Raw genomic sequence first — 474,118 nt, 5'->3', positions numbered from 1 at the left:
ATGGAGACATAAAGGGTGGACACACGCTGCTGCACACTCAAATCATGCTCAGTGACACCCGGCAGCTCTTAATGAGTTCCATCCTGCTCTTCCTGACCTCCAGCCACAGCCCACCAGCACCAGCAGTTACAGAAGGCTCCCAGCTTCCATCATAAGAGAGATGAGGGCTATTTTCCTTCAGCCTCAGTCCTATGACTTGGACCAGTCCTAACCTTGGCCAGTGCAGCAACTAATCTGTTATCCCTTGGGCAACTTTCCTAATGAAGCATGATTCCAGTTTGGGGAGGAGGCCTATGAAGTAGTTTTCTAGGACTGTCATGACAAAGTATTGCAAACTGGTTAATTTAAACCACAGAAATTTATTGTCTTACAGTTCTGGAGGCTACACATCTAAGATGAAGTGTTAGCAGCATTCGTTCCTTCTGAGGACTAACCTAGAAAAAAGACCCTGCTTCTCAACATGCACCATTCCCATGTCCTTAAATTCTTGGGATTTGAAACCATATATTATTGCCATAGACTAGATACAATCTCAGTTTATCAGCCAAGCGGGCACAGTGCAGTGACCACTGCATTAGGACTGCCACTTGGCTAGGATCAGAAATGGGACCCTATTCATTAGGGGATGCAGCCTGGCTTGTGGGATTTCAAATGTAAAACAATTAGGCATCTTAGGAATGGTAAAGCAGAATATTCATCGAGCAAAATTTTTAAAAAAGGAATTTGTAGAAAGACCACTTTTATAGAAGCTAGGGGTATAAATAATAATAAGGGCAGCAAAATAATAAGAACATGTGCTTTAGAGTCAGTGTGACCTGGGTTCAAATACAGGCTCTGCCACTTAGTTGTATGCTTGTATGCTGTGATATATCATGTACCCATGAAAGAACAATAAATATAGTGCATTTCTTGTAAACAAATGACATGAGTGACTTGGGCATAGCATAGTGGTAAAGCACATGCTTAGCATTCCCCAAATCCCTTAGGTTGATCTGTAATGCCAGAGAGAAAGAAAGGGGTAGGAGAGGGAGGGAGGGAGGGAGGGAAGAAGGAAGGAAGGAAGGAAGGAAGGAAGGAAGGAAGGAAGGAAGGAAGGAAGGAAAGAAGTCTGTATAAGTATATTACTAGACTCATCTGTACCTATTATGAAACACAAACAAGATTTAAAATTACAAAATGAAGACAATATAAACAGTTATTTAAACAAATTGTTTTACTTCATTAATGGTACCCAAAACCCTTGAACCATCACCTAACAAAAATTCCATTTCTCGGGAAAGTATTCTGATTATGTATGTATGCGTGCTTCATTTCTAGAAATCTTAATTTACATTTTGCGATTCAGTGATTTGGAAGTTTATTTATATGCTTGATTTTAATGGCATTAGCAGCTGAAGTCGATCCCTCACAAAGATGCAAATGGCAGAAGTGCATCGTTGGCTGAGCTCACTAAATTATGATAACCATCGCTGGCAGAGGGGGCCCAGTGGTGCCCAAGGGCAGTATAATGACGCTCTATCTTCCCAGAGTTGCTCAGAAATGAATAAATTCATATCGAAATAGGATGCCTTCATCTGTTTAGTGTTCAACAGATCTAAGGATATTAACTCAATACAAAGTTGAAATACAAAAATGCTCTGATGGGTGTCTGCTGTTCCCCCATGGACTGACCCTGGGGACAAAGGGAACTTTGCCATCACTGCTACAGTATTCCTTTTGACACAGCTGCTAGCTTCTACAGAGCAAGTGAGTGATCTAAGAGGGCAAGGTGGGGTGGGGCGTCCTTTGGTACCTGGCCCCAGAGGTCCCACACTGTCATTCTCCCTGTATTCAGTCTGCCACTCATATCAACCCTGGCTTGTTGTGGGCAGGGGCTGCACACGGCAAGGAAATTCTCAGGAAGTGAGAATTTCTGGGGACCATTGGAAGCTGGGTACTTGGAAAGCTCCTGAGGAATGTGGCTGTAAAATGGGAAAAGAGCCCGGGGCAAAAGGAAATGCAAGAGCCAGGGAACCAAGAATCCAACTCAGAAGAAAAGACCCAAGATGGGCACCCTGGGGCCGACTTTTATAAAAGCAATCAACTCTCCTTGTATGAGGAGGAGGGGGATGCTGGGAGTTAGGTCTCCAGGAAAAAGTCAAATTAATAAAAAGAGAGCCCATCTGATACTCTTAGACATTTAAAAGTCAGTTGATGTCTAAATAGGATGGGGGGCAGGGTGGGATGAAACCTTCACTACATAGGAACCCTAAAGAGGGAAAACATGGTAATTATAACCCCAGGAAAGCAAAACATTTTGCAACAAAGAAAACATAATAATAGATTACTTAGATTTCGCAGTGAGTATTATTTATATGACCACACTAATATTAATATCAATCCAGCTAAAAATAAAATGTAAGCATTGGGAGGATGGCGAGACAGGAAGTGGAGGTAGAGAACACAAGAGAACTAAAACTTCACCCAGAAGAACAGAAAATCCACAGGCTTTTTAAAAAACCCATGTCAGCATGCTACATAGAAACCCAGAAATAAACATCAAATGAAACAGTTAAAGTGATCTCCTCTGAGGATCCCAGGGGTGGAGCAGGTCAGGGGTGAAGTTTGGGACAATCATTTTTTTAATAAACCATTTATACTGTCTAATTTTTTGGCATATAAAAAAGAAGACTAATGAAAGCAACATGTGTAAATTAGGATGCCCATGAACCAGCAGCTGAGTTTCCACATCACGCTTTATAATTACAACATTTATGGCTGTGAATAGACTTAGAGAATAAAACACCACTGCAATTCAAAGAAAGATGTTTTCACCATACCACATGTCGTCAATTATTGGAACTAAAAAGAATTGGAAATACAAACAAATGAATGACTATTTAAATCACCCATTCAAAACCAAATATAGGTGGCCCTCTCGGAAACCATGGCTACCTTGTCTAGTATGAGATAAAACAGACATTGGAAAAAAGATAGCCTCTCAACAAACAGTGCTGGGAAAACTGGAAATCTATATGTAGTAGGATGAAATTGAACCCCTATCTCTCACCCTGTACAAAAATATCAAAATGGATCAGGGACCTAGGTATTAGACCAGAAACCCTGCACATACTAGAAGGAAATTTAGGACTGACACTCCCACATATCAGCTCAGGAACTGAATTCCTTAACAAAACTCCTAAAGCACCACAAGTAAAATCAAGAATCAATAAATGGAATAGCATCAAATTAAAAAGTCTTTATAGCAATAGAAACAATTAAGAGTGTAAAGAGAGAGCCTACAGACTGGGAGAAAATCTTTGTCACCTGCATCTCAGATAGAGCATTAATCTCCAAGATATATAAAGAACAAAAAACTTAACACCAAAAAAATAATAATAACCCCATCAATAAGTTAGCAAAGGATAAACAAACACTTCACAGAAGAAGAAATATAAATGGTCAACAAATATAAAAAAAAAAAACGTAACAGCCGGGTGCAATGGCACACACCGGTAACCCCAGTGGCTTAAGAGGTTGAGACGGGAGGATTGCAAGTTCAAAGCCAGCTTCAGCAAAAGAGAGGGGCTAAGCAACTCAGCAAGACCCTGTCTCTAAATAAAATACAAAATAGAGATGGGGATGTGGTTCAGTGGTCCAGTGACCCTGATTTCAATCCCTGGTAACCACCCCCAGCAAAATGTTCAACATCTCTAGCAATGAAAGAAATGCAAATTAAAACTACACTGAGATTCCTTCCATCTCACTCCAGTCAGAATGGCAATTATCAAGAATATAAGTTGTTAGAGTCTGTAAACAAGTCTGGATGGCACCTGGCATTTTGCCAGAGGGAGTGGTTTGTGAAGTAATGCCAGCGAGCCATTAAGTGTGGAGATTCCTTATTGGTTGACTGATGTATCTAGTTTATGCTAATTAAGATAAGAAAAATGTATAAATACCTCTGTTGTCCTACAATAAACGGCTTCCACTCCTGCTGTATCAACATACACAAGTTGTTCGTCACCCCCCGGTTATTTTGCCCAGCCAGCCGGGCTGCGGCAATAAGTAACAACAAATGTTGGCAAGCATGTTGGGAGAAAGGTACACTCACACATTACTGGTGGAACTGCAAATTGGTGCAACCACTCTGGAAAGCAGTATGGAGATTTTTCAGAAATATGGGATGGAACCACCACGTAACCCAGTTATCCCACTCCTTAATATATACTGGAAGGTCTTAAAATCAGCATACTACAGTGATGCAGCCACATGAGTGTTTAGAGAAGCTCATAATTACTAAGCTATTGAGTCAACCCAGGTGCCCTTCAACAGATGAATGGATAAAGAAAATGTGGTGTATATACACAATGGATTATTACTCAGCCATAAAGAAGAATGACTTCATGATATTTAACTAGTAAATGGCTGGATCTGGAGATTATCATGCTAAGTGAAATAAGTCAGTCCCAAAAAATCCAAAGGGTAAATGTTTTCTCTGATATATGGAAACTAAATCACAATAAAGGAGAGAGGAAGGGAATAATAGAAGTTAAGTAGATTGGACAATGGAGAATGGAGGGAAAGGAGGGGGATAAGAAAAAGAAAGACAGTGAAATGGATCTGACATAATTTTTCCATGTTAATATATGAAACAATGGAGTGAATCCCACCATCATGTGAATTCACAAAAATGGGATCCTAACTAGAATAAGAAATATTCCTTTTGTGCTTATACAGTTATATGAAAAATGAATTCCACTGTCATGCATAACTAAAAAGAACCAATTAATTTAAAAAGTAGTATAGATTGTCCTTTGTAAATAACATTGATAGACTAGGGGGACATTATGCTAAGTGAAATAAACCAAACACAGATCTCACTTACATGTGGAATCTAAAACATTCTAACTCATCAAAACAGAGTAGAATGGTGGTTGCCAGTATCTGAGGGAGAGGGAAATGGAGAAGTGAAAATTAAAAGGTATAAAGTTTCAGTTAAACAAGATAAATAAATCCTGGATATCTAGTATATAGCTTAGTGCCTATCTATCAATGCTATATTGAAGATTTAAACTATACTAAGAGAATAGATTTTATATGATAGTCTTATCACATGAAAAGTATTAATACTACTAGTAATAATAATAAAAATAAAGATATTAATAATACTAGTAATAATAATAGTAGTAATAGTAATAGTAGTAATAGTAATAGTAACAATAATAAAGAAGTAGGAGGAGATTGTGGGAGGTAATGGATGTCTTTATGGTATTGATGTTGGTGATGGTTTTCACAGATGCATACTCATTCCTAAACTCATAGTATTCATTAAATTTGTATGTATTCTAGTGGATAAATATGCACAGCGTTTTACATGTCAATCATACCCCAATAAAGTTGTGAAAGAAAGAAAACATGGCTCCTACCCCTGAGCTGTGGTTTCTTCTCTCGCTGCCCTTCTCTGCATTTCTTAGCCCTATCCTCCTGGATCCTCTTCAATATCTCCTTCCCAAAGATTCCAATACCTGTTCTTCACTGCCACTCCCCTCTCCAAGTAAGGACATATCTTTCTTTCTGTTCAACTTTCAGCTTTTTGTGTATGACATTTTAAACTTGGGCCTTGTATTATTTGTGTCTGTGTTTTAAGGGCAAGGTCTGAATCCCATTAGCACCTCTACCCTGTTAATGTGCTTCTAAAAATAAGATGCACCGACAACCAGATGACACCAACTTGGTACATAACGATCCAAGCAGTGGCTTTGCTGCCTGCCATGGACTGACCCTGGGACTGTGTGGCTGCTTTGCACCCAATTCATTACGCATGCCGTACACATTTTTTCCCCATTGCTGAGCTATCATAAGCAGTCAACCACCCTTATCAGTGTTTAAGACTTATTCTGTAATGAAAAGAGCATTTTAAAAAGTTATTACTTGGAGGTCTTATTAGCATTTCTGGGAAGCTAGAGGCTCCTGGGGAATAGTTGAATGGACACGTTGGTCAGGAGATGGTTCTCTTTAATGATGAATTCAGGGCAACATTATTCCTTTATCTTTTTGATGTGCTTCAAAAATGAGGTACCAGAATAACAAGTGGAAGGCAGTCCCGGACTACCACTTTGAGTTAGACTTACCAGAATTTGATGCAAATGTTCTTGATTGAAATATGCACAGTTATAATGTCTTCCAGTTAAATGGAAGACAAAAGTACATAAAATTTTAAGGTAGGAAAAAAAAGAACTTGAGGAACTGTCTAAGCACGGGATCCTCACTAACCAAAGCTCCCCTTTCCTTTAGAGACCCTAATGCCTCCCAGAAGTCAGGGCATGGAGGTCAGACCTTTAAGGACAGACCTCATAATCCTGGGTGAAATATGAAAGATACATCACTAGAATGAAGGGGTAGCAATACTAAGACATCTGCAGATATTTAATTTTTACATCAAAAGTAAATTAATTAACCATTACTCATGTTTTATATGTGGGTCATCGCCGACACCAGCACTAGGTCGGTTGTTTCATGTCACTGAGGAAAATGTTCCACAACATGGCGGGGATGCTCCCAGGGGGTGACAATGCCCCTCATTCATCTGCTATCTGGAGAATTTCCAAAGGGGTGCTGTTTCCTGGGGCATGGTTTTCAAGATTATATTACTGAATTTCACTGAAATGATCCTCACAGAATAGACAAGTGAACACTAAGAATGCAAAGCTCCATGACAACCAACCAGGAAGGGGCAGAGTGCTCCCGGGGTGATTTCTTTGTCAACTCTGAAACGGTAAGGTAGAAAACAATGTTTACCTAACTATATCTTATCAGAAGTTGTCCGGTAAAAATCAAAATCACCAAGGAAAGACTCAAAATAGAGACATGCATCCATTCTCTGAAACAATAGGCCTTAATCTAAAGTATATGTCATGCCTTGGGCTTTTGGCTCCCTCAAGCTTCCTAGAGATACAGGCCTTTCTGAACTGAGCATCCAGGCCAGGAGAAGAGACCTCAAGAGCTGGCAAAATGAAGGGGATGATATTTATTTCTAGATTTCTCAATTGAATGCTAATGGAACTATTTTTTTTTAACTTAGGCATTATCTATTGATTTTCTGTTATGCTCGTTGAAAATTAAATACTTCTATGTTCCCTACCCAGCAGCCCTTCTTGCCTCCTCCCAGAATCCCATCCCACCTTTAATTAAATCAATAAAAGTATCAACATTAGTACTTCCCTGTAAATAATACTCACTGCATATCCTACCTTCTCCACTACTATCATGTTTTCTGTCTGTGAAATGTTTTTCCCCCCTGAGTTATCATTGTTTCACTTTCTATGTCTTGAGATAATTTTTCCCCATCAGATTATTTATATATCAGTTGACTCATTAATATTTATTCATAGAGAAGTTCTTTAATTTTATTAAGGGGTGGTTTTTTCCTGGAGATCTCCCTCTCAGTACCCATTATCCACATCCGTCTGGACTGTTTGCTTTCTAGACTCACGATAGCACTATTCTATGCTACCCACGGCTAACCAGGGACTGAGATGAAAATGTGGGTCCGAACAAGATCATCAAGAAGCTGGTTGGACACAGGAAGGAGTTTGGATTGTATAAGTCATTGGAGAACCACAGGGAGCAAGAAGATGAAATCTGAATTTGAAACGCCCTTGCACCAGAGTAGCTGACGTTGCAGGAGGGCATGTCCCAAGTTCAGGGTTTCCTGATCTGCCTTTAGCTACCCACTGTCCTTCTTTGGAACCCCCAGACGTACACTTAGGCTCCAAAAATAGTGATTTTTGAATAATTACACAAATACTGATCCCAAACCTAACTCAGAAGCACTTATAGTAGGAAGGAAAAAAAATCTCTTGTAAAAAGTTAAAATTAAAGATTTTCAGCATCATGAAGTTCAGGCCAGTGTTTATCTTCAGATTTTTTTCATACATTCAACACTTGCAAAGACCTATGTCAGAACAAGAATTTATTTAAAATGTAAACTTTGAGGTTGGAAATAAAAGTGACCAGGACCATTCAAAGGATTATAAAGATAGCTTGGAATTCAAAGGGAAGACAGAACTAGAGAACATGTTCTGATGGCCACATTGCAGCAAATAGAACCAAGAAAACCTCCTCCCTCCATTTTTGGGACCCTCTCAATCTTCTCTTGTTCTCTTCTATGTTTTTCAAAATTTATATTTAGTAAAGCTGTATTATCATAAATATCTTGCTGCCTTAGTGTACTTTCAAATTTTCCAATGCTTTCACAAAAATCCTATTAAGCCTTTTGACAGCCCATAAGGTAGATGGATAGGGCTGGTGGTACAATTCCCATTTTTATAGGTAGGGAGCTAGTTCTGAGAGGCTTAATGACTTGCTGAGAGAGCCACAGCTGGTCAGCAGCCCCGACAGCTTAGAAGAATAGAGTTGATCATCTGTCCCAGAGTTTTCATCTTTTTCTCCCATAACTTCCCTTTCCCATTTCACCTCTGATTCTTTGTCCCCATTTCTTCAACACAATAACTATGCAGTTTCCCCCTTACTTTACAGGACGCATTCCAAGACCCCACAGGATGCCTGAAGCTACAGATTATACTGAACTGTTTTTTTTTTCTGTACGTATATACCTATGAAGAAGTTTGATTTCTAAATTAGGCACAGGAAAAGATTAACAACAATAACTAATAATAAAACAAAACAATTCTAAACAACATACTGAAACAAAAGTTATGTGATCTCTCCCTCTCTTGAAAGAGTTGAGACAAACATTGATATGTTTTACAAAGAGAAATCACAGGTGCATATTATTATAGACTATTACATATATTATTATAGTATTATTATAAATTATTATAACAGATATCTTGTTTTTTGATGTATAAGGTTTGCATCCTATTGTTAATTATTTAAAATAATTAAACTATATTTAATAACTTTAATAATTGATGTATACATTTGAATTTTAACATAATTTAAATATAAATTAAAATATATTTTCTTATATATATATCTAACAGATATATAAAATTAGAATTTTTAAAAAGCAATTTTTTTTTAATATTTATTTTTTAGTTGTAGTTGGACACAATACCTTTATTTGTCTTTCTGTGGTGCTGAGGATCGAACCCAGGGCCTCGCACTTGCTAGGTGAGCGCGCTACCACTGAGCCACAACGCCAGCCCTAAATAACAAAATAACAAAATTTTTAAGTAAAATAAAATAAAAAAAATAACAAATTTTTAAGTAAAAAGTTTTTTTTTTCTTAAAATGTGGTTTTTAACCTTCTCTCCCCCAACTGTGCCCCAATGGTCATAGGTCGTTTGCAAAGGGGATTCACACTCTTGATGTAAAGTCTACATGGGCCACCAGGGGCCTGTGGCTCACATATTCCTTTTTGAGGTTCATAAGAGCCTCCATTTCATGAAACTTGCTATGAATAATTCTGAGGGTATACATACAAGAAATCAGGAGATCAAACTGGGGTGTAAGTTATATACTTTTGCAAATGACTTACAGGATTGACTTATAGGATTCCCAACAGAATGTATATAAATATCAAGCTAAGTGTATTTTTAATTCAATTTAATGGTTATAAATTTAATTTAAGAAAATCAGTTCTGAGTTTGTAGGCTGTGGCCCATTGTAGGGCTGCCAAAACCCAGCCACACCATGGAGCTGACACCCTTGATTTCACAGAGGGATAATCAGGAGTATAGCTCCTGGGAACAGCCACTGCAGCCACACATATTCCTATGGAAAAGAGACAGTGGATTTGTTCAGACTCCATCTATCTTGAGGAGGAACGGGACTCCATCTCTCATGGTGAAAAATGGGTCACAGCAGTAACCTATCACCATGCCATCTCATCTTTATTGGTTAATAAATGGAGCTCCAAGGCCTCCTTCCTCCACGGAGAATATCTGCACACACATTGGAAAGTGCCCTGAGTCATCAATGTGGGCTTTTGGTTAGACAGCGACCACTCTAGATGACGCACTGTGGACCTACTCCCAAATCACGACCTGGCCCACACACATTTTGTTTAACTTACAGTAGGCATCAGTATTTTAGAATGAGCAGAGTCCTGAGTTTGCATTTCTTTTGAATAATAAATACATCTGGCAACAATGGCCCCTAATTCTTCTTTTTAAAAAAGATTTCTTATTTTAGTTGTAGATGGACACAATGCCTCTATTTTGTTTAATAATTTTTTTATGTGGTGCTGAGGATCAAACCCAGTGCCTCACACATGCTAGGTTAGCGCTCTACCACTGAGCCACAATCCCAGCCCCACTAATTCTTAAAGGACAGTGGTATAAATGCTGCTGGCCTGGGCACAGGCTCCTCAGATACATAGACCCTGCTCTCTTGCCTGGAAGATTTAAGTGCTTGCTCCAAAACTATGGAGTATAGCCTGACTCCAGCCCTAGAACTTTCCCTGAGGACCTCGACCCCTTCTCAGCCCAGGCTGTATGCTTTGGTCTGCTCTGGGGTGCCGGGGATGTGTTGCAGGGAGGAACTTCCCACTTCTCTATGCCTTACTGCCAACTTCCTGGGGTGCAGCTGACTTATCCCCAGGCAAACTTGCTTTTATATACACCCCACCTCTTATCCTCCAAATTGCTCCTGGCACTTCCTATTTGGCTCCCTGACTAATCCAGGGACCTCTCCCCTCAGGCTTGAAGAGATCATCACGGCATAAACCTGGGCCTTAACCCGAGGGAAACTGAGGCCCAGAGCAGTAAACCTGTCCAGGGTCAACTAGAGCTGGCAAGTGATGGGGCTGGGACAAACCATGCCCCAGCCTGTCCCCAGCCTTCTTTCTGTTTCAGGAAACAGCTCATAGGCCATCAAAATAAGAGGGGCTGGCCAGGTCCATGGTGACCCTATCTAGTTTCACACAGAAAACAGGTCAGAGTGAAATAAAACAAAAATTAAAATGAAAGTGGTAGAAAAAGGGGCAATGGTGCTCCCAGGGAAGGAACACAGAGACAGGAAGTGCTTTCACATTTACCTCCTGCACACAGGCACAAAGAGCTAATTCTGTGGACATGCAGCTACTCAGCAATGTCATCTTCTACCTCCACCATCTATTGTGATTTAGCCCTCCTAGATGTGTAATTTTATAAACGTTAAAGACAGAAATTGGATTTTTTCCCTCCAAATAAATTGAGTATATTTTATTGTATACGATACATTGTGTCTCTCTGCAGTAGAAGAGGTAGCTAGTTTTTCTCCTAACTTTGTCCTATTCCTCATGGATACACAACAGGATGGCATCTCCCAGCTTCCATTGCAGCTAGACATGGTCATGTGACTGAGTTCTAGCCAATGGAATGTGAGAGGAAGCCAGCTCTGCTCACTGACCCTCTTATACTCTTTTCTAGTATGACCCAGGAAGCATGGGTAGAGTTACAGATCAGAAAGGAGTCTGACCCCTTGAAGGACTTCTTTTCTGTGTGGGGTTTTTACAAGTTCACATCCCTGTTCTACTACTAGGGACAAATTTAATTTTTCTATGCCTCAAGTATTTTACCAGTTTACAAATTGGGTATATTGGTAGCAAACATCTCTCAATGCTGTTCTAAGTATAAAATGAGTTAATATTTGTAAAAATGCTGAAAATAGTGCTTTGCTTAGAATAAGCAATACATAAAGGTGTATTAAATAAAACATTGAATGCTCTATAAATGTTATTATTTGGGCCTTTATAGTGTTTATGGCATGAATGCTCATGTTCCTCCAAAATATTGACGCACTAAACCCCAATGTGACAATATTTGGAGATACAGCCTATGAGGAGGTGATAAAAGTTAAATGTGACCATAATGTGGGGCCCTAATCCAATAGAGCTAGTGGCCTTCTAAGAAGAGGGAGAGACACCAGAGCTCACTCTCCACACATGTATATTGAGGAAAGGCCACGTGAGAGTATAGAAAGAGGGTGGCTGTCTGCTACCCAGAAAAAGGGCCCTTTCCAGTAATGGAATTAGCTGGTACCTTGGTCTTGGTGCTATGGTTTTGATGTGGGGTATTCCCCAAAAGCTCATGTGCAAGACAATGCAAGAAGTTTCAGAACAGAAATGATTGGGTTATGAGAGCCTTAACCCAATCAGTCGATTAATCATCTGCTGGAATTAATTGAGTGGTAACTGAAGGGAGGTGTGGTGAGGCTGGAGGAGGTGGGGCTTTGGGGGCATGGCTTTGGGGTACCTATTTGTATCTGGCAAGTGGAGTCTCCCTGCTGCTCTCTGATCATCGTGTGAGCTGCTTCCCTCTGCCACACTCTTCCACCATGATGTCCTGCCGCACCTCAAGGAATGGAGATTGCTATCTATGAACTGAGACCTCTGAAACCGTGAGCCTTCAAATAAACTTTTCCTTCTCTCATATTGTTCTGGTCAGGTTTTTAGTTGCAGCAGTGAAAAGGTGACTAAGACACTTGGACTTCCCAGCATCCACATAGATGAGAAAATAAATTTCTATTGTTAAAGTCACCCAGTCTGTGATATTTTCTTAAAGTACCCCAAAAGACAAATATAATGGCTACTCTACATATTTTAAAAATTTTCTTTGAAAGATAAGAATAACTTTGGCTACTAGGTTTCCTCTTGCCAGATAGCACAGAAATTGGATGCTGAGGTATAGGTGTCAGATGAATTGGCTTGGGTTCAAATCTTGGCTCTGCGGTAGGTAAGACATGTAAAAATTACTTAGCCTAAGTCTTAATTTTTTCATTAACAGAATAATAACACCTACTTTATGGGATTATTGGAAGATTAATGAAATAATCTTTGTAAAAATAAAAAAAAAATCCAGGAGTACCTTGCACATAGTAAGTGTTCATTAAATAGCATTGTTTCTGGGCAATAAGTGATAAGAGGCCATGTTTGGGAAGGAAGTACAGAATATTTACAATTCATCTCTGAACCATTTGTTTGTTTGGCTAAAAACTCTTCCTTCAAGCGAAATCTTAGAAAAATATCCAATCTAACTTAGATAAAGGCAGAGGGAGGGGTTGGGAAGAAGGGGACTCTGGGACTATCTCCATCCACTGACTTGCCCTCAGATCCCCTCTCCCGGGTGTCCCTGAGTCACCTCTGTGGAATTTCAGGGCTCCTCAACTCAGTCTGATCATCTACAGGACTTGAAGTTCTCTATTTTGTTCCAGCTCTAACATTTTATGGCAATGTGAACTGTCATTTGGCCATGAACTAGAAGCTGAAGTTGAAATTATGCTAACACAGCCCTTTTCCTATAGTCAGGCTTCTTCCGATTTAGCAGAGGGTTTCCATGGCAGTCTGCATACTCCCCAGTTAGGTCCTACTGCTGGAGGGACCCCTCCACTTCCTCCTAACTCCCCTACACCAAGAGGGTGGCCAGAAGCTGATGTGGTGCCCTGGTCCTGCTGTCGCTGGCTCCATGGGGCTCTAGGCTCCAGGTGAAGAGTGGCTCCATGTTAGATCTCACATCACACCCCAAAGGCTGAGATTCTGATAGATGAGGCCCTTAGTCATCCCCACCAGCTCCCCACTGTCACCAGCTACTCACCAGCATCTGGAAATGCTTGGGTCCTGGGTTCCCTGCATGCTCTGTGCATCCATCTGCCTCTCTGTGTCAGAAGGGCTGGTTAGGGTTGGGATTCCCCTTGGGCTTCCCAACACCCCTCATCAGGTCTTTACTTCCAGCTCTTCCCATAATTGTGTGAGGTCTGATTCCTGGGATAGGGTCCTACCCAACAATACTTAGGGTCCTTCCTCTTCCCTGGTAGGACTTCTACTTATGGTAAGTGGAGGTCTGCTAATTAAGAATGATTTCTTGGGGCTGGGCTTGTGGTACAGTGCTCGCCTAGCACCTGCAAGACCCTGGGTTCGATCCTCAGCACCACATAAATAAATAAATAAAGGTATTGTGTCCAATTACAACTAAAAAATAAATATTAAAAAAGAATGATTTCAGGGCTGGATTTGTGGCTCAGCGGTAGAGTGCTCGCCTAGCACAGTTGGGACCCGGGTTCAATCCTCAGCACCACATAAAAATAAAGGCATTGTGTTGTGTCCATCTACACCTAAAAAATAAATATTAAAAAAATGATTTCTCCAACATTATCAGCATCATTTGAAACTCAAATATTTTTCCTAAACACTTAATACTCCTGCCTCCTTTTGCTTTATAGAATTAAGTACTAATCGTCTCAATAATGATCTACTATAAAATTCAATATATCTAATGTGCAGTATAGCTTGTTAATTCACAAAACATGCTTTGATGATTTTAAGCAAGACTTTAGACTAATGCTTTTAAAACATTATTTTAATAAATACTGGGAAGTAGAAAATATAACTAACATAGTAACTAATTGGTTCATGGGGATTCTGAGTCAGGATGATGGAGTCAAATTTATTGAGCTGAAAAAGTAAGGAAATTGAAGAGGTAATATGAAGATGTGGTGACAGTGACTGATATTTGGGGAACTCTGATAGAAAGAGGTAGCTGTCTGCTACTCAGAAAAAGTAGCACTATAGTCATCAGGTGGGAAAAGGTGTAGTTTAGGATCCAGGGGAATTTGGTTATTCTACCTTTTCCAGGGCACAAAATTGCAGAGGCAGATTCATGCTCTGTGCATCAAAGGCTGCGCAACCTGCAAGGGCGCTGGGGCCTGTCCTCCCAGATGACCTGTCCACCCCAGCCAGTCTCTGGATCCTTGCCAGCTCTAATGCTTCAGCCTGCACACTTCCCAATTGCTCAGGATTTCCCCAAACACCTGGGATTATTTAGGCTCTTGTTTATTTTCACCATTTCTCACTGTACTGTGCCTCTGCCACCCAAAACTTTCATGGTCAAAGTTCCCTTCTCTTTCCACATCTCAATTTTTTGGACCTTATCTTAACAAATGATTAAAATTAAAACTGTTCATAATTGCCGTAGATGTCATTGCCCATTGGAGAAATTGGAACAAGAAGAATCAAGTGTAGAAGTGTATCCTTGCTCACCCATTCCTTTCACCCCAGTTTCATTTTCCCAGAGCAGTTTCTCCTGTTTGACGTAGAATCTTCCAGGATTTGTTTTTCATTTAAGTATTGGCACACGGGATTTAAGAAACACACAAAATGGGCACCCTATGCTTGCTACTCAAGACTTTCCCTTTTGCATTTATCAATAAATCATGGATACTCTTCTGTGTTATATACAAGCCCACCTCATCTTTAACAGATGCACAGAATTTTACAGTATGTTCTTTTTGAAATTGACTCCCAAAGGCCATTGGGCTACTTTCCTAACCACATCACATGAAAGACCTGCTCTAAGCTCCAGGGCTTCCATGTATACAGTTGACTCGCTTCCTTCCTGAACCTCTAGGATGATGTTAATAGATAACATCTGTGCAAGGATTGAGACACTGATCAAATAGTTTCCTGTGCTGTGTGGTTCGGATGAGAAACTCCACTTGAGAAGGGGACATTCCTCTCTCTGGCATGAGAATTTCACCCATTTCACCCTTTTTACCCTACCCCTAAATCTTCAGCTCAGAAAAATCCTACACCAAAGTTGCACATTTAGAGATGGCATATTCGGATTCCCTAGAATACAATCTGATTTGATTGTGACCTCTAATATTAGCTTTTGCTATTAATATCAATAATTTCAGCTAATACTTTCATATGCCATGCTAAGCATGTCACCTAATCTAACTCATTTCATGCTTTCAACAATTCTATCAGACTCAAAAAACGTTCAGTGAACCTATCCACGATTGATCACACAGTTATAAAATGGAAAAAGTCTAGAAGATCAGCCCCACTCTTCAGGAATGCCAACGACTCCTATGCCTGTCTCCAGGGCCTCACCACCCCTGGGCTCAACTCAGCCAGGAGTCGGAGTGAAGATGTCTTTTCCTGTGTTTGTATTTTGCTGTGGCAAGCACCCCCGAAGGCTAAAAGGCTTGTGTTATCCATCTTAACTTGTTAGCCCTGAGAGGTCTTTACCCACACTGGGCACTTAAATCCACTTGAATGATGATGCTGCTGCCTTTATAACCTGACAGCAGCGAGGACCGGAGTCCAGCACTCTGGGACGCTCGATAAATCCCTTGTCAGAGTGATTGCTGATGGCTTGTTTTCTTTCCTTTGCTGGACTATTTATAGAAGAAATTTTAGCAAGCTCCAAAACATAATATTCTCCAGGGATACTTTTTGGACCTTGAAACTACATCCTGCAATGAAAAAAAAAATTGCTAGGATTTTAGGTAAGGTTCAGGTATTGATCCGCAAGGACCTCTCAGAGTATTCAGTGCTGCTTGGTTGAATCCTGTTATTCCTATCCAATGCCACCATGGTTTTAAATAAACTATGAACATATTCAAATAAATCCTGTCTAAAGTAAAAAACATTTTAAAATCATTTTAGCAATGAATTTAATTGCCTAAAACAAGTTGTTGAATTATTTCAAACTCTTTGGAGAATCTGAGAGTCAATCAGTAAATTTAGTAGTCCAATACAGTCAATTTTCAGAATAGGACAGAGGTACAGAAGAGAATCATTTTGCCTGATGTCACAAAGTTAGTCTTTGTTTCAGATATAAATAAACAAATCAAATGCAATGGCTATAAAGATCCTTTTGGATGTGGCTGTCCTTTTTCTAAATTTATTGCTTTTTTTTTTTTTTTTTTTTTTTTTTTGGTACCAGGGATTGAACTTAGGGATGCTTAACTACTGAGCCACATCCTCAGCCCTTTTTTATATTTTATTTAGAGACAGGCTCTTGCTAAGTTGCTTAGGGCCTTGCAAAGTTTCTGGGACTGGCTTTGAACTTGCAATCCTCCTGCTTCAGTCTCTTGAGCCACTGGGATTCCGGGCATGCGTCTCACACCTGGCTATTGCTTATTATTGTAATGTTTCTGCCTGGCATACCACAAGGACAAGACAAGTGCTCAAGAGGTCTTTTCTGAGTTAATGTGCCAAACATGTGGCATATTTCCAGATGAAATATTTGCTGTTATCAGACACCAACCCAAATTTTTAATAAAACAAAAATGAATGCGTTCCATAAAAGAAAAATTACCCCAGAGTTAAAGAATCAAAGAAGACTTTATTCAAGACTATTGCAATAGGGGAGAGAGATCGAATTCAACTCCACTGAAACAAAATGCAAGAAAGTTTTAAAATACCTGAGTGAGTAAGTAAGAAAGTGCTAGAAGGTAGAGGTGGGAGGTTGGTCATGTCATGGCACCATCTGTTTGTTAATTTGTGCTTACTGAAGTCAGCCTTCTACCCACTCACAGAGACTGGGAGACAAAGGGGTGGCTTTCAGGTCCTTGAGAATGACATTCCAGGATCATGAAGTAAGAAGCTGGAAGAAGATTCACATCTCAAATGGGCAAGGACAGATTTTATAATTGCAAGTTTTCTAAAGTAAATGCTCTAGGAAAAGGAATATCAGAGGCTGATAGCCAGAAAGGAACCTGTGTAAAGCTTTAGTCCAGATAAAGGGAACATTAAGGCCATGTTGGTTAGTACTTCTTGGTAATGATAGAAGATTAAACACATATATTTGCCTGCACAGTCTCCTAAAACTCCAACTCCAATAAAATGCTAGCACAAAAAATATGTTTTTGTTAAGATTTAAAATCACAAGGAAAAAATAACAGGAACAGAGACAATAAAAACATTTTGGAAACTAAAAAGTAGCTAAAAGCAAAAACCAACTTGGTAAAGAAGGTTCCTTCCCAAACTGGCCATGTGGGAAACCAAGAAGCAACTCAAGTGACACTGAACCCCCTCACCCCATCAAGGTGTCTAGGAATTGGTGCCATTAAGAACCCCTGAAGGAGGAAAGATGGTGAAATGAGGTGGACAACATTACCCTAGGTACACGTGTGACTGCACATATGGTGGGACACTACATTGTGTACAACCAGAGAAATGAAAAGTTGGGCTGCAATTGTTTACAATGAGTCAAAATGCATTCTGCTGTTATACATACCTAATTAGAATAAATAAATTAATTAATTAAAAAATAAAATAAATAGGCCTTACTTGTGGGGGGTGGGGAATAAGAACCTCTGCATGGAAGGGAGATGATAGGGCTAAAAACAGGGTAACCGATTGAATAGCAGAAAGGCAAAATTCACCTAAATGGTTGGAAGTTAAATTTGTGGAAATTCTAATTGAAAATAGAACAAAAAAGAAAAGAAAAAATAACTGCTTCCTGAAATCAATCATATCTATATCTATGTCTACATTATTGATCAATTGATTGATCGATAGATAGCTGGCTGAGTTCTAGAAATAGGGCAAAGAATTCAGAGAAGAGGAAATAAACACCCAAATAATTTAAGATAATCTGCCAGCAACTGTAGATTGAAAGGGCTTACATGTGTCCAGGACCATACATAAAAAGGCCTCCACACTAAGGAGTATTATCTTGAAGTTTTAGGATATCAGGAGGGAAAAAATAAGAAAATGTCAGAAGCTTCCAGAAAGGAAAACAATGGACTCCATATGAAGAAGTAGACTGCCATAATGGAAGGTAGAAGGGCAGTGGAGCAAAGCCTAAAGGTTCAGGAGGATAGTATTTTGAAGAAAAGTATTTCCTAACCAATGTGTACCTACCCAATCTCTGGTTTATGAGTGAGATTGGGCTAAAGAGAAATTACATGGCATAATTTTTCCCCAGAAATTAGCGTGTGCTACAAAAATACAGGAACCAACCATAAGAGGAAGGCAAGGAAAGTAGAAATAAAGAAACCCCATACAGGGAAAGGGAGAAAAGAATCCCTGGATGGACAGGACAGGTTCATTCCAAGGTCACAGGTATGGCTGGCTGGAGGGCAAGCTGAAACAGACAGAATAAAGGATCTCTCAGTGTACTTTTTTGTTATAAAGATTAAAATGACAGCACACCTGCAAAGATATTTAGATTTTGATGACAATTGGGGCCTACCCCAAACCCCTTTTTTTTCTAAGCTTTCCCACTCTTCTGCCTGCCTTTGAGTTTCTTCCAAAATGCAAGTAATGGTGGCCGATATCCCAAGCTCTGAAAAATAGCAGAGCCAGAGAAATCTGCAATCTCTTTCAATCTAAAATGGGCCAGGAGAGATGTTGGGTTTTTTTTTCCCCCCACAGAGTACAAATGATTCCTGTTTTATGCACTTTTATCAGATGTTTACTGTCCCCACACATCATCCTTTACCTTTACATGTTCTTATTCTTATTGGTTGGTTTTCATTTTTATTTATTTCTACAAACCTAAGCACAAAAAATAAAAAAAAGTGGTTTTTAAGAGCATGGAAAAGAAAACACAATGAAAGCAATGATGATCTACTACGGGACTTAGCTGTGGGTAGCACTTTCATAACAATAAAAAAATGTATGCATTAAATATTAACTCATACTTCTGTTTTCATTGAGAGGGCTTAAAAATGTATTTTGTCTTTCTTTTTCATATAATTTGACTATCTCGATTTTAGTTTTCTTGTGCTGAGAATGAACCTAATATGTGTCAGGCAAGTGTTTAACCACTAAGCTACACTCCCAGCCTGATAATCTCTATCTTTTAAATCAAGTGTTTAAATCGTTTACATTTAATGTGACTGCTGATCTTTCTGACATTTTTCTGGGGCTCTTTCTCCATGCCTTGCCCCCACTCTCAGTACCCTGCTCCCCCAAGTTCCATCCAACTCAGTGTCCCTGAACCTCAACCCCTGCCTTTCCAGATAAAGTGAGGGTGCCGTGTTCTGCTTTGGATCCCTCTGTTGATCTAGAAAATGCCTCCAAGCAGAGAGGGGAGTCACCTCATTTGTCTCCAGTCTCATAGGGATGACTATTCTGTGTTGCATGTTGTATGATTTTCCGTGATTACTTCTTCATCTTCTGTCATTTTCCAGGTTGTTCTTGTTGGGATAGTAGGTCCAGTTCCAGTTAGCCAATCATGGTGGGAGTGGGTGCTTCCCTCAAAAATTTTTCAAATGAATAGACTTTCTAAAGAAATCTTCACATAAATGCTCCCAAATTCTGGCTGAGAAATGACAAAGTGATGCCTATGTTAATTTAATAAAATATTTTATAAATGTGGCAGTATGAAACGTACTTTACCTGATCCCTCATTGACTACCCATATCCCAGCACTGGATTTTCTCTCCTGCAATGGAGTTGGCCTCCTTTGGTCACTTGCACTGAAAATATGGTGCAGATGTGTTTACCTCACTGTATCCCCCTCCCAGACATGATTAACTTATCAAAATCAGGGTAAACTGTTAGAAATTACTACTCAGGACTAACACTGTCCCACCCCTGAAGCTAATTTGATCATAGTTCCAGGTGGGGGTAACTGTCATCCCATACTCACATTATTTGGTTGTTACAGTCTTTATTAGAGTCAAGCAAATCTGTATTCTCTCAATCTAAAAAGAGCCAGCAGAGATTTTTTTCAGAGTACCAATAACATGTGCTGGATGCATTTTATCTGAAGGTCACTGCCCTGCACCCTCACCCTTTTCTCTCTTCTCACTCTAATTTTAATAATAATTTTTAGAAATGAGACATTTATTAATCTTTATAATTTATAAACTCCACTAAATTACCATATACTTAAAATTAACACAAAATATTTATAAGGAAACTAATCATTAACTCCTACATAGGCTACATGCTACATTTGCCCAAGGTCAAGTAGGTATGAATAACCGAGCTAATAATTTCAAATTCCATATAATTCCATTCACTCTATCCCCTCGTATTTCCTTCAGTCCCTCTCTTATTTAGTGGCCAAATTATTTTTTCTCAGCTAGTCTTGCCTTTAGGTTTCATGTTTGGTGTAACTTTTTTTTTCCTTTTAATTAGACACTTTCAATCTCCAGAAGTCCCAGACAGCAACCCTCAAATAGGCATATTAAGAGAATCCTTTTTTAAATGAAGTTTACAATATAAATGTTTATTGTTGATGGTTCTGTCTTGATGAACACATAAGGATATTAAAAGTTGTTTGTAAGTCTACCTGGGTGTGAGCTGAATGCAGTATTTTTGAACCAGTTAGTGCATCCATACCCATGTTACAGTTGTAATTCTCTGCAGTTAGGTCTCAGTATGTACCAACAGCATTACTTCTGAATATTTTTCTTTCCTGCCCCTTTACTTTTTGCCCTCCTCACTCTCGCTGCTTTGCAGTTTGTGGACATACTGGAGTTAATTGCTAATAAACTTACTACACACACACACACACACACACACAATCTGGCCTACAGATGTGCATGTGTTTAGTCTGCACAGTGCTTTTATCAGGTGTAATTATCTGACAAGTGAGAAAACCAAGAGCTTTCACATAAAAGTCAGAATTTTCACACGTCTTGAACAACTGGAATATCTTACAACAGTGGACCCCCCATTCTTCCTGATAACAATGGGCTGGGGCTAAGTTGGGCCCTACTCCACTGTTGTCTTACATCAGTCTCACTTCATTCATTGCCTTTACCTGCCTGAGCTTATGATTTTGGCCAAAGACAAACCAAGACTAAGCAGAGACTAAAACGTCTGTGCGCAGTTGTGGTGTCATCTGTTGGTGAAGCATGGAGATGAGGGCATTTGCTCTGAAAAGAAGCTTTGTTCCTCTATGTGAACAGTTGTGGATTGAAGGTTTGTAAATAGAGAAAGACCTTTATTTATTATATATGACTAATTACTCAGCATAATTCCTCCTCCTGTGTCCACACCTATATACATGCAAGAAAGTATAGGTCATCTCCTGACCTTGTCGAGACCTTCAGGAGACGTGTGGCTGTGTGTGCTGTGCACATGCCCAAAGTGAGGAGTTATCAACCTGCTTCCCTTGAACACTCTACTTAGGGACCTGGCATTGCACGGACTTGTTCATATGGCTTTTTGAATGAGGTCCCACCTTTTCCGCATTGCTGTTGAACATGACTTCTCATCACATAGAAGAAAAGGGACAACTTTGGAATCAAAAAACCTTAGTAGCAGCCTTTACTGACTATTTGATCTGGAACATGTTACCAAATTTCTGTTGTCTTTGGTTTTCTCATCTAAGAATCAGAATGAAATAAGGGCAACTTGGCAAGGGGGTTGTGATGCAGTGTGTATCAGAGCCCTACATAAAACTTACTCTATTTAGAGCATATTATTCTAGAAACAGAGATGGTGAGAGAAACGCAAATTAGACCACTAGTGATATTGATTTACCCAGCATCTCAGGCTGAGAGTTCAAAACACATTCTATTAATTTTGAAAACTAATTTTCCATACTTAGCAGAGGAAATACATTTTAAAAACATCGTTTTCATGGAGTCCCAATTAAAATACCATTTGACCAAGTATGGCAAGATTGTGTATACAGCTCTGTTATTCTAACATCTCTCAGTCCTGGGCAGACCTTCCACATGGAATGTAATGGGTCCTTGGATTAAAGGGATAATGGCAGTAAAGCTTTATCCAGGGCCTCTGCTCTCCTTTCATTACAAAATCTCTTTCTTGAAGTTCAGTTATTATCAAGGCTTAAATGTCACTGTCTTGTAGCTGATTCTTTTTATGACCTATCCTGAGGTTGACAGACCTCATTGATTATCTAAGGGATACTTTAATTTGAATTTTCTTTCAGCATCTCACAATCCATGAGTTCAAAACCCAACTTGTTGCCGTTCTTCTCTTCTCTGCCAGTGGCATCAATAATCTCTCAGTTCTATGCAATGTAGGCTCATTCTATGATTACCATGGGCACAGTCACTGGGTTTGGAATAGCCCATTAGCCTCTATTCTTTATTTTTTGAATCTAGCCTTGATGAGTCTTTTTCAATGTCAGTTACATCTCTCTTTCCTTTTCTACTTCACTTGTACCAAGTTAGTCCAAGGCCTCCCATTTCCACTTGAATTATAATGGAAGACTTTTATCTTATCCTATTTCCAGCCTAAACACCCTGAAATATAGCTCTCCATCAATACTGTTTGGTGGCTTCTGGGTGGAGCACTCCATTAAGTCTAAATCCTTCTGTCTGTTTTAAGGATTTTCATTTTCTAACCGTAAGTGTTTATCTCATTTATCACCAAACTTTCACTTTTTTCACATTTATCACTTTCCCAGACTAATCTTGGATTACATAATCTTGGTTTACTTTTTTCAATATTTTCCCAAGGTGGAGACTGCTTCTCATATCTGCCAGGTCCAACAGGACTTCAGAAGTCAAGTCATCTGCCATCTCCTTTCTAAGACTTGTCTGACTTCCCTCTTGTACTTATTTTCATCTTCCTGAACTTCTATAGTACTAACCATTGGTGCCATGCAATTATCACTCTTGGTCACCCACACTCATTATTGACTATTATTCATGAGAGCCAGTATTGCTTCTTCAACATCACTGTAAACCCTGGAGGAAAGATATCACACCATTCTGGGTCTCTATCTCATCAAGATCCCTGCATGTGGCAAATTGATTGAAGGAAAAATTGAATGTCTTGTTAATTTGTTGGAATAAGTGATTTGAAAATTATATTCAATTAGGTTTTAACAGGTTTAACTTTTTAATGCATACATCCCTCTTGGGCAGGCAACTTACATTCTTCAATAAGCTGAATAGAGGAAATGCCATAACTGATTTTTAAAGTAATAATTGGGAGGGACCCAATTTGATGAGTACAGAATGTACTTTAAGAGGCAATGGCACAGGATACTTGAAGTCAGACCTGTTCCAGAAAAATCTGAGATATTTGGAAAAAATATCCTCAGGTCGCCTAAATTCATCCTATTTCTAATATTTAAATACCACTAGTCCCCAAGAGAGGAAATCAGGACAACATTGGACATAAAGAGTTGACAATGGGATTGATTGCTCAAAGAAAGTGACAGGAACCTTCCACCCACACAAGTACCATGTCATTTTTCCATGAACTGGGTCTGCAGTGATTGAGAATGTGTACTTGAGAAAGCTTCCAAAGGGTTGAGCAATCCATCTGGCAAAGGCATTGGACACCATGGGATTTGTTATTGTGGTGTTGCGCCAACCCCAAGGCTTATTTAATTGCCTTAGTCATCAGGCATCAGTGCCACTAATCTTGGGGCTTACTGAGTGGTGTCTGGCTTGGGTGTTTGAAAGACCAAACAAATAAAGCCAAACAAGTACAAAATTCTACCACATCTAAGTCTTAGGTCAGGAGGTTCTGATCCCAGCTCCCAACCAGTCCTACACTAAGGATCACCCCTCTGTAAAAGAGACATAGTAGAACAGAATGACAAGAGTTGAATGATTCTAAAATGCCCTTTGTCCATCTACAACACAAATGCCCTGTTATATGCTAAATATCTCCAAATTACCATTTGAGTAATTTCTGTATATTTGAACAATATACCTAAAAAGTTCTAATTTAAGCACAAATATATTACTTGGACTTGGGAACCTGTTAACTCCTTAGTTCTCTGCTCATATCTGTATGAACTGGCTATCTTTCTCAGGTTGGATTCTGAGGGAATTGACATAAAGTAGGTTGGTTATTTTGCTGGGTTAAAAAGTGCAAAAGTTATCACCACACTCTACTGCAGGCTAGGAATAACAAGTTCAGGAAAATGTGTCCTGAAAAACTAGTCATCATGATGAGGGAGAAGACGAGATGAAGAGAAAGTGTCCTCCCTCCTGATTTTTCCTCTGCCTCATCTGACATGCACCTTCACCTAGCAGGTATCCTTAGATTAGAATCTAGTCATTATTCTGTGAGACCTGTTAACTTTGCCAGTTGACACATTAGAAACTTATTAGAAACTTACTCAATACTTCCTCACAACCTTCTAAAAGTTCAGCCAAGAAAAAATAAGTTGCAAGGAGGGAAGATTAAAAAACAGACATTCTGTTTCCAAAAAAAAAAAAAAAAAACAAAACAATCAACTTCCTTCTTTGTCTTAAAAATGTCCCTTTCTACAAAATGTTGCCCTGTCACAAAATATTTCATACTTCAATCTTACCACTCCCTTGGAGTCCTCCTGCACTAATTTGGGATATTCCCAGAATAAAATAATCCCAGAACAATCAAACTGCTTGTTACCTATGACAGAAGAAAAATGTTTAAAAGTGACTAGGCAAAGTTCAAGATGATGGCTCTTGTGGTGGGCAGTCTCCTATTGGAGAGATAACTGGCCCAAAGAAGAATGTGGGACTCTGATGGGCCAACATGAGGTTGAAACATTTTACCTGCCCACTGTTGAGACCTCTCATTTAAGAAGGCTAGTTTGAGTATCATTTGGATATAATGTTTTGGTCGCTCTAGTGGGTTTTATTAGTTAAAACATTAGAAATTATCATCATCATGGCATAAAATAAAAACTACCATCCTCCTTTCCATTTTAAACTGTCACCTTTCTATCTTTCTACAAAATTGCCCTTTCTATTAAGGCTTTGAGAAGAAAAACATCACTAATGATAAGGTATATAAATGATAAGGTATATAAATATAATTCACATTTCTATGAATTTTTCCAGAAATGAAAATCAAGGCAAACTTTATTCATTAGCAAAATAAACCAAATAATTATTCACACACACACACACACACACACACACACACAGACACACACACACAATGAACTTTTGGATGCTCAGATTACATTCAAACCCATGATGAAGAATAGGAAGAAGAGGAAGAGGAAGAGGAAGAGGAAAGAGAGGAGGAACAGGAAAAGTAAGAGAAATTATTTTTCTAGTTTGTCTCCTCTAAGAACACTCTTTTGGTTGTTATGATGCACCAATCTGGTGCATGCCATTCAGATTGTACCACCTTGGCCCTCTCTGCCTGGTACAGAAGAGAGCACCTGAAACGCAATAGAGTCACCAGATGATCTAGTCAAAGTCCATGATCTCCGAGATATTTTCCTCAAATGGTCCCATAGAGCCACCACTCTAACCCTACCAAGAAGGTCTTGAAAAGGAGTACTATAAAACCATATAAGTGCTTCCTTTGCAGCTTATCCTTGTCCTTGGCAGGCAAATATTCTCAAGTTCAGCTCAGGACTTGTAATGAACAAGAGATCAAGATAAAGTAGATTTGGCTGTATTGGCCTGGAGTGGATTCCTGGCCCAAAACCCAGGGCACTGACTTGAGTAGTCAGGTTTCCAAAATACAAAAGGAAACAGCCAGGGAAAGGAGAAGGGGAATAGTATGTGTTTGCGACAGGGGTGGGGAATGGCTATGAGCAGAAGAGGGAAACAACATATTAGAACCATGGCTAGCCACTCACACTGAATGTGCCCTTTATTCCTGGGACTGGATGTTTCCTAGTTACCTTCTCAGGTCTGTCTCCACTCTTCCCTAATGTGATATGTCCCGCGCCCCACCACCCAACCCGGGAAGCTGATCTTTATGAGTTTCAACAAGGAATCCTCATGCCCCATAACTTTCAATGGGATCAGCCAATGGAAGGCACTGGCAGGATTCTGAAGCTGGAGGAGAGTGAGGTTGTAGTTGGCATGGGTTGACTGTGTCTCTGGTTAAAGGGTGGCTCCAACCAGGTGGCTTCTCCATGCTACGCTCTCTGTGTTCTTATAACTTGGCTCCCATTTTGCCTGGGAGACCTTGGGGTAGTATTGATGACACTGAATGGAAGCTGTTGCCAATTGGGGATCCTACACTATTCTTCACCAACTCCACCAAACCCTGCCCACACCCCCTTACATAAACTCTTTCCAAATCAATTGTTTGTGCCCCATTGTTTCCCATCAAGACAAATATATTCTCTAAATACAAGAATTTTTTTCAAAGGAGGTGACAGAGGTTGAGCTTGAGAAAGGCAGCCTGAAAATCATAGTAATATTAGTCCCAATTCTAGGGTTACTAATAGCAGTGGTATAGGCCCATCCTTTTGTCTCTTCATATAAACAAGTAGAAAAAGCAATGAAGCAGGAGTTAGAAGTCTTAGCTTCTAGTCTGGAATTTACCCCACATGGACTGAATGGTCTTGGCCCATTTGCTTAACTTTTATAGGTCTTGGTTTTCTCATTCGAAAATAATGTGTTCAACATACTTCACAGCACTGTTAGGAGATTCAAATTATCATAATGCTTTGAAAAAAAGGCTCTTTCTTATTTTTCTGTTGTAAAAATTCAGCACATTTTCCCAAGCTTAATAGTAACATCAGCTCCTTTGAAAATTTCCCAAGTCTCCCAGGAAGAATTAATTCTTCTTTCCTCTATTTTCACGTGGTAATTAATTCAAACCTCTAGTAAAGCATCTATCACATCACAGTATAGATGAGACTTTATAAGCTTATTACTTCAGTTAGATAATAAGCTCTTTTCAGCTTTCCCATGCACCAAGCATGGAACTTAGCACATAAAGGTCTCAACAATGGCCACTGGAGGACTGCATGGGCTCTTCCCTTTACATAACCTCCAGAAGGAGCAGCCCCAGGTGCACAGAGAATTCCACTTCATGACACAGGAAGAGACTTCAAAGACAGCTGGAGCAGACACCTGGTTGTATATAGTCAGGTTTGGACAGATAAGCTAGCCCAATCAGATTTTTTTTTTCCGTCAAAATTTCAAATTTTTTAGATAGAGACTTTTATGCATCTGAGAGCTTTGGATCAGGAAGTACTGGGAATCTGGGACTTAGTATGGACACTTTTGAGACCATGAAAGGTTGATAAAGGCAAGGAAGCAAGACTATAGAGGGAGGAGAGCAGAGGAGCTGTGCAGAGAGAGGTGCAGACAGAAGCCATGCTGCCTTTGACAAATGGAAATTCTATTTATGGGGAGTTTTCAGACCCTGGAAGGTAGGGTTATATTTCTTCTAGCAGCCTCAGATTTGTTGACATTTCTCCTCTACAGTTGAGCTAGCTTTTGTGGGTTTCTATTTCTTAGCAATCCAGTGAACTCCAATTGGAACATTCACTCATAGTCACCTTGCATGGTGGCTGAGAGTGAATGAGTCAAGCTGACCAGCTGGACACGCACTCTGCTGCTGGGAGCCTGGGCTGGCCACCTCCCATGTGTCAGATATGGCTTGTGGGTTGCCTTATTTCTTACGTCTGTGGACTTCCTTCTCATCCACAAGGTTTCCATAACTTCCGATGAAATATATTTCTTCAGCAGACGCCTCCTTTGTCATCAAGTGTCACAATCATGTTAGGGTTAGCCACTTGATCCTCATAGCTCACTGTCCCTTCCCTTTGTAGGTTCTCACATGTCACACAAATTCTTATACTCCACCAGTCTCCAGGGAACAAAACAGACAAAGAAGAACAAGTAAAGGATGACACATTCAAGCAGGCCAGCCATAGACTTGGCGATGCCCATCTTGCCCCCACTTCCCAACTCTGGGTTAGGGCCTGCCCTACCCAAGGCTTCTGGGTGGTCAGTGATTCCAAAAGACCTAGCCCACACTGAACCAGAAAGATGAGACTACTTTGGGACTTCCTCATTTTTTAAAATTTTTGATTTTTTTTTCTTCTGTGGTCTGATGAATCTAGAGACCTTAAACCAGCTCCCAGAGCACTTGAAGAACCAGTTGAGTCACTGCAGTACTTAGGAACAAACAGCCCTTTCCCAGTTCCTGGAAAGTGACAATTCTGGTGGTTGGAAATACTCATCAACATCACAACTCATCATAACTAAATCAGCTCCACTTTAGCATCCAGTTTCAATAGTAGTGGTTTGAGAAGTGCAGACTCAAGTGGGGAAAGCAGAAACCTAAAAGAGGAAGAGGGGAGGAATGGCAGTGAAAAGCGTAGCCCATCCGTCACCACCACCTTCTTCATAAGGTAGCTTCTGTGGGAAGATCACATCCTCAGAGATGGTTTAATTTCTTGCATTCGGCTTTTAGGAACTTTATGCTAATGGATTTCATTAAATAATTATCATAAGAACAGATTCATTTTATGTTTGATTAATTATTAAATAAATGAAGTAACATCCAGCTATAGAGTGCACTAAGAGCTTTTATGAATATTGCAAGTTGCAAAATTTCTGGGGGAAAATGGTTTTTAAATTTTTATTTTGTTTTCTTTTTTATTTTCTTTTTGGCTGCAGAATGGCTTCAACAATAAAAATGATAGTACAAAAGAAATATTGACAGTATGACCAACAACTTGGCTCCACTTGCAAGGATCATAAGTGATCGTCAGAGGTTATGCATTGGCACTTGAGAGAGGGGAAAACCGAACTAGAAAATTGAAATTCTTTGACCAGATGTTCCATTTGTTTCCACCAGACCCCTTTCTCCTTCTCTTTCCTGTGGCGGTGGGGAGGGAGTCTGCATTCCCCCTCACATGTGAGCAAGCAAATATCCTTTGAAGCTGAGAGTGATGGACGTCACCTCCCGTGACAAAGGGCTTTGTTCTTTGCTTTAAAGTGAGAATACAAACCTTGAAGTTTATTAAAAACCTTTATTGTAAAAGCAGTGTGTGATAAAATACAGTTCATATTATAGTTGGAAAAAAAAAGAATATAGGCATCTTAAACAAGAGGAAATGATGGACACATTAAACCTGCTAGTCACTAGTGAGTAGAAATCAAGTCCTGAAATCTCAGAGCCCAGGGGTAGTAGCTACAGGAGCAAAGTATGGCCTGGAACCATATTCTGGTTATGTCACAAATTAAGCATAGACTTAAGGGTATTATTCAATATCTCTAAGTCTCAGTTATCTTATTTCTCATGGTTATCATAGAAAATTTTTAAAAATTAAATGCTTACTGCAATTGACTGGTATACTGGAAGCTCAATAGTTTTGCAGGAAGACGTACTGCCACAGAGATGCCCTGAGTTCCAGCCCCTCTGAACCACATTCAATCCCCTGTGTTACAAGAGCTCAACAGTGGGGCATCCTATTTATACGAATAGCTCACCTCTTTTCCTCTTGGGGCCATCCCACAGATCCCAAATCACAATCTTCCCTGGGCTTCAGCCAGAGGCCTGGGAAGGAGACGGTTTGACCCTCCTCCTATAGATCAGGAAGGTTCTGTGCTTTTTGTTTCCTTTTTTTCTCTTTTACTATTCAGCAATTTATCTCATTATATCCCAGCCTGTCTCCTTTATTTTGTCTCTCTCCCCATTTCTACATAATCTATTTATTAGGCTCTAACTTTCTAATAGTAACTTGAAGCCTAAGAATAGTGCTTAGGAAAATTAAATATGGATGTAAGAAGAACCAATACAATAATCATGTGTATTCTTTCAAAGGCCAAACTAGTCCCTACTGGATATGACAAAAGTCTCAATCTCTGTCTCCTCAACCTCAGTGACTCTTTTTTCTAATTGATAATCTTTTATCTTCAATATGCAAGATAAAAGAAAATCCTTTTAGGCATGATTCCTTAAAGAAAAATTGGGTTCATTCTACTGTATTCTACAGCTTCATTCTTTTAATTAAAAATAGTGAAAACTAATGGAACAAAGGAACATCAATATACCATGGAAGACATTGAGCTGAACCATCTCAAGCAACCAGATAGTGACAATTCAGAATGACAAGTTCCCTGTTAGGAGTCAGCTTTGGGAAGTAATGAAGAGCTAGTAAATACCAGGTGCAGTTGGTTATTATTTTTCTCTTCTAGGAAAAGTATTTTTCCAAATCTCTTTTGAGATAGGTTTATGGATTAGAAGCTGCATGTGAAATGTGAGCTGGATTAGAGAAATATTGGTTTTGCAGCTGGCTGACTAAGCAGACCCAAAGGATATAAATGAAGAGTCAGGTTAACTTGACTAGATTTCCAGTGGTGGACCACAAGGCTCTGAGGCCTCATCTTATTCAGCTTTTGGATTTGTGGTTTCAAATAAAGCCATAGAAGCCATATTCATAAACCTATGCATAGGATTCCCACCTGCTAGAAACAACCAATTCAAAAGATGATGCTATCAGGATTTATAATGATCTCAATATGTTGAGACATTGCCTCAAGATAAATCATATTCAGTTTAAAAGGCAGGAAGGCTTCACTATGAGTGTACTGTTGATTCTTTCCAATGAAAATTCTCATTATTTGCACGCATCAAGTGAATTTCTTTTCCTGCAACCAAGAGATACCAAATTGATGCTGATAACATCAATTTCTCAGGAGGCCTAATCTCAGGGGAACTATGGCACTTCTAGAGAGTAGATGAGAGGAGCAAATCTGGACTCTATCCCCTGTCTTCTTTCTTATCATGATATAGCAAAGGAAGTTTTGCAAAATAAAATTATTTTAGATTGAAAATGATATATATATAAAACTCAAAAAGAGAAAAGAACATGGTTTGATGTCATAAATTCCAGCGCTAACCCTATTTCTAGCATAGCCAGAGCTACGTGCTAAATGTAGGCAGGAATCCACCTCTCAGTCTCTTGATTTTTGATTCCTGTGTGTTATAGTCATTCTTGGACAGATTCTCACTTAATGGCAGTCAACATGACTCTCAACATCTATAATTTACAATCCACTAATTTAGCGGAATGTGAGCTCTATCAGAATGAAATCCCTTTTCTGTTAGTTCCACCAGAGTCCTAATGTAGACTCTAATCCACTTGGACTGGGTCCCAGAACCAACCACTGTGGTCAGCATGGTGGTCATGTACCCACTTCTAGTTTGGATTATTTCTAGCCCCATGACATGGGTTCCCATATGAAAGAGGAATCTTACAAATAGAAGCAGAGAGGAAGGGATACTAGACAGGCCAACACAACAGATGTCTACCCTGGTAATATTCCCATTGTATTCACCACAATAATAACTGAGAAGATGAGAGGAGAAATGGCTAGAAGAGATGGAGATGAGAGGATGACAGGAAAACTTGAGAGCTAGGTAAAAGCTTGAGAAGAGTCTTCCTGGAGAGGAGGGGATTGGCTTGGTCTTTTATACACAGAGGATTGAAATAAAAGCTTTGGGGAAAAGATTCTGGGAAGCTGATTTTAGTTCAGCATGTGAAAAAGAAAACTATAATTATTTAAAATGTTCAACAGTGGCCCGGCTACTGAGCTAGCTCTTCCCAAAGAAGGAACAGAACAGGAATTCTTGCCAGTTGAGAACTTTTCATAGGATGGGGGGGTTGAATTAGATGACTAAAGGCATCTATAAGGTCTTCCAACTCTTTGATCTTTAAGTAATATGGGAAGCACTCAATGCACAACTTAGAAAATTTTTACCATTGGCATCCGGCTACTTCAAACTAACAAAGTCCAAGGAAATTTGAACCCTGTAACCACTTTCCTCCTAAGTGTCTGTACAGAGGGTATGTGCCAGCATTTGTATAAATGTAATTTTTATCCAAACACTTCTTGGTGCTAAAAAGGTGCAGACTCTAATAGAAAGGTCCAACTCTGGCAAGTTGTTTTGCATTTCTTGATTTAAATTGAAAGCACCAAGATATATTAGAAGCCAAGACTTCCACTTGCAAACACTGTGACCACATGATGATACAAGAAGCTGGTTAAAAGGAAGAGCAAGTTTATGTTCTGCGATGAGCAGATCTGGAGAGTTTGGAAAAGTGAATGATTTATTTTTCAAGAATTTATATTCCTATTAATAACTAACATCCACTGCTATTACTAAAAATAGCTGGTAACTGTTATGTGCATGTACAACTATGTAACATTGAATCCCACCATTATGCATGATTACCATGCACCAATAAAAAGAAACAAAAAATAGCTAATAGCATGCACCAGAAATGATGCTAAATACTTCAAACATATTATCTCTTTTAATATTCACAATATCCACAGGAGGCAGAGATAATATGATTATTGTCATACTGTCAATAAGAAGATCGAGGTATAGAGATTAATAACTTTCCCAAGGTAATATATTTGGAAGTGGCACTACTAGAATGTGCCCAAAATATTTTCAGATGGGTCATCTTTAAATTATACCACAAACCTATGCAGAAGGTATAAATAGTTCCATTTTATAAATGATGGAAATAGATTTCAAGAACTTATTTATCCAAAGTCACATCACTGCCTAGATGCTATGTCTCCTTTTCTTGGAGCATGTATTTATGTGGTACCTGGCGAGGCTTTGGAGAAAGGAGTGAAAGTCCCATGTTCATGGCTGATCTTGTCAGCATGTCTTGAGCCTTATGATTAATCTGTTGCATTTTTAATTCTGTTCAGAAGAAAATGAAGCATCTGGCTAACCTATGGGTTTCTGTATTCTTACAATTAATCTTTCAGTGTTTCTGAGGTTCTGAGTCATGTGATATACATCAAAAATAAAAAAAATCCTCAATTCTCATGAATGATATCCATAATATCAGAAGAGATATATTTCTACATATAGGATCTGTGTTAAAGTATGCATTCAGAATCTCCTTTTGTCTCACTTAATGGTTCTTACTTCATGTTCTAATCTACTTTTCATAAATTTAATTGTGGTGAATACAATGACTCCACCACCATAAACACCCTAAATTAGCTTTACAATGGTTGTCATGTCCTGGGTTTTGGTTGCTAGAGTCACTCCTGAAGTGGTGCCAGGGGATACAGGTTCTGAAATAGCACCATCAATGTGGAGGAGGACTAGACGAAGGTCATAACAGAGAAAGGTGACAAGCCAGCAGTGCAAGAACAGAACAGAAATAATTACAGATGGGGTGCAATGTCAGCTCCCCAAGTGTGATGATATCCATAACAGATATACCCCAAACATGTGGCATCAACTGGGCTTTGTATTTGAATTTCTTTCTGCACTATAATTTTCATCAAGAGAGAAAAGGGAAAAAATGTATGAGCTCTTTATAATAAATTTCCCTTGTGCCATCTCTACTCAGATGATGTCTTTGCTGCCCAGGCTCACTTCTTCTCCTGGCAAACATTTTTCCCAAGATGAAACTCAGCTCAGAACTTCCAAATGATGGAATAAATAAATGTGCAAGAATTTAGAGACCGAGGCACATAATCTTGGCCCTCCAACATTGCTGCATGAAGTTGAACTTCCTCTGGGTTGCTATAAACTTAATCAAACATGGCTGTTGCCCTCACAGTGAGGCAGTTCAGGTCTCAAAGGTATCACCAGTTATATTACTTCTGAGACCAGCCAGGAACTTCAGAGAGCACAGAATGCTCAGTATTTGGTCCATCCTATCTATAAAAAGTGTTCCCTAGAGTCAAGAGAAAGGGCTCAAAGACATGAAGGGTGATTATTTATCTAAAATCAGTACAGCTGAAAGAGGCTTATAGATCCAAAGGGCTATTACAAAGTTTACCAGGAGAGTGAACGATACTTTACAATTAAATCTCACCTTAGTGATTGGCTCCTTGGTCTGTGTAATTACACACTTGTTTTTTTTTTTCCAGTATTTAACTAAAAGGGCCTCATACTGCTGTCGCTGCTGCTACTCTGCTCCTTTTTTTTTTTTTTTTTTTTTGCTTTTACAGGGGAAGTGGTATTCTTATAAAGCTTTTGCATAAGTAGTGGCCACTCCCTCCACAGCAACCCTCCAGAATGGATTACTTGCTTGTCTGTGGTGAGGTCCAGGTGCAGAATGGGATGAGCAGAAATGAGTAGCTTGAGACTTCCTTCATCAGCAGAGCTCCACCTCCCACTGAAGCATATTCTGATTCTTTTGGATTAGACAAGTGGCTCAAAGGTCAGTGATTACTGTTACTCAAAGTAACAGGGGGATGTGTTGGGGTTGAAATGGGGAAATAAAAGGGAGAAATGTTAAGATAAAGTTGCGTATGTTGGCTTCTCAGTAAATCCAAACTTTAGTGCTGACTGCCCATTTACTACCATGCTTCAGTGTCAGTGGGGATAACATTTCCTGGGAGTTTAAATGGTACACTGAGTCATATGAGTCCTCCAGATAGTTTTGTGAGACATCTGTTAAAATGCTCTTAGACTTCATTTGAGGGTTGCCTTAATATGTGGTGTTTGGAGTAGGAAAACTAATTTTATCATGCTATTTTTGTATGTACAACTTGATAATAAAGTGATGATTTTGTAGTATGTTTGTTTGTTTTTTGTTTTTTTTTTAGCAACCACCACAAAAAATATTATGAGGCATATCTGTTAGAAAAGCCACGGGAGCCAGGCACAGTGGTATGGACCTGTCAGGCCAGTTGTTTATGAATTTGAGACAGAAGGATTGCAACTTCAAGGCCAGCCTGGGCAAGTTGGTGAGGACCTATTTCAAAATAAAATTTTTAAAGGGGCTGAATGTCACAGGTCAGTGATAGAGCACTTGCCTCGCATGTGGGAGGCCCTGTAATGCAAAAAAAAAAAAAAAAAGCCATGGGAAATAAATGCTTTTATATAAATTAGCTAATTTGAAAATGCATATGAGAGAGTCTGTGTTATAAGAAGAATTTGAGAAGTTAGAAAGAGGTGGTGGTGGGAAGCATTTAGTGACAGAGGAGCTCCATGAATATCAGACTATTGGCATAGTACAGAGAAGGGCAACAGGGATGGGGCTGGGGAGTAACTGCTTAGGAGCAGATAGGCTCTGGTTTATTCTGAGGCAAAGCAGAGGTTCCACCTCAAGAACAACAGGAGAGATGAGCTCCAGCAGTGGTCCTCTGCTGCTGCTACCTAGGGTTGGCTTTTATTGACTCAGTCACAATTGTCAGTGTTCTCATCCCAAGTAAAGCAGAGAATTTTGAACATCTATTTAAAAAGAGTTTTCACATCAAGTATGAGATTGAAGCCTCCATTAGTTCTGTAAAATGAGTATGACTTCCCTGTTATCCTCTAAGAGTCTCAGTTGTAACTACAAATTTCCATTCCAACTTGGGTATCCTGACTCAAATATCGTGTTTGGAATTTAGTTATGCCCCTGGGAAGAAGTAATTATCTAAAGTTGATTTGAAAACTTGGGATGATCCACAGTAGGTCATTATTAAGAGATTGGCAAGAATAATTGGAACATTTACTTTGCAGCAGAAATGGCTAATAATTTTATAAATCAAGTTCACTGAGCCATTTGGATAATGTTAAAAAGTATTTACCTAAACATGTTTCAAAACTTCATTTCCTGGAATCCAACTGTTTAAATAACTTCACCATGGTAAACACATGAACGTAATTTTGCTGAAGAGTTTATTTTGGCCAGGAGCCATCAGATTGGTTAATTAGTAAAGGATGATGTAGTCCCTGGGGAGTAAGTGTTTAAATACGACATTTGAAAAACCTTTTTAAACATTAATGTCAAGCCTTTAAAATATTTAGAGGGAAAAATCGCAGGATTGTGACACTAGGGAACTTACACAAGTATCTTTATCTGCTTGAGTTTTAAATAATTATCGTGTAATTCCTATAGTTCATCCAACTCTGAAAGAAAATAATTAGTATGAAAAATATGCAGGGAATTTGATGAGTATAAAATCCCCTGTGGGACGAAAGAATATATCATGAAAGCCTCTTTTTGTTGAACCACTCATTAAAGATAATTAAGAAATATTTTAAAATTCTGAGATTCTATTTTTTTTTTTCCTTTATAGAATACACCTTTGAATAAATAAGTAAGGCCGGGGTGTAGCTCAGAGGTAGAGTGCTTGCCTTCTGTGTCCAAGGCCCAGGCTTGATCCCCTGCACCAAAACAAAGACAGCAGCAATAAAAGAAACTCACAAGAAAAGGAAAAGAAAATTTAAGAAATTATTGAGGCTTCTCAATGTTGTTTTTATTTTTTGAAATATGTCTGGACTTTTCCTGCGGATCGTTGACCATTGAAAACTGTCTAGCATTGTGGGAAGAACCCAATATTACTGTAATAACTGAGTAAAAGTCAAATAATGCAGTTGAAAGCTCCTGGCACGTAGTAGAGCCTCAATAATCAAGTATGAAGTTCTTCATTGAGATGGAAATTTATGGGGAAGAATCATTTAACTGGAAATTTTACATTCAAAAGTCATAAAATTTACATAGGTCTAAATTTTCAGCAAATGCATATTGGGCCCTTCTTCTGTGTTTGAAGAGACCTTGGAATGGCATGCTATTTTCCCACTGCAATGTCATTCTTGTGCCCATGATTAACTGCAAGCATTGTTTACTTTGTCTTCATTAGTGGGAGCTGACAAGAGACCCAGCTTCCTTAGCCTCGGGAGGAGTCAGCTTTGATTAACTTGCCATATTTATTCCAATTTCATTCAAACAGTGATCTGAAGTCAAAGATGCCACATGAATCAACGATGTTTCTAAATTCACAGGAAGGCCATGACTGACGTGGCAGGTCCTCCATCTTCACAGACAAAAATCATCAGACAATTCTGCTTTGTCCGGAGACCCTTTGTCCAGTATTTCATTCTGTCTTCAAAGTCTGAGAAAGGAAGTCTATATTTAAATGAAAAAAATATAGACTTTAAGTGACCAGTTCCCTGATTGTTTAACATCTCCATCAAAGACCACGTTAGCTTTCATTTGAGAAGCCTGTTTGAAGTATGAAAATAAGCATGCTCAACTGTGTATTGAGAAGAGAAACAATTCCTAATGAGCAAAAGGGAATCACAGCAATTTTGCTTCTCCTCTCTCTGATGTACTTGTGACCTTGATTCAATTCTTAGCTCCTGAGCCCTTCCAGCTGTATCAAATGAACAAGCATGATTAACATCTAAATAGCTTTAGGGTTTCTGCAGATTTCTTAATTTAAAAAATATTAACAGAGGGTTGGAAAAGCAAAAATGTTTATCCCTCTAATTTCAACCCCATAACTCTCTATGTTAAACTGAAATATCTCTTCATAGTACATCTGTCTATCCACCCACCCATAATTGTATTAGACATAATGAGGAGTTTGCGGCGGGGGGGGGGGGGGGGGGGGTGCTAAAAGAACTCACAAGAAATTTGGAGATACCAGAAATGGAAAATTAGAGATCATGTTATGGTGCAAAAGAAAGCAGACTTTACTCTAGGTCCTAGTTGTGACTCCTTTCTCCTAGTTGTATAGCATCCCAGAGGTGAACTTCTCTGATATTCTTATCTCATCTAAACTGGAAATGATTAACACTGATCCCTCCTACAAGGGTGCAATAAGGACCCATCCAGAAATGTGCATGAGCCGGGTGTGAATTGAGACCTTCACATAGGGTGAGCATCAAATATTAAGTACAAGTATGTGGTGAGGACTCCATGTGAGTTTTCTCAATGACAAAATGTTACTTCTAGAGATTCTAATATGGAGAAGAGTGGGGTACAAGAGAGACAGCCTTTCATTGCCTCAAGAAGTTTTTTTTTTTTCTTCATCTTATCCCTACCAACTACAAATAAGAGGGGTTTTCCTTTAAATTTTTTTTAAATACATCATGATATTTTTTCAAATTATACCCAAGATTCTGATGTGTTCCCCAAGCTTCATCCCTGCCCCCCTGGTCATCTGCTCAAATGAAATAGACTGTGATAGCTCAAGTTTTAGGGGCTACCTCCACAAGGAGATGGCAGGTAAACTGGGCACTTTAGGACAAGCAGGTTTGGGTGGGGAGGAAAAGAGAGATAGGTCTTCTAGAATAAGAAAGCAACATAAGCAAGAACGAGAGATGTGCAGGGAAATTTAGCTATGGAAATATCTTAGGGCTATTTTAAATTTTAGCCCAAAAGATCACTTAACATTTAAAAATGGTTCCTTCTGAGAGGTCAGTCCAATCAAGACTTTGGTTCTTTATGAATATGGGCTATTTCATTTTATTCTTTATCTTTCTAATGAACATGATTTCATTAAATCTACTATTCTGAAGGCCAATGTTACAGTCAAAATGGCCACACAGAAAGTCTTTTATAGAACCTATTCTTTCCTAACGGAAGGCAGTCTTCATTTGACCAAATGTAATTTTTTTTTCCTTATCACTCAGAGCTTGGGATAAAAAATAGTTATCCAACTCTTCCTTTGAAAAATGCCTCAGCTAAACTTTTAGAATCAAATGAAAATGACCTTTTTAGATACTGACAGCTGAGTAATTCATGAAGGTACCTCACTCTGTTCTAGCAGTGAACCAAGAAGATGTACTTTGACAGAGTTTATTTTCAAGTTGATAGAAAGGAAGAACAATGAGACACTGTCCTTTAGTGCTTCCCATGGAGCAAATTTGTCACTTTGCCAGGCTTGATGATATGAGATGGACGGAGCCTGGAGTGACATTCTGGATATAAGCTTTTACCACACGTGGATAGTATCTTTTGCATCTCTATGTTCAATATAAATGTTAAATGTGTTCTTCCCTCTCTCTGGAAGATTCTAGGAGTGCCTGGCCAGAAGAGGCTGCTTAATGGAGTCCAGAACTGAGATAATCAACTGTCTCAAGTCAAAACAGTGCCTGAAGGATGAGTCCCCAGGCAGATTTCCGTAATGTAGAACATTTGGTGAGTTTGCATATTGCTGGTTAAATCAAAGCCAGGATCATCTTGGGTCCTGACACAGTCTTTGAAAAGTTCTCTTTCACCCATTCACTCACCAATGCATTTCAGATTCCTTCAGCACAGTAGGGATTCCTACGTTGTGCTGAAGGCTGGGGAAGATAAATGGGTAGAAACATACAAATCTGTGTCCTAGCAGAGTTAAGTCCATAGGAGAGACAAGCACACCCCCCAAAATTAATATAATAAAAGTTTTTAAAAATTATTAACCTGAGATACATTCATTCTATCCTTCAACAGATTTTGTCGGTCATCAAATGCTAGTCAGACACTCTGCTTGCTTTGTTTAGGAGCTGAGACTATCCTGTGGGCACTGGGACTGTTAAACTACTTAAACAGAGATTCACAGCAGAACACTGGGCTTTAGAGGGGCCTGTTTGTTGTAAAGAGCCATGATAGAGCGAAAGCACAAAAGCATTTCCACAAGCAAGCAAGAGCAGAGCAGGCCTGGAGGGAGGTCAGCAGGGCCAGGAAACGCTACTGGAGAAGTTGCCCATTTATTAGATGCCAGGAAGGGGTGCAGGAGGGGAAAACCCTATGGCAGCAAACTTACAGGAGAGATCTGGACACAACACTGGGGAATAAAACTGATGTCCGGGTTCCCGTTAAGGCAGGAAGTGCAAAGAGCTCTGAGGGAGAAGTTTAAGGCCCAAGAAGGGTGTTAGGCAATGTTGTGCAAACGGATCACAACCCATTCCAAAGTTTATGCATTTGTAACTGGATAATTTATCTTATTATTATTGAATTATGAGAGTACATGATATACTCCTTTATCATGTATATGATTAACAACTATTTTCTTCGGTATTTGGCATATCTTTTCATTTTCTTAATCTTTTGAAGCACAGGTATTTTTAATCTTGATGAAATCTAATTTGTCCATTTTTCTGTTATGAATTTTGCTTGTAGTATTTTTTAAGTGTTTTTGAATGCCAACTGAAAGCACAGACTTCCTACTGTGCTTTCTTTAAGAAGCTGTGTAGTTTTAGATTTTACATTTAGGTCTATGGTTCATTTAGGGTTAAATGTTTTATAAGAATGTTATACCTTCAAGCATCATTTCACATTTGTTACTAGAGAAAGTTTTCTGAATGGGTAGAGCACTGATTCAATAGAAAATGGAAAGTCTTCAATAAATAGTGCTGGGAAAACTGAATATCCATGTGCAGAAGGAAAAAAAAACTAGACTCTACCACTCACATAAACAAAAATCAACTCAAAATGGATCCAAGACCTGAAACTATTGGAAGAAAATATAAGGAAATGCTTCAGAACATTTTCATGGGTAAAGCTATTTTGGATATGACTCCAAAAGCCCAGGCAACAGAAACAAAATTTGACAAATGGGATTAAATCAAACCAAAATGCTTCTCTACAACAGAGGAAACAATCAACAGAGTGATGAGACAATCTACAGAATGGGAGAATACATTTGCAAAGCATTTATTTCCAGAATAAGGAACTCAAACAATTCAACAGGAAAAAAAATCCAATTGAAAAAAAAATGGGTGAATGACCTGAACAGATGTTTCCCAAAAGACCTTGTACAAATAGCCAACAAGATGTGAAAAAAATGCTCACCATCACTAATCATCAGGAAAATGTAAATCATAAAAACAATGAAACGTAATCTCATGCCAGTTAGAATGGCTGTTATCAAAAAGACAAAAAGTAACAAATGCTGGTGAGACTGCAGAGAGAGAGGAATCTCACACACTGTTAGTGGGAATGTAAAGTAGCACAGCCGTTACGCTAGGCAAGTGCTCCACCACTGAGCTATATCTCAAGCCCAGTAGAACCATTATGGAACACAGTATGGAAGTTTCTCAGGGGGAAAAAAAAAACAGAAATAGAACTGTATGCCTCAGCAATCCCACTCCTGAAAATATATTTAAAAGAATTGAAAGCAGTATGTCAACAAGATATTTGCATTCCCATGTTTATAGTAGCACTGCTCACAATAGCCAAGATAAAAGACCAACCTAGGTGTCCAGTGATGGATGAATGAATAAAGAAAATACACTACCTATACACAAAAGAATATTATTCAGAAATAAAAAGTAAAGAAATTCTGTCATTCACAGCAACATGGTTAGAACTAGAGGACATTATGCCAATTGAAATGAGTCAGTCTCAGAAGATAAATACACACTCTCACGTATATGTAGAAGCCAAAAAGTTGATCTCTTAGAAGTAGAGAATAGAATAGTAGTGTCCAGAGCCTATAAAGGATTTGAGGGAAGGAGAGATGGAAACAGGATGGCTAAGGGTACTAGGGTACGATTGGGTAAGAGGAATAGCTTCTAATGTTCTGTAGCACAGTAGGATAACCATGATTAATAACAACTTGTTGAAAATTTCAAAATAACTAGTAGAGAGGATTTTGAATGTTCCCAATACAAAGAAATTATATGTCTGAAGTGATAGATATGCCAATTACCCTGCTATAATCATTTCTCATTGTATATTTGCATCGAAATGCCACACTGTACCCCATAAATACATAAAATTACTATTCACCAGTTAAAATTAATATATATTTGAAAAATAAAAGTAAGAAAAATAAATGCTGCATGTGGTGTGAGATAAAGATATAAGTTCACTATTTTTGCATGTGGATATGCATTTGTCCCACAATCAGCATTATTAAAAAAAAAAAAAAAAAGATAACAGAAGATACCAGAATTCATTGTACATTGTTTTTGCAGAATCCATCTATGTTTCGTGTATTTCCTAAATTGTGAAAAAGAAAAGGGTATGTTGTGTTGGCTTGTGATAAACTGTCTTTCAAGCCACTAAGTATGGCTTTCAGCATCCAGTGCAAAGATTTGGGAAGAAAGAAAAGGAAAAGAGAGGAAGCAACTGAGAGCAATGGTCAGGAGGGAGGAAACCCAGAGTCAAGTCTTACCTTGGGGACAGTGACCCAGCAGAGTGACATGAGCTGGCAATGGTTCTCTCATGTTGGGGGATTTGGGCTCTAGATAAAATGCAGACATCAGAGGGAGAAAACCATCCATGTGCAATGAGGAGAGTGTGTGATTCTACGTGGAGGCGATGCGTGAATTCCCAGTGGACAGGACATGTCAGCTGGACTTGAAGCATGAAAAGGCTGTGTCTAGAATCCCAGGGAGGGAGGTGCATCACTGAGGGAAGGCCCAGGGGATGGGAATGAATATTTCAACTGGAAAGAGAAGACCATTAGTCCCTGTGGCATGACAGGACGGAAAAGCCAATCAGCCAGGGTGAAAATTTCAGTAATGAAAACTGGGGTTCGAGGGTTTTAAACCCCCTTACTAGGGTCTCAACACCTATATAATTAAGGTCTCATATTTATTTTCCAATCATCTTCTGTCTAATCAGGAGAAATTAAAATTCCTGGCCTCTCCCTCTGAGTTGTCCTTCTTTCCCTACCCAATCATCCACATCAATATTAATACCTCATTAGTGCTCTGCCATTCCTCACAAAACAAGGCTAAGCTAATGGCACTCCATGTAGGATCTTTAACTACTCCAGTTATAATTTAAATTCTTTTCTAGATATTAATTTAAAGCATACAAATGTTTTAAAAAGTCATTTACAAGGATGCAAATGTTGTTTTTTTTTAAAAAAAACATTTCTATTTGACATCTATATAACAAATATAGATGTCTGTCATTACCTTGCTTTTAAACCTTGAACAGACACAATTTTCCAAGCCTTGAATGCTTTATTGGTATACAAATAAGCTTGCACTAAAAACTCTGAGGTTTTTGTTTTGTTATGTTTTGTTCAGTGACAATAGAAATATGGTTGTTTTGCTACAGACACACATGTTGTCTAATACAACCCAGTTCCAAGAGCAATGAATAAATTTACCCATTGGACAGAAAAGTGTGATTAATAAGAATAATGGCCACTCACACACATTTATAAAAAAACACACATTTCCTCTTATATTAAACTTTAAAGTTTTAAACACATTAAACATATTTGCTTTTGCAACTAGTCTGTCCCAGATGTGAGTTTTTGCCTCAGGCAGTGTGCACTTATTCCTTTACTTATTCCACAGATATTTCTGGTCACATATTTCCACACACAGCTCTGCCCTCCATTCTGAAATGGGCACAAACAATCTATAATCTATTAACCTATAAACTTTGATTCAGCAAAAGAAAAAAGGTAGGAATGCAAATAAGGTCAGTGTGTGTGGTCAATAAGGTAGGAGAGCGTTCACTTGCAGATGTGACAAGGAACACGAGAAGGCAGAGTTTGAGGACGGTGCTTTGCCTCCCAGCGGGCACCTGCTCCCTGTGTGGAGGTTAGGTCTGGCTGGCAGAAGCACAGCAACATAAGTTGTGTGGGTGTGAGTTCAGGAACCAAAACAGATGGAACTCTGGGTCCATAATCCTTGACAGTGTTCCTCAGACGTCTTTAGGGTGTTTTCTGTAACTGACCCTGGTCTTGGCACTGCATCTGCTGCTTAGTATTTTCTTTTACTGCTGTTAGACTCAGGGTTACATCATAGGAGTACAGGAACTACACATAGAGACTTAGAAATATTTACTGTTAATTGGAAGAAAAATTAGGAAATAGGTGATGGTTTAGTATGCCATTTTCAATATCATATTTCTTCTTTTTCAAGTAAGTCATAACTTAATTTGAATGTCCTTTGAGGCTGAGACATAGATTTCTCCTGACTAATTTTTAGTCTTAAAGAGCCATGTTTTTTAAAATCCACTTTTGAAAGCATGTGGATAATTTATAAGAAACATATATATGAATTTGCATAAGGAGTCCCAATGGATAGTAGGAAAGAGTGTTGTCTTGAGGGGTGGGGACTTGGAGTCAATGTCTAGTGCTGCCATTAACTAATGTGAAGGTTTGGATAAGTTTTTAATTTGACTCAGTTCTGTGATGTTCACAAAATCAAGAGCCAGAAATAAATAAATTCTGAGTTCTCCTTCAATTTTAATAACTTTTGTTTGTATTTACAATTTATTGTGTAACATCACATATCCAAAGTACATAGATTAATATTTACTCATTCACGCAAATACCAAGCAGTTTTCCTTAATTGGGAGCAGATCAGCCTGTGATGAGGGCCTACAGAAATAGATGTGTGGAAAATATGTGCATCTGCCTAGAGTTACTGAAGATTGACATTCAGTGACTCTCTCTTGTATCAGTATTAATCAAATGATGACATCAGCTCTGAACTCTGCAAATCAACCTAACTCCTTCGAAAATGGAGAAGTTCTGAGTAAGAAATTGCTTGGCATTTAGTTTGAGAGCTGTAAGTAGAAGTAGAAGAGTCAATCACTCAATAGTACAAAATTAATTTAATCTCATAATCATACAGTGGAAAACCTAAGCAATTTAAAAGAAAACTGAATGCCACCAAACACCAAGGAGGCATTTATTGAGAGACAACGTTCTTCAACCAAGGACAATTTCCTGGATATCTAGAAACCACTCCACAGACAGATAATATCTCCTCTGCCTTCTCTGGCTAAGGCTGCTCGTCAATTATTTTTGCACTGGATAGGCTCAAGCCAAATGGTTATTTTGCCATGAGTCCTAGTTGAGGGAATGTGCTAATTTAGAAGAGGGATTCCAAGGACACAGCATCAAATAATGGGCAGTTCCAGGGCAGCTGCCTTAGAACAAGGAATGGGAGCCCTGAAGGCTGGTTTGCTTTCTTTGACACCTAGAGCATCCCAACCTGGGAAGACAGAGAGAAACTATCCAAGCAAATGTCCTGCTCTAGACATTGAGTCAGTGCTGACCTAGAGGTTGTAAGGAAGGGTTGAGTCTTTGGGGCACTTTAATAAAAAAACCCACGCCATCAAAACCCATGTTCTGATGATGGGCCATCTTTATCTCCCCAAATGTGTTGGCTGATGTTTTGGGTTGGGGAGTGGGCACAGGTGCCAAGAGAACAAGTCCCCCAGTGAAGGAGTGGCAATACACAGAGAAGAACGTTTCAGATATAAACAAAGATTAATAACATGATATGGTGGGCAGAACGTAGACCTTGTAGGCAGACAAATCTGAGTATCTCATCTTGACTCCCACATCCTGACTGCCTAACTCTGTTTCAGTTTTCTCATCTGGGAATCAGAAATGATGATTTTTACCCCATATGATGATGTAAAATTGAAACAGTTCATACATTTGAATTTTACTTATTAATCACTGAGGTCCTAAGTCCCAGTACTTCAGAGCATGGTTATATTTGGAGAGAGAATCTTTAAGTTCAAATGAAGCCATGAGGAGGAGTCCAAGGCCAACATGATTGGTGTCCACAAGCACAAACAGGGGCCACCATGTGAAGACACAGGGAGAACACAGCCAAAGAGAAACCAACTCTGCTGACACCTTGATCTTGAACTTGTAGCCTCCAGACTTCTGAGAAAACACATTCCTGTTCTTTATGCTCCCCAAACTCTGACTTCATTTTGAGTCTGGAAAACTAACACATGCACCAGTCCCCACCCCATCTCCACCTGATGGGCCTATGGCAAAATCTGACTGCTGTGGCAACAGAACTCTAACATCCAGAAGCAGCTGGGGCTAGCCAGTCACAGGAGGTGGGGGAAACCTGAAGTCATACAAAGCCATTTTACATGAACTACATGAAGGAAAAACAAATATTGTGACTGTGAAGTTAGTCCACAACAAGATCCTAGCAAGATGTCAATTTCTGATCAAGCATAAACTTTTCCTTATGAATAAGAAAATAAAGATTTTAATAGTGGGCACATTAGAATAAGTTATACCTTATGTATGTACAATTTGCCAAAATACATTCTTCTGTCTGTTTAACTAAAAAGAACAAATAAAAAATAAGCAGAATGATGTTGATCAAATTATATTGTTATAGTGTGTGCATAAATGAATAAGTAACAACAAATCCTACCATTACATATTATTATTTACAACTATAATGCAACAATAAAAAATTGAAAAAATAAACATTTTCTTTATAAAAAAATAGTGGGCATATTAAGCTATTTACACATAAAATCAGACATCAGAACAATAGGACAAAGAGACTGAAGTCTAATATCGATAGAGTAATGTTAAGTAACTTATAAGACCAGTTATGTTTGTTTAATAAAATGCCTCAATTTAGACTGTGTAGACATAATTTGTCAATGGTGGGGTCTCTTTCCACTCATCTAACTCTCATTAACCTTATCTACTGCTTCCTAGAGGGTGGAGGGAATAGCTTTAAAAGAAATATTTTCCCGTCAAAGACACTTTGGCGTTAGGAAAAAAAATGCCTCCAAATGCCTTCGCAATGTACTACAGGACTAGAAATAAGTTCTGGGGTCTCTGCACTTTCTTGCTAATTTGACTAAGTAGATCTTTTTTTTTTTAAATTTTTTTATTGTTGGTTTTCAAAACATTATATAGTTCTTTATATATCATATTTCACACTTTGATTCAAGTGGGTTATGAACTCCTGTTTTTACCCCGTATACAAATTGCAGAATCACATCAGTTACACATCCATTGATTTACATATTGCCATACTAGTGTCTGTTGTATTCTGCTGCCTTTCCTATCCTCTACTATCCCCCCTCCCCTCCCCTCCCCTCCCCTCTTCTCTCTCTACCCCTTCTACTGTCATTCATTTCTCCCCCTTGTATTATTTTCCCCTTTCCCCTCACTTCCTCTTGTATGAAATTTTGTATAACCCTGAGGGTCTCCTTCCATTTCCATGCAATTTCCCTTCTCTCTCCCTTTCCCTCCCACCTCTCATCCCAGTTTAATGTTAATCTTCTTCTCATGCTCTTCGTCCCTACTCTGTTCTTAGTTACTCTCCTTATATCAAAGAAGACATTTGGCATTTGTTTTTTAGGGATTGGCTAGCTTCACTTAGCATAATCTGCTCTAATGCCATCCATTTCCCTGCAAATTCTATGATTTTGTCATTTTTTAATGCAGAGTAATACTCCATTGTGTATAAATGCCACATTTTTTTTATCCATTCCTCTATTGAAGGGCATCTAGGTTGGTTCCACAGTCTTGCTATTGTGAATTGTGCTGCTATGAACATCGATGTAGGCAGTGTCCCTGTAGCATGCTCTTTTTAGGTCTTTAGGGAATAGACCTAGAAGGGGAATAGCTGGGTCAAATGGTGGTTCCATTCCCAGCTTTCCAAGAAATCTCCATACTGCTTTCCAAATTGGCTGCACCAATTTGCAGTCCTACCAGCAATGTATAAGTGTACCCTTTTCCCCACATCCTCGCCAGCACTTGTTGTTGTTTGACTTCATAATGGCTGCCAATCTTACTGGAGTGAGATGGTATCTTAGGGTGGTTTTGATTTGCATTTCTCTGACTGCTAGAGATGGTGAGCATTTTTTCATGTACTTGTTGATTGATTGTATGTCCTCCTCTGAGAATTGTCTGTTCAGGTCCTTGGCCCATTTGTTGATTGGGTTATTTGTTATCTTATTGTCTAATTTTTTGAGTTCTTTGTATACTCTGGATATTAGGGCTCTATCTGAAGTGTGAGGACTAAAGATATGTTCCCAGGATGTAGGCTCCCTATTTACCTCTCTTATTGTTTCTTTTGCTGAGAAAAAACTTTTTAGTTTGAGTAAGTCCCATTTGTTGATTCTAGTTATTAACTTTTGTGCTATGGGTGTCCTATTGAGGAATTTGAAGCCCGACCCCACAGTATGTAGATCGTAGCCAACTTTTTCTTCTATCAGACGCCGTGTCTCTGATTTGCTATCAAGCTCCTTGATCCATTTTGAATTAACTTTTGTGCATGGCGAGAGAAAGCGATTCAGTTTCATTTTGTTGCATATAGATTTCCAGTTTTCCCAGCACCATTTGTTGAAGATGCTATCCTTCCTCCATTGCATGCTTTTAGCCCCTTTATCAAATATAAGATAGTTGTAGTTTTGTGGATTGGTTTCTGTGTCCTCTATTCTGTACCATTGGTCCACCCGCCTGTTTTGGTACCAGTACCATGCTGGTTTTGTTACTATTGCTCTGTAGTATAGTTTGAAGTCTGGTATCGCTATACCGCCTGATTCACACTTCCTGCTTAGCATTGTTTTTGCTATTCTGGGTCTTTTATTTTTCCATATGAATTTCATGATTGCTTTCTCTATTTCTACAAGAAATGCCGTTGGGATTTTGATTGGCATTGCATTAAACCTATAGAGAACTTTTGGTAATATCGCCATTTTGATGATGTTAGTTCTGCCTATCCATGAACAGGGTATATTTTTCCATCTTCTAAGATCTTCTTCTATTTCTCTCTTTAGGGTTCTGTAGTTTTCATTGTATAAGTCTTTCACCTCTTTTGTTAGGTTGATCCCCAAGTATTTTATTTTTTTTGAGGATATTGTGAATGGAGTGGTTGTCCTCATTTCCATTTCAGAGGATTTGTTGCCGATATACAGGAATGCCTTTGATTTATGCGTGTTGATTTTATATCCTGCCACTTTGCTGAATTCTCTTTCTTAGCTCTAATAGTTTCTTTGTAGACCCTTTTGGGTCTGCTAGGTATAGAATCATGTCATCTGAAAATAGTGATAATTTAAGTTCTTCTTTTCCTATTTTGATGCCTTTAATTTCTTTCGTCTGTCTAATTGCTCTGGCCAGTGTTTCGAGATCTATGTTGAACAGAAGTGGTGAGAGAGGGCATCCCTGTCTTGTTCCAGATTTTAGAGGGAATGCCTTCAGTTTTTCTCCATTCAGAATGATGCTAGCCTGAGGCTTAGCATAGATTGCTTTTACAATATTGAGGTATGTTCCTGTTATCCCTAGTTTTTCTAGAGTTTTGAACATAAAGGGATGCTGTACTTTGTCGAATGCTTTTTCCGCATCTATCGAGATGATCATATGGTTCTTATTTTTAAGTCTATTGATGTGGTGAATAAATTTATTGATTTCCATATATTGAACCAGCCTTGCATCCCAGAGATGAATCCTACTTGATCGTGGTGCACAATTTTTTTGATATGTTTTTGTATCCGATTCGCCAGAATTTTATTGAGGATTTTTGCATCTAGGTTCATTAGAGATATTGGTCTGTAGTTTTCTTTCTTTGAGGTGTCTTTGTCTGGTTTAGGAATCAGGGTGATGCTGGCCTCATAGAATGAATTTGGAAGTTCTCCCTCTTTTTCTATTTCCTGAAGTAGCTTGAAAAGTATTGGTATTAGTTCCTCTTTAAAGGTTTTGTAAAACTCTGCTGTATACCCATCCGGTCTTGGGCTTAGTTGGTAGTCTTTTGATGGTTTCTTCTATTTCCTCAATTGATATTGGTCTGTTTAGGTTGTCTATATCCTCCTGACTCAATCTGGGCAGATCATATGACTTAAGAAATTTATCGATGCCTTCACTATCTTCTAATTTATTGGAGTATAAGGATTCAAAATAATTTCTGATTATCTTCTGTATTTCTGAAGTGTCTGTTGTGATATTGCCTTTTTCATCCCATATGCTAGTAATTTGAGTTCTCTCTCTTCTTCTCTTCGTTAGCATGGCTAAGGGTCTGTCGATTTTATTTATTTTTTCAAAGAACCGACTTTTAGTTTTGTCAATTTTTTCAATTGTTTCTTTTGTTTCAATTTCATTAATTTCAGCTCTGATTTTAATTATTTCTTGCCTTCTACTTCTTTTGCTGTTGTTTTGCTCTTCTTTTTCTAGGATTTTGAGATGAAGTATGAGATCATTTATTTGTTGGTTTTTTCTTTTTTTAAGGAATGAACTCCAAGCAATGAATTTTCCTCTTAGAACTGCTTTCAATGTGTCCCATAGATTCCAGTATGTTGTGTCTGTGTTTTCATTTATCTCTAAGAATTTTTTAATTTCCTCCTTGATGTCTTCTATAACCCATTGATCATTCAGTAACCTATTGTTCATTCTCCAAGTGATGCATGATTTTTCCTTCCTTCTTTTATCGTTGATTTTCAGTTTCATTCCATTATGATCAGATAAGATGCATGGTATTATCTCTACTCCTTTATATTGTCTAAGAGTTGCCCTGTGACATGATATATGATCTATTTTTGAGAAGGATCCATGTGCTGCTGAGAAAAAAGTGTAACTGCTTGATGTTGGGTGGTATATTCTATATATGTCAATTAAGTCTAGGTTATTAATTGTGTTATTGAGTTCTATAGTTTCCTTATTCAACTTTTGTTTGGAAGATCTGTCCAGTGGTGAGAGAGGTGTGTTGAAGTCTCCCATGATTATTGTATGGTGGTCTATTAGACTCTTGAACTTGAGAAGAGTTTGTTTGATGAACATAGCTGCACCATTGTTTGGGGCATATATATTTATGATTGTTATGTCTTGTTGGTGTATGGTTCCCTTGAGCAGTATGTAGTGTCCCTCTTTATCCCTTTTGATTAACTTTGGCTTGAAATCTATTTTATTTGATATGAGTATGGACACTCCTGCTTGTTTTCGAAGTCCATATGAGTGATATGATTTTTCCCAACCTTTCACCTTCAGCCTATGTATGTCTTTTCCTATCAAATGCGTCTCCTGTAGGCAGCATATTGTTGGGTCTTGTTTTGTGATCCATTCTACTAGCCTGTGTCTCTTAATTGGTGAGTTTAAGCCATTAACATTTAGGGTTATTATTGAGATATGGGTTGTTCTTCCAGCCATATTTGTTTATTTATGTTACTAAACATGGTTTGTTTTCCTCTTTGATTATTTTCCCCCCTTTACTGTCCTACCTCCCACTGTTGGTTTTCATTGTTATTTTCCATTTCCCCCTCCTGTAATGTTTTGCCAAGGATGTTTTGAAGAGATGGTTTTCTAGCTGCAAATTCTTTTAATTTTTGTTTATCGTGGAAGGTTTTAATTTCATCTTCCATCCTGAAGCTTAATTTCGCTGGATACACAATTCTTGGTTGGAACCCATTTTCTTTCAGTGTTTGAAATATGTTATTCCAGGATCTTCTAGCTTTCAGAGTCTGTGTTGAAAGATCAGCTGTTATCCTGAATGGCTTACCCCTAAATGTAATCTGCTTCCTTTCTCTTGTAGCTTTTAAAATTCTCTCCTTATTCTGTATGTTGGGCATCTTCATTATAATGTGTCTAGGTGTGGATCTCTTATGATTTTGCACATTCGGCGTCCTGTAGGCTTCTAGGATTTGGGATTCTGTCTCATTCTTCAAGTCTGGGAAGTTTTCTCGTATTATTTCATTGAATAGATTGCTCATTCCTTTGGTTTGAACCTCTATATCTTCCTGTATCCCAATGACTCTTAAGTTTGGTCTCTTTATGTTATCCCATATTTCTTGGATGTTCTGCTCATGGTTTCTTAACAGTCTTGCTGAGCTGTCTATGTTCTTTTCAAGTTGAAATACTTTGTCTTCATTGTCTGATGTTCTATCTTCTAAGTGTTCTCCTCTGCTGGTAGTATTCTCAATTGAGTTTTTAAGTTGGTTTATTTCTTCCTGCATTTCTGGGATTTCTGTTTGTTTGTTTTTTATAACCTCTATCTCCCTGTATAGTTGATCTTTTGCTTCCTGGATTTGTTTGTGTAATTCATTGTCAAAGTGATCTTTCATTGTCTGATTTTGCTGTCTAATGTCTTCCTTGAGACTCCAGATCATCTGAAGCATGTATATCCTGAATTCTTTATCTGACATTCCATCTGCTGCAGCTGTTACCTGTTCTAAAGTTGAGTTGACCTGCATTGCTTGTGGTCCTTTCTTTCCTTGTCTTTTCATACTGCTTGCGTTTCTTTCTGCTTGGTGAAACTGTTGTGTTTTTGAAAATTTTTCCCCCTATATATTTATATTGCTCTTGTATAGTTGAAAAGTCTCTCTTGCAGGGTCGGGGGGGCGGTCTGCCTACCTTTCAGGCGTGGGCGGCGGCTCTGCTCTGCCCCTCCTCCAATTGGTGTGAGGTGTCTACCATGCCCGCGGACCCCTGGGCCTGTTCTGCTGGTCGGTCGCAGGTCTGCCTACTTTGCAGGCACGGGCGGCGGCTCTGCTCTGCCCCTACTCCAATTGGGGTGACGTGACTACCGCACCAGCGGGCCGCTGGGCCTGTCCCGGGCGTGGGCGAAAGCTCTGCTCTGCCCCTACTCCAATTGGGGTGATGTGTGTACCACGCCAGCAGGCCACTGGGCCTGATCCGCCGGTCGGTTGCAGGTCTGCCTACCTTGCAGGCGTGGGCGGCGGCTCTGCTCTGCCCCTACTCCAATTGGGGTGTCGTGACTACCACGCCGGCAGGCCGCTGGGCCTGATCCGCTGGTCTGTCGCAGGTCTGCCTACCTTGCAGGCGCGGGCGGCGGCTCTGCTCTGCCCCTCCTCTAATTGGTGTGACTTGTCTACCACACCCGCGGGCCGCTGGGCCTGTTCCTGGCGCTGGCGAAGGCTCTGCTCTGCTCCTACTTCAATTGGGGTGACGTGCCTACCACCCCGGCCGGCCGCTGGGCCTGTTCCACCGGTCGGTCACAGTTCTGCCTACCTTGCGGGCACGGGCGGCGGCTCTGCTCTGCCCCTACTCCAAATGGGGTGATGTGTCTGTCGCACCGGCAGGCCACTGGGCCTGTTCCGCTGGTCGGTCGCAGGTCTGCCTACCTTGCGGGCACGGGTGGCGGCTCTGCTCTGCCCCTACTCCAATTGGGGTGTCGTGACTGCCACACCGGCAGGTCACTGGGCCTGTTCCGGGCGCGGGCAGTGGCTCTGCTCTGCCCCTACTCCAATTGGGGTGACGTGCGTACCACGCCGGCAGGCCGCTGGGCCTGATCCACTGGTCTGTCACAGGTCTGCCTACCTTGCAGGCGCGGGTGGCAGCTCTGCTCTGCCCCTACTCCAATTGGGGTTACGTTACTACCACACCAGCGGGCCACTGGGCCTGATCCGGGTGCAGGCGAAGGCTCTGCTCTGCCCCTCTGGCTTGATGACAAAGTGAGAGAGACTCGGGTTTTTGTGACTCACTTTCTTTACCAGGAGACCAACTGTTTCTGTCACCGCTGGTTTCGATGAAGTTCTCTCCTCTGCCACTTTCTGATGACATCAGATCTCTGCCATGTTGGTATCCCATGCAAATGGCAGCATTTCGTTCCCTTTGCCGGGTGACCAAAGCAACGGGTGAGTCCTGACCGGCCCTCACAAGCCCCATCTCAGTCCTGTTGCCACTGCCTATGAAGGCTCAGTTGGTATTTACCTCCAAAGTATTCAGCAGGACCCAGACTGAGAAGCAGTTTCCGCGGATTCTTTAGCCCTGGGCCAGAGCAGTTCCGGGAGCTGGAATTCGGCCACTCCGTGCTCGGTGTATGTTCTGATAGGAGCAGGCTCCAAGAAGCAGTTTCCACAGGTTATTTAGCACTGAGCCTGAGTAATTTGTCTGCGGGCCGCAGGCGAATGGCAGCCTGAAATTACCTGTTCTATGGCTGAATAAGCTGCGATCAGTCGAAAACAGGGATGGTGACGTCAGCTCTCCTAGATGGTGGCCGCTGGCTTCCTCTGTGGTCTGACCGGTGTGGAGAACCGAATTGGACCGCTTCCTACCCCCGTCTCAAACCCAGAATTCAGCACTGAGTACGGTGATTGCACAGCTGGCAGAAGCCCGCAGAAACTGCAGCGCTGTATCTTTGCGTTGCTATCTCCTCGTTTCCCAGCACGGGCTGTAGACCCTAGCCGCGGGGCGATTTGCTGAATAAGCAGCGTGACCCTCCGTGCGGACAAATCTCTCACATTTGAGCCCCTGTAGCTGATCCTCGTGCGATGTAAATCCTTCCTCTATGTTTTGGAGCACCACAATTTTGCTGGAAATTCCTAACAAGATAGCTTTTAGCCGTTCTAACTCGTCATTCTCCCGCACAGTGACGCGGTACACGGGGGTAATACTCTCCCTTCGCTGCCATCTTCCCCTCTCCCTAAGTAGATCTTATTATAGAAAATGGAGCCCACTTTATTTTAATAATTGCAAACTAAGTCTAGAATGGAAATTCAGTTCTCGACAGACATACAGATCACCTCCAAGGAATGCCATCTCTATTGCCTCTAACCTGAATTTAAAAGAGTACACATCATTAAAATCAAACCAGGGTTAGCATTTGGCCATATCTGATTCAGAAAGGAAAGGAAAGAAGAATAAGAGGGAAGAGGTGAGAGAGAGAGAGAGAGAGAGACTGACTTCCTTTCTCAGTTCCCAAAGTACTTGGAAGGAAGTCATGGATGGCTACCATGCTCTCAACAATGAAAAACCAGAACCAACTGAAACTGGGTGACTGTTTTCTTTGATCCACCCAAGAATTGAGCTCACAAAACTGGAGAAAGAAACAAAATCACAGACAAGATCAGCTTATTAAGAGCAGAAGCTGCTGGAGTCAGTAACTAAGAGAAACAAGTACATGTTAATCTTGACAAATTCCTGATGGCAGAGTGTGTTTTAGCTTCAGAATGAAAAAACTCCTGGAAGTTCAGTCTCAGGGAAGCCTCACACTTTTGTGTGTTTTACTTCCAGGTGTCCTACCAGGCTCTTTGGAGAAGATCAGAGCAGAATTCTCTCCTGTTTCAGGAAAAAGAAAATAAAAGTTATCCTTTAAAAATATGCGAGGAAGGAAAGTAACCATTTACACCCCCGGAGTGCTCTTCTTGAGAAAGTCTGCTGATCCCACCCCACCCCAGGGAAACTGCCAAAGCCTTATCGGATCCAAAGAAAAGGCAATTAGATAAGTCCCTCCCCCCAGTATATTATAAAGAGAGAAAAGATGGCTAAGAAACATTTCTGGAGGTCAATACCTGGGAACCCTGCTCAGTAAGAGTTTTATGACCATTTCTGCTACCTGATATCTTACCACAACAATCAATAGTGCTGTTATAACAACAGTGAATTACAACTGAGAGAACTATAAAGCACAGGTGCTATTTAAGAAGGAATTCATAGGGAAATCCAAAGACAATAAAGGAGAGAATTAAAGTAGAGAACTCAAGGAAACTCTGATGCTAACATTGAACACAGCCCAGCTCCCAGATAAATTAACATAGAACCTCACACTAAAATCCTAGTGACCTCAGTTCCTATTACCCAATACATCATGTGTGGCTTTCCACAACAACAAAAAATTGCAAGGCACACTAGAAAGCAAAAAAAAAAAAAAACAGTATGAAAAGAAAAATCAAGGATCAGAACCAGACTCAGACATAGCACAGATCTTTGAATTATCAGAGAATTTAAAATAAATATGACTAATGTTGTAAGGACTCTGAAAGAGTTTGGATTTGGAATTTCCCCCAAAGGCTTATTTGTAGAAGGCGTGGTTCCCAGATGATGGTGCTATTAGGAGATGGTGGAGCTTAGTTGGAGGAAGCTGGTCACTAGTGATGTGTCCTTGAAGGATATTGGGACTCTGACCCCTTTCTCTCACTATCCCTCTCCCTCTTCCTCCATCCATTTTTCTCTCTCCCCTTCTCCCTCATTTCTGGCCACTTTGAAGTGAGCAGCTTTGTTCTATCACATGCTCCCTGCCATGATGTTCTGCCTCACCAAAGGCTCAAAGTGATGGGGCCAAGTGACCATGGACTGAAGCCTCTAATACTGTGAGCCAAAATAAATCTCTCCTCCTTTAAGTTGCTTTTTCTCAGATATTTTGTCACAGCAACAAAAATATAACTAACATGGGCTTTAATGGAAAAAGTAGATAATGTGCAAGAACAGCTGGATAATGTAAGTGGAGAGATGGAAACTCATCCTATGAAGCCAACATTACCTTTACACCAAAACTAGATAAAACATTTTTACACTGTGAAATACATGGTCCTAAGAATGTAAACACAAGCCATAAATCGGGAGAAAATATTTGCAAAATATATATCTTACAAAGGACTTGTATCTAATATATATATATATATATATATATATATATATATATATATATATATATATATATATTACAGTGATATATAATATATACTAAAACATCTAAAAATTATTAAATATTATATGAAAACAATTCAAAAAATGGGCAAAAAAATCTAAATTGATGCTTTACCAAAGAAGATAACTAAATGGCAAATGAGTATCTAAAAACATGCTTACTGTCATCTTCTATCAGAGAATTGAAAATTAAAAGGAATGGCTAAAATTCAAAACACCACTTGACAACACCAAATGTTGACAAAGACACAGAGCCACAGGAACTCCTATTCATTGCTCAAGGGAATGTGGAATGATGCAGTCACTTTGAAAGATGGATCAGCATTTTCTTACAAATTTGGACATAGTCTTACCATGCAACCTAGCAATTGTGCTCCTAGATATTCACACAATTGGGTTGAAAACTTAAGTTCACTCAAAACCTGCACATGTGTGTTTATACTAGCTTTATTCATAGTAACCCAAACTGGAAGCAACCAAGATGTCTTCAAAAGACAAATGGATAATACACTACAATACATCTAGATGATGGAATCCAGTGAGTAATAAAAAGAAATGAGCTATCAAACAACAAAAAGACACACAAAAGAAATCCATATTGCTAAGTGAAAGAAACTTGTTTGAAAGATGTCTCTATTGTATGTGATTTCAATTACATGGCATTCTGGAGAAGACAAAACTACAAAGACAGTAAAAATATTTGTAGTTGTCAGGGATTCAGAGAAAAGGTGGAAGAGATGAATAGGTGAAATATGGGAGATTTTAGGGCAATAAAACTATTCTGTGTGATACCTTAATGACGGTTACGCAACAGTCTTTGTCAAAGCACATAAAACTATACAACACAAGGAGTAAACCTCAATGTAAAATACTAACTTTAGTTAATAGTAATATATTTATATTGGTTCATTAATTGTAACAAATGTAGTAATGAAAGATGTTAATCATAGGGGGTGCTGTTAATAGGGGTTCTGTGGAAACTATCTGTGCTATCTGTTCAATTTTTCTATAAATCTAGAATTTCTGTAAAATACAAAATCTATTAAGGAAATAAGAAAGGAAGGAGGGAGAGAGGGGAAAGGAAAAGACAATAACAAATGTTGGAGAAAAGTGAAACTTTGCACACTATTGGTGGAAATGTGAATTTGTACAGCCATTATGGAAATCAGTATAGAAGTTCCTCAAAAAAATAAAAAATAGAATTACTATATGATCCAGCAGTCTCACTACTGGGTATATATCCAAAAGAAACACAATAATAATGAGATATCTGCATTCCTATGTTCATTGCAATGATCTTCACAATAGCCAAGATATGGCATCAATTTAGGTGTTCATCAACAAATGGATAAAGAAAACATGTTATAATGGACTCACTTTACCTATATATAGTTTATGTACATATAATAATTTTACATGTATACAATGTGTATGTGTATATTATAACATCTTTACATATCATAACATCTGTATGTATAAAGACATATGTGTTATATTCTTAAGAAGTGTTGAGGACTGGAGTCATAGCTCAGTGGTAGAGCAATTGCCTAACGTGTGAGGCATGGAGTTTGACTGTCAGCACCACATATAAATAAATAAATAAAATAAAGGTCCATTGATAACTAAAAAAATTTTTTTAAAAACTGTTTAAAATAGATTTTAAATGTTTTCACTACAAAACTAATAAGTATGTGAACTAATACATTTATTAATTAACTCAAATGGGCCATTTTATAATCTGTACATATTTCAAAATAGCATGATATACACAATAAATCTATACAATTTTTACTTATCAACAAAAAATAAATTACAATATGAGTAACTTATGAATATTTATTTTTCAAATTTGACAAAAAAACAAAACCAAACAAATAGTATTCTACACATTCAATAAAATCAGCATAGTTTAGGGGGCTGGGGTTGTGGCTCAGTGGTAGAGCGCTTGCCTAGCATGAATGAGGTACTGGAGTTGATCCTCAGCACCACATAAAAATAAACAAATAAAATAAAGTATTGTCCATCTACAACTAAAACAAATTTTAAATATCAACATAATTTTGGAAAAATGTGAGATATACATATAGACATATCATTGCCAAAATTTGAAAGTTGAAGAAAAGAAAAAATCTCAGAAGGAATAAGAAAAAACTGTTTAATCGTGTACATGGGATCATGGGATCCTTAAAAACATTAACAACTGACCTCCCACCAAAAACAAGAGAGTTTAAGAGACATTGGGATGACATATGCAAGCTGCTAAAAGTCAAAAGTGGCACCCCAGAATCAGAAAAATTATTCTTTCCCAAAAATAAGTGAAATAATGAAACTCCCAGATAAACAAACACTTGGAGATATGCTGATAAGAAATATCAAAGGAAGTTATTTAAACTGAGATAAAGTGATATCAAATACTAATCTGCATTCACATAAATAAATAACCAAAAAGCACCAGTTAGGTGATTATACAGATAATTATGAAAGCCAACATAATTCTGTATTTCCTCTCTTTTCTTCTCTTAACTGATTATAAAGCAATTGCATTCAGCAATACATATATAATTTTATAAATAGAGAAATGTATAATATATTTGCAATGGCAGAGTAAAAGCAGCAGGTGGGAACATAGGTTTATTGTGGTAAGGAAATGATGCCAATTGGTAATTTGAATCTACAATAAGAAAGGAAGCAAATAAAAAATGGTACATGTGAAGTTTAATATAGCAAATTCTAAAAATAAATACTTTTAGCTTTTTAAAAAGTCATGTGATTATATACAGTAATAGTTATAAAAATGGGTCTTTGGGTTTATAACAAATATACCTGTAATATGTATAAAGGGTGGGGAGGAATCAAAGCTATATAGGACTCAGTTTCTACATTTCACTGGAATTAAGTCAGATCTGACATAGATTTTGATAAATTAAGATGTATATTGTAATTTATAGAGCATCTCTAGCAATTAGAGAAATGCAAATCAAAACTAAGATATCATCTCACTCCAGTCAGAATGGCAGCTATTATGAAGACAAACAACAATAAGTGTTGGCGAGGATGGTACACTCATACACTGCTGGTGAGACTGAAAATTGGTGCAGCCAATATGGAAAGCAGTATGGAGATTCTTGGAAATCTGGGAATGGAATCACCATTTGACCCAGCTATCTCTCTCCTTGGTCTATACCCAAAGGACTTAAAAACAGCATACTATAGGGACACGGCCACATCAATGTTTATAGCAGCATAATTCACAATAGCTAAACTGTAGAGCCAACCTAGATGCCCTTCAGTGGATGAATGGATAAAAAAATGTGGCATATATACACAATGGAATTTTACTCAGCAATAAAAGAGAATAAAATCATGGCATTTTCAGGTAAATGGATGGCATTGGAGAAGATAATGCTAAGTGAAGTTAGCCAATCCCCAAAAAACAAATGCCTAATGTTTTCTCTGATATAAGGAGGCTGACTCATAGTTGGGTAGGGAGGGGGGGCATGGGAGGAATAGATGAATTCTAGATAGGGAAGAGGGGTGGGAGGGAAAGGGAGGGGGGCAGGGGATCAGCAAGGATGGTGGAATGTGATAGACATCATTATCCAAAGTACATGTGTGAAGACACGAATTGGGTGTCAAATATTTATATACACACAGAGATATGAAAAATTGTGTTATATGTGTGTAATAAGAATTGTAATGCATCCCACTGTTATTTATTTATTTATTTTAAAAAAGAAAACTAACTAAATAAATAAAAATAGCAGTTTTCTATTTTCTTCTCAAGTTCACATGGAATATTACCCGAGATACATTATACTGGGTCATAAAGTAAGCCTCAATAGATTTAAAAGGATGGAAGTCATACTAAATAAGTTACAGAATCATTATGAGGAATGTTGGTCTACAGTTTTGTTTCTTGCTGGTATCTGCCAACAAAAAATTGCTGTACTCTGTATATAAAATCTTGGAAAGCTTTCCTCCTCTTCAATTTTCTGGAAATGTCTTCCTTAGACCAATCCTAACAGAGGCACAAGCTGTCTTGCAGAGGAGTGGTTGCTGCGTCTTCCAGAGGGACATGCTAATGTTTACCCAGATAAATGGACCGGTCCATTTCTGGAGCCCCAGAGAATTTATAGGAATCTAGAGATTCAAGAGTTTTAAGTAGTTCTCAGTTCCATTTGTACATGTCCCAGTCCTTCCGAAGAGTCTCTAACTTTGACATAACTTGTTAAGCTTGAGAACTGGACCTCTTTTGAAGTATTGCTACTTTTATAGGTAAGTCTTTGCTCTAATCCTCACCTTTTCCTGTTCTCCAGTTGTAAGAGATAAAAGCATTTTTATACACTTCCAAGGACACCCTCTGCTTTTCACATTTAGCCTTTGACTTCAGATTAACTTAACTCTCAACCATTCATTGCCTTCCTTCAAAGCACTGATTGACCTTAGCAACAACTATCCTATTCCATGTCTCTTATACTTTCCCCCTGTATCTCTCAATACCTCATACATTGCACCTGCCAGTACTTACCTTCCATCGGTAGAAACTCTCAGTTCTTCACAGTACAGTTTGTGACAGTCGCATGCTCCTGGATGCCAGTTGCTTGAAGGTAATCTTGTCCCAAAGTCTTATTTCAGAGTCATCTCTTTCAGACCCCTTTGGGTTCTAACTGTTGCTGGACAGTCTCCTCCAATAGCAGACCCATAAGAAACTACCAACAAGAGTGTCAGGGCATGCTTTCCAGAGTGAAGGAAAGACATGAGAAAAGTTAAACTGCAATGCACTCAATAAAGACCTCAGTCTCCCATGGGGCATTCTGGAGCTGTGTTGGCCCTGCAAACTTGTCCAAGTTAGGGCAAGACTGATGGGCTTGTATACCTTTAAATTCACCTGTCATTGGATGAGGGCTGTTCCCAGGAGAGAGGCCTAACCTTAGATAATGGTGCTTAGATAAAGTCAAAGGCCATCCCAGAGAGAGAGGTCACTTACATCAGTCAGTTGCTGGCACTCCTAGAAGCCGGGAGGATGGGACTTGAATCCTGCAAGTGAGTATGTGTGCAGCACGTCATGCCATCCACAAAGTTATTTTTCCCGAATCCTGGCCTTTTCTCTTTTCTTGATCCACCTTCTACAACACACAGCTTCAAACTCCTGGTCCAAGCCGGCTTTGAGAGAAGCAGAGATGGCTACCTAATTCTGACAGCGAGAAGCTGATAAGGGTGCAGGTGAGGCTGTTGATTTGGCAATGGGGATCTGAGGAGAGAGGCTGTGTGACTGCTCATTCAGAGAGTGGGAGACAGCTTCCTGGGGAAACACAGAGGGCCGCGAGCATCGTGCAGAGGCCCTCTGAGATCTGTGAGCATGAATTTAAAAAAAGAAAACCTATTCATCCAAGTCTGCAAAGAGAAGAAACTCATTCTCACTGTCTTAAGAGGAAAACAAAAATATTGGAAGAACTGGACAGCAAGAACCGGGAGACCCACACATCCTATTTTCACTGAAGAAAGAAGTGTGAACAGCAACCTCTAGGTTTGCCGGAGTCGAGGGTGGAGTCTGTGCTTGGCAGAGTTTGGTCCCCGTGGGAGGGAAGAGAACAGCTCTGGCAAGAATCTGTTACACCTGAGCAAAGCTGAACAAATGGGTGGGTCTCCTAAAGGCAAAACCTAGTACTGGTGGGTGGCCACAGTGAGAGGAGCCAAGGTATGGAAAGCTAAAAGCAATTTTATCCACAACAAGAGTTCACCAACTGGACCGGGGCCTATCCTTGCGCACCATTCCTAACTTGCTATGTCAAAGAAGCAAAATGAGGACACCAAGCAGGAATAAATGATCAGCAACACAACTTTTCTGTTTATGGACATTCTCATCATTGGTTACAGAGAGCATTCTGGAAGGAATTCAACAATAGATGTCCAAAGCCATGAAGGTACACATCATTTGACCTAATTGCCTGAAAATGGAGAAAAAAGGGCAGAACTTTTCCACATTTTCAATTTGGTTCAGGGTTGGTCATGTTTATTTTTAACTCTTTGAAGATTAAAAAAAAATGTGAAGGAAAATATTTCTGGTATGGCCCACAGTGAGAATGCCACCCGAAGCACTGAGCTGCAGTAATAGCACAGCTGTGCTTTGTGTTAATTCATTTTTTATTTTTAAACAGGGCAGGCTTTGCTCTAGAAGGTACTTCCCTCTTAGCATATCTGTCCATAAAGGCCACACTGTGTGATCTGCAGCTTGCTGTTCTATCCACCGTATAAATGGGTGCACATTTTGAGAACGTGCACACACTGGGCAGAGCATTTGGGGAATGACCCTGAGAAAAAGAATGCACTGACCAATAGCAGGCAAGGAGCATGATCAGTAATTAAATCTGGTTTTCTCTTTAATTCTACCACTTTCTAGCCTCTACTGTGTATGCTAACTGGGTCTGGCCCAGGGAAAGTGGGGGATACAAAAGATGAAATAGTACAGTCTCTAAGAATTTTGCAATTTAGTAAAGAAGGCCTGTTCTTTTTAGTAGACCCTCAGCTGTTGGCTTTGCCTAAAGATGTAATGCCAAGTGCTTCAGTAGCCATGTTGTGATAATGAGGCAGCTGTCTTGAGGACTGAAAGCCACATACTGAGAAGGGCAGAGTGGATACAGAGAAAGAGTCTAGTTCCCTGATAACATTATTGGGTTGCTGCACCAATACCATAGCCATCAGCCTTTTAAGTAAACAATGTCACCGTGGCTAAGAATGGGAGTTTAGTTACTCACACCTGAATCCATTCCTTAATGTTAAAAATGAATTGCCAGGAAATTATAACTTTTTAACCTCAGGAAAAGCTTATATAAAAATTTGAACTCTATCCTAACAGTAACTTACAAAATTTTAAATATTCACTCCCATGGCACACCTTTTGCATAAGAAAGTCCTTTCTCATTTGGGGACATCATTTCAAAAAGATACTGAACCTGGCTTTTCCTATGATGACTAAACCAGACGTTTCAGTAAGGGTATAACAAATCTAGCCAGAAGGCAAACTTGGAAACTTTCCCCTCTGCTATGAGGTAGAGACATTTCAGCACCATCTTTAGAATAAATTAATTAAAAGGCTATGCTAAATATTTCCAAGGCTTGTTTTAAAATAACTCCTTGAATTAGAGGTTCTTTATTTTGGGCTTCCTTGAAGCTTTCTGGTGCATTTTTTTAAGGCTAAATGAAGAACATGTTATGTTTTCTGGAGTTTCACACTATTTTCTGCTTCTCTAGTTGCCACTTGAAGGGCAGAAAAGAGATAGATCAAGACTGACAATTCCTGGCTGGGTGAGGTGGCACATGGCTGTTAGTCCCAGGTACTTAGGAGGCTGAGGCTGGAGGATCACTTGAATCCAGGAGTTCAAGACCAGCCCGGAAAAGGTAGAGAGGCCTCAGTTCAAAAAGAAAAGAAAGAGAGAGAAAAAAAAAAAAAAAAAACTGAAGTTCTTAATCTCACTTCCTCCTCTTGTTTTTCAAATCAATGAGCTATAGACAGTTGGGTGGGGTCGGTGTCTTCCTCTCATTGCAGGCTAGCTCATGCTTACCTGGGTCATCCAGCAAACTGAAGCTTGCATAATTTTCCAGTAATGATCCAATTTGGCCCAAGTGAACTTCACCTTCTGTCCACATCCATAGCGGCTTCTGCTTGGGACAGCTTTTGAATTTTCTTCATGACTAGCGATCACACTGGGCACGATAACTGAAGCATCTGTAGGGAAATGAAGTAATGGGCCAGCTAATAGGCTTAATGGCCTTAATAGCCTTAAAAAAATTAATGTGCTTAATGCTCATTTCATTCATAGTTGCCCTTGGTATTACGGATGGCAAGACCATGCATTTATGGAGAGGCAAAAAATGGCTCAATTGTCACTAAGCGTGTACAGGACAGCGAAAGAGAAATATTACAGTCGCGTTAGGAAATTTCAACTCAAATCCATTTTCATAGGACAGAATTGTGTTATATGAGGGAAGAGGCAGCCAACCAGGAGACGGTTGCCGTCTTAAAAAAGAATTTAACTCATCTGTCAAAAGGAAAAAGTCCTGAAAGATTGTGCTGGGTGGAGGGCCCTGGGAGCAACAGGAGTGATCTGGCTGGTGGGGAAGCTCTTGGGAAGGGAGGCATTTTGAGTTCAGGGGAGTTTCCTTTTATTTCACAGCATTGCTCCCAGTTCTGCAGTTCCAGGGTTTTCTCCTCATGTAATGGGCTACATTCCCGAACTTTCCAGCCCTCCCCCTCTTTGTTCTGAATCACATTCTTTAGGGAACTATTCATCCCAGGATTAATGAATTAACTGGATCAATTCATTCAGATTCCTAGTTGTGAATTAGCTCCACATGATACTTCAGATGAGGCTTTCTGGATTAAATCCTCGAGGATCATCAGCAGTTGGGAATCCTGGGCACCACGGCAGGCCTTGCAGGTCCCTCAAATCATTTCCATAACACCAGCTGGACACAGGGACAGCACTGCAGAGGCTATTGACCCTCTCTGTGCTAGACCGCAAGATAAAATTCACAACAACACAGGGTCTCCTTATAGACTCCACTATGTCAGCTTTCAAAGAACACTGGGGGAGGTGGGTTGGCTTTGCATCTGCTTCAGGGACCCAAATTCTGGCTGAAACCCAAATAGCAGGGAGGGCTAAAGAAGAGTGACAGGAGGTCCTCAGAAATAGAAGTCAAGGGGCTGGGGCTAAGGCTCAGTGGTAGCACACTTGCCTGGCATGAGTGAGGCACTGGGTTCGATTCTTAGCACAGCATATAAATAAATAAAACAAAGGTCTATCCACAACTGAAAAAAGAAAAAGAATTAGAAATCAACTGTGGGCACCATGAAACCTATTCCTTACTAGTAGCAGATGTTGGTGTGGACACACACAGGCTAGGTCTTGCTTACTGTGCTGAGCTTCTAACATGGGCACACCATTGCTACAATTCCCCACTGTCCTTCTACTCAGCTTTGCAGAGTCCTCCTGCCTCTTTTGTAAATTTGGGATGTGACCTTTCCCATCAACTCGTGCAGGGGTTATTATGTTTACTGCAAAAGAGAACTTCAAAAATTTCTCTTTTGAATAAATAATATCAATGGTCCCTTGGGGCTCGTGAAAACTCCTAGTGTAAGTCAAAGCAGATGAGGCACGATGGTAGGATGCTTCCGAGTTTCATCACAATTTTAATTTGGTGATAGCATCTTTTCCTGCACTAAGCATTTGTGTTTATTGACAGCTGCTTGCTGGTAGGTCTTTCTATATTGGTTCAAGTTATTGAGGACCCCTGAGGTTTGACTTGGTGACAGGTAATTTAGATATTTTTAAAAATTAAGGAATAAAGAAAATGATGACAAATAGTGAGTCTTCTTAGTGGTTCTGGATAATCTAAAAAGAGTATAGCTACCAAGCTCCCCAAAGCCCAGATAGTTCATTTACCACCCCCACACCAAAATAATTATTTTACAACTTAATCTGATGTCATTGTGTTTTAATTTTTCCTTTGGAAAAAATTTACAAGGTAAAGTCTTCCAAATGAAAATAAAGCTTTATTTACTGACTTTATCTTCTAAATAGTTTATTGATATACTTTATCATCCATCAGTCTTGGGATATGTTTAAAAGGGAGTGATAGATATAAATTAGAGCATGAGTAGTGTTTCTATCAATTCATCTACTAAGAGGAAATTCATTTTTTTGACATCTAGGAAACAAAACATCCCTCAAGTGATAATTTAGTAATAATTTTCCCTTTCTTGAAATAAAGGAGCAGCTCAAACTTGGCTTAATAGTCCCAGTTTCTGGCACCTTAATTGCTAATCCTGTATTTTGCCTAGATCAAACATTTGGACAGGGTTTCTCCATGGCCAAAAAATATATAATTTAGTGGAAGGTGGCTGAGCCATGGTAAGGACAGTAATTCTTCCTTTATCAACCACAAGTATCCTGTTTTAAAGGGTCATAATTAAATAGAAATAAAGTAGAAAGACTTATAAATAAAAATTTACTAATAAGACTACATTTTTTTAAGAATCTTAAGAAGTATCAAAAGTACCACGGGCCCAGTTTTTTCGGTATGTCCCTGTATTTCATTCTCTCGATTTCCTTATGAAGTAAGCATTGTGAATTGCATTTTACAGACAAATAAATCTAGTTTGATGTGTTCAAGTAATCTTCTCAAGGATGCAGGGCATGAATGGTAGGGCTAAGATTCCAAATCAATCTGACAAATCCTTCCAATATACTGTGTTCATTTCTGTGCACAGAAAATGAGCTAGTTTTTCACCGGGAGTATTTGATTAAGGCAGAGCAATGCTCAGCAGCTTCTACCGGAAATAGAGACCTGCTTTGGGAGATCCGTGCTTCATCCGTACCTCTCTGCTTTTTCCTTTTACTTCACCATCACTGAATAATGCACATGTCCATAGCTAGTGGTTCATGTGGGAAGACAAGGCCTTTGACTAAAGAAATTCACCAACATAGTAGCAATGGTTCAATTTAGATTAGGGAAAATGCATTCCATCTGTTTATATTTCTGTATTTTATAATAAAAAAGTACACCTTTAAGAAGAAAAAAAATAAGTTCTTAACTGAACATTTTCAAAATTTTGTTTTTCCTTACTAAATTTTTTAAAGTGACAAAATTTACATATTTATGGTTCACAACATGATGTTTTGAGATATGTTTACATTGTGGAATGGCTACATGAGGTTATCTAACATGCACATTGCCTCTCAGACTTCTGGGGGGGTAGGGAAAATAATTAAAATCTACTCTAAGCATTTTCAAGTTCATAGTACATTGTCATTAACAATAGTCCCCACATTGTACAATGAACTCATTTCTCTTAACTGAACTTATTTCTCCTAACTGAAATTTATGGATTTTGACTGACATCTCCTTAACCAACTTCCACTCTAAATTTTAAATTAAAAATACACCTTTAACAAGGAAAAAATAAAGGGTTGAAATAAATTAGCGGCATGTAAGAATATTTGGGGAAAGTCCATTGGCTATAAAAGTCCAGCCTTGTAAACATCCCAAAATATTAACAATCAAATGAATCGAGCTGTCATCACTCACTTGATTTAGTTTCCTTCCTGGTCTTTGAATATACTTCCATGTGTCTTATGGGCTGGGTTAGGCCCTGAGTTCTGGGTTTTAAGGCTCTTCTTGCTTAATCTTGTTGGCATTAACCTTCCTTTCCCTGCAGTCCTTCATCCGCCTCCAAGGTTTCCCTGGGACAGAGACGGTTTGAGTTTGTTTTTTCCTGCTTTCAACTACTAGGTCAGATTACCCTCAAAACACACCCACCCACGCTTTCCCCCCACTTATTAAAAAAGTAATATTTTCTAAAGCTTAGGGGAAAAAAAGAGACAAACCAAAGGATGAAAACAATGTCATATTTAATTTCATCACCCAGAGGTGTCTCAGTGTATTTCCTTCTATTAGTTGGCCTATTTGCACACACGTGGGGTGGCGGGGGCTGGCACATAACCAACTGAATAGAATTTTAAGTTAAAAAAAAAAACTTCTCAACTTAAAATAGAATGGTTCCGTTCAAATACAAACTGAAAATTGAAAATGATTTTTATTATACCAGGATTGCTTTGAAGATGACCTGGCTACGCTTATGTTAACTCTCCAGCAGCTTATATAAACATCAAAACTGATCTTGCCTCTTAGCTTTAATACATGTACTGAAAGGAAGTACTTTTCTTTCCTTGAACTCACTTTAATGACTAAGGTGAGAGTTTTCCCTTCAATATGTCCAGCATCTCCAGGCCATCTTGAAGCTTTTCAATTCTTTTCACCTGTTCATGAGCTCCTCCTTTATTATTTATTTATTTATTTATTTTGAAGAAGGAGGTGACTTTCTTGGCTGGAGAGATGAGAGAATCTAACAGGCTTCCTAGCCTATGTAGACATCAGAGAGCAGCCCAGGTCTCTACCTCCTTCACATTCCACCTTCCCATGTGGTGAGCTCAGCTAGAAAGATAGTTCCTGTCTGTGGCTCCCCAGCCATGCTGTCTGTGGCCACAAGGGGAAGCCAGCTGCTCCTGGGGCAGGAGAAGGAAGCCACACTGTCCCACCTGACTCCTCTGTACTGGGTGGCCGCCTATCTGTCTCCGTTCTACATGTCTAATTGGTTAGAATCCAGAGTGCAGCAAGAATTTGATTAGTCAGCACCCCAAATGCCAAAGATTGTCTCTATAGAACACACTCTAACTTTATAATATGCACATGTGTGGAGTGTAAGTGTGCATTATTTTTCAAAACTTTAGTTACACAGAGGTTTTTCAAAGTTACATAGAGATGTTTCAACTTTGAAGCCTTTACAACTAATCTTCCCAGAATAGCTCAGAAAACAAATGTCAAAGCTAACCTCTAGTTTCAGCATAAAACTGAGCAAACCATAAGTTGGGTAAAGAAACATTCAGATATACTTAAAAGCTACCAACCCATGCTAATTGAGATGCCAGCAATAGGGCAAATTTAATTCCTTTAGTGTGACTTTATTTGTTTTTGTAGAAGGCTTGGGCTCCTTCATTTCATCTGCCTTCTTCATAACTCAGGTCACTGAACCCCAGGAGATGCTGACCAGGAACATGCCATTCCATTCTAAGTCACAATACAGTGTGTTCTTCTCAAAGTAAGAGGAGTCTCTACTGAGACAGAGCTGTGGCCATCACTGGAATTTACTTACTGGGTCATGTCCCATGAAGACACACAGTGAGATCATGAAAGTCTCTTCCTAGAAATTAAGGAGCTTCCCAGAAGAGAATTCATCCAAGAGAAGAAGCAGCCAATCACAAGCATCTTAAAATGCCCCAAATCTTTTATTGTCAAGAGGTAGAAGTAATTTGGAACACAGTCTTGTGCCTGTCTCTCAGATCTGTCCACTAGCACCAGAGAATTTACATCTGGATCCTAAGATTAGAAAGGACTGTGGGTAATGACCAGATCTTTGTACTAACATTGGGATGTGTTCCCTTTGCTTGGGTAGCTCCCAAAAGGGTGTGACATGAGAGAGAAAAAAAGAAGATATTGGCCACTCAACTATTTGGGAACCTCAAATTGATCCATGCATGCATCAGTGGAAGCAGCTAGGGGAACCAAGGCCAGGGGTGTGGCCTGAGGCAGATATCTAAGCACATGACAGCTCTGCCCAGAAGACACCCACGTCAGCAGGGTGTGGTGGTGCTAAGAGCCACAGCCAAGTAATATGATGCATGGCATTTTTGGTTGAAAGGTGATGCCAGCAAGCCATTAAGATGATATGATTATGTTAAGATCTGCATTCATATGGATATTGGACTCCTGCTGTCCACTTGGGCCTGCTAAGGGACTCCTGGAGAGTTCCCATTGGTTGGAGAAGTGCGGCAGGAGGGAATTCCGGAGGAGGGAGTTCCTGTTGGGACCCGAGAGAAGCTGTGTGGGTCTGTCGGCAATCTTCCCGGGAGCATACGGGGCATTGGCGGCAGTTTCAAAAATAAAGTTTGTTCCTGCTTGAGTGGCTCGTGATTTTGTGCCCAGCCAGACTGTGGCAGGTGGGATCTGCCGAATCTGCTTCAGCCTCTGAAAGGCAGCACTGGGGTGGTATCCCAAGAGGCAGGGCCAGTGCCCTGAGGTTGGGGGATGGGCTGCATACTAATCAGACTGTATTATACACCCTCTAGGATCAAGCTGTCTGAGACCCAGAAAGGATGGAAGGATAGAAGAAACAGGAAATGCTCAGAATTGAAGAAAAACATGGCCAAAAAACCTTCTCTTTATGGATCCAGCCATCAGTGTGGACAGAAGGGAGATGACCTAAAAGCTGCACTGATGTGTTCCTAAGTGCATGAGAACTCAGATGGGGAGCCTGCAACAGGAGGCTTTGTAGCAAGTAGGGTCCCACATTAGTAGATGGACATTGGTTTCACTAAAACAAGAATGACATTAGAACAGTACAACCTGCAAATAGGCACATATGCACTGGCGTAGGAAAAGTGGAAATGAGTGTTATGATTTGGATGTGAGGTGTCCCCCAAAAGCTCACATGTGAGATAATACAAGAAGGTTCAGAGAAGAAATGATTGGGTTACGAAAATCTTAACCCAATCAGTTAATTTGATCACCTGATGGGATTAATTAAGTGGTAATTGAAGGCAGGTAGAGTGTGACTGGAGGAGGTGAGGCATTGGGAGAGTGATTTAGGGTACATATTTGCATTTAGCAAGTGGAGATCTTGCTCTCTGCTTTCTGATCATCACATAAGCTGCTTTCCTCCTCCATCACACATTTCCACCATGATGTTCTGCCTCACCATGGGCCTCAAGGAATGGAGCTGGCTGTCTAGGGACTGGGCCCTCTGAAACCATGAATCCTCAAATAAAGTTTTCTTTCTCTACAATTGTTCTGATCAGATATTTTAGTCATAGCAGTGAAAAAGCTGACTAAAACAATGAGAGAAAAGGAGAGAAATTGTTGAGGATTAAATTAAGTCTGCAATCTCAAAACACATTTTATAGCCTGGCAGAATACATGAGCCCATTTACATAATTCAGTGTTTTCTTCAACCATGATTTTTCACACCAGGAAGAAGTAGAGTATAAGATTGATATCATTGCTGAAGATCTTTCCAGATGATGGAAATTCATTTCTGTTCATCCCATGTGAAGGTATGCTATTTTTGTAGGATGCCCCAAATTCATCCCAGTGGCGTATCTTAGATTGGACTGAGGTATGTGTGGAATAGACTGAGAAGAGAATCTGTGGCAGTAGAAGGCATTGTAGTTTGCTCTTGTTTTATTTATCTTCTAGAAATAAAAAATAATATATAAAACTTCAGCTGCCCTTTAGCACTAATTGCAATGATATATAAACAAAGACATCACATTGCTTTTTTGGAAAGTATTTTAAAGTCCCGTATATACCTGTGTACCTAGATGTTTACCTATGCTTCTCACTGCAGTTAAGAGCCTGTTGGAGTAGCTTCATTTCAGGGAAACCTGGAGTTCTTTCACAGATAAATAGGACAGCTTTATGGTCTCAAAAAAAAAAAAAGAAAGAAAGAAAGAAAATCTATATCTAGGATATTTATGAAGAATAAATTTTATTAATAACTTTTTCTCTGAGATTTTACTTAGAACTTGTGGTAAGGAATTTAATTTAATTTTATCAGGATTATGTTTTTATTTTTGTTATTTAGGTAGAAATTTTTCCTTCTAATGATTAGATTCCAGGTAGATACTGATTGACATATTTCTAACTCTCAGAAAGTCATTGCTGGAGGAGTTGAGAGAGAGATCCATTTTAAAAATCCGTTTAAAAATAGTTTTACTGATGTATAATTGATCTGCAAAAAAAACTACATAAACATCCTTTATCTTAAAATATATAATTTGATGAGCTTAGACATATTCTCAGATCAAGTTAATAATCATATCCATCACTTCCAGAAGTTTTCATGTGTTTATTTTTTGTCTTTCTTGTGAATTTGTTTTGCTTTTTAATCTTTACACAGACAAAGCTGGGTGTGGTATGCATACCTGTACTCCCAGTGACTCAGGAGGCTGAGGCAGTAGGATCTCCAGTTCAAAGCCAGCCTCAGCAACTTAGAGAGGCCCTAAGCAACTTAGTGAGGCCCTTTCTCTAAATAAAATATAACAAAGGGCTGGGGATGTGGCTCAGTGGTTAACCACCCCTGGGTTCAATCCTTGGTACAAAAAAAAAAAAAAACCCCACAGACAAACCCAACCTTTAAAGTCCTAGGCGCCATAAATAGAGGTCAGAGGGGTCAGTACATACCAACTAGTAGTTTATAAACTATTTAAAATACTATAGATAGTTTTTCAAATTCACTCATATTTTCTTTACCTCCCTCTTTTTCCCACTCAATTTAGGTTTCTTTCCCTTACTCCCTTTTCCTTATTTTTCTTTTCTTTTCCATCTTCCATCTTCCTTTGTCTGATCTAAATAGGTCACTTTAAGGTATGAGACTATCACATGCTTAAAATTGTGTGACCAAGTATTCAGGAAAGCTGTTTAACAACACTGTCAGAAGCCTCTTGAACATTCATTCTTTGCCCTATCAGTTCTGCTCCTAGAAATGTAACCTAAGGAAATAATCATAGATGATAACAAATAATATCTATTGAGCACATATCATGGACTGGTACTGGCTTTACATAGACCAACAACCTATGATGTGTCATCCTCTTTTTGCACTGAAGGGAACGAAGAGCAGAGAGATTAGGCAACTTTCTTGAGAGCACACCTCTGGGACCAAAACAAAGTAAGTCTAGCTCTGAAGACAGCACTCTTAATTAGGACAGTCCTCAAGATGTGCAAGCCCTGGGTTAATAATTTTTGTGGGGTCCCTGCCTAAACAAATAATTTTATTAAAAATATATTACAAAATGTATGATCGCTTGTAAGTTATAGTGATACTCAAGGACATTCAGAATAATGGGCAGAGAGGCATTTACGTGTTTATTGTTTGATCAGTCCAACCAGAAGATTCTTGTAGTGTCCAGGTACTATCTTTTACTGTGCAAATCCAGAAATCGCCTCTCCATACTGTATGTCCAATGTTCCATTCCAGGCTAATTCCCTGTCTTTCCCAGAAGAAGAAGAGACAGATGTATTATTGCTGGCAATGCCACAACTCTAGATTGGCACAACATGGACCTGGTTACCCCTTCAGGTCCCTCATACCATCTAGTTACTGCTGGTTACAACTCACAATGCTACATCATCATCCATCCCCTGTCCATGAAAACGGACTTCCAAAACATCTCTCCAGAGTTATTACTGGACTTCACAGGGGACCAACTCAGGTGACAACAGCAGGGGATGAAGAGAGTGAGGCAGTCCTGCCGTCTTCCCACTGCTTGTGGGTCCTAAGGAGTGGTGGTAGCTGTGTGGTTGCAGCATATATGAGGACAACCTACATGAGTGTCCACACAAGGCAGGTGGTAGATCTGCTGGAACCATCAGAAGCCTGGAGCCCTGCACTCATCCTGTGTCTGAAGTGAGGAAGAGAGCCCACTCTCAGAGCATTGAACAGCTTATTAGTTATGCTCACAAACACATGCAATGCTTTGTGAATTTTTAAAATGAAATTTGAGGGCTGGGCTTGTGGCTCAGAAGTAGAGCTCTCACCTAGCATGCGTGAGGCAGTGGATTCAATTCTCAGCACACATAAAAATAAAATAAAGGTATTGTGTCCACCTACATCAAGAAAACAAATATTAAAAAAATGAAATTTGAATACTTCTTGAGTAATTTCGTTTGTTAGGGGTTTTGTGTAGGTTAATATAAGGGTGCAAGAAGCTCTTGAGAAATCCCTTCCACTGTCTTTGATGCTGCAGTTTCTTCAGTAGATAATGGATCAGGCGATTCATACATTTGTGGACTTATTTAAAAATTATGTGTGCATTTATTATATGTCATCACTATTTTATTTTGTAGATGTTAATTAATTTCATAACAATTCTACTTAATAGGCATCGCTACTATTTCTGCTCATTTGTTGAGGGGAAATAAAAAGGAGGGCACAGTAGAGTCATATAACTTGGTCAAGATTGCAGTTTTAAGAGACAAAGTTGTAGCCCAGACCTGGCTGTCTGTATACTTAACAACCATACTAAGCTGTGTGTATACCCTGTAGACAATGCATCTTCCCAACACAAACTCCCTAAATCCTTGCCAAATCTATATTTTCGCTCTATCATACAAGTCAAAGAGAAATGCTGATGTCCACCAATTCTTAAACATTTTTAAATTTTAAATTACAGGTTGTAATTCAAGTAGATAACCACAGTGGGGAATGCTGGTAGAAACAGCTAAAATAAAATGTAACTGACAATGTCTTTCAAAAAACATCCAAATGAGTTTTGTTATGACACAGGCTGCCTCTCTCTATGGCAATACAGAAAAAGATTCCTTTCCATTATGTTGATACTGTGAAAAATGGCAAGAAAGTCAAGATTAGAATTTTTCAATTACTTTTAAATAAAGGAGTAAACATGTTATATTATTTTTTGAAACTATCAATGGGCTACAGATCCTATCCCATCTACCTACACTCCTCTCAGTTGGGCAAAGTTATTCTCATTACTTAGATATTCATTATCACGTTCCTGATGTGATCAGATTGCAAAAGATGTCACAAACTGGAAAATTGTTACCATAATCTGGTCCCATTTATCATTCCTCACTTAAACAGTCTTCAGCCATGCTTCAAAATATTTGGTTATCTGAATGTTTGTGATGATTTTACATTATAAGTAGTCTACAGCACAATGCAAGGTAATTCAAAAGAAATATTGCAAGATTTCCCATATATACAAGGTCTCATAAAGTCAACGCAAAGAATGCTAAAGAATTTTCCCACTCACTCTGCAAGCCACTGGCAAATAAGGATCTGGCAGAGTTAGATCAGTTGACAACTGAAGAACAGGAATTTGACAAGAATGATGATACTTGGAAAAAGAATGATTTTAATATAAAAGGATTAAGAAGAGACCTTGTGAAATATGAGGAAATCCTTGAATATATTTGCAAAGAAAAATGAATCTCTCCCTTACAGAGGAACTCAAATGTGAAGAGTATCAAGCCATGCTATCAGCTAACACTGTTGGAGAAATTATATATCCCAAAAGAAATGAATACTTAATAACTCTTTTATCCTAAGAATGATCACAACAGATGCAATTATAGCCTAAACTAAAACTCATTTTCATAACTTTAGCTTCACTTTTCAAGATAAGATTTTGATCAAACTTTCCTCCCTATTCTTCTATTTACTATTAAACATGGGTTCCCATGTTGTGCAGTGGATCTTTCTTGGAACCAATTATTCTTGGATAATGAGGCCTTCCAGTGCTCAATGCTGATAGAGCAAAGGCTGAATGGGGTTAGCAAGGCGAGAGCACACGTTCATCTTCAACGTCACGGCAGTAAAAAGACAATTCTAAGGACAACAGAGACTGAAATGCAATGAACTGATCACTGTCTACCTTGCTTCCCACTAGCTCTGAGAAAGGCCTTTGCAATTCCAGGGAAATAGGAAACTCAGAAAAGACAGCTGCCCGTAGCAACCCTGATTGAAGTCTGGTCTGGAGCTAGAAATGTCCTTCCTTTAGAAAATCCCAAAATTAAATCACTCACACTGCTATGCACAAAGGAGAATTCATTAAGCAAATGACTGAATAAATTTCCTCTTTTCATTCATCCCAGAAATGCTCCTATTAAGTTCTTACATACTATGGAGATTACAGAAAACCGGGCTAATGTGGTCACCTGACATAAATCAGATATTTATTTATTCAGAGATGTGTCATGGTGTTATTTTCTCTCTCTCTTTCTTTCTTTCTTTTTTTTACAAATGACTTCATAAAAAGCAATTATATTTTTTAAATGTCTCTCAAAAATGATTTCTTATAAGAATATTCGGCTACCATGAACTATCTTTCCCTCAAAAATCAACCCTTCCTGTAGGTTTTATAGTGTTTTTTTTTTTAAGTACAAACTGTACAAGAATCTTAGTTCCTGTGGGAGTACCAAAACAAACAAACAAAAAAATCACTGATGCTAAAAATTAATCCTTAATTCAGATAATTTCTTACTTGTAGAAATTCCACTGAACCTGGTCAAATATCCCTAAAAATGAGTAGAAACTATATTCAGAAATTCAACAGGCCAGTGTGGAAGCTTTTCATGTGGTTATAGGCAGGTTTTTTCTTACTCAAATTTTTTTTTCCTTCCTCTTGGCTGTTAAGGTGAACTGTGACTAATGATCAGTAGCACGTTTCCTAAAGGTTACAAACAAAAATATAATCTTTGCTTCTGCAGACCACGAACAGTTTGAGTTTCTTGATGACAGGCCTTTCCAACTTGACATCAATTCAAAGAGCTGAAGTTCTGTTTTTCAGTGTCAGAATCGTTTCATGCCATGTTGAAGACAAGTTATATCGGAGGGCGTTGAGGCAGTCTTACTGGAAAATAACATCATCTAAAGAGACTCTTAATTCACAGGGGGAAATAAAAAGCAAGCAAAACCAGCCAGGCACAGTGTTCCACGACTGTAATCATAACAACTTGGAAGGCTGAGGCAGGAGGATCACAATTTGGAGGCTAGCCTTAGCAATTTATTGAGACCCGGTCTCAAAATAATAAGTAAATAAATAAAAAAGATTGGGGACATAGCTCAGTGGTAAAGGGCCCCTTGGTTCAATATCCAGTACCAAAAACACAAAACAAACAAACACAAGACCATTCAGAGGTGGAGCAATAGCAAAATTGTCATTTGTCCCTCTGGTAATACTAGCTTTAAAGCATCTTAATATTAACCTCCTCCCAACAGCTTAGAAACTAGCTTGCCAATCAGCTTTCTTGTTCTGTTTCCAATCTGTTTCACAGGTTGAACATCCACTAGAGGGAGGTTCAAACAACAGGAGGCAAAACTTGAACTTGTCCATCTTAGTAGTTGTTTTCAACTCTAATTCAAAGAGCTGAATTTAAATGTGGCAGATTTGGGAATGTTTTCATGCACTTCAATTATTTGCATCATTCCTGATAAATTTCCCTTTTCTATGATCAATGGGTACTGTCCTACCCCCCAGGGTTTAGGAATGAAATACACCATTAGCTTTATTTTTCTTTTTCCAAAGTCAAATTAATCAAACTCTGACAGAAAACTTAATAGTAGTCCTTATTAGGATTTTATTTTCTATTTCCCACTATCTTCCCCAGCTGCCAGGCCTGGTCCTTTGAGGGCTTCTGTGGCTTCGACAAAGTGGAGTATTGGGCATCTCCACTGCTCTGTGGCCCTCTTTGGCCATCGTTGATCCCACAGACATCTAAGGATACACAGGCCTCAGAAGCCACTCCACAGCCTCTGTACCACCTTGGGCAGGGGCCTTGGTGCCCTGGGACCAGCCACCAGAGGTAGATCCTCACTCCTTCTCTGCTCAAGTTCTCACCCCTCCTTCAGGTGCCAAGAGGTAAAAATCTAACTACTGTTCCTCTCTTGTCTAGCTTACACTCTCCTGTCTCTTATCTTTTCCCTGCTCTCAAACTCAGTAGCTTTCTATCTTTCCTTTATCAAAATCTTTCCATTATTTTGTTTTCAAAAACAAAGGTTAAAAAGAGAGATTGTCCTCAGGGAACTTCCACTTGACTTCAAAACATAAAGTAACCAGAGAAGGAACATTCCAAAGCTTGTTTCTCTTCTTGGAAAAGGATTAATAATAATAATAATAATGCCATACAGGAAGAATTGAAGATAGTATATTCCAATAATGATCAAATGTAGTTTAAAATTAGATAAACAGCAAGAATCATAAAATGAAAAATAATACAATAAGTAAGAGAATGGATGAAGGATAGAAAATGGAGGAGAAAAAAACCATTGCCAATCGTTAAAAATAAAATTGCTTTGATTAATTTTTATCTCAGATTTGCTGACAAAGTTTTTTTGTGCTAACATGATTACTGGATCTCCTGTCTTCCATTCAAAAGAGAATCTCCAGCTTTAATATTGAAATTTTGGCCTCAAAAATCAGTTCCAGTAACATTCAATGTTCCTTTAAGGATGGGCATATGGAACAAATGTTCTGTCAAAATCATCAACTGCAGACCCTTGTACCCTGTTCAAGACTTGTGCTCCCTGTAGTATTGGTGATTATTCACAGGGTTGATAGTCTACACACTGAGGAGCGCCATGTGACCTAGTCAAGGACAAGTATTGTTTCAGTTAATGGATTGTTAACATTTTGTTAAAATCTCAATACTTCTGATCCCTTTCAAGCTCTGTCACATCTCCTCTATGGCTCTCAAGGGACTTTCCTGTGTCCACCCAGAGCAGAAGCAGTGGGAGGCAATGAGTTGCATACCTGATTGGACTGGCTCCAGATTGTCTTAAAGGCTCAGTTTATTGCAGAAAGTGTCAATTTGTCATAGTCATTCCATGAGTAATTTGAATCCTGGGGGAAAAAAATTAAAAGATTACCCATAGAATTCTGATCTTTAAATATTTATTCCAGTTTGTCTAATTCACTTTGGGCTACTTACTTAGGTCCCTTGGTTCATTTTTTTAATATCTTTTTTTATTTGTTCTTTTTAGATATGCTTGACAGTAGAGTGTATTTTGACATATTATACGCACATGAAATATAGCTTCCCATTTTTGTGGTTATACATGATGTGGAGTTACACCGGTTGGATATTCATATAAGAACATAGAAAAGTTATGGCTGATTCATTCTACCGTCTTTTCTATTCCCATCCCCTTTCCCTTCCCTTCATTCCCCTTTGTCTAATTCAAAGTACTTCTATTATCTACTCCCCATCCCCCATTGTGTGTTAGCATCTGCATATCATAGAGAATATTGGCTTTTGGTTTTGGGGGATTGGTTCATTTCACTTAGCATGATAGTCTTCAGTTCCATCCATTTACCAGCAAATGCCAAAATTCCATTTTTCTTTATGGTTGAGTAATACTACATTGTGTATATATACCAAATTTTCTTTATCCATTCATCTGTTGAAGGGCACCTAGGTTAGTTCCATAGCTTAGAGATTGTGAATTGAGCTGCTATAAACATTGATGTGGCTGGGTCACTCCAGTATGCTGATTTTAAGTCCTTTGGGTACATACTAAGGAATGGGATAACTGAGTCAAATGGTGGTTCCATCCAAGATTTCTGAGGAATCTCCATACTGCTCTCCAGAGTAGTTGCACCAATTTGCAGTTCCACCAGCAAAGTATGAGTGTACCTTTTCCCCCACATCCTTGCCAACATTTACTGTAACTTGTATTCTTGATAATTGACATTCTGACTGAAGTGAGATGAAATCTCAGTGTAGTTTTTGCATTTCTCTAATTGCTAGAGATGTTGAACATTTTTTTTCATAAATTTTTGGCTGATCTTATTTTTCTTCTGTGAAGTGTCTGTCCAGTTCCTTTGCCCATTTATTGATTGGGTTATTTGCTTTTTTGTTGTTAAATTTTTTGAGTTCTTTATATATCCTGAGGCCTTAGTCCAATTTGTGTTGCCAAAAAAGATCACCACAGATTGGATAATATGTAAAGATAAGAAATTTATTATTCCTTACATTTCTGGAGGCTGGAAGGGTCAAGGTTTAAGGGAGCTTGCTTATGACAAGGGTTGTTGTGCTGTCTCATGGAGGAAGGCAGAAGTGCAAGAAGGGAACACACTTTCTTTTATAGCAACCTACTCTCATCAAACACTTTCTAGATAATAATATTAGTCCAGTCATGGGTTTTCAACCCATGAACTCTGGGGCACTTCAGACCCCAGTTCTAGGTGAAGTTCTTCCCCAGATTTCCTCCAGGAGACATTACAGCCCTGTTCTTCTTTCTCTTGCCTCAATTTAGGATTATTTGTTATTTAATGGTATAAACCTGGATAATGACTCTTGGAAGTCCTAGACAGAGCATTTAAAATTGAGCAGGTTATGACCAGGGTGACATTACAAATCCTCCAAATTGGAACCCTGCTGAGAGAGAAAGTGATGTTATTGGTTACAGTAAGAAAAGAGGCACAATTGTGTTGGGCAACCTGAAACAATGACCATCTTGATGATGACCGACTCTGAGAAGTACTACAGTGGCTAGTTTTCCTTTAGTTTTTAAAATCTGATTTCTCAAGGCCCAGTGGCACACACCTATAATCCCAGCAGCTTGGGAGGCTGAGGTAGGAGAATCATGAGTTCAAAGCCAGCCTCAACAACTTAGCAAGGTCCTGTGTCAAAATTTAAAAAAATTTTAAAAAGGGCTTGTGGTGTGACTCAGTGGTTGAGCACTCCTGGGTTCAATCTCTGGTATCATAAAAATAAAAACTTAAAAAAGAATCTGATCTCAATTTTCCCTTAAGCATCTATTTCTACTGATGGCTAAAATAAAATAAAATAAAAACCTTTAATTTTGCCATTTAAGAATAGCTTGGTGCAAAACTATGACTTCACCCAGTCTCTCTAGGGACAAATGTTCAAATTCTCAGTGCCCTTTTCTTCTCCTTCCTTTCTCCTGATGACATCTGGATGTTGAGGGAAGTCTTCTAAAGACCGTGCATTAAGTTGGCTCCTTTGGTAGGGGATGCTATTTGGCAATTCTTGCTGTCCCTGTTGGCTTTTGGTTGATGGGCATCTCACACTCTAAGTCATGAAGTGTGGAACTCTGTGGAGCAATTCCACAGTGGAGCATTTCCTAGTTTGTTTTCAGCATGGTCCAGGTCCTGTGGTCACCTGCTCTGCTACTTTGGCCCCATTCTGGCTCCCATAAGACAGCAGTTCCTCTGAGGCTCACCCCTATTTAGAATTAGGCCAACCCAAAAGGGTTCATCTCTCAGCCTTGCTTCTGGGCTCTCTTCACCTCTTCCAGAGCACTTCCTGACAGATTTGCTGCTCGCTAAATCCTACAGACCCTTCCAGGGCAGAGAAGATGATCTGGACTTGGGCACCACCCGTGGGATGGGGGCATAGAGGGTGCAGCTTCTTGATTTGGTAAATCCAAGACACACTACTCTTTTTCCCCATCAGTTATCTTGTTTACTGTTTACAGGATTTTACCGTATTTAATTCTAATCACGACAGCAACCTTATAGAGTAGTATTATTAACATTCCCAGGTTTTAGAGGAAGAAAGAGTCACAGAGAATAGTTAATTTGCCTGAGATTTCCTCAACGAATAAAAGAGAGAGCCAGAATTTGGTGCAGGCAGCCTGGTACAAAGAACTTTACAGGGAGAAAGTTCTTGAGCTTAGGATGAAGCTGATCAAATGTGATTTTTCATCCAGAACTTTCCTAAATAATTGATTAGGTGTTAACAATTCTTCCAACAAGAACAGACATTGTTGACACTTGGTAATTTAGAGGATATAGGTTACACTGTTATTCCAGCTCATCATTAAACAGCATCATCTACTATCAGTATTACCATAATTAAAATAATAATGACAATATCTCCATTAGACTACTGGTGCTAAACCCCACTGATATGATAAATAAATATAATTTCTTTAGAATTAAGTTGCTGACTTCGGTATCTTCTCCTTTTATGAATTCAATTAACTGGATGCCAGTAAATATTGGAACAGATTTTTATTGTCTTAAGTATATTTTTTTAAAAATAAAAAGTCTTCTCTTTGAACATTTGTCTTTTTCTTGTCCTTTTCTTTTTTCTTTTCCTTAACAAAGCCAATACTTATTTCACATACAGAGAAATTCCTCCCTCTGTTCTCAATGTTCCCTTCTCTTTACATCTCTAATTTAATCTTGCTCAGAGAAGACACACGCCCCCAAGGTTCAGGAGCTGCTGCAGTGTGGATTATCTTTGGGACAACCCACATAATTGCATATTGACAAATACCCATGACTCTTGTTTATTAAATAACATTGGTTTCATTTTCATTGTTTCTACTTCCACATTGCTACTACATTCAGCATAGAGAATGTTTTATTTATCTTTTTCAATAGATTTTAACTAATTGTTAAATTAAAGAATTATTAAATTAATTATGAAATTAAAGAATAACTGTGCAATTTGGGGTTCCTTTGAAAAATGCATCCCATTCACTTCCTACAGCCTTTGAAACACCATTTCTTCACAGTGCTCCCTTCCCCAAGCCTTTCCCCACCTTTTTCCCCCCTCTTTCTGTTTTTGACTCTAATTTTGTCCTTCCCCCAAACCTGTGTTAAAAATTTTCTCCCTTTGTCTATTTTCCAGTGATTGGGTGAGTTTTATTTCTACCATTTTTTCCTCCTTGTTTTTTTCCTGGACTGTTTTGGTGATTCAATTTCTGGGCTCCAAATGTATAGTTGCCAGATTTTTACTGCTATTGACAGTGAAATTCTGCCCAGTCACTGGGCTGTGAAAAAGCAGATGCAAAATTGCTCCTCTGCCTGCCGCCCAGCTGTGCAGCACCGCTGCCAGCTCAGAGTGTAGGCACACGGCCCCGAGTTCAGGAGCTGCTGCAGTGTGGATTATCTTTGGGGACAACCCACATAATTGCATATTGACAAACACCTATGACTCGTTTATTAGACAACATTGGTTTCGTTTTCATTGTGCTTAAACTTCCACTTTGCTACTACATAGAGCATAGAGAATGTTTCATTTATCTTTTCCAATAGATTTCAACTAATTATTTAAAATTAATAAATATGTTTTATTGAGATATATAATTTTAAAATTATAATTTATCAAGTAACTGTAATTTTTATTAATCACATTTATTAATTTAATTAGGATAAAGTTCATGCTATACTAATCTCACAGGTAAGATGATGCCTACTGGCTTTGGCGTGTTAGATGGGATAGGAGCTGCTTTCTTGTCAAAAAAGCAACATCAGCGTGCTCTTCCTTGGCTGGAATTTGGAGATCTGGGAACCTGGCAGTGAAGAGAAGAATTATATGGAAAGAAAGGAGCCATATAAGGGGCAGCATCCAGAATAGGAAGCTGAAGTAAGTCTCTTGTCTTGTCCAATAGAGTTGACTATCTAAGGGACTAAGCAGAGGCCAGTTTATGTGGTAGGTCCATTTTATGCTGTTGTCACAGAATCCCACAGAAGGGGTAGTTTATAATGAACAGGAATGTGTCTGCTCTCAGTACTAGAGCCTGAGAATTCCAGTGTCAAGGTGCTATGTCTGGTGAGAGCTTCTTGCTGCACCACAACATGCAGAAGGCATCATATGAAGAAAGGGCAAAAAGAGCAGAAGAGCCTTCACAGGCACAAGGGGGCACAAACCACTTCTAATGTCCCAATGTTTGTTTGCCACAGAGGCAGAACTGTCATGACCTAGACATCTGGGAAGAGTCCCACCTCACAATATTCTCCCAATGACAACTGAATTTCAATATGAGGTTTAAAAGAAAACTGGAATCATAGCATTAGGTAATGGAGTAGAAACCAGATAAAATATTAACAACTAACATACCACATTCATTTTCTCCCATTGGTTCTTGTGATCCTATGTCATGAAAAGGCAGGGCTGGACTTCAACTCACGCAGGGCTAAATGACCAGAGAGACAGTCCAAGTCTGTTTGCCTGCCCTGCCTTACACTAGGAGGAGGTCCATACCTGCTCTTGACTGTCCACGTCACTCAGGAATCTAGGCTTGTAGCAGGGGCTGTCTGGCCCCACATTCCTCTGGGTTTTCGAGAATCTACTGACACTGGAACAAAGACCCTGGGGTCTTCCCTGAGCTGGAAAGGGGCTACGGCCACTGACTTTAGAAAACATGGGCAGAGTGGGTTACTGGCCCAGCTCATACCTGTGGTCTTAATGAGGTTGATTTTTTTAAATGTTCTTTGTGGTTTTGCTAGTGACAAGACCCTTTATAATACTCACTGTATTGTGCTGTGGTTGTTATTATTTTACTTTTATTTTGAGTGGCTATGTTGTTTTTTACTTTCTGGCTGTTTAATTCCCTACCTTTCATGGTTTTCTCCCAATTTACTGCAAGACATAAACAAATGTATATTTTTTTTCCACATATTTAGTCCCCCTTTTGTGTGTTCAGTTGTTTAATGCTCAATTTTCCCTTTTGTCTAAAAGTTTATACGTCATATATCTACATTTCTCCTTTAACTTTTTTTGGGGAATATATTTTAAATTTTTTATTTCTTCCTTTTAATTGATGGGATTTATTACTTTGTTTGTAGTTTTTCTAATAACTTTATTTTACTTATTTATTTTATGTGGTGCTGGATATCGAACCCAGTGCCTCACACATATTAGGCAAGCACTTTACCATTGAGCCACAACCCCAGCCTCTTTTTGGCAGTTTTGAGCTTATAGAAAAACTTAGAAGTATGGAGATGTCATATCTGCCTCCCTAAATACATCACTTGTTGAAAAAACTGTCCTTTTCCCATGAAATTGCTTTTGTTCTTTTGTCAAACATGGGTTGATTTCATTTATATGGGCCTGTGTCTGGCTCTCTGTTTTGTTCCAATGATCTATTTGCCTATAATTTCTCCAATACCACATTGTCTTGATGACTATAGTTTTATAGTAAGTCTGAAAGTTGGGTAGTCAAATCCTCTGACTTTGTTCTTTTCCTTCAGTATTTTGTTGGCTATTCTGGGTCCTTTGTTTCTGCATGTAAACTTTAGAATCAGTTTGTCACTAAAAATGAATAAAACCTTTGCTGGCATTTGATTGGGATTACATTGAATCCACGGATTGAGTTGAGAAGAATTGATATTTGACAATACTAAGTGGACTATCAATTTATATAATCCTTGATTTTCTTGATCAGGTCGGTAGCTTTATAGATTTTTTTACATATCTTGTTAGATTCATTCCTAAGTATTTCAATTTTGGGGGGTCCTAATATTAATGGAATTGTATTTTTAATTGTAAGTATCAAACGTTAATTGCTAGCACATAAAAAAGCAACTAACTTTTTTTGTAAATTAACCTTGCCTCCTGTAACCTTGCTATAATTGCTTATTACTTCCTTGCTATATTGGTGATTAATTGCTACAATTGCTTTTTAGTTCTTGTTGTGGTTGATGAGGGGCAGGTTGCTATGTAGATAATTGTTCATCTTTGTTCAAAGACAATTTTATTTCTTCTTTCCTAATCTGTATATATTTTATTTCCTTTTCTTATCTTATTGCCTTAGTGAGGACTTCTGGTATGATTGCAAAAAAGAATAGTGAGAGCCTTGTCTGGTTCCTAATATTAGAAGGAAAGTGACCAGTTTTTCACCATTAAATGAGATATTAGTAATAGGTTTTTTTTCACATATTCTTTACCAATTTGAGAAAATCTTCCTCTATTCCTAATTTGCTGAGAGTTTTTATCATAAGTGGTTTTGGGGTTTTGTCAAATGCTTTTTTGTATCTATTGATATGATTATATAATTTTTTATTCTTCAGCCATTTTTTGTGATTGACTATATTAGTTGATTTTAAAATATTGAACCAATCTTGCATGCATAGGATAAATCTCATTTGGTCATGCTGCATAATTAATTTATACAGTATTGAATTCAATTTGATAATATTTTGTTAAGGATTTTTTCATCTGAGAGATCTTTATCTAATGTTTACCTTTCTTATATTTGGGTATTAAAGCTGTACTCATCTCATAGAATGAGTTAGGGAGTATTCCTTCTGTTTTATTTTTCTCCTTTTCTGTTTTTATTTGCAGCTTTTTTTATGAGTCCATAAAGGGTCAATAATTATAAACTCAGGTTTGTTAAAGTTGGATTTGCCTTGCCCCTTAGGTTGCATCCCATTTTATGTAAGGAAACAGAGACAACTATTAGCTTTTATCATTAACTATTGGCTTTTTGTCATTGATGCCTTAGGCTTCAACACTGTGGCTTCTTTTTGTAAAACTCTCATTCAAGCCAGAAATATCCTATTATTAGCAATCGCAAAAAGAAAAATTTTCTGAAAGTCATCTTTGCTTTGGAAATGGTCCTGAGATTGTCAATAGATGTCTATTTTTTTAGCATAATTGTAAATCAGGCAAAGTAGCTTCCAGAAAATTTTTCTGAGAGGAATAATGCGAGACTAAAGAGATATCTACTCAGAAAAGAAGCAGCTTTTTATAAGGAAAATTCCTCTGAATAAAAGTGCCTTCAAAATGCTTTGCAACAACAACATACAAAGAGCTTCTGCAAGAAAAAACAAAAACAAAAAGCCCCTGACTCTAATTCCAAGGCCAGTGACACCACATTGTATATAATACAGTTTCTTTTGTGCAAAAGTAAGAGCATGAGTACAAAGGGAGCATTTACAAGGGCCAACGTGATCAATCTGAGGAAAGTAGCAGTTAGAAACTGCAATCCAATTTTTTTTTTCTGTCTAGAAAATCAATGAACCCACAAGCATCTAATAAATCGGTCAATTATACACAGATGCCAGACTTTACAAAAGATGTAATATTAGGTTTTGCAAATCAGTACTGTCTCACAGAGATTTTATGACAGTGAGTTCCACTAATTAAAATGTCAGTATAAAACATTGCCTTTCATTCAAATAGCTAGTTCAGGCTCACCCTCTGTAATGACGGAATGTAATAATTACGTAGCGGGCAAAGCCCACATGTTAGCAAACAACAACAAAAACACCAGGGTACTCAAAGAAAATTAAAGAGCTGGTGAAGCACAACTAAGGTGGTCTCAGGCTTAGCTCCCAGAGGAAAACACCCAGAGCAACACACTTGAGTGTTTCCATGACGACTCCAACAACCTGCCTGGGATTCTTTTTTTTTTTTTTTTAATGATCCTGGGATTGCACCCAGGGCCTTGCACATGCTGGGCAAGCACTCTACTCACAAGCTACGCCCCCAGCTCCAGCTTGGGAATTATCATTGGAGTTGTAGAGTTACGATTTCTCTAACAAGAAAAATGAGAATTTTTTTCATTAAATATTTTAAAAATCCATAATCCTAAATTTTAATTAATTTTGGTTAATTAAGACTTTTACTATTATTAAAAGTTTATACTAATAAAATGAATATTTTTAAATCCCTAATACTAATTTGATTAATTAAATTTCAGTATCAAAATTTTACTTTAATATCAAAATTTCAGCGTAATATATTGATAAATATTTTAAAATTTTGTATCCATACTTTGAAATTCAGGGATCGTTTTTAGAGACTTTGGGTCTTTCCCAGCCTCATTGCCTGGAATACAGCGTCACTCATGGTAAGTTTCCCCCTTTGTGTTCTGTGGCCAGACGTTTTACCATAGACGTGGGCCCAATGTTTTATGACAGACCTACGACAGACCTAGGCCCGATGTTTTACGACAGACCTGGGCAGACGCTTCCTGACTTTACGGCTGAGCTGCCTTAGTTTCCACTCACTGGTCCCAAGGCCCCACAGGTAACTCTGGACCTGAGTGAAAGCCCTTTTAATTGGAAGAGGAGGGAGGTGCTCCCAACATGGACCAGATTAAAATCTCCACATAAGATTCGCATTCTTAGGCTGTATTTCTACTGTCTTTTCCCATTTTTCTCAGTGCTGGTTGCCAGGCTACCAAAAAAAAAAAAAAAAAACAAGACTGTCTTTGGCCTCTTTCCTCATCTTAGAGAAAACTCTCCTAAACATTGACAGGAGCCTTAATAGTCCATAAGGAGAGACCTGTGCTCATAGCCTGCCTCCACATCACAAACGACCCTCTGTCCCAGATTGGTGTGGTCAGCACCTATAATGGCCCGGCCACTGGTGCCCTCCCGCCATCATCAATCCGTGTTTTTGTGGCTAGAACAGGGCCTCTAAGATTGGCCGTGATGCCACAGCATTTGTTTCTTTAGAAGAGACACCAGAGATCTCTCTGTGCCCCTCCAAGGCGTGCCTGGAGGAGAGGCACATGAGGACACAGGGAGAAGGTGGCCATCTACAAGCCAAGAAGACAGACTTCACCAGGCACAGAAGCATCCAGAACCTTGACTGTGGACTTCCAGCCCACAGAACTGTGAGGAAATTGGGTAAGCCTCCCAGTTTGCAATGCTGTGTTATGGCAGCCCAAGTAGATTAATATAATGGTACAACATTCCCCCTTGGAGGGGAGATAGCTGTCACATTCAGATTCTGTCTGTCAGACACAGATGGTGTCAGCCCTGGCTGCCCTGGAAGCCTGTTATTAAAAAAAAAAAAAAAAAAAAAAAATCACTGACTTTCCTATTTGAAGAGATGTTTTTTCCCCATACATACAAATGCATCTAGAAGTCCTAAGGTAAGAGCATTTTGAAATTGACTTCTGGGGAACAACTGCCCTATGTCCATTAGTGTTTGTGGCAGGCGCTGCTCAAGCCTCAGGACACAATTGTCATGACATGTTACAGATGGGGCACAGATGTTAAGGGACTTCCACCAAGACAAGACAACTTGTGGGTAATCAGGAAGAAATCACAGGCATCTGGAATTCCCTGGATCCATGGGCTACAAAAATAGAGAATTTATTTTGACTTCTTTTCCCCCATTAAGGCCTGTGGTCTTCCCTGACCTCCTTTCCCAAGTCATTTTTTCACCTGCAGCCTGTGCTAAGATGCTGAATTGTGACTGAATGGCCTCTTCCCACTAGGAGCAGCTCCATGGGAGTATGTGTAGGTAGGATAAGGGAGGAGGATTTACATGCTTTGAGAGCACTGACATTTGTTCATTTCAGAGGGTAATCAGTGACATCTTGATTGAGTTCATTCTAGTTCAGTGCTCTGGTTGCTCCTGCTTCCTGAGAATATTCTTTTCTTCCATTCTTGTCTCTTCCCTATTTTCCATCCTCCAAATAAACATTCTTGAAGAGACCTTTGACACTGAATATATTTTGAACTTATTAGGTATTATTTACTAAATGCAGTACATAGAAATTTAACAACTTGTGTTGTTAAAGCCTATTGATGGTGTCGTGATTCATTTTAAAATGAACTTCCCCAGAAGGCTTGAGTTTCATCCTCATCCATGACTTTTCAAATGTGAGTGAATAAGCACAACATGTATTCTGTTTTGGAATATAGCATTAGGTTTTGCTTAAAGGATACACTGTGCATAGACCCTTTGATTTCCCCTGTAGCAGTTCAGTGGATAGTAATCTACCTAACAGTGATGTGCTGGTAAACATTTAACAGTTGGTGCTCTGGAAGGTGTTTGCCAATTTCCATGGTGTAAACACTCCCACACAACTTATTTTGAACCACAAATATGGTGCTGTTGAAAGGAGTTAGGAGGAAAAGCAGACAAATGGCTCCCTGGATTCTGATACTGTGGATACTTGGTCTAGATATTTCATACAAGAGGAGAATTAGCTTCTTCACTCAATCTTTGATAATAACCCTGTTTCCATGGTTTCCTTATCCCTTAAAATCCATCTCTGTGATGCTGCACCCCTGATGCATGCACCACCGTGATGAAGAAAATAAAACAAGGATTGAGACATGCAGCAAAATCTGAAAGTCTCCCCACACTCTGCTTACTTAGGCCACAAATCTCACTTCTTTAGCTCAAGAAAAATATTTCACCATGGAGAACCATTTCCACTGTAGCTATCTGACCTGGAGTATTCCGTAAACACTTTGGCCTTAGTGGAAGATGGAATGCCATTGGTGAAATACTGATCTGTTCAATTTGGTTTATACAAGAAGAAAAGCGGAGGCAGAGGGACTTTTGCCCATGTCAAACAGGAGAGTTATTCTCATAACTGGTATGTTGCACACGTAGTGGTCATTGGTTGGAGTAGGGACTGTGTTATGGTTTTAGAGATTATTCCTAACTGTCCTGGGAATATTCTCTAGAATTCCCTGTGGGCTGCCGAATCTTGTTTGAGAAACTCCTTTTCTGCTAAGTTGAAGAAAGTTGGATTTTGCTTGCAACCAAGAACTCAGGCTCTTGCACTAGAAAGCTTTGATTCAAATCCCAGATGGCTCAGCTTCCGGCTCAGTCAAATTCCTCCCCACAACTCAGGTTCCCTATCTGTCATAGGGGGATAATGCTTCCCGTGGAGTTAGTATGAAGCTTCAATGCATGCAAAGTCCTTAGAATGGTGCCTGGCACATAGCACCCTCAGTAACTGTTAGCTATTATCATCATGCTGGGAACATTTTAGCAAAAAATGGTTGACGTCAACCAATTCCAAATACAAAGGAGGAAGAAATAGCCATTAAGCTGTTGCTTTTAATGGGACATATTTTACATTTTCTCAGACATAAGAAACCTCTTCATAGTACAATAGTCTCAAACTTGGTGCAGAACGGAGAATATGTATTTAGTATTTCCATGGCAATCAGCAGTTTAGAAGTTGATCACTCTTTAAATCCAGCATCTGTTAATGTTTAAAGCAATTCATAGTTTTCCTCAGAGCACATGATTTTGGACAAAGAAAACAACAAATAAAAGTGCCAAAATGGGCTTGCTAGCTGGATTGCAGAAAATGAAATGACTTGAACAAAACCTTTCTATGTATGATATATGCACTTATTCAGTTCCATGTCAATAAACCTTTTATTGTCCTTCTCAAAAATTCCTCTGAGATTTGCCTTTCACATTCTGGAATGGCTGTGCTAATTTTTATGTCACATACTTGTTTCCTTCTTGGCAAAATGTATTGTTTTGCTTTAGTGTCCTGAAGGTTTTTTGTTGTTGTTTATTTGTTTGATTTTTGTGCTTCCAACATTTCTAGCACACAAGCAATTTTTTAAAACTCTGAATTTTGTTTTACCTTCTTTTGTTTTGTTGCAGTTCCTTTTGATTCAACAAAAATGAGAAGGAAGGGACACCCTGACATTTTTCTGAAGCATATTGTACAAGTACCAAGTTGGTGAATGACTTCTAGAGATAATTCGTTTACTCAGTCAACAAATAGTCACAGGGCTCTCACCTGGAGCTGGCTGGGCTGGCTGCCAGGGATGTCTTGAGGAGCAAAGCACAGCCTCATCCTCCAGGAACCTGCTGCTTAGTAGGAAGAGAGACATGGAGAAGGCAGCACCCATGCCCCTGGTCTAGAGGCAAACTCAGATGCTGGGTGAGCACATCAGAGGGGTCCCTAATCTAAACTTGGGGTAATCAGACAGGATTCCTAGAAGAAATGGCATTTGGCAAACAAGAGTTATTCCAGTGACTTGTTTTTTTGTGGTTTTGTTATTTAATAAGTTTATGGAAGGATATATAATTAAAATATGTGATGCTATAAATATTTTTATAAAACTCTTTAAAAAGACCATCACAATTTTTAATGTCCTATAAAACACTTATTTCTTTTGACAGAATATAAACAGCAGATTTCCAAGCTGAGAACTTTGACATACTCCTAATTCCAAAATTCTAAGATACTGTATGTACATGTACTTGTTTTATTCAGTTTGGACTGCTATGAAAACATTTATTTTTCATAATTCTGGAAGTCAGAAGTCCAAGACCAGGGTGAATGCATGGTCAGGTTTGGGTGAGGTTTGTACAAGCCTTCCAGCTGTGTCCTCACTGGTGGAGAAAGAGAATGCTCTGCTCTCCTCGTTATGACCTTTAAACCTACTACTTCCCAAAGTCGCATCCTTAATACCATCACTTTGAGGATCAGAGCTTCAGCATATGGAATTGGAAAGGGCACAAACATTGAGTTTATAGCAATACTTTATGGAACAGTCATATTTTATTTTTCCTATGTGAGAAAGAGATAAATTCATTTTAGTCATAAGGTTCCCAAAGAATACACCAAATTTATTAAGATGAAGCGTTGAGTTTTTAAGCTCAATAAATACAACAAACTTTAAATCAGATTCGTTAATTCACATTGACAATTCATACATAAAATTAAAACACATTTTTAAAAATTGCATGTTAGAGATAATAAAATTATGTTCTGTTTTTGCTCAAGGTACCTTTGCAAGGTACCTATGCAGTGGCTATTTTTTTTAAAAAATATCACCCTTGAGGTAATTTTGTACCCATATCTTATATTTCTTATAAATCATGACATTACTCTTTTCAGTTCCCACAGTAAAATATGGCACATGAACATCACTGACTCTCAACAACCTTGCGTCTCTCTCCTTCCTGTTCTGTGGAACTTCAACAGCTGACTAGGTCAACCTTCCACCTGTAAATGGTTGAAAATATTCTTTTCACTAGCTTAACTATTGACATTTTATTCATAGCCACAAACCCCAACTAGCACTCGGTGGTGCTGTTCAGTGACCCACATTTCCCTAGTAGGTATAGTACTCTCCCCTGCAGTGACTATTTAAACCTTCTGCTTAAACAGCCACACACCCCTCCTTCCCACTCTCATCTGATGGTACTGCCTTGTTTTTCATTGAAGTAACAGAAATACAGTAGAAACAAACCTCACAGTCAGAAATGCTCAGTGTGAGAAAATATACTTATTTTTCTATAATTGAACTGAATTTTACCTTTAGCGGTCATACCACTGATGGCAGAAAATTGAACTCGATGCTCCTTCCATCACTTCAGATTCTTTCAGTGCTTTCAAACTCAGTCCATTCAGGACTGTTGTCTTTTCTGTGTTCTTCCCCAGGTTGCATTTAAGCTCTAGGGCTTTATATACTATCAGGAGGACAGGCTGGCTCTGAATGCTGAAAAAGCCGGAAAGAATAACACATTACAATCTGAATCTAAATAGTGTCTATTACTAGATGAAACCAGAGCTTCTAAACTCAAGAACTACAGTCTAGGAGTTTGTTCCCTCCAAAAGTCTTGTTGAAACTTAATTCTCAAAGTCATATGTTTGGAAAATGATTAGGATTAGATGAGGTCTTGACAGTGGGGGTCCCTGATTGTATCAGTGGCTTTGTAGGAAGAGGAAAAACCCCAAGTTATCATGTGGCTCTGTCTGGCCATGTGATGCCCTGCCCCACCTCAGGATTCTGCAGAATCCTCCCCAAGCAAGAAGGCCCTCACAGGTGTGGATCAGATGAGGACACCATGTTCTTGGATTCGCCATGCCACCAAAACTGTGACTTTAACAAATCTCTGTTCTAAACTCAGTCTGAAATATTCAGTTATAGCAAAAGAAAACAACTAAGACATCAAGCCAACAACGGGTTTACCGCAACAAATCCTGGATGTCAAGAACAATAGAGATGATGAATTTAAAATTACATCATTACTCATTTTTTTTTTTTCTAAATTTCACAACAAGCTATCCAAGTTTAATAATACTAGCGTTTTCAGCAATATTATTATGAAACATTATCTGATTTATTTTTGTGAGCCCTCTTCCCACATGGTGTATAGGTGTACTGTTTTTATATTCTCAGAACACATAGTTATTGCTTGCTTTTTCCTACCCCTTCCATCTTGTGGTCAGTATTCATTCTCCACGTTAGTGTGCCTCTAGACCCCACCATTAATCTTTACGCTAAAGTCTTTACTATTCTTTTGGTTGTCCGAAATCCACTTTCCATCTTCTCCAAGAAGCACTAATAGGAACTATATTTTCTGAGTTCTTGAATTTTGATTAGTTTGTCAATGGCCTTTGATACTTGAAAGCCATTTTGAATGAGTATAAAAATCCCTGACCCACATTTCCTTCCCTTGAACATATTCAACTTATTCCATTTTTCTCCTAGCATAAAGCATTACTGTCAGAAATTTTGAGTACAATCTAGTTTTATTTCTGTTCTTTTGTGATCTGGTCTTATGCTGGGTGCTTAGGGATTTTTTTTCTTTCTTTTTTTAATAGCTCAATCTTTATTCCACCCCACCCCCCCGCCCCTGATTGCTTTTTCCCAGGATTGCACTGTGCCTTATTAATATGTAGCATCAGTTGTATTATTGTTCCTTAGAATTTTAAAAGTAATTTTCTTTTTGGAGGTGTTTAAAAAATACTTTTACTTGCATGCGTTTAAGATATACAACATGATATTATAAGATGCACATACTGTATCATTATTACTATAATGGAACAAATTAACATATCCATCATCTCAGAGTTTTGTGGTCCTATGATTTGTTCTGTTCCCTTTCTTGGTTTGGTATCTTGTTCAGAGTCTCCTATTATATTTTGTTAGATTTTCTTTACACATTTTACATACTGCTCACTTCCTTTCTGAGCCTTTTTACCATTTTATATGAAATTTTAACTCTCTGAATCTTCAATTTTCCTTAAATATTTATCTGTTGTATTCATTCATTCTTATGGCTATTCTTTCAAAAATTAATTGTTTTCTTATATTTTTAATTCTTTCCTGCATTCTTTCTCCTCATTCCTGAGCTTTTTTTTCAGATTTATTCTATTATTTGAGCTATTATATCATTTTATTAAACATTTCATATTTTCAAATATTGATTTATATTATTCATCTCTTTTAAGGACATGTCTTCTGGCAGGTTTTCATTGTTTTGAGGGATACTATTCTGCATTTTCTCTTTCTGTGAGGCTTGACCTTAATCCCTTTGTGGTACTCATTTTTACACAAAATTAATTTTTCTGAATTTAAACTTGTCCAAATTCATATATCTAAAACTCCCTCTTGTGTTGTTTGGGAATGTGTTTGAAAATACAATGGGTTACCTTTTGAGATTTCTTGGGTCTGTTCCCTTTTTCTATTTTTATACAGAATTTCCTTTGTGTCTATTGACTCTCTCCTGCTCAGCTTTGATTTGGTTTCCAAGAATTTCACCTCAGCAAGGGCGTTGTACTGGAAGGGAGGGTTTGCTGGTCAGTCTTGAGGGTCCACAGGTCCAGACCACTCATCGTGAGGCCTGTCACTGTCCTGTTACTGCTCTGCTCTCGAATGGACTCCCCAGGCTTGTAAGTAGATGTCTGTGCTCATTTTGAAGATTTCAGTCCAACAATTGTCCCATTGCCTCCTTCTGCTTTCTCTTCCATCAATGCTAACTCCATGCAGGTTCTGAAAGCTGTCTAAAGGGGTCAAAGAGGTTACTTTTCACTTAGTTCTGTTGTCTAGAATGGGTTACTTTGCCATCTTTAACTGCCAGGAAGACGAGGAAGAACTGGTACATTGTTGCCCTGTACTACATCAGGGCTCCAGTAGTTAAGCATGAGGCAGATTGAGTTTCCTGAAAAAGCAACTAGGGTATAGTGCTCCCCCATAGCATGTGGACTCCTGGAGGGCAGGCACCTCACCTGTCTTCTCCACTACCATATCCACAATCCAGAATGACCACTGACATCCAAACACTACATATGTGGTTGATGAGTGAATAATCAAATCACTTTTACTTTGATTGGGATGTATTTTCTATTACCTTATTATATTGAGAATATGATGATCAGGGAGGATGGATAGGAAGAGATGGGTCAATGGGAATAAAGTTAGGTGGAAGGAATAAGTATTCAATTTCACAATAGGGTGACTGTGTTTAATAATACTGTATTGAATATTATAAAGTACCTCTAAGAGAAGATTTTGAATGTTCACCACCAAAATATGATAAATTTATGAGGTGATGAATATGTCAGATACCCTGATTTAATTATTGTATATTGCTTACATGCATCAAAACATTACACTGTGCTCATAAATTTGTATAATGATCATGTGTCAATTGAAAAAAAAAACGGAAAATACAATGGTCAGAAGGATGTGTGGTTTGACAAGGAAAGAGAAAAGGAATACTGGAAACAGAAAATTTTTTGTTTTCTTATGGAAAGGATAGTGAAATACTAAGAACAAATCATTTAATTGGTCCTTTGTCATTCTTAAATGAAAAGATCTGTAACATTTCAAATAAAAAGCAAACCAGTATACAAAGTATTTAACCTTCTTGAAAAGAGAACCCAGCATTCTTTGACCTTAATTCCCCAACGCTGCCCTGAAAGGCATTCCAAGAACATACTTTGAGTGAACATTGGTAGGATAAGTGAATGAGCAGAGTTAGGTGCTTAATCCCTCAGCCCACCCATGAGGTCAGAACCCTTATGGTCCAACCACTTCCTGATATCCCCACCTCTGAATATTGCACTTTAGGTGCAGTATGTAAATTCTCATGTTTTGAGAATTCTGTTTGACTTGACTGTGTTTCCCTAAAGTTCATGTATTAAAAATTTAATTTCCAAATTCATATATTGATGGTATTTGGAAGTGGGACTTTGGAAAGGTGATTAAAATTAGAAGAAATCATGAGAGTTGGGATTCCTTAATGGCATTAGTGGCTTCTTAAGAAGAGGAAGAAAGACCTGAGCTAGCAGGCTTGCTCTGTCTTGTCATTTCATGTCGTCTGCATCATATTATGATGCAACAAGAAAGCCCTCAACAGATACCAAGCGGATGCCAGCACCTTGCTTTTGAACTTGCCACCCTGCAGAACCATGAGTCAACAAAACTTTTATTCTTTATAAATTATAGCAATAGAAAATAGACTGAGAATATCCACATATAGTTTAGACATGTAAAATTCACTCTTAATATAGATATAGTCTAAGAATATAAGAAGTAGAAGCGAAACTGGGTGTGGTGGCACACACCTGTAATCCCAGTGTCTCAGGAGGCTGAGGCAGGAGGATCCCAAGTTCAGAGGCAACCTGAGAAATTCAGTGAGCCCTAAGCAACTTAGCAAAACCCTGTCTCAAAAATAAATAAATAAGTAAATATAAAGGGCTAGGGATATTCCTTAGTGGTTAAGCACCCCTGGGTTCAATTTCTAGTACCAAAAAAAAAAAAAAAGTAGAAGCCAAGCTAGTTCAAACAATTTTGTATTAATAGAACGTTGTTAAATGTTTATTGAGTGTATTTTCATAAAGAAGTGCTAAGTGAGACTTCTTCATAATCTTTACACATTGCTCTAGTGATTTTAAAAAAGCAATTAATTAAAAAGGAAAAAATAAGGTCAGCTAGTTAGGAAATCAGTCTTCACCTTTGTTTTGTTACAAAGAGGCTGTGACTTAGGTTATAAATGGACTTCTCTGTTTTCTTTCTCATCTCTTAAGTAAGAGATAATAAGATCTATTTGGGGATAAGAAGAAAAAGAAGGAAAAGCTAAGATAAAATTTATTTTTGAAGTAAGATCAACATCTTTTAATAACTGCTTATTGTATTTTCAGTGCCTCATGTATCCAATGTAGGAGCCTGCCTGGGGCAATACAAAGATGTCCCAATCATAGCTCTGCCTTCATGGGGCTCATGGGGAGCTCCAGGCAAATGCCACCCTCAAGGGAAATGCCTGAAGAGTCATGGGGAAAATTATGAGCATTTAATTACAATGAACAAAACGAATACGCAATTTCAGATTTTCAGATTACTCTCCTTTCACCACCCCCCTCTTCACCTACCTCCAGCCCAGTTCTTTCTCTCTCTCTCTCTCTCTCTCTCTCTCTCTCTTCTTCCTACCCCAAAAATAACTGTGAGGAGAAATTAAAACATTTAGAAAATCATATGTAGTTTTAGTTGATCAAATTAGGAATCCTTGAAAATTGCATTTGTACTTAGGCAAAATGGGAAGAAACATGGAAAAACTTCAAATTATTTTGTTCTAACCCATGATCTCACTTACTTAAGCTTTAAAACATCCTGGTAAGCACTTTAACATTTCAAACCTCCATGTAATTCAATGGGGATTAAATTTGTCTGTCTTTAAATCATGTAAAGGCCATTCATGAAAATACAGCTTCATAAGATTTAGTTCACATCCAAAGTGAGAAAATCCAATTTTTTAAGAAACTAGCATTAAATCACAGGGAATTGAATCCACCTTTTGGGAATCCTAACTGCGTTACTCAGCTTTTCTGTCATGGGGAAAAATACCTGAGGAAAAGCAACTTAAAGTAGGAAAGGTTTATTTTGGCTTATGGATTCAAAACCTTTAGTGGTTAGCTGTGGTTAGCTGACTCCACTGGGTTTAGGCCTCTGGTGAGGCAGAAATATCAGAGCAGAATGGCATGGTGGGTTAAGCTGGTCATCTCATGAGAGCCAGGAAGCAGAGTTGGGGTGGCAGGATAAGATATAATCCCCCAAGGCACTTCCACAAGGACCCACGCCTTCACCTAGGTTCTATCTCCTACAGTTTCTACCTCCTTCTAGTAATGCCATCAAATATGAATCCCTAATCCCTTAATCCCTCAGCCCACCCATGAGGTCAGAATCCTTATGGTCCAACCACTTCCCAATATCTCCACCTCTGAACATTGGTACATTGGGGAACAAACCTCCAACCCATGAGTCTTTGGGGGACAATCTAGGTACCAAACCATAATACTAACCCTGGGAGGATTTTTTTTTAAATCAAGTTTCAAATTTGCAACCACAAGACTAAAATGTCTGCTAATTTGTAAAAGGTGTCAGTAGCTTTTTAACCATCTATCTGAAGGCAAACTGCAATACATTCAAACCTGCTACATAGTACTATTTAGAGTCACGAATCTTGGAGACATGTGCAGGTAGAATCCAAACTATGGCTATTAAACTGTGGGTACTTATATGCCTATAAGGTATAGATTCAAAAGTCCTCACTTGCCCTCCATGTGTACAAGGCTGTAGGGGTAGGACTTCCAGAAAGGCATCGATACAAAAAATCAAGGTCCATGAAGTGTGAAGGGAAAAAAGAACTCCATGCTCCATCATTCAAGGAGCAACACTGCTAAGACCCCTTAGTCCCCTGGAGAACCTAGGACAGCTTTTATCTCCCATAATATGTCAGGCATGGAGGGCTCACCCTGAAGAGTGAAGGGGAAATATTTAGGGCTGTCAAGGAGAGGCTGTTTGAGTAACACTAATGACTCTATTTCTTTTTGGGCCAAGGCTAAAGTTGTAGTTGTGACATGGGGGATCAGGCAAAGAGCAGGTGAAGTGAACCCTACATTCCCAGTTGCTTGATAAAATGGAAGGGGCAGGGGACAGCAGTGCCTTCAGTCTTTTCTTCCAATCAATAAAGAAGAAACACATCTGTGAAGAAGGTGGGGGAGCCCCAGTGGGGGAATCTGCATTGTTTCACTTTGCAAGAAGTTTTTACTGAGTTTTGTGGCACGCGCCTGTAATCCCAGTGGGTTGGATGCTGAGGCAGGAGGGTCCTAAGTTCAAAGCCAGCCTCAGCAACAGTGAGGAGCTAAGCAACTCAGTGAGGCCCTGTCTCTAAATAAAATACAAAATAGGGCTGGGGATGTGGCTCAGTGGTTGGTTGAGTGTCCCTGAGTTCAATCCCTGGTACCACCACCACCAACAACAACAACATTTACTTTTAACTGATATAGAAAAAAGCAAACATTGAATCTATAAATGGGGTACCATTAGATGCTTTCATACATGTATACATTGTGTAATAGTGTTAAACGTGTTAATCTCCTTAAACATTTATCACTTCTTATGGTAAAAATATTAGAAATAATTTCTTCTCTTTTTGAGATAGATAATACACAATTGCTATCTAATCCTACTGTGTAATAGCACATTGGAACTTCTTACTCCTAATTATTGCAACTTGGTGTCTATTGATCAATCAACCCTCCCCGGCCTCTGGCACCATTCTATTCTATGATATAAACTTTTTAGATTTCACATATGAATGAGATCAGATCGTATGATGAGATCACTTAACATAATGACCTCCAGTTCCATTCATGTTGGCACAAATGACAGGATTTCATTCGTTTTTATGGCTGAATCATAGTCCATGGCGTTTATGTGCCACATTTTTTTTCTGCATTCATGAGTTGATGTACGCTGAGGGTCTTTTTCATTTGTTGGTTATTGTGGACTATGCTGCAACAGACCTGGGAGCACAGATGTCTCTTTGACATACTGACTTCATTTCTTTGGGATATATACCCAAGAGGGATTGTTAGATCATATGATAATTCTGTTTTTATTTTTTAAAGAAATCTCCATGTTGTTTTTCATAATAGCAATTCTAATCTACATTCCCACTAACAGAATCCTCTTCAGCATTTATTCTTTGTCTTTTTTTGTGGGGGTGGGGACCAGGGATTGAACTCAGGGGCACTCAACCCCTGAGCCACATCCTCAGTCCTATTTTATATTTTTATTTAGAGACAGGGTCTCACTGAGTTGCTTAGCACCTCAAGGTTGCTGAGGCTGGCTTTGAACTCGTGATCCTCCTGTCTCAGCCTCCCGAGCCACTGGGATTACAGGCATGTGCCACTGTGCCTGGCTTCCTTTGTCTTTTTGATAAGTCATTCTTACTAGAGTGAGGAGATGTCTCATTATGGTTTGATTTGCATTTCTCTGATCAGTCAACTTTAGCATTATTTCATATACCTATTGGTGATTTAAATGTCATCTTTTGAGAAATGTCTATTTATATTTAATGTCCAATTTTTAATTGGGTTATTTGTTTTTTTTTTCTGGAGGGTTGGGTTTTTTAAGTTCCTTCTGTATCCTGAATGTCAACCTCTAGTCAGATGTATAGTTTGCAAGTATTTTCTCCCGTTCTGTCAGTTGTCTTTCCACTCTGATAATTGTTTCCTGTAATGTGAAAAAGCTGCATTTTTAAAGCACATTTTCCAGGATATTTGTGTAAGTGACACACTTCATAACCACAGTATTAACCAGTCTCCTTACAAATTCATGACTCTAGATTTTGATGATTCTTTTCAAATTTATACTTAAATAACTTGGAGAAAATACACCTTAAAGACAAATATTACACAAATACGCCTTAAAGGTACTTAGTGTGCAATTTCTGACCAGAATGGGAAATAAGACCCAGGAGGAAAGCCCAGTGTGGAGGGGGAGCTTGACCACACAGCCATTGACTTCTACCCAACCAGCAGGTCACACTCATAGAAAATATCCAGGGAACCAATTGGTCAGGATAAAGAATAATAAAGAAGAGGTTAGGAGCAGAGGAAGGTTGCACAGCCTAGCCCAAGAGCACCGGGTTGAATCACCAAAGCAGACTCGGGTTAGCTCTAGTGTTTTCTGGGATTAAAACTCCCACAGCTGTGACCTCAGAGACTTTCATTCCGAGCAATCCAGGAAGCCTTTTGGTTTTACATTTCTCCAGTGCTTTTGCTTTCCAGCTCCAGGTTTCCTGGAAAGCTAGGCTCCTTTTTCCCATTCAGTCCACATGGGATGTGTATGTGGGGGAGGAAGGTCACATGATTTAACTCATCAATAGCTCAGGTATAGGAAAAAAATAAAAAAGTTTTCTTTTGTGGTCCATAACTAAGACAGCCATCCTCATAAGCTTCCTAAATCACTGACTAGAAGTTAAAAATGAATGAAATGTCCAATCTGGTTTAAAACTTAGTCCAACCCAATAGTCTATTTTGGCTCTCTAGTAAATCAAATGTTCTGTTTCTCATATGGATTTCCCCTCCTGTAAGGTAATGTAAGGCTGTGAGCAGAGAAGGGAGACTCAGGTCCTTGACTCAGGTGCCCTCTGGTCATGTCTCGTCCCCTTGATTGCTGGGCACTCTGCTGGTCTCCAAAGCTGAGGACTGCAGCTGTTGAGCTCATGATCTGGCCTCTAACTGGGCATCATTCCTAACACCACTCCCTGGGCTGACTCAGCCTTACCTTGGCCTCTGCTGACTGCACATTGTCCAGTCACTGCCATGATCGCCAGCCAGCCATTTGTCCTGGCTGTCCACCCCCAGTCCTTACTGCAAGGTCACCTTGCCCTAGCTCAGAGGACCCCTGCCTGGCCCACCAACTCTCCATTCAGCATTTACATCACTCAGTGAAAAGGGCTGCTTCTTCCTGCTCATGTTACAGTATTCCATAATTATTTAAAATTATACATGTTAAGATTTGTAGATACCTACACATTTTTTAAAAAATATTTATTTTTTAGATGTAGATAGACACAACACAATGTCTTTATTTTTATGTGGCACTGAGGATCGAACCCGGGTCCCGCCCATGCTAGGCGAGCGCTCTACTGCTGAGCCACAACCCCAGCCCCACACATTTTAATACTTATTTAAATGTATACTTTTCTACCAATATCTCGAGTTATTCATGAGCTATATACTCTTTCTTCACCCTGAATTCCAAGACTCTTGGTATGCTTTCTCCCTTCCCTTTCCTGGTTTACTTTTCCCTAGCAAGATATCTTGGCCTCTTCTGATCTGTGATATATCAGATATGTCTAAAGTTAATACAGAAGTCAATATTTTAAATGGAATTTACTTCAGTGTTTAATTCACTCAACAGTACCTAGGGCACCTCCCTGTTTGCTTGAGAATTTTTAGTAAAATTAATGAGTAATATTTATTCAGTAAATATTTATTGATCATCTGTTATGTGCTGAATGCTGGGTGTTAATAAAGAATTTGGCTCTTTACAAGATGGGGAAAATCTCTGATTTCATTGAGCTTATTTTAGTATTTTTCTCAATGGGCAACTGAAGTTGGTCTGCCACTGAGTATCTTTGTGCAGGAAAATGAGTGTCTCTTCCTCATGCCATAGACAACAAATAAATCATAATGGAGGATGGACCTAGGTAAAAAGTTACAGTTATAAAACTTCTAGAAGAAAACAAAGAAAAAAACTGAAGATTTTCAGTTAGGGCAAGTTGGTTTTTTTATTTTTTATTTTTTAAAGATAGGTCCTAAAAAGCATTAACTATAAAAGAAAACTGTGCTATACTGGACAGCATCAACATTTAAAATGTGTGCTTGTCAAAAAATATGGTCAAGAAAATGACAAGTCACAGACTGTGAGAGAATATTTGTAAAACATATTTAACAAATAAATATAAAAATAACTGTTACAACTCAAGAAGTCTAAGATCACAATTATAATATAGACAAAAGATTTAAATAGATACTTCACAGTAGGGGACACATAAGAAAAGATGTCCAATATAACTGGATATTTAAGTGAATGTAAATTAAAACTATAATGAGATACCTTTACATACTCACTAGAATAGGTCCAACAAAAAAAAAAGAAGAAAGAAAGAAAAGAAAAAACAAAACTGTGTGGTTATTCATTAAAAAGTTAAAGAATTACCATATAATTCATCATTTCTATTCCTGGGCATCCACCCAAAAAGTTAAGAAAAGGGACTCAGCTGCTTGTATACCAATGTTCATAGAGCATTATTCTCAATAACTGAAGATGAAAACACCCCAAATGCCCATTAACAGATGAGTGCATAAACAAAATGCAATATATCCGTACAATGGAGTATTGTTGAGTCTTAAAAGGAGTGAGATTCCAGCCTATAACCTATAATCTCAGCTACTCAGGAGACTGAAGGAAGAGTATAACAAGTTTGAGGCCAACCTCAACAACTCAGCAAGACCCCGTCTCAAAATAAAACTTAAAAGGGTTGGGGATATAGCTCACTGGTAAAGTGCTCCTGGGCTTAATCCCTAGTATGAAAAGAAAAGAAAGAAAATTCTGATAAACATTACAACATGGATGCAGTGTATGGTGTGTGTGTGTGTGTGTGTGTGTGTGTGCGCGCGCGCGCGTGTGATGCTGAAGTTTGAACAGAGGGCTTTGCACATGCTAGGCAAGTGCTTTACCACTGAGTCACACCCCAGCTCCATACATAGGTGAATCCTGAAGACATTTTGTGAAGTGAAGTAACCCAAATGTCCAAAGATAAATATTTCATGATTCCCCTTTTATGAGGTTAAAAATAGACATATTCACAGAGGAGGGAAGTAAAATTATCTTTGATAGGAACAGAGGGTAAAAAGAATTGGGAATTAGTGTTTTATGAGTACAGAGTTTATGTTTGGGAAGATGGAAACATTATGAAAATGGATAGTGGTGATGCTTGCACAGTATCACGATATACTTAATACCAGTGAATCATATTTAAAAATGGTTAAAATAGCAATTTTTATATTCAGTATGCTTACAATAATAACAAAAATAAAATTCCAAAACTAAATGAATACCTGCAATGAATTAAATGAATCCCAAATCTTTATGTGAGCAAAAGGAGAAGATAATACACTGTGTGATCAGTTTGCATGTCTAGAAAACGAAACTTTAGGGACAGAAAGAAAATCAGTTACTGCTTGGTGCAGAGGGTATTGGCAGGTATTAGTCACATTTTGGAATGATGGAATTGGTCTATAATGATTGCAGTGATGAGTGCATGCCCAAATATATTTACTAAAGTTTATCAAAAGGTACAAAAAATGTTTTTATTTCTGTCACTGTAACAAATGCCTGAGAAAATCAACTTAAAGGAGGAAAGGTTTGTTTTGGCTCATGATTTCTAGTGTTTCAGTCTATGTACATTTGGCTCCATTGCTATAGGTTTGTGGCAAGGAAGAACAACATGGCAAAAACACATGGAAGAAGAGAGCTTCTCACCTCTGGCAGACAGGAAGCAAAGAGAGAAAGGGAAGAAGGGGCCAGGGCACCAATAAACCCTTCAAGGGCATGTCCTCAGTAACCTACTTCCACCAACTGGACCTACCTCCTAAAATTTCCACCACCTAATATCCCCACCATCTGGGGAACAAGCTTTCAACACAAGAGCCTTTGGGGAAATTCCTGACTCAAACTATAACATTCTGCCCCCAGACCTCAAAAGCTCATGCCCATCTCATAGTACAAAATGTTTTCAGACTATCTCAAAGAGTCCCCATAGTTTGAACAGTTTCAGCACAGCTCAAAATTCCAAGTCCAAAGTCTCCCCTGAGACTCTTAGCTATGAACCCCTGTAAAAATAAAAAATATAAAAAAGTTACATCTTCCAACATACAATGGCATATTGCATGTAAACATTCCCATTCCAAAGGAAGAAATAGGAGAATACTAAGGAAGGACCAGACCAAAGCAAGACCAAAACCCAGAAAGGCAAACATTAAATTTCATGTCTTACATCTGTGGCATGTGGCTGCCCAAGGTCTTAGGCAACCCCATCCCATGATCTCAGTAGCCTATATGGCTACTATCTTGGACTGACTCTGGGGGCTGCCTGCAGCTTTCCTGGGCAGACTTTCCACATTCCCAACATCTCTTAATGGGGTCTCCACTGCACCCATCACCCTCTCAGGGGATACCTTCAGGAACTGCAACACACTACCAGGCCTTCCTGTGGAATCTTGGTGGGAGGCTCCAGACCCTACAACTCTTGCATTCTGCATGCCTGCAAAACCAGTGACTCTATTATTATTATTTTCCTTATCACTGTTGACTGCATATGCTTTGATCACAATTTCAATTTTGTAGCAATTTTTTTTCTTTTTAAAACAATTTTTTTTGGTACTGGAGATTAAACCCAGGATGAGTGGGGGAGGTTTTACCATTGAACTACATCTTCAACACTTAGGATCTCACTAAATTGCTGAGGCTGGCCTTGAACTTGTGATCCTCTTGTCTCAGCCTACTGAGTTGCTAGGATTAAAACATGCACCACCATTCCCACTTTCATAATAAGCTTTTAAACACAGAGAATAGAAAGATAATTCAGTCTTTCCTCTGGCATGGATAACTGAAAAAATTTGAATCATTGATATCTAGGATACAGAAATCATGTGACTTCATACACACATGCACTTTCTCTGCAGTACAGGTTTAGGTTTCTTCTTTCCTGCTACATGACTTTTGATCAATTCTATTTGATGTGATTCCCATCATAAAGAAAAACATTGTAGGGAATTTTTCTGTGCATAGAGTATGTGTGATGGGTTCTGTGGAAGGCAAGACGGATCAGGATTGGGCAGGAAACATCAATCCAAATTTTTGGATTGATTTCTTTGAGGCTTGATTTCTGCTTCATCTTGGATTTCCCTTTGCAGAGTGTGAGTAAGGAAGCCTACATGGAAAGAGACCTACATGGAAAAAGAAAAGAGACCTACATGGAAAAAGAAAACCATAATTTGCAATGTACACCTGCCACAAGCGAACAAATGAATTAAAAGAGCCTGTAGGTATTTGATTTTTCAAAAGATGAGAGCCTCCTATAGCTGTTATTGCTGGGGATGTCAAGGCTGTAATGAAATCTCTCTTGGGGCTGCCTCATTGGAACCCCCGAAGTCTACTCCTATTCATCCAAAGATCTGCCCAATTTGCAGTGGCTACATCACATTCTACTTGAAGCTCCCCCAAAAGGAATATGCTGTTCAATTTTTCCAGGAGGCTGGTCAAAATGAGACTGTTTTATCAGGAATAGACACATTAACATAGATTAGTTTCTAAAAGTGAATCTACTAAATATGCTAAGTAGCAAAATGTCTTCTTGGAGCAATAATGAAATGTGAGCAAAAGCAGGTGTGTTCTGATGGCAGGAACCACCACTGGAGAGACAAGACCACTGAGAGCATAAGAGAATGACTGGATCTGCACAGTCTAGAAAAGAAATCTCATTTCATAAGTGAACTAGTTGCAAAACTTAATCTAGGATTTTTTCCTATTAGCTGCCAGGGAAGTGAAATTACTCATTAAACAGGAATTTAAAGGAATTTTTTTTCTTTTAGTCTGAAAGTTTAAATCACTCTATTAAGATAAAGTATGATTTAAATAGAATATCTGTTTAGATTGTTGCCCTGAGCAAGTAAATTCCTGCCTCTGGGGTTCTGTACTTTTGGTTCTCTCTGCCTGCTATATTTTTTCCAAAGATTTTAATGTAGGTTTCCCCTTAATTCTCATTTACTCAGTTTATCTCAGAAGTAATCCATTCTGAAATTCCTCCTCTGACCAGTCTACCTAACCAGAACCTTTATTCACATTCTCAGTCGTCTTATTCCTCTTGGCACATGCTCTTCATATTTAAGTCTGCTCATTGTCAGTTTGTGTGTTTACTTTCTATCTCCCCTACTAGAAGGCACGTTCCATGAGGGGAGGACATTATTTCATTTGCTCTCTACTGTGTTCCAGGACCTATGACAGTGCATGATACATAGTAAAAATACAGTAAATATTTTGAATGAAAAAAGAAAGCATGAGTGGATTAGCTTTTCAATCCACTCCTAGTAGGTTTCTGACCCCATTGTACCTCTGAAATTGTCAAAGTCATCTCCTTGTTGCTTTTCTGTCATCTTTCTTAAGATGTGGATGAGTTATGGCACAGGCTTTGGTGCTAAAAGAGATCCCCACATACAGTGAGTCTGGAGAGAAGGTAGTTTCTTCTTCTCACAAGAGAGTCCAGAGGGAGAAGGCAATCCACAGCAGATGAGCAACCCTGCTCCATTAAAGCATTCAGGGACTCAAGTTCCTTGGGTTCATTTCTCTAGTATCACCCAGACTCCTGTCCTCATGTGTGACTGAGGCTGAGCCATTGCCACCAAACATTCCAGCTTATGGGAACCAAGAAAAGAGAACGGGGAAATGCACACCCAATATTTTAAGGCCAATTCTAGTAGATTACATAAGTTCCTTTTTCTCACAATCCACTGACTGGAATTCAGCCAGATGGTCACCGGATCCTGGGAAATGTAGTCTGTATACACATAGACATACGTGTCCAGCTTGAACATAGTTGTTTCTATTAATAAAAGAAAAATGGAGAAAACAGGTCCAGGGGATAACTCTCAGTCTTGTCTACACATCTTAGCAGCATTTGCCACAGCTGATCAAATTGTCTTCCTTTTTATTTTTTTTTTTTTTTTTTTTTTTTTTTTTTTTTTGTGGTTATTTTTTTTTTTTTTTTTTTTTAATTTTTTATTGTTGGCTGTTCAAAACATTACATAGTTCTTGATATATCATATTTCACAATTTGATTCAAGTGGGTTATGAGCTCCCAATTTTACCCCATATACAGATTGCAGAATCACGTCAGTTACACATCCATTGATTTACATATTGCCATACTAGTGTCTGTTGTATTCTGCTGTCTTTCCTATCCTCTACTATCCCCCCTCCCCTCCCCTCCCCTCCCCTCCCCTCTTCTCTCTCTGCCCCCTTTACTGACATTCGTTTGTCCCCCTTGTATTATTTTTCCCCTTCCCCTCACTTCCTCTTGTATGTACTTTTGTATACCTCTGAGGGTCTCCTTCCATTTCCATGCATTTTCCCTTCTCTCTCCCTTTCCCTCCCACCTCTCATCCCTGTTTAATGTTAATCTTCTTCTCATGCTCTTCGACCCTACTCTGTTCTTAGCTACTCTCCTTATATCAAAGAAGACATTTGACATTTGTTTTTTAGGGATTGGCTAGCTTCACTTAGCATAATCTGCTCTAATGCCATCCATTTCCCTGTAAATTCTATGATTTTGTCATTTTTTAATGCAGAGTAATACTCCATTGTGTATAAATGCCACATTTTTTTTATCCATTCATCCATTGAAGGGCATCTAGGTTGGTTCCACAGTCTAGCTATTGTGAATTGTGCTGCTATGAACATCGATGTAGCAGTGTCCCTGTAGCATGCTCTTTTTAGGTCTTTAGGGAATAGACCGAGAAGGGGAATAGCTGGGTCAAATGGTGGCTCCATTCCCAGCTTTCCAAGAAATCTCCATACTGCTTTCCAAATTGGCTGCACCAATTTGCAGTCCCACCAGCAATGTACAAGTGTACCCTTTTCCCCACATCCTCGCCAGCACTTGTTGTTGTTTGACTTCATAATGGCTGCCAATCTAACTGGAGTGAGATGGTATCTTAGGGTGGTTTTGATTTGCATTTCTCTGACTGCTAGAGATGGTGAGCATTTTTTCATGTACTTGTTGATTGACTGTATGTCCTCCTCTGAGAAGTGTCTGTTCAGGTCCTTGGCCCATTTGTTGATTGGGTTGTTTGTTCTCTTATTGTCTAATTTTTTGAGCTCTTTGTATACTCTGGATATTAGGGCTCTATCTGAAGTGTGAGGAGTAAAGATTTGTTCCCAGGTTGTAGGCTCTCTATTTACCTCTCTTATTGTATCTTTTGCTGAGAAAAAACTTTTTAGTTTGAGTAAGTCCCATTTGTTGATTCTAGTTATTAACTTTTGTGCTATGGGTGTCCTATTGAGGAATTTGGAGCCTGACCCCACCGACTGTAGATCGTAGCCAACTTTTTCTTCTATCAGACGGCGTGTCTCTGATTTGATATCAAGCTCCTTGATCCATTTTGAATTAACTTTTGTGCATGGCGAGAGAAAGGGATTCAGTTTCATTTTGTTGCATATGGATTTCCAGTTTTCCCAGCACCATTTGTTGAAGATGCTATCCTTCCTCCATTGCATGCTTTTAGACCCTTTATCAAATATAAGATAGTTGTAGTTTTGTGGATTGGTTTCTGTGTCCTCTATTCTGTACCATTGGTCCACCCGCCTGTTTTGGTACCAGTACCATGCTGTTTTTGTTACTATTGCTCTGTAATATAGTTTGAAGTCTGGTATCGCTATACCGCCTGATTCACACTTCCTGCTTAGCATTGTTTTTGCTATTCTGGGTCTTTTATTTTTCCATATGAATTTCATGATTGCTTTCTCTATTTCTACAAGAAATGCAGTTGGGATTTTGATTGGCATTGCATTAAACCTATAGAGAACTTTTGGTAATATCGCCATTTTGATGATGTTAGTTCTGCCTATCCATGAACAGGGTATATTTTTCCATCTTCTAAGATCTTCTTCTATTTCTCTCTTTAGGGTTCTGTAGTTTTCATTGTATAAGTCTTTCACCTCTTTTGTTAGGTTGATTCCTAAGTATTTTATTTTTTTTGAAGATATTGTGAATGGAGTGGTTGTCCTCATTTCCATTTCAGAGGATTTGTCGCTGATATACAGGAATGCCTTTGATTTATGCGTGTTGATTTTATATCCTGCCACTTTGCTGAATTCATTTATTAGCTCTAATAGTTTCTTTGTAGACCCTTTTGGGTCTGCTAGGTATAGAATCATGTCATCTGCAAATAGTGATAATTTAAGTTCTTCTTTTCCTATTTTGATGCCTTTAATTTCTTTCGTCTGTCTAATTGCTCTGGCCAGTGTTTCGAGAACTATGTTGAACAGAAGTGGTGAGAGAGGGCATCCCTGTCTTGTTCCAGATTTTAGAGGGAATGCCTTCAATTTTTCTCCATTCAGAATGATGCTAGCCTGAGGCTTAGCATAGATTGCTTTTACAATATTGAGGTATGTTCCTGTTATCCCTAGTTTTTCTAGAGTTTTGAACATAAAGGGATGCTGTACTTTGTCGAATGCTTTTTCCGCATCTATCGAGATGATCATATGGTTCTTATTTTTAAGTCTATTGATGTGGTGAATAACATTTATTGATTTCCTTATATTGAACCAGCCTTGCATCCCAGGGATGAATCCTACTTGATCATGGTGCACAATTTTTTTGATGTGCCTTTGTATCCGAGTGGCCAGAATTTTATTGAGGATTTTTGCATCCAAGTTCATTAGAGATATTGGTCTGTAGTTTTCTTTCTTTGAAGTGTCTTTGTCTGGTTTAGGTATCAGGGTGATGTTGGCCTCGTAGAATGAATTTGGAAGTTCTCCCTCTTTTTCTATTTCCCGAAGTAGCTTGAAAAGTATTGGTATTAGTTCCTCTTTAAAGGTTTTGTAAAACTCTGCTGTATACCCATCCGGTCCTGGGCTTTTCTTAGTTGGTAGTCTTTTGATGGTTTCTTCTATTTCCTCAATTGATATTGGTCTGTTTAGGTTGTCTATATCCTCCTGACTCAATCTAGGCAGATCATATGACTTAAGAAATTTATCTATGCCTTCACTATCTTCTAATTTATTGGAGTATAAGGATTCAAAATAATTTTTGATTATCTTCTGTATTTCTGAAGTGTCTGTTGTGATATTGCCTCTTTCATCCCGTATGTTAGTGATTTGAGTTCTCTCTCTTCTTCTCTTCGCTAGCATGGCTAAGGGTCTGTCGATTTTGTTTATTTTTTCAAAGAACCAACTTTTAGTTTTGTCAATTTTTTCAATTGTTTCTTTTGTTTCGATTTCATTGATTTCAGCTCTGATTTTAATTATTTCTTGCCTTCTACTTCTTTTGCTGTTGTTTTGCTCTTCTTTTTCTAGGATTTTGAGATGAAGTATGAGATCATTTATTTGTTGGTTTTTTCTTTTTTTAAGGAATGAACTCCAAGCAATGAATTTTCCTCTTAGAACTGCTTTCAATGTGTCCCATAGATTCCGATATGTTGTGTCTGTGTTTTCATTAATCTCTAAGAATTTTTTAATTTCCTCCTTGATGTCTTCTATAACCCATTGATCATTCAGTAACCTATTGTTCATTCTCCAAGTGATATATTCTTTTTCCTTCCTTCTTTTATCGTTGATTTTCAGTTCCATTCCATTATGATCAGATAGGATGCATGGTATTATCTCTACTCCTTTGTATTGTCTAAGAGTTTCCCTGTGACATAATATATGATCTATTTTTGAGAAGGATCCATGTGCTGCTGAGAAAAAAGTGTAACTGTTTGATGTTGGGTGGTATATTCTATATATGTCAATTAAGTCTAGGTTATTAATTGTGTTATTGAGTTCTATAGTTTCCTTATTCAACTTTTGTTTGGAAGATCTGTCCAGTGGTGAGAGAGGTGTGTTGAAGTCTCCCATGATTATTGTATGGTGGTCTATTAGACTCTTGAACTTGAGAAGAGTTTGTTTGATGAACATAGCTGCACCATTGTTTGGGGCATATATATTTATGATTGTTATGTCTTGTTGGTGTATGGTTCCCTTGAGCAGTATGTAGTGTCCCTCTTTATCCCTTTTGATTAACTTTGGCTTAAAATCTATTTTATTTGATATGAGTATGGATACTCCTGCTTGTTTCCGAAGTCCATATGAGTGATATGATTTTTCCCAACCTTTCACCTTCAGCCTATGTATGTCTTTTCCTATCAAATGCGTCTCCTGTAGGCAGCATATTGTTGGGTCTTGTTTTGTGATCCATTCTACTAGCCTGTGTCTCTTGATTGGTGAGTTTAAGCCATTAACATTTAGGGTTATTATTGAGATATGGGTTGTTCTTCCAGCCATATTTGTTTATTTATGTTACTAAACATGGTTTGTTTTCCACTTTGATTATTTTCCCCCCTTTAGTGTCCTACCTCCCACTGTTGGTTTTCATTGTTATTTTCCATTTCCTCTTCCTGTAAGGTTTTGCCAAGGATGTTTTGAAGAAATGGTTTTCTAGCTGCAAATTCTTTTAACTTTTGTTTATCGTGGAAGGTTTTAATTTCATCTTCCATCCTGAAGCTTAATTTCGCTGGAAACACAATTCTTGGTTGGAACCCATTTTCTTTCAGTGTTTGAAATATGTTATTCCAGGATCTTCTAGCTTTCAGAGTCTGTGTTGAAAGATCAGCTGTTATCCTGATTGGCTTACCCCTAAATGTGATCTGCTTCCTTTCTCTTGTAGCTTTTAAAATTCTCTCCTTGTTCTGTATGTTGGGCATCTTCATTATAATGTGTCTAGGTGTGGGTCTCTTATGATTTTGCACATTCGGCGTCCTGTAGGCTTCTAGGATTTGGGGTTCTGTCTCATTCTTCAAGTCTGGGAAGTTTTCTCGAATTATTTCATTGAATAGATTGCTCATTCCTTTGGTTTGAAACTCTGTTCCTTCCTGTATCCCAATGACTCTTAAATTTGGTCTCTTGATGTTATCCCATATTTCTTGGATGTTCTGCTCATGGTTTCTTAACAGTCTTGCTGAGCTGTCTATGTTCTTTTCAAGTTGAAATACTTTATCTTCATTGTCTGATGTTCTGTCTTCTAAGTGTTCTACTCTGCTGGTAGTATTCTCAATTGAGTTTTTAAGTTGGCTTATTGCTTCCTGCATTTCTAGGATTTCTGTTTGTTTGTTTTTTATAACCTCTATTTCCCTGTATAGTTGATCTTTTGCTTCTTGGATTTGTTTATGTAATTCATTGTTGAAGTGATCTTTCATTGTCTGATTTTGCTGTCTGATGTCTTCCTTGAGACTCCAGATCATCTGAAGCATGTATATCCTGAATTCTTTATCTGGCATTCCATCAGCTGCAGCTATTACCTCTTCTAAAGTTGAGTTGACCTGCAATGCTTGTGGTCCTTTCTTTCCTTGTCTCTTCATACTGTTCGCGTTCCTTTCTTCTTGGTGAAACTGTTGTGCTATTGAATTTTCCCCCTATATATTTATATTGGTCTTGTATAGTTGCAAAGTCTCCCTCGCAGGCACGGGCGGCGCCTCTGCCCCTCCGCCAATTGGGGCAATGTGCCTACCACGCCGGCAGGCCGCTGGGCCTGCTCTGCCAGTCGGTAGCAGGTCCGCCGTCCTTGCAGGCGCGGGCGGCGGCTCTGTCCCTCTGCGGGCCGCTAGGCTTGTTCTGTCGGTGGTCGCCGTTCTGCCTACTTTGCAGGCGCAGGCAGCGGCACTGCCCCTCTGCAGGCCTCTGGGGCTGTACTGCCAGTGGGTCGCAGGTCCGCCTACTTTGCAGGCGTGGGGGGGGGGGCGGCTCTACCCTTCCTCAGGCCACTGGGCCTGTTCTGTCTCTCGGTTGCAGGTCTGACCTGTTCTGATGGTGGTCTCAGTTCCGACTACCTTGCAGGCGCGGGGGGGAGGGGGCGGCTCTGCCTCTCAGCAGGCCGCTGCTCCTCTTCTGCCGGTGGGTCGCAGGCCCGCCTACCTTGCAGGAGTGATTGGAAGCTCTGTCCTGCCGCGGGCCACTGGGCCTTTTCTGTCTGTGGTCACCCTTCCCCTACCTGGCAGGCGAGGGGGGTGGGGGGCGGCTCTGCCCCTCAGCAGGCCGCTGGGCCTGCTCTGTGTTTGGTCCCAGTTCCCTCTACTATGCCGGCGCAGGGGGAGGGGGCTGCTCAGCCTCTCAGCAGGCGGCTGCTCCTCTTCTGCCGGTGCGTCGCAGGCCCGCCTACCTTGCAGGAGTGATTGGAAGCTCTGTCCCGCCGCGGGCCACTGGGCCTTTTCTGTCTGTGGTCACCCTTCCCCTACCTGGCAGGCGAGGGGGGTGGGGGGCGGCTCTGCCCCTCAGCAGGCCGCTGGGCCTGCTCTGTGTTTGGTCCCAGTTCCCTCTACTATGCCGGCGCAGGGGGAGGGGGCTGCTCAGCCTCTCAGCAGGCGGCTGCTCCTCTTCTGCCGGTGCGTCGCAGGCCCGCCTACCTTGCAGGAGTGATTGGAAGCTCTGTCCCGCCCTGGGCCACTGGGCCTTTTCTGTCTGTGGTCACCCTTCCCCTACCTGGCAGGCGAGGGGGGTGGGGGGCGGCTCTGCCCCTCAGCAGGCCGCTGGGCCCGCTCTGTGTTTGGTCCCAGTTCCCTCTACTATGCCGGCGCAGGGGGAGGGGGCGGCTCAGCCTCTCAGCAGGCGACTGCTCCTCTTCTGCCAGTGGGTCGCAGGCCCGCCTACCTTGCAGGAGTGATTGGCAGCTCTGTCCCGCCCTGGGCCACTGGGCCTTTTCTGTCGGTGGTCACCCTTCCCCTACCTGGCAGGCGAGGGGGGTGGGGGGCGGCTCTGCCCCTCAGCAGGCCGCTGGGCCTGCTCTGTCTTTGGTCCCAGTTCCCTCTACTATGCCGGCGCAGGGGGAGGGGGCGGCTCAGCCTCTCAGCAGGCGACTGCTCCTCTTCTGCCGGTGGGTCGCAGGCCCGCCTACCTTGCAGGAGTGATTGGAAGCTCTGTCCCGCCCTGGGCCACTGGGCCTTTTCTGTCGGTGGTCACCCTTCCCCTACCTGGCAGGCGAGGGGGGTGGGGGGCGGCTCTGCCCCTCAGCAGGCCGCTGGGCCTGCTCTGTCTTCGGTCCCAGTTCCCTCTACTATGCCGGCGCAGGGGGAGGGGGCGGCTCAGCCTCTCCGCAGGCGACTGCTCCTCTTCTGCCGGTGGGTCGCAGGCCCGCCTACCTTGCAGGAGTGATTGGAAGCTCTGTCCCGCCCTGGGCCACTGGGCCTTTTCTGTCGGTGGTCACCCTTCCCCTACCTGGCAGGCGAGGGGGGTGGGGGGCGGCTCTGCCCCTCAGCAGGCTGCTGGGCCTGCTCTGTCTTTGGTCCCAGTTCCCTCTACTATGCCGGCGCAGGGGGAGAGGGCGGCTCAGCCTCTCAGCAGGCGACTGCTCCTCTTCTGCCGGTGGGTCGCAGGCCCGCCTACCTTGCAGGAGTGATTGGAAGCTCTGTCCCGCCCTGGGCCACTGGGCCTTTTCTGTTGGTGGTCCCCCTTCCCCTACCTGGCAGGCGAGGGGGGTGGGGGGCGGCTCTGCCCCTCAGCAGGCCGCTGGGCCTGCTCTGTCTTTGGTCCCAGTTCCCTCTACTATGCCGGCGCAGGGGGAGGGGTGTCTTCCTTTTTAAACACTTTTGTTCCCTTGGCTTCATGGCCCAACACTCTTCCTGTTTCCCTTCTACCTCTCTGCCTGCTCTTTCTCAGGTGCTTTTGTTGGCTGTAGTTCTTCTGTTTGACCTGTATCTGTTGGATTTCTCCAAAGCTTTATCCTGGGGCATCTTCTATTCTCTCTAGTTATTATATTTAATCATATGATTTTATGTAGGACACAGAAATAACTTCTGAATTTATGTCTCTTGCCATGACCTTTCCCTGGAGCTCCAAACTCACATATCTGGCCTAGCTAATGATATCAAACCGCAGCTCCTGGTTGCTTGGTTCACCCTGCCCCTCATCCAGATCTCTCCTATTCTAGTATTCTGTATCTCAGGAAAAAGCCTCACCACTGCCCCGGTTACTTCAGCAAAACCCTAGTTATCATCCTGATATGGTTTGGATATGAGATAGCCCCTCAACACTCCTGTGTTAATAATGCAGAGGGTGAAATGATTGGATTATGACAACTGTAACCTAATTAGTGGATTAATCCATTTGATGACTGAATTATTTGGAAGGACTAATTGGGTGGTCACTGAAGGCAGGTGAGGCATGACTGGAGGTGGTGGGTCACTGGAGGTATGTTTCTGGCATCCTTCTTTCTCTCTGCTTCCTGGCCACCATGAGCTTCAGCTTTCTTGTGCTGGTGCTCACCCCCATGGTCTTCTGCCTCACAGAGTCAGCTGACTGTGGACTGAACTCTGAAACTGGGAACCCAGAATAACCTCCCTGGTCTGAGTTGGTCTTGTCGGGTATTTGGGTCACAGTGATGAAAAGCTGACCAACTTACACCCTCAGCTTGACTCTTCCATTCACTTCCCCACATCCTGCCCATTGATAAAGCCTATGAGCTCAACCACCAAAAAAATGTCTCAAATTTGTTAACTTTTCCATATCTTCATCATTATCTCCCTGAGCAAATCCAACCTCAAACTGTGCTGGAATATTCCTCTTCCTCTGCCACTTTTGCCCCCTGATAATCCAATCTGCTCAGCAGCATAAGTGATCTTTTAAACATGTAATTCATATACCAACTGCCCAACCTCTTCAGTGTTTCCCACGTCATGGAGAATAAAACCCAAACCCTTTGCCCTGGTTTTTAAGGCCCCATAAGGACTACACCACCTACCTCTGCAGCCTGATCACATGAAGCTGCCCTCTCAGTAAGCCCATCCCCATCACGTTCCCAACACACAAAATTCATTTCCACTTGAGGGTCTTTGCACAAGCTGTTTTCTCTGCGTGAAACACGGTGCCACAGATTTCCCACAGGCAGCTTCTTCTCTTAGCTCATGTCTCAAATGTCAACTCTCCAGAGAAGTCTTCCTGTCCTCATAGCTCCACAAGGCTCTCCCTCCCAAGCTGTCACTCTTAGTTTCTTGATGGCACTTAACACTGCCTTGCATAATACATCTGTTATCTACTGTGCATTTCCCCACACAGTAAAGGTGACTTTCATGAGAATAGGCTTGACTTGGGCCCTACTGTGAGTCCAGGGCCAGGCACACATTGGGCCTTTGGTAAGGATCTGCTGGATTGGCACAGGTCCGAATATGGATCCGATTCTGGAGCTTCTTTGGCATCTCAGGGGTCTTTTAAAGGCTATTGCAGAGTCAAAAGAGATTCTTTATTTCCAATGTTATTCAAAGGCTTATTCCAAACCACTTAAGTACCAAAAAATCTGCCCTTCTCTTCTGACATAGGGTGAAAGAGCCTATTCTCACTTGGTAAATGCACTCAGACATATCCAGGAGAGAGCAGTACAAGGGTTCTTAATCTGCTTCCATGGTCCCCTGGGAGGCTTATGGATGGGGCTGAAATGATATGTGAAAATATACACATTTTGTGGGGGGAGTACAATTTTGTATTTTATTTAGAGACAGTGTCTCACTGAGTTGCTTAGCTCCTCCCTTTTGCTGAGGTTGACTTTGAACTTGCCATCCTCTTGCCTCAGCCTCCCAGGCCACTGGAGTTATAGGCATGTGCCACCACACTCAGCTGCATTATTTTTCTTGTAAATGGACTCACAGATTTGTCAAATTCTCAGGAATTTCAATGGCCCAAATCAAATTCACCCTATTATGGAAAAATGATTAGAAATAGAGGTGTAAGATGTGTATTTGAGTTCTGCTGTTGCTACCTACAAATGATACCCATTTCTGCAGATTATGTGATTTATTTGGATCCTAGTTTCCACATCACAAACATCATCTTTTGTATTCTGACTTACATGTCACCATACTTTAAAAACATACCTAATCATCAACAAATATACCAGGTGCGGTATTATATCTCATGGTAATGACATTGATGATGTACCTCAGAGTACACACTCAAGCTACTTGCCTAAGATCACATTTGTTCACAGATAAGTTAAGATACGCTGCTCCCATCCTCCAAATTGCCTGCTCTTTGTAAAGAGTTGGCACTATCATCATTCTGCAGTTCAATTTCCTTGGGTAGGTTGCTTTCTTGGATCACTTCACTGTGAGTACCTTAGAGAAACTCAGCTAGCTGATTCTGTGGTTTCTCTGCCAGATAAGTCTCATCCACATCAGACAAGAGCCTCTGAGCCTAGGAGTGCAAGTTTTTTCATCTGTTCTTGGTAAAAACAAGAAGAGCAAAGAGGTCAAGTGACTGGCCTTAGTTCAGAAATCTAGTAATTGGCAGGGGGGAAAGAGTACTTCAAACTCTAATATTTTCTTAAAATTTCTATTGATGACCTTGGGAATCTTTATTCTACTAGTTAGTCAAGGATCTAGAGAGCTCTCCCTTCATAGTTCAGTGTTTGGCTCTTCTTCAAAAAGTTATTTTAAGGTACTTTATAGAAGCTTGAGCAATATTTTTCTCTAAGAGAACAGGAGGGTAGGTGACATCCCACTGAACAAGGACTAATGACATTGTTAGGAAGGAAGGAAAAAAGAATATCATCTCTACATCGATTTTGGCTCATATGCATTAACACCAGCTGTGACCTCTAAATGAGAGGAGCACTGGCTTAATGTTGAACATTGTCAGGGACCTTGGAAATCAGCAACTAAGGTCGCCAGAGATTCAACTCTATGGGCGCTAGTGAGAGGCAACTAAAAATAAGACGAAAGCAACTGGTATTTGCCTTAAAACCTTTTTTCAAGCTGCTTATACCAGTTGTCCACTGCACTTTATGAAAAATAGAGACAATACTGAGATAATTTCCAACAGTCTTTTACACCTCAAAATGTAATAATAATATTACAGTAGTAATTAATATTTATGGCCAATAATATCACACTGGCCAGTATCAGGAAGCAGCTATGAAGTACAACTTTTGAATTAAAATACATTTGTTGTTAAATATAAGTTGAAAGCTATGCTTTTAAAAATTGTTTTATTGTGTAGGGGTTTAAATACAAGTAATACCTCTTATCTACAGGTTATAAATACTTGATTTTTATTGCTTTCTCATCCAGTGTACCTTTAGATCTCAGACTCTGATCAGGTATGCATTCAAGGCACTGTTCAGGAAAGGTCAGGAACTTCAGGCCCTGGAGTATTTTCATTACATGTCTGCCCCCAAAACCAGAGCAACTCTCCAATTGCTTTCTACTCTGGTTTGAATGTGGTTGGACTCCTCCAAACTCATGTGGAAATTAGGTTGCCACTGTGGTGATGGTGGAAGGTTGGCCTCTAAAAACTGATCAGGTCACTAGGTGGGGTTAAAGTCTTTCTCTTGGGAGTGAGTTCTCATCCTCCAGAGTTTGGGTTTGCTGACTCTATTCCTTTTACAACCTCTTCCTCCCATCAGTGTCTTGTTCTACTGATCAAATAACTCATCTAGTTTATCCAACAGATTTTTGCTATGGAATAACTTTGGCTGTTTCTAAAATACCAAATAAACCTTCAAAGGGTGAAGATATATTCCCATCAAGGAACTGCCAATACCAAAGGAAATTCATAAACAAAAGGCCTAGAGGGCACATAATGAAGAAAATAGAGTTAGAATTATTGCCTTGAATTATTTTCCCCTTCTTCCACTTTTCTCTGTAGGTCTTTTGTCTGCTTATGGAGTCTGAACTGAAAGATTGAGAAAGAAAGAGAAAACATTAAGTTGTGATACAGATTTTGGTTTTGGCTATCCTACTCCAGGTCCAAATCTCAACAGGGAATTTGGAAACAACCAGATAATTTTCAGGCTGCTGCGAAATGTCCCTTCCACGTGCAGACACTGACACCACAGCCCAGTAAGTATGTGATGGCATCTGGAGGACAGGTCTTCAAGGGATAATTAGGTTTTGAGGGTGAGGCCCTTATAAATGGGGTTAGTGCCCTGGTAAAAAGAAGAAGAGACAAGAGTTTGCTTCCTGTCTCACTCTGCCATGTGAGGACATGAGCTAGGAAAACAGCTTTTCACAAGACACGGGATCTTCCAGATCCTGACCTTTGACTTCCCAGCATCCAGAACTTTGAGAAATAAGTATTTTGTTTATGCCTCCCAATCTGTGATATGTTTTAACAGCCCAAACTAAGACAGGGGTGTTCCCGTCACAATAGGGTCTGTTTGCATTCCCTTGATTCAGATGGGAATTATTAAGTCCCTTGGAGAATCACTGGGTAAACCTCATGTCAACCAGCTAGAGGATAGAAGTGGTTGAGGAAGGATTTTAAACAGGGCAGGCCTGGGATGGTCCTCCAGTGGACCTTGGGCAAGTGGGTACACCAAGATCCAGAAACATCCTGGGACCCCTGGAGCAGGTCAGAGGGCACTGAGGGTGACTTATTTTGAGCTGGTGGTCACTTTATGTTAGTTGAGAAAATTTTACAGCAAATGCTGTTGAATAAATAGCACTAAACTAGGAGGCACAGCAGTGAGAAACAGAGAGTAAAGGAAGAGTTTCACTAGTCATGATGCAGGGGCAAAAGTCAGCAGGGCACCCAGGGCTGTGCTGATGGCCACACCTCACCTCCCTGAGAGGCTCTTATACTTCCTCTGCAATGAACCATCCTGGGCAGGAGCAGGTGATTCTATACAGAGTCTGCACCTCAAATTTGGATGAATAGTGACCCCAAAGTGACTCAGTATAATGTGAAAGGGATTGTTTCCCACCAGAAGACACTGAGCTAGATGAATTCCTGTCACCCCTAATTTCCCATGCGAGAGGAAACGGACTCTGCAGTAAGTGTGATCAGTTACAGGAAAAAGGAAGCATTTGTATTTTAAACAAGGGCTTTCAGATTGAAACCCATCTCCACAATTTGAAGGGAGCAACAATCATTTGGATCAGTTTTTAAAATACCCCATCCAATTACTTCTTTTTCATGCCTTTTAAGCAAGGCAGATGAGCCACTCAAAATAATGATCTAATAAAGGCAAAACAAATATCTTTTGATAAAAAAAATATGTTGGAATTCATGATATTTGCACCCAGTTCCATGAAAAGCACTGGGCATATTTCATAACAGACCAGTAACACTGCATGGTGTGCCCTTCACCAGAAAAAACAATTGTTGAAAAAGATATTGGAAATCATGTCTTTAGAGGCCCCTTGTGAAGTCCCACTTTACCAGTCTCTGGTCTGATAACTTGCTTTCCTTCAACAAATAATGTTTATCAGTACAATTAGCATAAAAGCCACACAAGGTGATCATTACCAAGACTTGACAGTCACATCACTCCTGGGCCAAAAATATTTACCGATTTTATTATTTGTTTTGTTCAGTGTATTTTTTAGCCAGGCATGGTGGTATATGTTTATAATTCTAGCACTTGGTAGGCTGAGGCAGGAGGAGTATTTGAGTCCAAGAATTCAAAGTCAGCCTGGGCAACATATCCAGACATAGACTCAAAAAAAAATTTTTTTTTTTTAAATAGCACTATCAAGTCGAAAAATTATTTTCACTCTTAAAGGACAAAAGATGCTGAGATAATTCTAAAAATCAAATAAAATTATTCCTTTTGTAAATAAATAGAATCTTGGGTACTTCTAAAGAAATGGTATAACAAGCCATATAGGATTTAATTGTATATTACCTTATATTATTGTCAAATTTCTTGACTCATGACAATCTTGTCTCCCTGAAAAAAAATTGTGACTTCTTTAGAAGTTGAACAGCTTGTCTCATACTTTTCTGTTTAGCAAAGGAGTAGCCACCTAGTAATGCAAAGTATTTATTTACCCAATGATTTAAAAGAATATATTGGCTTTATATTAACAAGTACTAAGAGTCTATTAAAGAATTTTTGTAAGAAAAAGATAAGTAAAATTAGATTTGGTTTAGAGTATATTTTATTTTTCTGTTATGGTACAGGGTATTTAACTCAGGAGTGCTCTACCACTGAGCTATGTCCCCAGTCTTCTTATTTTTTGAGATGGAGTCTTGCTCAGTTGTCCTGGCTGGCCTTGGACTTGCAATCTCCTGGCTCAGCCTCCTGAATCATTTGCATTATAGGCATGTGCCCCCATGCCTGGCTAGTTTAGGTCCTCTTATGAACATGGTGAAACCAGTAAGTCATCAAATCATCCACCTAAAGTTGGTGTAATAATTTATGTTACCAAGAGATTTAAAAATATGACCCAAACAGCAATCTGCACTGTTAAAATGATGTAATTTTTATATATTAAGGCCAGATATTCAACACTTGGACATGTTTAGGTTTTCCTTTTTTTAACAATTATTTCTTCAATTAAGTTACAAGTTAATTTATTAGACTTTTTAGGTAGATTAAACCAAGACTTTTATAGAAAATTTACTCAAGAAAAATACTTGCTGTGGGCCTTCCTTTCTCAGAGCTGGAGGATAGCACTAAAAGAATTATAACAATTAGACTTGTATGGTTCATGTTAGGACTATCAAAAGTGTCTGCACTTAACTGTACTTTTTTGAGTAATAATTTCTTTTTGCAAAATTAAGTCATATCTGTCTTCTGTGAACTTTCTATCTGAATTTTTTTCCTGCTGCATACATTTAATTCAAATAGATCAAAAATTCTGTTAAACACTCACTGTATTAGTCCATTTCTGTTGCCATAACAAAATACCTGAGGCTGGGTACCTTATATAGAAAAGAGTTTTATTTTGCTCATTGTTTTGGGGGTTAGAGATCCAAGATCAGGCAGCCCCACTGATTCAGACTCTGGTGAGCTTCCTGTCTCTCACATCATAGCAGACACAGTCATGGTGGGAGTGTGTGCAAGAGGGAGAGATGCCATGGTAAGACAGGCAGTGTTCTGGTTTGGATGTGAGGTGTCCTCCAAAGCTCACGCGTGAGACAATTCAAGAAGGTTTGGAGGAGAAATGATTGGGTTATAGCTTTAACCTAATCAGTGAGTTAATCCCTGATGTGATTAACTGAGTGGTAATTGCAGGCAGGTAGGGTATGGCTGGAGAAAGTGGTTCATTGGGTGCGTGGCTATGGGGTATATATTTTGTATCTGGAGAGTGGAGTCTCTCTGCTTCCTGACCATGAGATGAGCTGCTTCCCTCCGCCACACTCTTCTGCCATGATGTTCAGCCTCACCTCGAGCCCCTAGGAGTGGAGCTGGCCTTCTCATGGACTAAGACCTGTGAAACCATCAGCCCTCAAATAAACTTTTTCTCCTCTCCAGTTGTTCTGTTCGGGTCCTTTAAGTCACAGCAATGAAAAAGCTGACTAAAACCGAAAGGTGGAGAAGTTTTAGGACAACCCCTCTCGCAGGAACTCACTCACTCCATGAGATCAGCATTAATCTCTTCTGAGGGCAGTGTCCCCAATCACTTAAATAACCTTATACTAAGCTCCACCTCTTAACGGTTCCCTCCTCCTGATACCACCACATTGGGAACCAATTTTCACACACCTGAACTTTTGGGGGGCAAACCACACCCACTGTAGCATCTGCCTGGGAGCTAAGAGGTCTGTAGGCCTGGCGCAAAGGGGAGACTCTCTAAAGAGCCTTTGCACAAAACTCTGGTTGTTTCCTGTGATTGGTGCGTCTCCCCTGCAGTAGTGATACAGCTGCACAGATCTCCCCTTCCTTCTCCAGGCAGGACCCACTGTTCCTCAGACACATCTTCTCGTCTCTGTGCCCTTTCTAATCAGTTCCCGGCACTTGGTATGCCTCTGGGCTTCTGCTCAGCTGTAAATCCTGCCACCTCTTCTGGGGAGCCTTTCTGGAACAGGTCTCTCCTAGTGATCATCAGCTGACGTCTATCATTCATGGTGCCTATTTCCTCATCTGTTAAAGCAAAGGGATAACAGAATTTATAGCCTGAGATTATTGTGAGGATTAAATAACTTAGTCCAGGCACAGTGAATAGAACATGCTAGAAACAGAGCAATACGAGCGCAGTGTAGTAATTGTTATTAATTGGAACACACTTGAGATTCTAAAGAACATTTTGTTTAATGCTTTATTTGTTTTCCTGATTAAGTGTTTGTGCCTTATCTCCTCAAGATTACTGGAAGTCTAACAGGGGCATCTGGGTGGAGAGTCCTTCTTCTCTGTGTGTGTAGCTGTGCACAAGGCCACCCAAGACCAGTTCCTGTAGACACGTTGGACCAAGGACTAACTGGAAGCCAGTTGGGCTTTCATCTTGTTATTAAAACCCTGTGTTCAATTCCAAGGCAGAGAACCAGATCAGATTGCCTTATGATCTGCCATTGTTGCAGGGTGGGCATTCCAACTCAAAAACTTTCCTGAAATAGACCACTTTCAGAGAAGCAGTAAAGGAAGAGGATCTGAACACAGCCCAGGTGGTCTTCCAAAGCCTCAGCTCACAGAGCTTGGTTCTCCAAGAGGCTGACTGCCCCATCCCTGAAATGAGCAGTGGTGAGAGCTTCATTCCTTCCACAAATGCATTCTTAACCTCAAACAATTCCTCTGATGGTCATTTGAACATTCTAGCAGGATGAGGCCTGTTCCCCCCAACCCCACCTGTCATCTCCGAGGGCTCACTATGCAGCAGTGACGTTCGACCCACTGAACTGCAAACACTTCACATTGAAAACTAATCTTTCATTCACTCTGGAGCGACCTCTACCTGCCAGCTCTCTCCAAGGTGTTGGGTCAACAGCAGTAACCAAATGAGGTAAAACTGCTGTCCTCATGCTCATTTTCTGGTGGGGGAGAGAAAGAACACAAGCAATGAAAGTGTCTTTCAGATCACGGGAAATTCTGTCAAGGAAACCACAGAGGTCAAGGCAGTAAGGAGGGTCGGGGCTTGTGTGCATTATGTCAGGGAGTCAAAAGACTCCTTTGATAAGGTAGCACTGAGCAGAACCGGAAGGCAGTCATGGGGGCTCACAGAGGGTCTTTAGGGAAAGAACTTTCTAGGCAGAAGGAATGCCGAACGCCAAGGTCTTGACAGAGAGGTGAGCTTGGTTTGATGAACAATGATGGGTGGATTGAGGAGGGAAAGGGGACAGATGAGGCCAAGGGTCAGGGGGACCAGCTTGTTCTACACTTTGACATGGCTGTAGGAGTTTGGTTCACTCTGAGCGCATTGGTAGCCATGAGCAAGTTTTGAGAAGCTACAGTTTTGAAAAGTTATATTTTGGCTGCTGTGAGGAGGACGAAACATAGAGCAGAAGGGCATAAACAGGGAGATCCATTAGGAGAAACAACAGAGATGGCTGGATGCCACCCAAGGGCCATCTACCTTTTCTTTGTAGGGAGAGCTCTGATCTCCTCCCTCTTCACAGCAGTGTACTCAGCTAAACTCTACATTTCCTTGTCCCCTCCCTGCTTACAACTAGACATAGTTCTGGCAGATGAAGTATAAGAAAAGGGATTCATGGCAGTTTTTGGAACACATAATTAAGGACAGCCTATTCTGCCAGGAGGAGGACATTTCTTTTGTTTCTTTTTGCTGGCAGCCTGGAACATAAAGTAATGGCTGGAGCTCTAGTGGCTATCTTTAAAATGGAAGGTAAGGATGCTGGAACAGGAAGCTTGGGTAGGTCTGTAATGTTGGCATGGGGATTCCACAGCAGCTATGGACTACCTATTTGTGGACTCATTTATGTGAGGGAGAAACAAACTCCTATTTTGTTTAAGCCACTGCCATTTTTCTTTTTTCAGTTGTGTAAGTAAAATCTAAATATAACTAACATACAAAGTCATAGCAATGATCAGGTGAGCGAAGATGGTGGTAGCAGAGAAGATCAGGCGCTGGGTTTTTTTTTTTTAAAGGTAGCTCCCATAGAGTTTGTTGATGGTTTAGATACAGGAGTGAAGGGAGAGGAAAAATAAAGAAAGAAAGATGTTTGAGTTTGGGCCCAAGTGATTGGAGAGTGCCACGCTTTACAGAGATGCAGAAGTCAAGGGGGGCTTGGGTGTGAGGCCGGGCCTGGGTGGAAACAGTTTAGAGTGTAAGTGGCAGAGCTGACTGAAGTGGGGACACAGTGAGACTAGAAGAAAGGCGCAGAGCATGGGCACAGACTGGAGGAAATGAGTGAGTGCCTGTCCTGCTGCTTTTATGTTCTCAATAAAATACGAGTCAAGGATGTCAGCTGAGACTGAAGGGATGAGCAGAGGGTGGAGACGGGTGGGTTTGAAGAGAGAAATGCTGCGGAATAGTCACGTCAGGGTGGAATGGCCAGACAGCATTGATATGTGTCCATTGGCCTTTTGTGCTTCCCAAACAGAAGCCAGTTGGCAATGCTGAGTGTTTTGGGGTTAACACTGCATGTTTGGTGCAAAGTCCAGTTTAATAGAGCCTGAATTTTGCCAGAAAGTGCTATCGTGTATAAGGGAATGAAGGGGGTTTGCCAAAAGGGATTAGAACAGTAGATCAGCAATTGAAATTGGAAAGAGAAGGAAGTGAACACTCAGGATAAGATGTTTGGTCAAGGACAAGAATTGAGGGTTCTTGAAACTGAAATTGCTAGGGTGGGCACATTAGCAAAGCTATAGGAAGGACATACAGCCAGATATTGAGGGAGGGGTGGTTGAAAAGGAGACTTTGGAGACAACTTTGGAGGAGATGTAGTTTGTCATCAGTAAGGAGGGAGTCCCTGGGGACAAAAGTGAGTGGCTTAGTTGACAAAGATGAAAAGTCACTGGAGAGGCAAGGAATTGAGAAACCCGTGACACTGAGCTGGATGGAGGTTAAGGTTTTGAATAAAGTCTACTAAATCATAAGATTGATAACAAAAATTATTCGCAAAGTTCTACAATTGGACTTATTACCTGGTATAGATGAGATACCATTTATTAGTACAAGTACTTGAAATTTAAAAATTTTAAGAGACATTTATGGACTTCAAAGATCAAAGTTTTACCCAAACATCTAAGTTTTTATTGGGTGAAAATACAAAGCATTTCCTTCTTCATCTGAAACTTCTTTGTATCTTGATATCTTCATAAGTTTTTTTGGGCGGCTAGTCTATTAACACAATCTTTTAAAAATTGACCTTTTTTTTTTTTTACCCTTGAAAATTCTTCATGTCTTAGTTTGTTTCTTCTGAGTTGGACTCTGCCCCCTTGTACTTTCCTCATAACCTTTCCACTGTTTTATTTTTAGACTTTTATTCCCATATTTACTTATTTTTCTCAGATGTTTGTTTCCTTTCTTCCTTCTCTGTCTCCCAGTTTCTCAGATTCCTGTCCCTAGGAGAAAGAATTGGGAGGTTTCCCAAAGTGTGCAGAGAGAAGTCTCTAGAAGCCATGGGAGGGACCTTGTGAAAATAGGGGTTCTTGCAGTTTTAAATCTAGTAAACATTCAGGTTATAGGGCCACACCTTAAGTACAGGCCCAGTTTGTCAAAGGTGGTCTCCAAAACATTATGGAAATTGCTTAGCAACTCCCATCTCCTAGTCTTTCAGAAATTATTAATTGGGAGTCTATTCTGGGCTATTCATTGCATTGATTACAGAAATTCTCATTATGGGCAATAACTGATTGACTTAATTCTCTCAGGGGCATTCACCTTTCTATGTGTGCATTAAGGTCCCAAAGCAGCCTTCCTATCCCTTAGAAAGTAGGCCAGGACAGTGTAAAATTGCCAGAATTTGTGTGAATGCACACATCTGAGTGGATGCATGTGACAATGCCCACCTCTTTAATAACTCTTGTCTTTGTGTCTTCCTCACCCATGTTACAAATGGGAAACAGAGATGCTCATGTATAGATAATGGTTAAGCCATTTTATTCTTTTAAATTCTTTTATTCTTTTAAATTCTTGGTCTCAAGATCAAATTCCCTAATTTTCCATAGAAAATTCTTCAGATATCCAACTTTATAAAGGCTTTCAGAACACTATTTTGGAATTACAGAGGTTCTTGGCTCCTGACTCTACCTTTAATCAGGTTGTTTGTTACTGGAAAATTCAGAATGAGTTGGGACTCAGAGACAAGAGGAACCAAAAATTGAGGTTCCTCTTTCTCAATGGGCCCTAGGCTAAATGGGTTATATCTCACCCTCCAATCCCCATGCAGAGGACAAGGAGAGCCACCTTGCAATATGGTTGTAGTGTTGCAATGCTGGTGTAGTGGGCTTAGGGTCAATAGATTTGACTGCGGCTCCCTACTCAACTCCTGCTATCTCTGTGACCCTAGGCAAGTCACAGAAGCCTCCTACTCCTACTATCTCTGTGACCTTGGGCAAAAGTCATGGAAGCCTCTGGTGTTACAGCTTCTTATGTAATGATAAATTATTCTGGCTTCAAGTGTGGCTGATGAGCGCAACCCTTTCGTGAGTCACCCAGCCCATCAGGGGATCAGCGTCTGTGATGCTCCGCAGCAGGTTCCAGAAGCTTCCCCAGGAAGGGAAGAAGAGGCAGCAATAAAAGAGGTCTATAAGAGAACAGGCTCTTTCCCTTTCATATCTGCGAGGGCAAGGACCTTCTTGAACCCGCTGTGTACCCCGCACTTGTGTCTAGTCTCTCCTCCGCGGTAGAGAAGTTGCAGAACCAGGAAGAGCAAGAAAGCGACCTCTGCATCTCTCCGGGGGTAGTCCGGGCTCAGAGCCTGGCTCTGCCGGGCATGTTTAATTATAACTCACACCGTTTGCTCTTTTACCATCTCTGCTGAGCCTTGAACCTGTACCTTCGCACCCCGTTATTGGCCTTTCATAGACAGCTCGCATGGGATACAGCAGGAGAATCAAGTTTCTGAAATGAAAACACAGATACAGTAAAATCAGTCGCGCTTCTTCCTGCCGGTGACTGTTTAAAAGAGGGAAGTCAACGGGCCCCAAGAGGTCGCTGGTGGCGCAGGAACCGAGGCCAGATCGTAGAGAAAGGGGGAAGAAAAAAAAAAAAAAACAACCCAGAAACTTTCTTCCTTGTTGCGAATAATCGCCGCCCCCCCCCCCCCAACCCCAGCAAAGGGAGTAATGTGACACCAGAGCGAAACGCGGAGACCCGAGCGCAGAGAGGGAGGGCCGAGGGAGGAGAGAGGGCTGCGGAGCGCCGGAGGGAGAAAGGGGAGGAGAAGGAGGAAAACCCCTGTCAAGGAGGTGGAGCGAGGGGATGGTGTCCGCCTCCCGTTCCTCCCTGCCGTTTTCTGGAGGAGCCTGAACCGGGACAAAACACGCCGAAAGCGACACACACAAAGCCGGGGGTCCACGCTGGCGCTGGAGGCGAGCCCCGGCGGCCACGAGCGAGCCCGGGGCGCGGCAGGGCACGGGGCGCGGTAGCACTAGCAGGCGCGGGACGGACGCGGGCAGCGCTCCCGAGCCGGGGCCGGGCACCTCGGCCGCTCGGGCCGCGGCGGGCTGCGGGGACCATGCCGAGAAAAGTCTCCTGAGCCCGGCAACTTCGGCCCCTCCCCGCCCCCACCCGGCTGCCCTCGGCGCGGCCCTCCCCATGTGCAGCCGGCCAGCCGCGCTCTCCTCCTCGCGGCGGATGGGTGACCTTTTCCTGGCCCGGGCCGGCTGTGCGAGGCGGCGGAGCAGGCGATGAAGAAGCAGCAGCAGCATCCCGGCGGCGGCGCGGATCCCTGGCCCCATGGGGCCCCTGTGGGGGGCGCCCCTGCGGGCCTGGGCGGCTGGAAGCGCCGGGTCTCCCTGCTACCTTTCCTGCGCTTCTCCCTCCGGGACTACGGTTTCTGCATGGCCACCCTCCTGGTCTTCTGTCTGGGCTCCCTCTTCTACCAGCTCAGCGGGGGACCCCCTCGCTTCCTGCTTGACCTGCGGCAGTATTTGGGTAAGGAAGGGCGGCAGGCGCGAGGGCGGCGCCGGCTGCACAAAGTTGTGCCCAGGAAAAGAGGGGGCGCGCCAGGGACTTCTAATGCTGCCACTGCCCGCCGCCGCTGCGAGGCTCCCCAGGTGTGACGCCCGCGAGCATCCATCGGTGCAGCCGCCCGGGAGTGTCGTCTTCCTCCCGTGCGTCTGGCTGTCGGCAGTGTGGCGGGGTACCTCTGGGTTGCAGGGTTGGGCTGGGCATTCCTGCCCTGGGGTACCACATACCTGCCCCGGCCCCGCGACCCCAGGTGAGGCGGAATGGACGCCTATGTGTTTGTGATTGTGAGCGTGGGTATATTCAGATTCGGTGGCCAGCGGGGAGAGGGAAAGGACAGGAACAGTCCCTTACAGGACATCGTTAGTGACTATGATCCCGTAGGGTCCCGAGCTATGGGGCGTGCAGGTGGTGCTGCCCTTCAAGTCAGTTCCATGAATTTAGCCCCTCGGGTCCCCCTCCTGCCCTCCGGCCCATGTAGCTTCGCGCTGTCCCTGGCTTGTCCCTTGGCATCTCCTGTCACCCCACCGGCCGCAGCAATCGTGACGCGGAAAGCGCGTTGCTCTGGGGATCTGGGAGTTATCCCAAGGTGCTGGTCAGCCTAACTAGCAGACTCTCCTGCGATCTGGCAGTCCTAGGCGCTGGGTGCGTCTCGAGTGAGAACTTTATTTTCCCTTGGTTTGTGGTTGGTTGGTTGCGAGCGAGGCCGCCTGCCTGTAGCGTAGGAAGAGGTTAGAGAACAGAACCGGTCCAGCGAGAAGGCGTGGCCACGCGCCTCTCTGTCCGGGACTGCGGAACCAGGGGTGCCAGGTCTGAGGACCGCACGCCCAGGTCCTGGGGAAGATGTTGGCTCTCGCGCCAGGGCCACGGAAGATGCAAACCCTTCGCAAATCTGCGGCCAGAAGAGGTCGTGAGGAGGTTGGGGGAGAGGCTGGGAGAGCTCCAGCTTCTTGAGGTGATAAACCTGAGCCAACCGGCAAACATCAGGCATCTGCAGGGAGGGGATGCGGGAGACAATGCCATGGAAGAAGCGCTGCAAACAGAATGGGCCAAAAACGACCTTTGGAAGCTGCCACATTTACCCCAAATATCCCCTCATCGCAGAAGCCACAGGTCTAGATATGCAGACCTTTGGAAGGAAAAACCAAACCAAACAGCAGCAAAGTGAATAGAAACAGAATTTTTTTCCCACATAGAGAAGCTCCGATTTTAAAACTTACATTTTCATTTCAGCAAAAACTTTGGAGCACTATGGTTTTGCATGATGCTTTATAGAAAATTAAGGGAAAGTATTTTCCAGGTTAGATTTCTAAAACAAAATACAAAGCACCTGATTTTACAGATTTATAATAGTCTTTTCTTTTCTGAAAGTCTTTTCTTTCATTCTTTCTTCTCCTTTAATTTTTTTTTCTTTTCTTTCTTTCTTTCTTTTTTTTTTAGTCTGGTTGTTTCCTGAGCTCCAAGGTAACTTCATTTTTCCCATCAACAACAATCATTGACTAGCATTGGGAGACAAGTGTTGTTGAGCTCAGAGTCTTTTTTATAACATGTGATAATAATTTTTTTTTTTTTTGCAGAAGTTTATCCAGGTTCAGCCAAATTCAGGGTAGAGGGGAAGGTGTGCTGAATGGGAATGGAAGATGTCTGTGCCTACTGTTCCCAAGAACAGTTGACTTTGGGCAGTGAACTCAAACTTCCTGGTCTTGTTTTTTCGTGGTAAAACTTAGGAGTTTGTCTAGATTTCTCTAAAACCTCTACCCAGCTCCTAGAATTCTGTGGTCCTTATAAATTTCTTGGAGAAAAGAAGATGTAGGAGAAGGAAGGAGCAAAGGCACCATAAAGGATAAGATCAAGAAACTTCAATGTATGTCACACTCACCTTCTTGCTATATACATTTCAAAAAAATGAGGCCTGATGAATTTGGGTGTTTAGTTGGTAGCAGGGTGACTTAACCCCAGGGTCTAGGAAGAACTCATAAAGAACACTGCTCCTATTTTTTCCTAACTGATCATTAAGCTTCTGACTGACATCGTGATGAATTAAAAATGACATCATTGTGTACTCAAAATAGGATACCTTGCCCATGTTTGTTCCCCGTTGTTTGGTCACATAAATAAAATAATGATTTTTGGGAAAAGTGGATATGTGATCTCTAGTATTGTCTAAAATATGCCCTAAATAATATCAGACTAAGGTGTTTGCAGAATTCCTTTCTCTGTTTTTTTTTTTTTTTCTCCCATTCTGTTATTTTTAGTGTCTGTCCAAACAAAATTTGTGGTTAGTAAACACATCCTCTCAATTTCCTTAGTTAGCCAATTTTGGAGTCAGATAGTTATCTTAAATGTAAGTTGGCATGAAATCAAAAGTTTTCTAAATCAAAATGTTTATATCAACATTTTTCTTTGTAGAACATAATTTCAATATATTTGGACAGTATTATACACTAGCTGTGGAGCAGCTACTTGATAATTATTAACTGAATTAATGACTGGGCCTATATTATCAAGTAGGCAGTGTGATGCTAAACATATTGAATATTCTCATGGGAATGTCAAAAGGTATGGGTATGCATGGTAAAAGCTAACATTTGCTATATAGGTGCCAGTCATGGTACATGCAAAATAAAATTTAATCCACATAACAACACTGTTGGTGGGTTCTGTTTGAAATGGAAGTGATAACGTTTGGATCTGGGATGTTCCCCAAAAGCCCATGTGTTAAAGGCGTGGTCTTCAGCTTGATGTGATTGGGAGGTGGTTGGAATCTTTAAGAGGTGGGATCCAGTAGGAAGGTTTTAGGTGATCAGGAGCATGCACTCAAAAGAGATTATGGATTGCTGGTCTCTTTCTCACTTTCACGCCTGGCCAGAAAGTGAAGGGGCTTCCTACAGCCTCCTGCCATGACACACTGTACTGCCACAGGCCCAAAGCAATGGGGCCAGTCAGTCATGAACGGAACCTCCAAAACTGTGAGCCAAAATAAGCCTTGTTTATAAATTGATCAGTCTCAGGCATTTATTCCAGCAAAAGAGAGCTGACTGACCCAGTTGGACATACTGCAAATAAGAGTTAAACCCAAATATGTTTGTTTCAAGTGCCCATTGCAAGGCACCATGGGCAGTTTGAGAGAGAAATATAAGCCAGCAGGCAAATGAAAGTCTAAAGAGCTGATTGGCTAAAAGATCATATTTATGTTCATAATTTTCTTGATACTGTGCCTTCCTGTATCAACACCCATCCTGCTGCCTCCCTGTATTAGAGCTGGAGGTGAGCTTTCTTGGAATCGCAGCTTCTGGGTTTTCCTCTCTTTAGCAATTGTTCTGTGTCTAGGCTGGTAGTTCTTAGTGGGTCCCTGGACCTGCAGCATCAGCATCCCCTGGGAGGTTTTAATGTCTTGTCCCAGACTTACTGAATGAGTCTGGACATGGGGCCTAGTAATCTGTGCCTTAGCAAGTCCTCCAGGTGATCCTGATGCAGCTAAAGTTAGAGACCCATTGTTCTGGAGTACTATTGCTTCCCCACGTATTTGAGAAAAAGAGGGAGGATGAATGGGGAGAATTTATAAGATAGTTTAAAGGTTACACCCATACTTTTCTTTTTTAAATTTCAGCTTTTTAAAAAATGCATCTGTTTATAGTTTTTTAACACCGTTGTTTCAAGGGAAGGACCAGCCAGCACTTTGAGCCCTGGCTTTTGACTCTGAGGTTAGGAGAGTCATGGGATGAGATGGGGTGAAGTGGGGCAACCAGAAATCAGGCGTGGGAAGGAAGAGATAGGTGACAGTGATGATGCTTTCTCTTCCCCACAGTGACCAGTGTCAGTTCCTTCTTCCAGTCAGTTTGGGGAAGGTCAGAGTACCTTCCCTTAAAGAACTTCCTGCTGCAACAAATTTGAAAGGAGGAAAGGAAGTTGGGGGAGGAAAATTAGGCAGGGATAATTGTGGTGTCCATCCCCCACCATCTCCAAAATGGATGTGGGGGTGGGAACACAAACATTCAATGGGGTAAAGAGATAAATATAGCACTTGCTATACTTAAACATTGGAGACCAATTTAGCAAATTTGTTTTTGAAGAGGCATTCATTCTTTGATTTGCTATAGAAAACAAACAAAAATCAAATAAAATCTCCCCCAGAAATTAGGGTACAATGCAACCTTGGTGCCAGCAGCCTCATTACTTATGAGCTGTGGAAATATCAAAAACTTGGAATACCACACATTACATTCATATAAGCCGAATAAGCCAGATGGCTCCCTACTGATCTGTACAACCGGCAGACTCTAATGATTTATCCTCCAGCTTTGGATATGTGATTTAGCCTTTATGGGAGCTGAATTTGTTGGATTGATCTTTGGTTGATATGCTTTTCCTTCCATTTTCAATTTGTAGCATTTTAAATGGAGATAGAGTGCTCTAGTTCTCAGAATTGCTCATCTTTACATAAATATGAGCCTGAAAATTTTGAGTCAAAAAATGAAAAAAAAATCATTTGATTGAATTTGAAATTCTCCAAGTTTAAATATATTTAAAAGAAAATGTGAAAATAGAGGCCCAGGTCTGTTACAAAACAGTTTCTCTAAACCTTAAAAGCCAATTTTTATTTTTCTTCTGCACATCACACAAGGTTTAAATATAGTACTTTAGGCTCCCACAGTAATCTAGGAATGAATGCATAAAATATGATGTTATCGATAGAAATTGTTGACATAGGAAAAAAGTGACATTTTTGTTTATAGCTGCAAATTTATCTTGTAGGGTTGATTGGGGACACAGTAGCTCTGTACTGAAGGAAAGACAGAGAGTGACATTAAACTATGGCAGTCTGTTCTGTAAACACATAGCATGAATGGTGAGAAGCACTCTGCCTTGTAAACTGTTTTTAATGTAGACTAGTCTCAGTATGAATTGTTTAAAAACACGTGTAAATATGGGTTATCTGGATACTGCCTTTCTTAATATTCCCTGTCATCAATCCAGGTTTAACACACTAGTTGGTTCTGTTTTTGGAAAAACTAGAAATAAAGTGATCAAGCTTTTTGAGTCTCAAAAGAAATAGTATCTTTTAATTCCCTAGAGGCAGACTGGAGGAGGAGGAGAAAGAAATCCTAGCTCACTTTGCAGCTGTACTGATGGGTGTCCGTGATGTACTATGAAATCCATGTGAAGGATTGCAGCTGCTAGAGTTATTAGGAGTTATCCCTTGCTTTTTTTTTTTTCTTAAAGTGACCACAAATTGTCTTACCTTTATTTGTATATTAGAAACTCACCTCTAGCAAACAATAATATATATAAACTCTTTTGTTTACCAGAGGCAGAGATAGAACCATTAACATTTCACTAAAAATTCTTATTTGCAGAAGTCAAAAGGATGAAACAATTATTCTGTGAGACAATTCCACATCAAGTACATTTCAGAATTTGATATTTATTGAGTAATTCACATCATTTAATTCACTCAAAGTTTTTAATAGTTTAATGGTTTTCAGTAATTTTTAATATATCCCTAGATACGTGCAACCATTATACTTTAGAACATTTTCATCACCACAGTAAGAAACCCTATATCCTTTATCACCCCATTAAATGCTCTATTATCTCACCCTAAACAACCAGCAATCTACTTTTGATCTGTAGATTTGCCTTGGCTACAGTTTTCATATAAATGAAATTGTATAATATGTAGTCTTTTGTGATTGGCTTCTTTTAGTTGGCATGTTTCTAAGATTCATCCATATTTACAGCATGTATCAGTATCCCATTTCTTTTTATGACTGGATAATATATCATAGCAATTGTTTTTATTGTAAAGCATTCCATAATATTGTATGGATGTACACATTTTGTTTGTTCATCCACAAATGGATATTTGATTTGTTTCCACCACTTGGCTGTTGTGAATATTCAGTGCTGTTATAAATGTATACGAGTTTTTGTTTGAACACTGTTTTCGGTTCTTTTGGTGTATACCTGTGAGGGGAATTTCTGAGGAAATGACAAGCTATTTGTATTGTGGCCACATCATTTCACACCTCCACCAGCAAGATGTGAGGATTCCCAATTTCTCAACATCCTCACCAATGCTTCTTATTTTTCACTTTTTAAATTATAGTCATCCTAATGGATATGAAGTAGTGTATCATTGTGGCTGTGTTTTGCATTTTGCTAATGATTAGAATTAGTGACATTGAACAGCTTTTCATGTACATTTGGATATCTTCTTTGGAAAAATGTCTATTCATATTCTTTGCCATTTTTGAGTTGGGTGGTTTTTGTTGTTGTTGAGCACTCTGTTTTAGTTAGCTTTTTCACTGCTGTGACCAAAAGATCTAACCAGAACAATCGTAGAGGAGGAAACGTTTATTTGGACCAGGCTTATGTTTCAGAGGTCTCAGTCCATAGAGAGCCAGGTCCATTCCTTGGGACTCAAGGTGAGGCAGAAGATCATGGTGGAAGAGTATGGTGGAGAGAAGTGGTTCACATGATGATCAGAAAGCAGAGACTCCACTCACCAGATACAAATATATACCCCAAAGCCACGCCCCCAATGTCTCCCTGCCTCCAGCCACACCCCACCTGCCCCCAGTCACCACTCAGTTAATCCCATCAGGTGATTGATTCACTAATTGGGCTAAGGCTTTCGTAACCCAATCATTTCTCCTCTGAACCTTCTTGCATTGTCTCACACATTTATTTATTTATTTATTTGAAGGACACCTCACATCCACACCATAACACAGTCTTTATATAGTCTGCATACTAGCTCATCATCAGATATATGATTTTGCTATTAATTATGAAGTGGGGAAGGATGATACTGACTTAAACACAATACTGTTATGTATTTTTTTTTTTTTTTTGTACCAGGGATTGAACTCGGGCACTCGACCACTGAGCCACATCCCCAGCCGTATTTGTATTTTAGAGACAGGGTCTCACTGAGTTGCTTAGCACCTCACTGTTTCCGAGTTTGGCTTTTGAACTTGTGATCCTCCTGCCTCAGCCTCCTGAGCCGCTGGGATTACGGCGTGTGTCACCATGCCCAGCCTATGTATTGTTCTTTATACCATAAGTATATCTCTTTTCAAGGAGCAAAAAAATTAGTTTGATGCCTTTGTCATTTAAAATGCTAAGTATATTGTCTGGGTATATAGTAAAATTTATAATAAATTCCTAATGATTAATTGAAAACAACAAATTCTTCAAAAGAATCTTGGGGCTTGGATTCCTGTGAATAATAAACTAGTCTGCATTTAGTTCTAATATATGGTAATTCATGATAGTTAGCACATACCTATATTAGAGCTTTCATTGGTATGTGGAATGTAACCCATTTTTGGATAGAGATTATCCTACAATGGATGTGATTATTTGGCTTTTGTATTTCTCACTAGAATGGAGCTGATGAGCTCAGCAGGGTAAAATAATTGGTGTTTTCTGTTCCTTACACAATGTACTATGAAGCTACCAAGGAAATCTTTAGTCTTCCCATGAAATTGGAGTTTGTAAGCAATTAATTAATTTTGTATTCACATTGTGCTATAATATGCAGGGCATATACAGAGTAATAATATTTCTCATATACATTTCTGTTTAGCCAAAGAACATGACTTTTAAGAAGAAATATTAATTTTCTAAAAGTTTAAGTAGGTTTCAAAATACAAGGCTTTAAAATACCATTAGATGCTGCCTTGTAGAATCTCAGTTTGAATAATTTTTAACACTCTTATTTATTTATTTTTTAAACACTCATATTTAAAATGATCAGGGAACCATTTATAGTGGCAGTATTGAAGCTATGAAATACTTCTTGGTCTAACTCAGGTTTTCTATTAGTTGTCTATAACTTCCCAAAGATAGCCACTGGCTCATTTTTCTTCTCTTGTTTCCTGCCTTAGCTTCTAGTAATGTCTCTGTACTGATTGTTTTGAAAGCTAATCCTCCAGTTAAGACCTCTGAACTCCTCTAGTTTTATTCCATGATCTCCTCTGTGGTTCTGGCTTTTGTGTTGTGATCATTTGTGGGCCAGTTCCTTGAAGAAGGGGCATACTCAGGACTGCCCACCTGTCCTGTCCCACTTTTCCTGGGTGCTCTGCACAGGACCCCAGGAAGGAACTGTTGGTCAGTATTTGCTATGCACACAGCCCTTTGCCAGGACTCCAACCCTTGCTTTGTGGGGTCTCTAAATTGAGAATCTTGGGAGGGATGCCAGAAAGCCCAGCTTGGTTGAAATCTTCTGCCTATTTCTTCCTTGCTATTTGAAATGAATGCACCAAGCAAATATAATGCAACCACTTATTACATATCACTCTATAAACACTTCCTCTGTGCTCAGGGATAATTGTCTACCTCCCACCTTGGGGAATTTGGAATTACATTTTTAGAGCTCCCTGTAATTAAGAATACCTGATGTCAATCTAGAGATTTGGCTGCTGTGTACAACTAGAATGCAAACTTCTTATTTCTCGTCATTTTGTTGAATCCTAGACCAGTCGTTTTGGGAGAATTGCAGAATAACAGTTTATTTCTCTCTCCAGGTCACTGTTTTCTTTAGGTAGAAGTTTGTGCTAAATTATGTTTCAAGCATGACTTTAAGTCTTTGAGGAGATGAGACCATGGTATGATGTGATTTTTGAAATGGTGACTGAGTAGATTTTAGTCTAGAACCACAAAATGACCAGACTGTAAAATTAGGCCCCAAGGCACCAATCCATTTACCCATGTTTAGTGAAAGATATTGAAATTACCTTAAGTTGTGCTTTGATTAAGTGCTTCTTATTTCATTCATTAACAGATGATTTCCTTTTTTTCTTCCAGTGCTGGGGATTGAACCCAGGGCCTTGCACATGCTAAGCTCATGCTCTACCACTGAGCTACACATCCCCAGACCTGACAGAGGGTTAAATAACCACATGCATTTCATTGGACTACATTTCTGGGATACTGCTGATATTTTTCTAATTCAGTGAATAATTCAGGATCTTTCATGATCCTGATGAAAAGAAAAACTGAAAGTGTTTTAAATTCTTGTGTTCAGTCATTCAGCAGATACTCACTGAAGGCCGGTATATCCAATGCATCAGGCCTAGAAAGGACACAGGTTTTGAGCTGAAATCTGGACATGAATCACTGCTACCAGTTAGCTGGAAGAACCTGAGCTATTGATCTTTAATGGGGCTGTTTTACAGTGTACTTCTCTGTCTCAAGGCTTGGCATTTGAATTTCACAAATGTCATTTCCCCCCACTTTATTCTTTGCTTTCCTCCTCTTCCCTTTCCGTGTAGCACACGTTTGCACATGCACACACGTGCACACACACTAATGAGAGTACACAAATTTCACTTGTGACTTGGCTTCCAGTGGAAGGAGCCAGTCTAACCTAGAAACATGAAATGACCTAACTAGTATTTTTGTGGCTTATCGTGTCACCTGTGGGTTGGCAAGGACTTTTCAGGGCTGATGAGTCCCAAGCATTTGTCTCGTTAATTATATACACATGAACCTTCCTGCTTCTTATCCCCCTCCTGCTTCTGAGGAGCCGTCTTCAGAGAACACTTTTTTTTTGCACAGCTTACCTTCCTCTGTTTTAATTTATCTGCACTATTTGTTCCTCTTGCTTCACAAAATGAAAAGAGCAGTGTGGAGGGAAGATGCTATAGCTGACCCTGGGATGGCTGGGTGTTCTGGGATGGACTAGTGACCTGTGACTTGGTCCTGTGAAAAACAATCATGATGCCAGGCCAACACTGTGACCACTCCTGGGACTTCCCTCACTTGTGGTGGAACTGCCACCTCTAGCACCCAGTCACTTGCTTTTCTCAGTTTCCACACCCTTTTCATTGGAAGTCAGGGCGGGAGCAGTGTCCGGCCTGGTGACGTCTTTACCAGGGGCTGGTGAATTTACTTCTGCTTCTGATGTCAGCTGCTAAGCATTGCTTGACTTGCCAGTGTCACACAGGTGTGGTGTCACTCATCCCCCAATTCCTTGGGCAGTTGACAGCACGTGCTGATTTTATTCATTATTTGATACAGAGTTATTTTGTTTAGGGGCCTCAAAAGCGGTGACCTTGCCACTCTAGCACAGAGCTTCCTGCTTTTCCACAGAGGTGTTGGATGTTGTCACCCTCCCTTCCGATGTGCTAAACTTCCTAGAAAGGCCTGCTGGTGGGTGGGAGGGGTGCGGTGCCTGGGTCTGGACGGGTCCATGGTCAGTGTCCTTAAGTCAAAGGTGCCTCCTAGACTTGGGTTTCTTCATCTCTAAGAAGATGAAAGCTTTAATGGGACCTGAGGTCTTCCCTAGGACGCTTGTTGGTGGCAGTCTTCCCTTATGGTTTCGATTGTCATTCTGGGAATATTTCCCTGCGACCAGAGAGGGGAAAAGGGCATGGTTTGGGGGTTCTTTTAAAAAATCCTCCAGGCGATGTTTATATGTAGTCCCAGGGAAGAGTGTCTCTTTTCTCTTTAGAATCAATGAAGGAGATGCTTTCTAAGGCCCCTTATATTCTTAAAATCACGTGCTGAAAGATACAAGAGGTCAATTAATGGTAGCAACTATCAACAACAACAACAAAACAAAACAAAAAACTCCACATACACACACACAGGCTATTCTATTTGGAGTCAAAAGCTTATTTAAACGACTGTAGAAGTCAAGTACTAAGGCAAGTAGAATGTGAAAAAAAGTTTAGGTTAATGTCTCCTAAATCTTATGTTTTTTTAAAATGTGATTTTGTTATAATTAAACTTAGCAGTACTTCCCTCCCACCGCACCAGTTTGCCCCAGGCTGCGTGGGCAGTGAGAGAGTAGAATCTTGTTTCAGAAATCCTGGGAAGCAGACTGACTGTCCCTCGGAAGACACGAAGAGGAAGCAGAGTGGGACGTGGTGTCCAGAATTCGGAGTCCCATGATGTGTTAGGAAGACGGTCGCAGGTAGGGGTCAGGAAGCAGAATTGTTCAGAGGATTCTCACACCTGCTGCCCAGTGGCAGCTCATTCCTCCATGGCGGGCAGCTCCAGTGGCCAAGAGGGTGCTTCATAGTGTGGGGGCCTTTTTAGCTTCCACCTATTCTACTCCTTCTAGGAGATGCACAAGAATAGCCTATTGCACTTCATAGACTTTCAAATAATTGAAGTTGCAAGTTGACTATTATGCCCCGCCCCCCCCCCCACCACCACCACCCTGGTCTTGTCTAGAAAAATAGGTTTATCTTCCAGTAGTTTTTCTTCTGAAGTAATTTTCAGACCCAGAAAGAACAAAGGGGAAAATGGCATTAAAGCAAAACTTTCTGAACACTAATACCCATCCACAAGAAAAAAGACAACGCCTGGGATCAGTGGGCAAGCATGAGCCGGTAATTCGTTGCTTGCCAATGAATGGAGAAAAAAAATAAAATGGTTCTAGTTCCTTCGCTCATCTCCATCCTTTCTTCCGTTTATTTGGTCCTTCCTGGTCCTGAAGAACTGAGGACGTTCCCAGTTCCCTTGGTTTATGAGCCTGTCACTGTCACACATGACTCTCTTCTAATTTGTCTTCTTTGGGAATGACAGTTCTGCGTGGCGGTGGGTGGAGTGTGGCTGAGCTGGCGGGGGCACTGAGGTCCCTAGTGCAAGCGTGGCCCAGTTCTTGGAGCTACACTGGGGCAGGATGATCCGCCCAAGGAGTCCCCCCAACCTGGCTCAGAGCCACAAGCACCCTGCGTTCTGTTCTGCTCTGCCTCCCTCCGCCCATGGACTTGGCCCATTTAGTCAGAAGCCTGGGACAGAAGGAACCGTTACTGTGCTTCGAATGCAGCATCTTGCCTGGAAGTCTTTGCTCAAAATCTGCGAAAACAGTGGAACTGACTCATGTGGTTGGAGTTTCACAGAAATGTGATTGCGGATCTCCTGCGATTTCATTCTGTCTTAGTGTCAGGATTCATCCGATGACGTGCCAGAAAATGTGTGCAAAATCACATACAGATTTAGACACTTGAAGAGGAAGTTATTTTTACCCTGGGGGAAGGGACCAGTGACTGACTATTGGCAGGGAAGCCCAGGCAGGGCCAAGTAAGGAGGGAGGGGTCGGTCCCTGCAGCTGGGGCTCACGCCTGTCCCTGCAGCCTGACCAGTCTGGTCGGGCTTGTGGTGTGTTGCCTCTTAGCAGGTCGAGGGAGGAGTTCCTGCACAGGAGACCTGCTGGAGGAGAAGAATGTTGACATAAACTCTAGTGCGAAGCCAGTTTAAGCAGTGTGGGGTTAACGCTGGTTTCTCCTGGAAATGCTGGTGAGCTCTCCCCAGGCCCACGCAAGTGGCTCTCCAGCAGCTACGTGGGACACACAGGGGAACATGGAGCAAAGATTCCAGAAGGCTGTGCAAATTTAAAACCCGAGAGGCGCAGTGCTGTACTTGGCGTTAGCAAGATGAGAGGATCAGGGCCATCTTGTTTTCTTAGCTCCTGCTTTTCCCGGCTCCAAAGCTGTTCTTGTTTGCCTGCCCAGTAGAGATCCAGGGCCCTGTGGAGCCTGCAGTGTTTGTGGTCATGTTCTTCTAGTCGTGCTGTGAGACGAAGAGGTGCCCAGAGACCGGAGGGAGGGGAAGGAAGTCAGTCTTGTTAGCATCCACAACCTCGACCTCTCATTTGCCCTTATTGCTAGGGCAAAGACCACCTCAGCGACCACTGAGTGGTGCTGTTTTGAGGCCCCTTAAGTTCACAGCGTAATGGTGGACCTTCCGCTTGCACTTTAGGAAATACTTTTTCTTTTGGTACTGGGGATTGAACCCAGGGATGCTTAACCACTGAGCCGCATTGCCAGCCCTTTTTATATTTTATTTAGAGACAGGGTCTTGCTAAGTTGCTTAGGCCCTTGCTAAATTGCTGAGGCTGGCTTTGAACTTGTGATCTTCCTGCCTCGGCTTCCTGAGTGGCTGGGATTAAGGTGTGTGCCACCATGCCCGACACCTTTGCTAAAGACTTTATGCAGAAGTCCTTATGTCCTGCTCAGCTGGGGGGAGTGCTGCATTCCTGTGCCGCTGTCTTGAGGTGGCATGTAGATGGTGGTGCCCTCTGACTGGGTCCCTGTCCTACAGTGTGTGTTTAGGCATGACGTTAGATGGGGGATCCCCACAGAACATTCTTGGGTTGCTAGTCAGGCTTCTGTCTTTTTGTTTTTTTTTTCCTGTGCCAAAATATACATTGTCTTTATCAGAATTTTCCTGGCCACTTTATTGGAATAGGTGACTTTGTGTTTATTTCAGAGTAAATCTTGCTCCTCAGGCCTTCACTTCGTTGAAGTATCACATCAGTGAGACTTAAAGGATCAGAGACACGTGTTTTCCTATTGCTTTCATATGCCTACCCCCCTTCACATGCAGCTTGGCAGTCTTCCTCTCCTTCATCTGTCATCTCCTCCATCTGTGCAGGTTCTTTCCTTCAACAAATGTTCATCCAGTACTATTTACTGAGATGCCAGAGATAGACTAATAACACTGTCGCTACCCATGTGGGGCTACAGGTGCTCAGAGGGTCCCAGAAAGACGTAGCAGTGAAAAGTGAAGAACAGGCAAAGCTCTAGGAGGAGAGAAGAACAGGGATTGGTGTACCCGACTGGGTTAGATTGGACTCTTGGGTTAGGATCCTGGTTCTGCTAGAGGGTCGGGGGTTCTCAAGGCTTGTTGCATGATGGAGTAACCTGGAGAGTTCTGGAAAATTTTGCCCTAATGTCAAATTCATGGGTAAGTATAGGAAGTAAAACAATGGGTCTTAGGTGTGAAGTTCTATTTCCTTGGTTGGGATGGGGCTGGGCATTTGCATGTGTTACAGTTCTTACCTGCAACCAAGGCAAAGAGCCGCAGTAGTAAGGACAGGGGTCAGGGAGTTTTGTGTGTATAGTAAGTCTTCTTACAGCGCAGTTCAGGCATGCGTTAGTTTAACTAGAATCTTCGATTTGGCTGTGACTTGTAACAGTTTAGTTTGCAGCTTCTCTATTTCTCAAACTTTAATCTGCATTCAAATTAGCTGGGCATCTGTTAAACTGATGTGGCAGACCTGTTGATTCTGATGCAACAGGTCTCGGGTGGAGGCCTGAGATTCTGCCTTTCCTATCAGCTCCCAGGTTTTACTGTCTAGAAGCACATTGAAAACCAAGAATCTACACTATAGTATTTCTGGGCAGCAGTTGACCCCTGTAAACAAACAAATGGGACAAATTCAGACTAGCTTATTAGAGATCTGTGCTATTATTAAACATTTTATAAATTTATTTTTAATAGAATTTTCATTTACTAATTTGGTTGTTGGGATTTGAGAACATGAAGATTTTTTAAAAGTGAGAATCACACTTGAGTGATTCAAATTTTAAAATGCCAGTTTTTATTCATTTCTCAATCCATAGTATTGAAAGGCAGGCTATTTGGAGGTCCATGAAAGAGAAGTTTTGACCTATGTCAAGTTTATTTGCAAGTATAGGAAGCAGAGCAATTGGTCTTAGGTATGAAGTTTCTTCAAAGAGTTTTATTACAGATGCTTGTGTGCTTTTAATTTTACTACATTATATCATAATTTGTCCCAGGTAGTTTGTTTGTGGCCAGAGCAAATAATCAGATGCTGATACTTCAGGAAAATAATGGGAATGACACAGTTTATAGCTTTCAAAACACAATTTTAAGAAATAATTGAAACTGTAAAATACATGTTTGCTGTAGAAAATTGGGAAATAGAGAAAAGCACAAAGAAGAAAAGATTTAAAAAAAAGTTAATTACTGACAGTTGTGTTGGTTGGTCACATGCCCCTCCATGCCACAGTGTCACAATGTCAGTCCCTGTCATATTTCTCCATAGCATTGGCTTTCCTGGTGGCAGAGTGTTCTGCAAACATTCTGTAATTCCTTTAGTCAGCCCTTTTTGGTCAGTATCCCACTTCTAGTTTTTTTTCATGATTGTAGATAAAGCTGTGGTGAACATTATTACATTTCTACAGATGTCTCTATTTTTCTTGGCATTAAATCCCTGGATTTGGAATTGCTGGGGTACAGCGTGAACCCATTCAAAATTGATTTTAATATAGATTGTCATAGTGATACAAACTTGTGTATTTCACCAGCAGTTTGTAACCTGTTTTGCCCTTATAAACACTGGACATAATCTTTAAAGATTTCCTTACCCATTCGAGATGAAAAATTATATTCTTATGCTTTAATTTACATTTGTTTGAATATTAGTGGAAGTAGCTAGCTTAACTATGTTGGTAAGATATCTTTTTGGGGGGAACTAGAGTTTTAAACCTCTTTCCTGTGTTTTTCCTGTAGACTGTTCCTCTTTCTCTTATCAGGTGTGAGAGTGCTTTAAAGACATGGGGATCAACCCTTGGCCACACATGCAGATAGGATTTCCTGATTTTTTTATTTGCCCTGCAATTTTTGGGGTCAGTTTCCTTTGTTTTTCCTGCATGAGTTGACTTTCCTCCTGTTGTTATTTTTCTTTGATTTCATGCTAGGCGAGGCTGTCCAATCGGACATCAAATGAGTGTCCTCTACACAGTCTTCTAACTCTAGTATTGTCTCACTTTTGCATTTACTTGTTAAATCCCTTTGGCTTTTACTTTGGTATAAATGAACTCAATGATTTTGTAAGTCTAGCTGAAGACAAAGTCATTATTCTTGAATGATATCAATCTTCAATGGTAAATTCATTTTTCAGACATTAAAATGAATTGACTTAACTCTAGAGAATTGAAAACCCTGTTGGCTGTTTGGCCCTGAAGTTTGGGTGGCTTCTGACATTATCTGTTGCCTCTCAGACTTGGGCCTCTGCTGCTGCCTCTGCCTCTCCAGGCTGTGCCTCCCCTGGTGCAGGCTTCCCACCTCCCCTTCCAGCTGCCACTGTCTCTGGAAAGAACGCTGTGTCTTTGTCTGTGGATCTTATAGTCACTGCCACCCTGGCCACGCAGATTCCACACTCTCCTCCTTGCTGCCTCTGCCCCAGCCATCTCAGTGCGGGACTGGGCACTAGGTCTCAGCTTCCTACTAGCTCTTGAGTGAAAATGAGCCAGCCCCTCACCAGGACAGGCAGCCCTGTACCTGTACCCCTTGGGTGAACTTGAGGACAGCCTGGCTGTATCTCAGCCCTGTGGGGCATCTTGGGAACAGGAGTAGCACTCATTTTAAGGCTATTTTTATAAGCAGTTAGATGATAGTGAACTCTGTTTAGGCCATGTGGGTGGTTATTCTTTTGAATGTTTATAAAATTCAAAGGACCGCAATTTGGAAACACAAACATTTAAAGGCGAACAGGATAGATTTATGGAGCTGCATTTTCTTTCTTTTTTTTTTTTGGAAATCACATTTTCCTCTGTGAATTTGCCTCTTATAGGCTGTTTAATATTACAAGAGACAGTGTAGTGTTAATAGAGCATTGGGTTTCAAATCAGAAGTCCTCTGTTTGAGTCCTGGCATTGCCACCATGCAGCTGTGTGACCTTGGGTAATTCACTTAACCTCTCTGAGTCTCTGTTGGGACTTGAGAGGGACTCTTTCTGTTCTAGAACAACCACCATCAGATTATAAAGAGAATACTATCTGGCACTCTCTTGCCTGGAATACTGTGAAAATTTGCATTTATAATATCTGCTAATACACATCTTTAATTTAATCATCCACATAGAAGTCTGACCAGAGCAGGTGGCACTTTCGAGTGCAGAAATGTAGGAGCCAGTGTGTGGTTCCCCCTCGCCCTCCCAAAGACAAAATAAAGATTGTCTGTATATCCTAAGACCTCTGACTGTTTCACTTTATTTATTTTTTTATTATTTTTAAAGAAAGGGGGGGGGGAGAGAGAGAGAGAGAGAGAGAGAGAATTTTTTTAATATTTATTTTTTAGTTTTCGGCAGACACAACATCTTTATTTGTATGTGGTGCTGAGGATCGAACCTGGGCTGCACGCAAGCCAGGTGAGCGTGCTACCGCTTGAGCCACATCCCCAGCCCCCTGTTTCACTTTAGATTGCAAAGACTGGTTTCATGATTAAAAGTTCTAACATTTACTCTGTGATCATTTAAGATTTTGACTTTTTTTTTAAACTCAAAAAAATGGTTCTTGAAACAGCTGCTAGTCTAGTCTCCTATACAGATGTATATATTTATCATGTTTATGCAGATATTGTTGGTAATCGAGATTCCTCTACATGCCACTGGGAACACAGTGGAGGGAGCAAATTACAAGAAGATGGGGATTTCATGGAAGAGGTGACACTTGTGCTGGGTATTGAAGCAGAAATAGGAGTTTGCCAGGTATTCCAGGTGGGAGGTATAGTGCATGCAAAGGCCAGCTATCTGCCAAAATTGGGGTACCATTGGGTACAGTAAGCAGTACAGGGCAGCTCCATGGAGGTTGCTGGAGAGCGGGGTTTGGCTGCTAGGGAAGTTCCTAAGATAAAATGGTAGATTCTGGAGGAAATTTTGTCTGGCTTGCAGTGGGGAAGCCCCTGAAAATTAATAGTCCTCACGGTGATAGCAGATTTGTTACTCATAAAGATAGCTCTGGAGACCAACAGGAAAAACAGGAGCCCCGGAAGAGCCTGAGATCTTCAGATCCCAGCAGTGCTTTTAAGGACCAGAGACGGAAGGGCCCGAGTTACTCAGCAGTGGAGTGGAGGCTGGGGATCAGGCCCAGGCTTCTCAGGCCAGAGTGATCTCTTTGTTTTTATCTCATGCCACATGGAAGCAAACTGCAACAAAGATCTGAAGTGTTTTTCTAACTCTTTTAATGAGAACTGACTTTCAAAGAAAGTAGCTCTAATCTTGATAAGGAAAGTTTGACAGGACCAACGCGTCTTACCCTTCGGGTATTTATTTAGTCTAATGGAGCCAGGTAGATTTGTCTGCATGCTGGTGCTTTCTTGTTATGATAGCATTCCGAAGGCAGATGGTTTATTTTTTTCTGATTAGTGAAAATGGAAAGAAAAATCCCTGCTACATTTTTATTAGGTTAGGATATAACATATCTTGAATTCATGTTTTGGTTATTTCCTAACTTTGATCATGCCATTTTGTCATAGATTAAGTTGGTATGGTGGCTATAATTTCTTGCTATTTAAAAATGACTGAGCGCTGAGTATAGTGGGTTTATTTCTTCTGTGGCATTCTTGAAGTTTCTTTAGAGGTGACTTAAATCACAACATACCCTATGTCCCATATGCTGGGGCTGTCAGCTTTGCATTCCTAGGGTAGTTCTTTGTGAAGCCCAGAAGCCCTCCCAGATAGGTGACATCAGCCCTGCCCTGTGCTGCTGCCTGCTCTGGTAAGGTCTAGCGCAAAATATTCCAGTTGTTTTTGTTGTTTGGTTGTTTCAACCAGAGACAGGTTCCCAACTCTTCAATTTTGTTTAAAAGCACAGTGGGAGGAGAGTGGGTCTTGGTCACAGAAAATTAAACTGAACTGTGATGTAGGAGGTAGGCGGACAGTCCTTGAAAAAATTGTGTGACTGTTTGAATTTAAAGGCATCTAGATTTTTATAGGAGAGATGAGAAGAACAAAAATCAAATGTGTGCTCCATGTCCCACACAGTCTGCCTGAAGCTGCCCAGGGGGTCGGGTTTATTGGGTGATACATGCTTATTAAGGCAATTATGACATGGACCTGAAGTGAGGTTTTGCAGCTGAACATTAAATTTATGGATTTTCTGGAGGCCAGGGCAAAAAAGGCAGAAAGTGTGTCATATGTTACCGTGGGCGAATCTAAGGTATATATCAGCTCGTTGGAAAAGGATCACCTCTCCTTTCCTATCTCCAAAGCAAGGATAAATTTGCTAGATCTTAGATTATTATAATGAATAATATCTATAGTATTATAGTTACTATAAAAAACCCAAGAAAAACGAGGACATGTTCTTGATGAGGCCATGCCACACACTGGCCCTTTATAAAGGTGGAAGCTGAAGAATGACAGCTTAGCAATGGTGTCCCCAGGGAGCTGAGCCAAGACACTCCAGGTGGCTGGCTTTTCAATGGTTGCTCTCACGTATCAGTTTCTTGGCTTTATTCTTGGCAGGAACAGGAGAGCAGTCAGTTGGATGATGTTAGGTACCTGAGGGATAGAAATTCAGTGTGAATCCACTGTGGGGTGGTCACTGATTACGTAGCCACCTTCTTCTGGTCCATTTACCTTCCCTACCCAGCAGCCCTTGGGTTCTGCTGCACCAGGGTCGGGGGACTGAGCTTTGGCTGGGCCTTCTGAGCATGGGCTCTGGCAGTGGGTCAGGACCGTCATCATTCTCAGAGGAAAAAGTTCTGGAAAAAAAAAAGTAAGATGTCAAACCTGATCTGCTGGAGGCCTTTCTTATTGAAAAAATTGAACATGCTTCTGGTTTCCTGGCAGTTGTCATTAATAGCATGGAATTCATTTTACTGGCTTCCCTTTATAGGTTTATTAAATGGGTTTTCGGAGCCTCCTTTTCCAATTCAGCAATCTTTTGTAAGTTTTGCCCTGTTATAGGCATTCGTGGGTTCATGAACTCACCAAAGAATGTGTGAGGAACTTTTTAAAAAACTTCCTAAAAAAATTCAAGGAAATAGGGTCTGTCGTGAAGTCAGTTATAGAGTTAGGTATAACTGGGAGCTTAATTTTCTTTCCAAATCTTTTAATTTCTCTGAAGTTTATGTGAACTTGAAAATGGTATTTTTTTCATGTTTGGAATAAGATGAAATATATATGAAGAATCTAATTTATTTTTTTTAAGTACAAATGAGATAAATAGGAACACCAGAATCATGGTTTCATATACACATTCAGGGACACCACACACCCACACACATCACACGTGTTTAGTATATACACAAAGTTAAATTTTAAGTCTGTTTTAGTCAGGTTTTTTTTAATTTTTTTTTTTTTTTGCTGCTGGGACTGCAAGACCTGACCAGCACAGCTGTAAAGGAGGAAAAGTTTATTTGGGGGCTCACAGTTTCAGAGGTCTCAGTCCATAGACACCTGGCTCCATTCCTCAGGGCTCACCGTGAGGCAGAACATCATGGCAGAAGAGTGTGGCAGAGGGAAGCAGCTCACATGATGATCAGGAAGCAGAGAGAGGCTCCACTCGCCATATTCAAATATATTCCCCAAAGCCAAGCCCAGTGCTGCCTCCTCCAGCCACACCCCACCTCTTCTGTTACCACTGGTAATCCCTGTCAGAGGATTAATTCACTGATCCGGTTAAGATTCTCTCAGTCCAATCATTTCTCCTTGCATTGCCTTGCACGTGAGCTTTTGGGGGACACCTCACCTCCAAACCATAGCAAAGTCCTTCCCATTAGGTGGCATTTTTTTGGAAATATTTTTGAATATCTATATTTTTCAGGGTTTTGTTTTTTGGGTTTTTTTGTACCTTAAGAAATGAACAGTGTAAGGGAGCTGTCAGGGTAAGTCTATGGATTTGCACCGGATGCCAGGTGAAGAGTGCAGAAGAGGGCTTTGTCTCCTTGGGGTGCCCTGCACACAGAGACTTTCCAGGGGGGTTGTCTGGGAGGAATCCAGTTCCCGATTGTTGGCTGCCAATCTATTCTTTCTAAAATTGATCTCCTTGAGAACCTGGCCTGGAGCCCTCCTTTCCCACTGCTGCCCCCAGGGCTGGCCCCCACTTTACAAAAGGGCTGATCTGACTCTGAGTGTGCAGTTGTCAACACCCTCAGGTGCCAGGGGAGGAGTTCAAACCCTGCTGTGGAGACAGGGGAAGGCTCCTGACTGCAGCCAACTTTTGGTAGGTGAGGTCATTGTGTTCTTTGCTTTCGACCCAAATAAAGGAGGATTCAGTCAGATCTCTCTTTACATAGATCATTATGGGACTTAGACTTTTAAGAAGTGAATGATGTCACTGTAATAGAACTTCCATTTCCACCTATTGTTGATGTGAAGAGAGTTCTTGGTGTTTATATTTAAGTGAAAAATGCGAATAAAACTGAAATAAGCAAAGCTTGGTTATGGAGACATTCACGAGGTGGACAGCAGAGCCCTGCTCATCAAGTCAGTCAATGAATGCACTTTCATCAGAGTTTCACTTCTGATTTTTAAGTATTAGTTGTTTTACTAGTTGTCAAGCAATGATAATCTTAATAACTCAATTTAGAATATGTGTTTTAAATAATTAAAGCATTCTGGTGGGTCAACAGGAAAAATTTAAAATAAGTTTCAATTTACATACTTTTGTTGCACTGAAATAAAAGTGATCAATGAAATATTAGCAAGCATTAAAACATATTGTTAGTACAAAAATCTGTGGGAGAAAGTAGAATGAAAAGACATGCTGAAAAAGTATATCACCTTTACTTTATTTTGTGTAATTTTAAAAGGGAATGTGAAGTCAAGCATAGTGGGTATGCCTGTAATTCCAGTGACCTGGGAGGCTGAGACAGGAGGATCAAAAGTTTGAGGCCAACCTCAGCAACTTAGTTGTCTCAAAATAAAAAGGGCTGGGGGTGTGGCGTAGAGATAGAGCACCCCTAGGTTCAGTCAATCCCCAGTACCACCAAGAAAAAGGAAATGAGAATTCAGAGAAAAAAGAATGATGGAAAAGCTCATTAATCCGTTCCTTCCCTCACAGTAGACTCAGCTAGCAAGGGCTCCCCAATACTGAGTGTAATGTAAATACACCTGTTTGCCCTCTTCTAGCCCTCTTCTGCTGATAACTCTTTTTTTCTGTTTTGTATTTATTGTTCTTTACCAATTTTTTTGTACCTTGAATTTTATACAAATTTGGGAGCTTCCCTTGGGAAAAAAGAATAAAAATTATTATTTTACTTATAGTGCACTGTCAGGCAATCTGAGAAATTGTCCGAGGAAGGGGAAATTGGAGTGGAAAGAGACTAGTCCTAACCTGTAGTGGTTAAATAGCTCATCTTTGCAGAGTTTACAAAAATCATGTGACTCTGTGAGTTTAGGATTAAAGTCCCTGCTCAGACTTGGAAAGAAGCACAGGCAAGCAAGGCTCGGAAACTTTTAAGTGATCAATGAAAAGCTTTAGCAATTTCTCTGTAACTCTTGAGAGTATGTGTGTGTGTGTGTGTGTGTGTGTGCGCCCGCGCGCGTGCGTGCTTGCGTGTGCATTATACAGATACACACATACCCCTGAAAAACATGTTGGTTTTAGGTTGATTTTAACTTTATATAAAATCAATTTTTATATTCATAAAACAGGTATATCACTGGGTGCTATTTTGATGAATATATATGTAAAATGGCACAATTCTTTTATTTTTGAAAGTTTATATATGTATTATGAGGGAAATCACATCCCTTCATTTTTTTTAAACATATCATGAGAAATTCTGAGTTTATCTTGAAATACACTAGGGCAGGTAGAATTTTCCAGAATTTTTCTGGTGTTATGTAAGCACTAGGGTATGCCAGCCATCATGGTGTCCTGAACACTGGAACACCATGGAGAGAGTACATGCCTGACTACCAGCAGGGACATGAATCCTATGGCGTGTTCAGAGTTTTGCATATTGCAGAAACTGTCATGGTCACCAGAGGCTGTTAATGAATCTTGGTGCCGAGAGTCTGGCTACACATCCTGGTTTCGTTGCTTGCCTGGGGGGCTTTGGAAAATCAATTGCCTGGTTCCTTTTTCTCCTTCTTCTCCTTATTGCTTCTGTATCCTCTCTGCCTCCTTCAGTCTAGTTACACCTTTGATTAAGCACAAAGATATTTGATGATGCAAGTTTCTGTCTTCAAAGTTGTTTAATCTCTTGGAGCATTTGAACTCCCTCTGAGCCCTTCCAAACTCGACACTCCCTCCCTGTGCCCTTACTCAGTGAGTAGAAAGCCCTTTCATTGCCAGCTTCTTGGAGGCGGCAGGGATTATGAACAGCATGTCATTTCTTTGTTTACTATCAGTAAAAATCCTCTCCCAGCTTAGAGGTGGTGATGGTGGTAGGCAGAACGTAACTCAATTCCTCCAGCCCTAATGTTCTTTAACTATGCCATGTGACTTTCTTTGGTTCTCCTTGTAAACTCCTCAATGACAAGGTGGGAACTCTGTCTCACACATTTGATCTTCATATTAGCTGGAACCACATCAGTACTTTGCAAGAAAAATGCAACGTGAAGAGAATGAAATTGGAACTTTACTGAATCTAAATTATATCGATGTGTTCATTAATTAAAAATATTTATGGAGCTCCTATTTTGGGCCAATGGATTGATAGTCTGATGAAAAACAAAACAGATGTTTATTGATTGCCTATTCTGGGCTCAGCCCCTATGTCATTTATTTTTTGATTTTTCACAAGGTCCTATGAGTTATTGGTAGTCAGTATAAGCTGAGGCTTAGAGATGTTAAGGAATTTGCTTGCAAGCAGAGATGCAGGAGCTTGCTCCAGATCACACATTCTTGACTGCATTGTCAGTCCTTGGGTGTGAAGAGGTTTTTGTACTGATTGGGAAAGAACCCTAAATATGGGAGCAATTTTTATGATGTCACATTGTGTATACTTGGTATAATATGAATTTTATACTTGAAACTTAATGAAAATAAAGAGGTATATCTTTTATTGTGATGATGGTTGTTTTTAACTTGGAATTCTCAGCTAAAACTTTGTTACTTAAAGTTTATATTCTGCGTTTTAACAAGGATATGTGAATTTCAGATAATCCTTCTCATTTATTTTGGCTGAATTAACAGGATACAGTTACCTCTGCTGAAAGAACCAAACACAGAGAAACAATCAAATGTCCAGTCTTGTCTTTGAAGGCCTGCATGCTGCTCTCCTAGGTCCGGCAGTCATGACCCTGGCTTCAGGCCTCACGCCCTGGTTTCCAGCAGAGCAGGCTCTGGGCTTTTTGGTTCTCACTCAGGCATTTCATGAAGCTTCTTCCAAGTTTTAAAAAAATGTGACCGTTAGCTTACATTTTCCGATGCATTCTCCCTTTCCCTCAGCAGAAGTGTTTGTGGTAGATTTTTGAGGGTGAGAATGTGGTCCGTGATGTAACAGAATTTCAGGCACTTGGATATAAAGCCGCTTTATTGTCACTACCCGTTTTGTGCAGAATCATCTCATTCTTTTCTGCACGTGGCTGATTTTGCAGTGAAATTTTAAGGAAATTCAGCAGGACTTGGGCATCTTGAAAAGAGGTGAAAGGATACAGTCTTAATAACAAGATGTGGAAACCTTAGATAATGGGAATAATAGGGAATGAATCACTTGAGATAATGGAATTTTCTAGAAAGTGTCTTTGATCATCATACCTTCCCCACCTTTTCTTTAGCTGTTTTGTTGGACGTCTCTTTAAAAACACCATGAATGCTTTGCTTCTGAGATGGAACTGTTTTTATCGTTGGATGGGGTGTGTGTGTGTGTGTGTGTGTGTGTTTGCACACGCACGTGCTGGGGGCTCATAATCACTACTGAGGTGTTATTTATGGACTTGGGCTGTGTTCATTGTATTCAGATCTGTCAAGGTCTGCCCTCCCTCGCTGTGCCTTGGAAGTAGGTTTGCTGACTCCGGGTCCTGGCTGGGGGCTTCTCCCTGCTCTTGGGCACTGGCAGCAACGTCTCTTCTCCCTGCTGCTCCCTTGCTGCTCTTAACAGGCAGAGTTTCAGACAGAAAATAACACAACTTACTGGGGTTGTTTGTAAAATAAAAGGGAATGGCTGTCACCAGAGTTCCACAGCAGGAAGGGTGTTGGAATCCGACGGACAGGGACCATGTCTGGATTTGCTGTCATTTTGGCCTTTATGCACGGTGCCATCTCATGAACCACACTTAATATTGACTGTATTTGATGGGAAAAATGAATAGCTCATCAGAAGCTTTATTTACTTTTTTGCCTGCTTAATCCTGATTTTCAGCTGTGTGGTAGGTAGGTGTACCTGCTAGAGAACTGAAGAAATAAATCAGATTTAATTCAATTATTCAACTTTCATTTTTTTTTCTCAGATAATAAAATGTGAAGCCAAACATACATAAAAGATTCATTTCTCTTAAGTGAAGCACAGTGTGAATATTTTTAATTGAATTCATTTATATTTACATATCAAATATTAAAAAAAAAACAAAAATAATACAGTATTTGTAATGATAAATTGACCTTTCATTTTTGGTTTGGAAACAAGAATAGAGGGTTAACGTCTTTTCCAAAAGGATTTCCTGGAATACAGAGCACCGGTTCCCAATTTTTTTCCTTTTCTAGATAACTCAGGAAAAACTGTTAAACCTTTGCTGGCTCTCTTACATAATATTATAATTACATAACATTATTTGAATATTATAATTGTATAATATTCAAAAACACTTCTTTATTTTGTCTTTTAAATCATAGTCTCAGAATTAAGGCAAGGAGATTTTGCCTGTTGAAGATATTTTTTGTCTTATATTCTTTCGTCAAGTGATTTGGCTTAAAAATTTAAGCCCCGAGAATCCAAAGCCAAGCTTTGTGGGAAACAGAAGAAGGTGGGTCCTGGAGTAAACCTGCAGAGGTGCCCGTCCTCCTGGAGGACGCTGCACTGTGACTGCACCCCTCCTCCCGGGCCTGCTCTGGCCGGTGGTCCTTCCAGGATCCCTGGGTCAGGTGGGCCTGGCAGGAGGCTCACAGATCCAACTCCTGAGGCTTTCGGAGTCTGTGTGGGGCACTTGCCATCTTTGATGACAGTGTGTTGACATAAGAGCGGAGACCCAGGGCCTTGGGGGTGTGCAAGGACCAGACAATCCATCTGGGATGAGGTGGGGCCGCTAGCCAGAGCTCTGGTCTTTTCAGGCATCGCCCAGGGCCTGTCCAATTGGTTCTCTGCAGAATGCACTGGCCACAGCATCTCTCCCAATGGTTTCCCTTTGTTCTCCATCCTTTGAAGAGAGGGTAGGGTCCCTGGGCTCCTTGTCCCCTGGGCCCCCTCTAACCTTTTCTCCAAGGCCCACCCCAGGCCTCTGGGCCAAGGCCAATGGCTATGACTGTCCTTAATACTGTGGGTGTCCATATGGGACTTCTGTCCTTTTCTTCTGAATGACTAAGCTTTTCCTTTACCAAAAAAATGTTCTTTGTGGAACTTTTTTTTTTTTTTCCCCTCAACCAGAAAGTGCTACCTGAAACCTTCTGGAAAATTCCTTATTATTTCAGAAACATCTCTGTAGTTCCATTGGCTCAGCACTTTTGATGCATTTTCAATGAATTTCAGACCCTCATCATTTTATTGAGGGGAATAAAGTCTCCAGGGGAAGAATTATATAATATTCAGTTTCATCACAGCTTTCCTAAAGAATGCTTTTAGAATCTAGGGATATTTTCAAGGAAATCTCTTTTATGTTAGTTCCTCCTCTGGGTTCTTCACTGGATATTCTCAGGGAAGTCTCCAACTCTGAGCAGGAGGTGTGATCCAGCCAGTGAACTGGCTCCAGTGCTGACCCTGGTGCCTGGAGAAATGGGCAGTGAGGACAGGATTCTGGCCCTGGCCCTGCCCTGGCTTCTTCCCCCATCCCAGGGAAGTAAGAATTCCCACTGAGCTCACTGTGCAGGATGTCATGAGAACGAAATGAGACACCGTGTATGTGAAAGCCCTCGGAAAATACATGAGTTAAAAGGGCTCTTTATTATTAGAAATACTAATATGGCTTTGAAATAAAAGGGGACCTTTGGTCAACCAAGTTTAGGAAAGAGTGAATTATTCTCTCCTAAGGGTCTTTCGGAACACTTTAACATGTTAAGGACTCCCCTAAGACCTGGAGGGAAGAATTCATATTTAATCCTATTTGAGTTGGAGTTTCTCAGTTTTCCCTGTCTTGTTAGCTGCTCATATGAGCTACTGTGAGTGGAATTCTTGGAGGGCACATGGATGTTCGTGGAAGACTCTGGGATATTTCTTTGCCTGCTTCTCTATTTACTGATTCTCAGATTTATTCCAGAAACAAGTGGTCTCCAAAGACTGAGTTGTTTGACCAGGGAGGTGTTATTGTATTTTATCATATACGTGTACACATACTGATACATGTACACACATGTGTGCATGCACACACATGTCCACAAAAACATTTCTATTACCAGATAGGAGTGTTTTGCCAGATTTAGATAAGTCATATTTTATTGTTTCAGGTTTTATTCAACTTGGCAGGAAGTATTTTTTTCCTGGAGCCTTACCCATGTCTTCCTAAAGAAGCAGAGCTATCATATTTTAAATAATTCTTCTTCGGAAAAATCATGGGTATATTCTTTCTTACAGCAAATGTCTTTGTTACATTTGCACTGATGCTTAGATGCAAAATCAGAGCTTAGAGTGTTAGGGCTGGGAGAGGCTTTAGAGAGATTTTGTCTAGTGATTCTCAGCTCTCAGGCATATTCTTGGCATGCTGAAGAGAGTATACTTGGGAGTGGAAGCCTGGAGAATTTGAAAAATTACATGTCCTTCTAACCTTCAAGATACTAGCCCATCATCACGGTAGTAGGAAGGGCCCTCTGTCCCATATAATTCCCCCCAGGAGATTGGGGACAGAAAAAAGTTGAACTACAGTTCTTCTCCAACCCCACATTTTACAGATGAAAATGAGTTCTACAAGGTTTAATGACATCTTCAAAGTTCCACAGTTTGGCCTAGAAGCAGGCTCCTGGCTATTAATCCATTGCTTTGCACATGGATATCAGCAGTTTCTGTATTACCATAATTTGCATCATATTTTTTTTCTACCATCCTATGCTTCACAATTTTAAATATAGACTGACTTTTATATATACATTTAATTTTTATAGAAGAAACTTTGTGTTTCTATTTCATATGGAAATTTAACACCAGTTTCTCTTGCTATGAAAAAAAGGTAACACTAAAAATAAATGCAGTGAAAAGATATATTAAACTTTAACTAGATAGAGATGCTGTTCAAAGTTCAGAGCCTGAAGATTTATCTCTGCTAAAAATAGAGGTTATCAGTTATTAGAGATATTGAAGACGCACTAGCTTCTAACAATGACACTCTTTATGTAATCAGGAAGACTGAAAGAGAATTGTGAAGGAAGCAACCTTCTCCTGGTGTAAGGCCAGTCAGTGTTTGCCTGCTGCCCCACCATCAAAAGTCTTTAAGCTTCACAGGTGAGCGATCTGTGTCCCATACATTAGGAGCTGTCCCTGCAAATGGAAAGCCAAGTCAGGTAAATTGTACCTTGGCTCATATCCAGGCTAAATATAAGTGTAAACTTGATTGCAAACTGCATAGAAAACAAGTGGGAAGTTGGATGCATATTGGCTATTTTTATTGTGTGTGTATCCACGGATGCCACTGGAAAATCTCAAAGCACGGGGCTTGCTACATGATAGAAGCCTGATAAATATTCAGGGACAGAAAGAACAAATGAGTGAATGAATGGCAAGTGATAATGTAGTGTCAAGTCAGGTGGACTAGGTAGATAGCCAGTTGTTGCACTTTACTTCAAGCACCTTGAAACACCCATGAAGTGTAGAAGACCCAGTGACAGCTGAGTGTGGCCATGGGGTATTTAACCTAGGAAGTTAAGAGCACAGATGGATTTGTGTATCAGCAAGCCTCAGATCGTTATCATTTATAGTCTTTGTCACAACTTGCTTTTGCCTCAAGAGGAGAAAGGCAGCACAGACTGAGATTTGAATCCTGATCTTCCTACCTGACAGATGATTTGGGGAAAATGCATCTTCTCTTTGGGACTCATCAGATCTAAACGCCAAAACCATAAAAGTGCTTACCTCAAAGGTGGTCACGAGGATTAAATGGGGCAATGCAGAGGGAAATCACTTTATAAAGACTAAAGTACTATATTCATAGAAATGATCAAAAGACCCAGTAAAACCAAAACAATTCTGAGCAAAAAGAGCAATACTGGAGGTATCACGATACCCAATTTCAGATTAACTACAGAGCTATAGTAACCAAAACAGCATGGTTCTGGCATTAAAACAGACTTGTAGACCAATGAAACTGAAGACACAGAGTCAAATCCACACAGGCACAGTCTTTTGATCCTTGATAAAGGTGACAAAAAAACATATGTTGGAGAAAAGAGAATATTTTTTCTTTTTCTTTTTTTAAATTTATTTTTGCATTACAATTCTTACTACACCATTATAACATAATTTATCATATCTCTGATTATATATAAGGTATGTTGACACCAAATTCACATCTTAAGATAGTATTTTTTCAACAAATGGTGCTGGGAAAACTGTTTATTCATGTGTGGAAGAATGAGACTAGATCCCTGGCTCTCAAAAGGCAGCTCAGAATGGGTCAAAGACCTAGGAATTAGACCAGGAACTTTGCAACTGCTAGAAGAAAAAAAGGTCAGCACTCCAACATGGAGGCACAGGCAACACCTTCCCCCCGGGACTCCCAGCTCAGCAAATAATACCAAGAATTAACACGTGGGATGACCTCAAATTAAAAAGCTTCAGCACAGCAAAGGAAGCAGGGGTGTGAAGACAGAGTCTACAGAATGGAAGAAAATCTTTGTCAGTTACTCTTCTGGCAGAGGATTAGTATCCAAAAGATATAAAGAAGTCCAAAAACGTAATGCCTGTAATCCCAGCTACTTGGTAGGCTGAGGCAGGAGGATTGCAAGCTTGAGGCAGGCCTGGGCAATTTAGCTAGACCCTGTCTCAAAATAAAATTTAAAATAGGGCTAGGGTTGTAGTTCTGTGGTAGAGAGCTTGTTTAGCATGCTTGAGGTCCTGGATTCAATCCCCGGTACTGCAATAAATAGATACATAGATAAATAAAATTTTAAAAAACTAAAAAAATCATTCAGCCAAGCACAGATGCACACACAATGAATTATTCTACTCATCAGGATAAACTTCATTGGGTATTTAAACAATATAGATATGAGGGAAGGGGCTGGGGCTCAGCGGTAGCGCACTTGCCTGGCACGTGTAAGGCACTGGGTTCGATTCTTAGCACTACATATAAATAAATAAAACAAAAGCCTATCAACAACTAAAAATAAATATATTAAATAAATTGGGCTGGGGTTGTGGCTCAGCAGTAGAGTGCTCGTCTAGCATGCGCGAAGCCCTGGGTTCGATCCTCCGCACCAGGTAAAAGTAAGTAAATAAAATGAAGATATTGTGTCCAACTACTTCTAAAAGAAAGTTAATGTTAAAAAAAGAAAAAAAAAATATGTTAAATAAATAACAATATAGACATGTCACATTAAGGAAAGGTTATTACATGAAAAGATAATTAAAATGCATTAAGAATTTCTTTTTAAAATACTGTTATTACTCATTTCATAAAGTTCTGCTGTTGTCCATAAAATTAAAGCATTCACTCAGATCACTCATCGTCCTCATATAATAATTTCTGACACATCCCGTCTGGATGACTGTGATAAAATGTTTGATCTAAGATGCTGATTTATAATACGTCTTAAGAACTCTTCAAACAAATGATAAAATCCTTGAGTGATGGCAGGCATCTAGAATGAAACTGTCAAGAGGAACTCAACGACATTTGGCTCCGTCTCTAATTTTGATATCAGCTGTTACTCCTTTATTAAAAATACCCAGTAACCATCTTATCCACATGATGTCTGTAGCAAATTATTTTTACTTAAAGCCTCAGCTGTGACATTTGAAGTGAGTGGATGTGAATGCCAGTTCAGTACAGGAAAAGGCTGTGGTTGAGCGCTGGCCCACTTTCACAGGCAGTAATATTATTCAGGTCTTGTTTTGTGGTATTTATGTTGTAAATAATCTATCCAGAGTCCATGTAGCTACCTATGCCTGCCAACTAACGGTACCTCCTTCGTGGCGTCTTAGATCCAGAGGCATAATATTTAGATGCTCGAGGAAGTAGCTTTGGCTTGCTGAAAGTTTAATTAGGGTTCACATTACTGCTGAGACAGCAAAGTCTAAACTACTGCATCCTTGGTGCAAAATTGTTTCCATATTTCTTTTTTTTTTTTTTTCCTGGATGCTCAATTATTTTTCCACCTGAACTTGAGCAACCACTGGAGCTGAATGATCTAGAAACTAGTTACTCAGCATGTGGTCTGTGACTTAGTAGTGTTGGCATCACCTGTAAACATTAGAAATGCAGAATTTCAGACTTGCCCCAAACTTATTGAACTGAAATCTGCAGCTAATGGATCTTCTCTTTGAAGCCTACCTTATGCAGGTCATTCTTTTGAGAAGCAAGAATCCAGAACTCTTTGACAGATTAAATACACACACACACACACACACACACACACATAGAGGCACACAGTTTCTTGAATATTCATTTTGTAAAGCTTTTGATCACTTAGTTAAAAAAAAAAAAAACAATGCAACCCTGAATCTGTCTTGATAATGGAGACATGCAAATATCACACGCTAAAGCCAAAATTTTTTTCTCATCATCAAGATTTCAGGGTGTTTTTAGCTGCTAAAGTCCTGTTAGTTTTCTCCAGGAAGGCCAATTCCTTTGGCACTATTCTTTCTCTCTTTCTTAATTCTCATTCTTGTCTTATTTATCCATACAGCAGATTCAGACTCCAGCTGCTCCCAGACAGTGTTCACCAAGTTTTTCTTTAGGTTGTGATCCATCTGGGTGGACCCAGCAGTTACCCTAGGCTGATTGCTGCCAGGCATGGAGCTCATTCTTGCTCTTCTCTGCCTTTTCACTAGAATGAAAACCCCTGCTGAGTAGAGACTATTTTATTCTCTGCTGCATCTCCAGCACCCAGCAGTGCCTGTTAGAGAAGAATCTCTCACTCCTGTCTTTGCTGAGTGACTGTCCCTGGCACAGTAGAGCCAGCCCCTGTGTCCTGGGTGGGTGGGACTCCTGCCTGGCTAATCTGATTCCGAAGAATCTCACTCACCCCGATGTCTTGCCTCTTGCCTGATGACTGAGGTGCTGTTGGGGATGCTGGTGCATGCTGCCATCATTCAGAGGCACCTTTGAGCTGGCTACTAGTGGCTCATGGCTGCTCCAGGCCTTCAGCCTTGAAGGAGTGCTGTGCCCTGTGCTGAAGGGAACCTCCTTGCCCAAGATTATACCTCTTCCCTAGGGGCAGCCTACATCCATTGCCTGCTTGGTGTGGGGATTCAGAAGCCTGGTCCCCTTATCTCAATTTGGGACAACTCTGAAGGGCATCCCAGCTCCAGAGCTTTGCAGGAGCAGCTGAGGTCTCTTGCAGGTGTTTTGTGGTTTGCCTTCTCCCTCTGCCTGGCCTGCTCCCCTCCCTCCCTTACAGGTTCCACTTGAGTAGCCTCAGTTGAAAACAGATGCTTTACTGAACTTAAAGAACCTCAGTGACGGGTTACATAGGTAGCCAGCTGCTCAATCTGGGTCAGGACCTGTTTTGATCCAGTGCTTTTCTGATTGACCACTCTGACCCTCTAATGCAGTGCTTCTCAACAGGGCCCATTTAGTTTCCCTGGGGACATCTGGCAATGTCAGGAGACTTGGGATTATTGCTGGCATCTTGCAGGCAGCTGCCAAGGATGCTGCTAAATGCCCTCTAGTACACAGGGTAAAGAATTGTCTCATGGCACGTGTGGGTAGTGCCGAGCTGAGCAGACCTGCTGGGGGGTGAGCAGGCTTTGGCTGAGATGGAGATGCAGTAAGAACTAACCATTGTACTTCCCTCATCTGATACCAGGGTGTGGATTCAATGTTTTAAACATTTTTTCCATATTAAACTATTATGCAGATGCCCGTATTTTTGTTACATATATTTCCATTGTTTATGTTTACCAAAATCCTACTCCTAAGAAGTGTGTGGGATGGACTTAAAGTCAGTATTTCCACTCTTGCTTGCTGCAGGGGGATGGGTTCTACTCTGTAATCCTGAGGTTGGTGGTGGCACTGATCACTAAGCACCAGGGAGAAACACACTTTTAAATGCAATACTCCTGTTGTCTAGGTCTCAAGACTACTTGTCCTAGATTTTTGGTTTTTCTTGGGATAGAAATAGTAAATTCTTCCTTTGCTTCTGTCTAGAGTAACAAAAGGGGAGAATGTGAATCCAATAATTCCATTCCATGAGCCTGCTGTTTGTTTCTTTTTTTCTTTTCTTTTCTTTTCTTTTTTTTTTTTTGTTGTTGTTGACAGTCTCTTGACAAATACAAGCCTGCATCTATTAGCACAAAGGTCAATAAGACTGGTAAAAGAATAAGTCAGCCCCAAAGCATCAGTCACATGACCTAGGCTGCTATGGCTGAGCATATTGATTCACTCTAGAACATTTGATTGGCAACACCATTCTCAAATAGTTAATCAAATTGCCTTCGGTGCTGGATGGCAGCCTCTGAGAGGTAACAGCTTACAGAATCTTTAAAGGAAAGAGGTAGAGGTGGCTGAGAAGGGTGACAGGAGCCTGCGGAGTCAGCAGCGAGCTCAAGGGAGAAGATGGCTGTCTCATGCCAATTCTTTCACAGAAACCCAGGATGTTGGGATTGATTGCTGATGAGAGAATAATCTGTTTCTTCTTAGCATGATTTATTTCTCCATATTTTTTCTTGTTGCATTATAATTATATCTAATAGTGTGATTTCTTGTTACATATTCATATATGCACACAATGTAACAGTATAATTTACACCAGTAATTACCCTTTCCTTCTCCTTCTCCTCATTCTAGTACCTTTAATCTACTAAATTTTTAATTTCTTAATTCTCAATTTTCATGAGAACCCTGCTCCAACATTTTTTTTTCCATTTTTTCTCTCTAGTTTCCATATATGAGAGAAAACATAATGACCCTTGAGTTTCTAAGTTTGGCTTATTTCGCTTAGTATAATGCTCTCAAGTTCCATCCATGTTCCTAAAAATGATCTAATTTTACTTTTCTCCATTGATGGACACTTCGACTGTTTCCATAATTTGGCTATTTTCAGTTGTGCTGCTACAATCATGGGTATGCAGGTATTGCTAGAGTATACTGAATTTCATTCTTTTGGATAAGTATTGAGGAGTGATTTCCCTGCGTCATATGGTGGTTCCATTCCTAGTCTTTTGTCTCCATACTTATTTCCATAGATACTATATTCATTTACATTTCCACCAGCAGTAGAACAGTGTTTCATTTTCTCCCATCTTGATGACTGCCACTCTAACTATAATAAAATGAAATCTCAGTGTAGTTTTGATTCGCATTTCTCTAATTGCTAAAGCTGCCGAACATGTTTTTCATTATTTATTGGCCATATGTATGAATTTCTTCTGAGAAATGTCTGTTGAGTTCATTTGCCCATTTATTGATTGGGTTGCCTTTTTTGGTTTGGGGCTTTTAGGTTCTTTGTATATTCTGGGTATTAATCTCTGTTAGAAGAGTTTCTGACAAAAGATTGTTTTCCATTTGATAGGCTCTCTCTACACTCTCTTAGTTATTGCCTTTGCTGTGCAGAAGCTTTTAAATTTGATACTGTCCTGTTTATTAATTCTTGCTGTTATTTCCTGAACTTTAGAGAGCTATTAAGGATGTTATTGCCTGTGCCTGTATACTGGAGTGCTGACCCTATATTTTCTTCTGGAAATTGCAAAGTTTCTATTCTAATGCCTACGTCATTAATCCACTATGAGTTGCCTTTTGTTCAGGGTGAGAGAGAGGGATCCAGTCTCATTCTTGCACATATGGATAACTAGTTTCCCCTGCACCATGTGTTGAAAAGACTATCTTTTCTCCAATGTATGTTTTTGGGAACTTTGTCAAAGATCATGTTACTGTATGTCTGTATCAGTCTGTCTTTCTTCTGTTCCATTGGTCTGTGTGTCTGTTTTTGTGCCAGTACCACACAGTTTTTGTTGCTATAGCTCTGTAATATAATTTGACATCAGGTGTTATATTGTCTCCTGCATTTCATTTTTGGCTTAGAATTTCTTTAGTTCTTCTGTCTCTTTTATTCTTCCAAATGAATTTTAGGACTGTTTTTTTGTTTTCCTAGTTGTGTGAAGAATGTCCCTGGTATTTTCGTGGGAATTGCATCAGGGACTGTCTTGAAAACTTATACTCCACTACATTGGTAAATCCAAAAAGAATACCTTTCTAGACACATATGATCTGTCAAAATTGAAGCAAGAAGATATAGAAAACCTTAATAGACCAATAACAAACAGTGGGATTGAAGCAGTAATAAAAAGCCTTCCAACAAGGAAAAGCCTAGGATGAATTCTCAGCTGAATTCTATCAGACCTTTCAAGAAGTAATGCCTATGCTCCTCAAATTATTCCATGAAATATAAAGGGTGGGACAGTTCCAAATTCATTCTATGAAGCCAGTATCACCCTGATACCAAAACTAGATAAGGACACATCAAGGAAAGAAAACTAGAGACCAATATCCTTGATGAACATAGATGCAAATATTCTTAATAAAATATTAGCAAATTATATTTGACAACATATCAAGAAGATCGTACACCATGACTAAGTTAGTTTTGTTTCCGGCATGCAAGGGTGGTTTAACATACAGAAATTAATAAATGTAATTAACTACATAAATAGAATTAGGAACAAAAATTACAGTCATCTCAATAGATGCAGAGAAACCTTTTGGCAAAATTTAGCACCCATTCATGTTAAAAATACTGAAAAACTGTGGATAGCAGGAACTCACGTCAACATCTTAAAGGATATATATGAGAAACCCCAAGTCAACACATAGTGAATGGGGAAAAACTCAAAGCATTTCCTTTAAAATCTGGATCAAGACAAGGATGTCAGCTCTGACCATTCCTACTCATTATAGTATGAGAAATTTTAGCCAGATTAGGCAAGATGGGGGAAAGAAAAGGGATAAATACAGAAAAGGAAGAAGTCAAATTTTCACTGTTTGCAGATGATATGATCCTGCAATTAGAAGATACAGAAAGCACTGGATGTGGGGGTGCACACCTATGATCTCAGCAACTCAGGAGGCTGAGGCAGGAGGGTTGCAAGTTCAAGGCCAGTCTCAGCAATTTAGCAAGATCCTCAGCAACTTAGCAAGTTCCTGTCTTAAAGTAAAAAATAAAAACAGGACTGAGGAGGTAGCTCAGTGGTAAGATGCTACTGGGTTCAAGCCCCAGTACCCTGCCCCCCCACCCCCAAAATCCCAAAGTTCCACCTGAAGACTGCTAGACTAATAAACAATAAAGAAATTCAGCAAGGTAGCAGGGTGCCAGATCAACATAACACCAAAATCAATAACTTTTCTATATATCAATAATGAATTTGCTGGAAAAGATATCAGGAAAACAATCCCATTTACAATAACCTCAAAGGCCCAAACCAAAACCAAACAAACAAAGCCTAGGGATAAATGTAACCCAGGAGATGAAAGACCCCTGTAAGGAAAATTGTAAAAGACTGAAGAAAGAAATTGAAGACACTAACTAGAAGATGGAAACACCTTCCATGTTCATAGATAGGCACCATTAATATTGCTAAAATGTCCATCTTATCAATAGCGTGATTTTTAAAGCATTTTTTTACCTTTGACTAAATTGTCCTCGGTACTCTGCAGAGCAACATGTAGTCAGGTTTTATGGGTTTCCTAAGCTGAAAAAAGCAAGAGCCTGTCACTCTGTGTGAGCTGATCCCAGCCTGAGGGCCCTTGGTCTCCTTTTCCTGCTACCACCACACCCAGCTGCAGCGCCTGTGAAACCCAGAAGCCCCTTGGGCCTGAGCAAAGTGTGAACAACTCCATCTCCCAGACACTCCTGACTGAAGGACTAAGAGAACTTTGAAAAAGTTCCCCAGGGAATGTGTGAAGACCATCTGGCCACGCACTGCTCCCGTATGTCACTTTTTTTGCTGTCAGCTTGTGATTTAAGGACCCTGTCCAAAACTGCCTGAGCTCAGACCTCATGGAGCTGGGCTTTTTCAATTGTATGGGACACATTATCGTTTGACTTCTTTATGCATTTTCTGAGATCCATTTAAAGAAAAAAAAAAGTGTGAAGGAGAAAAAAAATTCAGTGTGTGATATAACATCGCTTGAAGTATCTTTTACCATCCTTCGAAAATGATCTTCTAGGATGGGATAGGAGGTTTTAGACACATCTGTTGGGAATGTATTAGCAAAACTCCTTCCTGCAGGTGGTTTGCTTTTTGCAGATCCTTTGATCCAGACATTCTTTTGGGAATTTATCTCAAGGGAATTATCATGTATGTGGTTAAAGATCTAGCCATGGATATGTTTCCCACAGTGTTGGGTTATAATAATGATTCAATATAAACAGCTACATGTCTCCTAGAATAACTCATGTACAAGCATGTTGTAGGTTGAAAAGACATTGTAAAGGACTATTTAATGACATGAAATGGTTTCTGATATGCAGTGGGAACAAGATTTTGGTGATGAGCAATCTCTGTATAGTTATTCTACAGATCTAGTTAGTGGTTATCTCTGAGTAATAATATTTTTATTTTTTATATTTCCTATATTAAAAAGAAGTTGTTTTGTTATAAGTAAAAGAGAATTTACTAAAAATGAACCTAGTGCATGTGAAACGCATATGATAACATGCACAAGTCATGTGACTCATGCTGAGTTCTCACGAAGTGAATACACCTGTACCCAGCTCAAGCAGGATCCGTGAGGGCCTCAGAAGTCCCTTCTGACACTTTCTAGCCACTAACACCTTTCTCCCCACTGCCACATCTAGCGGCAGAGCTTGGTGCCTGTTTTTGGTATTTTATATAATTGGAATTGTACAGATTATGCCCTTTGGGGTTCATGGCTTTTGCTTAATGTTATATTTGTGAGTCACTCATTCTGTGTGTGGCTGTGATATGTTCAACTTCATGGCTCTGTAGTATTCCACTGTATGTACAAACCACCATTCAGTCGTCCCTCTACTGCACATGGACACTGGGGTTGTTTTTGGTTTGGAGCTGTCCTGGATAGCGCTGCTGGCAGCAGTTTTTTGAGCTAACACCAAAGCAGAGCTATTAAGGATGTTATTGCCTGTGCCTATATACTGGAGTGACAAAGCATATGACTTTGGGGAACACTTGGGGATCCGAATGCCAGCTCACAGAGCATGCTACTTACTATTCAGGTTTCCGAAGTGGTTGTATCAACTCTCACCTCCAACTTTGTTTTTTTCTTTTGTATTTTTAAATAGTGATCACAGGATTTCCCAGGAGCTTTCTTGGATGATTTGCTGCTGCTGTATTTGAAATACTTTTTAGCTCTGTTAAGGTTATAGCTGTATGTTGAATAATTAAATACATGTTCTAGAAAATCTGAGTCCATGTCTACATCTTTCAGGGGAGTGGTGTTCGATGGTTCAGGACAAACATTCTCTTTCCTCAGAACAGCTTTAGATTTATTAAACCTCTGGTGTTGAAGAATAAGTGACAGTTTTTCTCCTAATAACTGCATATTTGAATTTTAAGAGTGTTATACTTTTTATTCCAATGAATAAAACATTTTTATTTATAAGAAAGTTCCTTTTTTGAGTAAAAAAATGATAGAATGGTATAATTAAAAAAAAAGAAGTACTCTTATAAAAGTTAATGTCAGGCTTAGTAGTTTTTTTTTTTTTTTTAGCCAGTGTCCCCCATTAAAAGTGGAAGCACTTGAGGAACTGCTGGGGAGGCCCCCCTAGCCCACTGGCAGATGATTTCATTTATGTGGTTTTTGCTGGGACTCAGAGCCCAATCAGGGACCTAACTCTGGCTACCAGAGCAGAACATCAGGACCTCAGCTGAGCCCACACAGGTGTGGTGTGCAAGGTTTTTCACCTGTGGTCCATCAACACGTGGAACAATTAATGATGTACGGAGGTTGTGTCTGCTGTGTTCTCCATACTGCCGTGAAGGTTCTTTGTCCTTTGAAAACTCCTTTCTGTCTCTGAGCATTCACTGGTGGAGACCTCAGGCCCACAGTTCTCTTTGAAGGCTGAGTTGACTTTTCCACATCCTAAAGGGAGGCAGTCAGTCATCCTGAATGTGGTCCTGACTCATGCTGTTTTTAAATATTAAAGGGCACTGGTTGTTGAAGCAAAGCCTAATCAAGCTGCAATTTCTTGCTTTCCATTTCTGGTCAAATAGCAATGGATCATTTCTTGACTTTTCTGTAACATGATTTGTAATTTTCCTTCCTTCCTTCCTTCCTTCCTTCCTTCCTTCCTTCCTTCCTTCCTTCCTTCCTTCCTTTCTTTTTTAAAGTAAATTTCAAAACTTTGCCAAGATGTAGTAAGAGCTATTTGAGCATTGTGGGCGGGGATGGATGTGTGAGCTGAATGAGGACAAGAGGCTGTTCCTGGCTGTGGTACCAATGCAGAGCTGGGGGAGAGGCTTACTCTTCTGGCCTTCGATGGGTCCCTGCGGCCTCTGTGACGGTCAGCGAGAGTCCTTCTGGCTGGGTGACTGCAGACTGCCTCCCACCGCTCTGCTCATGACCACATCAGGCTGTGGGTGTGCGTCTGTTCTGTGACACCCAGCGCCTCCTTATTAGACTTCTTGGTTCCCTTGGTGTGAACATGGTTTCTTAAAGAGTAGATTTGGGCAGGGCTAAAAATCTCCATGCTAGGTCTTAAAAAGATTTTTCTCTACCATCTATGGGAAAAAAAAAAAATCTCTCAGTGCCTGCTATATTTTACCCAGAGACTTCTGAGAAAATGATGCCCAGGGGTACAAGAACTTTTTCAGGTGGGTTTATGGAATGGGTGCAGGTCTGGAGCCCGAGATTTGTTCTGCTTTAAAATATTCCATCTTTGCTTGGATTATGTATTTTTGCATTCTAACAGAGCTATAAAACCATGCCCTGGGCTTGATTTGTATAACTGTTATGTCAGGTGTGATAAATGTTAATGTAATAATATTGATTCATTCATTCTGCCGAATCATTGTGGGCCAGTTAAAGTGATAAACAACCATTAATTTTGTTTTACTTGCAGAGGTAGTTTATTATAAGCAAAACAGAAGGTTGGCTCTTGACTACACCTGCATATACTATCATCAGGAAAATATTTATGGTTCAGTTAATCTTGCGTAGGCCTAAAGTAGCTGTGGTTCGATCACTCAGCAAATAGGGTGGGTCGACATGGTGGGTAATTTCACCAATACTGCTGCAGAGACACAGGGGCAAGCTGCTCCTGTGTGACTTTCACAGTCCAGGACACTGAAAGGTGCCCTTGAATCACCGTTTGCAGGATGGGAATTGAGAAGAGAGTCCCAAGAGCTGTTGCCCTTCAATGTCCATCTGCACACCTAGAAAGGAGGGTGGATTTTGCCTTACCCAAACTAACATTTCTTGATATTTGCATATAAGTTCAGGCTTTGTGAATGGTAGTTTAAGAGCCGGAGGGGAGGGAGTGAAGCTGTAGTTAGGTGTTTCCTCTTGGTCTGTGGAAGTGAAACCCAGGGATATGGCCCCCAAAGCACTGGCTTTGGGTTGCTCCTTGAAAACCACAAATTTTGACTCTTTCCTCCTGCTCTGATGGGAAGACAGTGAGATAAACCTGTGCTCAGAATACAGGGCCATGAGGGCTACAGGATGTCAGGCCCGCCAGGTCAGGGTCGGAACTCAGCCCAGCCACCTGCTGATCCTTCTCTGGTAGGAAGTGGAGGGGACCTGCTTGAGACCTCCAGGAAATGAGGACCTCCCTCAGGATCACCGTGGTGATCTCTCGTACCAAGTTTTCCTGCTCTTCATCCTCCATTCCTTCTGCTCCGGCTGGGAGCCACCTCTCCTTCCCAGTTGTCCAGCTGCTTAATGCACAGGGCTGCTGTGGGGCTTGTCTCCGCCTGCCTTGTCCGGAGCTGTTTACAAACCAGCCTCCCGCCCCTCAGGGTCTCTCCTCTGTCCTGTAGCAGGGGCGATCACGTGCCCTCCTGTCCATTTCAGTCCTGTGGCCCGTTGTTGACCCAACATGGTCAGCTGAAAGATGCCAGCCGAAAATCCGTCAGGTGGGAGCAGTCAAGAGAAAATGGCAACCGCAGGAAGGAGCTCACTCTTGATCTCTTGTCCAGGGAACAGCCTGAGCACCCTCCCTACTCATGCCATTCCAGAAAGGCCCAATTTCCACTTTACCTCATTTTTTATTTGTACTTGGTCTCCCTCCTTTCTCTCTCTCTTTCTCTCTCTCTCCATTTCTCTCTCCTTCCTTTCCTACCTCTGTAGATACCTGACTCTTTCCTACTTCTCCTCCCCTCTTCTTTCTTAATTCTCCTTCCCTCCCTTTCTTTCTTTCTTCAATTTCTTCTCTTTTTGCTCTAATCCCAATTACATTTGTATTTTTGTTCTTATAAATAATTACCCAGAAACTCATAAAGATCATGCTCAACCCTTTGTTTTGACTATATGCAAAATATACCTGACTTCCTTTTGGTGTTCACTATGGGATATTTTGGATCTCACCCAGGCCTATCCGTGAAGTAGGATTAGAAGAAGGTAGCAGAGCATCTGTCTCTTTCTATTTGGTGCCAAAACAAAATACATTGGACAGGAAGTCTGAACCCAGCTTTTTGCACTGTGGTTCTTTTCCTTCTTAGCTTCTGTGAAACCTTGGGACTTTGTATATGAAAAGATCTTATGAAATTGCTGGGCTTTGTGTCACAAAGCCGTCACCTAACACAGGTGCACATCAGAATGAGCCCAGAAGGATCCTTTCTTCACCCCATGCAGCATTCTACTTTGCAACTTTCTTCCCCCTCTTATTGTCCTTAATTACAGCAAGTGATTGAAAATTAGCATAATCATCTCTCTGTGCAGGAAAAAACCCCCTTTCCACTTACTTACTTAAGGATCTGGCTTTGAGTTCAGTTGGAAAGTGCCCTTGTCTTGCGGTGTGAGGCTTTGGGTTATCTTCTGTGGCCTGGTTGATGGTTATGAGGAATGAGAATGTATGTGTTTACAGCAGGCCACTTCAGATCTCTTCAAGGGATATTTGTGTCCTCTGTGATTCACAATCAGAGAGACGGCCAAACACAAAGGAGCTGGGTTTCTCTAGTCTCCTTACTGTTTTGGTTGGCAAATAGTGCAGACTCCTCACCCGCCCTCCTTCTGATTACAGCCAATGATTGCATAACATTTCAGATGAGAGGTTTTTTTTGTTTTTGGAATGTGGGCTGAGACACGTGGCTCTAGAGGAATCCTCATGGACCCCTAAAATCCAAAGGGAATTTAAGACGGAAAGCATTCTACTTGCTTTCCTGTGGCTAGGTCTACATTTGAATTATCTAAGAAAGATATTGGTAAGTCTATTTTTAGGAATTAGAAGGGCATGTTCATTTTCCCTTAAAACCAATTCAAAGAGAAACTCTTTGGGTGGTTGAATAGACTTTCAGTGTAATGCCATGGGGCATAGCTAGCTTGCATTTCCGTGAAGCTATCTGATCATCTCCCTGGGAGTTAAACAGGAGAAAGAACACTTGATTTTGAAGGCATGAAGATCTGGTTTTGCTGTATATTGTGTCTATGGATGCATGCTTTTGTAGTCTGTCGGATTTCTTGGGGTCTGGTTAAGGGAGGTTTGGTGTTAGCTTCTGATTGGTGCTCCAGGATATCTTTATGTGGCACCACATATGTTAATCCCTCATCATGAGGGTTCTTAACTCAATAGTACTGTAGATTTTACTTTGAAATCCAAGGGGAAGTCAGACACAATCATGAATTCTTTGAGAAATGTTTTTCTATTTTTTTCCACCCGGAGCCCACACTGAGACAAGCATTCTTACACAGGGTGTGTAGCAGCCTTGTGAAGGTCTCTGTTTGACATGGTGCTGTGCTTTTAACATATACCCTCAAAAATCATTGTTGGAAACAATCCTCAGTGCAACAGTGTTGGGAGGTGGGGCCTGATGAGGGGTGTTTGGGTCATGAGGGCTCCACTCCCACGAACTTATTAATGCCAGTTACATGATCTTTTACATTCTCCCCACCATCACCACCACCATGCTTGTCCTTCCACCTTCCACCATGGGATGATGCAGCAATTAGTGCCTCACCAGGTATGGCCTCTGGATCTTGGATTTTCTGCCCTGTAGAACTAGAAGCCAAAAAAACTTTTATTATTTATAAATTTCTCAGTCTGGTATTCTGTTACAGCAGCCCAACATGTAGGAAGATACATGGGCTCTAGTTTCCCATTCCACCCTACTTTTGAGTCCAGTGTTAAGCCTTCATAACATAAGTGCAAACTCCTGGGGTTTATGCCGTCCCCTTCCTGGACTGCCTGAGCATCCGCATCTGCTTGCCGTCCACTCCATTTTCTCTTTGTTTTTGGCCTCTGGGCATATCCTATTCTTTCTCTGAGCTCAATCAAGCTTGTAAAATGGTATTTATTGTATTTTATCCAACATTTCCAGGTATTTTATCTTGGGAAAGTTTCCAGGTTGTCAGGTTCAGTGTCTCTGTCATCAGATTGAAGAAATAGAAGTGGAAATTTGTAGATTTGGATTCAAGAACCAGCTCTGATAATGGTTTCTCTGGCTTTGCATAAGTGATTCTGTTTCAGTTTTCTCCTCTGTAAAGGGGGAGGGGACATATACTGAAAAATTTTATAAGAAGACAGGTTTGCATTGTAAAAAAAAAAGCCTGTGTCACATGCTGTGCCTAGGTTCCCTTGATGAGCCTTGCTCACATTCCCAACATTCCCAGCTCACCCTAATGTAGACTGCAGAGGCTCACGGTGGCCCCTTCCCTGGGTACTGCCTCTGGATTCTCTTCTTAGACTCTGCTTCTTGGGAACGTAACCAAAGACATCATCATAATTCCTTTCCCCCCATTAATCACGGTTCTTCCAAACATAAATTACTTGGACAGTTTATGTGTAATTTAATAAGCCAGCAAATCAAGAATAAACCACCAGTCATATTGTGAAATCATCTAATTTCTTAGTAGCTTCATTTTTTACCTGTGACTGCACAATGGATATGTGAGTTTATTTGAAGTTCTATGGAACTAGACTTTGGTAGGTCTGGATAGAACAGTGTGGCAGGAAAGATTATAGGGGCCCAACCCAATTTGAAATTTAAGACTAAGGGCTTTAGAGATCTCTTGAAGACACATATTGATATTGTAAGTGTGTGTGTGTGTGTGTGTGTGTGTGATCTAAATTACAGAGAATTTTATATTCACTCTCTTGACTCTAGGCTACAGCCAGTCACATACGTTGCTGAGTGCTAAGGGTCAGGATGGGACCAAATACCGATGTGTGTCCTCCCAGGTTTTGTGCTTAGGAAGCGTCCGTTCAAAGAGACCACAATTTTCTCAGGAGTGAATATGCCCTTTGACCCAAATAAGCAAGAACAATTTTAGAACTGAAGTCATGAAGGGATCTTGGAGCTCTGAGCAGAGTGATGGACCCAGGAAGTTGCTCCAGACCCTTGTAGGACAGACTTGAATTCAACATCTCTGAGCATCAGTCTCCTGTCTATCACGGGGTAATCACTGTGCAGGGATTAGGTACAAGGTTCCCAGGAAGTGGTCAGTATTTTATATTGATGATGATGATGGTGTGAAATTTGGTGTTGTTTTCATCACTTTCGTCATCCCTAGAGCCTGTGTTGCACCAAAGGAGCTGCAGCTGTGGTCTTAGAGGTCTTCCGAGTGAGATGATCCACAGACACTTCAGTTGCTGCCTTTCTGTTTATAGGATTTGGTGCTAGAGAAGCCTGAAAATTTGTAGATTCACAGGCTAGAAAGAATTCTCCCTCCTGTCCTCTCTTTCTTCCCCCATTTCTACTTCCCTTCTTGGAAAAGGAAGAAGAAACTTTGAGGCTTGATATCAAACCAAGTCCAGGGTCTGGATTTCTGCTTCTGAATCATTATGGATGGCCTAAGACCGGTTCTTCCTCGGCAAATTGGCCACACTGTGTTTGGGTACCACTCCCAACAAAAATCTCTATTCACCCATCATTAGTCCTGTGGACCTGACTTCTTTAACTTCAGTGTTACCCCTTCTCTCCTGCTGCACTGCCAACACTGTGGTACAAGTGGCTATATTCTCTCCCAGGCTGCTGTTGGAGTCTCCTAACTAGTTGACCTGTATTTACTCAGGCTTTGGGACAAATATTCTCCACTCTGGAATCAGAGTGAATTTTTCAAAATATAGATCAGCAAAACCTCCCAGCTCTCACACCTTCTCCACTCTGCCCATAATACTCCAGTGGCTTCCTGTGGCCCTTGGAAGGCTTCTGTCATGGCAGAAGAACTCTGTCTGCTTCTCCCACTTCTACATCGTTCCCCACTTTGGTGTCCTGGTTCTGGTCACACTAATGTTCTCTTTCCTGCTCTGTCCTGCCACTGGGCCTTTACACATGTAGTACTTGCTGTCAGAAGGTCCTTTCAAATTTATTTGACCCCTACTTGTTCTTCAATTCTCAGGGGAGTCTTCCCTGAATTCTTGACTGGGTCACATTGCCCTTATATTAAATTCTTTTCTAACACCCCAATACCCCTCCTGCACTTAATTGTATGTTCCAGGAAGCCAGATATGTTAGGTTTTGGTCTCTATTGTAAACCCAGGGCCTACAGTGGCCTGGCACATAAGGACTTCATTAATGTTTGTTGAATGAACAAATTAGAGGAATTGAGGGGAATGTAAGAACTGAGGACAGGCATCTGCCCCCTCTTGTGCAAGTTCTTCCTACATTCCAAGAGAATTCTGTGTTCCTCTGAGCCATTGTCATATCACTAAGGGTTGATGAATGACTCAGAGCTTTGCACATGTTCCTGCTCCATTCTCAGCGATGGAGGGATGGAAACTATCCTTCCTTTCACATTTTCGTAGAAGGATCCCTTGTAAATAATCCCCCTTACCATACATCCTCTGCTGCTGGCCTGCACCATGTGTGTGTGTGTGTGTGTGTGTGTGTGTAGGGGTTGTGAGCCCCTCTCATTCTACCTTCGGCTAGACCACCCTGGTGACTGGAGCACCACACCAAGGTGGTGGCCTGGTGCTGCTCCACTTGTTCATGAGCTCAGGTCATAGAATGTCCCATGTAAACCATGGCACTGGGTCTGTGCTCTTGTTTCATTTCACCCCTAAAGTTGTGGCATTTTCTGGAAATGTGTTTCAGAAGAGGAAGTCACAGCTGGAACCATATCATTTGTTTTCTGATGAGTAATAAAAGCATTTCTTGTTAGGATTTATGCAAGAATGTCATACACTGTAAATGCAGGTGATTTCATATTATTTCAAAATCTGAGTTCAGATTCATAAAATAAATAATAGGAAATATACGAAAATTTAATTAGTATGCATTTTTCAGTGCTGATTGTTTATATATATAATATATCTATTTGGTTTGTAAACTGAAAATATACTTGCGAATATATGAAATACTAATTTTATACATTCTATTTTTTCAGAGTGCTGTCCCTCTGTGTGCATTCATTTATTTTGAATTTCACATTCTCCAAGGCTTAGTATAAACACGTATATAAAATAGACCATTTTGTATAGTTTAGAATTTCAAATTGTTTTCTCCAGATAATTTTGTTTATTTTCTATTTCACTTTTGAAGGATATTATTTAATATCCCAAAGTCATTATGCAATTGGGTTGTTTATAGAAATGTCTTCATGGGATTCTGCAGAAGAAATATTTCACCGTTTGTTATGTTGTACAGAAATATTTGTAAATCATGTTAATTAGAAAAAGAATAGGAAATGAATAATCTCCCTGCAGATTTGATTCTGTGATCAACTTTCCAAAGTCAACTGGAAAAAGCCTGGAGATACTGGAAAATTAGTGGAGTTTTTTGTTTTGTTTTTCTTCCAAGAGGAATGTAGAAAAGTCATGGCAGAAAAAAGGGGAAATTCTACCCTAACCCAGTGTCCTCAAAGCCATTCAAAGCCATTATCAAAGGTGATAATGCCTGGGTGAGTATTTCTGGACAAGTTCTCTAGGAGCAGGGGTAAACCCCCCCCCCCCCCCACCTGCATCTGGACTCCAAGGCTGTTCACATTTGGAGAGGAAATCCAAAGTCAATGTAATTTTCCAACTCTATTCAGAATACAGGCTTCTAAGTTTTATTTTCTTAAACTTTTCATATTCTCTCAAATCATAAATTTTAGATTTACTTGATTCTGTTGTGACTTGAAAAATAGAGAATGCTCAGAACACCCAGATTACCAGGGAGGTTAGGACACATGCTTAAACTTCAAAACATTTTTACCTTCTTTTTTAAAGCAAGCTATTTTATTTGTGTGCAGTTTTAATCCATGTCAGTTCTATTAGGTAATCTGTATTTGTGTGCATGCGTGTGTGTGTGTGTGTGTGTGTGTGTGTGTGGTGCTGGGGATTGAACCCAGAATCTCACACATGCGAGGCCAGTGCTAAGCCACACCCCAGCCCTATTTTTACCTTCTTATCTCTTTAGGGAATCTGAACAGAGACAGCAAATGGGAGACTTCAACTACAGATCTCCTCCTTAGGTCTCTCAAACAACTCTGGGTCTTTTTCCATTATCTTTACAAATGTTCTAGAATTTATTCAAGGGGGAAAAAAAAAAGAGGAGACCTCAAGTTTCCAGGAACTGGGAGGAACAGTTTCCTTGCTGGCCTAAATATACATTTTGAGAAATCAAAGAGACAAGTTTTCTTCTTGTCAGTGTTTGCAGGGTAATTGCTGCTTAGCTTAGAAGCAACGATGTTTTACCATTTATGCTCAGAACCAAGTTTATTTAAATTGAATTTTGAGGAAAACCCTGAAATGGGTTAACCTTTTTGTTGTTGTAGATTTGTGCTTAATTAGACCAATCTTCAGGCATTTGTCTCATGCTTTTATTTTTGTAAACGTTACTACTATGCATACTTACTCTTCAAATTAAAATGGGAAAAGATCGACAATACATCTCAAGTTCGTTTCCTATTTTTTCTCCTCTGTTGATTTCTATGTGTGATAAGGAGCCCGGGGGGCTGCGCTGTGGCTCAGTGGTAGAAAACTTGCCTAGCATGTGTGAGGCACTGGGGGTTCAATTCTCAGCACCGCATATAATAAATGAATAAAATAAAGGTTCATCGGCATCTAAATAAAAAGTAGCCCAGGTCAGAGTTTCTAAGGTATAAAGGAGAGGAGCAACTGAAAGAGCTTCCAGAGGAGGGACAATTACTTTGTGAATACCTGGAAAATGCTTCTCTATGGGTCAGGCCAGTTCCTGGTCATCTGCAGACAGGGGGAAGCCTTGACCTCTCCCTGGGGAGTGGGCTTGGATGAAGCCTCCACCATGTTGCCCGACCAGCTGGACAGATGTGCACTCTCCTCACTTTCTTATCCCTTGGGCCTCCAGGTGCACCATCAGGGAAAGGAGGAAAGCACATGGACTGAAAGGTTGGTGGCTTCAGCCCCAGTTCTCTGTTTACCAGCCACATGGTCACTTCTGTGTTCCCTGAGCGGGTTTCTTTGGGTCAGGAGGATGGCCTATGTTTTTGCCTAGTGTATGTACAGTGAATCCCAGTTGCCTTCTCTCCTCCCTCTGGAAGGTCAGGAAGCAGGTCAGGAGTGGGGAGCCAGGGGCTGGAGCAGCAACATGATCCACAGGGAAGTTGGGCAGTTGGGGGTAGACAGCTTATGGTACACTGGTGGATGTGACTGTAGGTTTGTTTTGTGTGTGTCTGGGGTGTTTGGGTGGGTTGGGTAAGAAGCAAGAAGGAAAGGAGTATTTTTATATTGAGGAACAATGATGGGGCCTGGAACTACTTGGGACGTGTATAGCGTATCTAAAAGGGATTGCAGGCTCACCTGAGAGATGTAAGAGGTGTGAGGAGAAGATGTCAGGTGTGGATATTAACACTGGGGCTTAAGGACTTCAAGCAAAACTATGAATAGGCCCTCTGAACAACTTGTTTTCTGTCTGAGAAGAAACCAGGCAGTGGGGAGCAATAAGACTCTGCTGGGGTTCACAGCACTATGCCCAGAGCCCTGGAGGACGGGTCCTTATCTGTAGGCAGTGGATAGCAGGAGCTGGTGGAGAAGCCAGGATCCGATGACTGGGGCAGTGGGCATCAAAGCCATCAGAATAGGGCTGAGATATGCAGGGACAGGACTTGTTCTAGAGGTGTACTAAGAGGGCAGGAGTAAGGGGCATTAGTGGAAGAATCTGAGGTGTCCACACAGAAAGGGTTGTGGGCAGTTCTTGAGGAAGCCTGGTGTCTGTGAGGGAGCAGAGTCTCCGTGGGGACATACTCTTCCTACCCACTTGCTTCTGTCCCTGGCTTTGGGAACAGCAAGAGCAATACATGTTCCAGTCCGGCCTCCCAGGCAAAATGTTACTTTTCTTTAAAATAACTTTTAAATATTTTATTTCAGTGCAAGATCTTGGGCATGAGCTCCTCTCCAGAGGGAGATGGCTTTTTTGCCTAGGCCAGTAATGGGAGTGGTTTTCCCACCCTGCCCGGGCAGCCCCCTTTACCTGGGATGGGGAGGGTCGTGGAACGGTTTCCTGCCCTGGTCCCTGTGGCACACTGTGTTTCTCTCATGTCCCGGTGGGGTTAGGTGTGGAATCAGGGCAGGTTTCTTGTCTGTCTGTCAGCAGATGGCTTCTTCTTGATGGGCAGGGTTTGTGCTGTCTGTACCCTGAACATTTCAAATTCCTATGTTGAAGCCCATCCCCCAGTGTGATGCAGCACACAGGAGGGAGGTTAGGGAGGTAGATTTAGATGAAGTCAGGGAGGTGGGGTCCCCAGATGGGGATTAGTGAGAAGGCAAGCCATCTGCAAGCCAGGAAGTCAGCCCTCTCTAGGAATTGAATCTGAGGCTACCTTGATCCTAGACTTCTAGCACCTGAGAGTCCAGTAAATGTCTGCTGTTTAAATCATCTGGTCCGTGGTATGTTCTAGTAGCAGCCTGAGCTGACTAAGACACTGACCTCCATGTGTCCTTGGGCCAGGCCTGAAATGCAGACGGGCTTGTCCAGAGACTCCAGCTGCCTGCTGAAACCTCAGCACAGCAGCGCACTGAGGGCAGCTTACTCAGGCCCTCAGCTATGTCTTGAGTTTCTCAGCAGTGATTAAGCAGAGGCCCAGGGACAAGGAATTGGCAAGGCGGGCCGGTTCCTCCCAGGGGTCCCAAACCAGCACAGAAAACGGAGGGTATCTTCTTTCCTGCTGCTTTTCTAGCAGGTCCTCCTTTCCCCAACAGCTGTCAAAGGTGAAGTGTGTCTCTTCTCCCCTCACAGGCTCTGGTTGCTCTGTGGAATTCGCATCACTTTGTTGCCTTTTGACCTCATTATTCTAATAGTTCAAAAATTGCAAATTATAATTTTATGGATTTGCTTTCTTTCTATTGCTTTTTTTTTTTTTTTTTTTTTTTTTTTTTGCAGTGATAGGAATGGAACCCGGGACCTCATGCAGTCCTGGGCAAGTGCTCTACCACTGAGCTGTGTCCCCAGCCCTGTCTTCCATTTTTCTTATGTGAGGATGGGAGAGCCCTTCTCCTGCTGCGGTCTGTAGACCAAACATGAGTGGAACTGGGGAAAGGTATTTAGGAAGCAAAAGCTAGGGGCTAGGCATGCCCCTTGACTCTGGGGAGTCGTGGTTTCCTGCAGGCCTACCTTTTTGGAATATCTCACCTGATGCATATTTTTTCTGTCTTCCAAACACCTGGACCATTCCCCATAGATGGCCATCTGTGTCTCAGGGTTGGAAGGCACATAAGTGCCACTGTGTCCAGTCCCACATTCCATCTCAGATTCACACATACCATCCTGTGGCACCTTCCCAATAATTATTTAAGCTGGATTTTGTTCAGCCCAGTCTGTGTTCATCCTCACCCCACTTATGCTACTTCATGTAAACTGGTGGCTGTAGCACATCATGTACAGAAAAGTTGATACTGATTTGATTGGGAAGTGTGTTCGGGACTTGAGGCCAGGAAGGAGATAGAGCCATCTTATCTGTTTCTCCCACATTTTCAATGTATTGCCAGTGTTAATTTTAGGATGCCATTGAGTTAAATTAGTAGCTAAAAGAGAAAACCCAGTAGCCAGAAGTAACCTGACTATTAAAACTCTTGAACTCTGACCATAATATTGAGCATTATGGTTGACTGTCTTGGGGTTAAAAGGTTAGGAAGAGGGTGGACTGAGTTTCGGTGTATTTTTGGCCTGCTTAGAATTATAGTCACCTTTGGAAATTTTTGGTAAGCTGCCATGGATAGGATTAGAATAAAGGCCATAAATATGGTTCCAAAAAATGTCCTTTCGACACTTCATTATATGGTTTGCTATTGGCCTCAGTGGTAGGGCATTATCCCAATTGATGTAAATAGTATTTAAGTTTGTCTTTTCCTATGAGTAATAAGTATTGTATGTGGAGATTTCCGTTTCTATCACTTAAATAGATCACTGTGGTGGTTTGGTACGTGGTTGCCACGCACATAATTACTGCATGGCTATTATGAGGAAATTGTGTGGGTAAAATCAACCCTGCTGTGTGGTTGTCTGAACCTTACTGCCCCTCTGGCAGGCCACGTGGGGTCAAAATAAGTGCCAGGGTAGTTCTAACCTTGGCCTTTGTGGAGGTAGGCTGAACTCTGTGTTCCGTCTATAGAACCAAAAGGCACTGCAATAGAAAGTGCTTCTGGAGAGGAGAAGCCCCAATTAAGACACAACAAAACAAGTTGTTATACTCCTAGAATCAGGCATGCCAGCAAACCCAACTCTAGGGTTCAACTATTTCCTTTCATCTCCTCATATACCATTCTGAGTTATAGATCTTTAGCTAAATTACAAAATAATTCCTAAATCACACTGTATACTCATTACTCTGCATTGAGTCATAAAATAAATTTTGACACGTGGAACATTGCTGAGCTCTTTCAAACTGTCATTTTCAATGCATAGGAGGTACCCCAGTTTATCCAAGACATGGCTGTGATATGATTGTCATATTAGCTATCTGTTGCCACAAAAATATGGTGTATCAAAGAGCCACAAAACTCACTGGCATATGAAAAGGTGCTTGTGTTGTTTGTGGCTCATGACCTGTGGGTCAGCAGGGCGGTTCTTCTGGTCTTGACAGGAGCTTGCTGTGGTGCTGCAGCCCCCTGGCTGGTCGGCCGAGGTGTAGCTAGGAGAGCCCTGCTCACCTCTGCATGCTTTTCATCTTGAGTCAACCGACGTGGGCTTGTTCTTAAAGCAGCCCCAGGGAATTGAGAGACTGGAAGGGCAGGAGGCCTGAGCTTGGAACCAATATACTTTTACTTCTGCTGCATTCTTTTGGTCAAATCAAACCCCATTTCATCCCAGATTCAGAAGGTAGGGAAAGACTTAACTTCTCACCGTCATATGGCAAAGTGTATACATATACAGACAGGAAAGAGATGGTGCTAATTCTATAATTGATCATGTTTGCTTTACTATTGCTGCTTAACACATCCCCTAGAACTTAGCAATACAAAACTCTCTTATCTTGTTCATGATATGGTGCTTCAGGCATTAGGGAAGCGCATCCAGCATCCACGTTGGGAGTCACTTGGGCTGGGTCTACCTTCATCTGAAGATTCAGTGGACTCTCCTTGGTGGCTTTCTCTCAGGGCTGGCAGTTGGTGCCTACACTTCTGACATGATGGACGTTTCCTCCCAAGTGAGTGCTCTAAGAAAAGCCAGGCAGAAGCTCTATGGCCTTGTCTGATATAGTAGCTTAGAAGCCACACACTTTCACCTCTGTTGTTTCCTGTTGGTCACAAACAAGCCATCAATGTCAATTTCAAATCAAGGGGAAGCAATTCACCCAGCACTTTGTGCAAGAAGTGTTAGATAGGTCTTGAAATCTCTCTGTATCTACCACAGTTATTCATTGAGAGAAATCAGTTCCCCTAAGGAGCAGGAACTCATTAAGTTCCCTCTTAACAGAATACTAAGTCATGGTGCTCTTATCTTTATATCTTAAGCACTTCACTTTCAATAGTGCATTTAAAATTTACATATATTTTAATTAATTTTTGTATAGTTCTGTATATTTTAAACTAACATAGGAAATGTTTATTTCATTCCAATTTTTTTTTCTTGATACTAGGGATTGAATCCAGATGTGCTTTGCCACTGAGCTATATCCCCAGTCCTTTTTATTTATTATTTGAGACAGCATCGTGTTTAGTTGCTGAGGCTGGCCTCTAACTTGGCAATTCTCCTACCTCAGCCTCCTGAGTTGCTGCAATCACAGGTGTGCACCACCACACTGTCTTCATTCCAAATTCTTAATGATTTGAGAAGATGCACTCATGTATACTTTCTTTGTAGTTTAGTGTGTATAATTATGCTTTAGTTTTTTTCAGGTTATTTTCTATACCCATTTGTAAGGAAATACAAAACTGCTTGTAATTTTTAAATATAATTACCTATGCTTTTATCAAGACAAAATTTCATACTAGCATTTTCTCAGTTGACTATCTCTGTTATTTACAGTTACACTAACTTGATAGTCCCATGTATCAGTTATTTAGTGCTTTGTAACAAATGACTCCCACGATTAGCATCTTAAAACAGTACATGTTGCTATCTCACATAGTTTCTGTGAGTCAGGAGTTCAGACTTGTCTCATATTTGCAGTCCAGCCAAGGTCTTGGACTGCAGTCTCATATGAAGACTTCAGTGCCTTGGAAGGTCCACTTCTAACCTCATGCACAGGACAGCTGGGAGGAAGTTCAGTTTCTGGCTACATGAGTCTCTGCATAGGGCTACTCATGACGCAGCAGCTGAGTCTCTGAAGAGTGAGTGACAGAGAGGGCATGAGAGGGAGGAATCTCCTGGAAGTCTCGTTTTCTCATAACCTAGTCTCATACGTGATACACCTTAATTTCTGCTATACTCTGTCAGCCACATGAATGGACTCTGATTTCCTGTGGGAGAAGGCTCCCCTACCCAAGGGAGGAATGCCAGGAGGTGGGGAGCCTGGGGCATCATGGAGTCTGGATACCACCCACGTCTTTCCATATGTGGCTCTTTATTGGCAAATGGGAAGACAACATTAACTTTTGACACATCCATCTAATGGAGAATTACAACATTGTAGAGATTAATAATTTAATAGCACTTTTTTCATTTTAAGGGATTCATACTAATATATATATACATACACATATATGTATATGATATTCATACACACAAACATATATTTACATTTTAAGGTATTCTTATATTTTTATATGATATTCTTGTGCTTTTAATGTATACATAAAGTACTTCCAAACATTGTACAATTCATGCAGTTGCTGCTGAATTTCCAGGATGTGCCTCCCATTGGCTGCGGTTTGGGCAAAAGAGAAAGAGAGACTAAAACTCTTGAGTACCAGCATTAGAACCGCCCCCCACTTTTTTAAATGCCTCCTTTCCATAAATAGGCTGCACTGCCCTTTACCTAATGTTAGCCACTGTCATGGGTAGTTTCTTTAAAAAAAAACAAATCAATTGTCAAGAAACTTCCCATTACAAAACAAAATCTTTCCTTCCCCACTTGTGCCTGGTTCCCACCGTTCCATCTTTCTGAGGCAACATAAAGGAAACGTGCTCTAGACCAGGACACTCAAGTGGCTGTTCTGTGTCAGGCCATTTTAAAAGCCTTTATTATAATCTGTGACCCAATTTAATATGCTCTAAATGAATATTCACATGTTTTGTGAGCTCACATCCCCCTGTGCCATTTATGTGAGATAAAATATAATGGATTCATTTTCATGTCTTTAAAAATCTTTTCAGCTTCTTGTGAAATCCATCTGGATTCATTTACAAGATGCACTTTTCATCATTTCAGAATTTAATAAATTTTATAGCACCTTCCATGTTGTGGGTACTTAATAAATTGCCATCATCAAGTTAAATAACAGAGTAATAAGGACAGGACCCTGGTCCTTATAATGACAGAGTTAACATTTCTAATGAAATCCTGGCCTCCAAGGGCAGGCAGACCCACCTGAGCCAGGAGTGTGTGGCTGCCCTTTACAGTTGGCCATAAGGATCACGCTGCACAAATAGACCTCACTGTGTGTGTGTGGTCCTCTCTAGGCCCTTCTGTTTGGGGAGACTTAGAAGAACTGCCAAAGTACCTAGAGTAGGTGTTTGATTTAAAAGGCAACACTCTGGTGGTGGTGGTGCTTTCTTGTAGGGGCCTGTGAGCAAGCAGAGTGTGCAGCTGGTGGGGGATAAAGAAAAACTCTGAGCATTTAACAGTATTTAAAAAAAAAAATCCATACCAACAGGGTCTTTAAGCAAGAATTCTTGCAGATTTATGATGCCCGGTGCCTGAACTCCGTGTGTGACACCAAGGTTACAGCTCTGTAGGCTCTTAACCCTGGAGCTGAGCTGGTCAGCTGCTGGCTGCACTGGGGCTGATGCAGCCGGCTGCAGTTGTTTTTGTAGACCTCTGAAAAGCAAGGTGCTTATTTACAGATTTCCAGAATCGCTATTGGATTTTTCACTTTCCCTTTCTGATAAGGAAACTTTCCAGGGTACAAAGCACAACAGGATAGGCATGTCTGTGCATTCTCTTTGCCATATCTCTTCAGGAATGCAGGGGGCTTCATTGGCATGGAGGGGTTAGGTCAGCCCCTGTTGTTTCTGTTTAGGAGCTGGGTGCTCCCTGCACATGCCAGCTATGAATGAAGCTAAGTTACTCCTTTAGTGATGATAGCATGGCTTTATGTATTAGAATGTGTGTGTGTGAATGATATATATGTGTTCCTAATTGGTAATAATAAAAGAGTGAAAGCAACATAATTGTCTATCTAAGGATTTTGTTCAATAAATTATGACATCTCTACACAGTGGCATACTACACAGCTACAAACAGGATATACTGATGAGGGATGAACTTCAAGATTTGTTGTGCATATAAAGCAGGGTATATAGTTGGGTGAGGTGATGCATGACTGTAATTCCAGCTGCTTGGGAGGCTAAGGCAGGAGGATGGTGGGTTCAAAGCCAGCCTCAGCAAAAGTGAGGCACTAAGCAACTTACTGAGACCCTGTCTCTAAATAAAATCCAAACTAGGGCTGGGGATGTGGCTCAGGGGTGGAGTGCTCTTGAGTCCAATCCCGGTATCTACTCCCCACCCCACACAAAAAGGCAAGATGCAAAACAGCATATAAATGATACATTTATTGAATTTAGAGAAAAGGAAAGAAGTATATACTTGTTTGCTCAAATAATATAACATTTATCTGAAAGGTTACATAAGATTCTAGTGATATTGGTTGCCTCTTGGGAGGGAAATGGATAGCATCATTCAGTGTGGAAATTGGCCAGAAAGAAAAACAAAAACAAACAAACAAACAATTCAAAACGAACAGTTGTCTTGGGAGAAAATGAGTTTGGGTTTGGTTACATTGTTTATATCAATGTTTCTTAAAATTTTATTCTTTTTTTTTTTGGTGGTGCCAGGGATTGAACCCCAGGGTCTTGTGTACGTGAGGCAAGCATTCTACCAACTAAGCTATATCCCCAGCCCTCTTCTTTACATTTAAGTAATTGACTATATGAACTGACAAAGTATAGGATGAGAGAATTTTACTGCTGATTGATACTATCTGGCTTTATAATAAAGTAAAGGTGGGCTAGTCCCCAGCCTGCTTTTCTTTCTCGTACTCAGCTTCCCCCCTTTTCTCTGTCTTCCTCTCTGGGACATTTCATTGCTTATGGCTGTAGCCCTGATGGATCTCATGGTAAAGCACAAATTCTTCAAGGGAGGGAGTCATGGCTGTGACCCATGGGGCACCATCCTTCTGCAATGGATCATTCTGGACTACTGGGTGCCTTGGGATGGGCAGCTGGGATGTAAATGGATTGTTTGAAATTACACACTATGTTGTTTTCATTTGGTTTTGCACACTTGAGTTAAATTCTCAGGAGATGGCAAGGAAAGTACACCTTATAATGCACCACAATTCCCTGGTGGGTCCCAGACAGTGGAATCCAGTCACATAGTCACCATGGGGATGGGAGGCCAATGGAAGATGGAAGATATTAACATGACCTTTCAGGAACAATGTGACTACTGACACCCAGACAAATAAGTGGGTCATGAGAAGACATGGACCCCTATACCCACTTGAGGAGTGTATCTCTGTCTGGGGAAAGAAGAATAATGAAATTCCAGATGGAGCATGTGTAGAAGAGATAATGTAAAAGAAAATGTCCTTTGTGACTGATTCCTGGCAAGGGTATTTCTACAAAGCCTGATGTATTAAGGGGGTTAAGGGATTCCCTGCAGCTATCTCTTTGTGTTATATAGTTGATTCCATTTTAAACAGAAGTTTTCTGAGAAATGGAAACAAAAAACAGAACAAACCAAAAGAACGATGCTCTTTTAGTTAGCTTTTTTGCTGCTGTGACTGAAAGACCTGATAAGAACAATTTTAAGGAGGAAAAGGTTATTTGGGAGCTTACAGTGTCAGAGGTCTCAATCCATAGACAGCCAGCTCAATTCCTCCAGGCTCAAGGTGAGACTGAACATCACGGCAGAAGAGTGTGGTGGAGGGAAGCAGCTCACATGGTGATCAGGAAGCAGAAGAGACTCCACTTGCTAGATACAAAATATATACCCCAAAAGCATGCCCCCACTGTCCACATCCTCCACCCACACCCCACCTGCCTTCCCTTACCACCCAGTTAATCCCACCTGGGGATTAATTCACTGATTGAGTCAAAGCTTTCAAAATCCAATCATTTTACCTCTGAATGTTCTTGCATTGTCTCACACATGAGCTTTTGGGGGACACCTAATATCGAAATCATAACAGATGCTAGCTATCAAGTGCATATACATGGATGTGTGAAGAGTGGATTATAAAGTCCTAAGCAATGAAGGTTTATATCCAGATATTTACATATAAGAAAACCTAAGGGGAGTTCACATGTTATTACATGAGAAAAACAGAATAGGATATAGAATGTTTATTTTATTTTTGATGTATTTAAAAATTTTAAACAAATGGTTAAATAGTATTTATCTGTGGAGTAATAAACAGTTCTTGGGATGAGAGAGAATCTCTCCTTGGAGCATAAGATTCAGATATTAGAGTTTTCCAAAAATCTAATTTCCACCTATCTTTCTTTGAAATCAAGGCCCCTTAACATCTTAAATTAGTGGGATAAGAGTTAATTAGAAAGCTTGCAAACAGGCAGATTCTTGTACCCTCCTCCTGGGGATCCTGATTCAGAAAATTGGGATTGGAGCCCAGAAATATGAATAGTCTTCAAACATGCTCAGAGATTTCTATGTAAGTTGCATATAGACTACTCTTTCAGAACCCCTGTCCAATGCTTCTAGTTTTAGGGGTTTTTTTGCTAAATAAAGGCTAACTTTCATTAGTCAGTGAAGCTAAGAAATACTAAAGCTGGGGTCAAAACTACAGCTTGCAGGCCAAATGTGGGTTTCCTCTTGTTTTATAAATAAAGTTTTATTGAAACATAGTCATGCCCTTGGATTACATATAGTCTGTGGCTGCTGTCACACTCCAGTGGCAGAATTGAGTGGTTGGGACAGAGACTGTACAGCCTGTAAAACCTAAAATATTTACCATATGACCCTTTACAGAAAGTTTGCCAAGCACCTGTTAAAGCATGAACCTTTACCTGATATTTACATTTATTTTTCTGAGAACAAATAAGACCTTCACCAGAGGACTTGATATTTAGCAAATCGGTCAGAAGTCTGCTTCAACAGCCACACAAATTGAAAAGACCCATAGTGGAGTTGGTTCAAAATAGAAGATTGAAGAAGATAGGTCTCAGGGCACTGAAACAAATTATTTATTTCATCTATGAGAGTGTGACTGGGGTTGAAGGTTGAACCAGGCCTGGGCCTGGGTTTGACTCTCGGTGTGTACATAAGACTTGTTCCAATCTCACTTTTCATTGGAAGTAGACAGGTGCATTAAATAACATAGAAAAGGGGATAAAACATAGGTCTTTATTCTTCCATTGAGTGAGAACTCTGTCCCTAATTCAGTTGGCGGGAATGGATTTCTTGGCTTTGATAATTAAGCTGGCAAAGCAGATTCCATTCCAACATTTTAATGAGCTCGTGTGGGTGGCCAACAAATTGCAGGTTCAGACATAAATGTTTCAAACGTGGGTGGCTGGCTTTTAACCCCGGGGCAAATTCTGAGATTGTAAGGGAAGTTTCGGGCTAGTAGCCAAGTACAAAGAGTAGTTGCCAAATATCAAGAAAAATGTGAACTATTCTAAGCCATTTTATATTATTTGAGGACAGAATTAAGTTGTTCATTGAGTGTGATTGGCATGATAATTTAATATCATTTGAGGCTGCTCAAATTAGTTATCTGTAGGCATTTATACTGAAGTATTTTTGCTTGAACTTCATACACAGAGAATTATCTTGAAAGAGAGGAAGAAATGAGCAGATAAAGAAGTAGATTTATCCTTTTTTCTTTTCTTTCAGTGCCTGATTCCTAGGTGTTTAGTCCCTCTTTGTGTCTAGCCTCTGGTTTTCTATTTGGAGAGGAATCAAAATCTGGGTTCTTAATGTTATAAGACCCCAGTTTGGGGGCAACGAGTTTGGAAGGGAGAAATAAAGGGTTAATACTGTATTTTCAGTCTCAGGATGCTGTATTTGAAGCAGACCCTGCTGACTGCTTTCTGTGAGTGAATTTCTATCACAATGTTTGGTTAATTTGCAAAAGAAAGTAATTGACTTCACTTTAGGTTGCCTTTTAGTCTGAATTCTATCACTGATGCTCCTAGCAGAGACAATAAGGAAATGCAAAGCAAGTATGGCTGAAATGTTCAAAGAGACTTGAAAGGACCACTGAGGGCTCTTGATTTCCTTTCTGATGTTGCTCAGTAGGACGAAATATGGTTTGACATAACGTTCATCATGTAGTTACCCTGGGGTCAGCAAACTCTGTCCCTGTTACCTTATACTTACTACATTTGCAAAAGTAATCAAGACTGTGACTCGATTTGGACTGGAAAATCTATTGACTTAGAGATGAAAAGATTTTAAGAGTCTCTCACATTAGTTTTATCTTATTTGCCTACTGGGGCAAATAATAAGGTGACTTACACAGGCATTGTAAGTTTTCTGATGGAAAGGTATCCAGATGGACATCGGTGTTTTTGTTGTTGTTTTTTACTTTGGTTCTTTTTTTTTTTTTGCCTTTTTATTTATTTTTTATGTTTGGACAGAGTCTTGCTAAGTTGCTTAGGGCCTTGCTAAGATTATGAGGCTGGTTTTGAACTTGCAACCCTGCTTCAGCCTCCCAAACCTCTGGGATTACAGGTATGCACAACCGTACCTGGAGATATCAGTGTATTTTATAAATACATTTAAGAAGTTAAAAAATGGAGTTGTAGCTTCTGTTTTCCCTTTTTCTTTTTACAGTGATAGAGATTAAACCCAGGGCCTCAGGCTTGTTAGACAAACTAGTAGTCCTACCACTGAGCTACACCCCAGTCCTACACATTGCTTTTAAGAGTATTATGTTGTGGGTGTTAAAGAGCATTATTTAGTATTTATACTGGCAGTAACTTCTGTCAATCAATGTATATGATGGTCAAAATCAGCAGCATCTCTTCTTTATTGCTTGTCAGAAACCTTTTTATTTGTGAAAGGAAATGTAGCCTCTTCTCCCAGAGTTGTGTGTGATAGTGGCCTTGTCATCCACTCCTCCGTCCTTGAAACTCTGCTTCTTTACTCTGGGTTGTACACCCTTCAGCTTTTGTCCATGTGCTGCTCTTTCTGAAATGCATCTGTACCCTTGGGAGCATCTGCCTCCCAGGACTGGCTTAGTTTCAGGTTATTCACAGCATGTTACAAATCTCTCTGCGCCTCCCAGGTCCTGAGCATCAATGTCAGGTCTGGTTCCTTTGTGTTTCCTAGTGTTTTGCAGAACTTTCACACAACAGGTGCTCTGTGAGCACCATCTGAAGGAATGGTCTTTTTCCTTTAAAAAATACTTATGGAGAAATAATAAGACTTATAGAAAATTATAAGCCAAAAAATTCCCACATACCAGCCTCTAGGTTCTACAGGTCAGCAGCTAACCACATTAGCTTCTTTGTGAGTGGGTCTCTGTGTGTGTATATACACACACACTCTCTCCATAAATGTCATCATCATTTAATTTTCTGAACTATTTGAGAGTTGATTGTAGACACAATGCCTCCATTCCCTTTAAAACTTTAGTACTGTGTATTTCTAGAGAATAAAGAATTCTTGCATAACCACAGAACAACTATCAAAGTCAGGATATTAATATAATTTCATTATTTCACACAAAGACCCCATTAAAATTTGTTGATTATTTCAATAATGTCTTTTTTTAATTATTTTTTTTTAAATATATGACAGCAGAATGCGTTACAATTCTTATTACACATATAGAGCACAGTTTTTCATATCTCTGGTTGTATACAAAGTATATTCACACCAATTCGTGTCTTCATACATGTATTTTGGATAATAATGTCCATCCCATTCCACCATCATTTTTAACCCCATGCCTTTTTAATGTCTTTAAAAAATATTTGCAGCATGTATTTCAAAATTCAATCAGATCTTTTCCTGGTCCACGATCCACTCCAGGATCGTGTGTCATGTTGACTCTATTGAGTTGTCATGTCTCTTTCTGGACTGGTGGATCAATTTGGTTAGTTTTTTGTTTCATGTTTTTTTATTTAAGTCCCATTGAACAACTTTGGAGAATGTCCCTTAAGTTCTTTAATTTGCCTGCTGTTTCCTCGCCGTCAGATCCCGGTCATGCTCTACACTGGGAGGGGTAAGTTCCGTGGAAGTGATGCCGAGTTCTCAGTGCCTCCTAGGAATAGGAGGTCCACGGTGACACGATGTTCCTGTGTCATCAGTGGTGATCTTAACTTCTATCCCTTCAGTAGAATGGCATCCGCCAGGTTTCTACACTACCAGTTTATGTGACAAATATATTGTGTTTAGTAACCAACAAATAGTTGATAAATGTTGTACAAGGAGACAGCAAGAACTATGTAAGTGTTCTGTTCTTCATCAGATATCCATCCTCTCATTTTAGCATCTATTGATGATTTTTTTAAATTTTTTTTTTTTACTTGTTGATGGACCTTTATTTTATTTGCTTATTTATATGTGGTGCTGGGAATCGAACGCAGTGCCTCACATGTACAAGGCAAGTGCTCGAAAAGAGAGGATCTCCAGCCCCTCTATCGATGATTTCCAAAAAAAAAAAAAATTTAGTTGTAGGGGGACACAATCCCTTTATTTTGTTATCTATTTTTATGTGGTGCTGAGGCTCGAACCTCATACTTGGTAGGCAAGCGCTCTCCCTTTGAGCTACAACTCCAGCCTTACTGATGATTCTTGACAGGATCAATTATTGCCACATGAATGCAGTTATTCCCAAATCGGTGCCAAATGATGCCTTTCCACCTTCTCATTCTTGCCAGCTTCATTAGCTGGCATTGCACTATTCTCCTCTCCCCCATTTATTTATTTTTTCATTCACTTATTTCCATCATTATAGATTCATGGAATCTTATTTGATTCCATAGTTTACAATCCATAGGTTATAATAATGATAGTAATGACTATCATTATTTATTTTGATGCTCAATTTTCCCCAAATTTGGCCAGTAAAAATTTTATCAAATTGGCTCTTATGTCCTTTTGACATGTCCCTATCTTTGTCTGAGCCCCTCCATTACTTGATGGTATAACAGAATGCTCCAGACTCATCTTCTATGTTCCCTTTTCTGGAATTGGCGATTTCTCCAAGGATGTCTACTTCTTTTTAAATAGAGGATATTATTTATAAACCAGTGACTGGGGACTAGGTATGCACATTGCTTCTGGAGGCTCCTTGCTTCCAAGACATGTCAGTTAACAGAGACAGAAAACATGTGAATGTATACACACACACCCCACATACCCATGTCCATATTGATTTCTTTATATACTAAAAACCCTTTATTTATATTGACACCCCAATTGCACTCTAACATCCTGGGTTTTTTCTAGCCTTCCTGAGTGCCACTATCTTCACACCCAACCCCTCCCCGGCTGCCTCAGAGGCCCAGACCCTACTTAATTTTAAAAAAGGTAACCATTCCTACTAGACAAGGTTGATGAGACCAAAGAGAGAGGAAAAGAGAGGATGTACAGCAAGAGAAATGAGAGAGTCTGGTGTGCGGTCTCCAGGCAGATTTTTGACTTCCAGAGCCTACGTAACCATGGGGAATGAAGCACTTCTTTAGGGGAATATGAGTAATTGACCTTTTCAAATGATTTCCCTTCCTTTGGGAGCGAGTTTGTCATCTCAAAGATAAAACATAAACAAATTAGCCCAAAATATTGCCTTTGCATTGAAAGAAAAATCTTACTGGCAGAACTTGAAAAGACGAACTAGATAGCATAGGTCATGCAAAAGAAAAACATTTTTTTTTGTAAAGAGCAAATAAGATTTTAATTATTCTTTATCCGTTAACAAATTAAATAGCCTAGCTATTGTGGTTCTTACTTGGCTATTAGGTGGCTCTTGTGCAGTTGAGCAGTGTGTATGCCGGGTATGGTGTAATTTCCTCAAGACTGCCTGTACCACAAAAGAGGTCCAGGGACTAAAAAGATGTAAAATATCATATGAAGTGATGACTTTTGGAGCATTTTTCTTTCATAACTATGTACTTTTGCATATAGCATAAAGGTCCATGACAAAATCCAAAAGAATGATTTAGGAAGATATTTATCTAAATAAAACAAACTGGAAAGAAAAAATAAAGTTTGTAACTGATAATATGAAAATTACTCTTGGGAAAAAAAAGTAACTTATTAATTACCTGCAGCCCTTTGCTCTACGAATGTCTTTTTATCTTCGGCTACCATCAGGGCTTGTTGGAAATCAATAGTAATCTGATTGCCTGCAGAGAACAGTTGCCCTCCTGTATTTGAAGCTACAAAGGAACTGTGCATTTTTGTGATAAACATAATTTAGAAGAGGATTATATTTTCTTCCTTGATTTATTAGCTACTGGAGCTGCCTTCTCCTGTTACCCACATTTCCTTTTCCTCATTCAGTTGGTAGCACAGAAAAAGAAATGTGATATTAGGATTGATAGCAGGGTGCCTTAATTTGGAGGGGTAGAAAATAAAAGGTTTCTTAAACCTTGCCTCCTTAATTAGACAAATTAGCCCTGTGTGAGAATATCAGGTAACACTGCTCTCTGGAGGATTGGGTCTTGTGTACTGTAGACTGGGTTGAAGGAGTTTTACAGAATTTTGATGCAGAGCAGATGAAAGGAGGAAAACCTGACAAATACATCTTCCGATGTCGATGTGGTATATGTTTAATGTTTTTACTCCTCTCAGTATATTTCTAGTCTTTCACTATTGTCTGCAAGCAATTTTCCTATCGCTTGTAAGTGATCAAAAAATGGAATTCATGTTAGGTGTAAAGAGGATTTAAAAATCTGAGGATGGTTTCTACTGCTACAAGGAGCGAACAGAAGGAGCTGACACAGTGGAGGGAGGAAATGAGAACGAAGGACCAATAATACCAGGGAAATCTGAAGGTGTACTTACTATTCTGAGAATTTTCCCACAACTCAAATCTCAGGTTTGTTAATTGCATTGAGTGCATTCAGCTTTGGGAACATTCTCTCGGTTTGAGAAGTGAGTGTGGAGTCCAGAATCACAGGAACATGTTGGCTGGCTGTTGTTTAATTCTGAAAAGTAGATGACTTAGGCAAAGCTCTGTATTCTAGCCACTAGGTGACTGGGCAGCCACAGACGGAGTGGGAGACAATCCATTGGCCTCCTGATCAACAGTCTCAGGATGAGCACACTTGACTTGGCTATTAGGTGGCTCTTGTGCAGTTGAGCGGTGTGTAGGCATGCCAGGTTCTTGTAAGACTTACTTGCAGTATGAGCTTCTTTTGGAGAACTTTGAAGATCTACTTCTATGTGTCCTACTGGATGCCCGAGATGGGTGCTACACCATCCAGTTGCCATTGTCAGTAGAGAATCTGGATACACCAGGTGAGTAGGGCCACAGGGAGATGGTATTTGCTGTAGGGAACATTCAGGATTGATTTTCACTTTCTCTGGACCAAATGTATTGGTGATAGTATTTCTTAGGATAAGAATCTAGAAAACAGTTTCCTGGGCCACTTGAATCATTGCAGCAAGGTATGGGGGTGGGTGATGAAGTAGCTCCTTTCTAGGTTTGAGAGATAACTACTGGAGGACTAGAAGTGTGTGTGGGGGGGGGAGTGTTGGCAGGTTGATTTCACTAACATATTCTCTGATGGGAGGCCGGCACATTCTATTACTTCTGTTGGAGCTTGAGGTCATACTTTTGGGTCAGATTGTCTTTAAGTTACTTATTGGACTTCAGTTATGGAAAAGATAGGGCATCCCCTATGGATGAGCACATTGTTAATTAAGCAACAATAAGTACCTGCTTATCCCAAGTAGAATTAAAATTAGCTACAAAACATTTTTAAATTTAATTTAATTTTTAAAATTCCAATTAGGCACACATGGCAGCAGAATGCATTTTGATTCATTGTACACATTTGCAGCACAACTTTTCATTTCTCTAGTTGTACATGATATAGCGTCACACCATGTGTGGTCATACATGTACCTAGGGCAATGATGTCCATCTCATTCCACCATCTTTCCTGCTCCCATGCCCCCTCTCCTTCCCTCTCTCCCCTTAGCCCAATCAAAGTCCCTCCATTCAAAACATTTTTTTTAACCTAAGACTTTAGCCATTTAGAAACTTAGTGCAGAAGTCCATAATTTGTCATAGCTGGTAAATACTTGATGGCTCATTATCTGTGCTTTCCTGAGTCTCAAAGACTCCTGGACCCCTCAAGGAATCTTAAATTGCCCAGGAGAAGGTTCTGGTGGTTTATTATTAGAACATCCATCTTTCCAAGTGTCCTAGACACTCATTTTGTGCAAGGCATTGGTGTAACATTGCTGTGAACTCAGAAGAAGTTAGCTCAGCTGCCCATAAACCCAAAGAAAGAGTTTTTCAGCAGCAGAAAGGGACCATATTCTCTATGTTTCCTGGGGGTGGGTGGGCAAGAAGTAAGTATTGTGGACTTACGTAGCCTCTGGGAAAAGAGGAGAAGCAGGGAAGGGCAGGTGTAACAGGATTTCCAGGAGGGGGAAATACTCTTCCTTTTGGGTCATGAGAAGCAGAGGTGTGGGTTGGGGGTGTTGTAGGATAGTGTTGGGTAAGGAGCTGATAGAACTTTGGTGAGAAGTCATCAAGAGACACTGACAGCTGTTAGGATGTCCTGAGAGATGTCATTTATGGAGTGAGCCAAGATTGATACCTAGAAATCAGAGATAAGAGAATGAATTTGATGGTGGATAGATAAATAAGTTCTTCCAAAGAGCATCTTATTTTTATTTGTCATGAATTTTTTTTTTGTCATGAATTTTTAAATGGATTACCTGCATAGGTAAGAGAGCATTCAATTGACTGTTGCTATGAAAAAAGGATTTTTTTTTTTTTTAATTTCACTCTTCTTTGAATGATATGCCTCCTGGATATTTAAACTTCATGAGCTATTTCAATTCTCTATCAAATCATTGGCCATGAACCTAACCTTCAACTTTATGTACCTGTCTTTGTTTTCTATGCTGCTGTTATGGTTTGATATGAAGTATCCCCAAAAGGCTCATCTGTTAAAGGTTTGGTCCACATTTCAGCAATCTTCAGAGGTGGGGCTTTGGGAAGTGATTGGATCATGGCGATCTGATCTCACCAGTGGATTAATCCACTGATGGCTTTATAATTGAATAAACTGTTGGGAGGAGGTGGAAACTGTAGGAGGTGGTTTCTAGGTGGAGGAATTAGGTCACTGGGGGGAGTGCCCTAGAAGGGGATATCTTGTCCCTGACACCTACCCCCTCACTCTCCTCTCTCTTTCTCTCTGCTTCCTGGCTGACATGAGGTGACAGCTTTCCTCTGCCATAGCCTTTCACCATGATGTTTCTGCCTTGCCACCAGCCTAAAAGCAATGGGGCCAGCTGACCATAGACTGAAATCTCTGAGACTATGAGCCAAAAGGAATCTTCTTTGTTTGAAGCTGTTTTTCTCAGGTATCTTCTCATGGTACAGAGAGCTAATGCAGCGACTATAGCAAATTACCACAGAAATCAGTGACTTAAACCATCACAGATTTATTTTCTTACAGTTCTGTAGGTTAGGAGCCCAGTGTGAGTTTTCTGGGCTAAAATCCAGGGGTCAGTAGGGCTGGACTCCTTTTCCAGAAGCTCTAGGGCGAATCCACCTTCTTGCCTTTTTCACCTTTGCAAGGGGTCTTTACCCTTGACTTTGCCCCCTCTCTTCATCTCCACAGCCAGCAATGTCAGGCTGCTTCCTTCTCACACTGCTACCTGGGACTCTGCGTCCATCACAGTATCTCCATCCCTGATTATCTCATCTGCCTCTTTCTGACCACATGGGCCCACAGAAATAACCCAGGACAATCTCTCCAAGACCCTTTTGCCTCATAAGGTAACATATTCCATATTCAGGGGTTTGGGACAGGGACAATATTGAGGGCTGTTCCCGCCTACCTATACATACCAATAAATAAGGGCACTGTTGGTAATGACTGACCTGTGGATGCTTTTTCTCATTGCATGGTGTGAGCAATTCCTGTATCACACATAAATTGGGATGTGCTGGCAAATGGGCTTTTGGACATTGTGATTAGCATTAAAATAGATTCACTAATTTAATTCTCCTTGTAGAGTGGAACTAGATACTAAATGAAAGGAATTAAATAAGATTTGTTCTTTTGTTGTAAGAGAGAAATCTGAAGCCTCCTACTGAATGAAGAAAAAAGAGTCTGAACTTCAAAAAGGAGGATCTCAGCAAAAATATTAGTCTCAATCCTGATTGCCTTGCCATGGGCGGGGGGGGGGGCATTTTATATATATATGCGTTTACTCTATTCAGTAAAAAAAAAACCCTGATATTTAAATGGACATGCATAGTTTTCTAAACAGATGATAAGAGAGTTTTTACCTTCAAGCACATATTTTTAAAAGGATTTTTTTCATTGTTTTTTCACTTTTTTGAAATCATTGAGTAAGAAATTCTTCTCATAATAATCCATAGTTATTTATTACTTTTTGAAGAAAGTTAGCTTTTTTGTAGTGGATGTCAAATGTTGCCATATGTTTAATATGAGTCTGAACCATTCCCCTTCTGGATTTTAATCCCCTGTGAATCTTATAGATATGATTTCTGTTAAATTACATGTTTATCTGACTTAGGTCTAATGGTTGATGCTCCTACATACTGTTAGTCTATATGATTTTATGACTTTTTTTTAACAAAGAACATTGTAATTGTGTAATTTGGAAATTTGATTCATTACTCTTAGCACCAGATTTGAGGTCGAGACTTATATGTACGGAAGTCTATTACTCCCAAAGCCTTAGGCATGCAATAAATTTTGTGTTTTCTTTTTCCTGTAAAAGAAACAGAATTATATGTAGGAAGAGCTCAGAAAGAACATTATCATAAGTTAATAATGATATTATGTTATTGGAAAAATTAATCTTGCAGAACTAGTTACAGAAATACAATATTTTGGGAAAACATTTAAATTATAATATGCTCCTTAGATTTGAAAACTATGTTACATTTGTTTAAGACAAAAAATTAAGGTGCTATTAAATGCATCATAAACTCTGGAACCAGACTGCCTGGCTTGCAATGCTTGACTGCCACTTGTTAGGTATATGTCCTTGGGCAGGTTACTTCACCCCATGTGGCTTCTTTTGTCATCTGTACAATGGCAGAGAAGACAAAATGAATTTATATGCATAAAGCACTTGGAACAATTGCTCATCCACAGTAAGTAAATAAAAGTATCTGCTATGATGATGATTTTTGTTTATTATTATTATTAAACTTTAGAACAAAAATATTCATTAAGTAATCACTATTGAACACCTACCAAATATCAGCCACCTTCCAAGTCTTAACAAATCATTCAATTAATCAGATCAACAGTAAAAACAATTTAATGTTACAATAACATTTCATAACAAGTAGTACATTGTGGTTAACTTTTTATTAGTGCTCCATTTGAATAAGTCAACTGAAAACACATTTGCCTCTTCCTTAAAAATTATAAAGCAGATGCTCTTTATTTGGAAGGGAATAAGCAGAAATTGCTCAAAGTATCTATCATCTACCAGAGAAACAGTGGCTGCAATTCCTTGAAGTAAGAAGTGGAAAATCTATTTAAGAGATGTGCCTCTGATCTAGTTGAGCGTTCCCAGGAGCAAAAATGGATAATTCCAGTTGAACCCAGAGATGGGTGGATTGACTGATTTTAGTTGTTAAATTCAAGACAGGCTAGAGGCTGTAGCACAGTGGTAGAGCATGCACTTTTCACGTTTGATGTCCTGGATTCAATCTCCAGCACCAAAAAACCAAAACAGAACATGTTCCACAGTGTAGGAGGAAGGGGATCCCAACTTAAACCTTTATATGAGCATGCATCCTCTTTATATATACCAATGCATCCATGCTGCCTGGCTGTGTCCCTCCATGCAGCCATCTTGAGTGTGTTAGTGATCATTTCTGTGCCTGGATTTTCCATCTAAAATAAGAAGTGTTGTCAGCCATGTGCAGGCATTATGGTGAACCTGGGTGGGCATGTTGGATACCAACATACTATGTGAAATTCTAGAGGTCAGTATTCCTATGTATTCTCTGTTCCATAAGTGTCCTTCCAAAATCCAGCTTGAATCCATCCTCACCATCTCTTCTGTGCACTTTCTGTGTAGGACCTTATACAGACTCTCCCTGGTGCACACTGTGTTCCCCTTTACTAGTTTGTTTTCACCCAGGTTGGTTTTGAATCATTTGGGGATAATTTTTATAAATTCAAAAATATTCATTTTAAGACTTTAAAAATTTTCTTTATAATATTTACTTTACTGCAGTTCCAAAAATTAAAAGGTTTACCATGTACATCATTATCTCATCATTATGTATTTCTCTACTTACTTTGGTATGACTTAGGAAAATTGTTTTGGAATCTTTTCTTTGTTTTCATTTAAGCAATTTTATTCTATGTGGCCTAAAATGAAAGATCTTCATAGGGTCAGTGATGCTGCAACCACCATGGCCAAACTAGCAGGTTCCCGTGAGGGGCAAAGGAGGATAAGAAAAATCCAGACTCATACACATAGAGATGCTTTTGAAGATACGGTTAGGGTCAGGAGGCTTGCTGCTCTGTGATGGAGAGGCAGGTCTAAAGAGTTACACCAGCAATCTTTATTTATATGCATCTCATTATCAGGTTAAAGACTAAGCAAGCAATACAAATATTTTTTGTATTCGGGAAAGTTACAGGGCTAGCAACATTATGCAGTTTATTCCAGAGTTACATTCTACAGTTGCAATGTGCAATGTTAAGAGCTTTGTATAGCTCTGAAGAAAGTCCATTGTTTAAAGTTACCATTAGGCAAACAGGTTCAGGAGCAGCAGAGCTGGTGAAACATTGTGGTTGTCTATCAAGAGAGTTCATTTATTTCCAGGAGCTGTGTGCCTAAGATCAAGGTCAAGGCAGATAAGACTCTAGCACAAAGCTTCCTCATGAAAGGCATTAGCACAGCAGCCAGACAAACTGCACCTTTGCACAGAAACTTTTCCAGGCACCAAGTGTGCCACAACCATGAGGGCATCAGAGACCCCAGTCTCAGATACTTCTCTCCCATTCTGTGTCACCAGTCTCCACATAGTGACATGGTGAAGACTGGCACACCACAGCTTAAAAAAGCCACTGTGCATCATTCACTGCCACATACAGGGCTCCAAGGTCAGAAGCATCTTGTCCATGAAGGTAGGTAGTTATTTAAGAAGTGTGAATGAAAACTAGCAAGGCTAGGGATCTGTAATTCTTAAGGTGATTTGGGGGAATCGATGTCTCTCTAAAATAGTTCCCTTCATAAAGTGACTTACTGAATTGTTCAAAGAGCAGACATGGGGAGGTGCTTTGTAGAATTTTCTGGAAAATGTACCACATCCAGCAAGTTCTTGCCAATTAGTGGCAAGTGGGCCAGGTTTTGCTGGCAACTTGAGGTACATTTTTGAAAAGTCATTTTTCATTATCCTTTTCATTTTCACATTTATAATATACCTAGTTTAGAGCATAAAAGTGAGATGGAAAGTGGATTTGACACACATTCAATCCCATTCTGTCACTGCAAAGGTGACAGAGCATTTATGGGCCCCAGGATCTTGCCACATTCTTCCACTTTTCTGGAGCACCCACCCAACATAATGTGTTGGGTGCTCTAGTGAATTGAAATGTAACCTGTGCTCTTGATCATAGAACTGTAGAACCTCAGTGCTAGATGAGAAATTAGAAGTTTTCTAGTCAAGTGGTCCTCGGACTTTTGTTTGAGAAACTAGTTAAGATCTTACTTGGGGACTATCAAAGAAGAATATAAAAACAAAATCCTACCTTGATGATGTTATGCCAAATAAAATAAGCCAGACAAAAAGGGGCAAATACTGTTTGATTCCACCCATATGAAATACCCGGCATAGTCAGATTCACAGAGAGAAAAATAGAATGGTGGCCGCCAGAGACCAGGGAGTCAGGAGAATGGGGAATTATTGTTTAATGGGTGTGATATTTTAGTTTTTTGCTGTTGAAAAACTTCTGGAGGTGGATGTGGTGAGGTAGCACAACGTTGTGAATGTACTTGAAAGAGGCAAAGTTTATGTATATTTTACCACAATAAAATGTTAACATTTACTTTCATTGCTGTTGCATAAAAGGAAGTTTTTCACATCAAAAAGAAAGAGAAGGAAAGAAGAAAAGAGAGAGGAAGGAAGGGAATTAAGGGAGTCAATCTCACATGAAAAGATTTGAAATTATTAAATGTAGCTTTATGAAGATCGATTCATTGTCCTTTGTTTTCTCCCTTTGTTAGACTGGACCAGCACCACACTGGTTTACAACCACAAACCAGCATTTGGACACTATTGCCATATAAGTTCTCTCATTTGCAGATGAAACAATTCAGATGCTGAGACAGGAAGTGCGTTGTCCAAAGTCACAGGGCATATTTGTGACTGGAACAGTCAATTCATGATTTACAGGAGGGTATGCTTCCTACTATGCCAAGCCCTTTATTATAGGAAACTTGCTTTACAGTTTTAGCTTTGATTTATTAAGTCTCTATTGCTCTTGGTTCCAAATCTTGCTATCGTTTATTGAATCCCTTCTATGTGCCAGCAGTGGGCATGTCTTCTCTTTTTACCTAGCAGACATTTACAGAGGACTTATTAGGAGCAAGGCACTAGGTGCCTTACAAATAATAACTCACAAAATTCTCCAAATAGCCTTCTTAAAAATAAGGAAACTGAGGCCCAAATTCTTTACGTTCTTGCTCAACTCACACGTTAATAAGTGGTGGATGCAAATTTACTTTGGACTTGGTGGTGCAATTAAACTCAATTATGTACCCCGATTATAAGTAATGGATCTAATACTTGTAAGTATATTTGATAGGAATTTAATTAACTTTAGACTAGGCACCATAAAATGCATTTTATGAGATGTATCTAATGATATTGTGAGATCCTTAATTGAAATCTTCCAGAATTGGATGCCAAATTTTGGATGGCATATCAATTTCTTTTAGCTCTTAAAAAACTATAAACTGAACATGTTGCTTATGGATGTAATTTATGCAACTTAATGTGAAGCCCTTACCATTCTAGGGCAGTACAAGTTTAATTTAAAGGTGTAAGCTGAGAGAGACCTAAAAACAAATCAAATCCCATGTGGTCAGATGACCAAATGGAGCACCTGCTCAGTTTATGCTGCCCAGGTATGGCGACATGGTAGTAGATTGTGAGGTGATAGTGCCAGGATTGTCTCATGTTGTATTGATACTAACCCATCTGGTGATTTAGAGTTTGGGAGTATTTTCTGGAGGAAAGTCAAGGTAATCTTGTATTAGTAATCATATTAGAAAATGCAAATCCAGTGGCATCAGTGTTATGCAGTACCTTATGACAGTGGGGATGGCTAATGTAGTCCAATTGTATGTGACCTTTGTTAGATAAGTTTTACTTAATATTCTGGCAGAAATTCAAATCTTCTTAACTCTTTATATTCTTTAATTTTTTTTTCAACTTTGTGTGTGTGTATGTTACTGGTGGCAATTAAACCCAAGACCATGCACATGCTAGGCAAGCACTCTACTGCTGAGCTACAACCCCAGCCCTTTTTCAGATTTTATTTTGAGATAGCATCTTATTGAGTTTCCTAGCTGGCCTTGTGTTGAGTTGCTCGAGGCTAAAACACTCAGGGTCACTCCAGGGGAACTGGGCTGCACGAAATAACCACACAAGAGACAGAAATACCTTTTTCTTTGGGGGTGACGGCTCCTCTGACCTTAAGGGTCCTCAGAAAGAGAGAGAGGGAGAGCATGCTGACCCCTTTTATTGAGGAGAAGCCATTCAAATGAGGCAAGGGGTCAGGTTTCAAGGGGCTGAGTTTAGCTTCATGATGTCTGCTGTCAGCAGGTTGACGGACATCTAGGAAGGCCACACCCAAAGGCAGAGCAAGAGAAGGGGACACACAAAGGGCCTTTCTATGGAACATTCTATCCCAAACAGGGCAAGGGGTAATATCACAAAAGAACAGGTGAGCATAATTTGACCCATGGGGCTACAGGAAGGCACGCCTATGCAAGAAGACACATTTGGTTGCGTTATTTCTACCCTCAAGATCGGGCCTACTGTCTACAACAACTTAAGGGTAGCCAGATTATTTGGGGGATGACCAACAGTGCCTCAACCAATCAGGAGGGGAAAACGCTGGTCACATGACATGTCGGACTCCCACAGCCTTGAACTTGCAATCCTCTTGCCTTAGCCTCCCATGTAGCTGGGATTACAGGTATGTGTCACCGTGCCCAGCTTCAACTTGCTTCTTAAAACTAGCAAAAGTCAGCATTTTATTTCTGTGTCTTCTGTGTTTTAACATCAGAACTAATATAGTAGAAAAGCTTGACAAAAGCCTTATCTTATGTTATTGATAGCAAGAACACAGGTCTAGGTGCTCCTTTGTTCAATAGCACCTGGAGTCAGTCTTGACTCCTTATCCTCCCCAAAGCACCAGGTCACTGGTGACCTTCTAGCCACTGTTTCATTTAGTACTATGAGACAGCACCAATAAGGCATACCAAAATCGTTAGTTGCAGTGGTTGGAAAACGTTACAAACAGATTTTTTGAAATTGAGGAACCTGTACAAAAAGAAAAAAGAACCTAGCCTTACCTTTAAAAGAGGAGAACTAGAAAGTTTGAAAGAGAAAAAGTGAATGTCCGAGGTGGGAAGGATGCCTGTGGTCAAGGTTTAGATGGGAACAAACAGGTTGCAGATGCTCCAGCCTCGCTGGAAACAGCATCACCTCCATACAGGATCTTTCTATGTCTTTATTTTTATGTGGTGCTGAGGCTCGAACCCAGTGCCTCACACGTGTGGGGCAAGCACTCTACCACTGAGCTGCACCCCCAGCCCTAGCACATATCTTTAAACCCAGCCATTTCATCAAAGAGGTGAAACGGAAAAAACATTTTTCGAGGTCTCAGGACAGTCTTCTGGGTTTGCCTAAACCTCGATGGTTGAAATACAGCTTCTTTTTCTTACCAACATGAGAATTCTGCTCAGTGGCTGATTTTCCAAGAAGCAGTTTCTGTGTTGACCTTTTCCTCATCCTGTGTTTCATTCACAAATTGATTCTGTTATAGAAACAAGATGGGTAAGAATCTGTCTCAAACATGTAATTTTTTCCACCTATTGTCTCCAAGTTTTACATTGTTTAACAGCTTAAAACAGACATCCAGGAGTAAAAAATATCACATACATTTGTGAAGTATGTTTCATTTTAGCCTTGAATATATCTAAACAACAACAACAAAAAATTCAATGTCAAAGTAATCTTAATTCATTGGCCACTTAAATATCTCTCTCACACACGTGTGTGTGTGCATGTACATGCACACGCACACACACACACAAACCAGTTTATTACCATTTAGCCACTTCTTACATGAAAACACTAGTAGACAACCTTAGGATTTCCTAGGTGAAGAAAGTAATTTCTCATTTTTGAGAAAGTATTTTTACTGAAACAGCATCATTTCCAACAGGGAAGCCCTACATTCGTTTAGTCTTGCATTAAACAGTTACTGAGGGCATACTATGACCTAGGCACCATGCCATGTTCAGGGACCCTTAAATGAGTAAGATATGGATCCTGCAATCATGACAATCATGCAATTCACACTTGTTTAAAGATAAATTTTATGCAAAGTTTTGTAGTAGAAAACAATCATTAATATGACCTATAAAGATATAATACCCAATGTATACAAATAAATCTTTATGGTGATATGTTGCTATCAATTCTAAATGCCATCTGATGAAATTTCAAAGTTATTTTTTAAATTCAATTAAGGAGGAATACAGAAAGTTGTTTGATCCTTAAGAAATACATGAAAGGGGGGTCTGTTTTCTCATTGGGACAAAAAAAAAATAGCTTAGTAAGTTTTTCCCAGAGACTTCATCATAATTGGATATGTCTCTGGTCTCCTGGCATTGAATGTTGGGCTCTGGTCAGCTCTCATTATGGCTGGTTAAGGTTTAAGCGACTTAGTGGTCTTGCAACAGAGGGCTTAAGTGCCATCATTTTCTAAGTCTCCAATCTGTCATTTGTGGTGTTGTAAATGGACATGCTGTGTACACCGAGCAGGGCGTCTTACTGGCACCCCGAGAATATTGGCTGGTCTGCATGCTGTAGGGGGGGCCTTTCATGTTTTCCAAGGTAACGCCTGGTTGATTCATTTCTAAATCTTAAGCACTGACATTTGTGCAAAATTATGGGAGTGTGTGGGTTTAGGAAGTTCAGAGCCATCAGCTGTCCTTGAAAAATATTTATCTTTTTCAATTTTATGGCTATTTTGAAAAGGGGATGTTAGGACCTTTGGTTGTTAAAAGATGGTTCTGGGTTTCTCTCCCATGATGGCACACAATTATGTTCAGCAAAGACTCAAAGAAACTACCCTTTGTGTTATCTGCCCAGTGACAGTTCTAGGGTACAGAGTTACAGTGACCAAAAACAGGACTTTTGAGAGTTTCATTTCTTTCCTTAATTTGAACTGCCTGAGTCCATGATGTTTTGAGGCAAACGAGAAGCCATCTGAGGCACACACAGGAACATCTGCTTGAGAACACTCTCATCCCTGCAGTTAGAGTGCTCAAGTTCTTGCCAAGAGCCGATGCTAGCGTAATGTGTATGGAAATTATTTATTCTGAGTCATGAGTTACTTTTCTTAGCTATCGTTGTTATTGGTACTGTAATGAGTTGGCAGCCTTTCATCATTTTTTTCCTTATGTCTGGCTCATGTTAGCAATGTGTTAACACCATCTCACAAAAACCCAAACAAACACAAATTTCTGAGGACCTACTTGGCATCTGGCAGCCCTTGACATAACTTCTTTGGTCCATCTTGAACTGTTACTAGTATTTGGGTACAACTGTCCCTGAGGGAGTCACCTCAAACTTTGCATAGAGAATCACCTGGAGGGTGTTGCATTCTATTTGTTGGATTCTAATTGTTAAAGTTTATGGGAAGCCATTATTTGTGGACTAGGCTCCTGCAATAGGTTCTAGTAGACCAGACCAAACTAGAATAGAGTCACCCATGCTAAATTCTAGGGAATTAAACTGAACTTTAAATTAGGCCAGTCTTTCAGAAAAACTCCAGGAGATTCCAGACCACCCAAGTCATCACAATAAGGAAGTCCCCTCTCTTTTAACCCTGTTTCAAAGGGCAGTAACTTTGAAATGACAAATCCACTCTCCATTCTATTCTGTTCCTGCTTTCCTCAGCCCTCATCTATCTATAAAGCCATTGCTCAGCTCATTGGGACACTTGACCTGTTTTGTAAAATGAGGTGTTGCCTGATTCTAGAATGAAAAATTGGCTTTTAAATTTGTTGTGAATTTGTCTTTGGCCATGATTTAACAGGTGTGAGGTGAGTCCTGCATCTACTTTTCTAAGTGATGACACTGCTGCTGCTAGACCATGGAGCGCACCGAGTTCTACTCCTGCAGTCTCCAAATCAGGCTGCCAGGTAGAGTCACCTGGCAAGATTTAAAAACTTTGCATGCTTGGATCACACCTGAGTTGACTTATCACCCTCTCTGGGGAGGGACTCAGGTGTGGAATTGTTGAGGAAGTTCCAAGTGATGTGTCTTGTAGGTAAGGCTGAGGACCTGCAGCTAGATTCTTTACCTGCTTCCCTGGGTAGCTGGAAACTTTCCTGCTGTTTTTCCCATTGTACATTAGAAAGGGGCTAATTAACTCATCAAAAGTCACATGGCCAGTAAGTAGCAGAGGGGAGATTTCAACTGATGAGTTCTAACTCCAAATATTGTGCATTCGGCAAATGACACACTACCCCCATGCTTCCTGATTTGGGGCCTACTTCCCTGTGCTAGGTATTGAATCCAGTCCAGTTGGGAAACAGAAGCTCACTAGGTATTTCATACCGAGGTTAGTTAATAGGAAGGTTGCTTACAAATGGTGTTGGGAGGGCTGGAGGGACAAAAGGAAGGGACAGTTGCAGAAGGAACCAAAAGCAAGTTATAGTCCCACAGATCAGGACGCCAGATGACACTCGAGTGGAAACTGTGAGCCACACCTGGGATGCACTCGGGAATCACTGGTCCTGGTGGTCATGCTGCAGCCACTGCAGCTGTGTTACCCCAGATCCTCAACCCCTCAGCCCTTTGGAAAATATCTTCAGTGGGAAAATGGGATTTGATTATGTGCTTGATTGAAAGACTATATTTGCTAGGATGTTCAAGAATGTGGACAGATGCTCTGAATGCAATTTTTTTTTTTTTTTTTGGCCTTTTGGGCCTATTCTGTGGTTGCATCCAAAAGAATTAAATTCAGGGCTATGAGTATAGCTTGGTGATAATGCATGCACTTAGCATGTGTGAAGCCCTGGGCTCCATACCCAGCCCCAAAAAGAGAAAAAGAGGGAGGGAGGGAGGGAGAGAGGGTGAGGTGAGGGAGATGGAGAGGAAGAGAAGTAACTTCTGTTCCTGTGCATTTTGTGTCTCACCCCCACCCACTGTGGCTCCTTCACCTGTGGAGCCTTGTCCCCTTCGGAGTCCCATGGAGAGACCCCAGCCCCTCAGCCTTCTCCCTGCCTTCACTGCCTTGTCCCCTTTAGGGCTGCCCTTTCTCTATGGCTAGGTGTGTCCTTCTCCCGCTGTGGCCTCCAGTGTTTACTTATGAAGACTTGCCTTTGTCTTTGGCCACTCCCACCTTAATTCCATTTCTTCGACAATCAAGAATTTTTTAAATGAAAAAGAATTTTTTTTACTAAAATCATAATGACTGTTTTTTTTTAATCAACAATCTTTATTACAATGGAATTTTAAAATACACTCAGAAGGATAGTCTCCATGTGAGAAAGGACACTGATCTGAGATTTGATTTGCTGAAAGCAAAGCAGAGCAGGCAGGTGTAGCATTCTGGGTAAAGGAAGGGAGGTCTGCCACCACGGCAAGCCTCAGCAGGACAACCCATAGCGGGCTGAAGCATGCATGTGAGGTGGAGATGCCAGGCAGGGCTGAGTTCAGAGAGGTGACAGGAACCAGCTTTTGAAAAGCCTCCCTATCACCTAACGAGTTCTTTTTAATGTGTTTTTGCTGCCAAGAAGACATGAAAAAACCTGTAAACAGGAGAGTAAGAGGATAAAGTTTTTAGTTGAGGGGGAAAAAAAAGATTTGCTGTGTATTTAAAGGTGAACAAGAAAAACTACTCCCTCTAGCCTTAGCCTCCTCAAGCTTTGACAATGGCTATTCTTGATATTTTGATAAGAGTTTTTAAAATACGTTTCTCACAACTTCTGAAAGAAACTTTTTAAAAAGCAGAGAAATTGTCTCTTCTTGGGTGGATACAGTAAAAACAAAGTCAGGAAATTTCTTATGGCCTCAGTGATTAATTCAGATACATAAAATGAATCCTATATCTGGATTTACTTTTATAATTCCCTTCTCTTATGATCAGTTTCATACTTAAGGAGAGAAGAAGTTACTGAAGTGTGTGTGTGTGTGTGTGTGTGTGTGTGTGTGTGTGTATATATTTTTTTTTTTCTGCCAACATTCTGTTCTGTCCCAGGTCTCACCTATGGAAGTCCTCTCTTTTGGTATTAGGGAAACAGAAAAATCCCATTGAGTTGATATATTTGTTTGGTTCCTGTTCTATTTTGATTTAATTACTATTTGACAATTAGTACATAAAAGATTCAAAGTAGTTTTTGTTTTCTGCCTGACTGTGCTGTATAATTTGCTCCTGGCCACCCGATTTTGCTCTAAGCTACATTTGCATAGACAGCAGATTGCTGCTGACTTTCCCTGGGAAAACAAAAATGAGCTCTGTCATGTTTCTATATGAATCTGAGCAGTTTTGTGAATTATTTTGTTTGGTTTACCGAAAACAAACAACAATCTCTGAGGATAAGAATTTACTGCCTTGTAATTGCAGTAAATTAATTGCCAGTAACTCCCAAATCAAAAGGGCTTCTCAGAGCATTGCATGGTATTTCTGCCATCGTCCTGAGGATGTCTGAAGCCTGTCATTAGGTATAGGAAATGTCAGTAAAGAGTGGGGATTTGTTTTAATTGCTTTCCAGGGAAAAACACAAGTTAATCCTCAGTTAATTTGTTGTTCCTTTCTTGTCTGTGTTTGGAGAAAAAAATATGACAGTTACACATTCCTATTGTATGTAATTGTCTTAGTTAAACCATGATCTTATTTACAAAATGTAGCTGTTTGAGAGACATCATTGCAAAAACTACGGTTTGGGCTTTTTGTGATTCAAATCAGAAGGACATGAAGGAACATAGACCAGGATAATCAGCAGTTATGGCGGCGGCTGCTGACTTTGTGGAGGAGAATGGGGGGTCGGCCTTCTAGGGGAGTAAAGAGGTGCATAGATGGAGGGAAGGTTGGGGGGAATTTTTCTGTCTGCACATCTCTTCATCTGTGGTTACCTTAGCTAAGTGAGAATATTATTTAAACCATGTACTTCTTTATTTTGCTGGAGTATTTGATATGTTTAAGGAGCATAAGACCATTTCCTCTATAGGCATATGCTTGCACTTAGCCTTAATTCATACCCTTGCAGCAGCAGATACAGCGTGGCCCTCGTCTGTGTATTTTAAGAGGTTTCTTATAACAGGGCTGGTCTGTGGTGGTCCTGGTGAGTGGCACTTAGCGGGTTCACAAACCACTCTGGCTCGGTGACGACATACTCAGTGTGGTTCTGGAAGCTAAATAAAACACAGGAAAGAGATATTAAATGAAATAAAGAACACACCTATGTAATTATTGCCAGAAATGAAATTTCGAAACCCAAAATTTGAGTGTGGTGGAGGCACCTGAAGATTCTTGTAGATAAACAAACATCATTTCCCAGATTAAAATTTCAGGAAAGGACGTCTATCAAGTGTCTTATTTAGATCGAATATTTTGAAAATGTTTTGACTGATCACTGGAGAAGCAGGAAGCAGAGGATGAGTGAGACAAGTGCCTACCGAAGCCACATTCCCTCCTCAGGGACTCCACATACCCTCATGTCAGATTGCAAAGGCAGCCAGGCCACGCCAACACCACTTTTTTTCCTACTAGACTTTTGTCCCACTCAAAAAATATTGGTCTTTACTGTGGAATTGTTTTTTGCTATTTTGTGTAGTGTGGAAGTATGTCTGTCTGTCTGTCTGTATGTATTTGCTGTGCTGGGGATTGAACCCAGGGTATTCTGCATGCTAAGCAAGTGTTCCACCATGTTTTGTGATTTTTAACTGTTGAGCTCTTTAAACCCTGAATGTAAAATTTTCTTTTTAAAAGGACCTGTTGTTTTAATGCAGGTGATTCATTCAATGCCATGACAGTTTTCTAGGCCTCCCTTCTCTTTAGGTATTATCCTAACTGAAGACTTTGGATTTTTTCTGTAGTCATTTCCATGAGAAGTGAACTAATGGTTCCTGGGCCTCTGCTATGCTTTCTGTCTTGTCCTCCATCACATTCATTTTGACAGGTAGTCTTGGTTAATCCCAAGGAGAACTTTCGTCAGCATTTTGCAAGAAAACTGAGGCTTTGTGAGATTAACTAATGTTTAGAAGTCCTGCATAGCAAGTAGGTGGCTGATTCCAGATTCCAGATCCAGCTCTGTCTACCTAAGACCACATCTCCCTAATATGTCTCAGTAGCCATGATCCAATGCAGGTGGGCCTAGCAAGTTCAAATACACTTGCAATTTGCAAGGTTTTCTCTTTTGCTAAAGTTAACTGCACTTCCAGTGTAACTGAGGTATTTATGATTTGCTTGTGTGTTTTGTTATTTCTCCCATGTATAGTACCCAGCATTATGTTCTGTATATTTCATATAATTAATGAATATTTGCTGAATTCACCCATTTCAGACACCTTGAGCCCCAGAAAAGCTGCTTAAGTTAACAGGCAGGGATAAAGCATCGTCACCCTTTTGTCCCTCTGTAAAAATCCTATTTCAAGGGCTGGTTTAAATCTTTATTTCCTTTAGGTAGCTTTCTCAGATCCCATTTGGCAGAATTCTTCATCTGTATGACTTGGTACTTTATATATACTTCCATGTTTTTTAAAAAGTAGAAGGATAATAGTTTTCACTTATCATGTTGTGTGTCAGACATTGAGCTAAACACTTTCAGAATACTGTCCCTTTTAACCCTCACAACAGCTCTGGGAGGTAGTCAGCACTGTCCATGTTTAGTCCAGTGAGGCTCCAAGGGAAGAACTAACTTGCCCAGGACACATGGTCAGTGAGCTTCAGAGATGTAGTAGGAACCTAGATCTAAAGGATTCCTGAAGCCTCTGCTTTCAGTTTATTCTTTGAAAAAAAAAAATGAAGGCAAAACTTAAATACAGTGAAGAGCACATATCTGTTGTGCACAGTTTGATGACTTGATGAACACACATATCTGCTTCGCTATTGACCCGATCAAGATGTAGGCCATTTCCACCATCCAGCAAGTTCCCTCATGCCTTTCTCTGTCCATCCCGCCGCTCAGGATGAGGGTGACCCACTCTTGAACCTCATAGAAATCTATGTCTCTCTTGCTTCTGTCACTTCACATATCATTTCTGATACCTAGTGATATCCACTTTTTTACTAGTTTATTAAGTTTTATTTCTGAGCAGCCTTCCATTTCGTGAAGATACAACAATTTATTTAGACATTTTCCTATTGATGGGTTTGGATTATTTCTAGTTTGGGGCGATTGTGAATGCTGTGAACATTCTTGCACACAGGATTTTCTGAGGACATATGATTCCATTTCTCTTGGGTAGATACCTACATGTGTACTCACTACGTCATGGAGTAGAAGCACAGCTTCATAAGGAGCTGCCAGTTTTCCGAAGCCTCTGCACCATTTTTACCTTCCCACCAATGGAAGCGTGTTCTAACTCACATCTTCTATTAACTTTGATGCAATTGGTCTTTATTCAGTTGCAGGCCACCTTTTTCCATGTCCTCCTTCCCACTTGGCTGGGAGCTTTTCAAGGTCAGGAAACATGTGCCATTCATTTCTGTATCCTCCATGGTGAGTTCAGGGTCTGGCCCAATAAATATGATGCATGTGGAAGTGTAATTTGGAGAATTGCCAGAATGGGTGTCAAGGTCCCGTCTAGGAATGAAGATCTAGAACTCCATCCATGTGTCATGTGCCATACAGGTAATTTAAAGGGCAGGTAGCAGCATTTCAAAAATGAGGTGGCATGGGCTGGGGATGTAGCTCAGTGGCAGAGCACTTGCCTAGCATGTGTGAGTCACTGGGTTTGATCCTCAGCACCGCATACAAACAAACAAATAAAATAAAGGCATTCTGTCCATCTACAACTACAGTAAATAAAGAAACAAATAAATAAATGAGGTGGTAGGTTTGTAGACCCCCAGAGAGTAAGTGAATGTCCAGCCAAACAGTGGCTTTCCTGAGGTGAGTTAGTGAGCCCAGCTGTTTGCTGGGAGGCTGTACCTCAGCAGTAGGACTCTCTGACCTGGAAAGTCCACGTGGGCATCAATGGACGCCCAGGTATCTCCGCTGTTGAGCTCTGATCTGGTATCTTTGGGGGATGACATTTTCTTCATCTGTTTCCATAGGACCACACACTTAACAAGTGCCTACTTATTATCTCGTTGTTCCTGCAGGTCAGGAATATTCTGCCTCTCACAGCTGCCACTGGGTGACAGCTGGATATGCTGCAGAGTCAGGGCACTAACTGGGGCAGGGGCCACTTCCAAGCTCATGTAACTATTGGCTGGATTTAGATCCAGATGGGGTGTTGGAGTGAGGGCCCTGATGTGACACTGGCTGTTGGCCAGTGGCCACCCCTGCTCTTATTGTCATACATGTGTTGTAGAGTAGCAACTATACCTTGCTTCCACTGTTAGGCCTGTTGGGCATCCAGGTTCACCCTATTGCCTTTGGCCTTATTAAAACTTCCCCTTCCTGTATAGGCTTACGACATGGCTTGCTTGTCCTTGGCACAAGGACATGAGCCAGGAGGTGGGGAGGACTGGGAGGTTATCTTGGAGACTGTCTGCCACAGATGGCTCATGAAAATTCTTTTAAAAAGGGGGATATACACGTATTATGAGGAAAGTGTTGTTTGGATCCAAAGAGGGTGTTACATTTTTTTTAAACTGTTCTAATGAATGGTTTTCAGAGGCTCCAACTTTACCCTAACACAAGGACCCTGTTCTGGGTAAATTATCTGCAGTTAATGTCCACTGGTACAGAAGATTGATAGGAAAGCATGAAGTGATTTCAGGATAAACATGTCTCAGTGGTTTCATTCAGTGTCAATGAATTGAGTCTTTTCTATAATCTGCTACTAGACAGAGCTTTTGGTCTGAAATTTGCCATGGATTCAAGAAGTAGAGAGTTTGGCAGAGCGACCCCTGTGCCCAAGTGTGGGAGGCCAAACTTTCTGGCAATAAATAGATTTATCTGGAATGGAATAATTGGCCCAGATCAAACATAGAAAGAAACCTAAGGATCCTGTAAAACTAAATTTCCCATACCTTTTGGGGAGAGTATTTTAATGAAAAAAGCAAGTTGCATGCATGAAAAGCAGAGAAGCCCAAGTATTATACTTGTTAAAGGGTACCTGGAAGACATTCAGGCAGGGACCTGGGTTCTGGTGATTGCAGATGGTCAAGCAGGACAGCAGAGACCCAGAAAGACAATATTAACAGACATTTGGAATCTTCTTGTGACATTTCAGATGCATTCTAGACCATCTACATTGACAGCAACTACAACAACCAGATTGCTTCTTTTTTTAATATTTATTTTTTAGTTGTAGGTAGACACACAGTCTTTATTTCATTTTTATGTGGTACTGAGGTTGAACCCAGTGCCTCATGTGTGCTAGGCGAGCACGCTACCACTGAGCCACAACCCTAGCCCCCAGATTGCCTCTTTTGATAGATGCAGATTGAAAGCAATCTTATTTTTGTTACAAAATAATAATGGTGCCAGTTATATGGAGGTTATTTTGTGCCAGGTACCATTCTATCCAGTGTGTACCTATGTACTAATTCAGTCTTTATAAGCATCAGTTAAAGATGAGTATTCAACAACCTGGAAATATATGTCTGCCAGCCCCTTTGAACCAGTGCTGCACATCTTAAGGGACAAACAATTATTATCATAGATATTCAGCATCAGTTGTTCCTGAGATGTAGCCTCAGAACAGTCTAACCAGCTGCTTCTTTATATTTCCTGGTTTATTTAAAAAAAAAAAAGTGTAGTGTGTTTGTGTGTAATATATGTAGACACACATATACACATATGTATATTTTTATATTTTTTACTTTACTGATAATTAAACATTCCCATTATAGAAACAATTTGAACATCACAAAAAATTATCAAGAAAAGAAGGTTAAAATCCAGTCACTCACAGATATGGTTTTATTTACTAAAAAAGGAACATTAACATTTAAATGGCCTTTTCTGCAAACCTCTGTGCACATATACACGAATAATTGTATGAGAATTTAACCATCCTGAGCAGGCTGTAGGTAAATTTTCCACCCAGCAGTGTGACCTTTCATGGTTAATCAGTGCTGATTGAAATCATCATTTTAGTCCATACAACTAAGAATGCTGGGAGGAGGTTTTCCGGAGAGGAGGAGATAGTAAGGCCTAGCATGATCAGAACACCTGGTTTGTGCCGTTCTTCCTGAGTTTTAAAAAACCACGTGTATAAGGACTTAGGTGCAGGAATTAAGTCAGGGAGGCCAAGGGGAGCCAGTGACTTGGAGGACAACAGGTGAGAAACAAGTGCCTGGTGAATCCCAAGCTTTTGCTGTGACCCTGTCTCCAGAGCTGCCCTGATAAGGCCTCGTGGGTGAGGCACACACTGCATGTGGCTGGGAAAAGTGTCAAATGATGACTTGCTACTTGCTTATGCCTGAAGGGAGGAATCCTAGCACAATTTGGTTACTGACTTGATCAGCAGCAAAAGGAGATCAGGCAAACCCGGGACCAGATTCTACCCCCTTTCTGCAGAAAGGACATTTTAAATTGTGCTCACAGTTCCGAGTCTGCGATAAATGCCCATGTTGTCAGTAAGAAAACCTAACGCAGAGTCTGGAATACTGTATTTGAGATGTTTAAAAGCAAGTGTGGATGAAGACCACTGATTTTTACATTAGGAAAAAGTGACAGTCTGTGTAAACAGATAGATTACACTGGATCTATTAAAAACATATGTTGTGTTCACTTAAATGCTAATCTCGTATTTACCCTGCTGCATGCCAAGGCCTGTGGTGCATGTCCTGGATCTGAATGTATGTTTGAGCTGTTCCAGCGCAGGACAAGAGCTTAGCTTGTTTACGTTACAAGGAGGCTCCTATTTTCAAACTCACTGACTTTCAACTGGGGATTTTATTAAAATGTATGTTGCTGTGTAAAATGATGGAAGCCAAATCCCTTTTCTTCCTTCCTTTGTAGGAGGAAATTTAATGCTCAGAACTTTGGAGCACAAGAAATTGATTTGACGACATGCAAGGCAGGAGCTGCCTACCTGTGCCATTTGCCTAGAATGTGGGCTCTTTCTCTTGGCCTCGAATTTCCCATTCATCTTTCTCATTGAAGCAGAAAGTAGCTTCGCCAGAAAATCTTTGCTGACCCTTCTAAGTTGGAGTCAGTTTTTCCTCCTATGAGTTCCCCAGGTTCCCACTTTTCATACCTGCTTATAGTCGCCAGCTTACCTGTTTCCTGACCTCCACAGGTCCTGTGTCCCACCACACCCTCAAATCGTTGTGGTTATCCCCAGAACCAAGGACAGTGCCTGCCACATGATTTCACTAAATATTTAAGTGTAAATATCTAATATCTTAAGGCCATCTGTTCTTTGATAAAGAGCTGCTACAGAAAGTGATGAACACTTTGTGTTCCCAGTGCCACCCCACTCCCCTTGGTCAACCTTGGGGTGACATTTGAGATTTCCAATCTTGAGATATATGTGCATTTTGCATCATATGACAAGCTTCTTTTTTTATTCCCAAACAGATGCCACACTTTTATGTCTGATAATAAGTGGCATGTAATTGATTGAAAAACAAACAAAAATAAAAAACCAATTTTTACAGAATAAAAATGAGGCTGCAGTCTTCAGGACGAGATCACTTAGAATCCTAAAATTATGACTTGGAAGCACTGCAGTGAGCTTTCTAAGTACAGTCCTCTGCCAACAGCAGGTCAGGATCCGGGCACCTGGCTTTGTTCTTCTGAGCCCAGGCTACAGCATCTTAGAATCAGGGCAGGAAGGACTTAGTCACTGCAAACACTCTAAGCATGGACCTCAAACCTTTTGGGGCACTGACCCCACTCATGAGGGCAGAGCCCTCAGGACCTTGTCACCTTCCAGAGGCTTCTCCTCCTAATACTGTCACCTTAGGGTAGGTTTCAACATATGAGTTTTGGAGGGACATAGCATTCACTGAGGATCAAATCTTAATTTTTTAATATCACCATATTTTGAGAGGAAGTCAGTGTTTAAAAAATTCTGGACAGAAGTTGCATTGGAAGCCGGGAATTCTGGACAGAAGTTGCATTGGAAGCCCAGTGCCATGGCGCACACCTGCAATCAAAGTAGCTCGAGGACTGAGGTGGGAGGATTACAAATTCAAGGCAAGCCTCAGCAATATAACAGGGTTCTAAGCAACTTAGCCAGACCCTGTCACAAAAAATAAAGAGCTTGGAATAAAGAGCTCAGTGGTAAATAGCCCCTGGGTTAAATCTAAATAATAATAATAATAATGATAATAATAATAATAATAATAATAATAATAATAATAATAATAATAAAAGATGTTGCATTGGAATAGAAATATCAGGTAGGGAAGGAACAAGGAAGGGGGTGGTCTGTAAAAGCTCCTGTTCCCTAATGTGGATGGTGTGACATTACAGGGTAATAGGCCATACGGGCCTGGAGGGCAGAAATTAATGGTAGAAGAAAGTCTTTTAGAAGTCTCCATGGTGGAATCTTTGCAGTTGACATCTTACTTCTCCATTGGTGGCCTTCTCCGTTTTTTTACAGTGTGCTTGGGGGAGTCATTCTTTGAGAGCCGACACAGCCTGCCAGGATTTGTTCATAATCTTCTTCCATGGGGCCCCAACAATTTCCTTTTAGTCTCTGAGCACTCCCCTTCTCATGGGGGAGTAATCCATGCCCAGAAATCCTCAGTGGGTGTCCTAGCAAGAGTGGGGCCCATTTCTGGTGAAGGCCAGTGGGGACAGACAGGAGAGATGGAAGGTCTTGCTGCTGGCTTGGAAGGGCTCTGCTCACCTCGAGAGGACTTGTTTGGAGCCTGAGGCCCAGATGACTAAGGAGTTAAGTGGTAATTTCCATTCAGAATGGAGAAGGAAGTGGGCTGGGTAGGGGGTGCAGGGGCTGCGATGGGTACCTGGAAGCTACCTCTACTTGGGTAGAGGACAGTTTCATCTTAGTGCGCACATATACCTGTGTTTCTCACCCGAGTGTTGCTCCAGGAGAAAAGATGACTCTTAGAGATGATGAGATTTGTTAGGGATGTGAGCAGGTGTGTGCACCTAGCGTTGTAGCTGCAGGTATCCCTCCCAGTGCAGGGGAGTGCACACATGTAAATCATACACCCTTGAACTGGCAGGAGCCAAGGCAGCACTGGGATCTGGTAAAAAGTCACTTGACAGGTACAACATTTTGTCCTTTGTATTTAGGGAAATATTGTAATTTTCTACAGCCTAGGCAAGTTGCTAATAACTTTGTAAAAATTCCCCTTTTTGTGGGGCTGTGGATAAAATATCTTTTGATTAATATCATATCCATTAAATGTGGTAACATTCATAAAAATGATTTGTACCAAATAAACAAACAAAAGTAGCATCAAACCCATCAGTGTAACATTGTGTAGTATAAGGTACAGGAAGCAGCTGCAGGAGAAATGGACCTGTAAGGATGCTATTTACTCAAAATGTGCTTAGCAAAAGTTTTCCTTTAGTTCTATAAATGCCAGAGACTGGACAGTAAGTAGCTTCCTCTGTAAGAGGTAGGAATGGGTTTTGTTATCTCATATGCAATGCCAGGGATCCCATAGATAAATCAAGTGTTTGTGCATAAACTGTTTGACTGGGCCAGGAATGCTGCCTTTGAACTGATTGGAGTAGAGAAATGGCAAGTGAGAACTTGTCCTAGTTACATTTCAGGTTGAGAATTGGAATCTAAATTGTACTACCATGGGCAGATCCTTGACTTTCCATTTTCCTCTACCACTCCCAGAGGTAACAGTTTATAATAAATGCTTTCTAATAATTGAATTGCTAGAGAAAGATTGACAATGAGAACATCATGAGAGAGATATGTCTCTTTTACACACACACATACCATGTGCTTTTTTTTTTTAATTTGAAGGAGAGGATGTAGATATAATATTACATAATGTCAACTTTGGGTTTTTTTAATCATCTTTATTAGGAGCTTGATTAATATTAATACCTCAGTGGTAAAGCACCTTTCTAGCCTGCATGAGGCCCTGGGTTCAATCCCCATCACCACATTAAAAAAAATAAACAACAACAATAAAATGATAGTAAAAAATCTTGAAATTGACAAATGCATTCAGTGAACAGAGAAAACATTTTCACCCTCAAGTCCCATGGCAAGTTATAAGCAGCTCTGAGGAGAGCTGTGATACCATCATGTGGCTCTTCTCCACTGCAGTGTCCCCCAAGCTGATTCTGCTGGCTCCTGCTGTTCCCCACTGTAAACGCCCTTCCCTTTATCACAGTGAGTGGAATTGGCCCATCCTTGAAGGCACAGCTCAGGTGCTGCTCCCACTGTAAGCTCTGTCCTACTGCTGGCTCTCTTGCCTGCCCTGAATTTATAGCTGGCCAGTTGGCACAACTTGGTAAGTATGGTTTGCGGGAGGTAGACAGGTGCAGAGGCACAGAGCTCAGAGGACGCTGACTTTAGACACTTGGTTATTTCTGTCTTAACCCCAATTTGCATGTGAGGAAATGAGACCCAAGGAAGGGAAGTGACTTGACCCATAAATTGTGGAGCTTAACACTGAAGTTGGGACTTGCAGTGCTCACCCCTCACAGAATTTCCCAATGTGTTAAGAGGAAGAAGCACTGCAAATGCTTTTCTGCCTTTGTTTATGTTTTCTGTCTGGTCCAGGCCTGGTGGCTGGTGGTTGAGAAATCACAGCACAGTGGTTGCTCCTGTCAGTGGACTGGGATATTCACCAGACCAACGTCCAGTCTGGGATAAAAATGGAAAAATCTGAGTGTATGTTGATTGCAAAGAGCAATGTATCTTTGCAACAACAGGATGGAATGATACTGTGCAGAGCAAACACAAACTCTGGCTTCTAAGACTTGGGGAGCACTCTGCAGGAATTTGTGGGGATGCTGTGTTTGGGTAATAGTAGTTGCACTTGCCTGTTTCTGAAAATGTTTGATCAGTGTTATAGCAAAGGGCAGAACTGATGAAGGAGTGTGTCCCAGAGTCTAGTATAATGGGCTATGAAACATATCAGGGATTTTTTTTTTCTCTGGATCCTCTTGCTCTGAGTACACAGTACTCTTTTGTATGGAACACAGTCCAGAGAGGCTGATGTGTATTTTCTCCAGAAATACTAATAAGGATATTTATAAATATTGTTTGTTATTGTCTATATGCTTGATTTCATAAAGGATGTAAAATCCAGGTGAGCCAAATCAAAGATGCTGTTTGTTTGTTTTTGTTTTTATTTTTGAAAGAAACTGTTTTTATTTATTTATTTGTCTATTTAATCTTTTATTGATTTTATTTTTATTCTGAAGTTTTAAGGCCTAGAAATGGTCACGATTGTGAGCATCGGTTGGCTTCAAAATTAAACCCTCAGCTGTAGATGTCGTTGGGATGTCTCGATAAAGTACAGGTGGTGCTCACAATGCTTCTGTGACTCCGAGTTTAGTGTGACACATCCAAGAACGACTCCTGTTAGAAGGATTTGGCTCAAAACACAGTCCTGTGTCCTGGTACGAAGGGCATTTTTGTAGCATTAGTGATCAGAATAGATGCTCAGAATGATCCCTTGAGTGGAGTCACAGCAGGACCCGCTTTTGAAATTGTCTTTCAGTGCCCTTTGGGGTATCCTATGGTGCTATTTGCAGCCTTGGGAGGATTCTCCATAAAAATGAATCTTTAGTATAAAATGAATTTTCAGTATGGTGTCAAATTCTGTGATCAGACATACAATAGGGTTTTCCCTATTTTACCAAATACTTTTGTCCATCTTTTCTGAAATTCCTTGGCTTTAAACATTCATTTAGTTTTTTACTTTTAGCATAGAGACTGCAAAGAGAAACACCTAGTTAGACAGGCTGGCTCCATGCCAAAGTGGAAAGCACCAGGAAGCTGTCAACTTGAATAGCTATCCAGGGCCTGTGCAGACCCATTCTTTTCTTGCTGAAATATATGTGAATTAAATATTTCAGTGTGTATGCATATGTGTGTGTGTGTGTGTGTGTGTGTGTGTTCTAAGAGTGAGGATTCTGAGAAGGGATAAATTAGTGTGGCTTAAAGTTTTAAAAAATAGATTAAACAGAGGACGTCAGAGAGGGCATGAATGGCTAAAATTCATATGGGTGAAAAGGAAATAAGGAAACAAACTTTTGTAAGTTTGACCTAAATTTTTTATGGAATATGCATGGAACTTATTTAAAAATAGAAAGAGTCTTTTTAAATTGAGAAAGCATATTTCTTAGACCTATATCTTTTACACAGATGTACAGCTTTATGTGACATTATTTATAGAACTTTAGAATGTACCTGTGCATATGTATAAGTGTATATGAACACACAGAAACAAACACACAGAGAGAAAGAGAATTTTCAAAATGCATTCTACTGTCACATATAACTAATTAGAACAAATTAAAAAATTGTTAAAAAGGAAGAATTTAAATTCTTTTCTACTTTGTCCCATGGCAATATTGTTGTTGTTGTTGTTTTTATGATAACTAAAACAAAACAAAGCCTAATGTCAAAAACCTGTAATGAGCCTCAAACTTTACTCCTGCCACCTAGTTGAAGGTCTTCTTCAGAGTCTGTGCTTGATGAGCTGCTGATAGTAGGCAGGCACTCTGGGTGCTGTGGGCAGGCCTGAGTGATAAGGAGTCTGGCCAACCCTGGGACCTGGAATCAGCCCATTCTGCCCCTCCAATCACTGGTTGTCCCTTCCTGGAAACATGCTTTGCCCTCACTGAGAGTTGGCTTCCTCATCTACAGATTGAGAACACCATAGCTTCCTCAGATTGTGAGCGAGCCGCGTCTGATGAACTGCCTACTACTCAAAAAGAGGAAGCATTCCCTGCTTACAAATTTGTTTCCCACTGCTTCATATTTCTATTAACTAGTGCCATTTCATTCTTGATTTCCAATTTTCATCATCACAGTTTAATTAGCATATTCAATTTTTCATATTATTTATAAACCCTCCATTATTGTTTTTATAATCCTTACAGTTATTTGTGCTCCAGTGCCTCTTTGTATGAAATATATTTACTCCATCCATTACTGAGTGCCTTCTTCAATTATTCTCTGTTACATATAAAAACCCTCCTATACACTCCTATCACTTACCCTTCTCTGACCTTTGCAAAGCGTGACTTTTACCTGTTTATAGATAAGTAATGACTTTGTTTAATTCTGGAATGTTCAAAGCTTCTAGGTCAAACAGAGCCTTTTTCTCATTGCTTAGTCTGTGGCTCCTCTTGGAAGACCTTAGCTGTGAAATCTTCATCAAGAATCCTTCCCGTCTCCTGTGCCTGGCTCTACATTCAGTTCTTCTGTCCTGAGATTAGAGCATCGCCTATCTGCAACACCAGTCTGTACCACTGCAGTGGACATAAACCTTGACATGTTTGTCTGCCCCTCATGATAGAGAAAATACCTATATTTTTTTGTCCAATAGGAAGCCATTCCTGAAAGAGAACTCATTTTTGCCTAAACCGACTTTCTCTTTCCATTCCTTCTTTTCCTTATCTTCCAAATTTTATATATATAATTATATATATATATAATTTCATTTGTCAATTCTGTGCTAAAAAGGTCATGTGTACACTAAAAATTCTTGAAATCAACAGTATTCTTATTCCTGATATCATTCCCAAGTGTGATTGAAATCTACATGGTAAGGAAGTGATTTCTAATAAGTGAACAGTTTGCTTTGCTTGTTGCCATAAAGGATCCTCAGGGAGTCCCAGAATCTGAGAATTGGAAGGAAGGTTGAGAGCTTACCTGAGCCTGGTTCTGACCAGCCCAGAAGCCTTCTCCATGTCTCAGCAGGAGGCTGCTGAGTTCTGACCTTGTCACTTGCATTAAGAGGTCACTCCTCATTCTGAAAGCCCCATCTTCTGATGATCTGTGGTAATTACTTTTGGAAGGCATAAATTCATTCAAATGTTTCCTGCTTTTGGAGAAACTTTTTTTTTAATTAAGAAGCATTTTATTAAAAAGCATTTTTCCAGCAAGCAAGCTGACATTAAGTCGGCTTAAACATATTCGGAATTTACAAGCCTGGTTTCTCCATTACTGCTCCAAAACCCAGGAAACTCGTTGTTTGTTTGGATGCATGATGAGCTCCAATTTTTTCTAGCAGAGCATGTGCTGGTCTTTGCTTCGAGCCCTGTTCCAACATCTGCCCTCAGATTCAGTCCTTTAGTGATTCAGAAGCATGGGACTCACGGCAACTTAAAAGCCATTAATATTTCCTGGGTGATGATGAATTCAAGGCAGCCAGGCTTTTAGGAAGGATTTCTCGTGCTATGTGTGAGCAAGCACACTTCCCCAACTCATTATGTTGAAAGGCAGGATTAAGACTTTGCTCAAGAAGAAACTGATCCACTAAGTGCTAAAGAATATTTATGACCCACAGTACACTTTATCTTATAGAATAATAATACAAGTGTAGGAATACCCAAATCCTGCCAGGGTTTGAAAAATTGCATTGCATTCATGCCCAGGTATCACCTCTCATCATAAATCCTGAAAAATGTGGGGGAAGGCTGTGACAGGCCATTCGAGGGCATAATGAGGGATGCATCTTTCAGCACGAGTCTGATGTTTATTTATGTGCTGGAAGAGGTTTTATTTAATGCACCATGTTTTATAATTGGCTCTATTTTAAATGTAATCACAAGATCTACACTTTATTGTATGTATGCCCAGCAGTTTGTAAATGATGATTTTAATGCCCTCAGCACTAAAGACTGATTTTCTTCTATCTGCTGTGCCTATGGGGAAACTGTAGCAAAGCTGCTCTAAGACCTTGCTCAAGGTCACATTCAGTTAAGAGGATCAATACCTTGGACTGTTTGGCTGCAACACGCATTCTTTCTCCTGCATTTTTCATCTTAGACCTTCAGCTCGGCTTTGGCAAGAAGTTTCTGATTTTTTAAGTACCTACTTAGTGGGTTCTCCTGCAGTGTTTTGTTTTTGTTCTTTGGTGGTGGGGGTGGGGTGCATGCAGAGCAACATAGAGGTGGAAGATTCCACTTTAACATCCATATTATAGTTCTATGAACCATGACACCTCCCTAAATCTTAATCAGTCTGGTACCAAATAGAATGAGAGAGATGACAGGAAAAGAAGAGATGATGAGTTTATTGAAACCCACTATGAATAGAGATTGTCAGGCCCACATGTTAGAGTGCTAGTTAACTTTGTGAGGATTACTGTTCTGTGGCTTCAGTAATTTCTGCTGCTCTATTAAAAGTACTTTATTGTTATTATTATTTTTTTACATCTGAAGACCTCATGAAGGAGGAACTCTGATCTCTTCCTTGTGTCCTTGAAAGTTTATGAGAAAGTGACTCTCAGATGGGCTAGCTCTGATGAACCACACCATCTGTGTAAGACTGACTTGGCCGTGAACTCATTTTGTCCACACGCTTTCTCACCAGCATCAGCATTCATGAGCAACCTTTCCAACTGCTCCTTCATGTGCAGATCATTTTAGTGCAGTTTATTTGAAACACCCAGTCGAATCTTCCTTCCAACTCATTTCCCTAAAGCATGAGAAGAATTGGCAAGTGAGTAGTCATTTCTCTGTCAAATGTACCACAGATGCATTTAGAGTATAAAGACATAGATTCTCAGTACTGGTGGCCCCAGGCCATGGCCCAGGCACCAGTCAAGCAGGGGACAGCTAGAAACACAAACGCTTTTTCATCCACTTAAAAATGTTTTCTTTGACACCAACCTTCGTGCAAGTTGTGGTCCATCACCCAGCAAGGACTTCATCACCCACAGAAAGTCACCAGGACCCACTGACAGGTTACTCTACTTAGTCCCCAAGGAAGTCCTCCAAGTGAGTTGTGGCTCAGCCTTCCTGCTTCTTCACAGTGGTGTTGTTGACACACACACTAGGCACCCTCCAGTCTACACACTGCCCTGCAGAGCACAGAGCCTGAGGAAGTATGGACAGGGAGTCCCATGAGCTGAAGTGCAAGTCCAGCTCTGACACCACCCGGTCATGTGGCCTTGGCTCAGCTTCCTTCCTTGTAAAGGAGGGGAGCTGCTCTACCTGGCTGATCCTAGGGCTGATGGGAGGGACTGCTCATCAACATAAAGGCTCTATGTTCACCTCAGCTCCTACTGGATGTGCTTGGAGCCCCTGGGACTTCTGCCTCTTAATTGATGATCTGTGGTAATTATTTTGGAAGGCATAAATTCATTCAAATGTTTCTTGCTTTTGGAGAAACTTTTTTTTTTTTAATTAAGAAGCATTTTATTAAGAAGCATTTTCCAACAAGCAAGCTGACATTAAGTCGACTTTATGGTTTCAAGGTCCCCAGGACGTCTTTAACCCCAATTTGACAAACTGCAGCCCCACAGCCATGCCGATGCCCTGCCCACATCAGTGTTCCACACCTGCTGCAGGTGTCCACACCCTGCAAGTGCACCTGCCCCTTTCTTGTGGATGTTACCCTTCTTTTCTCCCAGACACAGCCAAGGAGGCTCCCACTTCTCAGAGCTGAGCCTGACTCCATTGCAGAGGGGCATTTCCTCCAGCCTCCTCTTTATGCCTTGTAGTGGCTGATTTTCTCCTGGCCTGGGGCCTCCAACACACGCTGCCCCTGTCTCCTGAGATGCCCCTCCCTCCTGCCCTCCTTCTCTTCCATTTGTGGCCTTTGTTGTTCTACCCACACCATCCTGGACTTGGCTTCTTATCAGACTCAGCACAATCACAAATACTTACTTTGTAATCACTCTTCAGTGCTGCCACCCCCTTTCACTGAAAATGTCTCAGAGACAGTTCCGTGGGCTGAATATTTGTGTCCTCCTAAAATCCACTTGTTAAAGCCCTAACCCCCCATGTGATGGCATTTGGAGTTAGGTCCTCTTGGAAGTGATGAGGTTTAGATGGACTCTTGTGGGTCGGGACCCCATGGTGGGATTAGTGTTTTTATAAGAAGGGGAAGACAGATTAGAGCTCTCTTTCTCCACCCTGGAAGGACACAGCAAGAAGGTGGCCATCTGCAAGCCAGGAGGAGGGTCCGGGTCCCTACTAGAACTGGACCAGTCTTACTAGAACTGGCTCCTGAATGATGAAAAATAATCTTTGTGTTTAAACTATCTCATCTGTGATGACTTGTTAATGACAGCCTCAACTAGGGCCCAGCACAGTGCCTGGCACAGAGCAGACCTAGATGGTTATTTGATGGGGGATGTAGGGGCTTTCTTTCCTGTCTCTGACCCCTCCTGCCACACCCTGGCACTTTCTCAGATTCTTAGCATTTTGCTCACATTTCTGCACAAGGCCTCATCTCACAAGTGTTTGGTTCATTTCCTCAAGTTGATATTTGCCAGCGATACTTCTTTTCAACAATCTTGCTAAAATCTGGATGTCTACAGCAGAGGCCCGGAACTCCTTGAAGCCATGTGCTCAGTGATTTGAGGATTGTCTTTGGGAATCATCTTTAATGTTTAAAGCATGTATTTTCTCAATGATATATTTTTATCCTTAGAGAAAGAATTTAGTTATGTAAGAAAAGCCCACTCATTCCAATTCAAGTTTGGAGAATTAGCTGGGTGATCAAACTTGAAAAATTTGACCACTTAGCGTCAAAAATGGCACATAGTGGGATGTTCTGGGGTGAGTGCTTGGCTCTGTTCTTAACTTCACTGCCAGCCAGTCTTGTATCTTAGCCGAATTATTTAACCTCTCTTTGCTTTGGTTATTTTCTCTGTAATTTGAGGGGGTGGACTTTCTGATATTTATGGTTATTTTCCTGTTCTGAATCACATGATGTGTGTGTATGCGCATGTGTGTTCAGGGGAGGTGACCATAGTGGCTCTGATGTCAAAGCCAGAGAGAAATCCCAGACTTGGAGCAAAGGCAGTTTGGTTGGACTGAGCTGCTTTACCAAACACTCTCCTTGTTCTATATATTTGTTAAGGAGAGCAGTGTATCAAAACTTTTCAAATCATGAAATACTTAGAAAATTTTATGGTAAACTGATGAGGCTGGGAGGCTTCATATGTCTCCATATGAAGCTTGATGAAAACATTCATTGCATTTTCCTTTGTTTTTGACATTATTAGGGAAACAAAATACAAATATTAGGAAAAATATTAAATGTTGAGATTGTGGAAAACTTCCAAATTTTTTTTAAAAAGCAGAAATATGTAGTTAAAAGTGATGTCCTTTATTCAGAGATCAAACTTGAAATGCTCATTCAGTTCCTGAGCAAGCATTTTGGGTGAACATTCCTATAAATGCTTGAGAACCATCACTGACAAGAAATTTTGTTCATTTAAGGAGATGACAGAAAACATTAAAGCATTTTAATAGCTGTGATAATTTCCTATTGCTGCTGTAACCGATTACCACAAAGCCAGTGGCTTAAGGTAATCCAAAATTATTATTTTCCAGTTTGTCTGAAATGACTATTAATGGACTCAGATAAGTTGTCAGCAGCTGCGTTCCTGCTGGACTCTGCGGGAGAATCTGACTTTTTTACCAAGGGTCCATCGGCCACCTGCACTCTAATTCTATCCTCCCTCCCTCCATCTTCAAAGCACATCACTCCACCTCTTGTGGAGTGTCTCTCACATCTTGTCAGACTCTGACCAAATTACACTGGGCCCACCCAAATAATTCAGGACGATCTGCCCATCTCAGGATCCTTAACTTAATGCATCTGAAAAGTCCCTTTTAGCATATTCACAGGATCTGGGGATTAGGACCAGGATAGTGTGGGGGGAGAGTTGTCATTATTCAGCTGACCCCAAGTGCCCTTTGACAATTTACATTAGTTGAAGTCATAGGTGAAGAACCAGCAGTGCTTCCTTTTCTGTGGTTGACAAATGTCACACTGAAATTTCTTGCAATAAGGTGAGTGGATTTCTGATCCAAGCTAACTTTTTGTATCGGGTATTACAAAATAGTGGTGACTCTGCCGAATGGGCACACACTTGTAGGACAGCCATCCTGTGACTAAGGTGGGACCCTTGAGATGGCACATGAGCTTAAGACCTACAGGTAACCAGAGGTCCTGACTTACCCCTGGGATGTCCATCCCCACTCTTGACTAGCCACCCCTGAGTACGGTGCAGGCTCCTTGGAGCCTTGGTATCTTACATTCTTCAGCAGCCCTTTGTCCTAATTGGGTGGTGACACCCCTTTGTCCAGAATGGGCGGTGACATGGTCTGACATACATATCTAGCTGGTGACCATTGGATGTCCCTCAGAGAGCTCAGACCTTTCTCCATTTAGGCTACCCCTGTGCAACCCCAGCATGATCAGCCTCAGTGATATCAGTACCTGGCAACAAGCCATGATCCCAGACTGGAATCTCTGAGGGAGGCAGGGAGTGTGTGTGTGTGTGTGTGTGTGTGTGTGTGTGTGTGAAAATAGCATTGGGTCAGACTACAGGGGTCAAGTGTATGAGTACCTGCTGATTCCTGTCCATGTGTGCAGATCCCTTTTCCTTCAGTTTCCTCTATTGTAAAAGGGGGGTCCTCCTCCTGGGGTTGTTCGAGGAGCTGAACTGGGTGAGGTCTATAGAGTGCTTTGCCCAGTGCTTCAGACAGCAGTGGCGTGCCATGGGTGACAGCATGGAGCATGCTGGGTTTTCTGTCAGGCTTGTCTTCCCCCCCCACCCCCCCACCCCCCCCCGTTAGGGTAGTTGCTTACTTGTCTTCGTGTCATCTGCCATCCACTCATCATTAAGGGGGTGTGATTGCAGTCAACACAATGGAAAGTGGCACTTGTCAGGACAGCCACATGGAGTCTAGGGCCTGATTGAAGAGGAGGACTCATCTGGCTACTGGGTAGAGGTGGCGTGTACAGGCCTGGGGCTGCTGTAGGTGGGATCAGTTGACTGTAGCAATTACTTTGGGGTAAGAACCTAATGGAAGGAAACAGAAACCTAAGTGATTCCATCTTATGCTTCTCTGGTTCTCCAGTTCTGCCTGCATAAGATCTTACCGTATGATTATATCGAATTCCTGAGCGAATTTGGAAATAATATGTATTTATACTTAGGTTGTTATTATAGCAGTAGTGCACTGATCATTTGATTCCTAAAGTAATTTCCTTCTATAAATTTACCTTTGATATCCCCAAATGGATATTCAGATTTAATGAAAAGAAGTAAGATGTTATACAACAAGGCAGCGTTTTTGAGCTGGAAATAAAAGGGATGAGCATTAAATTGCTTTTAAGTTTAATTAGGAATGGGAGCTACTTTCTAAACCATAATTGATAGCAGTTTAATTTGGATATTATTTTTCAGTGTCTGGAATGCTTGTTGTTCACATTTAGGATGAAGAAAGTATTTTCAGGGTATCATTGCCTTGTTAATTGACTGGGTAAGCATGTGAGATTTTTTTTAAAAAAGATGTTTTTGTAAACCTGTTTAAATAGCCATAATTAATAAAGCTATTTGTTTTAATTCAGAGGAAGATAATTTCATTAAAGCTTAAATAAAGCTGTGCCAGCAGTTTTCCTCCATACAGTGTTTTTGGGGGCTATGTTAATCTTAAGAAGTGGAGCCCTGGAAATGTTCGTTCAGTACACAGACTCCTCATTGTTAACGAGGGCTGGTGTGTGCTGACAGCTACCTCTCAGAGAAATGCAACCCACGGTTAGTGGTGGAAAGTGTGGCATTAGCATAGTTTTTTTGGCAAGGACAAAGTTGGGGGTGCTGCCAGCCTCTACAGTGACTCCTTCATTAATGGTGTCTTATCAGAGGCCTGGGCTCCAGGGCGGACATGCAGCCCCATGAGATAGTGTGCTAGGTAACCAGAATCCTGTGGGAGATGGCTTGTCCTGAATTTCAGAAAAAAGGAAAGGATTTCAGTCACTTATGATTTTGATTTTAAAAGGACCCATGGAGGAAAGACTTTGAAAAGAATTGCTTGTGTTTCATGAAAATTGACACAGGGTAGAGGTGGATTTTTTTTTTTTTTTGACATCGACACTAATGCATATTATGGTTATGGTTTCTATAAGAGGAATGAGAATTAAAACATTTTTATTCTTCAGGGACCATTTCAGACAGAAATAGGTCTGCTAATGCAAGATTTCAGAGTTAAGAATAAATTATATTCCCCAAGGTCCTGAAAGTTCATTTGCACAATGCTAAAGATAGTTCAAATAATTTGGGGGAAAAAACTTTTTGTATGTTTTAGAAGATATAATATATATATATATATATATATATATATGAAAGTTATAGAAAATATAAAAAATTATTTTATATTAACCTTAGTCCTTTATGATATAAACTGTCTCTCTGACTTCAGGACTTCCTTTGTTTTCCTGCCTTTAAATACAATTATAAAATTAAATGTAACTGATAAGATTGGGTAATGTGTATGATTGAACTAGCAACCATTCATTGATTATTCACCCGTTGCCAGGCAGGCGTTGTGCAGTGCTTTAAACACCTACCTAACAGACACAATTTTACACTTGATGTTAAATGTACATTTACATTGAATGGATTTCATTTCCCTAACAGTCCTATGACTTAATGTCTTCATGTGACAGATGGAGTCATTGGCCTCAGGGACACTAAAGTGATGTTTCCAAGATCACTCCACTAAAGGGCAGGTCTGAGCTCTGAACCTGGTCTTTGGATTTCACTTCTACTGTTCCTTGACACATCGGTTCTGTTGGAGGATCTTCCTTAGTCCATTCAGGGAGTCTCCTGGGGCTCCTTTCCACTCTCCCTCTGAAATAAGAGTGATAGTTGGTAATAAGCTGCATAACGTCCTCACCACTGTACTCAGGAATCCTTCTTTGGGTTCTAGCAGTTTCCTCTTCATATGGTTTTGCTGGTCTCTATTGGGTTCACCTGGGTAAGGCATCAGGCTCGTGCCCAGGCTCCCTCACCTCCTCTCCCTCCCAGGCCCACCTCCTGGAAAGAGGAGATATGTCTTTGAACTGGGAGCAGAGAGTGTCTTTGCTTCAGATTTTCCAGGGGCCTCTTACTTTCAGACCCTGGGGGCACACTGCCTTCGTGGGATCATATATGAGTGTCTCTGGAACTGAAGAAACAGGTGTTGTCCCGGTTCTTGCCTGTGCCGTCTGGGGAAACCCCAGGCGATGGAGGATGGTGTACCTACCCTCTTGTTTGGCCCCACAAAGCAAGAGCTTCACCAGAACAATACATTGATTCCAGGAAACATAAGTTTCTGAAACTATAAGCTCTGAAGATTATTCTTAAGATTTCTGGAGCCCTAGAAAGGTTTCGGTGATCCATGTGGCTTAAGGGGTAAGCTCTATGCCTGGAGGTATCCTTTGCCAGTGCCCTCCCAGGCAACCTATAGCCAGCCTGGCCCTTTTCAATTTCCTCACACACTGGAGAGGGTGTTAAACAGAACTGCTGGGTCAGCCTCCCCTGTGTCCAGGCGTTCTGTCTTGTCCTGAGATGTGACCCTTGTGTAGAAATCTCCCACCATAAACGATGGAGGTGACCCCTAATTAAGATGAGCTTGGATGAGCTGTGTTATTTTTTTACTTCTGGAAAATTGGATTTGGCTTGAGTTATGAAGTGCATTAATTTGTGCTTCAGAGCTCAGTGGTTCTCCACTCTGGCTAGACATTAGAATTACCTGAGGAAGTTAAAAAATACCAAATGCCTGGGCCTTATCCCAGCGTAATTAAATTGGAATAGCTAAGGCTGGGGCTTGGCATTGACATTTCTCAAAACCATTGCAGGCAAGTGAAATGTGCAGTGAGGAATGAAAACCCTGTAGGAAACAGAGAGGTCATGGAGATGGCTCCTGTCTGCTGCTGCTGCCGTTATTCCTAGAAACACAATTAGTGCTGCTAGTGAACATGCATTAGGTGCTTACTGTGTGCAGGGATTGTTCAGAGCATTTTTTATAGAATGGATTTACTTCATGTATTTCTTATGATAAGCTATGAGCTTATCTCTGTTTACAGATTTGTATTTGCACATCTGTAGAATAGGTGAAGAATTCTCTGCTATACAACCAAGATGTGCCAGGCATGGTGTTGCACACCTGTAATCCTAATGCCCAGGGAGGCTGAGGCAGGAGGATCACAAGTTCAAAGCCAGCCTCAGCAACTCAGCAAGGCCCCAGGCAACTTAGTGAGATCTTGTCTCTAAGTAAAATATAAAAAGGTCTGGAGATGTGGCTCAGTGGTTAAGCACCCCTGGGTTCAATCCCTGGTACAAAAAAAAAAAAAAAAAAAAAAGCAATATGTAACCAGTTTAGGTGTATATATGATTTTCATATTTATATTATTTCATATTATGCTTACCCTGCTTTGGTTCTGCCAAAGAAGACCTAGGTAAAATATAGTAAACAGCCAGAAATCTTCAGAGCCCAAGGCACAAATCATGGCCTCCTAATTCCTAGTATCAGGCTTCACATGAGTTTCTTGAAATGCATCTTTGCTAAAAAATACTTTGTAAGATGGTTGAAGTAGGGAGACCTTGATAACATGTGAAGATGCTCAGGGAAACTACACGCCCACAAGCTGTAACTCCCATGTACTTGGGTTTAGCACCTTTGCACGTTTACGAATGATTTTTCATGTTCTATTTACAGCCTCCCCAGGAGGTCTCCATCATGAAGGAAGAGCGTGGGATTTGGATTGTGTTGTAATTTTGCTGGTTTCAAAGCCTGAGATCACTTACCTCCTCATCAGGGAATTTTTAAAGCATGTTAAACTACCAGAGTGCTGCTGGGTTTGTTGTGTAGTTCTTTAAGTGTTAAGGAGTGTGTCGTCAGACCATCATCATCAGGGTACAGAACATGTTCCCAGTGCTGGCATGTGGCTTCTAATCAGAAGCCACAGCCTGTCTCCTCCACCTACTTGAACAGCCTGGATAAATTCCTGTAGGAGGCCAAGCTCCATGCCAGCCCTCACTAGTAATTTCTTAAAAGGACAGGTCCTGTAAAAGCCCATGCAGCAAGGAGTGGGAATGTGGGGGTGTGTGCCATTCCTTTTTCTCTAGCTTGACAAGATACTGTAATTCTTGATCCCTGAAGGAAGAACCCCAGACACGAAAAGGAGGCTGGAGTCAGAACTCCAAAGGCTCAGGTTACTTTCTGGAAAGAAATGTAAGAATGTGTTCCTCCAGGCCTCTGAAAATAAGAACACACTCCTGCGATCCTGGGCTGAGACTGGGCTGCTGGGGGTGGACACACACAGGCGCGTGGAGAAGGTGCCAGGAGAGAAGCCCTCCTCCACTAGTTCTTACCTTTCCATAGTGCAGATCCTAAGCGCCATGCCTGGAGGACATGGGTGTCATCTTCCTGTCATGCAAGTCAACATTCTTGCCAAGAATCCTGTGCGAGGCAACCGGCCTGAGCTGCTTTGAAGCCTTGGAGCCTATTCATGGCAGCACATTTTGATAACAGCTCATCCTTTGATCTCTGTAGTGAAGAAGTTATCCACTTCAATTTCAAAAATTCTGACAATTTTGTTGACTTTGTCCCATGAAAGCTTAAGTTCCTAGGATAAAAAACTCAAATATCAACTCCTAAAATTACACCTTAGGGGAGGAGAAGCTTGCTGTCCCTGGCCTTGGAAACACTTGTCTCCCTTTCACAACCTCTGTTGTCAGTGAGAGGCATTTACTGCCTCTGGGTTCTGATAAATTGCAGGGACATACTAATGATCTGCTGGTAAGATTGCGGGGCCCAGGGTCCAAGTGCCAACACTGGTGAGCCCCGTTCCTTCCTGTGTGCAGAGAGAAGTGTTAAGCAAGGCTGATTCATTTCTGGGTCATAACATCTGATGATGAAATTGTCTATAAAAAAGGTAGGGAGAGAGAGGTAAGAAAATAATGAATTATCTTAAGGTATTTTTGCATTGTACTGATCGAAGCATATCAGTGGTAGTCATACTATTAGGGTTTGAATTCTGCTGTGTTCTTTGCTTGATTGTGTGGCCTGGGTGAGATGCTTTTAACATATATCACCTTGTGGGATCCTTGTGAAGTTTGGATAAAACAAGTTTTCTTTAACATATCCTGGAAACTGAACCCAGGGGCACTTTACCACTGTGCTACATCTCCAGCCCTTTTTATTTTTTATTTTGAGATAGAGTATTGCTAAGTTGCTGAGATTCTCACTAAATTTGCTGAGACTGGCCTTGAACTTTCAGATCTTCCCGTCCCAGTCTGTGGATTCACTGGGATTATGGGTGTGCACCACTGTGCCTGGCTTAGGTAAAACAGTCCTTACGAAGTACCTGGCAAATGGTAAGCACTCAAAAAAGGTTAATGTATGGTCCAGTAGCAATGATAAGAATTCCATTTCTCATTTGGTTTCTAGGTTTCTAAACAGCAGGAGGTACCCTGTAAATCGTGACTAAATAGATGAGAGGATGCTTAATGAGGGAGGTTAGGAAAACTAGTAAATGCCAGCCAGCCCTAATGTGCTCTGCCAATGTTTAGTATCTTTGTCAGGTTTATTGCCGCGTCTCGATTTTGAGATATGTTTAACTCTGCCCAATATGTATTGCTCGTCAACCCAAAGAAATCAGTTAGAATAGAATCAGTGTTAAGATGGCCCCTAAGTCAAAGTCCTTACAAAAAAAAAAAAAGACATTCAATACAAGAGGGTATCATTGGCCATTTGCTGTGATAACATTGTTTTCTTAGTTACAATATTTCCCACATGTAAAACTGACAAAGGATTTAACAGTATGTTGAGTCCAAAGGTATGCCATAGGACCTAGGCCTGCACCAGTGGGGGCAGTTTTGCTTATTAATGAAAGGAATAAAATGGGAGGTTCACGTTCACGCTGTGTTGAGGCTTTACAAACTGGACATTGTGATTCCATGGAGGTTGGACATTCACAGTCACAATGCTAACTTCTGTCTAGGGCTTACTTTGTCTCTGGTCCTGGGTTTAGTGCTACTTGTGCATAATTTTATTTAATCCCACACCATATCTATGAGCTGGGTGCCATCATTATCTTCAGTTATCAAAAAAAAAATAGATAGAGGATAAGAAAATGACTCAGTGTCATGCAGTCGTTGTCATAGCATTGAGTTATAAGGGGGTGAATTATGAGGCAGACTTGTGCACGTCTTCCTCTCCAAGATGGCGCTTCCTGCCCAGACCCCATGGTCTGGTATTTTCTGTTCACTTGTTGAAAACATTGCAAACCATATGACTAATGAATAACTAAGGCTAATGTGCAGGTGGTAATTCATTTCTTACAGTCTATGGCCAAGATGTCAAGTATGGAAAGTGAATTAAGTAGTATTTCATTCTTTAAGCCAATACTGACTACATACCACGTTCTTGAAGGGCTCTGTTCTAGGAGTTGTAGCATTGAGCACAGCAGACAAGTCCCTACCCTGAGGGAGCTTGTACTCTAGTTGGAAGAGACAGACAATAAGGGACTAAGTAAATAAATGTACTATTATAAAACGGGGCTATTCAGAGAGAACATCTGAACTGAGCCTGAATGGGAGGGGTGGGGAAGAGCTCTTCTAGAGACAGTTCAAAAGGCCCCTAGCTGAGCGCAGCTTGGTGCATTCTGGAACAGAGAAAAGGCAGTTGAGGCTAACGGTGCTAGGACACAGGGCCTGGGTCATGTATGGCATCACAGACCATGGTGAGGGTCTTAGAAACACATTTTTTTTCAAAGCAGATCACTAACATGTTCTAAGTTATAAGGTTTAAAAACTCTTGTTGCGGGCTGGGGTTGTGGCTCAGTGGGAGAGTGCTCGCCTAACATGTGTGAGGCCCTGGGTTCGATCCTCAGCACCACATAAAGATAAATAAATAAAGATATTGTGTCCATCTACAACTAAAAAATATTTTTTTAAAAACCCAACTCTTGTTGCTATTCAAGTAGAGGCAGAAACTAGGGATAAATAAAGAGATACAGGGACTCTACTGGATGGCTTAGAGCGGCTGATGAGAAGTGTTCAGATTTGAGAAATAACTTGAAGGCCAAGCCAGTAGGACCTCTGACTGGGGGGTAAGTATGAGGTGGGGGAAAGGACAAATTGTACAAGCCAATAAGGAAGACAGGGATTTGGGGAACGTAATTGGAGCATATGAAGTTTTCTGTTTTGGATGTATGAAATGTGAGATGTCTTTAGACATCTAGTCTGAGGTGCTAAGGTGTTGGGGTGCCTCATCTGGAGTTTGGGTTAGTGATCAATCAGTTGAATGAGTCCCTTTAAGGGGTGTTTAGAAATGTTGGTTCTGTGGAAGCCTCTAGCATTTTAGGAGTGTTTTGTTGTTGGAGCTCTCTTTAATCCTTGAAATGATACCTGGAGAACATGCTGGAGCATGTTGGGATTTCTCGCTTTTCTCTGGGGAAGGCACATCCTCATGAAGAGCAGATGGGAACTCTCTGCAGTCATACCGGCTATACTATTGTGAAATATTCCTAAATAGTTCTCTAGATGTCAGCAACCATTTTTATGCACATCTTTTTTATTAGGTCTGATATAGATCTTTCTACTTACGTGTGTTCCCCATGGAGTTCAGTGCAATAATTAAGAGCTAACAAATGGTTAATCACATTCACATTTAAAAGGTTCCTGAAACAAGCCTAATCATGAGTATGGCAGGGTTTGCAACTTGCACATAAAAATTGGACCCTGTTATCCTTTTACGACATGCGACTAGCTAGTTAGAGTACTGTCCCTGTGGAAATAAGTGTGTTACAAATCAGAAGACTACAAAGAAGGGCTGCATGTTGACTCAGTGTGGAAAAATGTATAAGCCAAACCCCTCTTATTTATTATGTTTGGATACATTTCCCCAGTTTTACTGTCCCTGGCTTAAGCTTTGCTTCCCCCTCTCTTTTTTTTTTTTCTTCCAGTTTTCTAAGTCACTTTTAATCTTTATTTTCAAAAGCACCTTTCATCTATTCAAACTAGGGCATTTATCATACCCCCAAGTCTCTTCTTCTCTAAGTATTCTTGTTTTTCCAATAGTTTCTACACTGTGTTTTAGTAGTAGGTTCTAGTGAAGATTATTTTCCTGGACTCACAGGAGTCTCCTATTAGACTGATTGCATCATTGGCTTCCCCCATGTGATCCAGTGTCACCAGATGGTAGCATCTGCAGTTCCTGGGCTGCATGGAAGCCTGAGATGTCAAACCTTTCAGTATGCTTTTCAGATGGGCCCAAACACCTCTGGAAAAACCAGTCTTCTCCTCCCTGCAGGTTAATTACTCTTGTAACTAGAGTAACTTACTGATTTTCTCCAGACCTCTGTTTTCGAGAATTCTAACCCATCTCTGATATTTGAATTAAATGAAGGAATATCTGGAAAGCACTTAACAGAGTATCTAATACTTTAAAAAATAAACTCAATAAATCTTGATTCCCTTCCAAGCCCTCCTGAGTCTTCTATTTATTCATCAGGAGACAACAGCCACACTGTCTGAAAACACACATGCTAGTAGGTGGCTATTGGTGAAGACCAGTCAAACTGGACTGAAAAGATAAAGAGAAATTGACAGTGTCAAGGTGACTAGTGAAACAGTGGAGGTGTTCTCAAAGTATGTTTCCGGGATCAGGGACACCTACACTTGACTGATGGTTAGAAATGCAAGTTATCAAAACTACCGAATCATAACTTTGGGGACAGGGCCAAAGTTATGTCTTATCAATCCCTGCAGGTAATTCTGATGCACACTAAAGGTTGAGAACCAGTGGTCCGAGGGAATCTCAACAAGTATTGGGTGTGAAACAATGGTGGTGCATGCCTCTTCAGGTGTAAGTTTGTGTGAATGCACGCCCATGTGGGTAGAATATTTGTTACTGCCGAAACTGTTAACCAAGCATCATAATGAAACTGGAGTTTTGAGATGAAGCTCAATTCACTGCTTCTGCTGGCAGGTGGGGTCTGCACGGGCTGCGGGCCTCTGCAGCCCAGAAGTGTTGCTGCTTCTCAGCAGGGACCAGAAGGCTGGCTACACGTCTTGACAGCCAGGAGCCATGTCAATAACATAAGCAAAGTCCAGCCAAACTGATGGATGAATTACCCATTTGTCTTTGGCACTGTTGTCTAAATAGAAATATATATAAAATGCTTGTTTTCACTGACTTTACATTAATCTTTTGGAGTTTTCAAAAAAAAAAAAAAAGTGACCCGTCAACATTATTCTTCTTTATTTTCTAGGAAATTCCACTTACTTGGATGACCATGGACCACCTCCTAGTAAGGTAAGGTCTTTTCCTTTGTCAGTACTTGGAGCTTCTGATTTTAGTAGCTCCTGGACCCCCATTCACCCCAACCAGATGCCCTCTAGTCCCGGAGCATTCGCAAGAAAACAGTGGATGATGAATGACAAATAAATCTTCAACTTCTAATGCAGAGGAAAGGGACGAGCATGAAGATAGTCATGTGACACGGAGGGAGAGCCATTACTCCCTTACTTGGAGAGCTGGATCTGCCCAAACACTGGAGCCACCAACTCGCTTTAGACCTTAGCCAGCTTCTCCTATTGGCCGTCACCTCATTTGCCCTGGCTGGCCCATGAAGTTGTTCACAGCCCTGCCTCCCACGCCTTTGGGCCTGGTGCCAGACTCACTTCTGTCCCCTTCTCCCTGGCCTGCCTGGGATAGGATACTCTGGACAAGGCCCAGCCAGTGCCCTCCCACGGCTGCCCTGGCCTGGCCTGCATGCCCACTTTGTTTCTTCCTATAAGCAGTTCTGTTTGACTTTTAAGGGGCAGAACAGTCCTTTAGTGTAGTTTTTCCACCACACTCTATTTTCTTGAGCTCAATGAAAACCAAATGTCATTCTACTGAAAGACGAGAACAACAAAGTAATCATTGTGGATGAGAAAATCTATGTAATGCAATGTACTCTCTTTTATTCTGAACTTCTGTCCTTTTTATTTTTTTGACATCATTTTTATTTTCCTTGTTGGGAATGTTGACAATAGTTAATCAGTCCTTGGGCCAGGGGAATGCCCTTGACAAAACGTTGGCAACCCTTTATCAGTCAGTCTTACGTTAAGAATTTTGTGTCTGGCCTGTGACACCTAGCTTACCAGTCCTTGGTAGATGAACTGAAGGAGATGCCTACAAAGTGCAGTTATAAGTTCGTGATGAGAAAACGATGAGCCACCAATCTCGGTGGCCTTTTAAGCCACTTTACTTATAAGCATGGGCTTTGGGAGCAGATATTTCTGAATGCAGCATGGGCTCTGCCACTTTCTAGCTGTATTACAGTGGGTGAAATTCTCAACATTTTGAGCCTCAGATTCTCAAGTGCAGAGTAGGACTAAATGTACTACCCAGTGAAGGATATCAGAAAGGATCAGATGAGCTGATGTATGGGGAGTACTCAGCACTGACGTGTAATAAATAGTAAATCAGAAGTAGCTAGTGCTTATGTGACTGGGGTATTGTTAACTTTATTGATCAATTGGACAGTAGTATTTATCAAATTCATGAACAGCCCTACCATTTGACCTACTGCATGCTTATTGAGTGCTTATGATGCCAGAGACCCTAGAAATGCAAATAAGAAGCAACAACAATAAAAATAGCTCCTCTCCTACAGGAGCAAAAGAACGTAGAGGACTGTAAGGTCTAAGTCTAATGTGCATCCTCACATCCTGGCTTGAGCCTCAAGACACAAAGAGGCATGTTATGGTTCTTCATTGAACCTCATTGAACTGGACAGTGGAATCCAGAGCTGGAATCTGAATTAGTTTTCCTGGCTCCTGTTCCAGGTTTTTTGCACTAGGCTAGTATTCTCAAACTTGACTTGTATCAGAATCACCTGGAGGCTTACTAAAATTCAGATTATTGGGCACCACCCCCAGAGTTCTGATTGAGTCAATCTGGGGCAGGACCTGAGAACTGGCATTTCTGACAGACTCCCAGATGAGGCTGATGCTGTGGGTCAAGGGGCCACATTTGAGAATTGCTACCCTAAAGGCCACGAATAGAGAGAAAACCACTTCCCTGGATATTTTCTGTATTGTCTTCACTATTATTAACTCAGAAAGAGTGACATGGCTTATTACCTACAGTTTTATTTATTAATATAATGGCGACTCACCATTGTTAAGTGTCCTTATAGTGAAGACTATTTTCTTTAGGCAATAACCAGCCCAGGAAGGGAAGATGGGTGGGGGTGCAGATGGCCTGCTGGGTTTCCTCACCACTAACTGCCTTTGTCTCCCTGGAGGTCAGGAACAACTTCTCTGGGATCAGCTGTTTGCTTCATTGGCTTGTCAAGATATTACTTGGGCTCCAGGCTTGTCAAGCAGGGTCTTTCCTGGTCAGAAACTCAGGCCCATTTGATATGAACTTGCCTTTTGGAACTTTGTTCTTGGTGGCCAGCTTGGACCATCTCTTCAGAAGGCCTGCTGACCTTGCTAAAGCTGGACTTCTGTCCTGCCCGCCCCTCTGCCAGCGTCGTCAGTGTTTGGATTTGATGTGTGGTGTGCTCACTCCTCTTCCGCAGCTGAAGTTCCCAGTGATCCACAAAAACAATCAGGTGGTATCTCATTCTTTTTGACCACATTCAGAGTAAAGCCAGTTTTGTAAACTCTTGTCCAAGTTTGAAAATTGTGAACATAATCTCTTCAGACCAGCAGAAGTTTTTCAGAGATTTTTCTCTAGAACCATCTGCTTGTTGTCTAGGAGTGGAGTGGCAAAAACACTCCTGACTCTTTAAGCAGAAACCATAATAAGAATGTAAAAGTGGGTAGGAATAATATTGGTATGTGACCATCTCTTTATCCATGGTTCTGACTTCTGGCAGGATGGAATTGAATCTCAAAAATGATGAGGTCAGACTTCCAGATAAAGGTCCCTGGAGTGTCCCCTGGGGTGGGGCCCTAGTTATTTAGATCTGCAGATCACTGGCTTATCCAGAGACACAGTGGCATCCAGAGGATAAGGACTCACACATGTCTGGCTTCTGGAGTGGACCCATCCTGGCAGGGGAAAGTCAGACCCACGCCAGACCCATATTTTTCATATTTGTTTAGCACTCAGAAATAACTTTTTGATGCCAAGACTCAAAAGAGTTGTACTCTAGATAAAATAAGAGTTTAAAACCCCGAAAATATACTGAGGTTACAGCAAGTTCTCATTTTATTAAAAGTTCAATTTCACAAGTTTCACATTCCACAAGTAATAGCCATTTAGGGAATGGGGTGTGCCACACAACATGGACTAGGCCCGGGTCCTCATTCTCTCCAGTGTTTTCATAAGGAAAAAAACAAAACACCTCTGATTTTCACTTGTTTTTGAAATCCATTTGGACCTCACAGCTTGCCTCAGGTTTTGAGCAAAGCTATTATTGAAAGGTGGATGTTAATGTTTTCCTCTGGCTACTACTTTTTACTACCACTGTGTAGCTTAAGGTTGGAGCCCTAGTGAGAATGGCCATGGAGATCTCTAGTGAATAAAATAGAAAGATATTCTTGAATACACACTCAGGTATGAAAAAGCAACTATGGTATGATAGCACTTTTTGTAAAATTATATGCATACATGTTTATGTCTACAGAAAAAAAAAAAAAAAACCTGGAAGGCTATAGTGTTTTCTGCAGGTTTGAATTTATTAAAGTAATGCCTCCTCAATCTAGAAATCAGAAAAACCCCTTTCCAGGTGTAAGAGAGTCAAGTTAAAGATTAAAAGCCCCCGGAGCAGCAGGTTGGTGTCTTCCCCTCCTTAGTTTCACTCTACCTGGAATGTGGGTACCTGGTGGGAGCAGCAGGCATCAGCAATGAGAAGTTCAGCGGGCATAAATAAGATGTGGTTATCATTTCACATATGTAAGGTTCCCAAATCTGATACGAAAGGAGAGCTGTTCTAAGCAACTCGAGGATAATAAAATCACTATCCATAGCTGATTTATATCTTTTCCTATGTGCCAAGCACTATGCTAAGCACTTTGCATGCAAAATTTACTCTCTATAAAACAGGAAGTAATTTTTTAATCCTTATTTTACAGATGAGGGAACTGGATCTTAGGGAGGGTACTAATTTGCTGAAGGTCAGGCACTAAGGATTGGATTTGGGATTCCAGCCCAGAGCTGAGTAGCTCCAGTCTCCACGCTTTAACCATTTCAAGATGATAAATTTAAGTAGAAATACAATAATATTTTTTACTGTATTTCTGGAGTTTTACACCTTTAAATAAGAACCTAGTACACTGATTAGTACATACACAAACTTAACCCTCAGTTTCCCAGCAAAAAAGACAGCATTTACTGTTTGAATTTGGTAGACAGTTTTTAACTTTCAAAAATGAGTTGATTTGTGCTTTACCTTTTTCTTTTAAATCACCTTTGTATAAATACCTGCCTTTGGCATTTTTCCATTTTTCAAACAGCATATAATGTAAATTTTGATTTTCAAATATCACAGATGACAGAATACTGTTCCATGTTTATTTAGCAAAACAGGATAGGCCCCATTTCTATACACAAAATAGCATTTGATGAGGTCCTTCCTCTTGATTCATGGACTGCCTAAGTATGTTGTATTTTCTTTCTGTTCTTATGAATATGTGGTCCACTCGTTGATTCTTGAGTTTGAGAGGTTTAATCTAAGATGTCATCAGGATTCAATGCAAGGTTTCGCATTCACTATCCGGTGCAGCAGTAGCACAATCTTGAGTACTCTCTGACTCTTTGCATTCATCTCTGATTCTTCTAGTGCTTGAGAAACTCCTCTGCCTCCTCAGTTTTCTTCTCTTTGTCATTACACGTAGGTATAAAAAATTCCAAATTTTCTCTTTAGTATAAGTTGAAAACTACAAAGAGGCAGGCCGGGTAGTTTAGTGGTAGGACACTTGCCTCACATGCATGAGGTCCTGGAAAAAAGAAAACCATAAAGAAGCTATCTCCAGTCTTTGTTTTTATCTTGTGGAAAGACAATGCAATACTTGACTCATGCAATAGGAAATGTAAAGGGTGATGTAACAGTGACAGTTTATTTTACCACTGAATCCATCCCATGGGCCTACGCCATTGACTGCAGTAGCTGTGAGACTCATGAGGATAGTTATATTCAAACTAATTAAAATTTAAAAGATAAAAATTCAACTTCTTAGTTGCATTAGTCACATTTCTAATTCTCCATATGTGTCCTTGGACAACACAAATAGAACATTTATATCATCAGTAACCATTGTTTTGGATAGAAGTATCCTGACATTCCATCATTCTTCCACTTTTCTATTATTTTAGTATTTTTAAAGCACCTGAGAATAATTGATATATAATGGATGGGTAATTATTTCTGAAATAGCAGTGTTAAAATGAAGAAAAATTAAAATCACTAAGATCTCATTAATGGATCTTAGATTTTTATTTTAGGGTGGTAATTGCAAGGTAGATGAATTTTATTCTCTTTAGTTTAAAAAAAGTATATTTTCTCTCTCTTTTTTTTGTAGATACTAAGAAAGTAAAGTTATGGAGTATTAATCCATACAAATAATTAGAACTGCTCAAAAAACCTGATAAGTTAAAAATTGGACCTAGTGGATCCTGATCATATACTGAAAGTTAAGTTATATTTTATACCTTTACAATTTTGTATAAAAATAATTTTTATATATAAAATCAGACCTATTCTTTATCTATATAATGTGCTGGATAGTATTAGTATTCAAAATTCTATTTTAAAATAGGCTCATTAGAAGAGGGTGTATAATTTATTGCTGAGCAATACATTATAGTTTAATGCTGAGCAAGCATTCTGCAATCGAGTGAAAAGTGCTGATATTAATTCAGTGGTAATTAATTGTATAGTGTCTAACAGTGACCAGTAGTAATAGTTGCTTGGTAAGGCTCAGTCCCTGTTTCACATTGCCCGGAAGCTAATTTCCCTTTAGTATTAATTCATTGAGTACCTAGTTCGTCCAAAAGATCAGGAAGATGCACAAATAGTTGAAAATAACTTCTATAATCTAATAGTTTATTATATTATCTAATTGCATCATAAGGTTTAATGGAATCAAAGACTCTGAGAGCACAGGGTTCTATGGTGATACATGTTTAGGTCTAAATGGGCCTATACAGACAGCTTCATTCAGTCAAGCATTTACCGTGTACCAAGTTTGTATTGGGCTCTGTGTTAAGTGCTGGGAGCATAAGACTATAGAAGTCACAATCACTGCCTGCAAGGAGTTTAGAGCCCAATGGGAAGGATGGACTTATAAACTTATAATGCCTAAGTGGGCTGCTGGGTGCTTTTTAGAGAATGAGCACAGGTTGAACACAGAACACTCACCCTGACTCTTCTCTAGGAGAGAGTCGTGGAGGCTGAGTAGCAGAACTAACCAGGTCAAAGAGTCTGATGTGGAGGTGTTCTATTAGTCAGCTTTCTTGCTGCTGTGACCAAAAGGCCTGGCAAGAATAGTTTTAGAGTAGGAAAAGTTTATTTTGAGGCTCATGGTTTCAGCGGTCTCAGTCCACAGACAGCCAGCTCCATTGCTCTGGGTCCAAGGTGTGGTACATCATCATGGCAGAAGAGTGTGGTGGAGGAAAGCCTCTCGGGACATGGCACCAGGAAGCAGAGAGAGACTCTCCTCACCTCAGACAAAATATATACTTCAAAGGCACATCCCCAGTGACCCAGCTCCTTCAGCCACACCCTGCTGCCCTACAGTTACCACCCAGTTAATCCCTATCAGAGGATCAATGCATTGATTAGGTTAAGGCTCTCATAACCCAATTATTTCACTTCTAAGTTTCCTTGCGCTATCTCACACATGAGCTTTTGGGGGGATACCTCATATCTAAACCATAGCAGGAAGGGTTGAGGAAGGGTGGGCCTTACAACTGGGGTTTGTAGTGCTATAGCAGTAGAGATATGAACTTGTGACACTTTGCTTTCACAGGAAAAAGAGAAAAGATGATGGCCTAGGAAATGGGGACCATGTCTGCATAATGATGGAACAGGAAAAAATTGTATAGGAGTGGTCAGTCACAAATCCAGTTTTGAGTGGTGGTGTGGATCAAATCGTACCTGCCCCAAGGATATTGAATCACAACTCCAGAACCTGTGTATGTAATCTTATTTGAAAGAGGTTCTTTGCAGTTGAGGTTATACTAGGGTAGGGTGGACCCTAAATCCAGTATGGCTGATGTCTTTATAAGAAGAGGGAAATTGGACACAGAGACAGACATAGACACAGAGAATGCCATGATGCCACAAGCCAAGGGACACCAAGACTTGCTTGCCCGGCATCCACCAGAGGCATGAAGCAGTCTGGCAGGCTGTCCCTCTGAGCCCCGAAGAGGTAGCCAACCCTATGTACACCGTGATTTCAGACTTCTGACCTCCTAGACAATGCAAGAATAATTTCTATTATTTTAAGCTATCAGTTTCTGGTATTTTGTTATGGCAACTCTAGGAAGAAATGCAAACGGATTGAGTTTAGTATGTTTGATTACTATGACAGCATGGAGGGTCACCCCCTACTTGGCATTATTTGGTTGGTTGGATTTAATAAACATTGAAACCATCCTGAGAAGCCTGTCATTAGGATAATTTAAGAGCATCTTTTTCTATTTTCAACACTTAGTAGTCAGATTTCCTTCAACTTCCTTTTTCACTTTTCCTCAGAAAGGTATGTTGTTATCTTTAGCCATGTTGTTATCCCCAACATTCCCTCATTTTTTTGCCTATTTGAAATTCATTGTACTCTTTAATTGCTATTTTATATACAAAAAAATCATCTTAGGTGACATCATATTTTTCTCTGACCAGGACCTCAATGACAGTCTATTTATTTAGGAGAAAGTTACTGAGGGGACTGATGTCCCGTTGCCACAGGGTGGGGGCTAGGAGGGAAACAGAGAAAAACATTCACAAAGTCTGTGGCCTTTTGGAAAGGATGTCCTTGTTTTTACAGAAATCATCTCAGCCTGATGTTTTATAACACTACCCCCATGTCCCTAAGAAAGATTTTGGTTTTGGTTTATTTTTTTCCCTTTTAACAACTCCTTTAAACTTGACAGCCCTAACCCCATTAGCTGAAAGATGTTTTGAAACGTTTTCTTTAAAAAAAAAAAAAAAAAAAAGAAAACAAATAGGCAACCCCTGGCCTCAGGGATCCCATTCTGTATTTCTAAGGAGTTGAGCCCAAATATCTTATATTCGCAGCAGGTAAACTACTTCCAGAAGATATTGAGAGCATGATTACTTTCAAATTGTTGGGCTGTTAACTTGGAAAAGGTTTCTGGATCCCCAAATCCCCATTTCCCTGGGAGGCAGGATTACTGGTTTTATGTGCACAGAGTCTCCTTCTGTCAGCCTCAGTTTTTACTTGGAAGAGTATGACAGAGATTTAAGAGAATAATGAATTTCTTGTTTTTATCCCCCAAACCTCACAACCTGTTTTTTCAGTCTGTAGATGTGGCCATCCACCATGTTTTCCTCCTGTCTGTGAGAACCTGCTGGAAGCAAATAAATCTTAGTGCGGAATTGGGTCGAGTGTGGGCCCTGTCCAGAATGTTTCCTCTAGGACAACTGTCCCTGAAGCCATGGCTGCTGAAAAGTGGGTGCCCCTGGTTTCATGGCTCCTCTATATCCTGCTGTAAATAGAATCTGCCATGGCAAAGGTCCACATTGTGGGATTTTCTCTGAAAAACAAACTGGGGTTTTTGATCAAGAAGTTTATAATACCTCCTCATTTCTACAGCAGCAACTATGAACATTCTTTTTAGTTATTTTTAAATTATGAAGCATTCCAAACACAAAATATTAGCAAGACTAATAAAGCATACACCTGATATGCCCAATGTACCAGCCCCTTAGATTTAACACATTACAGTGTTAACTTGCCAGATGCTTCCTTCTGACTTCTTGGTGTCTACGGAACTGAGGAGCATGGATTTTAGAATCAGACCTGAGTTCAAACCTAGCTATGTGATATAGTTGTCCTGGTTAACCTAGAATAAGTACTTCCTCTTTGAGCTTTGATTTCTTTTTTATTTCTAGAAGAGGTGCTTGCTGGCACTCCCCACCCCGCCTCGGGAGAATATAAAAAAGAAAATCAGCTAATGGGGTTGTCAAGTTTAAAGGCTCCTAGCCCCTCACCCTCTTAGGATTGTGAGGCTTAAATGGAATAACTGGAAAACACCTGGCATGGTGTGAGGTACATGGTATGTGCCTGACAGTGGGTCTTTGGGACTATAGTGGTTTCGTTTATAAAACTTTCTAAAGATTCTGCAAACTCAGTTTGCTCTAACTTAGAGTGATTCTTGCTCCCAACACTCCATGCCCCCCAACTCTATTTCTTTGGACTTTTAAAAGCAATTGCATGCCCATTGATGTACAAATGCCAGTCTCTTAACTTATAAGGACATTTTGGTCTCTTGTTTATAGATTCTTCCTTTTATTCATTTAAGTTAGTTGAACACACAAAAGCATAGCCTTTTCCAGTCCCTTGTTATTTTATTTTTCTTAAGCATGTATTGTTCTCTGTGTCCAAACTTGAATGTACCCAAAGTCCTGCTTAAAAAAAAAAAAACCTACAAAAAATGAAGCTGCATTTTATTTTATGGAAGAATCAATTGCACTGGATAATAGGTTTGTGTTTAATGATTCATGATAAATATATTAGGTTTAGAGAAAGAGAGAACGAGCAGGTCAGAATGAGGCTGGCTTAGGAATCAGTTTTGCTTGGCTGAGCAGGACCTTGAAGGAGTCCCTTCCACCCTCTTTTTTTTTTTTTTTATCATTGCAAATGATAGAAGAATTAATGACTTGAATATCTTATTTTAAAATAATTCTGGAAGGTTCCAAGCCCAGTGTGTGCTGTAGAGAACTTTATGTTTCGATATTCTGTGCAAGATAGGTAATTAGTAGCTTAGAAAGTAAAATAATCTGCAAAAGAGAAACAAATCAACCTTACATAATAGAGTTACTGTTTCTTATCCCTAAATCGCCTGTATCCTCGATTCAGCCTGATTTCACCCTTATCGCCCTCTTAAACCATTAGTGTGGAAGTGTTTGGCGCAGCTCAGCTGCCTCCTGAGAGTTCAGCTTTCAGTGGAGATCTGCATCCAAGTTCAGAAACAGAACTTCTAAATTTATCAATTTTATGAGCATGTAATGTGTCCGCTCTTTCCCCAGAAGGACATGACGAATCCATGTTTTTTCAACAAACATTTACGGCTGCTAAATAGCATATCTTCCATGCCTTTGCTTTTTTATTAAAAAAAAAAAAGTTCTACGAAAGTATAGTTTTAAAAATGTGTGGTTTGTTTATGTAATTGTTCTTTTAGCAGCTTTCCCGCCTCACTTCCCAAGGGCTCGTTAACATTGATAAGATGCTCTCTGAATAGTGGCCAGAAGAGCACCAGTCACAATTGTGGACTTACCAGGTTGTTAGGGTTGGGCTGCTTTAAAATTTAAAAAAATAAAATTAAATTAAAAAAAAGTCTTAAGTGAACCCTGAAATGTTAAAATAGCACATTGTGTTTAGAAAGTACATTTAATCTCAGAAATTGCTTCAGTCAATTAGAAAAGCCCATGCCACCATTCTTGAGCAGAATAACAGTTACCTCAGGGTCTTCAAAATTGTAGTAAATTAATCATTTTAGCAATTTCCAATATAGTTACCTAATTCTTTTCTTGTTTGTTTTATTTTTTCCTTGACCTTATGATTCTTTTTTGTTTTGTTTTAACAATCAAACACACTCGCTTTTGTTTTAATTTGGAAGGTCCTGAAAATTATAGTTACAGGAAAAAAAAAATAATCACCCACAGTCCCAACTGGCAGGAACAACCAATATGAACAATTTTCCACAATCCTGTCTGTTCTTATTGTACATTAAGAATATTGAAACCTTTTGTATCATTTGTTGCAAATATTTTGCCAATCCTTTTATGTCTGATCAAAGCTATGCATGTACATAAGGCACAGAGTTTAAAGAACCAAATGGCTCAGAGGCTTGTTATTAAAAAATAGTGGCCCTTGACTACCCCTCTACATCACTTCCTGTTCTTCAGAAGCTATTACTAACTCTTTTAACTGATTGTTTAGTATTAACTCATATCTCTGAATATCCTGGGTATGTTGCCCATTCGTGATTTTTTGCTACTTTAGGTTCCTTGCCAAACTTCTACAGAATAGAAAGATCTAGCTCCTTCACCCCTGCACCCAGGCTTCCTGCTTGTTCCCCATCCTCCTAACCTGGGTGTATGCAGTTGGGGCTCAATTGGTACCCAGGGTTTTTAGTATTGAGAACAGGTCAATAATAGTAGCTGCTGGGCCACTGTGATTTTATTTCCTTTCCTGTTCAGCCTTTTCTTTCCTTTTCTTCAAACTAGTCCTGATGGGGGCACACATCGCCCCCCTCCCCAGAGACTCCATCAACTGAGTACCCATACAACACCCAACGTGTGTGACATACCGAAAGGAGGACATACATAACAAGGAAAGAGGACAAAGTGGAGATTAGAAATTAGTATGGAAATAAATTTAGGAACAAGACAAGGTCTCATTAGTTTCCTTTTGTTATGCTCAAAAATTAGCACGAACTTAGTGACTTCACACGTTTTCATTATCTTACAGTTATGGAAGTCAGAAGTCTGAGTGGGTCTCACAGGATTAAACTCAAGGTTTCAACAGGGCTGTGTTCCTTCTGGAAGCTTTAGACCAGGACAAGGACTTCTCTTGGGGACCATTACTCTGCCTTCCACACTTTTCTTCCTCTTTTCTCAGACTCCAGTGTCTTCTTGAGAAAAATTGCATGTGCTGCAAGTTTTCTGAAGTCTTGTGTTTCTGAAAATGTCTCTGTTTTATCTTTGTTTGATTCTTTGATAGGATGTAGAATTTCAGACTGGAAATATACATTAATCAGAATAGGGCAAGGTGATGCAGTTACCATTAAGTGCAAAGTCTAACATTTTGCACTTAATGATAACTTAATATCTTCACATATTAGAGTTTATTCTTATTTATATAAGACCCTCTGTGGGTCCAATGATTCTGGGGAAGCTCAGGAATTCATTCAGGATCCAGGCTGTTTCCCCTTGGGATGTAAACCTCTCAGCAGGAAACCTATATGCCATCGTGGTGGGACACAGAGGTGGTGGAGGGACACACTGAGAATTTCCATTACTCCAGCCTGGAAATGATGTATGTTGGTTCTATGAGAAGTTCGTTGGCCAGACTTGGTCAGGAGGCCCAACCCAATTGCTCAGGGCTAGAAAGTGAGGCACAGTAGTAACCTGATCATTAAATGTCTCTGCCACAAAGTCATTTTCTCTTAGAATGTTAAAGTCTTGGTCAGTTTTATTCTAGCCCCCAGCATTTCTGTTAAGAAGACTAATAATTCTTAATCCCTTACATGAAAATTGAATCTGCCTTTATGGAAGTTCTTTGTACCCTGAATTTTATAGCTTGGTGCCTAGAGTGTGTCAGTTTTCATTTACAAATCCAGGTCCAGAATCTTGCATCCTGGAAACCAATATCCTGGGAAATTTGCTTGACTTCTTTCATTGATGACTTTTCCTCCTGTAATTTCATTTTCTGTTTTTCTGAACCTCCTCTAATTTGCAGATTGAACCTCCAGTGCTAATTGTCCATATTTCTTAGTTTTGTTCCTCTTGTTTTTCTTTTCTTGGTCTTTGTGCTCTACCATTTGGAAGAGTTTCTCAACTTTGTTTCCCAACCCTGCCATTGAATTTCTTCCCTGTTCTCATATTTCTAATTTCCAATTTTGTTGTTGTTATTGTTCTGACTGTTATTTATCATAGAATTCTTTGGTTCCTTATAGAGTCTGCACATTTCTTACAAAAGATTCTTCCTAGATGTTTTATTATTTTTTGGTTGCTATTCTGAATAAAATATTTTTCCACTGTATTTTAAGTTGATTGTTATAGTATTGAAAAACTATTGATTTTCATGTTTTATAGCCATGTTACTTTTATGAGCTTTTTATTTAATAATTTTCAATTTTATTCTTAATAGAAGATGATCCAATTGACAAACAAAATTCATTTTACATCTTCCTATCTAATTTTGTCTCAAGTTTTATAACATTATTGTGAATAATATTAAATAACATGAACTCCTTGGTTAGAAAGTCTGTATTAATTAGCATCATGTCACCCACATTTAGATTGGGCATCTGGCTCATAGTAAATAGTAAATATAGTCAAATGAGTGAGTACCTTTGTGTGTGTTTTTTTTTAATTTTAATGATACTATCACAAGTGTTTTATCATTTAGTGTAATTTTTATTGGTAGCTTAGGAATAGTAATCTATGTCATGCTAATGCAATATATTTTAATTTTCTGAAAGCATGCAATTGTTTGAAAGAATATACTTCCTTTGTGGCTTGTTATCTTTCACTTAGAAATGTGTTGAACTGAGTTATCTTAATTTAGATTTATTTTAGAAACAAATTAGGGGAAAGGCTGATGAGGACCTATGAGTGAGATTTTAAAAAATCAATGTTTTATTTGTCTTAACATTTTTATAGTGGCCTAGAAGAAGAAATGCTGAGAAAAATCTCTGAATTTGAATTTGCAGGTGACATTAATCTTTTTTTCACCCCGCAGTCCTACCATAAGACTATCAACTTATCTGGCACCTAGGGGCTTCCACCAATTTTATGCTACAGCCCAAGGGGCACTGGTGTCCTCGAGCAGAGCATACAACTGTGTCCTAGGCAAGCTGTGATCTATCTATGTCTGAAAGATTATATGCAGTTTTAGTCAACAAATACCAAAAGAAGTGTAATTGAGCTGGAGAACATCCAGAAACTAACTGGAATGATCTTGAGAGTAGAAAGAATGACTAAATTGATTATGATTCTTGTCGAGAGAGACAGTGGCTTAGAAAAATGATCCAAGTCCTTAGAACCAGAAAGAATATGTTTGAGGTAAACACAGAACTCTCCATCAAGGCCTTGAACACATCTGATCTGAAATTAAAGAGACTCAGTGTTCCTCAAATCTGAAGTAGACAAAGACAAATTGAAGATGTTCTGCTTCTTATGGTGGATAGTAAATTGCTGGACCTCATTTGTGCAAATGACAGTGCAGGCCTAAACTATAAATCAGTCCTCATAAAAGTTCTTTTATATTCATGGATGACATATCCACCGTGGATCAGGAAGAGAACAGGTTGTTTGGAGGGACAGTGTAGTGTTTCAGACTTGATGTTCTCGAATCCACTAAGATCACATTTATTTCACATATGGTAGAAAATGAAAATTATTTTTTTCTCAATAAAAATAATTGTTCAGTAATAATTGACTTTTATTGACAGTTTAGTAATTATTGATGTTTTTCTCCAAGTCATTGCCTGGGCTGCCAGTGTTCTGATTACCCACTTTAGTGAGTTTTAGACTTCAATCCTGCACCTTTTGCAGGTGCCTGAACAGGAAGCTCAATCATGTGAAGACTTCAGAAATAGAAGTTTGAGGATCCTAGTGCAAGTTCTGCTCCCTCTCACTGGTTTTTATTTTTAATTAATTAATTAATATGTGTGTGTGTGTGTGTGTGTGTGTGTGTGTGTGGTGCTGAGCATTGAACCTAGGATCTTACACATGCTAGGGAAATGCTTTGCCACTGAGCTTCATCCCTAGCCCCTTATGGATTTTAGACCTAGCAAACCCAACTTTTCATTTTTCCTCATTTTTATAATAGGGAGCCATTGTGATTTCCCTTTATTCATCACATGCACATTTTTGTGAAAAGGAGGGAATGAAGACATGTTTGTAGAAGTGCTTTGGGAGCTGAAGCGACTGGCTGTGTTGCCGATAGTGCTGACCTCTTTCCCGAGTCCTCTCTTTCTTCCCAGGTCCCTGAGTGGACACCCTGCAAATGAACCCCAGGGTGATCTGCTCTGGTGAGCTGGCTTGACTCCATGGAACTCTGGGCTGAGGACTCCTAATAGAAGGCAGGCTGCTTGGGATTCCTGACCTTCTCTCCCTAGCCCACACCCTCATCTTGACCTTGAGCTCCACCCCCCACACCACAGTGAGAAGGTGCAGGAAAGGAAGGAAAGTTTTTTCTCCTTGAGCCCCAGCTCAGTGTCAATTCAGCTGGACCCTATCTGGGACCTGGGCCATATCTACATCCCCTCTTGGCTTTTCATGTTTTTGCCCCAATAAAGGGAAATCAGAACCCATTTACCTGGGGCACTAGTTGTATAGGACATAAGAGAAAAAATGAGCATTTTGAAACAGGAGATGGAGTGGGGGAGCCAAGGAGAGAAAAACAACTTTAAAAGCCTTTGGACTGCCCTTTGAGAATGCTATTCCCTGCCACCATGGCCGCATTTTGTCCTTGGGAATATATGATCTTAGAGCTCTTTCTCCTTAGAGAAACCCAAAACAAGTTTGCAGTTATATGGGCTCCACCCAGCAGGTCCCCACTGTGCATTGCTAGTGAGCATGGTGCTGGAGGACACCTCCCATCAGAGGTGGCCCAGGAGGTCGATGCTTCTTACCCAGAGTCACTCCTTTCCCTGACTTGGGCCCTCCTGCCTCTCTTATTTCTTCCTTTTGCTTCAAAACCAGATTCCCCTTTTCCCTTGGCCAAAAAGAATATGCTGCCCAAGTGGTCTGGGACGAATGAAGGGAGATGTGCTGACTAGAGTTTGGTGAGGTGTTTTAATTTAGAGTAAGGTTTCATGCTACAATTTAACTGCATCATAAATAAAACTACCTGAATAGGCAAAATAAAAAGACCCAGGCCTGTCATCTGTTTTCTTCCTAGACAGGTTATGGGTATTATCTAGTTTCTAAAATTTCAAAATTTGTTGAGCTGCACAATGGTCACTGAAGAAAGTTCTGGTTAATGTCACAGCTGCTGTAATGTGGTAGTGGAGAGCTCAGCCTCTTGAGCTTAGGGACCCTTCAGTTAAGACTCTGCCTCTTACTTAACTGTGATTTGGGACAGATTTCTGAATATCCGTTATCATTTTCCTCCCTTATCTGGTAGAGATAAAAGACTACTTGATAAGGTTGTTAAGAGGATTAATTGAAAGAGACCATGTACAAGGCTTAGCCTACTCTGATCTCATTTAACAAATGCTGGGTTAGTTGTTGGCATGGTATATATAAGTGAATGGGTTTGGCATGCATGTGTGTGTGTTTGTATATATAAAGAGAGCTTTCTAGGAGTTTTATTACTAAGTAGTATTATAATACTAAGCAGAGTTTGGGTTACATAGGCTTAGTCTGCTTTGTATCACTGTAACAAAATACTACAGGCTGGGTAATGATAAAGAACAGAAATTTATTGGCTCAAGTTCTAAGCCTGGCAAGTTTAAGGTCAAGGCCTCAATAGGTTTGATTGTCTGGTGAGAGCTGCATTCTCAGGAGGGGAGGAGACTGTGTCATCGTCACATGCTGGAAAATAGAAGGACAAGAGGAACAAACACTGGTTGAAGCTTTTTTTTCCTTACATACATGACAATAGTGCAGTGCATTACATTCATAATTATCCATTCACAGCACAATTTTTTGTAACTCTGTATGTAAAGTATGTTCACGCCAAATTATGCCATTATACATGAGCTCTCTTAATTTTTTTTGCATTACAATTCTTAATACACCTTTATACCACAATTTATCATATCTCTGTTTGTATATAAGGTATGTTGACACCAAATTCACATCTTCATACATGTATTTTGTATAATGATAATCTAAGGGCTCTAATCCCCCTCATAAATAGAGGAGCCCTTCTGAGATAACTACCTCTGAAAGGCCCCACCTATTAATACCATCATGTTGGCCAAACCATAGCATAGGCCTTAAAGAATGTGTTCTCTGGCCCATGTTGGCGCCATTTTAAATTATTCTAATTTGGTTACCCTTGGGGAATTAAAGCAAGAGTAACAAAATATTTCATTATAGTAAAATAAAACGAAGGACTTCTTTAACATGCAGCAGATTGTAGATGTGTTATGGAAAAATCTCTGTGCTTGATAGGGTGTATATTCTCATTTGTATTCACTCTGGTCAATAGGGTTGTTGATGACATTTAAAATATTCTTTTGAATTCTGATTATTCAAGTAAAACCAAAAGCAGCTTATTGAAAAGTACTAAATGTAAGATTAGAAATTTAGTATGTTGCAGACCACAGGTAGGGGTTACGCTGTGATCTATATCCCAGGAGAAACAACATTCTAGATACTTCATGGAGTGCTTCTGACTAATTATCTAGATCTCGGGTGGCATAGGTGTACAGACACCACAACACACAAGGAAGAGCCCTTTAAATGACCTCAGCTCATTTGAAGTCCATGATAATCCAGAAAGGAGAGGGCTGACATGTGCCTTTTTCTCCGAGAAGATCAATAAGATATAAGGTTGTAAGAACAATGAAATTACAAAAGAGAAGAGCTTCATCTCAAGGATTTCTTAATGTGAAGAGAGAATAATAATAAGTGACCACTTTCTTATGGCCTTCAGCCTTTTCTTTCATTTAGCGCTGCCTCAAGTACCGTTGCATGGTGCAGAAATCTCTTATGAGAAGGTTCTTTAACCTCACCATACATACAGAGCTCTAGATGGAAAAGTGCCCTCAAATTTCATGACCGAGCGAATATTACCTAATGCCACTAATTGATGAATCGTGTTTTACTGGATCCTTAATCTGAATTGCTCATATTTATAGATATTATTTTAACGACTCTCCACTTATAATTATCTGCCAAGGCCTTTCAGGGAAAATCTTTCAGTGTGGTTATATATGTTTTGCATATTTGGCTCCAGTCAGATCAATTTTAAGTCTACTAGGAAAGTTGGTTGTAACTAGTTTTTATTCCTGGCAAAAATGTGCTCTTGTTACTAAATATTTTTAGCAGGTATATATATTTTAAATCTATGATATATTGACATATATTTTTACATTAATGTTTTGTCTAATCAGAAAGATAAAGAACTACTTGGGTATTATGAACTGAAAGCCAGTTTCTACGTTAGTAGTGTTTCTCAGAGAAGAATCATTTCCATTTCAAAGTTTTGGACATTTGGTGATTTATATGTTTTATTTTAGTGTATAAGAAAGTTTGAAATTATAATCCCAAATAACAGAATTTTTATTGCTGCATATTTATTGTATAGAATAGCAAGTTTCATTGTAGCATATTTGTATATGCTCATAATTTGATCAGCTTCACTCCTTAGTACCTGTGTTTGCCTTCCCTTAACCTCTCCCCAACCCCTTGCTCTGTACTAATGGTTCCCCTCTACATTCATGATATCCTTTCCCCCTCTAGCTTCTACTCAGGAGAAAAAACCTAATATTCCTCGAGTCATTTTACTTAACATGATGCTTGCTGTACAATTTCATCCATTTGCCTGCAAATCACATATCATTCTTTTTTTATTACTGAAGAAAACTTCATTGTATATATACACCACATTTTCTTTATCCATCTTTCTGTTGATGATACCTAGGTTGATTCTATAATTTGTCTATTATGAATTGTGCATACCTCTAAAATATGCTGACTTTAATTCTTGTAGATAAATACCAAGGAGTGGTATCACTGGATCATACAATAGGTCTATGTATATATTTTAAGGTACCTCCATACTAATTTTTATAAAAGCTGTACTAATATACATTCTCACCAACAGTGTATAAGAGATCTTTTCCCCCACATCCTTGCCAGCATTTACTGCTATTTGTATTGTTATGCAGATAACATATTTAAACCACATGTATATAATTCAAAAGTACCAGTGAAAAATGAATTTTCCCTCATTTTAATTACCAAATGACTTTGCAATAAAAATTAATTCAAAAAGAAGAAAAAAATTTACAGCATAACAAAAGGCTATTGATAAAAAGCCTGAATCATCTCTTTCTTGGAGATACAGGAATTTAAATGCTTGTGTCAGTTCACATGAATCTCTTTCTGAAACATTAGTGAAAAATATTTTTAATAGTTTACTGTTAATCTTATAATTGTTTCCTGTTGATTCCGTGGTTGTATGACCAATGCATGCTTGAATCATAGCTCAAAACTGCATTTCAGTCAAAATTGGGGATCACAAGAATTTGTTTACATGCTTTATGTGCGTGTGTGTACTTATTTTCCAATTTAAAAATTAAAATAGTTGTTAATAACATATTTTCTAAATGTTATACAAGTATATTGTTTCTAATATTATTTCATTGGAAATTATATTTATCTGATAATATTCTCCTTCAGAGTGTGTTTCAGTATTCCTCCTCAATAATCATGTCAGAATTATTTCTCCTCAATAATCATGTCAGAAATCTAAATTTAATGGAAAGTACATCAACTTTTTAATATTCCTGAAACCTTGATTTTAATGGTAATAATTATGATGGATGCTCATGTCCACACTGGGCAGCACCATTTGCTTCTGCTCCTGAATATTCTCAACCACAGAGTTCTACAAGTTCATCATGTAGAAAGATACAGGCTTCCTGCTGCTCCAATAGGGCAGCAGTTTCCTAATAATGATACTGATGGGACCCAGAATAGATGTTTATTTAAAAAAATATTATTTAAAATGACTAAATATTCTTCCATGTATGTGTAAGGTAAAATTTCCATATTACCTTTTAAATATTCTACTAATACTATAATTTATGGTGCCTAAAGGGCCTTTGGGACTGATGTTTGTTTTGCTTTTGCAGAAAAGCCTATAGGTCCCAGGGACCAGCAGCTCTCTGAATCCACATTATTCATGCAGTGCTGTGTGACAGTGTCATTCTTGGAACTCGGAGAGGATGTGTGCTGGCACACCACCTCCATTTTCACTTAGAAAATTGCACCTTCTAAATGATTACTTTTCTATGGTCCAAGTGGCTGATAGGAAGATAAATCTTTTGCTAGATAGTATTTCCTCAAGTGCCTTTTTTTAACCCCAGAAAAAATAATAGAAGATGTGGTATGTTTAGATAACTAAATAGGCAAGTTCCATTTTTACAAGATAATAAATATAAATATTACATAAATATTATGTAGTATTATAAGAATGATTGCCTTAACCAGGAAAATATAGAAAGAGCTAGTAAGCTTATGGGGGAAGCACAGGAACCTGCTGTATTCCATGCAAGTGTGTGGGGAGGTTGTTTGCTGTTTACTTAATGAGTTATTAGTTTGGTACCTAAGATTAATTTGATTATCTTTGGAAAATACAAATAAATTTCACAATCAAAACAGACTCTCGTTGTGGCTCAGTGGTAGAGTGCTTGCCTTGCATGAGTTAAGCACTGTGTTCCATCCTCAGCACCACATAAAAATAAATAGCAAATAAATAAAGTTATTTTAAAAAGACTTCAGAACACTGTGCAACACATAATCATTTATTAAAAAAAAAATGAGAGAACTGCGCCTAATAGAAGAAAAAGTAGGCCCAAATCTCTAACATGTCCAACTAGTTAATAAGACTATTATTAAGTCCAATTCCTTAATAAGACTCCATAGCACAAGAATTAAAACCAAGAATCAATAAATGGGATGGATTCAAACTAAAAAGCTTCTTCTTAGAAAAAGAAACAATTAGTAAGGTGAATAGAGAGCCTACATTTGGGGAGCAAATTTTTACCACATGCACATCAAATAGAGCACTAATCTCTATGACATATAAAGAGCTCAAAAAATCTTTTTTTTAATCTTTATTTTGTTTATTTTTTTTACATGATGCTGGGGATCGAACCCAATTCCTCACATGTGTGAGGCAAGCATTCTACTGCTGAGCCACAACCCCAGCCCCTCAAAAATGTTAACACCAGAAAAACAAATAACTCAATCAATAAATGGGCCAAGAAATTGGTGCACCCAATATGGAAAGCAGTATGCAGATTCCTTGGAAAACTGGGAATGGAACCACTATTTGAACCGCTATCCCTCTCCTTGGTCTGTATCTAAAGGACTTAAAAACAGCATACTACAGGGACATAGCCACATCAATGTTTATAGCAGCACAATTCACAATAGCTAAACTGTGGAACCAACCTAGATGCCCTTCAGTAGATGAATGGATAAAAAAAAATGTGGTATATATACACAATGGAATATTACTCAGCAATAAAAGAGAATAAAATCATGGCATTTGTAGGTAAATGGATGGAGAATTGGAGAAGATAATGCTAAGTGAAGTTAGTCAATCCCCCCCAAAAACAAATGCCAAATATTTTCTCTGATTTAAGGATGTTGATTCATAGAGGGGTTGGGATGGGGAGAATGGGAGGATTCATGAACTCTAGATAGGGCAAAGGGGAGGGAGGGGAAGGGAAGGGGCATGGGGGTAGGAAAGACGGTGGAATGAGATGGACATCATTAACCTAAGTACATATATGAAGACATGAATAGTATGACTCTACTTTGTGTACAACCAGACATGAAAAATTGTGGCCTATATGTATAATATGACTTGTATTGCATTCTGCTGTCATATATAACAAATTAAAATTTAAAAAAAAAAAATCAGGATTGATAAGTCTCCTAAGGTGACCTTGAACACTTCTTTGACACTCTTTTTACCTGGTCCTTTCCTTCTTCCAGAATCTCTTCCAATTGTTAAGGACAATTGATGCCATCTCTCCTTTCTGTCATACCTCAGCCCACCTGTTCTTTAGGTCACACCCACAGACTCACATCCATTAAGAAAATTGTAGCAATAACTCTGAACCATTAGGTGGGCTGCTTTCTCTTGCTTTCTCCATTAATCAGAGTCAGTTTAGCTTTCTACTTAATTTTCTGTAATTATATGTGTTTGCTTATAAAATGTGCGAGGTTGGGAGTGCAAAAATGTAACATTATAGATTTTCCCTGCTGCAAATCAGCCTAGCATAGAAAGGAAAGTGGCCTCTGTTTCTTTACCTTCAGCATCGCAGTAGTCTCCACTTCCTTTTCTTTCTTCCCTTCCTGACTCTGATCCGTGTTTCCTGGGGACTGTGATGTTGCCTCCTGGGAATAGCACCATGACCAGGTCCTGCCCTCTGTCCAGGCCTGTCCTAGTCAACTAGGCCTGATCTTGACTTTAGCTGGTTGCTTCTACATCTGAGGTGACTGGCTGGCCCTTGTAGAGCCTCTGTTCAATAAACTGTTGTCCTGAGTCCTCCTTTGCCTGGCCCCAGACCCCTCATTTCCCCTCTCAAAGTTTCAGGGAAATTGTAGGAGAGTTTTCTTGGTGAACAGCTCAGCACCATGGGTCTGAGTAGGTTCTCAGCCATAACCACCCTGAGGCTCAAGCTGTGCTTGGGAGTCAGGCATCTCTCCAAGGCTTAGACCCTCAGAGGACACACGGTGGGAGGCTGGCCCCTTGGTCTCTAGGATTCCCAGAAAAGTATCTGATGTTTCTGTCAACCCAGGCTGCTGCCCCAGAGGGGTGGAGCACTGGACTTTTTTCTAAGGATCTAGAAATCTTCTGAGATCCATTCCTGTCCCTCTTGGCCCTTATCCTGCTGACCACCTGAACCTCAGTCTCCTTTTCAGAGGCAACTGGCCCCTACTTTATTCTTTCTCCAATCTTTGGTTTTGTTGATAAACTTGTTGCTTTCCTCCGTCCAACCTCTAGAACGCCGATTCACTCTTCTCTCAATCAGTTGGCATTGGAAAATTTGGGCTTTCCAGATGAACTGTGTCTCTAGAGAGTCACAATGGAAAATGTAGAAGCTCCAAAGCAAAATATGAAATTACAGAACATCATCAGAAAAGAGTCAATACACAGTCATGAAACTAAATCATCTTCTTTTTCCTCTATTGTCTCCTTCCCTTTCTTCTCTGTTGGTTTTTTGTTCCTGTTTTGTTTTACTGATTCTTTGCTTTTTGCTCTGAGGGATTGGAGAAAACAGTGGTAGAATATCTCAAATCCTTTTTGGAAGCCAAGATACTATAAATTAAAAATAGATCCAAATGCTCCATCCATGGGTCTGTTCTGTGGCACTTTGTCTGTGTGTCCTAAGTTCATGATTCACTGAAAATGATCTCGGTGAAAGTCGCATATCATGGGCAGTTTCTTTTCATGTCAAGGCTGCCTATCAGATGACAGATGTGTCACAACATTGAACAGTGACAGAAGAAGAGGACAAAGGCAAGTAAGATGGAATGACTGCCTCTGTCCTGAACTGAGTTCCATTAAATTCTGTACTTGGGGGAATTTCAGGCGTATGTGTTGTAACCAATAACTCTGACCCCGTAGCGCATAATTTAAGAGAACACAGGATCCAGGAGAAGCTGTTCTTATCTATGTTGCCTTCTCTTGTAATGGCTTCCATAACTTATCCACAAGGAGAAACAAGCAATCAGAAGAAATCCTTCCAGGCCAGTCAGAGCCTGTTCATACTTTCTTTGGCAAAAAAATAGATAAGAGTTATCAGGTGTGTTAGGTTCCTCCTGAGAGTTTGTGTTTTCTTTTTATCATGTGATGAATCACTCCCTGATAAGCACAAAGGGGAATGCTTTTAAAAAATAAAAAACTCTTTGGAGAATAAGTGTTTAATTCTGTTAGAGAACACTAACCCAATGATCATCATAGTGAGCCATTCACTGCCAAGACTTATGAGTAGATTTGAGGCAGTGTGGGGTACACTTTGGTGGTTACTTGAAGGATCCATTTTCAAATGCTAATATGCATAGGAATGTACTGGAAATTCACTTCAAGCACTGTAGGGTCTTAGTAGGGACTGAGATTATGCACTGCTGGTCCCTGGTTCTCACTTTACACACTCAAGTTTTAGAGAACCTTAGCAGTCTCACATAGTTTGTACAGAAATTTCCTATCTAATTAGTGGCCCCAGTAGGACTTGGAATACCAGTGACTTTTATGGACACTTTACCTCGCTGATCATGAAAGAAATTTCTCAACTGGAAACTAATAGTTTAAGCAAGGATAATGCAGAAATGCCTTGCTCTAGCCAGAGCCACGACTTGGAAACATCTTCTTGGGATCGGTTCTGATGTTCCGACCTCCCATTGTAAAAGATGCCTTCATTGTAGACCCTTTATGAGCAGTCTTGTTCCAAGACTATGTGAAACATCAAATTTATGTGAATAAATAATTTCTATAGTCCTATAATCTCTACAGGAACCAAAATAATCTGTGAGGATTGGGGTGACCCAAGAAACTGACTAGAGTAGATTGGATGCTAATTCATCAAAAGATAATTTCATTGTCAGTCATGAATGTTCCTAAAATTTGGAACACATAAAAACAAGGAGTTTCAGGGGAAAAAAACCATAGTGGGTAGTTCATTCTTTTCCTGGGATTTTGGTTTCTTAAAATGAAATCCCGATTCCACATGCTTTGACTTTCCTATGCCAAATAAAATAGTGCCTGATTTTGTTCAGTATGGATTCTATAGAAAAGAATCTGCTATATGAAAAAAAAAAAAAGTTTTTCCTCAAAATGACTACTACATTACTACTAAAGTACCTTGGTTGATCTCATCTTTAAATATTCATTTTAGTATGCTGTTTTTAAGTCCTTTGGGTATTAACCGAGGAGTGGAATAGCTGGGTCAAATGGTGGTTCCATTCCAAGTTTTCCAAGGAATCTCCATATTGCTTTCCACATTGGCTGCACCAATTTGCTGTCCCACCAGCAATGTATGAGTGTGCCTTTTCCCCACATCCTCGCCAACACTTATTGTTGTTTGTATTCTTATTTTTTAAAAAGTGTTTTTGGAATTGTTGATGAACTGCATGCCTTTATTTTGTTTGTTTATTTTTATGTGGTGCTAAGGATTGAACCCAATGCCTCACACATTTAGGCAATTCAATTCATATTACACATATAGCAGAATTTTTCAAGTCTCTGGTTACATATGATGTTATATATGATGGCAGAATGCAATTCAATTCATATTACACATATAGAGCAGCACAAATTTTCAAGTCTCTGGTTATACACAAAGTAGATTCATACCATTTGTGTCTATACATGTACTTAGGGTAATGATGTCCATCTCATTCCACTTGGTGCTGCGGACTGCTATTTGTGTCCCCTAGGGTCTTATGTGGAAGCACTAATCACCAGTATGATGGTGTTTGGAGGCAGGGCCCTTTGGAAGGTAATTAGGCTGTGAGACTGGAGGCCTCATGACTGAGAATAGGGCCTTTGTAAGAAGAGACAGGAGACACAGGATCCTTCTCTGCCCTGTGAGGACTGGGCAAGGAAGTGCTTATTTGCAAACCAGGAAGACCCTCACTAGGAACCCCATTGGACAATACTTTGATCTTAGACTTCCCTGACTCCAGAGCTGTGAGAAATAAGTTTCTGTTGCTTAAGCCTCCCCGTCTTTGGTATTTTTTGTTATAAGCGGCCTGACTATAGCTGATGGTCTATTTAATTTCATTTATATTCTCACTCCCTTCCTCCTCCTTGGATCACTTGGAATCAAAACTCAGATACCATATCATTTTATTTATAAAAGTATCAGTATAGATCCCTACAAATGCATACATGAAAACTTTCAAAATATCCCTGCGATATCACTGTTACAACTTTGAAAACTAGCAGTTACAGCTCAATGTCACCAGACATTCATGGAGTTCCTCGTTTCCCTCACTGCTCCCTGTTGGTTTTCACCTGGTTCATTTAACTAACTGTGCAGAGATTTTCCTATACATTGCACTCATTGATATGTCTCAGATCTCTTTGAATCTTTATGTTCTTTCTCCTCCCTGCACACCCCACCCCTTGCAATCTATTTTGTAAGAGATGGGCCCATTTGTTCTGTTAGAGCTTTCTGCACCTGGTGTTTGATGACTGCACCTCTCTGGTATTGTGGAGCCTATTACTCTGCTTTCTGTGGTTCCTGTTTATTGACAGCTAGATGCAGAGGCTTGCTCAGATTCCAGCTGAGTGTTTTGGTAAGAACATGTCATCGTTGGTGCTGTGATGCGGAATGATTCCCATTGCATCATCTCAGGTGGTGCATAATGTCCAGTTTCTTTTTCTGTTTTTCAAAATTGTGAAATACAGTCATATCTTTTATATGAGAATTCAAATATCTGCTCCAAAACTTGATTCCACCTTTGATAAATGAAATGTGGCATAGGACAAAGTAGGTAAAATAAGTTTACATTTGTTTTATGCATAATATAACATTATAAAAATTTATATGCATGAAAAAAATTATCAGATTTGTCTCAGTCCCGTCAGCCTACTACAACAAAACACCACAGACAGAGTGGATTATAAACAACAGAAATTTATTTCTCATAGTCCTGGAAGCTGGAAGTGCAAGATCAAGGTGCTGATAGGTGTCTAGTGAGAGCGTATTTCCTGATTCCTGGTTGGCTCCTAGTTGGGTCCTTACATGGTGGAAGGGACAAGCAGTTTTATGGGGCCTCCTTCCTAAAGTCCTTAAAATTTCATGACCTAATCATCTTCCCAAAGTTCCAACTCTTAATATTATTACATTGCACATTAATTTTTGCAATGTATGAATTTGTGAGGGATGGGACTCAAATATTCAGACCATAGAAGATTTAAATTTGGCTTCATATTATAGAAAAGACAAAATAGAAGTGGCATGTATAAGATAGTTCATTTAATTTCTTTTTGTAAAGTAAATCCCAGGATAGACAGTTCTTGACTGATATAACAGTCTTGCAGTCATTAAGAAACTATCACTATTTTTTTCATGGCTTCAATATTCAAGATTACCACTTGGTCCAAAATGACCACTGAAGCTTTACTGTCACATCTACCTCCCCAGCTTGTAATGGATGGGGATGATGGGGTGATGAGAAGAAGCCTGTCTGAATATTTCTAAATGGTCTTAGCTTCAAGGAAGGTAAGGTAGGTATCATACTGTCTGAGTCTGTCTAAATTTGATACAGTATTCAAAAGATCAGGGCACTCACAAATGAGAAGTGTCCATGACATATAGTATGGAATTGTATCCCAATGCATCCATTATTATGTGATATAATTATCAAATTCTTAAAAAAAACACCAAATATGAAAAATGAAACAATGCAGAGGAATCCTTGAAAAGCATATTACCAGTGTTAGTTTTTGCTATTTAAAGACAAATAAGAAGAGTTATATTCAAAAAAGCCAGGCTGAAATGGGAAGCTAGGACAAGTTTGCTACAAAAATAAAGGATTCTTTGAATTTTCAGGTTATTACAAGAGATGATTTCCAGGTATTGGTGCAGGGGGTGGTGTAGGGGAAGGCAGCATAAGCCAGGAGCAGGGTCATAGGGCTTATAGAGTCATAACCCCAGACAGAGCAAAACATTAAGCAAATGGCCTCAGTAAATCATCATTTCTGTAAACACTTAGGCTGCTTAAAAGGATGTGCACTTACATTATCATAGTAAATGATCTATTTGGCTGGGTTTTTTTTTTCTGTTTTGCTAGGGAATTTTTATGGGAAAATTTTGGTACAGACATGGTCCTAGATCCTGGAAGCCCCACCATCAATGCTACACTCACCGGCCACTCTTGGTCCAAGTAGTTTTGACTAGATCTTAGATCCTGGGACTTGTGTCATCCCTTGGGGTTCTCTTCCTCCCCTCTACTGTTTCTTCATTTCCTCCACCAGTGGAAATGGTCTCAACAGTCACATACTGTGCCTGAAGACACAGCAGGATGACCTCACCCACGCATACCCCTAACAACTTGCATTAGGACACAGCACTTCCTAGATTTTGCAGACCTCAGATTTTGAGTTCACTGTTAAATATGTATTTGGCCTGTGATTTGCACTGAGATTCACAGATAAACAATTCTTATTTAATTATATAGCACAACCTGACCTTGACAGAAAGTCTGGACTTGAGCAGACGCAATGTCTTCCTGTCATGGTCATCAAGTTGCATGACTAGGTCAGTCCCGTAAGCCCTCCCTCACTCCACGCCTCCCTTCCTAGTTCCCATGAAGGTCCCCATGTCTGTGCTTGTACTCCTTCCATCTGAGTTGATAGGCTAACACAGTCCAGCATCCTGCATTGTGCAAAGAGAAGAAGAGAAAGAGGATAAGATCAGGACAGGAGTCCTGCTAGGGCTCAGAGGTGCTATTGATTACCCTCTGGGCTCCACTCTTGCTGCAGCCCCCACTGGATCCTCTTCCTCAGCCCTTGGCTCAGTTTCCTAGGTGTCTGTACCTCTCACCTCTAGCAACAGGTGTCTACTCCCTTGAGACCTGGAGCCATCCTATTCACCTTCCTGTCTGCATTTAACCCTGCTGCCTAGTGTACAGGGATGTGCACAAAGCAAGATCTCAATAATTTTTTTTTTGAGAGAGAGAGAGATTGAGAGAGAGAGAATTTTAATATTTATTTTTTAGTTTTCGGAGGACACAACATCTTTGTTTGTATGTGGTGCTGAGGATCGAACCCAGGCTGCACGCATGCCAGGCAAGCACGCTACCACTTGAGCCACATCCCCAGCCCTCAATAAATTTTAAATGAATAAAATCTGCTATTTGTTATCATGGTCTTTGAACTCAACAGAGCTGAAGTCACAGACTGAACACGCTTACTCATATAAACACTGGGGTTTGGATGTTGGCACTATGCTGTATTGTAATAGATGGACCATAACACATAACATCCCTGAATAATTGTGGTGAATTTTGGTTCCAACATACCCTAAAGCAGGGATTCTTGGACATTCATGAGTTTAAGAACTCTCTGGGAATGATTAGAAATACAGGTTTCCAGGCTTTACCTGAGAGAGTCTGATTCCGGGGAGCTGGGGATCAATATGTGTCCCTATCAACTCTAAGGCAGGTAGACCCTGGAATTTGTTTTGAGAAACGACCTAAGCAGCATTTTTTGATCTTTCTTAAAACTCTGTGACATCTGCTTTCTAACTGTAGACATTACTGTGCTATAAAGTGCACTCTGTACATTGACAACTGGGGATTCCCTAAAGGGCTTTAGTATTCGCTGCAAAATAATATTTAAGGAGGAAAAAAAAAACATTGCTTTAGGAATTGAACGGCACCTGGAACTACTTCCCAATCAATTGAACTTTGGTTTTCCACTCAAAATCTTCATTTAATGTCCTTAAGTGAGTTTTAAATACCATTTCCATGCAAAAAAGCAATAAAGACTTATTTTCTTTGAGAGTGTACATGCAAAAGAAATGTTTCTATCCTGTCTTACATATGTTATCAAAATTAATAGGTTTCCCCCAACCTTTCTCTGCTACTTTCAACTATTAAATAGCTATTTTATTTAATATAGCACTTAATGAGTCCCTCATTCTGCAGTGATTCTTAATTAGCCAATACCTGAGTTTTTCTGTCATCAATGTGCTTTTTTAAAAATTGGCCTGCATGGTGCTTTTGATGGAAATTTTATGAGCCCATTGTCTTCAGATTTTCCTTTGTCAAGTGAAATACTCTTCCTTTTTATTATTCTTACTTGCTTTCATATGATGATTAAAGTATCAGAGGAAATGTGTGTGATTGAGTTCATATTTCCTAGCAATATTTTATGATTAGGCTTAGACAGATAGCTCCTGCCATACCTAACAGAATACCAGAAACACATCAATAATCTTTTCATGGTGTGTATTTTAACTTTAACTCTCAGCAGCACTTTAGGTCCTAGTCATGTAGTTGTTTTTTCTTTTCCTTACTCTTTTTCTTTTTTTAATTAGTTTGAAAATCCTTTAGTCCAATTTGTAAATTTTTACTTCCTCATCTTATGCAAGATATCTTTGTAAGTTATTGTGCATCCTTTCTGGAATAAACTAGAATTCATAATATCTTTAATGAACATGATAGAGGAATAGAGGATATTCATTTATATTCTCCACCTTTTGATTCATTTTGATTCACTCCATTATGTTTGCATGGATGTTGTTATAAACCTGAGATCACTCCACTGTAGTACTCTGAATAATGTAGTATTCCCAGAATAATAAAATTGAGCCCCCTTAATAGCCAGTCTCCAATGCACAAACATCCCCTCCATACAAATGCCTCTTTGCAATCTGTGGGGTATGCATTTCTCTTCCAAACACCCCTATTACTGGGGTAGAGGTCCCATCTCCTCCTCAGCGATATTGTTCAGGGTACCACTGCCTCCTGAGTGCAGCTGAGCTTCCTCCAACATGGCTGCCACCTTGCTGGCTCACCAGTGTAATAGAACCTGTTCCCCAGGCTGGCTCCTACCCAGCCAAGGAGAATGTTAGACTCCCTCTCCACAGTGTGCTCAATGTAGGAATGTATGTGTACAAGGACACATTTCTGTGTGGAGGACTACAGATAGGTGACAGTACATATCTGCTTTCATTGACATGGTGAGTTCACTGGCCAGCAGAGAAGAAGGTATATACAAGGTTTTTCTTCACAATGAGAAAAATCAGATTAATACAATAATCTTCTGCTACCCCATCTGAGGTTTTGCTTTCTTTTGGTTTCAGTCACCCATTGTCAATTATGGTACAAAAAAATTGAGTTGAATATTCCAGAGATAAACAGTTTATAATTGTACACCATTTTGAGTAGTGAGATGAAATCTTGTGTTGTCCTGCCTGAGATATAAGTCTATAAGTCATCCCTTTGTCTGGTGTATCCACACTGTATATATTACCTGCTTGTTAGTCACTTAGTGACTGTCTTGGTTATCAGCTTGAATGAATTAGTATTACAGTGCTTGTGTTCAGAAACCCTAATGCTATGCCATAATGCCTATATCACTTAATTAGCTTCCTCTCATCACATAGGCACTGTCTAATGACATCATAAGAAGAGTGGGTATGGTACAATAAGAGACTAAGAGAGAGAGGGAGAGAGACCACATTAACATTACTTTAATATAGTTTAATTGTTATAATTGTCCAATTTTATTATTTTTTGTTGTTAATCTCATACTGTGCCTAATTTATCAATTAACTTTGTCATAGGTATGTGTTGTAGGCAAAAGCACGGTTACATACAAATTTTAGACAATATGCACTTTCAAGCATCCTCTAGGGGTCATGGATAAAGTCTAACTACATGAACAGTATAACTACTGATGTGCTGCCTGATAAGTACTATGACAGACATTACAAAATGTGGAATCTATAAGTTTTCAAAATAGTTTGTCTTCTGAAGAGAGCTTTTCAATATAATATTTTTCTTGATGTTTTCCTTCTACAAATTTTATTTGCTTGAATGAAACAAGTAATCTGTGGTCATTATTTTTAAAATACATTTTAGATGTTATGGCTTTGCTGTCAGTAAATCCGTTTAGACTTTCTAGGGTGTTCCTAGGTGATTTTGGACCACTGTCATCTATTAAAATGACTTAGTTTGAGTTTGAGGACTTAAGTCAGGCAAATAAATGTTTCAAGCCTTATAGTTATAAGTATTATAATATTGTTTAAAAATTTTAACAAATTTAACAGTTTATTTAAGCAAAAATTGATTCATGGTTCAGATAATACTCAGAGCTTGACGAGGTTCAGAGAGCCTTGTTCTGTAACATGGACCAAGCATTTATAGACAGGACAGGAAGTGAAGTACAGAAATTGGTTGCTTAGACTTTGCCTTATTTGGACATGGTCTGATCAGTTGGCAGCCTGTGATTGGCTGAAGTTCAGAGTAACTTGTGATTGACTGAAACCCAGCTCTTTTACATACAGCAAGTTAGGTTGCTCTTCATTAAATAGGAACTCAAAGTCTTGGGACAGCCTCAGGCCAAAAGCCATCTGCTATTAAATTTCATACCATGAACTTGGTCTCTTCAAGGTTATTAACCTCTTCAAAGTTTCCTTACCCATAAGTTGAGGCCTAGCTTCTATTTCATAGATCTGGTATGATGCGTATCAAAGTTCAAGCCTTAAGAACCTTAGCTCAGTCTTGTGCCAGGTGCTCAGCCTATGAAGTCACAGCCCACCCAAAAGGGTCAACAGAAGGAGCCTGTCTACCCCCACTCCTCTCCTGTCCCTACCCCTGACTCCTCATGTCATTCTGGGATCTCTTTGGGAAGCTTTTTCTCACACGTTCAGAGAGAGCAAAATCAAATGCTTAAATAGGTGGTAGGTTTTGCTGAGTGTGTAGTGTTTTACGTTTGATGTTGTTCTTCAGAGGACACATTAGTATTGTGAACCTCTTGGTCTTATCTGATGTGAGTTTTTGAGAAAGACCTTGCTGATTCCTTGGTTCCAGCCTTACCCCCGCCAGTCCATTCTCCCCGCACTCACCACTGTGTCTCTCTGGGCAAAGGTGTGCCTTGGGCACCTCTGGCTTCAACCTCTGCTGATGTCTCCCAGGATGCAGGGCAGGAGCCTCAAGGCCCTGCTCACCATACCACCCAGCTCTTCCCACTCTGGTGGGGTTGTTCTGTCTGTTGTTTTTTTAATATCTCATGCTGATTTCTCACCTGCTCTTTTTAAAGAGCTGGTGGTTGCCAAAGTGTCTGGGTTGTTTTTCTTAAATCTTCACTGGGCTCCAGGTTAGCTTCCTATCAGGTGTGGCAAATGGACAAACAGGAGCTGAGTGGAGCCACCATGGAAGTGGCTTTCCTCACTCTGCAAACTTTCCTCGTTAGGCATTTCTGGCACCTAAAATAGATGGCTGGAGAGTTAATTAGGTACAGTGACTTGCAGAAGTCTCAGAGGCATTTACTTGATAGTACACAAGACAAGTCTATTAATTATTTCTAACAAGGAACATTTAAATAACATGGGTTAATGGCCAATTGCTAGTGGCAACCAGGCAGGCAGAATGAGGGCAACCCTGCCCCCCCCCACCCGCCACCTCCTCTGCATGAGCATTACCCTTTGGTCTGACATGGAAAAGATCCATGAAGACAGTGCTGCTGCCCTTAGGGAGCCTGCGATGTAGTTAGGAAGATGAGATGATGGAGATGAAGGAGTTGAGAATAACTTAAGGCCCAGCTCTGTGTTAATGACTGAAAGTCCACTGGGTGAACAGGAAAATTCCCAAGAGCTGGAGATGGAGCATGTGGGTCCAGCACAAATCAGAACTTGTTTTCCCTAAGTGGCTTCATGTGTTGGAAGCACACGTTGGGGGAGTCACTGTGAGAAACCATCCAGCCCCTATGTGTGTCTGTGCTGGGACCCCACCTGCAAAAGGTTTCCCTCCCCCGGGCCCTGGGTACCTGGCATCCTCCTGGGAACAAGGAGTCGTTTTTTAGAGTTAAACATTGTCCTAGATGGGTCCACTTTTGGAACATCCCCTTCTGGAGAGGGGGTACCGCTGAGCCTTCAGCACTCTAGTGATATCTGCAGAGAAAGTCCTTCTGAGCTGGAGGACCTGGGGCAGCCCTGGGGGTCCTGGAAGGACTGGATTGGCATGAAGCTCTACCCTCCAGAGCCTGGTGCCTGCTCTTCTACAGCCCCATCTCCCTCCACCTCTCTGCGCTATGGCCCCCACCTAAGCCCCACTCCTCCTTCCTGTGCTTCATCCATGTAGTGGCCCCAGGGCCCTTTCCTCTCCTCCCACACCCAGCATCATCAGAACCAAAGTGATTGACGGGGGACACCTGCCACGGGAAATACAACCTCAAGTTAGCAAAGGCCTGAAAGGGGAACAGGAAGAGAGTTGAAAGTCGTTGGGGGAAGAGACATAAAATGTTCAGTGTTTTGTTTCTTTTAATGGAGCGTTTTTTTCATGTGCCAGGAAATTTCTCATTTTCAAAGTGTATAATTCAGTAGTTTTTAGTATATTTGACATAACTGGGCAACCATTACCACTATTCAATATCAGAGCATTTTCATTACCCCAAAAGGAAATCCTGTATCACTGACAGTCACTTCCAAGTCCCCTCACTGTTCCCAGCCTCTGGCAACCTCTGATCTGCCTTCTGTCTCTTTGATTTTGCCTACATGATGTTGGGCATCTCATATAAATGGACTCTACAGTATGTGTCCTTTTTTTCTAGCTTCATTTACTCAGTACAGTGGGTTTAAGGTTCACCCATGCCAGTATATAATTCCTTTGTGCGGCAGAATACGATTCCATTATGTGTGTATATACCACATTTTGGTTTTCTGCTCATCATGTAGAGGACATTTGAGTTCTTCCCACTCTTGGACTATTATGAATAATACTGCTGTGAACATTTGTGTACAAGATAGTGTGGGACATATCTTAGGTATATACACAGTAGAATTTCTGGGTCATATACTAGCCCTATATTTAACTCTTTGAATTAACTGCCAAACTTTTTTCCAGAGTGATTGCACCATTTTATACATTTTTAAAATATTTTTTTAGTTGTTGATAAACCTTTATTTTATTTATTTATATACGGTGCTGAGAATTGAACCCAGTGCCCACACATACCAGGCAAGTGCACTATAGCTGAACCACAGCCCCAGTCCCCGCCTCCCCCATTTTATATTTTATTGGTATGTTTTCATATACCGATGCCTTTTCACATTTGCCAACATTTTTATTTGTCAATCTTTGTAAATATAGTCACCCTGGTAGGTATAAAGTGGTATTTGTGATCATACAGTATATTAAAGTCAATTTAAAGTGTTGACATGTTCTATATTTCAAGAATCTCACCAAAACACCATTGACCAATCCTAATTATCCCTTCTTAAAGTTCTAAGAATAATAGTCTTTGAATGAATTAGGAATAGGAGGTATCCTTTCCTTCCCATTTGGCACAGCCTCATGTGCCCTAAAAATACCACCCTTACCCATTCTGGCAGATGGGGCATGGTCAGGATTCTCAGCCCTCACAGCTCTGTAGGTGCCTTTGTCCAGGGCACAACCTACACAACCCACACTTGGCCAATTTGAAGCCAGATAGACCTGATTCCATAGCTCTGACTTTGGAGAGTGATGTAATGTCCTTGGGCCTCAGTTTTCTCATCAGCAAATAGCATTAATAGCAATAGAGCCCTCTTATGGTATCGTTATAGCTAAATGAAGTACATAAAGCAACTGGCCCAGAACCTGACAGATTCAAATACTTATTAAACAGTGGTTGATTTTATGTCTTGTCTTGGGACTAGTAAGATGGGTGAGGTAGCAATGATCCACAGGCCAAATTAGCCTGATATTTACTCCTATGAGCTAAGAATGTTTTTTTTTTTTACATTTTTAAATGGCTTTTTTCACATTTTTACATTGTAAAAACAAGAAAAAAGAAACAGAGAAGAACACGCAGCATGGAAGGTCAAGGCCTCTCTGGTCTAGGATACCTCCCATCTGGCCCTTTACAGTGAACACTTACCAACTCCTGCCACAACTCCTGACAGTCCACCTTTCCCCCACCCTGCCCACCCCTACCTCATGGCCAGATACTCCCACCCATGGCCCCCTTATCATCTTGTCCCTATCAATCATAGATCCTTTCCCCACAGAATTCTCTGTGACCCTGGCAGCACCTCCCCTATCACTGAATCCCTTGGTACAAAGCAGGAAGTTAACAGACAGCAAGCAGTTCAGGGACTTTGATGGGGGCACACTGAAGAACAGCTTTGCCAACTCTGCAACTTTGCCCAGTCCTGACGTGCTGTGCGACAGCATTTGTATTTGGCTGCCCTAGGTGTTGGTTTTAGCTGAGCAAACCTTTGCTTCAGTTTTATCCAAAGGAGTAAATATGGAGACAACTACCCTAGGCTGTCCCCTATATGGAGTGGATTCAGGGGTACCTGCTGGGGTAATTCTCTTCTCCCTTTCAGAGAGGGAGCTTGGCCTGGGTAACAGGCCCAAATCCAGTAGCCCTTTGGCCACGCTGGAAAGGAAGACCTCAGCTTGCTCTCAACCAGGCTGTGTGAACTTAGGATTCACATCCTCCTGGATGAGGCTGAACTGAAAGAATCAATCACGACTGTTCCTGAAAGTCTCAGAGAAGCGGGCATGACTGTGCCTGCTCAATTCTATTACTTTGGGGACATTTTAAAAGAATTTCTTGTCTCCATTTATTTTTCAAATAGTCATGTTGGTGTGGAATCCCTCCTGTAAAAATGGGAGCTTCACTTCTACCCTCGAGCTTTTACTGTATGTTGGGGGAATTAACTCTGCAAACTTTGTTGACATGATATGCCCTCATTTTTTGGCTCCTTGTGTACCAAACAGGATTTTATAAAATTAGAGTCTATCACTTTGAGCTCTGCTTAAAAAGGAAGAGGTTGATTTGTGACCTGAATAGTTGCCCCTCAAAGGAAGACCAGAAACCTGGGCAAAGCAGAACTGAGGTGGGGTGGGGATGGGGGTGAGGGTGAGGGTGGGGGTGGTGTGATCAGAGCAGGCAGCACTGTGTGAGGCACTTCCAGCAATTGAGTTACGCAGTTTACGATTCTTGGGCAAAAACCAGGCAGATTGTTTTTCTTTTTTTTTTTTTTTTTATTTATTTATTTTTTTTAATTGTTGGCTGTTCAAAACATTACATAGTTCTTGATATATCATATTTCACAATTTGATTCAAGTGGGTTATGAGCTCCCATTTTTACCCCATATACAGATTGCAGAATCACATCAGTTACACATCCATTGATTTACATATTGCCATACTAGTGTCTGTTGTATTCTGCTGCCTTTCCTATCCTCTACTATCACCCCTCCCCTCCCCTCCCCTCCCCTCTTCTCTCTCTGCCCCCTCTACTGACATTCGTTTGTCCCCCTTGTATTATTTTTCCCCTTCCCCTCACTTCCTCTTGTATGTACTTTTGTATAACTCTGAGGGTCTCCTTCCGTTTCCATGCATTTTCCCTTCTCTCTCCCTTTCCCTCCCACCTCTCATCCCTGTTTAATGTTAATCTTCTTCTCATGCTCTTCGACCCTACTCTGTTCTTAGTTACTCTCCTTATATCAAAGAAGACATTAAGATTGTTTTTCAACAGACAAGAAACGTTTTTTTAAAAGAAAGGGACAAATGCAAATGAAGGTTTTGAAACTCACAATGATGTTTTAACTTTCTGCAAAATATGAGAAGAAAAAAGTAGTTATTGCAGTTCATAGTAGTTTCTCTAAAGAATCCCAGCATGTAGGTTAAAAAATAATGACCAGTGGAAGAGCAGAGGGGAGGGGTATTTAGACACCAATTCTAGAAAATTTATGTCCAAGCTTATCAAATATTCTTCCTCCAAAGCTTCAAAGGAATGAATCATAAATTCCTGAAAAATAAATTGCATTTTCACTCATGGGTGTAAGTGACACTCTGTGGAGGCCGCTGTCCGTGACACATGAAGAACATAATGTGGCCTCAAGAACAACTCGCAGAACTGGGCTAAAAGTTGTTTATTGACAACATAATTCCCAGATGCAAGGTATGCAGAGCTTACAGTTCATGCACTGCTCTAAAATTGGCAAGGTGGGCAGAAGAGGGCTCAGAATTAAGTTGTACTTAAGAGCAGATTACCAATTTTTAAAAAATTGACCTTATACATATTCAAAAGGGGGACAAAGGGGAGGGAGGGGGAGGGAAGGAGAATGGGGGTAGGAAAGGCAGTGGAATGAGGTGGACATCATTACTCTCAAGTACATGTATGAAGACACGAATGGTGTGACTCTACCTTGTGTACAACCGGAGACATGAAAAACTGTGCTCTATATGTGTAATATGAATTGAAATGCATTTTGCTGTCATATATAACAAATTAGAATAAATTTTTAAAAACAATTTTAAAAACAAAAATATAAAATTTTAAAAAAAGTGAACTGAAGCCAGGAGAGTGATAAAAAGAAAGGCAACTGTGATTTTAGGCAAATAGGAAAACTACAATAAAAAAAATTTAAAGCAAAAAAAAGGAGATCTTAGCCAGAACTGAGCAGATTCCCCGCACTGTGGTGTTGGTGTGACAGGTGGCAATGGCAGATGAATGTGTATAACAAAGGTTTCTCCTTATTCCACTACTGTGACCTCCAGTCAGAAATATTTTACAAACTACCCCCAAATTGTTTAATGATAGACTTTTTAAGTATTTGCAGAATGAGAGCAGGTACATCTTATCAAAGCCTTGTTGGTGACATATTTGGATCATAGAAAGAGAATTTCAACCTAATTTAGTTGTGGCTGCAGTATCAGTGTTCCATGGGACCCGAAGGAAGGACTGGAGCCTTCCTGCCACGCATGTCCTTGACTGACTGTCATAGAGAATCCTAACACTTGTGGCCATTTAAAAAGATAAATAAAATCATCAAAAACAAACAAGCAAACAAACTCAATGGGAAATGTGCTTATCAGAAACACATTGGCTAAATCCCCAAAAGCTAAAGGCCAAATGTTTTCTCTGATAAGAGGAGGCTGATCCATAATTAGTGATGGTGGCGGGGGTGGGGGGGCTGCTAGGGAAAAATGGAGGAACTTTGAATTGGGCAGAGGGGAGGGTGTGGGAGTAGGAAGGATGGTGGAATGAGACAGAAATTATTACCCTATTTACATATATGTTTGCATGATTGGTGTGATTTTCGGGAATGAAAGTCCTCCACTGGTGTACAATGTGTCAAAATGCATTCTGCTGTCATATATAACTAATTAGAACATGGAAACAATATTTTTTTTAAAAAAATGGAACATATTGGTTATAAGCAACAGAAAACCAAACTGCCCAGGGCAGCTCAAGTCTCAGATCTGCAGAAGCCTCTTAAAACCTGTGGCTCTTCCCTTTATTTGAAATTTCAGTTTCTTTTATTTTATCACCTTTCTCTGTCTTAATGTAAACCCTCCTAACAAGGATCTTCTGATTGCTTAGTCAGATCCAGCTCCTTGACAATTATGGGGGCAGTTAGAAGTTTTATGTTCATCCAGTGGACATCTTTCTGACAATAAAAATGATCATGGCTCTGCAAATTGTCCCCCCCACCACCACCACTTTTAGAGGAGGGAAAAACTTCATGTCAGTTTGATACAAATACTTTTTAAATAATGATTTCTTTTATTTAGCACTGTTGGGTGGCTTGAATATGAAGACTATTTGCTGTAGAAAGTGGAATCCTTTATCCATCTTGCTGGAAATTTCTGAGAGATCTGTTTACCCAGTGCCAACTGATAAATGAAAACCAATAAAAACCCACCTCCAGATACTGGGAAAAGGACTCTTCTGGATCCGACCTGTGCTTGTGGATTGGCCTTAGCTTCCTTTCTTCTAAGTGAATTAGCTTTGTTCAAAATGAAATCACTTACAAGAAAGGTGTACTTGTAAAAAGTCCCCAACATGTAGCAGAGAGAGCAATTTAAATATCTTATTACCATCTCTAGCTAAAAATATCTTTTGAATTCTGGATTCTTGTGTGTGGAGTTAATCTTCCAGCTCAAGTTCACCTTGTTGCTAATTCACCATCTCATTTCAGTGTGTGGGCGATGTCGCTTTATGTAAAAGGGAATGCATCTCATTTTTCCCTGTCTGCAGCTATCAGAAGGTCTGTGCTAGGGCAGGGGAGGCCAGGGAGATGCACAGAGGACACAACCAGCAGATAGACCCTTGTGATGTGTTTAGAATGTCCTTAGGGTCTGCGGCTCTTCCTTTCTTTTCTGTAGATGAGTAAGGGGGCTTTTCATAAATGGGTACCTGAAGAATCAAGAGCAACGAGGTCTTTGGGTGCTGGGGCAAGCAGATCCTGTTGGATGATTATCCCATGTCCATTTTCCCACAACCTCCTCCTCTTTAGTGGAAATATGACTGTTCAAATTTTACCCTGAAGGGGAGGCAATCTCATCCCCAGCTCAAGGGTGAGTCCTGATGAATCTGTTTGCATTGTACTTTCTGATATCTCATTGGCCAGAGCAAGTCATGTGATCAGACTGGAGACCCACATGGAAGGAGGTTGCACTGAGCATAGGTTTAGGGGTGACTGGTTGGGAGCCATGACTGTACCAATCTGCCACACTATTTTTAATTGTTACAAAAACCTTAAGGCAAGCTAAGGAATTTCAACAATGATCATTTGAGTCCAAGAATAGACTTATTGCTACAAAGTCACATTCAGGAAACTGAAATTCAATTCAGAGATTTCAAATGGAAAATAATAATGTGGTTCACAATGAACAGCGTATGTAAGCTTTTGGTCTTAAAATCTTTGCACAGTGCTTTGATGAGAGAGAGAAGCATTGGCCGCCAAGTATAGCTGTTTCCCTCTCTTGTGCCATTTACCACAAGGGTAGTCTTCCCTTGTGAAGCCCATAATTTGAACAATTGACTCTTTTTCTCCCTAACATTCAGAGGAGACCATTATAAATTGAATGGTTGGCCCATGCCGATAATACCTGCTATAAATTATGAAACCTCCAATCAATAATCAGCACTCTCTTCCATTTCATTACAGTAAATGAGCTTTTAGATTGGACTCAGAGTTTAAGTTTGTAACTAAAACAGAATAGGACAATTATGAAGAAACAGAGGTTAGCCTTAAGAGCAAACTGTTAAATAGTAGAAGAGAATATAAACGATCACATCTCTTTAGGCAATTACTATTTGGAAATGTATGTGATTAAGAGAAGGGTTACAGATCTGAATATAGAATTGAACTAAGTGTATGGATCTGGTGGAAAGATTATTTGCCTAAATGCATTTTCATAATTCTATATTCTGTTCCAGAAGTTAATGTAAAAAATCAATTGAATTGATTTATACTAAAATGAAACAGCCCTAAATCTAGAACTAATTTGAGGACCCTGAGGCTTTCTCTATCCATACTAGGAAATCTGCAACTCCTGTCCCTGGAGTTTTGCTTAATAAGGACTTTTGGATTATTGAATACATAGCATGTAAGAAAATTCCAGAGGTGGCTAGAATCCAGATTTACTACAGCAATATTACTTACAAATGTCTTTGAGCTCATCAAAACGCACAAGGCATGTGAACATGTATATCCACACACATACATGGGAAGATAAGGCTAAATAGAAATGACGGACCCCCACAGATGCCTCTGTTTGGTGTTGATTATAAAAGCTACAGGGAAAATTTAAAGGGCTCCTGGAAGAGTAGACAGAGGCTGCCAGGCATAAGAGCAGTCTTGTGTGAAAAGCAAGACTGAGTCCCTTGCAAGCATCTGGACATATTCCTTCAGGATGGCTTACCTGTCACAGTTTGCTCCCCCCAGGGTGCTCACGTGTCTTAGATGTGGCCTGTGGCCTTCATTTCTCTGAGTATCCCACGGGCTCAGTTTCCTATAGTCTGATCTGAAGTTTGAATTTTAAAAACCAACATTCTGTCTTAGTGAGATACCCAGTTCTTGGACTTTTTGTCTAAGATTTCTGCACTGACCAGGAGAGGTGTCTCAAAAGTGGTGTGGAATTAAAGGAGAGTCCGCCTTTTCCTGATATGTAGATTTTCTTCACATTCATTAGTTCAAAGTTGGAAAACATTTGTCTTCTTGTTCCTGACATTGACAGCATGTACCCAGTGTCACCTGAGATTTGCGTTTTCCTCAAACCGGAAGTCTTTTTTTCTCCCCTGAAGAATACTTCAAAGCTCCCACCATTATAGCTCAATCATCACATCCAAAATGTGATTTCCACTCCTTGTGGAATTGCTGTTTTGTTTGAGGATTGCAGACCGTGCGCAGGCTCTTATATTCCTAGGAATAGCATGGTGGTGTTGTTTATTATGGAGATAAAGACAGTAGATGTATCAGAGTGCAGAGGACAATGTCAATGCAGTCTACCCTTCAGACTACCTGTGAATGTCTGTAAGTAGTGTGTGACCCCTGTTAATATCATGGGATATGGACAGGAGGAGCCTTTAGAATCATCATGCTCAGTACCCCCATTTTACACTTGAGGAGATCTTGGCCAAAGAAGCTGTTCAAGGTCATTTGTTCAAGGTCACTCCACTACTTAAAGCCAAAGGGAATGTCAGTTTCATGACTTTCATCATCTAGGGAGCTTCTACTTCACTTTTAGTTTTTCTTACATAATACTTCAAATCAAGGGTTTGAATATATAATGAGTATTAAGAAAAAAACCTACTGTATAATGATAAATATGGCCACATTGGTTCAGAAACAACACATAATGGTATTTTTATCCCAGTAACAGATAAACTCTCCATTAATTATCTACCATGCACATAACAGATAGGCCCAGATGGACTTGTAAATGATTTGTGACTATATTTATCTTTCTATAGATAGCCTTAGACTGCTTCAAGTAGAAGCAGGGAAAAGAGAGAAGGCATAAGGTTCCGATTTGGCACGGTGTCTGGGAGAAGATGGGTTATGAATAATTAGAGGAATGCCAAGATGCCATTGGAGAGTGGTGGGTAGGAAGAGCTTTCCCTTCAGGGGCATTGCAGTAAGGGAAAAGAGGCTTCTTAAATGGGTCCTGTGAGTTTTCTGCTCCAGAATGGAGGAAAGAGCCTGCCAGGCAGGAGACATGTTGGTGATTAGAAAACCAAGATACATGCGGCAGAGGACGTGGATGGCTTGATGGGCAAAGGCCGGGGAGGGTCAGTACTGAATTCTGGGAGGCTTTGGTGATGGTCTTAAAAACAGGGAGCTTGCAGTAACCAAAATTGTGAAAAGAAAAATAAAGATAAAATACTGTGGTAGATGTATTACAGGACAAGCCCCAACAAGAATAGGACAGCTACAGAAGTGCCCAAGTTTCCAAAATAGAACTGTGCTCACCCATGAAAATGGCGTCCCCTGTTATCAGAAAACATTCCTGGAGTTTTTAGATTTTTCTTATTTCTCTTGTGAATACATTTCACAAGCAAATATTGTAAAACCTAGTTTTCATTTTAAAAGCATATCCAGCCTGTATCTTGTTAAAAATGCAGATTAAAATTCATTAAAATTCATTAGCTTCAAAAGAGAATATCATCTATTGCGTATAACCCAACCCTCCCCTTTTACTGATAAGAAATTTGAGTCACAAAGGTGTGAGGTGACCAGACCCTCGCACCACAGCATCCTGGGAAACTTTAAAATGAGGGTTAGCTAAATGACTTTGAACTGCTCCAAGTCCTGTGGATCGTGAGCCGCAGAGCTGAATTGGAGCCTGGCAAAGGCCTGGCTGTGATTCTTCCTGCTGTTAATATGATTAACTGTGAAATGGAGGTGCTGGAAATCTCCAAGTGCAATTTTCCTCGTCAAGGAAAGCCAGTTCATACTCAGCATAATAGTAGTGCTGAGGGTCAATTGCTTTGGTGATGTTCAGTATGCATTTCAGTTAGCCTACACATTCATTTAACCAGCACACCTGTTCTCTAGCCAGTCCAGGTGCAGAGGTGTTTACTGTAGTGGAAACATGTGATCAGGTTAATCACGATCGTCAACTCTGGGGACAGGCCATCAGAACACCGTGAGACTCCCCACGCCTCTCTGGGATCCCACAGGTAATCCCTCAGAAGACCCCAGGAGAAACTCAGCTGCTTAACATGGAGATATGGGGATTCTCAGCAGCAGTGATTCCTGGTCAGCAGAGGTTCTTGGGCAACTTTTTAGAGACAGATTCTTCATCCTCACCCTAGACTGTCTGATTCAGTCAGGCCTAGGATAGGGCCCAGAAACCTGCATTTTTACAATTCCACAAGGAATTTGAATATACAGCTATTTGAAAACTGCAGTCTTAGGCTGGGTTGCAGCTCACCTTGCATGTACGAGATCCTAGGTTCAACACCACATAAAAATAAATTTATAAAATAAAAGGTATTGTGTCCATCTACAATTAAAAAAAATTAAAAAAAAAGAAAACTGCAGCCTGTATTGTACTGTTAAATACCATTTTGCAGAGACTTAAAAGCCACAGTGAAAGTTAATTATTCCAACAATATCAACCCCTGGAGGAGACCTGTTGTCATAGACCATGAAAGTCTTGATGGAGACCAAGTTTGCTTCTTACCTAGAAAGTCTTTCTCCCCTACTTTCAAATGGGGGAGAAGCCATTGAACTTGTGGCTGTCATCTGGTGGTAGTTACTGCTGTGCTTGGGATTTTGGAAAGACTTCTGTTTATTTGGCACGCTCCACACAAGCCTGTCAGACGCTGGGGATTTGTGGCATTTGCAGAACTTACAAGCAGGCAACATAAAAATATATAATTCATAGAGTGAAATATTTTGGAGGCCCCTTCACTTTTACAAATTGGCCATAAAACAGAAACCACAGACATAACATTCATATAATCATAGTTGCCAAGAATGAAGAATCATTTGGGGAGGGGCTGATGAGGGCTGCTGGTGTGTACTTCTGTGCACGGCATTCAGGGAAAGATGATGTAGAATTTGTGTGCAGATAATAATGGGATCCTGTAAGCAGGTAATTCCATCCCTGACAACTGGCAAATGCCAGTGAAGAAAATGGGAACTCTAGGTCGATGATTTTTCAAGGTCACTGAGTTGATCATTTGAGGGCATTTGCTTGTCTTAATAAACGATCCCAGTTTATTTATGAATTCACCTATGTTTCCCTATAAACTGCTGCTTCCTGCATTTTCCCTTTTCTAGTGGAAGTGGTTCACAATGCTCCAGGCGGCTGTGAACTGTGACTGCCCAGGATATTTCAGAGGAGGGCACGCTGGGGCAGAACATCTTCCTACCTTCTTCTTCCATTAGCCGCACTGACATTCTGGGCTTACATTAGCTCACAAGACTGAGTCCTGAGGATGTGGAGAGAGGCTAATGGGCTCCTGTCTGTTCCACTTAGACCTTTGGGGAACTTGGGGAAAGGCTGAGTAATGGCCGATGATACTGGTTGTGATAGCTGACTGTTGAAAAATAGCTCACTTAACGAGGTTGGATATATGCAAGACACAAGAAAGGAAATAGTGTCTCTGTCACCCAAGTCAAATTGCAAGTCCCTTTCACCATTTGATTTCATTGTGTGTAAGTGAGTGTTCTCCTCTGAGCCAGGAGAGGTGAGGGTTAGGTTTCAGTTGTGGCATGCCGCTTTTTAGCTTTGTGACCTTGAAAATGCTGGATGATCTCTTTGGGCCTTGCTTTCCTTATATAAATATGATCATAATATCTACCTCATATTTGAGACGGTGACATGATGTGATAGAAAAGAACGTTCTTAGGCAAGTCCAACACAGATTACACCGGGTCGGGGGAAAGAGGGTGATCGTGCTGGGGGCAGAGTGGAGTGGATGGGTTATTCTGCCTGGCTTCTAGACCTCAACCCCACTGTTCTATGAACCCATAGTCCATGGGGAAGTGGAGGGGCGCACAGGAGAGACTGCAGCTGTCATTAGTAATGCTGAAGGCATAGCTAGAGTAAGAGGCAATGATGCTGTTTGATTCAGGAGTGTGAACAAGGATTAAAAGGGCACCCACAGCGCAGCGTGCAAGGCAGTGCCCGCTCTCCATAAAAGCCAGTCCCCTTTTCAGCATCTTTCAGCTTTTTCACCAGTGATTTTCAGAAGCAAATCTACATTTCTACCAAGAGCAGGGCAGAACCAGTCTCTTGTTACTCATCTTAATACCGTGGCCAACATTAGCACGTTGATTTAGCCTGACCTGCTTGCCCATTTTCAGTGCAAGAAGGTTTCTAGGTAAGTCCTGTTTCTTCATTTGAATCTCCTAAGATATGCTCACAATCTTGCAAGAAAGCATTTACCTGTGTGGAAACCTAGGTTCTTTGGGGAACTGATTTAAATTTGAGAGAGGCTTGTTTGTGATGGCACATGATGTAGTTTTAAAAGTCACAGTCTGACTCCAGAAAACTTAGGTGACAGCACGTTCTGCATCTCTTAATTTCAGGCCATGCAGCTGTATATCCATGGAAATGGAGCCAGCAGGGACAATGTGCTCGCCTTCTTTTCAATTATTGTTGTAGATATAGCTGTGGGTATGATGCAGGGATTTTTTGTTCTTATATAATAGCAAATATTCATATTTGTTAAATACAAATGTTTATAACCATTGTTTGGGAGCATCTCTCAAGACTAATGAAAGAATTGAAATTAACATTCTTAAAAACTAACCAGTAAGAAAGGCAAATAACATTCTTGGTTATTAGCAAAAGGAAGTAGGGAGGTGCTAAGCCTGCTACTGTGTCAATTCTTCACGCAATTTAGGTGAAATAGTGTTTTCACGGAAGGTTTCTGGGTAAGTCCTATTTCTTCTTTTGAATCTCCTAAGATATGCTCACAATCTTGCAAGAAAGCATTTACCTGTGTGGAAACTTACATCTTCTTATAGCTGTCCCAGTCCTCATTGTTCAGTGTTGTACTATGAGGCAGGAAAAAAAATGCATTCATCCCCATTACTGAGCAGTTTATTTCTATGGAGGAATTCAAGTTTGTTTTTGTGTTGGTGCCCCGTCTTAACCATAGTCTATACCCCACCCTGGCTATAATGGAAAGTCCAAGTCAAAAACACTATTAATATCTTTACATTAGGCTTGAAGCCTAGTTATGAGTAAGGCCCTCCCTGGTTAGACTCATAACTGTGAACATGATGGATTTCTCTGGATATCTGAGTCGCCATAGTTGCCAGAGAGCTTTGGAGGGTTCACTGACTCAACCATTAGTAAAAGTGACCTATTACAATAACCATCTTCTTATCCCAATGACTTTTACTAGCATTTGCTTAGTAACATCACCTGTATTTGAAGATTCTCTTGGTTTCACATTTGAACAGAATCATTGTGTTAATGCTAGACTCTCCATACCAGGCACATTCTAGGCACTGTGGAGACTGGTCTAAAGATGCTGACGGGTCTAAAGAAACATGGTATTGCTCACAGGAAAATGCATAGTGGAAGAATTATATCAAAATGGCACATGACTGGCTGCCAAACAAGTGATAACAGATGTCCTGTTTTACTTCAGTGACTCTTTTCAAATTTATGCAATGCTACTCTGCATGTAAGGTATCTCAGAAAAATAAGTTAACCTATAATTACAAGGCAAAAATTAAAATGGCATATTGTAGGCAAATTTTGAGAATATTTACTATATTCATTAGCTTTGAGACTTCTTATAATCTGCTGTTATGGATGTGTGCTGACAGAAGGCATCCTTTGACTATCTATCATTGGTTTGTTGTTACTCAGTGCTGAGCATTCAAAATGGAAATAATATTTTTATTAGGGACATAAATATTTAATCATAGATGCTTTTCATAATGGCTTCTATAGTCTACTAAAATCATCATCATTGGGCAATTTGGAAAGAAAAGGAAGCAAAAGGGATCCATATTGGAAAGGAAGAAGTAAAACTATCTCCATTTGCAGATGACATGATCTTGTATATAGAAAATTGTAAACAACCCACACATACACAAAGTGTTAGAACTAATAAGTGCATGCATCCACACTTCAGGATAAAAGACCAATATACAAAAATTAATGATATTCCTGTTAAAATGGACAATCAAGTCCATTTTAGGAGAAATAGTGTTTTCACGGAAGGTTTCTGGGTAAGTCCTGTTTCTTCTTTTGAATCTCCTAAGATAAAATTAAAATTAAGAAAATAATTCCTTTTATTGTAGCATCAAAAAGAATAAATTTTTTAAAAAGGAGTCCAAATTGTATGAAGGCTTATACACTGAAATCTATAGAACATCTGAAACAAATTAAAGGAGAACTAAAGGGATAGAAAGACAGAGGACAAGGACTCAATACAGGTAAGATGGCAGTAGTCCCCAAGACCATCTACCCATCAAATACAATCCCATCAAAATTTCAAAGGCTTATTCTGCAGAAATTGAAAGCTGATCCTAAAATCCTATAGAAATTCAGGGGACCCAGAATGGCCAAAATAAGCTTGAATGAAAAAGAACAAAGTTGGAAGAAGTCATCCTTCCTAATTTCAAATCTTATAATGAATTTATCATCATCAAGACCATGTGATACTGGCATAAGAAGAAACATATACATCAACAGACAAGAACTGAAAGTCCAGAAATAGCCGCACATTTATGGTTAGTAGGTTTTTGATGAGGGTGCCAAGCAGTTAAATGAGGAAAAAATATTCTTTTCAACAGATTGATATACACATGTAGAGGAATGAAGTTAGCGTACCTCATACCATATTAATTAACTCCAACTGGGTCTAAGACCCAAATGTTATTACTAAAACCTATAAAACATATATAGAGAAAACTAGGTATATATGTTGGGATCTTGGATTAGGCAATGATTTCTTACATATAACACAATGAATAAGCAACCAGAGAAAAATTAGACAAATTGAACCCCATCAAATTAAAAACATTTCGGGCTTCTAAGGATTTATCACATCAAGAAAATTAAAACAGAACTGCAGGATGGGAGAAAATATTCAGAAATTGTTTATTTGCAAGGCCAATATACATATAAATGTCAAATTATTAAAATGTAGCAATAAAAAGACAATCTGATTTTACAATGGATAAAAATTTAAATACTCATTTCTCCAAAGAAAAACACAATGACCAAAAATCACATGAAAAGATGCCAAACATCATTAGTCACTGGAGAAATGCAAATCAAAACCACAGTGAGGTACCACGTCATACCCACTAGGATGTCTATAATAAAACATAAAAAAAAAAAACAGGCAATAACAAGTGTTGGCAAGGATGTGGGAAAATTGGAATTCTTTTCTATTGCTGATGGGAATATAAAATAGTGCAGCTGTATAGAAAACACTTTGGCAGTTCTTCAAGAAATTAATCATTGGGTTACCATAGATCCAGCAGCTCCAGTCCTAGGTGTATACACAAGAGAACTGAAAACATATGTCCACACAAAAACTTGTACACAAATGTTCATAGCAGTATTACTCATTATACCCAAAAGTGAAACTAATTCACATGTCCATCAACTGGTGACTGCATAAACAAAATCCAGTACATTCATACAGTGTAATATTCAGCCATATACAAGAACAAAGTATCGATTCATACTACAACCTGGATGAACTTAGGAAACATTCTCCAAAGTAAAAGCAAGATTCAAAAGCACAGTTAGCACATTTCATCCCGTCTGTTCCCTCACCCACTTGATATGGGTCCTTCTCATTGAGATTGATCCAGCGTTCCTTGCTCTGAAGTTGAGGGAAGAATCACGGGTGGTTTGATGCAAACGTCTCATGCTTTCTCTCTTGTTCGTCTCGCAGGTACTGCCCTTCCCCAGCCAGGTGGTGTACAACAGGGTGGGCAAATGTGGCAGCCGCACTGTGGTCTTGCTTCTGAGAATCTTGTCAGAGAAGCATGGATTCAATTTGGTCACTTCAGACATTCACAACAAAACCAGGCTTACAAAAAATGAACAAGTAAGTTGACTTTTCTCCTTGCTGGAGTGTATTTTGCTTCAATTCATTTGTGTAATTAGTGGGTCTCTTACAGGATGTCCTTCAAGCTCCTGCAAATTAATGCCAGAGTTTCAATTTCATGCTGTTCTTTTGCCAGCGTGTAGAAGGAAATTTAAGACTTGTGTAGGAAATCTAAAAACCGGAAGTCTCCCTGAAATGATACTTGTTTCAGGACTGAGGAAAGACAGTGTACACTGGTAATTGTCTATTTAGCTAAAATTACATAAACCGTAAGCTTACCTCACTGAGCTGTAAGTCATGTGCCACCTTCTTTTCTTTTTTTTTTTTTTTTTTATTTTTTTATTATTTTTTTTTTTTAATTTTTTATTGTTGGCTGTTCAAAACATTACATAGTTCTTGATATATCATATTTCACAATTTGATTCAAGTGGGTTATGAGCTCCCATTTTTACCCCATATACAGATTGCAGAATCACGTCAGTTACACATCCATTGATTTACATATTGCCATACTAGTGTCTGTTGTATTCTGCTGTCTTTCCTATCCTCTACTATCCCCCCTCCCCTCCCCTCCCCTCCCCTCCCCTCTTCTCTCTCTGCCCCCTTTACTGACATTCGTTTGTCCCCCTTGTATTATTTTTCCCCTTCCCCTCACTTCCTCTTGTATGTACTTTTGTATTCCTCTTCTTTTCTTTTAACATCTCTTCCTCTGCATTTTCTTTCCAGTATCCTAAATCTTTACAATTATAGGAAAGAAAAAAAAACTTTTCCTGGACTTGGAATCCAGTTGGTTGATGGGTAACATGAGTTTGCTGCTGTAGAAAATTCAGAGAATCTTAGTTTTCAAAAGCAGCATTTGGATTATCCAATGGTAGCAAGTGGACAAGTGTCGGGGTAGGAGTGCTTTCCTCCACCAGGAAGCTGTGAAGGCTGATTCTACTTTGGAAACCTGTACAGAGGTGGGGGAGACTATCTCCACGGAGGTGCTCTGCTAAGTAGAAAAGCCAGGAACCATGTTCTCATGGTCATTTTACAGGGCCAAGTGTGTCAACCTGGTCTCAAAAAGTTGCCTCTGTTTCCTTAGAAACTTGGGGTGAGCATCTACCTATGACTGCCACCCACAAGAGGCACATGAGTTGGGGTGTACGCAAGCCATGTGATCTGCTGTCAGGTTGGTTATGAAAGTGTCTACCCAGGTGTGATTCTTCAGACACAAACCTCACCTTGGAGGCATCCAGAGCCTCCCAGGGGGAGATCCTTCCAACTTACTAATGCCAGCTTTCTCTTTTATTTTGGGGAAGTAGGACTGTTTTAAGATAGTCATGGAGCCAATATGATTGCTCTAAAGCTAGTATGTTCATCATCATCCACAGTATAAAGATTGTCATGCCCATTTCTTTGAAAACTTCCATGAAAGAGTCTATAAGTATTAAGTTAAAAAGTCATTATCAGTACCAATAGGTAATAGGCTTCTCCAGTGAGCAAAAAAGTATTTTGAGCTTACCTCTTTGTAAGTTCCATAGTCAATTCTCTATAGGAAAAAAATAGCACTAAAAGAAATATCACATTTTATGCACAACTATGTTTATTAGGGATAGATTCTCTTTGATTTCTTTATTTGATTGAAGAGCTAATATGATTAGGCTTGTTAATGCCTTTTAACTACCTGAAAGAATGTAACTATAAGTAACTAGCCTATATTATTGTCACTTTTTCATGTTTATTGAATTTAGTTTTCCTTTGGATCCAAGTCTTAGCGCCTGCCTATCTGAGTCTGCTTAAATATTCCTATATGTGAAAAACATATGTGGTACTCAGGTGCCTCAAAAACTGGATGGCTAGAGTTTGGTTTCCACTGTTGAAAAGTGTTCAGGTAACCCAGAGAATATAAGACAAAGATAACTGAAGAATTAGCCATGGGGATGTTCAGGAATGTCCTAGAGGAGAGAATATAAAATATAATATGTGATGATGCTGTAGGATTTTACACAAATAAAAAAGACTTTATTTTAAGCCTGAGAAAGTAAAATACAATTGTTATCATAAATGTACTAATTAAGGTGAAAAATTAACAACAATTTATTCCCAGTGTCTAAATTGTGAGATCTTGAAAGGGTTAAAGACAGAGTCATCCTTCTCTTAAATATAGGTTAGCTCTCATCTGTTTGGAATGGTCGGCTTGTCTGGAAGCCAGGGAACAGACTAGACAATCTTTTTAGGTTCTTTCCAACACTGTGTTTCTGTGATATATTTATACAACTTCTACCATAATCTGTGTAGTATATAGTTGAAACATTTTTGATTCCTGTGGTCAGGGTAGCCTAGAATATATTTCATTACATAGTTTTTGCAGATTCCTATTAAATTATAAGGCAAGTTTTTAAAAATCCAAAGGTAAAGATACCATAGGAAAAAAACCAAATATACAATTTTGATGTAAAAACTATCATAATGACAGTATGACAAGAAGCCCAAGCCTGAAGCACTTCAGTAATGTTTAGAGAAACCTGTTCTTGGCTGTGCGTCCCTTTTACTAAAGTTTCAAAGTGCATGAAACAAGCAGAGAAAGAAATATTATTTTAACTTAATATATTCAAGAAATAATTTGTGCAATGAATAGCTCCTCTTCTTGGTAATTTATGAAAGGAATAAGGGGGAAGTGATTTAGGAGACTGTTAAAAATTTTACAGTCTGTGGTTCTCACCCTTAAACAGTAGAAACTCTTGAAAATTTGTTCCCATGGAAACACTGTTCTCTAAAAAATAATAATAATAATAATAATAATATTCTGCTTCAGGTGCAGTAGGAATCACGCAGGTTCTTGTGGGCTGGCCCGTGACTGTACCCACCCTGTAGAACGCTGCTTTTGTGAGAAAACGTGTTCCAAGTTGCAAACTACTCACTGAAAAATGAATGTTTCAGTGGAGCCCATTTATAAGACTGGAATCATCTGTACCATTTCTTTCAGACACAAAGGAACTTCTCTGGGCCAGAGTTAAATCCACACATACTTTTCCCTCTGGAGGATAGCTGCATATCACACACACACACACACACACACACACACACACACAGTACTAACTGTTAAAAATCTATTTAATGGAATAAGACAGGGAAGGGATTATTAAGAAGGAAAGGGAGCATGAAGACACCAAATGTCAGGATGCCTATAAAAATCCCATTACATTTGCTCTTCTAGAAATAGCAACACCTTTGAAGTTTGTATTTTGGATAACTCCTCCTCAACAGAAGAGCCTGGAACTGCTGCTGGCCAAATGTTGGGCCTTCGCACAGAGCACAACGCAGACCCACGATGATGTCATTTCATGTGTGGCCTAAACCCAGATTTCAGTTTCTTGGGCAGGCTTAGATGGTCTCTTACCAGCTGGAGATTGTATACAGTTTGAAAGATAGGGAACTTTTCCCCAAAGGACCTGGGAAGTGATTGCCAAAAATCCTCATAGCCATCTCTGCTAAGGGTCTGACACTATTTCAGAAACTTGCTCGAAGGAAAAGGAAGGTCAAGGGGCCATAGTGGTATCACAGAAATAAGAATCCACCATTATTTCATTGTTGTTGGAGATGGGTTAAAGTTGTTGGCATACGTAAAAGATTGAGAAAGCAGATCATTATACTGTTTGCATTTCTGTTGAAGTCCCTGAGGATTACAAACTGAAAACGTTATTACTCCCTTTTACTGTTTTGGACCAAAAAATATACCAGTGAGTATGTATGATTCCCTATTTCATGGATGAGAAAACTAAGAGGACTTGATTAATAGTGACTATTGTGGCATCGAAACTTGAACCTGAGCTCTCCTGAATCCAAAAGCCAGTCTCATAATGCAAGTAGTTAGTCTGCACAGTAGAATCTCCAGTAGAGCCTTTAAAACCCAGAGTTGAAAAAAAAAATGGCCCTTCTCCTACAGATTCTAGGGCAGAGTCTAGAAAACTCTCTCTCTCTCTCTCTTAATGAAGTGTCACAAGAGTTGTATGATTCAGTCAGGTTTAAGAAGCCCTGTCAAAATCCTCCGTCAGCATTTCCTTCAGTGTGTTCCTGCAGATCTTAGTCCCCTAAAACAATGAAGAAAGAAAATGTCATGGTTCAATAAATTTGGGAAATGATGTATACCTTGTCTCCCTCTAAGAGATTCACAGTACTTAGTCACATTCTAAAGAGTCTGGGAATTAAAAACAGGAACAGAAAAATAAAGAACTGTATAACTTGGTTTCACCTAGCATTTCCCAGTCTTCTTGGGTCAGGGACTCCATGAATACTGTGACTCTCCTTAAGAGCTCACAGAATTAGCATCCATAGTTTAGGAAATGCTGGACTTGTCTACATCCTTCCATCAGTCACACCGGTAAAGGCTACAATTTCACTATGAACTTCACATCTTCTCTGACTCTATTCAACAGCTGTTCAAATGATCTAAACCTTGAAAAACATTCAAAGATGGGAGAGGGAGCCATCCTATGCCCACGCACTCTAGGTTGTGTTAGCTGCTTGGCCAAAAACAGAACAGCACAGAATTCCTTTACATTTTTAAAGTTCTCTCCCCACTGTCTCACCCACTAAAATTTACAAGTTTACACTGTGACTATAAAGGAGTGAATCTTAAAAAGAAAACAAAACTTACCTAAAGAAGCCATATTCAATTTGGAAAAGGTCTAGATGCCAGAGGAATTCCTCCAGGCTTCCCCAAGTCCTGGGCCTCTGTTTAATGGAGAAGCTTCACTTGTTCATTTGTTTATTTATTTTTTGTTTTGTTTTGTACTGAGGATTGAATCCAGGGGCCCTTAACCACTGAGCCACATCCTCAGTCCTTCCTTTTTATTATTTATTTTGAGACAGGATCTCACTAAGTATCTCAAGACCTTAAGTTGCCAAGGCTGGCTTTGAACTTGTGAGCCTCCTGCCTCAGCCTCCCGAGCCTTTGCGGTTATAGGTGTGCACCACAATGCCCCCACACTCATTAATCTTCTTTTTTTTTGGGGGGGGGGAGCGTTGCTAGGGATGGAACTCAGGGGCACTCGGCCACTGAGCCACATCCTTAGCCCTATTTTGTATCTCATTTAGAGACAGGGTCTCACTGAATTTCTTAGCACTCAGCCTTTTGCTGAGGCTGACTTTGAACTCGTGATCCTCTGGCCTCAGCCTTCCAAGCCACTAGGATTATAGGCAAGCACTGGCTGCTTATTTATTTTTGAAGCATATATCTCCATTGTGTGTCCATTCTACTTGGTGGATGTTTATTAAGGACCAGCCACTAATGCTGGATATTGAGTAGCCGACACCATACTGGATGCTAGTGTACCTGACTGCTAATCCTTGAAGCCATATTATTAGGAAAGTATTATCACCCCATTTTTATAGGGAGGGTAAGTATGTACAGGGAACTGATTAAAATATAACAAATCAAGAGGAAAGGGGAAGAACAAGACTTAAAATTAGGGTCACATCCTGGAGAACTTTAAATGCTATGTTTAAAAGTCAGAACATTTCTCAATAAAGTTGGACTTCACTACAAAGTGGTTCTTATCCACGATGGACATCCATATCTGCTGAGGAGCTTGTGCATATTTCTATGGATATTGACCCAGCTATTGCCCTTCTCAGACTATTCCCTGAAGACCTTAAAAGAGCGTACTACAGGGATACTGCCACATCGATGTTCATAGCAGCACAATTCACAATAGCTAGACTGTGGAACCAACCCAGATGCCCTTCAATAGATGAATGGATAAAAAAAAATGTGGCATTTATACACAATGGAGTATTACGCAGCACTAAAAATGACAAAATCATGGAATTTGCAGGGAAATGGATGGCATTAGAGCAGATTATGCTAAGTGAAGCTAGCCAATCCCTAAAAAACAAATGCCAAATGTCTTCTTTGATATAATGAGAGCAACTAAGAACAGAGCAGGGAGGAAGAGCAGGAGGAAAAGATTAACATTAAACAGAGACATGAGGTGGGAGGGAAAGGGAGAGAAAAGGGAAATTGCATGGAAATGGAAGGAGACCCTCATTGCTATACAAAATTACATATAAGAGGTTGTGAGGGGAATGGGAAAAAAAACAAGGAGAGAAATGAATTACAGTAGATGGGGTAGAGAGAGAAGATGGGAGGGGAGGGGAGGGGGGATAGTAGAGGATAGGAAAGGTAGCAGAATACAACAGTTACTAATATGGCATCATGTAAAAATGTGGATGTGTAACTGATGTGATTCTGCAATCTGTATTTGGGGTCAAAATGGGAGTTCATAACCCACTTGAATCTAATGTAGGAAATATGATATGTCAAGAGCTTTGTAATGTTTTGAACAACCAATAAAAATAAATAAATAAAGTGAGTCCTCCATTAAGCACAGAAGATTTCTGGGTCACCTGAGAGTCTCTCAGATCTCTGAAGACACCACGGCTCCCCAAAGTCGTATTAAGTGCTGTCTCCTCAGGAACCAGAACATCTATCCCAGGAGCACGAAAGTCTTTCTTAGAATGACTCTCAAAGCTCCTGACTTCACAGGAGGAAAGACAACATCCACAGGCCTGAGAGCTGTCTGTGCCGTGTGTGGGGAGTCGTTCCCCCAGCTCTGCGAACGCAGTCTTGCTGTCTTGGAGTCCTATAGACAGATGAGTCCTCTAATGGAAACTTTGTGGGAAGAAAAGAGGGGGAAAGAAATAGAAACAAGACCTGAAAAAATAAAATGTTTCTCCTCTTCTTCTGATTTTATCTCTGAGACTGATCCAGGCTCTTTGCCTTGCTCTTGTCGTTGCTCCCCCTGGTGGACGCCTTCTTCATTGCAGGCATGTGTTGCGCACTCCTGAGTGAAAGATAGGGAGACCTGATAGGCCTTCCCAGGACCCCAGGAAGGAGGACAGGTGACCTGATGCACCAGCCATACTTCCAGCCTCTGAGATGAAAGGACCAATAATTCTCTGTCTTTTGCTTTGGTGTGTTAAAAAAAAAAAGCAAAACATCCTTTTGTTTCATTTAAGATGCTTTACAAAATCACAGGGAACATCAGTTATTTGCTCATGAGTGACACAGAATTCAGAACAGCATGGGGGTTGGATAACCTCCCTGCTGACAATCATGTCCTAAAAGGTCAAGAGCAAAAGTCTTGTACTACATTTCTGGAACTGTGGGTAGATATTCTCTGCTCTCCCATCGTGGCCAGGGATGTTGAAGCTGAGAAACTGCTTCCTGGCATAGCCTCTGTATTATAAACCCAGTTTATAAGTGATGAATTGTTTTGTAACTTTTTCCTTTTTAATTTCAGTTACATCCCAACCTCAGATACACTGTGATTTAACTTCTTCCTTTAGGTTCATTCCATTGCCTAGTTAACTTTTCTAAGTATTTAACTCATTCCTGTTCTTACTATGATATACTCTACTTTCCCACCTGAGAACATTTAGAAAATATTCTTTCCCACACACTTTTATTTCTTAAAGTGTTTCTACCAGTTATAGCTTTCAGTTTTTCAGCATGACTCATGAAACTTAGAAAATTTATATCCCGTAAACCCCCTTTATTCTTTAGCAGCGTTGTGCTATCCCATCCTTTCTTCCTTTCAAAGCTTCGGAGTGGTGGATAGATTGGAGTACAGTAATAAGAGCAGGGTTTTGGGATTTAACAGAATTGAATGTGAATCCTGGCTTCACCTCTTTGTGTGGTTAAGATTTTGAGCAATCTGTGTAGCTTTCCCATGCCTCAGTTTCTGAAATATGCATAGTAATAAATTAATACATCAAGTCTTTGTAAGGATTAAATGACTGTGTGTGTATAAGCAATAGCTTGGTATAGTGAACAACCCTCATAAAACACTGAGAAATTCTCTATTTTCTTGGTGCTCTTCTGTCTTGGGTATTGTAAGGATAACATGAGCTCCCCTTGACACCAGAGTAATAAACACAAACATCTGTCCCAGAAAAGGCTAAATTCATTCTATCTTCTACTTTTTGAGTACAAGAAGTATTTCTAAAGGAGGTGTCTTTATTCTATAGATATTCGTGGGGTACATGTTCTGTGTAGTACCTGAGCCAGGCTTTCTTGGGATAAGTAAACCCGATCCTGGACTTCAGAGAGCTTAGCATGTAGCTTAGAGCGAGCTCACAAACCCAGGTACAGGCCAACAGAAAGTGCATATCCTGAAACATTCTCAGATCCAGTGAGGGGGGAAGGACAAAGAAGACTACTTCATTTCTAGCAGGATATATCCAAAAGCAAATCCATGTCTCCTAACTTCTGTAGCTGAATTTGTTCAGGCTCCAGCACTCCCCATCTCCACAGCTGGATACCACCCTGTGCTCATTATCCTAGGGGGGATGTGGGAAGGAAATCCCTTGAACCACTCCCTTTCCTTGCCTTCTATCACCAGGTGGTCATGAAGCTCAATAATCTACCTCTGTAGCCCTCCCTAAGTCTTTCCATCTTTCTTCACACTCAGTGAGTTCAGTGCTTCTCTTATCTCCACACCTTAGCATCTCTCAGAGCACTTGTTAGAACACAGATTTTTGAGGTAGTGGTGGGGGAGTGTTCTGATTCAGTAGGTGAGGGTAGAACCTGAAGATCTGCATCTCTAACAAGTTCCTGGAGATGCTGGGGCAGTCTTTCCCACTGAGCTTCTGGTCTCTAACCTTTTGGTGCTAGGGATGGAAGCCAGGGCCTCATGCATGCTAGACAAGCACTCTACCATTGAGCTACCCTCATCCTCTCTCTCTAACCTTTATCCTTCTTCACATTTTCTACCCTACTCTCAGATCTGGGAAAAAAATACAAAATAAGTCTTTTGATTACCTATTGCTCACAGCATAAATGTCAAATCCCTTGCATGACAAGCAGCATCCTCAATTATCTGGCTCCTACCTAATTCTCGTGTTTTACCTGCTACCTTGCTGATCCCATACCTGACATGAAACTTCTTAATATCCATGCCATTTTAGGTTTTGTTCTTACGTCTGCTGCTAATTCTGTCCACCAGGCCTTGAATCCCTTTCTTTAATGGCTTAGTCCTATGCATCCAGTCTGCATACCTCAAGGGCAACCATGCCCTCTCACCGTGTGCCCTCTACCCCATGCTGTTGTCACATGATAGTGTCTGTCCACTGCTCTACTTCATCCACAAGACTATGCCCGAGAGCCAGACCAAATCTTTTATCTCCATAGCTGCAACCCCAAGCAGTACATTGCATGACAGAGTTGGAGATCAAAGGGGAGATCCAGGAGGGCTACTTGAAGGAGGGAGGTATTTTAGCCAAATGTAAAGAGCGGTTAGAATTTGAATGTGCAGAGGAAAGTGGAAGAACATTCTAGAAGAGGAAGCTTGAGCCCAGGTTTGCTCTTGGTCAGGCTGCGGTGTGAGGAAGGAACAGGAGGTAGCTAGCTGGACTGGCCACAGCGTGCCTCACCTGGAGAGCCAGTCAAGGGAGGAGATTGCACAGAATTAACATGACTGAGCAAGGGAAAGACCCAGATCAAAGGCGGGACACGGAGGTCACCATTAACCAGAACCAGAGTGTCTGGATGGATTGGCTGGATAAATAATGAAGATGGGAGAGAACCAAGAGTGTGGTTCTGGCATGGTGGACTCTCTTCTTTATGTCTTCCCACTCACCTTATTCATGTCTTTCTCTTTAGTACTTCATAAATGCTCAGTGTAGGATGGATGAATATATATGGTGGAATTAAAATAAAGTCCAGGAGGGGTCCTACATGAGCTGGGAATGGGAGAGGTGGTCTCTGTGGTGATTGTAGGTAGTACCCTTGCTGCCATGATGTTGTACCTTTAAATAAGATCAAGTGAGATAAAAGGTAGGAGACTGTTGACGTCCATAGGAAGACCAGGTGAGGCCCTTAGGAGGTGGGCAGCGGGAGGTTGGGATAAAGGTTAGGGAGAGAGCCATGCTTGTTACTAGAAGTGGATCAAACCTTAGCATTTGTGAAGGTCAAATGACACCTTGAACATGATGCCTGAAACCTGTGCTTATGACACATCGTAAGTGATTTTACTGTTTGGTATGCAGCAACAAACTGTGTGTGAGAGAAATGTCCTCTGTTCTCACTGTTCTAAAGCAGTAAACTTGAGCATTAGTACCTTTATCATGTACTTAAAGATATGCCTTGAAAGAGTTCTGCATTGTCACTGCTAATCCATTTTTCCTTCTGAAATAGACAGCTTTATGACTATTATGACACTGTTCTCAAAAGTCTAACCATTGCCATTCTTCCATTAAGTTTAACACATCGACATGTGTTTGGAGAATGTAATATAATGTTGAATATGTGGGAAAAAATGGTGTTTCTTCTGACCTTTTCTTCCATTTTTCTTATGCAATACTAGGGGGTCTTTCTTATATGACTTTGACCTGTGCAGAGAAATATATGAATAAAAATGAGCTAGAGATGAAAGCATGAATCATCTTCATATTAAACATACAGGAAAGTTATTTTTTTTAAAGCAGGCATCCTCAGAAGATAAACTACCTGTGATCATGCTTTCAAATCGGTGATTCTATTGGTCCGTCCATCAAAACTCAAAATTAACAATGTGCCCACGCAGGAAATTTTACTACCAGAGACAAGCACATGCAGGGGTTGTGTAGAGGATATGCAAGAGATAAAGAAGCAGGATTCAATTTCCTTTTACACTCAAGCCCAGGAAAGGGCAAATCATCATTCACCATGCCTGCCCCTGACTAACGGAAACCCAGGGCTTAGAAACTGGGAGTCATTTTCTTTTTACAGTTCAATTTCATTTCTTCAAATAATCATTGTGAGCATGAATAACTAATTAGAGGATTTAGCACTGAGTTCCTGGAGTAACAATCTATAAAACATGTACTAGTTGGAGTTAATTCATTCAACAAATATTTATCCAGTGTGTACGCATGTGTCACCCCTGTGTTAGACAGGCAGGGACAAAGTAATCCAGGGTTTTTGTCACGTTTGAGACAACCTGGAGGTCCAGACTCTTATTCTATTTTCTTTGCTACTGCGCCTAACGTGTGAATGACCACTTTTGTTTCCAGTTTTCAGCTTGAACTAGTTCATAAAATATGAAATACTGCACGTCTGAAGTTCATCCGAAGTAGCAATCTTTTTGTGCTTTTTAGAAATTTCCCATGTCCATTTTGATGGGGCCAATTAGAAATACTGGGGAAAGTGGAATTCAGGAAGTCACAGAGTCCTAAGAATGTTTGGAATTTCCAACAGATTTTACTAAACATTTTCTGTATCATGACATGTTCCAGAAGACCATAAAAGTTAGTTTATATGAATATAAACTGCTTTTTGCCTTGCTGATAACTGCAAATAAATAATTCAGATGACCACCCACCAACAACCAAGACATTTGGGGGTTCGTGTGTTCCCCATTATATTTTCCTTATAAATTTTTGTAATCAAAGAGAAAAATAATGAGCAGTGCCTCTTTTCATTCCCACTTTCAAATTCTGCAGTATGAGTTTCCAGTATTTCAATAACTCTCCATAATATCATTAGAAATATAAAATAATGATTAACCTCTTTTCTTGGTGTGACTTTATAGGTAGGGATTAAAGGCATTCTTTGACTTGCGTTTCTGCATAGCAACATGTTCATTTCTCCCTTTGAAATTACTTAATCTGTCACATTGCTTTCATGATAGCAACCAACTAAATTAAGGACAGGATCACAAATTTGGAGAGCACTCTTTTCTTCACTAAGGAGCTTCATGCAAAAGTTCATAAATGTTGCATAAAGCCCAGCTGCTTGGCCCTGGTCCAAAAGCAATAAGTGGGGATAAAAGGAGTTGGATAGATAACCTTTAGCTTAATATGGCTCAGTAAATCGGATCCTACATATGCTAATTTTGTACTTTTTTTAATAGATGGAACTGATTAAAAATATAAGTACTGCCGAACAGCCCTATTTATTCACCCGACACGTTCATTTCCTCAACTTCTCAAGGTAAGGCACTTTCCACGTTAATGGTTCTCTCATTTCTTTTTGAATCCTTAGGCTTCTTCTAATGAACAGTTACTTAAGACATCTACCTGTATTTGCAAGGTAGTACAATTGCCTTGAAAAGTCATTTTTAATCATTTATTTTTGCTGCAAAGGAGTCACAATTTGAAATATTTGGACAGAAATTCATTTTGTTCCTAGAATACCATCTAAAATATTAAAAAAAAAAAACTTTGATTTTTTTTTTAATGAGAAGACACTTGACCTGACAGTTCTTTAAAAAAAAAAAAAAAAAAGTCAGGTTTTGTATTAAAACCAACAAGAAGGCAAGAAATGGGTATTTCAACATAAGTATTTTATTGCACATTTTTGTGCAATTTGAGCCTGACAGGGCTATGGGCGTCATCTCCAGAGTGCTCATAGCAGCCTTTCAGTCTAGCTTTTTCATTCTCCATTTGATTATCCTGGTCTTGCATGCTTGACATTGGTGGGGTATTTTAGAATTCTCTTTTTCTTCAGTGACTTTGCCTTTTGCAAATAGTACAGATCATCAAATTCAAGCCTTTTGGCCTTATCTGGGTTTAATTGCTAACTTCATGGTCTGTGCATTCTCCTCCCTAGAGGTCTACTGCTTTACTGCCACTGCCCCTTGTTCCTGAACAGGTGGCCCTTAGATTCCTGCTTTCTGTGCTGACTCTGGCCTGTGCTCACAGTTGGAGTTGGTTGGCTATCGGATCTCTGGGTTGGGGACAGATCTGTGGACCGGCCCAGGACCCCTGGGCCTCCCTGGGGGCCCTCTGGTGGCACATCTCTCATTTTCATGTGGGTTATAGTACTCACAGGGGCACAGAGAGCCCCGCTGCACTCTGCTCTGGCCCTGTAAATGGTACCTGCTAGTTGATTTTCACCTAAGGGCCTCTGTGAGTCCAGCACCTCAGGAGGCTGACTGTGGGGGAACTGGGGCTTTGACCTGAGCATTCCAGATGCCTCACAACCCACAGGGCTGGGAATAGGTTTTAGCCTTCAAAGAACTTCCTACTGTGCAGCAGGCCCTGTGCCAATTAAGTGTAAAGAGAATGAGATTCAATGAAGCTCGTTATTAAGCAGAACATAGCAGAGCAGAGAAGCTTGCTGCCTTATCTTTAAAAGAGAGCTTTCCCAGAACTAAGGTTTCCTGGGCCTGCCTGATAATCTGAGTTCCCTGTGATGATGTATAGGGCACCTGCAAATTATCCACAGTGACCCTACGGCTAGGGGTTGGGCATCCTAGAGTGTGTTTTTCAACAACACGTATAAAGTGACTTGTTACTAGGTTGAACATTATATGCACCCTGCCTCTTCCTTCCAGAAGGCCAAGAACATGTTATTAGGCACAAGGAGATAACAAGGACTCATTAGCCCCAAAGCCTGTGTTTTATGACTTGTAAGGAAAAGAGCATGCTTTTCTACTTCTTGCTATTCTAGTGAGCCTCCTTCTGTATCACCTCTGACACCTTCTAACTTCATGCATTAACTCTTTTGCTTTGAGGTCAAATCTTTACAACCAAACAAATTGCAATAAAACGTATTTTAATAATTATCTCAGTACAGTGTAGAACTCTAATGAGAAGCCAAAGCCGGTATCTTAATTGGATCAGCAGAACACAGCCTGGTGGCTGTATTTTATCATGGCCTCCACCATCACATATACCTATAAGAGGACAATCTTGATTGCTTTAATTCTGAAAGAAAAAAACAAAGCTTCAATAAATGCCTTTTATAGGACCACATCTGCAGAAAACAGTGTAGGCCTGGCTGCCAGGATCTCTGGGTGTCAGTCTGCCTGCCCACTGTCCATGACTTGGGCAAGTCATTCAATATCTTGGTGGGGAAGTGAGGGGATCCATTTTTTTATCTTTAAAAAGGGTACAATTCCTGCCCACCCTGTCTTGTAAGTATGCCCAGAGCATTTGAAGGAAAGCCCTCAAACAGAAGGATACTATATAAATTCAAAGTGGCACTTAAAAAGGTATTGCTGTGGAAGTTTCCACGGAGCCCCAGTTCTGCTGCAGATTGGCAGGCCCACAGCACATCCACAGCAGGAGCAACCCGAGGGCAGGGCAGGCTCTGTGTCCTCCTCCTCTCCATTTTGTTCAATTCAAAGCACATGGATGGAGGGCCTCCATCTCCTCCACGCTACAGTACAAGTGGGGCTTCTGCCTGGTGCACTAAAGGTTTCCTTTGCCTTTGGGAATCCTTATGTTCTTCCATTGAGGAAGAAATATGGGAAAGTGTGATGCACAGAGGGGGAGGGCTCACAGTGGATCCCCTAGGGCAGGTGGGAGGCAGCAGGCTATGTTCCTGAAAGGCACCCCGGATGGGGAGTGCAGATGGGTCAGCTCTGTACCAGTGAACAGGAATGGCGTCCTCAGTACAGGGATCAGAACCAGGGAAAGCTGGACACGGGGAGGAGCTGAAGGGAGCTGAAGTGCAGCTGGCGGGGGGCGGAGGGCACACAACTGGAGTAGAATGGCAGCCAGGGTCTGAAGCAAGACAGGGCCGAGGCTGCCTCTGTCGGGTCCATCTCCCCATCTTTTCTCTGCACCGCAAAGCCCTGTGCCAGGGCCTTAGCTCAAGACTTCCCTAAAAATGAGTGGAATGATGTGGAGAACTTGAATATAGGACAAGCTGATCACACTCCCGGAACCTGGGAAGCTAAAAAATCAGCTGCTTTCAAGGGAATGTCTTTTTTGAAGGAACATTTCTTAGGTGTAAATGGCAAACTGCAGCCATACAAAGAACCCAAAAATATATAGTTGATAGAAAAAGAAAAAAGAAACAAGTTGGAATTTGTTAGGAGGCTTTAACATACTTTAAAAAATGAGTTCTGCTTTATGAATTCCGAGGCCTAGATATAATGAAGCCGCTCCTCAGAAGCCTGCTTATGAATGCTGTAGACTGCTCATGTCAGAAATGACGCTGTGAGAAGCGAGACTGCAGCTTCAAGTTCTGTGTAGATGATTCCAGTCTTCTGTGCATGGCTAACGTGAAGCAGGATGCCTGCTGTGGAGCAGGCTGTAAGAATGAGAGCCAAACCGGCTTTGACATGTACATGTTCTGAACTTTTGAGGGAGATGGCACTATTCCAAAATGGATTGTCCCCTAATTCTTTTTCTCCATTAGGTATGACATTCTTATTTGAAACACAGACACCCAGGGTGATGTAAAATGCCATCCTGTGAGCTCTTGGTGACTCAGTAGCTGATTTATTTCATTTACTCATCTGGGTTCCTTGCCCTCTTCCTTCTTTTTCCTCCCTGTTAGAGGAAACCGTTCACCCATATGCAGTTTTATTAATCCATGGGAAGCAATTTTATTAGATCAATCAGGTGTTTTTGTAGTTGCCTCCAGGAAGGATTTCTGCCTAAGGACACATCAAGGCCAGCTCCTCAGAGATTCCAGGTTTGGATCTGTGCGGTTTCCACTCGGCTATTCTTTCACACAGTTTTTCATCTCTCTGGAAATTGGGGTCAGGCAAATGTTTTTCCTCTGGGCAACCAGGAGAATTGAGTCCAAACCACCTTTGCCTAGAAGATGCCAGAAGATGTTGGGATGGTTCGGTAGGGTTTTTAACACTTGGGTGTTGTGGTTTCATGTGTCTTTTTTCTGGTTGTTGAAGTAACTTTGGGTACAAATTTTGGAAAACTTCAACTTTCCATCAGCAGCTGTATCCCCACGTGTGTGACTTAACTCGGCCCTCTGGAAATATTCGTGGCAAGCACAATACAGCTTGTCTCTCCCAATTTGTTGCTTGTTTTCTAAACTTTATTGGAGGGATGGGCTTTCCAGTAATTCTTTTTCCAATCCAGAATTCCTCTCAACCCCTCTATTCGGTTCTTGCAGGGAAAACCTCATGAAAGTCTCACCTCAGAGGCTGGTGCTATGAAAAGAATCCAAGTGGACTGTGAAGCCATCAGGATGGGAAACACCTTATACCACCACAACCCTTAACCTTTTTCCATCTCATTCTTCCTTTCTCACCTGCGACCTCATCCCCGTCCTTTGCTTCCCTTCCTATTTTAGCCCGGATGCTGGTGCAAACTGATCAAAACAAAACATGTTAAAATCAGTCAATCACCAGGGAAGTAGGTGGGGGCGGTGAGGAGCAAGAGGAGGCCTTTCCCCACTTTCTCTCCTCCCTTCACGTGAGGTCTTCATTACGTATGTGCAGTCACAGAGCCTGCCTTCTCGGGACATTAGTGAACAAAGCAAACGAGATCTGATATTTCCATAATCCAGTTTGGTTTCCACATCTTATGTATAAATGTTGACTATATTTTTTATTCTCATGAGCAACATGGTCTCTTTTGATTCAGGGCCCTTCAAATCTTTCATAATAGTGGCAGAATCCTCAAAGTGTGAAAAAACAAAAACCCAAGTCAAAATGGCTCTTTATGGTTATTTTCTGCTGTCCTCGCCTGTGTTAACAGAGCCAGGAGTTCAGTATTAACATGAGAGTTTTCTCAGTTTACCCTGTTTAAGCACAGCTGAGCTCGTCTCTCAGCTCGGCTTCTCATGCTACCGTGAGCAGAGAGACCTCTGTGGCCACATGAGCCCAGCAGCTTTGGAGGCCCATCCAGGACAAGAATCATCTTGACTTTCCCTCAGCTCAGCTTATTTCTTCTTTAATTTTTGCTGTTTATTGTCAGCCGATTGTTTCTTGCCTTGTCCTATCATCTTCCTCCTTGAGTAGGAACCTTAACTCCAGTGGCCCAGCCACCCCCCTCCAATCCTCCCCCACATTTGCCTCAGCTTTTCACAGAAAATGACTCCACATCTTCCCCTTAGGATGCTCCAGAGAGCAGAGTGTGGCTCTGTTTCCTCTGAGTGTGTCTGGGGATGGGAGGTCCCATCCTGAAGTACCCACTGCTCAGAGTTAGGGGATGGGGGCTAACCTCCCACCCATGCCTGGCCCCCAGCTGGCGTTCAGTAACTGCCAAAGGCTCAAGTTACTGTGACTGGTGTTTTTGTCGGTTTTTTCTTTGCTGTGACTAAAAGACCTGACCAGAACAATTGTAGAGGAGGAAAAGTTTATCTGAGGGCTCACCGTTTCAGAGATCTCAGTTCATAGACAGCCAGCTCCATGCCTTGGGGCTCAAGGTGAGGTAGAACATCATGGCGGAACAGTATGGTGGAGGGAAGCAGCTCACATGATGATCAGAGAGCAGAGAGACACTCCTCTTGCCAGATACAAAATATATACCACAAAGCCACGTCCCCAGTGACCCACCTCCACCTGCCTTCAGTTACCACTCAGTTAATCCCATCAGAAGATTAATTTACTGATTGGGTTAAGGCTGTCATAACCCAATCATTTCTCCTCTAAACCTTCTTTCATTGTCTTACACATGAGCTTTTGGGGGACACCTCACATCCACAGTGTAACAACTGGCTTCCAGCAAAGGGCCATTAATGAACCATGTCTGCCTTTCTCCCTTGGGCAGCCCCTCAGTCTTTCCCAAGTCTTGTTCTTCTCCATGATGGCCTCTCTGCCACTTCAGTGTGTCTTCCTCCCTCATTGACAAGGATCAGAGCTGTGGGCCTCCAGCCTACTGTACTTTCCATCTTGAACCACAGGTAGCAATGCAAGGGTATCACCTACTTCCAGGCCAGAGGCTAAAAAAGATGTACTCTGGGTAGAATCATGATCGCCAGGGACTGGGGGAAGGAGAGGGAAGGATTTACCATTTAATGGATGCAGTGATTCAATTTGGAATGATGGAAAAGTTCTGGAGAGAGATGGAGGTGATGGTGTACAACAGTGTGAATGTACTTAATACCACCGAATTGTACACTTGAACCTGGTAAAGAGGGTAAATTTTGTGTTATGTATATTTTGAAAAAAAGAAGATATGTTTTCAGCACCTGTCATCAGGCGTAGAAAATTATACTGTTGGAGGAGGACAAAATAGTCCAAATTTTCCAGGATAATCCTGGTTTGAAATCTTGGTTTAATGTGTGCACTACTTATTATTATAGGAAGAACACCGTTAGTATTTTGATGAAAGCATACAAAGGTTCTTACCCCTGCTTTGTGGAAGAGATAACTAGTATTGCTGCCAAGTAGATTGAGATGTTGAAGAAAATAGAAGGAAATCACTTGAAATGCTGCCATGCTATGAAAACCGTGTGGTTATTATTCTTAGCAGATTATATCCTGCTTTGGATCTTCATCTTCTCATTAAAAATAGATTAGAAACTAAATAAAAATAAAAATAATAGAATCCATTTGCAGAGGGTCAGAAGGGGACCCAGAGGATGATTAGAGCTGGTGAATATGACCTGTGAACAAAAGTCAAAAGAAATTGGTGATAGCTGCTATTTTAGGATGACTTGAGAGAGCTTCGAATATACAGTAATAATTGTGGGGACCAAGGGACAACATTGTGTTGCTAAGTAAAAAATGAAACACTGCCTGATTCTTCTTCCATTCTCTAGTACAGAGCATCTTGGAGCCTATGATCAGCAGTTGTCTCCGTGGTGTTTTAAAGCACAATAAATAGCAAGTTAGAGCCATAGATTACAAAATGAAGGGAAATAAAAAACCAAAGGAATTTTTAAAATATATAAACAAAAAAACTAAAGGAATAAAAATTCACACCCCAAAGAAGCTAATCTTTTGTGTCTGATGACTCGGACATAAGTAAGTGTGCCTGAAAGGAAGGTCAGGAGTGTCGGCTGGATAGGACAAGGACTCTGTCATCGTCAGGTTGACCAGTAGGATGGACTTCACAGGGAGTCCATGTAACCTTCTCCCAGGGGTTTTAAACATAAGGCAGGATGCTGTGCTACTGGGATGGTGGGGTCAAAGCATTCTCTTCTCTCTCATTCTCTTGGAGACTCAAGTGAGCAATAAGTTCACAAGATCCAGAGGACTTTATAAGTGTGACTACAAATTTTCAACATAGTTAAGAGAATGCTGAGGCAGAAGAACCGTATCCTGAAAGAGGGTGGAATGAGGGAGGGAAATGTGTTTCCTCCTCAGGCACTAGGACACGAGGTGTACTCTGGTGATGTCATGGTGGTATTCTGGCCTCATATTGTTGACACACCACCTGTGTTTTGCCAGTTTGGGAGGAACTTGTACACACCAAAAAGACTGGGATTGACAGCTGGAAACAGTTATTATTATTGCTTTCTGGAAAGGGAGAGAGATATATTAGACCCATCTCTTCCATAGTTAGAAATTTCTAGACAGAGGCTATTGTAGTACAGTTGACAGTGACTTTATAAGCCATCTAATACTTGTGTTTGGGAAAACTGTTCTGGAATTCTTTCATCTGGATGCAATGTATAAACAGAAGCAAACCATCTGTGCTCAGTAAGCTGGTCAGTACTCACATCCATGGCCTCACAGCAGTGGTCAAGTTGAGAACCATCTCCTACTGGGAAGCTGTATGTAGATTGACATGATTGGGAAGTTTTACTAATTAACACTGGTAATTGTTCTCACAAAGATAGAAGTACCATTGAGGTTTGTGAAAGAAAGCATGATTTAATTTTTGGAGGGTCATATTGGATTCATATTTGGTATGCATGTTTTATTTTGTAGTGCCTAACATTATTACTTTAGTTACTGTTTATCATAGATATGAAACCCAGTTTAATTAAAAGAGGATGATAAATTCAGGATATGTGTGGTGGTTAGCTGGAGGTTGGCACAGCTAACCCCTTGGACTACAGTTAGTTGTTCTTCCAGTGGCCTGAACATCATCTGGGAACTCACAAGATTCCTATTGGCAAGGCTAGGCCTTACTCCTGAGCAGTGTGTTTTCCTAGTTGGTAGAATCTGGGGAATCCAGGATATCATGCACACATTCTGGTGTCTGAAAGTTCACTATTGGAGAGTTATTCCTTTGCATTCCTTTGGATTTTTTTCTCTAAAGATTGTCTTCAAAAGTGCAAATAAGGCCAGGTGCGGTGGCACACACCTATAACCCCAGAGGTTTGGGAGGCTGAGGCAGGAGAATTGTAGGTTCAAAGCCAGCACAGTTTAGTAAGGCTCTAAGCAACTTAGTGAGACCCTGTCTCAAAATTTAAAAAAATAAAAAAGGGCTGGAGATGTGACTCAGTGGTTAGGTACCCTTAGGTTAATCCTTGGTCCCAAATGAAATAAACAAAAAAAGTACAAATAAACTGGACAAAACATTATATGAATAAGATGCTCAGAAAATCTTTGAAACTCGTATCTTCTGATGACAGAGCCCCTGATACCGTAGCAATGGAACAACTTGGAAGCGTGCACGCCTGGGCATACACTTCTTCATTCAATCGCCATTGTTGAGCACTGATGAGGCCACCCACTGTGCTCGGTGACATAGTTCTTGGCTGCAGGAGGGTCACAGTCTGAGGAGAGAGATAGGCATGCCAACACAGTACAGGAGGAAGGCTCAGGGTCAGAGGAGGTGAGGAGTGGATAGTCCATTGGAGATCATTGCTGGAGAGGTGACTGTGAGTCTGAGCATGGTTTTGAAAGGAAAACAATCTATCAGCTAGAGAAGTGGGAGCTGGGGTCTCCCTGCCTGTTTTTTTCTGAGCTTTTTGTGACCTCTGACAGAATAGAAAGGCATTCTTATCAGAAGGTCACAGGATCACAGGGACCCTCAGGAGGGCTACCAGAGCATGAGCTTTGCCCAGAGCCAAGACTTCACAGGACCCCTGCTTCCAAACAGTTCACAGAAAGAGGGGAGTCCTTCAGGAAAATCCAGCAGCCCAGTCACCATGGCTTGCAAAGCCTTGCTCTCAGACTGACTCCTACTATAGTTGTTCAAGTTTTGTAGTTGGAATGAACATGGAATGCCTAGATATTTATATTTTTTTAATCAAAACCACTTTCCATCACTGCAGGATAATTACATTGATTTTTTATTCATTCTTCATATCTATTACATTATTAATTTTCCCAGCCCTGGAATTGTCTTTCCATGATTTAATAGCACAGATTCTGGAGCCTGATCACCTAACTTCATCCCTCAGTTCAGCCACAGTTCCCCCAGGTGTAAATGGAGGATATTATGGTTTCTACTCTGTGGAGGTGTTGGGGGGCTTCAGTGAGTGGACATATAAAGTGTTAGGAACAAGATGGAAAGATCACCCAGTGAATTCTGGCTGCTCTTAATTCCCTCACCGTAGAACTCCTTGCCAGGGACTGTTTGGATTACAGTGCAGAAGTACCATTGCACCCACCATAGCACCCAGCATCGACCAGTCCATTGAATTATTTACTAAGGGCCCCCTACGTGCCAGTGTGTCCTGTGCCAGCCAGTGGGCATCCAGAGCCCCCATCCTCAGCGTCTGAGCCTGGAGAGAAGATCAGATGATGTCTGTGCCTTGATGCTGACTAAGCAGCATGGCTTATGTACAGTTAGACTATCAGCATGTCCTCCCAGCTTCTTGAAGGACCTGGATAAGATGTCACTATCTCTGCTTCCTGCATGAAACAACATGCCTGTCAGCACTCATGCTCAGTGACGTGCTCGTGTGCACCTGGGCAGATGGGGCAGTCACTAGGTAGCAGGTTGACTAGAGGGAAAACCCTGTCCACTTTTCTTCCTGCAGAAGCGATGGGTTGTAACAAGCTCCCTGTTTGTGCATGTGTGTGTTAGGTTTGGAGGAGACCAGCCCGTCTACATCAACATCATTAGAGACCCCGTCAGCCGGTTTTTATCTAACTATTTTTTTCGTCGCTTTGGAGACTGGAGAGGGGAACAGAACCACATGATCCGCACCCCCAGCATGAGGCAGGAGGAGCGCTACCTGGTAAGTCCTGTTGTGTGTTGGAGGTGGTTTCTCTGCTTCCCTGAAGTGGTCAGTGATTTCCTAATTTTCTCAGCTTGTTTTTGGTACTAAGTAATAGATCATTCCTTGTGACTTCTGACCAGCACTATCATGGTGAAGAACTAATATGTTTGAGGGTCTCTCTTAGAGGGTTACAGGTTTTTTTCTCATCCCTCTTCCTATTCAGTTGCCATTGCAACCCATAAGGGAAGTTTTTGAGGAGGATCCTCAGATTCCTAAAAGAACCTAGAGCTTTCCAAAGTCACTCCTCTGATAAGGGGCACTGTCATGACAATTGTCATCTCTGACTTCAAGTTCAAGGTTCTTTCCACCACAGCACAACAGAACATGCCAACACAGCAATAACTGTATTTCTGGACCTCTTTGGGGATCCTCAGCTCCATAAAGGATGTTAGTCTTGACCCCAGTAATTTAAAAATGGAGGGCAGGGCTGTGTATCTTTCTTCCAGCACTGGAATAAAAGGTAGGTTTCTCATCTTCTTGTGACTGTGTTGGCAAAAGTTCTCTGAGTAGCTGAGAGCCCCGTGTTTAGGAGATGGAAATGCTGGTCTCTGTCTGGGATGAGCTGATGGGTTCCTCCAGATATCCTGGGCTTACGGGCACAAGTAGAGCAAGAAAGAAGCATTGAGGGATCAGTCCAAACATGGTCCCCACTGCAGCAAGATACATGGTACCTGCCCCGTCTGCTGTCAGCTCCCCAGCATTAGCCATTCAGCTGTAGACCAGTGGTGTTGGTCACTGTGCCAGCACACGGCCCAAACTCCTGTGTCCTCATCAAATTCTTCAAAACTTAGTAAAAGTATGTGTTTAGGGCGTGCGAGCATTTTTGTGTATCACCTCAGTGTCACTGTCATCTTGAGATCTGTGACTAGAGCTGAGAACATTGCAATCAGAGAAGCAAAGCATCTCATCCAGAGTTGTAACCCAGGCAGTAGACCTGAGCCTTTCACTCCCTGTGCAGTACAGGTCAAATGCCCTAATCTGAAAATCTGAAGCTCTTTGAATCCCAGCCTACCACACCTGACTTTATGGGGCAGGGCTCAGTCAAACTGCAGACTCACTAAAAATATTGTGTAAAATGACCTTCGCCCTATTTATATAAGGTATATATAAAACACAAGTAACTTTCATGTTTAGACTTAGGTCCCATCTCCAAGATCTCATTATGTATATGCAAATATTCCCAAATCCAAAAAAGTCTGAAATCCAAACCACTTCTGGCCCCAGGCTTTTTGTATAAAGGATATAAATCTGTATTTGTATTTGTTCAACTATAAGGCTTCCATGAAATATTTTGATGATATATTTTTAAATTGGCTTTTAGCTATTTTTGCTTTAGGTTTTGGGTTTTGACTTGTTTTATTTTTTTAGTTTTTGATGTTGAAAGCCTTAATCTTTGCCTTTAAACCACATGTTAGGAAGATGGCTATATATTTTTCTCTAATAACAAGTTTTTATTCAGAGCATAGAACCACTTACTAGCAGAATAATGCCTTCTATTGTTTGTATTGGATCTTGATTAGTATACTTATATCTTCTTTTAAAAACATAGAGTACATTCCATTTAACCAAAATAATATTTCAAAGTTCTGATTTAATCCTGATACTAAGAAGGCTAGAACTGAATGATAGCAGAAAACAATGAGAAGCCAGAGATGGAAACTAGTAGTGAATTCTGTTCTTCCAATAATAATGCAAGAGTCAAGGGGAATGCCCTATGTTCTTGACCTCTGTCTGGCTTTTTAGCATCCTGTAAATCATCCTGTGCAATATGATTTTCATGCATTCACATAATAAGCCATAATAATTAGAGAAATTACAAACAGAGAGAAATGTATTTAAAGAGCTCATAAGGTGTTGAAAATTGGTAGTAGATAGTCTTATGTTTGTGTTGAGGTGGTCACCGCCTTGGGGATATGACCTGAACCATACCAGCAAATTCCCTGTAGAGATTCGCCCTTTTCCAAGTGTGAGCACTATGTTCTGGGAGGGTCATCTCAGATGACCTCATCAGACAATTTGTTGGCAAGGCCTCTTTGGGGAAGCACTAAGCTCCCCCAAATGGTCAAGCAGAAAGTTGGGGTACTGGGATTGAGAGGAAAGAGACTCGATTCCTTCACGATCTGCCCAGAATACACTGTTAGAAGGCTGACTTCTTGTTCAAGGATAACTTATGTGAAAGAGGCCTATCGCTCCTCTTCATCCTCCTCATCATCTTCCCCTCCTCTTCCTCTTCCTCCTCCTTCTTATTCCTCTTCCTCTTCTTTGTTGTCATCCTCGTCCTTCCCCTCCTCCTCCTCCCCCTTTTCCCCTCCTCCCTCCTCTTTCCTTCTTAATAGCTAAAACTTTTTATTCCCTTTTCTTGATCCCATTAGACCCTTGATATAAAATTGCCCCTGTCATAGCCCAGCTGCTCTGTTGTGTGATTCAAAGGAGAGGGTTTTTGTGTCTCTCTGGGGCATAGGCAGCTGTGGGGAGTCACTGTTCCCTCATTGAGGCCTTGCCTGGGGCAAGGGCTAATCAGTGCCAACCCTGGCTGTGCAGGTCACCCTCTCAGGGGCTATGCACCAAGCAAGGACCCTCCCTGCGTGCCACATGCACTTAAGGTACCAGACTGGCCTAAGTGGGTCCACCAGTTTACCACACTAGTCCAGGTCTCCATCCTCTGAAGCCTCTTGGTTTATCCAGTTGCCAAAACCTGGCTGCATGTTCTTGGCTCTGAGCCTTGCAGAGCTGCTTAGCATACAGCTGAGCTGGCCTTGAGCTTGCTGGGGGAGGGAATGAATGGTTTTCCTGGTGGAAAGTAAAGGGGTCTAGATCTACAGGGGCCCCTGGAGATGAAGATGATGGCATTTCACAGGTGCAGGAACAAGCCTCGGTAGACACAGGTCATGGGGCCCACAGTGGTAGAAGCCAGTCCTTCTGACTGCCCACTCGGACCCTACATTTCACTTCCTGCATGGTCAAGGGAAAAGAGGACTGGGCCCAGCCCCACACTTTATGAGCAAACTTGTTGTATGTTACATCATCTGCGCCACTTTACAAAGACACTGCTGTTAAAACAATTTGTTTTCAAACATTCAAGCATCTTGTAGGTGTTCTCTGTATTTTCTGAAGACAGCTAGATTTTCCCAAGCTTTCTATTTTCCTTCCAAACCATTCCTTGTTGCATTTATCAGAAAATAATTTTTAAGTAAATTAATATGAACGTAGACACAGTTGACCGGTAGCACCATACCAAGGAAAGGCTGTGGTCATGGGCTCATTTGTCTGTCTGTCTAGAGCCAAAGTCCCAGCCCTTGGGTACCAGGTGGCTACCTCCCTTTTTGGTTTGAGAGCCATCTAAGCCCAGGCACCTTTGGACACATCCTAGCACATGCCTCCTCCCTAGCTGGAGTGCAGGCTGCTGTACTCCCAGGGCAGGGGAATGCCTGGCACCCAGAACACCTTTAATGAGGGAATGAAGGACTTCAAAGGAAACGCAGCATTGGGTTTGTAGGGGAGCCCGAGCCTCCCAACCCTGCTGAACCACTTCCTGTTGCAGTCTCTGAGCTTCCATGAATCTGAATTTCTCCTGTTGTCTTTTTTGCTCTGCCAGTTGAACATGTGGGGTTTGTGCTTGCTATCCGCCTAAAACCTGGCCTTAAAACTTTTCATGGTGAAGTATTTTACACAGATACCACTTTGCACTTTCAAACTCCAAACTATGTCAAGTTGGGCTGCTCCCCAGCCAGCCATCGCTGCCACCTCACTAGGCGATCCTCCACATGAAGAGGAGGGAAATATGGGAGAACATTTTCCCAGAGAGAAAACCGCCTCTGTGATGCTATTCATTCGACTTGGCTGTAAAGCATGGAAAGTAATGCATGTTTCAAAGAGAAGATGTGTAATTTACAGCTTCTTAATTCATAAAGAATTTCAGTGAATCATGTTGGCCCCATTGGATTCTGGAGAAGCCTGAAAATTGGCCAGAGTCAGCAAAGGTTTTCAGAAAGCTACGCATTTTAATCTGCTTGAAAGTTGTGGACTCTGGCCGTCCTTTAGCTCTGGAAATATACATGTGAAACCCTGATGTGTGGAAATTTCCACTCCTTCCTGACCAGCGGAAGCTGTTCTGTGAATGAAACCTCAGGCTTTGCCTCCATTCCTACAGTGTCACTTTTCTTAAAGAAAAAAAAGGTTTTGGATTTTCTGCTTTTTAAGTGTTTCAGCAAATATGTCTCCAGGGTCTTCAGAGGTAACAAGTGAAGTGCTTCATCTCCAACTGGTTTGAATTTGGTTTTGACCCAGGCTGGGGTAGGGGCCTAAGACTTGGTGTTCTCATGCCCTGTCTGAGCTGGTCCTAGCTGCATGACGAGGCCAAGGATTTAGCCCCTACTCCTTTCCTCCTGTGTCACAGGATTGTTGGTGGATTCACCTGTACACAGAAGGGCTGTGGAAGATAAATTTTAGTTTTTATGTGTTCATCCCCTGGCTCTGTCAGTAACTCCCTATGATCCAAAAATGTTCCCTTTTCTCTTTGGTGGCAACTCCGGAGGTGGTAGGCATCATTCTATTCGAAGCGACATTTTTTCTACAGTAGAATTCTATTGAAAGGGACATTTTTTCCTACAGGTTTGGAGCGTCCCTGCTAAGGGAGCCCACAGGGGCTGCTGTTTTCACAGGGCTTAGGACACCTGGGGCCATACCCTGAGCCATCGTCAGGTCTATGGGTCTCAAGTGGCCTCTCAAGACCCCGGGAACAGGCTTCTAAGGAAACTGCTGCTCTCTGTGTTCCCAACAGCTGGAGATGTGTTTTGATCCCGGCCTGCTGGCAGACATTTGTCCCGTGTTTATTTACTTGGAGCTTGCATAGGCACGGGGCTGTGGAGTCATATGAGCGGCTGTCCTCCCCATGTGAGGGGCGGAGGAGTCCCCTGGAGTCTGACGCTGTGCCATGAGGATAGGAGCATCCAGCGGCACCTGGGACAAAGGAGCCCTGCTTCAGAGACAGTCTCTGAATTCTGTTTGTCACAGGTATTTTTAGAACCAAAGGCCATTTCTGGGGGGTTAGCATGATGAGCAGTATCCCTGGGGGCTGGGGTAAGCAGAGGAAGATGGGCAGAGGAGGGGAGAGGGAAGAGGGAGGCAAGAACTCCAAGGGGTCTCTGGAGTAAAGGAGAGACATGAGAGAAAGCTTTGTAAGCAGAGAGGAAAATGCACCAGCCACCTCTTGAGCTGCCACCAAAGAGCATCAGCTGTGTGGGGGGCAGGGTGGGGGGTGTCACCCGCTAGCCTGGCTCCCCTTGCAGCATCCCTGGGTAGTCTGAGCACCCACGTGCCACCCTCCTGTAGACCAGCAAGGGCGGCCCGGAGGCCAGGTGGGTGGGATGATCAAACCACAAATAAGGAAAATTGGGATTCTTTAGTCACTCAGGGAACAGAGGCCAGGGAAAGGAGTTGTGAGAGCCATTGTGAGGACCAAAGTGTACACCTGCCAGCCGAGACCAAGAAACGCCCCACAGAGCCAGGCCCCAGAGGGAGAGCATCAGCCACCCCAGAGTTGCACCACCAGAGTTTCTGGTGGGAAACAAGAAGTGCGCAGGCTCAGAATCTGTCCTGGCAACCAGGTAACATGGGTACCCAGGCGGCCTGGCTTCCTGGCCTCCTTTAGCCACTCACCAACGGCTACCTTGTGTCTCTCTGTAGCTCTTATTCAAGCTTTTCAGAGTGACTCCAATTTGTCCAGTTGTCTGTGCTGTCCAGCTCCTCACAGGACATGCTTGGCCACTGTGCCACAGAGTCGTCTCCTGCCTGCTGTGGTTAGGGGCAATGGGTGGGACAGGATGCAGCCAACTAGATGTAAAGTGCTACATTAGTCGCCTTGCTGCTCTGACAGCTGAACACACACCCAGGAGATGGGCCACCAGGGAGTTATTCTCTTACAGTCTGCAGGTCAGAATCCAACCTGGCTCTCACGGGGCTAAAGTCGTGGTGTTAGCAGCCAGATCCTTTCTGGAGGCTCTCAGGGAGGGTCCCCTCCTTGCTTGCTCAGGGGTTGACACCACCCATTTCCTGTGGCTGTAGGACTCAGATCCCATTTTCTTACTGCCCACCTGAGCTGAAGTCCATTCCTGTTTCGTAGAGGCCACTGACATATCTTAGTCCGTGGCCCCCTTCCTCTGTCTTCACAGCCACCATTGGCAGGTGGAGTCCCTCTTGAAGCTTCAAATCTCTCTGTCTTCTTCCATTTCACTTCTCTAACCCCGAATGGAAGTGCCCTCCACTTTTAGAGGCTTAATATTATATTTGACCCACCCAGATAACCAGGATAACCTCCCTAACTCAAGGACCGTAACCTCAGTCACACCTACAGAGTCCCTTTTGCCATGTAAAGTAACATATGCATGATTTCCAGGCAGTAGGGCATGGACATCCTGAGGATCAGATATTTCACCTATTGTGACATCATCACAGGACTGAGGGGACTAAGGAAAGGCTGTGAACATGACAGGCTTCCAGGAATGTGCCCTCTCCCACCCACAGGTGGGCAGTCTGCACTGGCTCTCCACTGTGCCAGGCTGCCATGCAGTGTCCCCAAACCATGACTTTCCTGTGCCTGAAAAACCAAGTGACAAATCATGCATTGTATCATACATTCTTCAGTAACTATTCATCCGTTCATCCATTCATCCAGCCAGCTGGCCAGCATTCAGCTGTTCACTTCTGACTTAGTACTGTCCACGTGGTAGGCACCAGAGTAGGAACTGCAGATAAAACATTGAGCAGATGTAGACACAGGGTCTGTCCTCATGAGCTCACGGACGTACCAGGGAGACAGGCATGAATCCCTAAACAATACAGATGTGCAGAGCAGCAACTGCATCACATCCTGCAATGCAGACGAACACCTTCCTTCCAGGCATGGAATGGGGGCACTTGGAAAGTCTAGAAACTGAACTGAAGAGAAAGATAAGAAGAGCATCCAAACATGGGGACGAGCACATGCAAAGGTCCTGTAGCAGAAGGGAGCACAATGAATGAGGGAGAAAACCAGGGAGGCTAGAGCAGGAGTAACTAACTGATGAGAGAAGCAAAGAGCTTAGTTCCATGACATAGGCAGGTGGGGGTCGGGCCCCATAGAACCGCCCCCCCCCCAGGCCCTGTCCAAGAACCCTGGGAAGGCACTAAAGCAAAGGAGCCATCTTTACATGAGATCCTGAAACTTTCACATTTTGGGGGAGAAAAATCACTTTGGCAACAACATATAAAGTACAGAAAGGCCCCAAGTACATGTGGACAGACCAGTTAATCAGAGGCTACTCTAAATGTGAGAGTGACCACAGAGCAAGTATTTACAGACCACCAATCATGTTCAGGGAGAAGCTTCAGGTGGGGCAAGGTGGCTTGGGAGAGCATCTACACAGAAGTGCTCAACAAAGCACTGTCCTTGCAGTTGCTCTGCCTGGTTAGCCACAGAAGCCCCAAACTGGGAAATCGTAACTCCAACAAGGAGAGAGGCGACAGTTCTGAGCAGCAACACAGGAGTTGTCATTAGCTGGGTTGTGTTTAGTTAGCAAAGAGTGATGCAGACACCTAGCAACCTGACAAATGAGGTGCGGACGTGGGGATGTCTACGGGGAATCTGTAGGGACAGGTGCAGACATGGCAGGGGTAAGGAGGGATCTTCCTCAGCTGAACTGACGCTCTAGAAAATGTACAAAAGCCTGAGAACTGCAGGCTGCTCCCGGTGACCTGCCCACTTGGCTGGAGCAGGGTTTTGGGGAGTGAGGAGCTCAGGGGTGGAGAAGTGTTTCTCCAGATGTCCCTGCAGGGAGAAAGCGGCTCTGCTCCAGTTCCTCTGACCTGCTTTCTCCATAGAAGGTCCCATCAGGACCATCAACCACAAGGGCTGCCAGAGTACACCAGGTGCATCCCCCTGGCCACCTGTCAGCTGAGCTCATCTGCTCTGGGCCCCGCCCCTCACTATGAGTCAGCGGAACCCGCTGCAGCTGTGCCTGGCCACTGGAGATGAGTGCTGCACCCCTGCTGGGCCAGGTGGCTCTATTTACTAAGGTGGTAGCAGCAGCCTTGGCTGCTCCGGAGTCACCTGGGGGAGCTTTACACACCAAGATGCCCGATCCCACTTGGGCAGATTCTGGTTTAATTGGTCTGGGGTGCAGCCTGGCTTTGATACTAAAAAATATTTTAAAAAATCAGAAGTGATGCCAAGGTGTACCTAAGACTGGGAACTTAACCACCCATCCATTCTTGGCTGCATTAGCTAGAACTGTTTTCACTGAAACACCTGCAATGTCTTAAAAACTTACTTTCTTATCCTCTGCCCATTTGGAAAATGCTGTATTTGCCTTCTTCTTAGAAATGTTCTATTTGCTAGGCTTTTAATTGGCACCTGCAAATAAATGTCATTAAGGAAGTTGGGTGACGTACTGCAGTACCTGCTGTATCTGTGAATACCCTGTATGCCGTCCATCAGTCAAGCATTCTTCTAAAATCAAAGTGGGGAATATTTATTATTCTGCAAAGAGTATATCACTGTGTGTTTAAGGTTTCACTTTTGGAAGCTACACTTTAGACATCAAAACAGGGAGTGAGTACTTTGATGAATAAAGTATTTTAGCGCGTGGACATCCTCTTTTTTTAGGCTGATAAGGCACTTGGAGTCCATTGCCATGTCTTCAAGGGGACATAAGACATTCTTTAAATGCAGGACAATTCATATGAAGACATAAATGCTAACTAAAATGATGCAAGTGAACAGACCTGTACTTGAAATACAGAAATGTTCTTTAAATGCAGTCAGGGAGTTTGTGGTTTGATGAAGCAAGGGGGTGAAGTTCACATAAACTAAAAAACTAATGACTCCATTTATTGGTGTTAGAATTTTGAATTCCATACCTACACTTGTTTTACAGAAGTTGGCACACCACTAGATTTGTCCCCAATTTGCTCTGCCATTTGTAATACTTTCTCCTTTGCTCAACTGTTCTACATACACAATATAAACTCCCCAAAGGCCAAATGACCTCCAAACGTGTTCTTAAAAATATTTTGCAAAGTCTGAGACCAAAAAAATAAGTGTAAAACATCTAAGAGATTTATTGGAATCTCAGCTTGAATTCTAATTGCAAGTGCTTATGAAAATGTCAATATTAACATGAAATAGCTGGCAGTTTTTCTAATAAATGTAAATTGAATTAGATAGTGTGTAATTGGAAAAATACTCGCTTCGCTCAGGCTCTCAAAACAAGCCTTAGAATCTGTTAGCCAAAGCAGTCTTGCCCTCTAATGGCTAGAAATTGAAGGACAAAACTAAATACTGTTGACTGCAGGGAACACAGAAACCAAGAAGAGGGAATGGCTGACCATTTGTCACCACATATATCAAGGATCTCTGCAAAGGATGGGCACCATATAGTATTCCCATGAGCATACTATTATTATTATTATCATTGTTATTTTTATGGTGCCTGGGATCCAACCCAGGGCCTTGTGCATGCCAGACAAGCTTTCTACCACTGAGCTTTACCTACCTCACCCAGCATGGGGGCAGAGATGGAGAGCCGAGGCTATGCCCAGTGCCTTGGAGCTTTGGGGTGATCTTCAATATAAACAGGTATTGCAGATGCCCCATCTCCTACAATGCAATTGAAAAGTCAAACTTGCCTTTTATATTAAAATATTTAAATGCCTGAGAAAGTTACAAAATAAGTAATCAGGTCCAGAAAGTGTGAGAGTCATGGTTCATAATTAATGAGATTTGCAAAGCATAATTTAACAAACTATTTTTTGTTCCCTTTTATGATTGACTAATGAGTGTCACAAATAGAATGGAAATGATACCAGTAAATGTGGTCTGGTGGGAGTTTAATAGGAAGTTTGATTTTATCCCATCTGACATTTTTCTACCTTTTAGGAAAGCAGCTGAGAATGAATGGTTCAGGTGGGGGTTCACTGGCTTTAGAGTCACACAGGAACTGCTGCTCTTTCTCCAACTGTAAAGTCAAAACGCTCCCAGCTCTTGAAATTAGCACACCTCTTAGATGGGACTTGTTAGAAGAGCCATCACATGTATAAAAGAGTTACCAAGTTCAACAAGAAAAGTGGAGAACTTTGATGACAATAAATTTTAAGATAAAATTGGTGGCATTCCATACTGAGCACTACTCATACCCTGTGAGAATAAAAAATGTGACCACAACCAAGGCAATAAGATTAGCTTTGGCTTTGATTATTATTAATCTCTTTTTCTCTGGGTAATTGTTTCTCAGTGTGGATTTGTATTTTTTCTACTTTCTCATATAGTGCTTCCTAGTCCTTCAAATTATTTCATGTCTGCATAAGCCTTATGTTTTTAACTAAAGTACCACTGATGATAAGGCCTGATCTCTTTCTAGTCTCGGCACCCATCTCCACCCCCTGTTGAACACCCAGGAGCAGATACAGATGTGTGTGGTGCACCTCGCATGTGCAATCTCAATGTATTTTGAGCAACACTTATGTGCCAGGCACTGTCATGGAAATAGCTGTGACATGTGTTCCTATGTCCTGCCCTACCACACACAGCTCCTCCTATATTCCATTATCAGTGAGAGACACCCCCGTCTGTTCAGACACCCAAACAAGAGACTCTGAGCCTTCCCTGCCTGCCTTCTCTTCCCCACCCCCAACTCATATGCAACTGACTCTTCTCCTGGTCCAATTCTGTTGCTGTAACAGAAGGCCCAAGACCAGGTAATTTGTATAGAACTGAGATTTATTTGTCTCATGGTTTAGGAGATTGGGAAGTCCAGGAGTATGGTGGGTCATTAATCAGTGCCAGCATCTACTCAATTTCTGCTGAGGACTTTGTGCTGCTTCAACTCAGGTGGAACGTGGCAAGGCAGGTAGGCACGCATAAAAGGGAAAAGGTGATCAAATTCCCTCCATAGGGGACTCATTCCCACAAGAAATGCATTCATGAGGCTCCACCCCCACGACCCAAACCTTTCACTAGGCCCTGCCTCCCAACACTGCCAGGGTACATATTCCAACACAAGTTTTGCAGGGGGCAAACTATGTTCAAGCCACAGCAGGCACCGCCTTAGCCCGGGATCTCCAGAAGAAGAGCCTGATGTCCAAAGTGGTGTGGAGGGAGCTGGTCCACAGACAGCCATCCCAGGAAATAAGAATGGGGGTTGCAGAGAGATATGGGCAGGTTTAAGTTTGTTACCACCATGGGCAAGGGAAGATAAGCCACCAGGACTCTTGAAGGCAGAGTGGAATTTACTTGAGAGAAGAAATAAGGTAGCATGAATTGATGCTTTTTCTGTCATTCATTAAATTTGCCCTTGAACCATTAATTCCTTCATGTCTGCACTCTGTTCTTTATAAACCTCTGTTCTTCATGAAAAACCTAATCTTAGGTATTCTGGACTGTGTACTCACAAGTTCCAGGTGTGTACTCACAAGTCACACCGACAATAGAATGCAGGGGATACACCAAGCTGCCAAGGCTCAGAGTTCTCAGGTTGCTTCTCTGTGAAGCTTGTGGCTGTGGCAATGGCTAAAGGAAAAAGTGGCCAGAGGCATGAGACCAGAATCAGTGTCCAATAGCTCCCTCTATACCTTCTCTCGGGTCAGCCCCAGCAGTGGCTATTGACAAACCCTCAGCATTTCTTACCTGGACATCTGCAAAAGCCTGGGAGCTTATCTTCTGACCCCAGTTCATCTTCTTCCAACCCGTGGTCAAAGCATCTAGGGTGCAAATCTGATCCTGTTGTTCCCTGCAAAAACTCTGCTGTGGCTTCCCATTCCCTACATGTGATGTAGCTGTCACCATGATTTTTATGATTATCATTATTTGATCAAAAAGCATCACAATCCTGTGCAAATCTAAAAAATATCTCAATAAAATTTTAATTAGTAGAAAGTATCATGTACCAATAGAGAAATGATAGGTTAATTAATAAAGAACAAAGGAAAAATTGGAGAGTTATAAAACGTAAAGGGTAAAAAATCAAAAACTGTGAAAGTAAATATATAAATTCCCCAGGGATGTGGTGGACGAACACAAACAATTTAAGAAATCACAAAGGAAATGAATTTTAGATTTGTCCTTGTGAAAATTAATAGTTTTGTTACACAGTTATAAATAATGCTATAAGGCAAACCAAAGGGAGACGACAATTACTTCATTATGATAGAGAGTTAATTCTTTAAGACATAACGGCTTTTACAGATCAGTGTCTAAGAAAACTAAAACCCCAACTGAGAAATGACAGATTCTAGAAAATCTAAAAATTATTCTGCCTCACTCATAATTTTTTTTAGAGAGAGAGAGAAAGAGAATTTTTTAATATTTATTTTTTAGTTTTCGGCGGACACAACATCTTTGTTTGTATGTGGTGCTGAGGATCGAACCTGGGCCGCACGCATGCCAGGCGAGCGCGCTACCTACCGCTTGAGCCACATCCCCAGCCCCAAACTCACTCATAATTTTTTAATTTGCAAATTAAGGTAGTAAACGACCTTAAAATGCTTAACTTCCACCCCACTGGGGGGTGGAGATGATTTGTAACATTTGCCAATTTCCGAGGTTTAAATATTCTCCATGTTGTGAGGTCAAGCCACTAATGTGACATGACAGAACACAGCAGTTAAGAGACGTGCACGTGTCTTTTTTCAGCTGTTATGAGCCAGCTCCAGTGCATCTCTGACTTATGCACAGTGCTGTCCAGTCTGAGAAATGAGAAATAATGCAGGATTTTAAACTGCACCCGTGTCTTCAGGAGTGAAGTTGACCATCTTCTCATTTATGTAGGGGACATAGAATGACATTTCCCTTGCTTCTCATATCCTTGCCCAGTCTCCTAACATTCCAATTTCTAGGAACTCTAAAGAAAATTTTGGAATTAACCCATTATTTGTGACATGAATTTGCAAATATTTTCCTGCAAGTTTGTAATCTCTTTTCTTTGTGGTGTTTTTTTTTCAATAAGAAATTTTTATTTCTTTGTATTCATATTTAGCAACATTTTTCTATATTACGGCTCCTAAGTTTACACTTGGAAGAACTTTTTGACTCTGAAACCATAGAAAATATTCTCCATGGAATCTTCTGAGTTATTTGTTGTTGTTGTTGTTGTTGTTATTCATGTTGAATTAAAATCTTTAATCCATCCGAAATTTATAGTACTCTCAGGTGTAATGTTAATCCACTATCTTTTCTCCCCAGATTGTTAACAAATTATCCAACAACATTTATAGAATAATTCATCTTTTCTCCACTAATCTAGTGTCACTTTTCCGTATAATAAATATTTAGTTTTAAAAGGGTCTTTATGTTTTATTTTGTTCCATTGGTCTGTATTTGAAGTTCAGGAGATCCCTACTCTGTGTATTGTGTGTGTGTGTGTGTATACATACATGTGTGCAAACTATTATATAATTACATAAGATACATTTATTATGTAATATACAATAATACAATGTTTATCAATAGATTTTCATGAGATTCTTTTCTGTTTACCAGATAAAACTATATTTCTAGCTAATAATAATTTTCTTTCTTTTCTCCATTTTTTTAATAACTCTCATCATCTTGCTTTGATCTAAAACAGTGCTAAACATAATGATGATTAGAATTGGTTTTTTACAGGATTCAGTTGGCAAAATAAAAATTAAATGGCTAGTTGTCAACCTTTGTTCATGTCCACTTTTTTCCTACCAGAGCATAATGTTTAGGATCCAGATCTTTCGGAACTTCATTCCAAGGAGAGGGCAAATAACGTAATCATCAATAGCTAATGACAGAAAACCTTAAGGAGAAAGATAAAGAATGCTCATTACCCCTCCCCCACATCACATCCCCCCACCTGTCATGTGGCTGTTCTTTGTGATAACTCTACAGCTCTACCATGGCTCTGTTCTCAATAGCCCGCATCACCAGAGTGAATCTAATATTGGTGTCCTTTCTTGGAGTCCCCAGGATGGGGGCTATCTCATTTCTTATTCCATGGGTACAGTTTTCCTGGCGTTCCGTTCCTTGTGACTACATTTCATAGACTGTAGTAAATGCAGAACAGATTCATCATTGACACTTTTGCAATACAAAGGAATGATGAGAAACAACTGGCGTCTGAAGGTCTAGTTAGGTGCACTTTTGCTTTGCTTTCAATTAGGAGAGCAAATATAAGAATGAATCCCTGCGTGTGGAGGGGCTGGGGCTAGATCTCACCCATTTCTGACACTGAGATCTTGTCTATTGTAAAGCCTCCTTTGACTTCTGGGGTGAGGGGAGCTGTCAAAAAAATGGTGGGTGAGGTCTTTGAAATGACTCTGCACACATGAACACATCTGACATTAGAAAGGGGAGGGACCTTTGGCTGGGTGAGGGACCCAGCCCTGGGGTCAGATTTCAGTCTCCATTGAACTACAAATATGGAAGCAAATGAACCAAGATCCTGGAAAGGAATGTTGATGCCTGGGCTGGGTGATGTTGCTCTTTGTGGTTTTGGACTTGAGAAGCACAAGGGAGAACTTCAAAGTAGCTAAATCCACTCTCCGCCACATTTACTCTTAGCCCTGTATCGTGAGCAAGCCCGGACTGTTCATTTTCCTTTGCTTTTGCAAACCAAGTTGACATGAGGGAATAAACCCCTCACTTGAATTGTTTCGACTTAATCTACATCTGAGACTTTAGCTTTGTCATTTTGGCTACTCCCCTGGTTACGTTTAGATTGTTAAGATCATAAAGTAGTGTATGCCTTTTATCTTTATGTGCAAACCCCAGGTTAAAAACCTGAGTAATTCTTTCTTTATTTTGGATGACAGATTCTGTCTCTGGCCCATCACTCTGTTTCTTTTCTTCCATGGATATTCTGCCCACATTTTCATCAAGGATGAAAGGATACTCCATTGGGTATCCATTTGTGAAATCCATTTCATATAAATTGCCTTGTCTACTTTTGTCCAATCTGATCACTGAAGTTACTTAAAACTTTTGAATAAAATACTACATCACCTATATATGTGAGCCTGATTTTAAAAAAAATGTTCTTCCTTCATACAGTGGAACCTCATTTTCCCTTTGGAATGTCTCTGAGCTCCTCACCCTCTCTGTGGATGCTGCCTACACCACAGCCTTCAAATTCATTGAGTATGCAGTAGGCAGCCTCGAAACTAACCTCAGGTTCCAGCCACTCTTCCTGGCCTCCGCGTGGCAGCACACTGCCAGTTAGTTTTCTGACAGCACTTCACATCCTGCCAGCTAACCCCTGCTCAGGAAGCTCAGTGCTTCCTCCTGTGATGAATTCTGCAGTGCTCCCTCCAGCTTTCAGGACTCTTGCTGGTCTGGACCCATCCTGCCAATTTTGACTTACTGCTTTCCCAAATAAATGCTAATTACACCAAGTTCATCACATCCTCTTTTGAGAAAAATCTTATTTCCATTTTCATTCTCGTACTTACACTGCCACCCCAAGCTCTAAGGCCATCAGCTCTTTCTTCTTTCCATTCATATCCTAGCCATCCTCCAAATTCTCACCTCTGGGTCTCTCTTGGTCCCAACTTTTGGGGCACCCTCCCTTTCTAGAATTCTGGAGGCTTGTTTGCGTGTTCTGCTTGTCACTGACTATTGGGTTTACACTGTCTTCCAGGTACTGCTTTGTATTTGAAGATCTCATTTTATCCTCATAACAATATGAGGAGGAAGGTGTAATTATGATTTTACTTTAGAGAAAAGAAGCCTGATGCTCAGAGAGATTAAGTAACTTGCCCAGAGTTAAGTCATATCCATTCATGATGAAACTGGGAAATGCAGGCAGATGGGCTTCACAAGCCGTGTTCTTGATTTACAGTTTGGAAAATACATGATTGTGTCAGCACATCCATCTCAAGCCTCCCCATTCATTCAGTTTGCACATCTGTATTTTATGTGCAGGTATCTCAGTTGCCTCCAGAATACTGTTAGCCATGAAACTGGACTGATATTTTTAGACTATAAAATGTCTGTTGGTGTTGATATAAGAAGATAACTGAGACTACATAATTATAAAGAAAGAGATTTATTTTCTCATGGTTCTGGAGACTGGGAAGTTCAAGAGCAGGGTGCTAACCTCTGGTGAGGGCTGTTTTTGGCTTCTAACCGCTTCTTCCAGAGGGAAGAGTGCTGTGTGCTCACATGATGGAAGGCAGAAGGGCAAGTGAGCAGACCATCCCCCTCCCCCATTAGGCCCTGCTGTGAGAATCTAATCTCATTCACCAGGGAGGAGTCCTTGTGGCCAGTCACCTCTTTAAGGGCCACCTCTGAATACTATCACATAGGTAACACCTGAGTTTGGAAGGGATCCATCACACCATAGCAAGATGCTTAATTGTCCTCAGAGAGGTTTAGTCATTGCCCCTGAGGATCTGACAGGCTCTGCCCAGGGCACAGTGGGCCTCATGGTTCTTCTACTACAGGTGATAAAATTAAGTTATGTCAACTTAGTTGAATACATATTTTATTTTCAAAAACAAAAGAGACACTTTTGTTATGTTTAACAGTCTTAACAAATAGTACCTTTAAACTTGAAAGGTTTATGAGTACTTACTTAGGTACTAATCTTAATAAGTCAATAAAATGTTATCATTAGTCCAACAAATCTTTGAAGTTTAATTTCCAGAATGTTTCCTTTTCAAGGAAAAGTACTTCTATAAAAATGGGGTAAGACATTATGTGTTTCCTACCCTATACCTAAAGCTATTTTGGTCCTCTTTCATCCAGTGTTGATTTTAATGCTTTAGATGAAAGAAATCTCATCTAATTCTAAGTGTTATTAGTGAGAGCCAAGTTTCTACAGAGGACAATTTGTGCTTAATTTATTTGCCAAACCACATTTAGTGCTTAGAATGTTAAGATTCAGTCAAAATAAATGATTTTACATCAAGGGGTGAGTTAACACCAAGGTTTTAAAGGACTATCCTTTAAGAAACCCAAAGTACCTCATTAAGTCTACAGTCTTCAAAAAAATATGCTGTTCTCCAAGATAGTTTTATTAGTACCATTTTGCAAAAAGCAAAGCTGTGGCAAGAAGCAATTAAAATGTTTACCAGCATCTGTTGGAATGGCGTCCTATGGAAGGCTTTGACTTAAGAACAGGTTGCCATTGGTAATCAGAGGTGGCTACAAACAAGACAAGAATGCAAATGATCCATAAGCAAGAAGCCAAATACCAGAACAGGGTTGGTCATCAAGATCCTTTAACAAGGGGTCCCAGGGCATTGATAAAAGGAAACAAAACAGACCTCAAGTAGTCATAATGCATCCAGGTAGAAAAGAAACATACAGGTCATCTCACCTCAGCTGCTCATGTGAGTTGTTGGGACTAGAGCAAGAAGGAAGGAGCCTCCGTGTGGATTCAGCCCTCACCTGATGCCGTTGACTGTGGAGGCCAAGCCAAATTGGGTATTCATCAGAGAAAGTGAGTTTAGGAGATAGAATGTCAGAAACAAATTTGTGAAGGACAAGAAGGTCATCGAAGGATATGTAAGTTCTGAAAGTAAATTATAAAATCCAGCTATCTCCTAAACATTTGCAGTCTTCTAAACGCCACTTACTAAGACAGCCAAGTTCAGTTTAACCTCTGACCAGAAGACGAGGACACAGTCATCTCCAGGTGATCTAACTAACCAAGTCACCATAGGTGAAACTGATCATCACCACCACCCTGCCTGGTGCATGGACACACACACACACACACACACACACACACACACACACACAAATTTAGTGCCAGTTATTGAAATTTGAGGTGCTGTCTTTTAAGTTGAACTTTTTTACCCTAGGTTCTTTGCCTTAAATATAAATAAACCCAGGAAATCCTACATTTTATTATCAACATCTTTTAATGAACCTACCCATCTGCAACTGGTTATGTACATCATATGCATAAATGTTTAGACAATTTATATTTTGATACAGTTGATTCATTTATTCCTTCTTTCAACAAATGCTCAGCACCTACTCTGCAGTCAGCCTTTTAGCAGATGCTGAAGATGCACTGATGAAAAGCACAGCTGTGGTTCCAGCCCACAGAGTGCATCATCTATCAGAAAACAGACATTAAACAAATGGAAGAGATGATCAGGCTGTTGGAATAATATGTGCATAGGTCAAGAATCCCTAGTACTGCAAGAATCTCATGTGGAAAGAGTTTAGAAACAGAGAAAGAACTATGGTATGAACTGGAGAGCTGGGCAGGAGCTCAGTCACCAAAGGCCTTAAAGAAATATCCTAAATATTAGAGGCTGTATGCTAAGTATATTGAAGAGTCTTAGCTAGCTGTTGAGTTGTAACTGGGGAAAGGGACTGACATGACGGGGTTTGCATTTAAAATCTTGAGCAATGGGAAGATGTTTGGAGTAAAGCAAGGTACATTATTTTGGTTTTGAATAGAATTGTCATGGTAAAGGGACTGAGAGGCATAGATAAATGAACATATTTATAAGGCTAAATCAACAGTTGCTTTGTGTGTGATTAGATGTAGAACTAAAGGAAGAAGAGAAGTTAAGGATGATTTCAGATCTCTGGTTAGATGAGTTTGAGGGATAGTGTTACAGAGGGTAGGGGATGATGACAGAGGGTCAGGGGAAACAAGTTCTACTTTGGCTATGCGGGCTTCTAGGTGTCTGAAGGACATATGAATAAGACATCTAGCAGGCAGAGGAGGGCTGGGCTGCATATGTGGAATTGGAAGTATCAGACTCTAAAGAGGGGGTAATAAACTTACTAAAATAATATACATTTCTTGAGGGTTGAGATCATGTCCAGAGGAATATTGGTGCTCAGTAATTATTTGCTGAAGTTATTGTTTTGAAACTCTGGAGTATGTATTAAGGGTGAGGATAAAACAGCTTATGGGTCACCCATTTTTTAGCACTCGTTGAGGATGTAGGAGCAAAGAGTCCCAGAAAGAGGACAGTATGGAAATGAGGTGTCACAGAATCAGAGAAGAGGTTTTAAGGCTGGTAGTGGAGAGTGGTGGTGGTGGTGGGGGGTATTGCTCATCATTGTTAGAAGCTTCCAGAAGGAACAAAATAAGAAAAAAAAAAGTATGACCATTGGATTTACTGTTTGATAAGAGCAAGTGATCTTGGCAAGATTAATTTCTGTTCAGTCATGTGGGTAGAAGCTAGATGGATGTGCATAGCAGGTGAGAAAGTTGTGGGGAAAATGGAGATGGCTTTGGGGAAGTCTGGTCCACATTGACCTGGTGGGACATACTGAGGTGTGCCCGAGTAGGAAACATCTTCAGTATTCTCTCTCAGGATCACTTATCAAGATAAGTGGTTGGTCCTCAGAAACTAAGGCGCTGGGGGATTCCATGTAACTTTTCTTAAAAAAAAAAAAAAAAACAATGACTGAGCACTTGCTATATACATCATCCAAAGTGATTAGCATGTGAAGGTCCTTCAAGAAGCACATGCCAAGATGAAATTGGATATGTAAGAAGTTTGCTCTGGGGGAAAAGCCAATAAGGAAGAAAGGAAGTGAGAAGAGTCATTGGACCCTCATGAAAAATAGGGGAGAAAGAATTTCTAAGAAACTTTCAGACTGGCCGAGGGGGAGACTTCAAGTCAAAATCACACACCAGAGGAGTCCTGTGTCTGGCCAGAATGGGCTTGCCATGCTTTTCCATTGCCTGAGAGCAGCCGATGGAAAGCAAGGCTGTGGCACAAATGCGGTGGTGTATTCAGAACAAAGCATAGAACCACTGGTCTCCCACACTCCCTGAAACAGGAGAGACTCATGGCTGCCACACATATATCATCTCATTTAATGTTTATAGCATCCTTCCAAGAGATTATGCAGTTTTGTACAGGAGACCCTAAGGACTATAGAGGTTAATTTACATGCCTAAGTTCATACAACTAGTAAATAGCAGACTCGGATTTCAGTTGGTAGTATGCTAGAGTTGGTTCAGAACCAGTCTGAAATTTTTAGGGATCGTGCTACTCAGGTAATGTCCTAGTGCATTTTCTGTTGCTCTAACAGAAGAGCTGAAACTGGGTGCATTATAAAGAGGCTTATTTTGGCTCATGGTTCTGGAGACTGGGGAGTCCAAGATCAGGCAGCTTCATTTGGTAAGGACCTCATGCTTCTTTATAACATGGCACAAGTCAGAAAGGAAGTAAGTGCATATGAAAAAAAAAAAAGGAGCAACCATCAGGGGCCCATCTGCCTTATAACAACACACTTCTCTATGAACTGACCAGCCTTGTGAGAAGGGCATTTATTCTTTCAGGAGGTTGACCCCTCAAGACCCCAATGGCTCTTACAGGCCTCACCACCTCTCACTACCATTACCTTGGCAATTAAATGTCAACATGTGTTTTGGAAGGGACAGACCATTGCAGTTGATGTCAAGATGGTTACTTGAATTTGGTGATGTAAGGAATATTTATGCCACAGGAATCTGCAGTTGTTACAACTCAGGCCTCTGTATGAGTTTGTTTAGAAACGATGGTTGGTATACATATATCAGGACACAGTGGCTTGAGCCCAGGTCATCTGACTCCACAGCCAGCCCTCCAGCCTCTGCCAGGTGCCGTTGGCTTTGTTTCCGTGATACATTTCTAATGCAAAAAATCCCTTCATCCACTTCCCCATCCTCTCAATCCCTGAAACAGAGGTTGCTGTGCCCTGAGTTTTGTTCTTTCCTACATCACCATCACAGCCATGGATGTCTCTGTACTATATAGAAAGTGTCTCAAGGAAAGGGAGAATGATCTTCTAACATGTCCTGTATTCTGCACATTGTGCCACTCAATAAATATGTGCTGTCAAAGGTGATGCTGATAGACATCCTTACCCCACTGATGACTGGGGAATGGGAACATCTGTGGAAGGGAGTGTTCAACACAGTTGCATCTCTTCCTGAATCTTACATTTATCAAGACAGACACTGCTGGGAAATGTGCTTCAACCTCGAGATGACCTTTTCTTAAGAGAACTGGAACATCCATTACAGCCCAGTGATGTGGTGAACACGCTTCCTGCCTCCTCCCACCCGCAAGCCAGGAGATAGACACGGTCATCACCTACCTCCCTGGCCGGCCACTTGGTTTATTGGGAAGTTGTTTATCCTCCCAGTTCTGCACTTCCCAGCCCGAGGAACAAAATGTGCGCCCTGCCCCAAGCAGAGGGGAGTGCCTCATCTCTCATGGTGTTCTGCCTCCCTGTGCCTGAGCTCAGCTCTGCAGAGAGCCACTCAGGGAGGACGAGGATGACTAGAACACCCCGAGGGGACTGTGGCCGCTGTACAACCGGGTGTGCCCCAGGTGGCCCTGCGACTTCAGAAGTCTCTGGTCTTAGGTTCACTTCACACTTGACTCTGTGAACCCCTAAACATATTTCTTCCCTGAGCACGCTGTGGAAGCATGCTATCATGCCGGGAAGTCTGCTCCCCGGTAAAGATGCTGGTCTCCCCTGACAGCAAACACTGCCTCAGGGAAAGCTCTTTGAAAGCGTGTGGCAAGGCAAAAGAACCGTGTGAATCGCTACTTCTATGCCACTTTGCAAGAATTTGTCTTCCTTATCAATTTATATTTAAAAAATTCTCGAGCAGGTACTATGTGACAGGCATTCCTCCCAATGTTTGGGAAACAGTGACAGGAACAAAAATTGCTGCTGCGGTGGAGCTTTCATCTTCGCTGCAGGCCTCTTGATCTTCATCAAGTGTGTTTATGCAGCAAACATGCATTCACTGAGCCAAGCAGGCACTGAGCTTCCCCTCTGTGCTAAGCACAGAAACAGGAGAAAGAAGCTGCTCTCAAGGAATCCAAGCTCTGGGGCGAGGGAGACGCATAGCCAGGTTCTAACCTCAGGGAATTGTCTAGAGGCAGCAGTGGAGATGTGGGGAGGTCATGTCCACGGGGTTCCTGGGGAGGTGACACCTGAGTCGTTGCAGGATGAGGAGAAGGTCGCCTGGCAGAGAGGACATAACTTGAAGTGGCTTGATCCAGTGAAGGATGCTGAGGGAAACAGCACAATGCAGGAAGTAGGAAGAACTGAATCCTGAGACTGGACAGCCAGGCACAGCCTGAAACACACGCAGGTTCCCTGGTTTACTCCATGCATATAAAACCAACAGCAGCAGCAGCACCCGCGACTGCAGCCATCTCTCTTCTGGTGTTCTCTGGACATGTCCCTGGTCCTTAACGGAAGCTGTCGACCCTCACAGTATGCACACTCCTCCATTCCACTTCACCATTCCATCTTGGCCTCTTTCCACTTCCCAAGCCAGCCTGTGGAGGAGACTTCCACCTGTGCCCAAGGATGCAGCCCTGTGCTCTCCCCCCCCCCGCCCCCCTGTGCCTGGCATTTCACCAGCCACCAAGCAGCAGCTCAGAGCCTGTCGCTCTCTCCCACCCACATCCCAGGGAGGGAGTCCAGCCATGAACTTTGCAGCCCACATCTGCTCCTTCTGGAATGACCCTTTCTGGAGTATGGGAACCTCATCAGTCCTCCAGCCAACGAAAAAGGGGTGCTAAATGTCCAAAGGCTTTGAAAAGACAAGAAGGGTCTGATTCCTAGGTTTTTGTTGTTCTCATTTGAGGCCTTGAGACCTTTGAAGAAGCCATTTGTGGCCTGTGAGAGTTCCGTGGAAGTGGGATTCTCTGACCTCACAATGCACCCCCAAATGAAAACCCTGGTTAAAAAGCTTAAACGGGCCGGGCACGGTGGCACACACCTGTAATCCCAGCGGCTCAGGAGACTGAGACAGGAAGATTGCGAGTTCAAAGCCAGCCTCAGCAACAGTGAGGCACTAAGCAACTCAGTGAGACGCTGTCTCTAAATAAAGTACAAAATAGGGCTGGGGATGTGGCTCAGTGGTTGAGTGCCCCTGAGTTCAATCCCCTGTATCAAAAATAAAAAGTTTAAATGGTTCAAAAGGAATTAGGCCTGGGAAGAGAGAGGGAAGAACGGAGCGTGAATTAGGAAGAAGTGAGAGATTTCCAAGCCTTCCTTGTTGTAAGAGGTGGCCAAGCCACAAAGATTCCCAGGTTCTGCATTAGCTTGTTACCAACACTCATTAACTGACCCGACAGAAGCCTAGGGCATTACATTTAAAAAATTACCCAGGATGGCTAAGATGTTGGAGAGAGGAAATAACCCAAGAGACTGTTACCAAAATAAAGGAGAAACAAGTGGTCGGCCTCCATCCAGTTTCTGATAAAATGCACAGAACTTGAACTGCACTAACAGAAGCATTTGTGCTATTGACAAGGAAAGCATAGAAGGAAACAATGTGGTCCCCAACTCTGTTGTGTTTCCTTCCAGCGCACAGAGACCTTGTTAATGTAAGGCAACTGTGTTCAGTTTTCCATGAAAAGGGCCAATAAATGGCAGAAACCAACCTAGTTCAAAGTCATAGCCCTTTTGTAGAGGCTGAAGTATCTGTCTAATCTGACCCTTCAGAATATTCATGCCTTTTGACTCTAAAGTGAAAGCGTAAGGAATTGACAGTTCATATGGTGAAGAACAAACTTTTCCTGAGCTTTCTGGAAATTGAATGGATTTTACTTTGTCAATTCCACCCTTCCTCATTGATTATAATTTGAATGAAAGAATGTTGAAGTCAATGAAAATACAACTTAAAAAACATTGGCCTCTGTTGAAATCTCACACTGAACTACAAAAGAGAAATCAAGAGTATAGAGTAATAAAGTTTAAAGACTTTTGCTTTCTTTGTTCTTTTTAATATTTTAGTTGGAGTTTGGCATTATAGTCAAGAAAACCCACAGTAAGATAACTAGGACTTGTTACCAAAATAATTACTGCAAGGGCTAGGGTTGTGGCTCAGTGGTAGCGCGCTTGCCTAGGATGTGTGACGCACTGGGTTCGATTCTTAGCACCACATACAAATAAATAAAGGTCCATCAACTACTAAAAAATATTTTAAAAAAAACAACAAAATAATACTGCAAGAGGCTATACACCAACATATTTTTTGAACTTTATATTTTTATATTCTTTTTATCTTTTATTTTAATATGTATTTTACATGGTTGCTTTTTATTTTCTTCCTTTTGCTTAATGATATTTTCTGTAATAGACATAAACTGATTTATAATGCAATTAAAAATTTGAGGAGAAAGAAGACTAAGATTTGATGCCAATGAGATTTTTCTTTTTTAAAATTGGAATCATTAAGCAAATCAATGTATTAAGATTGAGATGCCAAAGCAAACGATCAGGGATAGGTTTACTGGATGGTAGGTTTCCATTTAGCGGTTTGAACTGTTTCACATGACACCAGGGTGTTTTCATGGATACAATTACAATCCCAGATATTCAGGTCAGATTCATATTTTCCATCTTAGCCACAAAAGCTTTACTTTGGGGATTTTGCATAAAATTCTGGCATGTGCTTCAGTCATTTGCCTTTCTCTGTGGAAGCCAGTAGGAAACCTTAGCAGGCACAGACCTTCCAGGGACACTGCTAAGATGCGCAATGATAATTGGGAAGCTCTTTTAAAGCACCAACGTCTCTCTGAGATAACTGCAATTATCTGAATTGTAACTGCAGCTACAACACTTACAAGGCATAAACATTGAAAAACACAGTGACAGTATGTTAAGAGCATGAACTAGAAGTGGGAAGAGGAGACAAGGTTCCATGTAGACCTCTCGGGACTTGGAAGCTGATCATATCTAGTCATTTACTTAAGATATATTGACTGAGCATCTGTTATGGAATGGATACTCCTAAGCCCTGGAATAGCAGAGAAAAGGGGAGACAAAGCCTCGCCTATCACAGGGATGACACCCCTGTGGGCTGAGACATTTTAAACAGGTAGACAAATAATAACATAATATGTCAGGTGTGATAAAAAGCCTAGAAGGCATATAAAGCAGGGTAAGAGGCCCAGGAGAAACCAGGGATGCTATTTATATCAAGACTGTTCTGAAGCAGGTGTTCTTAACGGGGTCCATGGATGCCCCCAAAGATCGGTGGGTAAATTCTAGGGGCCTATGAATTCCAATAGAAAAATGTGCATCATAGTTTCACCAACTTACCAGCTTCTCCATTTTAGATTGTAGACAACAAACTGCAGCAGTATTAACTATGCCTATTATATCACTAATAGAAAACTCAGGTATTTTATATCGGTGACTATTATTAGAGATAGCTCAAAATATTAATACTAACAACTCAGATGGATATTAAGTAGATTTCAGACACACTGAGAAATATTGCTATTCAGTACACAAAATAAGCACACGTATACTTATCACAACTTTTTTTGACTATTTTGATAAGTAATTCAATATATTTAGTTTCCTTTGTGGTCCGATATATTTTATTCTAGACATTTAAGCATATTACTTTGAGAAGTGAGTCTAGAGACTGTAACTGCCACAAGCTCAGTAGCAGAAGTTCTGCATGCAAACTTTGTCCCATCTCTTCATAGAACATTAAAAAGACATAGCCAAGCATGATGGTGCATGCCTGTAATCCCAGCTGCTCCAGAGGCTGAGGCAGGAGGATCAAGAGTTCAAAGCCAGCCTCAGCAACTTAGTGAGGCCCTAAGCAACTCAGTGAGACCCTGTTTCTAAATAAAATACAAAAAAGGGCTGGGGATGTGGCTCAGTGGTTAAGTGCTCCTGGGTTCAATCCCTAGTACCAGACGTGTGCTCAAGGATTGAACTTTAGTAAGGTTAGTAATTTTGACTACTCCTTCAAGAGTGTGGAGGTGAAGAATATCATGGCTAGTCCTGTATTTTGGACCCATCTTGACTCATGCAAATGAGACAGCTGTTTTACCACTGTAGCTTTTGCTCTGTCAGCATAAAATCAACACCACCAAAAGGTCACATAACACCTTGGTCTTCTTTTGAAAACAGTTTTGATCTTGTGAACCCCTGAAAGGATCTCAGAGTCCTTCTTGGAGTCAGCAGATCACACTCTGAGGACCACTGTGCTAGATTAAGTGGCAAATATAAAAGTTGCTTTAGGCATTTGAACCACCCAGAGGATTCTATTTGCATAAAAATTTTGTTAGTGCTTGCTATAGTTTTGCTGTTCAACTCTTTGAAATAGAAGTTTTACCCAAGTATTTTTATGGAGAATTATTTTGAAAAATCTCAGTCAAAAATAATCTGTTGACATTTTTCACTGATCCAAATGAGGCCCAGTGCTGGAATACAGGTCAGGAAATCTATTGTGCATTGGAGGGAAATCTTGACATCCTGCTCACTAAAAATATTCAATACCAGGGGCGTCTTAGCCTCTTTTATGTCATGAGCACCTTGGCATCTAGAGAAGCCTGCAGACCTTCCTAGAATGTATTTAAATGCACATAAAAAAGTTTAGAATTACAAAGAAGGCAAATTATATTGAAATCCAGTTCTATCTACAGACCCTTTGGGGCTGAGACTGCAAATTAATAACTACCTGCTTCCCCCAGTCCCTGCTGACAAGAACCACCCCACCAGGGATGTTGCAGTTGTTCTATAATATATGTTTTCAGGTCAATGAATACCTTAAATTGCCAAATTCTTAATGTCAATAACATGGAACTCTAGACCTAACAAGACCAGGGCAAGAAAGTGAAATAAGAAGAATGAGTCTCTCCTGAGCCTTCTATAAAACTAAGCAGCATATGTCTCCTGCTAAATATAGAATCTTCCTAAAGGAAGTGACCCTGGGCTAGATGTTGGAACATCTTGGATGCCATCTGCCTTGTGGTCTTGGACTGTCAAGAATTCTCCACTGGAGCTTTGCAAAATGTTGGTTGCTTCTAAAATTGTGCTACATTAATAATCCTCTATTTTCTCTATTCCTTAAATCAAACCAGCATCCTTAGGCTTATTACACATTGAGAAACAATCTAGCCTTTAGTGCTAACAGTTAAGGAGCAAAGAGTTTAGAGTTGTGTGGCTTCCTAAAGTGCACAACCATAACAACCCCATAGTGAAAATTTATACTCTCCCAGTGAAAGGTTTGCAAAGTATTAAAAAATAATTGCTTATTCATTTTCGTAGAAGAGAATATTGGTGCTGATAATTCAGAATAGCTGAGAATTCAAAAATCATCTGCAGTTTTAGAATAATAGTATTCTCACATCATGATCTCCTCTGATTGTGTATTGGGCTAGTATTGAAATGAATTTGCCTTTTGTGACTTGAGAGTGGGGAGGCAGGTCATGCATTTGAAAATATTCCAAAAGTAGGAAGTCACCCTGTGATTTTAAGCTCGTCACCACTTCATTGATCAAGGGTTTGTTGTGGTCTTCCTAGTCCTGGTGAGCTCTCATGAAGGAGGTCTTGCTCCCTGAAACCACAGCTCTCCTCCTGTCCCCACCACCAGCTCCTTTTGCTTTGACCCTGCTGTCCCTCACCTCTCCCTGCAGTCTTCCATCCAGGTCTGAGTCAAATCGCTCCAGCCTTTATTTCCACCACCATTTTATCCAATGTTGCCGAATCCTTCAAAGCCCTTCATCTATGCACTCAAAAGTCAAAGCATCTGTGTCCCCCCTCCCTCTGTGCTGTGCTCTCTGTAGTTTATAAAGCATCTCCAAATGCTTTTTCTTTGTCTCCCAAAAGAAAGATGTATTACAACCTTTTCTTTAGGAGTGAGGAAACTAAGGCACAGCAAATTATCACATCTTGTATTTTTTTAGGAGATATCCAAATTTGGAATGGTTTTAGCAAACCGATGGGGCATAAGCTAGTCACCTATGGGTCATGTTTGACCTACAGACATGTTTTGTTTCACTCACATTTTTTTTTTTAATTTTTGGTACTAACATTTAAGAAGTAGGTGATTTTGCATAAAAATCCAGATTTTAACTTCCCTTGAAAAAATCAAAAGGTTGGGAAACCTTGGCACAAATTTCACATGGCAGTGACTGGCTGGAACCAAGCATCCTCCCCACTGTGACAGGGATTGTGCCTGCAGGTATGCCCCAGCCTCTCCGCAGGATGTGTCTCCAGCCCAGGACCATTCATGCGTTCACATCACCTGGTACTCATGGGCATTGGCTTTTGCTGTCCTGGCTCCAGAACATGGGTTCCGGGGGACAGGGCAGGTACGGACTGCACAGCACAGTGACCTGCTGGCATTGGGAGCCCAGCAAAAGCCATGCTAAAGGACTGTTCTGTGTCTGGTTACAACCATTGAGCATTACACCCTGAGTGTTGCAAGACTTTCTCCAGTTGTTACAAAGAATGGATTCTTCCCTCCTCTGGTTTTGAAAACTGTTCATGATGAAACAGAGAAAGAGTGAGAAATAGCCTCTGACCAAATGTTGCATCCATTTTTCTCCAGGAAGACTGTTTTTCCTCCTGCAGATCCTTTCCCTGTGTGTCTGAATGATAAGCAGTCCTACACTTACTCTATGGAATTCATCCCCATCATGGATGCAGCTCAATGTTTAAATTGAGTTTATAAAATACTTGCTTGTTTTTTTTTTTTTTTTTTTTTTTTTTTTTTTTGCCTTCAATTCTCAATTTGAGAGACTTAGGGAAAAGAAGAGCTAGGAATCTTTTTTTTTTCCTACTTGTAGACGGACACAATAGCTTTATTTTATTTATTTTATTTTTATGTGGTGTTAAGGATCAAACCCAGTGCTTCACACCTGTGAAGTTCCACCACTGAGCTACAACCCCAGCCCCAAGGAAACTTTGGAATACCTCTTAATACCTGTTATACCTAGGTATGCAGAAATTATTAGAGTGACTTGAATTATTTTGTTGTTATTTATGGAGCCTTACTCTGATCCATGGATAGTTCATCTAAAAGGGGGAGGGAGCTCACTAAGAAAAAGAAAAGGCTAATGAATGGGATAGGGGTATTAACAGCCTTTAAAGGACAGGAATTTGGGTTCCCTTTGGTTGCTGAGTGCATGTGCCCTAAAACATCACTGATTATAATAAAAACATGAGAGAACACCCAGTAAGGAAGCGTGAGAAAAATCCCAAAGAGCTGTGTGATAAAGGGGCTGGGTTTTATGGCTTTTTCCCTTACACCAAAGGCATTGCTATTTCATTCCAGAGCAGAAATAATCCAGGGAGTAGGGCCAATGACAGGGTCAGAAATGAGGTCTCTAAATAGATTTCGGGTGGGAAATTGTAAAGGTGGAAGCCTGAGGATTTATAAAGATCTCCTCCCCACTGGAAAAACAGTTCAGGAAACTTCAAGAGGAAGTTTAAAGAGAAAGATGTGGCTCATTGGTGGAGTGCTTGCCTAGCATGTGCGAGGCCCTGGGTTTGGTCCCCAGCACCACAAAGAAAAAAAAGAGAGACAGGCTATAAATGAATGAACAAAATGAACAACAAACTAGAATAAGGTAAAAAGAAACAAAAAAAATTTGGCTGGGGTCACAATTATTTTCACAGTCAATATTTTTTTTGAGATTTTTGTTTGTCTTCTTTTACTATACATTATGAGAAATTTTAAATATTCATAATAGAATATTTTGGTGAAGTTTCGTTACATAGACAATTCTTAGTCACTCATGAAACTAAAATCTAGAAAACGGAAATTTCCAGTTAATCTGGGGGGAAAAATTCTGTTTACTTTCAACGCCTTTTCATTAAACTTATTGTGGGTGCACGGTGACCTTCTGAGTTGAAACTGTAGGACCACAGAAATGAGAGGCCATGCCCCCGCCAAACAAAAATCCACAAACATGCTGTTTATGTCCTGGGTAACCAGAATTTGAAAGTGTGACTTTTGTGGTTTGTTTTGGGTTCTTAGGCCAAAACTATTAAGACTATTGGATGTGAAAGAAAGAAAAAGGAATTCTGAACCTCTTCAGCTGGGAAGGCAAAAATCACCAGAATTATACAAGGCTAAAACAGTTTCTATGGCTTTCAGAAACTTGCATAGCCCAAAGGAGTCATAAATAACTTTTATGATGTAAAATAGTTAAAGAATATACTTGAGTTCTCAGGAATTGCTGCCATTATTACACTCCAAAATTTCCTGTTTGTTGGGAAGATCTGGTTGAGCTTGATTTTTCTGGTCAGTACCCCTCCAGCAACCACTACACTGTACTGAGACCTGGCCTACCTGTGGGCATCTTCTAAAGGTGAAGTGAACAGATTTGGGGTCAGTGGTTCATTTCCCTCCCTTCATAATTAACTGTTAAGTAAAACATGCACTAGTCCTTCTGATCTCTGGCCTAAATTTTACAAGCATTTTTCCTTCTGGTATTATATTCAGCAGTCAAAATTTAAATATATTTCCATAGTTATAAAAAGATGGAAAAGGTTAAAAATTATACATTCCATAAGATCCAGCTGCAAGCCATTCAGTAAGATCACACTTGCCATCCCCCACATACAGAACAGTGAGCTTGTCCATTTTCTTTATGAACTGGGAAGGAATAAAGGATGGGCACACTCTAAACCTGACTTATTTTAAGGGTGTCTTCCATTCCACTGATTATACATTTCCATGTGTAATCAGTGCTGCCCCCTGCAGGCAGAGGCTGCTGATGCCTGCTCCAACAGGGCAACACTTGGAGCTCTCTCAGCAGATTGCTGGTGGCAGGGATCCAGCCACCTGGCTCTTCCTGAGCCTAGAATCACAGACAACCAAGATGCAAAAATCACTGTTCCTCTAAGTGGAACCCACATCTGGAATTTGCCTTTTCTAGTGGGAAATGGGTTATAGGACATCTAATGGCATTTCAATTATGGAGATAACTACCAGAAAAACAGACATCAACTATACCTTTACCTACACTACCATTTAAGTACTTTTTGTTTAGTGTTAGTACTTGTACTCTTCGCTTTACTCTACTCATAAATTTTTTATGTTTATTGAAAACAATACCATCACCTGAAAGGTTATATCAGACACCCAGATTCCCATGGTGATTTGCTAGGCCTAGCACAATTCAAATAAAAACTCCATCATCTTTGAAGGCTACTTTTATAGAACACCTGCCTGGCACTGAATGAGTACCATAATGAGGAAAAACGAATCTTCCAGAAATTTAGAATAGACTACCAATAAAGAATATGTAGGGCATAGATTCTGACTTTTGCATTCATGTCATGCTTTTTCAAATATTGGGACTTTTTGTAAATGAAATGAAAGATTGGAAGCAACACCTTATGGAAGAGTCACTACTGTGATACAACAGTATCTCACAGAGTCTCTAAGAAACAGCCTCCGAATCACACTGATGTCTGACAGTCTGTGCATTGCTATTTGCCCTCTGACATACAAAGCAGAAACACATTTCAGTAAGCATATACCATGGCTGTGGCACAGATTTTGACATTTTACCAAGCTTCTTTCCTCTGGTTTAGCAAGTTACCTTACCTAGGTCCAAGGTCACCCATGCTTCTTGTCAGCTAAGGTTAACCACTGACAGACCTCACTCTAGCAAAACCTGTACAAGGCTCCCTGCAGTACAGTGGTTTTTCTACTCCCTCAATCCCAAACACATCACAATTGTGAGTAGAATGTAAAAAAAAGGAAACTCAAATGAATAAGAAATAAGAGGATCTCAATGCCTGAAGGAATAACAGAATGGGGAGCGGTGGTAAAGCCACAGGCCAGCTGGGCTTCAGTCCAGAATCAGATAGTGGTGGCCAGGAGTTGGATCCTGCAGGGTACAAGGGACTAAAGTTGCCCCTGCTAATGTGGGGCATACTAGGCTCAGTGCTTCAAACCAGGGCCCAAGTGGGAGCCATACTTCTCCTCACTGTCAAGCAAAGGAAGCTGAACATAACAGAAGCTTGTTCACTGCTTGGGACTGTGGCTTTTTAAGAGGCCAGAGACCTAGAGAAGTGGGGAAGCAAAACCACAGACTCATAACTAGTAAGTGAACCAAACTGTTTGCTGCTTTGTAATCATATCTGCAGCATTTTTATTGTTGCCATTGAATGGGATACATTTGAGACCTGGCTCTGGACTAAGGGCCCAGGAGTCTGGATAAAAGCAACCACTATACTGCAAGGGAGGGACAGATGGAAGAAGAAAGAGACAGAAAAAGGAAGGAGGCCAGGGCTGGAGGGGGGAATATGAATCTCCCACATAGATTAGCCTACAGACCAAAGATTCTAAAGCACATGAAAAAACCTAACACCAAAAAATACAGCAGCAAAATCTATTGGAACATGAATTTACTTCAGATGACTTTAAGAAACAATGTGACAAAGTCTTTAACATAAGATGTTTGAAAAGATAAAACAATAAATAACTTCCACTTCAAAAGAAAAGAAAACAGATAATTATAAAACAAAAATAGACATGAAACAAGAACATAAGAATATTTCAAAGGTAATCTTGACTCTTATAATGAAAAATATGGTCATTAAAATTTAAGAAATAGAGTAAAAGAGAACATTTGAGAATTAGAAATTAGACATGAGGAATTCATCAAGAAGATAAATCAGAAAGATAAAAATAGATGGATAGAAGAAGTACTTAAGAGATAAGGAAGAAAGATCATAAGATTCCAATAGTTAACCAATGGGATATCCAGAAAAAAGACTGGAAAAGAGGTAGGGAAGCAATATTTGAAGCAACTAAAGGATGGAATGTTCTAAAATAAATGATGTTGATCTTTTGACTAAAAGTGTACCAGGAAAACTGGACAGAATAAACAAGTTAAATATATATCTGAGTACTTCATAGTGAACTGCAGAATATCAAGGAAAAGGAAGAGATGCCGATGACCAATGAAAATACCATATTAGATTGATGGCAAACTTCTCATTAGCAACAATAGATACCAGATGACAATGGAGTACTACCTTCAAATTGCTGAGAGAAAATAGCCATCAGCCTAGGATTTTATACCCAGCTAGATAGTCACCCCACAGATCTTTTCCAAACATAGAATTATGGAGTTTTCCACTTACTGACTTCACTAAAATGACTACTGAATTATGGGGAAAAGTACAGGAACCATAAGGTACAAGAAGCAGCAGTGAACAGAACCATTGATTAAAACATTCAAGTGTGATTCCTTAAACTTATGAGTAAAACATTCAAGTGTTTAAAAAGTTGTGTGTTTAAAAAAAGATTAAAATTAGACAACAATAAGATGAGGTGGTTGATGTTTAATAGTTAAAGGTGCTAAAATCCTCTGATTTGGAGTAGTACACAAAAAAATTGTTTCAGACTTTATTAGAAAAAATTAAGTTGAGCTTAACACTAAACATTTTTGGACATTTTTTCATGTACTCATCTTTCTGACCATCTATTTATGAATGAATTTTAAAAGTTCTATGCCCTTCCTCAGAACTTTGCAGTAATGAAAGTATTTTAAGCTCCATTGTTTTTATTTTTTGAGCTGTCAGAATTATATAGCTGAAAAAAATCTTAGATTGTTAAAAATGCATGGGTAATTATGAAAAGAATAAAAATATAATCTTTAGTGAAATAGGAAAGTAGAGAGAAAGGGAAGGGGTATTATTAAAAGTTATTAAAGTAACGGAAGACATAAAAGGGAAAACAAATGCAGAGAAAAATAACAACAACAATGAAAAAACATAAGATGCACAAACCCAAGAATAATAATCATAGTAAAATTAAGTGATTAAACTCATCTATTAAAAAGAGAGTTTCGCTGGGCATGGTGGCGCAGGCCTGTAATCCCAGCAGCTCAGGAGGCTGAGTCAGGAGCATCACAAGTTGAAAGCCAGCCTCAGCAAAAGCGAGGCACTAAGCAACTCAGTGAGACCCTGTCTCTAAATAAAATACAAAATAGGGCTGGAATGTGGCTCAGTGGTCAAGTGCCCCTGAGTTCAATCCCCAGTACCCCCCCAAATAAAAAGAGTGTCATGTATTGTTTGTTGCAGATTTCAGCTTGAATTGCTTAAACACAGTGAACAAATGATTCTGACCTACCCCAATATGAGAATCTCTGAAATGAAATTGTACTAGGTCATATTGTGATTTCATAGATTAAGCTATATTCAAAAATTCTAGTTGAAAAATTGAAGTTGGAATCCCAAATAAAGTTTCATTTCTAATTCACAGAATTAAAGAAATAACCACACTCCTCCACTTCCTTTTCCCTCAGTTCCTCCAACTCACCCCTGAATTCATTTTTTTTATTTATGATTTTATAAAGTTTATGTCCCCAATTTTTTTTGCCAAGATGGACCTTCCCTTGTGAAGTGTTCTCCATTTTAATGTCCCACTTGGTACAGAATTTAGGGTGTATAATGGTATTTTAAGTAACTCCTAGTGAGACTAACCTCTTTTTAAAGACATTCTTTGTGCTAGTATTTCAGATATTATATGCAGAAAGAAAATGATCCTTAGCCAAAAACACTATAATTATGAGAGCTAGTAACTGATAATGTATTCCACGTTTACCTTTGAAAATGTCTGTACAAAACTGGGTTGGGTCCAGTGGTTTTAAACTAGAATCTGTAGACATTTATTTACCTAATAAAATAACCACACAGACTGGCAAAATCCTGCCTGCTTGGCAGCCCTTCCTGCCCTGGAGCTTGGAATGGCATTGGATTTGAAGGCTCAGAGAGTTGAATTCAGGAAGACAGTCCAGCGCCCCACCTGTGACTCCACCTGAAGGCCAGGCTGGTGTGCCCAGCTGTTCATAGGCTCAAAGGACTTGATCACCTCATAATGGATAATGAGAACTGAAAAAATCAAGGAATTGAAGTGCTTGACAGTGTTCAATAGTGATATTATAGACCAAAATTATAATAACTTAAATTTCTTTTCAATAAAAAATCCCATGTATATTAAAAGATATTTTTGGCACTGACAATATAGATACTACATAACATTTTATGCTTTTGTACACATAAGACACCTGCTCTTTCCCATGTTGACATGGGCTTGATACTGCTTTCTTGAAGGAGTAAGTGGGCAGGATAATAAATCAAAGGAGTGGAACACCTTTTCCAAAGGTGCTCTAATCACAGGAGCAAGCAGTCATGAGCCAGTCATTGAGATCAGGCTTTCTATAATCAGATTACCTACTTGCATAAGGCAGGCGCACAGGCCGGAATAGAGCCTGACATCCACATTGGAGCAGGCTGACACAGAGTGGCAGCAGGCAATAAATGACATAGTGATGGGCAGTGGCCCAGAGTCCAGGAGATGGTGCTGTTAAAGCTCATGCTCTTATCCGAGCCCAGTGACTGAGTGATATTCAAGAGTAAGACGATTCCCCAGGTAAGCAAATCAGAAGACCCTCTCTTAGAATCTAGAACTCAGGGTACTAAGGAAGCTCCTAAGACAGGCTCAGAAACAGGCAGCCACACATGACCTCAGCCACTATCAGTGAGTAGCCAGGGGCCTGCGGCTGAAAAACAGGGCAGAAGTGGGGCAGGAAGAGGCCACACAGACCACCCAAATGTCCTGAGCTGTTTGCCTGCCTGGAGTCATGATTTTCAAATTTAGAACTTTTGCATCAAATGAAATCTTGTACAAAGTTCAGTAATCAACCCAAGCATTAAATAAGATTTTGAGGCTAAAAAAGAAAAAAAAGGGAATGTTTGGAATCTATAATTCCACATCTCAAACATAACCTTTATAAATAATTTAGATTTCTTCCAGTATTAAAAAGAAGTAGTATCTATGTAATTTTGCCCTGGTTTTCTCAGATAAGAATTTTTCTTATAGTTATATATGCTTTATTAAACATTTTTTTCAATGACTATAATGATTTACAATCAAATATATCACATTTATCTGATCATAAAAATTCATATATAATTTCTGATGTTTTAAACAATACTATAATAAATATTTTACCATAAAAATGGAAGTTAGCCAACATGACTCCACATGCATCTTGTTATTATTAGGCGTGGCTCCCCACATTTTCTAGTCTCTATGAGATCATCATAGTTGAGGTCCCCACATCACTTGAAAAGCACTAGAATCCCTTGACCTCAAGGCCAGACCATGTTCCACTGTTGTATTCATGTTATATATTAAAAGAAGTGCAAGGATGTTTCTGGAAAGCACCATTTACATCTTTCACAGGATCCTGCCCACAATCACCCTAAATGCTTGATACATTTTATTGTAGTTAATAGAAAAGGGCCCGCTGAAATCTAATGGGAACTGAGCTATTTTCCAGATTGATCCTCCTCATTATCATTTCAGGATAAAAACTGGTACTACAGTTTTTCTTTAGTTTAATGCAATAGAAACGTTAAATTCAGAATCTTGGAGTGCAGAAGAGGGGTTTTGAAAATGTTTGGTCAGTGTGTTTCCCTGTCAGGATTTAGGAGCTCACTGGATGAGGCCCTCAGTGAAGAAGGATATTATCTACAGTGCATGTACAGTGATACATCACTTATCCAGAAAGTCTTTATCTGCATTTCTGCCATCAGACACAGAGCCATAAACTCAGAAGTGTTATAAAGGACCAGAAAGCCACCAGAATAGAGGCTGCACATGTTAACCCTCCAACAACACACCTTGTGCTCACAATAGGGAGAGCAAGGTGTAATTTCATTAATGAAGCTGATTTCTGGAGGGCTGTGTGGATAAGGGTTCTGAAGGGCATTTCTCGTGTCTATTAGAAGGAATGTGTCATCATTGATTCAGGCCTGACAGGAGCATGGAATGGGAGAACGAGGCTCTCTGGCCACCTGCCACTTTCCAGTCTATTAAGCCTCACTAAAGAGTTGCTCAACTCTTCTGGTTCTGGCTCAAAATTCTTTACAAGGCTTAAAAAAGGGCTTATGAGACTGAGTGTGATGCAATAAAAGTTAGCTTAGCCCACGTCCACTCCACCTATCTAAATTGACTGACCCATCAAATTTGTACTCTGATTACCATGGTCCACCTGTGGGTCAAGGTTTCAATACTGCCTCCGCGTCGTGAATGACAGTCATTTTTCTCTCTCCATTTCTAACACAACTGTCACAGCCAGCACTAGAAATTGTCCTTCATCATGTCCTTCACCATTCAACTTTCTCTAATGTCTGCATTCTTAAGAGTGTGAAGATTGGCTCCCAAATCTATTTTAAATCCACAGTGGAAAAGTGCTTTGCTTTTATGTCACAGTGTTATGTGGTTTTATGTAGAGAGTAAAATGAGATACAATAAATCAAAAGTTCCACAGTAGTGGATTCTGGTTGATTTTGCTTTAAACTTTTTTTTTTTTTTTTTTTTTTGTATTTTTGGTATAGCGTAAACAGCAAATTTCTGATTTCCATTATTTTTGACCTCTCTATTTTCTCTGTAAGATAGCTGGAGTATATACACAAGACAGTAATTTTAAAAGAAAAAAAAATTACAAGTAAATAGTAGAAAGGTCAGTAGAGTTAGAGGGAAGGGAAAGGGGGAAGGGAGAGGGAGGGGAAGGGAGAGGGAGGGAAAGGGGAAGTACTGGGGACTGAATTAGAGCAATTACATCCCATGCTTTCATAATTATAATCGTATTGTTCTGTATACCTTAAAAAAACTAATACTTCTTTTTAGAAAATTAAAAAATAAAAGACTGTTGGACTCACTGGGAACAGCTTTTAAATATAAGCTAGAGGGAGAAAGAATGAAAACACTGCAGATGTAACGAAGAAGGCATAATCTGGAGTGGCAGGGGAAATAATTGGCCCACATGATTGCTAACCTTAGTCAAAGGTCCATGGGGCAAATGGGGCAATAATCTCATTGCACAGAGGCAGGATTGAGGCTATGACAAGGGGACATTTGCCAAGACTCCATGACTAGCGAGTGGTACATTGCCCTGATGTCTGATACTAACATCGGTGCCTTTCCCAACCCACCTTCCACGAAGGGGGAAGTGTAAGAGGCAAAGGATGAAAGAAGATATTTTGTTAACTTAAAAGAAGTTTTGGAACCAGAAATTACCACCTTTTCTAGATCTTTAGCACACCAAACCATTCTTAAAAGCTGGTTAGAGTAGTCTTGATTTGCATTTCTCTAATTGCTGGAGATATTGAATATTTTTTCATATATTTGTTGATTGATTATCTTCTTCTGAGAAGTGCCTGTTCAGTTCCTTGGCCCATTTATTGATTGGGTTATTTGTTTTTTTTTTTTTTTTGGTGCTAAGATTTTTTAGTTCTTTATATATCCTAGAGATTAGTGCTCTATCTGATGTGTGTGTGGCAAAAATTTTGCTCCCCAAATGTAGGCACTCTATTCACCTCACTGATTGTTTCTTTTGCTGAGAAGAAGCTTTTCAGTTTGAATCCATCTCATTTATTGATTCTTTTTTTTAATATTTATTTTTTAGTTTTCGGTGGACACATCTTTATTTTATTTTTATGTGGTGCTGAGGATCAAACCCAGCGCCCAGTGCATGCCAGGCGAGCATGCTACCGCTTGAGCCACATCCCCAGTCCAGTTTAATTCTTGATTTTAATTCTTGCACTATAGGAGTCTTATTAAGGAAGTCGGAAACTAATCCGACCTGATGGAGATTTGGACCTACTTTATCTTCTATTAGGCACAGTGTCTCTAGTTTAATTCCTAGATCCTTGATCCACTTTGAATTGAGTTTTGTGCATGGTGAGAGATAGGGGTTTAATTTCATTTTGTTGCATGTGGATTTCCAGTTTTCCCAGCACCATTTGTTGAAGAGGCTATCTTTTCTCCAATGTATGTTTTTGGCGCCTTTGTATATATACACAATGGAATATTACTCAGCATTAAAAGAGAATAAAATCATGGCATTTGCAGGTAAATGGATGGAGTTGGAGAATATAATGCTATGTGAAGTTAGCCAATCCCAAAAAACCAAATGCTGAATGTTTTCTCTGATATAAGGATGCTGATCCATAATGGAGTTGGGCAGGGAGCATGGGAGGAATAGACAAACTCTAGATAAGGCAAAGGGGAGGGAGTGTGGGGGAGAGGGAATGGGGGTAGGAAAGATGGTGGAATGAGATGGACATCATTACCCTAAGTACATGTATGAAGACACGAATGGTGTGACTCTACCATGTGTGCAACCAGAGATATGAAAAATTGTGCTCTATATGTGTATATGAATTATAATGCATTCTATTGTAATAACATTTTTTTTAAAAAAGAGCTGGTTAATTTAGGGAACTTGTCACATGTGTCTACAGTTTCATAGCCTAAGGTTATGAAACCCTGTGTTTTACAGAAGGGGAAAATAAGGTTCAGAGATGGCATGATTTAGCTAAGGACACTCAGCTAATTATTCACTGACCTGAGACCAAAACCCAAATTCCCTTGTAATTACCAAAACTATAAGAAAAAAAATTGGGCCATTTTGGTTGAAATTTATTCTAATCTGTATATTTTTTAAATGTGTAAATTTTAGAATTAATTCCAACAGAAGTGTTCTTTTTATGGTTTTGGCAATTAAAAGGATTATCATAATTATCTGCAATGTTCACTTAGACTATCTCACTGTTTTCCTGATGATGTGAGGCTTATGATAAGACCTAATCTTAACAGAGGGAAACCTGGGCAGGGGAGGGCATTGTAGGGTGTGCATGGCACATGCCAAGATCCAGGGGCTAGGGCAGCATATCATAGATGAAATGCCAGCAGGCAGGTTGGCATGGAGTTTCCTCACTGTGGTGGCAATTTTAGAGAAAACTAAAGTCAGTCTTAATAGTTTTTTTGAACAATCTTACCCTTAGATGCACTTCATGAAAAGAAAGTGAAGTTGCATAATCATTTAAAAATACATATAGAAGTTCAGTATTAAAAGGTGATTGTAAGGAAGGCTTACACCAGATTTTAAACTCCTTAGCACTGGGGGAAACGCCAAGTCCAGAATGGTTCCGAAAGACTGAGGGAGGGGCCTGTGGCAGACCCACACTGTGAGGGCTGCTGCTTGAGTCCACCAGGAAACTGAAATGGTACAAGTTGAAGGTCTCAGTCCCAGTAAAAAGGACTGTGTGAGTGTCCAGGAGCAGACTCCTGATGGCCCTGGTCCACAACACAGCTTCTCTGTTGGTGTGGCTAAGCTGTGGGCAGCTGAACGCGTGGGGTGTCTGCCTCCACCTGACCTCCCCTCTGAGCCATCTTTTATTTACATCTTTCTGTAGCATTTCCATAGCACAGGTGCTGAGGAGCACTGTTCATCAACATAATGTGCTCAGATGGAACTCTGAAATCCCCAGGGATGTGCCCTGGTCTAAGAGAAGGAGAATGGTTAATTGCACTTCTTAAACTAGGAATTTATGTCTTCCCCATAAATTGACCTTTGGAGGGCATCTGTGGATTCAGGAGGAAAATGGCCTCCTCAGTCCTCCCCCCCACCAACCAGCTGATGTCCCCAGCGGTTCCTGGAGCCCCCAGGCCAGGGACTACAGGTTCAGAGTCAGGGCAGCCTCAGGGAACAGAAGTGGTAGCTGCTTCCTCTCTTGCTCCTGGGTCACCACCCTGGCTCTCTCCTCTCCCTTTATGCCCCTCTTACTCTCTGTTGATGACAACTCTGCTTCCCACGGTAAACTCAAGTGCTGGAGTATACTCAAGTGTGCCTGTTGCCAATTCTGTTGATTCCAGTTGAATTTGCTGTTCTAATTGTGATTTACTTGGTACATGAACCCAAGAGGAGTGCAAGGGGAAGAAAGTGTTGTTTAAAAAAAAAGTTGTATTTTTCTCATTCCTGGTTTGAGCTGAAAAATTTTTAATAGCTAATTGCCTGCCTCAATCAGACCAGAAACAGTGGCTTCCTTTGACTCCTAAATGCCACGGACTGTGTTTGGGAGTTATATTCACTGTCTTGCCAACACTGGCCCTGGAAAAACATCCACAGCTGTTTGGTTCCTGGGTGAATCGTGGTATCTTTTCTCCTTAGAAACACCTAAGAACCAGGCGCTTCTCTTCTAGGCCATCTAGTGTGGTCTGCTTGAAAATACTGGACTGTGAACTCTGCTAGCCACCTCCCCCAAGACATCTCAAGCTCATAACTTTAACAGGGACACCAAGTTCGACGTCATGTCAGAAGAGAAAATCCAGGAACCACACTGCTGCCTTTGAAAGTGAGAGAATGCTCCTAGACACACATCTTGTCACTTTCTAACCAAATAAAAGCTTAGAAATCATTTTGCAGTCCCTCTGAAATTTGCAGGCCCTTCATGAGACTATTGCGGATACTTAATCATTGTTGGTTAAATGTGTGGTTACATAGGGAATCTCATTGCTCCAGGCCATACTGGCAGGTAACTAAGTCAAATTTCATTAAGAACTAAGTTATGCTAAATTTATTAAGTGCCAACTATGCACCTACTGGCTGGCTAGTAACCTAGCTGATCACGTGGGTAGATTGTTCTCACAATGCTTGTGATCCAGCCCACAGCCTTGGAGCCCCCTGGAGGGGCAGAGATGCAGTGTACTCAACTGAATGGGCACCCTCTGAACTGGCCTGGGGCCATATGTGTACCTGGTCAAATAAACCAGGTGTTGGGAGGCGAGAAGGAAGTTTTCTCAGGAGGTCTGTGAATTCTGTGCACCCCCTCAAAGCTTGCCCGTGCAATTTAAGTATTCATTTTCCTTCCAGTGTGTGGCATTTGAGGAACCACTGCGCAGACCATGAGGCATCTCACTGCTGTTTTCTCTTGTAGGATATCAATGAGTGCATTCTTGAAAACTACCCTGAGTGTTCCAACCCCAGGTTATTTTACATCATTCCGTATTTTTGTGGACAGCATCCCAGATGCAGGTAAAGACAAACACAGGCGCACAGCATGCTCATGTGACAAGGCCAGGGACTTACCAGACTGGCTCTGTGGGACTCTTCTCTATCCTACCCTCTCGACCTTCTGGAACACGGTTCATATTTACTATTGCTCCTCGTTTGAGACTCTGACAGAGGCCTCTAAGCCACCATGGACAGCTGTGTAACTAGAATCCTTACCAGGCCCTTTTTTATACCTCGTTGTCACCACTCAGCCCACGAGATAGGGGCACTTGCTCCACAGTGGTGACTGTACTTAACCAACCACTGTCCCTGTCATGTTTCCTGGGTCTAAAACCCTGGAAATCTACACCCAGAATTCGATGGTGTCTCTCTCATGAAACAGATAATAGAAAAAGAGCAGTGGTCCCGCGAGCCCCCCTGGAAGGCCCGGCTGCTTTAGAAAGTGACTTACACAGAGCCAGCACCCTCAGAGTGTGTTGTGCCATATCCTGCAGAGCCTCCCTGGGGAATTTGTTCAGAACCCTCAACTAATCACAGTCTCTGAGGCAGGGTTCAGGCATTCTTGACTGCCTCTAAGGCGGTTCCGGTGTAGCCACAGTGGAAAGCCTTGGACTGGGACTGGACAAATGTCTAGCTAAAGAAACAGTTGCAGCAGGGGACCACTATCTTTGCTTGGTGGAACATAAAGACTTTTACCAGAAGAGACATCATTCCCCCAAAGGGAGTCTTGATTAGAGCATCCTTGTGTCCCTGAAGAGGCGAGGGACAACAGCTGGTCCTAGAGTGCAGCCCATTCATGGCACTTTGTTGCTTGTGCTGTGAATCCTGCTTAATTATTGGACGTGTCTTGCTGCTGCATGGTTTAGCTCCAGTAGTGCAAGAGTTTGCTGAATTCTGGGCCCAGCCACTGTCTGTCCTCCGCATCATCACACACATCCTGAGCTCAGGCCCCCCACCACACACGTGCACCCAGTAATGAACACTTTCCAGCTCATCCTTGTTGCCTCAGATGCTGGGAAGAGTTGGGACCAGATGACTCACTTTCTGATCACAGTGGACATATTTATTCAAAGAACCATGATTCTAACTCCCTAAAATATTTCTCAAATTGTCCATTTCCCAACCTTGGGCAGAGTGCTCATGATGCCTTACCTGGGCACACTAGTAATGCTTTTCAAAACTTTCAAACATCTTCTTCAACCTTATTGATTCTGTAGGGGTAGATAAGGGTTATTATTACCATTTTTCAAAAGAGAACTTGGCTTGCTCAAGTTTCTCCAAGTGGTAAATGGTAGCCAGGCCTAGAGCCCAGCTTCTGGGCTCTTCTTGCTTATATAAATGTTGGCCTACAAATGAGATTATGCTGTTTCCCTTCTGTAATTAATAATTTTTTAAGAAAAAGTTTTTCTTTCAATTCTTTAAAAGAATAAGACAATTAGCAGGCATGACTGGATGCTTGTTTTGATTTCTTTAGAAATACAGTGTCAGTAAGTTTCATATTTCAAAACATCAAACTTCTTTATTGTTTGCCGCAGTCCGGCTGCAGCAAAATAACCGGGGGGGGTGACGAACAACTTGTGTAGATTGATACAGCAGGAGTAGGAGCCGTTTATTGCAGGACAGGAGCAGTATTTATACATTCCACACAGCTTATCTAATTAGCATAAACTAGATACATCAGTCAACCAATAAGGAATCTCCACACTTAATGGCTCCCTGGTGTTACTTCACAAACCACTCCCTCTGGCATTTTGCCAGGCACCATCCAGACTTGTTTACAGACTCTAACATTTCTCTGGCAAAATGCCAGGAGCCATCCTGACTTGTTTACAGACTCTAACACTAAATGCTCATGTTTATATTTGTCTTTCAATATATATGTAGGCTAGGCTCACTCAGTTCAAAGACCTGGACCTTACACACAGGTGAAAATGAATGAAGAAGGACTAGCCAAGGCTGCACCCGGGCTGGTCCTGGAAGGAAGAGGGATTTGCAATTACACAAGCCAGGGTGGGAGGGTAGGAGCTATCAGCTTTCTGTGTGTTGTTGCTGCCTTGCAAAAACAAATCTTTGATTAATTTTCATCTCCATAAAGGGAGCCTGGTGAGTGGGCCCTCGAACGCGCAAAGCTGAACGTGAATGAAAACTTCCTGCTCGTGGGGATTCTCGAGGAGTTGGAAGATGTGCTGCTTTTACTGGAAAGATTTTTACCTCATTACTTCAAGGGTGTGCTCAGCATCTACAAGGACCCAGGTAATTCCACCCCACACAAGCCCTTCCCCAGGGAGGGTCTGTCTGTTTTCAAGGGTTAAGCACCTTGAAAAGGTCTTGGAAATGGAGGCGTGGCATGATCTCTGTGTTCCCCTGGCTTGCAAAGGAAGGTGAGAAGTATGAGCTGTTGATTCTAAAACCCTGAGCTCAGGTGCAAACACAAACTCACCATGTTTAAAGTCTTGATGTTTCCATTTGCCCCCACGGAAAACGAAACCAGCAATATTCTCCATCAGCCTTGTCCTGAGCATGTTGCTGGGTGAACAAGTGGGTCACCGTTACACAGCCACAGTCTCTGGATGGAGAAGCGTGTTGGGGGGAAAGAGCCATCCACATCATGAAGGAGCTATGGCCCAACTGCCATTGTGGGAGGCACTCTAGCTTCTAAAATTCCAGCAACAGAACAGATAGAGCCGCAAATTGAAAACACAGTTAAGAGTTTATTATACCTGAGTGATTTGCAGGCAGAAGCAAGAAATGGGAGGTGGCAAAGCAGTTACAAGGGTGGCCCATAGTGTCACTGTAAAAATTATAATGCTCAGAAACCATCATTTTTTCCTCATTATTTAACTTGGAAAAACACACAGTGTTGCTTGTTTCTTCCCTATGCTCCTTAACCCGTAGCTGCCACAAGCAGCCTGTTCACTGATCTATTGATGGTTTTGTCTTATGCTGAGGTGGGAGATGGCATTCTGCCTGTAAAAGTAAATAGCAGTCAGAAGACACCCAAAGGCAGCAGACACCCCAGCAGGGACTACAGACCTTGCCTGTGTACACCCTGGAAGGTTCCAAGGCCCAGGTAAACTGGTCTCTGCCTGGAGGAGCCTAGGTCCTATTGCCCACCATCAGCAGAAGGTTCTACCTTAGTCTCTAAAATCCCATTCACCTACATGATGAACAGGCAGGAAACCTCAAGGTGTGCCCAGTGGGTGTGTCTTCTCAGCAGGAAATGTGGTTTGAATACTAGAGGCAAAATAAACCTTAAAAAGCTAGTTTTGGAAATGTAAGTCCTCTTTTGCCCTTTCAACTGCAGGCAATTTAAGAAGTTTATAAAATTTAAATAGAAAGAACCTAGAGAGCCCTGCTGTGTCTGATTTTTAGCTCATTGTGCAAGGAGAGGTCTTACCCTTAACTGGATTCCATTGAAGGTAAAAGGTTTGCACAAGCCATGGTTCTTTTCCACCTTTGGTTTTATCTTTTATTGTGTGTGTGTGTGTGTAAAATATACATTCTGTGTTTAATAAACAGTATGAGATCAAGGGATGACTGAATCTTGGTAACACATCATTATCAAATAAAAATGAATGCTGTCTCATCCCAGTGTTTGGGGAGAGTATTAATAAGTCACCATGAGGGTCCCCTTCTATATCACAAAGCATCAGCTATCCTGGGATCTGAGGCTGATAGACTTTATAAGATGCATGATCCAGCACATGGGTACAGACCCGACGACTTAGATGAGGACATATGGGTCATGGTGCTTCTTAAATATGTATAAACCACCCAGAGGGCCCACTTACCTGGCTGCTGTCGGGACATTTCCTCCTGACTTCCTACTGTCTCCATTTAGTATGTGGCATTTGAGAAATTGTGGGCTTCATCCTATGATCCATCAGTGCATCAGATTAGAAAATATTTCTGAAAAATTGGATCATTATTAGCTCTTTCACCTTCAGCCACAATCTTTCCACCTATAAATTAAAGCTTTTTCCCTGGGAGTTTGGTAAACTAGTGTATCAAATACCCTGGAGAGAACAAGGGGCATCTGGTTCTGTGCAGCTGGTGAAAAGCTTCCACAGTCTGGGCAAACAGCACAGCTGTTCCACCAGTTAAAACAGTCCAGTCTTCCCTGCTGCCTTCGACCTATGCTTGGAGGCCCAGTCCTCCCCACTTTCCAACAATGAAGTGGCAAAAGGAGTGATTCGTGGCAGAGGAGGGGTCTTCGGGACCCCCATTCCACTGCTCTGAATTTGATTCCTGTTGGAAGTGGTTGTTACATATTTTGAATATCACCTATCACTCTCTGGGCTCCCACAAAGCATGTGCACCACAAAATGAACCTTGGACTTGAGACTGTGCTCTGTGGTCTCTTGGGTATCTTCTTCTGATACTTACTGAACACCAAGCAAGTCCATGGTCTCTGTCAGGAAGAGTTTCTGTGTCTCTGAGGCAGAGGACCCAGAAATGAACCTGTGCACTTGGTCAGCTTTTCAGTATATCTTAGCATCTGCAAAGACGAGGCACCTGTACTATTTTCTCATAGCCACAAATTATCGAGTTGGTATCAACTAGATCAAAGGAAGAGTAGCTGCATCTTGTTCACACCTCAGCACCTCATCTGTGCATTTTAAGTCTTATCTCTCACATCACCCTTAACACAATTGCTCTCATACTTTATTAAAGCATTTTAGTGGCTCAGCTGTAGAGCATTTGCCTAGCATGTGTAAGGCCCTAGATTCTTATCCCCAGCACTGCAAAAACAAAAATTTTAAAAAAATTATAATTAAGTAGGCAGAGAGCCTAAAGAAAAAAAACCTAAAGTGTAAGATATTGAGGGATCTTGTGACCCTTAATTATTATAAATTAACTGACCATCTGAAAACTTGAATTAATATGCAAACTCTCTACTGACTGTTTTTCTCTGGTGTTTGTCTTTTTATTGGGGGAAAATGCAGGTGTGTATTGATTTTTAGTAATCCCTCTCCAGCAATACTACAACATGTACACCAGTCTCATTATTGAAGAAAAAGTACTACTAGCGATGATTATCTAGGGAACTAGTAAAAATAGCAATGTCTGTTACTCAAGTGGGTTTTAATTTATTTTAGATGAGAATGGTATTTATTACTTCTTACAAACTAGTACTGCTTGTTCCAATTAACTCACCATTTCAATAAGTTAATGAACTTCCTAAACAATAACAGCTTGACTGTCCCCGCTCTGCTTTTCATTTCTTGTAGAAAGATATGCTGGTGTCAAAAATATTTGAGACCTAGTCTTTAGAAATTTTTAAAATTATTTTATATTAATGTTTGCATTTTGTGGAGACTCAGCTAGTTTATCTCAGAAGTAGTTTATGACAGTAAGTACTTAGCATGAAATAAAAATTAAAATTTTAGCATGATAGACAATCAGTAGACTATGCTCAGGTGTTTCTTACCATCCACGGGGCTGTTGCTGATAATAGGGCAAGTGTGGTGGAGTAAATACACAGAAAACTCTGCCCAAGCCTGGATATTAGTTTGAATTAGCGAACCAGGGCCCAAACAGACTTTACTAGGGAAGGATGACTTCCCACTAATACAAGATCTACTATTCTATTTATTACTTCCCACTAATACAAGATCTACTATTCTATTTTTTTATTGATTAATCTCCATTGTATTTTCTCATTACTTCTTTCCCCTCCCAACCACTACTTTAAAAATGAGTAATTGAAGCCAGCCTAGAGAAGTCGTCTATTGAAGTGTGGGAAAAAAATAACCAGAAAGACTCATATGTTTCTGAGCTCTGAGTATTAGTGTATTTATAAATATTTTCTCTTCTTAACTTTTTTTTTGAGTGGGGGTATTGGGGATTGAACCTAGGGGTGCTTGACCACTGAGCCACATCCCCAGCTCTTTTTTTATATTTTATTTAGAGACAGGGTCTCACTGAGTTGCTTAGGGCCTTGCTAAGTTGCAGAGGCTGGTTTTGCACCCACAGTCCTCCTGCCTCAGCCTACTGAGCCACTGGAATTACAGACCTGTGCCACCATGCCCAGTTCTCTCCCTAACTTTTAAAAATTGGCATGCTATTAGCTACCAAAATTTTTCTTAGTCATGACTTTAAGGAACTAAAACTGCAGTAAGGGTACAGGCCAAAATAAACAAAATAATGAAAGACAAGGAACATGTGAATGTTTGTAATAAGAATAGTCATGTGAACATCCTTCTATTAAGCCCTTGACTTGGCCAGTAACCAAGCCATCTTGCTTCAATAGTGCCACCTAGCATATACACATGGAACTGTATGATCTAATATTAATCTTTACATTCCTCCTTCCTTGAGAACTTGAAAATTCATGTGTCCAATCCTCTTACATTGTATTTTAAATACTTTAAGTTATTAGTATTACATTAGTATTAATTTTTAACTTATTTCCACTGCAGATGTAAACATTGATGCCACAGTAGAAAACTCACTAGATATTTATAGGCTGCACTGTAAATTGTTAAAGGAACAGTGTGTAACCAATTCCAAAAGAATGGCTAATTTGCAAACAGATAATCAACTTGCATACTTAAATTAATCTGTATGGTGAGTTTCTTTAAGTAGGGTTCTATTTTTATTTTAAGCAAAGCCCTAAAGTTTCAGTTCTTTGAAAAACTTTTCCATACCCAAAATTACATTGCTTCAAAACGCTCCTATTGAATTATTAACCTTAGTCCAGCAGGTGGCAGCATCTCTCCATTTTTTTCCCAAGGAAGTGCCAATGGTTTCCTAATACAAACTCAGGCTGGAGTTTACATAATGGGTGAACACACATGTACAGCCATGACTGTAGGTGTGAGTGTATGTGTGTGTGTGTGTGTACATATATACTAAAGAAAGATTCTGTATTTCATCATTTCTATTTTTATTTCCCACTTCCTATTGCTTTTAAGCTAAAACAAAAACTCAAAAATACTCTGGAACCTCAAAGATACAGTAACAGCCAAAAGAAATTCAAATTAATCAAGTTGTTTAGAGAACACACTTTGCTATTGATTCATCTACTATCCACATTTTCCACAAGCTTTTTATGGAGGCACATCCTGAGCTCAGATTCTAATAATGTTGGCACTGAATTGTGTGTGTGTGTGCATGTGTGTGTGTGTGCATGTGTGTGTGTGTGTGTGTGAGAGAGAGAGAGAGAGAACATACATTCATATTCAAACAACAAAACTCCTTATTATACAGCAGTCATATCTGCATAAATAATTGTGGATCGCAAAACCAGTGACAGTTCCTAAGTAATAATTATTTGCATAGCAATTGTCAATTTGTAAATAATTTTCATAGAGATGGTCTCATTTGAATCTTAAATGAATCCTCTGAAGATGAAGTAGCAAATATTCTTTTCTCATTTTTTAAACAAGGAAGCCAAGCTTCAAAAAGGCTCAACACTTGCCCACAGTTACCAAATCCCATACAACAACACTACTGTCTTAAGTGATGGAAGTCACATTCAAGCTTCTGTTCCCAGAACTACCACAAGACATCACAAACTTGTTCCTCTCTAAAAATATTCTTCATATTTAGTTACTATTTCAGAGGTTTATGGGTAATAAGAATTCATAGTGCATATTGCATTTGAGGTGGAATCATAAACATAAAATCTATAGGTGGTCTCTATTCAGTAAGAAACACACGTTCAGAAATCATGCTTGGGGCTGGGCATGTAGCTCAGTGGTAGAATGCTTGCTTAGTATGTGCAAGGCCCCAAGTGATCCCCAGCAATGAAAAGGAAAAAAAGAAAGAAAGAAAGGAAATCATTATAGATCATCAGCATATTATCTTAGGCCAGTAGTTTGGAAAATCTGCTATCTTTCTCATGGGGTGCTCAAAAGTCAAGAACAGTAGTGCTAGATTGTTAAATCAGCATCTAAAAACATAAGCATCAGCATATAACTGTTCAATTGCAGCTAGCAAGCAATAGTTAAGAATTAGCATAATGTAAATACTCCATTATTTTAACTCTTGGAAGTTTGGGGGTTTCTACAGAACATTTTCCTATAGGGAACTCTCTGACCACAGGCTGATAGCTTTATTGAGCTTCCAGAATCCCTACCTCACAAGGATGAGCCTCTAGATGTGTTTGTTTTATAAAAGCCTAAATTGGGGCTGGGATTGTGGCTCAGTGGTAGAGCACTTGCCTAGCATACGTGAGGCACTGGGTTCGATTCTCAGCACTGCATATTAAATAAATGAATAAAATAAAGGTTCCTCATGTCTAAAAAATATTTTTTAAAAAGTCTAAATTGCAGCATATTAAAATATATCTTTGACCTGCTCCCACTCTTGTTTGTTTTGCTGAATATAATAATTACTGGAATGTGTTATTTTTAAACATAGTTTTCACTTGCTTATTAATTTGTTCTTGTCTTGAGATCATTCCCTCCTCCAGGAGAAAACATCCCCTGGAGATGTTTTATAATATAAAATTAACCAGAAAAAAAAGGACTTAACTTACTAATAATGACTTTCTAATAATAACTTCATCAACATATTTTTCTTCTGAGAAAACTAATATTTAAGCATCAGATATGATCTGGAAATACCAGAAGAATTTGACAAATGTATTCAGCAAGTGTGACAATGTGTTTGAGTGTCTGCAATCTGCAAGCTCTGGAGCAGGATGGGGGAGAGGTGAAGAAAGCAGGGCTGGGAGGTAGCTCAGTGGGAGAGCACTTGCGTAGCATGCACAAGGCCCTGAGTTCAAGCCCCTAAACCACCCAGGGAAAGGGAGGATGGGAAAAGAAAGCAGGAAGTAACCACCCTGCCCAAGGCAGAAGCTGGACCAGCAGCCCCAACACTCTCTGTGGGGTAACCTAGGACTGAGTCACTGCTACCATTCCCAGAACCAGTGGCCAAGCCACAGCTGCCAGAGTGCCGTGTCACCCACCCCCGTTTCCCTCCCTCTTCCCGTCCTGACCACCCCCCAGAGCTCTCTCACCCACCGACAGCATGTCAGGGACACCCCCAGGTCCTCTGCTCCCCTGCCTGACCCAGTTCTTCCTCCTTGCTTTCTTCCCAGTCTCCCCAAATGGGACCCATCCACCTTCTAGCCCTGGACATGCATTGGCTCCTGCCAGCCCTGGGTGCCTTGCTCTGACCACTGGGTTTCCACTTCACATCTCCACATGCCAACCAGTGCCCTGCCTGACTCCCTACATTTCCCAAGCTCACCAGCATGGCTTCCCCTCTTGTTCTCAGTTACTGCCTGACCCAAACCTGAGCTGCCTGTGTCCCTGGAACACCTAAGGATGAACCCTACTGACGAATTTTTTTCTAGTCCCACCTCCAACCCGTGCACTTTGATCTCTTCAGGGTCTCAACCTTTGCCTCTGGAGAGCCCCGGATGCCCCCCTGTGCCTCTGGAGTTCCATGGCCCAGCCAGACTTGGGGGTGTGCAGTTTTCCCTCTCATGATTCATTTCCCCAAATGAAAAGCTGGCTGATGACATCCGGGGGTGTGGTGGAGCCAGCAGCGCTCTTCTGTGCTTAGAGGTGAATTTCTTCTTCTTTAGAATTCAGTCACTTCTACTATAAGTGGTTTCCAGTTGTACTGATAGTAATAGGCTGTATATTGAGTAAGAGTAAGACTAGGGGGTAGAATTAGTCACCCCTCATTTCATTTGGGGGACTTTCCTGCTAACTCCACAAAGCTGAACTGCTTCTGAGCAGAGATTAGAGACCTGACCCCAGAGGATGATGGTTAATCTTCATAAAAGACTTCATAGCTTCCTGCTTTCACAATGCCTAAACCATCAAGGTCCCTGTCCACCCAGAGATTAGTGTGGTCATGGAGAAAGAGCCCCAGACAGAGGATTCAGAACTGTTTCTGTGCCCTTGCCTCTGTGGCCTCACCTCCCTGACATTCTCTGCTTATAAAATGTACCCCCCACTGGGGTGAAGCACAATCCCTCCATTTGCATGACTCAACACTTTACAATGAAAGCTTCTATTTTTGTCCAGCTAAATCTTTTTCAAATAGAAATATCATTTTTTTGGTCTGTATTGCTTCTTCAATGTCTGAGACGCTTTTATGAGTACAGAACATCCCAGCTTTTCCCGTCTTGCAGATAGTACCCGATTGTGAGAAGCTGGGAGCATACCTGTGCAGGTTGCAGTGGTGTTTGGGTGTGGTTTCTTATGAGCTGTTAAGCACATTCATTTCACTGGCCACAACCCATTCAGGAAGCCAGTGTAACTCCCACTGATACCAAGAGGAGAATTTTACTTGTCCAGGGGAACTTTCAGATGTTCTCACCTCCCCAGCCTTCCCCACATTCTAGATTTTTCAGCATCCTTATAGTCAGGCATTTCTGGAACTGTGTTTCAAAGCACGTGTGCCTAGAATTTTCAACTATGTTTATTAAAGTAATGCATATATTTAAAATCAAATAGTACCACTGGGAGTGGTGGCGCATGCCTATAATCCCAGCAGCTTTGGAGGCTGAGGCAGGAGGATCCAGAGTTCATAGCCAGCCTCAGCAATGGCGAGGCACTAAGAAACTCAGTGAGATCCTGTCTCTAAATAAAATACAAAATAAGGCTGGGGATGTGGCTTAGTGATTGAGTGACCCTGAGTTCAATCCCGATGCCCCAAAAGAATTTTTTTAAATCAAATTGTACCAAAACATGTGTGATAAAAGATAGTTTCCTGTTCCAGCCCTTCCTGTGAAGTCTGATTTTGCAGAGCTGGTCATGTTCAGGATAGTTAGTTGTGTTTTCTTTCATTATACCACTTGTTGCTAATAGAGACACACAGGCTATATTTCTTCAATTATTTATTAAGATATCTTTTAGTTCCCTTATTCCATCACCCTTACCTCTACTTGTCCACCCCATCTCTTAATATGGAGAGAGCTACATTTTAGACACACAGTCTGTTTACATCACTGCAACTATCTGTATCTTGTTTGCTACTAATTCAAGTAGAACATTGTGGTTTTCTTTCACTTCTTGCACAACATACTGTTTTTCTGGGAGTTTATTATTGCCTCTGTAAAAAAATTGAGATTTATTCATGCCTAGCAAAATAGTTAGCCAGGTGTGATGGCACACGCCTCTAATCCTAGTAGCTTGGGAGGCTGAGGCAGGAGGTTCGTGAGTTCAAAGCCAGCCTCAGCAGCAGGAAGGGGATGAAGGTAACTGATGTTCAACACCCTTTCCTGAGATAACTTAATAATGACATTAATTGCCATCATGGCCTAATCATACCTTTCAACACTTAAAATGGCAATGCATTTCAACATGAACCTTGGAAGAGACATTCAAAACTGTAAGAGGAGTTACATTCTTTTGAGTTACTCAATATTTGAAAAGTTTGGTATTGTACTATTTTGCTTTATTACCAGCTTAGCTCAGTGTGGATTTCTTCATACATGCATTCCCTGTCTCATTTCTTTTTCTCCTCCCCACTCTACCCCACCTCCATCCATCATTTCTGGGAATTTTCCTTGTTTCAGTTGTTTGATGATTTTATCAATGCTGTTTTCTCAGTTTCATTTCTGGAAGGCTATTAGATTCATCCTTCCTGTGTGTTTTATTATTGTTCCCTCTCTTCATTTCCATCTCTTCAACCTTTTCCCTCCAAAAAATGTTGCTTAGTTTGTAGTCCAATCATTTTATTGAGTTTTCTCTTTATGAAGAGCTAAATCTTTTTATTTGTCTTGCATAACATCTTCTTCTTGTTTATGGGCTATAATGTTACCTTAAAGCTCTGAAAATTATGGAGATTATTTTGAAAGATTTGTTATCTGCATTATCTCTGCTCCAGGGTCCTTTTGACTACTTGTTGGTTCAGACCCCCTTTTTCACTCTGAAAGCTTTCCTCTAGTGACCTTGGTCTGTCTTTAGACTTAAGAGTAAGGCATAGAAGGACAGGTTGAAAGCATTGTGTGACAAGTGAGACCTGTTGACTAGCAGTCATCCCTTTAGGATGATCAAGCACTAAAAAGCTTCGTTGCAAAAAACATTTGTTAACAATCTAGGTCTTCTTTGCTGGAGTTTGTTCTGTTCTCCCATGAAAAATCCTCCGAACATCTCCCTTGGGATGGGAGGAAAAGCAGAAACAGAATATTGGAGCGTACATTGGGTTGCTGCTGTTGGTATAGGAGCTGATGGTCCTTATTAGATGCACCAGTCACTGAATTGCTCTTATTTTTGCCCATGCATCTCCTTTTCTCTCCCTTGGGTTAGGAAATCCATCTGGAGCCTGTGCTCCAATTCTCTGAAGACTAATTCTAAGATCACCTGCCACCAGACCATGGAGAATGAGCCCCCTGAAGAACAGGAGGGGGAGCAATGCACAATACTTCCTCAGGAAGGAAGTGGCAACATACCCAGGCTGCTAGCCTCGGCCTAGCTCCTCCACTGCCAGTTCTCCATCTTTCAGGAGCTCAGCTGGGCGAGCTGGCACAGCTCCTGATCCTTGTCCCCTTCTGCCAACACTTCAAAAGCTCTTCCATTGTTCTTCTGGTTGGACACAAGACTGTAACTACTTTTCATCTTTCAGAAATTGGTGAGGTCTTCCTCTGACATCCTTCTCCATCTCTTTGTCCTTATGATTTTGCAAACTGTTATGAAATAATAATTCCTTTCCTGTCATTGTAGCGACTTTTTCAAAGATGAAGCATTAAAGGCAGTTAATCAGCCCATTGCATTTAACTGGGAATGTCCTAACCACCTAAACTTTAAGATCTGTGGCCAGTTTTGTGTTCGCAGCTCTTCACTAGATCTGTTATACACATTTTTCACATGATATCTGCCTGTCTGGCCGTGATGTGAATTGAACTACCATAGCACGGCTTCAGCATCCATGAATTGAAGTGATAGTCCTGCTAAGTTTTCCAAAGCAGAGCAAACAAAAACAAGATTCGTTACTGGTAATTCATTAATTAAACCCTGTTGGGTTTTTGCTGGATAATTTTGCTACAATGAGGCTCCAAACTGTTATGCATTTAAAAATTACCTGGAAGACATACCAGAGCCATTTTGGAGGTATCTCATGGGAGAGGATTTAAATAAAAACTGATAAAAAAGACACCCCTATGATTCAGAGGCAGAGTGCATGACCATTCAAAGACTCCATCCCAATTTACCTGGATGGGAAAAGGTGTCTATGTTTTTCTTATGCTGTTAGGCGCGTCTCTTTTCAGGAAATGTCTCTGCTCGCTAGTGCAAGTACAGTGGTGAAGTCTTCAAAGCCAGTGGCCTTCCTTGGTGAGCACTGTCAGTCAGATGATGTACCGAAGAGAAAGAAGCCCTTGAGGGGTCTGGGCTGCAGCGGCTGAAGTAGTGGTAGCAGGGCTCCTAGAACAAATGTGTGATGACGAATGCATCCAGCAGCCAGCACTGAAGTCCCAGCCAGTTCAGAATCGTGTAACCACGCTGTTTGAGACTTTTCCCCTCTCTAAATACGTTCCATATGAGCTGCGGTGTTAGGGCCCGGAATCTCCCACATTTGCTCAGAAAGCTGTTTTTAAAGCCCAGACTGAAAGGGAAGCAAATCAGTGGCAAAGGAGTTCAAGGAAGACTGTGGGGCACAGGTGTAGGGGAGAGGAGCCAGTGTGCCCTTGGAATGAAGCCAGAGGCTGGGAGTCCATCACCTGTCTGTGTCTTGTCAGGTAGCATGTCCCAGTGGGGCATGTCTCTGTGTCTTCAGAGACCCTGACCACAGCACAGCCAGAACTCAAAGTGTGGTCCCCAGACCAGCATCAGTCTGCAAGATGCTTACTTCCAGTCCCTGGTGAGATAAGGACAGAAAATTGAGAATAAGCATTTGGAAACTTTTATGGTAATTTGATACAGCCTTGATCATTTTTTTTAACAATTTGTTTTTATGGAGGTTTACAAAAATATCAAACTGAGATGGATTGAGGGGTGGGGGAACCAGAACTTTAAAAAGCACTGATGTAGATTCTTCAGCTGGCTTGGGCTGCCCAGTTCAACAAGTTGGAAGTCTCTCCAGTTGGCAAGACCACTCCTCAGGCTTCAGGGCCCATAAGGCACCATGGTTCTTCCATAGGGTTTTGCCTTCTTGGTTTCAGAGCTCAAACCCATGCTGCCCCATAGCAATGACCAGACACCCAAGACAGCAAGACGTGATACCTTGCTAAAAACTGCTTCATTTCAATGTGGCCATTCCCAGTAGGAGAGCCTCTTTACACCTAGCAGACATTGGATCACTTCTCATGTCCACTCGGGAGTGTTGGGAGTTGAATTGTGTCCCCCCAAATATGTTGAATTGCTAATCCCTTATACCAGCAAACATGACCCTATTTTGGAAATACAGTATTTACAGGTGTAATCAAGTTAAGATGAGGTTATACTGGATCAGGGAGTGACTGGTGTCCTTATAGAGGGAGTACTTGAGAGACACAGGGAGGGTGTCATGTGAGGATGGAGGCGAGATTGAAATTACGTGGCCACAAACCAAGGACCCCACGGATTGCTGGCAACCACTAGAAGCTGAGAGACAGGGAGGATTCTTCCCCAGTGGAGAGTGTGGCCCTGCCAACACACTGATTTTGGACTTCTGGTCTCCAGCACTGTTGGATGATAATTTCTGTTGTTGTTGTTGTTTTGGGGGGTGGGCAGGCGGGGTACCAGGGATTGAACTCAGGGGCGCTTGCACTCTGAACCACATCCCCAGTCCTATTTGATATTTTATTTGGAGACGGGGTCTCACTGAGTTGCTTAGCACCCCACTTTTGCTGAGGCTGGCTTAGAACTCAGGATCCTTCTGCCTCAGCCTCCCGAGCCACTGAGATTACAGGCCTGCGCCACCACACCCGGTGATCATTTATGTGATTTTTAGCCACATAGTGTGTGGTGACTTGTGAGAGTACTAGGAAACAGACAGGGGTGGAAATCCTCTTTATCTGTGTTTCCAGATGCAGACCGACAACTCAGAGATAAGACCTGCCCCATGCGTGGCACCAACACATAGCAAGGGCCTCCATTGAACAAAAGGCCTGTGGCTTCAAAGATGAGCCTTGTCCCTATATCTGATCACCCTTTTTTATTGGAGGAGGGGACTGGAGGGGGAAAAAAGCTGTTTCACATTAGGGGAAGGCGAAGGCTAAGTGATTTTACAGTGATACATGAACATAATGAGGCCACTGGAATTTTATTTTGAAGAATGTTAATGACATTGGAAAATACTCAGAAAAAGCAATTAATGAAAAATCAGATTTAATGTTACATTTATATTACACAAAATGTATGTGTTTCTAGTACACACACACATACACACACACACACACACACACACACACACACACATTCTACAGGAACAAACTGGAAGAAAATAACACCAAGCAAACAGCAGTTATGAATGGTGGTTGTGGACTCTGCTAGTTTTATTTTCTCCTTTAGGCTTTTCTACTGTAATAAGCCAGTATCACTTATAGCCACGTGTTTTAAGGACTGGTCATGTTCCTGCACTACGCTCTGATTTGCCTGAATATTCCCAATAGTTGCAATGGCACAGCAAGCTACATAGTCAGCCCTTTCTGCAAAGGAGAAAACCCAGCAGCCTGAGGGCTCTACCCGCGGTCTCAGAGCCAGAGAGAGGCAGGGCTTTCCCAGCTCCACACTTTCTACCACGTTTGTGGCTTCTTCTGTTTTTGTGATGGAGTTGGGGGGATAGCAGGAAGAGTGACCCTGTGAGCAGCGAGGAACCAAGAAGACACTGGCCCCGTTGGGTAGGACTTATTCTCTAGGCTGTCTTGTCCTCAGTTGTTTGTGTGAAATAGAGGAGTCATCTTTATTGACAGAAGCCCCACAGAAGCTTCCAGACAGGGGCCATGGGTGATGCCTGTCAGCTGCCCCAGAACCTGCCACAGAGCCCTGTGGCTCTCCTCCTGTCATCCCCTCTCTCTCCCCACCTGCCTCCCTGGGTGACCAGGTGACCTGCTCCTCCCATCTCAAAGCCAGTTAGGCACGAGAAAGAAATTGTCTCTGTACTCTTTGCCATACACCGTGGGGACCCTTCCAATTCTAATAACTTAAACCTTAGCTGGGACAAAGTTAAGTAGCCTTTCAAACAGAGTATTGAAACTAGGTTTACTCCATGAGTGTATCTTATAGTTTCACCATACACTATTAAGGGTTTTTTTATTTTTAGTTTCCAGTATTTTTATTTTTTAATTATACTACTATATTTATTTTCTACACTATTATATCTACTCCCTAGTCTCTCTATTTACTAGCATTGTAGAACTAAAACTTTTTTCAGTAGCTCAGTCTTCCCCTAAGGCAGGCCTGCCACTTCTCTGGGTACTTACTTACTCTATATCCTAGCTATTTTTCCTCCTCAATACTGGAGATTGAACCCAGGGGTACTCTACCTCTGAGCTACATCTCCAACCCTTCTTATTTTTTTATTTTTTTATTTTGAGACTGGGTCTTGCTAAGTTTCTGAGGTTGACTGCAAACTTAATATCCTCCTGCTTCAGCCTCCTGAATCACTGGGATTCCAGGTATGTGCCACCACACCTGACTCCATACCATAGCTTTTTAGGGGCTTGAAAACATAATGCAGAAAGTTGGTGGAGATTCCCAAGGCCTCTCCTGCCAGATCCTGTTTTCATGATCCAAGTGCATTTTCTCTGCCGTGGCACTCAGCCGCCCTAGCAGAGACATTCTTTGGCTCATTGAATGGCTAGGGTAAGATGCCTCTCCTCCTCTCTCTGAGATGTCATCTCTTGGAACCCCTAAGAGCCAGGTGAGTATCTGGTATAATACAAAAGTGTCGCCTTCCTTGATGAACTATGAGCAAAGCCTGTCCTATTCAGGTTGGCCCAGCTGCTTCTTCCTTAACAAGTATGTCTGAAGTAGTCATGAGATTGTCTCTGTGGCCAACTTCCTCTTGCCTGGGGCCTCTTGCTAACCACTGCTGGCTCCCTGTGCTCTCCTTCAAGAGGGGCTGCAATTCACTGTTGCAATTGTGGGCAAAGAAAGCTTCCTCTTAGACCCCCAGCCCAGTGAGCTATAGCGGAAGCCCTGCGGGAGGGCCCAGGGCAGAGACACCCAGAGTGCAAATCTAGACAGTCTGGCTAACGCACTCTTATGGCCTCCTGAGGTTCACAGCCTAGGAAAAGACCTGGAGCTGGGGTCCCCCCGCCTTTTGCCCCCTGTCCATGCTCATTGCTCTTCTAAAGGGTGTCCTCTCTCCTGGGGTGGGTGGTACCAGGCCTTCGGTTCAGTCATGAAGACTCCTTCTCAGTGAGAATGGTCAGTGATGGTCTCTGGTCATGGTGAAAAGCATACATGGTGGTTTAGATGCTTTTTTACTGTTAATTCTCTCCACCAAAGAGAACGAAAACAGATTGGACTCTCCTCACTGTGATAAAATTAAGTTGGTCTTCTGCATTCCCTCATTCTTCACTCTGGATAGATTCCCCCTTTCTTCCCTTGCCTCCATTCTCGGGATCCATCTGCAACACTCCCCTACCCTGAGCCACACTCCACTCCCATACCCTGAGCCACACTCTCTGTGCTCATAGTCATTGTCACAAGAGCCATCCTCCCCCAAAGTTAGGCTGTCCCATAGTCCATTTCCTCAGAGCCCTAATAGATCATTCTAGAACAATAAAGTATTCACAGATGACAGTAACATAATTTGTCCTGCCTAGGGGAGTGCCTAATAATAATAATGATGATTGCAACACTAGAACAATACTTTGCACATAGTGGATCTACAACAAAAATCAGTTGAACTAATATTAAATACCTGTATTGTGAAAAGTGTTTTATTTGGACAACCCAATGACATATAGGTACTTTTATTAGTCCAATTTTACAAATGAGGAAACTGAAGTTGAAATGAGTATATATGACATATCACTATATTATGAGTTTTCTTAGGAAAAGTATTATTTTATGTAGCTTTATTATATGTATATCAATATTTATTTTAAACAATAATTTTAGGAGGAAGTATGTTACTTTATTCATCTAAATTTAGTGTACAAAATACAAGGGAGTTTATGGGAACATCGGTTGGCCATTAGACAGGTCCATTAGTTTATATCTTTGGTTCTTCCTTTCATTCATCACATTAGCAATGTGGACAGTGGGTGAAATCTTGGCTGCCTTGGGCTTGGCAATATGCTGGGGGCCTCAGTAGCTTGCCCTAGGCCACACAGCACCGGGATTCAAACCCAGACATAGCCACTGCACCAAACTGCCACCTATGGTTTAACAACATCCTTTCAAGGTCTGACATTCCACTTCAAGGGAAGAAACAGTGATGGTGGACATCTAAACATTGAATCGCTCAAAAAGCTCTTGTTCTTAACAGCATGGTTCTGTTTTCAGTAGTACTTTTCCTTCTCCCAGCAAATACCATATGTACCATATGTACAACTATCTGCTCTGCCACAGTAAAAGTTCTTAACCTGAAATATACCCTATGGTTTGCAGGGAATTCTGAAACTGCCCCCTCACCATCCAGTTTATAGAGAGGAAAAATGGTGTGCCTATTTTTGTTTGTGTGTGTGTTGAGGGGAAGCAAAGAATTCTCAGTTTTGTGCAGGCAACCTCAACCTGGGGCAGGAAGCATCACAGTCTCTACCGTGCTGGCCCACTGGCTGGCTGCCCTCACCTTCAGGAGGCTGGTTCTCGGAGAAGCCTTCTGACTGACAACATGCCCATCCAGCTGACTGAGGGCCCCACCTTGGAAGAGTAAGCTCCCTGGGTGTGAGCCTTTGTGGAGATTGACAGAGAAAGACCGGGAGGAGTCTTGAGCTGACCGGATGGACTGAGGCTGGCCGTCTTCCTAGAACCAGACGTAGTGCTGACACTCCAAATGTTGATGGAGTCTTGTGTTTGTTCAGAGTGAATTTTTGGCTCTGCCACACTTCTAGATTTCCACATTATGGCGCAGGATATTGTTTGCCTAAGTACAACAGGGCATGTGAGCTGGTTCCTGGCACCAACCACGGAAGATTAGCTTACTTTCACCAACTCAGAATCAGCCCCAATGGCTATCACAAAAGACCACACAACTCCCAGAGTGTCTATAAGTAGATACCAAACCACATGTGTTGTTAGTCTTGATCTCAGACCATATTATTATTAACTTTGCTTTGGTTGAAAGTAGACCCCATCATATTGTTAAAATAGAGTTTCACAGCCTTTAAGTGACCAGGGTACGTCACTTTTGAGATGTTTTTCCAAAAGAAAATGTTAAATCCCAAATACATTTTTGGCTGAATGGTTAGTTTTAATGGTCCAGAGTCAAAAACTGTAACTTAATTCCTTGTAAAACTTAAATCAGTTTCACAAAGGTTCTGCTAAGCAGTTCCCTCTGTTCAGCCTGAGATTTCTACTAGTTCCTAATCCTCAAGAAATATTAGCATATTCTTTTTAAATGTCAATGTTTTTCCATTTCAAAAAAATATTATCTTAGTATCTGACTTCTGTTGACATACAGTAGCTTGTTTGTGGCCTCAATGATGGTATTGTGGTTTTAAGTTCCCATCCTCTCACTCTCTTTTTCCTTAGTATCAGTGCAGAACAGAGTGTCCAAGTGATGATCTGAACAATTTGATCTGTATCAATGGTTTCTACGTCTGTAGTTTCCTACATTTTTACATTTTGCCCTTCAAAAGGTGATGAGGGTCGGTGATGAGCATCATTTAGACGTGGCATACATACATCAAGCTTAATATTAAATATGATTGGTGCCATCTAAGTCTTATTCAGCCGTGGATTCATTGGTGAAATGGTGTCTGCCACATGCCTGTGGCTTCAGCCTAATACCACCAGAGACAAGAATGCTGGGCCCAGCTGAAAGGCGGTAACACATCTGGAGAGTTCGGAAAAAGCATCCAAGTCATTTTCAAGTTTGCTTAATAATGTACTCAGTAGTCTGTTTTGGGCACAAATAGACAGAACCTCTTCCAATCACACGTGCTTTGGATATCAGATTAATCTGGGGCAGGAAACTCTTGCAAAAAAAGGAATCCACCCAAAAGAAAGGGGCCAATATGCCAGCATCAAAGACTTAATGTTTTGTTTTGTTTTGACAAAATTGAAAAGTATCTTACCCCATAGTGAGCACATATTGCTCAAATAATCAATGTCTCAACTGCATGCCAAATTTTGTAAGTTGATAAGTACCATTTTTTAATACAACTATTCCAGCCCTGTTTTTATAATCTAGTAGCTGCAGATTCAGAGAGATTAAGGGATTCTTAATGTTGATGCCCACTTCAGACCAACTGTGGATGGGTGGACATGCTCTCCTGGTGTTCCGGAATGCCATTCACTATTGGGGACTTAGAAACCAATATATTTGAAGTTCATCATTTCATATGAAACTGGTTTCTTCTGAGATTGCCCTGAGATGTTCCTTATTTTCCTTCAGTTTTTAGTAGATTTCTTTTTTACTAAAGATGCAATTTAGTGAGCAAATTGTTTCTGAGCAATGAGGATGGACTCAATCCTGCTAGGCATAGGAAGGACAAAAGAACAAGAGAGCATTCACCCAGAAGTGCTGGGATCCTGGGAGCACTGGTTTGCAAGCTGATTCTCTTGTCCACCTCAGGGAGGGAATGTGGAGGGGCCAGGAAGCCCACGTGATTCTAGTGCAGTTGCCATCTCACACATTGAGCTGAACAACTGAGCTTAAAGCCAGCACAAAACCTCTTGAGAAAAAGTAGCGGGGTCTCAGAAACAAGGGAACCCTCCTTCTAATTTTCCTTTGTCTTTAATTGGCTCTAGGATATTTCATGTTTTGTTTATCTGAAGGAATACAGATGACCCTACAGTCCCACCATTCTACCAGCCACCCAAGTTTGGAAGTTTGAAGTCTTTTCAATTATACCTAAAAAGAACCATCCCCTAGAAAATCTGCTTGGGAACATTCTGGAAACTTTCCCAGCTCACCATAGAGAGCACAGATGCCAGATTGTTGGGTGCCAGACATGAGTCTGTCAACAACTCTTGTTTCCTGCAGGCCAGGGTCAAGAAATATGCAATAGTGAATTGGAAAGAAATTTTTGTCTTAATCCATACCCAGCTTTAATGCACGCATAGCCTGCCTGTGCCTGCAATACATCACTACAACTTTATTTATGGAGCCTGGCATCTTTTGGTGGGGGGGAACAGAATCTACTGGTAAGCAATAATGGCTTCAGTCCTGTACTGGAGATTTGGCAAAAGTAGACTCAGATGCTTCTTTGGTTGGGAATGTGCAGGTTACACATAGACCCAGAACTAGTTTGCTGACCAGGGCTTGAGCCCTCACTGCCCCTTAACAGGCCAAGGAGTTAGCTGATCCTCTGAAAGCCTGGTTCACTTCACCTTGTCCCTGGCAGACTATTAGGAGGTTCTTTCAAAAATGCTGCTTCTATAATTTTCTTCTCCTTGCGATAGTGCAGAGGTCAACTATGGACTTTGGAGCCAATAGACTTGGGTTTGAATCCCAGCTCTAATCTCACCAGCTATTTAACCTTGAGCAAATTTTTTTAGCTTCTCTAAACTTCAGGTTCCTCATCTTTAAAATCAGAGTGGAAACCTCACAGAACTGTCCTGAGAATTAATGGAGAAAAACCCTCCAATAGGGCAGGATTTCCAATAAATGCTCAAGTTAGGCCAGTGTTTACATCTCAAAGGAGGATCAACACAACTGTTCCTAAGTCTGTCGGAGTATGTGTTGCAGTGTTCCCCAGCATGATTCTCTGTGGTGTGTGGCCTGAGGTCATTGCTGGCCTCAGCCTTCCGGTAGTAGTGGAATTGCCCGTTTAGTACCTCCTGATCTGGAGGAACTTGACTTCTTACTTTTCTTTGTTGGGGGTGAAGAGGAATTATTTTCCTTCTGCATTATTTTTAAAGTCACCTTTGCAGCCAATAGTTAGAGTTGTTTTCTTAGGCAAATGCTGAGGTCACATGAAGTTGACAGACCACATCCTGTGGCACATTCCCACTTGCTCTAGTTTATTTTTAATGTCAACCAAGAGTAAAAATACACACACACCCCATCTTGGATGCAAATTGAAGTCAGACTTTGTTTCCGCACATCTGTGAAATGGAGCAAGTAAGCTAGCTAATGGAGGGAAAAATTATGTCTAATACTCAGGCATATTTTACTGTAGCTGCTAAAGCCAAATTCACACTGACTTAAGGAATATGTACAGAATGGGACTTTGATGATAGCCTTTATTTTTTTAGTGTTCTAGAACTAGAAGTTTTCACACTAAGGTTCATTAGTCAGAGTCAGGTAAACACATTTTCGTAATAATTTATAGAGCATTTCAAAATTTAAAAGACCTCCTGGTTTTCTGAAATCTAATCTGTTGTGCTCTCCCACCCCTAGGCCATGTGGTGTTTCATGCTTTATATGAACTCAGACTGTTTCATTACCAGTTCCAGCCCTTAAGAGAAACTCTAGCCTAAAACTTCTACTTGAAATGTGGGCACAGAACTGTGCCTGGAGAACAATCATCACCACTACAGAAATGCAAACCAAAAAGACAATCCATATTCATGGATGAGAATACAGAGTATTGTAAAAATCCCGTTTTCTCAAATTAGCATATAATTTAAATATTTTTTAACTTAAAGTGTTTTTCAAGCTTATCTGGGAAACTAATATGTGAGATGGCCAGGAATTGTTTCTTAATGAAATAAGAAGAAATTTGCCTTAGATAATGCTAAAGGATTGGCTAGGTTTGTGGCTCAGTGGTAGAGCACTTGCCTACCACATGTGAGGCACGGGGTTCAATCTTCAGCACCATTTAAAAATAAATAAATAAAATAAAGATATTATGTCCATCCAGCATGATTCTCCGTGGTGTGTGGCCTGAGGTCATTGCTGGCCTCAGCCTTCCAGTAGTAGTGGAATTGCCCATTTAGTGCCTCCTGATCTGCAGGAACTTGACCAGTGTCATATATATATAATAAAGAAAAAGGAAATGCTAAAATATTAGAAAACTTCTGAGTTTAAAATAGCGGTACAAAGGCACAAGATCAGACAGACAAAGGCACAAGATCAGACAGTCAATGGAACAGAAACAGAGGATAGTATAAAGGTAGTGTGTGATATGGTAAAGATCATTAAGAAGAAAGAGTAAATAAAGAGAAAAATAGTGTTGGCTAAATGTGCAGAGAAAGAATAGTGTCTTCTCATGCCATGAGCCTTAATAAATTCCAGATGGTCTAGAGAGCTAGATATTTTTAATGAAAATATAAAAGAAACTATATGTGGCTATTTTTTGTGATGATGGGGTTTTGCTAAGGATTTACTAAACATAAAAACAGTAAAACAAATCTACATACAAAAACAGTCAAGAATAGATATATTTAACTGAAACTTTAAGCATATTTAAAATATTAAGTTGGAAAAAATATTTGCAGCAGTGATTAGATATATGGTTGACATTATATTATTAATAAAGGCAGAGGTTTTAAACCCATCAGAAAGCACGGAGGGGAAAAAAACTGGAGAAAAAGAATTCAAGTAACCTTACTAAGAAATAAGCCCACATCATAATTAAAATCTAGGAAATTGTGTCCATTAGTTTCATGATTACTATAACAAATACCTGATATAATCAACTTATAAAGAGGAAAAGTTTATTTGAGCTCACAGTTGTAGAGGTTTCAGTCCATGATTGGACAGACTCATTGCTCCTAGGTTTCTGGTGGGAGTACAGCACATCATGACAGGAGCATGTAGCGAGGACACCTGGCTTATTTCATGGCCAGGAAGCAAAAGAGAGGAAGAGACCAGAGTCCCATAATCACTTTGGAGGATACCTCCCAATAACCCAAAGATCTCCCAATTGCCTCTCCCAATAGCACCAAGCTGGGATGAACCTCTAACCTTGGGCCTTTGCAGGGCAATTGAAACCCAAACCATAACAGAAATGTACATTAAAATGAGACCACATTTTCTGTTGAATTAGTATCGTTCATTAAATGGACAACCACTAAGCAATATGAGAGCCCCTGATGAGGAAGATGCAAAAAAATGCCACTTTAGGAGCCCGCTATTAGGAGAGCAATTGGTACAACCTAAGGAAAGAGTAATTCAACCATCAATAGTAAAGTAATTAACAATACATATTAAGAAACTTCAACATGTTCAGAGTTAGCAGAAAAATCCTCTATCTTGATGGTGTCCATGGTTGCATAAATATATATTGCCACTGAAGTTTTTCAAATTGTATTGTGTGAATAGGTGTAGTTATTAAATGCAAGTTCTTCCTTGATTCCTTTAAGAGGAAAAAGCATCTGTAGACTAACTCCATTCTGATCCTAGGGGGAAAAAATTGACAGGAGCATAAAATCTATTATAATGGTGTTCTTCACATTACATTTTACAGTAACAAACCCAAAATGGACTTACTTATTTAACAACAGGAGGATGGTTAAATAGATTTCAATGTTCTTCATTGTGAAGAACATCACACAACTAAACATAGAAAGTTCTCCTTTCAAAAACTGTAAACGACATTGGTGATTGCATGAAATATTTTCACATAAAATGAGAGAGGAAAGAATAACAAATACTATTTGCAATATAATACCAATTTTATTTGGAAAACTTTGCAACTCAGGAAAATTAAGTTGAAATAACTCAAAATGTTGATGGAATTAGTCACATCACTAAATGGTAGGATTACTAGTGATTTTTCCCCCAACTATTATATAGTGAAGCATGCAGAATTTTAAATTAAATTTTATATTAAATTTTAGAAAAGAGGTATTAAGTTAAGGAATATAATTAAGTAATCAGATAAAAGATTACATGGAAGTAGGAGCCGAGCCTTCTGGATCACTTGGGTATTGCTAGGATGATACAGAACTTTTGTTCCTTCTCTCTTCCATGAAAGTCCCAACATTGTCCAGCAATATTGACCAAGAAGGAGCAAATGCAGAGCACCATTCTCTTGGGGGCAATCCAGATTCATGAAGGTGCAATTCTGATTTCCTCTATTTGTCACATTGCCAGTTCCAGCCTCTTCACAGCAACTTTTCTTTGGTTTTCACCAATTTGCCTGCTGTGTTAGCTTTCTGTTGCTATTATGAAGTATCTGAGGAAAACAACTTAAAAAGGAGGAAAGATTTGTTTTGGTTCAGAAGTTTCAGTCCATGATGGGTTGGTTCCATTGTTTCTGGGATTGTGGTGAGGCAGTACATCATGGTAGAAGAGTGTGGCAGAACAAAGCTGCTCACCTCATGGCAGCCAGGAAGCAAAGAGGAAAAAAGAAGAAGGTGCCAGGGATGAGATATACCCTCCAAAGGCATGCCCCAGTCGCCTCCTTCCTCCACCGAGGCCTTACTTCATAAAGTTACCACCACTCCCAATAATCCATTAAATTATGAACCAATCAGTGAGTTAATCCATTGATGAGGTTAGAGCTCTCATGATCCAGCCACCTTCCAAAGTCCCCAGTGCTCCTTTAAGGACCAAGCCTTCAACATATGAATTTGGGAGAGACATTTCAAATAAGACCTGCTAAATTCAAGCCAGTGGTTGTTTACAAACCCATTGTGAGACACACAGCACACACCCACAACACACACAGCCCTTTCTGGGTACATATAGGATTTATACAATATGTGTATTTTTCTAGCCCTGAAATACAAAAATTCTATGATTCTATACTCAACTCTTTAATGAGCACATTTTCATCTTATAAACATCATAAAAATAGGACTTGGCTTCCCAAATCTGAATGCTTAGCCGTTTGGAGCAACTGTGCATATATGCAAGACGGTTTAATTGTGTGAAGGTAGTTCATAGGTTTCTTCCATTGCAGCATAACTGTCCTTATTCTGAGAACAAATTGCCACAATTCTGCAAAGGGCTGACATGCTGGCCTTCCTAAGAGTCCCTATAGTAGTAAAACTAAATGCCAGGATCATGGCTTAGCCAAACCAGATGTGAACAATACCGCTATTTTTATGTCGGGGCCTGAGGTTTAAATATGCATACTGTATTTGTTTTTAATTGAGTGATTACAGATGGCACCTAATAAAGTCTTCACGCTGTGATATCTGCAGGTCATTGATTTATTAGGTTGGGTAGGTGTGGACAGTCCAAATTCTGCTCCACCGCCCCCACATTCCATAGCACAATGCTGAAGGAATGTTAGATGACATTTGCCTGTTGACTTTTCCTGGTGACTGATGAGGGTCCTTTCTTAGAGGTAAACACCTGCTTGACTTAGGAGTGAGTTTAGGCTTTGCTGATGCTTTTCAATAACCTGTATTTTCAAAATCAAGTGATAAAAATAAGAGCTATGGACACTTCTTTGGATCCCTGATAAATACAAATTGATTCTGAGTCCTTATAAAGTGAGTGATTAATATTCTGAAAGCAGACAGATATGAGAGGATGGAATGCTCAGGGGAATTGGTATGCCCACGCTCCCATTTGATTTGAACTGGGCTGCGGCTGCAGATATCTCTTCCCAACTCCTCTACTCTGGCTAGTGTTGGAAGAGGCCTGCCCGCCAAAGCCAGTCAGGAGCCAGTCAGCATCTGCACATGTATTTAGCCATCCTAGGCTGCAGCTGGCATAGAGGCTCAGGAATGAGATCAGGCTGCTGGTGAGCGGGAGGACCACAGACCAGCATTGACCAGAAGTCGTTACAGTGGAATATGGATTCCATAAGCAGGACTTGCAGCTAGGAAAGCCTCATTGAATCATCAATGAAATCTTCATTTCACATAGAGTAATGCTGTTGCACAGCCATATTCATGGGGAAACACCAGCGTTCAAGAGTTCAGACAGCCTGCAGCCACATAGCGTCAGCCCTGTGGGAGCTGCAAGTGACCAGAAAAGACAGAACGTCAGGCATGCCTTCTGTGTGTCCTATAGGCTTCCACCAAGTGGCAGTGAACATTCTGGAAAAAAATGGGAAGGCCAATGCAGAAATGTGAAAGGCCTATGAGTGGATGTGAGTTGGATGACACCAGTTTATGGGCATCTTCGGGTCTTTTGACTCATAACCTCAAATCGATTCTTTGTATTTTTCATTATTTAGTTAAATAGCTTGTCAAGAAAGTTGGTTTAGACCAAATTAAAACCAAAGCATTGGTTTAGACCAAATTAAATAACCCAGGATAACCCAGGGATAGGTCTTCCTACCCCCAAGGAACTTTAAGGAAAGAAGAATACAAGAAACATTCAAACTATATTTCTGACACTTTTTAAGGCTCATATAAAAAGTAAGTTTGGGCTGTGTAGTGTTAGTAGGCGAGAAGCATTTTATAAAACTAGTAAGTAGTAGGTGGATCAAGTTTATCCACAGTGCATATGAACTCTGCATAGGATATGAATCTTTGTTTTCACTGAACTGCTAGTTTTTAAATTTTTGAAGAAGCAGCATACCTAGAAGTTTTGATGTCTGTAATTCCATGAAGTATCATCATTTATCCTTCAAGTTTCAATTGAATTTAAACTTAAATTTGTCTGTTTCAATTGGAAAGATTAGTATTTTTCTGGTTTAGTGGCAGAATATTAATGTTTCAAGGGAATGCTCTGAGCCGGATGATAATAATAATGATATTTGTTATTCTAGTGTCAACCTAAATAACAATCAAAGAGAGATTCTCTAAATAATAATGATATTTATTTGCAGATCATTGGGAATTGAGTGAATTGAAAGAGGTTGAGGCCAGAGGAAGTTTTTTTTAAAGCAGAAATGAGGAGGATTATACAAATAATTGAAACAATAATCCCCAGATGCCAGATTAAAGCAAGGGTGGTTCCAGCCTGGGGTTGAACAGATAGTTGCCAGGCAGTATCCTGGCAGGAGTATTTTCCATGTAAGTTTGCATTGGCCTTTGTGCAAATAGTTCTAGCAGAGTCTTTTGTGGTAGTTGCTATCAGGCAGTCACGCATGAGAACCCTTCTTTCATTGCCTCCTAGAGTAATTATTATTGTTGGAGTTAACACAAGCCCCTCCATTTTGATTATGACAATTTTCACTGGAAACTTATTGTTTCCCAGGAACTTTGTTAGACCTATTAGATGTATATTTCATTTAATCCTATTAACAAGAGTCTGAGGCAGATACTATAATTTTGTCCATCTCACAGATAAAGACACTGCCAACTTGGAGAGGATCCATAGTTCTGCAGAGCTGGAGTGGCAGAGGTGACACTTACCCCCCTGGACTGGGTGACTCACAGCATCTCTGCCCTTCACCTCTCCACTTGCTCCATGGGAAGAGCAAAATCAAAAACATGATGATCTGGGGAAGATGGGGTAGTTAATAATATGTAGAATGCTAGGAAATTGTATTCTGCTAAATTCTTAAGAATCGAATGTTTCTAGAAAGCTTGGTAATTCTTTCATGATGATATTCATTAATATACTCTTTTAAAAAATATTTTTTAGTTGTCAATGGACTTTATTTATTTATATGCAGTGCTGAGAATTGAACCCAGAGCCTCACACATGCCAGGCAAGCATTCTTCCACTGAGCTATAACCCCAGCCCCCATTGAAATACTCTTGATGTGTTATTACTTTCTTCTAATTTTTCTGGGAGAAAGATTTTTATAGTTAGAATTGCTAAAATTGCTTTGATAAAGAACTTGCAAAAGACTCAATCTGGTCAACAGTAAAGCCATTTGTTACAGTCATGTCACCAGCTTTGGCTTTTGTTAAAGTTTTTAATGAATCGGGGAATGGAATTTTAAAAAGCAAACAATCTAAGGGAAACTGCTTATTTTTCTAAACAAGCAAAGCAAAAATGGGAAACCTTGCCAGTTTAGTTGCTGCAAATGTCTGTTGGAGTCTTAAAAATTCTTAGATTACATGATTTAATCATATAGAACAAAACAGTGAGTGAACATTTTTTTTAAAGTCTTTTTAGTATTTTGTCATTACTGTAGTCACTTAGACAAATATTCTATGATGTGCTCACTGTTAAATTTATAGTGAGTTGACATTCAATAAGATTTATTTTTAAAGTTACTTATTGAAATATATAGCCAACAAGAAATAAATATGGTTCCCGGCTAGTAAATTCAATTTAATAATAATTTGGTCTTATTCATCTGTTAAGAATCACTACTGGCTCTTGAAATTTTCACAAAGCTTTTTGAATATTATTGAGATGATATGATTAAAGACTATGAATCTCAATAAGCTTGAAATCATCCAATGCTAATATTCAGAGTCATATTTTTCCCCTTAAAGTTCTAGCATTCTAGCTGAGTACAATGGCACATGCCTGTAACCCCAGCAGCTCAGGAGGCTGAGGCAGGAAGATTGCAAGTTCAAAGTTTCCTCAGTAACTTAGCAAGACCCTGTCTCAAAATTTAAAAAATATAAAATGAAAATTTTAAAAAGGTCCAGAAATATGGCTCAGTGGTTAAGCACCCCTAGGTTCAATCCCTGGTAATTAATATATATGTAATTTATATATTCATATTCTAGAATTCTTACTATCATCTTACTATCATCTTTATGCCTAAATACAAGTTCATGTTGCCATCTGTTTATTCTGTGACAGTTATGAAAATGACTTACTAATTTTTTGTGGCTGTAAAGTATAAGCTTGAATATCAACTGATTTTATCTGTATTTGTCATGCATTAGGAAAAAATAGTTACTTGGCAATCTATCCAGTTAGGGGATGAACTAATGGTGTTACATGGAACTGAACCTAATTCCTTCATAAACATTCTAAGAGGATATGAAGAACTATGTTGCAGCCATTAATGTAACCAAAAAATGGAATCTAACTACCTCAAGGATTGCACAGAGAGAGGCAGGTTGGCCCAAAAGCCTTCAAGACATTTTCTCTAAAAAGTGCAAGAATTGGGGCTATGTACTGCCACTCTGGAGAGTTAGTTGTGACAGCCAGAAACACTGACCCAGGATTGCCCATGACCTCTGAGAGATACATCGTGGACTTGATGAAGCAGGAGTGATGGGCTCTCATGCCACCAACCATCACCCCTCACCAGGCAGCAAAATTAGAGAGTGGAGTGATTCCTCTCCCTCTTTCTCACCCCATCTCTGCCATGCCAAACAACTCCCTCCCTGCTGCTTTGGACTTCATAGGAAGAAAAGGAAGGAAGGAAACAGAATATTTTTTGTGTTCCAAAGGATTTGGCAAATGCTCAGAAGTGGAAGGTGGAATTAAATATACCCAAAGAAAAGCCAATGAGCTTTCCCTCACCTTTTCTTCTAACCAAGAAGTCAGGCTTTTGTTTTATTGTCACATGTAAAAGCCCAAGGAGTGTGATTGCATTAGGTAGCATTCAATTAGAATTTAAAATTTTTTTGGTAGAAATGTTGTGAAAATTTACAGTGAGGACCTGCTCATTCCTAGTAGCATGTTCAGCCACATCATCTTGAGCTCATTGCTAAAGGAAGACACCATACACAGATTAGTGTTGTATTGACAATCTCTTGAGATGTCAGATACCCGTACATTTATATGGTGGAGCAAGGCAGGGAAGGGCACAATACCTATTGGGAAGGTTAGTAACTCCATACAGTTCTTACAAAGAGCTCTGCTTTTGTTTGTTTTTTTTCTTCAGTACCACGGATTGAACCCAGGGGTGCTTAACCACTGAGCCACATCCCCAGCACTTTTTATTTTTTATTTCAAGGCGGGGTCTCAGTGAGTTGCTAAGTGCCTTGCTAAGTTGCTGAGGCTGGCTTTGAACTTGCCATACTCCTGCCTCAGGCTCCCAAACAGCTAGAATTACAAGTATGTGCTGACGTGCCCAGTGAGCTCTACTATTTTATGTGACATTTAGTAGATCAATTTTATAATCTAGAAGAGGAAACTGGTTAGTAAGGATCTCAGGCTAAAGAGCTTGCAAAGTCTTGAAATAACAAGGAATGGAATGTTGCCACATTATCCAGTGCATCAGAAATAGTCAATTCAGTTCTCCTTTCTCTAAAGGGAAATGGCGGGAAGGAGAACAGTTTTAGTATTGAATCCAGGACTCCAGATTTTTCAGCGTGAGTTCTCACAAACACTGAAGAGATATGTTAGTGAGGGAGTTCATTCCCTTACACTTGGGGCTTTGAGCATTGCAGACAGTCTGGCCAGGAGGGTACCTCAGCAGGGACCAAGTAAATAAACCACTTGGTAAAAGCCATTTGAGAGTAAAGGTTACCAGAAAGTCATAAATCAAGCAGTGTCTGTGTATGGTTTTGCTATAATCTAGGAGCAATTAGACATTTTTAAAATGTTTCTATAACTGTGCATGATTGGAAAACAAGGACCATGACCTAATGAACCAGTTTCTATTATTATAGCAAAATGAGATAAAAGTACAGCATGCATTTAATGCCAGTTCACTTATTTCAGTTTTATGCAGTTGTTTGCAGAACATCATGAAATTTCATTTCATGCCCCAATGAAACTAAAGTGTAATGGGTTACAGCTTTTCCACTTGTTGACTTTTCTCCTTTAAACATCTTTGATTTTCCATCCTTTGAACAGATTCTTAAAGAATGCCTTGAATGTCATTCAAGTTATCCTTTTCTCCTGCCCCCTCCTCTGCCTGTCTTTAAAGGGATTTCTGAAGTGAACCAATCCTGATGGAACCTAATAATACCTATGAGCACATTAAATATATATATATATATATATATATACATACATACATATAGCTCTTTTTTGGCTGCTTCCAGTCTGTAGCATGGCCTTTCCATCATTGGTAGATGGTTTATTTTTATTTTAGTCCTCTTTTATATGGGAAGGCTTGTGTCCCATCAGAAGCTGTAGCCTGGCCATCTGTCCTCTCCCTTCCACTAATATCACAGTCTTCTTCAGCTTTTCTTTACCTTGGCCGTGACATTTCAGCTCAAGAAATCCTCCCTGACTGCCTTATGGCCTGCAATTGACCTGACACCTAACACCCGTCAATGGTCTTCTCCCACAACCTGCTTTTTTTCTTTCATGTGTCAGAAAAATGAAAAGGGTTTATTTTTCTCATTAGAAGAAAGTTACAGGTCCAAATAAAAGTTTATACTACAACCCAACTTTTCAAAAGATAGGTAGACAAAATAATTTTTGTCCTCTTGAATTGCATTTGCAAGTTTACTCTATCTATAACATTTTTACAGTATATAAATGTTAACATCAAACCTTTACCCCCTTATTTTAAAGTCTCAGCCATGGTATCCAGGCATTTTCCCTCCAGATGATCCTGGCATCTATTGGCATTTCCCTGTCAATTTCCAACTTTTGTGAAATAAGCAAATTGATCTCCCATACACATGGAAAATTTACCCTTGTGACTCATTCTTTCTTAGAGTTTTACTTAAAACAATTTGGGTGTCTTGTAAATGTACACGCTGACTTATAGAGCATGCACATCTGATATTTCACAGGGATAGGAGGAGAAAACCAGGTGTTCATTTATATTCCCTAAGACCTGGTGCTATCAGAGTGCTACAGGTTGCCCAGAAAAGTCATTTTCATTTGAAAGTAGCATTGCAAACTCTCCCGTAGAATTGACAGCATCCTTGGAACTTCATTTCACACTTCCCTGACTTGGGAATGGTTATTTTGAGTAGCACCTCTCATTAGCCTAACTTCTTAATGCCTGGGCGGGAGGTTAAATATCTCACTTATCTCCATGTTCAGCCTCTGTGAACAGCTGCTTCATTCACAGCCTGGAAGGGTTTATCAAAATTTCACCATGTTAAACATTCTGGAGAGAACATCCAGGTTGCTGACTCTTGGAACTCACCATAGGGTCACTCATCAGGGCTGATGTTTGTGATAAACATAGTGTAAAAACAAAACAAAGAATGCAATAGACCAAATTCTGTATTTTCCTTATCAAACAGGGCTCTCACCGAATTTAATTTTTCCCTTTTTGTAAACTCCACAAACGAGCAAATATTTTGTCCCTGTCATTGTAGTCATGATGTGGTGTAATTTACTAAGAATTTCTTGTGCTCTGAATATTTTTTGAGCTATGATACTTCCATACCAAGTGCACTGTAGTGATGCTTTCTGTTCTCACAGTCACTGACATAGGATTTTCAAAAGGCCCTTTGCATTGTGAAACTAGGTAATACATTGTCTTTGTGTATTACTAAACTTAATGTCTTAAAATTTAGGAAAATTGCATTCTATAAATTTCTGGATCTCTTAGAGCTGGCAGAATTGAAGATCTTAGCAATGATAAGAAGAAAACTCACCACTCAGAATCTAAAGTTGCCATTTATTGTAAGGAAATACCCCCCCAAAAAATGGGTATGATGGCTAATAAACAAGCATATGAATCTCATATTATTTAGAGTCATAGAAACAGAAAGAATCCAGTTATATAACAGCAACAGACTGGTGATATGATTTTTTTTTTTTTTTGGTACCAGGGATTGAACTCAGAGGCACTTGACCACTGAGCCACATCCCTAGCCCTATTTTGTATTTTATTTAGAGACAGGCTCTCACTGAGTTGCTTAGAACCTCGCCATTGTTGAGGCTGGCTTTGAACTCAAGATCCTCCTGTCTCAGCCTCCCAAGCCCCTGGGATTACAGGCGTGTGTGCCACCGCACCTGGCTGGTGATATGATTTTTAAGGCATCCATATAATGCATTATATAAAAACACATTGCAAAATATGACTTAGAATAAACAATGATATTAGAAAATGATTATGATCAGTTGAGTTTTAAAAGATAATAAAACTAATCAATGTATGTATTTTATAATTCATGCCCATAAATTAAAATAAGACTAAAAGGAGTTATATTGCTATAGTAATCATTATGGCTTGATTAAAAGTATTTTATTTTCTTTATATTTTCCCTGAGTTTTCCAAAAATATATAGATGGTTTTGACCCTGTATATATTTGCTCGTGTGTATTTGTATATATATATGTGAGTATACATGGGCATAGATATGTATATATGCACATCATAACCAGAAAAAAGTCAATTGTAAATTGTAAATTACTCTTCTGTCTAAGAACTAAGGTTAAAACTAAAAGCTTATAAACCACCCAAAGGCTTTTTATGACCCTGTACATACTAATGAAGTGCCAGGAGAATCTGGTCAGAACTGCTAGTTAATGTTTCTCTTGATCTTCTCTGTTCATATAAGAAATCCCTTTCATCAGAATGTCCTCATCCAGCCCTGATGTGGGCCTCCATAGTACAACTCCAAAGCAAGTAATGTTAGGACAAAAAAGATCAAAAATACATTCCCAATAATAATTTCAAATAAAAATGTCTTTCTGACAAAAGTGCAAATACTGATAAAGTCTAGTAAGTCTTCCAGTGCATTTGTTTTTTCAGAAGTAGATATCTTGTTCTGTTGTTCAAAGAAATTAACTGATTTTTGATGACTTGGGCCAGGATGCTAAACTTGGGAAGAAAAGACACAGGGGCAAGTTGTCCTCTGCCCCAGTAAACCCAGGTGTCAGGAGAAGCCGACTGCTAGAGCCACCCGCCTTGGTAGGCAATAAGGAGGCTCAAGGCTGACCCGTTTAAGTGGGGGCCTGAGGAGGAGGAGCTCAGATGCCTTTTCCAGCCCTGATGTGCTGAGCTCTAAGCTTCAGGATCGTGGTGTGTGGTTGGCAGTCTCCTGCATCAGCCTCAGCTGGGGGCGGGGGAGTGGTCACCAATGTGTCAGAACCACAGCCGCCTATGCCTCTGCATATGCCTTGGGCTCCCCAGGTCATTCGTTGCATATGAAGTTTCTCTGGCAAGATGTTCACCTGGCCCTACAAAAGATAGACGCCTGCAGCCATCAATGCCACCCCCTTCCATCCCTGTTTCTTGTCCTTCCTCTGATGCCCCACTGGGACAGAGGCCCTTCCTGTCCCCATTAAAGTGGGAACTCCCAGGTGGCCCAGGAAGTTACTGGAAATTGTATATGTGTTCCTCTTCTTATTGTCTACTCCTTTTCAAGGTGAAGGCCTGTGTTTTCAGCTTTCAGAGGTTCAAAGGTTTGCTGGGGTTAGGACCCACCTGTACAGTGTTAATGAAAGGACACGCCCCCCCCCCTCACAGGCTAGTGGCTGGCCGTCTTCCACCCCAAAGGGGCCAGAATCCTGGGTTCCTTGGGCCTTCAGTGATCTGCCCCACGTAGGCCAATATTTTTTCATCCTGGTTCATTTTATTTGTGCCCCTGTTTCCAAAGCAAAATGGGATCATTAGAAAGCCTTCATTCTCTTTCATCAAAGGAACCTGGCAGTTTCAGGCATTTGGAAAAAAAAAAAAAAAAGTAAATCATGTAACTCTCGCTTGACTAAATAGAGAAAAGGCTCTCTTGAAATTCAAAGCGATCTTGAACTATTTTTTAGTTATTTATACTTCCAGATCTGAAAAGAAGACTGGGAAAAAAAATTCCCTGTGTTTACTTTACCAACCCTAAGCATGGAGGCAGCCATGAAGTGCTTTTTGTTCTTTTCCTTAATTGCCATACCTCCAAGAAGCTGATCCTAACATGCCATCGATCATCTGAGTGGCACATCAAACGCTGGCCCTGTCGGCCCTGCACATCACGAGGAGCCACAGTGACACACATTCATTTCCGCTGCCAGCAGCTGCAGGGGAGCCCGGCTGCCCTGCTCTTGTATTTCATGTGTTTGAACTGTGTGGCCTCCCTGCATAATTCAGGAAATGAGTTTACTCTATCTGTGACAAGCATCGTGTTCACACGGTTTCAGGGGCAGCCAGCATGGTGCTGGGCTCTGCAGAAGCTGTGAGCATTTGTGGGCCCTGAGGAGCATGCACTGGTGCTTTCTCCCAGGTCACCTAATGCTTCAGTCCCCCAGACCTAACGGCGACTTTCCTCATACCTGTCACTCAAGAAAGCATACCTATCCTGTGGGTTGGAAATTCCTGGAAGTAGCATAACCTGAGATTGGATAGAGTGTTGGTTAAAAAAAAAAAAAAAAGTGCAGGGCCTCTGTCCATCAGAGCTCAGCTCCCCTGAAGCCAAAGAAGGAAACCCATCTTTGAGTGATGCTTTTTTTTTCTCCTGGTGGCAAAATTGGGCCCCACTTCTGGTTGTTATGAAACTTGTATCCATTTCTTGCACATGATCTCTGCTGGACTAGTTTAAAACAAGTCCAGATTGTTGGGGGAAGGAGGCTCTGGTCAGCATGGAGTGTGCATTCACTTAGATCCAGAAAAGGAATGCCAAAGCCCGCCCAGCATCAAAATACACTGCAAATCAGTGGAGACATTTACTTGTTTTGCATACGGTTAACCATCTCAGAGGTCATAAAACAGGGCCTCTGTCCTCTGCTGCAGCAGCTGGGTTTACACAGTATTTCCAGATTGTTTATTCTGGCCCAGAGCCAGGGCAACATCATTTTTCCATTATGCATGTTTGACAGATGAAGAGAGGTGGGAGGGGAGGCTCTAAGGGGCAGATCTGTGATTTCCTTTTTATTTACATTAAAGGAACTTTTAAGAGTACTGAAGATTATGAACCAGTCCAAACATAAAGTCAGTGCTGCAGAGGTGGAGAGAACCACGACTTTTGCAAAACTGTCCAGATCCGGGGCAGTCAAGCAGAGTCCATTCAGGGCCTGGGCTTGTATGAAGCTCATTCTACCTGTCACAACACCATCTTGCACACAAACTAGATTACTGGTGAGTGATATTTATCAGCATATTCAGAGGTTAGAGTCCCAGTGTTTGTGGGGCACTACATTGGGAGGAGCCCAGGCCTTGGCAAACCAATCTGCGTGCATTCCATTGGCCTGTGCAGCCCAGGCAGGAGGGGCATGGCGCTGAGCAGAGAAGTATTTCCTGGCCCTGTAGGACTTTCACTCTGTAGTCCTTGCCCTGTGACACCAGCTTCCTGAGGATAATCCCAGCGGCCTGGCCTAAGATCTTCCATGAGGAAGTGTTCAAGATTGGCCAAAGAGCCACCATTTAAATATTCTCCATGGAAAAACCCTGGGCACACAAGACAAGTGGATGTGATCTGAATAAGTATTTTGCTTTTCAACAGAACATTTTTCTTTTAATAATAGAGAAATAGGGCTGGGGTTGTAGCTCAGTGGTGTGGAGCACTTGCCTAGCACATGTGAGGCACTGGGTTCCATCCTCAGCATCACATATAAATAAATAAAATAAAGGTATTGTGTCCATCTACAACTAAAAAAATTGTTTAAAAAAATAGAGAAATGACATTCAAAAGTACTAAAAGTGCTGGCAAATTAAGTCACCGAACAGCATTAATACAGCATAATTCAATCACACAGACATCTTCCGGCCCAACAATGCTTGGATTTTTTTAGTTATGGACCACAGTGAATTACACACATAGCACCAGTTCACTAGCTGCTGGGTGGCAGCCACATATATCTTTCTATGTAGGTATTTATGTTCATAGAAAAACATCCCTTATCATGGTATTTCTTGAGCTTTGCTAAGTATGTGTAAGCGATCTGTCACCATAACATAGTGTTCTTCAACAGAGTGGCTAAGAAAAGCAAATATACTCCCTGTCCAGAGCAGCCTGGGAGCCAAACCTGCCCTATCACCCTCCCCTCAAGAAATCCAATTCCTAGAAATGGAAGGTTTGCTCAGGGAGGACCCTCAGCTAAGGAAGGAATTTAACAAAAATGACAATGTCAAGTCAACACCAACAGTTGCCCTTTGGACTAATCCAGTCTTACCGATGGATTTAAAATCAGGTTTCAGATAAGCAAACATTTTGGAGAGTCATTGTGTGCCCAGTGTGAAGCTAGACATCAGGGAAATGAAAATGAGAAAGACACAGTCCCTTTCATTCTGCAAACATTTTTGCTGGCTGGCAAGTTTTTCACCAGATCCTCCTCAACTTACAAAGCATTCCCCTTGAGTTAGAACACTCGGGCCCTTCTTCTTGACTGAGCCCCATAGTGCCAGAATACACACTAGGCATGGAGAAGTGGGTGGTTATGGATTTCCACTCAATTTGGAAATTAACAGCCTGTGATGTAGCAAAAAAAGGTGCTAGAGTAGAAAGCCCCTTTCTAGTCTCGGAACAGTCACTTACTGGTCTTACAACCCTGACCCATGTTCTGACCTCTCAGGCCTGGGTGCCTGTGGGTGCTGTGAGGGTTGTACAGTGCTTGGTGAAAGTACATGGACCAAGGAGCCCTATGCAGATCAGGGGTGCTCTTCTGTTAGGCAGGATCAGGGGAAGGTGAGATGACAACTTTGATAATGCAAAGAGCAGCCCCCTATTAGCCTCATTCTGTTCTTGTTTTGGTTTTGATTTTCTCTACCAGCATTGGGTGATCAGCCTCAGAATCTTGTGTCATTTGGGATTAAACTGGATTCCCATTCAGGACCATAATTATAGTGTGTCTGCCACCCCTTCCTCAGGGAGTGCCCAGAGCCTGGAAAAATCTGTCCCCACACAGTCTTGACTCTGGCTGACTGGATGTGTCTGGACAATCTGTTTTGTATTAGAATAAAAAGGTCAAAGGTTGAGGTCCTCCCCTCCCCTTCTGAATATTTCACAGCTCAAAACCAGTGCCTAGTTTGAGGAAATTTTCTGCAATTACCACAACATAACTAAAGGAATTATTTGGCCAGTCCCTAAAGATCAGTAAGAAAAAAATCAAAATCATCCTGAAACCATAGCTTCTTTTTTCCAAGTGCGTTTATTGATTAAAGGACTAGGGCAGAAAATATGACATGGCCAGCACTATGGCTCTGCAAAAGCAACAGAACTGCAAAACTGAACAGTGAGAGCCAGAGAGTCCCAGATGTGAGGGCTGACTGCTTCCTGCTAAGGACCCAGCATTCCTGGTCCCCAAAGTTTGTAGAAAGCACATTAGATGCTATCTGTGACCCCACGTGGCAGACTCTCCATTCACAGACATAGACAAGCCCTTTCTGCTTCTGACAACACACTCTGCCTTCCAAGATGCCTTCTGCCCTCTCAGGAAGCATGCCCAAAGGATTCTGGGTTCCCTGGATGCTGAACCCTGGAAACACAAAGGCAAATGGGGTGTCAGCCCTGATGCTCACTTTCAGTGTCAGAGCTCCCTTAGGAGAGCTGCTCAATGAAACCTGGTGGGGATAAAATCCAGGGGAAATGTTGAAAGGGTTGATAGTGCCTCAGAGGCATCCCAAAAGTTTTCCATTCTTTGGTATACACACACACACACACATACACACACACCTTGTGCAGTGTTCTCAGAGTTGTACACACAGCAAATCTTTAGGATCAAATAGTTAAGAAGAATCCAGCTCTCTGCAGAATATTTAAGATAAGCCCATCAGGCCTGGTTTCTCCTGAGCACAATTCTAGCAAACAAACCCTCTCGGCTCCTGTAGGTACGAGTCCTGTGAGGGAGGCCTCCCCTTAGACTAGGAGCTCCATTTGACCTTAGGAAGGTGAAGGACAGAGGACTTGGGCTCATTAGTCAAGCTTTCCCAGACCCAAGCTCTGGCTTGCCAGCTCTGTGAACTTGAGCAAGCTCCTAAAATCCCAGTGTCACATCTGTTAATGGTGATGATAAAAGACCTCACAGCCTTGGGAGTTTTGTACAGATTAAATGCATGTGTGCGTATCTACAGTGCTTGACACAAAGGAAGCCGTAAAAACATTTGATGATGATTGTGATGGGGCAGGTCCCATTCACTACTTGTAACTCCTGCACCTGGTGCAGGACAGTTAATTAAGAACTGCAGAAAGTGGAGAGGAAGGTGGCATTGGACGCACAAACGGGAGGGTGAGGGTGCTAATTGAGGCCTTAATTTTGATATGAAGCCCTTGCTTCCTAGATTTAGGAAAAGAATTTTTAAACCTTCAAAGCAGAAGCATAAAACTCAAATTTCTATAGAACCAGGCAGGTAACATTAAAGAATAAACTGGCATTCGGGGTCTGAGACAAAGTGGAGCTCACTGCCTCTCACAAGGGCAGTCACATTCACATTCAGCCCTGTGGTCTTCCTCTGAAAGAAGCCAGAAATCCAGATTTCCATGTGAAATGGACCAAGTCTTATAACTAAGTCCATTTCTTAAAAAAAAGGAAAAAACACCCCATGGGCCAAGCAACACATTGCCGCCAGTCGACTCTTGGGCTTCCTTTTTGCCATGCCCACCTTTAATGGAAGGAGCTCTGTATTTGTCCCTTTGAAAATGTTCCTCAGTGGGCCCAAGAGACAGGTGCCCTTTGAAGTCACCTCGGCTCCTGCTGGGTTCAGAGGATGCTCATGGGGTGCAGTCTGTACTTCTTGGAAGTTACCTTTTAAGTCTATGCCCACTGGACAAGGGCCTTATTGCTTCCCAAAGGGTGCTAAGGGTACGTGTGGATTTTTAAAAGCATAATCATTTGGAGCTGAAATAAAGACCATCTGCAAAATATCCAAGCAACTTCCTCTAGAACTGCCACTGTGGTGATCTGGAGAGAGGCTGATTCCATAGTTCACGTAGCTTTGTTTTGTTTGGAGGGAAGTCTAGCATTTTCCAAAAATGTGGAACACTTAGCAGTGGAATGACTTTTCCATAGCACTGACTATTGTACAGCAGGACACATAACCATATGTCTTCAAAATGGGATTTTAAAAATTCTCTACTTCCTACACAAGGTAAACTGCCCTCTGGTCTTCTGTTACAATGGGGATAGTTTTCTGTGGACTCACAGAAGCTCCACTGGTTGTGACCCAGTGATTACAGTTAAGGAAAACCTCAACACAAAGGGGAACCTGGATTCTAATTCCCCTCTGTCACTCACTTTCTGGTTGTGTGGCCTTGAGATAGTCATTTAATCCCACAGAACTTGTCTCTCCATCTGCACAATCGGGGTCATGATACCCCACAGTTATTGAGAATATTAAATAAAACAGCATCTAAATGAGCATAACCTAAACCCAGAACCATGTTTACTGGTTGAGTCTTGATTCTGTGCTTCATCAACATAGCCCTCCTTTTTCTGCCCATGGCATAACTCCCTGGCAACTTTATTAACCTTCTTGTTCAATTTGGCAGCTCTTTGAAAAACAGATGTCAGTAAAGCTGTAGACATGGCACGTAAACTTTCAGTTTCGTTGTCCACAGTGGTGTGAACACTAAGGGGTAGAGGTTGGATGATGTCCCTAGGGAGTAACAGGGAGAAAGGGCCCTGGCATGGAAGGGACAGTCGTGGAAACAGGAGGGAATGGAGAGAAGGGGAAAGCACCACCAGAGGGGTAGGACAACTGGGAAGAGCAATTACGGATGTGCAGGGAGGAAGGGCATCAGGATGAAGCATGAGGCCAGCAGAGTTGCAAGGTCGTGCTGAGAGGTCGTGGGAAGGCCTGGAGAGGGCCCACTGAGTGACCAACAGGGAAGCAGGGGTCATTTGAATGGAGTCATGAAGGAAGAGAAAGCAGGCTTTGATGGTTCAGTCCTGTGTAGAAGTTGGAAAATTGGTGATAACCAATTTAGACAACTCTTGAACAAGCGGGGCTGTGGCTTGTTCAGAGCCACAAAGAAAAGAGGGAGGGGCTTGGAGACAAGGCTTTTAAGAAGCACATGTGAATTTTGGTGAGAAGATCCCAGTTGAGAGAGAGAGATTGGCAATGAAGAAAAGAAACAGAAAGGGAGGATGGACAGTTGGTGCAGGAACTGGATATTAATGTAAAACTGGAGCTTAATTTTTAAAAAATGCTGTCATAAGATTCCTCTTGCCAGCTGCCACTGTCCCTCATGTTAAATAGGGGATTTAGGGAGGGGGGGCTAAGATAAATAAAGAGGACTAAGGAAACTGATATACACTTGGCAATCTTTTGCTACCCAAGAAAAAATCTTCTAAAATTCTTCAGCCAGAAAGTTAAAAATCCCCTTACCTTAAAAGTCTGTCCTTTCTGTAGTTTTCTAGCAACCAGAGAGCTCAACCTCCTGATGTTTGTTCTGACCAGCACTATCGAATAGCCAAGATGGAGTGAGGCCACGTGGAATTAAAGTTTGGTGGAAAAGGCCTCTAGGAATCTTACTAAAAGTCTCTCTCTTGCTTATAAAATGTGGGTAAAACCAGGCGATATAAGGGGAGTGGGATTTCCCAAGCTGGTGCTGTCTAGGAAGAGACTTAACAGCCATACTGGAGTTTCAGATACTGGGCATCATGAGAAGGTCTACTTTTCCTAAACTCAGTTGATCCTGAGCTTTTATTTCAACTGGGCTGGAATAACGTTTCCTTCTAGAAAAACATAGTTGAAAGTTCAGGCTAAATAAGGAATCCAGGAAAAGTGTCCACCCCTGAGGTAAAACCAAGAGACCCTCAATGGTGCTCATAGTGGAGGGTCTCAGTGTGGACACCATGGGCACTGGCCTTTCTTATTGGGCCCAGAGATGGTCTAGTCCATTTTTTGTTTATTTAATCAACCCTCTTCTTCCTCCAAAGTATAAAAACATTAGCCATTCCCTCCACCACCACCATCCCATTTCCATGACATCTACTCTAAGTCCATATGAAGAAGAAGAGGTGCCAGACCCAGCTCTTGATCTCTATGCTATGTGGCATCATGGAGGGACATGTGAGGAACAGTGATAAGGCTGTTGACCTCCTCTCAACTAGTAACAACACTGCCAAAGCTCAGCAACTGACGGTTATGCAAAACCCCTACCTCTGCAAACTTCTAACTGCCTGACCTTGAACAGGCCAGTCTTGCTCAGCCTCTGTTTCTAAACGGTAAGGTGGCTATTCTCTCAAGGGGTGAGGACTGAAGTGTGATTAGGTGTATAGGTGCTTAGTTCAGTGCTTGCTGCGTCTTAGTCTTTACCAAATGTAGCTGTTACTATAAAAGTACACCCATCGCATTGGGCTCAGCTGGAACCGCTGTCATTTCTTGATCAGTTAACTCATCATGTAAATGTGTTCTGGCTCTTTTCACTTGTGATTGAAAGACATAGTAACCTTTTTACATATATATATTTTAAAATTTTTTAGCTTTTTTATTTTTTAGTTGTTGATAGACATTTTTTTTTATTTATATGCGGTGCTGAGAATAGAACTCAGTGGTGCCTCTCACATGCCAGGCAAGTGCACTACCACTGAGCCCCAGCCCCAGCCCCGTGTGTGTGTGTGTGTGTGTGTGTGTGTAATTTGCTTTTATTAGCATGTATTAATTATACCCAAAATGTTCCTTTTGGTAGAGCTGGCTACCTGTTCTGCCCATGCACCAACTCTCTCTGGTTTGAAGCTAATAACCCTTGACTACAAGTCAACTCAGTCCATTATATAAACCAGCATAGCAACCCAGTTATCTTAGGAAGTTATTTTTGCTTTAAGTTAAATATTCAGTTGGATATTTCCTGGATGGCTTTGTGGTCAGAATATTTATCTGATTACACTTGCTGTACATAATTTTTAGGAAATTACAAATTCAACTTTAAGACAGAGAGAACGTGAAGGCTCTGCAGTAGAGCAGAACCTGAATTACTTCCTTATGAATATCTAGACTCCCTACACTCATCTTTTGGGTTCTTCTCTAGAACTCAGGAGGGTGGCTTCCTACTTAAGTCCCAGGTGCTTTCCCTTTCATAAGATGTAAATCCAAGTGCTTCCTTCTTTGCTGTTGCAATGTTTATAATTAGGTACCTGACTGGCATACAAAATAGTTAACTACAGCATTCATTCATCACACTAGGGGCCAATGCTTACTGGAGTAAAGAAGATGCATGAGAGATCATTGAAGGAAATGCAATTTATTAATTTCTTGAAATCAGAGATTCTTAACAGATTCATAAGGACCTACGATATTTACATAGGGGCATCCCCGAGTCCTCCCCATGCTCCTGAGCTTTAGTCAGGTTCCCAGGAGGATCCAGAATCTCTACCTGGACTTTTGAAGACTGTTCCCAGATGAAGCCAGACCAGTAAAGAGTTCAACACCTAGAATGTGCCATTGTCCCCTTAAACCCTGAATTTACTCTTAAGGATATTAATAGAATGTTGCAAATTCCATTACAGCTTTTCTTTATGCAAATTGATAGAAGCTATTTCCCAGAGGCTTCATAAACTAGGAATATTTGTGAACAGATTGTCTTAAATCAAGTATAACATAATATGTTAAATCCTGGCTGCTGGAAGGTTTGGAGCCAAACTATCAACTTGCTTCCAAAACAAGTAGTTAGGATGTCACAGCGTGTGTTGTGTTCTTACCTTTGGGTGCGAGGAGCTAATAAGCAGCACACATGTGACCCTGCCTGGGTTCTAAACTAATGAGAATATAGATATGAGACAGACAGGGGGAGACCCAAATGAGGCAAGGTGGGAGAAGGCAGCTTGGTGTGGCACATGGTAATAGGATCTCACAACTTCCGTCCCCTGCAGTGGGATGTGAATCTCTGCAGGTAGAAGTACCCAACCCAGAGGAGAAAACATCTCAACCCCATTTCCCCAGTGCACAATCAAATGCACAACCCTGTGTACTGTGCACCCGGCTTATCACTGAAGGAGGGCAGGGGCAGGATTGAGGAGTGCTCCTCCAGGGGGATCTCTCTATGGAGAGAGGAAAATAATTACCCTCTCCCCAAACATTGGCTTTTCTCCTTTTCTTCTTTTCTCCCCTCATTCTCCATTTGCTTTGTTCCCTCAACTATTCAGTTAATAGAAACACTTATTTTTGTAAAATTCATTTTTTTAGAATAGGTTGGGCCATATAACTAATAATTCATTTTTAAATCATAGGAATCTTTTTTTTTTTGGGGGGGGGGGGGGGCTATAAGATAACAAAGAAATCACACCCAATTTTTTTTCCTTGATATACTTCCCAGGCTGGCCTCCAATTTCTGAGCATAAACTATCCCCCTGCATCAGCCTCCCAAGTACCTGGGACTATAGGCATGTGCCACTATGCCCAGCTTTCACCAATTTAGAGTGCTCTGAGAGGACAGGATTGCAGGAGACTGTAATGATGGAATTATTGTCTCCTTCTTCTGAGTGTTTCACTTAAAACTCTTTGTGCCTTGTCTGTCTTATGAGCTCTTATTACTCTCTTTTAAAAACACAAAGGGAATCAGGGTTGGTGGTGCATGTCTGTAATCCCAGCTACTTGGGAGACTGAGACAGAAGGATAACACGTTGGAGGCCAGCCTGAGCAATGTGACAAGAACTTGTCTCAAAATAAAATTTAAAAAAAGAGTTGGGGATGGGAGAGCACTTGCCAAGCATGAGTGAGGCCCCCAGTTCAATCCCCAATACCAAAAAGAAAACAAAACAAAAAAAAACCCCACAAAGGAATACCTATAGTTAAGGTTCATGAACGTGGCCCACCAGAGATTAGCTAGAGTTTATTTTTGTAGAGAAGACAGATATGATGAAATGTTCCATCAGGAACCCATTTGAGAAGAGTCTATGCCAAGTTCTTTAACAAAAATTCTAGAGTTGGCATATCCAGATGTGCATTACAGTTTTCCAGAGAGACAATTTGAAAAGCAGTACCCTTATTTCAATGAGGCCATTACCACCCAGGGAATTTTCTTAATTCCTTCTTTAGAATGAATGTGAAATTTTTCTTAAATATCCTCAAAAATCAGAAGTGTTTGTCCTTTCTGGTGAATCTGATTTTGGAAACAACTGGCTATATGTAATTATTATTGTTTAATAGATTAAAAGTTTTGCTTGGATTGATGAAAGGATTCAGAAAATATTGGTGAGGGTTACACAGAGTGTAATTAATTCCACTGGATCATGCACTTTAAAACTGAGAATTTTATCTTCTAAACATCTAACAGTTTCATGTTATTAAGCATTAGTATAAAATTAAGCAAAAATTAAGCCAAATTTGTATAAAATTTCAGCTATATATAGCCTCGATCAAAACATTCAAAAACCACAATTTAAAAATATATTTAAAGATCTGTTTTTTATTTTCTTAATAAATATGTTGTTAAATATGCGATGCTCATTGACCCTGTATCAAATTAAACTTTATATTAACATTTAAAAAATTTTTTTAGTAAAACAAGATCATTAGAAAGCAAAGAGACAGCTCTGTGTGCCTCTTTCTGAAAGCACAGAACCCTTTATTGGTGGATCAAGAAGAGGGGAAACAGAGAGATCTTGCTATTAAAAAATATATAACCTAGAGTTAAGTATTGAGTTGTGGTCCAATTGCATGGTTCCTATCCCATGGAAAGGCAGTTAGTCCACTAAAACTGCTACTAACACCTACACCTGAGGACGTCTTGCCCCACGTTGCAGGAACGCTGTTGCCTTCTTTGCTCGGACGTTCAGTCCCCTCCGCCCGCGCTGGGCAGGCATGCAGACCCTCACCTTTATTTCAGCCACCGCGGACGAGTGCTCACGTGCTCCCGGTTCTTTTCCAGAGCATAGGAAACTGGGAAACATGACTGTGACCGTGAAGAAGACTGTCCCCTCTCCCGAGGCCGTGCAGATCCTCTACCAGCGAATGAGATACGAGTACCAGTTCTACCACTACGTCAAGGAGCAGTTCCACCTGCTCAAGCGCAAGTTTGGACTCAAGTCTCACGTGAGCAGACCCGCCCTGAGGCCGCAGTTCTTCATCCCCACCCCGCTGGAAACCGAGGAGCCCATGGACGATGAGGAGCAGGACGATGAAAAGTGGCTAGAAGATATTTATAAGAGGTGATGCCAGCACTGGGTGGCTCCATGGCGGAATCTCCCTTTTCCAGAAAGGTTGTTCTGTTTGTTTGAGGAAGAAAAATCCAGAAGGGACTTAAATTAATGCTTGAGTGCATTAAAAAGAACAAAACATTCCCACATGTTGGGGTCATTGGGAGATGCCCGGTTTTGCGGGTTTTATTTGTTTAATTTTATTGTTTTTCCTTGGCTCTTTTGAGTCTTTCCCAGGTACACTAGATGGCTCCATCACAAGGCAGTCTTGTTCCAAACAGCCTACCCAGCCCCACCCCCAGTACATGGGAGAAGGGGAGAAATATATCCCCCAGCCCAATAACTTATCATTTGTAAAATGACTTGTAAAAATATTACCTCAATGGCAGAAGACATCCAGACTTGTGTATTTCAGTAGAAATACAAAAACCACTTCAGAGACCAGGGAATCTGCTCTAGAAGTGTCTGAGAGGGTAAGGTAAGGCAGAAAAGAACATCAGAGGGAGATGTCCCTGGTGAAGTGGTTTCTACCCAAATGGGTAGAATTCCACTTCTGCCCCATCTCAGGGGACACTGTCATCAAGAACAGTGTGCTTATCTCTGAAAGAACAACTTGGCTTGTGCCACATCCCCCACCAATCAGCACCTGAAATACCTTTCAAGGCCAAGTGCATGGTCAAAGTGCGTGTCTCCATTGAGACATTCCATTTCCAAGCACCATTCTGACAGACTCCAAGGTGCACAGCGGGGAAAAGGATTTGTTTGCTGTTTAAGAAGAACTGTAGGCAAACAGATCAAATCTGAGGGTCATGTGACAACAGGAAAATGGCATGAGTGTGTGCTTTGCATCTAATCTGGAACATCCATGTCCCCAACATTGCTTTCAATGAAGTCCCAGGAACCATTTTAGCTCTGGTGTTGATTCCTATGCCAGGAATTCTAAGCCTGACCAGACAGTGTATAATCTCCATTCCTGGCCAAGTTGGGTCTTTCAGAAACTGGTATCTTTCATTTTCTAGTCCCCTAAGAGGTGCCTGTTTTTAGGAACAAGGGATCCTGAGCTCTGTTAAGGCAGCAGTAGAACTACAGGCTCATTTCCTATGGAACCTATTTGTTTCTGAGGGCCCTCACCAGGGACGTCAAAATGAGAAGCAGCAAGACTTCTGGGTAAGAGATTGATTGACCAACTTTCTGAGTAAGTGGATGCCCCTAGTATGATCTGAGTAGACTTTGAGCAGTTCCATCACCCCAAAATAATCCTCCTCTTCACTTCCCACACCCCTGCTATCTGCTCCCTATTAATGAAGTCTTGGCCCAGTCATTAGAAATCTGTTCCTTAAATTCTGAAGTATTTTCACTCTTTAAAAAAAAAAAAAACTGAAAATACATGTCCTCCTGGGTAGATGATGTACAGCTAGCTGAGGAACCAAGGTATGGTGGTGGTAGCAGGAAGAATACTTGTGACAAATTTTGCCTCCAAGAGCAAAATGAGTTGCAAGTACTTATTAGTAAATAAGATTCTGGCTTTACACAAGCTACACATTTTCTGCTTTTCAGAAACCAACAAGTCTCTCTAAAATTCTTTCTTCCTTCACTAAAACTGGACAGGAGCCAAGATATAAAGCAAGTCATTTGGAACCTGCCGAGTGGGTGCTGAAGCCACTTTATCATGAGATATATTAAGACAGCTCCAGCCCACAGGCACCCAGTGAAGGCAGGGACCACAGAGGCAAAAAGTCCAGCATGTGGCCACATGTGGGCCCCTTTCTGCCTCAGAGAACTGAAGCAGGGAAGTGAATAAAGGAAATGTTCTCAGAAAAAGAATTATCCTTTGTCTTGTGCAGAGAGACCAGGGCCCTACCATTAGGCATACTTCAAAAAGCAACCTGGAAAACAGCTATCATGTTCAAAACAAGTACAAGGACTGCTGCCTGATATGTTGTGAGTCGTTTCTATGAATTACACTTAAATAATGAAGATTAGTTTACACACTGTGCAATCTCACATCTGAAATAAAGTTGCGTTGGCTAAGTTTTCTCTGCTGTTGTCAGAACATCGGGACAATTGGTCACTCAACAAAATCCTTCCTCTTTCTGCAAGTTCACATGGGCACTTGTACCTGTGTGTCCAAAGGCATTTATTTTCAGCAGTGATCTTGGTAACTTTATGACAAAAGGTGCCAACTGATTTACTTGCAGGGCCTTTTTGTTATTTTGTCTCAACAGTCTCTAGGTCCTAGAAGTCAAGGCACTCCATCAGTTTCTTTGGCACACATGACAACATTTCTTTGGCCCTGGGCCCAACATAGTTTGTACTTCATGAAATATATTGTACATTTTACATAGTTTAATTTAAAAAATACATTTTAAGCTAGTTGATCTTTGACTGCCTTATTTATTATAACCTTTCAGCACATTCCAAGGTTTTAGTTACTCAGGAAGGAGTTAATTAAAATGATTTTATTTTGGTTTGATGGATGTTTTTTAAAAGGAAAATTATTATTATGAACCCTCAGCCTACTTTCCTTGAGTGCTGTAAAAGTGCTTGTAAATCTCTCTCTCTCATTTTTTTTTTAAGAAGAAAGGAAAAAAATGGTGTTTGACATTGATGGAAATTCAAAAGTATATATGGAACTGAAACATTAGCTTAGCTAAAATAAAAGCAATCTGTGTTCGAGATGAAGTGTTCCTTAACTTATTCATTACCCATATAAATAAATGAATATAAGTAAGTTGATTTTTTTTCCATTCTGTTGATAGCTAGAAATAAAAGTGCCTGTGGTTTCTCACAGACCCCTCCACCTTCTTAATTGGCAAAGCCTTTTTCCTCAAGATGTGATTTTGGAAAGACGTGGTTTTGAAAAACTAACAACTTTCACTCTTGCAATTAAATCTCTCTCTCTCTCTCTCTCTCTCTCTCTCTCTCTCTCTCTCACACACACACACACACACACACACACACACGCAACAAAAAAAGCTTAAAAAATCATTCATTCATACAGTTGTGTTTGTAAAATACCAAACAACTGACTTTATTGCTATTTCCACTGGTAGATTTTGTGTTAGAAGGCTACATCAGAATCCTCAATCTCGGAAGCCAGAGGCTGCATGTCTTCAGAGAGGTAGAAAAGGAAGGGCACCCATGGCCCTCCTTATGTAAGCTGTTTCTCAGACATAAAGAGCCTACAGCTGGATAATTCTAATCTTTCAAATGAATAGCCTTGTTCCAAAAATGCCCACCCTGGGAAATTTCACTACTGTGGTCCAGTGGAATTTACAGAGAAAGAAAAAGGGAGAGACAGACAGAATCCTCATGTTTTCTAAAGGTTACACACTACATTCCAACTCCTTGTGACTCTTTTGTTGAAAGAATCAGGCTCTTGGTATTAGGTGAAAAAAAAAAAAGCCCATTTGATCATGATGTGATGTACTTCAAGTAAGATCTAAGCATCTTAAACACAGTGAGTTTTGACCCTTCTTTGCCATTTAATTTGTTCTTCTATAACCCAATCAAATGAGTTCAACTAAATGAGATTTAAAACCCAAGTCCTAAACTAAAACTGGGCTGTAAGCTGGCTATTATGGTATATGCCTATACTCCTCATGACTCAGGAGGCTGAGGCAGGAGGGTTGAGACCAATCTCAATAACTTAGCAAGACTCTGTCCCAAAGTAAAAAATGAAAAGGACTAGGCACAGCTCATTGGTAAAGTGCCCCTGGGTTCAATCCCCAGTAGCAAGAAAACAAAACAAACCCCTGGGCTATAGCACATCTGGTGTTGCTTGTTTGATCTAAAGTTATTTATAAATGTGTTGCTGACTGTGGGTTTCTACAATTTGATCTGTTTAGCTTTAAATGAATTTTATAGATAATAGGAATATTTCTTCCAAGGCAGAATAATGACCCAAAGCCATTAAGAATTATATTGTGGGTCAAAATTGTGAAATTCTCTTCAAGAAAATGCAGAGGACTTACTTGCATCTGATGATAAACCTATAAAAAATAAGCAAACAAAAGATATGAATAATCTGCTATAGAAAAACCAATTTTAAGCTAAAATAGGTATTAAAGTTATGTGAAGAAAAACATGTGGAACTTCTTTCGTAGTCTAGAAATGTCATTATCATGAAGCCCAGTGTATTAGTCAGTTTGGGCTGCCTTAACAAAGTCCCACAGACTGGGGACTTAAACTATGAAAGTGTATTTTCCCACGGTTCTGGATGCTGGAAGTCCCAGGTTCGTTTCTTCTGATGCCCCTTTCCTTGACCTGAAGATGACCATCTCCTCCCCACATCTTCATGTGGCCTTCCCTCTGTTTGTTCACATGTCTGTGTCCAAATTTCCTCTTCTTAAATGGACCCCAGTCATACCGTTTTAGGGCCCACCCTAAAGACCTCCTTTTAACTTATTAATCTCCTTTAAGAACCAATTTCCAGGCTTCAACAATACCTCCAATTCTGGGGTACTGGTTGAGACTTCAACATGTGAATTTGGAAGAAGACATAATTCATTCCATACTACCCACATTTCTGCAGAAAAGTTAGATCAGAGGAACTGAGCTCCAACTAGGAGAGAAGCGAGCTTTCCATCAAACTCCCAGAGTCGCAGTGGAGTTCATCAGTAGAGATCTGGGCCATTCCCTCATTAAGGTCCAGGGAGGAGACAGATTCATCACACCCTAACGTTTTCCATTAAGGGTTCACTTAACTTTTGAACATTTACCAAATTAAAGCTTAAAGTGATGAATCAGCCAACATTCATCTCTTGATCTAGAACCTAGAACAGAAATGATGAATCATGTCCAGCCACACCCCGGACCACCTGCCAAAATGAAGTGTTATGGGCTCACTCTTGGGCTTACTTCAGAGTCAGGGCAGTGGGACCCACCCGCTCTCTGTCATTTATATCCTCTGAGACAGATAGAAAAAGAAAATGTATCATTCTAGAATTTCTCCCTAATTAAAGGACACAGAGAGGTTCTTATTTCTCCATAAGCAAATTTGGGCACTGTTTGCTGATCTCAGATTAAACAGTTTTATTTCTCTTAAAAAGCAAAGTGAAGGATCATGTTCTGTGTCCTATAAGGAGTTTCAGATGGTCCCACCTCAGAAAGCAGAGTCGATGCAGCTCATAAAAGTAATTGAAGTCGAGTGTAGACATGCTTTTGCAAGGCAGAGTAGAGGCTAACAGGCCCCGAGCCTTGCAGGCCCCACTCCATGTTTCACTCTGGAGAATTCCTTTCTGCCTAGGGCAGGCTTGGCTCACTACTCCCGGCATTGCTGCTTCCCAAGGAACACTCAGGCCCACAGATGTTCATGGGTCATAGGATTGTGAACTGACCACTTGTACATTTTGGATTTCAACTTGTAAACATGGGGATTCCCTTTAAAAAAAAAAAAAAAAAGAAAAGAACAAGAAGAAGAAAATAAGGAAGAAGGGAAGAAAAATCACCAGGCAAAGGAAAAATGTGAGCTAAGTTTTTCCTTTTGGAATCTTGGCGGGTGAGTCTAGCTATCTTCAATCTGGTTTTCACCAGACACTGTATGTTTTGAGCAGGCATGGAGCCTGTCTGCCCTCGCCTGCGTTGCCAGAATATTCAGACTTGACCTGTAACATGCCTTTTATTTCAGTCATGAGCAGAGACAGCCCAGAGGATGGGGTCCTGCCAGATGCTGGCTGCACAGTGGAGCTTGGAGAGGCAGCTAAAACCAGGAAGCAGAGTTATTGACTAATGAGGGCACTGGCTACACACCAGGAAAGTCCTGAGTTCAAGTTCCAGCTGGTCTATTTCACCAGGCATTGGGGTACATTGCTTTACCTCCCTGTTCCTAAAGTCAACTCAGCTGGGAAGCATTAGAAAGAAAATAAGAGGTCTGTTGAAATCCATGAGCTGCTTCTGGGATGAACCATGTCCCACCTCTCATCCCTAAAAGCTAAGAAACTAAGAGCTACCACCCTTCCCACACTTAATGCAGGATCTCTGTTCCTGCCACAGAACACTGTATCCTTAGCCAGAGAGCATAGAATTGCATGTAATTCCAGGTCCATGGAAGTCCTGATCCCTGGTGTCTGTAAGCACTGGTGCCCAACATGCTGATGAATTCATGGAAAACAGCCTCTCAATTCTTTAAAGTACCCTGTGTGTTTATGAACCTGTTACTAATAATGGGCCTGAAGCATCCATGTGAATTAGTACGGTTGCCTTAAAAAAAAGTTTTGATTAAAGTTGAAAATCTGGCAGGATGGTGCCCTGTACTTTCTGAAGTCTTATTTCTCCTTCTCAAAGGAGCATCGTGGCTATGGTGTAGGAGGAATGTGGTAGTGATCTTGTGAGCTGCTGATGCTTTCCACATTGTTGAGCCTCCCGACCCCACCTATAGGACCGTGGGTTGACTTTAACCTGTCACTTTACTAATTTTTCAGATGTGGAAGAGAGTTAACAACACTGATCACAAATTTGCATAGAGTCACCCTATTTGTATCATATCTGCTGTTCTCTTCTTCTGACACACTTTCCTATTTGTCCTCTTTCACTGGAAGATATTGAAATTCTAATCCAGTGCATATCCCTGAAGGATAATTCACAAACCTAGTGTTGGAGATAAGCAGGGAAACAAAAATCACTGTGTTAAATAATTCAGGAGATGCTACGGTTGTGGGTGTGGTGTGATGCCTTCTCGTGTTATATTCAGAACATCCTGAATCAGTTTATCTTTGCCGAACCCTAAATATTTCACAATCCTTTGACGTGGAACTTGTATTCAAGTAAGTGTCCTGTGGAACTAAGGTTGCGGAGATGACATTTTGAGAAACTCTGCTTCACAATGAGTCTGTAAATCACATTTCTCCATCAGAACAGTTGCTCTCCTCCCTCCAAAGTTCTCCGTGGGGCCTCCCAGGTGGCTTTGGATCTTTCTTGAGGAAAATATATTTTCAGATGATTCACATTTTGAAAAATACAAGATGGGGCAAATAACGTTTTTAGTAAGATAATTATCTTTTGGTGTTGTTTATTCTCCTTAATTACATTCTCTTTCAGGAAAAAAAAAGTAAGCTTTTTAATACTTTTTAATATTATTTATTTGGATATTTCAAGTCAATCCACTATTCCCATGACAATCGGTGCTCAAATCCAGTGGAATAGAGAGTGTTTGTCCTCCTTTCTTCCCTGACCTGTGGTTGGCTGTGCCGTCCAAGGGAGGGTGGTAGTAAAACCAGTTCTCATGTGGTTCCAATAATGTTGGGGATTGAGGTAAGATTCACCAAGGTACCTATGTTGTTCAATACACTAGGGGGAGCCATCTCCACAACAATTTACTCCAGAATTCCAGCATCTCTCCAAACCTAATTTTTTCCTCCTATATCTGCTTATTTTCCTTCATTGCTTTGGAGCAGTATCATGCAGAAGAAACTCATGGTTAGTATATTTAAAACAGTGCACACGCTGTCAGTTGATCAATAGGCTGTTATCTTTCCTAGCTCATATGACTGAATTTCATTCTGTTGCTATTATTTTAAAACTTTAATTTTTATATTTAAAATCAGTCTTTATTGGATCATCTTTCCTGAGTGCATGGCATAATCACAACATGATTGAAATTCTGGCTCCATAATTGGAAGGTGATCCATGTGATGACTGTCACAAATAACCCTCAGGCAATATCATAATTGCAGCTGTAAAGGTAAATAAAAAATCAGCACAGTGAAAACAAGGTTATAGGAGATATCAGGAAAGCCATTCTGTCCAGTTAGCAAGGGTGTTGAAACAAACAAAAATTCGGGTAACTTTCAGTTTAAATTTTTTTAGTACAGAACTTCTTGGCACATGGAGGGGCTAAACATGGAAAAAGTAAGGTTTCGTGTGGGATTTGAGTTAGACCTCTAGGGACAGTGGAATTTGCAGATAATAACAGGGCAGACCTAAAGCAGAAAGATCACTCTGCCTGACAGCATATCTACAGGAAAGGGGCTGTTATCCCTGTTGCATAATAAGGGTGAAAGACTGCTGAGAAGTTAAACAATGAGCACTTGGTAGTGCAGTAAATGACATGGTCAAGAAGCGTATCTGAACCTAATGTCCCTATCTTTTCATTGCATTTTAAGAGAAAATATAAGATTGAACCCGATTGCTAGGGATCTTGAAAGAAATATTTATTTTACTCTAAGGGCACTGAGGAATCCTTGAACCTTTCAGAATGAGAAACTAACCCAAGGCAATAGTTTTTTCTAAACTTATTAGCAGATACGCTGAGAGTCTCTCTCTCTCTCTCTCTGCTTCCCCACTTTTGTTTGCATGTTATATAGCCTGAGCTGCTGATCCCTGTGGATTGTGTCCTCTGGGCTCTCTGCCCTTGCCTTAGTTGGGTTTGCCTTGGGGCTGGCGCTCAGGAGATGGGGACCATCTGGGAGAACTCTGCCTCCGACCCATTCAGTAGGGAGGGAGAGCAAGGAACACTGGAGGTCGTCCATACATATGCCCTGGGGATAGGTGGGGTGCTGACCATGGGACTGAAGAAGGACAGAAGGCAGAGTTATAGTTTTGCAACAGTGGTCCATTTATGCTTTGAATACAGCCCTTGCTGTCTGCTACTGCAACTTATTTTTAATATGGACATGTTTTCCCTTCCTCCCTCCCTGCTCTTCCCTAATGTCTCCCCATCCCTAATCTTGGGGAAACAGGGTTACCTTTCTTCCCCATCCTAGGCAGATTTATCTCTCCTTGAGTACACACCCACCATAGGAAGGAAGTAATCCAGTCTTTGGAGATGGTACCAAAAGATCTCAGAAATAACTATCTCCCAGATTAACTAGTGAATTACAACTCCAACAGAGAACGTGTGGAATGCAGCCCCTGAATCACCTCTTTAAAAGCTCCCCATTCCTGCTGATGGGTAGAATCATAGCCTTTGGGAAAGGAGTCCCCTATGTTTTTCCTTTTCTAGCAAAGCAATAAACCTTCTTTTTCCTTTTTCTCAAAACTGTGTCCTTGTTATTGAATTGGCATGGGGACGAGGACGGAGCTTTCAGAAACACTTTGACTGATTTCAATCAGTGAGAAACAGTGCCCAGCACTAAGATGCTCAATGATTATTGAGTTGGATGGGCCAAAAAGAGCTAAAAGATTAAGCAGATCAACTCAGAATTTTCAGCTTGGGTAGCAATACAAGTGAAATAAGTGAGCTGGAAGGACCAGAGCTGACTTGTGTGGGCAGAGGAGTTCAGTTCGGGATGTTTAGATAAGTTTACCACCATGGTTTGCCCTTCCTCTATTTCATTGTCCTTAGGGGCAGGGTTCCCAATGGACATTACTGCCCTGTGTGACCTTGAGCTGGGTTGCAAATTCCCTCCTGTCAATCTCTGAGTACTATACTAATCTAATCCTTTTCTAGACGGACCGTGATATCTAGAACATTTACTCAACCCAAAATACACAGCGTTTTTTGTTTTGATTCTTTTTTTTCCCCCTTAAATCAAGACTTGTTTCCTGATCTTATAGTTCTTTTTTTTTTTTTTTTTTTTTTTTTTTACCAAGGGTGCTCTACCACTGAGTTACAGCTTCAGCCATTTAATTTTTTTTTTCTTTTTTTTGAGACAGGGTCTTTCTCAGGTTCCTAGACTGGCCTCAAACTTGAGATCCTCCTGCCTTAGCCTCCCTAGTCGCTGAGATTACAGGCATGTGCCACTATATCCTGCCTATAATCCCTTATCTTTTACATAATTATTATTTGACCTCCAGGTAAGCATTGCAGACAGCAGATCCCTGATTCACCATCACCTATTTAATTTTTCTAGCAAAGATGATGTTTGAGAAACCTGCTCATCTCAGACGGCTTTAGACCACTTCATGTAAACACAGAAAAATTAACTCTAAAAGCAACTCTCTGACCTGAGCTCCTCAGTACCAGCCTTCAGCAAACTGGAGCTAGCTTCTCGTAGAATTATATCCCAAGAAAAACAAAATCAGATACTTCTTACCATCTGTTATAACTTGGATCTGAACTGTCCCCCACAGCCTTATGGGCTGAAGTCATGGTCCTCAGTATAGTAGTTTCAGAGGTAGAGCTTTGGGGAAGTGATTGGGCTCTGATCTATTGCTGGTTCATAATTGAATGGACTATTGGGAGGTGGTGGAATTGTAGGAGGTGGAGCAAGTCACTGGGGACCTTCCTTTGAAGGGTATATCTTATCTTGTCCCCACCCCCAACTGGCTATTCCTGGCTCCCCTCCAACTCTGCTTCCTGGTGGCCCTGAGGTGGGCAGCTTTACACTGCCATGCCTTCCCACCACTGCTTCACCTCAGACCCAGAAACAATGGAGCCCACCAACTGACTGAACTCCAAAATCATGAACCAGAATAAAACTTTCCTGCTTTACATTGTTTTTCTCTGGTGTTTTGTCACAGCAACAGGAAGCTAATACGCCATCCTTGTGCTAACTTATTAATGTGTACACCTAGAGTTTTCCCTTTTACCCTCTCACTGAAGTGATTAGAAGGTAAATGTATTCTCTGATTAGAAATGTATTGTTCAACAAAACCTAATGTCAACATCAGTGCCAAAACTGAGATAAGAGATAAGTGCTTAGCACTGAAATACGCTAGAATTAAAATAGTACTGAATTAATATTTCAGAATTCATAAATTAAAAGTGAAAAGGTCAGTTTATTTGACTGGATAGTTTGGGAATCAGGTAGAATTTCATTTCAGCTGAACATTATTGTGCTTCACGTTCGTGTAGTTCCACATCATATTTTAACATGCTGTCGTGCACATTTCATCCACCCTGTGCATAGACAGTTACATGGACTGGGAAACTAAGAGGCAACTGGACTTAAACACAAGGCCACATGGTTGGTAGCAGAACTGCTTCTAGGACATTCTGACTCCTACTGAGTGATCTGTCTGAATTATGCTGCCATAGCCAACATATAGGAAATGATTTTCATTTTTCTTCCTTCATTGGATATATTTTGCACACAATAACTTCAGGGCTCCCCAGCGAGCCAATGGGAATGCAACATTTGAACTCTTGGCCTGAGCGCTTGCTTAAACATCACAGAAACAGCTGCTCCTCATTTAGACATTTTTCTGAAGCTCAGATTTCAGACACTACCCTGGGAAGACCCTTCTGGACTAAGACCTGTATTTTACCTGGTTTGATCTTTACTTCATGCTACCTGTCACTTTAGCACGAATTTTCATTTCAAGGAAGTGAAGAGGAAAAACAGCAGAAAGGTGAGGTTAAGAGGGAAGCCTGGTTGAGTGGAAATCCCAAGTGGCCCCTTTTCCCCACTCCTTGCAAATCAGTGTCAACACTTGGGAGCAGAGTGGTGAGAGAAGGAAGGGGTGGGGCAGAAGGAAAAAGGTCAGGACTGCCTCCCTCCCTACAGAGACCTTCATCTCATCCCCAGGTTTCCAGGCACTTAATCCCTGTGATGGTCAGGTGAGATAAGAGAGATGGTGTTTTCCGTTGTAACTTGCATTAGGGCTGTTGTTTTGCACATCCAGGCCTCTAGCTATTTTCCTGACTGGTCAGAACACTAACCCGAAACCCACAAGAACTTCAAGGGCAGAGGTAAGTCACGCGGCTTCTTCCTGCACACAGAATCTGGGATCCAACACTCTTGGATCCCAGGGAGTATGGATATTTGCCCTTCTGCGTGCCCTCTTTTCTTGCTTTTTAAAATAGCATAAGTAAAAAATATTCAAAATTAAAATAATTTTATTTTATCACCTTGAATACTTCTCTGTGCTTCATGAATTGTCAGGATTATACACGGGTGAACACGAATCAGATGAATTTCATTTGGGAATGGGGAAAGGCTTTAAATGTAAGCACAAGTGGGAAAACACAAAGGAAAAAAAATAATAATAGAGGGCTGGGACTGTGGCTCAATGGTAGAGCGCTTGCCTCGCATGGGTGAGGCACTAGGTTCAATCCTCAGTACCACATAAAAATAAATAAGTAAATAAACATATTTAAAAACATAATAGAAACTCTGAGATTTAAAAAAACAAAGATTGAACAAGTGCAGAAGATGATGTACATGAGAAGTATCAAAGATCAAAATCACTCATCTGTAAAAAAGTTATTATAAATCAGCCAATAATTTTACAAAAGAGTAAAAGTTGTGTAAAGGACACCTTAGTTCTCAGAACTAAGGTGCAAAAAGGTAAAATATTCCCAGTTAATAGAGAAATTTGGATTGAAGCAATGGGGTACTGTGGTTGACACTTGAGAACAAACATTAAGAGCTAAGGTTTGGGATAAGAAGACACCATAGGAAATAGCCTGACTCTGCTGAGGGGAGTAACAGGTACATTTCTGAAAAGTAATTTGATAATTCATGTCAAAACCCAGAGTAAACACAAAATCTAACTAGTTTGAAAGCATTGCCCAAAACATGAACTGCACAGCTGTAGCATCAGATCTAGAATCATCTAAAGATATCAGGCATGTCAGATCAAATAACTCAAAACTCAATCCAAAATACTGTGATAACAATAGCTCTCCATCTACAAGAAACTCTTTTCTTGTGCCTTTTACATGAACTAGAATAATGTAGTTTACAGATATTGTTCAAAAAAGAACTTTAAGCTAGCTTCATTATCTGATAGTCACTGTAGATGAGAACCTCAAAACTCCCGCTCACTGTGCTACTCAAACTGGCCCCCAAAGTAGTAGTCTCGCCATGGCCTTCTTGTCCTGAAAAACATGCAGATAATTTTCCACACTTTCAGAATGGATCTAGATAGGACTGAGTTTGAAGTTGGAGCTTTCACTTGGATAAGTTTTATATATATACATTTTTTTTCAGTGCAGGGATAGAACCCAGGGTTATGATTTAATTAAAAGATCATTCTGAAATTTCACTATGTCATATATTCCAGGAATAATTGAGCCACATCCCAGTACTTTAAACTTCACTATTGTTAAAATTTTGTTGAAATGGAATTGGCTCTGAAGAGCACAAATCCACAGGTATATTCTTGTAGAATATTTCTACCAGTTTGCTGAGATTTTTTTTTTTTTAGCAGAGCTCAGATATCTTCAAGTTGCCCAGTTAATGCACACATTATTTTGTAGCTCATTGAGTTAGAAAATCATGTATCTTTCATACCCTTGTAAATTTGTTATCCCGAGCATCACACTCGTAAATGAGAGAAGAGACCTGTTATTCTTACGGTCATAACCTAGGTTTGAACAATCCCATCACTGTCTGTTTCTTCACAGAGCCAAGAAGACGAGTTCCACCTCCTCAGCAAACAGGATAATCTAAAGATCTGAACCAGTTATCCTGCCTTGTCCTCCCTCTGTCCTGCACGGGGCCAGACAAAGCCAGCCACTGGTTGTGTCAGGAAGTCCATGGTGATTTCATGTCCTTCACAACTGTGTTGTTCTGTGTTGCTCTGGACTATTCATAAATACACTTCTGTTACCTGCTTACTTGCTGGTTTCAGGTGCCAAAAGTCCACCTCTAACTAGTTCAGACAAAAAGGAAACGTGTTGGAAAAGCAAAAAGGTATCTATCTATAAAACCAGGGAATGAATGGAAGACTTAAAATGCAGGAAGGACGAGGGCACCACAGGACTCCAGCACCACTGGAGTCAGACATTCAAAAGCCATCAAGTGTTTCTGTCCCTCTCATGTAGACCAGCAAAAAGGGTACCACCCCCCCCCCCCCTCTGAGCTCACAGTCCACATTCTCACCAGCTTCTGTCCCCAAAGAGGAACTGGCTTCTTGCTAGTTATAATTCACACAAAAATCTGGGGAAAGGATGTTGATTGGTGTCGCCAGCATAAGGCCCCCACATCTGAGCCAACTGGAAGGCCAGAAGGAAGCTTCCCAGGGTCCAACTCACCTGAACTCAGAGCCCCGAATACCTGAGCCCCCAGCTCCCCAAAGGAGGGTCCACTGCAGTGTTTTTAGGTTTGCCTTTGAAAACTGTCCACTATTTCAATTACCTGTCACAAGGTACAACTACTTCCATGAGAATAAACCAGTGAAAATTACATTTTTAACATTTTTTTCTACTAATTTTTTTGAAAATGATGTTTTTTATAAATTGGAAAAATATGAAAAATTCAGAGAAGAAAATTTAAATCACCCACAATTTTATTAGCCAAATATAAGCATTATTTATATTTTAGGGCATATTCCTCCAGTCTTTCTAAGTACATATATCTCTTTCTTCATAAAATCATTGAGATAATGTTAATATACAGTTCTACAGAGTTAAAAAGAATATGCTTTTGAACAACATATTATACGTATAAATCCCATTGGATCAAGTGTCTATGACACATCAGAAGATCCATGAACTTCTTGCCAAATCATACTGGTAAAAGCATATTGGTGTGTATTTCTCTTGGGAAGGGGCTCTCATTATCGTCTTATTCTCAGAGTAGTATATCACCAAAGAAAAAGGCTAAAATGCCTGGTATTTAAGTTTTTTAAACTTCCACACAATTACAATAGACTCACAGGTGCTGCATATTGAATATTTTCACCTCGTCTCAAGCGATTTAAAAGTTCATGACACGAGGTGAACTGTAACTTGTGAGTGCTGGGATCTGAACCACAGCACTCAAGCCAGACCTCAGCTTGTGGGTGAGTCCTGCTGGTGCCAACCTCCCATCCAGCAAAGCTCCCTTATCCTCACATGATGACTAACCCCTGTGAGATGGTTAAAACAGCTTGTTTTATGAGCTGGGGGTGGGGGGTAACAGTTGAAGGAGGCTGGCAGGTGGAGGAGGGGAAGCGGATGAGCCTGTGTAATTTGGAGAAGAGATCAGGAGGGAATCTGGAGCTGGCGTTTGGGGTATTGATGGTGAGTCAGAGGCTTGGGTTGAGCTGAACAAACCAGTTTAGCCTAAAGCTAGCTCACTGCCTGTTCTGTTAGGGCTCTTGGGTTCTGACAGAGCTCGGGGCAGTGACTTCAAGGGAAGATCATTCTAGATTACTTGAGCCAAACATGGATTTTTAAAAAAATGATCAGGTTCAGCTATACAAGTTAAACTAATAAGCCAACTGTAAAGTGCCTTCTATGGTGAATTACACACAACTTTAGTGGATTTTCCTCTTCAGAGCCCTCACTGAGCCTGTTATCCAGTAGAAACAAACTTCCCTTTCCATCTGTGCAGCATAGTTCTCTCCCCTCTGCCCCCTGGAAGTCAGGTTTCCTGTCCCCAGGCACACACTCCATCTTTACTTTCCATCTCAGTTCTGGTACTGCACAGGACTGAGCTTCACTCGCAGCAGCCGCATGGACACAGGCCACACTCCTTGGTTCTTAGGTCTGCCATCTGAGTTAGCCCAGGAACCCAGGATGACAGAGAGTGAACTCCAGCAGAGTGCTTCCCGACCTGCCTTTGTGTCCTCTCATCTGCTGTTTAAAATGCCTCCTTTTGGGCTGGGGCTGTAGCTCAGTGGCAGAGCACTTGCCTCACATGTGTGAGGCACTGGGTTCGATCCTTAGCACCACATAAAAACAAATAAATCTACAATTACAAAAATTTAAAAATGAATACAATAAAATGCCTCTATTCATCCCAGTCTGTATCTTTGCAGTCGTTTTCCTCAGAGATGGGGAGACCATTTCTCAGTTATAAAATCCTCAAGGTCAAGCTTACACTCTGGTGCTTCTTATTTGGCTCCCATTCATTGCGTGGGAAGCAGAATTTAGAGAACACCTTTATGAGTGAAAAAATATATATATACTGATCAAATAGGTTCTTTTAGACCAAACAACTGAGACAATCTAGTGAAGATGGACAGGAATTATAAGGCCCACATTATAGTCCAACTCCTCCTAACTTCATCCTGGACCTCAGTTTCTCATTTTCTAGAGGGTACAATTTCACCATCTCCTCCTTGGGATGTTATATGTAATTCTGAAATCCTAAGTGTACTTGCCATTCCCCTGTAAATGAGTTAAGAAATTATTCTATACCTTCAGAAATCAGGACTTTAGTTGGTAGTGATAATAAAAACTCAAATATCACTTAATTCCATTTTCCTAAATTTAGTATTATTACAAACAACCTTATTTTCTTCATTTGTTTGATACTTTCAGACCCAATATTGATATCTGATGCAACAGCCTTTCATTTCACAATAACCTTCAGGTTTATTAGTATATCATAAAAACTAGTCATTGCCATGACCCTCCCAATATTCATATGTTGAAACTTCTTGCCAATGCAACAGTATTAAGCGGTACAGCCTTTAGGATATGATTAGTCCCAAGGACTCTACCCTTTGGATGGATTAGCGACCTTTTAAAAGAGATTTCAAGGTAGCCATTCACCTTTTCTTCCACATGAGGATCAGCAACAAGGTGCCATTTATGAAGCTGTCATTAGACACCGAATCTGATGGCACCTTGCTCTTAGATTCCCTAGTCTCTAGAACTATAAGCAACACATTTCTGCATTCTGATATAGCAGTCCAAACAAATTAACATCGTCACACTTTCACATGAAATATGGACATTAAGTACCATCCAATTTCTACCTGAAAATTTACACATAAGTGTCGTCACTGGGCTCTGGGTTCCCATATCGTTGGGTTCATTAACTCCAGTTTTTATCTTCAGCCCCAGAACCTAAATTACTTGTGCAATCTTGATTGTACCATTGCAAGAAAATGTAATTTACTTGGGTAGATTGTTGCAGATGGAACTCATTTACTCGTTCGTTTGTTCAACAGACTCATGATGGTCCTACCATGTTCCCAGATTTGTGCTGGAAGCCAAAGATTCAACCGTGAGCAAGATCAATTGTGATCTCAAGAAACTAACATTCTAGGGGTGGAGTGGTAACGAGTAAGCAAACAGATAAGCAATATAATTTAATAATGATAAATGCAATACAAAAATAAGAGTGACATGATAAAAGATCAGTGGGCTGGGATTGGCTTTAGTTGGTCAACTAGGCCTTTTGTTTCAACAAGTCTCCTTAGAACTTCAGCACAAGTTTCAACTTAACTATTCCAGAAGGGGAAAATAAAAATGTTATGTAAGTCTTTTTTCATTTAGATTTTTAATCACAGACTTTACATTTAAAAAATTTTTTTAATTGAAAAATATAATGATATAATGACAGCTGTTCACATGGCTTTTCATAATTTAACTAGAGAAACAGGCCCCCATTCTCTCATCCCTTTTGGAGACTGAGAAAAATGAAGCCCCTTGACAGAGTTTGATGGCATATAGTAACAATCAGTAACAATCAGAAAAGGCTGGTTGGCTCCTTTTCTCCAGCCGAGGAAGACCAAGTTCCAAAGACCATTCTTCCTTCCTTCAGGAAGGGGCTGTGAGCCCTAGCGCCCTTCCTCCCAAGTACCTTCTGCTCTTCTCAGTGAGTGGTGTATTCCCTGAGTGTGTAAACGAGGTGTGAAAAGGGAGTAAAACTCAAAGTGAGTTTGATCAGAATTGATGCTTTACCTCATTGAGGTAAATTGTGATGTCTAGACATCTTTCACCAACACTCAACTGGTAAAAATAAGTCAAAATAATGTTCCTCTCCAGGGAAAAAGAAAATCAAAGGGCAGGAGGAGATTTTATTCATCTTGAGTCAGAATTCTAAATTCTTAAATTCTTAATCCAGCACTTTCTTGTCTTAGGGGAAAAATCTAGTCTCAGTCAGGTGATGTTTTTGATCTCTAAGAGTGAGTTCATTTGTTTGAATGAGAAACAAGAAATAGACAGGACACACACACCTATGAGTGCACACCACACACACACACACACACACACACTCAAAGCACCATTCATGTATTGTATTAAAATCATGAATTTACACAATTCTTAAGAGAAATTTAAGGAGAGACAAGAAGCAGAAGAAAGCTCCCCCCACTCCACCCCCAACCCCCGCCACCCCGGGAAATCATCATTCGAAGGACCAGAATTCTACTGGTCAACTTCTAAGGGATACCCCATAGGCATTTTACTTCAACATTTTAAAAATTCCAAATGAAAAAAAAAAAATGTGAAGATGGGAAATCACTCACTATGGGAATCTTACTGTGAGAGAACCAAGCAGGTAGGTCTCATAAATCAGACGTCCCCCCTGCTCTGTGGTGTGTGGAATGATTTACTGTGTCCATAAAGGAAATTAAAGGACCCTGAGCAGAGAGACACTCCGGAGGCCCTGCGCCCCGATGGTGCACACACAAAGCCGTGTTTGGAAACATGGCTCTAGGGGAGAGGAGGGCTCACAGCTGCCCTGACTCCACAGATGGCGGATGACAGCGTTCTCAAGAACTGAAGAGTCATCAGCCACTCTGTCACAGGGTTGGTTAACACAGTGGAGTGTCTGCTGATCCCACTGCAGCTCTCCACTGTCTGCCCAGACTTGGAAAGGTGCTGTCATATTTTATCAGTACGTAGCAATATCATACTCTTTGAAAAAACATCATGCGAATACTTAAAAGGAACAAATTTGTCTGGGTTTTGCCACATAGAGAAAATGATCATGGATAAAACAAAATAAAAGTGGTTTCTGAAGACTATTAACTGGTTTGCACATTCAATCAATTTCAAGAAAACAGAGTTCAGATCCACAGCACATCCAGGCAGGAAAGTGGAAATTTAAGGGAATAAGAGGCTTTGGTTAGCGATGGCTCGACAAAGTAGTCTCTTAGAAGCCTGCTGAAAGTGTGTCATCAAACTGCAACCCAATGTGTCAGGTAGTGAATCCTAAATCAATAGCCAGCACGTTACCACAGATGTGACCCAGAACTATATTATTCTTTAACTGTGACAAGTTGCTCTGTTTAAAGCAGAGGCTCCAGACTTTGAGATGTATGAGCCAAGATTTGGAAAAAATAAATAAATAAATAAATAAATAAGCATCCAAAATAGGGCTTGTCTGCTTTTCCCCCTCGGTCAGATAAAAAGATAAGCAGGAAGAGGAAGAACAGGAAGAGATGGAAGAGGAGAAAGAGAAGGGAATAGGAGATAGGAGAACTACTAACCACCATCGCCATGATTTTGAGAAAAGAATGGACAGTTTAACATTTAAAAGACTCTAAAAACAATCCCCAAATTACAAAGAGATGCCTTTTTATACTTCTGGACAAACTCACTCACCTTTCTTTCAGGCAGGCTTTAGGGAGCCAGTGGATGGCACAGTGAAGAAGAATATGGGCTTTGTAGAAACACAGGTTCAAACACCAACTCTACCACCTTCTAACCAACCAGGGCAGGTTCCTTCAAGTCCTGGAGACTCGGCTCTCTTCTCTGCCACGGGGTTGCTACTTTAGGGGTAACCGTGGGAAGGAAATGAGGCAGGCATATTGGGGCTTAAGGAGCAGTAGCTGCTTCATTGAGGGTGGCACTTGCCTCTGCTTTATGTCAATCCAATACAAGTTGGGGGCGATTGGGGCCAAGGGTAGAGGGGACAGTTTGCTGTCATTTACACCCTCCCCTACAACATGAAGGACATCAAACTGCTCAGAGGCCTAGGTTTATGGGACTTTGTCTTTTTCTTTCTGCTAAAGAGTCTTTTTTTTTTTTTTAATCTTGATCTCACCTAACTAAATAAACCAGAAGAGATAAGCTAAGTGGGAGGAGCCCTGGGTTCTGTCCATCCTGGAATTCTCCTGGGCCTGTGCAGAGAAGCCCCTGCTAGGAAACCCATCATTTTGATTTAGAATGAAATTGATTTGTTTGTCGGCCGTAAAGACAGATGGAGTAAGCGTTGCCAAAAAGCAGAGGATTTGGCAGTGGCTGGCTCTTATTTTATATAGAGCTTTTTAGTTACAAGATTTATATCAGAGTGTAACATGTGGCTGTAAAATGTAAAGAGAGTTGAGTTTGATCACACTTCTGCCTCCTTCCCTCCTGCAGGCAAATGACAGGCAGATCTTAAAGGGAAAGGTGAAGGCTTTACATTTGAGAGGTAGATGTTCAGTGAAGAGCAAAATGATTTAACCTCCTCCCCAAGATATTCTGAAATGCTGTTCCAAATGTCAGGTGTTTTTTGGTTTTTTTTTTTTCAGAATTAGACTTGAACTTTGGAGCTACCTCATCTGAGAGGAAAATGGAGCCCTAAGAACAAAGGGTCTCCCCCATAGTCCTCTTGAAAAAGCTCCTTGGATGACTCTCAGGAGACCTGAGCTCTAGACTGTGACTTTGTTGTTCATTTATTTATGCCTTAGTTCCCCAATATTTGACTAATTCTAGTCTTTTCCCTCCAACAGTACTTTGACCAAAGAAAACTATAAATTCGAAAAGGCTCCTAGCACTAGCACAATGTGGAGTAATTTTGATTATAGCAATTTTAGTATAATTTCAGCTTTATGCTTTCTTTTAAAGGCCTAAGGTTTAAAATAAGAATACATCAAATAAAATAACTGCTTGTCCAGGTCTTCAAGACCTCACTGAGAATTTGGCTTTCAGTCTTGACGTCCCAGAAGCCCTAGAGAGTCTCCCCTCCTGGGAAACCAAGCAGCCTGGCATCCAGCACCACCAGGAATCCAGTTCTGAAGCCTGTGGACTCTCAAGGTCCTCCTGGGTATCCTGGTGTGTTCTGGAGAGCACTATCTCCTATGGTCTCTTCTCCCCTGGGTTTCTGTTGCTCGGTGTTGAAGGTGTGGTCAACCCCACATTCCCCTCTCTGTCAACCACTCCAAACAGGATCATCTAGGCATTTTTCTGAAGGCAGATCCTTTCTCAGATGCCAAGTGTTAAAATGATGCCCCGGGAGAACCAGCATTGTCACTGTCTGCTATGAGGGAATCCATGGCTCTCATAATGTGGTCTCCCAGCCCTACCCCAACAGCAGCAGCAACACCTGGCAACTTGCTAGAAATACAAATGTGGGGGCCACAGACCTATGAAATCAGGCAGTAGAGGTGCAGCCCAGCAACCTGTGTTTTAACCAAAAGCTTATGTAGCTTACGTACCAGTTACTGAACTATCTAAGGCCAAGCAGCGTGTTTCTCTCACGACCTGTTATACAATGCCCAGAGTAGTGCCTGGTGGATGTCAGAGGTTCAATAAATACCTGTTAAATGAAGGAATGGACTAACTACTGGTTCTTTGTGAATACAAAGAGGAAGCAATATAAAATACAATTGCTGATTGTGTGACCTGTCATGAGCAATGAGGAAACAGCATGGAATGTAAAGTCATGAAGAAAGCCAACCTTCAAATGTTTAGCTTGTGTTTCTAATGATGCAGATGAGAAAACCGAGACTGCACAACCCAGCTAACATACAAGAGAACAGAACTGGCCCAGGCTTAGCTCAGGCCTCCAGGTGCTGTAGCATGTTATAGCCCCGTACCACTTCCGGGGAGAAGGCAGGGCTCACTGGGAGAACTCAGTGTGGGCTGGAGGAGTTGGGGAACTCATGCTGAGTCCCTTTTAAAAACAAGAAAGATCCACATGAGCAGAGATTTATGGGATTATCTTTTAACAGTTTGGGTAACATTCCAAAGCATGGGGAGAAAATGTGCATCACAGTTTTATTTAGTGGACATGAATTATATTCACCCAAAGAAGGAAGCAAGCCACGCCAAGGTACAGAGGGGAGCACCAGGCCCAGAGTGAAATTGTGCTAGGCTCTTGTGCTGCAGCAACTCTGTGGGTCACCCTAAGAGGTGCTACATCTCCCCTGTGGCTCCTTGAGGGTAAAAAGTATGAGGCTGGCCTTGCCCTTCACCTTGCCGTGTTCTTGGCTGTCTTGTTGCTCTCTGCTGGGCACATCCGGCCCTCCTCTCTAGTCCATCCTTTCATGCTCAATTGATCAGCAGCAGCAGCAGCTGTGAATTCTGCCTACATATTTGAATCAGAGGTTCCCCCACCCACAGCTCTGCGTCTCTTCCATCCAAAGGCTCTCTAAATAGTTATAACCTTGGACTTGAACTTGGGTGCTTGGAGTATGGGTGAAGGAGAGTGGGAGGTATAAAAACACCAAGTGAAACCTTGACAGTTTCCCTTCAAAGAAAGTATATTGGCACCCAGGAAGGTCCAAAGAAAGGAATGAGTAACCTTCAGCCTACTGTACCATGGAACCTGCAAGTGTCATTTATCATAAAACTTCCAACATCAAAACCTCAACCCTACATAAACAAATTAATATAATTCATTAAATAAGAAAGGAAAAGAAAAGGACTACAGAGCTTTGCAAGGTCTTGAAGTGTAATACATCCATGCAAAAGTTAAGTTCTTTTTTTAGCAATATTATAGTTTGAAGACTATGGGAACCCAGATAATTTTTAATAAGTTGGCTTTATTCAACTTTTGTCTAATTAAAGATAAATGCAGTACACTTAGCTATTAAACTGATAAGCTGAACTAGTCAGCAAGAGAAGAAGTTAATGGAAATTGGAATGACTGTGAATCATCTAGAATTTCAGTGAGTCTTATTTGTTAACGCATCCTCATAAAATTATGTACAGAAGGAAGTGGCAGGTGGAATGTAGAAGTGGTATGTGAAACTTAAAATCAATAACTAAGTAGCAGAGATTCTATAAAAGTTAAACAATAACACAGTTCCCATGTTATGCACAGAATAAGTCTAAGCAATCCTGCTGGTCATATGGCAAGTCACTACCTGTGATTATGTCTTTGGCAAATACAGCATTGCTATCCATTGGGGGATGCATATTTTTGAAGGTTACTGAGGATTCAAAGGCTAGAAATCTAGATATTCCTGATAGCTGAGCAGCAATGTGCTATACTTGGAAAACACTATTTCTTTCATCTAAATGTCTTAAGGTCAGCTCACTCAGCCTTTTTCTTGGAAAGAGGTCAACATCTCAGTGATGCACCTGCCATGGGGGCCCTGATTCAAGTAACAACAAATCCTAACACTACACAGAGCTCAGGAAGCCTAATTGTCAGCTTGAAAAATGACCTGAAGTTACATATTTCTCCCCTTGGAGTAACAGCTAGCTCCGTTATTCAGTGGTCAAGCACTTCCTGTGTGTGCTGTGTAAAATACATAATTTTTATTATAACTTTTAAATGACATAGTAACATGGTAGAAAGACATCTTCAAGCAAGAATCTAAGTGTTTAATTGGTCTTCTTCTATCAGGGCTAGTTGCAAAGAGATTGTAAAGAAAGTTGATAATAGGTTGGATACATCCCCATTAGCTGAGGAAGAATTGGAATCTAAATCCACACATTACCAATCACAGTCAGATAAAGAAGAAGAGACTACATAGGAAAGCCACCATGATCTTAGGTTGAGATCACACTTCAATGGAAATGATTTGGACTTTAAGCCAATACAGGGGGGAAAAAATATATTCCAAAATGTATTGCACTAGTTTGGAGTAAAGGTCAGCAACTACAAGTTTGAAGATGTTGCATGATCCAATTAAGTATTCCTGATATTCCCAGGCAGGCCTAGGATAGTTAGCAATGGTGGATGCCTGCTGTCCATTGAGGTCTACCTAAAAAAATGAGATCCGACTGGCTGGTGCCTGAGTAGAGATGGGGCTTCCAGTGTTGAGGGGCCTAAAGTGCACTGTGGTGGGCCCGTGTGAGTTTCCCTTCATGCTTAGGGCAGGTTGGTCCCATCCCAGCTCCCCAGCAGCTGTACCTGAAGGGAAGGGAAATGCCCGTTATATATTCAACTTTCAGTTCAGCAGGAAACAATTAGATGAAGAACCCTCCAGGGCACTGCTTATCCTGCCTCTACTGCAGTGTCAACCCTCACAAGTCACATGGTACCATGGAAAATAAGAGAAGGGGCCCCAAAGCCAGACTCTCAGTTACTGAAGAAGCCCTTGTGATTGAGCCTGTAGGGACTAAGCATAGGTTCTGTTTGAGGATCCCAGCCATTTGGGGTCTTTGTTCCTCTCAGAGCTCAGAGATTATAGGTAACAGAGTCCCACTGATCCAAAATGATTGAGGAAAGAAACATTCTAGTTTAGTGTCTATTTGTTCCAACAGATATTTACTCAGCTTCCTGGAAATGGCTCTGAGTTTGTCTTCATGTCACTCTAAAGCTCCCGTGGGGATCATTTCCTCTTTGCTTTGCCCAGTGGTTACTCACTGCCTCACATTAAGAGACATTAAGAATGTGTATTAAGTTAGTGGATTATTTTTTTCTACAGAAGCGCAATTCATGTTAGATTTCTCAGAATATTGTTTCATGTTCATCTGCTTAATTCAATGTATTTCATAATATTAAGCTTTCTCTATATAGTTCATCACACATTGAAAAGTACCTATTTTGGCTAGGCACCGTGCTGCACACCTGTAATCCCAGTTGCTCAGAAGGCTAAAGCAGGAGGATCACAAATTCAAAGCTACCTCAGCAACTCAGCAACTTAGGGACCCTGTCTCAAAATTATAACAAAACAAAACAAAAACATAAAAATGGCTGGGAATGTGGCTCAGTGGTTAAGCACCCCTGGGTTCAATCCCTAGTACAAAAAAAAAGGAAGGAAGGAAGCAAGAGAGGGAAGGAGGGAGGGAGGGAGGAAGAAATGTACCTATTTTATGTCAGTTATTTGTGTTAAATGTTGGTAAGTTTTAAAAAAGCCATACTTCTTTAAGCACTCTGAGTCTAGATGTAACGGTCACCAGTATTTCAGAGTGGTTACAAGGTGCCCTATCTATTTACATCTTGGAGGGGGTGGGCACATTGTCTGCAAGTCACACATGTGGCCACCCAGGCTCAAGAAGCCATATTGATTAGAAAGAAGCAGCACAGCGATTCAAATTTTAAGTCCTATAAATCCTTGTAACTAGCATCATAAGTTCAGAAGACGTGGATATTAGAGTAAGGGAGTCACTAGCACCATCCTCATTTCCAGGGTGCCTTGGAGGTTGCTCTCTACCAATCCATCCTGTAGGGACACGCCCTCTCACTCTTTCTCCCCCTCCCTGCCTGTCCCCTCCTCTTTTTTTCTGTCATCCATTCTTCTCCCCCTGCTGGCACCTTCCCCGTCTGTACTCTTCTCTTACATCAATAGACTACAGAGGGATAGTTTTTATCTTACCCTTACAGTTATTCAGATTCCCCAAAGATGAACATTTCCTTGAGAGAGCAACATTTAACATACTCTTTAAAAAAAAAAATAAAATATATATATATATATATATATATATATATATATATATATAAAATTGCTGAATTTGCTTTGTTTTTTTTAAATAGTACTGACTCTAAAGAATGACACTTGAAAAAACAATTTTTATATTGCTTTAAAAGATGGAATTGAGCTAGTGACAATGTTCCTGAAGTTGGTTTGCAATTATTGATCAAGTAACAAGCTAGGGGAGGAAAAGATGGGCTTGGGCTCTGGGTCTCTGTGATCACATTCTGGTAGAAGCATCTTTGAGTTTTTCCTTCACCTAAGTTTCTCCAGAGGGTAAGTCAGATTTTTCTGAACACATCTACCTGTGCTTGAGAGATTTGGTACTTTGTTAAATGAAAAAAAAATGTTTATTATTATTATTTTTTGATTGGTCCCTAAAAAAGGGAAGTAATGATTATTGAGCCAATGTGTCTTCATTTGAGAGTAAGAAAATTCAAGCTGTTTCAGAGAGGAATCTTGCTCTTGTCAGAAGGACAGGCTGTGGCTTCAAAAAACAAAATGTTGTAATTCTTACATCATAGATTAAAGTATGATCCTTTTCCTAACTTCCCAAACTCCACTCTAAGACAACCTAATCCCTCCAATGGATTTAATTCTGTAATTTATATATTTGTTGGTAAATCTGTGTTTAAGTGATCCTCAGAAACCACTAATCAATCCATGGCAACCATGATGCCTAGAGAAGAGGCAGGGACCTGGAACAAGGTTATCTATAGTTCTAGTTGACAAAAATGTCATTCAAAAGAAAGCCTGAGACAAGTCAAATTGTTTTTTTGTGTGAAAGCCAGAAATCCATCAGGGTGTCTTAGGCCATTTTCTTTTACTATAACAAAATACCTTAGACTAGGTAATTGGCAAAGAAGAGAGGTTTATTTAGCTAATAGTTCTGGAGACTTAGACAAAGTTCATAGCATGGCACTGGCATTTGCTGAGGGTTTCTTGCTGTGCCATAGCATGGCAGTGGGCATCCCATGGTGAGACAGGGCAAGCTAGCCAGAGAGAATTTGCTTTTGTAGCAAAGCCTTTTCCACAATAATCCATTAATATTTGAATTGATTATTCCTTATGAAAACAAAGCCTTTGTGACCCAATCATCTCCTTAAGGTCCCACCTCTTAACACAGCTGCATTGGGGACCAAGTTTCCAACATATGGAAGTTGGGGGACATATTCCAACCACAGCAGTGGGGAAAAAGAATACATCAGAAAATTTAAAAATACAATATTCTCTGATCTTAAAGAACCAACAATATAGGCGAGAAACCAACAACTAACCAGAAGAGAAATCAATTAGCAAAATGAGGGTCAAGCGACAATGAAGCCAACATCATGGGAAATGAGTCAGGACATCAGCCCTAAATTCAGGAAAGGAGAAAAAAGCCATAACATCCAACAAAAGATGTTGTGGCAGTATTGACAGTTTAGAGTAACCGTCATAGCTCACCCTTGTTTAAAAAGAGTAATTTTTTCTCAAGGGTCATAAGGGACATGGTGGCAAGACCTACATTTTTTTTTTTGCACCATTCAATACATCAAACTGAGCCTACAGCTCAAGATACTGAAAACACTAGAAATTGCCTTAATATTGCTATTTATAATGGAAATTCTTAAACTCATTGCTTGATCTTCTAAGCCAATGGCTCAATAAGACAAAAAAAAAAAAGTTTTTTTCCACCTTAGGCATGTGTTCTTCTTCATATGTCATGGAAGAAAGAAGCACAAGTTTGTTCTGTACCTTTTAGTGACATAAAGTACAATGGCCAGTTTTCACCTGTGGGTTCATGCCACAAGGCTCTTGAGAGGGCAGGCTGTGCAGAATCGAGAGGCCTTGTGGCCTTATTATGGCTGTAACAGCCTCAGTTGAATGGGCCACTACAGCTGCCACTGTTCAGATCTCAGATTCTATGTGTCCGCAGCCTGCTTTCCTCTCCCAGACCACCCCCAGTCTATAGTTTAGAGGAGAAGGATGTGTTTACTTTTAGGACCAGGACCTTAAGCCTGAAACATGATTGGCTGTCCTCTATAGAGCAGAATTTGGGCCAAACAGGGCCTATCCTAACTAAAAACACACACAGTCGGTGGTGAATGATAACATGCTAGGGTACTTTTAAATATCTTAAAGACTTTTTGCTGTTGGGAACTGGCTACCTTGGCTATTTATTAGATCCAATTGCAAGTAGAAACTACTCTTTTTAAAAAAATGCAGCTGTCTGTAGTCCAAAACCATGGAAACCAGCTCTCTCTGCAAACAATGAGCCAGCTTCCAGCCAAGACAGAGAAAGATTCTCATTTCTCATGATTTTCTTCCAAATCCCAAACAGCAAATGCCTTTAAAATGCACAAAAGAGTAAGGAGCCTACTGAATTGGCAATTATTCCTGCTCTTTTTTTTTTCTTTAACATCTGTGCAAAGAAGGAGAAGGAATAAAAAGATCTTTGGGTTTTCTGAAGACAAGATGGCCTTAGGACAAGTTAACCCTCAGTGTGGATAGATGCTTGGAGCTGTAGAGGCAGAATGTTTTTGCATTTTCGTAGCCAAGGTATGTTTTCTTTTTTAGCAAAGGCCTTGATCTAGGGGGAAATGCACTCGTTCCAGAATGAACCCCATAGAAACCACACTGCTTTTCAACATGGCTATAGTCAGCACATAGTTTCCCGGTTATAAACCACCCTCCCCCCTCATTCTCCAACCCAGATAGTCAGCAGTCTGTTTTGCAAACACAGGCTTGCAATAAAGAGTGATACCCCTTATAAAATGGAATATTTAAAATGCACACAAATGCAAGTTATGGTAGCAGAGCCAACCTACAAGGTCACCTGTTCACCCAAAGCCTGGCCCAAGTGACACTGTGAGACAACTGAGGCCTGATACTGGTGGAGGCTCTCCATCCCAGCCTCAGCAGCCCTCCTCACATCAGTAGGCCCAAGGCAGTGTCCCCATTCACAGAAACCCTTTGTTCATGCAGGACAAGAGGCCAATACACAGCCACATCAGCACAGTCCAGGATGACTTGTGACCTCCTCTTATAGACCTCTCTGCTCTACTGGAGTGGGTCAGGGTCCTCCTGTTTTCCTGAAAGATCCTGGATGTCCCCTGTGACTGCATATCCTTCCCACTCCAGACCTGACAAAGAGCTCCGTTGTGTTTACTGCTGGGTTCCTGGTCCTTAGTTCAGTTGTTAGCGCTAGGCCGATGTTCAGTAGATATTCCCTGAAAGTTGTTGGGAAGGTGATGTCCACAGACAGAACAGTTAATCCTCTCATTAGAAACAAACCTCTATTGGCAGAATTTCAGTGCAAGAAGTATCTTCATGAGAGAGATAGTTGGAGCAGCAAGCAACTTCTGAAAATCTATCAAATAGTACTACCTCCCTATCAGGCCTGCCCTGTGATCTGGAGCTCTCTGAAAATGTGATTAAATCTGTACATCCCTTACCCAGAAAAAATGCATGTGCATGCTTTCTCTCTCTCTCTCTCTCTCTCTCTCTCTCTCTCTCTCTCTCACACACACACACACACACACACACACACACACACACACACGTGCTGCTTGACCTATGTGGTTACATCTCAATAAACCCATCATAATTTTAAAATACCATAGATCAAAAATGCTTTTGATTCACATAACCTAACAAATATGTTTATCATTAAATACAAAGTCAGTTTATTATCACTTGTTGAATATCTCATGCAATTTGTTGAACACTCCACTGAAAGTGAAGGAAAGAAATGGTTGGTGGGCGCACTTTCACACTATTGTAAAGCAGAAACCATCAAGAACTCATTAGGTCAAAAATAAAGTTGCAAGTCATTAAGGCAAACCATTGTATTTGAATTAGCACAAGTTGGGGACTGTCTTGCATGCAGTATTGTTTGGGGGACAACATTGCAAGGGATTTCAAAGAACCGCAACACATATCTGGGACCTAAGAACCTCTGTATCATCTTAATTCTCTACTTGTTATACTTTTATTGGAGATATCGATCTCCCTAAGAAGGCCGAAGAGGAAATCTTTGTCAACTCTGTGTCTACTGGTAGTTATCATTGTTCCTTGTACAACATCTGAGCCAGTGGGGAAAAAACTGCACATGAGCTGAGAAAGCACTGGGGTTTGGCAGGAAGGCTTTTCTAAGCATCTGCCATTGGCTTCTTTGCTTGCCCTCCACCTTCCCTCCCCTTCCCCAAGGAAATGGGAGCATGTCTATGACTTGCAGAGTCGGGGACAAGGTGTATTCCTGACACCCTTGAAGAGCAAGCAACCCAGAGTACCTGCTCCAGACCAGCCTGATCTTGACACATTGCCCTCTGGAAGCCAAAAGTTTCCAGAACTGGCCCTATGACATGCTTTGAAAACCTATGTGGGCACTTTTGGGTCACCATCAGTCTTTATTGGATGAGATATGAGACATTTTGCAATGTACAGGCTAATACTGCAAAGAATTGTTCAAAGTCTCACATGACCTCCAACTGTACTACTATATATTCACATAGGTGAAAATACATTTATTTATAATTCTGTGATCCTAAATCTCATGTCTGTGTTAAATATCACCACAAGGTAATTTTTTGCACAGTTTTAAATGTACATGGTATTTTCTGAGAATGCAGCTACCACATAAGCCTGTTTAAGATTGTACTTTGTTTGGTTTGGAACTTTACCAAGAGTTGTTCACCTTTTGAAAAATCACAATACCAAAGTCTATACCTCTGATGGGATTTGAGTCACCAACAAAGCACAGCTGCATCAGGCTGCATGTGAGAGCTATTATATTCGTGGCAATTCCATACAGACATGCAAGCTCTGACTACTCCATCATATTGCCTGGTGTAGTTGTGCCCAAGCATTTACACAAAAAATGCATATACTTCTTTATTTCTTAACATTTCTAATTTACATTACTGTAAAAGTAGTCTATTAAATTTTTAAAATTATGATTACAAGTAAGTTTTATTATCTAGCATTCAATTTCAAGAGAGTAATAGAAATGGTACATGTTACTACAAAAAGAGACCATCAAGGCTGACCTTGAATGATGGCAGTAACATTTGTTCTGTGAATCATTAAAGATGTTTTTAGCTGCAAGCAACAGCATGCCAGATGTTGTTTAAAAAATACAGATGTTAATTTTTTCATATACCAAGAAGCCCATAGGTAGATAGTTACAATGTTGATGTAGTATCCTCATGAAATGGAAGACGATGCAGGTGACCTCTGTCTTTAATGGAAGATGATGCAGGTGACCTCTGTCTTTAATGGAAGACAATGCAGGTGACTTCTGTCTTTATGCTTAGCTTCCTTCAGTGTGTTGCCATATATCCTTGGGCTTATCCCCTGTGCTTGTGAGAGGACTACTTGGTCTGTATTAACAGGGAGAACTACTAATTTTCCTTTGTATAGATCTTTTTATCAAAGATACAAATTTTTTCCAGAAGGTCTAGGGAAAACCTTCTTTCTGGTTTAATTCACCAGGGTTTAATCTGATATTAGTGGGTGCAAGTAGAACTGGGCATTTTCAGTATCAAATAGAGGTGGGCCCTGCTAGCAAGGATTTAGGGGTGAGGAGATGGCTATTGGATGATTGTAATCAAAACTATGCTATGCACTCTGGCATGATTAATCAGAACCAAGTAACAAATGGTAAGTTTTAGAATTGTTATGATTTGGGAATGAGATGCCCCCCCCCCAAAAGCTCCTGTGTTAATTCAGGAATGTTCAGAGATGCAATGGTGGGATTATGAGAGCTGTAACCTAATCAATCCATCCAAGTTTGACTGGACTGACTAGGTGGTAGCTGTAGGCAGATGGGGTGTGGCTGGAAGACATGGGTTAATGGGGGCATGCCCCAGAAGGGTGCACCTTCCCTGCCCCTGCCTCTTCCTGGCCACCATGAATGGAACAGTGCTTCTCCACCATACCCTTCTGCCAAGATGTTCTGTCACCTTAGGCCCAGAGCAATGGAGTCAGCTGACCATGGACTAAACCTCTGGAACCATGAGCCAAGATAAACCTTTAGTCCTCCAGGTTGTTCTTGTCAGTTATTTTGGTCACAGTAAAAAAAAAAAAATCTGACTAAAATGAGATTGATCTGTATGTCTATACTTCAACTAAAAGTATGACCAATCAGCTAGACTCTATTTGATGGTATCGATTCTCCAAGCCCCTTGGTTCTTAGTTGCCACAATTTTACCCCAACCCAAAGTGCCATGGAATCTTAAAAAATGATTCAATTCTGTTGCCTATCTCACAGCTTTGGTATGAGTAACAAATAAGAATATACACAGTTACACAAGTTTCTTTATGCAAGATATCTTGCTCTGGAAACATCATCCCCAAAGTATACATAAAAGGCATAACCGTGATTTATTTTAAACTGTATTTCACCATCTAAATGGAAATCATAATGGGAAAAAAATCTACATGCGACTGAAATTCTATAATGTAGTTTTCAAATTCCAACTAGAGACCTGATAGGGCTAAGCCACTTGACTATTGAGAATATGACATGCTTAAAAAAAAAAAAAGAATCATCACAGACTAAAGATGAAATGAGCAAAAAGGAGAGCCTTCTGTCCTGTTTTTAATCCCCATGGACCATGCTATGTTCAAGATCAAGAATAAAATCAGGCACTAGAAACAAGCAACTAACCACAAGGGTGAAGCTGTCACTTGCAGCAGCTGAAAGTCTAGTTTGTTTTGATGCATTTGGGGTTCTATATAGTGGAATGAGGGCTAAACTGGGATCATATGCCTGTGTTTGCCCAGGAAACCCCACTGTGTTCCTATTACTCCCACCTACCCTATGACATTAGTGTCATTATTAATGACACTTCTTTTCATTCTCAGAAGTGTACAGCTTTGGGTGATAAATGATAAATGGTTACCCAACTAATTGATTTTAAAATTCTAGACTCTAAGCTCTGACTCATGCTTAATTCTCCAACTTTAGGGCCAAAGGAAGAAACACTTCAAGATGGAGAAAGTTTGTAGGGTCAGGGAATTGAAGCAGAAGAGGATTAAGCAGAAAAAAAAAGAAGAGTGGGCAATTTAAAAAATAAATAATGGAGCCCCACATAAGGAAGAACAAAAATCCAGAATGCCAGTCCTCCAGGTATTCTCCTCCTCGGCTGGAGGCTGGTGGGGAAGGAAAATTTCACAACAACCCTATGAATGGATGGCTTGTTTCCCTGCGCCAGGCTTACAGCTGGACACCAGTAGTCCGAATAGCAGTCCTGTTTCTCAGGCAGCCTTCCAGGGCTGCCAAGTGTTACAAGCCCTTCACAGAGCAGGGGATTTTAAAGGTGAATTGAAACTATTTTCAGATCCCTCTTGGGCAGCGGATGGACAGAATGACGGATTGTTACTATGGTGTAGTTGTTTTCATTCCTGGCCCAGCTGCAGCCCAGCGTACGAAGTACCGTGTGCTCCACAGGAGACTCGTGTGGTTTCTTCTCTCTGCAAAAGTTGCATTCTGGGAAATCTGCAAAGGAGGAAGAGTGGGAAACAGGTTATGGGTTCTTCTAAATAAAACAGAAAATATTGACCAGGCCATAATAGGACGAGGCAAGCCCACATGGAGCTTTGAGATCTTTATCTTTGAGATCCTGCTGCAGGGAAGGGGGGTGGGGTGGGCATGACATGTATGAAATTGTATGTTCAGGAGTTTTATTCAAAAAGTCAAAAACTGGAAGGTCTTTGGATTGTATCAATACCACCAAATTCTTTGGCTGACGTAAGAATAAGAGTAAAATTTTAGTATAGGGCAGTGGTTCAGAGTTCTAGATCTGAATCAGATCTTGACTCCAATCCCGGCTTGAACAGTTACTAATATCTTTATGCAAATTTCTTAACTTCTTTGTAGCTCAGTTTCCTCATCTGCAAAATGAAAATAAATCTGTTTCCTATTTATAAGGTTGTGGAAAGAGTTGATGGGTATAAAGCTTAGAACAGGGCCTGACACCCAATGGTGTCTATTAACATCAGAAGTCCTCACAATTAAGAGATGTGACTACAAGGTTCCACTATAATCACTTAAAAGGATTTAACTCTGCCCCCCTTGATGAGCTAGAATAAACTGTCTTTTTCAGAGATAAGCCAGTGATATTTTGATAAGGTTTCCCTCCCCTGAGGAGAGGGCAGGTTTGTGAGAAAGCAGAAATGTCATAAGACATAATTACAGGGTTGTATAGCTCCAGGAGACTTCTGTGCTGCCCTGGTTACAAAACACTGAAGAAAGGGAAGTGATAAGAACTGATAGCAATTAGAGAGTTACCCAAAGCCAGGCAGGTAGGACTAGAATGTTTTCATTCCACAAAAATTCTCTAAGCCTTTACTTGCACAAAGCACTTTCATGGGACTCTTCTGTATTCTAAAGCTACATGGGATGCTCAAAGGGTTCATTCATTCACTCACTTATTCCACAAATCTGTAAGTTTGAGATCAAGATACTTTCTCAGGACTGAAGAAGGAGTAACAAAAAAAAACAGGGATAAGCCACTTGACTATTGAGAATATGACATGCTTTAAAAAAAAAAAAAAAGAATCATCACAGACTAAAGATGGCTAATCCCCAGCATCTAAGGATATGGGGATGACAACCAATAATGATCTCCAGCTGAGGGCGCGATCAGCAAGGTCTCCGGGAACTCAGGGGCCACAGAGAAAAGGTACTGAGCTCAGTTACTGGATGCATGAGAAAGCAATCTCAGGTACTGGCACCACCAGAGACTACATGTGACAGCATTTCAAATGAGTAATTCTTGATTTGATGTCAGATTTTAAAGTGCAGGTAAAGCAAAAGTCAATTTAGTTTGAACAGTGGTCGGGGGAGGTGTTTGACAAGGTGGGGAACAGGTCCCATTTGGCTTTGCTCACAGTGTGCTAAGCACTTGACATCATGTTCTCCTGACTAGCTAGCAAAGTCAGAGTAACTAATTTTTTTTTTTTTTTTCTGACAGATGAGGAACCAGAAGCTCAGAGTGTTTAAGTGGCTTGGTTCAGGACTCTGGGCTGCTTGGCTGTGCAGGTGGGGTAAGCAGGTGGGGGTGGCACCAAGCCCTGTTTTTTCCCATGGTCTTGCTGGAGTCAGTTCCAGGAAGGCTAATGGAGCCCATCCAGGATATTGTGGAAAAAAAACTAGAGCATGTTGTTCCATTCAGAGTGCTAGTAATATGTTTAAAAGTAGATTATTTTAGAAAACTGGCAATGTTATGTGTCCCTAGGTATGATCAAGTCTGAATGACAATTCAGGCAAATGGAATTCATTATCAATGATCTAATTAGCATAGAATATTAATTTGCTTGGAGGAAAAGAACTGCTCAGGCAATCAGACAGTTTGTGACTTCTCTTCTCCTGAAACACTGAGAACTTATGCAGTGTTCTGGGTATTCCTAAAAGCTCTCCCTCCACACACACACACACAAAAAAAATTACAGATTGCTACCTGTTCCCCCATCCTAACCTAAAGAGAGTTCTTCTCACTCATTTTCTCCTCATCCTCATCCTCTTTTTTTTTTTTTTTTTGACAGTACTGGGGACTGAACCAGGGCCTCATACATGCTAGGCAAGGGCTTTACCACTGAGCTACATCCCCAAAACTCTTTAACATCACCCATCACCCCACCCCTTTTGAGTGGGTTTATGTTTAGCTCTAAGTAACAGAAAATCTGAATACAAAATGGCTTTAAAAAAAAAATCAGGAGATTTAATTTTCCTTAGTGGCAGTTGCTAGTTGCTAGTGCAGAGATGTAAAAATGTCTTCCCTTTCAAGAAGTAGATTGCTTACCTAGATGGAGGAGTATTTAACACTGCATGGGCCTTGAGATTATTATTTACCATCCTAGATGGAAGCATTCAGCTTTTACAACATGCTGCTCATTGTTTCTAGCTACTGTTCTCTCCTCTGGCTGGCCCTAGCTCCCCCCGGCTTTGTTCAGACCCAATTGTATCAAGCTGTTACTGGGAAAACTTGGGGCTGCCCTGGGTGATTCCTCTACTGGCTAATGGTTCAGGATGCACAATGGTTCTATGCTGCTCTCAGATTTGAGAAGTCTCTACACACCCCTTAATCCCAGATTCTTCTGAAGCAGAGAGAACTGAGATATGAGAACTGAAAGGTTATCATTTGCCAGATGCTTTGGATATATTTTCTCTTTCAAGCCTCATAAGAACCTAGGAAAGCTTATCATTTGGATTCAGAAAAGGATAAGTTAAAAAAAATTTACACCAAAATCCCCCTTACCTAGGGGTTATGTGCTTCAAGATCCCTAGTGGCTGCCTAAAACCTTAGATAGTCCCAAATTCTACCCTGTTTTTTCCCTATACACAATCTATGATAAAGCTTAGTTTATAAATTAGACATGGTAAGAAATCAACAATAGTAAATAGAACAACTTAACAATATACTGTAATAAAATTATCAGCATCAATATTCTTGCATTTGGAGACCATTATTAACTAAACAATTAACTTGAATTCAAGCAACATGACAGTCAATCTGAAAACTGAGATGGCTACTAAGTAACTAATGGGCAGGTAGCACATGCAGCATGGATAGGCTACAGAAGACAAGGTTCACTTTCCTGGCAGGAGGGAGCAAGACAGATCAAAATTTTATCACACCCCTCAGAGAAGTGCCCAATTTAAAGTTATAGGTTGCTTATTTCTGAAAATTTCCATTCAGACTGTGGTTGACTGCAGGTAATTGAAACACAGGAAAATGAAACTGATGGTGGGGGGGATGACTGCATGACCAATAAGGGTCAGTCTGGTTCTAGTCACATGGTGTTGATACCACAATTTCCAAATTGTCCTAAAATTCCTTAGATCTCCCATCAAAGGTGGGGCAGGGTTGGAGAGGAAAGAACAAAATAGACACCATATCTCATAGCTTCTGGGATTAGGCCAGGGACTGGGTGATCCTAAAAGGAATTTCCCTGGAGCTTGTTAATGACACAGACGAGGGTCACTAGTGGTTACATAGCAGCTAAAGTTTTCCCAAAGGTCAAATATAGGTAATGGCAGTAACAGGGTCCCTTAGCCAGGCTGATGTTTGATAAGATCTAGGAGAAATCACATGTAGGTCCCACACTGGAGTTAGGCACATAAGGTTTTAAATGCTGAGTTGCTTTGTTCCTGGCAAGAATCACATCAGCTCCAGTTGGTTGCCATGGTTATCATGTGCTAACCAAAAATTATAGCTGGGAGTTACAGCTCTCTCTCTCTCTTTTTTAATAACTTAGATTTAATCATCAAAAGTAAGTGGAGTGGAGCATTTTTTAAAAGGGAACACATCCCTGCCTTTTGCAAACAGCACTGGAACTGAGAAGATCTGAGGGCTGTCTCTCAAAGTGACCTCTACCAAACAAAATGACCGAGTATTCTCTCCCAAGAAAGGGGATGTGGATCAGTTGGTCCTCCCTGCCTGCCGGTCCACTCCTTACCAACATGAGGAGCCCTCAAAACCTTTGCTTTATGGCTTGGGGCAATTTCATTGACCCCAACAACAAGACTGCCATGGGCATAGTGGTCTTTGCCATTTCTCAACTATTTGGTGTCTGGAGAAGTGAGCCTCCGCCTCACCTCAGTCTCATCTCTCAGCAATCCAGAACTCCTGATGAGGAATCAGGGTCATTTTTGATCATACATTATCAATCCCATTTTTCTCAAGTAGACACAATGTCAACAGGGCACTAGAGAAAACTTGAAGGAAGAAAATTTGTCTGATTCATGACATTGCTGGGCATTTTGTATTTACTCTCTTGCTCTTTAACAAAAAGTTGTTTTGTTTTGATTTGTGACACTCCCACCTAACAGTCTGTATTAGTGCATTACCTGTGGTTATAACAAAATACCTGAGCTGGATATTTCATAAAGAGAAGGTTTTGAATGCTAAAAGTCTACAATTGGGCAGCCCCATCTGTTCAGACTCTGGTGAGGAGCCTTCTGGAAGATGGCATAACACTGGCACCACATGTGAAAAATATTATGTAGAAAGACAGGAAGTCAGAGAGATTCAAGGACCAAGTTTGCCATTTTTATAACAACTTTATTCTCATGGAAACTAACTGGGGTCCCCAAGAGAACTACATTAATCCCCTCCTAGGGTGATTTCCCCAGTGACCTAAACATCTCCCCATAGGCCCCACCTCTTGAAGTTTCTACCCTACAACACAACCACAATGGGGACAAAGCTTCTAGCACATGAACCTTTCTCTCAAACCATATCCAAACCACGACAAGGTCTCAAAACACATCTTCTCTTTTATTTTGAATAATTCCCACCATATCATATCTCACATCTTATGTAAAATCAGTACATTTTTAAGTAAATATATTCTTCATTATTTATTGTACCTTCAATTAAATTTATGACATAAAAGATTTTGCAAAGATATGTGATAGCCATGACTGAAGTCCATATAATTAATACTAAAATAATCTGATGAAATAAATGACCTAAACTTGTCTATATCTGTCTATCAAATTTAATTTAATATATAACTCTGATATGACCCAGCAATCCTACTCCTAGGTGTATATACCCAAGAGCAATTTGTGGATAAACCCACCAAAAAGCATATGTAAATATGTTCATAATAGCCCCAAACTGGAAGCATTCCACGTGTCCATTAACAAGAGAATGGATAACCGTGACATATCCATGCAATGGTGTACTGCTTGATAATAGACCAGTACCCACACACTATGGCTGAGTCTGACAGACTTATTGAATAATAGAAGCTAGCCACAAGATAGAACTTACCCTATGATTTCATAGATGTTAAGGTCAAGAAATACCTAGAGCAGTTACCTTCAGGTGGAGAGGCAGGAAGTGACTAGAAAGAACACAAAGAACTTTCTTTGTGCTGGACATGCTATGTCTTGATCTTGGTGGTATTTATAGAGGTGTGCATGTGCTTAAACATTGAACAGCACACTTCAGATAAGTGTATTTTATAAAGTTTATCTCAATAAAAACGTAAAAATAAATTTGACAATCCTACTTTCCTTTGTGTTTAAAAAAAAAAAAAAGTTAGCAGTTGACTTAGGCAAGGCCAGTGATACTGGTCTTGAAAATCAGGATTGGATTCACTTGCTCCAGCCCCAGTGTTGAGAATTAAACACCCAAGAAATGCCAAAGCAAGACAAGAGTTTTATTTAAGGGATAGAACAGAGATAGACTTCTCAGGAGGGAAGGAGATCCAGAGCTGGTATCCATGGGAACAGGGATGTCTTGCATTTTTACCGACCTCAGGTTTCCTTTCCCCTCTTGCCTCCTCCTCCTCCTGTCATGCCTACATGAATAAAAGCAGGAAAAGAGCCTTCCAGGGGGTGATTGCTTGTATTGGAAAGTGTGATCCTTCCCTTCCTGCAGGTGTGTTAGCAACCAGTTGATGGGGAAGTGCTATCTAACCATTTCCTTTTCTTTGATAATCAGCTACCTGCCTCACCATGACCCTCGGGGAGGAGAAGGGATCAAATACCAGGATCAATGGGGCTCATCCTAAAGTCTCCACATAGGCTCATTCTTCCTTTCTGGCACTGCCTTCCATTTTCCTGATTTGAGGAGTCCATGCACTGAATTGTGTCTGTCTGTAATCCAGATATTGAATTCCTAACCCCCTAGGACCTCAGAATGTGAGTGCATTTGAAAATAGGGCCTCTAAAGAAGTTATCAAGTTAAAAGGAAGTCATTAGGGAGGACCCTAAATCCAATCTGACTGGTGTCCTTTTAAGAAGAGGAGATCAGGACACAAATACAGGGATAAACCATGGGAAGACACTAGAAGAGAGCCAATCTCCAAGGCAAGGGGAGAGGACTCAGAAAAAACCAAGCCTGCTGGCACCTTGACCTTAGACTCCCAGCCTCTAGAGCTTAGAGAAGGTAAGTGTCTGTTGTTGGAGCCCTGGCCCGTGGTGCTGCTGTGGCTACTCAGCCGACCAACGCTGGCTCTTCGCACTGAAACCATCACATGCCAACCCTTGCCTCCTGGTGGCTGTGGTTTCTGCACCTAAATAACCTCAACTTTATACTTAATCTGTGTCCAGACCTCAGTTCCAGAAGGTATTTTGGCATTCTGGACCCAGGACATAATCCAAGAGCAACCACTTTAGATAAACACCAGAAGCCTTAGCTCATTTTCTGAAAGTAAGAAAGAAAGAAGGGTAGAGGGATGGAAAGGAGGGGTTTAACAAACTCACAGTATCACAAGCAACACCAAAGCTCCATTTACCTCTAGTCTCTATGGAAGGGAAATCACTATTCTGCCTAAGCATCAAGTGTCTTTTCATGATAACATGAAAAGTTTATCAGGACCATGAACTTCCAAAAAATGGGGTAGGTGCAGTTTTCTCTATTCTTTTTATTAAGTCGAACTAAACTCCCTGGACATTATGTATACAACAAACATAAAAAATAAAACAAAACAAAAACACTGAGGGGTAAAAAGAAGAGGGCAAATTGGTGAGAAAACTTGAGACCATAAAGCATAACACGATGGTGAGTTCCCTGCCCCCCCCTCCCATCACTCATATGTCCCAGATGTGGTATTGAAGAAACAAGATACTGGGGATGTCATTGAGCACAGGCCAAGTAGAGTTCTGAGAAAAACCAGAGAGCCAGGACAGGAGCTGCGAGGTGGACTGGTTATTTTAAATAGTAACTCCTTTACTCCGTCAAACACTTCAACAGAAAAAGCCAATAGGAGCCTAGACCTTCATCTTTACCTCAAAGATACCCCAACCCCACGCTGCCTCTCATCCCACACCAGAATGGTGTCAAATAAACATGAACAGGGATCCAGAGCCTCCCGGGGAAGCAGCAACACCACCACTAACAGCAGGACATCACTGTGTCCTGTCAGGGTAACAAGGATGCAGAAGAGCTGACTCACTCATACACTGCTGATGGGAATGTGAGATGGTACAGACACTCTGGAAAACAGTTTGACAATTTTATAAATAAATAAATAAATTTGCAGTCCTGGGCATTTATCTTAGAGAAATAAAATTTGTGTTCACATGAAGACCCAAGCACCAAGTTTTAAAACAACTCTACTCATAATTGCCAGCAACTGGTTAATTTTGGCTTCTCAGGGGGTGAATGGTTAAATAAACGTTGGTACATTCTTACCATGGAATATGTCTCAGCAAGAAAAATGAATGAACTATCGATGTACATAACTTCTAGAGAATTATGCTCAGTTAAAAAAAATCCAGTTCTGTACATAATTTCATTTATATAACATTATTGAAATGAAAAATTCTTGATCTGAAGACAAGTTTAGTCATTTCTAAGGGCCATAAGAGGTGGATTAGAAGGTAGGGAAGATATATAGCTACAATATGAGGGATGAGGGACTCCTGGGATGTACATTGATCATATCGATATCAATCTCCCAATGGTGAAACTGCACTGAGGTTTTGTAGAATGTTTACCATCGGGAGAAGCTGGGTAGAAAATACACAGGATCTCTCTGTGTTGTTTCTCACAACTACATGTGAATCTCAGTTATTTCAAAATAAAAGATTTAATCAAAAAGCACAAGAGACAAAAGACCACAAAACAACACAAGGACATAATTCACAAAATAAACTCTCGGTCAGCATAATATTTGTGATGCAGGTGAATTTTAGAACACAGTCCTTAGAGTTTTATTGGAAATGATCCCATGTGGAAAGAAAAGGAATAAAACAACATTGGCCAAGTGGATTTGTTTTGCTAACATGAACCTGCTGCTCACCAGAAGGTGACCTTCAGAGAGGGAGGAGTGCGGATCCCAATGGTGCTCAAGGCCCACCCACAAGAGGCTCCGGCTGTGTGTTGGCTTCTCGCTGGGAACAGGGGAAAAGCTGGTAAGGGTCCTGTTTTTCTGAGCTCTGCATTTCTGATTCCCACAAAGGAAGTGTGACATGGACACACATCAAGATTGGAAAAGACCCTTCTTCAGTCAAACATCAGCTCATCTTTGCTTCTCCAAATGGTGGAAGGAGCTTATCTTTTGTCTTCTTCCCTGTTTCATGGTATCATGGACAGACCAATAAGGCCATTGAGTGCACTCTCAGCCTAGCTTCATCCCTTTCGGTCAAAGCACTGGGATGAGCATGAGCAGCCCATCAGGTCTGGGACATTCAGACCATGGGAAGGACAGCGGGAGTGACTGACCAGTGACAGTATGAGACCCTACATGTGGAATGTTAACCTCAAATTCTAAGGAAGTGCAGGTAAGGCCATTGGTGTGACCTGCCTCTTCCTTCCCTACATTTGAACATGCCAAGAGGGTAGGAACTAGACCCAGGGTTTAAAAAAAAAATGACAAGAGATTATATTAGCACCTGATATCTGGTTTCTGACCTGTGGCTTTAGTGGAAAGGAACTGAAACAATAGATCAGGTACACCACTGTAGCTCTTAAAATTTTCACCAAAGTGCCACCTCTCCCAGACTTGACGGGAGAGGAAATACATACCCCCAGGGACCCTAGGGTATAACCTGTAGCAATCCACTGAGTACTGAAAATTACGTTGAGTTTGCGTGTTTGCATAAGACTATATTTAAACAGTTCTCTCATTTAAATACTGGTTGAATTAGCATCAAGCAACCTGACCTTTTAGAGAGGTGGTCTACTTAACTCATGGCTTTGGGAATAGATGTCACATCATGCTCTGTCTGGGGTCTGGGCTCTGAAACCAAACTGCCTGGATTCAGTGTGCCTCCCTCTTGCTGATGATATGATATGACCTTGGGCAAGTTTCTAGTCTTACTATGCCTCAGTTTCTTTATCTGTGTATAGCATGCCTACTATCTAAGGATCCATGCTCCATGAGTCACTGAATAATACCGTAAATGAAAATAAGCAGAGTTTGGGCCCTGCAGTTGTATATTCACACTCTTCATAGTTCCCTTTTTTTTATGGTGCTAGGAATTAGAACCCAGGAATCTAACCCTTTTAGATGCAAAGCAAGCACTCTACCAACTGAGCTATATCCCCAGCCCCATACTTCCCATTTTTAATAAGTGAATAAGCACACGCTTGACAATGGGGACACTCTCCATATCCTCCAGGGCAGCTACTTTGTTGGCTCCATGGCCAAAGAAGATGTCAACAGGGTTGATGTGCAGGCTTCTAGTTGGAATGTGGTGCAACAAGAACCTTCTGATACTGGCCCAAGGTAAACACAGGATTTGTCACGTACACATGGCCGTAACATAAAACTGGTGTATGATGGTGGCCCAGGCTTCTCTGAAGGGCAAGACCCTAGTGCATCCCTCAGAGTGAGGCCCCAGAGCTACATGTTGGGGCAGCTGCTCTGGTGAACCCCTTTCCACTGACTGAGTGGCCTCAGAAGCCTGGATCCTTTGTTTTGTGCTAGGAAGTCACCATTTGTTATCTGTTCCCCCTGAGGGAAGGACAGGAGGAAAATGGATGGAACAGCATGGTCAGGATTTAGCTTAATCCAGGAGAAAACACCTTGAGTATGAAGATAGCTGACCAGTCAAGGAGAGCTGCGTAGGGAAGGGCAGACCCTCAGCTGAGAAGTGGACATTTCTCCCCAGATCTCAGGCAATGGCCTTTTCTGTTAATGTGTTCCAAATGGTCACCGATATCAGTCATTCCTATAGTAAGGGTTAATTTCAATTGTCAACTTGATCAAATTAAGATATACCAAAGATCAAGAGGCTTCTGGGTACATCAATGAGGGGTGTGTTTAGGAATGATTGGCAGGTGGGAACTGAAGTGGAGACCTTCCTCAGCGTGAGCAGCACCATCCCATGGGTTGGAGGCTTAGATGGAATAAAAGTTGAAATAACAAGGAAGCAGCAGCAAACGCAAGCTTGATTCTTCTTGGACCTGTTCTTGATTGCTGCTGCGATCTCCTGAGGTCATAAGACTCTCGCTCCTTCATTCTTCCAAAGCAGACTCGGCCAGTGATTCTCCAGGAGTTTCCAGAAGCCTTCACTCTCAGAGTGGGGTAGCATCGTTGATCCCTCTTCTGAGGCTTCAGCATTGTGGACTGCACATCTACTGTTTCCTCCAGTCTCCAGCCTGCAGACCGCCATTGTGGATCATCCAGCCAATCTAATAAATCTCTTTTCTATAATCATACCTCCTGTCGGTTTGCTCCTCTAGAGAACCCTGACTAATACACCTCTCAGTACCAATCACCAGAATCAGATAACTTCCTAACCCAGCTGCCCTGCTTCTTCTCCCAGGGCATGAGGGTGCCATGAACTCGGGAGGAAAGGCCTGGTTCCCACCTGGGTACCTCCTGGGGCCAGGGAAAAGAGCGGCTGGAGAAGTGGAAAAGCATGAAATCGAGCAGCAGGCCCTCCGACTCACTCACCATCTTCATGTTTTTATCAATATTTCTGTCAACCCATAGAGCTAAGGAACACCGAGACCTCTCTCCTGCCCATCCGGGGCTTGGTGCTAGGAATTCCTAATGTGGGAATCACAGAGTGTGAGATTCCTTCTAGATTATCATGTTCTGGTCCTGTGATGCCTGTGTTTCCCAACACAGATAAGGACAACAAAGAATCATTGGGGACGCTTAGTATTTTTTTAACTGTAAATGAATTATATTTTTATTCATCTATTATACCTCACTAATATCCAAAAAAAATCAATAAAAATGCTACAGGTTTTTGGATAAACAAACTCTTCTAACTTGGTGAATCTAAAAATTGATGCAAAAATTTTGGAAATCAAAAGGTGTGGGATGTGTGTATGTACACGTCTCAACATTTATATTTGCACTTTCTTTAATTCAATAAAGGTATACATAAGATTTGATCCTGGGTAAATATTACAAAAATTTAGAAAGACAACTCTGTAACCATATTCATCACATTTTTTGTTATTGCAAGACAACTGGAAACAAACTAAATAATCGAGATTTGATTAAATAAATTCTGGTTTATGGGGTTTTAAAAAATATTTAGTCATATTATTATTTTATTATTTGTAATAGTAGATTTCCCATATACAAGTTATTTTATTCATTGTTTTTAGATACACATGACAGTAAAGTGTATTTTGACATATTATACTTATATGGAGTAAAATTTATTAGGATCCCATTTTTGCAGTTGTACTCGATGTGGACTTTCACTGGTCACATATTCATATATGTACATAAAAGTTATGTCTGATTCATTCTGCCGTCTTTCCCAGTAAGCTTGTGGGGTGAGATACAACAGGACTGGGAGGTACCCAGGGAGCCTCAGGAAAGAGAGGCTCAGCCCAGCTCAGTTTGGGGGATTAGGGAGAAGCCTAATTCCTCTGCTTTTTAATGACTTCCTTCTCTGGTAGGAGAAGTTGTGGGACCCAAAGGCATACCAGTCTTGCTGCCATCCCTCTCTTTCCTGCCCCAAATAGACCACCCTCTTCTTTCTGGTCCCCAGGATGCCTGGAAATCTTCATTAGCACAGCACTCTAGGCATCCAGTACTGGAAGTGACAATCAAAATGTATTTCTTTGCTACTCTTGTCTCACATACAAACTGTTTTCTTTGTAGACATCTGAGATCCACTCAGGCATAACACTCACCATAGCAGAAATGCCCATCAGTAAATGGTGACCAAAAAAGGTGACCAACTGTCACACCCAGGTATGCTGTACCATGACTTATTCAATTTGTAGTACTCCCCCTCTCAATGCTCAGAGAACTCCATTTTGCTGCCTGGGCCAATTAATAATAGAGGTTGGGAAGAATCTGCTGGAATGGGGATGAGGGGTCAAGGAAAATAGGTGCAGAAATCCTGACCTGAAGCTCGTGTTAAATGCTGTTCCCTGGACTGGCAGTTGGATTAGGGCATCTGGGGGAACTTTCCCAGCCCTTTCCAGTCCACAAAGCAACCTGAGGACCTTGTCATCAGCCAGAGGCAGAAAGTCTGGAACATACTCATGGGAACTCTCAACTTTTCCAGCAAAGTGTGCTCCTTGTATGAGACATTCAGCACCATGAAACAAAGTTTGACTTTCCAGATTTGTCTTCTGCTCTCTTCCTACCCTCTCCACTCAAAGAAAGAAAATAAATAGAGTGAAAAAGAAGGCCAGCTCACAGGAAATGTGTGACTGTCACACAGACTTGAAATTGGTTTGCAGAAGTGAGAGAGAAGAAGTTCTAGACATGGAAGAGGAAATGTTTTCAAAGAATGAGAGTCTGAGGAAGAGGAAGGGAGGATGTAAGAAGACAGGATAGGAAGTTGTCAGTGACCCTGGTCACAGCAAATGTAGCAGGGCTCTAGCTTTGTCTCCTTGAAGAACCCTGAAGGTCCTGGGAGGTGATAGTCTTTCTCAGGTGGGCAAAGGAGGACATTTGTGTTCATTTCTTTGCCTTTCAACTATTTCCTCTTAAGATAGGATGTTAATAAAGCAGCAATGGGTTTTGAGACAGTTTGGGGGCTTTGATTTTCTTTAAAGTGGCTGGCGAGCTGCATGGTTGGTATAGACTACATGTGGAGATTAAAATCCAAGCTCATCTTCACACAGAAGCCTCATGGTGGTAACAATGGACCTTTTTAGGGAAGAAAAGACATGTTTTTCCACTATTTGGTTATGATTTAAATAAAACTACGGGAAAAGAAGCTGATATGGGAGGAGAACCATTGCTGTGACTCTGTCAAGATGCTTAATTTGACAGACAGGACAAGCCATGGGCAGGAAGCTACAAAAAGGTCAAGAAACGTAACTGCATCAGTCAGCTTTTTTGCTGCTGTGACTAAAAGACCAAACTAGAACAAACTAGAGGAAGAAGAGATTATTTGAGGGCTCACAGTTTCAGAGGTCTCAGTCCACAGGCAGCTGGCTCCATTCCTTGAGGCTCAAGGTAAGGCAGAACTGTTGGGTGCAGAGCAGGCTGAACTGTGTTGTCTGCAGGGCAGGCTGAATAGATGTTGGCTGCAAGATAGCCCACGCACTCAAACCCCCCTCTATCTGGTCCTTTATCACCTGTTTGCCTCAAGTCTGAACATTCAACCCTGCTTAAGGCTGAACACTTAACCCCCCCTTGGGCCAACAAGGCAGCTTGCAGACCCAGAGGCCCCATTAGATTTGGGCTATAAAAACTCCCTCCTGCCAGGCCCCCTCTCTCTTGCTCTTTCTCTCTTGCTCTCTCTCTCTTGCTCTTTATCTTTCTTACGCGCGCTCTCTGTCTCTCTCTTGCTCTTGCTCTCTCCCTGTTCATCTCTTCTCTTTTCTCTCTCTCTCTTTCCTTTCTCTTTGTTGCACTGCTGCAATAAAGATCTTTTGGTTGCTCTGAGTGTTGTGGTCACTTTCCTTTCAAGAACATCATGGCAAAAGGCGTGGCAGAGGTTAGCAGTTCACACTGATGATCAGGAAGCAGAGAGAGACTCCTCTCACCAGACATAAAATATATATCTCCCCAGTCATGCCCCCAATGATGCACCTCCTCCAGCCACATCCTACCTACCTTCAGTTACCACTCAACTAATCTTATCAGAGGATTTATTCACTGATAGGTCAAGGTTCTCACAACTCAATCATTTCTCCTCCAAACCCTCTTGCACTGTCTCACATATTAGCTTTTGGGGGATACCTCACGTCCGAACCATAACAATAACAGAGGAAGGAAAAGGGTAGGATCATAAAGAATGTCCAAACTTTAGGATCTGCCATTGGTTCATGCCTCCTTCTTAATCCCTCCCATTTGGCACGGTGGAGTCCACAAGAATTCAGTGGATGAAATGATCAGTCACTAACATAATAAATGGAACCTGATATTTCATCATTATCCCTACTCAAGCTAACATGGCTACCCTTTTTCCTAAGATGAATTGAAAAGAAAGGAAAGATTTCAGAGGAATCAGAGGAGATGCTGCTGGGCCAGCCCTTGCTGGCCCCCAGGGACAGGATAGAGAATGACTTGGAATTCACAGGGCTACTTGGAAAGATCTACTGAACAAGAAAACAACTTTGGTCCCACCTCTGCTGCCTTATATAGGTTTCCATTTTGAAGACAAGAATTTTGAGATAAGCAAAGTATTTCTTTTGTATGAAAAGTTGTATCAGGCAACTTTTATGAGTTTGTGCTTCATTAGAAGCAGAAAGCCATCAAAAAGGATCCTGTCATGAACTGGGGGACTCAAGAATATAAAAAGATCTAACACTCAGTAATGCTTGGTGGTGGGTCAGACTGAGGAGACCGGGGACAACAATAAAAGCTGAGTTTCTGAGGTTTACACGGGGGCTTTTTACATCCTACATATATACAAAGATATTGAGCAAAGACGTTGAGTTTTCCACTGTTAATTTCTTAACCTATCTAAAACAAACAATGAATGAGAAAGAAAACCTGCATAAACAAAATTTCCTTTAGACAAATCCATTAAAGCACATTTAATAGCTGCACACCATCAAACTGATGAGCTTTAAAGGGAATGATAAGAAAAAGACCCCCAAAAGGAGGGGGCATCAGGGGAAGATTCTAGATAAAGAGTCATATTCCCTACAAACAATTATGCAAACAAAATAGACCAGGCAAAAGGAATTGCAGAAAAAGAGGAGAAAGCTGAACAATGGCTTTATTGATTTAAGACATGTGGATTTCATTAGCAAAGCCAAATGCATAAAAATGGGTTGTGATATCCGAAACGAGAAAGGAGCAAAATTAGGTCACAAAGCTCCTAGGACAAAAGGCAAGATGAATCTTTATTAGGTAATTGGACCCAGAGGTAGGAGGGCAAAAATAACTCTTTTCTTCCTCACCTCCTTTAAGACAGTTTTTAAGGTTTCAAAGGTAAATCTGCATGTTGAACTGGAATGGCAAATCCCAGGGCCCACTTTTTTTTTTTTTTTTTGACACAGCATCTGTATTGCCAAGGACTCCCTGAGCCAGAAACCAGAGATTCCCCGGGAAAAACACTCCTGCTGATACGGAAATAAATAATGTAGAGATCAAAGACATGCATGTAAGATGTCCCTGTGGCCCCAGTGCAAACCTCCAGCAGAATTCGAAAGTAACAAAGTAGCAATAATAATATTTTTTTCACTTGAATAGACATTTCCCATCTAAGAGCTCATAACCTATGGTAGCTTATAGAAAACTGACAGGCTATTCTTGTGGGAGCTTCATTTTAAAATTAATGTACACAAAAGCAAAAATCCCTAGACTACTCAAATTAGAAAATGTGTACTTTAACCAAGATACAGAAAGCAAAGCATGGTGGGAATACCTCAGCATAAACTTCTTAAACTGATTGTAAGCCTTTGACTTATACATCACGCCAAGGCAAATTTTTTAATTAAGAGAAATGGGTCTTTTAAACTATTAACCTGCTTCTTTCTGACTCCTTCCCTGTCTGAATTCCTTTTTCTTGAATTTTCTCATTTTTATCTTGTGATCTACCTGCTTTTTCTTGCTTTCCACCTAAAACACTATCCTCTAAACTGTCTCTTTCCTGATCTCCTTGCACATCTGGTCTCCCCAGGACCCTAAGACCAGCCCAGGGGAGGACCACTCACATTCACCAACCTCAGAAACACTATTGGCTTATCGTTTCATTCCTATCAGTAAATTCTTGCCTTAAATACATTTTATCATACAATGTTATCAATTGAGCCAAATAGCTATGGAAGAATTTCCTTCTAAAAATGTAATAAGACTTTTGTATTGTCAAGGAATGATTTCAGGAGCAGCTGATCTACGCAAGGTATCCTGCTAAACTTTTTGAAACTACATAGACAAATGCCACACTTAACCAACCTGTCTCCAAGAACTCCATGGGGGAAGTAGGTCCCATAACTTTAATGACTGGTATGTGGCATACAGGTGGCTACAGAGGCCTGGGGTTTGGAAGGCTTGCCTCTGGGGAGAAGCTTGGGGAAAGCTACACAAGGTAGCACCTTGTTATGGTTTTTTTTGTTTTGTTTTGTTTGTTTTATGTGGGTTTTTTTTTTTTTTTAGTTGTTGACAGACCTTTATTTTATTTACATTCAGTGCTGAGAATCGAACCCAGTGCTGAGAATCGAACCCAGTGCCTCACTCATGCCAGGCAAGTGATCTACCGCTGAGCCCCAGCCCCAGCCCCTTGTCTATGTTTTGATAAAAGGTTAGGCAGGTGTGTTAGGGAGGATGAGGGCAGATAAAAATGTTCCAGCAAATGTGTGGAGGTTCCTAACAGAAGGCATGTTCCTGAGTCCCTTGGGGCGCCCGCACCTGGATGTGCAGACAATGCAGGAGGGCGCTGGCATCTGCTTCCCTGCCATTCAAGTTAACCCAGGCTGGGAGCCCACCGCCTCCTACTGGAGGTTACATATACAGATGTGCAGGGTGCAGGAAAGACTGGGAAAACATGCTGGGTTCCGTGTGGTAGGCCCCAAAGGCCAAATCAAGGAGTTTGAACTTAATTCCAAGGGCAGCAGGGAACCTCAAAAATCATGAAGAAAACCTCTTTAGACTCATGTGTGCATGTGTGTGTGACTGTGTGTGTATGTAGGTCTGTGTGTGCCTGGGTGTGTGAGGGTGCATGTAAGTGCATATGTGTGTGCATGTGCAAATGTGTAGATAGGTGTGTTTGTGTATGTCTGCAAGTCTGTGTGTTGTGTGTCTGAGAGTGTGTGCTAATGGGTGGGTGTGGGCATTTGCACAGGTGTGTGTGGATGGGAAGGGGGCCTGTGGCAGTGACAAGCTGGTAGGAGTGGAAGGGGAGCTGAGCTTCATGCAGTGGGGACTCACTGGGCTCTGCAACCACACAGCAGTTTAATCTGACTCTGGGTGTATCCCAGCCTTGAGAGGGAGTGCTGCCACTCTGGTGGCTGGTGCTGACCAGTTAGGAGCCAAGCCTTTTGCACTGATCCTCTCTGACATCTTTGCATTATGGTTGGCTGCCCTTCCCCTACTTGATTCCTCCTTTACGGAAATACAGATCTTACTCTTATTTTAGTTGTACCCTATTATTTAAAAAAACTGTATATATACATGTGTGTATGAGTATGTGCATATATCATTTTAAAAACATAAGAAACAAGGAAGAGATATGTGATGGTGCTTTACCTGGATCCTGTTCTTCAACCTGTTCCTTATTAGCAATGTATCTTGGGCAAATCATGGAACCCATCTCTTCATTCTGCAAAGGTTCACTGAATGCCTAATATCTATGCAAGACTGTGTTTCTTCCTCTACAGTTATTATAAAAATTGCTCCTGCTGATCTGGTACCTGCATGGAGACAAGTGTTGGAAATCAAATGCACAAGGTGAGACATGTGGGGCCTCATTCCATCAAGGGGGATGGAGGAAGCCGCCGCCTCTGTGGATCAGAGGTGCTAGCACTGAGTGAACAGAGCTGCTGTGGAAATGAATCCTGATTGTGTGTGACAGGTGCCTGATGAAATGGTTGTGATTATAATTAGGATGGAAGCCCAAGCCTGGAGCACTACAGAAAGGCAGTGGGCTGTGGCCCACTGCGACATTGATAACAGCCACCACAGATGATTGCTCAGGAGCAGAAATGTCCCAAGGGTGTCCTAGAGCTGGAGCTATGAGTGGAAGGGCCACTTCCAGAGCTGATCCTGGGCACACCCGCCAAGTGGCAGCCGACTGACTGCCTTCCTCCCTGAGCAGGGAGCAGAGTCACATCGTCACAGGCCTCCTGGGCAGATGTCGATCTGGTCTCTTTCTTCTGCCCATGTGCAGCACCATCTTGGAACCAAAGGTGAATTTTGTATGATAGCCTCTGAGTCCCACTGCTTTTCCAGATCACAAGGATCTCCAGGGTCAATCACCAATTTGAAGTTTCCTTTACTTCTGATGTGTTCAGAGCAGCTGAACACAACTTTTCCATTTCCCAGCAATTCCTAGTGATAAATAGACACCCTGTGTTCACTGAATCATTGGCCTATTGAAGAGAATCTGAGTGTCATTGCTTTTCTAATTGTGATAAAATGTACCTTATTTAAAATTTACCAATTTTAACCATTTTGAAGTGCACAGTTCAGTAGCTTAATAATGTTCACTTGTTGCAAGACTGGTTCCAACATCCATCTCCAGAATTATTTTCATCTCACAACGCTGAAACTCTGTACCCCTTCAACAACACCCTGCTCTTCCCTCCACTCTGCCTCTGGCAACCGCCATTCTACTTTCTGTCTCTGTGAACTTGACTCCTATAGGTATCTCAGGTAAGTGGAATTAAACAGTATCTGTCCCTTGTGTCTGACATGATTGACTTTGCACAATATTCTCATGGTTTTTAAAAGTTAGTGCAGCTTCCACAGGGGAATGAACTTGAGAAAATTGGTGAACACTGTGTGTGTCTGGCTACAGTTATTACAGCAGAACATGGCCAGAGTCAGCAGCATTGAGCCAGATTGTGTGGGTTTCAAGCCTGGGTCCAGCATATTGAGTGGTGTGATTTGAGGAAGTCCCTTAAACGCTCTGTGCCCAGGCTTTTCACATGTAAAACAGAAATACTGACAGTAAATATTCGTGGGGCTAGTGTGAAGATCAAATAAGTTAATATATGTAAAACACAATAATACTGGGCTTATAGTTGGCACTGCATGAATATTAATATAATTAAAAATAAAGAACCTGTGTAAACATATGTTTACATATAAAATAAAAAGTATACATCCTCACAAAACACTTAAATATTTTGAAGTGATTATTATGAAGAAAGCAAAAATGTCCTTGTTTTAGTCACTTTTTTCACCACTGTGACTAAAGGACCCAACAAGAGCAATTGTAGGGTGTGGAAAGTTTATTTAAGGGCTCACAGTTTCAGAGCTCTCAGTCCATATAGAGCCCGCTCCATTCCCCAGAGGTTCCAGGTGAGGCTGAACATCATGGCGGAAGAGTGTGGCAGAGGGAAGTGGCTCATATGATGATCAGGAAGCAGACAGAGAGACTCCACTTGCCAGAAACAAACATATACCTCAAAGCCACACCCTAATTCCCACCTCCTCCAGCCACACCCTACCACTTCAGTTACCACTTAGTTAATCCCTATTAGGGATTAATTCACTGATGGGGTTAAGACTCTCACAACCCAATCATTTCTCCTCTGAACCTTCCTGCATTATCTCACATGTGAGCTTTTGGGGGACACCTCACATCCAAACCATAACAGTCTTCAAAAAAGAATGCATTATACTCATGAATTATCTATTGGAAACATAGAAATTAAGAAATAAAAATGATATCCTCCAGTCTTAAAAAGGAAAGATCTGAAAGGATTCTGAAAAGGTTTACAAAAGATATGTCCATCCACTTGACAGCATCCACATTGGCAATACAGCAAGCACAATCAATATCTGAAGACTCCCCCAGAGGGGTGAGTAAACCAGATCCCATTCAAAAAGTAAAAGGTAAAGCTTAAAACACCTGATGTGGAAGTTTAATCTGGCTGATGTTCAGAGGTTGGGGTCTGGAGATCCTGTAAGCTGGGAATTCTTAAAGAGGAAAAAAAATTGTCCTCTATTATAGCATATATAGAAGTAAATTTCCCATTCTCAAAGAAATGGCTGTACCCCAGAAAAGCCCATTTAATTAATTCTAAAACAAACAAACAAACAAACAAACAAACAAAAAAACATTCCGAGTGTATATTTTGGAAACAAAATTCCTTGTCCATGGGTTAACTTTGTCCCTCCAGTTGCCTTTTTCTCAATCAGAGGTTGGCACTGCCACTTCATGACCAGGCTTTACAGATACAGAGATGCTTCATTGCCCCCTCTTCGGCCACCTGGCCTCCCAAGACTTCTGAAGTGAAGCCACACTGCCTCCACCTGCAGTCCCAGATTGTCTATCCCCTCCGCCTCTTTAGACATTTGTCATGTAATGTGCTTCCGGTCAGACCCAAATCAGAAGAGCATCATGAGGTGTCCTGGGCACCCATGGAGAGAGGGAGGTCTGAGTCAAGAAGTCAAGTCCCTGCTCCTGAACCAAGTAATATTTCTCTTCCAGCAGGACTGCAGTGACAAGGAATTCAAGTATTTTGACCCTACAGAGGCTATGTCAGAAGTACAACTTTCTTTTTTGAGAGAAAAGTCCTAATTCTCTCTGATCTCAAGCCTTTCCTTGGCCCTTTGGTGCCATTCTGGCCTGATTAGAGTCTGTTATCTTAGAATCTTCCTAACACATTCTCTCAGGAGGCACACAGGATGTCCACTGACAAGGAGGTCCAGTCTCCAGGATTTACCCAGCCTACGAAGTCCCAAGAATTTACCACAGGGACAGGAAAGCAGAAACAACAGAAATTCGTGGAATCCCAGTAAGGGGAAATGTTTCATGAACTTTATTTTCAAAAGCAGGTTTTCAGGGTTACTAGAAACTTCCCCTAGAGTTGTTTCATTAGAGAGAAAACATAATATGTGTCAGGGTATGAAAACAGGAAAGGGTGAGAGAGTAGCCGTTGTTTGATCATCTCCATCAAAGGGGGAATTTGTCTGAGATAAACAGTTCTCAGAAAGAGCAACGGTCTCATGAGTTTGAGTTTGTAAATGGTTTTGATCTCCTCCAAGTCAGGGCTGGACAAATTAAAGGCCAGGGAAGCCAAGGTAAGTCAGTGAACGGTCTTAGGACTTCAGAGAATTAACCAGAGATCAAATCTGGAGATGACCAGCCTGCCAGGGAGTAAGCTACAGATAGTGATGTCTAATCTGTGGGGATTGGAAAATAGAAACAAGACAGAATTAAATACTTGAAAAGATAACCTGTAGATCAAAGGAGAGGTAATTGGAGGTAAAGTCTGTAGACATATGTGTATTATTCAAAAGGATAGAATATTGATTAACATTATACTTGTCAATTAAATATATATGATAAAATTTCTAGGGAACCACTGAAAATAGATTGTAGAAATTCCAAACTAGTGGTGGTGGGGGGAAGTGGTACAGAGAAGGAAATTTACATAACCATTTTATTTTAAAAAGTATTTGAAAATTAAGAAGTTAACTTTAAGAACACAATAGAATCAGCAAAGGAAAGTAGGAAAAAAAATAAAGACAAAAGCAGAAATTAAGGAAACAATTTAAAGAAAAACTATACAAACGATCAAGATGCTAAAAGCTGTATCTTTAAAAAGACTAATAAATGGATAAACTGGCAAAATTGATCAAGAAAAAAGAGAGAAGGTATAAATAACCAATAGGAGGTTTGATGTAAGAAGAGGATGGAGTCACAGATGTAGCAGATATTTCAAAGATAAATAAAATATTATGAACAAATTTATAAAAATAAATTTGAAAACAGATGAAATAGAAAAATGCTTAGAAAAGCATAAATTTTTAAAAAGCCTCAAGGAGTAATATAATATGGACCACTTGGTGACCATTAACAAAATTAAATCTGTAGTTAATTTAATTAACATTTTCTCACAATAATGTGTCTGGATGGATCTATAGGTGAGTTGTCCTTCAACTCAAGAAAGAGTACTTTCAACCCTACCAAACGCTCCCATGAAGCAGAAAGAAAAGAAAAATTGGCTCCACTTATTTTACAAAATTACTATAATTCTTTTTCCAAAACCAGGAAAAAGATGAAAAGAGAAGCAAATACAAAATAGAAACAAACAGAATTCTATATAATGTAATCCTGATACACACACACACACACACATATTATCATAGTCAAGTTAGATTTATTTTAGGAAAAAAATATTAGGTTGAACTCAGAAAATCTATTAGTATAATTGACATGACACACTAATGGAATTAATGATCATCTTAATACAAAAAAAAGCATTCAATGGGATTCAATATGCAGTACACTAAAGAACTTCCTTAATTTGATAAAAGTTGTCAATAAAAATAGCAGCATCTTATTTAATGTTGAAATGTTAACAATTATTCCCTTTGAAATGAGAATAATTTACTTTTATTCCATGTTGTCATCTTAGACAAGCAAGGAGACAAAAATCAAAGAGATACATTTGGAAATGAAGTAATAACTTGTTATTATCTAAAATGATTGTGTTTATCTACATGGGAAACCTAGAAAATATACAAATTATTAACATTAGAGCTTCTAATAAGGTTTTAGATATAATACCAATTTATAAGTCAAATGTGTTCTTTATGCAAATAAGTACACCTTTAGGGTTTCAGATTTTAAAGACACAATGTGTGATATAAATAAAATGCTTAAGAATAAATCTAAAAAGGGTATGAAATATCCTTCTCCAAAAAATCACATAGCCATGTATTAAAAGGCATCTTAAAATACCTAAACAACTAGAGGGACAGCCAGCTTTGTAGATGAGAAAGTTCAATTTTTCAAAGATGTCAATTCCTACGTAATTGATTAATGGATCTAATGAATTTCCAATCAAAGCTCTCAAATTATTTTTCTTGGAAATTGACAAACCATCTCAAAAATGTATACCAGAGGGCAAAGAGCTTATTGTAGTTAAAACACTCCTATGGTTCAGTGCATAGCAGTCAGCCAATTCTTGGCATCACCTGTTAAAGCTGACCCCTCAGTTCCACACCTAGATACTTATAAAGGCTAGTGAATTTTTTCTTTTTTCTTTCTTTCTTTCTTTTTTTAAACAGATTTAACTAGGAGAGACGTATAAAATTATTTACAAGATTTATTGTTCATTATAAATAAAAAGACTGAAAATTGGAAATATTCATCCACAGAGAAAGGAATAAATAACAGTAGTGTACTCACTGACTTCTGAACACATTTCTATGAACCATGAGCAATTCTAGACAACTGAATTGTTTCTTGATAATAACTGCAAGAGGAGAAAGAGTGAGAATGTAAATAAAAGAGGTAAAGCAGTTAGAAAGGAATGGAGATGTTTACAGTTAACTCTTCTCTAGGAAGCCAGGAGGGGGAAAGAGGAGTCACATTTTTACGAGCCAGTAGCACACCCAAAGAAGAAAGGAAAAGATGAACATTGGGCAGCTTCAATGTGAAGATCACAATGACAGAATGAACACTATGTTAAACTGGATGGTGAAGAGGGATTTTAAAAGTCAACAACTAAGTTAAGATTTTCCCCGGGCTTTCCACATTTCATGTATTTAAGTTACTCTGTCTCTGAGGTCACAATGGGAATAATCAACTGAGTTTTAAAAAAGTCTGAGAGCATTTTTGTCCAGAAAGAAAGGCTTATTGTAATAGGACTTAAAATTTGTATTTGATTTATTGATCTATACACTAAGAATCTCAGCTTTTATAAATGTTGATATTTAGTTTGCTGATCTTGTTTCCTTTTTGTTTAGAAATATAATAATTATCTAAATACAAGAAGAGTAATTTTCACATTAGTTAAGTCTAAATTCTTCTGTGTTAAATAGTTAATAAAATTTCCTTACACATTTCAAGCTACAATTGTATATTTCACCTCTGAATTCCTCAAATACTTCAAATACCTGCCAAGTATTTTTAAAAAATTAAGAAGTAAATCCTTTTCTAGTATTTAACAACTTCAGAATAAAGCCAGTTATTTAAATATCACATCTTAAAATCAGATAAAGCATACTTAATGTAGCATAATGACAACACTTATTCCATTCATTTTTTTTTATTGGTACTAGGGTTTGAACCCAGAGGCACTCTACTACTGAACTATATACCCCTTTTTATTTTGAGACAGGGTCTTGCTAAGTTGCTTAGGGACTCACAAATTAGCTTAGGCTGGCTTTGAACTTGTGATCCTCTTGCCTCAGCCTCCTAAGCCACTGAGATTACAGTTGTGCACCACCACCCTGTCCCACTTAAACTCTCTACAAACACGACTTATGTAACAATATCAATATTGCATTAATCTGTTTGGATCTTGGGTTTATAAACATCTCCACTGAAGATCAGCATTAGCAGCTCTGGTTGACCACAGCAACCAAGCATCTATCTATAGATCTTGCCTTTGTCCTGGCACCACGACCCAAATGAGGCTACTTGAGCCAGAGGTCAACCAACAGAGTCCTGATTTAACCTTAAGCTCTGTCTGCTCACCTGATCAAACACTTTCATAATGTTTTTCTGCATACCCATGTTCCCCTCCAATTCTCTGCTCCACCCAGATTGCAACACTTTCATGTCTTTTCATTCATGCAATTGTTCCCCCTTTAATATTTTATTCTCTCATCTGTTTTATCATTTCTAAAATCATTATTTACATGAGGCCAACCCAACAGGGGAATTGATGCTTTAAATCAAAAATTCAGAAAGGCATTGTATATTTTCTTAGAAGATGAGAGAGGATAATAATTATTGTTAGAATATGAAGTATTTAAAATTTTTAAAATGAACATTTTAAAACTGTGAGTGAGAGAGTTTCCATATGTTTCCAACAATCTAGGGTTGGTAAATGGAAAGAACTTCAATGCCTGTATTAGTCAGGTTTTTCATTGCTATGAACAAAAAACCTAACTAGAACAATTTTAAAGGAGGAAAATTATACTGGGGCTCACAGTTTCAGAGGTCTCAGGCCATAGACAGCCAACTACATTGCTCTGTGCCAGAGGGTGTGGCAGAACATCATGGTGAAGAGTGTGGTGGTGGTCAGCAGCTCAGAACATAGCACCAGGAAGCAGAGAGAGACTAAACTCAGTTCACAAAACATATATTCCAAAGGCAGGTCCCCAATGACCCACCTCCTCCTCCTACATTCTACCTGCCTATAGTTACCACTCAATGACTCCCTATCATAATGCATTGAGAGAGGGATAATAAGGCTCTCATTTCACCTGTAAACTTTCTTGCATTGTGTCACACATGAGCTTGTTGGTGACACCTCATGTCTAAACCATAACAGCTTACTATTACTAGCTTAAGATATGGAAAATGTCACTGCTTTTGTCTCTAAAGTAGACCTCACTAAGGAGGACACAGATGCTGTTACACTGGCATCAAAAATCTGGATGTGGCCAGTTATGGTCCCTACCTGCTGGTGTAAGAACTGGGGCACCTGTGAGTTCCGTAAATGATTCACATGCTTCCATAAGCAAATTCACCTGTGCTGCTGAGACAAAAGAAAGTGAAGCGTTTTTAACTGATCTGCCACCATTGGCTTGCTGGAGACCCCAGGGTGACCTGAATGCCTTCCTATAAGAAGGCTCCAGAAGGGCTCCATCCCCTGGGTATGAAGTTTGGGAAAATGCAACTTTTACCTTTAGAGGAATTCAGCCAAGATGAGGCTAAAATCGGGCATGGAGTAGGGAGGAATAGACAAAAGAAAAAAAATGTGATAAGCACCAGAATCCACACCCTCCTGTGACTGCTTCATGAAGGAGAGGGGTGATGGGATTAAAGGGAGTCAAAGTTAAATTAGTGTTTCTCAACCATTGCCAAGATAGTAAATAAAGGAGGGGGAGGAAGATGGATTGTGTGCAGGAGAAAGATAAGAGCTTTTTCTGAACTTCTCCAAGTACTTGGGCATGCCTCCCCATAAACCTCACAGCCATGTGTTGAGAAGGAAATTTATTTGTGCTCTTCAGTTGACATCTTTTTTTTTTCTCTTATGTTTTATTTATTTATTTTTTTGCAAACCCTGTAGCCCTAAGATAAAGTCAAAACAATGATACTCTCTTTACTAATACTGTTGCAATTATCAAACTCAGTTTTCTCTTTTGGTAAATGTGAATTCCTTTAGAACTAGAAGATGGTTCCCCAAAAGTGTTTTCACAAAAGATAGTCGAGGATATATTGTTCATGGTGGGAAGAAATCATTGCAAATATGCTCCAATGAGCGAACTGGCTAAGTTAGGAGCTACACCAATGATGAAGTCATTGCAAATGATCCATCCATCCATTCATTCATTCAACGAATATATTGAATGATGACTGTGTGTCGGGGTCTAGTCTAGTTTCTTCCAAAGTAAACAAAACTGGCAAAATGTTCTGCTCTCCTTGAGCTTACATTCCAATGGAAGGAGACAGACAATAAATAAAACAAGTAAGGAAATATGTCATTTGTTAGATGTCAAGAAGCACTAGGAGTTAAAATATAGCAAGGAAAGGGAACATGGAGGTTAAAGGGGGGTTCAATTTAGAATAGGCAGAAGAGGGAAGGTGATCTTTGAGTAAAAACTTGAATGAGGTGAGGGGAGTGTTGGGGGTAAATTGCACTCCAGGTTCATGGAACAGCGGATGCAAAGGTCCTGAGCAAGCCTGATGTGTTCAATTAACAGAAGGAGGTAGATGGGAGAAGGAAAAATGAGGAGCAGGGAAGTAAACTAGAGGGTCAAATTGGTCAGAGACATCAGGTCATGTAAGTCTTGGTGTAAAGACCTTGACTCCCATTCTAAGTGACATGGGAAGTCATGCAGATGAGAGACACCATCTGATTCATATTGCACAGGATCCCTCTGGTTCCTTTGCTAAGAATCAATGGGAGAAAGATTGGTGAAGAAGAAGGGAGACCAGTCAGGAAGCTATTATGATAACCCAAGTGACAAAGTCTGGTGCAGATTAGAAATCACAGGGGACATAGTAGGACCCAGTAGGATTCTGGATACATTTTGAAAGTAGAGTTGATGAAATATACTCACACATTGAATATAGAGTATGGATAGGGGAGAAATGATTCCAAGATTTCTGGGCTAAGCAACTAGAAATATGGATCAATCACTAAAACGGGAATCCTGTGAGAGCAGGTTCTATTATGTTAATCTATAGTACCATTTGGGGTTCACAATGTTTGCAGTTCTTGTAGTGCAATCTAACACCAATTTTTATTGTTGACATAGGAACATACCTTAGAAATATTTTTGAGTGAAAAAAGGAGGTCGCAGAATAGCAAAATATTATGTAATTCTGTTTACAAAAAAAAAAAAAAATGAGAGTGTGTAGTGGGGCGGCGGGGCCTGAGATTTGGAATGGTAACATCTAGTTCAATGCATTCAAGAATGTTAAAACTGCAATCTTTTGGACCCTCTGGGATTGCAGGAGTAGCAATCTGCCTGGCATAGGGATAACATACATGGGCAGCTAATAAGGGTATTGCTCCAACAGCACAACAAATATCTATATCAAGGATGGGTGATCAGGAAACAGAGAGCAGTCACTCCAATGAAAATTCATAATCCCATATCCTGTTTCAGACCTGTACCAGGCCTGACCTAGAACCCATTGACTGGAGGTATATCCTGTCCTACAGTACCACCGCAAGTGATTATGGTAATGATTTCCCAGTCCTTTCATTTAGGTGACTTTACAATGAAAGAAAAAAATACCTAGATTTTTTTTTTTTTTGAGTAGAAAAAGGAGGTCGCAGAATAGCAAAATATTATGTAGGCCTCCTGAATAACTGAGACTGTAACAGTGCATCATCACGCCTACTTCACCTAGATGTTTTGAGGGCTGTTTATAGTTAGGGTAGTTGGTAGAACACCCACATTAGCTCTTTGGCATGTGCAGTCAGGAAGCTATTATGATAACCCAAGTAATGTACTGAGCTTTGTAGTGAGGGAGCATACTACTCTCATTTGTTAGATGATATGTAAGATAATTGCCTTTCAATAGGACTCAGAAAAAGAAAGGGTACTGCAATATTTCAAGGTTACAGATCAATCAGCCCTGCCAAAAGACCAGGCAGATCTTATGGTATTGGGGGTATGTAAGGTGAAAAAGACACTATGTGGATGTTTCAATAGAAGACTTTAAAATAGACTCTTTAGAATGCCAAAGGAAAGCCATGCCATCCACAGCAGAGAATTATACACCACTCAAAAATCAGCTCCTAACATGCCACTGGGCCCTGGTAAAGGGAGAGGTCTAACCATGAGGCATCAGGTGGCTAAACCCACATGACATCCAATACGGTTTTGCACCTGTACACTCCCTGCAGCTTACCAATGCTTACCAATCCAGCTGAATGGGAAGGAGTCTCCCTTATGACCAATTAAAGGAAGACAGAACATGCTGAGCATGGTTCACAGCTCATTATCTTGGTAGGTGGCTACACTCTAAAATTGGGCGGCTGCCATACTACATTCCTATTTAGAAATAACACTGAAAGGCAGCAGTGGGAAGCACACCCCACCCCCTCGGGCAGAACTTCAGGTAACATGCCTTGTTATTCACTATGTGGTGAGAGAATGGCTTGAGTCAAGGTGACAGGGAGTGTCACTGGCAGTGGTAAATGACTGGTTGGTTTGGTCTGTAAGAGGAAAAGTTGGAAGGTCAGAGACAAGGTGGTTTGGGGAAGAGGCATATGGATGGGTGGATGGATGGATGGACAAAATGAACACAAATTGTGAAGGACTTAGCTTTCCCAGGCTAATACCCACCCCAGAGCATCCACCACACAGAGCTCACTAAATTACAAGAAGACAGAATGATTTGACCCATTAACAACAGCCAACTTTTGTCATTGGCTTCCCCAATGTTAATACAATAGGCTCATAAATAGATTAGCCATGGAGACACTACAAGGACCTAGTAGTATGAGGTCCCACACATGAAGTTGTTCCAGCTACAACTACAGATGAATCATTTCTGGGCTGATAAAGTTATGCAAACAGCCTAGCAAAGTGCTGCTGAGATACCAGCGTAGAGATGATCCCTACAAGAATGGAACATTCTTCTCCAGAATGTTGTGCACATCCCTTTACATGTCTATCGATCAAACATTCTTTAATATCTGTAATAGTGGTCTGGCTGAGGCCCAGCAGGCAGGAATCTTGTTTAACATCATGTTGAAAAAGAATCCCACTATATAGTAAAAGAGGGGCAGTATGGGATTCACTGGTCCTATCCACACAACATCATCTAAAAACTGCTGGATGGATGAAGTTATTCAAACAGCTCTGCAAAAGTGCCACTGAGACACCAGCATAAGGATGACCTCATGCAAGAATAGAATCCTATGCACATCCCAGAATGTTTTGCACAACCCAGAACGTTTTGCACATCCCAGTCCAATGATCTTTACATTCAATTGTAATCTGAACATATTCCCTGACATCAGTCCAGGAACCAAGGGGTGGAGCCAGGAGCATCCCTGATTTATCATAACCCCCATTTGAAGAATAAGAATGGCTTATTCCTGCAACTTTAGGTTCTGTCTTCTGATGGTCCTGACCCCCAGAGGGGTAACACTTCCATGAGGTACCAGAAGAGATTCATTGAATTTCAAATTACAGCACCACCCAGTCACTTCAAGATTCTCATGCCATGAGACCAGTAGGCAAGGACAGGGTCATCATCTAGATGATGTATATCATCTGGGTAAATTGACTTAAATCACCAGAGGTGGGACTGAAGTGGTTCAGGAAGGAATATTTTTGGCATTTAGGTGATGTGTAGCTGAATCTCTTTATTATCCTCTGCCAAATTGTTTTGATGACAAATGAACAAATGTAGCAGCCACATCCTGAAAGGGCACAGTGACCAGGGGCTCAAACTCCTGAGGAATGAGGTCTGGGCACCACCAGGTAAGCTGCATAGACCAGGACAGATTCCAGCTGAGAGTGGGAGGACTTAGAACGTAGTATGAGAGGTAATGTATAAGTTGACACTTCAGGACCAGCTGCAGTGGCAGGAGCTGTAGTTTACCCCAATTATCTACCGTTTGTAAATTTATCCAGGAATTGCACCTATAACCCAGAATCCTGGAAAGCTTATTCCTATTGGAGTGAACTTACTTTATGAAACAATCCATCCATGCAGTGCAAGGGGTGGACTGTAGTGATATTGTGGCATCTGCTCAGGTCTTCCTTGAGACTGAGACATTTGTTTCTCAGTTGTGGGGTGGGTTGGCTGACAGCAGCTCACATATAGGCCTCACAGAAAATGCCCTCAGCAGAACGAAGCTGCCTTGCCAAGGTTATGACCTCCCAACTAGTTAATGATACAGGGATATAAAGACCAATCAAATTTGCCTTAATTTAAGATGACTCTGAAGGACTCTCCAAGATCCAGAGCACCATGGAATAGCTGATATCTCTCTCGCAACTGCATTGTACCCTAGCTTTTATTCTAAATCATGCTTCATATATTCCTTTACTGATGTTCTTCTGACAACACAAACCTCCATCTCTGAGCCTTTTTCCAGAAAATCAGAACTAAGACAGCCCAGCATTTCAATTTTGGAAGGCAATAAAGGAGAAGTAAGAACTTCTGGTTATTTCCTTGGCCTATTCCTTAGGACTTTTTCTCCTACAATAATCTCATTCTCTCCTCATCTATGTGTTGCCATTCCAAAATATAGTAGTCCCTCCTCATCCATAGGTATAGGTCCAAGACCCTGAGTGTATGCCTGAAACTACAGATAGTACAAGCCCTTCATGCAAACACTTGCAGTATTGTGACAGTCTGTTAACTAAGAAAGCTACAAAGTGACAATCAGGTGGGTAGCATATACAGTATGGATACACTGGACAAAGGAACAATTCATGTCCTGAAAAGAATAAATAGAGATTTCCTCACACTACTTAGGCATGCAATTTAACTTATGAATTGTTTATTTCTGAAATTTTCCATTTAAACTTTTTGGACCATGGTTGATGATAGGTAACTGAAACTGTGGGAAGCAAAACCACAGAAAAGGGGGAACTACTATAAAAGCAAAACCCAAAGATGCTCCAGTCTCCCCAGAGTCTTCTTTTGGTTCTAGTGTGCACACTATCTGCTTGTCAATGAGAAGAGGCTGACCTGCCTCAGAAGGGTGTTTCAGTTGCCCCATCCCACGTTCTTTGTGTACAGAGGTCCTCTCAGGGAAATGTGAATAAAAAGAAAAGTTTGCTGTCACCATTTAACCTTGCATTATGTAATGGACATTTTCATCCCCCCACCAAGTTAAAATCAAGCCAATCCAGACCACGTGCAGCTTATTACAACTCTGTTCCTCCTGGGGTAGTAGCAACAGCTAATATTATTGTTCTAAATATACAGAAGCCAGTTTTTTTTTCTTTTTTGCTGTTGTTATTTTTGTTAGTACAAACCCAGAAGATCAACTAGGCCCTTTTATATCCTCCAGAACAATTGAGATGTATTTGGGTTTTTTGTTTTTGGTTTTCTAAAAGTTTCAACTGACTCATTTGGTGGGAACAAATTCACATGTCAGCATGTGGTCTAACCAATATGAAAAATCCATAGGAGGAAAAACATAACATTTTCAAATTAGATATATTCAGTCATTACACATTCTTGTTCCCTCCCCTTATTTAAAAAACTATTGACCGGCACCCCTCCTTATCAACTATGATCATGGGCCTGATTGATCACCATCAGTCCTGTTGTCTCACTCAGGTCACTAAGAAGAACAGCTTTGAGTGAAAGGGAACTTATTGCAAGAAATGCCTCATGAAACTTGAAATGAACATATAGGAAATCCAAACCTGTTGAAAACTAAACAAATTATTTGTTCTCTTTCTCTACCACCTGCAAGGCACCTTCACCTTCCTTCTCAGCTTCTTTCCGTGACTTTGTTCCACATCTGGATTTTTGTTGTTGTTGTTTGTTTGTTTATTGACTCTATATTTACTCCCCAGACCTCATGGCCCAGTAAGGCTGCTACATCTCAGTTCTCTAGCTAAAGGCACCTCTTCAAATTCTTGTGTCTTCTATTCAAGTGCTTCAGGTTGAGTCTGAAGTCCCTGATCTACCTGTTATAAAAATAGTTACCCAACCTCATTCTTCAGCAAAGCCTATAGAGTTTTCTGAAATAATGAGGATTGGCCTTTTCAGGCACCCCAAACATATTTACTATGTTTCTTGGATATATAATTGAACCTCTTAACAAATTCATTCTGTTCCCTCTGACAGATAGTGAAGTGAGAGAGAAACTGTCCATCTCCTTGAACCTGAATATCATGTTTGGTTTTATATGGAGGTGCCCAACAAAAATGAGACTACTAAACCAAAGGTTCAAGAGTATAAAGTTTATTTTTGAAAAACAAGTAAATGGAGGAGGGATAGTTATTACAGTATTTTTTTCAATAAATTTTTAAATGTATCATTTATTTCTAATTTTAAAAATATATTAATTGAAAGCAATCAAATAAATTCCCTTTGAATCCCACTTCTCAGGATGCAAACTTAAGTAACTAACCATGACAGTATATAAAAATTACCATAATGAAACACATTAGGGATATATATAACTGGAAAAGTGTTACATATCTAACAAGAGGAATTTCAGTACAAAATTTTTAAAATAATTTTAGTTGTAGAGGGACACAATACCTTTATTTTAATTATTTATTTTTATGTGGTGCTAAGGATTGAACCCAGTGCCTCACACATGTGAAACTCTACCACTGAGCTACAACCCCAGACCTCGGTGACAAATTTATGTTTAGTGGATAAGGTTGGCTATCATGTTATCATTAAAAATAATCTTTTTGAAGACTATTTACTAACATGGAAAAGTGTTCATAATATGGTAAAGGAAAGTCAAAAGACAAAATTATATCTATATCTATATATATATTATATATATAAAATTTTATATATTTGCTATATATATGAATATATATATATAATTTTATATATTTGCTATACTATGAATGCTCCATATGTACACATACATATTCCATTTTATCTTAAAATATTTGCATATAATGCAATTAAAGAAGAAAAAAGGCTGGGGCTAGGGTTGTGGCTCAGTGGTAGAGCACTTGCCTAGCATGCATGAGGCACTGCATTCAATCCCCGGCACCACATAAAAATAAACAAATAAAATAAAGGTATCCATCTACAACTAAAAAAATTTTTTAAAAAGAAGATAAAAAAGAAATACATTTAAATTTCAACAGAGCTTATTTTTGAATGGTGGGGATATAGATAATTCTAATTTCTTCTTGATTGTTGACTTTCCCAAATTGTCAAAGATATATTATTTTTGTAATGTAGACTATGTCTAAAATACATGTTCTAATGACTTCTTGCTTGAATTTTTTGATTAATTTCTTCAGCCTTCCACCTCATGACAATGGATTTAAAACAGTGCTGGCTGAAGGAGAGAAAAGATGGCTGAGCCATTATGAAACATGACCAGAGCTAGCTTGGAGTTATTATTCCTCAGCTCATCTTTTGCTCATGTAGGAAGATTCCGCAGAAGCCAATAATTGTTTCAGAACTGCCATCTAACAGTAGGTATTTCTTACTCCTGGTTACAAGCTAACCTGACCTAACCTTGGCGATCATCGATAGTCAGTCTCGCAGTCCTGCTCCATCATGCCTGGGGTGGCTCACAGATTTTGTGAAATGATCACTTCCACCTTTTCTTCTTTTTTAATGAATGGTTAAATTTATTATGATAGCAGAGTGTTGACAAGCACGGCAGAGACTAAGAATATAGTTACTCCTCAAAATAAAATATTCAGCATTTTGACTGGCCTGGCTGAAGATTTATTTGGCAATAATTTCTTGGTTAAAATTCCCTGAGGTTTGTTTATATGGCTATTTTGGGTCCTTATTTTAAGTATATCAGCATTTTTTCCACAGCTTTAAGCTATTCTCATCTCAGCATGTAGGAAGTTAATAGGTAGCACAGAAGCTCGTTGCTTTAATTCCAGTAAGAACATAATTGTCTAAAAATGTAAGGCACCAGCCCTCCATCGCTCTGAAGGACTGACAAAGATGGCCGTGAACTCAAACTCATCCTAGCCATCAGGGCTACTAGGCAGGCAACAGGAGCAACCGAATTGGCAATACCTGGCACCAAATAATTTACAGTCACTGCCCATGAAGATGGAATAAGAACCACTTGGAATTTTCCTTTTGTTTTGTTTTTTTCCAGAAACAAAACTGCACAAGTTTTTTGGGTTTTTTTGTTTTTTTTTTTTTTTTTTTTTTTTTTAAGAAGAGTAAAGGAATGCAGTCCCATTTGAGGCGATTAACATCTAGATGACACATTCACCCCAGTGGTACCACCACTCCTCAAGACATCTGTGGAATTCCTGTTTTGGAATTGCTCTCAAATATAGTTTTAATAATGCATCAGAAAATTAGTCTCCTTAGTTTCTAATCACACATGAATGAGATTAAAACATCAGATTACTCAACTTATTTACCAGACTGGGCTCCAGATGCCTTTTGCATTTTCTAAATAGCAGATCCTCTCACAAAACCAAAGTTTGCTACCAATAAATCCTTCAAAACCACATGCCTTGGTCTAAGACAGGAATTCCAAAAGGAGAATTCCAAACAGGATTAGAAGAATCACTGGGATAAGTGTACAGCCTTCTAACCTAACAACCCTGAACAGGGCATTTGGATCTGTAAGACCAGACACACTTAAAAAAAAAAAAAATTCTAACATTCTTTGATCCCACCAACAGTGAGCGGGGGCCAGCTATGCCCCAGAAGATGCAGTGGCAGAGATACACTAGGGTTAGCCTTTTCTCTAGACCAATGCCAACCTCAAGAGAACAAATTTCAAGATGTGACTTAACATGCTATTTTAGAATTATGCTAACTTGAACATCCCAATCAGAAAAATATGTATAGAATAGGGTGCTTGAAAAGTTGGAAAGATAACAATTTTAAAGTCTTTTCCTTTCTTTTTTTCTTGTCTTTAAAAATTTTTTTTCGCCTAGGTAGGACTTTGAAGCAAAGCAGGGAGGTGCTTTTGCATTCAGCTAAATTTAATTTATGTGCCTGGATAACCTCTGAGAATTTAGAAATTTACCTAACCTGAAATATACACAACTGTAGCTACCGACATCCCTTACAGTTGTTGTTATAAAGAACTAAAACCTTAAAATGCTGTTTAAAGTATCTTTGCAACATCAATATCAACATTAACATTCTCTCTGTACTGGCAAAAATAGTTCAACCGATCAATGACAATTAATTCAGTTTTAGTTGACATTTATAATTCAGACACCAAGAATTGTGCCACGTGCCAAAACACATGTTCTAGCTAGACTTTGTCAGCTGCAAGGACCTCAAATGTTGGGGTCTTCCTGTAACTGTAAAAAGGATGCCCTCTCCCAAGGCCCAGCTACAGTTCTGGAAGGTCACCCCTGCACTTCTGAATGTCTAGGTATCTGCAGATCCCTTAAGTTTAGTGGTATCTTGGGCTGGGGGAAGTAGTCTTGCTTGTGAGATGGCAGTAGGTGGGCAGGCAAAATCTGGAAAGACAGACAACTTGATATTCCCATGCAGAAGACAACCGGACACTTAACCAAACAGAATTGCATCGCCAAGAGAACATCAAAGTCCCTGACATACCCCAGATCATTATCTCATGTTGGGTGGCCTCTCCTGGAATTCAAGGTCTACTACTAAGAGTGCTCCCCCCACTTTTTAAGGCACCCCAAATTTGGGGGTGAGAGTCAGCCAGTTGGTCTCCTCAACCAGGACTCCTCCTGCATCATTTCCCAAGCTCCATCCTTCTGTCCTTTAGGTCCTCAAGGATTGGTCCATATAATGGAATAGCCTTACACAGTCTTTACATAAATGATACCATCATTGCATCTAAGAAATAAAAGTACCTGCCCTTTTTGACATTGATCTTGATTTTGTCTACTTCATCTACTTCTCATGGGTTCTTCTGAGATGCTGAGGGCAGATGTCTGAGACTGTGCTCTTGCACCTGCCCACCCCCCCAACCCTTCTTGACAAGTCAGTAATGCACATGCTTAGTGTGAATCTCAGACTAAAGAGCACAACTCCTCTAACCCAGGATTCTCTCTTTGTCAGAAATTATTAACAAATTATTTTCAACTCTCTAAAAACCATTACCCAATGATACCAATTGCCCAAAGCTCTATTTCTAAAATCTCATCAATTCAAATTAATTCATCCCTACCAACTTGAAAAGGTGTGTCTTGATTGAAAGACAAATCTCTTTGGGCAGATAGGCCTGAGAATACGCCATCGGTGCATAAATTCTCATTCTAAGTTACTATAACATAAAGAAATAGTGGAAGTAATTGAAATTGGGGTATATAATTGGGACTGTCAGTTTTGCTTATTAATGTAAAATAAGTAGTGTATACTAAGTAGACCAAAGATACTGGGGTTATTGGTTCAAGGTAAATAAGAATTTAAATGATTTGCTCTTATATAGGAAAGTTTTGTAAACAAAAAGAAAAACCTTGATTTGTGATGCTGGTTTTTTTTCTGTGATGTTACTAACATCCCTAAGAGTTTTAGGAAGAATTTTTGATTAATGCAAACGTGTACCGCCATTACATTCCAGTTACCTTAGTGGCTGGGAATTCAGGTAATAAATGATCACAGTTAAAATTGCCCTTGATTTGTTCAAATCTAAAGAGGATGATGTATATTTTCCTCCTTGCTATCAAAGAAAATGTTAGAGTCTTAATATTATATCACATACCTGCTTTGAATCTTTGTGTTGATAAATTATATATATATTTTTTTATTTCAAAGTATCTTGTAGCTGCATAATCAGAACGAGTAGACATTAGCATTGGCTTTTGCCTTTATTTTGTAGGCAATATATAGTGCCTAACATATGCAGGCATTGCATTTGGCTTTGCAAAATATAACAATGATAGTTTCTATCCTCAAGGAAATTAATCTATCTGCAAAGATGGATAAATTAACAACTGTAAAGAATGTGATGTAATACATTAATGAAAATATGGACAAAGAACCTTGAAGGCATAGAGATGGTAGTAAATAATACATTTTTTTTAAAAATTGAGTATTAACCAAATGTTTATCTGCTCCCTTTAGGCTACACTGGAATGACAATTGTGAAGTGGATGAGTTATGCTAACCCTGACGCAATCTGGTACATATATTGGTTTTCTTCTCTCCTGTAGACACCTCTGCCTTATTTGCTAGAGAATATTGAGCAACAGTAGGCATTCATGATTTCCAAGCACTCAGAGAATTGCTGTGTGGCCACTGAGAGAATTTTTCTTGATTGCTTTGGATTAAGAATTGCTACTCGGGTGAAATTAAGCCAAAACAGCACTCAGGAAGCAAGATATTTTGCTTGAGCAGAACATAAATCCAAACTGGAAATGGGGGCTGCCTGGGCTCGCTGTTCTGTAGTGCTTTTGAGCCTGTGAATCCCATCGCCAAGTCCTTGCTTCCAGACCTCAGGACATGGCTTCAGCAGGTCTGCCTGCTCCAAACCCACGCTTCCCTTTGCTTTCATTCTGTGGTTTCCAGGCCCGTTTCAAGAATGCAATGCAAAATTATAATTTCATGGAATATTACGCAATTCTAATAGAAGGTCACTGAACTTGTCAAATTTCATTGACTACCAAGTCAGGTAGGTGAGTGGTCAATGGTTACAATTTGAATGATCCATTTTATGGTTTTAATATTTATATCCCCTCCAAAACTCATGTTAAAACTTAATCCCCAATGTTATGGTATTAAGAAGTGTGGCCTTTGGGAGGTCGTTAAGTTATGAGGACCCCATTTAGTGCTTTCAGAAATGAAGCTTGAAGGTCCCTTGCCCTTTTGTCTTTCCCACCACGTGAGGACACAGTGTTCCTCCACTTGGTAAATGCAGCAACAAAGGTATCTGGAAAGCAGAGAGCAGTCTTCATGAGACACCAATTCATCTAGTGCCTTGATCTTATACTTTCCAGTCTCCAGAGCCAAGAGAAATAAGTTTCTGTTTTTTTATAAATCATGGTGTCAGGTATTTTGTTATAGCAGCACAAAATGGGCTAAGACGGTCCATTAAAGTAAAAACAAGTGGAGTAACTACAAAGTGAATATGGACCCTTTCATGACCCTCAATGAGGTTATCCCTCTTGGAATGGACATGAAAGAACTGAGTGATGACGAAGAAGTAATGGTGGAGGTAATGTGGAGGTAATGGTGAGGTATCACAGATGAATGTACCTCCCAAAGATGGCAGCAGTCAACTGAGGCTCAAAGGTCTATTTGCAGCATCATTAACTTACTGTGGGAACTTAGTTGAGCTATTTTAACTTCTTCTTACCTTAGATAACCCACCTATAAAAATAAATTAGAGAAAACTACATTGAGATTTTTGAAGTACTTAGATGAAAGATGATATGAGTGGAGAAAACTCCATTTTTACTCAATAAAATACAATATTATTTAGAAAATATAGATTATTTTAAATTGGAGAGTCCCCAATTTTTGATATTAAAAATTATATATTTGGCTTTGTGACCTCTTTATATTACTTTCCTTGTTAATTGTGTATGAGAGGGTTTACATTTTTAATGATAAATGTGATAAACACTCATACTAAGAAATTGATGGCACAGAAGGTTGAAAAGACTGGATTTTTGCCACAAGCAACAAGGTCACCACAAAAATTCTTATCCATTGGACACATTCCTGGAAGTGGGAATGATGGATCAAAGAGTACATGAATTCAAAATCAAATCCTGATGATTATTCCAGAAAACTTTCCACAATTTGTGTCCCTACCAACAGCGTTTGTCTCCATGCCCCCTCCTCAAACTTGGGTGTTACCAAACTTTTAATTTATCAGTGTTTGAAATTAGAATGTGGAATTTGATCGTAGCTTCTTTTTGTATATGTAGTACTTAATTGTAAGAGAAACTGAATGAAGTTTAAATTTTATTAAAACCAGAGACCTTGTTTCAGAATTTAAAAACACTTAAATTATAGATAATACTCTGAAATAATGTAATAAGGGTAACCTAATTTGTGTTAGGAAAAAAAAAAAGAACAGGTAAAATTTTTAAATAAGCAAAAGAAAATTTGATGTGCCCATTGAAAATAGAAAAGAAGGGCTGGGGCTGTCGTTCAGTGGTAGAGCACTTGCTTAGTATGTGTGAGACACTGGGTTCGATCCTCAGCACCACAGTAAAAAATAATAATAATAATAACAAATAAAATAATGGCATGCTGTCCATCTACAACTATAAGAAAAAGAAAATAGGAAAGAAGAAAAAGAAATAGAAAGAAGGCATAATAAATGGAAAACATGGAATAAAATGGCAGCAGGATCTCATTATACATTCTAATATAATAATAATAATTATTGAGCTTGGAGGAGGTGTCCATTATCCAAACTACCCAGGAGGTTGAGGCAAGAGGATCACTAGTTGGAGGCCAGCCTTAACCATTTACCAAGACCCTATCTCAGAAACAGTTCTTATTATATTATTATTTTAAATGATATCTATAACATATGACATATCACTATCATTTAAAATGTAAATTAATTAAAATGGAGATCAAAAGACAGAGAGACCTTTAGTATTTATTATTAATTATTAATATCTTATTAATATCTATTTTAAAAATAGATACAGAAAGGTTGAAACTAAAGTGTTGCAAAAGGATGCACTAATTAATTACAGACCAAAAAAATATGAGAAAACAGCTTCAATATTTACATGCATTATGTTATAATTAATACTAACATTAAAGGAACATTAGATATATTTCTTGGGAAAGGTGGATTATTTAGAAAAGGCATTGGCTCATTACATGGAGAACAATAAAATTGGAGGCCTTACTTACATCATTACATGTAAAAATAAAAAAATATAGAAACTTAATACAAGAAAATGTCGTGGAATTTGTTGAAGAATCCCCCAGAATATAAGCTATAATAATAAAGGTTAATGGGCATGAGGGTGCATCTTTGAAGCGGCAGGGCCAAGTAGGAGGCCTCTGGGTCACTGGAGCTGTGCCCTGAGGAGAGTTGTGGGGTCCTGATGTCTTCCTCCCCTCTTTTCTTTTGTTCCCAGACATGAAGTAAATGAACTTTCTCTGCCACATCCTCCTGCCGTGATGTACTGTGTTGCTGCAAGTCCCAAAGCAACAGGGCCAACCAATCATGCACTGAAACCTCCAGAACCATGAGCCAAAATAAATCTTTCTTCTTGTTAAGTTGATTACCATAGATATTTTCTTACAGTAACAGAAAGCTGACTAACACCTGTGTGCTCCTGTAATTTCCATCTGTTAATGCCCATTGTTTCTGAACTGTGGGAGTACTGTAAACCAGTGTGCCACCGTGTGCCATGTTGGTAGCTGGAAATTGCTCACAGTGAGAATATTTATATCACAGAAATCAGCAGATCTCCAGAGAACCAGTGCTGAAGCCCTTAGCAGCACACTGCTAAGATCCCTGATAGCCCTACAGTAAACACGCCTATTTAACTAACTTACTGTTCCAAATCTTGTTTGATCATGAGATTCTTTTAATGCATATCTATCAACATCCTGAGACACACTTTGGGTAAGTTAGCTAATTACCAAAGCCTTTCCTAGTAACACATGTAAGTGATAAGCCTTTATGCAAACTTACCTCCCCTAATTCTTAAATGTTGAATTTATTGGGGGATATGATAAGGTTAGACAACTTCCTTTGAAAATAAAGTTAAAATTAAAGAACTTCAACTACCTGGGAACTATTGATGGATTTCTTTACAATTCCTTAGTCCTAAGCAACTTGGTTATGGGTAGAACATTACACAGAAAGACTCTATTTACATTGCATCACTGAATAAGGAAATCAATGCCTCTAATTCTTATTTTCTCCATCTGTAAAATGGGATCTATTACAGGGGTTTTGAGAAAATAGAATAAGATTTCTCATGAGGACTTTCTTGGCCAGCTGTGCAGTTTTTATATACAAAAGGAAATATGATTTGGGTGTTTCTGTCTGAAAGTGGTATGATAAATATAGCTTGTGAACAATCTTTAGCCAAGTTTGCCAGATCTCAGGAGCCTTTTCCCAAAGGCCCATAGCAAAGTAGATGAAGCCTTGGTTTAAACTCCAAAGTGACCCAATTGTGCCCCTCGGCAACAGTTCAGATAAGATTGTTAAGATCCCTCCTGGCTTCATGGCCCAGCTCCCAGGAAACTGAGCTATGATTTCAAGAAATCATTTCAAGCCAGGGATCTCCAAACTGATAATGATTGTGAATGAGCCTGGGTGGTCCCACGACAGATGGAATTTGTGGCCTTTATCACTACAAGCAGTTATGGTTCAGAGTTCACAGGCAATTTGACTTAAGGCCCGAGAAAGGTGATTTTATCTCTCAGGTCAGTTTAATGGGGCACAGATCCATTCTGGAATAATATTTTTGAAAACCTAAACATTTTCACTTTTGCTAAAGGTTTAACTATTCTACCCTGCCTCTTAGGAGGTCACGTTTCAAAGGTATGAGAAGAGGAAGGGGGAAACACTCAGCTTGCTGCCTTTCTCTCTTTGATCCCTCCGCATGTAAAAGGATGGCAAAATGCCCAGCACATGTTTCCTGCTTCTTCTGGCCTTCACCCAAGGTTTGGGGTCCTCAGTTAGAGGCCGAAATGCTGCTCTTCTGCTGCTTTTGCCTGCCGTGGTGATGTTCTGGGTGTTTCACAGCAAGAGCAGCATAGGCACTGACCTACGAGAGTGGACACTAGCCTCAGTCCTCGAGCAGCAGCCTGAGGCCTGACTTGGGCCACGCATCCCTGCAAAGAAAACTGGATGCTTGCAGAGACAGGGGTCATTCAGTGAAGGAGGCTGAGGACAATATCAAACTACCAACCCCTATGGACATGTGTCCATGTTTTAACAGCTGATGTGAGTGTCCCAGAGCATATTGGCTGCAATGTTTTTGGATATGGCTATGTGCTAGACACTTGGTCTCCAGTGCAATCGTATTGAGGTGGTAAGGTATTTCAGAGGTGGAGCCTGGTGGGACCTAGTGGAAGGTGGTTAGGTCATTAGGTATCGGACTCAGAATGAATTAATGTTCATCTCATGGAAGTGAATAAGGTTTTACAGGACTGAATTGTTTGATGTAAGAGCAGGTTTTTATAAAAGCTGGCATTTCCTGTCAATCTCTCTTCTACACTCATAACTTGCCACTCGATGATGCCATCTGTCACATCATGATGGAGACAGAAGGCCCTCATCAGAAGCTGAAAAAACGGAGCTGCTCAATTTTGGACTTTCAGCCTTGAAAGCTGTTAGCTGACTCAACCTCTTTTCTTCATAAAGTAGCCAGACTTGGGCACTGTTGTTATATCAACATAAAATGGACTAAGACACTGACTGAATGTCAGCCCTGCTTGCCTATTCCACTCCTCAGAAGTAAGACTTTGCTAATGACACATTTTCCAGTTTCTTGACTCCACCCATAGAGAATAATTCAGGTATGGGCAGTTATGGAAAAAAACCACTGCAGAGTAATTGTGTAATAACCAGGTATCTCAATGCTTAGGAATAGAAAAGGATACTGATATTTATCTTCCACTCATTTATTTACCAGTCACAGTGCTCATTGTCTTTGTAATCATTGTCTTATTTAACCTTCATAACAATTATATTGTCATGCTTATGTAAGATATGGGTAAAGTGGATAGGAATCATCACCATCATATTACAGGTAGGCCCCCATATCATACATGTCAAGTTACTAACCCACGTCACACAATTAGTCATTGGTACAGCCACGAATGGGTATGCCTGACTCCCTGAAAAGATCCTTTTCCCCTAGACTAGACAGAGCAGTGAGTAAGCATAGACTCTGGAGCCACATTGTTTGGATTTGAATCTTCTCTCTGCCATTTAGCTAGCTGTGAGAACATAAATAAGTTCCTTATCATCTGTGTATCTCAGTCTACCTATGTTTAAAATGGAAATAAAAGCATTTTCCTCATAATTTTGTCAGAATATTAAATGAGTGATAAAGTCTTGGAACAGTCCGAGCACATGGTAGTCACTCAGTAAGTCTTAGATCTTTCTTGTCCTTGCAACTCTTAAGACTGGAACACAAGTCCAGTCCAATTGTGGCCTGCATCTTTCTAGGCCAAGAGACCTCAAATCCAGTTCTTAATTTCATTGAGTTTCTATTTCCAAGCCAAACATTGGATGCCTAAGAAAATAGATTTTTCAGGGTTCCCTTTAGCCTTAAATATGTAATTCCAAGACAACATTAGGTTCTTTTGCTGCCCATTAACTCCTAGTTATATTTTAATTTTCTGTTTACTTGCACTTAACTGTTTTACTTATTAGCTAGATGAAGAGGAGACTACTGGCAGGAGGGAGTGATTTAAGAATGTGGGGACCTGCCATAGGTAGAATACTGGCTCAGAAGGGGTTTTGGGCGGGGAGGGGGGGAACTGCATGGTTAATCGGATTATGTTGTTGTTTAGGTATGGGAAGACCAACAGATCATTAGAAGATTGCCACTGGAAAAATTGTTTGTGTCTCACAGTTCCCCAGTTTCCAGGAGGGGCACTCCATTCCCTGGAAAGTCAGGGGGTCAGTCAAGGAGCAGAAGGTGGGACTGTGGGCAAAAGATTTTATTGGAAAGAGACTGGGGAGGCAAGTTAGCTGTTAAGATTGGAGAGTCAGTAATTTCAGTGGGCTCTAGAATAGAGAGGCTCTCTGTTCCTTAGTTGTCTGGTACCTGGCCCTGGGTGATTAGGGCAGATGCAAAGTGGTCCAGAGTATGAGAGCCTGATAAAGGAGGTCGGTGGAGTGTGGACTCCAGACTGGGTTGGGTTGTTCATTACTATCCTGAGGAACTGGCCGACCCTGGGAGCAAGGTCCCTGAGGTCAAAGCACCAGAATACAGAAAACTAAAGCCATGGTTGCTACCTGAAGCAGGGGCCACTGGGGATCTTAGGAAGAGGAGGGAAGACTCCAGATGGTGCATGGACAAACCCTGCTTCCTAGAGGCATCTTGTACCTGTCTGTCAGCCTGACTCAGTTCTTGTTCCCCTCCCTCACCACCCCCATCTCCACTGGGGCCTTCTGCACAGCAAGGCCAGTGGTGGAGCTCAAGTGACCACAGAGATCTTTGGTCCCTGGTTCTTTGCAACCCCCACTGAAAGGATTTCAAAGTTGCTCAGGGTAGCAGGCATGAGTTTATTAGAAGGGATAGGAAAAGGGACACAGGGAATACTCTCAAGGGAGAAAAAGAGAGAGTGAGTCCTCTCAGAGAAGGGTGGCATGCCCCTCTTGCCTTCCTGTTTTATTGGAGATCCCAGGGAAATTCCCCGAGAGTTCCACCCAGGTTCACCTCTTGACTGACAGTTGGCTGCATCTAACTTTCAAGTCTCCACTGAACATGGCCTTACCCCATGGAAGGGAGAATTTTCTATTATAATAACATGCTAAAGATCCAAGGAAACTCTGAGTCCCTTTGGCCCACACTGACCAGTTCTAATTGGAACTTATCCTTACAGATTTTTGAGGGGGTTTGCTTCTAATTATCTTGTCTCCCTGAGTCCTAGAATCTGGTCTGTGTAAAGGTCACAAAAGAAGTCCCCTCACCCCCACCTTTCTGGGAAACTTATGTTCTTATTGGCAATGAGGAGTCTTTGGTCTGCATTTTTTCTGCAGATAGCAGGTTGTTTGCTGAGGGTTGTAACATATCCTATATTGATTTAAGCCAGGTAGGGCCAGAGTGGCCTCAAGCAGATAGTCCTGCAAAAGGAAGGATGTGGGGGTCAGCACAGTGGGCCCAGTTCACAGAACCATCTCCCAACCTCATGTTCCCACTGTTCGTATCTGTCCACCACTTATCAGGGGCCTCCTCAAACTGGCCCTTCCACTTCTCCACCCTTTCCTGGCCTGTCCCTTGTTGCTCCTTTCACCTCTCCCCATCTTCTTCCACAAATATGTGGGTGTCAAACCTCTAGCCTCCTTGGGTTGGGCCCTGGAAAATCTTGCTTTTCATCCTTACTTCCCCATAACCAGCAACTCAGTCACACTTAAATCCTTTCAATTAACATATACAAACAGGCCTTTTACAGACTACCCACAGGGAGCGAAGCATATACAGACCCACAATGGGGCATATTCAGCAGTCAGAGGGGAACTTTTTCTGGGTATGGGCTTACATTTCAATGGGCTTTGTAAAACAGTGATCTGTGCCCTCCTAAAAGGGCAGGGCCAGGGCATAGCTCTGAAGCTGACCAGGCTCAGCTTTGGGGAAAATTGTCCAAATGCCTTCTGGATATTTAGTTGAACCCCACTGAGTCATCTCTGTGCTAGACTAGAAAGCCCAGAAGTTTCTAGAGATACCAAGAGGGCAGTTACAGTCACATCAGAGCCCTATTTGTATTTTTTACTTTATAGTGCTGGTATGTTGTGTGTGGACCATTTTCAAAGTTACCAGGGAGAAGGTCAGTATCTTAGGGTCAGGGTGACAAGCATGTTCTGTGGCCTTTGTGAATCTTCTTTACTAGGAGCCAGTTTCACCTGGATGAATAAAATGCAGCCACACTTCATCCCTTGACCCTTCATAAACCAACACAATGCCCTTGGTTTAAAGCTATCAACTTTCCTAGCTGAAGGTAACATTCTAAAGTTGTGTTTTGGGATTGGGAGGTTTGGAGAAGGTTTCCTTCTAGTAAAATGTAGAGTATGAAGTGATGCAAACGTGAGTGTAATTATATAAATGTTTTCTCACTGAGAAGCCTTCCCATGTGAAGTATTTCAAACCACTTTGGGCATTTCCTTCTATGATTAAAAAAAAAAGAAAAGAAAGACTTGACATAAAACCTCTTATCAGAGAAAAAGAATAAGAGTTGGTCTTTTAAATTCTGATGGTTTTATAG

General features: G+C 40.7%; 1 protein-coding gene and 1 long non-coding RNA gene across 3 annotated transcripts; both read left to right on the top strand.

Moving 5' to 3' along the window:
- Positions 1 to 128,025: 128,025 nt before the first annotated feature.
- On the top strand, positions 128,026 to 408,984 carry Ust (uronyl 2-sulfotransferase). 2 transcript variants are annotated; one of them, XM_071612922.1, is made up of 8 exons: positions 128,026 to 128,800; positions 236,935 to 236,978; positions 285,627 to 285,782; positions 297,659 to 297,738; positions 307,380 to 307,533; positions 349,076 to 349,173; positions 351,248 to 351,405; positions 408,905 to 408,984. In XM_071612922.1, the coding sequence occupies exons 1-8, from the start codon at positions 128,554 to 128,556 to the stop codon at positions 408,943 to 408,945; spliced, it is 978 nt and encodes a 325-aa protein (XP_071469023.1). In that variant the 5' UTR covers positions 128,026 to 128,553; the 3' UTR covers positions 408,946 to 408,984. The 2 variants fall into 2 exon arrangements, with proteins under 2 accessions (XP_071469023.1, XP_027795311.1); XM_027939510.2 differs by lacking the exon at positions 408,905 to 408,984 and adding an exon at positions 395,406 to 398,349.
- Positions 408,985 to 461,613: 52,629 nt separating this feature from the next.
- On the top strand, positions 461,614 to 468,380 carry LOC114095992 (uncharacterized). The gene is made up of 3 exons (XR_003583336.2): positions 461,614 to 461,751; positions 465,314 to 465,371; positions 468,301 to 468,380. It is a non-coding gene; the product is annotated as an uncharacterized lncRNA (long non-coding RNA).
- Positions 468,381 to 474,118: the final 5,738 nt, after the last annotated feature.

This window comes from Marmota flaviventris, chromosome 6, assembly GCF_047511675.1.
Source record: "Marmota flaviventris isolate mMarFla1 chromosome 6, mMarFla1.hap1, whole genome shotgun sequence".
Taxonomy (NCBI): Eukaryota; Metazoa; Chordata; class Mammalia; order Rodentia; family Sciuridae; genus Marmota; species Marmota flaviventris.
The sequence above is the reverse complement of the archived record's forward strand: the minus strand, read 5'-3'. Positions and strand labels throughout refer to the sequence as shown.

Excerpts from the sequence above, each read along its gene's own strand:
- Ust (XM_027939510.2), top strand. The coding sequence starts at position 128,554 with ATGAAGAAGCAGCAGCAGCATCCCGGCGGCGGCGCGGATCCCTGGCCC. Across the intron at positions 128,801-236,934 it reads TGACCTGCGGCAGTATTTGG|GAAATTCCACTTACTTGGAT; the intron begins GTAAGGAAGGGC and ends TTTATTTTCTAG. Across the intron at positions 297,739-307,379 it reads CATTTCCTCAACTTCTCAAG|GTTTGGAGGAGACCAGCCCG; the intron begins GTAAGGCACTTT and ends TGTGTGTGTTAG.